Consider the following 542,812-nt stretch of genomic DNA (forward strand, 5'->3'; position numbering starts at 1 on the left):
CTTAACTGGCCTATGACGAATGCATTCCCCATTTCATAGATGGGAAAATTGAGGCAGTGAAGGGATTTGCCCAAATCAAGGCAAGGCAGTCAGATTGAGGTCCAGCACACAGGAGTTCCTGGTACTCTGTCTTGTGCTCAGACCTAGATCACCGATAGTAACCCTATCTGAAAGATCACTACTTCTGATGGGAAAACACCTAAATAACCTAATCTGAATAGTTGAAGGGTTAGAAGCACCAGGGACACAGTAGGTGTACAATGTGCAAAGATGATACTTAACCAATTTCCTAAAAATATCTTGGTGAATCTTTTCCCACATCAGGTGATATGGTCATAGAGTGCTGTTTGTGTTAGCCCTGCTCAAACATTCTCTTTGTAGTTAAGCACTGGAAAAACATCCCACAGAGACCGTAACTCCGATTTTTCATTTGCCCAAAGCGAATACCTAGATTCTCACTGTATGACCCATAGCCCTTGAAAAAAAGCTACACAAATCTTTCTGTCCGAGCAGCAGAGAGTCACATATCGCTGTCAGCTGGATCACGCCGTTAGATCAAGTAGCCAGTACTTTCAACAACTGCACAACATACACTATGCTCAAAGCTTTCATTCTGCAAAGAGCTATTTTTGATAGACAAAAGAAATGTGATAAAATACTTCAGTGCTACAGCTTTCTCTGATCACTCTGATGGCCTGATGTGCATACATAACATTTTGAATTCAGCTATCAAATCAGGAAAATTTACATATTCAGACACATCCCTTGGGATACTTTTCCACAGTCTAATTGCCAGGAAATATTTCCAGATATTCAGAACAAACAATCTTTCTAATTGTACCCCATTGGTACAATTTTCTATAATTTAAACTCCAGCCTTGGCATTTAAACCCTTCAAATATTTGAAGACGTTTATCTTATTCCCTTATCCCCTCTTATTCATCACTTAGCTGTGCTGCATAGATCAAGGGCCCAACCCTACAAATCCTTACTCATGCTCTGCATATGAGTAAAGACTGGTCATGTGACCACAGCTTTGCTCTGCATTGTCTTGATCTTACATCTTCAATTAATCCCTCCAGACCCTTAATTATTTTGTTACTCTTCTCTGTATTCTTCCACTTGGTCAGTGCATCTTTCTGTTACTGAAGCTCCCAGAACTTAACTCATAATTCCAGATAGGGTCTCCCTGCATATATATAGCAGGGGTGGTCAAACTGTGGCTTGCAAGCCACATGTGGCTCTTTCACCATTAAAGTGCAGCTTGTGGAGCCCCATGCACCCCCCCCCCCCATTCTCCATCTACCAGACTTGTGGGGGATGAGCTTGGGACCTCTGCCTTGCAGCGGGGTGGTGCAGTAGGGGCTTCTGCCCAGTGAAGAGGGGGGTCTCGGAGCTTCAGCCATGCAGGGCGCACCTGCCAGGGTTCAGGGCTTCACCAGGAGTGGGGCTGAAGTCCCAACCCTCGGCTCCAGGCAGGTGTGCTCCAGCTCTTGAACTTCTGAAAACTGCCGTATGTGGCTCGGAAGGCTAGTAAGTTTGGCCACCCCTGGTAAATAGAGAGGGACCCTTACCTCTCTGCTTGCTGGTATGTCAAAGCTGCCCAGGCAGAAGTTTTGAGTGTAAACTTTAGAGTCTGGGTACACAGTAACAATTCTATTGCACTATTTCCTGCAACTCTTCCTGACAGCAGAAATTCTGTATCTGATGAAATATATTTGTTTGTACTTTATTGGCTTACATCAAAATACTGCAGCCCTAATTCACCTCTGTGTTTCTTCACGTTCACATTCCATGGATTTCAACAGAATTACATCAGCATAAAGCCAAAGTAACTTCAATAGTGGATAAGTCCCTGTATGTTTTGTCACACTGTGATAGAAATAAACACTAACTAGTAAGAGGGGATGTTGCTTACAGACAATTGTTTTGCCATTGTGTGGTTACATCACAGGAACGAAAAAGTTATGCCCCATAGAGAAGGCCATTTTGGCTTCTTTTGTGAGACAAACAACAGTCTGAACCACAGTGAGTCTGGTCCTATACGGTAGGCTTGGTCCAAAACATTCAGAATTTTTTTAATAAAAAGGGATACATTATTTGCAAAATATTCCCTCTTTCAGTATCATGTTTCCAAAAATACTTGATACATTGTGGGTGAGACCCTTGTCTCCACCCTCCCCAATCCTTCAGCAGCACTGCACTCAGCACAAAGCAGCTGGAAAGCTGTTCCAAAGAGGGAGATGGGGATGCTCCTGATACAAGGGAATCTCTGGATGGCAAAAAGCTGGCATATCCAGCTCTGTGCTGCATGCTTCCCAAAACAGTGTGTGGTTCATGCAGGCCTGATGACAGAAGAGGGTGGGATGGGAAGAGAGTTGTGGCGCACTGATCCTCTCCAGAGAGAAGCCCCTAGGAAGCCATAACAAGTTGGTTCAAGTATATCTGGCTGAAACTTGGAATTCCTGTTCCATAGGAAATTCTATTTAAAAAAAAATGGAACAAAAAAAGTTTCCCAGAGAACGGGAATCCCAAAAAAGTTACGTTTGAAACCTTTTGATTCTTTTTGATTCAGAAAATTTTAGAGACTTCCCCCTCCCCCCAAAAAGAAACTTTTCAGTTGACATTTTAAAATTGTAATATAACTAAGATTTTTGTCCATTTTCTTTTTAAATGTCATAACATAGCTTCTACTCTGATTAGTACTGCGGGCCTATCTTCTTTCCTTGTTCAAAGCGTCAGTCTTGAACTGTTTGATTACAACACACAGGAGACACTTTGAATAGGTAGCAGCTATTGTTTCAATAATTTTAAAACTAAGATCAAGAACCAGGTGCACCAGCTCCTCAACTCCTGGGCAGCGGCAATGGCCCAACATTGTCCTCATCCTCCTTTCCCTGTCTGGGTTGTGATGTGCCCTTGAGGGAGTAATGAAGGATAGGAACAAATTCGCCCAGGGAGTGGAAGTGAAGTGCAGGGAGAGGAAGCACTACCTTGCCCTTGCCCAGGCTCTACAGAGTGCAGGGGGAGAATGACCTCTCATACCTTGCTCCCAGCTATATGCTCACAGAATCTGGCTCTTAAGGATTACAGAAATCAGCCCAATATCTGTTAATTTTTTAAAAGCTGATCTACAGCCAATATTTACATATCCAAAGCCTGCCTCCGCATTGTTTCTTTTCATCAGGAACCACTAGAATCTCTTTAAATGATGAATTATTGCAGGGTAACATTCTATTTTTGTATATTTAAAGTTGCTGAAGCTCCTCTTCACTTTGTGCAAAGAAGTTCTCTTAGCAGGTGTTTGACTTTGCTTTTTGCGCTTAGACTTACAACACTGAAGAATTTTCCATCTGATCTTGTGCAAAGATTTACACCTTCAATATTAAATGAGAAAGCGTGATGAAACAGCAGAAAGAATATACCAAAGAGTGTTGGTGCCAAAACCCATCCTTATTTGACACCACTGTGGATTTCAAATCTGTCAGATTGATCATTCTCCTGGACTGTAGCCTTTATGCCATAGTGGAAGGACTGAATCAGACTGAAGGCAACCAATTCTCTCCAGTAATTGAAAAAAGGCCCTTCCTGCTGACCTGGTCAAAAGCCTTTGTAAGATCTATGATGGCCACATAGCCATGTTTTCTTTGTTCTTGACACTATTCTTGCAGTTGCCTTAAGGCAAAGGCCATGTCAATAGTAGATCTACAAGCACAGAAACCACACTGACTATGGATATACATGTTCATCAATAACTTGCCATTTTTTTTTAAAGTGACCCATGCGAATGCTTTATCAGCAGAAGCAAAGAGAAATTCCTCTGTAGTAGTTGTAGTCTCCCGCACACCACCTTTTTTTTTTTTTTTTTAAATACACAATGTTATGTTGGCAGCATCCTTAAAGTCTTATGATACCACTCCTTTCCTCCATCAGGCAAGCAACACACTGCAGATGTTTAAGCACAACCTGCTCTCCCCGTGTCAGTACATCAGTTGGAATTCCATCTCTTCCTGCAGCTTTTCCTGGTGCTAGAAAGATGATTGCTTTTTCAAACTCATTTATAGATGGTTCTATCTCTTCGATTGTCTGGAGACAACATTTAGTGCTGCTTCAGAAACACATGAAGGAATTTCACTTGAAAAGTTTGTTAAAGATGCAACACTTCTTCTGACGAGGTCGTCTCCACTAAGAGATTTGAGTAGAACAGTCTTCCTGACTGAAGGACCTATACCTTTTTCAATGCCATCACACATACCTTTTGCATTTCCATTCTCAAAGGATTTTTGTATCTTCTCGCACAGATCAAGCTAGTAAAATTGAGCACAATACCCTCTTGGCTGTTCTTAGATTAGCACATCTTAGGAGAAAGGTTCACGTTGTGGTGAAGATATGTTCTGCATTTTGCTTCAATAACTGGAAGCATTTCTTCAGAGTAAGCTGAAAACTAGTCTTTCACCAAAGGCTAAAGTTGCAGTTAAATGGATTTTGAGTGTGTGTGTGTGTGTGTTCCATGTTGCATTCAGTGGAGGTGCAATTTATGGCAGTTTTCTTGAGTTTCACAGTGAAAATTGCAGATACCTTCCTTGATCTTTTGTGTTATTGATGTTAATGCATGTTTGGTCTGATAGAATTTCTGTAGTGAAAGTTTTATTTTGCAGCACGCAGTCTGTGTCACAGTCTGCACTATGAAAAACTTCCTCTAGGTGTTTCCTGCAGGTGACAATTAATCCAGTTGGTTCCAGTGTGGAGAGACCCCAAATCTGGATGAGACCTTCTGACGGTGACCATACTGGTAGTAGGTGTTGGTAATGCATAATCTTCGGTGGGTGTGGAGCTCCAGTAATCTTTGCCCACTGTCATTCATTTTTCTCACTCTAGGTCAACATTATAAACTCAAAATAAAACATTTTGACCTTCATCTAAACTAAGTGTTTTGATAAGATCATAATAAAATATTCCAGAATATTTCATCTTGTAAAAAATTCCAAGATTTCTACTTGTCCTGACAAAATGAAATTTCCAAATCTCAGACTCTCCCATGAGATGGAAATTCCATTTTTTTCAACCAGCTCTAAATTTGGCATTTCCACCGTATCTTTCACCCAAGGAACTCAAAGAACTTTACAAATATTAGTTCTTTTAATCCTCACAACAGCTGAGAAGAAGGCAAGCATTATTATATCAATTTTGTAGATAGATAAGAGGTAAAATGACTTGTCCAAGGTCCTCCAGAGTGGTGATTATAGTAAAGCAATATAATTTAAAATATAAAGCATGGATTAGTCACCATAAAACATGAAAGCTCTGCCAGGTGCTAGAGCAAGGGTTGGCAACCTTTGGCATGCCGCCCACCAGGGAAATCTGCTGGCGGGCCAGGATGTTTTGTTTACCTGTAGCATCCGCAGATTTGGCCAATTGCAGCTCCCACTGGCTGTGGTTTGCTGTTCCAGACCAATGGGGGGCTGTGGGAAGCGGCATGGGCCAAGGGATGTGCTGGCTGCCTTTTCATAGACACCTTAGTTGACCTCCTTTGTACAAGATTTGGTACAACTATAGGACTTTTGTTTCAACAATGATCTATACGGTCACAGTTCATGTCAATAATGTTATGGGGGTATCAAAATTTATTTAGACTATTTTAAAACATACCAGCACCACAGTGAAAAAAGGTCACTATATGAATTGCCTAAATGCCAAACTGTATTATCTTTGCAGTGCAGCATATCAAAAATAAAGCCAAAATTGTGTGATATTGCGGATATCCTTGCAACCTCTGTTTCCTCTCCTACCCCTTCATTGTCAGTCTTGTTTATATACATTGTATGATCTTTGGGACAGGGACTGTCTCTCACCATTGTACTGTGCCAAGCATCATGGAGCCCCGATCTCGGCTGGAACTTCTAGAGGAAGTGTATTATTAACAAACAGTTAACAGGCCTGAATTGAACTCAGTGGAGTTATATCAGCTGAATAACTGGCCAAGACTTTTTAAGATTAATTGTGTGAGTTTTGCCAGTGATTTCAACGGGACCAGGATTTTTCCCTTAGTAACTTAATGAAAATAAACATTTTTAAAAGCCATTAGAAGAGTTTCTACACACTACTAAGGCAAGTCCCAAACCCATACCCTCGATCTAAACATCTCTGAAAGTGATAGGGGCCAGAATCCAAGCCATGATAAAAATCCAGATTTCATATCTGGCCCCATTACCAACATGGTCTAAAATGGTCCAAAATCCTGGATCCAAACATCCTTCAACTTGGCATCTAGATTTAAACCCTGTCCCTGTTATCAGGACAAGCTCTATATACTATGCGTACATGATTTTTGATTGTACTATAGACGTATTCAGTCTTTATACATACATTTGTAAGTTGTATTTTGGGTGAGAAAGTCAAACACATTTTAGAAACTAGTGATACCAGAATGTGTGTACAGAGTGTGTGTTCAAAACGTGAGTAGGTACAGATCTACAACATTTTCCTTTGCATTGGTTTCCTCCTCCATAGAAATACCCCAGAGCAGTTTTCTAGCTCCAGTTCAGATATGGAAAATGTGTTTCATGCTGACAGGTTAGTTTAAGGCAGAATCCAGTGATCAGAATCTTGTGACAAGATTGTCGGTGGCTAGGATTCACTGTAGACAGATTTTTAGAAGTCCTTGCCTCTATAAATTCTCACTTTTCTAGAAGCACCGAAATCCTACAACTCAGGTCACTACACATTATAAACAAACATTAAACACATAATTCTGCCATCAAGTGTCAGAAAGCATTAACCCCTCAGTAGTGGTGGTCATTACTACTGGGGCACTGCCATATTCAGAAAATTAAATAAATGCATGGATATTAATTCTGAAGTTCCACAGTCCCATCTTTTAGATGAAGAATATAAGGAGGGGCACCTGCTCCAATGCCCCAGATGCTGTATTGTACATTCCAGTGAGGGCTCCATAGTAGCAAGGCTTCATTTAAGAGCCCATCAGCATCGTTTCAGAAGGATCTTTAATTAATGAGTACATTTGCAGCTGTGTAGATTTACATTACAATTTAGTAATTTAAGCTGTCCCTTAGTCTTTCCAAGGAGTGCCTACTGACATTACAGTCAAGGGCAGAATCTACGGGTCATTTCCACTCTCTTCATTTAGGGACATGGGCCTGATCCATGGTCCTTTGAAGTCAAAGGAAAGATTCCCACTGACTTTATTGGGCAGTAGACCAGGCCCAACAAGCCAGACGCTGCTTTCAGACATGCATAGTCAATTTCCACTCAAGTCAGAGAGCAAAATGTGAGGGCAGTAGCTGACTATGTATTGAGAACACAGTTGCTTCCAGTATACAACGAAAAAGTTAACCAAGCTGTATTTGTACGTGTCTTTGGATCAGAAAACAAATACAGAAGTCAGTGTAGAACTGGTAATTAACCACTGCTATCATATGTGGATTAATTGGTACATTGTACTGCTAAAAATCTGGCCAGAAATCTCTCCAATTACAAACATTTTGTTGTGTGCTGCAGTCATTAGCATTCTATAAAAAATGCTTTCTATCTACAGTAATTTATTTTCATGAGCTTCAAAAACCAAAAAACCCACAGGTCTCATGACTGGTATTGTCCAGTGCACCAAGCTGATTTTACATTTTACAGCAGCTTGGAACATTTGAGAAACAGACATCAAACCATGTTTGACGTGCTTATCTTGCTATGAACTGTTATCATAAATGGCACCTTATCAAAATATTCCAGTATGACTAAAAATAGAAGTGTTTGGTTGATTTTTTTCATTAAAAAGGTCATGCATTGTTTCAAATAAAATACTCATTCAAATGGGGGGGAGGGGAAAGGGAGGGAAATCCCTTTCTTTTCATGAGTACTCTTTAGTTAAAACCCCTCTTACCTAACGTAGTTCACATTAGTTTCCCCTAAATTCTACAGTGTAGTTCAATTGCACAGAAATCTGAGAGTCTTTTCCCCTCAGAAAAGTCTAGTCTTATTTTAGTTTATGGTTGAATGTTAAATATTGTAATTTATGGCATAAGGTAACAAATGCAGGGTCTGGATCAAAGTGCATTGAGGTCAACGGAAAGACCATCCTGGACTTCAAAAAGCTCTGGATCAAGCATATAACAACCATTCAGAAAAATTATATACCCACCTTCACAAATCCGGTCTTCCCTCTGTATATATTCCCTGGAATTCAGCAAAGCCATCAGGACTCTAAACTGGGTGAGGGAGAGGGAGAGGAGGCCACATAAAGCAAAGAGGCCACACAGTGGGACTGCAGCCACTACGTGCTGCAGACATTGAATTGGAGAGGGGCATGGTATGCTCAATGCGTTAATAATTGTATGCATCCACTAGCCAAAACTCAGGGGGAGTGAACAAACAGCAACCATTATAAAAGCCCATGGACTGAAATAGCAACAACAACAAAAAAAGAAAGAATAAGGAAAACTAGCAACTCAAAGAGACTGCATGGACACTCCATGGTTTGGGAAGAGGAGGATTCCTTTTCCATAGAATATCACATCAGCTGGATGTCTCCAATACCCCAAGCAGGCTCAGTCTAAAGCCAGCGCTCACACAGTTAATCCAGTTCCTTCTCTCCTAATAAACGCAACTCCCAAGTCTTCATTAAGTATCATAGAATCATAGAATATCAGAGTTGGAAGGGACCTCAGGAGATCATCTAGTCCAACCCCCTGTTCAAAGCAGGACCAATCCCCAATTTTTTCCCCAGATCCCTAAATGGCCCCCTCAAGGATTGAACTCACAACCCTGGGTTTAGCAGGCCAATGCTCAAACCACTGAGCTATATCACTAACCCATGTTCCCCTACAATGTATCACATCCTTGATCTGGACAGACTATGTTCAGGTCAGATTGCAGAGCTGTCAGAGAAAGCACATACTGCTGAACTCTATAAGATATTGTTTCTTTGGCAATATGGTACAGAACCTTGAGGGCAGGTGAAATTTGAGCAAGGTGTCTACTTTACTGCTTGTATCTCTCTCACATCTTTTGCAGTTTGTCATCTGATAACATGAATGGAACAAGACATGAACCTTCCCCTTCAGTCTTTACAAAAGCTGCATGCACCATCAGAGAATCTTTTCTGGTGCGACTTCTTCATGGAAGCAAGGATCTCACATTTTCAGAATTACCATGCCTTTCTCATTCACTACAGTCCTTCCCAGGCAGTTTGATATACATCTTACTATGCAAGGAAAGATAGACGCTTAGAGAAATCAAGCAGCACTTCTTGCTACAATAATCTATATAACAATTTAATAAAAGAAAACATTTTTCAAGAGGTTAACTTAGCCTCTCAACGTCAATCCAGTATGTGTGCTGCTACTCAACACAAAACGCAATGCAACAAGTGGTGCATTGTCTGCACCTCTTACAGAATTGAATAAAAAACCTGAGCCTTTCTGAACAAACCCATGGAATTCTCTCTGCTTTCACACTTGATAGCATGATTCTATAATGCTTTCTACAGGCTCTCATGCACTATTACATTCTATACACAATTTATATAGAATCCTATTGGTTTCATCCCTATTAAATTTGAGAGGACTTTTCCATAAATGTCTCAATACTGCTTCTTCAGGAAGCATACCCTTGTTGAGCTATATTTAATTTTTTCTCCCTAAATAAAAAGCGTTTTTGAATGGCATGCAGGATGTGCAGCTCTAAGCATGTGTCATGATTAATCAAATCCTAAGGGATACAATACAGAACTCATGTCCTCACAGGAGCAATTCCAAGGACCAGAAGTCTATTATTTTATAACAATTAATATGGAAATACAATCATTCATAGCAGCATGTTCATTAGTAGCATTTCTGTTTTATCCTAACTGGAAGACTTTGCCATTGTCAACCCAGTGCATAAAGAACTCATGAATATAAGACTGGTGTGGAAGAGGAAGTGTATTCTTGCAGGGTGGAAGATGTTTGTCCACATATTTCAGAAGCCTGTCTGTACTCATCAGTACAGTACTACTATCTAATGAGGAAGACTCACTGCAGTCTGGAAGAACTAAGGATGTCAGGTCAGGTTTGTCGACACAGCAGTTAATCTGAACCCAACAATAAAATAAAGCCGTCTAAAATACAAGGGTCAATGCATACCGAAAGAATTAAGGATACTGATCTACATCTGTCAATTACCTTGATAGCATTAATACAAGTATATTGTTTTAAACGGAAATAGTATTTCCAGTGTTGTACTTAGTTATTTGAAATTTGTATATACAACAACTGATCCATTATCTTTCTCCTTCCTTTTCTAAGTCATCCTGATTATGCAAGTTATCCACATTTTTATCATTAGCAAAACAAGCAGCTAATAATGACGAAGCAAATTGAGATATAAAGATCAATATTACAAACTAATATTGAATTGAAATGAATACCTTTCCCAGACCTGAAAAAGATCCCTGTGTAGCCCAAAAGCTTGTCTCTTTCACTAATAGAAGTTCATCCAATAAAAGATATTACCTCTCCTACCTTGTCTCTAATTATACAACAGTCATTGTTCTTTGAAACGTTCATTTACTCAAGCCCAGGTAACACACGCTTATGTACTGCTCGGTGTATAAGAGAATTAAAAAAGCAAAAATTTAACCCAAAAACATTAAACAAGACAACTATAGCCAACTCCCTGCTGAAACACTAAAACAAGGATCAGCAATTGATAAGACACAAATAGAAAGGGAAAGTCTGCAAAACAAGTATTGTATCCGAACAGGAAATTTTAATAAAACAATGGGCAAAATTAAAAAAAAAATCTAGGAAGGAAAAGTTTAACCAAATAAGGGAATGTTCACAAGACAAAAGGTAAACAAAAAAAAATCAAAAACAAGTAAAGCAGAGCTTTGTACAAAGGAAGAGTCTGTTCTCAATGGACATACAATACTCTGGTGCCTATGTCTTTTATACTGTGAGGGATAAACAGACTAAACAGAGTTTAAACAGTGTGACGGGGCAAGGCCAGATGGCTAAAGAAAAGTAGTGGGAGATAGATATATTAGCTCCAGGCTAAACAAATCCCTGGTACCAGGATAAGTGAAATGGCAGCTGCTCCAGGTCAATTAAGACACCTGGGGCCAATTAAGAACTTTCCAGAAGGCAGGGAGAATGCTAGATTGATTGGGACACCTGAAGTCAATCAGGGGCTGGCTGAAACTAGTTAAAAGCCTCCCAGCCAGTCAGGTGGGTGTGGATGTCAGGAGCTGTGGGAGGAAGTTGTGCTGTTGGAGAGACTGAGTAGTATGCACCACATCAGGCACAAGGAAGGAAGCCCTGAGGTAAGGGTGAAGTGGAGCTTGAGGAAGTGAGGGCTGCTGTGGGGGAAGTAGCCCAGGGAATTGTACATGTCCTGTTTCTAAAAGGTCAGCTACTATAGTATACTATACTATTAGGGTCCCTGGGCTGGAGCCTGGAGTAGAGGGTGGGCCTGGGCTCCCCCCACCTTTATTCCCTGATTAATCACTGAGATTGGGAAACAACAGAGACTGTGCAAGGAAGGATAACTTCTCCTCATCTCCCTCACTGGCTTATGACGAAAATGGCCCAGTAGATTGTGACTCTTGTCCCTAGAGAGAGAAGGGTTATATGGAGGGTCACAGTGAGCCTCTGAGGCTAGTGAAATCTGCCAGGAAATGTGGGACCCACAGAGGCAAGGACAGAGCTTTGTCACAACAGCTTCACCAACATAAATATAATCAGGAAATACAAGTTGTATAAAATTTGATCTGAAAGCTAATACTGTTGTTCTGACTTTCACAAGCACAAAGCACAGTATGTGTTCAGTAATATATTTGACCAATATCTACTGCAGTATTTTTTTAGGAAGGCTTGTTGAACATCACCACATTTGGAATGTTTCTCAGTGAAAGGCATTTGTGTTGCATAAGTTATATGCTATAAAATGCTGTAACCTCCCCTCCCATGTTTATAAAAAATGAGTTATTTTGTTTCCTCTCATCCATAATGTCCTGAAAGGATTAAATATTGTAACTGTTTCAAATCTGAACATTTAATGTATGGATCAATGCTATTTCTGGACCTCAAGATTGCCCCAAAATGTATGAGAAATTCACAAGCTGCCCCAAGAACTGATTGTTCATTCAGATCTCTGTATTAGCTGAATTAATGTGTAAAATGTTGTAGTGCTCTATTTTAGCTACACATACAGTGACTTATAATGTACCATCATTATGCAAATTCATAGTACTACACTTAAAAAATAATCAATTGCACAAATACAAAATGACTGCCTAGAAAGGAGTTTTGCAAAAACAGATCTAGTAGTTATAGTGGATCAAACTAAATATGAGTCAGCAGTGGAACACGGTTTGGGGTGGGAGGAAAGCAGCACACGTCATTCTGTAGTGTATTAGCAGAAGTGTTCTAAGCAAGACAAGAAGTAGTTCTTGCACTCTACTCAGCACTGATAAGGCCTCAGCTGGAACATTGTGTCCAGATCTGGGCACCACTCTCTGGAAAAGATGTAGATAAATTGGAGAAAGTCCAGAGGAGGACAACAAAAATGATTAAAGGTCTAGAAAACATGACCTATGAGGAAAGAGTGGAAAAAAAATTGGGTGTGTTTAGTCTAGAGAAGACTGAGGGTGGACATGATGATAGCCTTCAAGTGTGTAAAGATTCTTATAAAGAGGAGGGTGATAAATTGTTCTCAATCACTGAGGACAGGATTAGTAGTAATGGGCTTAAATTACATCAAGGGAGATTTAAGTAAGACATTAGGAAAAAAATACTAAATTTAAGGGTAGTGAAACATTGGAACAAGTTACCTAAGGCGGTTGTAAAGTCTCCATCATTGGGAGGTTTTTTAAGAACAGGTTAAATAAACTTCTGTCAGGGATGGTCTAGATAATACTCAATCCTGCTTTAGTGCAGGGTACTGGACTAGATGACCTATCCAGGTCCCTTCCAGTCCTACATTTCATCATCAATTTCTTATCAGAACTACCCACTGATTCCAATAGGGAGTTCCACTGAAAGATCTATGGCACAATATAGCCCAATATGGAGAGGTTCAGCAATGTAAGCTTAACCTTCCAAAATCCGTTGTGACTGAGTCTGATCAAAAAACCCCATTGATTTCTATGTGCAATTGAAAATACTGCCATTTTGGGCCCAGGTTTGCCAAAAAAGGACAGTTGTCACTGATGAGGACATGCAGGTCAGTCCCACTTTTGAAGGCTAGCTCATGCCCCGCCTCTATCAGTTTGCTTCTTTCATATACCATCATCTTCTGATCCTTGAGAGTGTCCTCATTTTCCTATTCCAAACCACAGATCCCTTTTTTCCATTCTGGCACGGAAGATGGTATTTGGACAAAATATAACAGAAGGGACAAATTTCAGAGTAACAGCCGTGTTAGTCTGTCTTCGCAAAAAGAAAAGGAGTACTTGTGGCACCTTAGAGACTAACCAATTTATTTGAGAAGGGACAAAGATTTGTGTAAGAGAAACTTGTATGAGTTCAGATTCTCCCTCTTGTACAGTAAATGAAGAAAAATTAAACCAAGTTCTAAAAATTTGGTTATGAGTGGGCAAATGAAAAGTATTTTAAAAGGTGGCAGTTAATTGTTGCCTTATCTTTGATCTGTGAATTTGGAACCTGCTGTTTTCTCCCATGTGGGAGACATACCATAAGACACACAAAAGCTGTGTGAGAATTTAGAGTTTATAGGCTATTGGTTACCTCGCCATATTGGGCTTTTCCTTATTAGACAATCCTATCGAGTTAGAACATGACCTTGAGAAGTTGTATTAAATGTGACCAGAACTTTGCAGTCTGTGTAGCTAAATAAACTGATCCACATCATATCAGTAAACACTATTAATACCAAGGTTTACTCAATACCAGCTGAGATTGTTGAACATGACTTGTCCATGTTGATACTGACTGCAAAGTCATGATTAACATTTAACATAACTGCTTCAGGTTGTGTTCAAACTCCATGTCATTTATTTAAATGAAAACAAGATTATTCTATACCCATAATTCCCAGTGTTCTCAGGAGTTTTGAGTAAAGATTATGGTAATAGTACATAGCTGATGTAAATTTAGAACATCACTAAACTTATTCAGTTCAGAAGTTTCTTCTTACTTTAGCTCTTGGATGAAAATTTTAGCAAGAGTTGCTCTCGCTCCCCACACACCTTTAAAGGGACGCATAACTAGAATTATTTGAAAAAGAAAGTGATTTGCTGTCATCAAGTTTTCATTGGTTTAAAAGAAAAGCAAAACATGTTATGGCTTTGCCTTGAAAAAAATTTTCTTTAACACAGAATAACACAAGTGATATTCATGGATTACCTATTTTCATGGACGAATGTGATGAACAAATTGTTGCCATGAACAAACATGTAAAAAGTTCTTCCTCTCCAACCATTTTTACTTTATTTCCTTCCTTGCAATTGAGGAGGAAAAAATGTTATGCCTTCATTAAAACTCTTGAATTTTCATTAAAGTTCCTTTTTACATTTTCATGGCAAAAAAAAGTAAGAATTCAGAGTTATGCATAACTCTGATCATAGTCACTGAGTGGTATATGCTAGAGCTGATTCCAGTGCCACTCACATCAGTGGAAAGACTCCACTGAGCTTTGGAACAGACCTATAATGAGAAGTGCAGATTATTCATGAATATATTCTCTAAGTCTGAACTCAGTTTGTGTAGACTCCATGACAGACAAGAAAGTGTTGCATACATGAAATGGTCACAAAACATGTGAGCAACCACAAGTCCTGAGTTGTCAGGCTCGGGGGGGTTCTGGGAGTCATCACACTCCAATCCACCACCCAGTAGCTCAAAGAGGGCAGCTGGGAGCAGCATTTAAGAAACACAACTGGGGCACAAGTGCCACCCTGTGCTCTGATTGGAAGAGCTCTACAGCTCCTGACTGGACTGCAGCCACAATTTATGCCAGTGGAGGAAACAGGAAGTTATCCATACAAGTGGGTTCAACCCTGCCATGGACCACTTGCCTGGTTTTTACCTGTTCCTGCCTTCTGATCCTGACCTCCTGGTATCCTGACTTGACCTGACTGTTGGGTAACTGCATTCTGGTTCCTAGCCTCCTGTTCTGTCACAAGATCCTGACCTCCTGGTATCCTGGCTGAGCCAAATTCCTAGTCACTGACTCTTGATACCTGCCCACTGGTTTCGTCTCTCAGTTCTGATCTCCTGTGTTCTTGGTAATTGGCTCCTGGGCCCCAGACCCTCATACCCAAAGCTAACCCCTAGACAAGGCTGCCCATGCCCCACCCTGGCATGAATAAAGGCTTAATGTGGAAAAGCCAAAGTGAATAGTTTGTCAGCCATGGATAGTCTGAATGTTAGTCCAAACAATTCAACAAAAGTTTAGCTACACTAAATGTTTGCAGTCTGTTATTGGCTAGCAAGTGATTTGTGAACCTCAAAGGTCAATATTCAATATGTTTTTGGTTCAACAAACACGACACTATTCAACCAGCTTGGCTGTATTTATGGAGATGAGGTCGGATTCTATTGGCACGTGAGAATGGAATAGCAATTCAGTTTCCATTATAAGCCAAAAATTTGGCTCTCACACTAAAATGCACAAGCATCCCCAGAGTTGGTACATGCAATCTGTGGTGGAGTCAGAATTCTTCCACAACATTAGAAGTCAAAGTTTATTCTTAATACCTATTTTTAGTGTCTAAATGTCCAAAAAGTTTGTAAATTTTGCCATACCTTCGGGTTCATCTTATAATAGGTAAGCTCTACTTTTATGCATTCTAACGTTTAGGTAGTAATGTGAGAACAGGCACATAGGTTCTAATGCGCTTTAGGTAGAATGCTAAATGACTGAGACAACCTTAGCTTTCCTTTTGAAAGAGTCTCTAGCCATTTTTCTTGTGGAGAACACTGTTAGAATATAGATATTCAGGCCTGTCTGTAAAGGCCTATACTTTAAGAATTTAGGTGTATTCTTATCACTTAGCTAGCTATAGAGGTACAAAACAAGAATCAAAATCACCATGCCTGTTTATAGGCCTTCTCTCACTAGGATAGTCTAAGGCAGTGGTTCTCAACTGCGGTCCACCGCTTGTTCAGGGAAAGCCCCTGGCCAAACCTGCAGACACAGCAGGTAAACAATCAAGGCTCCCACTGGCCACAGTCCCCCACTCCAGGCCAATGGGGGCTGCGGGAAGGGCGGCCAGCACATACCCTGGCCCACGCTCCTTTCTGCAGCCCCCATTGGCCTGGAGAGGCCAGTGGGAGCCACGATTGGCTGAACCTGAGGACGTGGTAGGTAAACAAACTGGCCAGCGTGACAACCACTGGTCTAAGGCCTTGTTCTTAGGCTAAGGCCTTTGGCTAAGCAGCAGAGGCAACCATAAGCTGGGAAGCAAACAGTCACGTCTTCACCAGTCACACTGAAATAAGGCAGTTTTGGGCTGTTAAAAAGGTGATCCAATCTATCACCTCCAGAGAAAGGGAAGAGCCTCGAAGATTTAAAGAAAACTTAGTTTGATAGCATCCTGTCTGGCAAGAACTCACTTATCAATAGCTGGGGTGTGAAATCTTCATTTCTTTGTTGTTCTATCACTGTAGTCCCCATTTCCCTCTAACATCTTGGTACCGTGACAAAACAATTGTCACGAGAAGTTTTTCCATCAAAACTGAAAACCAGACAAGCTGTAAATAATACAATGTTTTAAAGTGTTCTCCATCATTAGTTAATTCTACACTCTTCTCCTCCCCCACCCCTAAAAAAAAGTGAGAAAATTCAAATTAAGTTTACTGGAGTCATCCAAATTCTAATGTTTTACAGAGACCAAATTTCTGAACTTCATAATAAAATTTAAAACTTGTTAAATGTAAAAACAGGAATGCCAGATGGGTGCATCAAGCTATGATGATCTTTTGAGCTTTCTTGGAAGCTCAGATAATCAAGCTCCGATAATCAAAGAAATATTACTTTAACTTTGAATTTTCTGGCCTTTTATTGTTTTTTTTTTTAATACCAACAATGCTCAGGTAATCCCTTTTATTCGCTCCTCTGAACCCCAATGTATTCTCAACCTAAATTTAATGTGGATTATTGTCTGGAAATACTTCCAAATGTCATTCTTTAGTGACCAGTTATCCTGCCAAACAATCTTGGCAATGCAGTCTGACAGATAAAAATCCACATTTCAATATATAAATAAGCCTTACTGGAGGAGAAAGCTTTGCACTATGAAATCAGAAATTCAAACAGGTAAGAATAATGCTCCTCTAAGCAAATGGTTCCCGCTGAAATCTGCCTTGAATAGACTGCGCAGCCAGCATATTTGTTGCTCATTTCTCTTTACCAAGATGTCTGACAATGGGAGGTTATAGTTGATGGAATACAGAATAAATTCTCCTGAGAATACTTCACAAGCGTAGAAGCAGTTTCTCTAGAGCAAAGCTAAAATACATATATTTTGGATGGCCGTGATTATGCAGAAAAATTGCTTGTCATAAGTAAATGGTTCAGTAGCATTTTCAAGATCAGGAAATCCTCTCTCTACAATGGATACTTTGTAATGCCAACAGACCGATCCCAAATTACATTATGACTCATTCCTAAGGCATTTAAACATTTTCTTAAATGTCTGGAGTTTGAATCATTCAAGGCTCTGACAAGAAAAAAAATAGTACTTTCATTCCTTTCAGACAAATCTTTATAGGAAGAGCTGTGTTTTTTACGCAGTGAAAATGGAACAGGGTGTCAAGTTCAAAGGTTAGTACTAGGCAGAAAACTGCATTGATATTGTGGGGTTACTAATCAAACTAATTACCAGCTTGTCTCTACAGATTTTCTGCTTCTAATATAAAGCCTTTCAAAGAACAAAAGTATTTGACTGTTGTAAGGTATGTGTAAATCATAACAACTTTGTACAGCTCGTGGAGGATTGAAATTCATGTGTTTGAACAAGTTTCTTTCCGGATTCACAGCTTAAGTCATTCCCCCTTGACAAAGTTTTAATAGTTTTATTAATTTCCTTCATTAGTGCTGTTCCATCAAGGCTGATGGATGTCAAACTCTCAAGCTACAGCAAGGATAGCAACCATCTTTGTAGTTAATATTCACAAGATCCCATTGGCTTTGAAAGTGATTTTACTCTCCATTAATATGCTATGTTCTGGGCAGCAGCGATGGGAACTTCAAAGATTTAATATTTAATGCCCAGATACCTAAAGAGTCAGTGTATGTTTTAAAAATGTTACTGAATAAATGCACATCACTGTAGATTTCTTTTATACCCTGAAAAATCTGCCAGCTTTACTCTGATTTGCTTCCTATGTACATACAATAAAGAATGAGGCAGAAGTATCTGTCTTTTTTCTGATTGTCCTAACTAGAACAGGTTAAGCAGTAGAAAAATGTCCATGCATATTTGGAAGAAAATGACTATTTTTCTGCCCATTTTGTGTTCCTTCCAGTGTGGGTTTTACTCATGATTTTAAGATCATACATAAAACCATCTTTTGTGTGTGTAATTTAAAATTCATTTTAGGAGCATTCACACCTGGAAAGCTACTTAGAGTTTAGCTTATTCAATAAGGAAACAGAAACAATGCCTTATGATTTGGGGACCAAGCACAATTGAGCAATATAGCTCAAGTTTCAAATAGCAAGCTATAGAGGGCTTTTTTTAAAAAACTGAAAATTTTGAACAATCGAACTTGAGATAATTATGATCTCTTTAACATGCCACAAAGAGAAGTAGTGAAGTGAATTGAAGTGTTTGTTATGAATTATTTGCCAAGCTACCACTCAACACAAATTACACTGAAGTACAATACTTAATGATTAAGGCCTCAGTCCTGCAAACACTTGCATGAATGTTTAATTTTACTACTCCCATTGAAATTAAAGGGGCTACTTATGGTAGTAAATCAAGCACATTTTTTGCAGGATTGTGGCCTTATACCAACAAATACAATTGCTTAGAAATATGTTATTAACACACAAGCATCTGAAAATATAACTAAGTCAACTCACCAGCCAGCGCCTCTCCTCACAGCAGAGCATGGCATTCAAGACTGTGGCATGGGAAACTGAGGCAGACAGCTGATTGGTGCTGTGACAGTGGGTCTCTTCTCATGACTTTAGCCCTCCAGCCTGGTTGTTCATAATCTCACCCCTTCAAGGGTAATAAAGAGTCACACAGGCCAAAAATCCCATGACCCTGTACTGAGTTGTCAGCCCCTGTCCTGCCCTGGTCTCCAGTAGTCCTTGCCCCCTCTTCCTCACGGAGATTCTCCTATTCCCTGAGGATGTGGTGGGGGAACCCAGTCCTGCAAACTCACTGCTGTGGGTTCCAGGTCAGAATCCCTGCATGAAATGGTTGGAATCACTCTCTCCTGAGCTCCTACTGCTTCCCTGACCTGCCTCCTGAGGGCTATTTCACAGACACAGGTCCTATGATCCTCTCCTCCTGGAGGTCCAGCTTCTTAAGCAGCCTCTCACCAGTCTGCTGCTGACTGGCCTCTCTTCAGTGGTTCCTCAGCCTTTTTGGCAGCTTCCTAGAACTCCCTGCTCCCCTTTCCCTGCAGGGCCAGTCAGAGTATAAACTTCCTGCTTCAGCTCTCCTCTCTGTCCTTCCTTTGCAGGAGACACCCAATCTGGTCCTCTTTGGAAATTTCTAGATTGTTTTAATTACCTGATCTCATGAGAGCCAGCTTGTCTGGCACAGTGAACCATCAACTCTTCCCATGAATTTATCAGAACTATTCACCAACTGCTGAAAATGTCTAGAATTTAAACCATGAAAGATTTTTAAAGAACAAAAGAGAAGGCTAAATTCCATTTTTGGAATAGAAACAAACCTTTGGAGAAAGTTTAACAAAGAAGACATGGATTTAAGAATAATGGAAAAAGAGAGGCAGTTGTGATTATTTATAGGAAAAAGGGGACACTACGGATAACATTTTCAAATCTATTTACTAAGCCTGGGTGTTTCATTTTTATGAAATTTGAGACACCGAGCAACAGATTTTCAGGATTTCTGAGCGTCCATACCTCCAACAACTGAAGTGAACAGCAGTTATAGGTTATTAGCACCTCTAAAATCAGGCCCTACATGTCTCAGATCAAGCACTCCAAATCAGTGGACACTGGAAACTTTTGGTTTTCCAAATTGCCCACAGGCTAAGTGCACCATCTCTCTGTAAGCCAAGATTTCAGAAACTGAGTGCCTCTTACATATGTAGCCTCATTTTCAGAAATGCTGAGAATTCCAAAAGCTTTGGTTGCCTTCATTTGCAGTTGTTGGGTGCTCAGAGTTTTGAAAATTCTGGCCACTTATTTAGGTACCTAAATGCATATTTTGGAGTCTTACTTTAGGCACCCATTTCTTGTCAGCTAGAATGTATTCAAAGAAAATGTACTTTGCATGGAATAGTGCAGCAAGTGTTAGATACACTAAATGAAACGTTTTCCTACTTCAGCCTAGCAGTTAAACCAGCAGAATCACGATTTTTAAATTTAGAGATACACACACAATAAAATCCTTTCAGTCTTCATTCATCTTTAGTCAGTGCTCAAACAAGTCCATGGAAGAAATGCCAGCTAGTAAAAAATACAGGTGTGATGACAGATTTACCAAGGGCTGGACTCCACCATGCAACCATAAAATCCATTAGTGCATGTTTTAACCAGTCTTTTTGATGCAGTTTGTCCTCGTCCATAGTTTGTAGTTATAATGTGCATAGTACTCTGGTTCAGCTGCACCATTTGGGTAACTTTCCTAATGTAGACAAGGCTTATGGGCAAAATTCTGCCCTGACTTAGGCTATGTCTACACTACAGACCGTACTGCTGCAGCTGTACCACTGTAAGGTCTCCTGTGTAGCCGCTCTATGCCCGCGGGAAAGCTCTCCCGCTGGCATAATTAAACCACCTGCAACAAGGAGTGGTAGCTATGTCGACATAGCACTGTCCACACCAGTGCTTTTGCGGGTGAAACTTATGTCGGTCATGGGGGTGTTTTTTCACTTTCGAAAATTTTACCGACAAAAGTGCGAGTGCAGACAAAGCCTTACACTCCGTGGAAACCTACTGATTTCAACAGAATCAGACCAGATGTAGATCAAGAGATATTTTGACCCAATGATTCCTGAATATGAATTTTATTGCCAACAGTGGGAATTAGCTAGCCAGGAAGCAGATTGACAATGGAGTGTTTACCACCAGCTTGTAAAACAAAATGCCAATCACCGTCAGGCAGTATTTGTAACCTTGTAGCAGGTGATATGAACTCCTCCGTTCTCACCACTTATCAACTTAATGCCAGAGAAAACATGCTAATGGTACATAGTATTGCATACAATGCAGTAATTGTGTTATATAATTTCATCTTCAGTAGATCTGCAACCCATATTTTTTTGCAGATACATCATCATATTAATATGATATAGGTTAAATCCTGGGCCCATTGAAGCTAATATTAAAAATTCCTATGACTTTACTGGAGCCATGAATTTACCTGATGCCCGGACCCTGGAGAAGCCGCACATGTAAGGTGAGGTGGTGGCCTTGTGGGGGAATAAAGGGTACGTGGGAGAAGGCAGGGGGGTGAGAAGAGGGAGTGGGGGAAATTTGGGATGTGCAGGGCTGCAGCAGCCAGAGAAAGAGGTGACTTTCCCCAGCTCCAGGGCTGCAGCTACTGGGTAGAGACCCCCACCCCATTCCTTCCCAGACTCAGCTCAGGGGCTGCCTCAGCCAGGGGGAGAGAGGGCACATCCATTGCATTAGAAAGGTAAAACTATTGATATGAAAATATGAGTTGTGTGTTTTTATTTGTAGAACAAAAAAGCTAATTATTAAGGGGTTTTTTAATATAGTGCTTTTATCCAAAGCGCTTTACAATAGTTAGTTAACGGTACAAACAACATTTGGAAAGATCATTAAGTGGTCCGCCAAGACCCTCAGCAATTTTCAGGTGGTCCACAGGAAAAAGTTTGAGAACCACTGCCTTAGAAGGTCAAAGGACACACAGCAGCACTATGTGGTTCCCACCTTTTTTGAGTAATTTAACCAAACTCAGACCTGGGCTGCGTGGCGGATTTAGAGTTAGTGGGGCCCTGTGCGCAGCTTCATTTTTTGGGGGGCCCCCCCTCATGACCCAGCCAAGAAAAAGAACATTCTCTCATCTCCCTGTGTCGGTCTGTACCTCAGGGGAACACCCTACACCCCCATGTTCATATTTATAAAATGATTGTGTGGTATCCAATGCACAGTTTGTCATGTTGGGTGTCTTTGGAAGGCTCATAATGTGCTGAGCATGGTTGTTACAGTGATGTTATAGTAAGGTTATAGGTTATAATTTCATGTATACAGTTATGAGGATACATTTTCAGCCTCATGGCTTAAAGCAAACCCAGGCAAAAACTCTCCAAGAACAGAGAGGCAGTTCACACCTCGTCAGGGCATGGCTGGGACGACCCAGCCCCATCTCACAGGAACAATGGACATTGGCTCAGGCAGCGACAAAAGAATGTTACACCCTCGAAGGTGTCACCCCCTTCCTTTAGTCAGTTTGAAACTGAGGTAATGCTCACCTGACTCTAAAGGGGGGCACGGGCAAAGCCAAGAGGGAAGAAAGGACATGATAAAAGGGAGACATTCTACCATGCTCTCTCTTCCACCTACAGCTACAAACACCACCACGCAACTGAAATGCTGATCAAAGGGGGAGCCTGACTGAAAAGCAAGCCTGTGGTGAGAAGCATTTAAGTTTTTAAGGATATTGAAAGTGTTAAGATCAGCTTACAATGCTTTTTGCTTTTATTTCATTTGACCAAATCTGACTTATGCTTTGACTTATAATCACTTAAATCTACCTTTTATAGTTAATCTGTTTGTGTATTCTACCTGAAGCAGTGCATTTGGTTTGCAGTGTGTCAGACTCCCCTTGGGAGAACAAGCCAGGTACATATCAATTTCTTTGTTAAATTGACAAACTTAGATAAGCTTGCAGCGTCCAGTGGGCATAACTGGACACTGCAGGATGGAAGTTCCTAGGGTTGTTTCTGGGATTGGAGATATTGGCTAGTGTTGTTCACTTGCAAGTAGCTGGGAGCAGCTTACATGCCAGAGAATGTGTGTGAACAGTCCAGGAGTGGTTTCAGAGTAACAGCCGTGTTAGTCTGTATTCGCAAAAAGAAAAGGAGTACTTGTGGCACCTTAGAGACTAACCAATTTATTTGAGCATGAGCTTTCGTCCAGGAGTGGGGGTTCTCACAGCAGAGCAGGATAAGGCTGGCTCCCAGAGTCAAGGATTGGAGTGACCTAGCAGATCACTGGCCCAGACAACAGAGGGGAACATCACACTCCCTGCCCCCCCACCGTTTTTTATTCTTTTTTCCTTTATCATCCTCCTATATTATAAGTAATGGGAAGTAAATGAAAAAGTGAGGTACCTTGATTGGGGCAAAGGGTTGGGGTGCACAAGTGGGAGTGGGTTCTGGGAGGAAGTTTGGGTGTGGGCTCTGGGCTGGGCAGGGGGGTTGGGAGAGGTGAGGGGTTGGACTCTGGGAGGAAGTTTGGGTGCGGGGTGCAAGCTCTGGGCTGGGGCAGGTTTGGGGTGCGGGAGGGGAGCAGGGGCACAGCGCTTACCTCAGGCAGTGCAGCTACCAAAGCGACCAGCACACACATCTCTCCGACAGCAGCTCCTAGGCAGGCAGGGCAGGGAGCCAGGGGGTCTCCATGTGCCGCTGCCTGCAGGCACAGCCCCCGCAGCTCCCATAGAGCCAACTGTGGCCAATGCTTGTATTTAAAATGTTTTCTGTAGAAAGCACCTAAGGCAGATTTGGTCAACATAGTGTGAAGGGGTTATTCAAGATTAAACTCGATAAGTTTATGGAGGAGATGGTATGATAGGATAACATGATTTTGGCAATTAATTGATCTTTAAATATTCATGGTAAATGGGCCCAAAGGCCTGTGATGGGATGTTAGATGGGGTGGGATCTGAGTTACAGAGAATTCTTTCCTGGGTAGTATCTGGCTGGTGAATCTTGCCATATGCTCACGGTTCAGCTGATCGCCATATTTGGGGTCGGGAAGGAATTTTCCTCCAGGGCAGATTGGAAGAGGCCCTGGAGGTTTTTTGCCTTCCTCTGTAGCATGGGGCACGGGTCACTTGCTGGAGGATTCTCTGCACCTTGAAGTCTTTAAACCACGATTTGAGGACTTCAATCGCTCAGACATAGGTGAGAGGCTTATCGCAGGAGTGGGTGGGTGAGATTCTGTGGCCTGCATTGTGCAGGAGGTCAGACTAGATGATCATAATCCCTTTTGACCTTAATATCTATGAATCTAAGTACTTGGGAGAACTTGGCTAAGAATGGATTTTGATAGACGCCAATCTATATCTGAGCTTTCCTGGGGACGTTCGGGCTAACATGTGGGCAGTGGCGTCGGCCTGTAGAGTACTGAGTCATTCATGGACATGTGATTTGCCCATGTGACTCCAAAACTCTATCTTGTAGCTGTGATTCTACACAGTGGGAGAGAGAGATTTCCACCCACAAGAAAGACTATATAAGCCCCTGGAAACCACCCCCATTTTGTCTTCAACTGGCTCGAGAGAGAACCTCTCCACCCCAAAGAGATGCCTGAAAGAAACTGGAACAAAGGACACTAACCACAGGGGTGTGAGTGATTGCTGGACCCAGACTAGGAGGAAGTCTAGTCTTAAAATAAGCTTATTGGAACATCTCTGAGCATGAGATTTACCTGCATTTAGTTTCTTACTGTATTAGACTTAGACTTGTGTTTTATTTTATTTTGCTTGGTAATTTACTTTGTTCTGTCCATTACTTGGAACCACTTAAATCCTACTTTTTATATTTAATAATATTACTTTTTACTTATTATTTAACCCAGAGCAAGTATTAATTCCTGGGGGAGCAAACAGCTGTGCATCTCTCTATCAATGTTATAGAGGGTGAATAATTTAGGAGTTTACCCTGTAAAAGCTTCATACAGAATAAAATGGATTTATTTGGGGTTTGGATCCCATTGGGAACTGGGTACCTGGATGTTGGAGACAGGAGCACTTCTTAAGCTGTTTTCATTTAAGCCTGCGGCTGTTGAGGGACGTGGTTCAGACCTGGGTCTGTGTTTGTAGCAGGCTAGCGTGTCTGGCACAACCAGGCAAGGTACTAAGTCCCAAGCTGCCAGGGAAAATGGGCTCAGGACATCTGGTGACAGTCCCAAGGGGGATTCTGTGACCCAACCTGTCACAGATGGTTCATTAGCCTCTAGGTTTTTGAAAGAATTGTTTTTTTCCTACCTCCTCTCTGATGTACTAGATGTTTAACCTCGGTGATTTTTTTTTACCCTCATTTGGAGGGAACTGAAGTGCACTGCCTGCAGTCAAACAGACTATATTGATCTGTAGCAATGCCACTGGCAGCATTAAACACCTGGACATTATGTAAGTGAGGTAGAAAAACAGACAGAACCACTCTTGGCTTCCAAATTCCTACTGAATTAAACACTAACTGATCGATCTGTCATTGTGCACATCATGTTTGCTGTGGTCAGTTTGCTCATCTTATCACATCTTCTCACTGGCCTAAAAGTCAACTTATGATGTAGCTGCCCCTATACTACTACTTACCTCTCATCCATAGATAAAGTGCTTCACAAAGGAGGGTAAATATCTTTACCCCTATTTTACAGACGGCTCAGAGTCCACCACACTAGACACCACTGCACACTGCCTCCATCAGACATCATTAATGTTTCCGCAGCAACATGGACAGAATAAGTCCAGACATGTCCTTAGGCCATATGTGGAAAGAAAGAACAAAAAAAGAGGACATGGCCTGCAGCACTTCATTATAGTAACAAAACTTTGTTATCTTAGTCTTCATTCTCTAGAATCCATAATGACTTTGAAAGAGATCTAGCTGCATCACCTGCACATTCTTTCACTTTAAAAAAAAAAAGTTTTCCGTCCTTTTTTCCACTGGAAAAGTATAAGACAGCACAAAGTGTGGAAAATCCCATTTTTCATGTTTTGTTTGATTATTCTCCAGCTTTGAGTGAAAAAAAGCAGGAAGGAATTATTAAAAAAAAAAGAGAGAGGAAGCCAGGGAAGAGATAATAGAAATCCAACCCCCAAAACACAGAAAATTGATTTTTGGTTCCTAACGCGTAACAACAAAAAAAGACTAAGTCAAACCCGCAAGTTTCATTTTGTTTCTTCATTTTGGGATAAAGATATATTTGGGCATGTCATTTCAAAATGAAAGTTTGTTTTAAAATTCCCATGGACAACAACATTTTTCATTCAAAAAGACTTGAAAGGAGATTGTTTTTACTCCCGGGTAAAATTTGGGTTTTCTGACCACTCTACTTCCAAACTTTTGATGGGTTTGTGGCAAGTATAAACCTCAAAGGAAGCAGTTTGCTTCAGTGTGGTCTTTTTCACAACTTCTGATTCAGAATGCTGCATATTTGTTAGCTTGACAGAGATATGATGCTGGGCAGGGGAAAGACAACATAAGCAAAATCTCAGAGTGTGCTTTAAGGGACACAGTGTAATCAATCATGGAAACTTACTTATTCCAGCTGCAAACACTGTCTTTTACCCTGCTTACAGGGGAACAGTACAACAAAGTTAACCAAACAGATTTATTCTAAAAACAGAAGAAACTTAGCTTTAATTTTGTTCTTTGTAACTTCATTTTATATGGTTTTCTCATATTTTCTTGACTGTCAAGTTTTATTTGTAGCCCATTTGGTCTTTAAGAGGTAACTAGTCCTTTTTATTGATTTGTACTTAGTATTATAGAGTCAGATTAGTTTTTAATAGAACAGATGACAATTTGTAGGGTCTTTTTCTATATGGCTTTTACCTGTAAAAATGTGTGTGAACAGAACACAGATGTTTATATACACACACACATTGTTTTAAATCTATTTTGAATAGAATTCTATGGACACTTAATGCAAAGAAAAGCCATAATTAGTATAAAAACTAATTATATAAATTAAACATTAAAAGATGCCCTATATAGGCTAAAGGATTGGTGACTGACTGGTCAACAAGACCCCACATATGAGCATTAAGGAAATATAAAACCCTTTATATGGGCTAAATTTGGATTTACTTATTAAGACCCCTGCAGTGTGATTATGGGACAGCACCCCTGCCATACCCCATTTACACTTACTGAAGTAAGACCACTTGGATCAGATTGCAAGATTGAGGCACAAATTGTTAAGTGTGCCTCAAAGTTCTGATTATGTAATAGTCCTAATATTGGAAAGCTAAAGCACAATTGCAAAGTGGAGAGTGAAACAAGCAGAGAGTCTAGGGTTTGTTTTTTTATTGTTTGGGGTTTTCTGGGGACAGTGGAGGGGAAATGCAGAGTCTACAGAATAAAAGTTTACAGGGGAAACTTTCAAAAGGCACCAACAGCAGTTAGGATCATTAAAAGAAGGTGCCAAAAAACCCAGTAGGTGTTTATCTGCATCTTTAGGCATCTATATACCTTTAAACAATCTGACCACAACTGCTAGTGGGAAAAAAATTGGTACAAGGTGAACGCCTAGCTCATTTGAGCCTTTGAAAAACCTCCCCCTAAATTCATATTGTTATATAATCAATAATTGTATGAGGTAGGAGCATTTTCCCATTTAAAATTATTTTCCTCTAGAAAATGCTTCAAGCAAAAGAGCTGAATCAAAATTTAAGGCATGACTTTTCCTTCAGCAGCCAGAGTTCAAACAAACAGCTAGACAGCTTTGCAGCAGAGAACAGAAGACAGCAGCTTCCAGCCATCAATACATCGGCACCCTTTTATAGTACAATGTCACCAAACTGAATGTAATCATTTGGGCTTCTTTGTAGCTGCATGGTTCCTGCAGCTCTGAATCAGCCATTTGGCTTCCTCTATACGCAGAAGAGTTACAACTCTCTCCACTATGCCACCTACAATTTCACAATGACAGCATCTCCATGTTTCTCAAACATCCTTCATGTGGAAAGACACCACTCATTTTAAACCCCAGGCTACTTGCATTCCACACAAATTGGATATCCTCTCACTTTTATTGTCAAAAGTTATTTACAAGAGAAAAAGAATCATGAAATTGAGATTATAGAAAGAGATGTTTGCAAAAATCCCACAGCATTTTAAATTTCATGCATAAATAATTTTTGGTCACCATCATTTTGGGTCTGTCACACATTATGTCTCACATTTGGGACCTCAGCATCTCTTTTGCTTCTCTGAAATAGTCACTGCTTTAGATTTCTAACACTAAGCAGTCTGTAGTTAGATAACAGTATTTCCTAAGGGTGGGAAAGCAGGCTGACTATTCCTCTGTAAAAAGAAAAGGAGTACTTGTGGCACCTTAGAGACTAACCAATTTATTTGAGCATAAGCTTTCGTGAAGTGAGCTGTAGCTCACTAAAGCTTATGCTCAGATAAATTGGTTAGTCTCTAAGGTGCCACAAGTACTCCTTTTCTTTTTGCAAATACAGACTAACACGGCTGTTACTCTGATTTCTCTGTAGTTAACCCTCACATCAGGTTAACTATAATGGCACATTCATTTTGATAGTATCAGTGAGCACAAAAATAGATCAAAATAGAATATGCCACAGAAAAAATACAGGAAAGGGTGACTCAGTCCTTGCTGCAGGCAAACAACCCTTGCAATATTACAATAAATTTGGCAGCCCCTCACCACCGCCCCACCCCACCCAAGAAACAGGAAAACAATACACATTACACAGCAAATGCTACTAAGTTTTCAGAGAACACAGAGATAGTGGGAGAGAGATACTGACATATTAATCCCCAGAGAGCTGATTTTGTTCTCACTCACCCCTAATTAACACTGTTTTAGCTCCACTGAAGACACCTGTGTAAATCCTGTGCAAGTAAGGGAGAATCAGGCTCCTAGAGGAACTCTGAATTCTCATTACTGAGGCCAGGCACCAGGAATGACGGTGACTTAAAATGGATGCCATACAGAATAAGGTTGGACTCAAAGCTGTCCCATGGCATATATAATGTTAAATAATGACAAGTCAATAGATTTTATTATGGCCATTGTTATAGCCATTGTTTTATTGTATAGCCATTTTTCTGTAAAATGTATCTTTTTAAATACTTCACTCCCTTTTTTTCCTCCAGAACCTGAAAATGTTTCAAGCCTCCCTCCTCCATCCCAAAGGCTCTCTCAGATAAAGTGACGAAAAAAACACATGCACAATGAAATGTTCTCTGAGCTCATGCAGTCATCCGGCACTGACAGAGCTCAGCAGAATGTGTGGAGGGACACAATACAGGAAAGTGGCCAGTGAACTTGAGGAGAGGTGGCAGCAGGAAGATCAGAGAAGGCATGAGGCAATGCTGGGGCTACTGCGGGATCAAACGGACATGCTCTGGCATCTGGTGGAGGTTCATGAACGGCAGCAGGATCACAGACTGCTGCTGCAGCCCCTGCTTAACCGCCCTTGGTCCTCCCCAAGTTTCACAGCCTCCTCACCCAGACGCCCAAGAATGCGAGGGGTGGGGAGAGGCTCCGGGCACCCAACCACTCCACCCCAGTGGACAGCCCAAGCAACAGAAGGCTGTCATTCAAGAAGTTTTAAAGTGGCCTTTTCCTTCCGTCCTCCCACACCCTACCCGGGCTACCTTGTGAGTTATCTCCCTATTTTATAATCAATTAATAAAGAATACATGTTTTTTAAATGATGGTGACTTTATTTCCTTTGCAAGCAAACTGTGATCGAAGGGGGGAGGGCGGGTGGCATACAGGGAATTTAGAGGCATCCAGGGGGGCGGGTTTTCATCAAGGAGAAACAAACAGAAGTGTCACATGGTACCCTGGCCAGTCATGAAACTGGTTTTCAAAGCTTCTCTGATGCGTACCGCTTCCTGCTGTGCTCTTCTAACCACCCTTCTAATGGCTGCGCTTATTCAGCGGCCAGGCGATTTGCCTCAATCTCCCACCCCGCCATAAACGTCTCCCTCTTACTCTCACAGAGACTGTGCACCACACAGCAAGCAGCAATAACAATGGGAATATTGGTTTTGCTGAGGTCTGAGCGAGTCAGTAAACTGCGCCAGTGTGCTTTTAAATGTCCAAATGCACATTCTACCACCATTCTGCACTTGCTCAGCCTATAGTTGAACAGCTCCTGCCTACTGTCCAGGCGCATGGCTTCATGAGCCAGGGCATTAAGGGGTAGGCTGGGTTCCCAAAGATAACTATAGGCATTTCAACATCCCCAACAGGTATGGGAAGTAAATCGCTTCCTGCAGCTTTTTAAACAGACCAGAGTTCCTGAAGACATGAGCATCATGAACCTTTCCCATCCATCCCATGTTGATGTTGGTGAAACGTCCCTTGTGATCCACCAGTGCTTGCAGCACCACTGGAAAGTACCCTTTGTGGTTTATCTACTGGCTGCCCTCGTGGTCCGGCCCCAAGATAGGGATATGGGTTCCGTCTATAGCCCCACCACAGTTAGGGAATCCCATTGCAGGAAAGCCATCTAGTATGACCTGCATATTTCCCAGAGTCACTACCTTTGATAGCAGCAGCTCAATGATTGCGTTGGCTACTTGCATCACAGCAACCCCCACAGTAGATTTGCCCACTCCAAAATGATTACCGACTTACCGGTAGCTGTCTGGCGTTGCAAGCTTCCACAGGGCTATTGCCACTAGCTTGTGAACTGTGAGGGATACTCTCATCTTGGTATTCTTGCGCTTCAGGGCAGGGGAAAGCAAGTCCCAACGTTCCATGAAAGTGCCCTTACGCATGCGAAAGTTTCGCAGCCACTGAGAATCATCCCAAACCCTGCAACACTATGCGGTCCCACCACTCTGTGCTTGTTTCCCGTGCCCAGAATCAGCGTTCCACGGCATGAGCCTGCTCCAGTAACACCATGATCTCCAAATTGCTGGGGACCGTGGTTTTAGAAAAATCTGTGTTCATGTCCTCATCACTGCGCTGCTGTCGCCTCCTCACCTGGTTTTTCAGGTGCTGGTTCTGCAAAAACTGCACGATAATGCGCGAGGTGTTTACAATGGTCATAACTGCTGCGGTGAGCTGAATGGGCTCTATGCTTGCCGTGCTATGGTATCTGCTTGGGCAATCCAGGGAAAAAGGCACGAAATGATTGTCTGCTGTTGCTTTCACGGAGGGAGGGAGGGTTGACTGACTACATTTACCCATAACCATCTGCGACAAATTTTTGGCCCCATCAGGTATTGGGAGCTCAGCCCAGAACTCCAATGGGCAGCGGGGACTGTGGGATAGCTACCCAAAGTGCACCGCTCGGAATGTTGATGCTTGCCATGGTTGACGCACACCGCTGAATTAATGTGCTTAGTGTGGATGCCTGCACTCGACTTTATACAATCTGTTCCCAAAAATCGACTTCTGTAAAATCGGAGTACTTTCGTAGTGTAGACATGGCCCTAATGAGCAGCCAGCCACTCTTCTCTCCTGCTGGAGAAACAAAGATGCTTAGCAGCAGCCGGTGGCCACTTGAACAGTGTTCAGCAATTAGATCAACATGTCAATAGAGTGGTCAAGCATGTCTGTAATCATTTTGTGTAAGTTTGCCAAAGTATGTTCTTATTTAAGCCAAGGCTTATTTGAAGCTCCTTTTCATTCCTCTGTGACGTCTGACTGAGATTACTGAAACTCCTTTCTTGCTAGCCTAAAAGTTTCACTGCTTCACCTCTGCTGTTTCTTGTACATATTGCTTGTAACAGACACTGAAAGCTATTGAGATCCATGAAAGGCATAACCAACTTTTCCAGCTTTTAATGCTAGACTTTTGATTTTAAGTTTGTGGGGGTTTTAAAAAATATTTAACCCACTATGTACACTTCATTGTAACGTGGGCTAGTCTTTGCCTTTCAAGGACTCTTTTTCAGTGCATTAATGAACTACCTGCGATAACTTAGATAAGGGAGTCCTGCTTCAGGAAAGATAGTACCTTAGGTCCCAAGCAATAGAAAAGAAAAAAAATGAATGTTAGAATTTTCTGCATTTTGTGTTTGTTCAGCAAGCACAAGTGTGAACAAGAGCAGTTCCCCCATCTTCATCCACCTTCTAACCCCTCCTTAGAACATGCCTCTTCAAGAAATCCTTCCTCATCAATAACCCAGGCCTTCCCACTCTGGAACTGCTATCCTTGGCCTTATGGCTTTCCCACCACCATGGCTTATTTGGAGCATCAGTCAGAGTTCTTCCCCTCTTACTCCAGGAGGGTGGGGGAACAGTTTGCTGGTGCCTTCAAAGGGTTTAATTTAAGAGCTATTATGAAATAAGGGGGGAAACAACTGAATCTCAATAGATTTGGGGTTTTCTGAGGAGGGGGGGAAGGAGGTTATTTTTGTTTTTACAAGAAGGAAGAATTGTATTTTGATAATCCTCCTTATTCATTTCTTCCTGCCTCCAGCTAATGTTTTGTGCTTTTTGAAGTTTCCTTCTACCTTTTTCTCCTCTCTTCTTTAGAGGAAATTGCAATGTGGCTATTTGGTGCACTCTTGTCAGATTTTGGCTCCTAGATCAGACATGTCACATGACATTACCACTGTCAAGATATATTTAGACTCAAAAGTTGATTAAAAATTGATAAATTGGAGTTTAAAATATCACACTTTCAGGGAATAGTTCTCCCAAAACTCAGGGGAACAACATTCCCAGTTAGCATAACCACCACCACTGGAAAAAATGCCCCATCAATAATATTGTTTAAATTAGGCCTAGCCTTTAAAAAGGGTATAGTGAAGAAGTGAGCTTGCATTTCTAACAAGCTGCTCATCTCTACTAATAGAGCTGGTGGAATTATGCATTGCTATTAATATTGCTAATAGGAAAGTCCTATAGAATTTAATAGGAATGAGAAAGCTTCTACAGGTTGTTGGGTTTTTATAATTAGACTGTTACTTCCCTGCCTTAGATCCCTAAAGGACAGTTCAAAATACTTATTGGAAGGATATCAAATTCTATAGAGCCCTACTGAATTTCTATAGGCTCTTACTGGTTTCAACCCTTTTAAATTCAATAAAGCTTTTCATTAAGAGCAGGTCTACGCTACAAATTTACATTGGCACAGCTAGGCCGCTGTAGTGCATCTGCTGAAGACAATCTAAGCAGGAGAGAGCACTCCCATCAGCTTAATAACTTTGTCTCTGTTAGAGGCTCTCCTGCCAACATAGAGCTGCCTACATGGGGTGCAAGGTCTGAAGCCTTTTTCTTTTGTAAGCAGCAGCAGCAGCCACATTAGAACAGCAGTAGCCATGAGCTAAGAAGCAGAAAGTCACATCCTCACATTCCATATAAGTTACATCAAAACAATCTAATATTGAGCTGTTAAGAAGGAGCTCCCATCCTAATAGTACCCACCATCACCAGATAAAGAAACAGATCTTAAGATCCTTAAAGAAAAATGGTTTCATAGTAACAGCCGTGTTAGTCTGTATTCGCAAAAAGAAAAGGAGTACTTGTGACACCTTAGAGACTAACCAATTAATCCGATGAAGTGAGCTGTAGCTCACGAAAGCTTATGCTCAAATAAATTGGTTAGTCTCTAAGGTGCCACAAGTACTCCTTTTCTTTTTAAAGAAAAATTTGTTTGATAGCATTCTGTCTGGCAAGAAACCACTGAACTGTAATTGTGAAATCTACACTTCTATTGTTTTGCCTTTATGGTCCCCACTTCTCTATCGTTTATCTGTATGGCCTCTGTCTGGTTCTTTGTTTCTGTCTGATGTGTAACTAATTTTGCAAGATTTAAACCAATTTAAGTGGGGGGAAATGATTGGTTAAAGACTTTTTTGTAATGGGCTAGGACTGATGAAAAATACTGGTTTGTAGAACTTTGGTTACAGTATAGCTAAGCAGGCCTCAAGTTTAACTATATAAACTGTGGTCCACAGGGAAGTTCTTTAGAACCTAACTCCAGGACACAGCCCAAATCAGAGCTGTCAGACCTCAACACCCTGCGAACCATATTGTGCAGAAGCTGGAGGAGCCCTGGACGACCTGATCCTGACTGGCCACCAGGAAAAGTTCCTCTGCCTTACTGGGAGAGATGAGCATTGTATGCTTAGTGCATGTATTCTGTTTTGGTAACTGTTAATAAATAGGTTTCAGAGTAACAGCAGTGTTAGTCTGTATTCACAAAAAGAAAAGGAGTACTTGTGGAACCTTAGAGACTAACCAATTTATTTGAGCATGAGCTTTCGTGAGCTACAGCTCACTTCATCAGATGCTCATGCTCAAATAAATTGGTTAGTCTCTAAGGTGCCACAAGTACTCCTTTTCTTTTTGTTAATAAATAGAGAGGCCCCACAAACTCTCAGAAGATTATGCCCTGAGCCCTAGGAACTGGTAAGGGGTGGGAGTGACTAAATGAACTAGGTTACTTCTTCTTCATGGAAGGTAAAGGTGGGGTGCCCTGAAGTGTGCAGGCAACAGGGGGTTCAGGTTGATATAACTACATCGCTCAGGGGTATTAACTTTTTTTTTTTTAACTCCCCGGAGCGATGTAGTTATACTGAAGAATTTATGTAACGTAGATCAAGCCTAAGAGCTTTATAGCAAATTTACCCCTTCTTCCTCTTATGTTTATAAATTTATCCCAACTTCCAAGAACATGTATTCATGAGCCACTAGTAAATACTTAAATAGGTGTCGGCCTCTTCAGTATGGTCAATTGTGAACATGAGAAATTCAAGAACTATTTAGTTTTTCTAATTACTGCTTAGTCTGTGTTACTATTGGTTATGCAGTTGACATGGTATCGTCTCTACTGCCTAACTGGATGACTAAAGCTTAAAAGAACAAATGATGGATAAGAGCAACTAATAATGCATTTATGGTATTATTTTTTATAATCACCCAAATATCCATGACTCCTGTGGGATGGCATGAGTATATTCACAGTGGTCATGAAGTCTCACTCAAATAAATAGGACCCCCAAACCTATGGAACTCCCCACTTTTTTGAGTTGGGGTTTGTTATTCAAGGTATTCTAATCAACTAGGGCTTGATCCTCCAAATTGCTACAGAGCACTCTGGCCCGATGCATTAAGTGCTTTGCTGTATGTGTTTAAGACCACTGTTGGATCAGGCTAGAGTGCTGAGCAGCAATTTAGAGGCTCACACGCCAAGTAAAAGCCACTAATGAGGAATAGGAAAGGAGTGTTCCTGAGCCATTTACCAGTTAAAATGCAGCTGCATTATTCCAGGAACTACATCACAGAAATATCAACTCCCATAAGATCATATTGACCACAAAATTCTCAAACTTAAAACACAGAAAAATTGATTACTGCCTCAGTCTCTAAAAGCTCTGTCTACTGATAGCAGGCTTCTGAAATGGATTTGTAGAGATGAGTCAGCATCAAGCAGATTTCCTCTTTCTGCTAAGTGATATCATCATGTGCTGTCTCCTACAAGTTGAATGAAATAAAATCCATAGATATTGTTCACACATGCATACTTCATTAGTGAAAGGGAAAGTGGGTGTTAGAACTCAGTTGCACACCAGCTGTGCAACCTCTGACATTCGCACAGACAAAAAAAACCTCCCACAGTTAAATCAAGTTTTCAGACTTAGATACTGATGCTTAGATCATTAGAGGCACTGAGCAGTAGCAGAAAATGCTGAGTTCAACAGGAACTGCAGGTGCTCAGTAATTCTAAGGATCATGTTGCCCACTTAACACGATACAATATGAATTTGGCATTTTAACTAGCCAAGCTTAGAAGAGCACTCAACACTGAGTAAGACCCCTCCAAACTCAGCCACCCTCTTTATCTTAGCAGGATGGAATGCCATCAACCAGTAGATGGAAGTAAGCCATGCAGAGTGAGTAATCAGCTCTGGTATGTATTTTACACTCATCTATGACACAAGGGTGTAGGTCCCTTTTTGTCAGATGCCCGGCTGCCGCCCCAGTTTTCCACCTCTGGAAACAGATTCCTTGGGCCAATGGATTGATTTGCCCAGAGGGCTAAATTAAGGAGACCTTTCAGAGCTAGGAAGAGTCCAAAGAGAAAAAACTTTTCAAGTCAAACTTCTCCCTTTGTTTGCAGATAGCTCTCCGTACCTCAACAGCAGGGGCACTGCTGAGCGTCCTCCTCTCCTTAGTACAAAGGTTCTCCATAGCCTTCTCCCCAGGAACTACCTGTCATTGTTGACCCTTTGACTTGTGGTTCATGAAAGCCTTTCCTCCTTCAGCTTTAGGGGTTTCTCCACAGTACTCACATATTATCTTCCCTTCTATCAAGGCTGTCTGCTCACTCACTCCAGGGGACACAGCTGATGTGTACCGGAGCCCTCCTCTTCTCTTCTACAAACTCCAGCCCCAAGGAGCTAACCAATAAAGGGGCTACCTACCCACACCAGCCTCAGAACATCTGCTTTATTATTCCATTGCTGCTGGTTCATAAGCTGATCAGCATGCCTGCCTCATAGCCTTCACCTCAGCCATCTTCAGCTTCTCCTAGCTCTTCCTCAGGCCAAGCCCTTCACAGGCTCCATTCCCAGCTTCCACTCTGCAGGGAGCCACGCTAGTCCTGTCCCAACTCCTGCAGAATTTCCTCATACAGCTGCTCACCCTCCAGAACCCACCCAGTTTCTGGCCAAAGCCACTTCCCAGGCTCCCTTCATATGGCTCTTTGGGGACTATAGTCCCCATGATCAAGGAAGAAAATCATAGACAGGTGGTGTCTGGTAGTGTTAGGCCGGCTACCCAGTATAGTCTGTCCCTTCCTCCCTTACCTCCTCCAGCCTGGGCTGAGTCAATCACGTGACCTCTTTGATTATTATTCATCCTCCCTTCCTGGGAACATGAGCTCAACTTGTCACAGGTGGGGATGAAACCCATCTCCCTTAAGGGGCCAAGCACTTAGTGTTTTTCAGACAGGACATAAGACAATCATCAGAAACGATCCCCCTGAAACGATCCCCCTGAAACGATCCTGGGGGAAATGATTCAGCGTCAAAGTACTCCCTACTGAATCATCAGCACCACTTCCTGCAATCGAGCTCTGCAGAGAAAATCCAGGGTTCTGCAAGAATTCACCACAACCCACTCTGCTTAGTGTGTGAGATTCCAAGGTCCCAACTCAGAGAAAATAGTGATTTTTATTGGACGTTAACATTTAGTTTTACACTGCACTGCAGATGAATGCACCACATAGGGCCGGATCCTGCAGTCCTTACTGAAGCAAGTTACACACTGAAGTCAGTGAGCGTTTTGCCTGAGCCAAGATTGAGGAAATAAGCCCCATGTAGCGTACATTGATCTATAATGCAGTGTAATCCTAAATGTAAATTTCCAGTAAAATAATCCATTAATTTTTTATGCTTGTGTCCATTCTGTTAATGGCCATTCCCACAAATGGGGCCTGTCTAGTAATACCAGAGCAAAGGAAACAGCAATATTTATAAATAGCAGCACTATAAAAGCAATTTAAAATATTCTCCCTCCAATGTTACCTTGATTCCTGCCCACCAATAGTCACTCTATGGGCTCAGTCTACCCCGAGAGTAACTCACTGATCTCAGTGGACATATGCCAGGAATGAACTCATCCTACTATGATAAAGAGATATTCAAGATGAAATTATTGTGCCGCATTCTGCTTTTGGTTATACTGGTCAATATCTGAATTAGCTTCAATGGAGTTACTCTCCGGGTTTATGCCTGTGAAAGCTGGAGCAGAGTCTCCTTTTAAACGCTCTTGCTTGTGTTACTAACAACACTACGCATTGATACAGAAAATGTGACAAAAACAAGTTTTTTTCTTTATTGAGGCAGTTTACTGCAGCATACTTCACTCAACCTGGAGAGTGAAAATATGCAAGCTAGTTACACATGGTGTGACAGACTCTGCCCTCACTTCTCAGTGTAAATACAGAGCAACTCCATTTACTTCAGTGGAGTTTCTTCGTGTTTACACTTCCGTAACTGAGCGCAGAATTTGGCCCTCTGTTAATCCTAAGTGGGCCAAACTAGTCTGTTACAAGGGTGCACGTCTTGAATAACTCCATTAACATCTTGGTTTGCACTGGCCTGTCACTATTTATATTAGTGACCCTTAAAATGATATTTTTCTGATCAGACAAGTTTGATATCCCTTGAGCTACAGGATAAAGAGCCAGATTCACTTGGCCCAGAACCCAATTTAACTGGACAGTTAAGCTGGGGTGGTGTAATGCAGATAGCGTGTTCTGGGGAATCTTGTCCAAAATAATGACATTTTTGTTCATTTGTGTGATCACAACTTGCAGATATTCAATTACGACCCTGATGGGGTCCGTAGAGGTAAGTAGCAAGCTAGGCAGAAGGTTCTACCCATGCTGCCTTTTCTGACTGACAGGATGACACCTGTTTTTTGTGAGGAGAAGCACACCATTAGAGGACAGCTCTGTACAAGTCCTTGATTGTACAAAAGGTGCGTATGATGGTTTTAGAAGTAATCACATTCCAGTACATGAGTCACTTGCACAGTAAGATGGCATTTCGCATCAGGAATAAAATATACAAACTGTCAGAGGTGTGTTTAAAACATGCATTTTTCACTTCTGCTGTTATTCTTTTGCTGGCAAGCCCTGGAGCCTGTATTCTGAAATAAATTTAATTGAGACTCTTCTCTTTTTGGCAGATCAGATTTCAAGATTTGTTTCTTCCATAGAATAGTAAGACAGCACAGAGTAACAGAATCTGGCTACATTAAATACAAACACATACAGTTGTACAGGGGACCTGGGTTACCTACTTTAGTTAGCATAATAATTCCCCAGGAAAGAAACTGGGCATCCAAATAGAGCGTGGCATGCTTTAGAAGGGGATTTCTCTGGCTGGAATTTTTAGCCTGTTGGAGGGTAAAGGCTTAGAAATACTTAGTACCAGGATGGACGGGGTGGGGAAGGAGTGGGGGGAAGCGTTGTTTTCTTTTCTTTTTTTTTCTTTTTTTAAATCAAACTACCTCCCAGATTGGCTTTCAACTTTACATATCTGCAAAGTTCCTAAATCTTCGGTCAAAAATGGGTGAAAGCATACATCTCCCTGACAAAGCAACTGCTGTTTGTGTGAGAGCTTCTAGAGCCTCTCCCTTGGTGTGGGGGACTGTATAGGGATCCCAGTGCTATGGAGAGTTTGTTCCTGCTCCTCTTCTACTGGGCTGAGGGAGGAAGTGGGAATGAGACTTACTAGTGGACAGGGAAAGGGAGTTGGGCTCCACTCCTCTTTCTCCTGAGTGAGGGTGAGTTGTGCTCTCCTCCACCATCCCCACTTGCTCCCCTTTTCATCTTCTTCCTCCTGGTGATGTGGGGGAGACAAAGCAGAAAGAATGGCTTGGTTAGCATGGGTAGGGAGGTAAGAGTGGATCTGAGGAATGGTGGTGAGTGGAATTTGGGGCAATGCATATAGAAAGGAGGAAGAGACTGGACAGTATAAGGCAGCGGTGGCACAGGTTGGGAAAAGGGAAGAGGAGAGAAAGAAAATCTCTTCCTTCTTCCACTTCATCCCCTCAGTCTTCCCACTCACCACCCTTCCCAAAATCACCTCTCACCCTGTCAACACATTCCCCTTTTTTCTGCCCAAGCTGCTCTCCCCCACTTTTTGCCTCATGTGATCTGGTCTCTGGTACCCCTAGTCCGTTTGCCTTTTATTCTCCCTGCACCTCCTCACATTGATCCATCAATTCTACAGAAGGCTGTCGGGTCAGTTCAGGGTCATCCGTTCCAACACTCCATTCCTCTGTTCTGGCTCACCTCTCCCCCAGCTCAGTTCGACCACCACCCCTTTTCCAATTCTGACCTCCCCACCAAGGCAACCAGCACTATGTCTGGGTGTAGTGACCCAGAGTGTTAACTCTTCATTTGCTGCTGCTCAGATCCACCCTCTCCCCTCCAGAATGAAAATTATAAATAAAAATATCCTAAACAGCTCGTAGAAATTCATGAAGAATAAACTTACAAGCAAATCAGCAGGCACATATAAATTATTTAGATCACAAGGCATATAACAGTTACTCTCAATGATTAGAGCAATAATACAGATCATCTGAATAAAGTTCAGAAGGAAGGGAGTTTGAAAGCAAGCCATATGAAGCATCTAAATTAACTCCAACAACATTCATGCGCCCGTCCCCCCCCTTCTATAATTGGTTACTGAGGAAAAAAGGTAGTGTCTTCAGCCTTGAAAAACAGTCTATTTTTTCTGGTCTACAATCACACTGAGGTTTAGCCATAAAAGAAAGAAAGATTTCCTTGTAGCCAAAGGGTAGAAGGGGGGGTGGAAGTGAGGGTTGCTTGTTAAGTGATGCTCGCTGTCAATGAACACAGATTCTGTTATGATATTTACCTTGTCTGCTGCTCATTAGAACAGCATATATTCATACTGATAATAGCTAAGGCTCTGTCAAAGTTCCCATCATATACCCCCATATTAGGGGTTTATATAACAACCGGAATTATTTGCTCCAGCTGAAACATAGCACATTATCCATGGGGCATATTTTATTTTGTAAATGCTGATTGAAACAGAAGTGGCCCCCTGTCCTGCACTGGGATCCCCTTGCATTGAATCTAGGGGCCTGTGTCTACACTGAGATAAAAGACTCGTATGATGGCCGCATCTGTCCCAGGTCAGCTGACTTGGCTCATGGGGCTATTAAATTTCAGTGTAGATGTTCAGGCTCAGGTTGGAGCCTGGTCTCTGAGACCGGAGAGGGGCTGTCTTTGAGCCCAGACTCTAGCCCAAGGCTTAGATCCACACCACACCCCCCAGCAGGATCTTTCTTCCACTATTAGAGGAGCTACTATGAAATACGTTATACAGAACAACTAATCACAATGAATGTTAGGTATTTTAAACCAATTCTAGACACTGTTTTCTATTGTTCCCAACAGAAAAAGGATTCGTTATTTTTAAATGAAATCTTGCAAGTCACTGGGCCCTGACCCCACAAGTGATTTTGTGTGGGCACACACTTGCACTGGCCCAGAACATCCGTGAAGTCTAAGGGGCTCTGTGTGGGCATAGGGGTGTGCCTTGCAGCACAGGGTTCTTAATCATGAAATGAGTAGTTGCTGCAGTCTTGTGTTATTGTTGTATCTGGAGAGGAGACAGCAGGCGTGAGCCATCCATTGAATCAGATACTGGTACCTTGCATGCATTTTGCACGAGTATAAGTCTTTTCATACACATTTATGGTATGTTTCCTGACATTAAAATTACCTCATGAGATCTTTAGTTTGTTTAAAAAAAAAAAAAACCAACAACACCATTTCTTTCTAGAGACAATACCACCTTCACTTGACACACAAAAGTACAAGTTCCCAGTGAGATCAGATCCATGTGGATTTGTGCCGTTTTGTTATGCCTGGAGACGATGATGACTAGTTTGGTATAAAGAGACAGATCATTAAAATGGCAAACTTCCTATGTTTGAACACCTGCTGTTGTGCACGTTAGGATGAACATTATAGGACCCATTTCTGCAGCTGACTATGCCCAGGTGGGCCCCGACCTTGCTATCAACCCACAATTACCCTGCCCCACCCTTCGCTTTTGCTTCACCCACTGCAAGGACAGGGAAACTCAGAATCAGATGCTCCTTCCCCCAGCGACTAATGACTAGGAGATGCAGCCCAGCTTTCAGTCTAAGGAGAGGTCATAACCCCACCTATTCTATAGTCCTACGGAAGATCCTCCAGAAAAGGCGAGTAAGACTTGATATTGAGGATGCAAAAAAACCTTTCAATAAACTAATCTGAAATTTTCTTTATGCATCAAAACATAGAAGGACACACATGCTAGCATTATTTGTTTTGTTTAAAATGACGTAGCCATATAAAGTCAAGAAATTTAGGGATAAGGCCATCATGAATACACCTAGTTGTGCATGATAAGCTCTGGATCAATTAGTACTACTGCATACAGTACTGTATATAGAGTATATTGACATTCTTAGACACAGTAAATTAACAACAATGAAAATTCTTAATTTGGAGCGTCCTTAGACAGTAACATTTATGTCATAATTGGGTTTTGCATTTATGCCATTCAACTAAGGGAGACTAAGACAGTTTAAGCCAAAAAATGTACACTTTGCACGAAGGGGGGGGGGTTATAAAATCCAGTATTAAACAAAATATTTTCATTGCATTTTAAAAATTCAATGAAAGCAGTTTAGTTCGGTGTAAATATTCCCCTCCAGTGCTGGAAAACCAAACACGGCAGCATTGTGCTAGTGCATAAGAACCAGAAAGTGAAACTGACTAGAAATGGCCCTAACATCAGGGGCTGTGCTGAGCAAAACACAAGCATCATAAATGAAGAAAATGAATTACTGTCAGTTTTAACCAGACCTTTGACCATCTCACGTGTTAACGGTCACACAAGTGAAGGAGTTTTGTAAAAACTACATAGGGCCACAGTCTGCTCTCAGGTTTCAGAGTAGCAGCCGTGTTAGTCTATATTCGCAAAAAGAAAAGGAGGACTTGTGGCACCTTAGAGATTAACCAATTTATTTGAGCATGAGCTTTCGTGAGCTACAGCTCACTTCATCGGATGCATACAATGGAAACTGCAGTAGACATTATATACACACAGAGATCATGAAACAATACCCCCTCCCACCCCACTGTCCTGCTGGTAATAGCTTATCTAAAGTGATCATCAGGTTGGGCCATTTCCAGCACAAATCCAGGTTTTCTCACCCTCCACCCCCCCACACACATTCACTCTCCTCCTGCTCAGTTGGACCAATGGGAATGGGTGTGAGGGAGGGAGGGACATGAATTTACAACTTCATGCCACCTTTGTGTCCCACACAATCTGGGTGCCAGTTCAGTTCCCAGCATAATGTAGAGCAGCCTCAGTGGGCAGCTGCAGATTAGTAGAAGTCCGGCCATGCCATCTTTTCCCTGACTATTCCCCCACCCCACACACCGGGAGATGGCGGGAGCGTCACAGCCACTACTTCAGCTTTGTTTCATCAGCGAATGCTCAAGGATCCAGCGAGGTCAGAAATAGTGTGAAGCAGCCAGATTCTAGCAGAGAATTAGAGCCCTTGTCTCACACGAATATTCCCTCTCTAAGGCACTGATAATGCGGTGTGAACAAAGAACCCTACCATAGGCCGTGGCATGGCATTCCTGTGCTGCAGCAACCATGCTGCTGCTGAATGTAAGAGCAGAGAGGGCAAACCTGTGCAGAATGCAGAACGCTGTCACCTACAATGGGAAGCTAACATAGGCAATTGACCCTATTATGTCAATACATTGTCCTGAAAGAAATCTTTCCCAACTCCCCTCTTCTGGGCTTCTAACAACCCCCCAGACTCACCAAGCTCATCATAAGGAGCAAGCTCCCCACAGATCAGGACACACCAACTCAAAGCAACACAAGGCCCTGCCAGAACCACAGATGCAAAACCTGCAGACATATCTCCACTGCTTGCTACAACGATCAGTAGCTCCCATCCAACAACACACCTTTCAAGATCCCTGGGTCCTACCACAATATCAACCAGAGCACTAAATACCCCCAATAACAACAACTATGCGGGTGAAACCAAACAAACTCTCTCAGGAAAATGATAAAAAGACAAAAGCACCACATCACCTGTGGGTGAACACTTTTCCCAAAGCGATCACTCCATATCTGATCTCTCAGTCCTCATCCTCAAAGGAAACCTGTGCAACACTTACAAAAGAGGAGCCTGGGAACCTAGGAAACTAAAACACATGGACTCAACAGGGGCACTGGCTTTATGGCTCATTATAACAACTTGTGACACACCCTGCTGCTGGCTAGTCCTTAATTGCCCACTTCATTTTAAGTGGTCTTGTACAGCCTGTGTGAACCCCTTATGCTTAACAATCTGTCCCAACTTGTATTTACCTTGGATGCTGTAGCTACTTTCTTCAGACCTAAAGAAGATCTCTGTGGGGCTCAAAAGCATGTCCCTTCCACTAACAGAAGTTGGTCCATGGAACAATATTACCTCACCCACCTTGCCACTATTATGTACTTTCAGCCTGGAGGCATGAAAGACAAGGACATTCTGAAGAAAAAAAAATCCTTCCTGATGGCTTAAACAGCAAACATGCCGTAATTGCAGCCTCCTTTTGTCTGTCACGAGTGGCTATCAGAGGTGACAAAGGCAGGTGCAGGTAACCGCAACAGTGCCAAAGGAAGTCAGCACCATTCACATAAGTAAGCTTCCAGCAGTGCTATCCAGGAAGCGAGCAACCTGCATGCAGAAAGTGTATGTGTGGTAGCTAAGCAGTAAGCTCAAAAACCTGAACAGTGACCACAGTATCACTGTAGGGTCTGTTAAGAAAAACAGATCACACACTCCTCCTGCATCTTCCTTGTTCATAAACCAAGCCCAGACCTCTAGCAGTCCAAGTGTTGCTTTGCCTATTAACTCTAGCAGTCCTCAAGTGCTCACTCTCACTCCAAAATACCTTCTTGTTTGCAATGCACCAGCTCTCACATTCCTCCCTGATAAAGAGTGTCCCTCCCTCCAGTGTCACATTGCATCTACCTTCTAACACCTTTCATGTGCCCTTTCAATACTCTGCCTTTTTCTTAACTTGATGCTGAATTTTCAGAACCTATATGCATCCTTGTATTTTCCACCATCCTCTACTCTTTCAAGATCACAATTTGGAAATATACAGGGTAAGGGTTTGCAATGTGACAGCTCTTGCAATTTTATCATGAATTTTGCAGTATTTGATGGGTTTTTTAAGGCCCCAGCTCCTGGACTCATACGGATACACCAGGCTCTTAGCTTTTTTAAAAGAGTTCCTAGACCTTGCGGCTGAAGAGAAAAGCTTGAAAACATGAACCCTAGAAGTTCAAAGACCTGACTGCTTCTTGGACCAGCTAATCCTGGAACCCACAAGAGGAGAGGCAATTCTTGATTTAGTCCTAAATGGAGCACAGGATCTGGTCCAAGAGGTGAATATAGCTGGACCCTTTGGTAATAGTGACCATAATAGAATTAAATTTAACATCCCTGTGGTGGGGAAACCACCACAGCAGCCCAACACTATAGCTAACAAGACACTTCAATTAAAGTGGAAGCGGGCTATTCTCAACAATAGGATGCCAAGGGAGGAAATAAATCACTTTTGTAGTGGTAATGAGGCCAATGTAAACAGGATGGCCCATTTCAAACAACTGACAAGAAAGTGTGAGTAACACTAGGGGGAAATTAGTATGGGGAAATTAGTTTTGTAGTGACCCATCCACTCCCAGTCATTATTTAGGCCTAATTTGATGGTGTGCAGTTTGCAAATTAATTCCAGTTCTGCAGTTTCTTGTTGGAGTCTGTTTTTGAAGTTTTTTTGTTGAAGAATTGCTGCTTTTAAGTCTGTTATTGAGTGTCCAGGAAGATTGAAGTGTTCTATGACTGGTTTTTTAATGTTATAATTCTTAACGTCTGATTTGTGTCCATTTATTCTTTTGCATAGAGACTGTCCAGTTTGGCCAATGTACATGGCAGAGGGGCACTGCTGGCACATGATGGCATATATCACATTGGTAGATATGCAGGTTAAGCTAGAAGAACGGCTAGCCAAAGACTCAAAAAGTAACAGCATAAAATTTTTTTAAGTACAACAGAAGCAGGAAGCCTGCTAAACAGCCAGTGGAGCCACTGGCAATCCAAATGCTATAAAGGAGCACTCAAGAACGATAAGGCCATTTGTGGAGAAACTAAATGAATTATTTGCATTGGTCTTTGTGGCTGAGGATGTGAGGGAGATGCCCAAACCTGAGCCATTCTTTTTAGGTGACAAATCTGAGGCGCTGTCCCAGATTGAGGTGTCATTAGAGGTGGTTTTGGAACAAATTGATAAACTAAACCGTAAGAAATCAGCAGTATCAGATGGTATTCACCCAAGAGTTCTGAAGGAACTCAAATGTGAAATTGCAGAACTACTAACTGTAGTCAGTAACCTATCATTTAAATCCGCTTCTGTACCAAATGACTGGAGGATAGCTAATGTGACGCCAATTTTTTAAAAAATGGGCTCCAAAGGTGATCCTGGCAATTACAGACCAGTAAGCCTGACTTCAGTACCAGGCAAGCTGGTTGAATCTATAGTGAAGAACAAAATTGTCAGACACATAGATGAACATAATTTGTTGGGGAAGAGTCAAAATGGCTTTTGTAAAGGGAAATCATGCCTCGCCAATCTACTAGAATTCTCTGAGGGGGTCAACAAGCATGTGGGATCCAGTGGATATCATGTACTTAGATTTTCAGAAAGCCTTTGACAAGGTCCCTCACCAAAGGCTCTTAAGCAAAGTAACATGTCATGGGATAAGAGGGAAGGTCCTCTTATGTATTGGTAACTGGTTAAAAGATAGGAAAGAAAGGGTAGGAATAAATGGGCAGTTTTCAGAATAGAGAGAGGTAAATAGTGGTGTCCTCCAGGAGTCTGTACTGGGACCGGTCCTATTCAACATATTCATAAATGATCTGGAAAAAGGGGTAAACTGAGGTGGCAAAATTTGCAGATGATACAAAACTATTCAAGGCAGACAAAAGAATCCCTCAAAACTGGGTGACTGGGCAACAAAATGGCAGATGAAATTCAATGTTGATAAATGCAATGTAATGCACATTGGAAAACATAATCCCAACTATACATCTAAAATGGAGTCTAAATTGGCTGTTACCACTCAAGAAAGAGATCTTGGAGTCACTGTGATAGTTCTCTGAAAACATCCACTCAATGTGCAGTGACAGTCAAAAAAGTGAACAGAATGCTGGGAATCATTAAGGAAGGGATAGATAATAAGACAGAAAATATCAAATTGCCTCTATTGAATACTGTGTGCAGATGTGGTCACCCCATCTCAAAAAATTATATATATTGGAATTGGAAAAGGTTCAGAAAGGGGCAACAAAAATGATTAGGGGTATGGAACAGCTTGAAAAAGAGACGACTAAGAGGGGATATGATAGCAGGTTTAAAAAAAAAAAAAAAAGGAAGTATTTCTTCACACAACGCACAGTCAACCTGTGGAACTCTTTGCCAGAGGATGTTGTGAAGGCCAAGACTATAACAGGGTTCAAAAAAGAACTAGATAAATTCATGAAAGATAGATCCATCAATGGCTATTAGCCAGGGTGGGCAGGGATGGTGTCCCTAGCCTCTGTTTGCCAGAAGCTGGGAATGAGTGACAGGGAATGGATCACTTGATTACCCGTTCATTCCCTCTGGGGCACCTGGCATTGCCCACTGTTGGAAGACAGGATACTGGGCTAGATGGACCTTTGGTCTGAGCCAGTATGGCTGTTCTTATGTTGGCAATCAAAAAGAACCCCACATTTTGAAAAATCTCAAGATCTGGGGGGCTGACTCAGGATTTTTGATGCTTGGGTTGCCAATACTGTTTGTGTCTTATTCGGTATGTCCCAAAAGTGGTAGAGAGCGAAATAATGGGGATGTAAGTGTTATTTCTGACCACCTTGACATCCACCAACCCTGCTAGTCACAAACACACATCATTTCAAACAAGTATAGTCCACATCCTTAGACGGTACTCTCAACTTCTGCTCTGTGCACCCCCATATTAAGCAACACATTAATGTAACAGCTGACAGAATTAATCAGTAGCACTAGAAACACTTGCATGACTTGACCTATATAATCTATTTGAAGACACTGCTCTGTGACACTTGAATTTATGTCTATCCCATTTATTTTTACCAGTCATTTGCAAGTCAATCTTAAACACACAGTAGCATCACTGTGATTACTGAGCTACCCAGTACGAGTTAGTATTGACACTAGGCATTTTATAAAGCTGGTTAAAAATATTCTATAGAAGCTTTTTGGGGGGGACAGAAAATTATTTGTATCTAAATGAAAATTTTCCATGGAAAATTTGTTTAATTTGACTTCTTTTTTCCCCGTACAACAAACAAAACAAAGTCTCAGGGAGTGTCGGAGGGGTGGGGAGAAGGTTGATACCGAAGAAGAGGGAAAAATAAAAGGGAGGGAGGGGAAAAGGGTCAAAGAAAAATTACCCCCAAAAAACATTTCCCTCCTTAAAAATCTGTTTGCAAATACCACCACGGGAGCTTTTATCTGAGAGCTACTCTTTTGTACTGGTGTATTTCTGCTAACAATGGGCGAATCTGATCTAAACAAAGGACATCGCAGGAAGAAGTCCAGAGCAGGGCAATGGAAAGGATTACAATCCTGAGGGCTTTCTATATGAGGAGAGATTAAAAGCACTAATTGTATTTAGTTTGTGAAGACAAAGGGAGATAAGAGATATAAAAACAATGAACTGTATAGAAAAGCCCATCCAAGAGCTTGTTCGTAACACAAGAATAAGGAGAAACATAATGAAATTAAAAGGCAACAAATATAAAACAGATTAAAATCCTGTCACTGCATGGTGAGGACAAGGCTAACCAACTGCCAGAGCATTATTGCTGCAGAGCGCAAACAAGCAGCTCCTCCTCATTAGGGCCAGATTGTGCCTGGAAGGAACTGGCTTGCACAGGGGTGATACGGAGTCCTTGGGTATTGCTCCAGAACAGATTGTGCCTCAGGGATCTCCTGGAGAGGGGGGCCCCATTTGATGTGTGGCAAGCGGGGGGGAAACCTGTTTGCCACCCCAGCTTTTCTAGATTTATACACTCCACTTTTTGCCCCTGTAGACTTTGCAGGATATAATTGAATTACATATAAGGTTTTACATACTGACACAGCTTTCCCTTTAACCCCAAACTTTCCCAAAATAATGCCTCTGCCTACACTGGGGGAAATCTCTAACGGTGTAAGCCAGCTACATCGCCCCTTGCACCTCAAGATCAATGCGTCAGGAGCACGGTAGGGGCTCAAGGTTGAGCCCAACATGCTGATGTTTAAAAGACCCTTTTAACCAATGGCCTCAGTTGGAAAAATTGAAAAAAAGTCAATTTTGTTTCATATCAAATCTGGCCAAAAATAAATAAATAATAATAATATTTTAAAAAAAAAAAAATCACAGAAAGGGGGGAAATACTCAAAACAGCCAAATTAAGAAACTCAAAACATTTATTCAAGTCAACCAAAGTGTTTTGTTCAACTTGAAACAAATACAACAAAATTGAAAACAATTTTTGACCAAAAGATTTTGAGTTGAATTTGAGATTTTCAATTTGACAAAAAACCTCAAGTTTTTCATTAGAATCAAGCCAGATTTTGTGGGGGGGAATTTATCCATTTGCATCCCGGAACCAAAAAAATCCATTATTTGCTCAGCTCTAGTTGTGACTGTCCATGCATGTTGAATGGTAAAAGGAAGAGAGGAGGCATCCTATACCTGCATCCACTTGGGCATGCACACAAGCTAACCCCTATCAAGGAAGGTAAAGCAAAAGCAGATACAGTGATGCCGGTTTTAAATTTGGGTGTGCATAAGAGAATATACAAACTAGGCACAGCCCCTGAGTCCTGGCTGCTTGCCACCGCAGTTGCAAACTTTGGTCAGGTTAGACATTTATATGAATAATATGTGCAGTTACATTAACTAGGATAAACATTATAAGAGCGACCAAGCCTCATGCTTCAGAACATAAACTGATCACCAGCTGATACGAGTATAAGAACGTATATCCCTACTCTCAGTCCACAGTATGGTGTCATAACCCTCTGTCTTCAATTTGTACTTGCAAAGAAGACAATAGAGACAAGTGAATAATTCACAATGAGTAATTTACGCGTTTACTTTTTTCCTGCTTGTTGAATGTCCACAGAAAGATTCACTTCTCCAGGTGCATTTGATATTCACATTTACTCACTATATCTTCTCTAATGTTATACACTGTGGATCTCTAGGGTGAGCTGTGTGCATCAGGCAAGCCACACAGCATCATCTTTGTTCCCTAGGTTCATGAAGACATAAGGACTTTCAGAGCAAATTTTTGTGACTGAATCTGTTCCTCCAAATACTCAAACATATTACTTTGAAAGTTGCAAGTATTTGTGCCAATGAAATTTGATTACTTGTATATTTGCAGAAGGCCAAAGCAAATTGCTGTACAAATTTGAATCAGTATTTGTAGAATTTTTTGGACATTTACCCACCCAGCTTGGATGGAGAGAGAGAGATGATATTTGGTAGAGTTGGTCAGACTCATTTACAGGCATTTTTCTCATCTTCTTATGAAGCATCCTGTATGTGCCGTTGCTGGAGGCAAGATACTAGATGGTCTGTGTGGGTCTAACAACCAGCCTCACCTGGGATTAATAACTAGTGATCCTGATGATAGCTGTTAGGAATATCAAATATTCTAGGTAGCCCACACGGGTGCCTCAGAGAAACTGGGTGAGATCCTCAGCTGGGGTAAATCAGCGATGCTCCAAAGGAACTGTGCTAATTTACAGCAACTGATGATCTGGCCCACTGTAACCTGCATACCATGTTATGGTTCACAACAATCCCACTTGCTGCTACCTTTTTCATGCATTTTAACTCACAATGTCCCTTTTCAGAAGGATTCTCAGTGCTTTATAAAATATATACAGCTTATCTGACAAATGCTCAAGGTCTCACAATCCTGTGGCTATGCGTGATTCTAATGCTAAATGGCAAGAAAATCTTAAGAATCCCTTTTGTAAAGCATTTTAAAGTACCTTTGTCATGGGAATGACTAGCAATAACTGTTTTTTATAGTTAACCATATAAATATGTAGATTCACCACAAGCACACCCCCTCATGGCTGGGCATGTGTAGCAGGTTTTCCTCTAACACCTCCAGTGACAGTTGCTTGGGTCCCATAGTGGTCTGCCTCTTATTGTGACTTGGCCCTCCGTCCAAGCCACTGTAAAGTCTCTCCCCTTCAAGGGTATCAACATCCCAAACAGATAGTGTCCCACGTGACGTAAATATGACATCCACCATCCCTGCATGCCTCCTTTTCCATCCCATTCTTCAGTGAGACTAGTGGCTCCAGGAGCTTCTCCTTGGAGCTTTTAACCAAAATTCAGAAGCAAAAACACAAGTGCAACAAAAGCAACTTCTGCCCCCTCCCTTTGGGCTTAAATTTTTAATCCATCCTGGGTCTTCCCCCAGCGCTCCATTCTTTGGTAGAACACTAACATTCAGGGTTTAGCTCCCTGGAGCCTCATTTCTAATCTGGATCCACCACTCCCATCAAACCTCAAGGTTGTCTGCCTGGCAGTTGACCTCTCAGGCCCTCCCCCAAAATCTCCTTCACCCTCTCCCATCAGGGCCTGTAAACTCCCTCCTGAAGCTCCTCCTCAGTTAAGCATCTTCCTGGTTTCTTCCCTGGCGAACCAGGTTCTACTCTTTTACCATGACTCACTACCAGAACATGCCACACCCTGGTAACTCCTCTGTTCCTCTCTGGGTTCCATTCTCCACTCCTCAAAGAGGAACTTCTCTCCCTACAACTCTCTTCTTCTTGTATTTTATGGCATAGCAGACTCACATTCTGAGTCTATAACTGCCAGGAGCTGAATTTCAGTCTTGCTCTTTTCCCAGTATTTTTGAAAAAAATTGTAATCTTGCTTTTTAATGGTGCTGCATTTTCCTGGTACTCTTACCAGATATTTTAGTGTAAACTTTATCACTTTTAGGTGCCTGAATTTGTCATACAAAATCCCCCTATCAATGTTACACTTCTAGAGGGAGTGCCAACTGTTTCTTTGACCTTGCATGTCTCACACCGCCCATCTTCATGTTTATTAATTACAGACAAGTTACTGTTTAAGCCACAGTGTCTGGTAAGTATTCGGAGTAGAGCTAACTCACTCATTCTCTCAGATTCTTCTGGTATGTCAGCATTTTCCATTCTAGGGCATACTTCATTAAAATCTTTCCCTCCATGTTTCTTTTGTCCATACTTCCTGCCGCCTGCTCTCTTAGTTCATTTTTAATTAGGTTTTTAAACTTTGTCTGCCACCTCACTTCTTACTATCCCTACATGCACTGGGATCAATGCTATTTCAATTATTACTGCCATCTGTGCCAATTCTGTTAGTAACAATATTTCAATAATTATGTCACTTCTGCTATCTGAATTCCCATTTCTGATCGCCAGTAGTCCTGATAGTGAATCTGAAGAGATGACAACGGAGGTAAGTCACACATCCAGGATCCAATATAAGGCCAACATTATGCCTGTCAGTTCAGTCTTTATAAAACTTACAAAATTTGATAGCCTCGGGATTTTTTTATTCCCAGCATTGGCATGGAGAATGCTGTCCCCATTCTCCCATCTTTAGACCCATCTGTAAATATTTGGCAATGTTTGCTCCCATTTATTACATATACATTTAGCTCTCCTTTTCTCTCCCACCCTTTTAATTTTGTAATATAGTGCTACATTTACATCAGGGGAATCCCCTTCTAACCTATGCTTCCTTTCTATATAGTCACCACCCAGCTCCTTCCCCCAGCTGGGCTTCATCTTTAATTAAGCCTGGTGTCCCTCCAGGTGCAGCCAGGTGGGATAATTGGCTTCACGTTCACAAAAACCCTCTCAGGCTAAGGTGGAGTACATACCCCATCACTGTATGTGTGTATCTAAATTATTCATCATATATATTGTTATGGTAGGTGCCACAAAGTGACCTGTTATACACAGTCTTCCAAGTTATTTTTCTTAGCACACAAGCAAATATTCAGTCTTGGGAAGACATGCTGTGATATGCAAGGGTTGTGTATTGAGAAAGTGTCCTTGGAGACGGAGCCATGCAAGCAGTGCCTAATCTGGGCCAGGGCTTGCCAGGGCTGAGCTCTGGCACCTCTAGGATTGGCAGATCATAGCCCCAGCCCCTCTGGGCTTGCCGCATCAGTTATGAAAGCAAAAAAATTGCTTGAGCCATGGCATCTCTTTCATTACAAATTAAGCCCTGTGTGCAAGCAGCAGGAGAGTTTGTTCTTTGATTAGAGTCAATTCTTGAAACACAGTTGCTTTCTGGAAACCAGGCGTTGGCTTTTGGCTGAGATTCTTGAGGGATAGAATTGCCCTGCATACTTTTTGACCTTGTCTGTGCCAGGACTGGTGTTTATACATAAACAAAAGGGTGATGATGTTTTCATAGCAGGACACTGGTGTCAAAACAAGAGGCAACAATTTAATACAAATCTCATTGGATGTATCACCAGCAGGAAAATTTTTACCTGTCCGTCACCAGTGATGCACCTGCCACCAGACTACCGTGATATGTAAGAATTAGTGTAAAAGAGGGCTCTGGATTTTTTTGCCACTATGGTATGGACTGCTCTATACAAGACTGTCTAGTGTAGATGCGATCAGGAGGAAGAGGCATGTCATCAGGATTTATATACCGAGAGGGCAAAAAAAGGGGATGTGGAGGAAAACCAACTAGCATGAGGGGAAAGAAGAAATCCTGGAAGCCTTAGAAATCATCACATAAAACCATCCTCAAGCGGCATGTGCCAGAGAACACAAAAGACGTTCTGCCCCCGGTGTAGCGCCTGGTCTTTTTATTTTTTGCAACTAACTTTAAAAACGACTTCTGTATAGCAGCTTACGGGGGCTGTGCCACAGGACCTGCCCTGGGAGTTATTACCCCAATCACTATAAACAATTCACACAACCCATAGTCTAGCGCTTCGTCTAGGCCCTCTTTACCGCCAGACTTCTTTTTCCCTGCCAGACTTTTTTCTACTTGTTTCGTTCGGGATTCCCCATCTTCCTCTCTTCTTCCCTATAGTGGAAAACATCTCTCCTTGCTACTATAGCCTCCCTCTGGATTCCCCTAGCACAGCAGAAGTTGGGGAGTAACCAATGAAGTTGATTGTGACTCCTGATTCCCAGGGACAGTTGGGGCCTGGTTCAGCCCCCAGTGTATTGTTGAGCAACCCCCAGTAGTGCTCAAAAGTATACTCAGGCCACAATAATCCCTAAGTGGCTGTCTGCCAGTTGCCCTTCATCCATAGCCATGGCCTGTTCCTACCATACCCCATCTACTGGGAGCTAACATTGATCTGATTATAGCAGATATACCTGGGGATTGTCCCCTACTTCCAGGGGCATACTTTGCGATGGGGTCAGGAGGGCAGTTGCACCTCCCAGACTTTGGTTTGCACCCCCCTAGACTTTTCATAGATCTATATGCTCAACTTCTTTCCCACTCCAGCTTTTCAAGATATAATGTAATCACATGTAATGCTCTATATGCGGATGCAACTTTGCCCCCCACAGAATTTTTTCTGAAATGACACCCCTACTTACATTGGGGGAGTCCCCAGCTGGTTAAGGCAGCTACATGGCCCCTTTGTGCCACCAGATTGGTGCTTCAGGAGCATAGCAAGACTCAGCATTGAACTCTGTATGTTTGACATTTTAAGAGAACTGCTGTTCCTCCAGGAGAGGAAGGCTGTCAACTTTTGCCTTAAAAATCCTGTTTTAATGCCTTCCCTCAACCTCTCACCCAAATCCACATGTCCATGAGAATACAAAAGCCTTGATGGTTAGTTCCAGAATTTGGAGACAGAAGCTTTGATATAGAATAGGTCCTATTCTAAAGCATGGTAGTTAAACTTAGGCAATTCAGTGTTATTATAACATATTCCATTGCAAGTGTGTGCTTTTTAAATAACTTACTTTGCTCTTCCTCTACCATGTTTACTTTGTCATCAGCTATGGCTTCTAGAGTTAATATGAAGTCCTCCTTATTCTCTTCTGCCCACAATAACTCAATCCTTATTTGCCACTCACCCTTGTGTAATATTATAAGAGAAATGTTGTCAACTTTTGCAAAGGTGGATGTTTTTCTTAGGACTCCAGCTCCTGTAATTACATGAAACTCTTATAATTCCTTTAAAAGAAAAGTTGTTTTCCCTTATGATTAGCAACAAGGTGTCCTGCCCCTTTCAGAGCCAGAGGCTTGAAGCTGGCCAGCCACATCCAATTAGCCCTGCTTGCCACACCTGGGATGGGGTATGGGGGTTTAATTAGTAAAATCAGCTGGGTACAGAGCAGAAGGAAGCTATAGTGGGGAATATTCAGGGAGAGAGACAGACTACTGGGAAGGAATAGGTTCTAATAGCTACTGTGGAGTGCCTAGGGAAGGTGTGGGAGATACCAGTAGGAAAGGCTGGCAGCTTGGACTTGGTGAAGAATTGAGAGCTTAATGTAGGCTTTGAATGGGCTGTTTTAATAAATACAGACCCACAGAGGGATGTGGCTGAACCAGAGAAGAGTTTGTTTTAAGGGCCTTGAGCTGAAGAAGAGGGGAAAGGGGGGCAGACTGCCTCCACAACACCTCCCATGGCCTAAAGTTACTCTGCAGGTTTTCTCTGTCTTTTACTTGACAAGTGAGGGTTTGTTACAATTTTTACCCCTGAAGCAGGGTCAGTACCAGTACAAACTGTTTGCTTACCTGGTGCATGGACACCCACATTTTTGCTTACCTGGTGCATGGACACCCACATTTTGCTAAGTCTAAGCCAGCTCCCAATACACGCTCTGTACTGTACAGCCCAGAACATATACTTAGTTGAAAGAAAATAACTAATTTCCTGGATTCTTTGCACATATTGTGTATCTCTGAGTTTCACAAAGTTAAGGTAGAAGTTATTCCAAAAATGAAGGTGCTAAAAATATCCAGGCTTAGGAATGAAATAACATACACATATGTCAGTTTCTCCTTCTAGGTATATAAATCTTGTCTTGAAGAGCTGTAGTCAAGAAATTTGAGTAAGACTCCCCTTAGTAACCACGTTGCAAATATAAAAGTACTAATGATTTCTTTAGGCAATAATGATTCACTGTGTCAAACATCAAATGCATAGGCATCTGACTAATAATCACAGAAGGACATGGAATAACAAATGTTCACTAACTTACATAAAACATCCAACAAAATGTGCTTAGAAGCCTCTGACTTTTTAAAATTAAAATATGCAGCATGCCATTTCTGGAAAATGTACACAATATTTATAGCATTTAGTCATGATTAAAAACAGAAAGCCAGATTCTGGCTGCTTTTGCATGCATGTGTAAGGGATGGGGAAGGAATAATTTCTCTGCTTGCACATCTGCAGTGGAGGAGCTAAAATCTTGATGACATAGAATCAGAGGACAGGAAGGAACCTTGAGAGGTCATCTAATCCGGTCCCCTGTACTCATAGCAAGACTAAGTATTATCTACACCATCCCTGACAGGTGTTTGCCTAACTTTCTCTTAAAATGATGCTTTATTATATTACATTCTTTATAATTATTATAATGTATAGTTATTATAATTATAATTATTATAAATTCCACAATCTCCCTAGGCAATTTATTCCAGTGCTTAACCACCACAATAGTCAGGAAGTTTTTCCTAATGTCCAACCTAAACCATCCTTGCTGCAATTTAAGCCCATTGCTTCTTGTCCTGTCCGCCGAGGTTAAGAAGAACAATTTTTCTCCCTCCTTCTTGTAACAACCTTTTATGTACTTGAAAACTCCTATCATGACCCCTCTTGGTCTTCTCTTCTCCAGACTAAACAAATCAAATTTTTTCAATCTTCCCTCATAGGTCATGTTTTCTAGACCGTTAATCATTTTGTTGCTCTTCTCTGGACTTTCTCCAATTTGTCCACATCTTTCCTGAAATGTGGTGCCCAGAACTAGACACAAAACTCCAATTGAGGACTAATTAGCACTGAGTAAAGTGGAAGGATTACTCCTGATGTCTTGCTTACAACACTCCTGCTAATACATCCCAGAATGATGTTTGCTTTTTTTGAAACAGTGTTACACGGTTGACTCATATCTAGCTTGTGATCCACTATGACCCCCAGATTTCTTTCTGTGGTACTCTTTCCCAGGCATTCATTTCCCATTTTGTACGTGTGCAACTGATTGGTCCTTCCTAAATGGAGTACTTTGCATTTGTCCTTCTTGAATTTCATCCTATTTACTTCAGACCATTTATTCAGTTTATCTAGATCATTTTGAATTTTAATCCTATCCTCAAAAGCACTTGCAACCCCTCCCAGCTTGCTATGTCCACAAATTTTATAACTGTACTCTCTATGCCATTATCTAAATCAGGGGCTTCCATTTGACCAGCCCTCCAACCAACAGGGGAGAAGCTAACAGCTGAGTAGGCACCCCGAGCAGGCAGGGAGAGGGGCCGCCGGCAGCAGCTCACATGGGGCGGCAGCACAGCTGAGCTGGGCAGAGGGGTGAGTGCCTCTGGGAGCCAGTGTCCCCCAAAAGGGGAGCCAACTTAGGGGAGAGTCATTGTTGCAGCCGAGCGGCACAGCCCCCTGCCTTAGAGTAAAAATACAAGCCAGATGCTTAATTACATCTCCAATAAATGGAGTAAAGAAGATGGAAATTAACAATTTCATAATGATTAAATTTTAACTACAGTACGAATAGAACCAAACAGTCCCAACCAACCACGGGAACCTGGAGCTTCTCTTACCAAAGTAAAGACAAACTTTCAATCCTTTGTCATTTTCTTCAGCAGAGCAGACACGCCTAGCGGGCACAGGGAGAAGGGAGCAGGCACAGGGCAAAGCAGACCCCCATAGGGGAGCCAACTTACAGTACCTGCACTGATTAACTTTTATACCTGATTTAGAATTTAATGCAACGCTGACACAGTAGAGTAGTGTTGTTTTTTTAACGATTTTGCATATACTTAATTTCTTTCACAGTCACTTTGGCCTGCGAAGCCCCTTCAAAAATCTCCTCGTCTCATAAAGTTTGGAGACCCCTGATCTAAATCATTGATGAAGATATTGAGCAGAACCGACCCAGAACTGATCCCTGCAAGACCCCACTTGATATGCCCTTCCAGCTTGACTGTGAACCATTGAAAGCTATTCGCTGGGAACGGTTTTCCAACCAGTTATGCACCCACCTTATAGTAGCTCCATCTAGGTTGTATTTCCCTAGTTTGTTTACTAAAGTCAAGATATACCACATCTACGGCTTCCGCCCGTCCACAAAGCTTGTTACCATGTCAAAGAAAGCTATTAGCTTGGTTTGACACAATTTGTTCTGGACAAATCCATGCTGACTGTTACTTATCACCTTATTATCTTCTAGGTGTTTGGTAATTGATTGCTTAACTATTTGCTCCATTATCTTTCCAGGTACTGAAATTAAGCTGACTGGGTGGTAATTCCCCAGGTTGTCCTGATTTTCCTTTTTACAGATTGGCACTATATTTTCCCTTTTCCATCAGCAAGCACCTTTCACACTGGACAGTCGCCCGTGCCTGGCTTTCTGAGAGTGGGAAATGCAGGCCAAAGTCTCTTGCAAATCCACACCAGGATCTGGGTAGAGGCATCCATGGTCAGGTTCTCTGTCTGGATCCAGGTGCAGGTGGAGGAGACAGGAGCATTATTGGCACTGGCAATGTGGTCCTTCCTAACTATATTGATTATATTACGGCTCCCTCTTTCACACTCCCAGACAGACAGTCTGAACTGAAACTATAACTTTAAATAACCTGAAAGAGAACGAAAAACACAAATAGCCAAACAAACTCATTCACGCCAAGATTAGCACTCACACCTTGTTCATCCAGCAGGGGATCTCCTTCTCCCCCTCTCAAACTCCCCTGTTTGCTAGCCCCATGATGCCAACCCTGCCTCTCCAGAGTGAAAAGGGGACCTACTGCTCCCAATGGGAAGGAGTTTCCTGTTGCTTTTCCTGAGGACAAAGTGGGCACCTGCCTTCCTGGGAGGGGAGAGGTGGCCTTTACCATAACGCTCCAACTGGAGGGCAAGGTCACAATGTAGGGAGGGGGCCATGTGTGTGGAACTCCAGAGGACCCCATGTCATGGTGTGCCTAAGGCCCAGAAGTGCTTTAATCTAGCCTTTCCTAGTGATTGTTCTCCTTGAGTGTAAACTGCAGAGGGTCAAAGGACTAGCAGCAATGCTATCGGCATCCAAAAAAGGACATGGTAGAGTGACAGCCTTCATCCATATGGCTGTTAGACAGAGGCTGGCACTGGGAGGAGCACAGACTGCGTCCTATGAAAGGATCAAGCAATTACCATGCCTGTATTCCCCAAGGTGCATTCCACCTGCCTGCCTTCTCAGCAGGTACATGTCTCTGAGGTACTGCCCGGATGCAATGATCCTCCATGCACACTCTAAGAAGGAATGGGCTGATGAAGCAACTGTGAAGCCGAGAATATGGTGGAGAAATGGCAGTTACTTTCCTCCTTCCATTTTGTAATATCCCCTCTCTGGAGTTTGTTTGTTTTTTTATCATCTTTGAGATATGGATGGGGTCACAGAAACTTCATGATACCTTTAAAATACCTCACAACTAGCATTCCTTAGAGCTACTTAGAAACAGTGGAGAGGACAAACATAGCTATATCATTCCCTCTATATACCGCATATACTATATGTTCCTGTGTCACTGAGTGCATTAAAGCTGGACAAACACTGCAACAAACTATTCATGAATATTCATTTCAGTTACTAAACTAACTTGCTGCCGTTGTGTTCACACCCCTTTTGTGTCTGCTTTCTGCAAATATTCTGACGAACAAGTTTTCCAGTAGGACTGTTTGCAAAATGTAAATATTGCAGAAGATGCATGGAAAGCAAATCTGGCATCTGTAATCACAAACAATCACAGTGGAAACACTATCCCAAGAGCTACACCCAACAAATCAGGGAAAGGAGACAAAAATCATGTGACCTATGTATCCAATCAAAACAGCTTAAATGTTTAAGCTACAAATCTCAAATACTTGAAACAATAATTGCAGTGAACATTCTGCAAGCAATCCATAGCCTGTAATAGGTTTCTACAACACATTTATCAAATAACTTAGAACAGTTAATACATTCATAGACATTATGCTCAGTTGACAAACAATTCTCCAACAGAAAAAAGGATAAATAAATAATGGTTTACTCTGTATAGTTTACTCAGCTGAAATGTGGGCATCTGAGGTAGGTCTGGCTTGCACAGGTTTTTAATGCTACATGATATGGCTGGATCTGATAGAGCTCAAGTCTGTTGTCCATAAGGACTAATAGCAAGAATCAAGCCAGTCTGCCAGTCTGCCAGTCTTACTCAGCCAGTCTGTTTTTGGAACAGGTGTACTGGCTGTGGCAGGAGGGATTTGTTATTTGTGGAGAATGAGTTTTTTTGTAGAGTTTATTAATTGATTACTCTGTTTTAGTTACAGATGGGCAAATTAGAGCTGGGAGTTCCAAAAATCCCCCCCTCCCCAAATCCAGTTTGACCCACAATCTGAAAATCATGAAAAAATGCAGCTAACTGAGAAAGTCTATTGCATGTCAAACAAAACATGTCGGTCAACCCTATGTTTTGTTTCCAGGCTCTTTTGAAGGGCTATATGCCCCAAACGGCAGAAGTCAGAGGAACTCCTCTGCTTATAACTGTCAGCCCAGTGATTAGGGTACTCACCTGGATGTGGGGGATGCAGCTTTGAATCCCTGCTCTGGAGCATAGTTTTGAACATATAGCTCTCCTCTCTCACACGAGTGCCCTAATCTCCACACTATGGGCTATTCTGAGGTAGAGCTTTCTCAGTCTCTCTTGTTGAAGCTATATAAATAATTAAGTCATCCATGAAAGAGGGATTTGAGTCTCCATCCACCCACGAGATGAGTGCCTTAACCACTAGGCTAGAGAATGGTTGTCATATGTTGTGGCCCAATGACTATTCAAGTATTTTTTTACAAAGTGGAACAGCTTCAGTAGGAGCAACTGAAACCATCCTCTAGCCTGATGGTTAGGGCATCCCTCCCCATGGGAGAACCTGGCTTCAAATCCCTTCTCCAGAGTGGAGATTCAGACTTGGATCTCCTACAACCCACCTGAGGTTCGAGCCATTGGGCACCTGCCACTGTTTTTTAAATCTAGCCCCAATCTTTTTTTGGGGGGGGTCGGGGGGGAACTATTTGGCAAATTTGTGTCAAAATTCACAAATAGTTCAAGGTTGATTGAAACTTCATTTTTTGGCAAATAAAGTACTTGTCCAAACAAATTCATCCAGCTCTAGTTTGAATGTCATTAAGTGTGCCTAGAGATTAGATTAATATATAAATAAGTAAACAGTCAGAAATACATGCGGAGTGAGAGAAAAAGAGAGATTGATTTTATCTAGGTGGTAACTGTTATCTTCTGAATAAATCTTAGTCCCAGCACTGTCTGCCTGGTAACTTCTGCTTGTCCATCTATTGATTTAGAATGCTTCCATAAACATAGTCAATGTATCTAAGCACCATAACAGACATGCCTTAAAAATGTTGATTGAGGATCATCAGGAGACATCTATATTTAAAAGGAGCTCTTGGAAATGGGAGCTTAGGGGGAAATGATAAATATTTAAGATATTTCTGACCAAAGATATATCAGTATATCTGGATAAAGGATTAGGTACTGCTCAAATGCTAAAAGAGACTTTATAAGCCAAACCACACAACAAGGATTTTGGATTCTCTACAGGTTATGTGACTCATACATTGTCTTCACTGACACAAGCGGGGGTGGGCTTACAGCAAAATAACGAATGAGCAATAGTTGTCTCACCGCTAAATCCTAGTGCAGACAAGGCACCTGTAGTGTTTATCATAAAGTTGCTAAGCAAGGTCAACTCTGTATCCCCCACCCCACCAGTGGTTTACCTCACCAACTGCAGTGTCTTGTTTCAGCTAGAATTTTACAGTGAGATAGCTAATGCACCTACATTAGTTATCTCAGTAAAAAACCCATCTTTTGAGCAGTGAAGACAAATCCTGAGAAACTCTGAGCTAGCAAAGAGAGAAAGCTTTGGGCTGTGAAAGAGGAAGGATCTTTTTCTTCCATGTCCAGGGATTGATATGATTTCAGAATTCCATAACCCAGCTTAGGGTCAGTCCAGCAGTGCCTTTCATTGTGTTCACATAGACATCTTTATTTAACTCTTAGAATCATAGAATCATAGAATATCAGGGTTGGAAGGGACCCCAGAAGGTCATCTAGTCCAACCCCCTGCTCGAAGCAGGACCAATTCCCAGTTAAATCATCCCAGCCAGGGCTTTGTCAAGCCTGACCTTAAAAACCTCTAAGGAAGGAGATTCTACCACCTCCCTAGGTAACGCATTCCGTGTTTCACCACCCTCTTAGTGAAAAAGTTTTTCCTAATATCCAATCTAAACCTCCCCCACTGCAACTTGAGACCATTACTCCTCGTTCTGTCATCTGCTACCATTGAGAACAGTCTAGAGCCATCCTCTTTGGAACCCCCTTTCAAATAGTTGAAAGCAGCTATCAAATCCCCCCTCATTCTTCTCTTCTGCAGGCTAAACAATCCCAGCTCCCTCAGCCTCTCCTCATAAGTCATGTGTTCTAGACCCCTAATCATTTTTGTTGCCCTTCGCTGGACTCTCTCCAATTTATCCGCATCCTTCTTGAAGTGTGGGGCCCAAAACTGGACACAGTACTCCAGATGAGGCCTCACCAATGTCGAATAGAGGGGAACGATCACGTCCCTCGATCTGCTCGCTATGCCCCTACTTATACATCCCAAAATGCCATTGGCCTTATACATCCCAAAATGCCATTGGCCTTCTTGGCAATGTCTCCTTTCATGTCATCATTCACAATTGTCAATACGATATTCTTCCCTATAAACCAAACAAAATGGGCTTGAAAATTTATCTGGGGCTTATGCTGGGTGGTATCCCTAGATGGGGAATGAAGTACTCTGTCCTCTAAAAAGAGATGAGAAAAGGTAGGTATTTGCCTGTGTTTATGGTCAAGACAAGGAGATAGTTGTGATCTTCCTCTGAAAATAATGCCACAGAAAGGTTTGCAAGTGTCCTACTGGACACAAAGCAACCCAAGCAACCAGATACGTGTAAAGTATACCTAATATTTATTTATTCATTTAGAACTAGATTGTGATTTAGACTATGCACTCAGGAGGGGAAGTAAGAGGAAATAAGAACTCCCTTAAGCAGGCTACTCAGACCTGAGGTTTGAACATGCAGAAGTAAGTTGGGCTGGTTAGTCTAGTGATTACTGTAACCATTGGGCGTGGAGGTAGGGGCTAACAGTTAGGAGAGGAGATGGCCTATAGGGGAAACTCTCTCCTGTGTGTGTTTTATTCTGGATTTTCCATACAGATAAAAGACTAAGGAGAAGTTAAGAGAAAGGAATAAAATGAGACAAGTTAGCAGATGTATGTTAAAATCTTTTATTTTCCTGCTATTTTCCCTTCTTTTCCCCTATTTCTCAGTGTTTGAAATGTGAGTTTCAACCACCATCTGTGATTCTCTTGAACTATGCCATCAGCTGTCAAACTATTCAGACAGCACTAACCTGACAGATTCAGGAAGGGAAAATCTGCAAAACGCCAGCACTGGTTTTAAAGAGTGAAAATTAAAAGAAGTACCATTAAATGCAAAAATACTTGCAATATTTCTTCCACTAGTTATCTCTTCAGCAGGCAAACAAACGCGGCTGGAGAGATTGTGAAATTTCTGTCAGGGGTTATAAAAAACAATAATAATCAGACAGACAAACAGAACTAGATTTGTTGAACTCAGTTCATATTTTGAAGGTTGTCTTTGCAGCCATAAAGACTACAGACTTAGGGTGCAACTGGAGTTTTGTCATTGACTTTGAATTGCACCCTTATTTTTTTAAAGTGAAAAGCGAGGGCCTCATCCAAAACCCATTGTAATCAACAGAAAGACTCATGCTAATTTCAGTGGCTTAGCCCATTATGCAGCAAATTTACAAAAAAGGGCAGTGACATGGCCATATCATCCTATCGAAGAGCTAAATATAAATATAAATTATAAGAATTGGAGACCTCCCTCTTTCTAATGGCAGGTTCTGTCAGAGACTATTACAGAGTTGGCAAGAGCTTAGACTAAGATAGGATAATCACCAGAGTCACTGGAAATCTGCAAGTTTTGCCAAATTCTGCAGATCTTTTATTTCAAACTCGGTGGGGTGTTTTGTTTTGTTTGCTTGTTTTTAATTTAGAGGTTATTTTCCTTTAAAAAAATTCTCAATACGTACATATGAAAACCCAGAAATAATCTATGTCTTGATACTGCTCCTACTGAAGCAAATGGAATTTTGCACACAGTTTAAATGGGATAAGGAATTTCCCATAGCAGCCAAAGTACAAGGATCATGAATCAAATGTGCCAGGCAATCCTTGGCTGGGCATGTTCCTTGCATTAAAACTGAAGCAGTCAAAACAGGCAGCTAGTCCAAAGAGGAAGGATGGTCCAGTGGTGAGGCACTAGTCTAGGACTTGGGAGAATACAGCTCAACTCCCTGATTTGCCGTAGACTTCCTGTGTGAACAGGGCAAGTCACTCAGCCTCAGTTTGCCATCTGTTGAAGGGGAATAATAGCCTTTCCTGACCTCACAGGAGTGTTGTGAGGATAAATACATTAGAAGGTTGTGAAGTGCTTTGAGATCTACTGATGACAAGCAGTATGTAAGAGTTAGTTATTACTAATTCTTAGATGCTTTGAGTCTTCCGTACATGATCCTTGCACACTAGCCTGAATGAATCATTTAGTGAATTCTTTGTATCTTTACTGATTTAAAAAAAAAGAGTCCAAAAATGGTTGCAGACTCAGCCTTTCAGGTGGAGAGAGCAATAACAAGTTAGGTCAATCTGAGGGTACACTTCTTTTTATTATACACCCATCTTTTCTTTGAAGAGATGCATTATTAACAGTAGGTTTCAGAGTAACAGCCGTGTTAGTCTGTATTCGCAAAAAGAAAAGGAGTACTTGTGGCACCTTAGAGACTAACCAATTTATTTGAGCATAAGCTTTTGTGAGCTACAGCTCACTTCATCGGATGAAGCTGTAGCTCACGAAAGCTTATGCTCAAATAAATTGGTTAGTCTCTAAGGTGCCACAAGTACTCCTTTTCTTTTTATTATTAACAGTAGTTCACTCTGAACAAGTACCAGATTTTATTAAAGTGCTACATTCTGTGTCTCTCATCCTACAGTCCTTCCTCACACAGTATGTCATTGACTTCACTGGGAGTCATCCTTGCAAGATCATGCCGCTGGAGTGGTGTACGTATCAGTTACAACCAATTCTGCCTCATATAGCAAGGCTAGTGTGGCACAACTGATAAATAACAGGTGGCTACTGGAAAGGAATGCAGGCACATAACAAAGGCCATAAGGGGCTGAAACAGTGGGATTTTGCCTGCAGCTGTCCACAATAAATATGCATAAGTTCATTTTTTGCTCAGTTATGGATTGATCCACCTGTTTTCCTGGGAGTGCCAGACGTTTCGTATTCTAAGTATTACAGAGCCGATCCAATGCCCATTGAAGTCAATGGAAAAATTCCAAATGACTTCAGCGGAGCTTGGATCAGGCCATCTATTTGCATTATAATGTTTGCATTAAGGCTTTCCTGTTCTATCATCCACCAGTCTAGAGCTGTGGAGAAATGCCTTCGTTCTTTATACCAAGGTCTTCTACATTTTTTTCATGTTGTTACACCCAGGATTGAGGGAAGGGAATGGGTTTTTTTGTTTGATTTGATTGTTTGTTTGTTTGTTAACGGAAACTGGTCTTTTGTTACATTGTTTCACTAAAAATCTTTCTTTAAAGAAAATCACACAGTAACAACACTTTGTCTGGAATCCATTGGAATGTATAATCCCAGTCACTATCTAACATTTCCCATTCCTCTGCTGCTCTCATCACCCACTGCTAGCTTCACACAGCCTAATGGTTCCTGCATCTTCCCACTTCTCTCCCTTTAGTCTCACTGCTACCTGCATGAGCACACAATGCTGGTCATAGAAGTGATGGAGCAGCTAATGGTGCTCCTGCCCTGATGACACAAGGTACATTGCAACCTTGCCTTTCCTCTTTCTCTCTATCATCTCTCAACCCTCAGCCTTCTTCTGACCTCCATCTGATTTTCTCTTGCTCTCTTATGATTTTATGATGCTGTAATGACTAAACATACCCTCCCCACAGTCCTGGACCCCTGTTTTAGTCAATTGGACTCTGTGTAAGCAGAGGGGTTCCACCTGTGTGGAGCAGCTTGCAGTAGCAAAGCCACAAAGTGAAAGCTCACCAGGACAGGATCCTATGTTCTGTGAAAGTGCCAGCCAAACTTTAGGGACTGTGGCCAAGATTTTCAAAAATGGGTGCCTAAAGTTAGGAGCCCAAGTCCATAATTAGACATGTGACTTTTCAACAATGCTGAACACAGCTCCCACTGATTTTAGAGAACCATTTTTGAAAACCTGGCTATATATAAAACTAAATAATCAATTATGCGTGCACCTTATTATTAATCCTGTGTCTGTTCCTTATTTTCTCTCCTCAAACAGAAATTTTGTAGCTATTTTATGAACTGCTTGACTCCTGAGAATCACTAAATGCCATACCCCACTTTAGATACAAATTTGCAACTGAGCCACAGAAGACTTGTCTTATCTTTCTTTTTATTATTGCAAGTTATTTGCATTAGAAGTGCTCACTCTTGGAACTGAGGTGAGAACAAATGTGGTTTGTATTACAGAAATGAATCCATGCTCACTGCCTGCTTCCCGCACACAACACCATGAATCCAGAATTCAGAGCTTGGCAGGTAAGTGGAGGAAGAGCTAATTTTGAAATATTTTCTTGTTATATTTTTTGCTATTTTTTTAATTTTGTAATTTCTACTCTCTGCCTATATTCTATTACTGAACAGATCACAGCCTTTCTTTTCTACAGGTTTATAACTCACTTTTAAACTTCAACATTTTTGCTACAAGCTACGTACTTTTCTGATGTGCATGTATGATACAACAGTGACACGCAATAATTGACTGAGGTAACAGTGGAAAAGTAATCCCAAAGACTATTTTCTAAATTCTATTTGCTTTTTTAAAGGCTGGAATATGAACAGATCTCTATATTTGATACATATCTACATTTAAAATTAAATTGGTAAATAAGGCTGCTCTTGGATGTTATTAACTATTACTCAGCTGTTCATATGGTTTGAAACCCGTGCAATGCTCTTATTATTTGTATAACAGTAGCAACTGGAGCCCATTGTGCTAGACCCTGTGGATGGCATAAGACAATCCTTGCACTGAAGAATTTATAGTCTAAATAGACAAGACAAACAAAGTGTGGGAAGGGAAACAGGCACAGAATGGTGACGAGATTTGCTCGAGGTCACACAGTGGTTCGTGGAAGAGGGGGAAAGAGAATCCAGGTTTCCTGCCTCCCAGTTCAGAGTCCTATCCATACTGCCTCTCTTGTTTAGTGTGAGAGACTCCTTAATTCACAATCAGATTTGCTCGTCTCGTATTAGTCTTTTTGAAAACATTTGGGCTATTCCATTCGTAACTGATGGAAGCTGTAACTGGGATTATTTCACTACAGAGATATTGTGCCACATTCTCTGCTTATGTAAACTTATAGACTAACAGACGTATTGGAGCATAAGCTTTCGTGGGTGAATACCCACTTCGTCGGATGCATGAGGCCAAGAATTTCTAAGGAGTAGCTTTTCCTTTTTGAACTAGCATTCAGGAGAGGAGATAAAGTAAGATGCCTAGGGGGAAAAAAGCCCTCCTGAGAGCTGAATAATGATTTTCACTTAACTCGGCTGCAGCTAGTCAGGATGCACTCATTATTACTAACCGCTGAGGAGGCAATCAATAAAAACATATTCAAGGCCAGATCCTTGGTTGGTGAGTATCAGTGTAGCTCCACTGGAGCCTATGAAGCAATGCTGATTTACACCACAGATAGATCTAGTTGTTTGTCTTAACACAGCACTGCATTCGGCTAGCCTTCATTTCCAATTTTTCTTTTATATAGAAAAATATCAAATAAATCCTTTTTGTTTCCCTTCATTAGAAAATATAACAATACACAAAGCAAACGATTAGCTAGCTGTCAGGGCAAGGGTCACAAAGTTATGTACACACAATTAATAGTTGACATGGCTTTTTATTCAAGACTGCTTTTATGTCTCAGAAGCATCAATGTCTCTATAAAGCGACTCAAAGCTTATTGGAAAAACATGCTCAGTGAAGGCATTTTACTTTCCTTTAAATGGCTTGCTGCAGAACAAAATAGGGAAATATGTCCTGAACTTAATAAAATATCTATAAAGGGCCTCTTCCTAGCAAGTCGAAACTTTGCCTATTGAGAATAAAACATTTAAAAAGCTGGGGACAGCAGTCATGACAAGTTAACTGTTCCTGCTAAAATACTGCAAAAAATTTATTTTAAATATAGGGAAATATACCCAAAAAGAGATTAACTTGGCAAAAGAATTCAGAATGTTGCACCAAATGATTTGCATTACAACACAACATCTGGAGTCATTCCAGCACAAGCAGACACCAGTATCAGAATACTTTGAGAGTGCCAGTGTTGATTTCATCCTCCCATTTTCATAAAGATTTGTAGATAATGGGCCCTACAAAACTAAATCCCACTGACAGAAAAAACTAGTTATCAGTCAACCTATGAAAAAATGTTCCTTTTATATCTAGTTAAAATAATGTATTGAAATTGTTACAAGCATGCATTTTAACATTTTAAAATTAAGTTGGAGAAAAAGGTAAATTTATATAATTTTTATACATTTAAGGAGTTCTTTTTCTAGTTATTTTAAAGATTTTTTAAATATATTTAATAGGAAGAAATTTAGTCAATGATCTCAAAAGTAAGTGCTCCTGTTTCCGAGTTGTGATAGCAATAGTGTTCTTCTGTAAATCTTTGTTTCTTGAGACACCACTGAAAGATTTCTCATACATAGGACTGGCTGGAGTAAATAATTTGCATTAGATTTGCCAGTATAGAAAATGTTTACTTTGCTTCAGTCTGATTTTACAGTGTCCTGCACCTTATGTAATCATTGGTTTCAGAGTAACAGCCGTGTTAATCTGTATTCGCAAAAAGAAAAGGAGTACTTGTGGCACCTTAGAGACTAACCAATTTATTTGAGCATGAGCTTTCATGAGCCACAGCTCACTTAATTATTGATACTTGTGCAGAGTGGGTGTAAAACACTGCTAATGTTGTATGGTACCTGAATGATAGCATTTCACATCCACTTTAGTCAGGTGTAATTGATTACACATGGTGCAAGCCTATGTAAGGTCAGTCCCATTGTCTGTTGTGTCCACTACTGATTGTGGGCTAGATTCTGATTCCAAATTCACTGATCTAAATTCATTAGGCCTGATTCTCTGTCTATACACTATGGGATGCATTTTCTTTACAGACAGATAAGGCCCATCTTCTATGAATCTGTAAGCCTGATCCTGAATAGTCCTGAATATCCTCATAGTATTTGACTTCTTTTAAATCAATGAGGGTTGAAGGTGCTCAGCACCATTCAGGATCAGAGCCTAAGGGAGATTATAAAATGATTTTTTGAATTAGGCATTTGCTGTAATTTCAGATAACAAGAGTCCACATTTAAGAATGTGGATACTTATTGGATAGGGTATCTACTAAAAGTGAGTTTTGAACTATATGCAGCTGGTTCTAATCCTTAGATAATTCAATCTACATGCATCTCTAATTTTAACATGAAGCAAGCCATCTGTAAAATGTTAGTTACATTAGAAGATACAAATCTAGATTTTGACCAGAGCACAGACAATCAAACATGACTTTTTATTTTCTTTGATCTTTGTATTTTCTGGAATAAGGACAAAAAACAAACAAAAGTCACCACAAAAATCAATCAAGGCCAGAATCCAGTCCTGAAACTACGAGGCACCCTTTTTGATTAGGGACTTCATTGCTGATAGACTTTCCCTGCTCACCACATGCATTTCAGTGGGGATTCAAGTTCTTCTGCAGAAATTAGCTTGAAAGAGGATAACTGTGCTTGCAATCGTCTTATGAGCAGTAGGAATAAAAAAAGGGGAATGTGAATTTTCTCCTAAGTCATGTAGATGGTCCCTCTCATCTATTTCAGCTAAAAAATAGACTGAAATCATTTAAATAACTAGGGAAAATGATACAGAAAATTGCCAGCAATGAGAGTTCTTATGAGAATTCAATGCAGTCAATCTTTAGGTACATTTTATTCATATTCCCTAGTCACATTGCACTAAAACTATGCTTATTTCATAGTCTCACTTTCATACAAAAGAATGGTTTCATTGACTCGCCTACTGAAGGTTTTGAATTAGAAAAAAATGGAATATGATTTGTAAAAGAAGAAAATTAACAATAATGAAAAAGCAAGTATGTTAGCAAAGTTGACAGACCATTATATAATTTTGGGCTTGATACACTTTTTTGGGGGCTTGAGATGTGCAAACTCTGGGCCTCATTCATTACTGCCTTGCACCTTGTGAAGTTATTTTTACACCAAAGCTAAGTGAGTGCCAAATGGGTGTAAAAGACTGATATGGTAGCATTTTGTACTCACTTTTTACAGTGTAAATGTCTGTGCAAAGTGATGGCGAATAGGGCCTCTGTCCAGTAACCAGCCTTTGGGGCAAGATCTTGGTCCATGATATGGCCCCTATACATTGCTCTGGCTGCAAAAATGGATGTAAAGCAGCTTTAAGCAGGCAGCTGAAGATTCTACTTCCTATCGGCTTCAGGGAATTCCCAAGTGGCATAAGTCTACTTTGCAGCAGTGCCCCTTGTATAAAATTTTGCCAAAAAAGAAAGAAAGAAAAGAAAAGAAAAAGAAGAGATGAACAAGAGAGCACCAGGGGATGCAGAGAGTGGTTATTACCAGGAAAAAGATAGCCATATGAATAATGGATTACAAAAGCACTCGGCCCATTTCAGCCAGGCTGCTCAGCACCCCCAGCATCAGGCCCTTCATTAACAAGATGGTTTCCACAAAATTTTTGTTCCTGTTCTATCGTTTTATTAGCTCTAGACTAGAAGTTTTGCAATTGTAAGAGTTTGTTACATTGTCCAACTCACATCTCTGGGGCAGCTAGGAATTTGGAAGGCCTTTTAAATTGTTCTATTATCTGTATATCTCATTCATGGCCAAATCTCTTTCTGGTTCAGTTACTTGATATCTGTAGAGGCTACAGACTTCTGACAATCACTGATTCTCATGTAGAGATACATTTTTCATTTAGACTACTTTCATATACTGCATGCTGGTTCTCCCTGCTTGTCCCACTTAGCTTTTAGCTTTACAGTCTCCTCAGAGCTCAGGAGGTCAAATTATTTATCATGGACTTACTCTGGTTACCCCTTTGCTAACTGATTTCACTGACATGCTGAGAGAATGAAGATTCAAAGTCAGATCCTGGCCACTGCTTTTGTGTGCTCTGGCATCATAAAGTGGTGGAAACCAGCTGCATCTCCCCATCAGGTATAGCAAAGTATAAATAACTCCTATGTCCCCCACCCACCAGGTTTGCCGCTGGAGTAGGGAGTGTGCTGGAGGGGAAAGAAAGCTAGGAAGTCCTTACCAGCTGGCAGAGTTGGGGGCAGCTCCCAAGCTGCTCTAGCCTGTTGGGGACCCTCAAATGAAGAACTGTAACTGGCTCCCACACACTTCCCTTTCCTCTGCTATTCCCTGGAGGGAAAAGTCTCCCCCCAGTGCTCCTTTAGAGGTGGTGCAGCCATCTGCTGTTTTCATGAGGAAATTTAGTGAATTCAAACACCAGGAATTCTGTCCCCTCTAAATACTGAACATAGCCTCAACTTTGGTCCTGGTGTAAACAGGCAAAATTCCATGGATTACAATGACATTGTGCTGTCTTACCCAAGTGCTGATTTGGCCCGTAGAATGGACTCTGTACTAAAAGGGCCTCAGCAAAGACATAAGGCTTGGGTACTACATCTGCTGAGTTTTTAATGGTATCTCTGAAATTAAACAGGTATTGGGACAATTTTATTTGGTGCCGTGCACAAGTGCCCACAGTAAAACCCACATACAGAAAAGTGCAGCACCAAAACTCACTACCCCTGTTAAGTGTTATAGAGGGGGCTACTCCATAATTCCTCTCTGAGGAGGGGATGCATTATGGGGTGTGGCCCAGGAATGAGGAATCATGATCTGCATTTTTATGCACATACACTCCCTGACATGGCAAGGGGGTCTACACATAGATCCTTCATTCAGATTTATTCCTGTCTTGTAAAACTAGATTATATGAGTGAGTTTGGGGGAGTTGACTTTCAGTACTTACCAGCACCTACAATATTAATGCTGATTTTGTAACTTATATCTGCTCCTGTTTTAGAAGCTATCTACCACAATTTGCCAATTTGCTTTAATGGCAAAACCTAAAAGAGTTTATGATAATATTACTGAATTGTTTGATTCTTTTAAAAATTGTGCTTTTTTATGATGAGACGGTGTCATGTAACATAACTATTGACTTTTAGGGCTCAGTTCTGTGAGATTCTCGCTGTTGGGACCAAAACATAGGCAGCCAAGTCTAGTGGTCAGAGCCAGAAATGGAGTCAAGGAGTCAAGCCACAGGTCAGAGCCGGAGCTAGAATCAGGGACTCAAGCCAAGGATCGGAGCTGGAATTGAAGACCAGAGGCAAGGATCAGAAACAAGGCATGAAAGCTGGACTTAGGCATCAGGAAAGAAAGCAGGGTTCAATGTAATAGCCTGATAGAGGCCAGTTGTGCAGACAATTTCCTGTGCCTCTCTTTGGCTTTAAATAGGATGCCCTGACCAATCAGAGGTCCTGGTGTTCCTCCAGTCAGGACCCAGGGGAGGGCTCCCAATGTAGCTTCAGGTTTCAGAGTCCCTCTGGTTAGTCAGCTGTGGGGTAGGAGCAGGGAGGTAAGTCAACTGGGAACCCCACAGCTGCAGGTTCAACATCTGTGGACCACGACACTTTCATTGACATCCTTGGGAGTGAAGGGCATTCAGTACTTCACAGAATCAGGCCCTTATTTATTTTTTCATTGAATTAAGTAATCAGAATTCAAGGCATAACTCTGACTCACACACACTTATATTTAAGAAATGTAAATTTACTTATTTACTTTGGAAAATTCTTCTTTACTTCTGCTGATTCTGCCAGTTTTTTTGACATGTGCTCCCTCCCTCTTGGGGTACAGTGAAGGGTTTGTCATTTTTGCAGAAAAGCAAAGTACATTGATTAATGGGGGAAATAATGTATTCATTCTGGTATATCGTGTACCTTTCTATGAGTAAATTTTAATTGGAGGACTTGCATAAATGGAATGTAAATGTGTCTACTACACAGCATGTGTCTGGTGCTTTAAGAGCCAAAGTTCAACTCCTGATGTCATTAATCAGGAACTATAATTTGTAAATGTGGGATACGTAATGGAAATTAAAACAAATGTGCTGTATTAACTAATCACTCATTCACAGGTACATTTCTTTCATAGTGAGCTCATTCAACCTAAGTACATACTCTGTCCTTAAGACAGTACCATCATAAATCGTCTAATGTGCTTATGTGCCACTGTCCTTTACTGGAAAGGACCAGGACTATTGATGTGTGTGCCGTAGGCCCTATATAACTAACCTTCTTTAGCTCTGCAGGAGCCTATGCTTTGGGATCACAGTTCGGCAAAGCACTTAAGCATGTGCTCAGTCCCACTGAAAGCAATGGAACTTAAATATGTTCTTTGCTAAATGGGGGCTTGAAGGAAAGGCTGCCTATAATGACTGTCATCATGAGCGGCCATGATGCGTTGCATAGCAGCAACTGTTAAGCTCCTTTGGGGGCCCCAATACTCCTATAAATGTTCCCAAACTGCAGTGTTTGCCATGAAAGACGTCATAAATGAGCGTGGGGACATTCCGTTTTAGAATTCCCAATCAAAACAGTACACATTAAACGATCTCTGACTCACATGTTTTGGATGTGCAATAAGAAACTGATTAGAATCTATCCCTTATATTTATTTCCTTGATTGATTGTGATGTTTTTAGTTCAGCAAAGATGTACCCAGATATCACATTGTACATTACAGTCAATGCTAAAACCATTTCTGCATTGATCTGCCTACTATCCTTGCAAATGCAATAATGGCATAAAGATCTGCATTTGTCAGCTTTTCCATCATAAATGTGTCCAATATACTGGTAGAAACCTTCTTGCCCAGATCTACAAGTTTCAAAAGAAGTAGTGAAGCAAATCTCTATTACTGTAGTAAGCAGTTAGTTATATTCTTTGTTTGGGAAACAGCTTAGTAAAGAGTAAGGTCTAAATGCACAATCCTGCATTACTTGTGTAATAAAGTAGAACTGAGCCCTGACTTTGTGTTTGTTACACTCGGAAATACTTTTGCAAAATACCTCAGACTTAGAATAATAATTAATATGTTGTGCTACTGATCAAATGTCCAAGTATTGCTCAGTAGCAATGGTTTGTACATCTTAATTTGAATGCATTTCTGCCTGATAATATTCAACTACATTTTAATTTTTTTAGCAAGGCTGTTGGTGACACTGTATTATACTATTATTATGTATGAAAGCAGATTTGTTTGGTATATCTGGCATGGCTCATCTGAAATTAATTCATATCTAAATTGCCCCATCTGAGTGCACAGATGCATAGTCAGATTTATCAGGTGCTTGGAACCCAAATCAGTCTTTCATTTCAAATTTGACAGTGCCAGATGCCCTGAAGCACCACACTTCCATCCCGATAGAGAGCTGGAAGAAATTAGATTTCCATTTTTCTTTGTTTTAGTTAGTCTTTTTTAGATTTCATTTTCCTGTGGTTTTCACTAGTGAACTTGTTGCAGATGCTACCAGTCCTTGAGATGGAGGATCATAGTTGCACTGCTCCCTGAATCCTGCAGCTACCAGTATCAGTTCTGAAAGGAAATGTTACTCACCTGCCATCCTATCGGTTTACAAGACAAAGTGATGGTGGTCAGAGAATGAGAAAAGAGGGATGGAAACTAGAAAAATCCCGAGGCTGTCAGAAGGAAGAAGGGCAGACTTAAGAGACAGCTTAAATTCATTGGTGTGTATGACATAAAGACTATGAAGGATTTTTTAAACTGTGCACAACATGACAAAAGAAAAAACTGCTAAAACACATGCCTGTTCATTTTTATTCCAGAGTCAACTGTGGGCTCCCAGCCTGTTTTAAAATCAACATTTCACAGCAAGAGACCAAAAAGCAATGCAACATGTCAGGCACTTCCTCTCACTGACAAATGGTTCAAGTAGAGTAATAGCATGAACAGAGCTTCTCTGAGGAGATAGATGTGAGTGTGTATGTGTATGTATTATATATAATATTATAAATGTATTAGATATATTGATAGATAATTAAATTCAGTTCAACTACTTTTCTGATTAATTCCTGGGTAAACAGCAGAATAATTGTCGTGGTGGTAGAAGTCAATACTGCAGAGTCTTTTTTTTCTTTCCCCATGGCAAAATCTTGTTGATTAACATATCTCCAAAGGATTCCTAAAGGATGCTCAGTCTGGTTTTCATTGAGACAGCTCTCTGTGGGCTACGAAAAACTGCCCAAGCTAGTTTTTTTCTGGACATTGGACCCACATTTAAATGCTGGGTTACTCTTATTTTGACCCCAAAAGGTTCCCTCTATCCCCATTATAACCACAACTCTTTGTATTAGTTTACACTTTTACCATTAGGTTCCTTCATCACAACCACTGTTTTTTGGTTAAGAAGGGCTGAGGCTCATTAATGCTGCTCCTTATTTGGACAGAGGAGCTACTTACTATAGGACAAGGTAAGGCACATTTTCCCCTAAAGGTAAAGGGTGACATTCACCTCAGTTAAACATAGGCACAAGGTCCCACGTATCACTTATACCTTACCTAAGCTCTTAATAGAAGGTTTACATAGTGTATGGAGCTTTTGTATGACCTTTGCACTGGGGGTGAATTTCACCAAGGATGCACTAATTCAGGCCAAGCAAATCCAAAGCAGAGTCTCTTGTATGACAACACAGACCACTTACCATTGCAGCTGGCTGGGGGGAAAAAAAGTGTTGGGGTGGGGGGGAACCTGTGATTTTTTAAAAAAATTCCAAGTTTTTGAAGAAGAAAAAAAAATTAAAAATTTTGTCATAACTGAAAAACACTTAACTACAAATGGCCAAAAAATGGGAAATGTTTTCGCCAGAAAACATAATTTAAATGTTTCCCATTTTATAAAATGTTGGAAATGTTATTACAATTTTAACCTGCTCTATTTATCATTATCCCATTTGTGCTGATATTCTTTTCAATGTTTGCAACTATGTAGTAAAGAGTAACTTCAAAATGGCTTCACAAGAATCTTCCTATAAAGCGTGCTTGGGTTAATTAACACTGCTGCGTGTGTGTGTGTGTGTGTGTGTGTAAGATATTTTTTTCTTATTCCAGCATTGAAGTTTTCCTGATGTTATTGTTTTACAAACTGACTACTGTGAAAATAAGAAATAAAACTTCAACTAAACTTGATTTTTTGTAAGTCCTACATGTGAACAAAACTGTACATTTAAAAAATGTCACAGAAAAATAAACATTTACGCTTAAATTTTCAAAAGTGACTAGTGATTGCAGTACCTCAGGTTTTGGTGCCCAACTTGACACCTTAAGCAGCAGCTCTCAATCTTCCAGACTTCCAGGAGTCCGATTTGACTTGTGTACCCCAAGTTTCACCTCATTTAAAAACTATTTGCTTATAAAATCAGACATAAAAATACAAAAAAGTTTCACTATTACTGAAAAAATTGTTTACTTTCTCATTTTTACCTTACAATTATAAAATAAACTGTTTGGAATATAAATATTGTACTTACTTTTCAGTGTATAGTATACAGTACAGTATAGACAAGTCACTGTGTGAAATTTTAGTTTGTACTGACTTCACTAGGGCTTTTTACGTAATCTGTTCTAAAACTAGGCAAATATCTAGATGAGGTGATGTACTGCCTAGAAGACCTCTGTGTACCCCTGGTTGAGAGCCACTGCCTTAAAGGGAACTAATTTTCAGAGAGTGGGTGCTCAGCACTTCCTGAAAATCAAAGTGTTTCAAGTTGGGCCCCCCATACCCGCAAATTTAAGACCTCCAAAAGCAACAATCACTTTTGAAAAATTAGGCCTTACAGCTGAGTTTGAAATGTTTGTCCTTTCCACTCATCCTATTAAAAATGGTTATTCAAGCACATATAGGGATCTGACTTTTGCAACAAATTTTCAACTTTAATTTGTAAAATTAGCTTACTTATGAATACGTAATGATGTGCTGAGAAAGGAGTAAATATTAAAGCTAAATTAATACATAATTCCCTAGGTCAAACTTCTACCCACGGTTTTTGTTCTGTTTGTACAGTGCCTAGTGCAATGAGGTCCATGACTGGGACTCCTTCGCACTATGATAACAGAATTAATAAATAATTAATCATTAATACCTTTTACCCGCTGTTTTACAAACTCACAGAAGAAGGCAATGGAATTGCACTGCTGTAAATGGGCTTACTCCGTGCACTTCCACTGAGCCCATTCAGAGCAGAATTTGGCCACTTGAAACCTTGATTCTAGCATTTCTGTACATATGTTGGTCTTTTCACTTTATAAAACAATTCTGTTGCTACTTTATACAAAACAGAGAGAGACCAAAAAGCCATTAGAAGCTGTTTACACCATGGAGTTTCAATGCTTACATTGATGTGACCCAGACTATTTTAAGAGAACCTAAAGGGATTTTTCTTTTTTCCCCTTGAGAGTTTACTACTGGAACACTGTGAAAAACTGTTTAATATGTACATTTTATTGCCAATTCACTTAAATAAAAATGCAATAAGAGCATGATGTTGAGTATTGTTAATTCAAAATGTTTAAATGGGTTATTTCTTCAAAGGATCAAATATCCCTTTTAATACATTCTAAAGAAACAGTGTGACACACTGCCTTGTTTTTATATTTTGCAATATAAATGGAACGTTTCTCTGTTGTGACTAAGTTCCATAAACATTAGACATGCACAGATGTGAGATTGCGGTTCTTCCTTCAATATCCTGAATATTATTATTTAATATTTATATTACAGTAGCACCAGGGGCCCTGATCAGAATCTATGGGAGTAAACCTGTTTCTTCATCATTACATTTAACAAATTCAATATCCTTCCACTTTGAAAACCTTCCATTATTCAAACTCCAGTTATGTGCATAAGTAAAAATGATATCGTCACTTAGCTCCAGATTAGCTGGAGATTAGTCTATTAGTCATCATTTATCAGGAGTTAAGAATAAATGATGGGAAGTAAAATTAACTCATCAGGTGAAATCTGGGTCCCACTGAAGTCAAGGCAAAACTTCCATGGACTTTGATAGGGTCAGGTCTTCCAAATAGATGCCCCTGACCTCAGGTGCTTTTGGGGACTGAACTTTCTGTTTCTTCTATGGAAAGGAAAAAACCCAACCCCCAAAGGAACCATCAATAGTCTCTGTAATGGAGATAAAGAGAAAATCCTCCATAATGACAGAAGGAGTAATTTAAACCGTCTATGGATGGATATCAAATGATTTCCTCCCCTAGACAGACAACCTAGAACAACACCGGGATAGTCAAAGTTATTTTAGACATTTTTAGTTTGCTTCAGATTTATAGAAGAAACAGAATACCCTCGTAAGTAATAGGATATGAGTTCTGTGGGAAGCAGACCTCTTTTTTTCTCCTAATTTAGAACATTAAATGTCTCAAAGATTCAGACTCCTAACCTCACATCGAAGGACTTGAGCTATTTAAAACTATTAACCATTTTCATGTTTCCTTAGTGGAAAAATAAGTTTAAAAATAATTTACATTCAAGCTACCTAGAAGTCATAAACAATTCCCAAGCTGAAGGTTTCCAAACTACATTGATTAAAAAAACACACAAAGAAATTATTACTCACAAAGAAATATTGTTTTAAAACGTATAGTCTAAAAGAGAACATGCCAGAGAAATGAAGCAATAAGAGAAATAGCCTATTTCCTTCAAGGGCAGAGTAAAAATTCTTGGAATGTATATAGCCTCCACTGTATATTGCAGTGGTGATCTTCTGTGGTTCAAACTTTCCACAACCTTCTAGTAAGATGAAACCCCACATGTATGGCCCGATCCCCACTAGTGTAAATCAGCATAGCTCCACTGAAGTCAATGGCTTTACAACATTTGAGGATCTGCCCCACAGGTTTGTTCATTGATTTCATCTGTGTAATTTAGACTTTATACTAAACCAACACATGGCATCACCCTGGCAGGAGATGAGCCCTTGAAGTCAATGGGAGTAGCAGAGGCTGAGCACCTCTCAGGATCAGACCCATAGTGAGAGAGACTTCTGTCTCAAAGTGAAATTAATCTTTTGGAGACAAGAGTTTGGATTTCCCAGACATAACTGTTATCTCTTATTCCAGTAGCTGGAGTGTAATCTACACCAACAATTAGCATTAGATCCTTGAATCAGAGGGCAGCATAGTTTTACATCTATCTTTACAGTAAAACCATATTACTCTATCTTTACAGTAAAACCATGGGCATCCACCTGATTTGGAAACTGATAATTTATGTATTCAAAATTTAACAACATCCAGAATAAAACAACATTCAATGCATCGGTAAAAGTGGTTAAATATTTGGAAAGCTAAAGCGCGCTACTTGTAACAAAGATTGTCAACTAAGAAACTGAACAAGTCAAACAATTCAAAACAATGTCCATAAACAACTGAATTTTCCTGTTTTTTGTAATATACTCCAAAGGTTGGAGGAATTCAAGTGCTCCTTATAGTCTGAACCTGAAACAGTAGGGCTCTTTATCGCCCAGCAGGTTATGGAGTTTTTACATACACTGTCTGTGTGTGTCTGAAATTTACTAGTAAAACAAAAATTCCTTTATCCTTTAATCATAATTTGTTCACTTCTTGGAAGTCAAGTACAATAGTTGAAGAAATATATATTTTTTTCCCTAAAAATCTGGGTCTGTGTGTTGTATGTCTGTACCACAATGATGTTGGCTGTCTGCGCCACAAAAAACACTAAATTCAAATCAGATTTAGGATTTGACTTAAATGTACTGAACAAAAGCAATGATATAAAGGCTGGAACTCATCATATTCTGTCTAGGCACTGCAAGACATATAATTTTTGCTCTTCAGAAATTTTTAATGGCACAACAGGCCAAGCTGAGGATGAATTTGCTGTCTTAAGTCTGGATTTTCTTGCTTTTGTGAATTTAGCTCAATTCCTTAATTTTATTTTTGGCATCGTTTTATTGTTTCATTACTTTCTAAAATAGTTCTTATTACTATTTTGCCATAGTAAAAAGAAAAGAAAATGGAAGATGTGGGTTTTTCCAGTGTCTCAACAGTAAGGTCATCTTGTATTTTAAGAAAGCAGCCTATAACTAAGGAGATCTAGCTCATGGTTCTACAACAGACTTCCTCTGTGACATTGGGAGTACAATTTAGTATGTCTGTACTTTAATTTCCCATCTGTAAAATGGGGACAATAATATTTCCCTACCTCTCACAGGACAGATTCATTAATATTTGTGAAGGGCTCAGATACTTTGGTGATGGGACCAATGAGTAACAATGTTAGCAGTGTAAGATAGTAAAGAGTGGAGACCAAGAAGACTAAGGCTAATTGAGTAGACGATAAAGTACCATTTGCAGTAGAACCTCAAAGATACAAACACCAGGGTTATGTACTTACTGGATACCCTGTGGAATTGGAAGTAATCCATCAGGCAGCAGGGGAGACAAAAACAAACAAATGAACAAAAAGCCCCAGCAAATACTGTACAGCCTCTGGAGGGAAGGGGAGGTTGGGGCTGCAGCCGCAGGTTGTGTGTGGGGGTCAGGGCTCCGAGCAGGGGTTCTGACCCTCATTGGGACAACTGGGGCTCAGGGCTTTAGACCGGGGAGAGCACTGGGACTCAGGGGTTCAGCCCCATAGCTCCATTCCCGGCTTCAGTCCTGCGGGGGACGTCGGGGCTCCAGCCCTGTGGCTCTCTTCCCGGCTTGAGCCCCACAGCGGGGCGGGTGGGCGGGCGCCAGAGCTCGGGGCTTTAGCTAAGAGGGGAGTGTTGGTTTCAGCCCCAACTCTCCCCCTGTAGCTAAAGCCCTGAACCCCGATGCGCCCCCTCCCAGCTGAAGCAGAGCCGTGGGGAGCCCTGAGCTGTGGCATTCTCCTTGAAGCTGAAATCAGGAACGGAGCCGCTGGGCTGAAGCCCTGCGCCTCAGTGCTCCTGAAGGGCAGAAGCCCTGAGGTCCCCTCTGCCCCACCCGGAGCCCTGGTGACCCAAGGGTCAGAAACCCCGACTCCCCCTCCCTCTACCAGCCCTGACACCCTCCCACCCTGCGGCTGCAGCCCCAACCCCCCATGGCTGAAGTCCATAACATCTTGTTCAGAGTTAGGGAACATTTCAGAGTTCCAAACAATCTCCATTCCCGAGGTGTCCATAACTCTGAGGTTCTATTGTAAAGCTTCTTTCATCATGGATTTGGCATAGTCTGGATGATGAAGATGTCCATTTTATGTAGCCATGCTCTGTCTTTTAATGACAAGCAAGGAGAAATTATGCAATAGTATTTTGGTGGTGGTAACAAAGTCTGGTACAACTAGTTATGAAGCTAAATTCCTTGAAGACAAATTCAGGGGTGTGTCTGAATCTGGCATTAGTAGAGGGCTTACATTTGAGACAGATAAATGGCTTGAGTCTACAATATCAAATTTGATCTTGAAAGCCTGATGATATCACCAGTGGGCAGGAATGTTTTAAACTACATGTGTAGCTGTTCCTGATGGCTGGATCTCATATTCAACTCCCTCACCCCCACAGGGCTTCTGTACCTGCTGTAAGTACTGCTGTACTAAGGTTAATTACTGCCCAGTATCAAGCCTAATAGAGAAGTAGACAAAGGACTCATCTAACTGAAGCTGATATTCTAAATCCAGTATAATCTGGATTTAGATGAGGAATGGGATGGAAACAGCTTTTGTGGCATTGATGGATTATCTCTGGCTGTCAGTGGATGGTGGGCAGACATCCATTTTCATCCTCTTGGGCCTCTGTGCAGAATTTGATATTGTTGACCATGAGATACTGCTCTCTCACCTAAGAGAGGCGGCAGATACCCAGGGGAATGTACTCAACAGTTTAAATTCTTCCTGGAGGGATGAACCTAAAAAGAGCACCTCTGCCACTAGATTCCACACTTGTGGAGTCCCACAAAGATCAATTTTCTCTTCAGTCCTGTTCAACACCTATGTGCAGTACTAGGTGAAGTGGTAAGGTGACATGGTCTTAAATGCCAGCAATATGCAGATGACACACACAGCTACAGCTTTATTTATCTTTCAATCACATATGACCATACTACTACCACCAAGATGGCCCAGTGCTTGGGCAAAATCAGTTCACAGATGAGGAGCAGCTGGCTGAAGATGAACTTGAGAAGCACAGTGGTGATGTTGGTGTGCAGAAGAAAGCACTTTGAACAGTTCGCAGCCACCTTTACAGTCTCCTTTGGGTACACGTTGACCATTAGTCATTTCAACCTGATTTTTTAGGAGTACTCTCTGATACTAACCTCTCATATAGCAACATCCACAATTAACTCTTTCTACCATCTCTGGTTGGCTAGGAGACTCCATTACATCACCACAGATGACCTGGCTGGCATTGACTGTACATGCCAACACAAAAAAACAACACAAGCATATAGGGACAAAATTAGAAAGGCCAAAATGCACAAAATGAGGTTAAATGAGCTAGAAACATAAAGAGTAACAAGAAAACATTTTACAAATACATTAGAAGCAAGAGGAAGATCAAGGCCTGTGCAGGGGAGGCCCCTTACTCGAGGAGGGGGGAACGACAATCGGAGAATATGTGGAAAGGGTAGAAGTGCCAAATGACTTTTTTGTTTCAGTTTTTACCAAAAAGGTAGTAGCTATCGGACGCATGGGGCGACATGTGGGGTCATGTGCTCCCCCCCGATTTCTGCTTGGCCTGCTGGGGAGATGAAGCGGGGCTCTGTCCTTCTCCTGCTGCACCTGCCCCTCCAGCATGCTTGGCCCCTGTCCCTGGCAGTCACGCCCAGGAAAGCAGAAGAAGGGGTGGGACCAACTGCGTCCCATGCCGGCCACTCTGGATCATTGCTCTGTGCAGGGCAGAGGCTGCCTGAGAGAGAGCCCAGCTGGGGTGGCCCTGTCCCCTCTGCTCCCTGCCCAGGCCCAGCTGAGAGGCACAGGGGCCGAGTGAACCAGAAACATGCTGGGGTGGGGTTGCTCTGTCTTGCTCGTCCCTTGTCCCTGGCAGCGAGGCACAAGCGGAGAGCCCAGGCTCTCTCTCAGGCATCTGCCACCGTGCACAGAGTCAGTGACTCAGAGCAGCCAGCTTCAGCTGGCATAAAAAGTGGCTCCCTCCTGCTCCCCACCCGGGCCCAGGTGCCAGGGAGAGTGGCCGAACGTGCTGGGGGCACAGGAGAAGGGAGGCTCAGCAGGAGGACGACAGCGGTCCTCTCCCTCCCTAGCAGGCCAAGCAGAAAGCTAAAGCTCCGCGATGAAGATGGTGGTCAACACCTTCACTCCTCTGCACAATGGGACTCTCTACAATAAAGGACAAGATACAGCAGGAGACAGAACTTTCTCAGTAGCTGGTCCACGAATGTGAGACAAATTCCTACAGGAATTAAGGACCATCATGACCTTACCACCTTCCACTTCAAGTGCAAGGCACAATTATATGACCTTGCCTTCTCTAATATAAACATATAACAGCATATTCATTTACAGAAAAAAAAATCCCCATCAAACAAGAAAATACACTGTACAAATTCTCCCTCTAGAAAGATGAGAGAATTAAACATGTGACAGATGTGAGTCACACTGCTTAATGCAGTACTGAAAGGTGCTCAGACACTGTGATAAGAGTGGTATAAGAACCTATATAGGATAGGATAAAATAGAATAGTAATCTGCCAGTTTGGGTCTATGTTCTAAAGCTGGTTCCATCCTGGAGTTTTCTTTTCCCCAAATCTACATGTCTGGGGAAGAGATGAGGACCACATGAAACCTGGTTCCGCTGGATGTATGTGGGGGTCTCCCATACACAGTTCTAATATTAATTCTAAACCCCAAGAAATGTGCACTTGTATAAATGAAAACTTCTCTTGCTTGTTATTCAGATAGGATACAACCTTCTGAATACTGGCCAAATCACTCAAACTGATTGCTGACCACAACAATACAATATTTTGGTTTGATCTTTTTAAATATATGTATTTTTGTTGTTAATCTAGCAAAACCTTTTAATTCTGAGGGGTAACATTTAATAATATTAAAGTTTAAAAAAATCTTGCAGGAATGGATATGATATTCTCACTGGGTAAAAAATCACTCTCTTGCAGAGAGTCTGTGTATGGTACCTCTGCATGAGGAAGGCCTGGGAAAGTGTGCTTCATGCTAGTGCTGGGGCAGGCTGGGGAATGGCCAGTATCTGTGCACCTCAGTGCAGTGACTGGGAACCCCTCTATAGTGGAAGTGGAGGACCAACAGTCGCTATTGTAGCATGCTGCAACCTTGCTGCTTGGCTGTGGGTGGGGGATGGATTCCATTTCTGCCAGCTCTTATTTAGCAGCGTTTCCCGCATAATGCGTGTTAGTATGGGCTGTGTGCAGGTGTGTGTGCATGCCTATGCTTTTCATTCTTGTACAAGTATCTTATTGATTTGAAATTATGAGCCCTACTAATAAGAAGGGATTGCGAGGAAACAAGCAGGTGCATAGGTCAACACCATAAGGTGGATACTTTCATGGGTGCAAAGATACAAGGAGATGCATAAGTGCCTCAAGAAGATGTGCCTAAGTGCCTGGAATCAGCCTTCTGCATAGACTCATTGAAGTGCCTGCTGTGAACAGAGATGAGGTACATGAAGACACCAATACCAGACACAATGAGGTGCCTACCTTATGTTCAAACATAGCAACTCATATATCCTGCAGCAATAATCAATTAAGACTCAGGCAATACAGTGAACAAAAAGGGATGATGTCTCTTGAGGCATCCTCCCCCACCCTTTGTCTGGTCCTTGTCAGAACGTTGTCTGTTATAAGCTCTTCAGCACCAGGTTTCTGCAAAGAGCACCTCACCTGGGTAGGACACCGTGCAAATCAAAAAGCAGGTGCTCCCGAGTCAGCAGGGCTCCAAAGACAAGGAAGTGAACGCCCAGACAGTGAGCTGCACCAGTGCCTAGAGCCACGGTCATGCCCTAGCACAAGCATGGCGAGGTGCACCTGTGCCTAGGAGCAATGAGGTGCAGGAGAGCCTAGGAGCAATGAACTGTACCAGTGCTGCTTCGACAGAGCCAGGCAGGTTCAGAGGGAGGCCTGCCCCAGTCAGTCGCGGCGAGGGCGGCAGAGGCTCACGCCCTGCAGGGCACAGCAGCCCCTCACCCAGGCTCGGGAGGGCAGGTCGGCCTGCTCCCCTCCCGCCGGGCTCCTCAGCCTGCAGGGGAAGCCCCGGCTGCCAACTGAGGCGGAGTCGGAAGCACGAAAGCACTGGGCGCTATTGGGCGGGACTGACAGCCGCGGGAGGAGCCGGAGCCGGAGCGGCGGCGGCGGCGCTGGGTCGCGGAGCTGTGACTGAGCCCGGGCAGCGGCGGCGGCGGCGAGTGAGAGCAGCAGCAGCAGCAGGCGCCGGAGGAGCCGCAGAGCCTGGGGGATCCCCGGGAGGCAGCGCGTGCGGCTCATGAGCCCGGCGCGGAGCCGCAGCCGCCTCCCGCCGCCGCGGCTCTGCGGGTGAATGAACCTGCCTCCCCGACCCTCTCCACCAGCGCGAGCGGCTTCGCCGGGGTCCCGGACCCCAGCTTCTCCCGACACAAAATGGACGGTTTCGCCGGCAGTTTGGGTAAGTGGCGGAGCCTGTAGCATCCAACTCCGGGGCGGGGAGGACGCCCCCCCGCCGCCTCCTCCTCCTGCTCAGGGCACGCACAGCGGCGGAGCTGTAAAGCTGCCCTTGTGGGAGATCCCTCCCCCCGGGGTAGGCTCTAGCAAGTGCAAGAGTCTCCTTCAGGTCCCACGTGGGTGGGTGGGTGTTGAAAGGGGAATGCGGGGGGTTGACTTCAGGGTGTTACTTTTTTTTTTTTTTTTGCCTTAGCAGCTGTCAAGCAAAGACCCTCCCGAGATCTCTGTTCCCATTTGCACGGTCACGAATCCGCTTAAAATCCTAGCCGGGCAGAAACACGCAGGTGGAGAGCTCCGCACAACGTTTCGGGCGCGGGGGGGGGGGGGTTAGATGTTGGCGGGGTGCAAGCCCGGGTGTCCCGGGCCGCGGGGCGGGGCGGTGGGCACAGGGGGCTGCGCCAGCGAGGGGATGGGAAGGAGCGAAAGCTGCCGGCGTGGTGGCCAGGGTGGAGTGTGGGTTGCCTTCCCCGCGCTTGGGTCGCCGCCTGCTTAACCGCTTCTTTGCCAACCACAGCGTCCAGGCAGGTGCTTTGGCCTCTGCCTTCATGGGAGCTCCTCTGGGGCCGGATGGCATCTGGGGCATGATTTAGTGTCAGGGAATAGCATGGGGAGGGAGGGAGGTAGGGAGGGGAGCCGCTTCATTCAGAAGCCTGGGGGGGACCGCACTCTCACTATTGTAGCAGTCCCCAGATTGTGCCCAAATCCATGTTTTCAGTCCTGAATTTCATGAATCTGCCTTTCATAAACGGTTCTATGCTTATACCGGGTTCTGTATCCCACACAGCTCTCCTTGGGAACAGTGCCTAGAAGTGTGCAAAATCTGAGAACGTGGGTATTCACCCACGAAAGCTTATGCTCCAATACGTCTGTTAGTCTATAAGGTGCCACGGGACTCTTTGCCGCTTTTACAGCTCCAGACTAACACGGCTACCCCTCTGATACGCGAAATCTGAGAGTTACAGCCGCCAGGGCTCTCATTTGTTGGATCGTGATCAGAAAAGTATTGTGAAGCTCTCTGTTAGCAATTTTTAGGTGAACGGCATAAATTCTGAATGCCTAAATTTCACAAGGTGTGATCAGCAGTTTAGTTGTGTTTCTTGCGGAATACAGGGAACTAGAAAGTTTCTCGGCAAATAATCTTAGAATCATAGAATTCATAGAATCATAGAATATCAGGGTTGGAAGGGACCTCAGGAGGTCATCTAGTCCAACCCCCTACTCAAAGCAGGACCGATCCCCAACTAACTCATCCCAGCCAGGGCTTTGTCAAGCCTGACCTTAAAAACTTCTAAGGAAGGAGATTCCACCACCTCCCTAGGTAACGCATTCCAGTGTTTCACCACCCTCCAAGTGAAAAAGTTTTTCTAATATCCAACCTAAATCTCCCCCACTGCAACTTGAGACCATTACTCCTCGTTCTGTCATAAATAATGTTTTATTGAGTAAAATATATCTTTCACATTGCAATCATGGTCAAATTAATGTGGATAGATCAGCAACTGAAAGAAGAAAATGTTGGATTTGGTTATGTGTGTGAGAATACACTCAGCTCTTTAAAGAGACACCAACTTGAAATCTGGTCAGTTTCATGCAAGGGGTTAAAAGTAGATTCAGGTAGGCTTGCCCCATTGTTCTTCCTCTACCATTTTTTGTGGTTTTACAGTAACATTTTCATGTTAATTCCCTCCCCCCCCCCGCCCCTTTTTGCTGTGTGGAAGACCCTGAAGGAGGAAACTGACCAAGATCCTAATTCTGCAATAAGCACTATGCCTGGGTAAAGTACATTTACAGGATTGGGTCCCAGATGATTTAGAGGAGAAATGCTTGGCGGGATCTTTGGCTGGTATAAACAGTCATAGCTCCATTGAGTTCAACTGAGCTACAACAGTTTATGCAAATTGAGAATCTGCTCCACTGAATGTACACAAAGAACTGTCAAAATACGATTTTTTCCCTTAATTCTCAGAGTCATGCATCCTCTTAGGAGTTACATGTAATAATAAAAGGTAAAATAGTTTCACAAATGTGTGTTCTTTTTAAGTTGTTGGTATTCTAAAAATCTGAGAATAACTATTGTGTATGTTTCTAGCTATAGAATAAGCTTGGATTTTATTCAAAAATGTGGCAACTCAGGACAGTTTATTTAATAACATTTTTTCAACAGTACATATTATCAACACCTTTAAGGGTGAAAAAGTGCAAATAACAATAATATATAAATATTTTCAACTTTTTTTTTGGTTCATAATGCCATATAAAAGTCCATTTGCAGTACCTAAACACAAAGTTTGTTCTTTTTCACTGCAGTTGCATCTATTCCATGACAAAAGCTGTGATAGGGAGGACTCCTGCAAATCTACCTTTTGTGGTATTATAGGTCTCTCCCTATAAAGATTAGATTTTTAGTCCAATTCTACAGTCCTACTGTGAAATCCATATCATTAGAAAATCCTTCTCAGTTTTCTAGAAAAAGTTACATATTTAAATGCTTTTGAGTGTGATTATGACCTTTTAGATTTTTGAAATGTCTGTTCTGGCATTGTGGGCATCTGTCTGGACCAAACTGGTAACCATAATTAACAGTATGCTATTTTGAATTTGACTCTTTGCCTTATACTCTATTCCTTCTTGAATAATTGTCACAGTCATTTTATGCCTTTTGATCAAAAAGTGACACATGATGAAATTATAAGGGTTCTGTTTCCATTTTTAACAGGAAAAATTGTGCCTCTGGGTGACACATGCAAATATAATACAGTTAATATTTATAAGCATCTTCACCCCAGTGGTGAAGTTGATCTGCATTTCAAAGAGTATCAGTACTGTGTTAACACATGAAGTGCTAGTCATCCCACCTCAGCATGCCTAAAGCTATTTTTTTTCTTATGTCAGGAAATAAAATGTATGTGAAAGAGGTTTTAAAAGTGCCATTTTGGACACTGGTGTTCGTAAGGCATTAATTCTACTACAGTCAGATCCTGCAGCATCTTTCTTTCATGAATAATCCTTAGCCATGTGGGTAGTCCTATAGGCCTCACTTGCATGAGTAAGGGGCAGGATTTGGTCCTTCATTTGTACCATTGTTTGGTCAGGAAACAATGATTATGATTTTATTAACATTTAATGAGGACTGAACACAGTTCAACATGCCTACTTTTTAATTACATATAATGTGATCTTACATCCATTGTAAATTGGTCTTTGATTTTTATGTTTTTTTTTATAGTGAGCATTGACCTACAGCTGTTTTCTAGGCTTTGGTTGAGGAAAGGGCATTCTCAGAATTTTTAGCTTTGAAGTATGATGCTTTATATAACTATCCTGTTTTTCATTTGGGTCATGCTGTATGTGACTAAGATTGTTTGTTTGTTTGCACTTGCTGGTAATCCAAACCCAATGATATGTATATTGTTTGAGATTTTGAACACTTCCAATTAACATCAAAACAGTATATGTTAGTAGCTTTCTGTCTCAGGAAGGCCATAAATTTACTCAGTTTGGGGTAGAGTATAGAAATTTACTTAGATTTCTGTGAGTAAAAGTACTTTAGCTAGACTGTGTGTGTGCGTGCGTGCGTGTGCATTCTACCAGCCAAGCATGCTTGCTGCAGAGCTAGTTGTCCTGTTAATAATGGGGCCTGTCATTATTATCTGGAAGGCAGAAAGTTATTACAGATTGTGCCCTCCAGCACAGGCAGAACTACTTTCTAACATGTCTCTTGAAGTTGAAAAGACTTTACTCAGCTGTTTTCTTTTGGCTTTCTTGTTGAAACTTTTATGAGAATAAACAGATCAAAGAAACACATTTTTATATGTAATTTTAAAAATGATTGTTGAGATCTGGATAAATACAACATTGTACGTAACATACGAGAGAGTGTATTACTGAACATGAGTAAAAAATCCATATATTGCATATTAACTTCCACAGTTGAGGCAATTATTGATTTCCTTAAAGAACAGAATACTGAAGTCCTTTTTTCTTCTTTGCCAGAACTTCAAAGCATTTTGGATTTAATTGTCTTGCAATTGGGCCTGATGAATAATCGGGACTGGGTTGTTTATGACCCAGAAATGTCGTTAGCATGTTATAACAATATGGTATAAACCCCTTCAACAAGATCCCTCCAGCAAAGGAGGCTTTGACAGAATGGTATCCTATAAAAATAAAATGAAGAATTCTTACATATTAATTCTAGCTCTTGAATGGTGCTCTGTGCCCTGAAGCATCAATGAACTCTTCACTGAAAGATTGGAAATATTTTGACGAAAAGATTAAATCAGTCCCTTGAAAAGCAAACCAAAAGAATAAGTAATGCAGTGTTAAACGTAATAGGTGAACACAAATGTATCTTTCAGGGGAACAAGAAGGAAGCAGAGCTATTAGTGTTTGTGAGAATTGGAGAAATTCATGAGAAAGTGATGTGAAGGGCTATAATATGTGTGTGGAATCTGGATATCTGTACTCTTACGGCATATTGTCACTAAATAGTAGAAATGGGTGATAGCATTATAGACTGGAGTTAGCTGCCAAATATTTGCTGCTCAAATTCATCCTTTTTTGTTCTTTCTTCCCCCATTCCCTATGCCATATAAGATGAATGGAAAATCTTGATATATAATTGCCTGCTGCCAGCCCTTCCTAGTCTACATAGCTGTTTACCAAAGATATGCTCCTTTTGTTGATTTACAAGAGCAAGGATTTGGTGTACCTGGCTGTACTACAGGCCATCTTGGGCTGAGCTAAACTAGCAGATGCTCTGGAAGAAGCTGCTAGATTTGAGAAGTGTCATCCGTGGAAATGGTCACTTCCTCCCTTTGAAATGGTCACTGCCCCCCTGTGCTCTCTTTTAGTGAAGGTAATGTTAGAAGAATGTGCATTAGCATTCTGCTATGGTTGGGCTGAGTATGGTGGAAAATGAGTAGAACTAAGTGAGTAGCTACAGCAAAGGTTGTTCACCATCTATTTGGGCAGGTGTATGGAGGCAGAAATTACTACCTTTTTGATGTTCCCCCTTCTAGGCCTCTGAAGTGAGTGTGTGTGGGTGTGCTAGCAATTTTATTGTTGGTACTAGTAATAAGTTCAATTTACCTGAGGGGTTCTCAAACTTCATTTTACTGTGACCCCCTTCTGACAACAAAAATTACTACATGACCCCAGGACAGGGAATTGAAGCTTGAGTCTGCCTGATTCCCACTGCCCCAGGTGGGGGAGCCAAAGCCCGAGCTCTACTGCCTTGGATGAGGAAGGGATCAAAGCTGAAGCCCAAGGGCTTCAACCCCAGCCAGGGGGCTTGTAACCTGAGCCCAGCCGCCCAGGGATGAATCCCTTGGGCTTCGGTTTTGGCCCTGAGTGGTGGGGCTTGAGCTTCAGCCCCGAGCCTCAGCAAATCTAAGCCAGCCCTGGCGAGATCATTAAAATGGAGTTGCAACCCACTTTAGGGTTCCAACCCACAGTTTGAGAACCGCTGATTTAGCTCATTTGCTGGGCCTTTGAGGAATCACTGCATCCTATTCTCAGGGGCTAATGAGTTGTCCCTTCCTTAACAATGAAAACCTGGACAGAACAGAATTATGGCTTGACATAGAAAGGTTAACTTGATTGGTACCAGCAGCTGTCAGTCACACTGATAAAGAGGACAGTTGGTGGCTTTTTGACACCCTGAGATAGTCCATCTTGTTGAAAAAGGAATTAATTGGCTGGAAGTAGCCATCCTTCATTATGTTAAACAACTGAGAAAATGACTATGTTGCAAAAGTGACCTTTTGTGCAGAAAATATGCAGTGTTGGGAATGGCTGGCAAGTAAAACTTCTGTTTTAAACCCCACCCCCACCCCAAGTCTGGTTATTTTATATTTTCTTTAGAAGAGTACTTAATATCTGGAGCACTCCAGAGAATTACTGTTCTACTTAAAGTCAGTTTCTTACTCCCTAGCCCAATACTTTTTGATTTGAGCATAACTATGTGTTGGATTTAATTCTCTGGAAAGACCTAGATTCAAAGACATAATAATTAAAAAAAATTCATTGAGGTTGTACATCATGTTGTATATAAGAGAAAATTAAGAGAGAATACTTCAATAACAAATCTCTATTGCATTTGTTAAAATGTACATTGTTTCCAATTATGCTGCTGTTAACCTATAGTGAGACCCCTAGTGGTAGTCTTTGTTATGCAAAAGCAATTCAGTTTCTCTTCCTAGTGTGGCTTGGAGCAGTCACTGAAGATTTTTTTTCTCCCACTTGCATCAGGTACTTTCTAATCCTTTCTCTTAATCAGGGCAGTATGATGCCTACAAGGGTGTTAAGGACATACTTCCTGTGTACCTACTCCTAACATACTGCAGAGAAAGTGTTAAAATGAGCTTATTTAAAGCATGTGGCATGCTGGTGAGTATGAAGGTCCATGTACTTCATCTAATGTGAAATGTTGCCAGCAGGGATACTGGTTTTGAAAGTAAGTTTGTTTAGGAAAGAGCAGATTAGAATCACCAAATAAACAGCTAGGTTTTTAAAACTTCAGTTATGATTTCTAATTTATTTGCATTTGGCTATATATTAATAAATCATAATACCACTTAATTACTAGGTTAAATAACGCTACCATTCATCCAGCTTTATTATCTCTGCATTAGTCACTCTGTGTAACAGCTTGTGTAGTGAAAAAATGTAGTGTCACATTGTAATTTTATTAGTTTATTTGTTTTGTTTTTAAGGCATCATAGAATTCCAATTTAGAGTGCATTTTCTGATGCTTACTAAGGGAAAGAGTACTCTGTAGCAAGGTGGTAACCATGTGAATGCTGCTGTTTTTCACTTTGGATTCATAGATCACTTTTAAGAAACCTAGAGGTAGGCATTCTGATGAAAGGTATCGTTCCTAGACTGGCTATCAGACGCTGTTGGTAGTGCAGGGAGTCATTACTAGCAGAAGTGGCGCATGTGTCTGAAATCAAGTCAGCTACAAAAGCAGTATTTCAAAAGGAGAAAAGGGAGACAGCTATAAACTCAGGCCTGAAATCTAAGTCTGGGAACATGAAGCCTTTCTATTCTCCTCCTCCACCCCTTTTTATGTTTAAGATCTTTCTCTTTTTGGCTGGTTGTAATAGCTGCTTATGCTATGTGACATCAGTGAATGTAGCAATATTCCTTCTAAGCCTCCTCAAACCAATCCATCTTTATTAGTTGGATGCAGTAGCTCTTTTTCTAGACAGTAGGTCTTTCTTCTTTCCTACTTATTGCCATAGAATTTGTATGCTAAATATAGCTTTGTTTTGGACTTCCTTACTCATTGGTTGGTTCCCCAATTACTCTGACATTTGGAGACCAGGTCTGATTTGTCTTTTTGCTCAGTTTTACTTTCCAGGGCTGTGCTACTGTTTGTTGAAGCAGCAAGTAGGAATTCTGGTACGTTCTCCTCTGTTGGTGATCTGCACTGCACCCAAGTTCTATCTAGCTTCATTTCTTCCATGGTCACTGCAAATTTGACTTTTAGGGGATTTGTTTTAAAAGGTGTGTGTACAGTATGTACTTTTAATTAACGGCAGAGCAGTACAAGTACATGCATGTATTACTAAACTGAAAATCTCAAACATACAAAATAATGATTAAGTCAGGTGGGCTAAGATTTTCCGAATCTGCCTTCATTTTCACTGAGGATGGGAGATAAAGCTTTATTTTCTCCTTTGGTAGGCATGGAGCAAGATTCCACTGATCTGCAGAGATTTCTTGTTGAGTACAAGTCAACTTTCAATGAACGTATGGTTAATTGGAACACCACATTGATTTCAGTTGAGAGTTCTGTTTAAAAACTGATGGCATGGATAAGGTCAGTGGTTTCTAATATAAGCAATTCAGTTTTCTAGGCTAGGTATAGAGTCCAAGAATTAACCACATCCATTATAATTCTAATACATATCTTAAATTACCTCTTGGTTTTATGTGTAATAGACAAACCTTGGGCTAACATGAAATTGTGCACTGAAATATCCATGCTACATCTGACTAAATTCTTTCCCAGAAGTGGTAGATTTTGGGATCTGACCATGTAGAACAGAAAAAGAGATGGCTGGAACTTTACATTTCTTGCATATATTTGGTGTGACCCACTTGTGGTGAAAGAATACTTTGAGACAAAATATAGTCCTGAGATCATTGCTAAATTTATATGTGTGGGCTCCCTCTAGAGCAAAAGACCATTTTATAGGTTGGTAAGTCTTTTTGCCATTTATTACTATGTAACTTATAAGAATCGCAGAAAGAACACTTTAAGAATACGAACTGAAGCTTTGATGAAACCCTTTCATATATTCCTTCTTTTTAAAGGGGAGCAATGGGAATACTATTAGAAGCGTAAAAAATGAGAACAGCAAGATTAAACTTTTCATTTGAATGTAGTAAAACTTACGGATGTCTGTGTCTTTTTTTGTTTCAGAGTAATTTTCTTTCAGGTATGAAATTCTACAACTTATACGATCCCCCCCCCCCCCCCCAACTCGAATTTCAGGAGCAAGGTGGGAGATCCCAATGGAAAGTTAGTGCTTCCTACTGCTGTCTTTTTTTTTTTTTTATCCAAAAGGTGTCCCTTTAAAATTATGATTTAGTAGAGAATACAGTAAATTTTAAGAGTGTATGAATAAGAAATAAAAAATCCAGTCCCTGTTGCAATTATAGTTATAAGACAAAGCTAGAAAAGGGAGCTGTGAGCTCCTGTTGGCAACTTCCCAGCAGTGGTTTACTAACAAATACTATACCTAGAGCTGTCCTTTTGGTTTTTAGAATCTAGTGCACAAGTTAAACAAAACCCACCCTATTAATTTAATCTGTATTGAATTTCAGAAAAAGAATTTGTAAACCCAATAAAACAGAATTCGACAGGAATTTTTGTTTTAATTATTTAAGCTTTTGAGGTAGTAAACACAGTTGGAATGTAGATTGTGTTTAGGAAATTGATTTGTTTCCCCTGGTGTTCTAAAGGTTTAGAAATCCATTTGTATTTTAAAAAGTTTGTGACTAGTAACTTGCTTAAAATAAAAGGTTTAAATGTCACAAATGTAGTCCCCAATCCTTTAATCGAATTCATATCTGTGAAAGTGTGTACGCAGATCTAATTGCAGCAGGATCAGGACTATCACTTGTGTATCTTTGTCTCCCAGAATTTCTGGACTGAATTTCAAATGTATGAGTGAGGGTATATACCATATATGAGTGGGGGCAAGAGTGGAGAAATAGTCCTTCATTTTGCAAGTGTAAAAAATCTGCTTGAGAGCTTTGTAGAGTTTGCTTATTTTTTTCTTCACATTAAAAACCCTGAGCATTAAAGCCATTTATTGAGCTTGTTTAGACTTGATAGTATTTCTTACATAAATAGGATCTTTGTAATTTCTGCACATTCAATTAATAATGCATTACTGCATTTGCTTTAGGCTGCAGAGACTCATCTTTACCAAGTAAACCTTTTTTTTTTTCCTTAAGGGCAGTGAAATGTTTTTAATTTAAAACATCTTTATAATAAACTTCATTCTTTTTAATACCTTTTTAATGGAATAAATTATTTTAGGCTTTGATGAATTTACAGAAATTAGAGCTGACTTGAACCTAAATTGTGCTCAAAATCTGCCTCGATTTGAATTTAACCTGCCAACTGGCAGTCGTTTGCTCAGATTTTTTTTTTTTTTTGGTCTGCAAGCTTTTCAACCAGACTGGATGCAAACTGTTTATTCTTTATCTGCATACCACAAATGTTCTGGAGCTGCTGTATGCAGATGCATTTCAAGCTATAGCTTTATTTGGTGTAAAAAGTTGCATGGTATCTATCCTGGGACCCTCTTAGGCTGAGCCATCAGGAGGGGTTAGCAGAAGCCATTTTCACTTGGTTTCTGAGAAATGCAGGATGGGTTTAGCTGTTTTCTAGAAGAAAAATATTTATTATGGAGGAAGGTTTAAAAAAAGAAGTGCTTCAGGACACTGTTCATGCTTATCTTGTTCCAAGTGTAAAATATTAATTGTCTTTGTTTTGTAGGTAGAGCATAAGCCCCACACAAAAAATGCTGCTGCAGCAGAGGGTTTAGCCTGTGGGCCAAATTATGGGCACTGAATAATGATGTGCTGGGCAGGGGGAATTGGGGTGAAGAGAAGATGAGGCAAGAAGCCAGCATAGTTTTGTTGCAGGTGCTGAGCTAATGGGGTGGGAAGGCAAGAGAGGGTGGCTGGAGGTGGAGTGTGACTAGTGATGTCAGTGTCCTAGCAATCCCAGAAGGAGTGGGACTGGGTGGGTATTGCTATGAGTCATCAGGCTTTTGTCGCTGCTGTGAAAACTATTTTTCATTCTGCTCTGCAACAGCTAAGCAAAGGTATGAGCAGCAGCAGGGTCACTGAAACTAGATATCTGCAGACTTAGGGAGACTGCATTGATTTTTAAAAATGGTTTGTGTTTCTCTTCACAACCAATAACTTGGAAGCTGAAGTTCTGCAGCAATAGTTGGCGTAGGCTTCCATGCTAACTAGGGAAAGGCTTCCAGTTGCTACTGGTGAGCTGATCTTGTCTCAGAAAGTTGAACAGACTCCGGGTGACTTTGGCTTAACGTCACAATGCTTCAGTTCTCCATTTGATAAAAACAGGTAATAATATATACTCACCTCACAGGAGTGTTGTGAGGCTAAGTTTGTTTATGCTCATAGAGTGCTTTAAGATCTTTAGAGTAGGTGGTGCTGTCCTGTACAGATACACAGTATTATTAGTTCTGCAGCACTTTACAGGGTTAGATGGATAATTGAAGTAAACTGATTTATTTTCTTAATTTCAGTTAGTTTTTAAAGAAACTCCTAGGATGGCTTTTTAAAGAAAATAACTTCAAGAGCTTGTTTGCTTTTTGCTTTTGCTGGTGATTTTTTTTTTTTTTAAAGTGAAGAACTAAAACTTATGCCAATAAAAACCAAAACTAAATGTTTAAGCTTTTTTAAAAAAGCAACAACACACAAACAAAACCCCATAGTTCCTTTAAAAAAAAAAAAAAGCCTGATCTAACTTACCCAGTTCTCTGTAAAATGTTTCATCATGATGTTGTTGTGTATCCTCTCCATCTAGCACAGCTAACTGGGAGGGTCAAGTACAAGTCTCATAATAACTGTATTAGTATCATGGGAGTGAAGGGTCCACTTTGTGAACAGACATGGAACACCACCACAGAATTCAATGATTATATGGTGTGGGTGTCCCACTCGTGTGTAAAGGTCACCTTTTCTTTTGTCAGGTTTCAGAGTAGCAGCTGTGTTAGTCTGTATTCTCAAAAAGAAAAGCTTTCAAAAGCTTATGCTCAAATAAATTTGTTAGTCTCTAAGGTGCCACAGGTACTCCTTTTCTTTTCTTTTGTGACACTAGTGTTAGGGGGGTTGCTATCATAGGAGTTCTGTAGTTATAGCCCCACATCATGGTTTTTGAACACAATGTTGTCTAACGTCCGGTAAACGCATCAGGCTCTCAAATAACAGTGCCTCAGAGAGGTCTAGCCTGTTTTATGTGAATTTTAGCGACAAACTTGTGTGAACCCGCATGATTTCATGTGAGACTCCACAGACAATGCAGAATAATAAATTTGGACAGTGGTTTCTCTTTGAGATTAAAATGTGACCTGAACCTTTCCCATGCAAACCAGTTCTGAGGGAAAAATACATAAAGCCATTTGGTGCCAAACTGGGATTTGCACTGATCTAAATGTGATGTCGTCTTCTTAGAAACCATTAGTAATTAATTACCTCATTCAAAACCTGAAGAAGGGTCTTTGTATATAATATATAATTTTTTCCCACTTGAAAATTGTTATTTAGTAGTGGTAGTGTAATAAATTTTAAAATCATTACACTTAAGCGGTTCATTCTGTAGTGTATTGCTTTTCATATAAAAAGTTGATAGCATAAATGTGTTGAGGATGCGAATAACTGTTATTTATTATCGGATGTAAGTTTTTATGTTGAGCTGTGTTGTCTGCAAAATGCCTATTTGCATTGTAATGAAGTACACTCAATAACTTTTTTGGAGACTTCAGCCAACAAATGTATAACACGGATTATATGTGCAAGGCTTGGAGAAGAGAAGAAAAGGGGCATTGGTGTAGATTAGAGAAGTCCGATATCCCCAGGGAATTTTGTTTGGATATTTCTTTATTTAGAAACATAGTATTCACCTAGAAATGTCATCTAATGATCAAACATAATAAAGAAAATGCCTATTTTGGTCTGGTGGTGAGGGTGTGATAACTTAATACCACAAGCTAATTTAGATTAACATTTGCTAGAACCCAGCCAGAATCAGGCTGTAAGAAAGGAGAGCTCTGATTACGCTGTTGCATACCTTTCTGGGCATGTATCTTGGACAACATTGGAGCTGTGGGTATGACCCAGACTCTTCTGTTGTGGGTGATTTTTTTTTTTTTTTTTTTAAGGATCTTAAAGTGTGGTTCTGCTATCAAAATGACTCTGTAAAATTGGCATCATTGGGCCCCATGTTTTGTGTCTCAATGAGTGCCATCTAAAAAATGCTCAGTTTAAAATTATATTACTTCCATCCCTGGAAAATGAGACTCAGTTCTGAGAGTCAAGCATGGCTCCTTCTATCTTGTGCATTATCACCAGTAATAAAGTCCAGATATAGCCCTCAGTAATTCCAAACTATCTTCAGTAGGTTTGCACAAGTGTAACTGGAACTAAGTAAAAACTCTGTGATGCACAAGAAGGAATAGAATTCGGCTCATTGAAGCTTAGCTCTGCAGGGCTAATGCATAAAAAGTTGTTGTTGTCACTCAAGTAGGTAGATATGGTTCTGAATTCCTAATCAGAACCATTAAGGTTCAGTTAAGATGCAATTCCTACATACTCAGTTTTCAGAGTAGAGTTGTACTTTAAGCTCTGCTTTGTCACGGAGCTTAAGTGCCAGTTTAGCAATGCTTTGCATAGTATTAATGTGACATGTTTGTTTCTACTTACTGTATTATTTTGCACCTCTTTTGTTGCAAAATTGACAACAAAATATTTTCTTTAGGCAACCTGAAAATGTCTCAGAACTGTAATTGGGGCAGTTATTAGTGGGTGCCTTGGGGAAAAATATGAACTCGGACATTGAGAGAGGCAATACCAGGGGTAGGTAGGAGCTTTTTACTAAGCTATAGGTCAGTCTGTGATTGTTCTTCTGAAACGGGACCACTGAAAGGCCAGGTGAGGGGTTTTATGGAACAATGGGGATGCTAACCAATCTGAAAGGTAATATGCACATTTACGATCTACCACCTGATTTCATGTAGATCCAAATAGCATTTCTGCTGGTATCAGTAAAGAAATCTTACCAGGGTAACTCTGATGCAAACTCACATAGAGCAAAATCCTTTCATTTGCTCTATGAACTCAGCATTCTAATCTGAATTTCTTGCAGACTTTTCTGATTTAGTCTCAGTTACACCTATGCATATTGTCAAATCCCCAAAATAATGCTCCATCTGAAGCATTCTAGCAAATTTACATCGTTCTACTATTGAGATAAACTGCCAGTGGCATGCATAGTAGGGCAATGTTTAAACAGATGCTCACTCTCTGTTTTTTTTGGAGCAAGGATACTAATAGTGGTTAATTTTACATCAAATGAAGTGAGTTTTCAGCAGCATTTAGAACTTTTCTGTGTGTGTGTGACTTAAGTTGTAATGATGAACTCAAGATTGAATTTGTGTTTTTTGAAAAAGGAAAAACCCAGAGGAATGGTTGGTGGAAACTTTTTGTGATCGGTTTCAACTGTCAGATACTTAAGCAGAGAAACATCTTGATTGGAAAAAAAATATTAGCTGTGTAGCACTGTTTTTGTTTAGTTTTTTTTTTTTAAATTGGTGTATACATAGTAATGTTTTCAGAGTTATGAAAGCACCAAGAACTCTCTTCCTATGTGTACGTACAGTGCTTTTAGATAATAGATACTCTGATTTTAAATAGGGCTTCTAGGCAAAAGTAAATTACAGATAATGAGTTACAGCAGAGGGGAAATTTGTGGGACAGTATTGCCCAGAAACAGCTGTAGCATGTATATGCACTAAGCCCCAGAAGTATTACCCTGTGTGAGAATAGTAAAAGGAGCATAACTGGGATGAAAAAACCCCAGCTACGAAGAAAGAGAGCAGGTTTAAATGAGGTGTTTTTTCCCCTTGAAATTTTACCATAAATTCAGAATAGGAGGATAACTACATTTCATGCCAGTTTTGTATTTGGTCCAGGCACTCTGACTGAGACGTTGAATGCTGGAAAGTCAAATTTTCATTTTTCCTTAAGCTTTGGCAGTTTTTAAGTATGAGACTGAGAAAATTTGAGAAAATTACCACCAACTACAGTTTAAATGTCAATATCAAAGTTTGTGGGTAAAATTCTGTCCATGTTGAGGTTAATGGCAAAACTCCCATTGACGTCAATGGAGCCAGGATTACACCCCGTGTATCTTCCCACCCCTTCCTCCTGGAGTGAGGCATCCTATGCATCCCTGTCCTTTTCTAATAACCCTCCATATTTTCCTCCCTGCTTTTCAACCTGCTGTTCCCCATCCTTAAAACATCTCATGGTGGCCATAGTGCTTGTGGTTGAGGAGGATTGAACAGAACTCCTTATCCAGACCAGAAGTGTTGCTGCTTATTAAATATTTGGGGTGATACCTGAGGGTACAGGCATGGACAGGAGGAGACTTCATACCTAGTCAGCATTGGTTAAGGTTTCAGTCCTTAGTTTTCCTGTTTGAATTCTGGCCATAAAACATTATTGAATGCTGCACTCTGAAAACTGTTCGGAAAAGAGCCCTTAGGGTGGCATGAAGGACTGTTTTTATTCTTTCCTGGTGGCTGTTTATCCACCTGGCTAGATCCACAGTTACATGCATAGTGTTTATAGGTGCACAGATGTGTACATCTTCAAGGTGTCTGGAGTGATTGTATATTAAAGTACAAGGAGAAAAGAGAGGAATAAACAGAGAAAAGTGTTTTTATTTTATTGAAAAAACAGGGCAGTTTTGTCACCAAAAGTGACATTGCAGTGTGTATACCTGCACTGTTTTGCCACCAAAGCTGCCTTTTGCCAACAAAACTCTGTTGTGTAGATAAGGCCTTTGTATACGGCTCTAGGAATGGGTACCAGATTAGCTGTATGGAACCCGCATAGTCCTTCATGACAAATCTTTCATATTTTCAATTTAATATGAACATTTGTTAAAGCTTTTGCTCCAGTGTTCAGCAGTTTTTAGTTATTACTGCTAGTGGTGAGATGTCTGTTTCCAGTGGAAAATTTGCAAAATTTAATTTTTGGTGCTATGTTTTCTTACCAAAAACTGATTTTTTAAAATTTTGTAAATTAAAACTTTTCTTGAGGCTATTCATACAATTATAGGCATAGATAATGGGCAGAAACCTGTTGATATAATAATCCAGAGGTATATCTCAAATTGTGTTTTTTTTTGTTTTTTTTTTAATTTTTGTTATGGTTGTCTGTGAGAGATCTTTATCATGATTTCAGTATGAAAGGGCAATTAATGTGCAGTCCCTATATACAAGTTGTAAATGCTTTTTTAGTTCAAGTTAGGTCAGCTTCAGGTTTAAGAGGCTTTTAATTTTCTAAATTATTTAAATACTTTTGGTTTTCCTTGTGTGTGAGAAATTTTTGTCCCCTATTTATACATCTGTAGTGAGCTTACCAATCAAAGGAAGCTGTTCTCATTTAAGTCATAGCTGTCTTTAGACTTTTGGAGCGTTAGATTTGTCGGTTGTGATACTGTAGAATCTCAAAAGTTTTTTATGCTTAAGCAGCTACATTTGCAGGTAAATGGATTTTGGGTTCCCTATTAGTGCTGTTCTTGCAGATGCTGACACTGAGTTTCATGTGCATTGCCAATGTTTGCTGCTTTCTTTTTATAGAACATAGAGGGACATCTTCAGAACTATAGATAAAATAACAAAGGGAAATTATATTAGTTTGCTTCCTTGCAACATGCATACACAGCATTCTGGCAGTATATATATTATGTAACGTAAAGATATATACAAGACCCTTTTTTGCTGAAGGGAGAACTAAAAAATATGTATGGGTTTCATTGTTTAGAAGGGGTCTCTCACTCTTGCGCTAAAATCTTCAATTGAGTTGGAAGTTGATATAAACAAACATAATAAAATAGGTCTCAGGAAGCAAAACTGTTCTTGATTTTCAAGCTAAATTGGTGTTTCCAAAACTCTTTTTTTGGGGCTGAACTCTGCCTTTAGATGTTCATGATAGACTTGCGCTATGACAGCATTTGTCCTTTATAATTCAGAACTAATTTACAACAATTTTGTTTTCATTCTACTAATCACACATTTTAAGCTAAAAGAAAAGGAGTACTTGTGGCACCTTAGAGACTAACCAATTTATTTGAGCATAAGCTTTCGTGAGCTACAGCTCACTTCATCCGAAGTGAGCTGTAGCTCACGAAAGCTTATGCTCAAATAATGAAGTGAGCTGTAGCTCACGAAAGCTTATGCTCAAATAAATTGGTTAGTCTCTAAGGTGCCACAAGTACTCCTTTTCTTTTTGTGAATACAGACTAACACAGCTGTTACTCTGAAACCTGACATTTTAAGCTGTACACAGAAAGTGCCTTTGTAACTCCTTATAATTATTTTGCAATTTTTGTGTGTTCTTTAATTGGATTATTGAAGCTGTGTGTCTGTATTGCGGCGTTAAACCCTTTCATTATATTGTAAGCCATTATTTTCAAGTGTTTATGATTTAATTTAATTGTACAAATATGTTCTTTGTTGTTACTTTTCAAGGCAGTTGGTTCTTGATCATTGTGTAGTGCATTCTGGGAAAGTTATTTGTTTGAAATCTTTTTGGTGCCTTTGCAAGACTTTTAAACAGTCAGCATCTTTCATATCACATGCAAAAGATGTTGCAGATAACAGTTTTCCCTGTAATGAAACTTAAAATCACTTCCACAGTTGTTATGATTAACTGGTAGAGGAAGAGTTTAAAAACAGAAGTGATATTAGAATTAGTTGACTAATGTAAGATGAATATGATCTAAAACCTAAATTTTGGCAAACGACCAATCTATAAAATAGTCTAATTGCATTTGTTTTTTAGAATAAAAAATAGTGTAAACAGAGATAATATTTTAGAAATTGCTACTGTTCATGTGCTCTTCTTCAACTTAGTTATTCTGGGGCGGTATTGGCCCTTGAATTGATATGGTTGAACCCTACCTCAGATCATAATCTCATGTTCTGTTTCTGATTAGCACCAATTTCCATTACAGTATGGACTCGGTGCAAAAATACCAATTTAATGACGATTTGTGAAAGATGATGTCCAGTCTGCCCATTGTGAATTTTACTTGCTATGAAAATATTGAGGATTTTAATTATTTGTGTTCTGTATGTACTCTAGATAGTTCCCTGCCTTGGACTAAATTGTATGTAAAGGGCCCATTTCCATTTACACAGCAAGAAAGCATCAGTAAAACTATTTAGCATCCTTATACAATGAACATGATAATGGACATGTGTGCAAGACTTGGGGGCAGGAGACTGGGAGTGTGTTTCCCACCCTTACAATATAGTCTTCTCAAACTGTCAGATGGTTGTCAGAGGAAGAGGCTTTACTGTGTATCAAACATTGGATATGCTTTTTGATTTACTGTAAACAAATGCATGTCACACTAAGGAAGTAACCACCTTGTGAAAAGGCAAACATCTCCACATGAAAGAGAGGCCTGTAACCAAGAGGTGTAGGAGCTACCCTCAGATACTCTCTGGGAAGTGTCATTATATTGTTGGCAAGCCGCAGCTGTCTGAAATGGTGGTCTGTGAAATAATTTGTATTTTTTAATTCTATTTTAGCTATAATAAGCGATGAGCACAATATAAATTACTAGATATATACAAAGTGCAGTTCCAGGAACTGAAGTTGTGTGTAGTCTCTGTCTTGGTGTATTTGCATTCATCTCTGTTGTTTTGTGCTTTTTCTCTCTTCTGCAAGATTGCCATTAAACTCTGGTTGCTCAAAAAATAAAATAGGTTCCGTCTGTTTTGTGGTATAGTCGCTGGCTGTAAAACTGAACTCTAACCTCAGGGAAGGCAGGAAGGGTGACAGGAACCCTGCCAATGTACTAGCTGACAGTAAAGAGAGGACTGTGATCTTTGTCTGGCCATGCTGGAAGAAAGACAGGAGGCAGTGGATGTGGTTTAATTAGCCTGCAGCATTATTCACTTAAAATATCTGAGAGTACCTGGCAATAAATTGTACAGTGCAGGTCATCATTTTATCCTTAATCATTTCTACATAATCCTCAACCTAATCTGAGCCATCCTGTCGCTGGGACTCCCCTGCTGTCCCCTGGCCTAAGGTGAAAGGGGTCTAGGAAAGGGGGGGGGGTTGGCTGGCTCCCCATTGGACAAGACATAGACACCTCAACCCCCTCCCCCCCTTCCCTCTACTCAGCTCCCTTAAGGAAAGCTTTCCTTCACATCCTTTTCCAATCCATTTTATCCGATAACCTTATCCTGTCCTTATCTAGATGTGGTCATCTGCTATGAGGAGGCACCAGCAATCATGCTTATATATATATGCCTACCAATAGGATAGGTGTACCCCATCCTCCCTAAATAACTCTGGTGCCTAGTAAGATATGTGCGCTTGTGAAACTATCAAACCCCCTTGGTTACATATGAGTTTAGCTACCTTCCTATTTACATAGCTCCTAGTCTTCTCCACTTGTGGAGGCTCATTGGTCCCTGCCACACACTGTGTTGCAATATGTCAGGCCAAATAATCATTATCACTGGGGAAAAAATCCTGGGTGTGCCCCAAATCCCTTATCAAGTTGACCCCCTTACATCTCTTGATAATTTCATCTGATGCCTGCCCCTGGGCTGCCAAAGAACATACAAGGGGCATGAGCTGGTCCCAGAGCATGCCCCATTCATTTGCTGCTGAAGAGCACCCCTCCATCTCTGCCATCTCAGAGCTGCCTTACTGCTAATGCCGTGTGGGCCAGATACTCAATATTACGCCCACAGAACCAATCACCAACTCCTTTGCCCATGCATATAATCCTGAAGGAAGAGTTGAGTGCACAAACCACTGAATTATCTTCCTGAAAAGGGGGTTCCAGCTTTGTACAAATTTGCATGCTACCATTGGTAGGCTTGATTTGCTGGGATCCCATTCCAAGCTGTGCTGGGGATGTAACCAATGCAATCTTGAACAAGTTCACCTGGGACCCTCGGCAGTACGCTGTCTTTGATGATGCCAGGAACTGAAATTTCCTTCTCCAAAGTAACTCCCTTCCCTAGAATGGCACCTACACTAAGCAAGTCTGTGGGAAAATCGCAGCCTCCCCCACACTCTTGTTGTATTAGGACTCTCCTTGCCATACCTTAATTGGTGTGTTTGACAGGTATCTGGTCCCTCCATCCCCATTGCAGATTCCTGTTTAACACCTTCATTGCTGAAGCCTTTATTAACCCTGATAGACACTGTCCCTGCAACTAGTCCCAACCTCCCCAAACTCTTGTAACATTATGACCCACCTTGCCATCTCTTAATTGTTTTTTCCATGCTCTGAAAGTCAACGAGTCAGATCTCTCCTGCAGATCCTCAGATTCTAAAGCCTTATCTAAACCTTCCTTGTCGACACCCTTGTTAACCGTGATAGTGAAGCAGAGTAAATTCCCCGCCCCCCTCCGCAATATACATTCAAGGTGCTGTTTGCTTTGCATTAAGACAAAATAGTCAATAAAGAACCAGACTTCCTGAGGTATCACTACACCACTCAAATAGGCTCCTCGCTGGTTCCCTGCACCTGCTCTGAAATTCCACCCACATCATACTTCGAGTGACTTGAAGAACTGACCAGCACAGACCCCTGCCTGAATCACCTCTCTCACCCTGACTTCATTCTCGTAGGTAGTCACCATCGTTAGGACGGGAAAGAGCTCCCACTGGGTTATGCTCCCATCCCATCCCAGATCCACTGAGCAGAGCTCAACTTTCAGGTCGGACTCTGGCGCCTCATCCTTCCCTTTACAGAAACCTGACTGGAGGGACTAAGAGATTGTCCAACACTTGATAACCTCTATCTCTTAATTTTCCCTGAATAAGTTGAGGCTGGCCATGACTGAGAAGGCTGCCAAGTGTAAAACGCCCATCCCAGGGGCATCACCTGGGGTGTGAAATTGGAAAATGGCCACGCTTGTAGTGCATACAAAGAAATTGTGGGTGCCATGATCCTGTCGGGGACTAGAATCCCTAATAGAATACCTACTTGTCTCTATCTTGTCTCCAAATGAGCAGGGCTAGTGTCAGTGAGTGGGCTTTCTGTATTTCACTTTGCTGGCAGTACTCCTAACCTACAAGCCAGTGTGCAGTGAAGTCAACAGGCTTCTATTTTCTTTTGAATCCACTCTTGCTGCAAACAAAAATTGCATCCAGGTGGCCTACCACATGCAAAGCTGGTTTTAAGTAAAATGTTGTACTCAGGTGGGGAAGTGACTTATACCTCCCTCGTCCCTTGCTATGGCATGCTTTTGGGGGGTTGTGTCTACCGCTGGGCTGCATGTTTATGAGGAAACCATCTCCCCTCTTTTGGGCTGATGCACAACTTCTTTTCTCTGTCCTGACTCAGTGTGTGCTGTGAGTCAGGGTCTCTTGACTGAGGTGCCCAACGCTATCCAGGGTTGTGCCCTGCCATAGGCCACAGCCTTCTGGTTGCTGCACATACCTTGGATGCTGTGTCTCATCTTCCCAGTTTTGGCTGGGGTCTTAACTGCAGCAACACTGGTCTGTACCTATTTCCCCAATTTCCACTGAAGTCTTTGCCACAGCTGCCCTGGGTCATGCCTCAGTTTCCACAAACTTGGTTCTCCAGTTTTCACTGGCAGCCACCCTGAACTGTGCCTGCATTTCCCCAGTTTTGGTTCTCACTATCTGCAGGGAGCTTGGCTTCAGCCAACCTGAGCTATGCCTCAGTTTCCCCAATTTTGCCTGCCCCCCACATTCCCACCCCCAGTTTTGGCTGGGGTCTTAGGATGAGTGTGGCCAAGTTGTGTGTCAGTTTCCCCAGTGTCAGTTACCTCACCATATAGCATGCCCCAGCCTCTCAGCGGCAGTTCTCTCAATGGCCTTTGGCCCCTGACACTAAATTCCTTCTCTGAGTTGGACGTAAGGTGTCTGATCTGTAACATTCTGCCTGCTGGGGAGACCCATGCTCTGCTGGTGGCTTCCGGCCCCCTGGTCCCGCACCGCTGGGTAGCTTGCAGAGTGCCCACAGGGTTGCTTTCCTACCCCTTAATGTGTGGACTCTAAGACTTGGAGAATCCCAGATAAAAATTCCAAATTCTGGGAATATCCCTGTTTCTCCCCGGTTCTCCTTCCTGACCCTCCCAGCTCTTTTGTGGTGGGGAGGGCCCAGTCAGCTAACCTCTTCTCCTTCCCCTCCCCTCAGAAGGGGCCACACAGCTCTGTGGCAGGAAAAGTGTAGCCAGCCATAGTGCGCCTTTCACCCGGGTGGTTCCCTACTAATGTCCCGATGTACTGACTTGTCCCCAGTGACCCTCCCACTCACTGCTCTGTGATATGTTGAGCCCAGCCTGCCACCCAATGGGACCCACTCACAGTCCTGTGGTATGGGGAGCCTGATCAGACCTCTGCCTCTGCAAGGAGCCATTTGCCCTCCCCGCTCTGGGCTTCCCCTCCTCCTGCCCCCCTGTCCACCGCACATACTCCCACATATGGATTTGGGGGGTGGGATGCGGAAGAGAGATCTGTTGTGATCCTGAGGTGATTTCCGCTTGTCCTCACTGGGACCCTGCTGGTGGTCCTGAGGCTCCTGACCCAAGGCACCGCATGGTGGTGCCCTGTGGTGCGTGTAACTGTGGCAGGCTCCTCAGCCACCTATCAGCAGCAGCAGCTGCTCAGTGATTGATGAGAGTCTGGTGGCCCACCCTTGCTTCTCCAGGACTGCACAGGGGTATAAATGCCCACCCTATCTCCTCATCAGTTGGAAGGGCAGTAGCCATCCTCCCTAGACACCCACCTGGTCCATCTCCTCTCTGCTCCATACAGGTCAACTCCCCCCCCCACCTTTACTCCACCTCTGTTTTGCTACCAGTTGCAGGGGGAGCCAATAAAATGGCAAGAACCCCTTTTCTTCCAGCCAGCCGGGCAAGGACCCAGTGCATAAAGTTGCAGTTGCACATTCTTCGCATTGCTGTTGCAGAATGGCTGGTAATGACCAAAGGATCACTAGGTGGCAGTTACACATTACACAGTAAAAAATGTGAAATGGGGAGGCTGTCAGTGCTGTCTCTAAATGTCATCCCATAGATTCTATTCATTGCTGCTTAGCTCCAACTGCTGATTCAGCTCCTGTTCCTGCCTCCCTAGTTGCTTTCTCTGACAGCTTATCCCAAACCTCATGGTGCTGACAGGATAAACCAGATCTTGAATCTCTTACTGTCACTGTGTGGCATGCAGCACGGCTAGCACAACCCTTCCCTGCAAATACTTTCATTTGTCAAATCTGGGTGTACACCACATGCCTCCCGTGTTCTCTTTGCATGCCACTGGTTGTCATGAACCATTTTGTATCATGTCAGATAATTTTCTAATGACCCTTCTTAGGCTGTTCAGATGCTGATGTTGAATGATTTCCACACTTTAGAACTAATTTTCTGTGTCTTGGACGCAGCTGTTCAAATAGCTGTTCGGACTATAGCAATTTACTTTAGCCTTTAAACTGCCAGTGTTAGCCATCAGTATTCTCAGTATCATAGGCTCATTCATTTAGAAATGTTCAGATGCCTTGCCTTGTTAATATGCTAGTTCCTGGTATAGTATAATGCAGCATACTTTACTGATCATGAAAGCAGGAAAGATCATGTTTTCTTCACATACTGTCTAATGCAATGAATGAAGTGTACAAATAATTATAAAGGCCTTCCTCAATAAGGAGAAATCATTATCTTCACTGCATTTAATGAAGGGCTGGTTGTCAACTGACAGACCTTTTCTTTTTCTCCATCCAAGTGTTAATGATGATCTTAGAAAACTTGGATTACATAATCATTATTATGATTATTATTAATTATTTATTTGTATAGTGGTAGAGTCTGGGCTCTACTGTGTAGTGGAAACATGAGGTAAAGACATGGTCTCTGTCCCAAAAAACTTAGTCTCATTTGAAAAAAGGTGCAACAAGCCAGGTGTCTTTTTATTTAAGGTTTCAGAGTAACAGCCGTGTTAGTCTGTATTCGCAAAAAGAAAAGGAGTGCTTGTGGCACCTTAGAGACTAACCAATTTATTTGAGCATGAGCTTTCGTGAGCTACAGCTCACTTCATCGGATGCATACCGTGGAAACTGCAGAAGACATTATATACACAGAGACCATGAAACAATACCTCCTCCCACCCCACTCTCCTGCTGGTAATAGCTTATCTAAAGTGATCATCAAGTTGGGCCATTTTCAGCACAAATCCAGGTTTTCTCACCCTCTGCCCCCCACCCCCACAAACGTATTCCTTTTCTTTTTATTTAAGTTAATTGCTTGTCAATTATGAGTTAACTAAAACATTTTCGCATCCTCATCTGGACACTGAACAAACATTTGTTCCACAAATGTTATAGTTTACCGTAGGACTCTGTAGAGCGGTGGTTCTCAACTGGGGTATAAATACCCCTGGGGATACACAGAGGTCTTCCAGGGGGTACATCAACTCATCTAGATATTTGCCTAGTTTTACAGCGGGCTACATAAAAAGCACTAGCGAAGTCAGTACAAACTAAAATTTCATACAGACAATGACTTGTTTATACTGTTCTATATACTGTACACTGAAATGTAAGTACAATATTTATATTCCAATTGATTTATTTTATAATCATATGATAAAATGAGATAGTAAGCTATTTTTCAGAAATAGTGTGTTATGACACTTTTTTGTATTTTTATTTCTGATTTTGTAAGCAAGTAGTTTTTAAGTGAGGTGAAACTTGGGGCCATGCAAGACAAATCAGACTCCTGAAAGGGGTACAGTAATCTGGAAAGGTTGACAGCCACTGCTGTAGAGTGTCTGAGTTAATTAGCAATCAGTTAACTTGAGTTAAACTCTACCATAGACATAGCATGAGTGTAGCAAACAGTAGGAAAGAAGGGTGTGGAGAGAGGGGAAAAATGAAGGTAATGGTAATAAGACTGTGGTCTTAATAGGGTAACTATTGTGCAATTTGGTGTCTTCCTCACTGCACCTAAATTCTATTTCTCCCCCACTCCCCCCCCACAAAAAAACCCCAAACCCCCACAACTCTTTATCTTAAGGCCTGTCTGTGTGTATACACACAGGAACGTAAACAAAATCCCATTAAGAATGTTGTAGCTTGAAAGCCCTAAACATTTTGAAAATCCAAGACATTTGGGAGTATAATTTTCTCTGCTCCATAAAGGTATGTCTGTGTAACATAAGTATGGATCTGTAAGTTTTTCAGCTACTTCTCAATTTTTCTGAAATTCTTAAGAATAATATTTAATAAAAATAATAAATACCAAGCTCTTATAGAACGCTTTCCATCAGTAGACCTCCAAGTGTTTTTATGCAAGAGAGTGTTCACCTTGTAAATATGTGGAATGGATAAGGTTATATAGTCTGTACATTGTATTTGTAAGGCTGACGGTGTTATGGTGGGTACCTGGTTGAATATGGTGAGTAGGGTCTTTGACCCACACTCATAGATTCATGGGTTATAGCCAGAAGGGGCTATGAGGTCATCTAGTCTGACCTGTATATCATAGGGCATTGAATTTCACCCAGTGAATCCTGTATTGAACCTAATAACTTGTTTGTTTAAAGCATATCGTCCAGAAAGGGAGCCAGTCTTGATATGAAAACATCAAGTGATGGAGAATCCACCACTTCCCTTGCAATGGTTAATCACCCTCACTGTTAAAAAATAAATAAATAAATTGTTCCTTGTTTCTAATTTGAATTTGTCTGGCTTTAACTTCCAGCCATTGGTAATTGTTATGCCTTTCTCACTGTAGTTTGAAGTCCCTTTTAGTACCTGGTATTTTTCCAACAGTGAAAATACTTATACACTGTAGTCGTCACCTCTTGAATTTCTTTTTGATAAGCTAAACAGACTGAGCTCCTTAAGTCTCTCAGTGTGTGGCATTTTTGACAGCTCTAGAAAAAATGTGTTTCTTTTCTGCACTTTTTTCATTTTTTGCAACATCCTATTAGAAATGTAGATACCAGAAACCGGAGGGAGCTTTCCAATATCAGACTCACTGGTGTTGTACAGATAGGTGAAATCACCTCCTTGTTCCTACGTACTATTCCCCAGTTTATCCATTCAAAGATTGCATTAGATCTTTTTGTTACAGCATCACACTAGGAGCTCATGTTCAGTTGTTAGTTCACTATGACCTTTAGATCCCTTTCAGAGGTCACTGATTTTCAGGATACAGTCCCCATTCTGTAGGTATGGACTGCATTTTTTGTTCCTAGATGTGTGACAGCCATAGGTTGAATCTGATAGTTGCACTTAAGGGTAAGCGGGGAGGAGGGGAAAAAAATCCCAAACAACCCATCTTTTTACATGTAAATTGAGCATCTTTGATGGGGAAATATTGACAGATGATGAAAATTGATCCCTTCAATGCCATGTTTACAGTCTATTTTCAGAGTAGAATCACACTTTTTAACAGCTTTAGAATTAACTTTTTATCAGGTAACTTCAGTGGTAGGGACTTAAAACTCAGCTGGTGGTGGACAGGTTTTTCTGCCCATGAAGCTTGATGGAGGCTGAGGACATATTGTGAAGGCTGGTGGAGAGGAATAATTGAAGAAGAGATGCATTTCAAGTAGAATGTTGTCATTTTTCATGACAGTACTAAGAGCTATAACTAGAGGTCAGAATTTTTTTTTCCTAGAGAAAACTTGAATTTTTCCCCCTAAGAAATCAAAAACTGAAATATTTAAGCCAAAAGCTCAAATGACATCATGGTGCCTCATGAGAGTTGTAGTTCAGATGCCTCGTGTTCCCATTCTTCTTCCTGGTTGGACTACATCTTCCATGATACAGCTCAATCTCCTGGAGAGGGGAGGTGGAGCACCAGGGGAGATAAAGTCTGTTGGGAGAGCCAGGCCTGTATAGGAGAATGGGGACAAGAGGCCACTGAACTAATAGTTAACGTGAGGCACTATGGTGGCATATCCAAATAAAAATATTTCATGTTTTCTGTGGAAAGCAGACCTGTTTTGGAGAAATTTTGTTTAAATGAAAACTCAATTTTATGTCAACAAACAGTTTATATGGAAAAATTTTGAGCAGCCCTGGTTGGTTCCTGGTTAACTATGGAATCTTTGCTATGCCACCAAATCTTGCTTTCTAAAAAAAAAAAAAAAAAAAGAGGAAGAAGAAAGAAAGTGTTGTTTGGGTTTTTTCTTAGTTTTTGTAACAGTGGTAAAAAAAAAAAAACCCAGCATTTTCATGCTGCTTTGACTTTATTCTATTTGCTGTTTGAGGTAGAGACTATTGACAGGGTACTGAATTGGTTTGCCTAAATTAGTGGAGCACATCTTTAGACTTCCTGAAAGTTAACACAAATATTTATGCAAAGTTTTTTAGGTATCTTAAAATCTACTAAGTATTTTGCCTGGATATTAGTATGCAGTTCAAATATTTTAATTGAATGCATTTAAAAACCTGGTCATAGAAATAGGCATGCATCAACTTTGGTGGGCAAAAAAGGTGGAAGTATTGTTTTGAAAGTGTAGAACAGAATATCTTTGACTTTTCTTCTAAAAATGAAAAATTTAATTGTATTGAACTCTAGGATTTGTGCCATTTTTTGTTAATGATTATGTTGATTACGCTTTGTTCGAGATGACTCATTTTTCAAGGGCTTTTATTGCAGTAATTTACATATTTACAACACAAAGCTTAGAAGGAAGTGGAACATCAGGACACTGGAGATGTTTTATTTTTTTACAACTGTTTATTGTACTTTATGTTGTTAAGGTTAATTATTTCTTGGGGCTTATATTCTGTGAAATATTTTTTTTCCTTGGTATCATGTCTGCTGTATCAAAGAATGTTTTCTCTTCCCCTCCAGAATTCTGTATGAATCACCATAATTATTAAACTTTCATCTTCTTTGATATTGAAGGGTAGTTGAAACTGAACACATGTAGCTTTTCTTAAAAGTGCTTTTTAATTAATTTGTTGATAGAAAAAATGAGATACAGACTAACGTAGGTTAATTACAAAATTCTCAAGAAATAATGCTATAGTATTAATGTTAGTTGCTGTTGAGCTTTATTTTTCTCCCCTTGAATTAGATTGCATTGTGGTTACTGCCTTATTATTGCATAATAACTTTAAATTTTACAGTAATTATTAGGGCTGTCAAGCAATTAAAAATTAATTGTGATTAATTGTGCTGTTAGACAATAATAGAATACCATTTATTTAAATATTTTTGATTTCTACATTTTCAAATATATTGATTTCAATTACAACACAGAATACAAAGTGTACAGTGCTCACTTTATTTTTGATTACAAATATTTGCACTGTAAAAAAACAAAAGATATAGTATTTTTCAATTCACCTCATACAAGTACTGTAGTGCAATCTCTTTATCATGAAAGTTGAACTTTAAAATGTAGAATTATGTACAAAAAATAACTGCATTCAAAAATAAACAATGTAAAACTTTAGAGCCTGCAAGTCCACTCAGTCCTATTTCTTGTTCAGCCAATCGCTCAGACAAACGAGTTTGTTTACATTTGCAGGAGATAATGCTGCCTGCTTCTTGTTCACAATGTCACCTGAAAGTGAGAACAGGAGTTCTCATGGTACTGTTTTAGCTGGTGTCTCAAGTTATTTACATGCCAGATGAGCTAAAGATTCATATGTCTCTTCATGCTTCATCCACCATTCCAGAGGACATGCGTCCATGCTGATGACAGGCTCTGCTCAAAAACAATCCAAAGCAATGTGGACTGATGCATGTTCCTTTTCATAATCTGAGTCAGATGCCACCAGCAGAAGGTTGATTTTCTGGTGGTTTGGGTTCTGTAGTTTCTGCATCGGAATGTTGCACTTTTAAGACTTCTGAAAGCATGCTCCACACCTCATCCCTCTCAGATTTTTGGAAGGTACTTCAGATTCTTAAACCTTGGGTCGAGTGCTGTAGCTATCTTTAGAAATCTCACATTGGTACCTTCTTTGTGTTTTGTCAAATCTGCAGCGAAAGTGTTCTTAAAATGAATAACATGTGCTGAGTGATCACCCAAGACTACTTTAATAAGAAATATATGGCAGAATGTGTGTAAAACAGAGCCGGAGATATACAATTCTCCCCCAAGGATTTCAGTCACAAATTTAATTAATGGATTGTTTTTTTAATGAGCGTCATCAGCATGGAAGCATGTCCTCTGGAATGGTGGCCGAAGCATGAAGGGGCATAAGAATGTTTAGCATATCTGGCACGTAAGTACCTTCCAGTGCCAGCTACAAAAGTCCGATGTGAGTGTCTGTTCTCACTTTCTGGTGACATTGTAAATAAGAAGTGGGCAGCATTATCTCCCATAAATGTAAACAAACTTGTTTGTCTTAGTGATTGGCTGAACAAGAAGTAGGACTGAGTGGACTTTTAGGCACTAAAGTTTTGCATTGTTTTGTTTTTGAGTGCAATTAAGTAACAAAAAAAATCTACATTTGTAAGTTGCATTTTCACAATAAAGAGATTGCACTACAATACTTGTATGAGGTGAACTGAAATACTGTTTCTTTTGTTTATCATTTTTATAGTGCAAATATTTGTAATAAAAAATAATATAAAGTGAGCAGCGTACACTTTAACAACAAGGAGTCCGATGGCACCTTAAAGACTAACAGATTTATTTGAGCATAAGCTTTCGTGGGTAAACACCCCTCTTCTTCAGATGCAGTGTACCCTTTGTATTCTGTGTTGTAATTGAAATAGAGATATCTGAAAATGTAGAAAACATCCAAAAATATGTAATAAATTTCAATTGGTATGCTATTGATTAACAGTGTGATTAAAACTGCGATTAATCACGATTAATTTTTTTGATTTAATTGCGATTAATCGACAGCCCTAGTAATTATACATTTGTCTTTATTGCTCCATTGGGAGCAACACAGAGAGAGGAGCTGCATACTAAGCAGCTCTAATCCGTTTGTTTTGTTGCAATATTTTAAAGTTTTTAGCACTCCTCCACTGTCCCTATTATGTTAAAATTTTATCCAGATCAGAATTTGAAAGAATATAGTTTTAATGAAAAAATACTGTATTTTTTGTGTGTAAGAAATAAATGTTGATAAAAGAGCCTAGTATTTTGTGGCTCAGTGCATTGCAGTTTGTGATACAGTAACACTTACTTACGCCCTAATAAAGACTGACTGACTGTTAATAGCCAGCCTAGGTGATAACCTGTCTTGGTCAGCTGAACACATTACCCTAGCAGGGTGCTGTGGAGAGGGAGGGTTTAACAGCATCTGTACATTCCTGTTAGATCTAGGCCTGGTTTACATTTAAAATTTAGATTGATCTAGCTACATCGCTCTGGTGTGTGGAAAAATTCACACCCCTGAGTGTTGTAGTGAAGCCAACTTAACCTCCGATGTAGAAGTGGTGTAGGAAGTGTCTACTGGTGCTCAAGAGCCTGTAGTGTAGATATGGCTCTAGGCTTGGAGCTGTCTTCTCCCTTCAGACCAAAAGTGTGTGTCTTCAAAGCAAATGCTTCTCTTAGTAGTCTTGCTTCACTTCTTTCAGGAGCCTCACTTTCTGGAACCTGAATAAGTAAACCTTAGTTGGACCATGTCTTGCTGGGCATGAAAGCTACAATTCAGTTTAGATTAAATGCAAGGCTGTTTGGAAATCCACTGTGAGGTGAACATATTCATTGCTATTTCAGGCTGTTGGCAAGAGCTGAGTCTGATTGCAGTGAAAATACAACCTTCAGGAGAACACAAGAAGAGAGTGCCTAAACATGATTCTATTAGCTAAGAAACAAGATGTCTTTTTACAAGATAGGGCTTGTAGACTCACTAAACCCCCGGCTGTAATGAACACTATGTTTAGGGGGAGAAAAAATATTGCTTATGCTTAAGACATTTATTAAGACAGTTTAGGATTACAGGGATGGAGTAGTTGTTTTCCTGGGAACTTGACAAGGGATAAAGTTTCTACAGAAGCTAAATAAATTAATGAGCCAGGCTGACATGGCTGGATCAGTTACGCTGTGGGACTGACTTTTTTTTTTTTTGTCCAGAGTCAGGCTAGCCTTTTCCTTAAGGAAGGCTTCCTGACTTTCTGAGAAGTTCTGAGATTTGACAGTCTGTTAGTCTGCAGCTTTACTGTCATGAAAGGTACAGGTACTTGCAATGCTGGATGCATTTCATGACTTCTGTAATTTAAGTGGTTCATTGTTATGGGTTCTGCAGAATGGCGTTGGGAGATAAGTGTGTCATCTAATCCCAACAAGGCAGAAGACCTGACCCTTTATGCTGACCATGAAAAGTAATTCAAAATCAATGGAAGTACAGATGGTGGCTAACCTCTCCTGTCCTATAGAACTCCCCTGCCAAGAGGAAGACAGGAGATTTCAAGCTGTATTCCATTGTCTAGCACAGGCTTCCAAAACAGAGGGCCCTTGCTGGGACTTCCTACCTTTAATAGTGGGCGTGAGTGGTTTTCTTCATGCGTAGCCTTATCTTTCCTCCTGGCAAGGTCACAAAAATGCTTTTGAAGGTGAAAACATCTGCTGCTGGAGATAACGGAGATAATGGTGTGGGGTTGGTTCCAGTCTCCACCTCAATGTGAGGGAACTGTGTGTGCGCCTAACTTACCCACCACTGATAACCTTGGAACTGGAGATTTTTGGGCAGATGACTGGTGAGAAATAAAAATTATTTGTTAATTTATTCTTCAGGTTAACGTAATAGCACAAGCAGATCATGAGCTAGAGAACTTCTCCATTTCCTGCCTCCCAAATGCTACCCTCTATTTTCTTCAGCACTCAAATAAAAAGGTGGTGTCATCTCTGGTAGTGGATTTTCTCTTCCAGAGAAAAAAATAATGTATGTCAGTTATCAAGTTTATAGAGATTGCCATTAAAAGGAGTAGCTCTAGCAAATTTCTCCTTGCAATCACCAGAAACTATATGTAAGTAACATACATATTTATTAGTGTTTGATACAAAGTGAGAACATATTCATAAGTGAGCATTGTGACTAATGATGCAATTATCCCCATTGATTGTCATTGTGTGTTCGTTTTTACAGCATCTACATTTTACCGTCTGATATGTGTGATGTCTGTTTGAATTAAGTAATTTTACTGTAGCTTTGTACTAAACTGAGAATAAGTTGCCTACTGTATTCTCTTTTGGTATGTGATTAAGTGACTAAGGATACTCTTGGATTTAGAGTAATAGCCTCAAATTAACTAATTATTTTAATGCCTCTGAACTAATACTTGGTTTACAAGACCTGATTCCTGTCTCTGTATCCCATATCTAGTGTATTATGGAGCAGCTAAAGATGAGAATGGAGAACAAGTGTTAGGTTACAGAATTCTTCTCCTCAAAAATATGACTGCACATGTTTTTGAATAGTTCCAGATGGAAGAATGTGAGTTGTAATTTATTTTTGTGAATTGAATTTCTTTAGAACTATTTTTTTTAAAACCAACTCTTTAGAATAATTTTAGGTGTTCTATAAACACTAGACAACAAAGGAATTTAGCTCGATTGCTTAATATATACTAAATGGAACTCCCCCCAAAACACAATGCTAAACAAACGACAAAGAAACGAAAAACCCAGCCCAAAAAACCCTTCTTCGTGTAATGCTGTGGTTTCACAGTTAAGCTTTCCAAAGTCAGGACATGCTAAAGGCAAGACTGAATATACAATTCTTGTGTGTATTCATTATGATGGAATTCTCTAACTATGACTGCATTTCTCCAATAATGCGCTATATATATATATATATATATATATATTTTGAAATCTTAGTTAAACATGTGCATTTCTTAAAAAGTTTATTCAACTGCTTATCCCGGGGACAAATGGTTGAGAGGACTAAGGAGGTCTGGGTGGAGACACTTAGTTAATGAAGGAGGGGAAGCAACTGAGCGATTGGCTATAGCTGCTATTGTTATCCACTAGATTAGACCACACTGTCCTGCTAGGCAAATCACTTGAACTCTGGGTGAAATCCTGGCCTTACTGAAGTCAATGGGAGTTTTGCCGATACTTTAAATTGGCCAGGATATCACTCTCAGTGCCTTAGTTTATCCATAGTGACTATATTTGCAAAGTAATATTGAGGCCCATTACTCTCTGCAGTGCAAAGAGAGCTCGGGACCTCCAGTGTGCGAGCCCAGTGCACCCGGTTCTATGCCATGGGGCTTTTTGGTAGGAAGAAGTAGATCAGTTTTACCAACTCCTGGATTTTCCAAAGCTTTTGTGGCTTGCAAGGTTGTCCTCATCTGTTTCAAGAGACCAAGGAATCCGCCATGCAGCTAAACCTCCGTGTAGTCATGTGCAATGCATCCAGTATTAACATTGCAATGTAAGATGTAATGGACTTTTCTACTGCTTGTGTACTGGGAGACATCTTCACTCTTGTTTTTACAAAGTATTTTCAAACTTATAAAAGCACATACTACCCAATAATGACTGTGCACATGGCGGATTTCAAGTTTAAAGATTCTTTTCTTTTTTTAACAAGAAGATTGAGACTGGTGAATAGGTGGAACATATGTTTCATTGCTTAAACTCGAAGGTTTTTTGCTCAACTTTTTTTTTTTTTAAAAGACCTTTGAGGAGAGAACAAGCATGAAAAATTTCAGATGAAAAGGTAAAAAATATTTTATGAAGTTATTAGTATCAGAAAACAAGGTTAGAGTGGTAATTGTTTTGCAACATTAACTCTAACTGTAATTTACTGCATTGAATGCCATAGTGTGTACATATGGAAAAACAAACCCATCCTTGACAAACGACTAGTCCTGGTTTTGATCCCAGTTATTTATGTTCAGTGTGTAGAAAGCTAAGTGTTATATTTTCCTTAAATTCTGTGTTGCTTTAAAAAAGAAATTGTTAAATAAAGTGAACTAGTTGTTAGGGCTCAGTGTTTCATTTGTAATGAGTTTATATCTTGGAAAATGACAGAAAAGAATGACTGCCAGGGTAAAGATTGGTTGTCTGTATCTTCTTAGTCTTAATGATGAGTTGCAGGCTGGAGTAGTCTGTCTTTCTGAGGAATGGCAGTAATTGTTTTCTGTGTTGTCACAGTCTGAATAGTTCCAGTACACCTTGGGGTTTTTTTTAGTTCTTTTGTTTTGTAATACTGAAGCGTTAAGTCCCTTTAAAATGAAGCCGGTACTATGGTCATGTTTCTGGGATGGAAGAAAAATTGTATTTTTTATACTGTATTTTTCTATTTCTCAGTGACGGTAGTGGTGTAGGATCTAGCTTTCCTCCAGACAATTATAAAATCAGAATAGCTGGAAAACTCATTTCTGCAATAGAGAAATCTACTCTGGTTTTATTTCATTCGTGGTCTAGAAGAATACTGGTCTTTGATTATTCATAAAAATCGTATACAGTACTGCACATGACATCTTTGGTTTAGAACATCATTGCTTTTAAACTCTTGTAAATCTGTCTAAATGATTTTGAAGCATTGAATTAATCAATGAGTTGTTTTACATGTCTTAGCTGAATAAGTGTTAGGTGTCTCTGGCTCTCTAAAATGTAGAGGAGCTTTTCATGTTAGTGCTTAGAAATACCATCACTGTAAAGAGGACAGCGAGCACTCTGATACTTGGTTTTTAAAATCACTATGAATGTAAATAAAGTAAATGATTCTTCGAACATTTTTTTTCTAGGATATTCACTTTAATTGAAGTTACAAGTAAACGTGATTAAAGAGACAAATAGTCTTGTTGCCTCTGAAGAAACATTGTTTTATATCATACATGTGGAAATATACAACTAAATAAAATTGTTTCTGAAGTACAGAAGCTACTGTACAATGCTGTTTCAGAAATGCCACTAGCAAGACAGCCAAGAACAAAATTAAGGGGAAATAAATTTAGTATGGAAAATTGAAACTAAGAATGATCGGTACTTCCTCATGCTCGTGGTCATCCTATTCTGTTTACATCATAACCTTTTAGAGTGTTCCTAGATTTTCTTCTGAGGGCATAGCCAGAGATCTTAACAGCCCCGGCATCCTAATATTATGATCATCTTTATCTGTTACTCTACTGTTCTTGCCAATAGTCTGTTTTCAGAGGTTTGTCAAGTAAAATGCAAATTTGTCCCCAAATCTGCAAACATGCTTAATTTTACATGCTGTGAGTAGTATTATTGCTTTCAATGGGGTTAAATATTGAGTGTAAAGTTAAGCATGGGCATGAGTCTTTGCAGGATTAAGACCAGGAAACATTTTGATTTTATATTTGGTTTGAGAGCCATAACAAGAGGTTTAGGTTCCTCTAGTAATGTTCTGTGACTTCGTTGCAATTTCATCACCTTATTACCATCTGAAATGTATCACCACAAATGAGAGTCCTCATAATACTGTCCAGATGGTTTTAGGCCCAAGAAATTTTACCTAGTGGACAGTTACCCTAAAGAATTTGCCTCAGGACTTCAATAAACTGGTTTGTCCCTTCAAGGCCATGTGTACACTGAGTTTTTTCTTAACATTTCTCACAATTTCAGCTGGTCTACTACCAGTGAAGTGCCATCTGGAAATTTTTGATTGCCAGTCCTGTGGTCATTTCTCTAGATTAAGCTTTCAGGAAGACACTGCCACCACAACTACTAATAACACCTTCTCATTTTCCAGGGAAACTGTTGTCTCATGGTAGCTAAAATATCTGTAGGATTTAGATGCTTAAAATACTTGCAAGTTTAGATCAAGCTAAAGTACTCATTCTCCCAAAGTGTTCTAAACCTTTTTAGCTCAAGAAGAGGAAAACCCAGAAGCTGACAACAAAGTCAGCTTTGTTATGTGCACATACAAAAATGTAGGCGTGATAGTGAGTGTGTGTATATCTGCACGTGCTTTAAGAGGGAGACTTATTGTGTACTGTACTGAAAGTACAGTGTTCAGAACTTTATAAATCATAATTATTGGATCAGTTTTCCTCAGACTTGGCTTATTCCAAAAATCTCAGAGAAATCTACAGAGCAAACCATGTTCCGAAGAGTTCTGGCTCATATGGAAGTAATTTACCAGAGTTGCGAGGAACTAAAAAGGGGGTTTATAATGGACGGTGCTGTTGGACCTATAAGATAACATGTACTTCCAAGCATGCTGTGACAAACGATATATTTCATATGGAAAACGTTGTACACGTAAATAATAGAAATGACAGCATTACTGTTTTAGAGTAAAACTTTAAACATGGAATTACTGTAGTACTTTTACCCAAAGGGAGTTGAAGAGGGAGCTTAGGAAGAGGCAGAGATATTGGAGACTTTTTTTACAATGATATCTATGCATTTTAATAAATTACAACAACATGGAGGGTGGAAGGAATAATATATTTTCAATTATATAAAAATAAAGATTAGCTGAAGAAATACCAAATATTATTAAAAACTGGGGTGACCCCTGGTGGCTGCTATCCAGCCTTCTGGAACAATAATTTGCTGGCTTAACCAGGCAACATTTTTTTTGTTACATAAAAGATCTTCCTTTATTCGCTTGCTTCTTTGTTATTCTGTGTGAATATAATAAGTAGATTCCCTTCTTTATATTTTGAGCTGCCACAGGCAAGTATAGTGGCTGAACAATATTTGAAAAGCTGGACTTGTTCTCATTTGATTTAGTTTCCCATAAGTATGTTGTTAAATGTTAAAAAATTGTGAGCTAATTAACTTCTGTGGCAGGAAAGTTCTGCTTTTCAATTAAAAATTTGGTTCAACCACTAAGAAAAAAACCCACCTTTGATTCCCAGTAGTTTCTTTATGCCGTCAGAATAAAAATATTTGAACTTTAATTAGAAACTTCTGAAAAAGAAAATCAGTGGTTAATTTTCTGATTCTGCCAACCCTTTATGCACCGGAGTAAAGTTACTTATGGGGGTAGACCTATTGGCTACAGATTATTAATTTGTTTAATTTTTCCAGGATGAAGCTCTAAGACAATGTAACATATCATGATACCTGATTTATTCTTCACACTGCTCTCTTTTTGATGTTAATAAATTGTTCAGCGAATACTCTGAAATGTTTTCTAACTAGGTTAGGAAATGGTGTGTCTTGTTTCTACCACCTTTAATAAAGCATAGCAATCTGGTATATTGTAATCTGATTACCCAAATGGGGGAGAGCTTTAATAACATAAATGAATAAGAAAGGAGCACACTGGGGAACAACAATACAATTAAATATTTCTGATCTCTACAGTTTTCATGTGACATAAAGGCAATAAAATATTCTAAACTGCTGTGCTGTATGATTTTTTTGGCCAGTAAATTCTATTAATAAAAAATACCATTGGAATTTTATGTGACTACATTATATTTACTACACTGGATTGTATGTTTTTAATTAGGTATCTAAAGCCATTTAACTGAGGCATGTCCTTATTTTAATTCCAAAATAACAAACAGATATTGATAAACTGCCATAAATTGCACTTGATCAGCAAACATGGAGGCACTTAAAACTACCAAAGTCAGGGAAAATGACAAGTTGTTTGGCTGGCGATGGCATCTCCAGTTTTAAGTAGCTTGCTCATGTATTATTCTATGCTTTTGTAATCCTGCCAGTTTGCAGGAAATTGTTGGGGGTACTGCTGTCTTTCTGTATGATGAGCAGAAGATGTAAACTTCTGATATCTCAGTCCTAGCTCTCTGACTGAATTAATGTGTATTTGTGCACAGTGTGCGTTAACAATGAAGATGACTTTGGTTTGCAAAGACTTTTCTAGTATTGTGATGGTTCTCTAATTGCTTAGGACTATCACCTTGTTATCTCCTTGCCTCCAGTGAGAGAGAGAGAGAATTGTTTGTGACTTACTGGGTGTCAGCTCCCTGACACCATAACCTGTTAGTCACCCAATCTTCTCTGGGCTATGCTAGCCCTTACTTTGCCTTGGAGGTTCTACACTAGGTGAACCCCAGTTCTCGAGCCCTTTGAAGCTTCTCATAGAGTGTCTAGCCCTTTATCCATTGAATACTCTCAGAAATACTAGGTTTACTGTCCCAGAGGGGAGAGCGTACACACCAACTTGTTTGATTCCACTCAAGATCACTTCCTTCTGGTCTCAAGTTGCAGTGGAGGAGGTTTAGGTTGGATATTAGGAAAAACTTTTTCTCTAGGAGGGTGGTGAAGCACTGGAATGGTTTACCTAGGGAGGTGGTAGAATCTCCTTCCTTAGAGGTTTTTAAGGTCAGGCTTGACAAAGCCCTGGCTGGGATGATTTAGTTGGGAATTGGTCCTGCTTTGAACAGAGGGTTGGACTAGATGAGCTCCTGAGGTCTCTTCCAACCCTGATATTATTTTACCACAGCTTTGAGATATATTTATAGTTAAAACCGTGTTTATTATCAAAGATTTAAGATATAGTGACTAAGGACAGTGTAAACAGAAGGGTTACATATAAAACAAAATCATAACATGATTCCTAGGAACTAAACTTAACAGGCTAACCTTCAGTCTAAATACCTTTATCTCACCCAAATGTTCTTTGCAGCATTTCAACCAAGCTGGACTGAGAGCCTGTTTTCATGAATGTAATCGCACTACCTGATTACCTCCTAAGCAAGATAAAAGGGTGTCTTCCTTTCCGTCTACTTATATTCCAAAAGTTCATTGTTTGTACCCTGAGTCATAAGCCACTTTGTAATTTATTCTCCAGTATGCCGCTTCCTGCTAACTTTGTATGTAAATGACTCCCCATTTTATTAACTTACAGTGCTTAATTAATATGTGGACTGACAGAGACAGATGAATAAGCACCTTTGTCTGGCAGAAACCTGCTTGTTAACTCTGCCTTAATACAGACTTCAGGAACATATTTTAAGCATACATAAATAATTTTTACATAGTACCTGTACATAAATTTCACAATGATGTAAATGATCAGTGTGATCCTGGCTTTCGTTTAAGACCTTACATGATATTTGGAGAACCAGAATGTAGACACTGAGATGAGGATATTCTTGAAACCCCCTTTACAAGTTGGCATTGAAGGGTCCTTAGGGTGACAAGTATATATTATAAGTATGTGCAACTTTTGGGGAATGACAGGTGGGTTAAACATTTAACTTCTTTCCCACGCTATTTTTATCAATGTTTTGTAATACTTGTCTGCTTATTTTAATAAGCTCTGCCATAGTTCCTTCACCACATATTGCACAAGCCATAGCACTTGGGCCAGGAAACTAGGGCATTTTCTATAGCAGTGAAAAAGTGCCTACTATTTCCATCCCTTACATGTATAATTTCTCCCCTACTTGTACATGCATACACAAAACACACCAATGTGAGCAGCTGCTGAATAACCTTAAGTTGAAAGATTTCTGTTAGAGGGGGTATGTTTTCCAAATGTCAAAATTGGCACTCTTCCTAAGAACATTCCCCCACTGCAACATTTCCCAACGCTCCCTACCCCCCTTGAAGACCTGTGAGCGCTCTCATTTTAATATCTTAGCTCTTGGTGTCACCTGCACTTTTACCCACTTACGTCTTCTTTAGGCTGACCACAGGCCTAGGCAACACATGTCCTGGGAGAGGACATTTCTGTCCAGGTCCTTCTGATTGAGATTTCAAATGGGGATTAAGATTCTTGACAACCCTGTACTCTTTGCCTTTAGTCTCACCTTAGAGGAGTAGGGGGTGTTTTCGCTCTCCTGGGGTAAATTGTGTGAAATGTAGAGCCATCCAAAACACAGAATTTTCAGAAGATTCTGAAAAAATTCATTTCAGGACCATCAGAATACTTAGTTTTGATAATATTCCCCACCTTCATGTCTCAAAGTCTTGCATTTCGAAGGTTGATTTGATTGCCTGTGCCTTCACCATCCTCGCGAGTCAGGGTAATTTAATTCTGCTTTATGTCTATTGTTCTTGACTATAGCTGTGTTAGTTCATGCTTTGAGTCTGCTATATGCTGTTTGTGCACTGGCCTCTGAAAGAAGCAGAAGGGATTTTTCCCCAGTATATATCCCTCTTGCTATGAAAAATAACCATTTGGCAGAGCACAAGTCCTGTGTTCGGTGGCTTTCATAATGTTAACATTGATTTTGGAGCTCAGTAATCAGATATTTTGTTTGCTGTTGAGGAACAAGTGAAATTAGTTTGCAAGCAGTATTGCATGGCTGTTTATATTAAATGGATATTTATAGTTCATAAGGCTCTTCCTCTCCCCAACAAACATGCACTTTATTTAAAAAAGCCCCCTTTAGTATACTTTCAGTGACAGTTTCTCTCTGACCTTGGCTTGGTAAACACCGCCACCACCCAAATGCAAACCCTTTGGAACCCAGGAAGGCGCACTTGGGAATTCCTCCCAGTGCGGTACCCTCAAGCGCTTTCACCCCCCACGCCCCCCGGAAGAGCTGAGAAAGAAAACAAAGGGAATTAGCTGTTGCCCCCAGCTAATTAAACAATATATGCACAAACCTCTTAGGACACAAAAACCCAATCCTGTTCTGAAAGATAAATTTTATTAAAAACAAAAAGAAAGAAAATACATCTGGAACTTAGGCTTTTGCTAGATTTTAAAAGAGCAATTTTAAAAACTAAGCACCCAAAATAGCTTTCTTGCGGGTTCAGTTTAAAGGGTTACAAACAAATAAAAGCATCTGGGATTAGCACAGAGGAGTCCAATAGCCATAAGAAATGAACAGAAATAAACCTAATGGTGTCTTTCTAAACATTTCTGATCTACTTACACATATGGGGATTCCAGATAAGTAGTTGTAGGTATGATCTGATGATCTATGATCATACCTGGCTTAAAGTTTCTCATCGCATCACTGCTCCCTGTTCCCCTCTTTCCCGGAGAGCAAAAACAGAGACAAAGGGGAAGTTTTTCCCCATTTAGAAAAGTTTTAGCCTTCCCATTGGCTCTTTTGGTCAGGTGCCAACTCCCTTTCCTTTACCTGGGGGATTTTGTTAACCCTTTACAGGTAAAGCAAGCAGAGAACAGCTACTCAGAGCGACTTTATAGCTAACTGGCTGGCTGGGTGTCCATAAAAGGGAGCTACCTCCCCGCCCCCTTCACTTGTCACAGTGGCTAAGAACAGAAATCATTGACACTAAAGGACCGTATTTTGTAATAGGGAAGTATGTTAATTCTGTGATCCATTTTGTTTTAGACATACTTTTGCACTAATCTCCTTAATTTGTTGGGGGCTCAGCTTACCAGATACCACCTTGGGGATTGTCTCAACAATTCTGAACTTCGCCTCTTTGGTTAACAAAAGTTCTAAACAAATTGTAAGTAACTCACAATACTCACTTGTAATCCCATGTTTCATAGTGGATTGGGGCAAATTAGGATTCTGTGAAAAGATTTTTTTTATCAAAATCTTTTTATTAAACTGCACTTCATCTGGAAATAAATTTGAGTTGAACTTGGATAATCACAAGACCTATGAATGTGTCTAGTTTGGAGCAGTTTGGTTCATCGCAGCTGTGAAAGGAGAAAAATAAGAGTGTATAACTGAAGCATATTGAAAGAGGATGGCTTCCTGCAGTGAGACAATGTCAGTGGGTGGTGGAAAGGCCCACCTGCAAAAAGATACAGCATGTGAACTTTGCACTACCAAATAATAATAATAAAAAAAGTGGGTGGGGGAGGGAGATACATCATCCCCAGCACCTGCAGTGCTGGGCATTTTAAGATCTTTAGTCCAATAAAATCATTCTCCCGTTCATCACAACATGAAGAATTTAGTCATGAAAGAAGAAAGAGTAACCCAGAGCAGTGGAAGGATTGATTGCCAGAGGGGTTGAGTGACTGACTAAAGAATGCGGGAATAATAGTTGGTCGATTCTGCAGCCCATATTTAAGGAAAACGCCCATCGATGCTTATACAGTTGACTGCAAGAACAGCCATAGTATTTGGGTTTTAAGATTAAAAAAATTAACCTAAATTAAAAGCGTTAAGGGAATACTTCATTAAATGTAATTCTAAAGTTTAAATTCAGTCCTGAATAAAACAATTCCTGTTTTATAACTCTATCAAAAAACCAAACACACACACTGCTGGAAGGTGGAGGGTGGGGAAGAGAAGGAACAGGCAGACCCAAAAAACCAAACCCTATTCTGGAGCTAATCTTCTTTTCTTTTTAATTTTATGAGTGTATTAATGCTTATGAATGTGAACAATTAGTAACCCTGGTTTAAGACAGCCAATTGTGAAAAGACACTTTGTAAGCTTCCCCATACAACTCTTCAAGTGCACTTCAGTCCTGACCTGCAATGCCTCTGTTCCAGTGCTTAGCCTCTCTTGAGCTGCAGTCAGTGCTAAATTGTTTCTTGGTTATGTGATTTGTGCACATGGGGACTAGACAGAGACATCCAAACACAGTTCATTTGTGACGCTAAGCAGGATTTGAACTCACAGATCAAGGAGATTGAGCTAAATATCCACATTATCTCATGATAGAACCATCTATTTCATTTAAAATAAAATGGATTGTCGATTTAGAGGTGTGTTTTTTCTATTCAATAGTGCTTTGTATATATGTATTACATCTGTAACTGTAAGTGCCAATACCAATAGCCAGTATTTCAATATTTACTTTTTAAAATATTTAGTTCCAGGTATGTCTTACCATTGTCCTTTAGTCTATACTAATTGCTTACTAACATCACTAGATCAATTATTCCATTTACATTTCTCCCTTGTGTTTGTTTTGTACTTGGAAAAGCTAACACATACTAAAGATGTATTTGCATGCTGCCTAACTGAGCCAACTAGCTTAGTGTGTTAAAAGATGATAAATAAATGTGTTGACTTTGTACACAATTAAGCATTTGGTAGATTAAGCAAAATGTTTTTATGGAAAACTTGTTCTAAAAAGCAACTTGGGGAACAAATGTCCATTTTTACTAAGAATTCAAAGATAAATATGGTGGAAACTAACTTATTGTACCAAAGTTGGTAGTCAAAACAACACCTGTAATAGAAACTTCGGTGGTAGAACTATAAAAGTCACAGCAGGCTTTCACAGTTAACAAAAACTGAGATTGAAGTCAATGGCCTTGAACCAAGAGAAAGTATACGCTAGCAGTCCAAAATCTCATCAATATGTCTGTTATCCTAAGCATTGGTATGAAATTTGGCTGTAAATCAGAATGGAGAAGAAACTCATAACAATCTCTCTCCATAAGCAGTTATGTTTTTCTTTTTCTTTTTATAGCAAAGTAATATTCAAAATACTTAAAATGCATGTTTTAAAACTCATATGAACTTATGCAGCTTTACGTGATATTAGAAAAGGTGTTTGAAATGTCAGGTAGAAAATGTACTGTAGAAGTGCATGATCTCTATTTTTAAATACTGTAATCCAATGGAAGGAAGAAAAGTTGTTGTTTTCCACATCCTAAGGTACAAAGGATGTGGGTTGATGTGGGCAGGGTTATGCATGGTTAAGAAATGAGTTTCTTTTAGTTTTCAGTCGGGAGCTCTTGGTGTGCCTGGAAGAGTGGGTTGAAAAATTGGCTAATCAGGCCTCTTGTACATCACTCCATGCTAGAACAGGTAAGGGTAGTTTGCTCTGAGGCAAGTTAATTGAAAAAAGGGTTAAAAACATAACAGCTTTGGAGAGATTATGGAGCTGTGTGTTTGCAGGAACTTCACTGAGTGGAAAGTCATCTTCCATTTTTTCTTATTGCCTGGAGCACATCTTGGTAGTAGCATCTGGAGTTGGGCAATGAACTGTGTTGCAAAAACAACAGAAAGTACAGGTTTAATTGCTACTGTCGCAAGAGAGTGCCTGTTAGAATTTTTTTTTTTAAAAAAGAGTTTTGAAGGGAGAAGCTTCTGGAAAGAGAGTACAATGAGAATTTTACCTATAGTGCCATGGGTAGGAACCATTTATTGTACTGTGGTATACCCAAAATATGTCAATGTCCCTGCCTTGAAGATCATACAGTCTAACTACTTATTTTTTGTGAGAAGGCCAGAGGTATATATGTGTTACAATATTGTATAACTGGACAGGAGATATATCAGTGTGAGAGGGTATTCTTTTGACAGGAGTTGCTGATCAAAATAAGATAATTATACACTCCTTAAATGCCTCATCTCCCATCAGGGATCACAGAATATATTTAGTGTACAGTAGAAAACAGTTAAATTTTACAGTCATCTTGAACAGGTTTATGATGCAGGTATATGTGCAATTATTGATCTGCAATTATTTTAAACAAATCTTACTTGCTTTGTAGCTCTTATTGAGACTTAAAAATTCAGCCAAGTTTGTAGTGTGTGTACTATGCCGTAATTTATTACAGATGCCTTCAGTCCTGTAATTGGATTGGTACAAGCAGACGCTTGTATCCAGGGAGAACCCTACGGAAGTCATGGCCATGATTTCAGTGGAGGTCAGCTTAGGAACAAGAGGGTACTTACACTGCCTGGATCGGAACCCCAGTCAGTTAATAATACCCTGGTGGAGTCAGTGGAACTCCACATGGTCACAGGAGTTCCCTTGTTTGGTATAAATTGCTGGGTTGAGTCTAACTCTTGCGAAAGAGTACATAACAATTTAATATATAAAAAATTCCAGTATAATAATATTAATTGTTAACCTGATAGAGACACCATGTTTTAAGGCAGTAGCACAGAGGCAGATTGTCTGACATCTGAGTGCTTGATTTTTTAATTTTAACCTTGCATTAATACTAGTTTGTTGGGTTTTTTATTGTATGCAGAGTAGCTTTTATTGTCTGTTTTAGAGAAAATAACATATAGCTTGATATTTTTATGTAAAGATACAATACGTACAATTAAGCTAATCTAGTTTATCTTCTTCTGTGTGTACAACATCTTTCATACATTTTTTTCCTGATATGTTGAACTGCAGAAATAACCATTATTCCTTTTTGTGTTGTGATGCAGCTTCAGTTCTTGAAAACGTTTCCCCCTCCCACCCTCCAGTTTTCTGGAGACATCTATCCTGGTCTGTTGAAGTTGCCTTGGTACCTGAGAAAATATTTAGCCTTAAATTCACCCAATTCTTATTGCAAATCTTTTTTCCCACATTTCATTGATTTTTAGCAGCTGATCTCCTCCCCTCTAACCTCTGAACTAAGAGAGAATTTTTTTATTCCAAGCTTTCCATTATCAGAGTGGGTTTTAGGCTTTTAGAAAGTATAAGGCATTGGGGTCTCGCTATAGCAGTTATTCTCAAGTTATCAACTCTTAAAGTCATATAAAAAATCAGGGTGACAAGCAAAATGATAATCAGAATAATATAACTTCCAAGTACAGTATCTTGTGAGCTGCTGGAACAGAAAACAAAAGTTTGTACACAATTCAGAAGCTGTGACTTGTAACTTTTCAATTATACAAAGCACAATTTTGCTGCCATGATAGCGTCTGTGATATTGCCTCTTAAAGCTGTTCCCTTGATGCAGCAGTTCTTTTCTGGTCCTATTCCAGAATTGTATACAGCCTATTTGGAACCTCATTCCAGTATAATTTTCAATCCACGAGATTTATGCTTTTCAGTGTCTATTTTAGGATAGGAGGAAGAAACCTAATCAACTCAGAGGTCAAAACATTTGTAATAGGCAAAATCTAAAATGACAGGAAAAAGTAGCACACTACATACAGTAGATGGAAGTCATTGGTCTCAAGAGCACAGTCAAAGTTAAAAATGCAAGATAGTTACAGAGGTGGAAATAATAGTTACAGAGGTGGAAAATAAGGAACAAGAATGCAAAGTATAAGAAACTTGGGAAGTCTATCTACTGTTCATGAACTGTGATTGGTTTTTTCTCTGTGTTGCTTACATGCTTCATCAGAAGATGACTTATTTAAAGAAGTGAGGGTCTTTATATCTTTTAAGTGCAATGGTTGCATAAATCTGTAATCTGTGCTCAGAAGATAGTGCTTCAGAGTGAAATAGGAGTTCAAAAATTGAAATCACCTTGAAAAACCCACTGTGGTTTGGTTTTTATTTCATGGAAAAATAAGCAGAAAACAACCCAGGTTTTTCACCACTGGTTTGTACCAGAACTAGGGCTCTCCCTCCACCTTCGAGGAGTTTGGTGCTGTCAGGGGGAAATGCACTAGAGCAGGGGTTCTCAAACTGGGGGTCATGACCTCAGGGGGTCGTGAGGTTATTACCTGGAGGGTCGCGAGCTGTCAGCCTCTACCCCAAACCCCGCTTCACCTCCTGCATTTATAATAGTGTTAAATATTTAAAAAAGTGTTTTTAATTTATAAGCGGGGGGGGGGGGGGTCTCACTCAGAGGGTTAGTATGTGAAAGGGGTCACCACTACAAAAGTTTGAGAACCACTTCACTAGAGGTTGAAACAGCTTACAGCTGAATTTCCCAGCATAGGTTTTGTGGATAATAGCAAGCATCCCATAGTGGTGTAAATTGTAATGTATTTTCTAACTCTGTGTCTCTGCTATTAGTTGACTGAGGGTATGTCTGTGCCACAAAAAAAAAAAAAAAGAGTGTTCTTAACTTGGGTTAAAAAAGCAGTGAAGACATGGCATCTTGGCTTAAATGCTGTATATTTACTGCTGTTTTAACCTGGGTCAGCTAACCCAAATAAATGTTGATTTTCAATAAGTTTTGGAACAAGGGGAAGTTACAGAGGACTGGAAGAAGGCTCATGTTCTGCCAGGTTTTAAAAAGGGTAAACAGGGCAACACTGTTAGTTATAGACCTGCCATCGGTCCCGGGTAAAATGATGAAATGGCTAATAAGGTACTTGATTAAATAAAGAATTGAAGGAAGCCAATATAATTGATGTCAATCAACATGGGTTTAAGGAAAACAGATCCTGCCAAACTAACTTGATTTTTTAAAATAAGTTTACCAGTTTGACTGATAAAGGTAATAGTGTTTATGTAGATTTCAGCGCAACAGCCGTGTTAGTCTGTATTCGCAAAAAGAAAAGGAGTACTTGTGGCACCTTAGAGACTAACCAATTTATTTGAGCATAAGCTTTCGTGAGCTACAGCTCACTTATATACCTGGACTTCTGTAAGGCATTTGACTTTGCAAACAACATTTTGACTAGGATACTAGAATGATACAAATTCAGCATGGCACCCATTGAATGAATAAATTGTCTAGCAGATAGATCTCAAAGGGTACTTATAAATGGGGAATCATGGAGAAATAAGGGGTAAATTTTTAACAGTGAGAGTAATTAACCACGGGAAGAAATTGCTAAGGGTATGGTGGATTCTCACTCACTGGAAACTTTTAAATCAAGTTTGGATGCTGTAGTTCAAATAGAAACTAATTCAGGAAAGTTCTATGGCCTGTGTTATACAGGAAGACAGACTAGAAGGTCACAATGGTCCCTTCTAGCCTTGGAAATTGAGAGTTTAGAACACATCTTTTTTTTTTTTTTCCCCTCCAGTGTAGACATCTCTATCCTCAGTTGTTCACAGCTGTTGTAGCTATAATTAGTCTGATCATTCTTGGTTGAATTTAGATGTTAAAAAAAAATCCAGTTTTCACTACATATATATATATTAAAAGCCAGAGGGTGAATCTCTTAAGACACTTCGTGGTTTAACCATCTTGAAAGCCATAAAAAGTTAATGCGTTTTGTAATTGCAATTGTAATTATCCTGCCTGATAAGCATACAGAGTTCCTGCTTGCTTACTGGCAGAACATTTAAGTATTGTCCTCTTGGCATTTCTTTAGGGGAGATGGATCATCATACTCCTTCTTACAAGGTGTTTTTTTTTTTTTTAAAGTAAGTGTTTATGTACAGCTGGGGCAATCCATGCGCCAGTATATTAAAATAATGTATTCTGCAACAGCATGCCTCTCCCAACTGGTTCTTTAAAATGTACTGACAGACTTCTTATTGCTTTATTTAAAACACACACAAATATTCCAGGGGATTAGCTAAAGAAAGATGAGTTGATGATGATGGGGTGAGGGGGGGGGGAGGGTTTGGTGAGTGAGGAGGAAGTGGAAAATGTGGTGGGTATGAGGTGGAATTAAGAGATACTAGGGTTGACCTAGTAGTTGTGCAGCTATTAAGTGCACTGCCTGGTGCTAGAGCTGGGGTGGAAAGTCAGAACACATGCAGCGTTCTTCATGCACATTTTCTTTGCTAATCCTGAATGCTGTATTCCCCTTTGCTGAGACACCAGTTAAAAATACATATGTGCCAGTTGGGGAATTTAACTTTTTTCTCTTTCTTTGTAATCTGGGAGTGCAACATTTGCATTTCAGGTCAAGGTATAAATGCAAGCAAGTGGAAGAAAGGCAAGCTCCTCCTTCGAATACCAATGTACGGTCAGAGAGGTACCAAATAGATTAGTTCAGTCTCCAGATGGAAATTGCTTGGAAGAAGCAGTATTTTTCTATAGAGATCTGCAAAAGCAATTGGAGCTCTAACTGTATTCTATATAAAGAGGAAAAATGGAGTTTGTGTGGAACTTCCCACTGCAGTAAAGATAACCAGTTTAGATATGGAAGAAAATACTTCTGCAAGTGGAAAAAGAGGTCTTTTTAATTTTTCTTATTTTTTTTTTTTCGTTTTGATCATTTCAGTCTGGGTTCTTGCAAAAATATAACCGGACAAGGCCTCTCTTAAAGAATGGTGTAGATGTTCCTGTTGTGTGTTTTTTTTTTACTTCCTCCTTGTATTTCTTTGGGGAAATGGACAGGGGATAGATACAGTAGAGGTGTGTGTATATATAATATAAAGAGATCTTGTTTTTAATACAGTAAAAATGAGTATAAGGAAATTGGCACATAGAGAAATTTGGCCTATTGGGAAATAGGACTTTCTGTATTGCTCATGTCTGAAGAAGTGAGACCCGCTTGCCAATCTTAGTGTATACATTAGAGACAGGAGGAAGGAACTGAGAAGTGAAGATAGGAAAGGAAAAAAGGGTAGATTATACTGCAGTTTGATTAATTCTGATTCCCACTTAAGGAATAGAAAGTATATGCAACTCTTTTATTCTAAATACACTGCTGAGATACAGGGTAGAATTTATTTTCTCTTCCTGAATTCACACTGTGTATGTTTAAATGCAAGTTGATCTTGAAATGCAGACATCTAATATTTTGTCAATTTTTAATGTTATTGGAATATGCAGGATGAACAAATCTTAAGAAATTACATAAGTGGCCAAATCCCTAGTGTAATCTCTCTGACTTCATCTGGAGTTCCAATGGAGCTGATTTTGAGTCTTGTGGACTTGATCCTTGTGTGGTGGGAGTTTTACACTCAGTAATTGTTGGCTTGATGGTGCAAATTATATGGTTATAAACTGTTCAGGAAGGACAGGCAGGGCAGAAAAGGTGGGGGAGTAGCACTGTATGTAAGGGAGCAGTATGACTGCTCAGAGCTCCGGTACGAAACTGCAGAAAAACCTGAGTGTCTCTGGATTAAGTTTAGAAGTGTGTGCAACAAGAGTGATGTAGTGGTGGGAGTCTGCTATAGACCACCGGACCAGGGGGATGAGGTGGATGAGGCTTTCTTCCGGCAGCTCACGGAAGCTACTAGATCGCATGCCCTGATTCTCATGGGTGACTTTAATTTTCCTGATATCTGCTGGGAGAGCAATACAGCGGTGCATAGACAATCCAGGAAGTTTTTGGAAAGCGTAGGGGACAATTTCCTGGCGCAAGTGCTAGAGGAGCCAACTAGGGGGGGCGCTTTTCTTGACCTGCTGCTCACAAACCGGGTAGAATTAGTGGGGGAAGCAAAAGTGGATGGGAATCTGGGAGGCAGTGACCATGAGTTGGTTGAGTTCAGGATCCTGACGCAGGGAAGAAAGGTAAGCAGCAGGATAAGGACCCTGGACTTCAGGAAAGCAGACTTCGACTCCCTCAGGGAACGGATGGCCAGGATCCCCTGGGGGGCTAACTTGAAGGGGAAAGGAGTCCAGGAGAGCTGGCTGTATTTCAAGGAATCCCTGTTGAGGTTACAGGGACAAACCATCCCGATGAGTCGAAAGAATAGTAAATATGGCAGGCGACCAGCTTGGCTTAATGGTGAAATCCTAGCGGATCTTAAACATAAAAAAGAAGCTTACAAGAAGTGGAAGGTTGGACATATGACCAGGGAAGAGTATAAAAATATTGCTCGGGCATGTAGGAATGTTATCAGGAGGGCCAAATCGCACCTGGAGCTCCAGCTAGCCAGAGATGTCAAGAGTAACAAGAAGGGTTTCTTCAGGTATGTTGGCAACAAGAAGAAAGCCAAGGAATGTGTGGGCCCCTTACTGAATGAGGGAGGCAACCTAGTGACAGAGGATGTGGAAAAAGCTAATGTACTCAATGCTTTTTTTGCCTCTGTTTTCACTAACAAGGTCAGCTCCCAGACTGCTGCGCTGGGCATCACAAAATGCGGAAGAGATGGCCAGCCCTCTGTGGAGATAGAGGCGGTTAGGGACTATTTAGAAAAGCTGGACGTGCACAAGTCCATGGGGCCGGACGAGTTGCATCCGAGAGTGCTGAAGGAATTGGCGGCTGTGATTGCAGAGCCACTGGCCATTATCTTTGAAAACTCGTGGCGAACCGGGGAAGTCCCGGATGACTGGAAAAAGGCTAATGTAGTGCCAATCTTTAAAAAAGGGAAGAAGGAAGATCCTGGGAACTACAGGCCAGTCAGCCTCACCTCAGTCCCTGGAAAAATCATGGAGCAGGTCCTCAAAGAATCAATCCTGAAACACTTGCATGAGAGGAAAGTGATCAGGAACAGCCAGCATGGATTCACCAAGGGAAGGTCATGCCTGACTAATCTAATCGCCTTTTATGATGAGATTACTGGTTCTGTGGATGAAGGGAAAGCAGTGGATGTATTGTTTCTTGACTTTAGCAAAGCTTTTGACACGGTCTCCCATAGTATTCTTGTCAGCAAGTTAAGGAAGTATGGGCTGGATGAATGCACTATAAGGTGGGTAGAAAGCTGGCTAGATTGTCGGGCTCAACGGGTAGTGATCAATGGCTCCATGTCTAGTTGGCAGCCGGTATCAAGTGGAGTGCCCCAAGGGTCGGTCCTGGGGCCGGTTTTATTCAATATCTTCATAAATGATCTGGAGGATGGTGTGGATTGCACTCTCAGTAAATTTGCGGATGATACTAAACTGGGAGGAGTGGTAGATACGCTGGAGGGGAGGGATAGGATACAGAAGGACCTAGACCAATTGGAAGATTGGGCCAAAAGGAATCTGATGAGGTTCAATAAGGATAAGTGCAGGGTCCTGCACTTAGGACGGAAGAACCCAATGCACAGCTACAGACTAGGGACCGAATGGCTAGGCAGCAGTTCTGCGGAAAAGGACCTAGGGGTGACAGTGGATGAGAAGCTGGATATGAGTCAGCAGTGTGCCCTTGTTGCCAAGAAGGCCAATGGCATTTTGGGATGTATAAGTAGGGGCATAGCGAGCAGATCGAGGGACGTGATCGTTCCCCTCTATTCGACATTGGTGAGGCCTCATCTGGAGTACTGTGTCCAGTTTTGGGCCCCACACTTCAAGAAGGATGTGGATAAATTGGAGAGAGTCCAGCGAAGGGCAACAAAAATGATTAGGGGACTGGAACACATGAGTTATGAGGAGAGGCTGAGGGAGCTGGGATTGTTTAGCCTGCAGAAGAGAAGAATGAGGGGGGATTTGATAGCTGCTTTCAACTACCTGAAAGGGGGTTCCAAAGAGGATGGCTCTAGACTGTTCTCAATGGTAGCAGATGACAGAACGAGGAGTAATGGTCTCAAGTTGCAGTGGGGGAGGTTTAGATTGGATATTAGGAAAAACTTTTTCACTAAGAGGGTGGTGAAACACTGGAATGCGTTACCTAGGGAGGTGGTAGAATCTCCTTCCTTAGAGGTTTTTAAGGTCAGGCTTGACAAAGCCCTGGCTGGGATGATTTAACTGGGAATTGGTCCTGCTTTGAGCAGGGGGTTGGACTAGATGACCTTCTGGGGTCCCTTCCAACCCTGATATTCTATGATTCTATGATTCTATGAAATGTTAATTTTTTTACCTTTATTGCAAGTGATAATTAATTAATTAATATCTTGATTTTTCAAACTCCCTGCATACCCACAACTTCCACTGACCTTTCAGAAGATTCTTTCCTCTTCTGAAAATCCAGTCACGGCCTATTTGGGTGGCTATCTTTAGTGTACATTCCTTTTGTTTTAATGTTTGTGTCAATAGAATTATTAACTCAAAGCCTTAATTAAAACGAAACGCCTTTTATTTGTGAATATACGTGGGAACTTGTTAGTCATTAATATGTTTTGTCACTTTGTAGTGAAACTCATTACATGATGTTTGTTTCAAATGAATAACTGTATTGCTGGGTCATTGGTCTATATTAATCTGAAATTAGCAGTTCGGTACAAGAAATGTAAAATTTTATTCTTATGAGACAGAAATGCATCCACGATTATTATTGTATCCTTCCTCTGTGTATGTGTGTGGGGGGAGCACATTATTTACTTAAAACAAAAAAACCTGAGGTTTTAAAAAGATACTTCAGAATAGACCATTTAAACATCTGTGCACTAGTGCCAGTGGATAGGTGAAAGGTAAGTGCTGCCCACTCCTCTCCCCTTCATTGTGGAAAATTGCTCGGGGGAAATGCTATTTACCCACCAAAAACACAGAATCTCAAAGCTTGAGCTTATGCTAGCTCGCAGCACAAATCTCTCCTCCTCTACCCCCTCTCTCCCAAATATCTGACCATGGTGGTATGTCATACTCTTACCTCTTAAAGAAAAGAAGAGTAAACAATTTATTTGAGTAAAATGATTCGGTGCTAATTCAATTTGAAGAAAATTTGCAAAATAAGTAATAAGATATTGGTGTCAGATATCTCCTGTTTGTATATCTGATGCATATGAAGAACAGTTTTTTGTTCCTTTGCTAAAAGATTTATTAACTAATTCACATTTGTATATGAATTGAAAAAAAAGAATAGTTTCCCATGTCCCATTGCTCATTACTGTATTTATTCTAATTGTGTATTACTGAATTAGCATTCCTGTTGCATCTTCAAAGTTTCTCAAGTCACTTTACAAGCATTTATTACTTAATCCACACAAGTACCCTGTGAGGAAGGTGAACGTTACTCCTACTATACAAATAAGGTATCCATGGTACAGAGTTAAGTGACTTGCCTGAGGTCACATGGCAAGTCTCTGGCAGAACCAGGAAGTGAACCCAGGTCTCTTGACTCCCAGGACTTGGGGTTCAGCAACAACTCCATCCTTCCCTGACCTACTGATTATGCACTACAACATATATTGTCCTGTATGACTTCCATAATGGTGCTTAGATATATCCATGCATTTCTCTCCCTTGTTTTGCTTTGGTTGTAGGAGAATATTTTTGTGCTCTTTATTGTTGTTTTTTTCACGAATGTGATTTTGTTTATATTTTAAGAGAGCAACGTTAAATGCATTCCCAGTAGGTTAGGTAGTTAGTCTAAATGCTTAAAACTTAACCTGTAACTCTACAGTTCCCATCTATAAATTTATCATTAACGAACTGTCAGCTCCCAATTTATTAACATTTAATTTTTCTGCAGTGTTGTCACTATAAGCCTTAAGGTTTAAAATAAAGTTGTTTTAAATCTTTGCTGTTTAGATGTAATCTTTTAAACATTTTAATCGTAGCCCTAAAAAGAAGAAGCAATGAAAATCTGATTAATATTCACTTACACACAAACACACTTCTATTTTTTTTATACACACATTGACTGCAAGTTACTATTTCTCAGCTGCAACATCTGTTTTCCTGCTAAACGCTGATAGCTATGCTACATCTATTGTTAGTTGTTCTTACAGTGTCTAATGCAATCAGACCTTGAGCCTTAATTTGGTGTTCCTTGGTGCTACTGTAACACAAATAATAGTAAATTTGACTGAAACTCGTATCAAGTGAAATGCTCAGTAAGATTATATCAAAAAACAGAAATTATATGCAGATAGTGTCACAATTGCACTCTGTACTAAAATAGCTTTGCTTCAGGAAGTCCTGCATAGTACCATACGTGTTCTACAGAAGGCTGAGTATACTTTGTTTCAAAGGAAAGCTGAGTAAAATGGTATAGGATTACAGTGTTAATCTGTGTTCCACAACTATTGTATTGTTTCACAACGGTTCATACAACGTGACCTGGAGACATGCTGTGCTTTGAACCCAGAGTTAACCAAGTGTAAAATATAGAGTCACTGTTTATGTTTAGAAATGTTTGAAGATGAGAATATCATGAACATGATGGGCATTCTTTTATGCAGCAAAGGTAATTTGTGATCAACAAAGCGATAACTTCATTCATTCACTATACAAAAAGGGGATGAGCAGATAAATTGAGAAGTTTAACCAATTATTTTAAAAAGATGATCCACACAGAGCTCTAATACCGTGCTTCATGGTTTGTGAAATTTGACCATTGTAAAGTGTGGCTGTGTAGAAAAGATTTTAAATATTGCAGACTTGCAATTCTCATCAGTGCAGTGTTTTCAGATGTTTTCACATGAGTTTGAATTTAAAATTTAATATTAAGTTAAACACATTCTATCTTAGGAAACCTATACAGTTACTTATAGATTGGGGTTGCCCAAACTTACTGACCTGCTGAGCCACATATGACAATCTTCAGAAGTTCAAGAGCTGGGGCACAGCTGCCAGGACTTGGGGCTTCAACCCCATGGGAGGCGCCTGATGGGGCTTGGGACTTCAGCCCCACTCCTGCTGAAGACCTGAACCCTGGCAGGTGTTCCCCCCTGGGGCTGAAGTCCTGAGACACCCCTCCCCACTGGGCAGAAGCCCTGAGAACCCCCTCCTCACTGGGCAGAAGCCCCTACCCCACCATCCTGCTGCAAGGCAGAGGTCCTGAACTCCCTCCCCTCCCCTCCCCACAGTCTGGTAGGTGGGAAATGGGGGGGGCCTCTGTGAGCTGCACTTTAACAGTAAAAGACCCCCATGTGGTTCACCAACCACAGTTTGTCAACCCCTGTATTATAGTGCAGGGACAATCCTGTGTTAGTACCCCTCCCACCCTGTCCCTGCAGGGCAGAAGCCCCTAGTCCCACCACCCTGCTGCAGGGCAGAAGCTCCCACCTTCCCTATCATGTAGGTGGAGAATGGGGGGAGGGTGTAAAAGAGCTGCATGCAGCTCATGAGCCACAGTTTGGTCACACCTGCTATAGAACATTTCCAGTTCTTGATTTATTGGTAGTCTGTGAGCTACTTCAGTGGGCTACAGTAAAAGTTTTCGCAAAAAGAAAAGGAGTACATGTGGCACCTTAGAGACTAACCAATTTGTTTGAGCATGAGCTTTCGTGAGCTACAGCTCACTTCATCGGATGCGCTGTAGCTCACGAAAGCTTATGCTCAAATAAATTGGTTAGTCTCTAAGGTGCCACAAGTACTCCTTTTCTTTTTGCGAATACAGACTAACACGGCTGTTACTCTGAAACACACATACTACCAAACATATTCTGCTTGAATTGAGACAAATGGGATGTTTGTTGTACAACTGGTGGAGAGAGGAGCTATCAGAATTCTAATTAAAGGGACTGGTACACCTGTGTTTTCTTGCCTCCTGCAGATGGGTGTAAATCACATTATGCTGATTCTCATTAGTTATGGAATTTTAAGTTTTATGCTAGATACGCCTTTCCCTTATTTATTCATGCTTTGTTCTGTTGTTTTCCTGTTTTCATTGATGGAAGCGATTTGCGTTTTCATTTGGTTTTTAGATTTCTTGCTGAATGAGCTAGTAATTGCTTTTTTTGAAGCTGTTTTGTGCAGAAAGCTTGTCAGATTCAATAGCACTTAAGTTACTAATCTTTAAAGATTTGCTACACAACATGCATTGGCAAGTTCCTTCAGCCTTGATTGCCTGTCCTTTATGTGCACTAAACATACAGACCTGTCAGTTGTTTTCTGTATTGTGTTGTAACTATTTTAGTGCCTTTAGACATGTCAAGCCATGATTTAGATTTAAAACATTGATTAACATTTTTGAACTGTGCCTATCTTTTTTCCATTTATTTAGAGTAAAAATGGATTAGTGCTATTTGAAAATGTTTTGCAAATGCTTATACTGTCAAAGGAAATTAAGCGATGGATGTTTGTATTTACCAGTATACTATGTGGTTCTGTTGTGAACAGCAGGGCTTTTAATAGTTGACCAATAACATAAGTGGATCCATTCACAACAGAAAATTTCTGGCTGTTAGGAACTGAAACTTTCTTGATTAAATCACTTTCACACCCTTCAGTTGCAGTAAACTGCTTGCAAAGACTCCATGAGGATTCCTTTCCCTAGGGCTTTTCTATGCAACAATTCACCCTTCACAGAAATTCTGCTCTTACCCTCTTTACCTAGGGCTTGCTCTAGGGGAACACTTTCCTGAGCAACAACAGACTCTTTCTGGGTCTCCCTTACATCCAGAATTACCTCTGGCCCATCCGGCGGATTCCTACACAATCCCCTTTCAGGCAAACTCGCAGACTTCCTAGATAAAAGGTCAGAAGCATTCTCCTTCCCTTTGCCACACACAAGTTCAGGAATCTTTTCCTTCTTGCTACAGGTTTCCACACCCTCAGTAGGTAACACAATCACATCACCTTCATGCTCTCCTTGTGCCCTGGCTAGGATCTCACCCTGATTAGACAGAGTTGCTACACCCTTTCCCAGCCAAACACTAGCAACAGGTAAAATACAAGCACCAGAATTGTCTGGTCTCTGGGATTTTACATAGACACTAACTGGATGCGAGCTAGTTACAGGGCCATTCTCCGGAGCAGACACAAACTTAGGGCCATTCCCTTCCTGGGCTTTAGCTGAATTGAGAACAAACTGTGAGACAACTGCACTATTCTCAACCATCACAGGCTGAAAGGCCCCTTCTGTCTGCTCCACAGACAAAGAAGAGCCAGACACACTTTCTCCTTTACCAGACACACAGCTTGGGATCTCATTCCCCTGGTCCCAGCACACAAGGCTGGTTACAGACAACTGCTTGGAGATCAGGGTAGCTCCCTCCATAGGCAAGTCAATACCCCTGACAGACACAGGCACATTTCCTTCACTGTCACAATTCTCTACCCAGCTAACAGGTAAGGTACAGGGACACTCATCTTCCACTCTCCTCACCTTCCCACCCTGCTGACTGGACACAGCCATCAGCTCACAAGGCTGCCAAGGCTCATCCAAACTTTCCATACCAAGCATCTTGCCACTCCCAACAGATAATGTTCCCTGCCTGTGTCTCCCCCCACTCAGCTAGGGTCTCAGCTCCCACTGTGCTCAATGCTGCCCTTGCTGTCCCAGTGGGGGTAGCAGCGAGCTCGCTGCTTTCCTCACTGCATCAGAGCCAGCGTGAGCCCCCTCTCCCGTGTGCAAGGGGGGCGGGGAGCCCGAGGGGTCTGGTTACAGGCAGGCAGGTAGCCTGAGCCTAGCAGCTCCTCCCTGCTGCCAGCCAGGTCATCTGCATTTTCACTGACCATTTCCCTCTCCACCGATTGGTTCCCTGGATTCAAATTCAAACCCTTGGGAGTTACAGGAGCAAGGCCTGGATCCTGTCCCAAAGAGACACAGTCCCCTCACAACAGGGTCTCGCAGCTGGTATCCTGGAGAACCCCAACAACCAGCCAGCCCCACCCCTCCTGGGATCTGGGCCATAGGCAGGGTGAGGGGGCTTCGTCCCTGGGACCCTCACACAGCTCACACAGCCCCTCAGCATCTGAGGCTGCACCACCCAAGGCCTGACAACAGTTCTCTCTGTCCCAGGATCTCACCACCCCAGGAATGTCTCCCCATCACCTTCCGCTCCCACTGGAGGTCCGAGGGGCCTGGCCCCAGGAAACTCCACACAGACATATAGGTTGGGACCAGGAGTGGGAGCATGTCCACCTCCCCACCCATCTGGCTGACGGAGTCTATGGCCTTGGGACCCAGCAAGGGAGCTAGACACCGGGGCTTTTCCGCAGGGTCCCCCTGGTTCAAATCTCCAGCCTGCTCAAAGGCAGTGAGGTGGGCATCCACATCCCACCCCTCCTTAACCAGGGGCAGCAATTTAGTCTCGAGGTTTCCTGTGGAACTGGCACCCCGGGGTCTATCCCCACTCACCCCTGGGAGGTCCCCTGTGCCTCTCCGCTCTCCCACCGCCAGTTCATGCTGCTGCTGCCTCTGCAGCTCTTTCTTGGACTCTCGTCTCTCACAGTCCTCTTGCTCTCTCGGACTCAGCTCCAATCCTGTCCATCTCCGATCTCCTGATGGGGAACCCGATCGTGAAGACCCCCGTCTGGTCGGGGACAGGAGTCTTGGCGATGCCTGGCTACCACTCCAGCTGCTCCCAGATCCTGCTATAGCCCCATTTGGGGTCAGGAATCTGTTCCTGCGAGCGGTCATCCTCCTCCAGCTGCACAAAGCTGTGCTTTGATGAACTTTCCAATGTTCAACCCTTTCTTTCTGCACAGGGTTACAATGTCCTTCTTAAGGAGACGGTGACAGGCCATCACTCCGCTCTTCCCAAGTTGTTGTGGACTCACAGGCCTGTGTGCTCTCAGCTCCCCATGGTTTCCAGAGAGAACCCCTAGTGTGCCAGCCCTTCTCGAGGTCACCACCTCTTTGCCAGGGTTGAGCTCCAGACTCCTCCGCCCCTAGACTAGTCGCTGCAATCCCCAGGGGAACCCTGTTACTGCAAAAGTCCTTCTCTCTCCCAGGGCCAAGCCGCAGGCTCCTCCGTCCCGAGACTGCTCATCGCAGTCCCCAGGGGGACCCCATTACTGCACAGTCCTTCTCGCTGGTCACACGCTCCCAGGGGTTAACCGCTCCCCGAAACTGCTCCTCTCTGAGCCTTCAGCATGCCTGGTCCTTGTCAATCCCCCTTCGTTTTACTGCTCCCCCGTCACTTACTGCAGGAAGTGCCATCCATGGGGTGCAGTACATCCCACCTCTGCCACCAGTTGTCACGGAGTCCCTGGGCAATGCTCTGGAACTGCTCCCCATGAAGCCACCCAGGACTCTGGGGAAGTCTCCTTTCTGTGAGCAGCCTGTCTTCAGGAGACACAGCTCACATAGCTTCCACCTTCCTGGGTCTGACCTTGGAGCATTCGGTGTCCTCTGCCCCTCCGTGTGCTTCCCAAAGCAAGTCCGCTCAGGCGGGGCTCCTGGGGAAGCCAGAGGGTCCTGCACCCCAACTTCGCAGTCAGACATGACTCTCAGCCAGCCAGTAAAACAGAGGTTTATTAGACGACAACAATGTGGTCTAAAACAGAGCTTGTAGGTGCAGAGAACCGGACCCCTCAGCTGGGTCCATTTTGGGGGGCAGTGAGCCAGACATCCACGTCTGCCCTTCACTCCATGTCTCCGGCCAGCCCCAAACTGAAACTCCCTCCAGCCCCTCCTCCTCTGGGCTTTGTCCCTTTCCCGGGCCAGGAGGTCACCTGATTCCTTTGTTCTCCAACCCTTTAGCTCTCACCTTGCAGGGGGAAGGGCCCAGGCCATCAGTTGCCAGGAAACAGGGTGTCGGCCATCCTCTGTGTCCAGACCCCTGCACACACCTGCCCTCTAGGGCTCTGCAGTGATCATACACCCTTATCCCACCCCCTGGATACTTAAGAACTGCATAGGGGAAACTGAGGCACCCCCACACTATTCAGAGGAAACATTAAGAACAGTCCCACTTCGTCACATCTCTCCCCCCTTCGAGATCGAATTGAGCGGGGTCACTTTAGCCAGTGACCTGGGGAAGTTCGAAGCCACCAACGTTCCCATGGATGCCCCAGCATTTCTCCCATTCCTTGGTAGGAGTTACACCAGGCCCTTCCAGTTTCACGCCCTCCCTTAGGTCAGGGGTAGTCGATAGCACTCGCAGGCCGCATGTGGGAAGGTTTATGCGGCTTGTGCCCTTTGGCCACCCCCAAAACCCGAGGGGGTCAAACTGGGATTGGGTCTTCTCCCCAACAAGCTGGCCAAACAAAGCCACTTGGTTATAGGACTGTTTAACTTTCTTAACAGCTTTCACTTCATCTGAGCCCTTCTCAAAGCTATCCACACTGGATCTTTCAACAGGAAAGTCAGTGGATCCATTCTTGAGTATGTTTAGTTCTAGAGTACAGAAGAGAAGGTATTCTTAATTTAACCCTAAGTAATATGCAAGAGTTGATTCAAGAAGCACCTCTAAATAATAGTGGCCACATTGTAATTAACTTCAATATCTCTGGTGGCGGAGAAAGTACCAAAAGTTAGTATGGTGTCACTAAACTTCAGAAAAATGGATTAAAAAAAATAAATTAGTCATAAAGTTTAATGCCAAAAGCAAAAAAATTAAGATCCCTAAGATCATTAGATTTGGCATGGATGTTATTTAAGGAAACAATAATAGTCTCAAAAGGCATGCATACTTCTAAACAATAAAGGAAGCAGGAAGGCAAAAAGTAAACCATTGTGGCTAAATGGCAAGGTTTGAGCCAAACAGATCTCCTTTAGAAAAAGGAAATTCAACCTAGTGAAGCCAGTGGAAAGGAGCATAAACTACTGTAGATAATATACAAGAAGGAAATTAGCAAGGCTACAATGAATTTGAAGGGCAAATAATTGAAAGTATTACAAAAAAATCTTTGTCAGAACCAGGAAACTTTTGTGTGTGTGTGTGTGTGAGAGAGAGAGAGAGAGCGAGAGAGGGTGAGTGCACTAACCCACCAATGGGTAGAGGGTGCAGTTGAGGAATTGTGCAATTGCTAAGAAGCTGAATAATTTCTTTGCACCAGTCCGCACCACAGAGGCTGGAAGAGTGATCCCTACCACCTGCCCTGCCCTTTTCTGGTAATAAAAATGAGGTACTATGATGATACCTGTGCAGATGGTTTTATACCGAAGAGTTCTGAAGGAATTTAAGAATGAAGGGGCTGAACTACTAGTAAAGATCCACAATTATTCGTTAAAATCAGGTGCGTTAATTGAGGATTGGAGGCTGCAAATGTTGTACCAGTAACTTTAAACAAGTTGTAGAGGGTGATCTGGGTAAGTAGACCAGTCAGCACTCTCTGTCTGGCAAATTGTTGAAATGAAAATTAAAAACAGAAATGTAAAATATCTTCAAGATCGTATGATGTGGTGTAATAAGCACAGCTTCTGCAACAAAAAATATCACTTGCTAATTTATTAGTTTCTTTAGTAGCCTTTTGTGACAGCTTTTTGAAAGTCCAGATAAATTATATCAAGCTGTTTTCTTCTCTTCACTCTGAGTGACCTGTTCAAAGAATTCCAAGTATTTAGGGACCAAAGGAATCTGCTGTCATAGATCAGAGAGTTGCTAAGAGCCAGAAAAAAATGAATATAATAAATAAATGGTCAGTTTACGCCATTGTGAAACTTTAGCAGCAGGCTGCCACAAGATTCTGTACTAGAAGTGGGGTACTTAACGTGTGTTTTGGAAAAGGTGGTGCACAGCAAAGTGGTAAAAGTTGCAAATGACAGTTATGTAATGTAGTCAAAATCAGAAAGCATTGTAAAGAACTTCAGAGGGGCCTAACCACGCTAAGTAAATTGGCAGCATGATGATATGTGAAATAGTGCAGGTTGGAGGGAATAATCTGACCTACTCATCCCACTAAATTAAATTGGGGGTGGAAAGAGTGGGGAAGGACACTTGGATATCATTGTGGTCAGCTCGTTAAGACCTCCGCTTAGTGTGCAGCAGTAGTCCAAAAAGCAAACAAGATGACATATAAAGAATGGAATAGAGAATAATATGGAAAATATTACTACCCCATTATATAAATCAAGGTTACAAGCTCCTCTGGTGTACTCTATTTGGTTCTGTTCTCCTCATTTCGAAAAGAATATAGCATAAATAGGAAAGATTTCAGAGATGGTCAACAACAGTGATTAGGTACATGGAACAACTCATATGAAGATTGAATGAAAAAATTGGGACTATTTATCTTAAAAAAGGAGATTAAAAAGAGGGAATTTGATAAAAGTGTATTGAAATAATGAATGGTATAGAGAAGGTACTGTAGATCAGAAATTTCTATTCTAATTCTAGTTCTAGTTTTAATACAAGAACTAAGGAACATTCAATGAAACCGAAAGATGGTAAATTGAAACTCCATAAAAGGAAATACTTTTTTCACAGAGAGAATATTTAGATGGTGGAACTCATTGCCACAGGATGTCATTGAGCCCAAGATTCTTAGCAGGATTCAAAGATGGATTAGACATTTATAACAAGAATATTGAGAGGAGTTACAAAAAATAACAAAAAATATATGGGAAGTGATAGGCTTCAGGGCATAAGCAATCTTCTAATTATTGGGGTTGGGAGAAAAATTTCCAGAGGGTAGGTTATTATATAAATGCCCGTGGCTGGGTTCCTTGCACCTTACTGTGTAGCAGCTGGTACTGGCCTTTCTCGGAAACAGGATAGATGAGCCACTGGTCTAATCTAGTCTGGCTATTATAATTTTCCTACAGTACCATCACTTTGAAAAATTTGATAGAGCCACATAGGTGTTATACACTGCAGTGAGGTGTTTGTTGGGTTTTATTGGGAAAGGGAGAAAGGGAGACTCCTTCCTTTTTAAAAGAAACTTAAATGCTAAAGGATGTATATTGGGCTCAGGACTCCTCCTGCACAAAAATCACCATGAATCAGACTAACAACTCTGCAACTTCATCAAATACATTTTGGGAATATCTCCCTCTTCTGTGGGAGGGTTATATGAGTCTTTTGATGCTGACAAGGGGATGCAGACTCAACCCCACAGATCCAGATCAGCAAAGGCAGGAGTTGTCCTGAATGGATGGCTGCCCCCTCCATTAGCTGTGCTAACTCCTCCCCTCCCAGTGATAGCACAGATCCTGTTGGAGCCATGTTGCCCTTGGCTGCCTTGTTCTGGCTGCTTATTTGCAACTGAGGAGAGGACTCATGAAGAATTAATGCAGCATTAAATTCCAGCCAGATTTGGAAGTCCAAAGGCTGAGCAGATGACGGTGCCACAGGAAGAAGTTGGTGTAGCTTTTAAAAAGGAAGGTAAATACAAACTCTTACCATAATTGTCTTTTTTTTTTAAGAAAAAGAAAAATATGACCGTTATGGGTTTGTCAGCTTTAGCATATTAGATCCTTGGTATGCTCAGTTTGAGCCTGTTGGGGTATTTCGAGATTTTGCACCATTCCTGTAGAATGAAATACAGAACATTTTGCTAAGTTGAGCATGCTTTTCTTCTGACAATGTTTGGTAACTACCTTTAATTTAAACTGATGGGTGTGCGTGGCCCCTTTCAGTCCTACATAAAAAGCAGATCCCTACTCTAAAGAGTCTGTCTGAATTATGACTTTTCAGATCTACAGAATGTAAGGGTTGTTTCAGTAGATCAGACCAGCGATCTAATAGTCCGTGTCCAACAGTGGCTAGTCCCGGGTGCATCAGAAGAAGTGCAAGATGCTCCACGTGCACAGTTAAATAACCTAATAGAAGTTTATTTGTAAGCTTTATCAGTTAATAGCTAACTTGTGCCCTCACAAATCAGGGTTTATATCCCTTATAAAAATGTTTCACTCTTTCTAAAGTAACTCTGAATATTCTCATGATCCATTATCCATCTCCAGTACTCTTAAAAAAAAAAAAAATCTTGCTACGTTCCTGTTTTCAGTGGTATTTTGTCGTAAGGAATTGAAATGGAAGCATACTGAATTTAATTGCTGAAACATTGCCATTGGATGTCTTTTGTTTTCTGTCCATAGTACCGACTTCATAGCTGGCACAATGTGTCCAGGAATCCTGTCGCTTGCACTGTGTAATTTAGAGAAAAGAGTCAGTTCTAAGGTGGCTGTAAAGAGTGTTCCATTTATTTAGAGAAATACAATTAGTAATTTTTCGGGAACAAAGCAGAAATGTACTAATATTTTGTAGTACATGAAAATAAATTAAAAGCAAACACATTGATACTTCGATAGGAGGAGTACCAAGCTATAAAAAAAAAATTTAAAAGGAGATAAAGTCAGAATTTTAGGTGTTCAGATGTTTTTTAACATCAGCCCTCCCTCTAGCTAAAATTCAGACTCTCTTTAAAAAGTCACATATAGTTCATGCACAATAAAGATAAACGTGTATATATTTTAAAACAAACAAAAGCCCCAAACTGATCATTCAACTTATCGCATGGTGGAGAACACCGTGGCCCAGATTTTCCTATGACGATGATAACATCAATTAGAGATTTTTATGCAAATCTCTGTGTGTGTGTGTGTGTGTAAATCTTGAGTTATAAAATGCTCATGTAGATGTGTTCAAACACAGAAAGATCTATTCATAATTTCAATCTGCTTCACAGATGCAAAGTAACTTCTTGAGGGGAATTATACATTAGTTTGGTGTGAGGATTAATTCAATTTTTTGGAGTTTGAAAAAGGAAAAAAATATTTTGCAAATAAACATGTATATATTCCAGTGTTTAAAAATGTTATGTTCAGATAATCCATGTTGGAAAAGACATGAAAGCTATAGTAATTCCTTTTTACTATTTGCAGGGTATTATGGGAATTAAAAATGACTTGCTTAATAAAATGTGTATACAGTATATCAGGTCTAATTGAACACGTAGAAGCACTATACGTAAAATATAGTTTAAAAATATAAGTTTTCTTTAGTCTAGACCACACTCTACAAATCTCTACTCCATGTGTGACCTGTTGACAGGTGAATTTGGTAAATATGTGCATTATTATTGGTGTTTTAAAAAATCTTTTTAATTCCAGCAAGAATATGATGAACAGTATCTTTAGCAAAGTTGCTCCTGTATGGATATATATTATGTTTTACTTTGTGCCCTGATATGCAGCAAACAAAAAAACAAAACAGCATGCTGTATTTTTCTTTGTCCTGTAGAGTGGTATGAAGTATTACACAATCATATTATTTGCAGCCGTTATTCATTCTTGTTTAATGCAGTATCCAATTACTGTAATATAAGTAGGAAAACACACAGAGTAAATTATGTAAACTAAATGGGATTCATGTAGAAACTATTGGTTCTTAACAATTGTTCAGGAAACCCTTTGATAGCCTGAGAAAAATTGCCTAATTTTCCCCTAATTTTCATCAACATAAAAGTTGATGGTCTTTTACACAGGGACACGGGAATTGCAATATGAGATCACTCCTGTTGTCCATATAGTTCAGTATCCTGTCTCCAACCATGGCCAATACCAGATTGACATACATGACTGCAAGGTACAGCTCCCCCAACCCCCACAAGGTAGGCAGCTGTGAGGTAACCTGTCTCCTAACCCCCTAATAGCTAGAGATTGTTTAAAACCGTGAAGCATGAGGTTTTACGTCCCTTCCAAAACACTTACTTCGTTTAAAGTATCTACTATCAAAACTGGATATTCTTGTTTCTTCAATTTTTTCCGTTGTAGTGACAATAGCAAGTTTTTACTTGTGAAGAGAACTAACTGCTGCATGTTTGGAGCGGGGAGTTGCATCTAGTGACTCTGTCATTTGCTTTAAATCCTGATATAAATTTACAACTAAATAATCTCAACTGGAGGCAGGGAGTTAGTTCTGTTTTTAAGTAGAATGTTGATAATTTATAATGTGGTATTGACTTTATTCCCTTTTTGAACAAACAAAATAAGAAAAGCATTACATCTTCAAAATGTATGCAAGGTGGATGAAATTATTCTTACTGATACCTAAGACTATAACGTTCTTAATAGATAATTCATAAGTCTTTCTCACTAACATGATCTTAAAATAGGTGGTTTAGCAGTTGTTCTGATAATGTAAGAGTAGAAGGTTTTAAGTGATTTCTGTAAGGGTGAAGAAAATTTTATTTATTTATTTATTTTACTTTATAAGGATGATACCAAGAGTTTTCTGGAAGAAATTTTGATTGCAAGAAAAATTTAAACCTCAGAGTTCGTTAAGAAGAATGTGAATATCTGAATTCTTGTCTTCTCATCTTTCTTGTTCTGGAGCTGGGCATACATATACTTTCATTCATGTTCACTTGTGATCATTTGAAACAAGAGTAACACTTGTTCAGTGTGGAAAGTGTTTAAATATATATTACTTGGAGTTAAAAAGCAAATGGTGTAATTTTCTTTTTTTCCTAAATGACCTTGAATGTAAGTCAGTGCAATAATTGGTTATTGCTGGAACAAAAAGATAGCCCTGTCTTAGGTTTGTTTGAATTCAGGAAGCTGTGTTTGCCAAAGTTAATTTTTGTGACGCAGCTATGTCAGGTTTCAGCAGCCACACCTCTTCTAAGCAGTTTCAAATCTTCAGTTTTGACCTTTGTTCATAGCAGTATTGCTTTTCTAAAGAAACACTCGAGGCTTTAAATTGATTCTCCTAAAACAGCTCAATGAAAACGGGAAAACACAAAGTTTTGAAATGAAAAAGCAATAGCAAATACTGTTAACGTTTGCAACCTTTGTTTTATTAATTTTATTCAGCAACAACCGGATAATAACAGGACAGATGGATACTGATCCCAATCATTGCGGTAAGGATAAGTCTAAACATTACTGTGATAACCAGTGAATGATGTAGCTAATGAGGCTTTTGTTAAGTGGAATATTACAGCAAAGCTACTTTAATTCTTGTTTTTAATAAAATAACACTGGCTTGGCACTCAGGATTTTTCGAACATTGTAAGAGAGCAGATTATTTCTTATACAATGTATAAAATTAAGCATGCATGACTGCTGCTGCAGGACCTTTTTCAGTACAGCATCAGACAGGTGTTATTGCAGAAGGTTTGCCCTTTGCTTTGGCAGTTAATGTAAACCTTGGTTCATAGTAATCAATGCCGCTGAACTGTTCTCTTTAGAGCTATGAAAATAAGTTTCCATAGCTTTATAGTGAAGGTCATAGAGTTATGGCTCTATAATAGCTTTTAAAGTTATTAACGCCTGTTTTCAGAGGGTTATGCTTTGGATGAAGAAAAATCCATTTTTTGTTTAAAGTGTAAAACTGTGCTTTTGTGTTCAGTGATTACATTTTACGTATTGACTGAAGTCAGTGGGGCTCTGCATGGGTACAGTTTTGCAGGACTGGGGCCTTGATTGGTGTAAATCATTACCGATGTAAAAACTTGGCGAGTAATTGCTGTTTTAATTGCTTTTCATATTAGGAGGAAAAAATATTTCCTGAGCACTGAATGTGGGTCTTAAAATATCACCATTTCAAAAGAGGATGTGCTCATTGTGCCTGTGGCAATCCATAGTTGTGCACGCAAATGCTTGGTTTGCATAGTATAAATAGCCAACTTTTGTGGTAGAACCCTTTGAAAATTTGACCCCTAGAGGCAAATGTTATTTTTAATGGACTTTGCCAAGTCCATGATAAATATCATTTTTAACGTGTCTCAACATAACGTCCATCTCAAGCAACCACAGAACATTTTATAAATGTTGTGAAAATCTTAATTCCAGATATGTGAATATTGCTGAGCTTCTCCTGGTTCCACTGCAGAAGGGCTTTGTTGTAATTGTAGCAGATGGATGTGAGGGGAAAGACTGTGTCAAGAGACTAGTTTCTGGCAAGTTTTCAGCAGGTTGTTTAATATTACTCCATAATCATATAAAGCATTGGGAGTCAAGACCTTCTTCTTCTTCTTTTCTTTTTTTGTTTAAGAGCAGTTTTATAGGGGATTTGTAGAGACAGTGGGACATAGAACTTTTGCTTGTCAGTCACTTTTTAATTTTTTCCCATTTTCATGGTACCCCCAAATTATTGGACATCTGCCCTGTCCTGTGTGAAACAAGTTCGTGATTTTAATCTAGGGGTGTGTGTACACCAAAGGCACCATCACAGTTGTCACTAATTAGTAGGGAGCAGAACTGATGAGGAGGAATGAACATTTCACCTCCTCGGGAGGACGCGGGGGACGGGGAACCCGAGGCAGGTTGAGGCACACTGCTAGGGAAGTGTGGAGAACTTTGAACTGCTGGTGCTGCAGCCTCTGCTGTCTAGTTTGTGACAAAACTCCACTTAACTTTGAAAAAAAGCAATATTTTAAAGACTACACTATTTAAATGTTACTTAATAAAATAGGCCCCCTTTCTTCCCACCGAGAATCCCAGGGATTTTACTATACTCTTCTTAGGTCTCTCCTTTCTGTTTTGATTTCCTCCAGAGCCACTTCTTTCATCAGCCCCAAAGAGGTATCGGGAGAAAGTTTTTAGTGCTCCCATCAACTCGAAGGGCTAGGCTTGCCCCCCTATACTGGTGCTGGTATAAGGAAGGGAGATAGAGAACTGAACTTTTGTTCACTGGTGTAGCAGCACATTATACTGGAGCTGATAGCAAAATCCCCTGAGGAACAGCCAGGTTCTAGAATCTTTGATTACAGATATTTAGCAATACTTTCGTTTAAAATGAAACATTTGAATTCCTCCTGTTGCAGAGTGTTTCTTCATTTTGCCTTTGTATAACACATCTCTAGCTTTCTTATTGGTAGGAGATGTTGATTGTTGAATTCTTAGGACTTGTTAAAGCAGACTGGTAAATGTTTTCTGGTTAGGGATTACTTTCAGAGAACTGCTGTGTAAAATACATTCAGAGTATGTCCCTATCATTAAGATAGATATACATATACATATATTAATTATACTGTGAGAGGAGCTTTTTCAATCTGCTTTAAGTTCATGTGTTAAGTAGTTTCTTAACATGGCTGGAACACTTGTGAGATGGCATTTAAGACCTCAAAGTAGAGTTTTCCCAACATAATAGAAAGAGGATGTTTAACTGCATAACACTGATATGCACATGGACTGATCCTGGGAGGTCCTGCATGCTTTCAAAGGGACCTGAGGCTGTACAGCACTTTCTAGGGTCAGGACTAGAGCTGGTCAGGAAATGGCTTTTGTTCCCATGAAAAAGTTTTCATTTTTGTCAAACATTTTATTTAAAAGCTTTTGGGTTTTTGTCCAAAAAACTGAAACCTGAATTTTTTGTATTTTATTTTATTTTCAATGAACACCTGACAAATTTAGACTGAAATGGAAGGTTTTTATAGACCATATGGTCTTGGGTGTGTGTGTGTGAAGAAATTGTGAAATGTTTTGAATGAAAACTATTCAGCAGCTCTAATCAGGATCTTAGTTTCTGGGAAACTCTCTTTTACCTTCTCTTTGGGTTGCAGCAAAGGTGGCAGATAAAGGCTGCTAATGTAAGGTGAAAACAGAATAGCAAAAGAGAGTTGAAAAATAAGCAGACTTAAACATGCTTTAACTGAGCAGCAGTCTTCAGGTTCTGTTTATCTTTTTATTTTATGTCTGACAACCTCTTAGAAGGGTGGGATGTGATGTGGTTTTTGGCTTAAGTTGGAACTGTGTAAAATTAAAAGTGTTGATAATTAAGCACTTAATTTTTTTCTGCATAGAGATAATTCTTTAATTTGAAGACAGGTTTACATGATATTCACACGACATAACGCCTACTTGCATTGCCTCCTTGCAAGACTGTTGGCAGTCTTGTACATTCCACTATATGTGCCTGTTTTCAATTAGCAAAAGCAAAATTCTCTGGGCACCCAAGGGACTGTCTCTCTAATACCTGACTTGAATGCTATTTAAATGTTAAAATACACTTGAACTAGAGATCGCTGCAGTTTATTTTGGATAATTATTGATCAGTGCTAAGCTATGAAAATAAGGAACATAATTACGTTAAATAGTTCAGTCATCTAGGGCAGATTCAAAGCGTGTGATCAATTGTTACATAAAAGCGGAGACTGAAAAAAGTGTTTTCAAAGTGACATTTGATTTGCTTGTGTTTTCTAGTTAAGAAAACAGAGGGTTAACAGAAGAGTTATTATTAGGTGAACAATCTATGCAAGTACAATGTATACTGGGGTTGTTGTAATAGAACTATATGGGACATATTGACAGTTGTTTTCAGTCACCCTTTTTGTAAAATAAGCAAAAATGCATTGGGAGAAATGTTTCAGTTTATTGCACAGCAAGTTAATTTCTCTTGTTTTTTCTCTCCTTCCTTTTCTTTTCTGTTTTTGCCAGTAATGTCCCTTTTCCAGAAACAAGATCATGTGAAAGCCACCCTGTTGTGCTACAGGTTTCTGGTTTTTTTTAATTTCTTTCCACTAAACTAGCTGCAACAAACACGGTGGCACTCCACCTGGCTTTGGAGAGGGTACCCTTGAGGATGCCCTTCATTCATGTCTAATAATAGGCCAGCAGGGAGTGCTCATACAAGAGCGTGATCAGCGTATGTCTTCCCCCTAAACGAAGTGTGTGACCTCTACGCTTGAGCTGATTATGGGCTAGTGTAAGCGATAAGGTCAGTCTCTCCAAGAGAATGGGGTGTTTCTTTTGTGTGGTAACTCCACATATGGCTGCCATTGTGCCATGTTCTTTGTCATGGCTCTGAAAAATTGGTTTTAGAGTCATAGTCAAAGAGATCAAGGCCAGAAGGGACCACCAGATCATGGAGTCTGACATCCTGTATATCACAGGCCACCAGCAGCACCTACACACTAAACCAACAACCAAAATCAGACCGAAGCATTACAGCCCACCAGAGACTAGACTGTTGTGTGCCACAGGAAGAGAGGAGAATAGGAGGGACCGAGGTGCACCAATGCCAAGGCCCCTGCAATGGCAGGGAAATGATTAAGTGAAATATACCCAGATAATCCTGGCAAGTGATCTGCACCCACACACTGCAGAGAAAGGTGAATCCCCCTTCCCTTCCCACATCACTGCCAATCTGGCCTGGGGAAAAATTCCTTCCCAGACGCACATATGGCGATCAGTTAGACCCTGCACCTGAGAGAATGCTTTGTATTCATTCAGAGCATAAGCCTGTTTTCCATTCCCTTTATTGCTTATGGTCTGTGTGTGAAGGCATCTAGTCTAGAATCATTTCCATAGTGGCATTTCGTTTTCTCTGTGAAGGTGGTAACCTTGCTCACCAGAAACACCGTAGTTTATCTTTGGTTTCTGGAATGGGAGAGAAAACAATGTTGCAGTTTAAGCCATCTCTTCTCTCCCTTTGCAGCAGATTAGTTGTGGTAAATTCTCCTACCCTGCATAGAACCAGGCCCTTTCTATCTCATGGCAGTGATATTGGACATTTTTACATTTGGTAGATTTTTTTTTTCCTTAACAGTATTTGCATTTTTTCTTTTGGTAGAGACACTGACAACGTACAAATCACATTTCTGTCTGAGAATTTTGTTCAGAATATATAATTACAAGTTATATCTCAGATTGAAAATATGTTAGTGAAAAAATTGGTTTTTAATTTGTTTACTTTGTGCATTTGGCATTGCCTTCTGACTAGTGAGTTTCACTGTTTCCCTTGTATACTCAAATCAGTCAGTTTCTTTTGTGCTGAAAACCCTGGTAAACATCAACAAGGTGACATAACTCTTGTAAAATTTGGATTTTTTTTTAAATTAATCACTTGAGAAATATTCAGGTTGACAGTGTTCTATTAACCTGCTTCACTAACTTCTAGGATTCAAATTTCGAATGGCAAAAGGTCAGTCTGGATTTGTTCAGTGTTGGCTTGTCGTCTCAGAACATGTCTATGAAGTTTTATAACTAGGTTTTATTCAGAACATTGTAGCTGAAATCTTAAATCCAACCCTCCTCAACTGTCTGATCAAGGATTAGGAGTTAATTTCACTCCCTTTGGCCATTAGCAAGGCAATTGTCTGACTGTACTGAATTAGTATGTGTATCTGGTTGTATGTCTGAACGTGTATCCCTCTGAGGAATAAGTTGCTCCTTGGGGGCGGAGGGAGAGAAGGACGATGGTGCATCTTTTTGTTACAACTCCAAATGTGTATTTTTGTATGGAAAAACCCTCCAAAATGGCATGGTTGACAAACTTGTAAAATGTACATGATATTTAAGAGGCACTGGCCATTCAAATCTGCCCCTGGATGGGCAGGGGGGACCAGTGGTTCTCCTTCAGCTCCATCCACTTGAGACAAGAAAACGAGACACAGTAGATTATCCAGACATTCAGAATGTGATCATGCATACTCTGCTGGGCTCTTTGGACTTGTCTGCCTTGTATTGGCATTCAGATGCAGTGTGGACTCTGTTTGACTCCTTTGACTTGGTTCCCTTTCATTTGGGGCTCAGCTGCATCCATGGGCTCTTTGGGAATTCTTAGGCTTGATTCCCGCTTGCTGGAACTCGGATACTCTGCTTGGCTATTCGGATTGGGCCCTTTCTTGATTGGGTGAGGGGACAAAGGGAAGACTTGGTGGTACTCTACCAAATGCCACCCACTTGTGATGTCAAAATGAAATGTCATTCACGATATGGTGTAGATCATCCTTCTCTTTTCTTAGAGCTGGTAGGTATATTGGTTTAACTAATGTCTGGAATCTTAGTGCAAATGGTGAAATTATTTTATTTTAATTGGATGCTCTCTTGCCTTGTGACGTTTGAGGCAACCCAGTCTTTCCACCTCCATCTGTCTAGTGCCACATTTCTTGCTCTGTTACAGTCTATTTCCATGGCAGTGGCATCTTTCTCAGTTTTTTTTTGTATGTCATCTGTTGTCCTCCTCTTTTCCATCTTCCACCAGGTAGTCTCCAATCAAGGGCTTGTCTAGCAGTACTATTTTTTGATATCCACACAACATGTCCAAACCACTTTTAGCCTTCTTTCTCGAATCATTGTCTCTAGAGTCTGCTGAGCTTTCTACCAGTGGACACCAAGTATTCTTCCCAAGCATCTCTGATGGAATGCATTAAGTTTGCTATTGTAGGTTTCTAGTGTTTGCCAAGTTTCAGAAGCATATAACAATGTGAGTATCACAAAGGCATTGGATAACTTTATTTTGGTTCCTGTGTGAATCTCCTTATTTTTCCAGATATTTGTCAGTCTTGAAAAGGCTCCACTTGCCCTCACAGTTCTTATTCCAGTTCCTTATGGAGTCGGCCGTTGGCAGTAATTGTGGTTCCTAAATATGCAAACTAATTAACCATGTTGTATTCTTCACTATCGATTGCATGTGCACTATCGTTTCTGACTCCTCTTTCAATGATCATGACTCGTTTTCTTTTACCCAGTGAAAAACCCCTGCAAGGAAGACACACTTAAGTCTGTATACAACTGGTTTATCTTAATTTTAGCTTAATTCAGTAAGTTTCTAAATGTCACCTCAGGAAAATTTGGTATGTGGGGCAGGGCACAGAAGGTGACCACAAATCTTTGTGTAGCTTTGTGGCATGTGTCAACCAATTGCTGCTCTCCCTTGTTGGGAAGCCATTATTGACTAACCCTTGCACTTCTAAAAGGTACTGGGATTGTATGATGGCTGGCAGGATATGGCTGTTAAAAGGCAGTGCTTGATGGAAGCAGGCCTCTTCATACTCAACCCCCGATGCTGCAAGTTGATGTCAGGTTTCCTGTTTTCAGTTCATGTTGGGGTGGGACACTTTGGGGCAATTGTAAGGTACAATGATTTGTGTGGGTACCATTTCAGATTTGAAGCAATTGCACAGGTTATGTTGTGTGGGCACAAACTACACAATAGGAACGTTCATATCACAGTCATATTAATTTATGGCTTGTTTTCTACTGGGTCACAATTTTGGTCATGGTGCTCGGACAGCAGGTTTAGATTCCACTTGATGGGGTTAGAATTATTGGGAAGTGGCAGTTCAGTCTCCCAACGCTGCAGTCTTCGGGAGAGGTGAGGTGCAAATCCTGCAAATACCTTTCCTGCAAATTTAAGCATCAGCCTGTTTTGAGACCAGCGGGTTGGATTAACTAAGAAATCTGAGCTGTTGTGGTGAGACTTGGGGTTTTCTCATTCAGTATAGGACCTGCACAGGTCCATAGGCCTTAGAGTTGCATAGACCCATCAGGATCTTGGGTTTAAGTGAGACAGTTAGACCTTGGACAGCTAGACTGCTCTGGATTTAAGCAACAGAAGTGTGGAAGGGGGGACAGGTCAGCAACAGATCAGGACAGCTGTTGCCTCCCTTTTCCCTGCTGCCAGGACAGATTCCCCTGAGAATTTACCATTTCTCTTGTTGAAAAGTTCTAAAAGATGTGAAAACGAACATTTGTGCCTGTTCTTACTGACTTCTACCATTGATAATCTCTCCTGTCAACCTATTCTAATAAAACTTTACACAGTGAAAGAGTTCTGGCTTCATTACAGAGAGAGTGCGCTTGTGTGTGCACTCACATTGCATGTGTTTATGCGTATATGAAATATGTTTACACAATTGTTTTAAATGCAGAGGATTCATGAGTATTTGCTCACCAATAATTCCTGGTTATAAAAAAAAAACTTTCATAAAGTAATATTGTTTCACTTGATTAATATTATTCTGGCTTTGCTCTCTGTTTGTTCAGCTGGCCAGGGGACTCTAAACATTTAATTATTTATGCAGTTTCCTTTCCTTTGTGTTCAAAAGAAGTAGATCATTTCGAGATGCATTGAAAGAGAAGCATAAATCTTGTACAGGTGACATTCTAAACTGTTGTAGGTAAAGACCTATACCGTTCATGTAACTCATTTACTAAATTCAAATAAAAGATTTCATTAGCACAGTTCCCTTACTCAAATATTCAGTGTCTCAACTGGTGATGCAGAATCTCCCTTTTCCCCTCTCTCCCCCACGCTCCATTGGGTTTTTCAATGCTGTCCATCCCCAGTAAATGTAAAGGGGATCACAAGATGTTTGGAGATGACTAGCAATAAATTAAAATCTCATCAGACAGAGAGACTTTGCTACATTCACATTTAAAATGTGAATTTTGCGTGTACCAGGTTACAGTGTACAGTAATAGAATTGATCACACTTCATTTTTCATACGTTAAGAACCTCAAAGTATCCATAATGTTGCAGTGTAAAATTGTTTGCCATGAGGTACAGAAAAGTCTGCTTTGTGAAGTGTCCTTCGTTTATCTGGGTTTGTGAAGAGATTAAATAAGGTCACAATCTCACAAATGAAATATGGGTGCAACAGTCTGCCCAGATGGAGTCAGGAGCTGTTTTAAAGAGGCAGATTTTCTATTACTCGAAGAGCTATTATAAAATGTTCCTTCAATGCATCACTATCGTTATTTAAAAAAAGAAATATTTTTATCTCCTCAACTATAAAAAAATAAATGGTTTATAATAATAATACTTTGAACTTCTATAGTGCTTTTCACCTGAGAATTTAAAAATGCTTTACAAATGTTACTTAACTCAGTCAGGCTGGTCAGATATTTGTCATCAAAACTGTTTTTCAACAGAAAATCAGGTTTTTGACGAAATATACTTTTTCATGAAAAGTGTCTGTGTTCTTTGGAAAACATTGATTTTATTATTATTATTTTTGCTTTTTAGTCAAAATATTTCAGCTGAAAACCAAAATATTATGATTTGGAAATGCTGCTGAGGTGCCTCATTATGAGTTCAGTTGCCTCATGTTCCCCTTCTGCTCAATGGGGCATCTTCCATAATGCCTCATGGGTAGGGACTCCCATAACAAACAGCTTTCCTTTCCAGAGAAGGGAGACCATGGTGCATCATGGGAGATGTAATCCAATCAGGGAACAGGAGCCTGAACTACAACTCCTAGGAGACAAAGTGACAGTATGAGCAAAGCAAAATATTTCTGCGTTCAAATTTCTGCTGGAAATCAAAATTTTCAGGGGAAAACCCGCCATTTTTTAATCAGCTGTAGAACTGAGCCTTATAGAACCTCTATGAGGTAGATAAGTAGAAAAACCCTGTTTTACAAAGGTTGTAAAACTGAGGCATTGAAGGGAAGAGGTTGAGGCAGAAAGGCACTGCTCTTTGAGTCTTTGAAAATTTAGCCTGCAGGGTATATCTATCTATACAGGGAAAAAAGACCCCTGGCACTGCCATGGCTGGCCCATGTCAGCTGACTCAGGCTGTGGTGCTAAAAATTGCTGTGTAGATGTTCAGGCTTGGGCAGGAGCCCAAGCTCTGGGACCTCCATCTTCATCGTGCCTCAGAGCCCAAGCCTGAATGCCTACACAGGGATTTTTCAGCCCCAGAGCTTAATCCCTGTGAGCCTGAGTCAGCTGACCCATGCAAGCCATGGGTTTTTTATCCCTGTGTAGACCTATCCTTAGAGTTTGACTTGCACACCAGAGTGGCAGAGCTGGGAATAGAATATAGATCTCATCTTGACTTCCAGTCTTGATCTTTAACCCAATAATACTCATTCCTTTTACCAACACTTCCCCCCACCCCATGCCTTTTTTGAAAAATACTTGGAAATTGCCATAAATGTGCAACTTTGCAAGGGTCTTTTGGCAGTAATATACAATGAAGTTTTATAAGATGCTTTTTGGTACTATGAATGAATGAATTAATGAATCTGACCACTTTGTTCACATTATTTTAGAAGTAAATCTGACAAATAGTCACAATGAGTTAAAGAACTTGCTTAACCCCAAAATGAAATTCAAAGTTAAGGTTAAAAACTCAGCAGTACAGAATACCTAGGATATACCATTTGCACTGTGGTCTGTAAGTGCAACAAAGGATGAACTGGCAGCGTTAACTGAATTTCTTTGTTTATCTTCTTACTCATTTGGAGAGGGGTCATTTTGTGGTTGTGGTCATGAGTTTCTTTTGTGTTTGAAGTGGTGGAATAAAAAAAGAGATTCAGGGTTAATTCAGAGCATTGAAAAGGGGTCTAATCTTGCTGCTGTTGAAGTCATTGGGAGTTCTGCATTCTCTTCAGGAGGAGGAGGAGGATTATTGGACCCATGGTATCAACGGACATGTTGTGGTAATAAATGAGTGTAAAGATTGAACTGTGCATATTAGCACATCTTAACATTTGCTGCTGTCAGAAACATGCCTGTTTTCCAGCAGCACTTTCCTGAGGGACTTCTGATATATCCCAGCAGCACAGAAATACAACTGTTCAGCATGGATGTGTTTAAATGTTACACTGTTTTGGTGTATGAAACATAAGCAAAACTAACAGAATGCTTAAAATCTTTTTTGAGAAGCAAAAATTGCGGGTTACAGAGGTCACTTTTTCATGCCTTCCAGAGAGAGTTTTTTTTTTTTAGAATCTAAACATCCTGCCTCTTTAGGTTGTTCGGATAGAGCTGATACGAACATAGAAGAGGAGATTGCAATAGATGTCGTACTGCTGGGGAAAGTATTCTATATTGTATAGTCAAATATGAACATGCTCTGAAGAACAAAGGACTTTTCTTAATTATTGCAGAACGATAATATTATTTTTTCATGTGAGATGGATCCCTTCCAGCTCTGATTGTTAGGCTGGTTCTCTGTTACTTAAATAATTTATGAAACTGAAAGGGTACTAACGGTTTTTCATGGATCATCGGTTTATGGGCTTAGTTCCAAACAACCTTCTCGTAAAGGATAATTTCGTTAGAACAGTGACACAAATCAAGTGGAGGAAGGAGGCTCAGCAGATTGATAACAGGATGCAGAGTCTTAATTCTGTATGGGTACCTCCTCCACTGTAAATCCAATACTGCTGGGTTTCCTGCCTTTGTCCCAGGCTCGGAGGTGGTGCACCAGAGCCCCCTTATGACTTTTTATCTCTTTGTGGCTTGCTAGCTCCCCATGATGGCGCAACTGGAGAACTTCACTCCTATTCAGAGCCCAGTCTTCAGCCTCTACGCTGGAAGGCAGAGGTTCCTCCCTCAGGCCTCAGGAATTTTTTTTGCTGTTTTTCCCCCCCTCCCTCTCCGCTCAGGACAGCAGCAGTTCTCGCAGGGAAATTTATTTTTAATTTTTTTCCCCCTGGTGGACCGAAGGACTTGAGGCTAGAGATTCCTCCGGCCAATTGGTTGTCTCTCTCCAGAGCTAGAAGCAGTTGCATTGAGGCTTCCCACGCTGACAGTCAATGAAATAGCGCTCACAGGAGTTTGAGGGGGTGTTTTGGGTCTTTTTCTGAGGCAGGACCTGGGTCCTTCTGCAGTTGACTGCCCAACAATGAACTTGTCATCCAGGAGCAAGGATGAGGTCAGGAAGGAAGGAAGAAAAGGCCTGAGATTTGAGACTTCCCAGGCTGCTACAACAAGATCCTGTTGCCCCAAGGGCTTGTCTGTACAGGGCTTTGTCTGGAAAACTGTCCTATTATTGCTAATACTTGCCCAGCTCCCCCTGCAGGTTGGTCTTCACTGCAGTGTTGGCTTGAGGTGTAACTCGGAATGCTGCCACAACTTATGTCCACATTCAAAAGTCTCTAGTTCACCTTAGGTGGTGCTTTAACCTCGAACTAGCTGGCCTGTCGGGGGGTGTGTGTTGAAACTCAAGTGCTGCTGACGCTGGAACTAGTAATGCAGTGGAGATGCAGCAGCTGGAGTTACAACAGCTCAGTTGCTAGTCCCATCGTTCTGTGTAGTTGAGTGGTTGCAGTGTGGTCATTAGGTCTAGCTCAAGTGGAGTAATCTGAGTGTACTAACTTGAGCTAACTGTTGTAATGAAGACAAGCTCACCAGTGGTCGCAAAAGTAGCAGCGCTAGTGTAGGGAAGGAGTTGGTAACAGGACGTCATGTCTTATAGGCCCTGTTTAAGTAGGGTTAGATGAGAGTTTATAAAACCCCAGAGCCCACCTTGAGCCTTGTCTACAGCAATCCCACTATTATTAGTTCCACTAGTGGAGCTGTGCCAATGGTAACCATTGCAAGAAATTCGTCATTCCAAGGGCAGGGCTAGTGTAGGCCCTAACACAGTGGTCCCCAAACTGTTGAGCGTGACCCCTGGTGGGTACGGTGGAATGTTCAGGGGGGCATGCAGCCGGGCCTGGGGCAGCCCTGATGGGGGGGGGGGCGGGGAGGGAGTATCACACTTTCAGCCTTGCTCCTCTCCCACCCTTGCTCAGCCTCCAGGCCCAGCTCCACCCTCATGGCCTCTCTGTCCCCAGACCAGCTCTGCCCTGAGCCGCAGCTCCACTCTGCCCCCTGCTCTGCCTCCAGCCAGGCTCTGCCTTCATTCCCTCTCCACCCCCAGCCGCAGCTCCACTCGGCCTCCTGCTCCACCTTCAGCCCAAGCTCCACTGCTGGGGAAGCCCTGGCTGTACAGTAATGGGTGGGGTGGTGGGGAGCGGGGACAGATTCCGTTTCTGGTATAGGCAGGGTACCACTCCCCTAATATGTTGTATTTCCTAACATCAGTGCCCATTCCCCATCTTGCTTATTTTCATGATGACCCACAGCCTCTTTGGATCTCTTCCTTCAAAGATTGAACACAGATGCTAGCCTGGGATTGGCTCTGAAACTTCAGGTTAGGTTGTCTAATTAGGATTAAAATATCAAGATGAAATGGTCTACACAGGCATTGTCTATATTCAGAATAATTATGGGTAGATGGTTAAAATGAGTTTATAATTTGTGTATTTTTAAAATCTATTTATGGCAACAAGTTATCTCTGTTTAGCTGACAGCTGCTACAAAAAAGTAACCCCTTTTTTCAGGAGGATGCTGTGTTTGCCTACCATGTGCTTTTAGTGTATGTTCTGTCTGCACATAAACCCCCAAACAAACTTGCTGCATTCCCCCCCCCCCCCCAAAAAAAAAATGAAAAAAACAGCCTTAAGCAGACAGGATGCTTACTGTTATGTGAGAATGTAAAGTTATTTCTGACATGGCAGGGAGAGAGAACTGTGACCTAGCACTAACTACATTCCTTCACAGGGCAAGTTCAAGTGCTTCTCTTCCCTCTTTGGATCGCTCTCCTGCAGAAGAGGATACTGAGGAGATAAAAATTCGGTGGTCCCGAGAGCTCTGAATAGGCTGTGTACTTTCTTCCTTTCTAATGGAGAGGGGGGGAGAGGAATGTAAAGCAGTTAAAAGTGAACAGCTAAGCCAAACAAAAGGCTTTTTACTGCTCCTTCATAATAGATACAGATGGGGTTTTTTGAAGCAGGTTTTCTGCCTTAACCCCCTCCACCCACACACGCTGGAAGGTAATGAGGCCCTGTCTACTTCTTGTCTCTCCTCTGCTACTCCCACGTCCCATTCTTCTTGTAGTACTATGTTACTTTGGCACTCTTTTTGGAAGACTGTGAATATGATATGATGGGACAATGAAATGTGAGCTGCAGATCTTCCAGACCCTAAGTGTGGAAAAGGGTATGTTGAGTAAGACCCACAGATCAGGTGACAGTCTCTTGTGACGTCCTGCTGCTTGTCCACCAAAGGTTGCCAGAGTCCTCCAAGGAAAAGTGGTGTGTCAGGAGCTAATCAATCTGATGAAGAAAATAATAAGAAAATAAACTTTTAAATATAAGAAGTGTTTAGGCTGTCAGTATACATCATAAAGAAACTATAAAGGGCAAAAGCAAAAGTTTATTTGCTTTGCAATCTACCTTTAGCATTAAGAGCTGATCAAATCAGACTTGGCTATGCAAAGCAAGAGTATTTTCCTCCTCTCCTGGCCCAGGATGATCGTATTACCTTAGAATCTGACACCATTGCGCCACTATGAGTGTCTATAAACACGTTTCCAAGACATGCATTATACCATATAATTATTGAATTAGGATGAGGAGATGAGCTTGGTTCCAAGGTAGGATGGAGATTCATTCACAAATGGGAAAAACTGAACATTTTTGAAAAGTAGTCCCCCCAAGAGATAACTGGGTACAAAAAGAGGGTTTCTTGTTTGTGAGAAAAGGGTGAGAAAAAAATGAAAATTGTTTTAGGGAGGGAGGGGATGGAAATTAAGACATAGTCCTGTCAGACAAACACAAAACTAAATGCAAACAGAGGCTAAGTTCCAGGTAAGAAGGTAAGGTGGGTGACAACTGGGCAACTACTCCTTGTTTCCCACCTCCTTTGCTACCCTCTGCAAGGGCTGTCACCCAGAGGAGGATTCCCAGGCACACATGAAGCTTGGAGATCTCCAGCCCTCCCCTACTCTTCCTTACTAAGAGAGATCTTTAAATCCAGGCGCCATTGCCAGTTCCTCAGGGCCTATGTCTCCTTCCGGTTCTATCACATCTGGGACTACTCCTCTACTCTGCCCGGTTAAATCAGGTTCTTAAGAGACCACTGGCCCTTCTTATATTCTTCTCTGTCCTCTGAAAGGATGTCTAAAACCCTGGTCCTTCTCACAGCCCTCTCCTCTGAGGTAGACCTTTAGAAGAGGTTGATGTCATCTTGCCCCTGTCAGACCCATCTGTTCCTCCAGTGAAAATTTAGAGAGAGATCTTCAGACTAATGTGGTACCTAGAGTCTCACAGATCCTTATGTTTTCTCCAGTGGAAAAAATGCCCAGGTGGATGATGCTGATCTCCCCATTTTCCTCCATCAGGGACCTCAAAATTCATTATTTTTGCTGATCTATTAACAAAAAGGTGGAGTCAAGCTGAGCCTCTCTGGATGCCTTCAAGAAACTTGTATAAACTTGACTTGTCCTACTGTGATCTGTGGCTCAGTTGTGGCCTTGCGTTCCAAAGAACTCCATCTGCCCCTTAGAGGCGAATATCTCCCTTGAAGATGCCCAGAATGTGAAGCAGAGGGAGTAATTAGATCTTTTGAGTTGAGGGACTTCCTAAGGCAAACTACACCCCTGTTTTTCTCTTTTGAAGGCCCTTGTAAAAAGGGAGAGAGCTTTATGGATACCTTTTATCCTATTGGATCCACTTGCGCATCTAACTAACATTTTCCCTTTCTCTGAGCTCACTCCTCTCTCATCACAGTTAAGGACATCTGCTCTGATGTAGAGATCAATGGAGGGTAGCTGGAGCACCAGAATTTGGCATGATGTGCACACTTTCTCCAAATATGACCACCTGGACTTGATCTCATCAGCAGATGGTCTTTTAAACTATTGTATGCAAGAGTCCTTTTTCAGAACCTTACGGTTGCTGTTCCTGATAGAATTTTTTAAAATATTGTAAAGATGATTACTTTCTGACCAAGCATTGTGTGCTAAGACTTTAAATGGCTGAAATATATATGCTTATAGTAGAAGCTCTGGCATGTGAGAATGTGATTGCCTAAAAATGAAGGGTGAAAGCCTTATGGTTCCTTTTCCCAGGCAAGTCCCCTTTAACAATAGTTACTACCTTAGGAGATGTGAACCTTCTGAGCACATTCTTTCATGGGCAGACTAGAATGTCTGATACCAACCAATAAGCTCAGATTTTCCTAATTATGTGCACACAACAATCCATGCACTTGCGTGTGCAGTTGCTATCAATGCAGTAGTGGTGTTTGTGCATGCAGATTGGCGGATGTCAGTTAGTTTGTGCAATTGGTTGCGACATGGTTAAAACTTGTGTGTATGATTATCAAAATCTGGATCTGTATTAATAAATTTGCAAACCACTTCTGGGTGCACCCTTCATTAGGAAGCTGCCTGAGCCTCCCATGCACAATTACTGTTTTTAATTGCTTCAAGTAACCTTTCAGAAAAATTAGATTGAATCAAATATGGAAACTACAGGATTCTTGTGCAAAAAATTGTTGAAAACCTGGAGTGGGGAGACAGGAGTGGGGAAAGAGTGGGAAGAGACATCAGCAATCCTGGGGGCCTGGCAGGGTTCAGTTACATTTAAAATAACAGCTAGTTTTGATTTACTTTGTTTAGCTTTTGACTAGGAGGAAAAGGAAGTGGGTAACATTAGGAGACAAGTCCTACATCCTGCATAACAATTTTGTAATTTTTTATTTATCCTTTCTCTGAGTCACCACATTAAAAAAAAAAATCATGAAAAGTACTTCACTTTGTCCAATATATTTAACACTGGCTTATGTTAAAACAGGGAATTTTAGACTAGATAACTTGTGCATGGAGGTATGTAGTGAAGTTGTACTAGGGATGCTAGTCTTTTGTGACTTCTTTAAACACTAAAACTGGCTTATCTGCAAGTTTGCTATACTTAGATTATTCCAACTAGATGGGAAAACAATGTTCAGCCATTCAGAAGGAGCAAGGTGTCAAAGCTGTGTCCTCTATTGGCCTTAATAGACCATAAGGACATTGTGTAAATATAATCTCTGCCTGCTCGATGACTCATGGTGGTGTAGGGCATTAAAACTTTTGAACCCGGAAACAACTCTTATAAATATCTTTTCTTGTTCTCGTTTCTGCAGTATTTCCTTCCTTTATTTTATGGTCATTGAACAGACACAGCATTTGCTAAAACTGAGTCATATTTCACATTGGATGTTCTTTAATGTGTCTCTGCTCTGAGCCTGTATGCACTGTAAATGCACTGTAAAATTGTTGGCAGACCAGATTATAATACAGTTGTTCAAAGACATGGTTTAAAAAAACCCAATACAGTCTTGTCTTGCACATTGGGTTTCACTATGCATTTTTAACTGTGACCCAAAGCATCATCTTCAATATGGAGAGGTCCTTAGGTGAACAAGTGAATTGTGAAGCCATGTCTTTGTTCTGCGGTTGTTTACTCCTCCTCGCTCTTCTACCAGTGAGGAGGTGAGCAAGCTCTGTTCATGAGACAGTAATACTTGATATCTGAGGCACGGAGCTGCTAAAACTTGTATTTGAGGCAAAGGATGGGATAAAAAGGGATAAAATATTATAACTTATATGTTGTAAGTGACATTAAGGATTTCTTATTTGTTCCATAATTTTTCCATTAAGGGCTGTATATTATTCCCTTATTGCTGCCCCATGTTAAACATGCCTATTTCACACCTTGCTAATCTCACCCCACAGGTGAGTGTGCATGGCTTCTGGGGCTTTTTAGAATAGGAGCCATAGACCCTTTTTGCTGGTCCTGTGAGTTTGAGGTGGCTCTTTCCAATCTGCCCTCTGTCATGAGGGAGGCCCTGTTCTGTAAAGTCTTTGCACAGCTGGGGGCTTGCATTTCAGACCTGCGCCTCAAGTTTGAGGTGGCTCTCAACTTTTCTCTCTTCAAATACAGAAAAAGCCAAATAATTCACATTATGAAAGGACATACTGAATGCAAAGTTTAACATTTGTGTTTGGCACAGAATTGAGAAACAAAATATTAAAGTAAAGAAATCCTTCTTTCCCAGCAGTAGAAAAGTATAGCATAACATGACTTTGTGCCTGAAATAACATTCTGTGCTGCTGGTTTGTCAGTCATTATCTGATAAATTACTAGTTTGATAGATCCTACTGGGAATTGGAAGTTTGACTGTGTATGTGCTGTAATTTATAAGTATACTGTATCCTTTGGTAATACATTTACTTAGGGCAGGGGAAAAACCCCCACAGAAGCTGAGTTTCAGTGAAATTGGGCATCATATTATAATGTTGCCATGGCTCATCTGGAAGAGTGTAGAAAAGCAAAAACTGTATTTTCTTTTTGACTCTTAAAAGGAATATTTCTGGCACCCTGCCTTGTGGCTTAGACATGCAGTGCATTCTAACAGTGGTGGGAATCGTACAACACAATCTGCTGGGCCTAGGATCAGACATATAGTCATTATTCAATAAGTGCATGGCCTTTGATTATTCAAGTAACTTTCCCACACAGATGAACACAAGAAATTAGCTCAAACAAACATGCAGTTCAGTTTAAGCACTTGTGCCCCAACTGACAGTGCACACTTATTTTTCTGCACCTTGTTTACCAATATTGTTTTAAACTTCTGTGTCTTAATAAAGGCCACATTAGAATTGTAATGCCAAGTGCATTTTTTAAAAAATTACTTAGAATGCACCCTGGTAAAGTTCTGATTACTTTACAATATAATAAACACAAAAACCCTTTTGGATGCAATTAATTGGAGTTTTAATTTCACCAGAGCACTTGTTTGTAAAGAGATTCAAAAACAATATGCTTCATGCTCTAGTACAACAACACTCTAGCTTTCTGTTTGCAAATGATATGACCAGTGCACCTGGGAACAATCAATATGACCTATGTAGAATGACAAGTTTTATGTAAAGGTGATATTGTTCTTATGCAAGCCTTTTGAAAAGCAAAATAAAGTGCCTTGGATGAAAGCTATGATCTGAATAACTGAATCTAAGTAAATATCTTTCAGTGGAGGTACAAGTAAAGACTATGTAAAATCTGTTTTTCCTCCATCACTAGCAGTCTTGCCAACTTTCACAATTTTATTGTGAGTTTTGCAATAGTGTGTTGTTTTCTTAAAGCCCCAGCTCCTGGAGCCATGAATTCATAAGAGAATCTCACCTTTTGTTTGAAAAAGAGTAAGTTTCCAGCTGTCAAAGTTGCAGAGAAAAGCTTGAAAATGTGACTTGAAATATAACCTATAGGCTCAAAATTCAAAGGGCAAACAAAATCCCACAATTAAAAAAAAATCTCATAATTTTAAAGCAAGTCTCATGGTTTAGGGGACTTGACTCAAGAATTTGAACACTTAGGTTTAGGAATACTGACTATACTACTCAACGAAAGGTATGTAAAGGATTTTTAAAAATACTGTATTAATAAAAGAAAAATTCCAACTTTTCAAACATTTTACATTTTATAGGATACCAGATATTCTTCCTTTCCCCTATATGTGCTCAGATAGCTAATTTTGACCCCATTCCTGCAATCAGAGCCTTGCAAACAAATTTCCATACCCATGTGGCAGCATCACTGACTCTAGTGGGGCTTTGCTTGGGCCTGGAGGTCTTTCTACATCTGGATCTGGATGCAGAGTTGGATCTTAAGTATTGAAAAAGATAATTGTAAAAGGCACACTTTTGTCAGTTTGAAAAGAAATAATCTGTTTTCTTCCCCTGCTGTTTAAAAACAACCAAACAACCAACAACAACCCTACCCCAAAAAACAGAAGATTCATCAAAGTGAAATATATTTAATTAAACATCAATGTGAATTCAGTCCATACTGACTGGAAACATTGCTTCTACTGTGCCTTTTTTATCTTTTGTTAAATCAGTAGAGCACTGCTGAGCAAACTGCTGTGTTTCACTGTGCTCTCTTGCTTGTGCCACTTAAATTAGGCCATGAAGAAACCCAAAAGTAATGGAACATTTAAAAAAAAAATCTGAAAAAAGTAATAATGTGTTTGAAGAGTTTGTTTACATTATTCAGTAACATGAAGGATAGTATCTCTTTGTCACAGAGTCACCGGGCGATGCTCTGGAACCACTCCATAAGAAGCCAGTCAGGACTCTGTGGGAGCCTTCTCTCTCTGAGCAGTCTGTCTCCAGGGCAAGAAGCTTACACAACTTTGGCCTTCCTGGGGCTGACTTTGGAGAATTCAGCATCCCCTACCCCACTGTGCGCTTCCTGGAGAAGCCAGTGGGCCCTACACCCCAATTCCGCAGTCAGACATGACTCTCAGCCAGCGTAAAACAGAAGGTTTATTAGACAACAGGAACACAGTCCAAAACAGAGCAGAGCTTGTAGGTACAGAAAAAGGACCCCTAAGTCAGGTCCATCTTGGGACAGGGAGGCCAGACCCCAGGTCTGGGCCTCCCTCTCTTTCCCCAGCCAGCTCCAAACTGAAACTCTCCAGCCCCTCCTCTCGCCTTTGTCTCTTTCCCGGGCCAGGAGGCCACCTGATCTCTTTGTTCTCCAACACCTTCAGTTGGCACCTTTGCAGAGGAGGGGGCCAGGCCATCAGTTGCCAGGAGACAGGGTGTCAGCCATTCTCTGTGCAGACCGCATCACACTGGCTCTCTCAGGCTCTGCAACAATCACCCAGCTTATCCCACCACCTAGATACTCAAGAACTGCATAGGGGAAACTGAGGCACTCACACAGTATTCAGAGAAAACATTAAGAACATGCCCACTTAGTCACACTCTTCAAGCCTTAATGTGGGACCACATCCCTCAGGGCTCCCTCCTGGAGACTTTTTGCCTCTCCAGGCCTTTCTGGCCCCAGCTCTTCAGCTGGGCCACCAAAAGAGTACAGTTCCCCTTCTGGGGTGCATCAAAGGCTACTTTCCTGGTGGCTGGTGGGGGAGACCCAGGCCTGCTCTCTACTGTGGGTCTCAGCCCAGGGACCCTATAGATGGTAGCCATTCACCATGTCCCTTTAAATAAACTGCATTGCTCCTACAATTCCCTCAGCCTCTTCCCCGGGGCTCCAGCACATTCTTCACCCTTACCTTAGGGTCTTGTCCTGGTGGAATCATAGCAGCAAGCCCAGAGCATCATCCACTCTCCTCCAGGTCTAGCAAGGGACTGATCTCAGTGTGACCCTGCAGCTCTTCTTATACTAACTGGCTGGGCCCTGATTGGCTGCTTCCCCCACAACTGCTCTAGGCAGCTTTGAGGACCACTACTACCCTTTTCTGGGGCTGGAAGGCCTCCAGACAGAGGCCTCTGGACCTAGTCCACTTCATCACAGTCTTCCTGTATTAATGATAAATATGAGAACTACCAATATTTTAGTATTGCTTCTGTGTAATAGATATGTCTTTACATTAGTATTAGAAAATTATAAATTATGCTTAATAGCCATTCTTTTATACCTAAATAGTGGTTGCCTGTGATATTAAGAACCTGACCGCAAAACCTTAATGTTATCAAAAACAACTAATTATCCACAGTAAAGTGTGTGTTCAAACAGCAAGTTCTATATAAGCTACTAACATGGTTATACTAAAACAACATTATGAAGAGACTGCTGTATACAAAAAGATGTTTGGTATTTACTGTTTTGAGGTAAGACTGCAACACGGTTAAGAATAAAAGAATAGATTACAATAATCTTGGGGTGAAATCTTGCCTCTATTGAAGGTAATGGGAGTTTTTCCATTGACTTCAGTAGATCCAGGATTTCATCATTAGTGTTTAATGCTAGCAGTGCCCTCTATGTTCCCCTATTCCACAGCTGTAGAACCCACTTCCCACTATAAATGTGTGCAACAGAATCCAAGATTGTTTTTACCCATTAATCTTCCAAACACGAATCCACTGTAAAACAATACGGAATGCAGTTTTTTTGAGTTCTGAGTCCCCAAAACAACATCTGTTGCAGGTCCACCTGTTCCTATTCATTCCAATGGTGTATTAACTCTGTAACCTAATTTCAATATTAGCTGTTTCATTGAAGATCTAGAAAGCAGAGTGGTACCTTAGAAGGTGTTATCTTCCTGCATAAGTGAAAACTTCCTCAGGGACTCATTAATGTGTGCCAGGGTCGCTGGCTTCATGTAGCCCCAGGATCAGGGAGGCAGAATGATAGTGGAATGCTATCTAATGTCCCCCTGCCCTGTCAGTGCAGCATCAGATAAGTTACTTGAGGATGCCAGGGAAGAATTTAAGGCAGAGGGACGTCTAGTAACTAGGACATCACAACAGTCAGGACTTGATGTGGCGGACATCTCATCTAGGATTATGGCCTTAGCTGTAACAATGAGGAAGGCTTCTTGGTTGCAGAAGTCTGGCATTGCTCCAGACGTGCAGCAGACCACAGAAGACTTACCATCTTCTGAAAAGGCGGACGAGACATTTCATTCTTTTAAGGATTCCAGGACCGTGTTACGGTCCTTAGGGGCTTATACCCAGTCAGTTAAAAGGTGCCATGATGGCCAGAGGTCCCCAAAGTGTGGGGTGTGCCTCCCTGCGGGGGGCATGGCGGAACATCGGGGGTGTGTGCAGTGGGACCCAGGCCAGCTCTGACAGGGACAGGGTGGGAGTGCCACCCAGCCCTTCCCCACCCCTAGCTCTGCTCCAGCCCCAGCTACAGCCACGTCCCCAGCTCTGGCCTCGTGCCTGGCTCCATTCCCTGGTCCCAGACCCACCCCCAGCTGCGGCCTCAGCCTTGGCCCCCTTACCTCTGTCTGCGTCCCCCCTCACCCCAGCCACCACCATGCTCCTGGCCCCGGGAGGGGTCAGAGGGGATGCAGAGAGGGGTGGGGGGGATGCAACACTTAAAAGTTTGGGGGTCACTGCATTATGGGGGTCAGCAACAACGGCAGTTGCATCAGTTCTCCCAACAGTATTTCAGATAGCCTCCTTACTTTGCAAGGCAACAGAACTTCTTTAAGAGAACACACAAGACTTACAGGAGAAAACCCTCTAGTTACTACTTTTACCAGCCAGGTCATCCTTCATCAGCTGCTGTCAAGCAGTCAATCTGACTATCCCCTTGAGGGGAGCACGTCAGCATGTTTCAGGCCATTTCCCTTCTGTTTGGGGACAGGCTATCCCACTTCCATAGTGTTTGAGGTTCAATAACCTCAGACAGGTGGGTCCTAAACACTGAGAGATTGGGTTATACCATACAATTCTTATGTATTCCCTCTTCCCAGACCCCCCTACCCTGTCTCCTTTTTTCAGGGACCACTGTCGGGAGTCACTGCTCCTTTAGCAGGTCCAAACTATGCAGACTTCGGGAGCTGTAGAGGAAATTTCCCTGCAGTATCTGGGAAAGGAGTTCTGGCAAGGGTGAGACCTATTTTCAATCTCTGGGGTCTCAACAAATCCATGAAATATTTGAGATTCTGCATGGTCATCCTAGCTACAATTCTTACTGCTTTCAATAACAATAATTGGTTTGCTGCACTTGATCTCCAAGATGCTTACTTCCAATGTAGCAATTTTCCCAAGCCACAGGAAGTTTCTGTGATTCCTAGTTGCTGTGGTCAACGTTATCAGTACACAGTTCTCCCTTCTGGCCTGTCATCAGTCCTACGTGTCTTTACTAAGGCATGACAGTGGTAGCAGCCTGTCTCAGAAAGAAGAAAATTCACGTCTTCCCGTACCTTGGTTAGTGAGAGGCAGATACAAAGAACAAGTCTTCCGTGATGTCCATTTCACACTGGACTGCTTTGGTCGACTAGGGTTGATACTGAACAAAACAAAGTCAACAGATTCCAACTCAAAAAATTGACTTTATTGGAGCCCTACTAGACTCTGTGAATTCGAGGGCCTTTCTGCCATGTGAGTGATTCCAGTTTGACACCTGTCCAGATCTCCAGTCTCAGCCTTCATTTATTCATGAAGTTAATAGGCCATATGGCTGCATGCACTTATGCTCAAATAAATTTGTTAGTCTCTAAGGTGCCACAAGTACTCCTTTTCTTTTTGCGAATACAGACTAACACGGCTGCTACTCTGAAACCTGTCATAGTGAGATTGCATCTTTGTCCTCTTCAGTTATGTTTGAAGTTGGTCTGTCACCTGAGTTTCCACTCATTGGACAAACTGGTCCAAATATCTCCTGAGATACTGATCTCTCACAGTGGTGTGTAGAGCAGAACAATTTACGTCAGAGTGTTCCCTTTTCCCATTCTCTGTTGACCAGGACTGTAGTCACCAATGCATCCACAATAGTTGGAGAACGCATCTAGGGACATTAAAGTTTCTGAGTTTATGGTCAGAGTGGGAAGCATCTTTTTATATCAGCGTTTTGGGACTTTGAGCCACTTATGATGTGTGTCATGCCTTTTAGTATCAGATTGGAGCAGTAGTGCACAAACTAACTGAAAATACCACGGCAACATATTATATGAACAAGCAGGGAGGAGCTTGCTTCAACCAGTTTTTCCAAGAAGCAATAGACTTAAAAGTGGCCATTCTTCAACAAAAATCTTCAAAAACAGACTTCAACGAGAAACTGCAGAACTGGAATTAATTTGCAAACTTGACACCATCAAATTAGGCCTGAATAAAGTCTGGGAGTGGCTGGGTCACTACAAAAAGTAATTTTCCCTCTGTTGATATTCACCCCTTCTTGTCAACTGTTGGGAATGGGCCACATCCACCCTAATTTAATTGGCCTCATTAGCACTGACCCCTCCCCTCCCCGCTTGGTAAGGCAATTCCCATCTTTTCATGTGCTGTATATTTTTACCTGCCTACTGTATTTTTCACTCCATGCATCTGATGAAGTGGGTTATAGCCCACAAAAGCTTATGCCCAAATAAATTTGTTAGGGTCTAAGGTGCCACAAGGATTCCTCGTTGTTTTTGCTGATACAGACTAACATGGCTACCCCTCTGAAACCTATCATACCCATAGTGGCACACGTACCTGGTTGTCAAAATCAGTTAGCTGACCATCTCAGAAGCACTTTCTTCAAGAACTATTTTCAGGGAATGAAGCATCCCCTTGGTTGACCCGTTTATAATGAAGGACAACAAAAAGTGCCATCAATTTTGTTCTTGGCTGGAACTCAGTCCAGGATCTTTAACTAATGCCTTCCATCTGAATTGGGGATCAGCCCTGATGTATGCCTTTCCCCCTATTCTGTCATCACTCAGGTTCTTCTCAGACTGAAGTTGGAGCATGCCAAAATGATGATGATTGTGCCAGCTTGGCCAAAACAATGTGGGTTCTGAGTTTGTCTGTTTGATCTCCCAGATCTCTCTCTTTGCTTCAGAACCTGCTGACTCAACAACACCATGGCTAGATTGCTCATCCTGCCCTGAGCAGTCTGCACCTTTCAGCTTGGATGGTACATGGTTAGATGAAGAGGAAGGACAATGTTCAGAAGCAGCTCAGGTAGTAATTACTAGTAGAAAACCATCTACTTCTATTAGGACCATTTATTTAGAGAAGTGGAAGCATTTTTTGGTGTGGTCGATATCCAGGAGAATTCAGCTTATGTTCAGGATGTTTTTATGTGATACAGCTGAAGTCCTCCAGTTTGGCTTTTAGCTTGTTGAGGGTTCACTTATAAGTGATCTTGGTGTTGTATTCTCCAAACCAGGGGAAGTCAATTTTCTCAAACTCCATGGTAGTGGGATTTCTGAAAGGTATTGTCTGTCTGCTTCCACTGTAAAGGGAATGGTGCCATTCACACCTGAGTGGGAAGCACGTCTGTATCCACATCTTGAAGAACAACAGTTACAGTATAGGTAAGTAATTGTCTTTTTCTGTATACAGTTCGACAAGCACTGTGGAGAGCTAAATTTTCCTCTCAGGAGTAAACAAAGACATTATGGATTCTCCTAACACTTGCTATCCTACATATATTTAAGAGAAATGCCTTTGTGGCACTTTAAAAAAAGATATTTTCCAATAATCTATCTCGAGTTTCTGAGATCTGCTAAAAGTGAAAGGAAATTGATAGTCTCGTATTTCCTAGAAGACGTTTTTCCACATGGCAAAGCCACTAGCCCTATAGGCAGAGAGCATGGGTTGAACCACTCTTTTATGTAATCTGGAAAGCTATATCCTTATTTCTCATAGGAGAACTGAATATATTCGCAAATCCACCGGGTCAACTTCAGAGCATTAGGGCTTTTGAAAACAAAGGTCCAATCCAACATGCATTGAAGTCAATTGTCAACAGAAAGACTCCTTTAATGGAGTTTGAATCAGGACGTAAATAAACAGAATTTTATCCTTCTCAAAATATAGATAGGCCAAAATCAATACTGTAATGTTCTCATTGAATAGATAGAGGGGAGAAATGGGTTGAAATGAAGAGTAGCCTGTTTACTTAGCTTTGGCACAGAGCAAAATGGATTGTTCTGTGCTCTTGATGTTTTTGATAAGTGGTATTCTAACAGGCATCCTCTAAAATCTGATTTGTGATGTTAGCACAGGCACAAGAGAAAAAGAATACCACAAATATTTGCAACATTTGTTATAAGTATAAGGAGGTCAGAACTTCTGTCAAACAGAAAATGAGGCACTAATCCTATATTCGAGTCTTCTCCCTTTGAATGGGTATGTAGCAACGATTACAAATTTATATCTAAATTTGATAGCCAAAACAGTGCTGCAGCAGTGAGCTGGTGAATGTCCTTCAGTCCCCCAGCAAAAGAACGAATGGGATATTCAGATATGATGTGCACCATCGTTTTTGCCTGGTGACCACAGTCACATACAAGCGTTTCCCTCATTTTCCTTTTAAAGAGGGTTTGTTCACATCTCCCTTGGGATGTCCTGATGTGATTCAATCTGTACCAGTCTTTCTGACATAAATCAAAACCCGGTGATTCCTTGGCAGGGTCAACGATGAGCTGTTTGTTTTGAGCCGTCAAAATGCTCCATGTGACTCTCCCATTGAGTCTCAGCTTCAAAGTTGGGTGTAATGGTCTTGATGTGCTACCATAGACGGTTGCTGGACTTTATATGTGAGTTATTTCATTTATTGAAATTGGACTACTTGTGGGTAACATGCATGTTTGCAGTATCAGGGCTACATTAGAGATGGAAATGTCCTTCTGAAGCATTTAGACAGGGCTTCACAAACAACTGAGACAAAAAAAGAACAGTTGTCAGATTTCTAACCTATACACATCTTGAGCATATAATTTAGATATGAATCATGGATCCCCAGTGAAATGGGCAGTAAACACTTTTACTAACCGTCTGTATGATGATTTATAAGCTCTAAAAACCACATCAAGAGAGCAAAGGGTGCAGCTGGGCATGCCTATGTAGCTTCTTGTATATTGAAGTCTCTGTGGCTGCTATTCACTTTTATTTACTGTATACTTTTCTCTGAACTATTAAAATAAATCTTTTATGTTAATACTGTCTTGAGACATGAGAGCTATGTGCAGGGGTGAAAGTAAGCCAGTATGCGCCGGTATGCCATACCGGTAAAAAGTGGCCGCCAGTACCGGACCCTGCTTAACCCTCCTTTAAATCACTGCTGGAGCTCCGGGTGGCGTAGGCCAGGCAACGTGAAAGGGCTGGCTAGGGGACGCTGACCCCCTAACTCGCACCCTTCCGCCCGAGGCGCCGGCCCCCATACCGACAAGTCTTCGACTTTACTTTCACCTCTGATCGTGTGCATTATGAGGACAACACCATTACATTTTCAATGCAACTGGCATTGCATGTAATTTTTTGCTTAGTATCTCTATAAACAGGAAGACTCAGCTACTTCCTTTAGACAAGTATTGCAGAGCTATTAAAATAACATGGCCTGAAATAAACCTTCCTTTACAAACTGACAAACTATCCAGATCTCTAAGCCTAACTCTAGCATAATGCTGTTTTTTCATTTACTTTAGTTTACAGTGTGAATAGTGTGTCTTTTTACTTTAAGTGTAAAAGAAACCACAGGATTAAATACACTACAGTTTCACAGTTCTACATTCTTAATTCTTCCAATAAAGTGGGAATGCCAGTGCTGTAAAAAAAGAGAGAGAGACTCAAAGAACCAAGGGGAGGAGAGATGCACTTCACCTTGCTCTAGATCTCCTCTCAGAAATGAGCTGTATATTTAGATCATAGCTAGAGGGTGCTTTCCGTTACAACATAATAGCTATATCATGATGGAAACAACCTTTGAGGCAGTGTTAACAAGAGGATCTTCCAGAAGCATTAGGTTTACTGAATGATTAAATATCTGAGAAATGTGGATCAGGGAATTAATTCTTCTGCTGTTTGGATGAAATGAGACTGTCTGTGTTTGTCGTGGGCATGTGGATGTGAAGTTTGGAGGATAGCTGCAAAAGGAATGCAGGATTTGCTCTCTCTCTCCTGAAGGTTGAATTCTTTTCTCATATCCACAGAACTGGCATATAGCCAGTGGCAGCATAAATTTCCTTAGTTAAATGGGCATCAACCTTGACCTGAAGAAACACTTTGTTGAGACATTAAGCAAGGGTCTTAACCATAGTGGTTTTTGTAATATGAACACTTCTTCACTTGGAATGGTACAGAGACCAATAGTATCTTTTATGTAACAACAGAGCAACTCTCAAATGGTAATGACTTCTGGTCATACACAATCTGATCTGGTGGCTTAAAGGTGAAAAATTCTGTATGCCATTGCCAGTTCCATGAGCCAATCAGTTCTCTGGTGGTGATTTTTTTTTTTTAAACAGTACATGAAAAGAACAGGAGTACTTGTGGCACCTTAGAGACAAACAAATTTATTAGAGCATAAGCTTTCGTGGGCTACAGCCCACTTCATCGGATGCATAGAATGGAACATATAGTAAGAAGATATATATATATATACACACAGAGAAGGTGGAAGTTGCCATACAAACTGTAAGAGGCTAATTAATTAAGATGAGCTATTATCAGCAGGAGAAAAAAACTTTTGTAGTGATAATCAAGATGGCCCATTTAGACAGTTGACAAGAAGGAGTGAGGATAGTTAACATTGGGAAATAGATTCAGTATGTGTAATGACCCAGCCACTCCCAGTCTCTGTTCAAACCCAAGTTAATGGTATCTAGTTTGCATATTAATTCAAGCTCAGCAGTTTCTCGCTGGAGTCTGTTTTTCAAGCTTTTCTGTTGCAGAATTGCCACCCTTACGTCTTTTACTGAGTAGCCAGAGAGGTTGAAGTGTTCTCCTACCAGTTTTTGAATGTTATGATTCTTGGTGTCAGATTTGTGTCCATTTATTCTTTTGAGTAGAGACTGTCCGGTTTGGCCAATGTACATGGCAGAGGGGCATTGCTGGCACATGATGGCATATATCACATTGGTAGATGTGCAGGTGAACGAGCCCCTGATGGCATGGCTAATGTGATTAGGTCCTATGATGGTGTCACTTGAATAAATATGTGGACAGAATTGGCAACCGGCTTTGTTGCAAGGATTAGTGTTTCTTTGTTCCTGGGTTAGTGTTTTTGTTGTGTGGTGTGTGGTTCCTGGAGAGTATTTGCTTCAAGTTTGGGGGCTGTCTGTAAGCGAGGACTGGTCTGTCTCCCAAGATCTGTGAAAGTGAGGGATCATTTTTCAGGATAGGTTGTAGATCTTTGTTGGTGCACTGGAGAGGTTTTAGTTGGGGGCTGAAGGTGACAGCTAGTGGAGTTCTGTTATTTTCTTTGTGGGGCCTGTCCTGTACTAGGTGACTTCTGGGTACTCATGAAAGTGTGATTTCTCCTCAGGAACCATTTAACTATAACCTACTTGGGTCCATCTCTCAGTTATAAGATTTTAAACAAGCATAAAAGTGAAGCTGGAGTATAGCTATGAAAAAATGACAGAGCCTGAGAGACCTTATTTAAAAAAGGTCATAAGAGTTTCTCTACACCTAGTTTCTTTAAATATGCATGATGTCTTTCAAGTACTTCCAATGACATGGGTCACAAGTCATGTCTTGACATTTCACAATAGATGCAACCACTTTTTTATTCAACATTTAAAATGAATCGTGGTATCTGTTTTATTGTGACTCATTTTGCTGTGAGTGCAGATAGAGCATGCTATTAAATATCTTTGTTAATGAAACAGATATGAAGCTCTGTGTAGATTCCTCTTGAATGACTTCGTATAGTATTCTGTGGCATCAGAAGAGTAGTTAATTTATGGACTGTACAGCTGTTACATGTGATGTTTCAGAATTATATGACTGTAAATGGTATTTTGATAAGGTCAAACTCTGAAGTGTTGTAATAGTTTGTTTAAAGTGTGACACTGTGATTTTAACTCACTAGATAGCAGTTAAATTGCGTATATCATGCTTAAGATGTTGCCATGAATACACGCTAAGGGTAATAGTCACTCCACCTCCACAGAATCTGAGTATTTAGGCTCTGTGCAGGTAGGGCATTGGGAGATTTGGGAGGTCACTCCCACTAACCCAGGCCTGTGGTCGCCAGAGCCCATCTGCAATTTGCACACACTACTAGGGCTACTGGTTCTTCAGAAGTACAGATCCGTGACACCTACCCTGTTCCAAACCTTGGCAGCGCCCATAGTGATCTTTTGTGCTTGTCCTGTGCAGCTACTCACTCCCCTCCCCGCTCCCATGTGTCCACGTGTGGGCTAGGGTTGCCAACTGTCTAATCACACAAACCCAAACACCCTTGCCCTGCCCCTGTCCTGCCTCCAAGACCCCACTGTGCTCACTCCATGCCCCCTCCCTCCATTGCTTGTTCTCTCCCACCCTCATTCACTTTCACCGGGCTGGGGCAGGGGGTTGGAGTGCGGGAGGGGGTGAGGGTGCGAGCTCTGGGAAGGAGTTTGGGTGCAGGAGGGGGCTCAGGGCTGGGGCAGAGTTTTGTGGTGCGGGGGGGGAGGGGTGTGAGCCCTGGTCGGGCAGTGCTTACCTCGGGTGGCTCCTGGGCGGCAGCGCAGTAGGGCTAAGGCAGGATCCCTGCCTGCCCTGGCCCCGTGCCGCTCATGGCAGCAGCTGGCACATCTCTGCACCCCTGGGAGGGCCAAGGGTCTCCGTGTGCAGCCCGCACCCTGAGCACTGACTCCGCAGCTCCCATTGGCCAGGAACTGCGAACAATAGGAACTGCAGGGGCGGAGCCTGCCTTAGCCCGCTGCGCTGCCAACCGGGAGCCACCCGAGCTAAGTGGGGCCAGGGGGCTCTGTGTCGCTCCCAGAATTGGCCAACACATCCCTGCAACCCCTGGGGGGGGGCAGGGGACTTCATGTGCTGACCCTGCCTGCAGGCACGGCCCCCGTAGCTTCCATTGGCTGCAGTTTGCGGCCAGTGGGAGCTGCGGAGTTGGTGCTCAGGGTGTGGGCAGCGCATAGATATTCCCTGACCTCTCCCACAGGGTCTGCAGAGATGTGCCGGCCGCTTCCGGGAGCGGCGTGGGGCCAGGGCAGGGAGGGAGCCCCGCTGCGCCACTGGACTTTTAGCGCCTAAAACTCAAACTCCCGGCCCGTGGGCCATCTGCGGCCTGCGAACCTCCCCCATGTGGCCCGCGGGGCTCCAGCAGTTTTGGGGCCGGGTCTCTCCCTTGGCCCCGTCTGCCGCCCCCCAGGCGCTCCCGCTACCATGGGCCCTGGCAACAAGTGGTGTCTGCCTGCTTGCTCCAGTGGCTGCTGGCCCCTCCCTGCGGCCCTGGGGCAGGGCTGTGTCTCCGTGCACTGCCCCCGCCCCAAACGCCCTGCAGCCAATGGGAAGCTGCAGGTGCAGTGCCTTGGGGCATCAGCATGCAGATGCCCCCTGGCCCTCCCCGCCTTGGAGCCCCAGGTAAGTGCCGCACCCCAGACCCCCTCCCCGAGCCTGCACCCCCTCCCCACATAGTCCCTCCCACCCCCAAATTCCCTCCCAGAGCCTGCACCCCCTTCCCACGCACCCCCAGCCCCCAAACTCCCTCTCCTAGCCTGCATCCCCCCTTTCCCACACACCCTCTCCTGCCCCCAAACTCCCTCCCAGAGCCCACACCCCAGACCCCCTCCCGCCCCAAAACTCTCTCCTAGAGCCTGCACCCCCTTCCCACATACCCCCTCCTGCCCCCAAACTCCCTCCCAGAGCCTGCACCCCTCCTCCCTCCCAGAGCTTGCAACCCCATCCCCTCCTCTTGCACCCCCACCCCCTGCTCCAGCCCTGAGCCCGCACCCAGCACCCAAACTCATTCCCAGAGCCTGCACCCCAGACCCCCTCCCCCACCCAAACTCCCTCCCAGAGCCCAACCTCTCATTCCTTCTGCACCCAAACTCCCTACCAGAGCCTGCACTCCAATCACCTACCCCAGACCTCCTCCCCCACCCAAACTCCCTCCCAGAGCCTTAGGCAGGTGGGGGGCATAGTTTTGGTAGGGCTGGTTCTGGGCGGCATGAGTGACATTATTGGCCCGCTGGCAGGATTTGAGGACTGGCACTGGCCGTAAAGTAAATTGAGTTTGACACCCCTGGCCTAAAATCTCCCAATTTGGCTTCAGTAGCCTCTGGGAGATGGAGCCTGATTCCGGGAGAGTGCTGGCAAAACTGAGAGGGTTAGCAACCCTAGTGTGGACCTTAAGAGGTTCATAGGGCCTTGTGTTGGGCCTTTTTACCAGAGATGATTTTTATCCTGTAAGTAGATGAACCATCATTTTATATCCTTTTTAATCTGAGATTTTTCTGATCCACTGAGCACCTAATAGGGTATTGTACCCTATCTGATAATAAATGCAGGTCTTGAACAAACATAGACTTGGTCTTAGGTAATCAAACTGGTTTCACATTGCTATTGTTTACATTTAAATTGGCTGGTACAAATACATTTTAAGGATGGTACAACAATCAAACATTGCAGTAGTCTATATTTTCTACTAGCTGATAGAGTCCAAATTTTTTTGTTTGTTTGTTTGCTGGAATTAAACTTCTAAAAAATAAAAGCGTTTAACTTTTAAGCAATGTAGTATTTCTGGAAACCAAAAAAGCACTGCGTTTTGAAATCACTTTACATTTGTGCAGTAATCCCTCTTCCCCCTGCCCACCACAATACACTGTAAATGACAATGGTTTTCTTCATGTTGAAATGAATTAAATAATCAGACTGCTAGTCATTTCCATAACCATAGCTTTGGAGTGACGAATACTATCAGTTACTAGTTTGTTTTCAATAATCGAACTTTTGCTAATTACTTAGAGAAAAATGAATGTACTACATAATATTATCATAACCGTGTGCGTCGTTTAAAGTATATAGTAGTTGCCAAGATAAGACTTTAGAGTCGCCCACTTATGGAGAACTTCCATGGGTGAAACAAACTTGGCCTGAGGTGAAATAGTAAGGATCTCTGTACAAAAATACAGAATTCTCTGGTGGTGATGCTGCCATTCAGGATTACCCCTGTTTCAGTTTTGTTATGGTATATGTAATCATAATATAGCATGGCAAATGTCATTAGCAAAAAAATGACCTGGAAATCATGCCCGGAATAAGAGGCCATAAAAGAGATGCTTTGTCTGATGTACTTTTTGACTTACTACATTTTAATTTTATCTTTTAACTCATTTAATTTTATCTTTAACCTTCTTTCTTGTTTCCCTTCTATTAGATGTTATCTCTACTTCACGCAAACCTTGCCCTCTATTTTTGTTCACTATTTATATTATAGTAGCACCCAGAAGCCGCACTCAGAATGAGGGACACACTCTGCTAATCACTGTGTAATTACAGGTATGGTGCCTGCCCTGAAAGAACTTACTGTTTAAGAGTTATTATGCGCGCTCTCTCCCATCCCTTTGTATTGTTCTTCTGCTCTATTTTGCGTCAACTCTTGCTCCCCTCATTGTGTTGACCATGACATGAGCTGTATTAGGATCCTGCACTATGAAACTGTGTTGTGCTAATGCTTCAGAAAACATAATTTTAGTAAAACAACATTCCAGCGCTGGGACCTTGAGTTGAAGCAAGAGAAGAGGAACATTGGGCATCTGGAAATGAGTGATTGTAAGGTAGCTGAGCTTCTCTAGCTGACTTTTCCTGAGCAATCTCTGGCACTGGGAAACCTGGGGCCTCGGGTTAATGAAAGCATTAAATCCTAGAAACTGTTCTTGTCCGTTCTAATTTATTAGCCTATGTATATTTCATATGAACCCCTTCCCGCCCCTGCCCCACCCCCCCAAAAAAACCCCAGACCTCTTCTAAGTGACTCTTATTCACAGATGCCGTGCTGTGTTGTGAAAATATATTTGATCCAGCCAGTGAGCATGTTTTTAATTGAAAATATATATTTTGGAACTAATTACATTTCTTCAGTTATTTCTTGTGATTCATCTAATAAAACAGGTTGATCAGTTTTGCCAGGAAAGGGATCAAGTATATAAAATTGTTTTAAAGTTACATATTGGTTTCTGAAGAGAGGTTTTTCCCCAAGAAAAGGGAATAAAATAGTCTAACAATTTTCTTAAAGCATTGGGTTGGTCAGTTATTAAAGAAATCACTGCAATTCTGCCTTTCCACTGGGGAAAAGCAATAAAGTATATGGTAAAAAGATGTAGCCAGTTGCTGAGATGCCATATTTGGCTAGCATGAAGATTATTATTTACTGAAACACTGCTGCTGCTAGTTGTATGTTGAAAAGCTGTTAGCTATTAAATGATTAAAGAACATTGACTCTTAAAAAATTGAATTAATCGCTGCTGGTATGTTGCCATTCAAAAAAAAATACACATTACATGAATCCAAATAATAGATCATTGCAAGGTTAATTATATGCAATTATACATACAGTTTGTGTACCTCAGGAGTGGGCAGACTTTGGGGCCCAAGGGCCACATCTGTGTATAGAAATTGTATGGTGGGCCATGAGTGCTCACGCAATTGGGGTTGGGGTGCAAGACGAGGTGAGGGTTCTGGTTGGAGGTGAGGGCTCCAGAGTGGGGCCAGAAATGAGGAGTTCAGGGTGCAGAAGGGGGCTCCGGGGTGGGGTGGAGATGAGGGCTGCAGCTGGGGGTGCGGGCTTTGGGGTGGTGCTGGGGATGAGGGGTTTGGGATGTAGGAGGGTGCTTTGGGTTGAGACCGAGGGGTTCAGAGAGCAGGAGGGGGATCAGGGATGGGGCAGGAGGTTGGGGCCCAGAGAGGTGGCTCAGGGTGGCACTTACCTCAAGCAGCTCCCGGAAGCAGCAACATGTCTTCTCTTCGGCTCCTACGCGGCCAGGCGGCTCTGCTGTGTGCTGCCCCATCCGCAGGCACTGCCCCTGCAGCTCCCATTGGCTGCGGTTCCCCAAAACACCCATAAGAATGGCCATATTCGGTCAGACCAAAGGTCAGTCTAGCCCAGTATCCTGCCTTTTGACAGTGGCCAATACCAGGTATCCCAGAGGGAATGAACAGAACAAGTAATCACCAAACGATCCATCGCAAATGATCCATCCCTGGTTGCCCATTCCCAGCTTCTGGCAAACAGAGGTTAGGGACACCATCCCTGTACATTCTGGCAAATAGCCATTGATGGACCTATCTTCCATGAAATTATCTAGTTCGTTTTTGAACCCTATTATAGTCTTGGCCTGCACAACATCCTCTGGCAAGGAGTTCCACAGGTTGACTGTGTGTTATGTGGAAAAAATACTTCCTTTTGTTTGTTTTAAACCTGCTGCCTATTCATTTCACTTGGTGACCCTAGTTCTTGTGTTTATGAGGAGTAAATAACACTTCCTTATTTACTTTCTCCACCAGTCATCCAGTCATGATTTTATAGACCTCTATCATATCCCTTCTTAGTCGTCTCTTTTCCAAGCTGAAAAGTCCCAGTCTTATTAATCTTTCCTCATATGGCATACCCCTAATCATTTTTGTTGCTCTTTTCTGAACCTTTTCCAATTCCAATATATCTTTTTTGAAATGGGGCGACCACATCTGCATTCAGTATTCAAGATGTGGGCATACCATGGATTTTTACAGAGGCAATATGATATCTTCTGTCTTATTATCTATTCCTTTCTTAACGATTCCCAACATTCTGTTCACTTTTTTGACTGCCACTGCATGTTGCGTGGATGTTTTCAGAGCACTATCCACAATGACTCCACTCTTTCTTGAGTAGTAACAGCCAATTTAGACCCCATCATTTTAGATGTAGTTGGGATTATGTTTTCCAGTGTGCATTACTCTGAATTTCATCTGCCATTTTGTTGCCCAGTCACCCAGTTTTGAGAGATCCTTTTGTAGCTCTTCTCAGTCTGTCTGGGTATTAACTATCTTGAGCAATTTTGTATCATCTGCAAATCTTGCCATCTCACTGTTTACTCCTTTTTCCAGATCATTTATGAATATATTGAATAGAACTGGTCCCAGTACAGATCCTAGGGGACACCACTATTTACCTCTCTCCATTCTGAAAACTGACTATTTATTCCTACCCTTTGTTTCCTATCTTTTAACCAGTTACCAAACCATGAGAGAACCTTCCTTCTTATCCCATGACGGCTTACTTTACTTCAGAGCCTTTGGTGAGGGATCTTGTGGAAAGGCTTTCTGAAAATCTGAGTACGGTATATCCACTGGATCCCCCTTGTCCACATGCTTGTTGACCCCCTCAAAGAATTTTAATAGATTGGTGAGGCATGATTTCCCTTTAAAAAAAAACATGTTGACTCTTCCCCAACAATGTTGGGGAATGAACAGTGTTCATCTATGTGTCTGACAATTTTGTTCTTTACTATAGTTTCAACTAGTTTACCCGATACTGAAATCTGGTTTATCGGCCTGTAATTGCTTGGATCACCTCTGGAGCCCTTTTTAAAAATTGGAGTCACATTAGCTATCCTCCAATCATTTGGTACAGAAGCTGATTTAAATGATAGGTTACAGACTACAGTTAGTAGTTCTGCAATTTCACATTTCATAGAATCATAGAATATCAGGGTTGGAAGGGACCCCAGAAGGTCATCTAGTCCAACCCCCTGCTCGAAGCAGGACCAATTCCCAGTTAAATCATCCCAGCCAGGGCTTTGTCAAGCCTGACCTTAAAAACCTCTAAGGAAGGAGATTCTACCACCTCCCTAGGTAACGCATTCCAGTGTTTCACCACCCTCTTAGTGAAAAAGTTTTTCCTAATATCCAATCTAAACCTCCCTCACTGCAACTTGAGACCATTACTCCTCGTTCTGTCATCTGCTACCATTGAGAACAGTCTAGAGCCATCCTCTTTGGAACCCCCTTTCAGGTAGTTGAAAGCAGCTATCAAATCCCCCCTCATTCTTCTCTTCTGCAGGCTAAACAATCCCAGCTCCCTCAGCCTCTCCTCATAACTCATGTGTTCCAGTCCCCTAATTATTTTTGTTGCCCTTCGCTGGACTCTCTCCAATTTATCCACATCCTTCTTGAATTGTGGGGCCCAAAACTGGACACAGTACTCCAGATGAGGCCTCACCAATGTCAAATAGAGGGGAACGATCACGTCCCTCGATCTGCTCGCTATGCCCCTACTTATACATCCCAAAATGCCATTGGCTTTCTTGGCAACAAGGGCACACTGCTGACTCATATCCAGCTTCTCGTCCACTGTCACCCCTAGGTCCTTTTCCGCAGAACTGCTGCCTAGCCATTCGGTCCCTAGTATTGTAGCGGTGCATTGGATTCTTCCGTCCTAAGTGCAGGACCCTGCACTTATCCTTATTGAACCTCATCAGATTTCTTTTGGCCCAATCCTCCAATTTGTCTAGGTCCTTCTATATCCTATCCCTCCCCTCCAGCGTATCTACCACTCCTCCCAGTTTAGTATCATCCGCAAATTTGCTGAGAGTGCAATCCACACCATCCTCCAGATCATTTATGAAGATATTGAACAAAACCGGCCCCAGGACCGACCCTTGGGGCACTCCACTTGATACCGGCTGCCAACTAGACATGGAGCCATTGATCACTACCCGTTGAGCCCGACAATCTAGCCAGCTTTCTACCCACCTTATAGTGCATTCATCCAGCCCATACTTCCTTAACTTGCTGACAAGAATACTGTGGGAGACCGTGTCAAAAGCTTTGCTAAAGTCAAGAAACAATACATCCACTGCTTTCCCTTCATCCACAGAACCAGTAATCTCAAGGCAATTAGATTAGTCAGGCATGACCTTCCCTTGGTGAATCCATGCTGGCTGTTCCTGATCACTTTCTTCTCATGCAAGTGCTTCAGGATTGATTCTTTGAGGACCTGCTCCATGATTTTTCCAGGGACTGAGGTGAGGCTGACTGGCCTGTAGTTCCCAGGATCCTCCTTCTTCCCTTTTTTAAAGATTGGCACTACATTAGCCTTTTTCCAGTCATCCGGGACTTCCCCGGTTCGCCACGAGTTTTCAAAGATAATGGCCAATGGCTCTGCAATCACAGCCGCCAATTCCTTCAGCACTCTCGGATGCAACTCGTCCGGCCCCATGGACTTGTGCATGTCCAGCTTTTCTAAATAGTCCCTAACCACCTCTATCTCCACAGAGGGCTGGCCATCTCTTCCCCATTTTGTGATGCCCAGCGCAGCAGTCTGGGAGCTGACCTTGTTAGTGAAAACAGAGGCAAAAAAAGCATTGAGTACATTAGCTTTTTCCACATCCTCTGTCACTAGGTTGCCTCCCTCATTCAGTAAGGGGCCCACACATTCCTTGGCTTTCTTCTTGTTGCCAACATACCTGAAGAAACCCTTCTTGTTACTCTTAACATCTCTGGCTAGCTGCAGCTCCAGGTGAGTTCCTTCAGAACTCTTGGGTGAATACCATCTGATACTGGTGACTTATTACTGTTTAGTTTATCAATTTGTTCCCAAGCCTCCTCTAATGACATCTCAATCTGGGACAGTTCCTCAGATTTGTCACCTAAAAAGAATGGCTCTGTCATAAAAATAAAGGGAAGGGTAAACCCCTTTGAAATCCCTCCTGGCCAGGGGAAAGCTCCTCTCACCTGTAAAGGGTTAAGAAGCTAAAGGTAACCTCGCTGGCACCTAACCAAAAAGAAACAGCCAAATGCTGTTCAGTGGACCGGAAAGTGTCAGAAGGCCTTTAACAAGCTTAAAGCGACACTCATGTCTGACCCTGTACTAAGGGCCCCAGACTTTGACAAACCGTTCCTAGTAACCACAGATGCATCCGAGCGTGGTGTGGGAGCAGTTTTAATGCAGAAAGGACCTGATCAAGAATTCCACCCTGTAGTGTTTCTCAGCAAAAAACTGTCTGAGAGGGAAAGCAACTGGTCAGTCACTGAAAAAGAATGTTATGCCATTGTCTACGCTCTGGAAAAGCTACGCCCATATGTTTGGGGACAGCGTTTCCACCTGCAAACCGACCATGCTGCACTAAAGTGGCTTCACACCGTCAAAGAAACTAACAAAAAACTTCTTCGGTGGAGTTTAGCTCTCCAAGATTTTGATTTCGACATCCAACACATCTCAGGAGCTTCTAACAAAGTGGCTGATGCACTCTCCCGTGAAAGTTTCCCAGAATCAACTGGTTAAAATCGTCCTTGAGATGTGGAAAATATTGTTAGTCTTTATGTACTTGGTAGTATATTTAGAGATGCATGTGTCTTATTAACTCTGTTTTCCTAGAGCTCCAGGAAGAAATCCCAGCCAGTGTTTCACCCTAGCTGAGATTTGGGGGGCGTGTCATAAAAATAAAGGGAAGGGTAAACCCCTTTGAAATCCCTCCTGGCCAGGGGAAAGCTCCTCTCACCTGTAAAGGGTTAAGAAGCTAAAGGTAACCTCGCTGGCACCTGACCAAAATGACCAATGAGGAGACAAGATACTTTCAAAAGCTGGGAGGAGGGAGAGAAACAAAGGGTCTGTGTCTGTCTGTAGTCGTCTTGGCCGGGGACAGAACAGGAATGGAGTCTTAGAACTTTTAGTAAGTAATCTAGCTAGGTATGCGTTAGATTATGATTTCTTTAAATGGCTGAGAAAAGAATTGTGCTGAATAGAATAACTATTTCTGTCTGTGTATCTTTTTTGTAACTTAAGGTTTTGCCTAGAGGGGTTCTCTATGTTTTTGAATCTAATTACCCTGTAAGATATCTACCATCCTGATTTTACAGGGGGGATTTCTTTATTTCTATTTACTTCTATTTTTTATTAAAAGTCTTCTTGTAAAACACTGAATGCTTTTTCATTGTTCTCAGATCCAAGGGTTTGGGTCTGTGGTCACCTATGCAAATTGGTGAGGCTTTTTATCCAACATTTCCCAGGAAAGGGGGGGTGCAAGTGTTGGGAGGATTGTTCATTGTTCTTAAGATCCAAGGGTCTGGGTCTGTAGTCACCTAGGCAAATTGGTGAGGCTTTTTACCAAACCTTGTCCAGGAAGTGGGGTGCAAGGTTTTGGGAAGTATTTTGGGGGGAAGGGCGCGTCCAAACAGCTCTTCCCCAGTAACCAGTATTAGTTTGGTGGTGGTAGCGGCCAGTCCAAGGATAACGGATGTAATATTTTGTACCTTGGGGAAGTTTTGACCTAAGCTGGTAAAGATAAGCTTAGGAGGTTTTTCATGCAGGTCCCCACATCTGTACCCTAGAGTTCAGAGTGGGGGAGGAACCGTGACAGGCTCAGGTGTGGGAATCTCCCTCACATCCTCAGCTGTGAAGACCGATGCAAAGAATTCATTTAGTTTCGCCACAATGGCCTTATCGTCTTTGAGTGCTCCTTTAGCATTTGGATCGCCCAGTGGCTCCACTGGTTGTTTAGCAGTTGTTTTACTGCTTCTGATGTACCGAAAAAAAATTTCTATTACTTTTTGCATCTTTGGCTAGTTACTTTTCAAATTCTTTTTTGGCTTTCCTAATTATATTTTTACATTTCATTTGCCAGAGTTTATGCTCCTTTTTGTTTTCCTCACTAGGATTTTACTTCCACTTTTTAAAGGATGGCTTTTTGCCTCTCACAACTTCTTTGTTGTTTAGCCACGGTGTCACTTTTTTTGTTCTCTTACTCTGTTTTTTAATTTGGGGTATACATTTAAGTTGAGCCTCTATTATGGTCCAGCTATATTCAAGGGGTCCAGCTATATTCACCTATATATATATTCAGCTATATTCAAGGGGTCCAGCTATATTCACCTCTTGGACCAGATCCGGTGCCTTTCCTCCTGTGGGTTCTAGGACTAGCTGCTCCAAGAAGCAGTCATTTAAGGTGTCAAAAAACTTTATCTCTGCATCCCGGCCTGAGGTGACATGTACCCAGTCAATATGGGGATAGTTGAAATCCTCCATTATTATTGAGTTTTTTATTTTAGTAGCCTCTCTAAGCTCCCTGAGCATTTCATAGTCACTATCACCATCCTGGTCAGGCGGTTGGTAATATATCCCTACTGCTATATTCTTATTATTAGAGCATGGAATTACTATCCAGACAGATTCTGTGGTACAGTTTGGTTCATCTAAGATTTTTATTCATTTGATTCTGCACTTCCTTTCACATATAGTGCCACTCCCCCACCAGCACGACCCATTCTGTCCTTCCGATATATTTTGTACCCTGGTATTACTGTGTCCCATTGATTATCCTTATTCCACCAAGTTTCTGTGATGCCTATTATATCAATATCCTCATTTAATATGAGGCACTCTAGTTCGTCCATCTTATTATTTAGACTTCTAGCATTGGTAAATAAACACTTTAAAAACTTGTCACTTTTTAGCTGTCTGCCATTACATGATGTAATTGGATGAGACTTTTTTCTTTTCACTGTTTCTCATCCGATCTTACCTGTATTTTATCATCTTCCATCCTCTCCTCCTTACTAGGACATAGGGAATCTCCATTAATAGATCATCCCCTAAGGGATATCGCTGTCCGAACCACATGCTCCTCTGCACCTGTCGGCTTTCCCCCAGCCATTTAGTTTAAAAACTGCTCTACGACCTTTTTAATTTTAAGTGTCAGCACCCCAGAGTTAAATAATAGCGGAGAGGAGGAGAAACAAAGTAAGAGATGATTGTTAAGAGTGAAAAGCTTTGAAGAGCTGGAAATGGAAAAGACTCTGTGGAGTGCAAAGAAATTGCAAAAGAGAAAGCTCTTGCACTAGGAGTGGTGTAATTGTTTGAAGCGACAGATTAAGGACCCAGCTAGAAGGGTGGAAGCACTTAAGAGGCAAAGTTCATGAGATAAGCAAGACCTTGTTCATGAGGGTTTTAAAGCCAAAGAGAACAAGATTTGTCTGGATCCTGAAATTAATGGGAAGCATGTGGATTTGTATGAATACTGGGGTTGTAACTGTTCATGCCATTTTTTATAATGAACACATTGTATGGTATCAAAGATCATATTGCAATGACTGGCATTAGTGCCATGAGTCAAGTCAGCAATATATGCAAAAGGGAAGATGTATATCACACTAGCTATAACTTGAATATGTTTATGGCAAATATTGTTCCCCTTTGCACAGGTGCAGAAGGCCAGACAGGCAGTGGAACTGATAGACTTCCACTGGGTGACTGGAAAGAAGCACAGGATGTAGGATTCTTTGTGTGCAGCTATACTCGGAGAAGGCTCCACCCTATTGTACAGTGTTGTTTTGAAGGTGTAGCAGGTTGGGGGAAGGCTGGAAAGTGGCCAGTGGATTCAGAACTACACATATTCATTAGTAAGCCCCATCTCCAGTATAGGGATGATTAGGGGAGCAGGGCAGAATGGCGGTCATGGAGTGGTTGTGCTGTCATTCCTTGCAGAGTATTTAGTTATTCTCACTGCCCCACCCATCCACACACACCGAGTGCACAGAATTTTGAGAGTCCTTATATAATTAACCATCAGACACCTACAACGGCATAGCCATCTTGTTGACCAGCATGGTCAACAGTCATTTAAAGCAAACCATTCAACAATAAACAGTTTAAGACAAGGACCGAAAAATGTACTGTTTTACTTCAAACTCTATTGAAAATTATATTCTGAGCTCTGTATTCCAATAGTGTGTTTTGCTTCTTTAAGGAGTGCTTTAAGTGTGCTTTGCTTCCTCAGGAAATACACTTTTTGCTCTGGTGGGTGGTAGGTAGGGTTGCAAACACTCCAGGATTGTCCTGGAGTCTCCAGGAATTAAAGGTTAATCTTTAATTAAAGATTATGTCATGTGATGAAACCTTCAGGAATACGTCCAACCAAAATTGGCAACCCTAGTGGTAGGTTGTGAGCTTAGTTGGAAATACTGCATTAATGTAGCTTCATAGTGGGGGATTTTGTTGTTGTTTTCTTTTAAGAAATCCCTCTTCATCAGAACTAAAAATCGTTTGTGTCAAAGATCATACATCTGGAAACATTAGCATTTAATTTCCCATATGCACAATACAAGCTCTTAGTTGCGTCCTGCAACAAGAATTCTGCCTTTATCCTAGAAATCCAACAATCCAAAGTTAATTTATTGTTTAAAGCCGTGTTTCAGTTGGGTGTCTCCTGTTTATCATGTACAATTGGTTATATTTTATGATCATCAAGAGCAATTTTAAGAGTAGGGAATTAGGTCTCTCTTCACCTCCCCCTCTGTTCTGTACCACTTAGCAAACCCAACAATCTGTTTGTTGGCCCAAATGTCGTATTCTGAATTTCAATTTTGCTTGTTTTTGTTCTCTTTAATGATGTTACAAGAAACAGGGGTGGAGTGGGGTTTTAAGTGATTCCCTGTCTCAGCAGTTCACCACCATCCAGTTTCTCAGGTGATTTCCCATTCTACCTTCTGCTTACTGGTGCAAGAGTTGTGTAGACTTGCATGTCCTGGTGATAGCCCATCTGATCTTTTGCTTATTTCTGTTTTAATCTCTTATAAGGTAAATTCTTTCCTTCCACAATGGGAAGCTTTCAGGAGTAGCTACAAGGCACATATTTTTGCTGGAATCGACTAGCTCAGGGAGTTTGAGTTTGAAAAACATCCTCTTGTGTATTATTTTTACTTTTAAGAATGTGTTGTCACAAACTCTTGAAGAACAATTCACATTAGAGGAGTGAGAGATGTTCAGAGCTCAGACAGGTTTCAGAGTAGCAGCCGTGTTAGTCTGTATTCACAAAAAGAAAAGGAATACTTGTGGCACCTTAGAGACTAACCAATTTATTTGAGCATAAGCTTTCGTGAGCTACAGCTCACTTCGTCGGATGCAGTTCAGACAGTATCACATGCCCATTGCCTTTTGAATGGTGAGACTTGACCCCAGCGTGCTTTTGTTTCTGATACCCTACTCTTTTTAGTCTCTCTTTTGCTGCAGGTATTTAATTTTTGCCTTTCTATGGCTCTGCAAAGCTTTGAAAGTGCTAGATTATTTAAAGCATATTAGAGATATAAGGGAAAATATATGCAATATGTAACCACCGATTCCTTTGTTTTGACATTTATCTTACTGTATTCATTTTGCCAGTTGGCTTCAGGCACAGCTACCAAAAGAATGAGCACATGTTGCATTCATTAGTTCTCATCTGGCTCTACTTGGTTTTGCAAGACAGACAAAAGCATGGTCATATTAAATAGACTGTAATGCATTTGTAATATGAGTTCTCTCACACTTAATGGAATGATAGCATTGCAAAAGCAGCTAGTTTTAAACTAGGATATTACACTTCAGTTTATTGTAAAATAGTGCATATAAGCATATTGCCAATGGTAGCATTACTTTTTAATTTTGAGAGATATGGTATGAAAATACCAAAAATTGGTATATCACTTCCATTTTCTCATGCATTGTTTGGCTGCAGTTACAATTTTTATTGATTGTAATACATGAGCAAACACACTTTGGGACAGTAGCAGTTTTCATTTACACTGTTTTTGTTTGTTTTTCCAGTTATTAAAAATGCAACATTGGAACTCCTCCTGGTTAGTTATTCTTAACTATAATTGTTTGTTCAGGTCTATGTAGGTGAATAAAAATTCAGTTGTTGCTTTTTTAATTTTGTAAAAACTAATCTGAAAAACCTGTGGATTAGCACGCATTGAGGACAAGTGGCAGTATAGCTTAATCTGAAGGAGAAATAGCAGAGGTACAGGTCTCTAAATTAAGAACCCAACTTTGCTCCTGTTGATTTAAATGGGGGTAGGAATGGACCCTTATTGTGTAAAAACAGTAGCCTTTTTTTTCTTTTTTTCCCTTTTTTCCCCTTATTTTGAAAACTAGTTAGTGAGAATTCTGTGAATTCCTCGGACTTTTGCTAAAACAGAGGTAACAGAGTTCTAACATTTGAGATCTTTAATTGTGACAAATTGCTGTAGTGCATGGGTTAGTGAGTGCCTTTATTATTGTATTTCTGATGTCTGAGATTTAGCCACTCCCTGAAACAGTCTCAGATTTTTTTCTGCATCCCACCCCCTTTTGCCTCTCTCTCTCTCTCTCTCTCTCTCTCTCTCTCTCAAAAGCAGAAGCTTTCCTCTTGCTCAGAGTGCAAAGAGAGGCAGAAGGAGGAGACCTATCTTAAGGAGTTTTTATTTGTGCCAACACAGAAGTGCTTTGTGGTGGGCCATCTGGACTGGGAGGATTTCCTCAGAATTCAAAGTATGCCTTCAGATTTACAGAGCTGGGATTTACTCTGAAACTATCTGGGAAGGCAGAAAGAAACATAGAAACAACTGGTTTTATAGTACTTGTAACATAGGTGACAAGAATGGAAGACAGCTTGCCTTGTCTTGCTTCAGTATGTGATTCCTCAGCACTTATGAACTTCTGCACTGGTAAAGTATATCTATCTTTTCTTTACTGGGAATGCCAGGGCAGTCTCTGAAAGTTCTTATGAATCATGACAAAAGAAATCTTGTGCTAAAGACTGCTAAAATGAGTTCCCCAACTCTTTCTTTGCCAGTCCCCTTAGCCCACACCAAAAAAAGAAAAAAAAATACAAGTAAATAACATGACAAATATTTATCTGCATACATCAGTAATTCTGCACCCTTGTTACAGTCAGCAAGGTGTGCTTATTCAGAGATCAAGATAGCTTACTATAATGTAATTTACAGAACAGAATGCATGGTGGCCTTGAAACAAAACAACTTTTTACTAGTGTACATGTACAATATAAAATACTTACTAGAGAGGGAATAATTAAACTAAATGTTTGATGGAAAAATACTCTTGGCGTGGTGACTTTTGTAGTGTGAATACACCCCCCCCCGGAGAATAGCATGTTAGTTCATAAAATGTATCATATAATGTGTTTTTCATTTTAATTAATATTTCAAATATTAATATATTTCAAATTAATATATGATCTATGTAAGCCTTTTACAGAGAAATGCTTCAGAAAACTAATTGTCTATTTCAACTTCAGTGTTGTATTTAAAAATTAAGTAAGCCACTGCAAGAAAGTTTTGATTGCATCGGGCTCCTAAGGCAGGAGGCAGTAAAGATTCATTCACAATAAGTAGTTAAAATAACCATGCATGCTGAAATTTCAAGTATGTGCAATGCTGTATTTTTGTTTCTGCATGGCATGGCATGTTCTCCTCACAAACTTAACTCAGTCTTCCTTTTCATTTTTAACGTTGACTGAAGCCTTACTAAGAGTAGCAAAAACTTTCAACATAAACTTCCTTTGTTTAAACAATTGTTATCAAACCAAACTGTATTTAGTGTAAGTTAAAAAATTAACTGCAAGGTTCCTGCTCTTTCATAAAGAAGTTTGAAATAGATCTTTAATATTCGGAGACAAGACCACTGAGTCAAATTAGAGGAATGAAAATACTGCTGGGTAGTCAATAAATAAATACTCATCCCAAAATCACACATCCCTCACTGAAAAAAGTACTGCTTTGCTTACTGATTCATAAAGGACAATTTTGATATGAGTACAACAATACATGTACAAAATCACATGCTTTACAGACTTAAGATAAAAGATGAACAGGAAATGATTAATTCCATATTTTAACTTTTTTTTTTTTTTACGTTTCCCAAATGTAACGGTAAATGCTCAGAGCAGTAGATTTCCATGCATGTTTAATTGGTAGAAGAATAGCACTGCTCTAATTTAAGTTCCTAAACTGGGAAATGTACTGTACTTTATCTGCTGCAGAATTCAAAGCATTCAACCACGATTAATCAGAATGTAATATTAAGATGTTGCAATCAGAGGGGAGTGAATTGGATATTAAAAAAACACTAGTGCTTCTCATAATCCCTTGCATAGTTACACAATGCCAGAAAGTACAGCAATACGAAGAAGGCTGCTGTTTAACTCTTTAAGTACCCACAGAACAGAAATCAAAGGGCACTAAGTTCTGTGGAAATACTTAGGGTCATATTTGGCCACCCTTGTTGATGCTGAGTGGCACCTTATTCAGCAAAAACTCCCATACGTTTTTATGTTCCTTAGAAAATAAGTTTTTAATAATCCTCTGAAAAAATTCAGGTGCCATCTCAAGCTGGTGATTTTTAAAAGCAAATATGAAATTCCAAATTGTGAATGAGTTGGATGGTTACCTCACTGTTAATTTTTCTTAAGTATTTCCATCCTAATGTGCATTGGAAATATAGGCCCCTTTCTACCTTCTAACAACAGCAATTTTAGTTTTAGTTAATTGGAAGCAGGAGACTACGAAAGGATGATACTTGTTCCTATAGTCTAAGAAAGGGACTCAAATCTTTAATGTAATTTTTTGTGCTTTGTTAAATGTATGTTAAAGTCTCTAAAACAAAAACACAAATAACAATAAAACAAGGATCTTATCATTCAATTTTGTATATCTTTGGCATAATCAAGGTTTTAGCCCTCGTTGGACAAATTAACTTAACATTTGTTTCTATACTTGTTCTGTGGAACATAGCTTCCACTTCGCAATTTTTTAAAAAAAATAGTTCCTATGAAATTTTATTATATAAAATTTTGGAGGGAATTTGCTCTGTTTTGAAAATAAAGCATTTCAAGCTTAAGTAACAAGCATTTTGGAGAAGCAGCTGCTTCTTCACAGTTTTAAACTGGGTTCCATTATAAGTCATATTTTTGATCTTCCCCCTAAAATTGTCTCTTTGGTATAAATGCTTAACAACTCTGAAATGCTTTTTTTAAGAAAACCCACAACATACATTTTAGATATAAGGTGCAGAACACCTTGGTCTGATAATGGTAGTTGATTCACACCTTATAAAAACCTGACCCAGTAAAAGGGCTACTTGCATAAACAAGGTTTGCGGGACTGGCCTCTACTTTGTTTGGCAAAACTGCCACTGATGGCAGGAGTTATGTCTGGGCAAGCTTTTGGCACTCTGCTTTACCACTACCTGTAATTGTTTTCATGTTGTAGTTGTGACTGGCAGAAATGAGTGGGGGAAGGCAGGAGGGGGGAAAGGAGTTTTCTCCACTTATTGTGGGGAAGTCCTGATTTCCATTTCCAGATCTTATAGTGCATACATTCAAGTGCTCATCCCCTGCTTTCACTAAAAGATTCCTTCATCATGAATGAGGCTAAAGAGTGGAGCACTTGCACTTCCTTTATAGCATGGGATATATCACATCACACCTGGCAGAGAAGCTCATTCAAATTTAAACTACTTGTGCTAGATAGAAGTAGTGGTAATTATTCCGCAAATGTTTGGTTATAAGGATGGCTTTTATAGTTAAAACAGTGTCAGTGCCCCTGTAATAGCATCTTCAGAGAGAACTTGGCTGTAAAAATTAGCTCTGGGATGATATGTGTTGTTTCAGCCCAGGATTGAGGTTTTTGTTTTGTACCAGAGAAGATAAATTTACTTGCAAACAAAATTAAGGAATTTTTAAAAATCCAGTAGTGAGTGTGTTGTTGGGGTCTGAGTATTTCAAATTCTCTGAAACCTGTCAAATTACATTGTAACTTTTTTTAATGAATGTAAGCAAATTCTAATGACACTAACTGCTGTGCAGCTGTTCTTGGAAAGATGGATGACCTTAGACTGTCCTATTGTCTGGAAATCCATATATTTTAAAAGAGTTTACTTAGGCTTTGGCTATTCTGGGGTTTTACCATGTTAGATCCATCAGAGCCTAGCAACCAGTAGAAGTACACTGGTTTAAATTCCTATTTTAAGCAGGAAAAGTTCCATTTTGATTAATAGAATTCAAGGCCAGAAGAGATCATTGTGATTGTCCTGTGTGACCTTGTATATAACACAAGCCATACAACTTCCCCAAAATAATGTATGTTTGAACTAGAGGGTATCTTAAAATAAAAATAAAATAAAATAATCCAATCTTGATTTAAAATTGCCAATGTTGGAGAATCTACCACCAACTTTGATAAATTCTCCCAGTCATCCTCAGTGAAGGTTAATTACCCTCACTGTTAAAAGTGTATGCCCAATTTCCGGTCTGACATCTAGCTTCAGCTTCCAGCCATTGGCTCTTGTTATACCTTTGATCTGGTGCAGCTTGCACTAGTTTCAAGCTGAGATAAGCTGTGTGGGTGCAGATCATGACTTATAGCAGATTTGGCTGTCTACGCTAGGGTTTGGCAGCTAGTCTGGTGACTGGCCACTGATAGGTAATTCTGCAGTGAGGACAAGGCCTTTAGAGTGTGGAGAGGGGAGAGAGAAGGAATTGAAGAGAGTGTCCAGAAAGTCTAGATGTCATATTTCTCTTGTCAGTTGCTCCTGATTCTCTTCCCCAACATAAGGGAGAAGGGGGTTGTTGTACCATGTTTGCTCTATTCTTTTCCTCTCTGTAGCTTTCAGTAATTGAGAGTCTGATGTGTTGGAACTGGGAGGGAGAGTTGGGTGGAATTGCTTAAGGCAGAGGGGCTGTGAGATACATCCTCTGTGCTCCAGTGCTGGCTAAACCATTGAGTCGCTGTGTGATGTTGGGCATCGTCAGAGAAGAGGCACTTTCATAGATGCTAAGTAGTAGTATTTTACAGTTCTTTCCTATGTGACTGTTACTCAGTTAGCTGGGGAATAGTCTGCTCTGTGCTAGGATGCCAGTGGAAAGGGAAAGTTATCTCAGCTGAGATCATTCCCTTGTGCCAAATTGCAGCCTAAAGCAGTCGAGCTGTATGGAGTCACTCTACCCTTGGGAATGGACAGTTGCACACACTGTGGAATGTCTAATGTTGCATTCTGCAGTTTCTGGAAAGGGAGCAGTCTTTGTCTCCCCATCACCCAGGAAATTCATGGCAGTTCTCTTGGCCAGTATATATGGAATTATTTTTTTTCTGCCTAGGACAGCGAAAGTAAAGATAGAATATTCACACTAATCTTTAATTATACACTGATATGACTAATATTGTGTTAATGTTGTTTTTGACTTTTAAAAAGACTGAAATGCCTCGGGGGAAATTGTCTCCTCGCAGTAACTGTGAATAAGTGCGTTCTGGGCCGAGGGAGGTCCGGCAATGGTAGAGGTTATTCCCCTCCATCAACCTGTGGAGTGGCACTAGAGTTACATCACATCTGATGTCAGGTTCTGCTCCTACTCAATTACATGAAGGTGTGTGGCTGGCTGATACACACAGGGATGGATCCCCTGATCCTACTGCCCAGACACAACAGCACTAACAGAGCTTCTGCAGAGCTGGGCTCTTGTGGCACACATGAGGTGTGGATTATATACACAGATTTTACAAATCTTGCACACAGTGGAACTGTATGTGGCTACGTGCCCTTCTATAGGCTCATAGGAAAGGATGAGATTTTCCCCTTAGTAAACTGTAGAGAGCTTTAATCAAGGTGGAGGAAGTTCTATCTACGATAATTTGTGATAACCTAAAGTGTTTTCAACCGTTCATGTTTCTGGACTATGTTTTTGAATTGGGTCTGTTAAATCAAAATGGATCCAAAATGCACGTATACAATACAGATGGGAAGTTAGAGCTGAGGAGAGTGAGTCAGAACCAATATTTGGTATTAACTGTGAAATATGAAACTTAGGGTGACTTTAAAACCATCCGGACAGGGTTGGTTTTCACATAGAAAGGTAAATTCTACTCATGAACTAAGCCAAAATCCATAGTGATTTAAACTTTTATCAATGTGTGTGTTTTTGTAATATTTCATATGAATCATTAATTTTAAAGTATATTATCTGTCTTCTCTTTCTGTTTTTAAGTGTGTAGTACATCTTAATTTTTAACATCAGACTTTTACATTATTATCATTACTATTACATTAGTATTTAGAGTAGAGCTGATGTGAATTTTTTTCATCAAAGTAATTGCAATGAAAAATATCTGTCTTTTTTTTTTCCCCCAAGAAAAATAGAATAATTTCATTTTTGATGTCTTCCAGTTTTCTAAGAACTGGAAACTGAAATCAGAAAAATTTTGCTGAAAACTTAAAATGTTTCAGTTAAAAAAGAAATGAAAACTTTTAATGGGAAATTTCTACAAAGAATGGGGAAAAACATTTTTAAAAAATTCCCACAAAAAACGACTATATTTTTTGACCAGCTCTAATCTAGAGATATAAAGGCATCATTGTGTTAGGCGCTGCACAAACAGGTAGAACGGTGACAGTCCCTGATTTAGTGAGTTCTCAGTTTTAAAGATTGGAGATGAAATCCTGGCCCCACTGAAGTCTGTGAGAGTTTTGCCATTGACCTCAATGGGGCAAGAATTCTGCCAAAGAAGTTGCATCAGTCATCTTATATTTGTTTGTACAATTATGTTCCTTAGCATTTTCATATAGTTTTACTTACCTGTAATAGATGAGTTAGAAAATGGAACACTTCAGCCCAGTCTAAATTGGTCTGGGCACAGAATTTAAATGAACATATTGTAAAGCAACTTCAGATAATTCAGTATTAATTCAGTTGGACAAAGCAGTATGGACTCATTAGTTTAGAAATGAATTTAACTTAACGTGTAGTGTTCAGCTAATTTTGTTTGCAGGCCATGGTAAATTTGTAAATTTATTATGGTAAATTTACTATCAAAGAGCTATTTGATTCTGATAGCTTTTCCCTTTTCAGGTAACTGATACCAAGGAGCATGTCTTGTCTTATCCAGCTTTGCCCAGAATAACCTAGCATGTGTCAGTCCCAGTCCCGTGCAGAATGATGGAGATAGTTAGTCTAACCATTAGTTCAAAGAAGTTGATTGTTTGACCAACTGAAACAAGTCAGAAAATATGGGCATTTTACAGACAGAGTTTGCTAAAATTATTTTGTTATAGGGCACCTGGCATTTTCTGTCTTTGCTGTACTTTAAGGTCAATAATTGGTATTTTACTGAGAACTAAGGAAGGAGAAGCATGTGATATCACTGGCATATTTCTCAGTATAATTTTGTTACTAGTCAAGATCTCAATATAACACAAGTATGTAATATGCTTATAACTTATTTAGTTAATTTGATTTGCTTTAAAAAAAATCTAAAATTATTGTTGAGATATTTCTGCCAAATGTGTGCTTGAGTCTGCCACCCTTTTAATGGTTACAGGAATGTGCATTAACAACCAAAGAGGGATATGAAAGGATAACAATGATTGAAATAGGATGATAATTAATCTTTCACAGAAAAGAACTGAAAACTATATAGCTGAAGTCTTGTCTGTTAAAAATAGCAGTCCTGGAGTATTGTCAGAAAATTAGTCCAGTAGCACTCACAATAGACAAACATGTTAAAGGAGCAAAGTAGCTAAGCAAACTCACTTCAAAAATCACAAAGACAAAAAGCAGACTAAGTAATTGCGTAGAACCCCGAGCAGCTCAAGGTGGCCACCTGTTCGCTTTTAATTGTGTGTGTATGGGGGGGGGGGGGCAAAATATTCCTGCTTATGGCCCCCCAGTGGACTAGTACCACCTCTACTAGTACATGTTTTTTAGTCACATAAAAGTGAAATTGACCCTTGTGAAGAGGGACCCGAATAAGTATGTAAGCCCTCCACATAACTTAAGCATTACAGAGCCACATATTCAGGGCTTATATGATGCAAAGGGTCTTAAAGCAAAACTCATCTGTGCAGGAGACAGAGTTTTCTCAGGTGTTGATTCAAGATTGGGAAACAAAATCCCACAGCAGCTTAGAACCATCAAAAACCTCACGCTCTTCAGCTCTAAGAGCAAGGCTCGCTTCTTTGCCCTTGCCTTCTCTAACATAACCCCATGGTGATATATTAAAAGAAAAAACAACACTGGTCTGCACACAAACTGGGGAGAGGGTGAGAGAACGAACCACACGTAAGCTGACCAGATGTCCCGATTTTATAGTGACAGTCCTGATTTTTGGGTCTTTTTATTATATAGGCTCCTATTACCCCCCACTTCCTGTCCCAATTTTTCAGACTTGCTCTCTGGTCACCCTAACCACAAGTGAGTGAAATTAGTCACATTGCTTAATGCACTCCTAGAAGGTGTTCAGATACTATGGTGCTGAGCATGCTGTAAGTATTTCCATAAAATAGGATAGAATTTAGAGGCTCTCTCCCTTGTGGGGAATTTTACCTCTAACAGAAAGCATTTGGTTGTGAAATCTTGCTTAACACATTTTTTTTTTCAAGCATGAATTGCCACCAATTCACAGATATGTTTAATACTAGCACACCCGTAGGTATATCTTATTTTATTTCTAAACTGCCATAGAAGTGCACTGTGTTTACAGACTGACAAAAGGCAGGGGACCCTGCTCTGAGGAGATTATTAACAGGAGCTGATCCTACAATCCTTTACATTTGCAGTTATCCTTACCTATTAGCTCACTGACTTCAATAGGACCACTTGGGTAAGCTACAATTTATACGATGGGGTAGCCCTAAGAGAGCTGTGAGAATTGAAGTATGGCTATAATGTCTGCCCATATTGGTCAGGCCAGAGCCTTCATAGCTTGAGAGATCTAAAATCATAACTGAAGGAAGAATGGCAGATGCAGGTTAGTAGGTATTACTAATATCAATCCTAAATTTAGCCCTCTTGCACGCAAACCAAGCGTTATCTCACTTTATTCTACTCTGTTAATATAAAAAATGTGAAATCTTGAAAATGAGGTTATGAGAAGGCTTATGGATGCTAAAAGATGGATGCCATATGATGTCATGTCAAGCTTTTTTGCTCTTGTTTTTGTTTTGCTCTTGTGTTTTGCGTTTTTATCACGTCTTAACAAGGCATTTTGGCCAGTAACATTATGCAGAAATAGCATAATGATTGTACAGTCCCATTATATAATTGTAAATGGACACTTCGTTATGTGCGATGCTTAGAAGTGCATAGTTCATCCAACTGGGATAATTTTATATGAATTTATATAATTTAATCCTATAATTTAACAAAGACTTCTGGGAAATGGAATAAACTGGTAATTCTGTGGTCAGACTTCAGCTACAGTCAAAATGAGCTCGCTTCTTGGAATTTCTTTTCTGTTTCAGATTATTCCAATATGAGGCACTGAGCTAAGTTTTGAAAGGTCTACAAGATAAAATTTCTGTGGAAAGGGTGGCGGGGGGGTGGAACTAGAGTAAATACTAAATCTTTCTACAGACAACTTACATTTGGCAGATTAACCTTTTCTGATATTTGTAAATATTTATCAAGTTTATCAGCTAATAGCAATTATTACTGAGTTGAATGGGTTACTATAAAAATATGTGTCTCCTGTCTGTAAGATGCATGCAGATGGTACCCAACTTCATTGTCTCTAATTTGTCTCATGTAGTGTAATGAATGACAGTGTTTACTGGAAGCTGGGATTTGGCTGAGCTAGCTGGCTGAAGTCCAGATGAATAATGACTGAGATGATATTGGTAGTCTGAGGGAGGCAACCAGAAGGGTATTCGTAATTATATCAGCTCCCTTTATTGAGGGATTGAAACCGCTAGCAGTGACACAGGTTTGCTATTTCGTGTTCTTGTTCTGCATTGGAATTATGCACTTTGTTTCTGGGTTGCCTTCTGGGGGAATTCTCATTGGGGTCCCTTTTGATTAGTAAAAATTCTTGGTTTATTAAATTTTAAAAAACCTAAAGAAAATCAAAACACAACACGAGAACAATAAAAAATCTGCTTTTTTGAGCACAAAGGACTGAGTGGGTAGAATCTAATTTTCAGTGTCACTTATTTAGCTGCAAGTAGGCTTTCTCCCTCAGTCATGAGTCAAGTTTTGATTGTACTTTATCACTCCCATTTTTTCAGTTGTTTCAGACACATCTAGGGAAAAACACTATCCATTATTCAAATACTTAGTGTACTAGAGTTGGTGTGGTTCTGCAGAGCCTTCTCTTTCATGTCAGCCATTACAGGCAATACTCTTCCTTTTGTGAACAAGCAATCCCTGGAGGGATCCAGTGTGTATCTCTAGGATTTTGTTACCTTTTAACCTGACATACATGCTCTTTGCCGTACTGTATTTAACTTCATATTTAAATAAGTACAGCAACGTTTCTCTTCCCCTCCCGTTTCCCAGAAGAACAAATGTAATTTGAGGGAGCCAACCTGGCAAGAAATGAGAGAGAACTCCAAAGCAAAAAAGCAAAGCACGCACACTCTGCCTACAGTAGGAAATCCTGCTGTGTTTGACAATGGGTATCAGAGAGTTTGTCTTGGCCAGCGGTTCTCAAACTTCATTGCACTGTGACCCCCTTCTGACAACAAAAATTACTACAGGACCCCAGGAGGGATGGGGGACGGGACAAAGCCCGAGCCACACCACCCTGGGTGGGCTGGGGGGGAGTGGCCAAGCCAAAGCCCTGGGTGGTGGGGGGGGGGGGGGGGGGTAAAGCCAATGGGCTTCAGCCCTGGACGGGGGGCATGGAACCTCAGTCCTGCTGCCGAGGGTGAAGCTGTTGGGCATCGGCTGAAGCCCCGGGCCCCACCAAGTCTAACACCAACCCTGGCGACCCCATTAAAACATGGTTGTGACCCATTGTGGGGTCCCGACCCACAGTTTGAGAACCGCTGGTCTAAGGCAAGAGAAAAGGTTGTGTGGCTTATTTTTAGAACACAATAGCTAGTGGTTTCTTACTAACTCATTCTAAAAGTCTAGTGTAATGCAATGAAGGCAAATCCATACTTCAGCACATGCAAGCCAAGGGTTCAGCTCAACCAGCTAGCACCTACTAGTCATTTTCAACTTGTTTTTAAGAAACACATTTCTCCTAATGTAGATTTACCCAAGTACAACTCCATCCACAACCGTTGTTGAAAATGGTAGTCCTACAGTGTACATAGGGTAAAGAAAATTATAGGAAAGCATGGAAAAATCCTTGTTTTACTGGGCACATCCTGTAACCACTTCCATCTACCTTGATACTTCAAGCGACTCTTCCTTTCCTGAAGGCTGGTGCAAGTTACTGCAGCTACAACAGTAGGATGGAAAAGGGGGCGTTCCTTTACAGTATAGAGCAGGGCTTTGGATCCGGCCCACAGGATTTCCCCTCCACGGCACCGCAGGCCCTGTGCCACTGCTGGAAACAGCCAGCACCATGTCCCTGCGGCCCCTGGGGAAACGGGGGGTGGGATGGACAGAGCACCGCCCGCCCCCCCCCGCCCCCGCAGCTCCCATTGGCCGGGAACAGGGAACCATGGCCAATGGGAGCTTCAGAGGAGGTACCTGCAGGCAAGGGCAGCGCGTGGAGCCCTCTGCCCCTCCTCCCCCAGGGACTGCAGAGACGTGGTGCCGCCCACTTCCAGGAGTGGCGTGGGGCCAGGGCAGGCAGGGAGCCTGCCTCAACCTGACTGTGCACCACTGCCACCCTGGAGCCGCTCAAAGTAAGTGGCGCTGGGCCAGAGCCCAAACCCCTGCCCGGAGCCCCCTGCCGCACCCCGCACCCTTCCTGCACCCCGACCCCCTGCCCCAGCCCTATGTTCGTGGCCCTGCATGCAATTTCCCCATGCAGATGTGGCCTTCGGGCCAAAAAGTTTGCCCACCCCTGCTATAGAGACTTCACCTATGTCAAACAAAAATTATATGTAAAGCACATGTGAATGAATATAAATACCATATTGTTTGTACATAATTCATACACCAACTACATGAATATAATTCCTTTTATATGAAAGTCCTCACAGACCGAATATAATACATCAAAATATGATTAAACGCAGAAAAGACTTGTGCTTACTCTGCACAGATAATAGGTCATAAAAATATATAGTATATGTGTGTAAACTAATACATACACATATCACTTAGTTCATGAATCAGTATGTGATCCTTCATAATTCTTATATGTAGAACATGCTGCTTAGAGTACATATATAAAATTATTTTTGTTCTGGTAGGTAAATTATTACAGAAAACTGTGCTTGGCTTAATTTAAACAAAATTTTCCCCAAGACTTAATTCCTTCTTTGCATCAGATCTCTCCTTCGTTTAAGCAGGAAAGCAATGGTCACCCTAAACGGTGCTTGACTCCATTATGTACTATCCTCTTAAGCTTTCTCTGCATTAGGAATTATACAAAATAAAATTAAACAAGGTTCCAGTTGCTTTTGGTGTTTTGCTATTCTGTTAATCAAACTTGCTTTTGAGCTATGCTAGGACTCTCACTGATGCTAACAACGATTCAGCTGAAATAGTGGTAGCAGTGGTTGGATATTTTTCTTTAAAATTCCTTGTTGTAGACACAGCCTAAATGTGGCTTAGAAGGGTAGTGTAAACTGTTTGTGTATATATAAAATTTCTTGCCCTTCAAGAAATTCTTCTGGTATCTGTGAATGAAAATGCCTGAATCCCATTATTAGTTTAATCTCTGTTTACCTCTATTGTTTGTTCTGTTTTGTAAATTTTACTTAGGTTTCATGGTAGTAATGCTGCTGGTAAGAGATTCTGCAGTTTCAATTTTTTCGAAAATTCTTCTATTGCTTCACAATCTAGGATTTCTTAGATTAAACAATAAAAGTAGCCTTCTCCTTTCCGAAATAACCATCACAAGGTAAACTCAGCCTAGCTGTGTATCCAGACCTGCCTCACAGGGGTGGTATGAGGATTAATTAGTTAATGTCTGTGCCATTCTCCAAATATACAGAGTGCTTTACAATGGCAAGCAAGTATGATTATTACTGCAGAAAATGTCCTGCAGCATCAAAGGTGTGAACTGTTCTTTCCACCCACACCTTGTTTACTTCAGTGAGGTGTTAGTTGGGGAGCTTCACTGGGAACATTTAAATGCTAATTTTCTTAAGCAATATCAGCCTAAAAACCCCAAAAATTTAAGTGGAGTCAAGGAAGTTTCAGATATATTTTTTCAATACCCAGCTGTCCATTTCCAGATTGTCATGGGTTTACGAGTTCTGCAAAGCAGGATTTTCCTGTCTCGCAGCTTAGGCTGGAAGGAGGTTTTTTCTGCCATTTGTGTTGGAATTGTTCCTTCATATTTCCCAATCCCTTCTCTGTAATGACTGAAATGCATATTTTGCACATTACTTTTTTTTTCAATGCGGCTACAAGCCATTGTAAATATCGCCTGACAGAGTGGTTGTGTGGGAGTCACAGAGCCTACTCTTTATCTTTTGAGACTAAGCAGATACTTAGCAATGTCTGATCTAGGCCCTGTCTACGCTAAGCAAATTGTTTCTTAGATCTTTTCCATGCTAGGGAATATTTACAAAAAATTGTCACTGTTGCTGGTTCAGTTCCACCTGTGTTGGAAATGTTGAGAGCCCTAGAGTTGATAGGTCTCCTGCACCAGTGCTGAAAACACTTTTCTTTCCAACCCTGAGAGAAGAAGTTGGACCAACTTCTGTTGGTGAAAGAGACAAGCTTTTGAGCTGCATAGAGCTTTTCTTCGGGTCTTGGAAAGGTACTCAGAGTGTCATCACTAAATACAAGATGGAACAGATTGTTTAGCATAAGTAGTTAACACATATTGTAAGAGAACATTCAGGGAGAAGTGGCCCATCACAGGACAAAAAGGGGTGGGGATGGGTGGATTATTGATTGTTTTAATAAACCATAAATCCAATGTCTTTATTAAGTCCATGATTTCTGATGTGTAGTGAATTAATCTTTTGAGTATGGGTTGCATTGTTTGATGTTACCCCGTATGTAACATCAAACATTGTAACATTGGGGGGAGGGATAGCTCAGTGGTTTGAGCATTGGCCTGCTAAACCCAGGATTGTGAGTTCAATCCTTGAGGGGGGCATTTGGGATCGGGGCAAAAATTGGGGATTGGTCCTGCTTTGAGCAGGGGGTTGGACTAGATGACCTTCTGAGGTCCCTTCCCACCCTGATATTCTATGATTCTATGTGTTCCAGTGTGGGGTGGTAGGTGACAAACAGGGAAGTGCAATTGGAGGGTTTTTCCCCCTGTATTGAAGTAGGTTCTCTCAGGGTATTTGCGTGACCTGTTCCATGATGAGATCTTCTTCTCTTCCCTTCTTTGGTGAAGGCAAGTTTGTGTTAAGGTGTGTAACCCACACTTTCTCCTCAGAGCATATTCTGTGGTATCTGAGTGCCTGGCTGTTGATAACCTAGTTCTTGGTGTATTTGAGGTGGTTACTGGATCTGTGAAGGTAAGCGTGGACAGCTGCAGGTTTCTTGTATATAGTTGTCTGTAGGGTTCCATTGCTGAAGCTGATTGTGGTATTCAGAAAGTTGCTGGAGATGTGGAGGTGTTCTAGAGAGAGTACGTGTGCAAAGGCCATGTACATTGGCCAAACTGGACAGTCTCTACGCAAAAGAATAAATGGACACAAATCAGACGTCAAGAATTATAACATTAAAAACCAGTCGGAGAACACTTCAGTCTCCCTGGACACTTAATAACAGACTTAAAAGTGGCAATTCTTCAACAAAAAAAACTTCAAAAACAGACTTCAGCTAGAAACTGCAGAACTGGAATTAATTTGCAAACTGGACACCATCAAATTAGGCCTGAATAAAGACTGGGATTGGATGGGTCACTACAAAAACTAATTTCCCCCTTCTGTTACTCGCACCTTCTTGTCAGCTGTTTGAAATGGGCCACCCTTGTTACATTGGCCTCATTTCCACTACAAAAGTGATTTTTCCTCTGTTGGTATTCTACTTTGAGAATAGCCCACTTCCACTTTAATTGAATTGTTTTGTTGGCATTGACACCCGCCCCCCAACTTGGTAAGGCAACTCCCATCTTTCCATGTACTGTGTATATATACCTGCCTACTGTATTTTTCACTCCATGCATCTACTGAAGTGGGTTTTAGATGACGAAAGCTTACGCCCAAATACATTTGTTAGTCTCTAAGGTGCCACAAGTACTCCTCGTTGGTTTTTTTTAGATGGCCACAGTGACTCGTGGTGCCTGGGGCAGCCCTCACTGGAAATGGCAAGGGCAGGGCAGGCTGCAAAAGGGAGAACAGATACTCCCAAGACTAGTGGGTGACACTGAAGTTAAACTCCCCAACTAGTCACAAACTGTGCTTCTGATCCCCCACACTGGTTGTCAAGAAGCAAAAGAGGAATCATATAGCCCCCTTTATTGCATTCCAGTCCTCTGGCTCCCAGTCAGCACATAGGTCCAGTACGGTCCAGTACAGTGAGAAGTTATTTAAAAAAACTCTGCTCACATATATACAAAATGTTCTTCAGACCCCAAAGGGTCAGCCATGTCACCAGGTCAGTATAGGTTTGGATCTTACACAAAATACCACGCTGCCAGCCAATCCTTTAGTATCTAAACCTAAAGGTTTATTATAAAGAAAAAAGTACAAGAGGAGAGATGTTAAATGGTAAAGCAATCCCATACATACAAAGATTCAAAGTCCATGAGGGTCCTAGCAGTACTGGTGAGTTTGCTGGCTTAAAGGTCCCTCTGGAACACATCCACAGCTTGGATGGGTCATTCAGTCCTTTGTTCAGAGCTTCAGTTTGTAGCAAAGTTTCTCCAGAAGTAAGAAGCAGGATTGAAGACAAAATGGAGATGGTGCAGCTGCCTTTTATAGTCTTTTGCCATGCGGCTTGTGCTTTCTTTGTCCCAAACACAAGCTGCACGGCACATGGCTTGGAAGCCTTAGAGTTCTGTCCATAGGCATGGCCCTGCATGCCTTGCTGCGTCATAAGGTGTATCCCTTGCCTTCTCTCAATAGGTCAATGCATAGTTGATGGTCCTTAATAATCAATAAGGCTAGGCAGAGCTGATGCCAAACTGTCTGGGAGTGTCACCCAGAAGCATAGCACAATTTTTGAAATACAGACATACATACATATCTATAATCCATAATAGAGGTGATACAAACACATAAATGAGATTATCATATCTGGCAAATTGTAACATATTTGCAGACATATTACATGGCATATCTGGCATAACTCATTGAAATTTTACGATATTGGTATTCATAATATCCTAAATTGTCCCCCAGCCATAAGACCCTAAAGTGTCACAGCCACCATATTCTGTTAACCTTTGCAGGTGAATGTGAGGCCATCCCTGCCAAGAATAGCCGCTACCTTCCATTATTTCCAGTAGAGCTGGGCGGGTGGGGGAGGGGAGGCCAGACAAGAGACAGGAGAGTGTGGAGTTAGAGATGTAAGATTTCTGGAAATTTTGAAGGTATTTGGGGGAAAAAAAGTGGAAATTTTCTGAGAATTTGAAATATCTGAGGTAGTTACTTGTTTATCAAAACTTAACTTCGCTTACGTTTTTAAAGAATGAGATATATATTGAATTTAGCACATAAAAAGTACTGTTTGGTATCTTTGTGAAATAAATACAAATGATCTAGTTTTGAGTTGAATAATCATGACAAATATATCTAGTATTAGGGATGGACATGCCTGACAAATGTAGTTGCCATTTTGCCTGTTGTCAAAGAGGGGAAAACATATAAAATGTTGAAAATAGAAAGCATCAGTATTGTTGTAAACAAAAAAAGAAGGTTGTATCCTTTGGGCTCAGAAATTGTATGCCAATAGACCTGACCTGACATTGTCATGCAGACCCAGCAGAAACTCCTGTTTCTAGAAAAAAGATTTAGAAAATGACGTAACTGTAAAGTTGTTATGAGAGCACAATATTAAGGATCAACAGTAAATTCGGGTATATATCCAAACTTTATAGTAACACCAGACTCTTTAATAGTGCATTATCATATATGCAAGTATAATTGTAGACAAAATTAACCATACCAGTCTTATATACAACGTAAACCGTTACTAATATATTCTTGGATGTGCTAGAATAGCTCAAGTTTTCCTTCTTTCCTCCTCCTTTCACTGTTTATTCTGAGAATATATTTCATATAACAGTTGATTTTCAATTTTTCCCCAAATTTCCAATTTTCCGTACCGGGCCTCAGGAAAACAAAAACCTAGAAAAAATTTTCCTCCTAAAATTTCCGTTTTTTCCCCAGACCCTCATATCTCCACATGGATGTGCTGGGAGAGGGCCTCAGACAAAGGGAATGTGTTAGGGAACTAGACAGAAAACAGTTAAGGAGTCAGAGGAATAAGGGGAACAAGAAGTAGATTTGGGGGATGTCAGTGAAAGGTGGGGAGAAGTAGGCAGTCTGAGGGGTATATATAAAAATGTGGTGTCATGTCAGAAGGATGTGGAGCCCTGTCTAGTTAGGGATGCATATAGAAGGACCTTTTTTGAATGATAGTGAAAATATGCCCATCCAACACTCTCTCATTTGGGAAAAGACGTTCTTTACCTCTGTTCCTAGCTAACTGAAACCAGTGAGCTATCACATATGAGCTTCATTAGCTGGGGAGAGTAAAATTTGCAAACATTAAATGGTGCCAAATATACTGTATCCATAAAAAAGGATGGTAAGCTGTTTTCATACATTATCTCACGTAATGACTTGAATGTTTTTCTCTTGTTGTTGAAATCATGTCCCAGAATTGATCTGGAAATAGCAGGTTTAAAGAGTGGAAACACAGCCTTCCTTTTAGGCAAAAATTTGCTAGCAAATACCACAGCACAAACAAAAATGAGGCACAGTTTATTGTCGGAATAAACAAGAAATATTTAAAAAATACGTCAGAGGCTTTCAATAACTTGCTTGATCAAATCTGTACTCCTGAACTCAGACGACTTGCAGCAGAGTAGATGTACTGCATTGATGGGAAATGCCAGTTTCTCCTAGTAATGTTGCAATCTCAGAAATTCAGACTCTGTGTTGGAAATCTGCTTTTGCACACACGTTGTTGAAAAAAGATTATTTCTCAGAAAATTTGCAGTAACCTAGATGAATTGGTATTTAACTAAAATGCTACAAAGAAATCTTATATATTTAAAGATTTTCTGTCCCAAGAATTACGAATTAGCATTATTACATTGGCAATTATAATTATAATAATAAAAAAAATCCTTGCCTGAGGAAGTACTTTATATGTTCAAAGCGCAGCTCCTGAGACTCGAGTTGGAGCACTTCTGTAAATCAGTCCCCAGGATCTCAAGTTGGACTCCCAGAAAATTAGAAATATGTAGTTAGTGACCACTTGTGAAAAGTTTAGCTTAAGTGACTTGCTCAGCATCACACAGGAATTCTGTTCCATGTCAGAGATAGAATCCAGTTCTCCAGGGAAGCTCTCAACTGGTTTAACCATGAGACCATCCTTTCTGTTTCTGACGTCTCTTGCCTCATTCACTACAGATCTTCCAGCTTTTGCTACAAATAAGGCAAGGGTTGAACAGAGAGCAGTCTTACACACAACCTTGATTAATTCCCAGAGCAGGTCCTTCCCTCGCACTGAATGAAGAGGGGATTGGAACCTTTAGCGTGATTGGAACCTTTAGATTTCATGCACAGACCTCTGCCACTTGAGGTAATGGAGTAGTAGGGCATTGTCATTCTGTATGAGGACCAGTATTAGAAGGGGAAGAGAGAGACCCTTTGCTAGGAGGTTTCATTGATATTTGCTGACAGCAGAGGAATGGTGAGATGCATATTTTGTTTCCATGCTGGGCTGTGAAGGGGAGTGTACTCTAATGGGCACAGACTTGTCCATCCGCTCTCTTCAAGCTTAATCCTTTCTGCCCTATCCCTCCAACCTATGTCATTACTGTTTCTTCCCACCCACATCCTTTGAGCTCGTCATCCCAGTCTCCTTGCCTGCCCATCCAGTCCCAGTCCCTGTCTCCTCCCTCCCCTTGCTTCTCATGCAATCTCTTTCCATGCTTCCCCCTACCCTGTCATTTGATTTCTAGTCCTGGTCTCTCTCTTTGTCCAGTCTGTCTCCCCACTCTAACCACTCTCCATCTCCTTGTCTCCTTCTGCTTTCTCCATGGTTCCTTGTCCCAGTCTCTTTGTCCTTACAGCTGTTGTCTTGCCCCAGCTCCTTGTCTTATCTCAGCTTTCCCTCCTTAGCAGCCAACTAGCTCTCCATTTTCCTAGCCCCACCCACCCCCAAACTACTTCTTCCCGCTTCCTCTCTGTCTGACTCTTGTCTCATCTGCATTCAAATCAGATAGCTTATTCCTCCCTGCTGCTTTGGTGCCAGCAGGGAGGTCTCTGAGAGCACTGGAGAAACAGGCTTCTCTTCTCAGTTCCATGCTTAGTGACAACGAAATCTTTGGAGATTTTAACTGCCAAAACTGAAGATATCTCTAGTGAGCATGTTCACACTGCAATTTTTCAGAGTCATATAATATGGCCAGATTTAGGCAGATTTTCATGGAGACAGCAAAAAGCACATCCCTGACATAAATGTCAAATCCCTGCTGCAAAGTACAGGCATGCAAAAGCTGTTCAAAGAAAAGGTCACCAGAATTTTTAAACATGGGCAAATCATATTTTTTCCTTAGCCTTGTTCTCAGAAACTGCTGAACTGTTTGGGTTGGGGGTGGGGGAGGGCAGCCCAAAGTGGACACTTAATATGGAAAATTTCAGCCCCAGTTGTTAAAGTTTGGCAAAGTAATAAGCAACCAAAAAGAGTCTTTTAAGATTGCCTGACCATTCCCAGTATTAGGCAGTGCTACTTGCACCACCTAAAATAACGTAAACATACACAAACATTATATATTTTCCACATATGTATAATTTCAAATATTTATATTGTCTATATCTGTATAATTTTCAACTTGTAGTATAATATATTGCAAAAGTCTCATCTATTCTATTCTCCCCCACATCAAACTTTCAGACGTTTATTTTAGGGAACAGAAAATTCCATCAAAATTTGTAACGTTTCTGATTATTTTTTACACTCGCAGAACTTAAAATATGTAATGCAAAATTGTGAAGGATGATATAAAGGGCTTGGGAATGGCTGGGTGACTCCTCAGTCAGTTATGCATGGTATCCCAAGCAAGTGTCAATAATCATACCACAGCATCATGAATTCTGTCTGGCACACAGACATGTATCTTGTCTATGTAACAGAAAAATTATTTTAGAAATGTTTTAGACACTTTTAAGTATGTTATTGAGACTGTTTCTTTGTATTCTACTTGTGAAGTTAGTGCTATGAGTCCAACTATACAGGCCTCAGAGTGAGAAGGGGATATTAAAAGTAACAAAGGTAAAATACTTCTAAAATCTTTTTTTTTAAATGGCACTTTTATGTATACAATACTACTTTAAATCCTGTCTCAAGATACCTAGGGCTACAAGCAAGTACACTGTGTGCCTTGCTGAAAAGCAGTAAATATCCTTGTTCACAGTTGTGGAAGATAAGATTGTGGATCGTCAACCTGGCATTAGTCCATTGCCCAGTTTGCATTCTAAAACAAGAGGGTTGTGGGGATTTTGGAGTAGGGTGGTGAGAATTTCCCATTTGGGGAGAAGAGGAATGATTTTTAAACCACAACATTTAAAAAAAGCCAGTGACTGAAGGCAGCTACTGGGAAGTTTGGAACTTTGAGATAAACCCCAAGGAAGATAGATTCGTAGGCAGTGTTATAGGTGAGGTTGTAAAAGGTGCATTAAAAATGCAATGTGGATCCGCAATTTATTACCAGGATATCAACATCACATATGTGGGGTAGATGTGTATACATGTAGATATATGAATTTTTCTCAAAATTCAGTATTGGCAAGAATAAAATTGACTTTGTTATATAATATGGGTATCAGGCAATCAACACCGTTACTGGAATCTTTTACAAGCTGGAAACTAATACTGGCCACATTTTGTTGGCAATGAAATACTATGTATGGTCTACTGTATGAATCATACATTGATATGTTTCTAGATTACTTATGTTAAGATAATTCCAGAATATTTTCAGAGGCAGATTTACTGGACTATTCTGAGAAATTTCATCTTTAGACATAGCTTCTGTAATTTGTGGTTATTATGGAAGTGGTTTTAAGGATGTGTTTGTAATCCTCTGGCTCCTTTTTTTCTGAGCCAAAGAGCCTGAAAAGCCACAAATGATTTTAGAATTTTTTTAGCGTAACATGAAGATGAAGATAGTTATCTGATACAAATGTTTGTTAAACTCTTTGGAGATGCAATTTAATAATTATACGAGTTTTTTGATATATCTGAATTTTTCCTTTTTAGCATTCTCTAAGTAGATTAAGCTGATTATTTCCTGAGTAATAAGGTCTAATAAATTTTAGTATATTAAAAACAGCAAATGCCAAGAAATTGCACTTTAAACATTGAGTAGTGTGCACAGCATATCTGGTCACAAGGATTATATTTGATTAGAAAAATAATAGTTGATGAAATATACCATTAGACTCTGTGGCTAAAACTTTCAAATCTAAGTTACTTGAAGTTAGGCTCTTAAATCAAGTTTTAGGCACCTAAAAAGTTTCCTTAATTTCAGAGTTGCTGAACAGCCACATAACTCATTTGAAATCAGCACCTTAGAAAATAAGACCACGTTCATTTAGGTGCCTAAAAATAGATTTAAAACACTAACTTTAGTCAGACCGATTTATATGGCCCACATGCCAATACCTAAAACCTGTGTTTGTGTTTTCTGGAGTGACTGTAATGTTTTATTTAACTACTGTTTGCTGGTCCATAAAATTATATTTTAAAAGGTAAAAGTGTTATAAACATTTTTTTTATTTTGAACTTGGCTTAATTTTTAAGAAAGGTGCTGAGCTGACAGCACTACAGACAGAGGTGTAATCTGTACAGAATTAATTACAGCAGCAGTGCATCCTCTCATATATCTCAGTCTTGACCTACTGGGACCTCCTTTATGGAGGATATAGATGAAAGTTCAATTTCTGTGCCTGTTCAATTTTTATAAAAGCATATAATATGCTGGAGATAGTATAACATGCAGTATAAGGTTCCTAGACACTGACTACTTTCAAATGGGCCATCAAACAGACATCGGATGGTAAAGACCATTGGTCACTATTTCACTGAGTTAGGTTCATACTGATAACCTGTGAGTGAAAGGCTATGAGTTAGCTAACTTATAGTCTGTTGGCTAATACTTAACATAATGCATACTTTGCACCTAATGCAAAAATTCATATAAAAGTTAGTTCAGGAACAGTGAAGAGGGTTGCCAACTTTCTAATTGCAGAAAACCAAACACCCTTGATCCACCCCTTTCTGAGGCCCTGCCCATGCCCCGCCCCTTCTCCGAGGGTCCCCCTGCTCACTCCTCTCTCCATTGCTCATTCTCCCCCACTGTCTCTCACTTGTTCATTTTCACTGGGCTGGGGCAGGGGGTTGGGGTGTGGGTGAGGGTGAGGGCTGTGGCTGGGGGTGCAGGCTCTGGGGTGAGGCCAGGGATGAGGGGTTCGGAGTGTGGGAGAGGGCTCCAGACTGAGGCAGGGGGTGAAGAATGCAGTCTCTGGGAGGCAGTTAGGGTGCGGGAGGGGGTTCCAACCTGGAGCAGGGGTGGGGGTGTGGGCTCCGGCCAGGCGGCTCCTGGAAGCAGCTGGCATTTCCAGCTCCTAGGCTGAGGTGCAGCCAGGAGGGTCCGCGCACTGCTTCGGTCCACAGGCGCTGGCTCTGTGTTAATGATTCCCAGCCAATGAGAGCTGCGGAGCCGGCACTCTGGGTGGGAGCAGCGCATGGATCCCCCGTGGCCACCCCTGTGCCTAGGGGCGGGCCACAAGGACATGTTGCCACTTCTGGGAGCCACGCAGAACCAGGGCAGGCAGGGAGCGTAACTTAGACCTGCTTCGCTGCCGACTGGACTTTTAGTGGCCTAGTCAGAGCTGCCAGGGTTCCTTTTCGACCGGGTGGTTCTGGTTGAAAACCAGACGCCTGGCAACCCTAACAGTAAATAATATAGAAATGTCTTGTCTTGGACATTCCTTTTAAACTTCCAAAAGCTATTAATGGACAAAGTTCATGTCTAATTGTTAAAAAACCCCAAACCTGAATATGACTACACATAAAAAGTCCCAAGTTCGTAAGTTTATAGTTATTACATACTTGTATAAATTTATAACAACATAATGAAACTTGAAAAGGAATGTTGAGGGCAGTGATTTTTCAGGTTTAAGCCTGGATTGTGGTTTTTATTAAGATTATCATATTGCTAATCATGAAATTATAGCATAGCCTTTGGAAGCTCATACTTTAGGCATGTGGCTATTATTCCCCATTTAGGCAGAGTACCTGCATTTTAAAGCCCTAATCCTGCAAAGTGATCCATTCATGTAGATCTTTAGTTCCCTACAGAGAACCATTAATGTAACAAAAGTTCTGGAAGCTAATGGAAAGAGAATGAATCACAAAAAGGAATGTAAATTTAAAATTCTACAACTTCAGTAGTACACAGGGATTCAAAATACAAACATAAATATGGAATGTTTAACAATGTAGTACATCAGTACAGCAAGGTCAGTTTAGTAACACTTATCTACTATTGCAACAAATAATCACATCAGTACATAGATCTCGACGATTGTTTGATAGGAAAAAATAAGCAAAAACTCTTGCCTCTTTTACCAGTAGTCCTTCATATTTTATATAAAACTAATCAAACAGTGCATCTGTTATTAAATGAATATTTTAAAAAACAGGGGAAAGAGTGGCAAAGGGGACAATGCTGTAATATATATTGTCGCCATGTCCAGTGTAAATTTCCAGCAGTCAATAAGAGTTTTCCTCTCGTAGTCTACCTATACGTTTGGGTTGTTTAACTGTACATGTTTGTTTTGATTTTGAATCTGAGTTCAAAGTTGTATTCCTTACATGATTCATATAGCTACAAAACCTTTTGTTATTTTCATGCATGTTAACATTTGAAAGGGTCAACAGAGGCATTGGGGTCTGTAGAGTCTGATGCTTCCATATTATTAAAAGTTGTCTTGTGTCATTGGTTTTGCCACCTTATAAGCTGATTTTAATACCAATATATTGCAGCAAACTGCAAAGAAATTTATTCCGTTGAAAGTGATTGCAAAAGGAATTTTGTGAATTATCTTTCTAGAAATATGTTTCTAATAATCCTCAGCCAGTCAGATGATTCACGGTTCTTCAGAACAAAAATGGCAGGTTGTCTAAAAAGTGGCACCGAAGGGAGAACTGAGAAACATGCAGCCCCCCCCACACAGAGCCTTCAGATTGTAATGAGAATGATTGTTTTGGTACCATTTCATTTTACAGTCTTTAATCATGAGACTGAATCTGGTCCTGGGAACACAGGAAATTTAGACTGTGTTCCCACATTGAAGGGGCTTTCATGTTACTGGGGAAATTGTGTGTGTTGGCAGAGGGGGTGTAAAAATATCTGTGGTTTGTGTGGCTTATTGGATGAAGTGCTGGCTTTTCCACTCTGTAGTTTAAATTTCCATGTGCTGGGTTTTGTAGAATTTGTTTTTCTCAAATGTTGTTTTTTCTCGAAAATCAAACTCTTTGTGATGTTTGGGCATATTATGCAGGGATTAGTTGGCATATAGGACTGATAATGGGATTGATAGGTGCGCTGATATTATCATTATGAGCCCAGTATAGAAGGCTTGATATGTTTTCTTTTACATTTAGGTGGACAATTCAAATTTGCCTGAAGTAGTCAGTGACTAAGGCGGAGATTTTAAAATGTGATTACCCTGCTAAGTCTGCTTAGTGGCCTATGTGAATTGTGTTTGGAGGTCTGTCCAGCACCATCACTGGTGCCTCTTAGGGCTTCTGGCAAAGAGTTCCAGCACCGAATGGGCTGAGAAACTGAACTCTCCCATCTTCTAGAAGTGGTTTCAACCCACTTAGGCAAATTAGAAGTAGGGATGTAAATATCGGTTTAAAAAGTTAACCAGTTAAACTATTAAAATTATATTGTTTAACCAGTTAACCGTTAACCGAGGTCGCTCTGGCTGGGCTGGCGGGATTGGGACTCCTCCAGATGGTTGGCACGGGGTGGCTGAGACTGGGGTCACTCTGGCCAGTCGGCATGGCACGGCCATGGCTGGGGCTGCTCCGGACAGCTGGCGGGACTGGGGTCGCTCTGGGGCCGCTCCAGTGCAGCCGGGGCTGGGGTCCCACCACAGGGCAGCCAGGGTTAACCATTAAGGTTGGCTAACAGTAAGCCTGATGCTTACTGGTTAACCGTTGAACCTTTTACATCCCTAATTAGAAAAATAGCATGGAGCATTTTGCAGTGCTGTGGCTGTACATGTTATATTGAAAGAGGACTCTAGTCTCTGGGGCTTTTGTTTCAGAGATTTTTCTGAGCACTAAATTCATCCCCCTCTTAAAAAAAAATGTTTTTAAAAAGTTAAATCTTTTTTTTGTCTTTACATCATAAAAATTATTTTTCATTGATCAGGTGATTGCACAGGTGATAGCTTCTTTTAAATAAATCACATGCCATGACATTAGATCTGAAAAGTTTTTGGTATATATCTTCATATCTATATTATGAGCTCTTTGGTAATGTTCCCTGTTATGTCAAGAATAATACACATTGAATATTCTAAGGTAATGATAGTGCACAAAGTTGGTGTGACGGGGTATACCAGACCCTCTGAGGCCCCCTGCTGGAGACCTTGTTGCCCTGCCACACCCCAGCCCAAAAAAGGGCAGTGAAGAGGGTCCTCCAAGCTGCCTAGAGTGGCTGTGTGAGACACAGTCAATCAGGGCCCAGCAACCTAGTATAAGAGGAGCTGCAGGGCCAGAGGGAGTTCAGTTCCTTGTTGGAGTTGCAGGAGTGTGGATGGCGTATGGCTGAGTGATGGACCCCAGACAAGGCAGCACTGCCAGAAGCCGGGGAGAGTGAGAAGGAGACCTGAGCTGGTTGCTGGGACTCCATTAGGACAAAGCTCTAAGGTAAGGGTGAAGATGGCATGGGACCATGGGGAAGTGGCCCAGGGAATTAGAGAAGTCGTTGGACATAGTTAAAGGGACACAGCAGATTGCTACAATCTACGGGGTGCCTGGGCTGGGGCCTGGAGTAGAGGGTGGGCCTGGGTCCCCCCCACCAAGTCCCCATTAGCCACTGGGGGGGAAGTGGCCTGGACATTGAGGCACCCCAGAGAAGGATCTGAACTGTAGTGGCCTAGCTGGAGATCTGTAGCCAGGAAGCCCAAGAGGGTGAAGACATTGTCTTCAGGATGGGAGCCCTGGGGCACTGCTCTATTTTTTGAGCAGGGACAATCAGAGAGAGAGAGAGACTGGGCACATGTACTCGGCCAAGGGGGTGATCACGAGAGGTGAGTGCACCCCATTACACTGAGCTAAAAAGCACTATTTAAAACATAAATCCAAAGCATACTCTTTGGAAATCAAAATAATCAGCTGTGTGTACTCCATTCCCTGTACCCTGCTCCTGTCTTAAAAATCCTTGCCCTGGATTGAAAATGTAACTTAAATTTAAATGGGAAAATTGTAAAATCCTGAATAATAATATTCATAAAAAAAATTGAGAAATTTTAAACTGTATGGGCCAAATCCTGGCTGACTAGAAATCAATGGCAAAAAAAAAAAATCCAGTTGATTTCAATAGGACCAGAATTTTACACTAGAAGTGAAAAAGTATTTAATTGCTATGTCAGAGGAAGACTTTATATCATGAGTACCATAAGTTCTGTTGTAGCATTGGTTACACACGATATTGCATAACTGAAGAAAGCCATAAATATTTTGATCCTTTGGAAATATTTACTTCTGTTATTCTGTTAAATGACAGCCATATATTTGAATGAAATAACAGCACAGCAACTTTAGTTTATTTACACAAAGTAGACTTAGATTTGTGAAGAAAATCAATGGATGTTTGGAGGTAACTTAAGAAAACGTCATTGAACTACAATATTTAAGTGCTATTCCTGTTTGCTTTTCAAAAATTAAAATTAGTGTAGCAAAGTCAACTGACAAAATCATTGGTAGGCAGTACTTGCAAAGTTAGAAAACAGAATGTCATACAGGTTGGTGTTTTGTTTGTTTGTTGCTTCTGAATTTTGAAATGTTATACTACTGACTTCATTCTGAAATGCGTGCATTGCAGGTGGCTTCTGTAATATCTGAAAGTAGAATACTGCTTGTTCATATTTTATAGTTTAAGAGGTTTCTTTGCTTGTTTTTTCTGTTTGCCGTATGTTTGCTCTTGGTCTAGTGACCTCTAGGCCTGGGCAGCTTGAATGTGAAAAATTGCCCATTAATACTCTAACGCTATCTTTAAAAAATGTATATATTTTATATATATATATATATCAGTGCCCTAAAAATGGTATTTAGATTACAAGGAAACGTTTGTAAGGGAAGCAGAAATCTGTGAAAACAATTCATTTTGAAAACTGCTGATCTGCCAAGGAGGAAGAGCAGTATAATTTTCCAGTGTCCTAAATTTGTTGTAATGGTCTGGATAATAGCCTGTCATATTTAGTTTGAAGGCATCCTTTAGGGTAACTTGAAGTAGGTACCCAATTGTTTCAGTTTTCCAAGCACTTTTGGAAATGGGATCTCTTGGAATTTTAGTTTGTTTTTGCAGTTAAGCATTTCAGTTTTAGGTAACTCATTTTATATCTGTAATGTTTCACAATTTAACCTATAATCTATTATAATATCTGTTTCTCCTCTGGTGTGCTAAGTACTAATAAGTCATCTTCCTAGAGTGTTACTCTGGTCCTCAATATCAGCCTCAGTACTCTTGCTTTTCCTTGGAGGTTGTTCTTGCTTATTATTAAGAGTCAGATAATAAATTTAAGGCCAGACAGGTCTTTATGATTATCTAATCCGATTTCCTGCATAACATAGGCCAAAAAATCTCACCCAATAATTTCTTCGATTCCATAGCTTCTGTTAGAGCTATGGCATATCTTTTAGAAAGAGGTGCAGTCTCAATTCAAGACTCAAGAGATGGAGAATCCATCATATCCCTAGGTAAGTTATTCAAATGGTTAATTACTGCTAAGTTAAAAATTTGCACCATTTTTTCCAGTCTAAATTTGTCTAGCTTTAGGTTCTGACCGCTGGACCTCATTATGCCCTTTTCTGCAAGATTAAAGTGCTGTCTGCTCTCAGAAATCTCTGACCCGTGTAGGGACATATAGATCATGATCAAGTCACTTCTCAACATTCTTTTGAATAAACTAAATAGATTGAGCGTCTTAGTTATCTTATGCTATTGGGTTTGCTTTCTAGATGTTGATCTTTGTGGTTAAGTCAAAGCAGGTCTGCTTTCCAAGTTCTCTTGTAAGTTTCTAATGGCAGCAAGAATTTCTCTGCAGCCATTGTTGCAGAAAACGAGAATGACTCAGTCCAGTTGCTAAATACTTTTCTTGATGATCATTTTATTTGGTATCTGGTTCCAGTTGATGTCAATACTGAAAATACAATAATTTGCATTGGCCAGTATTTCACTTAAATACCTAGTGTCTGTGTTCATCAAGGAAATAGATGAGCAGACTAAGGTATGTCTCTGCTGCCACGCAGTTTGGACTACAGAGGAATGAATAGCAGTGCGTACCAAAGTGCTGTATTGTAACTCCCCCTGTCTGGATGTTGTGAGCATGAACTAAAAGGTTCCTAGTTTACATTAATGTAGTCCTGTTTGAAGAGGGCTACGTTAATGTGAACTGGGAACCGTTTAGTTTGTCCCGCAGCATCCACACAGAGGAGTTACAGCCCAGCACTTTGGTGTGAGCCACTATTCATACCCCCATGGTCTGAATTATAGGCTAGTATAGATAAGTCTTAAGTAGTGGAGCCTTGTTTGGTAATTACTATTGGATTTCACACAGTGAGCATGGTAATGTCTGGCTTTTAAAACTCTGAAACATAACTAAAAGATGTCTGTTTCTTTTTACAAATGTTTTATAGTAATCTGTAGTGTATCTGTAGGGCCTGGGGATTTACTCATTGTAAGACTTTTCACTGCTGTTTATATTTTTTTATTTTATTTTTTATTTTATTTCCGTATGAAGCACTTCAATTTGGGCTAATTGATTTGGGGGTGTATTGCGACAGGTATTATGTGATAGCTGTGGTATTTTGGTTTTGATTGCTACCAGCATAAGATGAACTTTAAAGATCCTTACAGTTATTTTACTATTCTTTCAGTATATCTTTAATTTTAATTACAATTAATGTCTTCCTTGTTTTAAGATAATATAGCTGGCTTATAGTTGCAGTTTTTGGTATGAAGTTGACAACGATCATCCCATATTTTATTTGAATTCTCATAATATCTCTATTTAGCAAAAGTATAATTGTGTTGTACTTTTTGGAATTCCAGGGAGTCCAGTGTCTTCCTCATGAGTTATAACATTTCTAAGTTTTTATTAGTTTAGAGAAGGATAACATGCACTCTTTACTTTGAGCAAAATTTTAAAATACAGCTTTTTATGTTTTGTCACTTGTTTGACATGGGGGCATTTAAAAACACTTGTTCATTCTTTGTACATTAGGGAACTTATGTTTCTTTTCTGACTAGAGTAAGACATTATGGCGCACGATCTGTTTGTGTTATGCTTCTTATTTTAGTAAATAAGCTTTCTGCAAGAAACAGAAATTTCTTATATCCACTGAAGGTGTATGGAAATAAAATGTGTAATCTTGCACTGGTGTCATTACCTTTTCCCTCCATATGTTGTAACAACCCTTTCATTCTCTCTCTCTCCCTCCCTCTCTCTCTTTTTAAGTTGTGTCTTCTAAGCATGAAGACTTAGTCCCTTACTGGTGGGTGATCTTGCAGAATACTTATGTAGCAGTTGAAGTATCCCACAGATGCCAATGACATAAGAAATATGGCTGTTCACTTTTTTCTGTATGTTTTAAGCATACATACGTTTGCCAGGATTAAAGGTGTTTTTGTTTAGAGTCTTTCAACTGCTATCCACATTACTGAACTGATTACATATATCTTACAATGCAGCTTTTTATTGATTAGTATACACCTATCATTATTAGCATATATTTTTCCTCCCATTAACTCAGGACTACAAAATGCATATTATATATACTTCTCCAAATCCCCTTGTAATTTATCTTTCTTTTAGATTTAAGTGAGTTTCCAGCCTAAAAAGCAATCTTAATTTTTCTTTTTAAAAATATATCTGACTGGCAAAAATTGATAATCAAGCCTTCATATGTTGTAAGAAGACATTTTATGCCGATATCTCTTTGGATATTCTTGCCACTGTTTCTGCCATTATATGTACATTTCACTTGTAACTTCTCTTGTTTGAATAAATCCTATGGTGATTTCTTTGTATCTCGTAAAATATCAGTATTAAGAATTACAATAAAATAGAATTTGGTGCTACTTCAATAACTACTCCCAAATGTTAAACATTTTATCAGTTTTATCAGCTTAGGGCCTGATGGTGCAAACCCTTACCACCCTTTGTTGTATTTATTTCATTGGGACTAGTCAAGGTAGGGAGTGCTTTGTCCCCCATTCTTGCAATCACTTACTTACATTGAGCTTGAGGACTACTCAGGTGTATAAGTGTTTATAGGATCAGGGCCTATGTTGGATAATAAAGGGTTTCAGGATTAGGCATTTAAAAAAAGTTGTTTCCCTGCATTGAAATTCATGAAACTAGTGGCCCAAAATTTAAAATGTGCATAATATTTCACAAACAATAATGAACTTTACTATTTGCATATTTGCTTTTACATGTGATTTGATGGTATGAATGTGCTTCATATATGTCACCCATCCAATATTAAATAAGTAAACTTTATGAACCCCAGTGACTTTACACTTTGTATTTTGTTTAAAGTATGCATAAACCCAAACTCACCAAGGATACCTTTATGAATACCTTTTCTTTGATTTGTATTTTTTACAACCCATTTGTAGTGCACACACTCCGATTTATGCTAAAAATAAAAACCTATGATGTGTTATTTTGGCTTGGCAGAAATAATGCAATGAGCTGTCAAAGGCAAAGAATATGCAGAAGCTGTAATTCCCATTTTACCACTGAAGAATAGATTTGGCCGGATTATGCCTTCAGTACTAATCTATTTCTGTGTGGCCAAACAGATTTTTGGAGCCCTTCACAGCATATTTACTTTCTGTTCTCTTCACTTCGGGCCAAATGTTATAAAGTAGTATATTTTTTTGGATCATACAGTGTGGTGATGTGAAAAAAAAAACAGTAAAAAGAAGAAAAAGTAACAAGTTAAAACATCTGATCTAGAATATTTTTGAATTGGAGTTGTCACTTCATTAAATTTGGTCTTGGTGAGTTGTGTATTTTTAAATTGATTTTTAATTATCTCATGCTTTAAAGCGAAGGATGCTGAGGATGCTTCTTTAAAAGTTGTAGTAGAATACACTTCAAAATGTTTGCATATATTTTATTTTGTATTACATTTGAAAATATAGCCTTGTCCTGTTTAGCATGTATCTTGTTCCCATTACAGTACAAATTCAGTTTCCAAACATCCTGTGTAAGCTTCAATGTTTAAGGGCCTTAATCTTCTCCTTATGTTGGTTATGCTTATGATCCCGTACTTATCCGTTATCATCTTTATCCAAACATCTTCAGTATCCCCCAAACATTTTTGATAAACAAGATTGCACTGTATGTTTTTATAACTCTTTTCTTTTTAGTAGTTTTTGAAAAAAACAATTGAATTCCCTCCTCCTTTCTCCCCCTATCCCCAACTAGATGATAGCATCTCTGCTGCAAGCACATCCGATGTCCAAGACCGTCTTTCAGCTCTCGAACTGAGAGTGCAGCAACAAGAAGATGAAATCACTGTGCTAAAAGCAGCATTGGCTGATGTTTTGAGACGTCTTGCGATCTCTGAAGACCACGTGGCCTCTGTGAGAAAGTCAGCACCAAGTAAAGGTAATGATGCATATTGTGGATTGGAATGAATTTGACAGATTCTAGCTTTTCATATTGGAATGTTAACACTTGGAATTTTCTCATTGGATTTGTTTGCTATCTTAAGCATGAAAGCAGGTGTCAATAAATTGACTTTCAGGTATTTTTCACCAAGGTCTTTTTTGATAGGATAAAAATCTGAAAACTGAGATTGTCTTTTTGCCTTTTACCGTAGAACATCAGAGTTAAGAACACCTTGAGAGTGGAGGTTGTTCGTAACTCTGAAATGTTTGTAACTCTGAACAAAACATTATGGTTTACACAACTGAATGTTCACTAATACAGCTTTGAAATTTTACTATGTAGAAGAAAAATGCTTCTTTCCCTTTATTTTTTTATATTTACATTTAACACAGTACTGTGCTGTATTTGCCTTTTTTTTTTTTTTTTTTTGGTCTCTTTTGCTGCCAGATTGTGTACTTCCAGTTCCAAATGAGATGTGTGGTTGACTGGTCAGTTTGTAACTCCGAGGTTCTACTGTGTTTACATTTATATGAGATCTTCCGTGAACTCCACCTTACTCCTTGTAAAAAGACCACTTTCTACTTAGACAATAGTATACTTTACATCAGGATTGTTTAACCTGCATCCTGAGGTCTGGATGCAGACTGGTGAATCTCTAATCCCACAGCCAGGTTCTTCCTGTTAACTTCAAGGTGAGAACAAAGATGGTCAACTGAAGACTCTTACTGGAGGTTAACTAAAAAAAATGAATTCTACTTTCTGTTTATCAAGGAAAAGGCAAGATGAAGGAAATATTATAGAGGGGTGTACTTTAAAAAAAATAGAATATGTACATTTACACAGAAACTTTTCACCACCCTTATGCTCCTTGCAAATTGCCATGTGACCACTACTATCAAATGTTTGGGCTTCCATTCATTAACATTTTTACATCTACTTTCTTCATGTACTATGTATATATGTTTTATTAAAAAATTGGGATAAAAGAAAATAGACATATTTTGTGCTAATTTGCACAATATTTAAGAACTACAACTACAATAAAAAGTTAGCAGAGATGATTCAAATCCATTTTAAGGGTCTTCCAATTCTCAGAATTAGAGGAGTGAGTATAATTGTGTGTATTCCCATCAAACTGCCCCAGTTATTTGCCTTTAACTGAATTATACATCCTTGATTCTCCACTGTTACTCTAGTTTTGAAATCAGTGCTGTCACACCAATAAATTGGAGTAAGATAGTGGTGAATCAGGGCATGTGTATGTTTATTATACATACATTTTATATGTTCAAAATATGAAAGTTGAAAAATACTGATTTTTGTAATCATTTTAGATATAGAACAGCATAGAGATCTAATTATTGTAATTGGTTTTTTTTCATGTCCCCATGCCAGATGGAAGGAAGTGTTGACACTTAATTGGCATTGACTCTGAATCCTGCTATTCTGTCTTATTTGCTAAATGGTAGACAGTCATTATCTGTGCTTATAAATTCAGCTTTCTTTATCTGACATTTATCATGCCTCATCAAGATTCAAACTTACTTGTCTAGCATTTTGAATAAACAAAGTACTAGCAAGTATTTGCAAAAAGTACAGTAAGTCTGTGTTGCAAAGTACTCATTTTTGCAGAAAAGTGATGCTTTCAAGTGTAAAATCATGGACAGAATGTACATACTTGGGGCCATAATTTTCATACTTGGATGGTTAAAGTGCCTAGTTTCTGTTTAGGCACTTACATAAGTGGCTTGATTTTGGAGGTGCTAGGTATCCATGGCCTCCACTTAAATCAGATGAAGCTGTAGGTGCCCAGCACCTCTGAAAGTCAGGGGTGAAATTCTGTGCCTATTGAAGTCAATGGTAAAACTCCCCTTAATTTCAGCGGGGTCAAGATTTCATCCCAGGTCACTTAAGGAAAAAAGGAAAGGCTTAAATTTAAATATGTGTTTTTTAACATGCAATCTTTTGGTCCTAAAACACCTGACCCAGTCCTTTTCCCATACAGAGCACCTGGTATTGTCTAGATCACAGAAATGATTGTATCTGATTTTTAGAAATTTTAGGTATATTACCTTAACTACTTACAGAAGATATGTGTCTGTACAGAGAGACACTCCATGTACTGAAAAATGTAACTCAATAGCACTGGAAAGAAAAATACAATCTCCCATGCCTCAAACAATTCCTAAAACTGTCCATATCTATCTGACTCTTTGCATACTACCACTAAAAAAAAAAAATATACAGCAAAAAGCATGTGTTAAAGAGCATTTCAGTCATTGACTTGAATGTTTTACTAAAATAAGGGAACAAACAAAAACATTATTCAAATGCTAGACTTAAAAGTTTTCAGATACACACTATTGCTCTGAGTCATGCTTATCTTTGGTTGTATATAAATAAATTAGTGGACAAATGTCCAAACTAATGAGCATCTACAAATTTCACTGTAGTCAGTGTCTGAAGTAGCTTCTCTTTACCTCTGAAAATCAGAGTTATAAATGGATTTTTGTGCCTGGATTTGAACATTTTAACCAATAGTGTTTTTTAATCAGAGTTGTTTAAATGTCTTCATATAGCTCCATTCCTCTGGTATTTAGCTTTAACAATGATTTTTACTATTGCTGATCTAAATTTCACTCATTTTAGTGGGGGAAAGAGACTACACCGTAAAAGCTTTTAACTTTGCTACTATATATCTGCATAAGTGCATATTACATAACATTTATGTATATAGTAGCATTGAAGTATTATACTATTATTAATTGTATTATTGTTTCTTATTTTTATATGTTTAACATATGTTTATATGTTATATTTTATATTTTTATTTTTCCCACAATGTGCTAGGAACTATCCATAAATATACTGAGTCACTGTCACTGCCTCAAAGAGCTCACAGTCTCTCTATTTGGAATCTTAAGTCATAATTAGTTTTTGCCACAGAATGGCAGTTTTTAATGACACAAACTTTCCTCTAATCCTGTAGATCCCCAAAGAGACATAATCGGGGAAAGCTGAGTAACATGAAGAGGGGAAACTGAAAGGAAATAAAACAAGATAGGCACTGGATCCCAAGATCTTCAGTGCTTACAGATTCACTACTTGAAAACACATTCAGTTTACTAGATCTGGGATTCAGATTTTTTTTTTATGTTCAGACACATTTAACACTAAAATCCAAAGTCATTTGGAAGGTTTCTGTTTTATGCGAATACTTTGAATAGTATGCTTCCAGACTTCAAGTCAAATGAGTGCTAAAAAGGGGTGTGCGTGTGCTTGTATACATACCAACAGCTGATTTTCTCCCTTTTATAGATAGGCAGATACATTTTGGCACTACCATTGTTCCCTTTGGAATGGTCTCACTTTCAGTCTCCATTCTGTCTACCAAGACAGCAGATGGACTTTTTTCCTGGGGAAATGTCTGGGAATATTTTACTCAGTAATTGTGAAATTTTGCACAGTGTAGGGTGCCCATAACTCCAGATTTACTGCTTCTGCCCTAATTTAGCCATATACTAAGGTCTTAAGAAGGATGTATGTCCATGAACGGTCCTCTGGGCTGTGTGAATTTCACTCAATGAAAAAATCAGTAAGGCCTCTGCTACTTGCAGTTGTAACCAATTAAACCTCTTCAGTGAAAGGCTTCTGAATCTTGGTGGCTGTCTGGTAACATAGGAATACTCTAATTCTAACTTGTGCCTTGGGAGGTTGTTTACACCTGTTCATTCACAGTTACAGAAATAGTGAAAGACAGGTCGAGGTATAATTTAAAAATTGTGTTTAACTATGTATACACAATATACAATATCTAATATTAATGAATTATAACTAATTGCTGCTATTTTTATGGAGGAAATGGCCCCTTTGTGTTGAAACACCTAACAGAGCCACAAGTAAAAAGCACTGCAACTGTTGCATTAGTTTCACTATTGATGACTGGATATTTTTATCTTGATGTATAGGACATTATAGAGTGGCAGAAAAGAGATGTTTAGTGACGTATTGCCACCGGTATTTTAGACTTCAGGAATAGCTTTGGTTTAGTTTAGTTGAGCCATAAAAATTAATATTTGGAACAAACATTCCAAAATATGATTGTACACAAATAAAATATTAGTGATTTCTATTTTAAATATTTCTTTCAGTACAACAGTTGACTTATTTTCCGGTTGTATAATAAAACGATACAAGTAAGGCCAATCTTCCCAAAACCCTCCAAAAATGTACTTTATAAAAGTCACTCAGTATCTGATCTGCTTTTGCACTGGACATTCTTTTGTACTTGCTGCTGAGACATATCTTCCAAAACCTCTACAAATTTCCCTTAAGTAGCTCAGCAGTTGCCTTCAGAGGGGTGCTTTCCACAATGTGAAAATGAGTGTTGTGAACTGACTAAATCAGGTTGAAAGGGGCAAACGTAAATGATACTTTTTGGTATTCACACTTCTCCACCCCCATTCAAGCAGATGATATCCAAATTCGTTGAGAGAGAGAGGATCGCTAGGGCTTCTGGCAAACTGCTTCAGCATGGTTTGTTCATGCTGGATATCTCTTTGGACTGAACTAATTTTGTTTTACCTTTCTTATCCCCCTATTTCTTCTTGACTAGCATCTGAATCAGCAAAAGCTAGGACCTTTGCTAATATCCTGGTATTTGTGATATTATTCTTGTCTGTACTTTTCATCATATGCTTATTGTTGTATTGTTTCAGTGGAAACCTTCCCAATAAGTGAATAGATTTCTATAGAAATAGCACAGGGGCATCCATAAGTGAGTTAATTCGGTAGGGACTGTTTTGTCTGTCTAGTGCTCTCTCAAGAGCAGTGAGATCCACAAGGTGGGAGGTGGCAGTTGAGATGTGAGCTATATGGTGTTCATTTTTTTGTCTTCAGTTCTTCCTATCTTATGATTGAATTAAGCCAGAGGGCAAGTTTTTAATAGTCATCCTAGGAAGGTGTAAGGTTCAGGGACTACCGTGTGAGAGAAGTATCTCCATTTGGAGAGGACAAGGATATCAGCACTTGTCTGTTAGTGGGCAACTGACAAAGCAAAAGGAAGATATTTCTGCCTCTGTATCTTCCACCAAGAAGCTCTCATAGATACAGGAAATCCTTTCAAAATGAACATGGAAGAAGGTTGTTATAATGCCTCTCTGTCTCTACACAAACTATGCACAAGTATGCAAAGCGATAGGAAAGGCTAATAAATCCAAGGAAGGTATTAAATATTATTGAAGTTATTCTAGTTCAGAGAAGAATTAGTGGTGCTGTCCTAGCCTCTGCCCATACACAAGCATCCCTGTAGGTTAACACACAGATGCTCCCTTCTGAGATAATCTTAATGCTTATGTTTTATAGCAGTTTACTTGTAGCTGGTAAACTGATCATTTCCTTTTTTATGATTATGCATTTAGATGACACTATACCCGCCCTCATATGTGTTGAGCTACTGAACTAGGGCATGGGTGTTCAGTAATCTTGGGGGGGTGGGGGGGTTGATAGGCAGCTTCAGTAGTTCTGTAAGTGCCATCTCTTTTGTGGGAAGTTCTTTCCTTTTGACAGCCTTGAAGTGTTGGTGCCACATGCCTCTTTACTTGATTACAGCAGTTGACACTTATAGTATCTGCCAAAAAAGATTACCTGAACACTGGAGGAAAGGGAAAGCATACAGTCATTTGGTACTTGTGGTTGCCAGCAAGACAGATTCTATCACGGTTGGTGCCTGGGATGCTTTTGGGGTGTCAAAATGTATGTAACATGAGAATGCAGCTTGTAGGCAGTGTGTGTGAAGACAAGTCCATGACACACAATGGCACTAGTAAAGTAGCTCAGGGTAATCATACCAATGACGGCCAAGATGCTTCCCGTTCCAAGAAGTTGCTATCCAGTTGAAAGTATATATAATTTTTTTCTCTTATCATGCCCTCTTTTTGACTAGAGGCAAAAATGAGATTTTGCACACTTTGAATCTCCAGACAGAACATGATGCAAAAAATAGGAGAATGCAAGAACAGAAATATATAGCAACTGGCTCCTACACAAGCTCAGTTAATGGAGAGAAATAGGTTGCCACAGAGAGGGGTTGGTTGTCAGAAGATGTGTGAGAGTACAGGCCAGCGATGGAAAAGGCATATGTTACACTTTGCACAGAGGTGTCTAGGACAAGCCAGTGGCACTTTGTGTGACAATGCAAGTTTTTTCTTTAGTGGACTTTTGGTGATATGAGTCTGAAGAGTTCCTACTTGTTTTGTTTTGGTATGCAGTAGTGTGTACATACCCCAAATACACAGAAAACCTAAAGCAAAATCCTATTTCATTGCAATAATTTGAGCAGAAGATTTAAGATGTTGTTTTTCACCTGATCTTAACTCTTGTTTCATTTCAGTAATATTAAAATGAAAAGTAGGCTGGCCAAAAATGTTGGGTTTTTTTTTTTTTAATTTAAAAATGCTGACTTTAAGGGAAAATAGTAAACTTTGTGGAAAAAAAACTTAAGATATGCTTGCACTTGAATTTTTAGTCATGATTAACACATGCTAATTAACAGAATTGTAAATTCTAGTGTAGACGCTACAGGACACGATTTACAGTTGCTGGATTAATAGGTGTTAAAACACAACTACAAATTCAAGACCTACTCTGACGGTTGGAAGTTGCTGTTAGCCATGAATTTCCATAGAGAGGAGGGTATGAGGAGGGGCATCATTTAAGCAGTCCCAGAGTTGTATCTGCCTTATCAAGGCCAACAACTGCAAGCTTGCATGTATATCACTTTACTCATGGGAGTAGTCCTGTTGAAGCCTGTGGGCTGTATGCTCATGTTACATACATTTTAACACGCTTCAAATCTTAATGACTTTCCCATGCACTGGTTATTATGTCATGTGCTCTTTTTATGTTAAGTGTCTTTCTTCTTTATTACTTCCTTTTTCATTTTTCTGTTCTCCTCTCTCCTTCCAATTTTCCATCTCCTTTAACCCCTTTTTGCTTTCTTACTCTACTCATACTTGTAATTATTTTGGTCTCTCTTCTTTTCCTCCTTCCCTTTACTTTACATTCTTTTGAAGACTAATGGGAATTAATGAACATTTAACCTTCTTTCTGAAGAGCTTATTTTTACATCTCATATGAATATCAGTTATCTAATTATTAGATATATGCACTTGCAGCTGTATTTATCAGGAAAAATAATGTAGGCTAATAGTAAAGGTGTGTTACCTCTGTGTGTGTGTGTGGTTTTAAGTGAAAAAAGCAGTGTGCCATTGTCTCAGAATATATGTATCTATCAAGTAGTCTTAAATTCATCAAACCTTTATTACAAGTCACACAAGTGACTGAAGGTCATAATAAACAAATTAGAACCATTTTGGGGAACGTAACAGGCCTGCAATTCTAAAATCCTGAGACATACATCTGGAACTAAAAGCTATCGTTTTATCACAAGACACACATTTTCAAAAGTTACTGCTGTCACTTAAATGTCATTTGCCTGCATTTTTCCTCAATTTAGCTAATAAATCTATCTCCTTTTTTTCTGATTCTGTTGGTATGGAAGAAAGGGAGGGAAACAGATTTCAGGTTTATGGTGGTGGTCTGTCTAATCTTATCTTTCATTCACACACTTGTATACTTGACAGATTTTAATGAAAGGTCTCTTTTGAACTCAGCAGATATTATTATTCTATGAAAATTATCAGAATAGAGATGGAATTCATTATCCATGAAAGACATTTTTACTACTTTGATCTCACAGTTTGGCTTTAATCCTGGCCACCACACACTGGATCTCATTTTACATTCAGCTTGCATCCGGCTCTTGTTCCGAGCCAAAAGATAAAGCTGAGTGCTATTCAGACTGAAAAATTACAGACTGTTTATGTTAGTAATTGACATATAATGTGATATTGGCAGACATGCAATTTGAATGCTGAGAACTTCATTGTTTTAGCCTATTGAATTCCATCCTGAATTTGTGTTTTCACTGCAACTTCATTATAACACTCTCCTTTGAAATTAAGCCTGTTAAGGCTGTTATGAAAGGATATTTTTACAGTGGGAGACAGAAACTTTCTAAGGGTATTAATGTAAGTTGGAGCCTTATGATGAGTATAGATATTCACTAGCCATCATTGAAGCTCTAGGGCTGTGGACCAGGGAATTGGCTCCACTGGAATTCTGCAGCTAGAGTCAGAAACATTCTAATCCCAATCTCTGATCATGGAGAGCTAATTCATAAAGTCCAATACTCAAGGTCTGCAAATGGGTTAGGAATTAACCCCATGAGTTTTATTTTAAAATGTAAATGTATTTTCATTTTTTAGATTAGATTTTTTTTAAATTATTTGGGATCCTAATAAAAAAAAAATCCTGAGCCTCTTTTAGTTCACCTTTAAAAAAAGAACAGAAGTCCGATATTAATGAATGTCGAAGTAGAGGAGTGTAAAATATTTGTAACATTGTGCAAAGCTACTTGGAAATTGCGGAGTTTTAACATTTTCTTACAAACTGAAAATTTACCCATTTTTCCTCAAGAAATTCTAAAGTACACTTTTCTTTAGTAAAGACAGGCTAGTTTTACGGTGAAGATGCCTTCATTCTGGAATCAAACTGAAATTCACTTTTTTGATTCAAATGTCGCGATTTAAAATGGGCAAAATTTGGGAGTTACAAACTTAGCTGAAACTAAATTATACAACCTCTTTTACTGCAGCCTGTGCAACACACATAATTCCCCCCTAGAACTTGATATTTTGATGACTATTTGGAATGTGTCCAAGTATTTCTTATATCACTTCTGAATTCCTTATTTCTTTTAGAAGCTAGTTTTACAAACAATAGCTGCTCCAGTTTTACTAAAATCAGTTTTTAAATTGATTTAATTAAATTAATGCAAGTCCCTGTCTGGATTAATTTAAATCTCAAGTCAGTAAGTGTTCTGTGAATCACCCTAGCATGTTTGTGGTCATTATTAAAATAATAATTTAAAAGGAAGTCCTTTCATTTAAAAACAAGTCACCACAATCTACTGTATAGATGAGAATCAACCCTTTTACTGCTGCCAATGTCGTATGGTCAAGAGCATAGTGTAGCTAGAAAAGAGCTGGATATAATTGATCTCAGATTTTATTCATGGATAAGGTTTTATTATTCAGCGTAAGAGCCTGAGACATTTTATCTTAGTATAGACAGTTCCTTGTAGATGTAATGTCATGAGCCCAGTATTCCCATTAGTATTCTCTCCCTGTGGAGGAGAAGGTTGTACATGTTTTCCATCTGATTATGTGCCTATATCAGATGTTTCTGATCTGAAACACTGTTTCTGTGTGCACTTTACACACAGCTTGTCCACTGAATCTTTTGTGTCTGTCAGAGAATTCAGAGTTGTTATACTTATATCTCCCATTCCCATTTCTGCATAATTGCCTCAATGGCTACCTGAGATGTACTGATCTATTACCACATACAGAAAGACAGAGAAGGGTCACCTACAGTTCAAGAGCAAATCAGGAGCTTTGACATATTGTACCTTCTTGGAGAAGATGATTTACTTAGTCATTGAAAATAAAACAAGCACATTTATATGCCAGTATTACTCAAGATATTTTTCCAGCTCATACTGGTTTATGGCTTTCCTGGTATCTGTGTTATGAAAACATGTTTGAGGTATTTTAAAAATATGTTGAATTTTGAAATTAAAATCTTTATTTAAAAAAATGAAATAAAACATGTCCACAAAAGTAGTCTGTAGAGTGTGGCTAACTGAGAAGAATTATGTTTGTTTGATTTTTTTTTTGGGGGGGGGGGACAAGGGGCTGGGAGAGGGGAGGGGGGAAAAAAGAAAAATCAAAATGATTTGTATCACTTTCCTCATCATCGATCTCTTTCCTGTCATCTTCTACTTCTTCCCCTCTTCTACTGTGCCCAGGTTTTTTCCTGACTGCTTTTGTCCTCTTGACCTGACTTTCTGTCAGCTTTCAGTAGCACTCTGTACATTTGGAGCAGCCTGCCAATTAATGTTTCCCCATCCCCAGCCTGCTCACATTTTTGTTAAATCACACATTTTCTTGACAGACTTAACCTGTTACACACAAAAATGGTTAAAATAACATGAGTAAGGTTGCAAAGTCAAGTGCTCAAAAGTCAGGAAATGCCAGAATTAAGGTTGCTGGTGCAGCCTTAACTCAGCCTGTCTTGCATATGCTATATAATTAGGTATGGTAAATGTCAGTAAACGTCAATTTCACCATATATGGACAATCAGTGAAAAAATATATACGTTGATGATAATCAGACTTTACAGATAGGCAAAGTAAGCAAAATACTGCTTGAGAACTTTGTTTGGATTTAAGGATATCTATTTTCTATATTTTGACATCTGATGTTAGCAATTTGTGTTTTAATGGTTATAAAGCTTTAATTTTTTTTTAATCTCAATGTCTGCTGTCATTAAATAATTATACTGACCCCTTCATTGCTTGTTCCATACATCATTTCCCACAACTGTGAAAATTTAAATAGATAAAAATAAAAAAATGGTGAAAACCCATAATTTCCCCAAAATGTGAACATTTAAATTGATGAAAATAAAAAAATGCTTAAAAATAACCAATATTATCCACTGAAATTATATTTAAAATATTGAATTCTGCCAAGCCTAATTACAATGCAGTCTTTAATCTTATTAAGTATGGCTTAAAACCGACAATGTTAGATGTCCAAATCTAGGCTGGCGATGATGCAGAGTAAATGGCAAATTGATTATTTGGGACATTGGTTGATCAGTCCATAGTCTGAAGTCTGTTTCTGCAACCACAAATAGGATTATGTCTTAGTCCCCATTTATGGAGAAGGGATGTGCGGCTGCAATTCAAAGTGGACCATATTTTCCATGGAAGTGAAAAGCCATTGAGCTCTTCGGCTGAGTCCCTGATGAGCTTTTATTCAGGATGTTAGCGTCCTTCCACTTTGCTGGTCCTTGATCTTTGGGTGAAAAACCTGGAGTCTTTGAGCTTTTGTGCTGCAACCCAAAAAGATTTTTCTGGATTTGAATCCGAATGTTGGTGTATTACTTAGATCTTCTTGTACTGGGGGACCCTTGTTCCCTCAAGTTTGATGGAGCTTCTGAAGAATTCTCCGGTTATGACAAATTTGGGGTGGGTGGATATATGTCAGTATGGGAAGCCATGGTTCTGGTGTTGATTCTACTGTGGCCATAATAATCCACATAGCAAAGTTGTGATAATGTAATTAGAGACTTTCTATTCATATACTATGCTTTCCACAGGATCCCTGCCTCATTCAGAGCACAGCGTGGACCTGCTTTGGAGATGAATCAGGCAGGGTCTGTAGGACACCTGCCTAATTTGTTTCAGAAATTGGAAAGTCTGTAGTGAGTGAGACAATGAATTGCAAGAAAAGAAAGAAGGGTCTCATGGCTCAGGCAGTTCGATGCCTTAATAAATAATTTTAAAATAGTTTTGTGTGTGTAAATTCCTAGATTTAAAAACAAACTGGAAAACAGAAATTCCTTCATGTGGCATCATATTGACACCTATGTGGTTCGTCAGAAGGGTTGGAACCTTTAGATCTGCCTCACTGACATCTGCTACTTGAGCTAATGGAGTAACTGATGGCAGTAGTAAGTTGTAACCCACTGCCTGTGGGCTAGCGCTAAAGCGGGGGATAAGATGCTTGTTGACAGTAGAAGAATGGTGAGACTCAGGGATCTTGGGTTCCATTCCAGCCTTTGGGGAAAGTGTGTTCTAGTGTGCACAGAATGTTTTGCTCATTTTCTCCAAGCTTAACCCCTTCCACCCTGTCCCAGTTCTTGTTCCATCCTAGCCAGTCCCCAACTACAATCCACAGGCTTCTCATCCCAGTCTCTTTGCTTAGCCAGCTCTAGTCTCCCACTATGGACTTCTTGCATCAGTTCTGGTCTGCTCCCCACCAGTTCCAATCTTTCACCACTCCTAGTGCAAGTCTGCTTGCCCTGCCAGTCCCACTTTCTCCCCTCCCAACTGCTCTTCCAGTCTATCTCTTTTGCTCAGCCTTGCCTCCAGCTTCCACATTCCCCATCTCCACAGTCTTCCAGTCTGTGGCCCTGGTTCCTCATTTATTCTCAGTGACCAAGTCCCTGCTCCAAAGCAGGGGGATGCTAGAACATCTCACGCAAAGGTCGTCAGTGTTTTGTAGCATGGGTAAAACAATGTATTTGTCTGTAGCTTCATTCTTGGAGATGGCTGAGCCATTTTGGGGGTTGCCTGGGGCCTCAGCAGGTGCTGGGAGAGGGTGGCCCAGCTGCTTGGGGGGGAGGCGGAGGCCAGGTGGTGGCACGCGGACTGGGACCCCCGCTGGTGCTGGGTGGAAGGGGTCGTTGGGGCCGGCAGGCTCCCTACCTGGCTCTGCACCTCTCTCTTCCCTCCCGCTCCCACCCAGCAGCAGCGGAATCTGGGTGTGGGAGGGGACAGGGGGTTGTGGCACAGGACGGGGTGAGGTGAGCTCTGGGCAGGCACTTACCAAAATAATTTTCCAAAATAATTCGGTCTGAGCTAGACACCCGGCATGGAAAATTTCAGCCCAAACAATTAAAGTTTGACAAAGTTATAAATAAGGCTGCGAGTTTGTCACAGGGGGTCATGGAAGTCATGGATTCCGTGACTTTCCCTGACTTGTGCAGCGCCTGCTGCACCTGGCTCAGGGGCAACTCAGACAGCCCCTGCTTGTGCCAGGTGCACTGGCCACTGCTGGGGCAGTCTTGGGCCGTTGCCCCCACCCCTCCGCAGCAGAGTTTGCATGTGGGAGGGGGCACTGGCCAGGGTGAGGAGGCTCTGGGCAGTGCTTACCTGGGGGGCTCCCTGGAAGCGGCGACATCCCCCTTGCTCAGTTGTTAGGTGGAGGCGTGGTCAGGCACCTCTGCACGCTGCCTCTGCCCAGAGCGCCGGCTTCGCAGCTGCCATTGGCTGGGAACCACGGCCAATAGGAGCTGTGGGGGTGGTGCCTGCAGGCGGACGCAGTGCGCAGAGCTGCCTGGCCATGCCTCCGCCTAGCAGCTGAGGGAGGTGGATGTCGCTGCTTCCGGGGAGCCCCCCCAGCTAAGCCCCACCCAGAGCCCGCCTCCCCCTATCCTGTGTCTCAACCCCCTGCACTCTCCCACACCCAAACTCCCTGCCTGGCTCCACGCCTCCCCCCCAAGCAGCTGGGCTGCCATCCCCCAAACACCCACGATGGCCCTGGGCAGCTGCCCACTCCAAGTTTTATTCACTGTTATTTTTAGTAAAAGTCATGGAGAGGTCACAGGCTGTGAACTTTTGTTTACGGCCCATGACCTGTCTGTGACTTTTACTAAAAATACCCATGACTAAACCGTAGCCTTAGTTATAAGCAGCTGAAAACAGGGTCTTATGATGGGAAGTGTCAGGCTACTTCAATGGACAATACTACCCTCCCTGCCCATTATAAGGACCTCCTGGCAATGTACCTTGGTGTGTATTGTGCCATTCTGTTTATAATGGCCTGGGACTTCATACCTCGTGGTTGCTACAGCTCACTTGTAATACAGCCTTGTGTGTGCTGATGGCACTATGAAGTAATAACACAGTGATCTTTTGGCCAAAATCCTCTTCCCAGGCCACAGCCTGAGTAATTCAGTTGTATACTTGGTAGAAGTCAAGCCTCTTCAAGACAGTTATAGCTAAAATAGCTGTCTTGGCCCTGGAACCCCACCCTGGGACAAGAAGTTTTGTGTAGCAGTAAATGCTGTGGTCTTTACCAACCTTGGGCTCCTTACCTTACCTTGTGTTCACAAGGTGTAGGAAGCCCCAACAGAGTTGTGTTGTGCCCCCTCCCCTTACACAGGATTTTCCACTCTAAATGTACATTTATTTGCATATAGTATCTTCAATATTTACCTAATGGGAATGGTTTGAAGTACATTGTATTTCAGTAATGACATGCTATCTTTCTGGTTTCTTCATACTTCTTATCACAAAGCACTTTATGAAGGGGTGATAATGATGAGAGAGCCTACCTGATGAGCTTCTGGGAAATGTGATGATTTAAGATGACTCAGCTTTTTGAGCAACAGAATGCTGCTGCACAAGGAATTTATATTTCTGTTGCAATCACGACTAAAATAATTCTGTGGCAAGTGAAGCTTAGGACGATACTGTGCCAGAGTATTGTATTATAATTTACCATTTGACTGTAACATCCCATTTGAGTTACTCCACTTTGCAATTTAAAATATCACTTCTAATGTTTCCGTTTTTGAATTCCACAAAAGAATCCTCCTATGTACAAACATCCTTAGTTTTGGCCGTTAAAGTGCTGTTTCATTAGCCAGATGTGTATGTGAACATATTTTTGGTTAATAGTTTCATGTCAGATAAACTTTATTCCTAGCTTAAACAAATTGTTGAACTACCAAAACACAGTATTTCTTTGCAAAAACTAGATGTTTATTGGTTTGGTGTGAATGTTTGACAATAAATCTTTATCTACCTATCCATCCACTTACCCACCCACATGAGGGTGTTCATATACACACTGCATATGAATTGTTCTTGTTCCTACGGTCGTCTCTTAAAGTTTTAAATGATTTCAGAACGCGATTTTTGGATTAATACACACATCCTTTGTCTTGAATGCCAGCAACAATGCTGTATGAAAGCCAACCCCACCTGTTATGGTTCTTAATTTGAATGTCACGTGGATGCCTTGAAAGCTACTATAAAATCTCTTCTTCTTAAATTTCTTGTAGGTCAGCCAGGCCTCCGAGAAGCTATCTCTATGTCCTGTATAACCAATGGAAGTGCAGGAAGCAGAAAAACAGGCCATAGTTCCTCTGTATCAATTGCCAGAAAAGAGACCCTCTCATCTGCTGCTAAAAGGTACTGGCGTCTTAAAAAGTTAAATTATACACAACCACAATAAGGAAGCCCCTTTCTGTGTTAATTTTGAAGTTTTCTGAAATATACCAATTAAAGAATAGGATTTAGACTCATAGCATACCATTAGAATTCGTAACAGCTGGATATATAGAAAGGGGATCACTTTGGTTTTCAGTGTACAACACATGAAATTAAAGTTTCGCAAAAAGAGGAAAAAAACATATTTCTAATAGGCATTTTTGTTCCAAAATTGAAATGAGCCACTTGGACAGACAGTCATGCTTTTTAGCATGCGCCTGAATTTTTTAATCTTTGAAAGGAAATAAACAACAAATCTGACATCATGGTCTTGAATGAAAATAGTAGATGATACCAAAGTGAAAATTATGAAATGAGTTAGGTGAATTTAGGAACTTGTGTTAATCGATTCTTTATAACTTTATATGGCACTTTTCAAATTTAAGAAATTTCTTGTTGCAGGATTTTACAAAACAAATTTTGTAAAAATAAAATAGCTTGAATTTGCATTTTATTTAGTATCTAATATATATATATATATATATATATATATATATATATATATATATATAATTGATTTTTTTTTCATACAGTGGTGTCAGAAACCAGCAAAGTGTTTTCTTATTTATTGTTTTCTTCTGGGACTTTTAACCACTCATTTTTCAGCATCTCGGAGGAATGGTTTGTTTCTGCTCCTGTTTGTTGGAGAGAATGAAAGAAAGAGCTGCCACAGATATAGCTATGGAACACAGCACACGTAAATGTTTTACCATCTGTTCAATTATATATGAAAAGTTCTCGGTCTCTGTAGAGTACTGTGCTGACTTCAGTGGATGATTTATGATTCAGTGTGGATTTAAATATTGTGCTATACAATTAGACAGGGATGCAGTATATTTTAGGGATTAAAGATATTGTATGTAAACCTAGGCCACTTACCTTTTCTTCTGCCTTTAATCAGTAAAACAATTAAACAGGAAGAGCGAAGCAGAAAATGTTTAAGGCTCTTTTGAGTACAGAAAGCAGAATTAATTTGCTTTTTTCTATTCTCAGTTATGTAGTGTCTTAGTTTTTTAATGTCTGACTTCCCCTATCCTACAATGAATCGAACACTGACATCTCTATCTATTGGAAAGCCAGGAGCTCTAAAAGAGAGAGTCACTTGGGAAGGTATATATGAGCTAGTACTTCCCCATTAATTTTGTCCTGGAAGTATGGAGCCTGGGTGTCTGCCCTCTCTTTCATACTTCCTTCCCAGCTCGTCCCTTCCACCCCCTGTTCAAAGCGAAAAAAGGAGACACGGGAAGAGACTAGCTATGTCAACATAGCTTTTAATGACAGGTTTCAGAGTAACAGCCGTGTTAGTCTGTATTCGCAAAAAGAAAAGGAGTACTTGTGGCACCTTTGGTTAGTCTCTAAGGTGCCACAAGTACTCCTTTTCTTTATAGCTTTTAATGGAGCCAAACCTAAGGGAAGAAGATGGATGGACAGATGGCTGGCCGGAAGGAAGGAAGGAAAAGAGAGTTTGAGAAGAATCAGAGAGAATGTCAGACCCAAGACCTTGTGGGGGAAAGAATCACTCCTGCATCTCCTCCCTCCATGTCACCGGGAGCTCTGTGAAATTGCCTAGGGGAATCTTGGACATATACCACTTCATCAAGACTACAGATAATCTGGATGAAGGTTCCATGGGCTCTGTGACACAGCTTGTCCAGATGAGAGAAAGGTTACCTGGTTGCTATAGGATCATACATTTGTTATTGGTTGGGGAGAAAGCCCATCTGTATCCTTCCAGGATATTACTCTATGTGAGTATGATCCTAGATACATACTGGGAAGGCTTCCATGTATCCAAACAGACTGTCTGTCTTCTCTGCAGTTTTACCTCCAGGAGGGCTATTAATCTCAGCCTGTCTTCACATCAAACATTTCTTAGACTACTTGATTGCCTGTGTAGACCAGGCTTCCTGGAGTATAGCTTGATCAGAAGTTCTTTTGGTTGTGTAAAGGAATCTCCATTTTCTGGATGTTTCACTCCTTGTTTCATTATTGGTACAGCAATATCCTTCTGAGTCTAAGGTTTACTCACCCCGACAGCTCAGGTTTGTATAATTGCAACACAGACTTTTGGGGTTAGAGAAAGTCATTCAGGCCCCTTTGCCTTCAGTGGAAATTTTCCCCTTAAAGTGCTCATGCAACATCAACTTGTTGAACTGAGGACAGTGAAACCAAATCTTATATTTGCAAACTGTTACTTAGCGGCCTTCTGGTTCTGTCATGGTTCAACAGCTGTACAGCAGTCTCTTACATCATCCCACAGGTGGGATGCTAAAAATTCAGCCATAATTTCAGAAGCACTGCATGAGTATTTTTAGAGGCACCAAGGGATTTGGGAACCTGGTTCCTTTGAAAACCTGAGCCTGGATATTCTCAGTGTCATATATAATTCTGGCTTCTGTTAGGGCAGTCTATTTACAGGGCAAAGATTGGCTCAGATCCGTGGGATTGATCCCAGGGGAACGGTGCCTGAATCTGGAGATTTTCCATTCTGTATGTCAGCATCTGGGTCATCTCTTAGGACTATCATGCCACCAGGAATTCTGCAAAATCAACCTGATTTTTCTCTGTTTCTCTATCCCTTTGCTATAGGGAGAGTATTTTTGATGAATGGAAGAGGAGACCTGGGTTATGCTTTCCTGTCCCTTTTCCCAGTTCATTAAATTCTCTGCAAAACCTGACAGGTCAGAGCAAAGGTGATTTTATTTGACCCCTCTTAGCCACGTGTACCTGGTTCTCAGGTCACCGGAATGTTTCTGTAGGACTATAGATATGCTTCGTTAAGGACCATTTCCCTTTGAACATTTTGGGGAGATTCAGCCTTCTGGTCTGACTGAAGGCCACGAGTTCCTGATGGAAAGAGCTGTGGATTGTCAAAAGCGGGTTGGAGGTCACCAGGATCTGAAATGTGTTCACATTTTGGTGTTGCATAAGGACTGCTCTGCAGATGACTAGCTGTTCACTCATTAGCCATTGTGGTTTATTTTGGACACTTTATAAAAGAGTCTATGGATTAATGTGGCACAGTTTCATTTAGATTGAGTTCATTGAATTCATTTAGATTTAGATAGTTCTCCAAAGAATGACTTCAGTTAAGTAGTTAAGTATAATCTTAAAATGTCAGACTTCAGGTAAGGTCACATCCTCACTCCAGTTTCTGGTTTGTTGTAGTCTGGGAGAAGAAGAGAGAATTCACAAGTTGGAATTTATCTTTGTCACAGTTCTCTCTTCCATCCTGCTTCCACTCTCCTCCACATATACTTCATAACACAACTGTGTGTATTTTGTTGGTTTCTTGACTAGAGAGCTAGGGGAAATGCTTGTTTGTGTGTGTCTTCCTGAGTGACCCTCTCTCTCTCTCTCTCTTTTTAACGCCTTGCTTCCTGGTAGTTGGACTCACTCAGTCTCCCTTTCATTGTAGGAAAGGGAAAGAAGAGGTTATGACAAGCATCATTGTTAATAAGTAAATTGGCCATACAGGATTATGAGTACAAAGTACAGCTTTCATAATTGTAATAAGAGCCTGTTATTTGCTTTAGTGGTAAGACATTGCTAGGGCTTGTTTTTTTGTATTCCATTTTCCTGTCAGAGACTTTGGAAAAAGGTGAAAGTTGTTCAAAGTACTCTTGTTTCCAGTAATGCAAGCTAAACCTAATGCAAACAAAAAATGGCTTCCAGAGTTCCAGTTGAACAGGGACTTGAGACCACAAGTTTATCTGCCAACCCATCAAAAGTCATCATGCTCTTATCTCAGGAGCCAATCACAAGCGTATCTTCACTGAAAGTGAAAAAATACTGTTGCGTGTTTCATAACTGCCTTCAAAACAAGCACATTTCTATTTTAATTTCTCTTCTAGTGACTTCCTTTAAAACAAAATATGCCTTGACAAGTTAAATTGAAGGAAACTCTCTCTCAAAAAAAAATTGTCGGCTGTGCCCTTTCTTGCTGCTTTATGATGTATGACATATCCCTGAATGATTATAAATATGTATTTTTTTTATATTGAAACCATCAGGAATATCCTGTCTTTTATCCCCTGCTTTTTACTGCAGTTTTCCCCAAAAGGATTCAGAGAAATGGGTTGGGAACTTTGAGCCCTTAATTAGAGGGATGAGATGTTGAATCTTGAACAAAGACAGCTTTTTCTCCATCTGCACTTAATGAATTTGAGTTAAATAGCGATTAACAAAAACAAATTAAAACCAGTGTTTTAGATAGGCTGAATAAAAATCATCTCCACTTTCACTTAGAATCAGATTCTGTTTCCATGGTTTGTACTAGTTTTCCATTCCATCCGGATTCTGTTTGCAGAGTGTCTTTTGTGGGGAAAGGTAGATGAGTCCAGAATTTCTAATTTAGTAAAACAAGCAGGAAAAAAACACCCTCCTCTTTTTTTTTTTTATTTTTCAGTTGGAGATAGGGAAAAAACATTTCATCTCTTCTTTGTACCTATTTTGCTTCTCTAGGATGTATAAGCTTTATTTTTTTAATTTGTAGATTACTTTTAACTTGAGAGAGGGAATACCAGACAAAATTAGAGGCAGGGGAATGGTAACCTTTTTTCTTGCTGCTTATTTTGTTTTATGGCATGTGAAAAATTTAGTCAGACTTCAAATTCCTGTAACATTTAACAGTCCACCTTGAGTATAATTAAAGGAAGAAAACATCTATATGCTGCAGAATACTACTACCTTGAGCAGCTTGTCTTGCCATTGTGTGTTTGCTTCAGCATGTCACAGGAAGCATGCAGCAATGTACTTGAAATAAGTCACATGGCAAGAGTAAATTCTCAGTTAAATGGGGATTGTATAATTGGTCTGTTAACTCTGATCCTCTCAGTATTCTTTGTACTTTAAAGAATGTATTGTTGGCCATTTCAGGACTGTATTCTTTTGCTATGGGGAGAAACCTGCAGGAGTGAAAGATCCATCCTAGTTTAAACTCTCAGAATTTAGGTGAATTCTACTCTCAAAACAGAGAGATTTGAGACATTGTTGAGGAGTTAGAAAACATGGCCTCCAAAGTCTCTGGATTCCAGTATGGTGGTCCAGTCCTCTCCTCAATTCAGTTCATCCTCTCTCTTTGCACCAGCAGCGTTTGCCCGTAAGGGGACATACACACACATTTGAAGAGGGGACAGGGGATGCAAGAGAAGAGGTTCATTTCCTGTGAAGTGCTGGCTGGAGAGGCTGCTCCCCCATTCTACCCCAACATATTTCCCCAAGTCCAATAAAGTGCTAACCACTTGAGGGACTTCCCCAGGCTTGGAAAAAGGGTGAGCATTCTACAAAGGCTCTGCTTGCCCTTTTACATGGCTCCGGGACACCTGCTCCTTGGTGTTGCTTTGCTCCTTTTCCCACATCACAGCACAACAGATCATGGGGACCTGAACTAGTGCAGGACATCTACATTAGAGAGTCACATTTTCAAATAGTGACTGTTAATTCTGTTTGTGCACAAATGTGGTAACTAGCCATCAGCTTGCCACATAAACATGTACATATGAGAATATGCACAAAACTAGCCATGTTGAGGCTGGGTCCATATATCAGTGATAGCAATAGGAGTCTTGCTATTGACTTCAGTGGACTTTGGACCAGGGCCTTCATGAATAAGAACATTTTAAAATTGCCACTTAAAATTATTTAAAGGGATTTAAAATGTTAAAACAACAAAGATTATGCTCCATTACATTGTTAAAAGTGAGGGAATTGTAATCTCATAGTTTATTTACAACAGGTGTTGAAAAAGTGACAGTTTGACCATTTAATATCTGTTATGGCCAAATAGGACCAAAAAAGGTGTACCCAGTAGCTGCTTTGGCACATGGCACATTTAGTTAATCTATTTCTGGAGAGACCCAGGACCAGTGAATGCATTTTATTGCTAACAATGGAAGGCTAGGAGGGACAAAGCATACACAACAATCTGCAGAGAGAGATACAGCAGAACCTAGGATACAGTGCATATTTTAAATTGAAAGGAGCTGTGTTCAGGTTTAAATGGGAAGGGGTAAGTAATGAACCTAAAACAGCGATAAACCTTCGCTACTTTTCCAAGTAATATAATAATATTTCTTAGTACTTGACAGGAAGCTCTCTTCAACTGTTTGATCTTTGCTTTTAGCAAAGTACTTTACTAATAATTTCATTAACAAAACCCAACAAAATCAGTAGATAATCACACATTTTCTTATGGTGATTTTTCTTTAATGAATTTTGAATTGCTTCTTCCTTCTCTGATAAAATGTGTGCATTTTTTTCACCTTCATATTATTTGCTTATTCTCTATTGTTCCATCTTATACTTTTTTTTACAGCGGTACAGAAAAAAAGGAAAAACCTCAAGGACAGAGAGAAAAAAAAGAGGAAACTCATTCTAATGATCAAAATCCACAAATTCGAGCATCACCTTCTCCCCAGTCCTCCTTACAGACTCTCCAAACACACAGGCAAACTCAAGAAAGCAAGAGCTCTGCTCCAGCTAAAAGGTTTTCACAGTACCAAAGTACAGAGCTAGAAAATGGTTGTAATGATACTAAGAGTCCACGTTTAACAGCAAATCTTGAGAAACCAAGATCCAGTTTCACAATTGAGTGCAAAAATCAGTATTTTTTATGCTGCAAAGTTGCACACAAGATGCATTACAACATTTACCACTAAATAAAGATTAAAAATGCAAATATTTCTTCCATAAATTTAAAGATGAGAAAAATAGAATTAAGACATTGCAAAGTACACAGGATATAAAACATCCTAATATGATAAAGAGAGATTAATTACAATCTTATTAAAATATATAAAAAGGTGCCAAGAAGTAATATCACTGAAAGTATGCTTTTCAAGGTATTATGTTAAACATGGCCAACTAAAACTGTGAACCATATCTTGTGCTATTTACCACATATCATAATAGCACTTGTCATAAACTAGTATCATTACAACCTTTGACTCGGGTGCCTTTCTTCCCAAACTACTGTTTAATGCGACTGCAGTTTGGATCTTTTGCTTTTTTCTCATATCCCTGCTTGGTTACAGAATGGTCCATTTCACCTGATATTTGGATTCTTATTCTACAGACATGTTTGGTGTCATATTTCTACACCAATATTAAACTGCGATTTGACCGGGGGAAGGGGACGGGAGGGATTTGTTTAGGGCCTGATCCTGCAACCTTGCACATACAGAATTCTTGCTGATTTCAGTGGGAGTTAAGTGCAGAGAACATCTGCAGGATGATGCTCTTTGATTTTTAAAATTGAATATTTTTCAAATAAACCCATTTTAAAATTTGGCTGGTTATTTTAGAGCAAAAATGTTCAAGTTCACGCCTAGTTTGTTATGATCCATTGTCACCTTTATTATTTTGAAACCTTGGGAAGGTATGGAATTCTTTCTCGGACCACTTGGCATTTTAGAAGACTAAAACAAACAATAACAATAACAAATGAATTATACTCTCAAATTTGCGCTGGTTTACAAACATTTGTTGGCTTGTGTTGCCTGAATTCACAATTCTAATAGAAAATAAAAACAACCCTTTCACTTGACTGATGCATGTTTAACACTCATAAAGGCTGTGTCTCCATGTCTTGCACAAACTCTTACAAAATCTAAAGCTGAACTTTGGTTTGTTGTTCTCCTGCCTGGCATCTTACTGCAAAGAGACTTTTTGTGCCTGGGTTTAGCATACTAATTTATTACCTGGTGGGGGAGTGGTAAGGGGATGGCTTTTAAGTCTTTCTTAATATTTTAATATGTCTTGATAACTTGTCATCATCTTTTTTCAGCTTCTTGAGATACTGTGGAAATAAGCTTGCCTTTCTAGAGTTGCAGTTTTGAATGTTGTTCTTGCAAAAAGTATTTTTGACTGGATGAGTTGCAAGGTTGTTGGCAGGGCATCTGCAGAATCATAATTCAGGTTATTTAATAACTGTTATAGCCAGACCACATTTAAACAAATTTCCTATGATAAAGATATTATACATGAAATTAACTTCAGTGAAACCAGTGACTACAAAACAGTTTTGAACTGCCATTAGCATAAATTTGGCTCCAGCAGGATTGCTGATGTAGTCTATCAGACATTCATGGGTCTAATTTTCCATGATATTGGGCCAAATCCTGCTTGCCTTATTCCTCTCTAAGAAGTCTCAGAGAAGTGAATGGAATGTTGTGCATGAACAAAGGAAGCAGGATTTTGGCCCATTGTTTTGGAGCTATTTGCTTCCAAACAGTCAGTGGCTTACAGGGCTTGGAACTTGCCACCTCAGAATGCTTCTTATGGAATTGTGCCCTATCTATGTGCTGACAAAACAGCTCAGCATTCAAAATGTTTTATTGTGTTCAATAGCCATTGAGCTTTCACTCATCTGGTTAGAACTTTTTGACTAATCTTTATTTCTGTTTTCTGGATCAACTTGAAGGAAGTCCTAGCACTGCTTTAGTCTCCTGCTGCTTGATCTGTCAATTGCATACCAGCACCAGCTATCGTTATCTCATTAATTTTTAATTTTAAACGTAAATTTTGTGTTTTTTAGCATAAAGCGAACTTCGACTGCTGAAAAATCACATAGCATGTGGGACAACTCAGATGACAGTCGTAATAAACTGTTGAGGGCAGCTTCAACATCAAAACTCATATCAAAAGTGGCAAAAAATGCAGAGAAGTAAGTATTGCCGTTTGTAGCAAAGTGGTATCTGCAAGTTTTAAGAATAAAAACCCTCAAATTAAATTGTTTTAATTTTATTACATAAGCAAATTTTGTAAACTGTCAGTTTGCATTGTTAATGTTTTGTAGATGTTGTCTGCATAATCTGACTATTCACCTCTCTAATGCAAGGAAATCTCCAGAGAATCTTAAAATCCCTGCAAAATGTAGATGTATTATTTTAAAGCATGAATATGCTTCCACTGCTACATGTTTGGATTTTACAAATTATGCATGCATATGAAGGCCCACTGTCATTCATGTACAAATTTCCCCACTTGGAAATGATTGCCTAGAACAGCGGTTCTCAAACTTTTGTACTGGTGACCCCTTTCACATAGCAAGCACCTGAGTGCAACCCCACTTATAAATTAAAAACACTTTTTTATATATTTAACACCATTATAAATGCTGGAGGCAAAGCAGAGTTTGGGGTGAAGGCTGACAGCTCGCGACCCCCCATGTAATAACCTTGTGACCTCCTGAGGGGTCCTGACCCCCAGTTTGAGAACCCCTGGCCTAGAAGAAGTACTGCAGAAGATGATCTGGGGTTATAGTGGATTACAAACTAAATATGAGTCAACAGTGTAACACTGTTGCAAAAAACGCAAACATCATTCTGGGATGTACTATCAGGGGTGTTGTAAACTAGACATGAGAAGTAATTCTTCCACTCTAATCTGCATTAATAAGGCCTGAACTGGAGTGTAATGTCCAGTTTTGGGAACCACACTTCAGGAAAGATGTGGACAAATTGGAGACTCCAGAGGAGAGCAATATCAATGATCAAAGGTCTAGAAAACATGCCCTGTGAGGGAAGATTGAAAAAACTGGGTTTGTTTAGTCTGGAGAAGAGAAGACTGAGAGGGGACATAACAGTCCTCAAATACATAAAATGTTGTTATAAAGAGGAGAGTGATAAATTGTTCTCCTCAGCCACTGAGGACGGGACGAGAAGTAATGGGCTTAAATTGCAGCAATGGAGCTTTAGATTAGACATTAGGAAAAACTTTCTACTGTAAGGGTAGTTAAGCACTGGAATAAATTACCTAGAGAGATTGTGGAATCTCTGTCATTGGAGGTTTTTAAGAACAGGTTAGGCAAACACCTATCAGGGATGGTCCAGTTAATATTTTTTAGTACTGCCTTAGCACAAGGGACTAAGCTAGATGACTTGTCAAGGTTCCTTCCAATCCTACATTTCTATGATTCTGTAAGTTTTCTCCACTTCTCTTGTCTTTATTTAAAAATAAATTTTGAAATGTTAAGGTTTCAGACACAGTTTTTATTTCATTGTAAATTCAGTTGTGTCTTTTCTGGATTTGTGTTAAGCTGCAGTTTTATACTTAAAAGTAACTGTAAAATGGCATTGTGAGGTTCCATGTTTCCATATCTCAAATATGCTCAATTTACAAGTAAAGATTTTTTTTTCCTCATGGCCCATTCTGCAAACTCAGCCTGAAAAGTAAAACAGGTCTTTTTCCTTCTTGAGCAATATCACCAGGCATAAAAGGCCAAATTATACTCTCAGATACATCTGTGCTACTCTCTTCATTTTTGGTGGGTTTGCAGAAGTTTGATTGATTTAGGCCCTGATCATGCAAACACTTATGCACATGCTTACTTTTACTACTGCAAGTAGTCCCATCAAACTCAAACAGTAGTAAGGTTAAGCATGTGTATATGTGTTTGCAGAGTCAGGGCCTCAGAATTTAGTGGGTTTTTTTAAAATGGTATTGATCATACATAATAGGGCATAAAGCTTAGCTGTGTTGGCTTTGCAATGCTAACAAAGAACAAGGAGTAACATTTTGTTCTGTGGTATAAACAAATACAACTCTGAATGCACACAGGGAGCAGATGTCTTCAGTAAAAAGGTGCCTTTTTACACAGTAACTTCACTGTAGATCTAATTAACTGTAAAGGTGGCTTAAATAGAATTGCTTTGAATGAAGCTGCAAAATCATATATGTAAATAAAGGTAAAAATACTGATGAAATACAGGGAGGTTATCATTAAAATAAGTTCTGAATTTGTAAATGAAATTAAAAAATAAAATTCAAATCTGCTGGCATTAACGAATGTATTAATAATGTAAAATAGGTTGTTTTCATACAGATTCTCAAGACCAGTGCAAAACTTAAAATTGAAAGGGGGATCACAATATTATGCTAATCTGACCTGACAGCAATACGTACATTTAGTCACAGCTTTATACCTAGACTGGAGAATTCTGTAATACACTGAAGTAGTGTGCACTAAGGATTATGGTTTAGACATTCTGCACACAATTTTCTTCCCTTTTCTAAATTCCTCTGGCAATTCAGGCTGTTGCTGGATACTGATAAAAGCTATTTAAAGACTGAAAAACTCTCTAGCTAAATCCTCTGGCTTTATTTCAGCTTATCAAGTTCCTTTTTTCAATTATTGCTGTTAAAACAGCGTAATCACAGTAGACATATTTAAAATTATTAAGAATAAAAAATGGTTGCTCTTTCCAGGCATTTTGAATTTGTGCAGTAGTTCAGGCATATAGTCAGATGTTTTGTCTTTTTTTTATGATATGCTCCTTATCCTTTGAAATGCTTCAATTATTCCACTTCTACAGTATTTCCCTAGAATAAGAAAAAAATATACTTTTCAGTGATTATGGATTAAATGGGGGCCGGAAGGATTAGGATTAATAATTGTTGGAGAAAAACAATCATCTGAGTGCATCTTCAGGTCATTGTTTAGCCTGAAATACTTAATGAAAGTGAAGCTTCAAAAGTTGTGAAAACATTTTACCATCATCTCACTTGAAGACTGTGTACTATATTCTTTACAAACGTATCTTATCATTCACTTGTCTCTGCACTGAAATTCATTGTAAAGACACCCCGGGTTGAGGAGGGTAAGGGAGGAGAAGTGGAGAGAAGGACATGTAAATACTAACTTTTTACAAATATGCCCTTGGAAATGCATGCCCAACTCCTGTTGAATCAGTTGGCTTGTGTGCATGCATCAGAGGGCAGCATTTTGCTTATTGCATTTAAGATTATTAATTAGGGGAAGTTGCAAAGGCCCAAAATGCATCAGAACCAACCCATTTTCTGTGTGAGGAAACAGGGATCCAGCCCTAACTTGGGTCCTGGATAAAAATCGCTTTATACATGCTTTGGACTCTAGACCCAGATTTTGAATTTTGTTTATTAGGAACAGTTTTAAAGCCAGTGTCATGCTATATATCATCCCAATAAAATAGCAGGAAGTAGAGCAACTGTCACCTTAGCCAGTTGTCTTAAATCAGAACTGGGAATCCAAGTCTGGACTCTGCCATTTGGCAGCCAGAATAAGGGTGATTGAACCAGCAGTCAGTGAGAACTCTATATATGTGTATGTTTGACTGTCTATCACTGTTATAGATGTTTGACCTCCATACAAGTATTTGACCTCCATTTTGCTACTCAGCTTCAAGTCAGTTGACAGTTTTCGTGAAATAAGTGCTCTTTAACAAGCAAGACACCTTTAAGAGGAGGTTATTATAAGGAAATTTAAGTTTTCCTCCCATCTTCTGAAAAAAATTGAGGGTTTTTTTTTTTCATGCATGGCGCTTCCTTGAGTGTAGTCTAACAAGTCAGCACTTACGAAAACTTATTTTGTGTCCCCCTCAGCAGACCTAGTACTGTTTATCTAGGGATCCTGTGAGGGATTGTGGTAAAGTTGACTTGCAGTGAGACATAGTATTAGCATCACGTTTTCTGATATTAATAGTCACACTGATACAAGCTCCTGGATAATTATTCAAAAGAACTTATAATCATTATGTGCTAGTCACCTCATGCTTGATTTTTCACAGGTGCTGAGAACCTTGAATGCAAGCTAAATGTGCTCTTCAGCTCCAAAAATTAGGCTTTTTATGGTTTTGTTTTGTTTTGTTTTTTGCTATCTAAAAGCCAGTTTCCCATATACAAATGCTAATATGATTTTAGTATTTTATTAGTATTATTTATTTGTACTGCAGTAGCTCCTAGGAACCTCAGTTATGCTAGTCACACAACAAACATAGAACAAAAAGATTGTAAGCCCTTTGGGGATAGGGACTATCAAAGTATAAGACAAGAGACAAAAGTTGGGGGTTTTACTGTATTGGTTAGGATTGGTTATCTAACATCTTATCCCCAAGTTTTCATAGGAACATAAGAACTTTCATATTGGATCAGACCTATGATCCATCTAGGTCAGTATCATGCCTCCAACAGTGGCCAGGACTAGAGCTTCAGGGAGAGTGTACAGAAGAGGCTTCTGGCAGTCAGAGGTTTAGAGTCACCCTGAGAATGGGGTTAACATTCTTGACCATCTTGGCCAACAGCCATTGATACGCCTATCCTCCATGAACTTATATAGTTCTTTTTGTGAATCCAGGTTTTTGGTGGTTGTTTTTTTGAAGAGGTGGTAAGACTTAGCATAATGTGGGACTGTACAGAAGCTAGGTAGTATTAGTATTATAACTAATACACTAATTCTATATTTTGTGATTTTTCCCCAGACACAAAGATGTCATTGTCAGCCAAGGTAAGTGAAAACATTTGTTTCTAAATATTGGGGTAATTGGAGAGATTTAATGTTGCTAATTGAATATTATCCCAATGGAAACAACCAAGTCATTATGAAATATCTTTATGAAGCACTGATTTAGAATTTACATAATGGTAATAGTTACTCCAAGGGTTAATTCAGTTGATTGTTGCTAAAAGATCTAGTGCCCGATGCAAAGCTCTTTGAAATCAGTGGGAGGTTTTTTTGTGACCTCAGGGCCCTGCGGAAGAGGAATATTTTGTATTGCTTTTGTAAAACACAGAAATATAAGAAGTGGTTAATTATTTCATATATATATATATATATATATAATAAAAATATGCTTGCTTGTTTAAAAATAAAATAGAAAACATTGCCCTTGTGTAACATAGTTTTCACGCCAGGGAGGTGGGACTTCAGAAATAGTTTTAAGTTATTTTATTTCTGTCCCATAACCAGCAAAAATGTCAACCCGTGAAAAAAACAGCCAAGGTAAGAATTAAGCTATGCCAGTTGGTTGCTTTCTAATTTAACTCCTTTTCATGGATCTTTTATTTGGCCTTTCACCATCACAGGATCAGTGCATGAATGATCCTTTAAATTTGGACTGTGCAATTCAGTAAACACTTCATTTTTTATAATTGAACTGAGTTTAAAAAAATTACACACTGTTTATTTCTTGGAGATTTCTTGGGGAGTTAAAAGTAAATTACTATATACTTTATCCTGTCTGTTGAGAGAGGAATATGAATACATGAGGGGTAAGGGGTCTAAAAGTCTTGCATTGTTGCCTAATGTACCACAATATCAAGAAGTGCCAGCTAAAAGATCTCTTCACTTCAGTTTTCTGTCTTGCCAATATTACAGCAGATGAATGCTGATTGGTTGATAGTGGAGACTGAAGGTTTAAAATATTCTCCTATGGCAAAAAAAAAAAAAATCTTCTCTTCTAAAGCATATTTCTTTTGCATCAACAAATTTTGCATTCTGTGTCTATCTGCTGCTGCTGGCTTGTTTGGATAGAAAAAAAAATCTTTCTCAAAATGATGGAATCTGTTGAAATCTACTGACAATAAAGAAAATTCATTGCTGTGTCTCAACATCACTCTGTTTTGATCACGTGGAACCTGAAGCATGCAGCTCAAAATCTGGAGCATGTTTCCTCAGTGCATGCTATTCACAGCTGTGTAGCGAGTCTCTCTTCCCTTTTAAATCCCTCTTCTTTGCTGTTGTATTAACAAATCTGCAGTGTACACATTCTGTGCTGTAAGACTGTTGATATTTTTGGTTTCCCTTTGCACTGCCCTTAGCTTTTCTATATTTCAAATGGACAAAAGCAAAATTAACTGGAAATTCTCATACTTGTTCTCATTATTATGAGATCAAAACAAGCTTTAATCAAAGTGCCTTTTCTTAATTTTAAAATTTACTGAAGAATATGTATTAATCTTTTTAACTGATTCCAACTTATCAAAAATCTCCTATTAAAACAATATGAACAACTTTGACACAAAGGCTTCATAAAAGAGCAGGCAGGAAATACTTCATGACAGTATGAAGCACCAGCCCAGATTCAACAGTCACTGAGAATGAATGCCTCTTGTGGTTACAGTGATGATGCTTCTAAAGGCAAAATATTCGCTAATGGGGTTTATTGTACAGAAGTGGTTCTAATCTGTATGTAATTTCAGTTGTGACAAAGCTTTCCAAAAAGGAATCACATCTTTGGCAAACACAACTTACAGTGCAATGATACACTCTGCAAGTATCCTTACATTTTTATTTCTTTCTTCCTGGTGTCCTCCCATGTAACCTGAGACTGGACTCACCTTCACCCATCTCATCCTGGCAAATGACACATCCCAGCAGCTCTAAATTCTGTGAAACAAGTTGGTAGAGGTCATATAAGTACCTAGATAGATGGAAAATGGTTTAATTAATGTGTGTGTGATCTGGGCTTTCACAAAATGAGGAGAGCCTACCTAGATAACTTTGAGGAGTGGAGCAATATGTTGCATTGGTATGGAGCAGAATCAAAGGAATACCAGAGACATATGATTCAACTGACATTGGTCCTGTCTGTAGTGGAGGGGGGAAAAGCATCTTATTAGAAAACGTGTTCACTAACATCTTTAAAATAGCAGTGTTAAAGACAGTTCTGCCTTTAATGTGCCCTAGGACAGCTGTCATTTTAAATGTTGTATCTGATTGGGGTAAACCATAGAGGACCCCCCACTGAGGTTAACTATGACCAGACAGCACATTTTTAAACACAACCTAGACAAAGACAAGTTAAATGCCCAAGTTGTGTTTAACCTCACGTTAGTTAACGACATTTTCTAATGGTTTTTTTTTTTTTCTCCATGTGGATCTACCCACTGTGAAACAGACCTCTTAGTTACAATGTACTATGCAGGGCTGGTTTTTTCTACACAGAGAGGTGTACTTCCTTGTGTGCGCTAATAGGCCCGTGTGGACTCTGGTGGTGTGCACTAAAAGCTCCATTAGTCTGGACAACTGCCCCCATAAGTATCACTATCCCAATTGACTCCTCCGGCTGTCTGACCAGAAAGGCCAAGGTTTTCGCAGGAAGCAGTGCACTATTTTCAGAGGTAGTTCCTCCACTTCAGGACTGAGACACCCTTGGCAGAATGGGGTTGGGGAAGCCTGTGCTGCTTCTGTCTGTGCTGTCCTTGTTTTGTTGTGCCTCGACTAGGTGCAGCTCTAGTGGGAGTGGGGCTCTGGTTGTTCTAAGCCACGTTTGTGCCTTCATAATCCTGGGCTGTTCTGGGGCCTGAAGAGGTACCTGGCACAATGTATTGCTCGGGATCTGTCTAAGGGTACATCTACACTTAGTGTGTGTGTAGACTATGGACGCTGCATGCCCACCGAGCCTGGGTGTAAATAGCAGTGTATACGTTGAGGCATGGCATAGGTGAGTAGGGTGCCATACGCGCTGGAAACCCTACGGTGTATATCCTACACAGGTTCTCTGCATGCCCAAGCAGTGCCTCTCCGCTCCAGTTTTTAGCAGTGTTGTCCCCTGCTGTGTCCCCCTGCCAGAGCTCTTCCCCACTGCCTCCCTGCTGTCAGAGCCTTTCATTGCGGTATGTAGCTACACATGAAGTGCCTTTACTCTACACGCCACCATAAGTGTAAATATAGCCTATGTTACAGCAACCTCTTTGGTCTAGCTTATGGGCTGCAGTGCTCCCTGGAATGCCCCCAGCACTCCATGCTGTCACCGCACCCCAACACACCTTTCCTGCCCCGTGTGCCCTCTCTGCTAGGGCTTGTGAGGGGATCCTATCGGGTTTTCAGAGCTTATGCCACTCTGGCTTTTACACCCTGTGTAAAGGAGACACCACAAGGGTGTGTCTCCGTGACTGGCAGTCCAACACCTTTAGGAAGAGTAAAAATTCTCTATAAAAAAATCTATGCAAATGTAAGTAGTTTCTTTCTATTATATATTGGAACCTAGCTCTTAAAGATAACCTCCAAAAGAACAAACATTATTACATTTTGTTTGTGCGCCCCCTTTGATTTTTAGAAACATTAGAGTCTGGTGTGTCATTTTTCTCCCATGAATTTTGTGAAGACTTTCAGCTTAATAGCTTTTAACTTAAGCCAAGAGTTTTAAACAGTCTGAGTAAAAATATCTTTCCTGTCACTGACCGAGGTTCCTGAAGCTTGTCAATTCTTCTGCTAGTTTTCTAGGTATCTGTAGAATCTCCAGGAAAAAAAAACAGGGGGAGATGAGGCTCGATATTTTAATATAAAAAAGCAGTGGTGGGGGGGGGGGAAACCCTTCAAACATCAAACCAAATCCCCCACTAAATAAATAAAAATCATTCAGGTGTCCGTTTATACTTATAAGTAAGTAAAAAGCAAGCAGGCACATTCAACCCCTCCCCTCCGCACACACACATACACCTTCTTTCACAGGTCAGCGTGAAATGATCCTGCAAGGTGCTGAGCACTCTGTCCCTGGTCCAGCTAAGCATATAGTACCTGTCTTACTTTAGCTCACTTGGAGTACTCACAGGCTTAAAGAAGACTCAAACTGTAATTTGGACTGAGATGAATTAATAAACCTTAGCAGCCTTAAACAGAGGAAGCAGTGCCAATTAAGGGCCTGATCCCCCTACCATTAAAGTCAACGAGTTTTTCCATTGGCCTTTAGTGGAATTTGGATCAGGCCCCAAGAGAAGAAATCAAATACACACTGAGATACTGATGATTGCTGTTGTGTAAGAATATTCTTTCATGACACAGCTGGATGAAAAATGACACCCTGGTGCTGCTTGGCACGCCCTGGAATTATTCTAGTATATATTTTTGGCTCAATCCGTTATGATGGTCCATTGGAATCCTATAATTATTGAGAAGTAGATTATAAGTGGTTCAAGATTCAATACCTGATTGTAGTAGAAAGTCACAAGGTAAGCTTCTTACACTTTTACATCTTAGCACTACATTTCTCTAGCATCAGGAGTTCCATTATTTTGTGAAAACATTCTTTTCCATTGACGTTATCTCCTAATTATAAAAGTGCAAGGTTTGAGGTAATGACTGCTACAAGAGAGAAGAGTTAATCTAAATGAGTCCCTGAAGGAACAGCACCTTTGTCTGCAGCATGAGATTCCTAGCATGGAAAATATGTTTCTTCCCCTTTAAAAATGGTTAAATGTTGAAAAAAAGCTCATCAAATATACATTTTGAAAAATTGTTTTACTCTTAGAATCTGCAGGATGAGTAAACTTGTCCTGAAGGGCCTAAACTGAGAGACTGATTCTGTTTCTACCTCCATACCCTCCAGAGTGTGAGCTCTGATTTCTCTTTCCCTGTCTAGTTCATAGACTTATCTTGCTATCCTTTCTATCAAAAAGAAAAAGGAAAAAAAATCTGGTGTTCTCTAAAGCCTGTCACCACCCCATGAATGACCAAAACAGAGCCCCTTCAGTGGACAGAGATCTTCAGGTCTCTGCAAAACTTACCTTTCTCCCTGCATTGCTCTCGCCTCTGTGTTGCACTGATGTCTCAGTGCAGAAAATACTAACTTGAGTTTCTGAATGGTCTTAGTGTGTAGCACCATACAGAGCACAGTCTAACAGTTTAATTTTAACATGAGCAAGGCATAGATAATTGTATCAGGGTTCTGCATTCCTGCTGGAGCAGATGGGAAAAAATAATGCACTCGTGGCCATAGCTGCTGCATGAGCATTCTGTTGAGTAGCCCTGGGTGTAATATCTCGCCTAAGCTATCACCTGTTACAGATAGTGGCCATGCTCCCTCTATTATCACTAACCCCACCAACATTACCTCTGTATTCTCTGAGTTGAGTTGCTGCCAGTTAGCCCTCAGCCAAGTCCTGAGCTTTCCTAGACCCGAGCTGGGACAGACATGATAAAGACAAGAATGATTCAGCAATGATGATAGCATTTAATTAATATTAGACCCTTAAATATTATTTTTTGCCTGCTCCAAGAATTTTTTTCTCCTTTTGCTTCATTAATCCTTGTAAACCAAGTTCATAGAACAAATTCCAGTGGTGGAAGGCATGTGGCCTGTGAAATCCAACAAAAGCATGTGTGAATTATGCAGGTGCTTACCACAGGCCCTTAGCTAAAGTTGTTCTATTAAGTTCTTTACCAGCAGGTGTTTATAATCACCTAGCAAAAACCTGCATTTTCTTATTCAGCAGAGATGTGATTTTAAGTATTAACCATAAAGTATTCATATTTATACACCCAGAAGGATGGAGCATGGTGCCAAAGGCGCTGTTTATCTTAAAGAAGATAAAACTAACTTTTTTTCATTGGGATGCCAGAGTTCTTTTTTAGACTATAAAGTCTAAAGTGATAGCAGCTCTGTGCATGACTCACTTTATAAAAAGTACAATCCCTCAAGACATTTTTGGATGGCAATAAATTAAATACCATATGTGAAAGAATTAATGAAAAACACACAGTACATTCCTAATTTTGTTATTTTTAGTAATCTTCAGTGCTTCATTAATTCCTAATACTTTTCTTTCCTGTTTGTCTTTATAATCGTTTTACCTTCGTGCAGATTGTGGACTCAGTCTTGGAGCTCATACAGGCAAAACTCGATGTTAGTGTGACTCATGCCTAAGGGAGCCTCCAGGCCCAATTCACCATTTCACCATCAGATACATAGAATCATAGAATTGTAGGGCTGATTATCTGATTTTGTCCCTGCGCATGTTTGTGCTGTTCTTTTGTACTCATCCTTAACAATTTGTCTGTGTTTCCACTTTATTTTTGGTAGGATTTCTTTTTGATTTTCAGGTCATTTAAAGGTTGTTGCAGTCGTATTGGCCACTTACTATTCCTCTTATCTTTCCTTGGGATAATTTGCTGTTGTACCTTAAATATTCTCTTTGAGAAGCTGCCACCTCTCCTGAACTCCTTTATCCCTTTATTTTTTTTCCCATGGGACCTTACCTGTCAGTTCCCTCAGTTTCTTAAAGTTTGCTTTGTGGTTTTTTGAAGTCCATTGTCCTTATTTTGCTGCTCTCTCTCTCATTTTCTGTAGAAACTTGAAGTCTGTTATTTCATTATCACTTTTTTACCTAAGTTGCCTTCCTTCTTCAGATTTGCAACTAATTTCTCTCTATTAATCAGAATCAAGTCTAAAATAACTGCTGCCGTGGTTTTCCTCCATCTTCTGAAATAACAGGCTGTCCCCAACACATTCCAAGAACATGCTGGACATTCTGTGTTTTGCCATTTTACTTTTCCAGCAGATATCTGGGTAGTTAGTCCCCCCACTACTGCCAGGTCTTGTGTTTTGGATATTATGGTTATTTGTTTTATAAATGCTTCATTCACCTCCTCCCCCTGGTTTGGTGGTCTGTATTAGACACCTACCATAATGTTGCCCCAGTTTTCCCCCTTTTATCTTCAGCCAGAGCCTTTCAACGGGTATGCTTTCACCCCCTTCTGGACCTCAGAACAAGTGTATACATTCTTAACATATAATGCAACACCTCCTCCCTGCCTGTTCTTCCTGAACAGGTTATCCCTCTCTGTACAGATATTCCATTCATGAGATTGATCTCACCAAGTAAGTCTTTGTGGTGCCAGTTAAGTCATAATTTGCTTGTGTACTAAGACTTCCAGTTTTTCCTGTTCATTCCCGATATGCCTTGCATTTGTATGTAGACATCTAAGCTGCTGAGCAGATTGTATTCCCTCTTATTAGTTTTATACCCTATTATAATTTTGCATCCTGACCACCTTTCCAACTTCCAGCCCTTTGTCAAAATCATCTTTTTTTTATACTTGCTTGTGGGATTTTCTCACCTGCCCCCTTAGGTTATGTCTACACTTCAATTAAAAACCCGTAGTTGGCCTGTACCGGCAGGCTCAGGCTAAGGTGCTGTTTAATTGCAATGTAGACATTTGGGCTGGGACTGGAGCCCTGGTTCTAGGACCCTGCAAGGTGGGAGGGTCCCAGAGCTCGGGGTGCAGCCTGAGCCCAAATGTCCACACCGCAATTAAGCAGTCCATAAGCCAAGTCCTGTGAGCCCGAGTCAGCTGGCATAGGCCAGCAATGGTTGTCTAATTGCAATGTAGACATAACTATAAAGTCTAGTTGAAAGCCCTCCTCACTAGGTTGGTGAGTTTAAAGCCCTCACTAGGTCCTTTATCAGGTAGATCCAATGTTGAAGTCACTTGTGTATCTGAGGGTGCAGTTGGACCCTTTCTGTTTCTTTGTATGTTTTATTTTTTGCTACCTTTCTGTTCTCTTAAATGTCACACGCACGCACAGATACTAAGGGAATCAATGAGTTTTGCCATTGGCTCCAGTGGAGCCAGAATTTCATTTGTTAAGCGGGTAGCTAGCACTAGATGTACTGAGCTTGTGAAATATATACATTCAACATTCATTCCTCTTGATTTTAGCTATAAAACAACAGAATTTATTCCAGAGCAACTGCTGGTTGCTTTCTGCTATTTCACAGCGGTATGTAATGGAATTGTTACTTGTCTATCAGTAGCTCCCTCTGCCAGCTGATTCTTGTGTGAGGAAACAAAGTTTTATACTTACATTTAATATTATTACATTTACATTACAGTAAAACTATTAACCTTTAAACATCCCTTATGTGCTCTTTATAGAATGAAGTCATTACACATCAATTTATTTGTTTTAAGGCAGATTTGGACTGCCTGGGTGGCACTTTGACAACGTTTTAAAATAATAAAATTACACTTTTACTGTCAAATTCTTCCACAGTGAAAAACTGCATCCACATTTTAGCTTTTTGTTTCTTTGTTTTTTGTTTTGTAATATAAAAATGTTATGGTCTAATGATCGTAGTGGTTTGGCTGATGGCAGGTTGTGCTGTGATGCAGGAAGTATATCTAACTGGAAACTAGTTTCAAGCTCTGCTCCCCAGCATAGTGTGTATATTCCACTCTTGGATGTAAGGCTGAAGGGAGGGAAAGCTGTTGGGAAAGAGGCTAGCATTAAGGAAAGAATCATTTCATGGAATGAAAATGCTGGAATCTCTCTTCCCCCTGGCCAAAACCCCTACCGGGAGGTGGTCATAGACAACTCCATATGAGGACAAAGTAATAGGTTGCTGAATCAAATTAACTATAGATTTCTGTAGTACATAGCTGAGCTGTTTTTAATTTTACAATTGTTCTTTTAGTTTGTAAATGTCAGGATTAGCTTAAAAACAAGTCAAAGTACAGTATATATGATGTAAACAAGTGGGGGTTGAGCCATGTGCCCTATGTCTTTTGATGTCTTAACATTTTACCGTTTACTTAGTAGACCATATACAGCAGTGAGATGACAGAGTGAGGAGCAAACCCAGACCCCTTCCCCACTTCTCTCTGTACCACCTTCCCGGGCCACTAGCGGCACCCTTGCCACCCCAAGAGCAGGGGCAAGGGGTGGCATCCTAGCCCCCTCCACCCTCCCGCCAGGAAAAGCATGGCACCCAGCATACCAACATCGGCCATTTTGTCACACCTGTTCTAATTAATCCGTCTCATCAGAGTGTTGTATTAAGGTGTAAAGTACTGATGCTTGTGGAACAGCTTGTCTTTCCTACTTTAACTCATTTCCAGCGTTCTCATTTTTAATGCTATGTACAATAGGGTTGACCAGGTAACTCCTTTTAGCAATAATAACAATGATGCAAATAATAGCATAATAACCTACTATGTAGGAACTGCATCTGCAACTGAATTACTGTGTGTACAGCTGAAAATGTATGCCTTAATTCCAGTGTATGTATATTCTTTTTTCTTCTCTGGTCCCTGATCATACCATTGTTGTTTTTCTTTTCCTTTTTTTTCTGTATTCGGGGCGGCATTTTCAAAGTAAAAAGAACAGGAGTACTTGTGGCACCTTAGAGACTAACAAATTTATTTGAGCATAAGCTTTCATGAGCTACAGCTCACTTCACTGGATGTATGTCAAAGTTCCTTCCCCACTCTGAACTCTAGGGTACAGATGTGGGGACCTGCATGAAAGACCCCCTAAGCTTATTCTTACCAGCTTAAGTTAAAAACTTCCCCAAGGTACAAACTTTGCCTTGTCCTTGAACCCTATGCTGCCACCGCCAAGCGTGTTAAACAAAGAACAGGGAAAGAGCCCACTTGGAGATGTCTTCCCCCAAAATATCCCCCCCCAAGTCCTACACCCCCTTTCCTGGGGAAGGCTTGATAACCATCCTCACCAAATTTGTACAGGTGAACACATTTTCAAAGTTCTGCACAAGGATTTAGTAAAGTCAATAGGAGTTGTCAAGATAAGTCTCTGCCACTTTAAAAAGTGTGTTTCTGCATAGAACCGTGAGTCAGAACATCCCTTGACTAGGTTGAAATACAGAATTGTCAGTTCTGTATCTATTGCCTTTATGGGTGATAGCGAAATTGTTTTTCTATTCAAAGTTCTTTAAAGTTTCTCCTCTTGTCTCTTCCTGATCACCTACTTTTCTGCTTTGCACTACCCTAGGAAATAGCTAGCTCTTCCTAGAGACTATTGGAAGAGGTGGTATGGAAAGAGAAGAAATGTTTGAGATAAATCTGAAATATCTCTTTGTACCCCAAAAATTGTTAAAACTTTAGGAGGAAACCAATAAATTTCAGTTTGTTCTTCACCATGCCAATTAAGCCATATAAATTAAAAGGGAGTTAAACTTCTGGTTTTTCTAGCTTGTATTTACAGGAATATGGCCCTGGGCAAATATTTTCTTTTTGAAAATGTTTTTGTTGATATGCTGCCATCATCTGTACTGTTTGAAAATATTTTGTATTAATTCTCTCATTGCCCTCAGGGTTATACCTAATGAAATGTTATGGTCTGACAGAAAGGGGGAAGCAAAGAAAATGCTGTGGTATCTTTTTTTCAAGGAGAGGCTTGGTCAAGTAATATTTGATTAATACATCTTGATTAAATACATTTAAAAGTGAATCCATAGAATAATCTGGAATATGCACAAAATACCAGCAAAGGCCAAAAATGCAGTGTCTTTCATATGGGAAATGAAGAGAGTTACTCTGTATCTGAGGATGCTGTAGACAACCTCCCTTCCCCAAAGCTCCACATTATTGCACTCCTCCTTTCTTGCTTCAGACGCAAACAATGCAAGGTACTCTCTTCCCCAGGGACTGAACATGCAGCTAGCGCCTGCTTTGCAATAGGGGAGTGAGAGGTGCCTGGAGTCATTTTGTACTTTCAGGACTAGCTAGCCAACCCATAAGCACGAAGAAAATTCAGTCTTTAAACAGGAATTTAAGTTCTCACTGTGAGTGTTTGTTTGTAAATGCCTGCAGACAATACTGTATTTGTATGTTAAATTATGGAAGCATGAACACAAGATTTTCATAAAAGGTTCATTTTTATTACCTTAACATCTGTGGATAGCCAGTATGGTTTTGTCTTTGTAAAGTGTACATGATAACAAGTATATTGAAAAAAATCAATTAAACATATGACTTGTTTGGAATAATTATCTAAACAGTTTGTCAGACCAGTTGCAGCCTGTGTCAACACAAAAATATAATTAATACATATCTCTGGTAAAATAAGTGCAGTTCTAGTCTGGCTACTTGGAAATAATTCTCATTGATGGTCCATGCTTTTGACAACTTTAAGCCAAATTCTCTACTGGTGTAAATGGGCAAAATTCCAGTGAGGTAAGTGGAGCTGCATCCATTTACACAAGCAGAGAATTTGGACCACTATTTTTATATTCATTTTGGCATTGTAGTTTTGATACTTGCTTTATTACAATGAAACTAAGTTGAGTCACTTTGTATTCTTGAGAAGGCAAAACTTGTATGCATGGGTTAATTTCCTTTGGACCCAGTAACTACTACTCATTACTTATAGGAATAATTGGTGCAATACTGCAAAATTATCATTTTCAGTGACCTATGCCCTTTGGTCACTTTTATGCTATCTTTCAGTTGTGTTCAGAATATTATGAAAATCTTGCTTCACTTGATTCCAGTGTTGGGAAGTTCTACTTTGGGGACTAAAGGCTGCTTGAAATTCAAGTTAAATGAATTCTTAATGTTTCAGACAGCTGACTGGAGTACATTAAAAGTGGCAAATGCATCATGAAATCATGTTCTTTGAAGTCAGAGGACTTAATAAATTTGGTTTACTGGAATCTACTTTGACTGCTAGTTAGACAACAAGAAAACAAAGTACTATAAATCAACAATAAAAGTTGTTGCTGATTAATAAAGTTAACTGCCTTAAATTAAATATGTCACACAAGCAGTAGAACAGCAGCTTTAACAACTCAAGTGTAACTAGCTCGTGATTCAGATATTCATGTACACTGATTCATCTGTCAGATTAGTCAAAGGATTTTGGTTTAGAATGAATAGAATACTTAAATTCAAGTATTCACCTCATCAAATGACTGAACAATCACCTCATAAAACAGGTGTGTCAAATTTGTTAGTATTATGATCTTTTTGTCATTTACATAGAGTAGGATCTTGAGGTACAGTCACTCCGTTTGAATGATCTATTTGCGTTCCTTAGCTGGTTAATAGATTTCTTTGTACACTGGTAAATGCAAATACAGTAAAAGCTGTATTATCCGGCACTTTGCCAACTGGAAAGCTCTATAAACTGCCATTTCTGATCTTCATTGAAAATCCAGTTTATAGTCCGGTTGGCGCGTGGATGGCAGTCTCCCTACCTGGCTCCGGATGGCTTCCCAGAAACGGTGACATGTCCCTGCTCTCTTAGGTGGAGGAACAGCCATGAGGGGTTCGGCGTGAGGGAGGAGGTGCGGGGCGCGGACTCTGGAAGGGTGTTTGGGTGTGGAAGGGGGCTCGGGACATGGGGTTGGGGCACAAAGGGAGGTGTGGGATGCCGTATCCGGGTGGTGGTCACCTCAGGCGGCTCCCCACAAGTGGTGATATTTCCCTGCGGGTGCTGCCCCAGCCAATGGGAACTGCCGAGCCAGCGCTCAGGTTGGGGCAGGGGCAGAGCACAGAGCTACGTAGCCGTGCCTCCAACTAGGAGCAGCAGGGACATGTCGCCACTTGCAGGGATCCGCCCGAGATGAGCGCTGCCCGGCTCTGGCACCCTGCACCCCCTCCTGCACCCCTACCCCGAACTCCCTTCCAGAGCCCACGCCCCGCACCTCCTCCCTCACTCCGAACCCCTCATGGCTGTTCATCCACTTAAGAGAGCCAGCAAGGAGAGCCTTACACCCCCTCCCACACCCAAACTCCCTCCCAGTTAATTAAGAGGAATGTTTTACTTATTGGCACACTCCATTTTCCCGACATGTCGGATAACAAAGCTTTTACTGTATTAAATTATGGTAAATGTAAATTTTGTCAGCCTGAAAGTGTTATAATTTCTGTTACGGTACTATGGTATTATTTATATAGTATCATAAATATGTGTGGTGCTTTACAGACAAATACAACGACAAGATCTTTCGGTAGTGAATTTGCAAGCTAAATTAATGCAGTTATTTAGTATGTTTTAAGATTTCATTGCTCTGTGATTTGTTAGAGGTCATGATGCCACAGAAGCTAGCATAGTGGTTCATCTTGGTTGTTAAGATCATAATTTTTCTTTTGTCTCAGTGACTGAGTTGGTCTTCCTTCAAGTCTAGTTAGGCTTGTCACAATATCTCCAGGTCTTGTAATTACTGGTGTTTTCAGGGCGCCAGTTTTATTCCACAGAATTTCAATCAATCCTAAGAATCCTTTGAATTCAGTAGGAGCTTCCTCAGGTCTGTATTCACTAGATAGGTGACTTTCCAGTTCTCAGACTTAGTTGTTTGGTTCTGGGAGGAAACCTTGACTAACTACACTTTATTTCTAACATTATTCATGCTCATTCTGTCTTTTTCATAACTGGAAATAGACTTTTTGTTGTTTCCAATCTTTGTTCTCTGACTGTAGTTTTATTATTTATTTTTTGTGTACACCTATGTAGTTTAAACCCTGAGAAAGATCTGGACCCTGTCCTCAGAGTTTACTATTTAAATTACACTTTTGGCTCTCGTCCTTGATTGCACATTTCTAGGTCTTGTGCATCTTCTAAAATGCTTTTGTATTAATCATAGAATATCAGGATTGGAAGAGACCTCGGGAGGTCATCTAGTCCAGCCCCCTGCTCAAAGCAGGGCCAATCCCCAATTTTTGCCCCAGATCCCTAAATGGCCCCCTCAAGGATTGAACTCACAACCCTGGGTTTAGCAGGCCAATGCTCAAACCACTGAGCTATTCTATGTTTCTATGTATCTATGTATGTATGTATGTATGTAGAATACTGAAATCTACTGCTGTTGCTACTATGAAATTATCTGCTCTCTCCTACCTTTCTTGTTCTCCAAGAAAAGAGTTTCTTTCAATTTGAAGTGAATGGACAACCTGTCATTGACTTCAATAAGAGCAGATCTGGGTCCACTGTTAGTACCCATAGTTGTACTATTTAAGTTTGTCACAATTATGTTATTTTTTACTTGACAATTCTGGGGATCATTAAATAAACCAGTGAATGAGAAAGGAATAAAATTTTAATAAAATAAATTGGACAGCTTCTGCAGTGAGCTGCTTTACACAGCCATGTGGTGCTCCCAACCCCCTCCTTCAAGGCACATTTCCAAATTCCTGTGTTCATAATACTGTCCCTTGTGAGGGAGCGTCTCTAAATTATAATCTTCTACAAACATATCTCTACATCTTTTCTCTTAAAGAAAAACAAATTAACTCTTATATATTAACAGCTATCTAATAATACATGCATTACTTTCTCAACCCACGTAGTACATTTCCATAAACCCAATGTGTCAGTTACCTAGAAAGGAGAGGTTACCAGCACATCATTCTCGAGTGAGTCTTTACCACTCAGTTTAGTCAAATACTCCTTCTCCGGGCAGGTTAACAAGTCTCTGTGTCTTTCAGGGTGTTAAATCTCCCACTCTGATTTTCTCAATATCAACTTTTCATTAGAGTCTGAGTTGTTCTCCTGTTTCTTGACAGTTTCTCCGTTGTGCGTTGATGATAAAGGATCAGTCAGATGGGAAATACCAGAGTCCATATCTACTGTCAGCGTGTTGGAACTTTCGTAAATCCCTTCAATAATGTCAAAATGTGTCCCATTGGTCTGTCTGTCAACTACATAAAACCTTGGATGCAGCTGTTCTTTGATGATAACCTTTTGGCCCCAAGTATTAGATTCCTCAGGCACACTCTCTCACCTGGGTTAAGAAATGGGAGATCCCATATGGGCCCTTTTGTCAAAATATTTCTGCTTCCACTTCTGATTTTCTTTCATCTTCCCTATGGTTTCATTGTTATGAGATTTCAGCAGGTTATCAGTAATTGGTAATTTAGATCTAATCCTTCTTCCTGCTAACAGCTGAGCTGGAGAAAAGCCATTCTCCAGAGGTGTACTTTGGTAAACCAGTAATGCTGCATACAAATCACCCCCACTGTCAAAAGTCTTTTCATAAGGTTCTTTGCTGTCTGTATAGACCTTTTCACAAGTCCATTTGATTGGGGGTATTTTAGACTTGATGTTTTGTGATTGAAAATCGCAATCTATGGCAAATTGCCTACAATCTGAACTGGAAAATTGCAGTCATAGAATCATAGAATATCAGGGTTGGAAGGGACCCCAGAAGGTCATCTAGTCCAACCCCCTGCTCGAAGCAGGACCAATTCCCAGTTAAATCATCCCAGCCAGGGCTTTGTCAAGCTTGACCTTAAAAACCTCTAAGGAAGGAGATTCTACCACCTCCCTAGGTAACGCATTCCAGTGTTTCACCACCCTCTTAGTGAAAAAGTTTTTCCTAATATCCAATCTAAACCTCCCCCACTGCAACTTGAGACCATTACTCCTCGTTCTGTCATCTGCTACCATTGAGAACAGTCTAGAGCCATCCTCTTTGGAACCCCCTTTCAGGTACTTGAAAGCAGCTATCAAATCCCCCCTCATTCTTCTCTTCTGCAGACTAAACAATCCCAGCTCCCTCAGCCTCTCCTCATAACTCATGTGTTCCAGACCCCTAATCATTTTTGTTGCCCTTCGCTGGACTCTCTCCAATTTATCCACATCCTTCTTGTAGTGTGGGGCCCAAAACTGGACACAATACTCCAGATGAGGCCTCACCAATGTCGAATAGAGGGGAATGATCACGTCCCTCGAACTGCTCGCTATGCCCCTACTTATACATCCCAAAATGCCATTGGCCTTCTTGGCAACAAGGGCACACTGCTGACTCATATCCAGCTTCTCATCCACTGTGACCCCTAGGTCCTTTTCCGCAGAACTGCTGCCTAGCCATTCGGCCCCTAGTCTGTAGCGGTGCATTGGATTCTTCCGTCCTGCACTTAGACCCTGCACTTATCCCTATTGAACCTCATCAGATTTCTTTTGGCCCAATCCTCCAATTTGTCTAGGTCCTTCTGTATCCTATCCCTCCCCTCCAGCGTATCTACCACTCCTCCCAGTTTAGTATCATCCGCAAATTTGCTGAGAGTGCAATCTACGCCATCCTCCAGATCATTTATGAAGATATTGAACAAAACCGGCCCCAGGACCGACTTGACACCGGCTGCCAACTAGACATGGAGCCATTGATCACTACCCGTTGAGCCCAACAATCTAGCCAGCTTTCTACCCACCTTATAGTGCATTCATCCAGCCCATACTTCCTTAACTTGCTGACAAGAATACTGTGGGAGACCGTGTCAAAAGCTTTGCTAAAGTCAAGAAACAATACATCCACTGCTTTCCCTTCATCCACAGAACCAGTAATCTCATCATAAAAGGCGATTAGATTAGTCAGGCATGACCTTCCCTTGGTGAATCCATGCTGGCTGTTCCTGATCATTTCCTCTCATGCAAATGCTTCAGGATTGATTCTTTGAGGACCTGCTCCATGATTTTTCCAGGGACTGAGGTGAGGCTGACTGGCCTGTAGTTCCCAGGATCCTCCTTCTTCCCTTTTTTAAAGATTGGCACTACATTAGCCTTTTTCCAGTCCATTATATCTAAGGACTTCATGTGGAATTCTATGTCTGGAGAAGATTCCCTTCATGCTCTCACTGACTTACTACTAGTACTGTGCAGTGTGCAAATGTCTGGAGACCAAGAATAATAATTTGTGACTACTAAATAATCCTTTGATTGCCAGTTAAATAAATCAATGCCAACCTACTCATAAGGCCTTTGTGTAAATGGATGAGGTTTCAGTGTCTGAAGGCTCATTGGAATTACAACCTTACTGCCCTTGGAAATCACTGCATCTATCACGGTAATTTCATGTCTGCAGTTCCAATAGTCTCTTATACTTGGACAGCAACTACTTATTTCTTTTATTATTAATTCTTTAATTATCACTTCTTTAAGGATTCCCAACGATTCCTCTTTCTCCATTTCCTCTCTTATTTGTTGCAGTTTCCTGTTAGCTATGGGAATTGACTTTACAATCAGATCTACATAGGCTTGCATCTCTGTCTATAAAGTCTTCTCTGGTTTCGTGGGAGCCACTGCTCTGAAAAATGCATCTTCAGTGAACATGAATTTACCATGCGCGTAAGTCACAACCAAATCATAGTTTTGCAGCTTTATCATCATTCTTTGAATCCTTATGGTATAGTCATTTAGCGGTTTTCTAAATAATGCTATCAGGCGCTTGTGGTCTGTTTCAATGTCCACAGTCTGTCCATAAATATACTTATTGAATCTCTCACAGGCAAACAAAATTCCTAAAAGTTCCTTTTCAATCTGTGCATATCTGGTTTCTGCCTCAAGTCAGTGATTTGGCTGCATATGCCACTGGTTGCCAGCAATCCTTATGCTTCTGTAAAATCACTGCACCTAACCCACACTGTGAAGCATGTGCTGAGATTTTAATAGGCTTTTCTGGTGCATAGAGCTTCAATAGTGGTTCTTGTATCAGTTGTTGTTTTAAACCTTCCCATGATTCCTCCTGTTCTGCATCCCAATACCATTCATTTTTATTCTCTAGGAGTTTTCTCAGAGTTGTTGCTTTGGTAGATCGATAGTTAACCATTCCCAGGAACCACTGGACATCTTTCTTTGACTGGGGACATGGCATCATTTCAATGGCTGAAATCTTCTTTGTATCAGGTTTTACACCTTGGTTGGAAATAATGTCCCCAACAAAAGTCAGTTCTGTAACCCCTAAAGCACATTTCTCTCTATTTAGTTTGAGGTTTGCATCTCTAGTTGCACCCAGGACTTCCCAAAGTCTACTATCATGCTCCTCTTTTGTTGAGTCACAGATGACGATGTCATTCATTGAGGTGTCAACGTCATTCATTGAGGTGTCAAGTCATTCATATGTTTTTAGATCATATGTATGGTTTTGTGGTACACTTCTGGTGCTGAAGCTATGCTGAAGGGTAACCATAAGAATCTATCTTCCAAATGGGGTTAAATGTGCATAGCTTTGAACTTTCTTCGGTTGATTTTAGCTGTCAAAACCCCGAGGATGCATTTGTTTTACTGAAATATCAAGTATTTGCAAATTGAACCATAATCTCTTTTCTGCTTGGTAGTTTTTAAATGTTCTCTTTTTATAGCCTTGTTGAGGTCTCTAGGATCTAAGCATATGCGTAGCTGGCCATCATGTTTCTCTATGATGACAAGGGAGCTCACCCATTCTGTTGGCTCCTCAATTTTTTGTATTACTTGCATTGCTTCCATCCTTGCAAGCTCAGCCTTGAGTTTATCACAGAATGCAAATGGCACCTTTCTACATGGATAGATAACTGGAGGGACCTGCTTGTTTATCCGGACTATATGTTCACCCTGCAAGCAAACCCAACCATTGAAACAGGTCATGATATTCCCAAAAGAGTGCCTCATAGCCAGGTTCAGTATGATCTTGTAGTGAGGGCACCCCTTTTACCAGACTGAGTTTCTCACATGCAGCCAGGCCTAAAATTGGTGTCACCTCCTTTGGCACTACAATGAAAGGGAACCTGTACGTTGTTTTTATGGTTGATGCTAGCAATGTACCTCTCTTTCACCCGTATATTTGTTCCAGAATAACCAGTTACTTGTATTTTTGTTGGTTCCAGTCTTGATTTTCTGTTGAGCCTCTGATAATCTTGTTCAGACAGAATATTAACCTGAGCTCCTGTGTCCAGTTTCAGTGGAATAATTGTTCCATTCTCTGTCATAGGCAGTATCCGAGCTCTCTCATCAGGCCTTATAGATCCGAGTACATCTATGAAAAACTCCTCAAGATTGTCTTTAACTGAATATACTTGACTTTTCTGCATTTGGGATCTACAGCATTTTGCAAAATGATTATTCTTCCCACATTTATGACAGAGTTTCCCAAAGGCAACACATTGTATGGGACCATGTTGTGATCCACATCTTCCACATAACCATCTGTACCCCGTCTTCTCCCTAGCAGTGGTTTTCATAGCAAGTGGTTTCACTCTTTGATTTGACCTATTCTGGCTATATTCTTTAGTACTTAGTACATGGATAACCCCTTCTCGATGAATTCAGCTCTTTGGCTTGTGCTTCTACTGCCCTGCGTACTTGGGGAGCCTTTTCTAAAATTAAATCCCCTTTAACGAGCAATCTCTCTCTTAACACATTGTCTTTAATGCCACAAATGATTCTGTCTCTGACCAGAGACTCTGGCCACTCAGCAAAGTCACAAGCATGGGCAGGACCGGCTGGGGGCTAGCCTCCCCCAACCAACGGTTCGCCCACTGCCTATGGTCACAGATTTTACTGAATTTCCTTAATTCTGTGACACATTGCTCTATGGTGTCATCAGTTTTTTGCATGCATGTGAAAAAATTGTGTCTCTCAAATGTTTCATTCTTTTTTGGCGTGCAGTGCTTCTCAAATTTAGTCAGTAAAAATATAAATACAGAAGAAATTTAACTTCATGCTTTCACCTTCTTTAAACTTAGTTATAAATATCCAGTGCTTCCTACCAAAAACATGCAAAAAGATAGATGATTTCCCTTTATCATTTTTCTCCTCTGCCGCTATGGCTGTTAAATACAATTGAAATCCCTGTCTGAATTATTTTCCAGTTCTCTACAACATTGCCTGACAATTGCAGACGGGAAGGAGGTTGCAACACATCCATTTTTTGGCTTCCACCAACCCCCTTCTTAAACTAGTCAAGCTACTGTTGTGCTCACGAAATAAAGTACATGCAAACGCTTCAGTGCCTGATGCTTCACCTGTTTCTCTGGTGCCTCCCTTTGTCTCTGCTTTCAGTTGAAAACACAGGAGTTAACTTCACAATCACTGCAGTTTCCTTCTCATTACTTCTGACACCTTGTAATGATCCTGGGGTTAATTAAATAGCAAACCAGTGGATGAGAAAGGAATAAAACTTTAATAAAACAAACTGGACAGCTTCTGAAGTGAGCTGCTAAACAGCCATGTGGTGTTCCCAACCCCAACCTTCAAGGTACATCTCCAAATTCCTCTGTTCATAATACTGTCCCTTAAGAGCGAGCATCTCTAAATTATAATCTTCTACAAACATCTCTACAAGAATATTCTACATTGCAATCTGAAAGGCAGTGACCTTGCCTCTCATCTTTAAGAATGATTTATAAACATTGCTTGGTCACTTAGAAACTCAAGACAAGCCTTTTATTTCTTACCAAGAGATTTTTAAAAATTAATCAAATATATTAATTTCGAATTGGCAATATTAATCAATTCAGATGTCATTATGCCACTTCTCAGTGCCATAGTGCTAATCCATCAACACTGAATAGCTGTGCTTCCACTCTTCCCCTATTTGTCAGCAAGCTGGTTCAACTGACTGCTGCAATCTCTGAGTTATCATATTAACTATTAGGATTTTCAAATATCATACTCAAAAACATCTGGGAGTTCTGCTGTTGGTGGAAGTTAAACTCTGTGGGGGTGGGTGGGTTTTTTGTTTATATCTAATCAAATTTGTATATTTAATACTGAAATATTACACTACATTTTTTAGTTTATGATCGTGATATTCACCATTGACATTAATTACTGTTAAAGAGGAAAGATACTGAAAATAGGCCGTAAATTGAACCATAATAAATAAATCATTTAGGTTAGGGCCTGTTTCTCAATTGCACTAGGGCCCCTGACACTGCTCTTAACACAGCCAGAGTGGTGTACAGTGCTTCATAGTGTAACTCAGAATCAGGTCCTTGATATATTTTAAACTTCATCAGAAATTGTAATTGGCACATTGTGTGGAAAGGACTCCACTGGGACCATGGCTTTACCTAGTGGTCACAGCAAGGGAACCTTGAAGCAGGATTACTGTCTGTTACTGACTCGCTGTGCCATCTTGGGCAAACCATTTAGCGTCTCTGTACATCAGTTCCTACATATGAAAAATGGTCCTCAAAGAGGAGCTGTGAGGCTTAATTCATTGTGTGGTAAAAGCATTCTGAGATCCGTTCATGAATACATGCTATGGAAGTGCACATTATTTGTCGCTGAGATATTTTCAATATAGTGATAGTACTGTTAGGAACAGTTTTCTATTCGTTTCTACTGAATGTTCAAATTATTTGAGTGATTTTAATGATGTTCACTTGACACACTTTTTTTAAAAAAATCTATTTTAAGATAGTGATGTTTGGTAAATATTGTTTGTGATAATTCAACTTCAGATTTTGTGATAACTTTGAAATTTGGTATCATGAGGTATTTGTATGTATAAAATGTTACATGCATAGTTTATCCAAAGAGTTACCACAAAGGCATTTATGGTAGCAGTAACTGTACATGCATATTGTGTAAGTATAATTTTTCAATACACAAATTTTACAGATCTTGTCCTTTATCAAACCCACATTTTGTAAGATAATAATCATAATACTGTAAATATATTCTTTGAGTCTCTCTTAGCTTAGTATTGAGGAATTCATTAAAATTGAACACAGAAAGTAAAATCATTGCAATTAATATTTTTTTGTTTCAACAGAGGGAGAGTATATTAAGATGTTCATGCGGGGTCGACCAATCACAATGTTCATTCCTTCTGATGTAGAAAATTATGATGACATTAGGACAGAACTGCCTCCTGAGAAGTTAAAACTGGAGTGGATGTATCCTTAAATATTTGCTTTTCCTCTTTTGTGATTTTTCTTTAAAAATCTAATCTCGTGTTTTTTCTTATAATTATGGAATTTGCTTAAATCAGAAAAATTAATTTTCCTTGACAAAACAGTTTTTTTAAGTTTACTGGCACTAAAGAGCCATAAAGATAGACTTCATAAATTTCCATGCACTGAGCAGTCACACCATATACTCCTGTATTTATTTTTTATTGGAACTAATTACATCTTTATTTTAACTAGGAAAAAAAGGAAAACTTCTCAAAATTGTTTCATTAGAATATTATTTCCAAAAAGCAAGATTTTGATTTCAGACACATTCACGTACACTCTTTGTAATGGACCATTGTGAGACTTTTTCTCTTGGTTTTTAGGAGGTTTTGATGAGGTGAAAGGTGCTGAATAAAACCCCTAAATCTTCTGCTATTTATCCACAAAGCAGGTAGAGAACGAGCCACAGAGTGAAAATTTCCCCATATTTGCACCACCAATGCACTTGAACCCTCAAATGAAGGGACTTGTCTCTAGGGGCTGGTCTGCATTATGAAATGGTATTGTGTTTGTATTTGATTGTGAGGAATGAAGTTAGGTGACATGATGCTGATCACAATTTTACATCAGTGTAAACTAGGACAGTTTATTTGCAGCATCATGGGGTTAGTCTGTTGTGGGAAATGATGCTGAACGTGATTTGTCCTGATCTGCACTGACTCACCCGTAAAAGTTGTGGTCAGCATTGTGTAAGCTAATTTGATTCTTCTCCATTGTATTCACATTGAGCAGACAAACTTCTAGGGCATACTTCAGTCCAATAATTGGTTGCTCTGCTGACAATGCCCAAACTACCAATCATGCTAGTGGCATTGATGATGTGAGCGACGGTCAGGTTGTCTGCTAGGGATCAAGATGAAAGGACCCTGTGTCCTAGTACTACTGTCTATAGACATTCTGTCATTAGATGTGTCATCTTAGCAAAGTAAATTAAAACTACTCATTCTTTCCTTTTGTCCTGCTGAGTAATAGATAGTGTAAAGGCTGAGAATATCAGTGCTTCGGAAAGGAGAAGCTGTGGAACCTACATCCACTGTAGCCGTGAGGTTATAAAGAGGGAGCAATCAAGTCCAGAGAGAGAGAAAGACACCATAGGGCAAGCAACCGAAGGAAGGGGCACCAGACTGGTTGAGAGCTAATCCCCAGATGAACCACAAAGAGGCACCCCCCAGCGGATGAGTAGAGAAATTTGTACCAGTGCCTCTAAGAGGCAAAGCTTCCCCACTTGCAACCACCAATTCTGTGTATAACAAAAAAGAAAACCATTAGCAAGGGGGGAGAGAACAGCATTAATTTTGGGAAAACACAGCAACAATGATTCAAAAGTATGCAAACAATAAGTAAACCCACACACACACACAGTATTTGGGGGCAGTGTTCTTTGCATCAGTTTCCAATCTTGCTGAGAGAAAGTCCAGTGGACAAATATCTCTTTAACCCACCACTCCCTTTTCCCTCCACTGTTTTATCTGCCAAAATTTGTAGCTTTCCACTGATAGCTTCTGCTGTAAAACACCTGTTTACACCATCAGGGTTCAATGCCCGATCTGCTAAGTCCCTAACGGTGTTCTCGGTCAGTGATTCCCAAACTTTAACAACCTATGAACCCCTTTCACTAAAATGTCAAGCCTCGTGAACCCCCTCCTAAAAATGAATATTTCCAGGGATTTTCTCCTTTACCTGAGTATAAATTATAAAAGCAGTGATCTTGGAAATATAAAATTTGTTTTTATGGCATACTTATTACACACTATTTATTATTTATCATTACAGTATTTTATTACATTATGAAAACAGCAACACTCTTCCAAGATCTCACTTTCGTAGCTTGTATCACTTTGAATAATCCTGTTATAAGACAAGGATTCTATGTTTCAGCAAGGAGTATCAGATGTGAAACAGTATGAAAGTATTTAAGAAGCCAACTCAGAGTTCCTCCTACACAAGCGTTCAGGTCTTGAGCAGTCCAGGCAAACAACGCAGGTTACAACAAAGCTTAAACTTGTTCTTCATAATAATTTTAAAAACAATACTAGCTGCCTATTTAATTTTAAAAACAGCAAAAAATATCCACCTCCCTTTCTATTTCTTATAAGGAGTCTTGATGTTTAAATCTCCTTACTGCGATAGATATGCTTGCTTTGATCTGCTTGGAAGTCCCAAGGGAGAGCTCTGTCCGCCATTAGGGAATTTTTTCCCGAGAACCCCCTGTAACATTTTGCGAATCCCCAGGGATTCACGAACCCCAGTTTGGGAACCACTGGTCTAGGTTGAACATGCAAAGGTGTCAATCCAAATAAACCTTTATCATTATGCTCCTTTACTACACTTGACAACAAAGATCTACTCTTCCCCAAGAAACTGCATTTAGAACACAACTCTTCATACTGTGGTAAAGAGATAATGTTATGATTGGTCTGTCACCATCAATTCTGGAAGTTCGCTGCTAGTCACTTCCCTATTGTTAGGATTTTCACTAATGCCATCAACAGACAAAATTTCCCTTATCTGTTAATTTCCTTTCCCCATCTCTAGCTGTCTGGTTGGACAAAATACTGTTGCTGGGAATGTTTGATATACTGTGGCAAAGTAAATTTAATGGGTAAAGACATTTGTCTTTTAGTTTTCATAATTTAGCAACCTCATCTAAACAGTATGCCTGTCCACTAGGAAGAGAGCTCAGGCTGCCAGTTCACCTCTCTCCTCCTAAGGTACAGCCACAGTTGTTATCCAGCCTAGCAGCCCTCTGGTTTTATTTTTTTAAGGAAGGGCTCATGGTAGGGCATTCTCTGTGCAGGACCTTTGACTATGAATTTCACTTCCTGCCTGCTTAGTTGAGCAGAGCCCATTTTTGGAGGCTTTCAGGGCAACACTGGAAGAGTTTCTTAAGGTACATCTACACTGCAATTATAGGCGCCGATTTCGTGGGTGCTCCAGGGCTGGAGCACCCATGGGGGTGTTCTGCACCCACCAGCAGCTCCCCGCCCTGCCCCCCAGCTCACCTCCGCCTCCTCTCCTGAGTGCACTGCGTCCCGCTTCTCGCCCCTCCCTCCCAGTGCTTGCCGCCACGAAACAGCTGTCTCACGCGGCAAGTGCTGGGAGGGAGGGGGGGAGGGGGAACGCAGTGTGCTCAGGGAATAGGCGGGGCTGGCATGGAGATTTGGGGAGGGGTCCGATGGGGCCGGGAGGGAGCAAAGTTGGGGTGGGACTTTGGGGAAGGGGTTGGAATAGGGGCAGGGAACGGGCGGGGAAGGGGTGGAGTTGGGGCAGGGCCAGGGCAGGGGGGGTGTGAACACCCACCGGTGCCAGGGAAAGTTGGCGCCTATGACTGCAATAAAAAAATAGCAGTACCAAGTTTCAGAGACCGAGTCAATTCACTCAGGCGCAAGTGGCTTTGGCTGTGGGGCTAAAAATTGCAGTGTAGATATACAGGCTCAGGCTGGAGCCCAGTCTCTGAGGCTACATCTACACTACAGCCGGGATCAACGCTCTGAGATCGATCCACCAGTGGTCGATTTAGCAGGTCTAGTGAAGACCCACCAAATCGACAGCAGATCGCTCCCTAGTCGACCCCTGTACTCTACCCCCGACGAGAAGATAAGGTAAGTAGACAGGAGAGTTTCTGCCGTTGACCCCTTGCGGCGTAGACCCCATGGTAACTCAACCTAAGGTACGTCGATTCCAGCAGCGTTACTCATGTAGCTGGAGTTGTGTAGCATAGGTAGACCTACCATGGTAGTGGAGATGTAGCCTGAGACTCACCTCTGGGTTTCCCAAGCCTGAACATCTACACTGCAATTTTTAGCCTGACAGTCCAAGCCCTGACAGCCCAAGTCAGCTCACCTGGGCTAGCTATGGCTGTGCCATGGGTCTTTTATTGCAGTGTATTCTCCCTACTTTCCTGTGGGATACCAGGTGCTGAGGTGGGAAGTTGTCATTGACAGCAGGGTGATAGTGGGGAAGGTATTTTAGTAAATCTGTTTTTAAGGTTTTATAGATGTTATTTTATATTCTGGTAAAGTTAGTGTTTGTAATTGTATGTAATGAGCCTAAGGATTGAAACGGGAGCAGATAGGTACATTAAATAAACATAACCTCCTTACACAGGACACCAAGCAGCTATATGGTAACTAGGTTTAAGCACTACTGAACTAGGTTGGATTTGAAATCGGTAAAGGCTCTGTATCCACTGATCAGCATGGGTCCCTCCCCCCTCCACCATATCTCCCACACCCCTCAACTTAATATGGATTGGGTAAATGTACCTATCTAGTCCTATCTTGTTCTTTGGTCTTATTTTTAACGACCTTTTTATATTTAAATTTCCATTTCCCAAATGGTGGAGCTGCTTTGCAGTATCTTGCCTTTTTCTGAGGAGCATTTGGAATTTTCACACACTTGTTTTAAGAGGCCCAGTGGAACTGATACACTTGTACTCTGGAATGCAAAAGTACAAAGTCTGCTGTCTGACGCAATTCTGTTGCTGTGAAACACGTTAAGGCGGTACAGTGAGTGCTCTTATTACCTAATGAAATTTCACATTTACACTTTATAAACTGACACTGTTTCATGCTTCATACTTCTGCATATTTTTATGTATGCTTTCTTTTTCTGTTAATGGGAACAACTGACAGCATATTGGTTTCCTGAACTCTTCTGCATGTGCAATATTTTTTGTTAAAGCTACATATTGGTGCAAATGTAATGCTCCTTGATGAGGATAATGTCTGGTTCAGAGGTTCACAAGGGAAATTAAAAAGGAAAAGGTATTAACATTTGAGAACTCCACAGGGAAGCCTTTCTAAACTGATCCTCATACGCTATTTTATTTAAAACCTTGACTTTTTAAAAAAGATATGGGTATCGTGGAAGAGATTGTCGAGCCAACGTATATCTCCTTCCTACCGGGGAAATAGTATATTTCATAGCATCAATAGTGGTATTATTTAACTATGAAGAGAGAACTCAGCGACACTACTTGGGTCATACAGACTGTGTTAAATGGTTGGTATATAACAACTGGTTATAAATGCCTGCTTGTGTGACTATACCATAATTTATTGTGATACAACTTCATATTCATTTAATATCCTCCAACTGAAGGGGCATTTGTTGCTTTATTATTATTTTGTCATCTTTGTCATTTTTATTATTTTCCATCACAGCAGTGCTTGGAGGCCCTGATTAGAGCTCCACTGTATTAAGCACTGTACAAACACATGACAACAAGACAGTCCCTGCCTCAGAGAGTTTAGTCTTGGATTTAAACAGAAAGTGATGGGAATACACAGATGTGGGGGAGCAGTGTACTAGAGGCAGGAATAGCAGCATAAACTAGTCAGAATACTGGTCAGAGTTGTCATCAGCCCAGCCAAAGCCAGGTGGGAGTGATTTGCAGACATTATGTCAAAGGTAGGTTTTAAGGAGGATTTACAAAAGTATGAAGTTGGGTAGTGGCTTTGCAAACTTTGAAAGGGGGTTATTCCTAAGGATTAATGGATAGCCTGGGAGTCAGCACAAAGATGCTCATGTGGAAAGCAGGCAGTCAAGGCCAGTATCCTTAGCAGAAGAAAGGCAATGGTTGACTTTAATTAGATGTTCTATTGGAGAAGTAATGTAGGTTTATCTGGTGGAAGGCCATAAAGGTGAGAAGGATGTTCGATGTGTTGGTGAAGTGGTCTTTCTGTCTGTACAGACAACAAAATATATTGTCTAGACCCTTATTGTTTTGTGACTTATTTACTGTAATCACTTCCTATGGCCTTGATGCCTCCAATCTTGCCCCCTTTACATTCAGTCACGATGTTGTGCTGGACTGATTTTCCTGATCCATTATTCTGACCACATCAACCCTCTGTTTGCCTTCCTCCACTGACTCACTCATCTTACAGATGTTACAGAGAAAGTGGATGAGAACTAAGTCAAAGATGACACCCAGATTATTGGCCTCAGATTCAGGCAGTATGCTTTCAAATTACAGTATCTGGGGTGTTTTACACCTGCTAGAAAGCAATATAACATGCACATGAACAAACAGTGGCTTATACCAATTTATCCTTCTACACTAAGGATTTTCACCAGTGTGGCTATCTTTAGATAACACATACCTGAAGTAGTATGACTCAAAAATTGTCAAGACTCTATCATTGAAAGTCTGTGGGACTTATGATCCTAAGTTAAGTCATTTTTGAAAATAAAACGTAGGCTCCTAAGTCACTTAAGCACTTTAGAAAATTTTACCCAAAATCTTTTCTTTGCTCCTGTGTGCATATTTTGTGTGAAACGTCTGTTCACACAGATAAAAGGACTACAAAATTGCATCTCACTTTGAAGAGCTGTAATGGCAAAAGCAGGGCATTAGAATGTGGAATATCCCTAACAAATATCTTCCATGTTGACATTATTTCTTAGCCTTGCAGTTCATCCAGACAAAATTAGGATTGCCACAGGACAGCTAGCTGGAGTGGATAAAGATGGAAGGGTGAGTAATAGAGCTGCTGAGGAATAGTATCTTGTTTGAAAATCAGGATAAAACATACATACTTCATTCTTTTCATCCCTCGATCCTCTATTTATGATTTGTGTGTGTGTTACATTTAGATAAATATTTATTTTTCCTGTTTTTAAGGTGATTGTGAATTCCTCTAGCATAAGAAAATGAATACAAATCAAGTACACAACTGCACATTATAAAGAGCAGAAGTTTATAAAGCCTTTTTTCGTGTGGTATGCATCACATATTTCTGCTTCTCTTTCCCACACAAATGTGGAATTTGCAATCCGTGCAAGAGGGCCATAGGATTTCCACACTTATTCTAGTCAGTCTTCTCCCCAAGGGAAAGAGATTCTGACTCAAACTAGAGGCCCCCATGTACTCTTATGGCCTCAAGGAAAAGGAAACCTGACTTCATGAGCTATGCAAGACTTGAGGGTTTGGCAAGCTGTACAGTAAGTTCACCCAGCTGAGTGAGAGTACCCATAACCAGTCCTGCGTATGGCTGTTAAACTGGTCTGTTGGAATTTAAATGATCAGTTCATCTTTACTGAGTTAATATAGCTAGTATGACATACAGTAGAATTTTATAATGAACGTGGTCCAAGTAGTAGATGCACTGTAAATAAGACCAATACTTAGACTTTGCAATTCATCCCATTTTGCTGCAAAGAATAATTGTAATTTTATTGTTGGTATTGTTTACAGTTAAGATTTCCATTGCACGGCTGTTGAAGTAATCCTTTTAGAATTGTTTTCTGTCAACATCATGATTTATTATCTTTTTGTGGTGAATACTGACTTTATTCTTAAGCTATACTAAGCCATCGTGGGCTGTGGCCTTGTCAAATATGTGAAATCAAGCAGGTTTGGGCCTGGATATCACTTGGATGGAACATCACCATGGAAAAAGCTGCAGCAGGAAGCGGGGTGTAGGTGATTCAGTCCTGTCTAACCTGAGTCAATTCTGAAGCATTAACCTGATTCAATGCTAGGATGCACTGCATGGCACTGCATGTGCCATTTTTGGTATGAGATAAAACCCAGGTCGTGTGTGTGTGTGTGATCAGGATATTGGCCAAATTTCAGCTTAGGTATTTTACATTTTGCCCTGCATTTTAAATTGGACAACGCTGCTCTGTTTCCATCCCAGAGGTGATAGGTAAAGCAGTCGCTATACAGAAGTCTGTAAATCTTGCCTAGAATCCTTTGAGATTAAAGGTGCTATATAAATGTAAGGTGTTAATGTATAATTATTTATCTTCACTTCAGTCAATATTTACTTTACAGGTCAATAATTCGTGGTGTTGACATCAACAGAAGTCAGTATCTGCTTAATGTAAGATTAAATCTGCATGTGACATTTTAGCCTTCAGTAACAGTTTTTATCAAATTGCTTTTACTTAGCCTTTGCAGCCCCATGTTAGAGTATGGGACTCAGTGAGCCTGATGACACAGCAGGTTATTGGCCTCGGCACTTTCGAGCGTGGAGTGGGGTGTCTGGATTTTTCAAAAGCAGTAAGAAAAAAATTGCATTTTTTTAATAATTTACCATACTGTATGTAAGTCAGACAGAAACACCTGTAGGTGTTATATGTACTGTGGTTTTCTAGCTGAACTATCTTGGGACTGAAGCATGTTTGGAAAGTTAAATACATTGCATTAAAACAACTTAGGGCAATGAAAATAGTTCTAGGAAAACCCCCAGAAAGTTACACATGTAAAATAGTGGCAGCAGAATAGTACAACCAATAAACAGTTTACGAGAAATACGTAGAATAGAAATTGAGAAGGCCGTACTGCATTTCTGTTTCAACACATGTTGAAAGATTTGTTTGTTAGGAAGTTCATGAAGATGAATCTTGGCAAGTTCTGATGCAAAGTATTTATTTTCTCTCTGCGTCGTACTAGAGTTTCATCCTAGGACAGGAAACAACAAACCCCTTGCTTGCACTTCCGTCTGCTTAAGAAATAATGTCTTATCAGCTCCTCTTAATGGCAAGCATAAAGGTTTTAAAAATTTAGACCAAATACGAGCAATCTTGTTATCTAGGCCATCAAAAGCTTGTGACCAGAAAAATTGTTAGTAACTTTATCAAGCTGTTTCATTTTGTTAATTTTGACTATTATATAAAACAAATATAGATTTTGCTAAAATCATTTGTCCAGCCTGCCCTGCATTTTTTAATGGAAAAAGTCTTATCAAATCTGCTGAATATGGAGAAAATATTAAACTCTGGAATATGTTTCATTTCAAAATCATAATTTTGCTTCCCATAAGATTTGCCAGATATGCATACATTAATTGTTAGTTTCCTTTAAGTACACCCACCCTGAAAAATTTGTCCCAAGCAGTGATTCTCACATGGATATTGACCCCACTGGTTGAGAATCAAATACAGTATAATTCTGTGCCCTGTAGATGGGGAAATGAAGGGGAATAGAAGATGTTGCTGTCCTGCTCAATCTGGTATCCCCTCTCCCCATCCCTTCCCACTTCAACACCATCTCTATTCATGGAAGAGGAAGCCAGCTACCATCACCTGAGGATAGAGTACAGTTGGGTTGGGAGGAGAAGGGAGAAGTGCTATCCAATAGCAGCTCCTCCTTTCTCACACTGCAGCCCATTGATCACCCAGCACCCGCATCAGGCCTCATATTGCTGCAAGCAGCTCATGGCAACCAGTCCCCACCCATCAGCAGTCCCTGCCCTGCTCTACCTCCTCTTCACCAGGCTTTTGACCCAGTGCCCCATTTGTTTCCATCAGGTTTTCCCCATCCTCAGCAATTGAAATCAGCTGTGGTTTCTTTGCAATTGCACAATTCTTTGTGACTGTAAAAGACTGTGGAATGTGGATAATTCATGGCAAGAAGCCATGCCTAGGTTTTGTATCTTAGCTGGGAAAACTCTGATAAATACTGAACTAAAAGAATCAACAACTCCCTGTTCCAAGTAACCTTTCATTCTCTCATGCCATACCTCTTCTTCAGGCAAAGGCCTGTACAAAAATATAGACCTTTTGGTGTACCTTGCCAGATCAGTGAGGAAAGTGACTTCTAAAGTCCTGTGTCAGGGTGGTTTCTCAGCTGTAGCCAGATCTAAACAAAGTTTGAAAGGGTTTCCAGTAATCGGAAATCCAGAAAATGGAAGAATTTCCTTGTCATAATCTTCCTCAAAGAGGACATAGCAATAATTTGCCAGATTATCAATATTATGAGGCAGTTTCTTGAATAGAAGAAATAACAATTGATTGCTTGAGAGATGTTAGCACTTTGGCCTTGCTTAGGGAGGTATTGATTGTGTCTATCAAGAGTAGAGTCGATGTCCCACCAGTAGGAATGTATTTCTCAAATTGCAGCCCAAAACTTCCCAATAGCTCAGCAGAACCTTACGGAGTGAGTCTGGCTGAATCAAAGAAGCTAATCAGAGACGACTTTGTTTACTTCATAAGAAACAATTCTATATCCGGGTGAGACAAACACAATCTGATCTATAAAGTGGATAGAACATTCCTCACAGTGAGAAGGACTCATGTGGGTGTATGTAGGGGTGGATCAAATTAATCAGATGGTCTACTAACCAGAATGATGCTTTTGATCGGGACTTCCTAGATGATGATATGCTGGAGAAGAGTGTTCTTTGCTTCCATCATGGCCATGGCATAAGACTTCAAAATTCTTTGTCATGATTGATAAAATCCCAAAATGTCGTTTTTGTCATCTGCATTGTACCTCTCCCAGCATGTTTAATCTGTTGCAGATCATCTGAATACCTAAGTGAGCTGCTCAGAAGATTAGGAGGGAAGGTGTGTGTGTGAAACACCGCAGGAGTAGATGATGATAAAACATAATCAGAAAATCACGACATGCTATTAACAGTTGCCCATCTGTTGCATAATATTCTCCTCCAGAGATTTCAGAAACCTGATTGGGTCCATTAATCTCAGGGTGGCACAATAAAAAAGATTCCCTACCCGGAAGGTGGTGTTTAACCTCAAAGTAAATGAAGTTCATGCTCTTACTCTAGCCAAGTATAATCTGCACTCCTCCAGCCTCAAGTCACCAGTACTATATCTAAAATAAAATCCAGAGTGCAACCAGCTTTGTGTAAATCTGTGAACCACCTGTGACTTTTCTGTGGTTGTCAGAGGCCAGGACATCTTGAGTCAACCAAGAAGAGTCATTGTTTTCGTGGACATAATTCATCCAGGATCATTAGCCTCAGTGACTCTAAGACTAAGTTGATTCCATGGTCACATTTGGGAACTCAGCCAGGAAATCCTAGATACAGAGGGTGGGCTGTAAACAACTACTTAGTCCCATGTTTATCTTGTTCTATGACACACTAGTTGACCATGTTGAAACATACCCAATTTTGAGGAGATGATCTGCGTTTAAGATTACAAGCAGTAAGCACAGCCACTCCACCACCCCAGCCAGCCTGTGCCTCAGATTGAATTTAGTATCTCTTCGGCGATATCTGGGCTAATTCTTCAGTATCACAGCAAGTTTTCAGTAATATATGCAAAGTTAGGATGTCATTCATTCCTTGTCATTAAACTGCAGAAGCTGTTGTGGAAGGTCTCTGCCAACCAGTGCTCTGCATTCTGAGATTATTCCCCATTTGAAACCAGGGGCTGATATCCAATTCCAGACACCTAGTCTAGTCCTCAGTGGTTTATTCTTTCATATCTACCATTGTCCATCATTACGGCAATCGAGGGACCTAGGGCTCCAAATTACTTCTTCCCTTCAGGCCTTTCATATTATCATCCAGTTAGATCATCCATCATAATGTGGTTTTTAAATGAGCACACCTGCCATAAGTGTGTATGAATAAGGACCTCCTGGTAGGGTGCCAAAGCCATATGTAGGGCAGTAAAGATGCCATCTCCCTTTATCCCCAATTAAAAGAAAAAATCTCCCACAATTAAGAAATTAAATAAATAAAACAAGATTAAATTGGTGCTTAGTTATGCTGCTAAAATTATTATTGTTAATTATGTTTGAGCTGTGCCCTCAAGAAGTGACAAAAAAAACTTTGCTGTTAAAAAGAATAAATGTTCACCTTCCCCAGCATATTATAGAAACAAAATAGTACAGTTTAAGGCAACACCATTATTTCCTCCAGCTCGTTAGAGCACACAATTATAGCCCACAGAGCTGTATCAATGCAATTTCAATGTCATACATTCATCGCCTCTAAAAGACCTCTCTTATACCTCTAAAAGTTTTCAGTCTTATTTTCTAAGAAGTAGAGAAAATGCCATCAAAAAAATCTTAGAAGAACAGTAAGGGCCAGCATCCATTTTTGTTAGTGCCATTTTGCAGCTACAGCTTAGACCAATTAGGGCTACATTTTCAGGTTAGCCATAATAATCTAACAACACATAATTTAAAAACAAGCATTTTACATCCCAAACATAGCTGTCATATGGTGCCTTATAGGGACAATAAGCAGGAAATATCCTAGGGCCATAGTTTTCTACAGATCCCACTAATCCCAATAAGAGCAGCTCATGTAACCAAAGCAAGAATAAGGCCTCTTAGTTTAGTTTTATACACTTAGCATTCCGTTTCAAATTCACTTTTAAAGGGAAATTGTACTGTCATTTAAGGTTAAAATTTCAGCCACCTGAAAATTGTCATAATCTGTTAGTGAATGTAGGTAGGACTCTAGGAACCACATTTAAAAGAAAAAGAAGGTCCCAAATCTGTTCACCAATGGGTACTTAAATGCCTGCTTTTTATATGGTACTACAATAATACCCCCCCGCCCCCCATGTTCATTTGTAAATACTGCATATTTTTGCCCCAAGGATCCTGGGCCTGTCTTTTAAAATTTGTCCCTAACTATGTTATCATTGATTCTTTTTATTCAGTAACTTCTTGTTGTAAAACATTTAAACTGTTTACAGTATGTAAAACTTAAATGCTAAGCTGCCGCCTATTGCAGAGGGAGAACAGACATTTAAATTTGATACCTAGACATGCTCTTACTTTAATAATGTATTCTGTGCTTCAGTTTTCCTATCTGCAAAATGGAGCTTCTAACAGTTATTGCTGTGAGGTCTAAATTGGCTGTGTATACATAGCTTTGAAAATATAAAACATGATATATATGCTAAGTGTTAATATTATTGTCACAATTAAAGAAATGAACCAAGAAAGTTACATGTCCCAAATGAAACAGACAAGGAAAATATTTTCCAAATGGGAAGGGACAAGTGTGGTAGATGACAAAACATTTTGTATTTTATGCAAACAATAGGGTTAAAAAGGTATTAAAAGGTGGTGGTGAGGCGGACTTGACAATGCCTGCTTTCAAAGTCTACCAGAATACCATCTAAAGTGTGGTTCATTTGTTTATTGGGAAATGATGATAAGCTGAATTTAGATTTCACAGTTCCAAGTATAAAGGAAAATATCCAAATATATTAAACTTTTGCTTATTCACATAGACACAATATTTATTTGTGCATTCTAGTGATTTTGTAATATACTACTGCTGTGTTTGGTTTTAAATCATACCTTATCCTATTTTAAAATGTGATATGACAACACTGTCTATGGCTTTCTTTTTAAAGGATTCAGGTTCTCATTTGTGTGTGATTGATGACTCTAACGAGCACATGTTGACTGTATGGGACTGGCAGCGGAAATCAAAGGTAGCAGAGATAAAGGTAAATAGGACACTTTGCTTAAGCAAATATTCTGAGATATAATTTATACAGCACATGTGCAGTTTATTCTCATGTGGCTATCTATGTATGCATCTGGTGCACTGAGAGGCACAAATCCAAAGGCAATCTTCTATCATCCGAGAAGCCCCAGTGCATAGTATAACTCCACCACACACTATTTGTTCTTGATTTTATATATGGGGATATGAATATTTCAACATTTTTTTAAAATAAAATTTTAAAGGGTTTCAAGTATAAAGACCATTAAAAGCAAAGTGACTCCTTAAGGGGAGAAAAACTTTTTTCATTAATGCTTTTTCTCTTTGAAGTCCTGGGGAGTTTAAGGGGCCAAAGGATAAATAAAATTTGCTACTGCTTTTTGAAACTGGCACATCTAGGTGTAGCCAAAATCTACAAGTGGGAGTTCTTACTCTTACACTGTCAGCTGCCTGCTCTCTGTCAGCAGCTTTTCCATCCTCTTTGTTTGGAAGCAAGGGTCAAAAACATGAACATAAGGTAAGGATAAGTATTTTAGAGCTGACTCTATGACAGCCAGAACTGACTACTGAGAGGGATTTTCTGGCTTCCAGTTCTCCGATATTTTGATTTGCCATTTGTTTTCATGGAAACTAATGTTGCGTCATCAAAATACAGTTATGTTTGAAAATATTACTGTCCTGATTCTGGTTTCACCTTTGTTTTACACTGCTCTACTACCTCCACTGACCTCAGTGGAATTTCTTCTGTTTTATACCAGAATCAGCCCTTAAGTTTTAAAATGTTTACGATATGGTACTACAGTATTTTTCTCTTTTCTGACCCTTATCCCATTCTGAAATGTGAATGAAAAGATAATCTCTAGATGGAAGTTGCTGGCTGCCTGATGAGATGTACAATATTCAGCTATTTATAGAGCTTAAGGTCAGAATACATTATTAAATCTTCTAGTCTGACCTCCTTTACATCACAGGCCATAAAATTTCGCCCTTTTACCCTGTACTGGACCATAACTTGTGTTTGGCTGTAGCATATCTTCTGGAAAGACATCCAGTCTTCATATGAAAACATCAGCAGATGAAGAACCCATCACTTCTGTGGTTTTCAAACTGTGGGTCGGAATGTAAGACACTGGCTCGTGGCGGCTCTGGTCAGCACCGCCAACTGGGCCATTAAAAGTCCCGTCGGCGGTGCTGTTCAGCTAAGGCAGGCTAGTCCCTGCCTGTTCTGACACCGCGCTGCTTCCGGAAGCAGCCAGCAGCAGGTCCAGCTCCTAGGTGGGTGGGGGGCCACTGGGCTCCACGCGCTGCCCCCGGCCCCGAGCACCAGCTCCGCGGCCAATGGGAACTGGGGGGGGGCAATGCCTGTCGGTGACAGCTGCGCTGAGCTGCTTGCATGCCTCTGCCTAGGAGCCAGACCTGCTGCTGGCCACTTCCGGGGTGCAGCGCAGTCTGTGGTGTCAGGACAGGCAGGAAACCTGTCTCTGCACCCCCGCTGTACAGCTGACTGGGAGCTGCCGGAGGTAAGCCCATGCCTGAATCCCGTGCCCCAATCCCCTACCCCAGTTCTGAGCCCCCCTTCCAAACCCAGAGCCCCTTCCTCCACCCCAAACCCCTCATCCTCAGCCTGCACCCAGAGCCCTGCCCCCATCCCACACACCAACCTCCTGCCCCAGCCCTGAGCCCCCATCTCAAACCTGGAGCCGCTTCCTGCACCCCAAATCCCTCATCCCCCAGCCCAGACCCCTGACTCCCTCCTGCACCCCAACCCTCTGCCCCAGCCCTGAGCCCCTCCCACACCCTAAACCCCTCATCCCCAGCTCCGTTGAGTCACGGGCATCAACAATTTTCTTCAACTGGATCACCAGAAAAAAAAGTTTGAAAACCACTGCTCTAGTTAGTTTTCTCCAATGATTCATCATCCTCACTGTTTGGTTTTGGTTTTTTTTTGGTTTTTTTTTAAAGTGCCTTAGTTCCTATTTGGATATGTCTGATTTCAGCTTCCAGCCATTCTGCCCAGTATGTTCTCCCCATGAAAGTACTTATACACTGTTTTCATTTTGATAAACTAAACAGATCGAGCTCTTAAAGGCTGTCACTGTATGGCATTTTTTCCACCCTTCGAATAATTTTTGTAGCTGTTTTTCTGCACCCTCTTCAGTTTTTCCTACATCCTTTTAAAATGTGGGCACCAGAACTGGAGGTCTGACCTCCATTCCTTGTTCCTAGATCTATAGCTTTACATTTGGCTGTATTAAAACACATTTTGTTTGATTGGGCCTAGCTTACCAAGTGTTCCAGATTACTATGTATGACTGCCCTTGTAACAGGGCAAGCTTCTCTCCTTCCCTCACCAACATTCTCTAGATGTCTGTGAGTTATTTGTTAACTCTGCCAAGACACCATCACAACCCCCATGCAGCATTTCTACCTACCCTGTCCTTCGCTCCTCAGCCCTTTCTCCAGGGAAAGGAAGAGGAAACAATTTTGCCAGCTGGAGAATTTGTTTCCCCTGCTCTCTGCTAGCCCTCTCTCTCTCTTTCCTTTTGCATTTCCCTCCTGTGCTTTTTAACTACCCTCCCAGCTAATGATAGGGATAGTCCTTAACACCCTCAGTCCACAGTCTGATTACGTTTACTCCATTCCTTAGTCAAGTCTTCTCTGGGGGGCAGCTAATTAGTGTGTAAGTGACGAGAGTGTTGTCACATCTGTTAGCTCTCAGGACTCTTTCACAGCCCAGTCCTTTGTGTCATCTGCAAATTTTATCACAGTGATTTTATATTTACTTCCAGACCATTGATGAAAATGTTGAATAGTGTCAGGCCTACTGCCGATCTTTGCAGAATACCATTAGAAACACCCCCGTCCAAAGATGGTTTCCCACTGACAGCTATTATTTTCAGATATATCAATTAGCCGGTTCTGAATCCATTAAACATATGTTTTATTGATATTGTTTGGTGCTAACTTTTAATCATATTTAGGCTAAACATTATTTTGTCAGGATTGATGTTAGACAAAGTGGCCTGTAGTTTCCTAGGTCATCCTTCTTACCCTTTTTGAATATTGACACAACATTAGTAGCCTTCCTGTCGTCTGGAATTTTCCTGGTATTCCAAGATTTATTAAAAATTAACATCAGCAGTTTCAAGTGTTAATTTAAAAAGACCTCTTTATATTTTATAAATGCTTTTGGTTTCTAAATTCTGTAGTACTTCAGTCCTGAAATCTGGTATCTTGAGGTGGGGGGGTTTTTTTGTTTTTTTTTCTTGGATGGTCATAATTATTTCTTGGAATGCAGGCAAGTTGTGCCCCAGAGTTTCAACTTGGGGTCTGATCCTGCAAGTTGCTGAACCATGTTCAACAGCCATTGGCTTTAATGGGAGTTAAAGGTGTTCTGCATCACTCAGGAGGTGCTCTGCACCTTTCAGGGTTGGGCCCTAAAATCTAATAGTTATAGGGTTTAAAGTTTGTGTGTGCATGTGTATACATGATTATGTATATACGTGTGTGGTTTCACATATACAGTGAAATATCATTTAAGTTACCACAGGTGTCCAACAAAAATCACTATGGTCTTCTAATGACCTTGAATAAGAATTTATTAAATACATATGGGGATAGTTGGGATACTCTCATGGGTCCTTATTCAGCAAAGTATTTAAGCATATGCTTAAGTCCCATTGAAGCCAATGCTTAAATGCACATACTTAAAGGTACGCAAAGATTTGATTAAGTGCTTTGTTGAATCTGCACCGGAGATTGCCTTCTAAAGGTATTGTCTTGTACAGGTTTCACTTAACTTGTATTAATTACTGGATAGCAAACGAGTCTTATCTGAAAAAATTGTAAAAAAATGAATCTGTTGTAAAATATCTTATTGGTAAAATGAAAGATTATTTTAAAATTAATAAAATAATAAAATTTGCTTAGCTATTACTATTCAGTAAAGGTACATCCAACTTGTGAAAAGTCCCAATCTATTTATAGTAAGAGACTATAGGGGGCTATATTTATTATCTGTGAGTTATGTAGCTTTTTCAGAGCAGGGGGGAAGAACCAAATAGAACTTTTATAGGATTTCAGAAAATGAGTGAACTTAAGCCAAGTGTATTATGATTGGCTGAGTTACCTCTATCATAAATCCATTATCCAAAACAATGAGATGCTCATATGTGTCTTGAAATCAGACAGCAGCAAGTTTTTGTTTATTTCATCCAAAAAACATCTCTTGTGTTTTTTCTTGTTTTCTTTTGCAAAAGGCATGCTTAGCGGGGGAAAGAATGCTATGCCAAAAGATCATTTCAGATTAATAAAACCTCTCTTTCTGGCTAAAAATCTTATGAAATCTTTCAGAAATGTAAAAGTCAACAGCAAACTAATATATATTCTTATCCACACAGATCTGTGTGTATGTTTTTGTATATATACATTTATACTCACAATACCCTATATACTCTTTTTTATCTGTGTAAAACTGTGTGTGTGTGTGTAAAATAGAAAATTAATATCCATCTGAATAAATATTACATTAAGCTCATGGTTTCTTCTTTGTTTCTATAGACTACAAATGAAGTTGTGCTTGCTGTAGAATTCCATCCAACTGACGCAAACACAATCATAACTTGTGGCAAATCTCACATATTTTTTTGGACCTGGAGTGGCAATTCACTAGCAAGAAAGCAAGGGATTTTTGGGGTAAGAAATATTTTTGCGCTAGGCCAGATTCATAAATTAATATAATTGGAGTCAGTGGAGTTAGCCGCTTATGCCAGGTATGAATTTGGACCACCGTCCTTATTATACGTGTTGGATGAAGAAATAAATTATGAAAACTAGAAACTATTTTTTACACATGTGGGTGTGCATGTGGCTGCACAATTACACTCTAATTTCTCTTGCTGTTCCATTTCAGAAATATGAAAAACCCAAATTTGTGCAGTGTTTGGCATTTTTGGGGAATGGAGATGTGCTCACTGGAGACTCAGGTGGGATAATGCTTATATGGAGCAAAACTACTGTAGAATCCACGCCAGGAAAAGGGCCTAAAGGTACAGTACACTCACAGTTAATTTTACAGCATGATGGTCTGCAGAAGTCATACATACAAAAGATTGTGTTAGGATGACAAATATCAAAATAAACCCGTCCATATTATGTACAGTGCTTTCTCTTGAGTTTTGCAACCGTCATTATCATGGTTGGGCTTGATGTTTAAATTCCATGCCCTGTGGTATGCAGGAGGTCAGACTAGAAGGATCATAACGGTCCCTTTTGGTCGATTAATCTGATTTCTTTTTTATAAAATCGTATTGCAAAAACAAACCACGTGAAAACGTGTTAATTGGTTTCTCTTTTGTGTCAGTATGCATATGACAATGCCGTTTCACTCCCAGCTGCTGCTAGAATCATTTGTTAAAGGCAGGGAGAAGCATTCTGTTTTATCTGGGATTGCAGCCATAGAAATGTCTATAACCCTCACTAGAGTGGCAGAGCTAAAGAGGGGGAGGTGATCGCTTGACCAGAGGGTTGAACCCTTAGCAAGTGATAAGAACGATTGTCATAACATTGCACCAAGTGGAACTGGACAAAGAAATTCAGTGATATAAATGCTCCAGTCTGCAAGGGTGCCCAGCCTTTTTGACCCAAATGGCTAAATGGGCTACATGCCAGGACCCCAAGAGGTGCTTATAAGTTGCCTTATAAATTTGCATAATGATTTGTATTAAAAGTATCCATGTATGACCACACCATTTGCTTGTGTTTGTATCTTCCTTGATAGTAGCCCAATCTTAGACAGTGCTGAGCTTCCACAACTCCCATGAACATGCCCATTGACTTTACACCTTGCTGGAGCTGTTCAGCACCTTGCAGGACTGGGTCCAAAATGAATAGAAATTATTTTGTTTGAATTTCCCAGCAATAAAAATAGTGTAGTTAATCAGACTCGTCCTCACCCTATAGTTTCAGGGAGGCTCCATGGACTACATTTGGCTCTTGAGGCATGCTTTGTGAAACCTTTAAAGTCTCAAATGAATATCTGTCATACAGAAAGCTTATATTAAGAGGACCTGTATGTAAAGAAAAAAGTGTAATACAGAACTGTAGGATTTACCCAAATAATAATAGTTTCTAACTAAGCAGGTGCTCAAATCCTGACACAAAAATATACTTTAAATACCATTTGATTTGGCATTTGGATTGAACTTGTTTTTTAGGGTGAGCTTTTTGTTCCATTAAAATTAAAGAAGAAAAATGAATTGCTACTAGACATATGGAGAACTGGCACTGTTGAGCCCTCAGGTAGCTTTTAAATTCAAGGATAATTATTTTACTTGGCAGCTATTTCAAACACTCTGACTTAAACTGGTATGCCAGGAAAATAGTCATGTAAGAAGCAAATCTTTAAGTGCAAATCTATTTTTATAGGAAAATCTGTTTGTTTGTTTTTGTTTTTTTGAAACCACTAATTGAAATGGAAAAATAATTAAGAAAATATTAAATGTTTAGTTAATTTTATAACATCTGGGCAAATAGCTTTTGCCATGATCATCTTAAAAAGTTTTTGCCCATGATGGCTGGAGTATTTCATACATGTGCTTAATTGCTTTTTTTTTAGTTAGTTTACCATGTTGGATTGGTGATGAGCTTTTACCTAGACCACCTTTTTTTTTTTTTTTGGTAGGGTGTGAAACCAGATTTTAAAAACCTGGTAAATTGTGCCCTACAGACAGTTAAGTAAAGTGATATCCTCTGCTTTTCTTAATTTTTAAGAAAATATTTGAAGCTCTAGAAACTAGCCTTTTTATATTGCTTCATATCGCAGGTGGCAATTCCCATTTATTTGAGCATATGTGCTCAAAATATAGTCTTTGAGTAAATATAATAGCACAATAACTGCCAACTATATCCAAGACCATTTTTTCTTGTTTTTTTGTGTTTTGAAAACATTTTTGTGAAAAAAGTGTTCACATCGGTAATTGAAAGGACTCATAGCATTTTCGACTGCATCATAGGATCAAATTAATCAGGAAACATCAACTGGGTCTACAAAGTTTCAAATACTAATATATATCTGACACAGTCCCCTCTGGTAGACATCTAGAAAACGTACCCATTTTGCACTGACCCTATGGCACAATTTGAAATTGGCAGATATGCCCTTTGTGGCTCATGTGCCTTGCCTATCCTTCAGGCTAAGGGTTTATTTTAAGAAGTGCTCACGTAAGAGTATCTTATACATCTGTGCATAAGGCAACATCCTCTAACAATAGGCATTTAAGAGAAACCTAATTCTTCAGAAGTGAATAACAGTCTTCTGGAGGTTAGCATCTAGTGATTAGAGGATGGGACTAGAGATTGGGAGTTCTGGGTCTTATCCTAGCTGTGCTGCTGAGTGACCTTAAGTCACTCAGGTCAACATTTTCAAACTTGTGTGCCTAAAGTTAAAACTATATCCAGGAATATTTTTAAGAAATGGTCTAAATAAAGTGGGAACTGTGGGTGACCAGCATCTCTGAAAATCAGTTCAACTTCATTTAGCTGTTTGATTTTAGGAATCAAAGTTTGAAAATGTTAACCTTTGTGCCTCATTTTCCCCCTTTTGCAAAGTAATTCCTTACCTCCCACTGTATATATAAGCATTATGGAATGCTACTAAACGTTGGCCAAAGTTTCCAAACTTAGGTGCTTGATGTTGCTCCTAATCTATATATTTAGACACATAAATAGCAATGGCCTAATTTTCCAAGATGCCAAGCGCCAATAAATCCCGTGCGTGCTCAATACCTTTGAAAATCAGTCCCAGCTTTAGCAGGGTACTTATGCCCACTTCACATGGCATATATCAACATCAGAGTGGCTCTTGATTCAGTCTTTAGATCAGCACTTTGGTTCGCACAGAAAGGATTTGGTGTTCCAGATATTCTGCTGAATCTGGTGCACGATCTTCATACCAGTACCAGTAAAAGTGTACATAGGTCCACAGCTTTTGCCATGTTTCTGCACAACCTCAATTGTGCAGCAGGAATGCATTCTTTCCCCAGTTCTGTTCTGTTGAGCTGTCAATTGGATATTTGGATTTGCTGTTCAACATGTCAGAAACAAGGTTAGTCAAGAAGTGTTCACCAACCCAAACTATACTGATGATGCTGCCCTGCTTTTGGAGAAGTCAGAAAATTTCAGCTCCACCCACTAAGAGGCCACACACACACTACAGGATTGAATGTCTCGTGGCAGAAGACCAAGATCCAGAACCTTGGAGCTGGGCCACCAGAACCCACAGTGCAAGTGGGATCAAATACTGTGGAGAGCATTGATGAGTTCATTTACTTAGGCATCAAGCAGAATTCAAACAGATGCAGCAAACCAGATGTTCTTCAAGAATAGGTCTCGCCACCTCCTGCATGAAGTCCATGCCTCACTTATGGATGAAAAACCATCTTTGCGGTGAGACAGAGTTTGGGATCTGTCAGACCTGTGTGCTACCTGTATTGCCATATGGGTCAGAAACCTGGACCCTCTTACAGGCAGACTTGGAGCCGCAGAGACATTTAATGTGCACTGTCAGCACCAAATCCTGTGCATAAAGTGGTATGACTATGCGAAATGTCATAATCTCCGTGGTTTGGCCTTCTTTCAGTCACTCGTTATATTTGAAAGTGGCATTGCATGCTCTTTGGCCATGTCGGACAAAAACACCCCACCACACTGGGTTCTCAAATTCTATATCAATGTACAAAGGGGTGCATGCCCTGACCCTACCTGGCACCAGCCACAGTGCTGCTCCAGAGATCTGTGGATTCATAGGATTGAGCCTGGCCTGTGAACTTCGCTACACAGTGTCTAGTGTAGCACCGTCAACCGTGGCCACGTTGGCTAGCTCAATGGTCATTGGTAGGCTTATGCATGTTTCATTATTTGGTTATGCAGGTTCCTAACTTTAAGTGGAACTACTCATGTATTAAAGTTAGGCACATGCTTCAATAACTTACTGAACTGGAGCCTAAATGTGGACTTTGAAGCCTTACTTTAAGCAGCCCTTTTTTGAAAATCTCAGCACCAATTCTGAACATTTTAACCATTATTATTATTACGTATTACTGTTGTCTCCCTAATTTAGTAAATTAGACAACATTGCACATTCAAAAGTTATGAACTATAGCTGCTAAAGTTAATGTATAAAATAATCATACTACTATTTTTTGGTGAATTCTTAGTCTCTTCTGTTTGAAGAAGGCAATGCAGACACAGTTGGAAATTGAGAATTCTCCTCTTTTCTGCTTTCACTGTGCCTTTTTACCTATCCAGTCCTATTCATCCTACGTTCACCAGGATCTTAGGAGGTAGATCCTTCGCTTGGAGCACCTATTGATTTAATTTCAAAATAGATCATAATTGATACATAGAGAGTTTTAGGTGAGCCTTTAGTGGGAGTGTCGTGCTCCAGAGACTTTACCATAATTGATTCACTTATTTTGGTCCTCATAAGACTACAGACAAGGATTCTTGAAGGGTCACATTTGCCAAAAGAACTTAATTCTTTACATCAGCTGATAACACGATAAATGCTTTCCCTCCCTAGTTCACAAAAGTAATTGTTAGAAGTTTCTCTTGCCCCTTTTGAGAAATGCTTTCCCTCAGATAGCAGCGAATTCAAAGAAATTTTAGAAGCAATCTCACAAAATAATCATACAGGTGAGCAGATCTTTGTTTTATCTTCTAGTTTTCTGTAAGAAAACACTACCACCTTTTGTTTGTAATACTCATTGGAACAGCCTCAAACATCCAATGCAATTTCTTATTGTACAGTGCCACGTAGTTCTTGTTCCAAAATGCAAAGTTTTGTGGAATCCAAACTGATAAAAAAAAAAAATGAGTGGCATTCATTATATTTTTTCGTGATTGTAGGTGTATATCAAATAAGTAGACAAATCAAAGCTCACGATGGCAGCGTGTTCACACTGTGTCAAATGAGGAATGGAATGCTGCTAACTGGAGGTGGGAAAGACAGAAAAATCATTCTGTGGGATCATGATCTGAACCCTGAAAGGGAAATAGAGGTAAGAGTGGAAGCACAACCCCTCACCCGTCCTCACTCCCCCATATTTAAGTGAAGATACTGTACATAAGGAAAAAATCAGTATTTCATAACCTTTTTGCATTATTTTTTGCTGTTTTCCATTTACAAATCCAGTAGTTCATTTAAAGAAAATTGTATAAATAAAAAATTATTAAGCCTCAATGTAGCTTTGTATTACCTATAAATGAGGTTCAGATACTAATCGGGAAAGGATGATGAGAAAATTTCCACTTTCTTCTTCTGTGAGCCCTTCTTGGCTAGATTTTACTCATCCCTTTAACAACAAAAATGTTATTTAGCACCACCCATCTTCCAGTATCCCCACAACAAAATTACCTCTTTGGAGAGAAAAATATGGTTCTGGTCAAAAGCAAAGTAACCAAGATGTAATCTCATCACATTTTCCTGTACGCTGTCAGATAGCGAACGCCCTTTACATTCGATAGATTGCTTACAGAATACACAAGAATATTCTGTACCTAAGAAATAATGATTGGTGTGAGGAGGTTGTTTTAACATCATAGTTACTGCTTGATCTGCTTGATCAAAATTATTTACTACCATTTCAAAGTATGGTATCTGTACACAATTTTGGTACATAGCAAATCCAAGCAAATTGTGATTACTTCTCTCAAATAAAAATGGCACTTTGTAGTATTTTAGAGCAGCTGTAACAGCCTGTCACTGGTACGCTATAGTGACAAAGGTACAAGGAATAGTTTATCCCTTTTACATATTCTTTATAATGATACTTTGAATTGTGTTTTCTATTTAACCAGTATCAACTTATCACAATGATGAATTCACAGCATTTTGGGAAACTAAATGTAGCAGTTAAGCAAATGAATCCCCACAATCTTTTTTTAAAGAACTGCCTTGAAGCTAATTAATAAGTGTATCTAATAGGTAAACACCAACTGAGAGAGAAATTTCTGTTACACTTGGTAAACAGTAATTTGAGCAATATTGATGATCATCTCCACATTCCCTTTTCTAATGTGCCATATACTCTATACATAGTAATTATTTTGGGATGAAAAATCTTGCCAGTACCCTGAATAAATAACTTTCATAGTGATAGTAATGTTACTTTTATGGCGGCTGTTCAGATTAATAATTAAACAGAAAAGGAGCACTCAGAATAGGACAACATATCGTAAAACAGAACAACATTGTGTAATACAGTTTAAACATACAGTAAATAAAAATTATTATAGGCCAAAGTAGTTGCTGACAGTTCATGAACATCCATGAAAAGTTAATAAAATAAGGATGCATTTGGTAGAAACGACACAATTTTTCTTTCAGATTTTCAGTGTGTAGTGTTTAAAAATGTAAACATCATATTCTGTGTGTATAATCCAGTGGTGGGCAACCTGCGGCCCGCTGGCCAAATGCATCCCATCAGGGTAATCTGATTGCAGGCCGCGAGACATTTTGCTGACATTGACCGTCCGCAGGCACTACCGTCCACCCCCACCCCCACCCCCTGAGTTCCCAGTGGCTGCAATTCTCTGTTCCCGGCCAATGGGAGCTGTGGAGAGTGGCGCCTACAGGCAAAGCGGCCACAGGGACATGCGGGCCTCAGGTTGCCCACCACTGGTATAATCTCTACCTACATGAAGTCTTCAGGAGCTACAGTAACATTTTCTAAAGCATCTACGTCACCTACGAGCCTAAGTCATTGGCTCCTAAGTCACTGGCTCCTAAGTCATTAAAGCCGTTTTGAAAATTTTACCACTCCTCTTTCTTATCACCATGTATTTTTAGACAAATAAATGAATATATGTTTTCTCCCTATCCTGGAAATAGCTTGTTTGAGTATGCTAGATTCTAATGGATCTTAACACTAATAGTTATTTTTTTTAAATTAAACCCTAACTTATTTATAACGTTATGACACTTATATACTAATACCCTGATTTTTTTCAAAGATGCTGAGCACTCTCAACTCCCATTGACTTTCTTGGGTATATGTGGGCATTGTGTGTCTCTGTATCTGACCATAAGGTGCCAGATGTATTACAAATGTCCAAAGGATGACCTTTTTTTAAAGAGGGATGTGTGTACATGAATAGATAGGCACACAATAATTTAAAAAGTGTGAAATAAGAATTAATCAGCCTTACATGTCTGTGTCAGGGCTGAACTAAACTATAAAGACCTATTTGCTCAGAAGATTTGCAAAAGCATAAATTACTGAGCTGTACCAGTTCACATTTAACTTTTTCCACATGTTGAGTTAACTGCCTTTATTTATCAAAGCAAAATGCACATTATGGCACTGATCCTGCAAACTGTTACTGAACTTTACTTAATTGTACACACATCAGTGAGATCAATGGGACTATCGACATGCATAAAGTTAAGCACCCACCTACGTGTTTTCGGGGATTGTATATATATATATTCTTGGGTGAGAAAGTGGGGAAACTCATCTTTACAGAATGACGTATATATCGTTTATTTGGGGTCAAGTCCTTGTGCATGTGCCTGACCTGAGTGGATAAATAGACTGGGTTTAGAGTGATTCTTGACATCAGTCAGGGTGGATGTGGAAGGCAGGAGGAAAGGGGGATGTCGTCTCTTTCAGCAAAATACAGCTCCTACAGCAGCCTCATGGGTAAATTTCAGATTAAGTAGAGTACATACAGGTAGTGAGCACCAGTTGAGACATATGTCTTTTCGAAAGCTGGTGGAAGACAATTGTCTTACAGTGCTCCATCGGCAAGTGAAGACACAGGGTATGTCTACGCTGCAGCTGGCAGGTGTTATACCCAATGTGGGTAAAGGTACACGTACTAGGTCTGCTCAAACTGCCTAAAAATAGCAGTGTGGCCGCAGCAGCACGGGCAGCAGTTTGGGCTAGCTGCCTGAGTACAAACCTGCCTGACCCCCTTGGTATGTACCTGGGTAGCTCAGCCAAACTGCTATTTGTAGGCATTTGTTTGAGCAGAGCTAGCTCATGTATGTCCACCTGAGCTGGGAATTACACCTCTCACATACTGTATAAATATACCATTAGGTGTGACTGCTGGACCCTCATACGGGGTATCATCAATCAATTACAATCCATATTCAATGGGGACCACATCCTGAAAAATCTTTCCTGAACCCTTTCTGGCCTTCAAACACCCCCCCCACCCCCGCCTCTCTCCGCACATCATCAGAAGTAAGCTCCCCACACACCAAGTCAAAGCAGCATCTGACACTGTCTGAACAATAGATGCAAAACCCGTAGACATTATCTCCACTGTTATCATGATCAAACACCTCCTCCCATGACACAAGTTTCAAGATCTATGGTCTACACATACCTCTCATGTGCGGTGTACCTCACCCAGTGCACTGATTGCCCCAGTAGCAACTATATGGGTGAAATCAGACAATCGCTATGCTCCCTTGAATGAATTCACACAGAAAAATGATGGAAGACAAAAACACCACATCACCTGTGGGTGATCACTCTATATCTGACCTCTCGGTCCTCATCCTCAAAGAAAACCTGCACAGCACTTTCAAAAGATGACCCTGGGACCTTAAATTCATAATATTGCCAGAAACTAAAAATTATGGACTAAATAGAGATACTGGAACTATGGCTTGTTACACCAATCTATAACCAACTTAAACCCTCTCCCCCTCCAACTTTTTTTGTCTTTTTCCCTCCAGATTGGAGAGATGTTAATGGCCACTTGACCTTGAATGCACCCTTGAAATATGTAAAAAGAAAAGGAGGACTTGTGGCACCTTAGAGACTAACCAATTTATTTCAGCATAAGCTTTCATGAGCTACAGCTCACTTCATCGGATGCATTCAGTGGAAAATACAGTGGGGAGATGTATATACATAGAGAACATGAAACAATGGGTGTTACCATACACACTGTAGCAAGAGAGTGATCACTTAAGGTGAGCTATTACCAGCAGGAGAGCAAGGGGGAAAAAAGCCTTTTGTAGTGATAATCAAGGTAGGCCATTTCCAGCAGTTGACAAGAACGTCTGAGGAACAGTATGGTAACACCCATTGTTTCATGTTCTCTTTGTATATAAATCTCCCCACTGTATTTTCCACTGAATGCATCCGATGAAGTGAGCTGTAGCTCACGAAAGCTTATGCTCAAATAAATTGGTTAGTCTCTAAGGTACCACAAGTACTCCTTTTTCTTTTTGCGGATACAGACTAACACGGCTGTTACTCTGAAACTTGAAATATGTGTTGTGCTAAACAATCTATTCCACCTTGTATTTTGCTGTGAGCTCTGAGTACATTTCCCAGATCAGATGAAGAGCTCTGTGTGGCTCGAAAGCTTCTCTCTCTCACCAAAGAGAAGTTGGTCCAATAAAAGATATTACCTCACCCACCTCATCTCTCTAATGTCCCCTCCACTAACATTCCCACACTTCCAGGTTTTGAAAGGGCGGAGTGAACCACCTCCTCTTTCTGGCTTCTTTGGTGCTGTTCCTTAAAGCAGACATTAATAGTTTCATTAAATGTTGTGGTCTCTGTGTTCCCAAACTTGTGTGCTGGCAGATCCTTTTCATTATTTCTAGTGAGAAAATGCATAAGTGTATGAAGTGGAACTGCAGTTAAGTTTGGGAGTGATCTGATTAGACTGTGTGAACTCAGCTGCTGAATGTGGTCAATATCCTGATGTCAGATAGGTTGGATTATTCCTTTTTAATTAGAAACTGCATCTCCTGTTGATTATTGTTTCATGAGACACTATAGTAATTGTGTCCTTCAAAGATGAAAATTGGTACGTGTTAAGATTTGCCTTTACAGAAATTTGTTTCCCTAGGTTCCTGATCAGTACGGGACAATCAGAGCAGTAGCAGAAGGAAAAGCAGATCAGTTTTTAGTTGGCACTTCACGAAACTTTATTTTGCGGGGAACGTTCAATGATGGTTTCCAAGTAGAGGTACAGGTGAGCACAATATTTTTTTTTTTACTGCAAATTCAAACTTCTCCTCTGGTATGTATTTTCTCTCAGGACCTAAATCAAGAGACTTTTTTTGCGGGGGGTGGGGGGTTTACTGGTTTATGTCTTGGAACTATAGTAAGTAAATAATGTGTTTCCTTTTCAGGGTCACACAGATGAGCTCTGGGGTCTGGCAACACATCCCTTCAAAGATTTGTTGTTAACATGTGCTCAAGATAGGCAAGTTTGTATGTGGAACTCTGTGGATCACACACTAGAATGGACCAGGCTGCTAGATGTACGTGAGCTTTCTTCTAATGGCATTGAGTTTAAAAATAACAGTCAGAGGGAAAGTACTTAAAATGTCTTTCAGAAGCATTTGAAATTAACCATATGTAGCTTGTCCTGCACAAACAGGCAAAATGTGGGAAACTGTAGCATTAAAATGGTTAGCTGGAAGGTGTCCTGCCTCTGCAAAATATAAATATTGGTTCAAGTAGCTCAGTAGTACCTAGCACCTTGGCTAATTTTAATAGTGAACTGTCAAGTGCTGTGAAAATTTAACTTGGGGACGTGTGTGTGGGAAACATCTCCCCCCAAAGCGTACACACTTACAGAAACTGGGAAGGTGGGAGTTTATATAATACTTGAATGATCAAAGCTGTGAATGATGTGTTTAACTGAGACTTTTCTTGTCCTGTCTTTTAACATTGCTTAAATATAAGGGAGGTTGTGAATATTAATACATTTGATATTAAGTCATATATCTACACCTGTCTCTTGCAGGAACCAGGGCACTGTGCTGATTTCCATCCAAGTGGAACAGTGGTAGCAATAGGAACACACTCGGGAAGGTAAATATATTTTGGTTTTGTTATGATGAGGGAAAGGAAGGGGGGATGATGTTCCTGAAGTGTAAAAGTGACCTGTAAAGGAATTTTAAATATTGTGTTTTAGGCCCTTTTTTCCTTCCTTCTTATGTGTGAAGCTGGCCATCTTGAAAGGTGGTGGTTAGGGTGGGGGAGAGGTTAAAGGTTTTTCAATTTTTTTAATTACTTTTGAAATATTTGGATTGTCAAGCCTGATATTTCCTAGCATTGAGAAGCAGTTTTTGGGAGGCGTGGAAGATGGGTGTTGTGAGCTGCCATACCTTATTTGAAAAGGTGAAATGTTGAAACTAAGACATCCTTTTCCCCTAATTTCAATTAGACATGGGAATGAATTGGTCACTAAAGAAAAAATATTAAACAACCCGCCTAAAAAATCTCTTCCTTCCGCATTTGCTCATCTTTCACTCTCTTGAGATGTCCTAATTTTATTCATTCTCCAGTAGTCATAGAATCTTCCAAGGAGTCAAGACTTGAATTTCTAAGTTTTTTTTTTTTAATTAAATTAAAAAAATTAAAAGGCAGAATCATCCACCCTCTCTTTTTTTTTGGAGTGGGGAAGGGGAGGTACCCTTTCAAAACTTCTTTATATATCCTAAAGAAGCAAAAGAGGGCAAAGACCTTTTTCCTTTCACTCCTACCCTTTGCAGATCACCTTAAACTAATTCATAAGACAAGTGAATTATAGTACCTTCTCCTCCTCCCAGCCACATACACTCCCTTCATATTGACCTGCAGAGGCCTCTATCCCTAGGAAAGGAGGCAGGCTTAGTGCATTGAACCTATCCAAAGAAAAGAGTGCTGCATTGCACATTATTGTAACAGTACAGAGAGTTAGCACAGTGAGGTAGTCCAGCCCTGTGTCTCAGTTCAGCTTCATCATAATATCCTTGCATCACTAAAGGCTAGAGAGGTCCTGATCAAAACTCTGGATTCAAACATTTCTCAGCTTTGGAGAAATTTGGCTCTAGATGCAAATCCAAACTCTCTCTGGCTCAAGGCAACCTCTGTAAAAGACCATAAGGCCTTGTCTTCTCTAGGGATTTTTGAGCTCAGAGAAAACACTCTTGCATCCAACAGTGTTTTTACCACTGTGTCATTTAGACCAGGTCTGAGCAGGATTAGACAACGTACTGGTAAAATAACATGACCTGTTTTTTTATTTAGTGTATGTCTATAGTACAGTTGCTACAGTGGGGCAGCTCTCGGGTAGACAGTTACAATAGCGCCACAAAGTGTTTTTCCGTCGCTGTAGAAAATCCACCCTCTCAAAAAACAGTAGCTAGCTGACAGAAGAATTCTTCTGTTAACCTAGCTGCATCGACAGTGAGGGTTAGGTCAACCTAACTACATTGCACAGGGCATGACATTTTTCACAGGTCTGAGCAATGTAGCTAGGTCAACTTAAGTTTTAGGTGTAGACCAGGCCGTAGTTCACTTGATTGCTGTCACGTCAGCAAAATTTTAAGTATTTAGGGCTTGGTCCTGAGAGGAACTGAGCATTTACAACTCCTATTGACTTCATTGAGAACTGTGGGCACTCAATACCTTTCCGAAACCCCCTCTAAGATCCTGATCCAATCCTTACTGAATGCAGTGGGAGCTCCGTCAGGCCATTAATCAGGAAAGAAACCTCTTGTAATTTCCGGACAAAGATATAATTCGTCTCCAGTTTGCTTGGTTTCCACTTCTTCCATGTGTTCTTACCTTTACCATCACTTTCTTGATATGGCTTTAAATTGACTCAGTACTTCTTCCTTAGTTTATTTAATAGAGCAGAAGGGCCGGATCACAGGGCAAGAACTGAGTTAAAAGAACGAGCCAGAGCAAACCTCCTGTACTAGTAATATTTGTGAAAGAGAGAGAGAGCGCCATTGCAACTCTTAGACATTCTTGAGGTTCACCTTAAACTTTGAACAAGAGTCAGAGTGGATGGTCAAGCTGTGTAGTTTGGTGTTCACTGATTTTTTTTTTAAAGTAGCCTTCCCTGGAGCTGGTCTTCCAGAAAATCACTTCCATTATAACATTACTTGGTCCTCTTGGTGTTAGCATCCTAATATCTGAAGAACAATATGAACTTTCTTCCTCTCCTCCTTTTGCCTTCCTCAGTCAGAGATGGTGCATTGTTATCAACCATGGCATATTGTCAGACTTCTGGGGTGGGTTTTCCCCTTCTCGTTTCCCATCAGTCAGTATTTCAGTATCTTTTCTCCATTCAGGCTGTCTCTATGTAGCCTGCTGCATGTGTTGTTACCTGCTACTTTAAATACTCTCTTCATGTCCAATCATAATTCTGTCCATCAGATTGTAGAAAATTGATTTTTTCATTGGTACCTCAGTTTTCTGCAACTGCAGAGCTGAAAAAGTACAGATCCTGGTGATAGGAAATCCTGCTGAAAAATATATTGTTAAGTAATGTACAGACTACCATTCCATAGTTTCTCAAGGGCTGGCAAAATTATTATTCAAGGGGAAATAAAGCACCAAGTTGCTATTCATGTCACTTTGAGCACTATTGATCTAACCATTCAAAAGCGCTGCTGAAAAAACAGATCGAGCTTTCTTTAGATGATCCAGACATCTTTGAAAGCTACCAATGACCTCATGAGAAAACTAAAAGGCAGAGAAGACCTACTGATCCAGATCCTCAGCTGAAGTACATAAGTGTAGCTTCACTGAAGTCAACAAAGCTACATTGATTTGCACCAGCTGAGGATCTGGCCGCTGTGTTTAGCTACAGGAAGCTTTATCTCTTTGCTAGTTCCTTGACAAAACTAGTAAGTTTTTATAGCCCATTACTAGACATTCATTGGCATATCTTGCATCAACCAGATCAGCATCAACCAGATAGTTTTATGGAAATATGCAAACATTATGGCAAAAGATAATGTCCATTCTTGAATGCTACCCATTCTCTGTATCTTACTTTATTTCTGTTGACTCATGATTTCACCAGTAATCCTGTGAGTCTACAGAGGTAAATTGCCAGCAATCATGTACTGTGCCATGGGTGCCCCGCCTGGTAGAATTAGTTTTAATTCTGGAGCTGTGGAGCTGTTCACCATCTTCTTTTCCCAAGAGCGGTATTTTGTTTTGTTTTCTTTTCCAACATAGAAAAAAACTTGTATCTGGAGAAAGGAAATTCTTTTCAAGTGTTTGGGGGCATGACCTAGAGATTAAAAATGCCACAGTATGTGCAAGGTGCTTCAATCAGTTCATAAACAAGTTAGGCATGATATCTGCAGTAACAAGTGGGAGAAATCCTCGGTGAAAATCAGCAAAGGCCAAAGACCTACGATTTTGTCTATGGCTCAGGAATATTTGTCTGTTTTAATCTGGTCTACAGATCAGAAGTCTAAGAGTTCACTTAGCAGACAGTCCTTGCATTTCACAGCCCAGTAGAACTTTACAGGGCTGGTTACCATCTGCTTGCTGCGTACATTCATTTGGAAATGAGCGCCCCCCCCTCCCCCCGAGAACTTGTAGTCCTAAAGTAGAACCCAGCTGTATTTGGTAGACTGGAAACACATTTCATGGAGACTGACTCTCTCACTGGCAATTACTGTACATTCACTGCTAGACTGGGAGAACTAAGGTAGTGTGTCTATGACTAAAGCTTGTGGAAGTACAATGAACTAACTAAATTAGGTCTGACCAGCACTTTCCTCCTAAATTCATAGTTTGTCATACTGCACTGACTAGTATTACAGTTTGGTGCTAATAATCTAGTCTGCTGTTTACCTCATGATTGTACCTCACTCTGAAGAAGAAAAAGATTCCAGAGAATTAGGCAGCATGTTACATAACCGTATATCCGGTGCCAGATAAAGTTGAATGTATTAAAGGTACACAAGATGTGCATTGCAGCCTCCTTTCTCTACGCTTTCAGTAAATTACATTTTGTGCACCACTTTTGTAGATGTGTGTTGCTAGTGGTGCAATTTGACATAACCCACTTTGAAATGGACGTAAATCAAAGTGCACTAGAGAACTTATGGTGTGTGGCAGCAGGACCATGTGGACATTTAGTTTACTGCAGTCTCGTACAAAGTAATTTATACCTCAGCTTGCGGCGCACACGAGATGTTTGTCTAGAAAAGCCATGAGGCTTTTACGGTATTTAAAGTTTTAAGTAATTGACATTAACTAGGTGGCACTCAGGCCTCAAGGTTTGATGTTTTCGGATATGGCAGGGTAGTAAAACATTTTGATGGGACTAATATAGATGCTTTCAGGATCAATCAGCTTTACTAAGAACTGGTCCTGGCCATTGTTTAGAAAGACTTTTTAATTCCCAAATCCCAGCACCACTGCCCACCTGAATCTAGCAGCCACCTCCCTAAGCACTACCACCCATCTGTCCCCTAATATAACCCAATAAGACCATTCATCAGCATTCAGAGCCAGCAATCTGGTGCATGTCCCTCAGGACTTGGGAGAGTTTAGTAAGGAGGTTGCCTGCCTGCCTGGCTTAGTAAAGAAGTAGGTTTGCCATGGCTCATTCTTGTAACTCAGTTCTTGCCCTATGATTCAGCATCCTGCCTCCTTTTTATTAAAAAAGGAAATGAACTCATCTTCTCTTTCTGTGTCAGACAATTAGATTAGGTTTCTCATTGCAGTGCACATGCTAGGAGTGTCCTGTAGGAGAGACACGTGTAAAGTGAGGCCTTTCTCTTCCATTTTATTGCTCACACAGGAAGAGGTGTAGCAGCCATCTGGACTGAAACAAAGAAGGGACCTGATTCACAATTGGTTGTGGTAGAATTACACCAGCAAAAACTGGAGTAATGTGATGTTGAATCAGCCCCAAGGAATCTAGTGCAAAGTGTTTCAGACTAATGTATTTATTTATCATGGAAAATATGATAATTGTCAACCCACTGAAGACTGCAGTTGTATATCTCATGTTCCTGTGGCCTTCCATCAGCGTGTATCATATAGCAGAGTTACTATAAGGAGTCGCTATTTCTCTCCCATTGGAGATAAGGGCACAGTTTTCTCCCTCCCCGTTAACAAATTTCCCTTTCCCTACCTCAGCTGTCACAGAAATGTAGGAAAGTAGCATTTTGAGTTAATCCTGTGGCAGGAGCAGGCAAGAGGGTGGGAATGAAATTCAGTACCAGAGCAGCAATTTGAAATATCTGATTCACCCAGTTACCTTGAAAAATCTGTGTACAGCTCATAAGTAAGCAGAGTTGGCTTTTTCCATTATATTAGAGTGATATTATTGAGGGTGGTTTCTATTGCTGTCTAATGAAAACATTTTTAGCCATTTTTCCACCATTTTTGCCTAAGCCAATTTTGAGATACCTGGGTTTCAGACTCTGCATTAATAAAATAGAATTGGTGCTTCTTCTATCAAATTTAATTGTGTATACTGTTGATCCTGGAATTTATTTTAAGTTCTTTTAAGTTTCTTTTGGAATGCCCTGTATTAATTTTTACAATATACAATATGAAAATGATGGACTAGATATGTCTCTGAATGAATTTGTCCCATTTATACAGTATGTAACGTCTATGTAACTGTATATTATGTTAAATGAAAAAAATATCTTTAGTGCAATGTTATAGTTGTGAGATTCACTTCTGTAATTTTCTGACATTTGAAGTCAAAGTTATCTCAAAATTAACTTAACAAGATGGCTCATCTTATATTTTTATGCTATCATCAGCGATCCCTCGAGGTCGAGGATGGTCTCTTTATTTTTCATGGGTCCTTTGGTGACTGAGGAGTCCAATTCTTGAGTCACAGGCTCATTGGCAGACATTGCAGGTAGTGTTGGAAGACAGAGTAGGGCCACGATTGCTGCGTGACAGTTATCTTTCCTTTCTTTTCTGGCATTTTTCTGCAACCAGGCCAAGGCAATTTTCTTCAAAAGTGGACGTTCCCTCTCTGACAAGCCTTCACCAGTTATCCCTATCCTGGGCTGCTGTCTCCCAGTGTGTGGTGTCGATGCCACATCTCTTGATGTTTATCTTGAGGGAGTCTTTAAAGCGTTTCTTTTGGCCTCCCCATTTCCTTCCTCCTTTGGTGAGTTGGGCGGACAGCAGTTGTTTTGGTAAGCATATATCAGACATGTGCACACAGTGCCCGCTCCACCTCAGCTGGTGCTGGATAATCAGGGCCTCAGCACTGAAGATGGCCTCTGTGAGGACACTGACATTAGTGTGATGATCCTCCGCTTTATGATGAGGATCTTCCAAAGAAAGTGCTGGTGCTGGTGTTCCAGGTTTTTCAGGTGTTTTCTGTAGGTCAGCCAAGTTTCACAGCCATGGAGGAGAGCTGGGATTACAACTGCTTTATAAACTAAAAGTCTAGTATGCGTTCTGACGTTGTGATTGTTGAACACCCGGCGAGACAGCCTGCCAAAGGCAAGGCTGGCACAGTGAATTCTGTGCTGAATCTCGTCATCTGTTCTGCCCTCTGTGAGAGATGGCTGCCAAGATAGGCAAAGTGTTCTACATTGTCCAGTTCTTCTTTGTCGATGTAGATCCTCCTTGCTGGGTCTGATGATTGACCAGGGACTGGCTGGTGGAGAACTTTTGTTTTGCTGATGTTCAGAATTAGCCCTAGGCTTTTGTAAGCTTTCGCGAAGCAATTAAGGGCTGTTTGTAAATCCTCCTTTGAGTGTGCAACTACAGCACAATCATCTGTGCACTGGACTTTGTTTATTGTTGCCGATATTACTTTAGTTCTGGCATGGAGACGAGAAAGGTTGAAGAGGTTGCCATCAGTCCGATATTGGATTCCAGTGCCCTGTGGTAGATGGTCTTGGGTTAATGTTTTCATAGCTGCTTAGAAAATGGAGAAAGGGATGGGTGCCAGGACACAGGCCAGTTTGGATGACAAAGGGCTCAGAGGTGGAACCGCTGCACAGGATGGAGGCAGTCAGTCTGGTCATGGAGGAGTCTTGCAATGGTGATAAATTTTCTTGGACAGCCAAACTTTTACATGATTTTCCACAGAGCCTCACGGTTGATAGAGTTGAAGGCTTTGGTCAGATCGATAAAGGCCATATACAGCTCCTGGTGTTGTTCTTGACAGTCTTCCTGCATCTGCCTGGCTGCGAAAATCAGGTCACTTGTGCCTCGTGATGGTCTGAAGCTACACTGGGACTCTGGAAGTACTTCCTCTGCAAGAGGGAGCAGGCGATTCAGTAAGATTATAGCAAGAATCTTCCCAGCGATGAAGAGGAGGGCAATGCCTTGATAGTTGCCACAGTCGGCCCTGTCTCCCTTTTTGAAAATGGTGACGATGTAGCATTACGTAACTCAGCAGGGGTTTCTTCAGTGCACCAGATTTGGAGGAGCAGCAAGTGAAGCTTGTTAGTTACTGTTTCTCCCCCGACTCTCAGTACCACAGCTGGTATGCCATCAAGACCTGGTGCTTTATTGTTCTTCATTTATTTAATTGCTTTGCAGACCTCCTCAGGTGTTGGTGGGTTGGCAAGAGTTTCCCAGATTGGGTTTTGAGGGATGGAGTCGATGGTGTCGTCAGTAACAGTTGATTCTCGATTTAGAAGCTTTTGTTAGTTTTCCTTCCAGCACTCTTTGATGGATTCGTTACCTTTAAGAAGGGGACTACCATCTTCGGATCTCAGAAGTGTGAGACCACATGAGCTTAGTCCATACAGGGTCTTTGTCTCACAAAAAAAGCTCCTCATATCATGTCTGTCAGCGAATGTTTGGATTTCTTTTGCTTTGTCCTCCCACCATTTGTTTTTGATTTCTTGGATCATCCTTTGAAGTTCAGCTTTGAGCTGATGGAAAGAGCTGTGCTTCTGACTGTATAGTGGTTGGTTTTGCCAGTCACAGAAAGCTTTTCTCTTCTGGTTTGAAATGGCTGTAATCTCAGTGTTGTTATTGTCAAACCAGTCCTGATGGCGGCAGGTAGCAAGGCCAATGCATTTCTCACAAACCTCATGAAGGGTCTGTTTTAGGACTTCCCAGTCTTCTTTGACACGTGTGTCGTCATTTCAAGGTGTGCATATGGCCAGTTTTCCACTGAGGAGTGTTTGGAAGTTCTCTTGGTGCACTAAGGATTGAAGTCTTTGGATGTTGTATTGCCATCTGTATGATTTGGATTGATTTCTATGTTTCCGTGCAATCCTGATGGACATGACTTACCTCACCAGGCAGTGGTCAGTCCATCAATTGTCGTCTTCTCTCATGATATGAGTGATTTGGACATCTTAGATCCTGTGTTCTTACAATGACATGGTCTAGAAGGTGCCACTGTTTTGAGTGGGAGTGTTGCCAAGTAGTTTTGTACTTGTTGCTTTGTCTGAAGATTGTATTTGTGATCACAAGGTTGTGCTCTGCACATTGGCAGAAAGATGCCATTGGAATTGGTCTTACCCACTCCTTCCTTCCCAATGGTGCTATTCCATACGTTAGAATCTCAGCCAACTCTTGTGTTAAAGTCCCCTAAGAGGATTATTTTATCTGTTTTTGGAATGGATGAAAAAATTTTATCAAGGTCAGTGTAGAAGGATTCTTTCTGTTCTTCTTCAGCGTCAAGTATTGGTGCATACGCACTGATAATAGTGGCAAATGACTTATTGACCAATTGGATGCGGAGGGTCATAAGGTGCTCATTGATGTCGACAGGGAGATCAGTCAAGCGGTTGACTAGAAGGCTCTTGATCGCAAAGCCAACGCCGGGTATTCGCCTGTCGCTTGCTGGTTTTCCTGTCCAGAAGAAAGTGTAACCGCTGCCCTCTTCCCTCAAGTGGCCTTCATCTGTACGTCTTGTTTCGTACAGAGCAGCGATATTGGTGTTGTACCTCAAGAGTTCTCGGGCAACAATTGCTGTTCTGTGTTTGCGTCTTTCGCTTTTTGATTTGTCTAGTAGGGTATGAACATTCCAAGCGACAAGAAACATTTTTGCTTTTCCACTCATTGGGAGTGATCCCTCTGGACGCAGGTATCCAATCAGGTATGGTGGGATAGCCTGTGTTTGGGACACCTTTCTAGCCCCTTCTCCACATGGGGTGAGCGGAGGGGTTCCTAAAATGGCCTGCTCAGTCATGACCACTGCTGCTGAAAATGCCCCCTAACCCAGTCCAGAGGCACATGACAACCATCTTGCGGTCACTGCCTGCATGTGGGTCTGTGACTAGAGACTGCTGGTGACCTTCACCTATCCCCATCGCCATTTGCCCATCGCCTCAGGATTTTTAGGGGGAGGGGGAGGGAAAAAGTTCTTCCTGTGAAAGAAGCCTGTGTTTGAGTAGTTTAATGTGGGGGAGCTGATGCGCACCAGCAGCCACACAAATCTTGGCGGAATAGGCACCTATGTCCGGTGTCAAGGAGGTCCAAGACAACTGGGGAGGTCTCCTCCATTGCAGCCTTCATCTGCCCTCACAGCCTGCTTCATCCACCTGTTCTGCCGTTGAGGTCTTATACTGGGTTGTGTTGTGCTGGGCTGCACTTTGGTACCTCGCCTTCGACCTCACCGCCATGGGTGAGGAGTACAGGAGTACAGTACCAGGAGTACAGGACTCCAGATGCATCGCTCTCTAGGGTTTTAAGTATACGCAAGCTTCTCCACCACGTCCAAGTGGCGGCCCGAGGAGAAGTTTTATGCTATACATTAATAACAAAGGATGCAGTTTTGCTAATTCGAATTATATTATCAGAAACTTGGATTGTATAGACAAGAAAATATATATAAATATATATATATATATGACAAGAATATTGCCTAAGCTTCCTGCGGTTTCCATCCTCGGCCATTAGAGCCGACTCTGCCACTTGTGCTGTGTGTGGAAGTCATGGCTGCTGCTTGCAGTACAAAGAAATAGTAAGGGAGGAATTGTGATTCAGAGGTACCTCTCTCAATCACAAAGCCTCCTGAGACAACTAGAGTAGTGCAGTTTATGCACCACCCCCTTGCTTAGAGCTGTGCCTACAGTCACAGACAGCCCTTGGTTAACAGGCCATTTAAGTTCCTTACTGTAGACCTGTTCATCTTGAAGTAAAACTTCTAAGTTCCTTGAACCACCTACCTAGCTTCACACTGGCATACAGTGTGTATGTGTTTAAGTGTGGCGCTGTAGATTTAATGACATTTTTTCTACTATGCATGCTCAGTACTAGAGATGACCAGATTATCTACAGTAAATAGTCTCAAATTCATTCATTACTCATAATTCTTTCTAAACTGCCCCACTGAATAATCTTGGTCTACAGATTATTCAAATATTTAACATGCAATATCACAATAGAAGATACTGTTTGCGCATCACACTGTAACTTATGCTATTTACAGAACTAACAAACATGTCATGGATTTTGAAGTGTATATTCAATCATGTTAGTAAAATTCAATTTGTGCTGAATTTAATTAGTTACATAGGTCACCTCTTCTGGGAACAGAAGGAATGCCAGGTAACTTATACAGTTAACCTACATGGGGTAAATTGTGAATTTTTCTATTTGAATGTATAATGTAAATATTCACAGAAAGTAAAGATGAAGGATTGCAGAAAATATCAAATCAGAATTCACTTTCTACCTCAAATGGGTAGCTGCAGATGCTCCTCCGCCCCCCCCCCTTACTCATCTCCACTCTGTATGCAAGTTTCAATTCAAGTTTTTAAATCAAAGCCACTTTTTCTAAATAAGCAAAAAGGACTAGTTTCAAACTTCAGCTGTAGCTTTATTTACTTTTTTCTTTTGGAGTGGGAGGGAGGAAGAAGTTTGGACTCAAAAATGACTGCAGAGATTTTGTTCAGACTTTCCAGAAGAATTCATTTGCAGGTAGACACCAAGGACGGAAAATTTCAGGCCCAAATGTGAATTTTTCGGAAAGTATGTGAAAATGTGAGATGATAATTGAAGTTAAAATATAGTGAGCTCTAACAGAGACCTGCTGTAATCAAATCATAGTTTCACCAGCATGTGTATCATCTACATTACATGATATACGAATAACTATTCTGTATTCAAGAATAAATATATGTAGTGGTATTTTGGTATGCTTGTATATCTGTCACTGGAATATACATCATTTTGTAAACCTAGAAACCGAAAAGAAAATGTTTAATTAAAACAAGTTAATACGGTACATTGAAAGGATATCATGCTAATAAGCAGTGAGATAGAATGCAGTGCTTTTACATTTTTTGGTTTTGTTTAAGTAGAAGTAACACTCACTAGAACTCTTTCCTTAACAGGTGGTTTGTTTTGGATGCAGAAACAAGAGACCTGGTTTCAATACACACTGATGGTAATGAACAGCTTTCAGTGATGCGCTACTCAGTAGGTAGGCAAACTTCCTGTGTATTCTGGGCACTTCACTGTAATTGCATGTTTTAATTCCAATAAAATAGGTGTTTTTCCTGCACTTCTCTGGAATTGTTAAGCTATTAATGTGTTACACATCAAATTACCCTACAATAATAGGGAACTGCAGAGCTTTTAAAAAATTGCTTAAGATCATAAACAAAATACATGTGTAAATTAACAATTACAGCTTCATTTGCATTTTGCCTGCACTGGAATTCAGTTTTATATTTACTGTTCTATCTCTGCAAACATCACTGTTGCCTAACACAGCACCCCATTGTATAGGTGGTTGTGATGTGATGTCATCATTTCTTTCAGGGGAATTCAGTAACTCTAAACTGAATGTAAAGGTAAGGTAAATGAAGCAATGAAAGCTTGATTTTAAGACGTATTTGTAACTTTTTAAGTGTGCCCAAACATTCTTTGAATGTTTTAAGATCTTAAACAGCTTTTATTGTATTTATTATTCACTTAAGTTTTAAAATGTATTAGTACAAAAACAATAAAGTTAAATTCAGGTGTCTCTCTCTCTCAAACTAAAGGCCATTTGCTATTAATTATTTGTGTAGAGATTATGTGGAAAGGTATCCTCTTACTGAATAAAACCCAAGGTCATCTTATGAGAGTCTGACAAACGGGCAGTAGTTGAATCCTCTCTTCTGACTGGATGGAAGAGAAGTGTGGCAAGCCTGTTTCATGTTTGCTGTTGCATAACATGCCAGGTAAATTGGGCAAAACTTATCTCTACTGCTGCCCTATTTACCAACAACAGCATTTCATTTCAGAGCACTCACATTCATTGGTGCTACAGAGGAGTTTGATCATGTTCCCAGGCAGTGAAATGGTTAATAGTACCAAGGACCTTTATTGTTATTAGAAAACAGCTTGTAATGTTTAAATACTATGCTACGGTGACTTTGTTGAAGATGTTGTGAAGTTAGCCTTTGATCAGCATTGGTTCATGTGTAATAACTTTACATTTAAAAAAAATAAACTGTTCTTTGGAGATAATCTCCAGTGAATCTCAAAACTGAGAACTTTAGGACTGCATGTTGTCAGCCGTTATCAGAAGTCCAGTGCAAGCTGAGGATTCATTAGCTAGCCTAGTTCCCTGTCCAATGATAACCCTGTTTATCCAAGACATAGTGGGAAGCAAACTCACTTACCCCATAATCACAATCACCATGAAAATAGGGGAAAAATAGGAGACCAGTTGGAAAGCAGTATAGTTAGTTCCATGCTCTTGGGTACTAGCTCATTCACAATTGTATGATTGATAATAATGCATTGGTATTAAATATGAAATCATTCCAGTTCAAAAAACAGTATGTTAACATTATTACACTATTTTTTAAACTTCTATTGTAGATGGCACCTTACTTGCAGTAGGATCCCATGACAACTTTATTTACCTCTACGTAGTGACAGAAAATGGAAGGAAGTATAGCAGATATGGAAAGTGCACTGTAAGTTCTTATCCAGCTGTGTTTAATGATAGGCTATACCTTTTGGTAACAATGTTTAACTTTTTTTTAGTGTTGGATCCATCTCTATAGATTAACAATAGTGACAATATCCTTTTTATTTTTGGCAATCAATATCTTTCACTGGTTTTAAATGTAAATATGATTTGTAGCAAGAAATTATTAGCAAAATGAGGTGAAGCCTATTGCCTATAGTATTGCTTTTTAGACACGCCTCATTATTTTTTCTTTCAACTCAGAAGCTACCCATCTGATGCAAAAGCTATCTTGTGTTTATACAAAGAATGTCCTTCTTGGAGGTGTTGAAAGTTCAGCATTTGTTTCTTTTCTACTGATATAGTATCCCTGCCCTTTTATAAATCTCCTTGGCATGTCTTTGAGCAACATTATTAGATAATGTAGTTAATGAGTTGCATTATTTCATAAAAATGCTATCAGTCTGATGATAAAGACCAGCTTTCATGCATACAATAACAGTGGACTGATAATATATAACTGTACATAAAACAGTATCTGTCTAGGATCAGGAGAATCAATTTGGAGATCTCTAACTATTATTACTATTATAACATTTTAAAACAGGGAACTGTTACGATCTAGGGATGAAATTCTACCCTGGTGTAAACAAGTGTAATTCCAGTGAACTTCCTGGCATTGTATCTCCCAAAACCTAGTCTGAATTTGTCCTTCAGTGCTGAATAGCCACCCAACATTACATTGCTGTACAAAAGCAAAATATTGTGAGTAAAAACTGATCCTTAAATTTGGTATATCCTTGTTCTTCTTCGAGTAGATGCAGCCATATATTCTGCTTCCTTCCTGCTTAGGCGTGTGCACACCTAGTGCACCGGAAACAGAGTACTTTGCCTAACAGTACCTACTAAGGCAGCACTCGTGCCCTGTGGCCCTAGACCCTCCCCTGGCCTTATAAGGGTGGTGCCACCCCAATTTCCTCAGTTCCTTCTCACCTCCCGTGGCTAGAATAGATGATCTGTGTGGTGTTTCTCACCTCATGCTTTGAGCCTCAGTTCCTGAGAGAATTGTCTTGTATATAGTAGTTAGTAATACCTTAGGTTAGGTTTAGAGTAGTTGGCTGCCCTGTGTGATGCCCTCACCAGGGTTCAAGCATTGTCTGTCATGTGTGGAGAGGCCATCCCGACAGTGATCCCCACATGAGGTGCTTGTTTTGCCTCGGTGAGGGACATACTAAAGAGCAGTGTTCCATCTGCAGGTTATTCGCTAAGAGGAGTCAGGTGGCAAGAGACTGGCGGCTGAAGCAGCGCCTAGTGGAGCAGGCCATGAGGCCCACTTCAGCCCCAAGGCCCTTGTCGCATCAGCAGTTGCCTTCAGCTCTGGCAAATGATGCCACTCCATGCTCAGGCTCTGCCATTTCCCTCAAGAGGAAGAGATGTCATTTCCCCCTTCCCTGGGAAAAGGTCCCACACAAAGAAACAGAACCATTCTAGGACTTGGGGAGACTTATCCTCGTCTCCTAAGAGGAGTGGTGCCTGGCACTGTACTCCCTCTGGCATGCGGGCTGGAGCAGGTCCTTCCTACCGCTCCCCGATACCACTCCGAGATCAGCCAGAGCCCATACAGTTGGCTCCAGTTCCAGCAATGGGGTGTCCATCGAGTCCAGGACTGACATCGGCACTAGTGCAGACTGTCTTCGCACAAGTGGCATACCAGGCAGCATCAGACCTATTTTGCTTCTCAGACCCGGACTCTCCACTGGTTCAAGAGTTTGCTGCTGCCATGGCTTCTACCACCTCATCCTCCGTTGTACCTTTGGTACCTTCTGGCCATGTGACAGAGCTACCGGGCTTCTTAGTACGGGTGTTAGCCTGGAGACTTCATCCAAAGCTGGCTTGTTTCCAGGACATCCTGGAGTACTTGTTACACCTTCAGTTTCCTGGTCTTGTTCTTAGTTCACTGAGAGTCCACCTGATGGCGATTTTGGCATTTTATCTGCTCATCTATGGGAAGTTGGTGGCAGTAAGGTTCTTGACAGGAGTCACTTGTTTTCACCAAAGGTAAAAGAGCCTTTGTGGGACCTTAATACTGTCTTAGCAACAACTTTCTGTCTTGCGGCAAAAACATCTGCAAGGAGAGTGAGGGAGTTGCAGCTTTTATGGTGGAGCCCCAGTACACACAATTTGCTAAAGACAAAATACCCCTGTGGCCACACCACAAGTTTTTATCTTAAGTGGTTTCCCAGTAACACCTGAACCAAGCTGTGTATTTACTAGTGTTCTTCCCTAAGCAGCATTCAACACCAGAGATCAACATCTACACACACTGGATGTCAGGTGACGTTTAGCTTTTTATCCAGCTAGGACCAAGTCATTCTATTACTCATCTCATTTGCTTGTCTCATATGCAGACTGAATGAAGGATCAAGCAGTCTCTTCAGAGTCTATGTCCAGGTGGATAACTTCCTGTATCATGGCAGCATATGAATTAGCCCAGGCTGTGCCCCCTCAAAGGGTGTGAGCTCATCCCAAAAGAGTCCGGGCAATGCTGATGGCCTTCCTAGGTGGCATTTCTATATTAGACATTTGAGGGCTGCCAGATGGTCCTCTGTGCATACTTTTGTAAACCACTATGCCACTCCTGCTGCATCCAGATCAGACGGAAACTTTGGGAAGGCAATCCTACAGTCCTTACAAATAAACTCCAAGCCCCACCTCCTGTGAATACTGCTTGTGAGTCACCTAAGTAGAACACACAATTGCATCTACTTAAAATAAATAAATAAATGAAAGTGGTTACCTGCCTGTAACTGTTGTCCTTTGAGATGTGATGCAGATGCAGATTCCACGACCCACCCACCGTCCCCTCTGCTTTGGAGTCTGTACTTCTGACTTGAGATGCAAAGGAAAGGAGGGGGTGATGCTGCCCTTATATGGACAGGGGAGGGGTTAGGGCGGCAGGATGTGAGCATCACCACTATGGGTACAGCTAGGCAAAGTTCCAGCTCTGGTGTACTGGGCGTGCACACACCTAAGTAGTAACTGTAAGTAGAATACACATCTGCATCACATCAAAAGAACAGTTACAGATGGGTCACAGAGGTTTTTTTCTGAGTTTTGCAGACCCTTTAACATGGCTGAGACTGAAACTGCTCTTGATGAGAAGCAGCAATTTCAAAACATAGCATAGGTTTATTTTACTCAAGTCTGAATTTAAGGCCATGGTAATAGAATGCTGTCTTTTCTGTGTGCGTGTGTAATACAGTAATAGGGACTTGATTGGGGCTTCTAGGTGACACCGCAACTAAAATAATAAATAAAACCTTTTAAAATATTTAAAGTTAGAATAACAAGGATACAGTCCATATTTTAGACATATTTGCAACATTTTATGGATTTTAATAAGTTGTGTATTTTGTTTTACAAGTATAAGAAAGCTTCTCAAACTGCTACATCAGTTTGAAATATTTGTTTCAAATTTGGGGGATGGGAAAAAATTATCCCTGGGATAAGACTATATGCCTGACTCATGCCCAAAATTAATGTGCCAGGTAGGGTTTTTTATTGAAATGTTATATTTGTAGTGGAAAAACTGAGCAAATCTTAATGGGTATTAGCATGCCCTGCAGTAATATACACTGCGTCTTTCCTGAGATGTGTTGTTATTAACAAGGGATGTTCAGCTGAGATAGGATATGTATTTCTAACCATCTGGATTATAGGCAGCACAAGAAGTATAGGGTCCTGTTACACAGTCAGTGAGTGGTATGTCCCAAACTATAAAAATATGTCCTCCACTGTTCCCTCTAAGTTGTGTGTGTGCGTGCGCACACAGATCCTAAACCCCACGCACACGGTGAAACACCGCGCGTACAAAAATTTGCACAGAAGCACAATTTGCACAGAAGAAATTTTTGGCGCACACGGACTGTCAAAAATTAGAGGGAACATTGATGTCCTCCCAGTTCTCTGCTCTAATCAGCAGACAACACTCTATTCGCCACAAGTTTCAGCTGTTGAAGCAAATGTATATACAGTATATGTTGGCCCCTTCTGAAGAAATTTTAAATTGGGGGGAAGGGAGAGAGTTTGTCTGCTATTAATATATTTTTCTTTGAAAAAAGACTGAGATTCTTTAATGTTATAATCTCATTTGGTTTCACTTTCTTTTGAATAAGTACAAGAACACACAAAGCTTAATCCTTTGTTGGGGAAAACAGAAGTCAGTCAATGATGTTGATGTATGGTCACTGTTGTATTTACAATTCAGCATCCATTATGGCTCTGTGTTATCTTTCAGATTGCCCAGGGGCATGTGTGAGTGTGGGTGTGTACACATACATGTACAGAGAGAGAGAAGATCTCTTAACAAAATCTTTTCTAGTTCACCTTTTGACATGGATAAATGACCGGATAATATTGCCTACTAGATATTCAGGTCTGCTTGGGGAAGGGAGAAGTCTTGCTACTAGATAGTTGCTGCTCTCTCCCTTTTCATGTCCCTTGTAGTTTTCCACGTTAAGAACCTCAGATTTCTTTCTGCTATGCTATTTCCATGGAAAGTCGTGTTTTGCTGTTATTTGACAGTGTTTCAGCTGCACAACTTCTGCAGCCTGCACCCTTATTTATTCCACAGTCATTTTTCAACAGCAGCACATGATCTTGTAATTACAAAGCTCAGTTCCCTCTTAGCAGGGCTTCTATGCCTCTTTCGGCTTGTGCAGAATGCAGCAGCACATTGGCTTACTGGACTGAGCAACCATCCTATGATCATATTACATGCATCCTGTATTCCTCTCCGCTGGCTGCCAGCAAAGGGGTGGATATATATTAAGCTGGTATTTAACAGGGAGGGATCTGGTTATGTTCAAGGCTTTGAACACCTTCCTGGCTAGTATATGTCCTCTGGCACCAACGTGGTTTTTTTTGTTTGTTTGATTGTTTTTTGGTTTTTTTGGCAGAAGGGTGTGGGGGGGCGTTTCATACCACAGCCTGGCAGGTGATCCCCAGGTTATATAAGTAATTCCTTCTGACAATCGGCCACCATTCATTTCTTCTAGCTGGTAAGCATTGTTTAAATCCATCCAGAAGTGTTTTTATATTTGAACTAGGGCTGTCAATTAATCGCAGTTAACTTACGCCATTAACTCAAAAAAAGTAATCGCGATTAATCGCACTTCTAACAATAGAACAACAATTGAAGTTTTTTTAATATTTTTGGATTTTTTTTCTCCATTTTCAATATTGATTTCAGTTACAACGCCCAGAATACAAAGTGCACAGTGCACATATTATTATTTGTGATTACAAATATATTCACTGTAAAAATGATAAAAGAAATAGTATTTTTGAATTCACCTCATACAAGTACTGAAGAGCAAACTCTTTTTCATGAAAGTGTAACTTAGAAATGCAGATTTTTTTTTGGTTACATAACTGCACTCAAAAACAAAACAGTGTAAAACTTTAGAGCCTACAGGTCCACTCAGTCCTACTTCTTATTCTGCCAATCACTAAGACAAATAAGTTTGTTTACATAGACAGGAGATACTGCTGCCTGCTTCTTATTTACAATATCACCTGAAAGTGAGAACAGGTGTTCACATGGCACTTTTGTAGCCAGCGTTGCAAGGTATTTACATGCCAGATATGCTAAACATTTTATGCCCCTTCATGCTTTGGCCACCATTCCATAGGACATGCTTCCATGCTCCATGGTGCTCGTTAAAAAAATAATGCGTCAATTAAATTTGAGACCGAACTCCTTGGGGGAGAATTGTATGTCCCCTGCTCTGTTTTACCCGCATTCTGCCATATATTTCATGTTATAGCAGTCTCGGATGATGACCCAGCACGTGTTCGTTTTAAGAACTGTCACAGCAGATTTGACAAAACGCAAAGGTACCGATGCGAGAGTTCTAAAAATAGCTACAGCACTTGACCCTAGGTTTAAGAATCTGAAGTGCTGTCCAAAATCTGAGAGGGACGAGGGGTGGAGCATGTTTTCTGAAGTCTTAAAAGAGCAACACTCTGATGCGGAAACTACAGAACCCAAACCACCAAAAAAGAAAATCAACCTTCTGCTGGTGACATCTGACTTAGATGATGAAAATGAACATGTGTCAGTCAGTACTGCTTTGGATCATTATCAAGCAGACCCCGTCATCAGGATGGAAGCATGTCCTCTGGAATGGTGGTTGAAGCATGAAGGGACATATGAATCTTTAGCGCATCTGGCACATAAATATCTTGCAACGCCAGCTACAACAGTGCTATGCAAACGTCTGTTCTCACTTTCAGGTGACATTGTAAACAAGAAGCAGTCAGCATTAACTCCTGCAAATTGTAACCAACCTTGTTTGTCTGAGTGATTGCCTGAGCAAGAATTAGGACGGAGTGGACTTGTAGGCTCTAAAGCAGGAGTGGCCAACCTGAGCCTGAGAAGGAGCCAGAATTTACCAGTGTACATTGCCAAATTGTAATACATCAGCAGCTCCCCCACCCTGCTCCCAGCGCCTCCCAACAGCCCCACCGATCAGCGCCTCATGCTCCCTCCCTATACCTCCCGATCAGCTGTGTCATGGCGTGCAGGAGGCTCTGGGAGGGAGGGGAGGAGTGAAGGAGGGGGAGCACTGTAGGCTCAGGAGACGGGGCAGGAAGGGGTGGAGTGGGGGCAGGGCCTGTGGCAGAGCCAGGGGCTGAGCAGTTAGCACCCCCCCCCAGCACATGGGAAAGTTGGCGCCTATAGCTCCAGCCCCAGAGTCGGTGCCTATACAAGGAGATGCATATTAATTTCTGAAGAGCCGCATGTGGCTCCGGAGCCACAAGTTGGCCACCCCTGCTCTAAAGTTTTACATTGTTTTATTTTTGAATGTAGGGTTCTGGGTCCAATTTTGTTCAATAGCTTCATCAATGATTTAGATAATGGCATAGAGAGTACACTTATAGTTTGCGGAGGATACCAAGCTGGGAGGGGTTGCAAGTGCTTTGGAGGATAGGATAAAAATTCAAAGTGATCTGGACAAGCTGGAGAAATGGTCTGAAGTAAATAGGATGAAATTCAAAAAGGACAAATGCAAAGAACTCCACTTAGGAAGGACCAATCAGTTGCACACATACAAAACGGGAAATGACTGCCTAGGAATGAGTACAGCAGAAAGGGATCTAGGGGTCATAGTGGATCACAAGCTAAATATGAGTCAACAGTAGAACACTGTTGCAAAAAGAAAAGGAGGACTTGTGGCACCTTAGAGACTAACCAATTTATTTGAGCATGAGCTTTCGTGAGCTACAGCTCACTTCATCGGATGCTGAGCTGTAGCTCACGAAGCTTATGCTCAAATAAATTGGTTAGTCTCTAAGGTGCCACAAGTCCTCCTTTTCTTTTTGCGAATACAGACTAACACGGCTGTTACTCTGAAAACTGTTGCAAAAAAAGCAAACATCATTCTGGGATGTATTAGCAGGAGTGTTGTAAGCAAGACACAAGAAGTAATTCTTCCGCTTTACTCTGCACTGATTAGGTCTCAACTGGAGTATTGTGTCCAGTTCTGGGTGCCACATTTCAAGAAAGATATGGACAAATTAGAGAAATTCCAGAGAACAGCAACCAAAATGATTAAAGGTCTAGAAAACATTGAAAAAATTACGTTTGTTTAATTTGGAGAAGAGAAGACTGAGAGGGGACATAACAGTTTTAAAGTACTTAAAAGTTTGTTAGAGGGAAGAGGGGGGGAAAATTGTTCTCCTTAACTTCTAAAGATAGGACAAGAAGCAATGGGGCTTCAATTGAAGCAAGGACAGTTTAGGTTGTACATTAGGAAAAACATCCTAACAGTCAGGGTGGTTAAGCACTGAATAAATTGCCTAGGGAGGTTGTGGAATCTCCATCATTGGAATTTTTTAAGAACAGGTTAAACAAACTCCTGTCAGGGGTGGTCTAGATAATATTTAGTCCTGTCGTGAGTGCAGGGGACTGGAGTAAATGACCTGTTGAGGTCCCTTTCCGTCCTATGTAGAACCAAATCATCTCTGAATCACCTGACAGCATCCTAATTAAGCAATATTTCTATCCCAGCTATACATTGCAGCTAATATAATTCGGATCTCTATCCATTAAAACTGGCTAGTTAATTGCTGCAGCAAATCATGGGGCTGGATTATACACTCCTTATTTCTGAGAAGTCTCATTTTACCCACTCTTAAGCCATGTGAAGAGCACCTAAATATTATGGAGATGGGCAACTCATAACAGTTTGTAATAATAATGTGAATGGTTATCATTAATCTTAGATGTCTAGATCAAGTAGATTTCCAAATAAAATGAGGTGTACTTAAAATGTTCTTTACACATCTAGAAATATAGAAAAGGTTTTCATGATATTCCCTATACTTAAAATGGAGAATATCTCCAGAGCTGGAAGGAACTTTTTAAGTGTGCTCAGGGTATGCTTATAGCATGATTTAATTATTATTCATCATTATCTGTCACCTATTCATTCAGGGCCACAAACATCTTGATTTTTACTGTTGCTTCAAAGAAGGGTAACTTGCAGTCTGAGCCGTGGACATTGTGATCCGTGGATTATGAATTTACCACCTGCGTCCATTGAGGCAGATAAACATGAGCAATGAAAGGGGAGGCTTCTGTCCAGCCAGATATTTTCAATAGCCAGTTATAAGTGCACAGTGTGTGAAAGGAAGTGTGCCTCTCTGTGGTAGCTGTTGAAGGAAGATTTTTATTGGAATATAAAATTGTGCTGTTTAAAATATTATGACAGCGTTTTATGTTTAGATTCATCCTGTCACGGTTGCTTGCTTCAAGGGATTTTCCAGCACAGAGTCCCCTTGCCAATAGCTTTGTTCACCCTCCCACCACCCCAAGGAATTTTAACAGCTGCCAAAGGTCTGGCAGGATTTAGTAAATGGCTGTCCAATTTTTTTTTCCATGTTGGAGTTAGTTTGCAACTTTTAAGGTTTTGAAAAAAGAGAGAAAAAAACCCTGTCTCATTTTGTGTTTAATTTTTTTCAGTGTATTGTAGTTCTCATAAAGTACAATGCAGCCTTTTCTCAACTACAGTATAGATCTGTCAATCAACAATAAATTAATAACCTCAAAGGCCATGACTAATCCTAAAGTACATAATATCATCAGGACTAGTCATTTTCCTAAATGTAGCAAGTGCTCTAGGGGATCCTGTGGCAGGTCGGAGAGCAGAATGATAAATATATCTTTATATACATGCTGTATAATTTTGCAAGAAACTCAGCAGCCATCACTGATATTTATGTAAGAACTTCGAAGGATACATTGTGTGGCTGCTAAGAAGAGGGCTCACTGGGAGGGACCATGTGCCAGGTCCTGAGTCATAGGAACACATATCTGCAGAGGGAGATGGGGCAGAGAGACTGTCCTCAATGCCATGCACTAGACTAGAGGATGAATGGAGGTGGGGAGGCCATCTTCTGGTGGATATGGGGGAGGTTCATTAAGGAAAGGAGAGGGAAGAAGAGGTGGAAGACTATGCAGTAGGGGAGGGAAACAGGAACCAAGTTTTACTCTTCTTTGGTCTGTAAGGATAATTTAACTTTGTCCTTACCTGTCAAGGTGTTAGGAACCCGTTCACAAAATTACAGACTCCATTATATGGACTAAGGCCTGGATATCTTTTGGATTTTTTCAGAAATCCAATCTATGTTAAGTAGATATACCCCCTAGAGATACATTTACAGATGGGAATATATATGAAATTAATAAAGCCATCACCACATTCTCTCTCCACAAGTGTAAGGTTCATTCATGAATATCGAGAACCTGCTCCAATGAATTTTGACATTAACTTAAATAAGAACAGGATCAGGCCTAAGGGTCTTTAACATAAAGGTTACCATGAGTGTGGGTTTATCAGTTACACTGATGACCTTGTGTACACAGGGAAGAGTGACTTTGTGTTTTGGCACTAGTTGAATATGCACATGCTGTAAGGCAAATAGCGGGGATTAGTGACGGATATATAAGGTTATGCTCATAATGCTAGCTATTGATCCATCAACCTTGCATTGTGGATGTTTGCCAAAGTATTCTAAATACTTAGGAAAGTCGAGGGCTGTAAACTAAATGCTGACACATACATGATTTAAATCAACTTTAACATCTGAAAAAGTAAGATAGTAGTTTTGGATTTTGTCAGAAGACTGAAACAAAGTGCTCCATTACAAAGCACGCTCAGCAATGCTGACTGATGTCACAGTTCATGTTTTACACAAGATTTGGCTAGAGCATATAATTTGGCTAGAGTTACTCGTTTTAATGCTATGTAAAGAAAGGCTCATTTGAATACAAGATTTCATTTGTAATCTGGTTTGACTAATCTTGTTAACTAATTCTAATGAATACTTTGATATTAACTTGGTTAATTAATTTTGCCGCTATACTATGTAGATGCAGATTTCTAGGGCCAGATTGTGTTTGGCTCGAACACAGAGATGAATAGGAAGGGGAAGCACGCAAGGAGGCTCCTACCCCATTACCCATCACATCACACTCACAGTTCTTGTGTTCAGGGGATTGCAGGAGCTGTCCCCTTCATAATTCTGCCAGAGGTACATATTGCCACAAAAATGTGGAGAAAAAGGTGGGGCAATGCCCTCCACCCCCACCCCTGCCAGTGGACAGTCAAACTAGGGGAATATGGTGCAGACACTGTTAGGGTGTAGCCGCAAATGTGGTCCCAGAACTCATCATGGAGTGATGCAGCTTCCCAGGACTGTGCCCATTGGCGTGGTTAAAACCTTAAAATTAGCCATACAGCCATTGTTTAAATAGTGCTGTGGCCTGATTCCACAACCTTTCCTCAAGTGAGTAATCTTTATTTGTGCAAATAGTCTCATTAGAGTCAATGGGAGGCAGGGTTACTTGTGTGATTAAGCATTGTAGGATTAGGCCCTCTTGTGCAGTGTATTTGTAGCTGACTGGTGGCAAGAGCAATCGTTATTAGAAAAAGAACAATATTCACAGCAAATTAATCTGATAGCTCATATCCCTGTGTATATTGTAACTTGAATTTTTCCTGCAAGAATTTTGCTCAAATTGAAAACTCTTGGTTAAATTATATTTGCTAGTTCAAAGTGTTTTCTTAAGGCTATAGTATATATTTATCTTTCTGTAGTTTTCCATATCCACTTGCTGTAGATTTACAATCTAATAAAAATCATACTTGTTCAAAACTAAATACAGCAAAACCAGCGTTAGCTGGCAGTCCAAGAAACCAGCAATGTCAGTGGCCTAGCAGAAGTAGACGTTTACTAAAGGTCAAACAGAAGTGTACTTGAATCCTTGACTTTAAAGGGACTTTAAATTGGTCCCTTTAGAAACAGAATTGCATGTTAAAGGTTGTATTTAAGTGGAGGTTTCAGTGTAATGTAGCCATGCGCAAGAAAAACCTTGTTTTTCAGAAATCAGTTATAAAGTTATGATTTCATTCTGCAGTTGGATTTCTTATTATAACTTGATCAGTGTAATAATATAGACGATCTGGAGGGATTTAAAATCTGCAGTGCAGTAATCTGAAATTACAACTGTGCAGGTGTGCTTTTTATAAAGGTGTTAATTGACGAGGCTAGATCAAAACATAAAGCAGGGGTCAGGTGCAGCTTTCTTAGTAAACACAGAGCATACAAATCCTGAGCTCTGTAATCTGCAGCCTTTCAAGATATTACCTCACCCACCTTGTTTTTTTCTGCAGTCATTTAAGAATTGGTCTGTATTACATATCTGTCATGTTTCTGAGTTTCAGTGTGGATTTATAACTTACCCAGAGACTGTTCAGAGTTGTGAACCATTTCCAAATAAAAAGCTTCTTTTTTTTTTATTGCAACTTCTGGATTGATTTTCTACCACCTGAACAAATGTAGTATTCCTTTTCCTTCCTTATAAAGGGGAATTTTGAGCCCTTTTGAGTAGTTTACAGTGCTGTTCCATAAAAATAAGAACTGGTAGCAGAATGCAAGATTATTGGCAAAATTGTATGAAAAGTTCAACTTGCTGCAGCATGGACAGTGTAAAAATAAGTGAGCTTCCCGTGAGTCTATGCTGGCTTCTTTGTGGTGTTGAATCTGCCTGATTTATAAAAGCAATGTTTATAAGACTTCGAGCTCATTTATTTGTAATCATTTCATCTTCCTTAAAAGAGAAAAGTAGGAGGCAGCTATTGGAATTCTTTGTTCATCAGAGTGTCAGTGTTCTGTATTGCTAAGGTTTGTGGGCCACATTTCCAAGAGAGCCCAGCACCAGTAGCTCCCACTAGGCTGAATTTTCACAAGAGCTCAGCTCCTGGCAGCTGTACATTTCTGAAAATCCAGCTACTTACTCAAGTGCCTAAACAGGAGCTAGGCTTGTCTAAAAACCCAGTTGCAACTGAGAGTGCTGAGAACTTCTGAAAATCTGCCATTTTCCTCTACCTTTAGTAATGCAAATTCATGCATTTAGTCTCATTGCCCTATCAAAAGACAATTCAACAAGATTTGTTTTTCCTAATTGACTGGTTGTAAGTAGAGCTCTGCTCTGTCGTTTCATGAACTCATCCACACTTGAACAACTCGTCTGCTTGGATTAATTTGTACCATGAAGGGACAATATTATTACCAAGGAAAAATCCACTTTACTCTGAAACTCTAATAGGTTACAGGAAAGGCACTTTGCCAGATTCATGTTTGTTTAGTCATTGGCAAATGTTTCTCTGTGTAATGAGAATCTTTACAGGAATGCAAATGTTTGCAACAGATCCTGGAAAAAGAACAACTCATTACTACTTCTGATTTTAATTATCCTATGCCTTGTTAATTTTTAAGCCATCACTGGACAAGTTTATGTTTTAAATTAAAAGTTTCATGTTGGCATTATTGTGTTATTCTTTAGGGACATTCCAGCTATATTACACACCTTGACTGGTCCCCAGACAACAAGTATATAATGTCAAACTCAGGAGACTATGAAATACTATACTGTAAGTATGAAATTAAATTATATGTACTGGACAGAAATTTGCCTTAGCAATCATAATACATGGAAGAATGTATGTGGTCAGGGCTGTCTGTGCAAAATGCTTTCTGACAAAGGAACTAATTTGAACTTTTGTAACCTGATATTATTCAGAGCTGTGTATTACCTAATGGCACTTCCAAATATAGTTTACTTCTCTACAAGGTCATAAATCAGGATAACAACTTAGAATTTACAGAACAAGTGGCACTAGGTTGTGATGTTGCTCCAAAAGGTTTTGCACTTCGAAAATAGTATGTATACGTTGTCTATTTTGTATCAACAGTGTGATCTATTGAAGTGTGTAAGATTTGAAAGAGAAAAGCTTGAACCAATAACAGGATTTATTTAGCTGTATAGTAATAGCGTTGGCATACCTTCTGATTTTCTAAATGTATGTGTTTATTTACCTAGTAGATGTATCTAACAACTATGCAGTATCACACCTAAAGCAAGGTGAGCTGGTCAGAGCACAGACGTTTTAATCTATTTTAAAAAATAGATTTTCCCACCTATTCTATTTGAAGGAAGTCATCAGTCTGGAATTGATGGGTTGTGGCTCCTCTTTCTTTACAAGCATGGAGAACCACCCCTCAGATATGAAAAATGTCTGCACCTTCACAGGTCTATTCCACCGATTACAACTCAGCTGTGAGCTGAGAGTTCTGTATCGGAATCTGCCCAAAGTTTCTGTGACTGTAATTATCTGTGCAATGAGGTGAAGGGCTACAATCCATCAATGCCAAACTGCTGAACTGAAAGACAGAATCATTCCCTTTCTGGTTACAAGGTGAAAGGGGATTGAGACTCCCATGACAAATGGTTCCTCACTACCCAGAATCATGATTTTTAAAGTAAACTTCCTGAGTGAGTGACTGACTGCTAATTCTAGCAAGTATGGGGTCTGGCAGCATGAGGTCTGAGATGTTGAAACATTTTATAAAGCACTTAATGAGGGAGCAAAGGAATAAGGGGTGGGAGGTAGGTCCCAATTCTGATCTTAGGCCATTGTAAATTAGAAGTAATGGAAGGTGAAATTGAAGTTGTTGGAGATACACAGGTGTAAAACCAGTGTAAATGAGAGAAGAGTCAGGCTCTTGGGTCCAAAATAAAGCTCAGAAGTACTTGGAATTTGGTGAAGGATGTCTCCCACAATGGAGGAATCTAGTGCTGGCCTTGTCATTAGCTTTCCAGAATGATTCAAAAATGGTTTAAAAAATTGAACTTAATTAGTTTCTCCAACATTCTTAGTGTCTTCAAGGAACAAAATAGGTGGATCTAATTCATATGCCATTACTGTTAATTCACTTCTTTTAAAGGGGACATTCCAAGTGGCTGTAAACTTATCAGGAATCGTTCAGATTGTAAGGACATAGATTGGACGACGTACACTTGTGTGCTAGGGTTTCAAGTGTTTGGTAAGTACCATTTAACTTGCTTTTAACTTGCTTTTATCCTTCATTTTGTTTAACCTCTATTATGCTAGATTTTATAATTGGAAATACTTGATTAATGATCATGGACAGTAATTGGAATGTCAGTACAGAATTTCTTCAGTTACCTCCTGGTAATATTGTTATCAGATACCCCCAACAATTCCCTTATGTCTGACACACCATCCCAGGAGACTGACCGCAGTGCTGGTCTTGTGATCAATCTTAAGCAGGATGTAGCTCTTTGAAGGTAGATATTCTCCATAGATAATACATATTCATCTTCCATTTAATATTAAAGGTTTGGGATTTTTTTGTTCTACTCATTGTAGACTCCGGAGTTTGGGCCTTGAGCCATGAACTTTTGTGTTTTGAGAGATGGTACTGGGGATGGGAATAGGGAGGAGAGAAAGTACAGTGAAGATCTGAGGTGTATACTCTGTACTGTGTCGTCCATGACTCAGGAGGGTGGCTACACCATTTGAGGACTACAATCAAAGAAAAGAAATGTGCCCTATGTCTGCAAAAGAGGAGTGCTTTAAAAAATGAAACAGATTTTTTAAAACAAATCTACAAAAATGTAAAGAACGGACAGTGTTGTGTGATTTTTATGCCAAAACTCAGGGCTGTGGCTGAATAGTTCAAGTTATTTTCTGCAAAATGGCATTCTGTCAGTCCTAAGTGAGAGCCCTTCTGAGAAGTGTTGAGAGATATTGTTCAACCTGCCAGTGTTGTGAACCAAATCATGTTAGCAGGGTGCTAAATGTTTCACGTTCACCACTAGCACAAGAGATCTGCCTCTGGTGTTCACACTTATATGAAACATAAAAAGTAGGTAGAAGCAAGTCAGTAAATCCTTGGGAGTGAGAGAAAAGAGCGTGCAAAGCTTTTCTTCTTGGCTAGTGGGAGTTCAGTTTTCAATGCCAATTTATTTGCTGGAAGGAAGAAAATGGAGAAATGTTTTTTTCTGAATGCTTACTCTTCATGTAGCCTTTGATGGTGACCACATACCCCCTCTGAGAGGATCTCCTTAATACGCAAGTGCTCTAGAAGAGCTACATTTAAGTTGGTGGCTACAGTGATGCCCTTGTACGTCAAATAAGCCAGGCACCTGATAGTTTGGTCTTTATAATTGAAGACCTACAGTCCTTTCTCTTTAGGGGTGGACAGTTGAGATATGCTGGAACATCCCTCTGGTGTAGGTGAACAGATACCTACACTGCTGCTGCTTGGTATTTTGATCAGGATTCTGGCTCCTGTTAATTTTTCAGGCTAATGTAATGTTATACACACACATGTTTATCCAATCTCTGTTGATGGCATTCAGAGCAGATGGCTGCTTTCTCCTGAAGCTCTGAGTGTGTAAGACTGGATTGGTTAACGATATTTGTCTGCAACTTTGATTTCCTAACTTTCTTTGCTGTTATGGAGCAAATACTGAAAGAGTGGAAACTGTACCATGAAGGAATGGGTATTGTTAGTGGCTCACAGGAGATTCATCAGGTAGCAATGAGGAAGCGCAAGGAACCAAGCTTTCAGCATTTTCACAAGAGCATAATGTCCTGGTCAGTGAGCAATGAAATACTTTAAAGGAGGAAGACGGACTGAATCAGGCCTTTACCCCCTGTGATGTTATGATTGGATCTGAGGCACTCCTTTGACATTTTTTCTACTTTATATTTTGAGTTAATGAAAGATGCCATCTTGCAAGCACTAAACCTACAGCAGCACTACATTTAGCAGCATAGCAGATACAATATGGGCAGCAGCTGTATCCGATTCCCTGCTCTTTCTCAGAGGTGCCCTTCTTCTGGATATAAAGGGACAATGTCTGGAGATGCAAGAGGAATTCTGTTTCCATGCTCAATCAGTCATTCGCTATACTGGTGACATTGCATGCAAGAAAGTCAGTTGTGGTTGTACCAGTATCTGTATGATTTGAACACCTATTCACTCTGATTTGGATTTAGACCACCAGCTCATTCTACTTAGCAGCCATCAGATAGGAGCGAGTGATGACCTGGGCAAATTCAGTTGAGATGACATGCAGATGAACAGCTCTGTATCTCATTACCAGTACCCTATGCCATCCAGGCCCTTTCTTTCTGTTGTGTATTTTAAACTTCATTTCAGTTGCTGGTAATTCTGGTCAGAGTTTCTGGTTTTATCTCCATTCCATCCAGATTATTATGCACTTTTACTATTATGTACTAAAGTTTTTTATTAAACTTAACAGCTCTCAGATTCTTCAGAGTTCTAAGGGGTCTTGGGTTCACAATGGAAAGTGAAATCTGAGTGATACTTCTGAATGAAATATCCACCAGTGACTCACTTGTGTGTTTAAAAATAAAGTGAGCACAGCAAATAGCGTGACATCAGTTATTCTGCCAAAAATCATTTGTCATCTTCAAGGTGTAATTGCAAACTTAAAAGTTCCAGGCCCATCATGTTTTAATTTTCTACTGTTGGGCATTCCTGGCCCTTAAAAACATCCAGGACCAATGGCTTAGTCTCAAATTAAAGCATCATCACCTAGCATGAGACATGAGTTCTATTCCTCGTTCAGCCACTGAGCTGCCGTGATGCTGAGCAAGTCACTTCACCTCTCAGGGCATGTTTCCCGTACCTTCCTTTGACTTTTCTCTGTTCAGATTGTAAGCTTTTTTTAGCCATGGACTGTCTCATGTCTGTTACAGTGACAGCACAAAAGGACAATATCTTATAGGGACTACTTATTCTGTCAATACAAAATAATAGTAATAATATAAACATCGCTATTCTTAAAAGTTTTTAAACATTTGATACTTCCTTTTTTTTTTTTTTTACCCTGTCAGCCACGTTGATGGGTTACTCTCATCATACTTCCCTGAAACCTTGAAAGGAAAAATCCTACCAGTTTCTTAAAACAGATTATCTTTTTCTTTAAGACTGCTAATATCAAACTGGTGTATACAATAGAGCCCTCACTCTCATTATAAATTAAGAAGGGGAACATAGTATAGCTCTCTGGTCAACATCTGTCTAGAATGGCATCTGTAATTTCAGGAAGCAGATAACATTGTAGAGTTGTTGCTTAAGAAAATTCTTTATTTAGGCTCCTAAATATAAACTTCAAAGAAATGTCTGCAGCAGAGTTTTGAGTGTACTCTAAAGTTAATTTATTAGCCCCACCTGCTGGTTATACTATATTAATAGATTAAAAAGGTATTTTAAGATCAATCAATTTAGTTCTAGCTGCTTGAAAATTCTTGAGATATTTATTTATGAGACAGACATTATCATTACTGTTGAGACATTCAAAATATTGCCTAACAATTTCCTTAGCAATTCATGTTGTTCATTTTGGTAATTTATCCACAGTAACGTTTGCTTGCATCAAATATCCTCTAATACTGGCCAGGCTCCCTCCTCTTTCCTTAAAGAGTGAAGAATTAGGCATACCTTTAGTTGTCCCATGGCTTCTAATCTTCTAGATAAAATTTCCTGACCCAGTGAAAAGTGTCACAAACAACCTTCATATAAACTAGTGAAAGAGGTGTTGTTTTTATAACAATTTCAGATGTGAACAAGTTGTTTACTTTGAGAAAATTTGCAGTGTTGAAAATATAATGCTGTACAACTTTCAGGCTGGCATTCAACCTACAGTTTACTTGGAGTTCCCTGATGTTTCTGTCTTGGTGATACAAAGAAATCATGGAAGTATTTTTAATGCCTATATCAGTGGTCTCCAACCTTTTTACGCACAAGATCACTTCTTGAATTTAAGTGCAACCCAGAATCGACCCCTCCCCTTCCTCGAGGCCCCACCCCACTCACTCCATCCCCCCCTCCCTCCGTCACCAGCTCTCCTCCACCCTCACTCACTTTCCCCGGGCTGGGGCAGGGAGTTGGGGTTTGGGCGGGCTCTGAGCTGGGGCTCAGGCGTTCGGAGTATGGGATCAGGCTCCAGGCTGAGCCTGAGACAGGGGGTTGGGGTGCAGGAGAGGGTGAGGGGTGCAGGCTCTGGGAGGGAGTTTTGGTACAGGAGGGGACTCCAGCTGGGGCAGAGTGTTGGGGTGCAGGAGGGGGTAAGCGGCGCTAGCTCCAGGAGGGAGCTCGGGGCTGGGGCAGGGTTTCAGGATCCAGGAAGGGGGGTTGGGGTGCAGGAAGAGGTATGGGGTGATGTATCTGGGAGGGGGGCTTCAGGGCTGGGGTTGGGGTGCGGGAGGGGTGCGGGCTGCCCCCAGGCGGCACTTACCTCGGGCAGCTCCCGGTCAGTGGCGCAGTGGGGCTAAGGCAAGCTCCCTGCCTGCCCCGGCCCCATGCCGCTCCCGGAAGTGGCCAGCATGCTGTGACTCTGCGCACTGTTCCTGCCTGCAAGCACTGCCCCCATGGCTCTCATTGGCTGCAGTTCCCCGTTCCTGGCCAATGGAAGCTGCAGGGGTGGAGCTTGCAGGCAGGAGCAGCGTGCAGAGACCCCTGCCCACCCTTTCTCCCCCAGGGCCACAGGGATGTGCTGGCCGCTTCCGCAAGCAGTGTGGAGCCAAGGCAGGCAGGGAGCCTGCCTTCGCCCTGTTGTGCCACCGGACTTTTAGCAGCCGGAGATCGCAATTGACTGTCAGAGGATCTAGGATCAACCAGTCAATTGTGATCAACCAGTCGATTGCGATCAACCAGTTGGTGACCACTGGCCTAAACCAATGCTTGTAGCTGTGGGAAGATATGCCTTCCCTGGCTATTTTGATAATTGATATCCTTTGCAATCACAGTGCCTAAAAAATGCAACAAAACAAAAAAGGCTCTTCATATTTATACAACTCCTAGTCACCCAGCAGGTGGTGGCCGAGTTGTAAAAGTTGGCACCATGGAGAAAAGTATCATATTTTAATTCTTAGTTTACCCTTTTTTCTGCTTTGTTCTTAGATATGCAAGCCCATTTTTGCTGCATGTTGAAGCTCAAGAGCATGTTTTTATTTTTTCTTAATTCCGTGCTCCTTTTTTGTTCCTTAACACGATGCTACTTTTCTTCTGTCTAGACAGACCAATTCTATGCTTTGCACTTACGTGCAATTCACTATGTATTTGTTTTATTTAAGCACTGTTATAGGGCACATGTCCAGGCTGAGTTTCTCTGCAAACTATGCTGATCAGTGGTCTGTTTCAAATCATACTGCCATTAGAAAGAGGGTTCCACTACACAATAATTATTTTGCTCCAAAAAATGGTTTATAAACAAACATTTCAATTAATATAGTGTGCTGCATTTAAGTTTGCTACATACTTCAGAAACTCACATCACTTTTAGAACATGAATACATGTACCAAACAGTGTTCATTTAAGAATTATCTGTTTTGGCAACAAGTTGAATTTTAAGTTAAGCACTTGCATATCCATATTTGCAGGATTGGGGTCTTGAATAGCAATTTAGCAAGTGAGATAAATTTTCTTGGCATGACAAAATATAAACTTGAGTTCAATATCCTATTCAGTTTCCTAATTTAATTTGATAAATGCATTGTTTGGCATTATTTTTAACCTTATTTTAGGTTTCATGGATTATATTTTTGCTTCAGGATTTTTTTAAAATTTTGTTTTTAAATTACTGTTATTAAATATATCTGTGTGTCTGTATCCTAGGAGTATGGCCTGAAGGATCAGATGGGACGGATATAAATGCTCTTATCAGATCCCATAATCGAAAGGTGATAGCAGTTGCTGATGATTTCTGTAAGGTCCATCTCTTTCAGTATCCCTGCTCCAAGCCAAAGGTAAGTTTAGACTACTCTGTGGGGTGTATTATAGACAAGGCTGGTAGAAAAGGTTACGGGTGCCTGACACTTCCCCTTATAAGACCCTGTTTTCATTTGCAACTTTGGCAAACTTTAATCATTTGGGGTGAAATTTTCCATGCCAGATGGTTCAGCTGTTTGTAAGATGGGTTCCCATAGCAGGCCCATCCTGTGCCCTGAATGAGACAGGGACCCTGTCAAAATAATAGTATGTAGGAAGAGAGTAACTTATTTATAAAATAATTTTGATTGCCAGTTGGTGGCAAACTAAATTTGTTCGGGGTGTTTTAAAATTATCTATTTTTATCTGGCCCTTTCCAGATACAGATTTCATAAGGACATACAGCCAGCCCAAATGTGGAAAAGTCTCCTACAATTTGGAATTTATACAGTTCAGTAATAATACTCAAGAGAAAAGTATATCTTGGGGGTGGGGGCGGGAAATTTAATATAGATTTGTGTAGGTGTATATAAATTATTCTTTGGAATACTCTAGCAGATATTTCTGTAGTGTTTTGATATTAACAAATAACAGGAAAAGATTGTGACAGTTAATTCCTCTCCCCCCCCCATTTGTTTCAATAGGCCCCCAGTCACAAATACAGTGCTCACAGCAGTCATGTGACAAATGTCAGCTTTACGCATAACGATGGCCACTTGATTTCAACTGGAGGGAAAGACATGAGTATTATTCAATGGAGACTTGTGGAGAAGATAACTTTGCCACAAAATGACATTGTAGTAGAAATTGGCACAACCAAAACACCCATCCCTGCAAGTGAAAGTGTGGTACAGTCCCTTGCCCCTCTTTCACAATCATTTGATGAAATGGCACAAAATGAAAGCTTAACCGGCAGCTCTCTCACATGTGTGGAGAGCAATTTGGAGCAGACTGTGGAGGCCAATGAAGAGCAAAGTGAGGAGCAAAGTGAAGGGAGCAGTCTGGATCCAGGTGAGCCAAGCTACGAAGAACCATCCAATGAAACAAGTGAGGAGCAAAGTGAATCCACTGTTACTGAAGACCAGCAAGATAATTCACCGGTGTCTTAACACTTCAAACTCAGATGGTCTTTATTTTCCGTTTGTGTGTGTGCTTTCATAAAGGGGAGAGGGTTTAAATAGGGGAGGGTAAATAGCTGAGATTCATGCCCACTCCAGCAGTTGGGTTTCAGTGAGTTTTTTAGTCTGACTTTGTTTCAATATGTGAACTATCCCAAGGGCCCAGCTTGACAGTTTGTCAAGAACTGGTCAACGTTAGTAGTGGGACAAAACCATAGGTTCATTTTTAATTCTGAAATTGCTGTCAGGAAGTGGCATGATGTAAATACTGGAAAAAAGGTTAGTTCTAAGGAAAAGCTGAAATAAACCACCTTAATCTTGTGAAAGTGTTTTCTGGAAGTACTAACACCAAACAGAAGCACTGAATAAATACCAGCTGAATAATACTGTGCTGTTTTTCCAGGTGCATAAAAAAAATCTGAAAAATTAATTTTGTGGAGCTGTTCTTTCTTTCTTTAATGAAAAAAGGAAAAACAAGAATAATGCCATGTTCATGAAACTGCCTTCTTGATATAACACATATGCAATTTTCTAACACTACTAATTCCTAATGGAGTGTGGACATGTTTGCAGTCTGTCTGCCCTAGGTGCTGCTCGTTCTAATGCAAATCATATCAAGGAACAGTTTTTATTGATCCTTGTTTATAGACCTATTTAATCATAGAACTTAACAAAACATCTGTTTGTTCATGAATTATTGATGACCTAAAAGTTGATTACAATGTAAGAGGCAATTGTGTTTTCAAAGAATTGCTCGCCTTGATATTTTGAAACTTAAGAATCTCTATATTGACCTTGATGTGAACAGAAGAGAATGCATGACAAGAAAACAAAAGTCTAATGGTTCTAGGGTTAAACGTAGGCTTCAAGCAGAAATCGTTCCCTTATGTCTAGAAGAAATATAAATATAGTTAAATTGGTGCTTGGGATTAGTATAGTAAGATGTTACTTTTTTTTCCTGTTATGTGGTGACTTTAAGAATCAATAAACTGCAAATGTTTTTTTACTGGCTCATTTAGCAGTCATGATAATATCACAATAATTTAGATAATGTTGCGTATTTTGAGATTTCCTCTTTGGTGATTTTTCTTTCGCCGAGTTGCTGTAAGCCATGCAGCTCTTATGTGGCTATACCTGGCCAGTTACAGGATATCATGGCATTTGTTATGCATTTGGAAAGTAAAGTTTTTTTTACAAAACTTGTCAGACAGCTACATTTGTTTCTTAAGTACATACGTTTCCTACATTAAAAAGAAAAAATAGATTTACTGACAAGTATGCATTTCCTATGTACTTGTTTATATTTTGATTACATAGAATTTTTTTAACTTGCTGCATTGTGCTGATATTTTAGGTTTTAGTTAGAAAGTCTTGTTTAGAAACTTTGGATGAGTTCATAAGTCTTAAGTGTGCGAGCGTTTACGTGATTGTGCCATTCCAAAGTGCATCAAAACTGTCATTCCCTTTCTAGTATCTTCTCAGGAGTAATGCTACAGATCAGGTATTTAGTCATCATTTGGTAAGATCAAAAAACTCAAATGGACTCCCAGAGGATATTTATAAAAAAATATATATATATATATATATATATATATATATATATAAAATATCCTCTTGTTTACAACAGTTCCAGAAAACCTCAAAATAATTCTCTTCAAATGAAGGGAGATGTGGATTCCAAGCAACCCAACTGCTTAAACTGTGCTCTGTACATAGTATTTTATTGGAGAGCTCTAGTGTGTCTGACTTACAGTTTTGCCCAATAATAGTGACAGAAAATAAAGATCAGCTCATCAAATTATATGGTTTCAAATGAGGAATATGCTGTAAGGTGAGAAAATAATTCTAATAAAGAAAAAAGGGTTTATCAAAGCCAGTGAGGCACAGAGCTCTCTCTATCATTTTTATGAACTCCACATAAGCAACACATGTCATTTGGAAACATCTATTGCTTAGGGGTTGCCATGTAAAGTGAGAGTTATAGTTGTGATATTCTTGTGTTGTAGTTCAAAAGACTCTACTAATATGCAAAAAGCCTTACAGCTTTCAATTCCTGGCAACTACTGTTTAACCGATAATTAAATCTGTGATAATGGATGGAAATGGGTGGGATTATGTCACTGTAGATGTTTTAGACAAATAATTGTGAATGAAATATGATTCAGAGTGTTTCATGTGAAGATGTTTGAGCCATTTCTATCTATCATGCATTCCTGTCTCATGGCAGAAAATTTTGAAGATTAAAAAAACAATAAAATCATCAAAATAATACGTTGCCTTTATGTCTTTCAATATAAGTGCTGATTCCTTTATATATATATGCCAGTTTTCATCAGATCCCTCATAATGTGTTTATCAGATTATTTTTTTCTTTCTTTCTTTAATATCTTCTTGTCTCTGACTAATGCTTTTACTGGTAAACCTCTTCCTGGCTAATAAAGGATACCTATTCACCAGAAGACTCAGGAAATACTCCTACTACTCCAAATTACATTCATGTGAGTGGACTTACATGTCTGCTCATTGCTTTGGAAATGTACCCCTCAGTGGTTGGGGTTTAGACACATACAGTGTCTCCATTCCATTGATGGACTAATAGGTTGGCAAGACCACAATATATCTGTTGATTAAGGAGATCACAATACTGGGTAGAATATTGTTGTGCTCTACTGGACTCTATACAGACTTTATGCCCTGATATTTTTTATTGAGTCCCTCTCAGGAAATTTAGAATCTGTCCTACTGAAAGATACATGAAGGTTACAGTTGTATTTTGGATATAATGTAGTAAGTATGCAATCATGCTTTCACTTTGCTAATGTCATCATCTTGGGTCAATATGGGGGAGCTGGTAGGGACCCCTATATATTTAGGTTGCCTTAACACTTGCTGCCATTAAAGATTCTTGTGATTTTTTTCAGATTTTTTGTTGTTGTTGTTAAAGAATCTGTAACATCTTCATTGCTTGCTGCAGGCGTTTGAAATTCAGGAGAGAGAAGAGAAGGGCCTTTGTCCCATGAAATTCCATTCAAGTTTGACTGAGATACCAACTGCAGGCCAATCTCCCTCCAACCACCCTCACTGCAGACACACCACTTGGCACCAGCTGCCCATTCGGGATAGCAGCTTTCTGATAATGCCAGCTAACGTGCTTAGTTCTGTAGCTCAAGTGTTAGATGTCTGTTCTGGGGCTGAAGGCTCATGGTTCACACTCTGCTGATGGTTCACAATGGAGGGGCACGGAGGATTAGTTGCACTTAATTTTTTTTTTTAATGTAGGGAACTGTATTTTTAAAAGCTACATTAAAAACATTATTTAGGGTCAAGTCCTTGAAAGTTAGGAGATGCCAGGTTTATGGATGCCTGTGCAACCTTAATTTGGCCCCTTTGTTCTTATATATTATGGTATATCTTTTAAATAGGTGATCACAGAACCCTTGCCTTATTCAGTGCTCAGGATAGACACAGAAGGGAAGCAAATTAAGGTGGTACTGACATTTCTTAACTTTTGAGAACTTGACTTTACCACCTAAATAATGTTATTCTAACAGTCTTTGTATATAATATATATTAAGATCCAGCATTGTATTTTCACTGGTTCCCACAATATAATGCACACATTCTAGTCTCAATTTACAAAATTAGGGAAAAATTCAGTCTTCATGTTAGGCTGATGTAACCCACTATTCACTGTATTTTGTGTCTTGCTCTGTGCCCAATCCGCAGCTAAAGAGTTTTTAACTGTTGGAGATCCCTGGTTCAAGTGTCAGCCAAGATGATGGTGTCATAAGTGAAGGTTAGTCTGGAATTTGAACTGCTGTGGGACTCAAATGCTTGGTATGAGCTTCCTCAGGGGAAGTATGTAACTCACTGGTCAGTGTGTGCTACCTGTCTCCCTTGTGCCCAAGCCATGGAAGATGTGAATGTGTTACCTCTGTCAGCCAATGTCTGCCATGCTTTCAGTTCTGGACATCCCCAGTTCAATCCCTCGTGTCTGCCAAGATGGCTACTGTCACACGAGGTTAGAAAGTTTCCCTTCCATTTCCAAATACATATTTTTTGTGAAGAAACTTAAAGTAGTAAGTGTTACAATGTAAGCAGCTTTGGTGATTCAATAGGTGGCACTCTTCTTCAAGTCAATACTGAACCAATGGCCATCGTGCTGAGGGAATCTCTTGTGCTGGAGAGTGTGTTCCAACCCAAGATATAAGGCTTGGGCTCTGCACACCATAAAATATCCAATGACACCTCTCAGAATAATTGAGTTGCCAATCCTGGTGTCCTGACTAAATTCCAACTAGATATATATAACTCTGCCGTGTGTGTGGGGAGAAGGTCCCCATTACCATCATATCTGAGCAGCTCAAAAACTCTCATGTTTTTATCCTCACAACACCTCTATGAGATAGAAAAATATGGTCCTCCTCATTTGAGAGATGGGAAACAACGTGGAGAGACTAAGTACAGTAACTTGCATAGGTCACACAGGGTTATTACAATCTGCCTACCAAAATTTGCAAGTAAATAGAGTAGGTGAAGTCCTGTCTCTCTGGAAGTCACTCAGTGTCTTGCCATTGACTTCAGTCATCTTCACTGACTCTCCTAAACTGCTATTCAAAGTTGCTGTACGTCGTTGACACACTTCACCCCAGTGGTTCATGAAGAGATCTTTATGTAACTATTACAGGGCTGAATTAACATTGGGGTCTACACATGGAAGTTACTATTTGTGTGTATTTTACCTGTGTAATAATTACCTATGGTCTATGGATGTTTTTTTGTAAACTTTCTGAATAATGCAAGTATGTGTCTTAATACTGGAAACTTAGGCAGCTTGTTCATAGCTAAGTTGTAGTTCCAACTAAGTACCGGGTAAAGCTCTTGAGCTTAGCCCATGATCATCCTAGTGGCCATGCTGGGGTGAACAGGACCAAAGACCATTTGGGGAGGTCCTTCCTCAGGGAGGGAATGGGCAAGGATGTTTCTACCTATGTCTGGTCTTGTGAGGTGTGCCAAAGAGTGAGAAAACCCCAAGACCAAGTCAAAGCCCCTCTCCAGCCACTCCCCATAATTGAGGTTCCATTTCAGCGAGTAGCTGTGGATATTCTGGGTTCTTTCCTGAAAAAGACACTCAGAGGAAAGCAGTACATACTGACTTTCATGGATTTTGCCACCCGATGGCCGGAAGCAGTAGCTCTAAGTAACAGCTGGGCTAAAAGTGTGTGCCAGGCATTAACAATCATTTTTGCCAGGGTACCTTGGCCCTCCGACATCCTTACGGATTCGGGAACTAATTTCCTGGCAGGGACCATGAAAAGCCTGTGGGAAGCTCATGGGGTGAACCACTTGGTTGCCACCCCTAACCACCATCAACAAATGGCCTGGTGGAGAATTTTAATGGAACTTTGGGGGCCATGATACGTAAATTCATAAATGAGTACTCCAACGATTGGGACCTCGTGTTGCAGCAGTTGCTCTTTGCCTCCAGGGCTGTCCCACATTCCAGTTTAGGGTTTTCACCATTTGAACTTGTGTATGGCCACAAAGTTAAGGGGCCATTACAATTGGTGAAGCAGCAATGGGAGGGGTTTACGCCTTCTCCAGGAACTAACATTCTGGACTTTGTAAACAACCTACAAAACACCCTCCAAACCTCTTTGGCCCTTGCTAGAGAAAACCTGAAAGATGCTCAGGAAGAGCAAAAGGCCTAGTATGATAAACATGCCAGAGAACATTCCTTTAAAGTAGGGGGCCAGGTCATGGTCTTGAAGGCGCTCCAGGCCCATAAAATGGAAGTGTCATGGGAAGGGCCGTTTTCGGTCCAGGAGTGCCTGGGAGCTGTTAACTATCTCCTAGCATCCCCAACCCTAAGGTGTACCATATTAATTCTCAAAAGCCATTTTATTCCAGAGAATTAAAGGTTTGTCAGTTTACAGCCCAGGGAGGAGATGACGCTGAGTGGCCTGAAGGTGTCTACTACAAAGGAAAAAGTGACAGTGGCGTGGAAGAGGTGAACCTCTCAATGACCCTCGGACGTATGCAGCACCAGCAGATCAAGGAGCTGTGCACTAGCTTTGCGCCGATGTTCTCAGCCATCCCAGGATGAACTGAACGGGCATACCACTCCATTGACACAGGTAATGCTCACCCAATTAAAGTCCAACCGTACCGGGTGTCTCCTCAAGCCAAAACTGCTATAGAATGGGAGATCCTGGACATGCTACAAATGGGTGTAAGCTGCCCCTCTAACAGTGCATGGGCATCTCCAGTGGTTCTAGTTCCCAAACCAGATGGGGAAATATGCTTTTGCATGGACTACCGTAAGCTAAATGCTGTAACTCGCCCAGACAACTATCCAATGCCACACACAGATGAGCTATTGGAGAAACTGGGATGTGCCCAGTTCATCTCTAACTTGGACTTAACCAAGGGGTACTGGCAAGTACCGCTGGATGAATCCACCAAGGAAAGGTCAGCCTTCATCACCCATGTAGGGCTGGATGAACTTAATGTGGTCCCTTTCGCGTTGCGAAATGCACCCGCCACTTTCCAAAAACTTGTAGATAGTCTCCTAGTAGGATTGGGAGAATCTGCAGTTGCCTACCCTGATGATGTGGCCATCTTTTCTGATTCATGGGCAGAACACCTGGAGCATCTGCAAAAAGACTTCGAGCACATAAGGGAGGGAGGGCTAACTGTTAAGGCTAAGTGTCAAATAGGCCTAAACAGAGTGACTTACCTTGTACACCAGATGGGTCAAGGAACTATCAACCCCCTACAGATCAAATTGAATGCTATCCAAAAGTGGACTGTCCCAAAGTCAAAGAAACAGGTCCAATCTGTCTTAGGCTTGGCCGGATATTACAGGTGATTTGTACCGCAATACAGCCAAATCGCCACCCCACTGACACACCTAACCAAAAAAAAAAAACAGCCAAATGCAGTTCAATGGACTGAAGAGTGTCAGAAGGCCTTTAACCATCTTAAAGCAACACTCATGTCTGACCCTGTGATAAGAGCCACAGACTTTGATAACCATTCCTAGTAACCACAGATGCATCCGAACGTGATGTGAGACCAGTTTTAATGCAGGAAGGACCAGATCAAGAATTCCATCCTGTCGTGTTTCTCAGCAAGAAACTGTCTGACAGGGAAAGTCACTGGTAAATCAGCGAAAAGGAATGTTCCGCCATTGTCTAGGCTCTGGAAAAACTACGCCTATACGTTTGGGGACGGTGTTTCCTCCTGCAAACAGACCATGCTGCGATGAAGTGGCTTCATACCATCAAGGACAATAACAAAAAAACGTCTTTGGTGGAGTTTAGCTCTCCAAGATTTTGATTTTGAAATAAAACAAATTTCAGGAGCCTCTAACAAAGTGACTGATGTACTCTCTCATGAAAGTTTCCCAGAATCAACTGGTTCAAATCATCCTTGAAATATGGAAAATATTGTTAGTTTTTATATAATCAGTAGTATATCTAGAGGTGCATGTGTTTTATTAACTCTGTTTTCTCCAAGAGCTTCAGGAAGAAATCACAGCCAGTGTGGTACGGGCTGTCCAGCACTGTCTCTGTGATTTGGAGGGGGTGTGTCATAACCATACAGCTAAGGGTAACTTAGAATTCCTGCTTACCTGTAAGGGATTAAGAAGCTCAAATAACCTGGTTGGCACCTGACCTAAAGGACCAATGGGGAAAGAAGATACTTTCAGATCTTGGGGGCGGGGGGAAGGCTTTGTTTTATGTGTTGTCTTGGGAAGCAGAGAAGCATCAAGTCAGAAAACTCCCTCTCCATCCTAAAAGTCTCTCATATTACAAAAATTGGAAGTAAAAGCTAGGCAAGGCGTGTTAGATTATCTTTTGTTCTGCTTGTGAATTTTTCCTTTGTTGGAGGGAGGTTTATTCCTGTTTTTTGTAACTTTGAAACTAAGCGTAGAGGAAGTTCTGCTGTGTTTTTGAATCTTTTGTTACCCTGTAAAGTTATTTTCTATCCTGATTTTACAGCGGTGATTTTTACCTTTTTTTTAAATTAAAGTCCTTCTTTTAAAAACCTGACTTATTTCTCTATTGTCCTAAGACCCAGCGGCTTTGGGTCTGTGATCACTTTGTAACCAATTGGTTAGGATATTATTCTCAAGCCTCCCCAGGAAAGGGGGTATAAGGACTTGGGGGGATATTTTGGGGGAATAGGAACTCCAAGTGGTCCTTTCCCTGATTCTTTATTAAATCACTTGGTGGTGGCAGCATACCCTCCAAGGGCAAAGAATTTGTGCCTTGGGGAAGTTTTAACCTAAGCTGATAGAAAAAAGCTTAGGGGGTCTTTCATGCGAGTCCCCACATCTGTACCCTAGAGTTCAGAGTGGGGAGGGAACCCTACAGCCCATACAAAGCTTCTCTCTCTTGCTGGGGTGCAGGTGCCATGCTGAATTCTCAAAGTTCATTGACCCTGTTACAAGAGGCAGGAGGGCTTCCTGCTGTTCTTCCCTTCTGGTTGACTTCCCATCCCCTCGGCTGATTTGTATGTAAACAGAGCTCCCATTGTTTCAATTCCATAATGCAAACACCGGCCTCATTGGCCCCTATCTCTAAGAAGGCAGAACGCAAGTACTTTGTACCCACTAAGGGGCATGAGTACTTGTTTACCCACCCGGCGCCCAACTCTCTGGTGGTCAAGTCGGTCAACCACAGGGAACGGCAGGGTCAGCCAGCCCTGACCCCAAAGAACAAAGACTCTCGGAGACTGGACTCTTTCAGAAAGAAGGTTTTTCCATCTTCAAGCTTCCAGTTACAAGTGGCAAACCATCAGGCTCTCCTGGGCCGGTACGAATTCAATCTGTGGGGCTCCCTGCCCAAGTTTGAGGATTCCCTCCAGGAGCGCGATAGGAAGGAGTTCAAGGCACTAGTGGAGGAAGGGGCAGCGGCCGCTAGGGCGTCCCTGCAGGCAGCCTTGGATGCTGCAGACACGGCTGCATGATCCATGGTCTCCACGGTGTCCATGAGACGGGCGTCATGGCTCCTGCTCTCTGGGCTGTCCAGCGAGGCACAGTTTTCCATGCAGGATCTCCCGTTTGACGGAAAAGCTCTGTTTGTGGCGGAAACAGATACAAGGCTGCATGGCATGAAAGACTCCCGCATGACCCTCCAGACTCTAGGCCTCTATGTCCCGGCTCTGGCAAAACCTAAGTTCAAGCCGCAGCAGACTCCCTCCTGGGCGACCCTCCCAAAGCATGAGGCCACCCATAAGAAGCAGTAGGGCCATAAGAGATGCCCTCAGAGGCAGTCTCGGCCTGCCCCCCAGCTTGCATCCTCCAAGGGTAAGCAGGAGGGGAACAGGTGCTTTTGATGGGATGCTTGGGGGCACCCCACCAGTCCTCATCAGGGATCCACTCCCAATAAAGCTCACCTTCTCCAACCAGTTGTGTGCTTTCCTCCCAGAATGATTGCAGCTAACCTCGGACCAATGGGTCCTCAACACCATCTCCTGGGGTTACACCCTCCAGTTTCCTGCCTCCCCGCCCAATCACCCCCCAACCCCGTCCCTCTTGGGGGACCCATCGCACGAAGCTCTGCTCGAGCAGGAGGTGGGGCGGCTCCTAGGACTAGGAGCGATAGTGTCAGTGCCTGAGGAGTTCCTGGGCAATGGGTATTACTCCCGTTATTTCCTTATCCTGAAGGCCAAAGGGGGGCTCAGACCCATCCTGGACCTGTGAGGTCTGAACCAGTACATGGTGAAATTCAAGTTCCGCATGGTTTCCCTGGCCTCTATCATCCACTCCCTGGATCCCGGGGACTGGTACGCTGCCCTCGATCTACAGGACGTGTATTTCCATATCCACATATTCGAGGGGCACAGGCACTTCCTCCATTTGATGGTGGGACAGAATCACTAACAATTCACGGTCTTCCCGTTTGGTCTGTCCACTGCCCCCAGGGTGGGTACAAAATGCATGTCAGTGGTAGCGGCCTAACTCAGATGGCGGGGGGTCCAGATATTTCCCTATCTGGATGATTGGCTTGTCAAGAGCACCTCCCGGTCGCAGATGAGGGATCACGTGGATCTCCTCCTGTCCACATGCACCGCCTTGAGCCTGTTGGTAAACAACACCAAGTCCATGTTAAACTCTATGCATTGGACTGGGACTATCAGGGCACTCCTGGATGCAGCGTCAACCAGGGCCTCTCTCCCGCCAGACAAATTTGAGACCCTGAAAGGTCTCATCAACTCAGTCACAAGGTTCCCGGTGATAACAGCCAGGGTTTGCCTGCAGCTCTTGGGTCACATGTTGGTGTGCACGTATGTGGTTTGTAACCCCAGACTCAGGATAAGGCCCCTCCAGCTCTGGTTGGCCTCAAAGTTCTCCCGGGCCACAGACAGGATGGACAAGGTCCTCACCATGCTGGACTCTGTGATCACCTCCCTTCGGTGGTGGTCTGCCCCAAACAACATGCTCCAAGGGGTCCCGTTCAGGGACAGGGCCTCGTTGTTGGAGCTGGTGTCCGATGTATCGGACCTGGGTTGGGGGCCCCATGTGGGGAACTTTCAGACCCAAGGCCTGCGGTCAGCTCAAGACCTGACCCTACATATAAATGCCAAGGAGCTCAGGGCGGTGCGGCTGGCGTGTATGGCCTTCTGCTCACACCTGGAGGGCAAGGTAGTTAGGGTCTTCACAGAAAACGTGGCCTCAATGTTCTATATCAACAGGCAAGGTGGGGCCCGATCCTCTGCCGCGAAGCCCTCAGGCTGTGGGACTTCTGTATAGCCCACGACATCCACCTGAAGGCCTTCCACCTACTGAGCACCTACTGCGGAATGAGCAATGTTTTTAAAATGTACAGAGATATTTATTGAGTTCAAACGAGTGGACAATAGTCTCTTAAAACCCTAGAACATGTTTTCTGCAGCCTTCTGCTCTGAGGAAACTCTTGGAAATTAACCAAATCTGTGCAAAAATCACCTAAATTTTCTCTCCCTTTTCACACTCACGTTCATGTTACAGTAGAACCTCAAAGATATGAACACCAGAGTTACGGCCTGAGTGCTCAACTGGACACCATGTGAAACTGGAAGTAACCAATCAGACAGCAGCAGAGACCAAAAAAAAAAGTGAATACTGTACTGTCCCTATATTGCATCTTAAATGTAGGCACATCTGGGCTGCCTGTCCCCAACCCACCCCGACATGTGGGGCAGCCACTTACAGCCAGACGCTAGCATAAGTGCTGAAACTAGGAGTGCGGCGGGGGGGGGGGTGCTCACTGGTTCAGCAGGGATTAATCACACTCTGTGGGCTGAGAGACCACACCCCCTCATCCCTGCTGGGCATGCTGGGCAGGATATAAAAGGGAGCAGCTCAGTTCAGTCTGGGCTGGCTGCCAAAGGGAGCAGACATGTGTTGCAGGCTCCTGCGAAGGGACTGCCAGAGCTCCAGGACACAGAAGCCAGTTGGGCTAAGGGTCCAGCCCACCCCTAGCTGACTCCTGGCATCACTGAGGGAGGAGAGATGGCAGAAACCCAGAGACTACCAGCTGACCAGGATGGGTAAGAAGTAGCCATGGGGAACTAAACACTGATCTGGTTGTGGAACTGGGGTTTGATTCATCATGTTTTGGAATTGGTCCCCACTGAGTTGGTGGTAGATACCCCTGCTGCAGACAGGGCCCTGGGCTGGGACCCAGTGGAGCAGGCAGGGTCCGGGCTCCCTACGTTGGCTGCTGCCCCTCTGGCCACTAGACCACACTGCCCTGCAGCACAGGGTGATCCTATTGACTCTGGCCACTAGGCCACATGGCCCTGCAGTGAAGGGTAGTCCTGTTGACTCTGACCCTGGAGCCGCACTGCCCTGGGAACTTGAGCTGTGGTGGCGGCTAGGGAGATTGGGCCACTTGGGCTGCCTAAATTCTACTCTAATTCACCCACAACCTGATACCCCCCCGGCGCTCCAGATACACCATTGTTCACAGATACGCCGTCTGAGACTGCTGTCTTCAAAGATATTATCTCCCCTACTGTGGGACCTTTCCGCAATTTCTGATGATTTTGCCGTGCACCCTTAATTAGCAAACTGACTGTAAAAAGAAAAGGAGTACTTGTGGCACCTTAGAGACTAACCAATTTATTTGAGCATGAGCTTTCGTGAGCTACAGCTCAATCATCTCCTTGTCATTCAGTCGGGTTTGCAAAAGCAGTCAGTGAGTACACCATTACCCTTCCCGTCCACAAGAAAGTAATGATATTTACCTATGATTGTTGTTTCTGAATTTTTCAAGTTTCCTTTAATAGAAATCTTGTTTTGTCATCTTATCATCTGTGCTGGCTTTCTATTTTTGTACATCCGTCACAGCAGTCTCTTACCAAAAAAGAGATCAGTCCATTCCTGCTTTGGCAATGCTATTTCTCACTCACATTTCAACAGCTCCTCATTGTGCATCTTTCTCTCATTTCATTCTTTTCCTGGAAGCTGGTACAGGCACATGGCGAAGAAGGAAAGACATTTCAGTACACTTCCTTGCTACAATGGGACTAGAGATCCAAAAGCAAGCCAGCATACTAATGGAATAAATCCTAGTAATTTTCATAATATTAATAAAGAAATATTATGTTTCAAGACATGGGGCATAAGTGTCCTCAGTATGTAGTGAGTTTTTCCATAGACAGTAGATCCCAGGATTTAATAAATCACTTGGTGGCCAGTGCCGTGGTTAAAATAGCTTGAAATAGGAGGGGAAATTCTCACCACACTTGTGCAGGAGGGGGCCAAGGGGCTCTCTCCTAAATCTAAGAGAACAGAGGGAGCTGTCCCTCTGTTTTAGCAGAGGAAGAGAGAAGCTGTACTGTCCCACCACCGACATTCCTCCTCACTTTAACCCCTAAACTGAGGGCTAGTTCATTGCCCTGTGTTCTGCATGGAGGAGATGCTCTGCACAAAACTCATCTTCTCCTCCCCCCTCTAGCACACAAGGGGTGTGAGACATCCACGGCAGTATCCATCTGAATTGCTGGCAGCAATGCTGGCAACCTCAGTGTGGACTGCGTGTATGTGCATTTAAAAATATGGTGTGTACATATATATGTTTTTAAAATCAATTCATAATTATTTGGTACCAGATCAATATTTTTCAAGGGGAAACACTCCATTCTATCTAATCAAAGGCCTTCTCTGTATCTAAATATAAACGTTTCTAGGCAGGGCTATTACTCAAGAAGGAACATTGGAGGCAACAAAATGTTTTCCCCCAATAAGGCCCTCTCCTCTGATGGGTTTTCATTAGCTATCTACACACAGTTTCAGCACTTTCTTCTCTAGTAAAATGTCTTTTTTTAATAGCATTCCTGAGTCTAGATTATTTGTCAATAATGATGTCCTCTGCTATCTCTCAAAAAAGGGAGACTATTGTAGCTCATATAAGCCTTCTACCCCCTTTAAACTAATCATATCAAAATCTTGGCAAAGGTTTCAGCCTCCAGGCTCGAGAATCTTCTGCCGGAAGTTGTAAATAAAGACCAAATTGGGTTTATTAAAAAAGAGAAAAATCTTGCTGACAGTAAAAGACAATGAAATGTTTTCCATTCTACCTGATCAGAGAAATCTGCTAGTAGCCTTCTCTCTCTTATCAACTCCAAATTGTAATGTGTCATTATTATCAACATTTGCGATAGCCTTAGAACAGATTCAATTACTTGAATTACCCAGGCTTTCTCCCTGAGTACATGTGTTTCCAGTTCAGCTGCAACATAGAATATTATTTTACGTGGATTTCCATAGTTGGTTGGAAGAGGGGGAAAGTTTTTTTTTTATTCAGAAATTTATTTACAACTTGAATTCTTTCAATTGTCCCATGAATTAAAGAATTATGGCTAAAATTTGTAAAGGAGACTAGTGAGTTTGGATGTCCAGCTTGAAAGATCTTAAAGGGAACTTATTTTTGTAGCATGAATGCTCATCCTCAACGCTTTCTGACAATGAGTCAGTTTTTAAATTCTTGGCCAATAATACAAGAACAGGGGGATATTCCAGGAAGAGCAATAAATTTAAAACTGATAAAAGGAGATACTTATTTTGCGGAACACATAGGTTGCCCACGAAACTCCTTGCCACAAGATATACCATAGATTTGATCTGAAATTGAAATGTCTGTGTTCCTATGTTTTGTAGTGGGCTGAGTCAAGTGTCCATTTAAGGTACAATAAGACTATAACAGATAATAGGAAAGAAATTCCATTTCATCTTAGCTACAAGGAAATGGATAATGAAATAATGGTGTGTATTCCATTTCTGCCCCTGATTTATAGCCAAAAGCATTACTTACAATTGTGGGAACCGCCTATACATATTAAAAAGAATGATTCTGTAACTGTACAGAGGAAAGCGTTTTCCCTGTCCCTTTATGGCCACGTCTATAATAAATGGTTTGCGCTCCCTGCTTTCTGCTGCATCAAAAACTATTATAAAATTCAGTGCCAACAAATGTTTAAATTCCCCACGCATATTCTGCAAGGGGCCCTCGTATGATCCCTTCCCTCCCCCGAGTGCCTCATGTCCCATCAAAAATCATGGGAACCTCTTTTAAAAGCTGGATCCTGTGTTTTAGACAGTACCTCCCTGCAGAAGGCTGTAAACTTGGTCTAATTTTACTGTTCATGTTTTATGCACATGTTTTAACTACAAATCTTTCATGTCCTGCCTTTTCCTTAAATACATATTTTACAGTGTACAATTGAGGGAATGAAAATCAGATGTGTGGTGGAATTAAGCAGGTTTTTGATTGGCCCAGAACTCAGTTTCTGTAAATTTGGTTTGATTTGTTCTTGTGCCTCCAGCTTCCACAGGCCTTTAAATTCCATTTACTCCTAAAATTGAACTAGAGTGTGTGGAAAACTAACCTTTAGTATATAGATTTATAGACAAAAGCAACAAAATGCACCATGGTTCTTGTGGCCCCATTCAGCAAATCACCCCTTGATGTATCCAAAAACATGCAAAAAGAGACTATGAAGGATGTAGATCAGGATTTCTCAAAATCCCTTGCATCATGACCCCCTTCTGACAACAAAAATTACTGTAAGACCCTGGGCAGTGGACCAAAGCCTCAGCCCTGCTGCCAGGGAAGCCAAACCCAAAGACCAAGCCCTGCCACCCGGGGCAGCGGGAGGATGGGGGAAGAGTGCGAAGTCTAAGCTTGAGGGCTTGAGCCCTGCCACCCAGGGCTGAAGCCCTCGGGTTTCGGCTTCAGCCCTGAGCGGTGCAGCTCTGACTTTGGCTTCAGACCCGGGCCCCAACAAGTCTAATGCCTGCCTTGGCGATCCCATTAAAACAGGGTTGCAACCCACTTTGGGGTCCCGAGCCCAGTTTGAGAACCGCTGATGTAGATTTATTAGCGAAATAAAAGCCAACTCCCAAATTAATAGTTATGGACCAAGGAAAAATACTGTAAGGGCAGCAAGAGTTCTTTTTTAGTAAGGGTGTGTTCAAGATGTAATTAAATTTAAATTAAATTCATTCACTTTTAGCAACTTTGGCTGAACAAAGTACACATTTGCTTATACTTAACTCTCAGGCACTGTACAAGTGCAACAGCTAACTACTTGTTACCTTCTGGCTTGTACTGATGTTCATCCAGCTGTGCTTGTTTGTTGCCATCCATCCTACAGTGGTTCCTCCCACAAATCACGTCCCCTGCTTTATCATGTAGATGCTGTGCGTATATGTTTGCTTTGAGTAACCCACGGCTGCTCTGAGTTACCTAAAACTGCTAGACTTTCCTGGGTCTCCAGTTGCAATCCCAACTCCAAAGACAAATTTTTCTTTTGATGGTTGGCAATAGGATTGAGGGAATATGTGAAAAATGTTTAATGAATATGCACCTGGAATACAAATGCTGTGATTACATCCATTTTGCATTCACTTTCTCGGAATAATCTACTCCTAACAAATTTGATTTCTGGCAGGTATGTTCACGCGCACAGCAAAGTTTAAGCAAACATGGCAAGCCCATTTCAACACACAAATTGAAGTGTTAAAATAGCAAACTGACTATAAGCATTTGTTATCTGATTATCCATGCAGGAAACAGACTACAATGTGATCTATATCGCTAATCAAAGCAAACCATTTCTTTATTAAATTCTTAATATTCGCAACAAACTATTCCCAAATTATCTCCAGACAAAAAATGAATAGCTGAATAAGTTTCAATAATAAAAATATTCTCAGAAATGGTGATCTGTTTCTTGGACTACTTGCAAACTGAAGAGAAGTTTAAAGTAATAAAGAAATGATTTGGCCTGGCTTATCTTTGCACAGGGCACACTATGCGTATGTGTCTAAAACGAGAGCTTTCACTGTGCATCACAGATGCTGGTTTTGTGAGTCTCATTCTTTAAACTGCAACAACTTGGCTTCTGATGTGGAGTTTGGTATCCAAGCAGGAAAAAAGGCAGTCAGCATGATATTACACAATGCTTTGTCTAAACTCATCACAACACAGACTGTTTCATGAAGCATTTTCCCAGTAACTGCTTAAATCCTTTCAAGTCTCCCTTGTCTCATGCTACTAAACTTAAATGCAAACAATTGCTGGTGCTTGCTATTACAGCTCCAAACATTGTTTGTTTCCCAATATCTCTTCATGATACTCAGGTGACGTTTCAGAAAACCAGCTGGGACAGTGGAAGGGTTGAGACTAGTCCTGTGTTCTTCACAAGAGGGGACCCTCACCATGCACTGAGCCTCTTATGGATGTGGATTTTATTATACTGGATTTTCATCCTAGCAGATTCAAAGTGTCCCCTCACCCTGGTGTATTTTGGCTCTGTGCTAGCAGCCTTTCCTCTAGAAATTTTAATATCCAGAAGTTGATCTGATCATCACAAGCTGGATACTGAAAGTAAATGCTCGAACCTATGTAGGCTGTCACATACACAGTCTTGGGAACTCCACATTTCTACCCACAGGCTATCCTCCCAACTCGTCCATCTGTGGTATGGTGTTTACCATGTTGCCACTCCCCATGGAAAAATCAAGAGGTTTGGCCACTCTAAACTCAAAAAAGTTTTGAGATCCACATAGGCACATCTGTGTGGAAGCCTAGGGCCCACAAGTTCACAGCATGCTCCTACCCCTTCACATGCAATTGTACTACAAGGTCCCCACCCTGCCCCTCTTCCCACCATAGTGTAAATTATAGCTGGCTAGCAGGGAGTTACTAACTTGTGGATAGCTTTCCTCCTGGAAATTTTCCTGGATTCACACCTAGAGTGATAGAGTTCCTAGCTCTATGGAGGCCCATCCACGTAATCTAGAGGGTATAATGCAATCGAGCCGTTGTTCTCACGCACTGAGGACGTAGCCCCTAGCTTGGGAAATATTACTGTTCTCTGCGTAGCTGAGTTTTTTGGCTATTTTAATTGTTTTTCACTTTTTGCTTTTTGTTATTGTCACCATTTGTTTGCACAGCATCTGCTTTTTCTCTTTAAGTGGAAAGTATGTAGCCACTGCCTATGACATCTTGGTTATACAGTGAGTGGCACTTATCACCCTGGTACTGAAGTCTGCTCAAAATTAGGTGCATAAAAGCAAAAAGGAATTTGTTCCTCCAGAGAAGGGTACTGTGGCTTTGTAGGAGTTGGATTTTGTTTCTGAAGCACATTTGTGGGAGAAAGCTTTAATGAAAAGTTACATTTTATACCACTGTCAGGCTTCGGTTTAAGATGATTTTTTTCTGGCCAGTAGCTCCACAGCTCATGTCCTGGCAAGGAAAAGGCTCTGTTATCAGGTTTCTCGATAGGCTGTGTCTACCCAGCTGCATCATCCATGTAGAACATACTTGCCTTGGCAAATCAGAGACGATAAATCAGTCTCTGAGGTAGCCAGGTCCCAATCCGCGAACCCTGCTCTGAAGCCAATGGGGGACCAGTGGCATTCAATGAAGTACAAGTATGAGGTGTTCACATCAGCCTTTGTTGTTAATGAGAGACACTGCTGTGTGCTGTACTAGTTTTATACAGTGGCTGCATCCAACCCCAAGCAGAGTGAGTTACAACACTCCAATCTGGAAGTGACAAATGTGGATCGCCGCGAGGAGTTCTCATCTGAAAAGAGTGGGCCAATCTTAATGGAGACCCTGTGCTTTTTTTAAAATTGGCTCAGCTATAGTTTTCTTTGTCATTGCTAGTCAGATTGAAATAAGAAAATTGTGAGGTCCCATAGACCTTTTCCTTCCCCATGAACTTCAATCTCCCCCCTATAGTCCTCATCACAGCAGTGTACCTGGGTACTGCAAACAACCACCACTGCTGGCACCAGAAAACCTGCAGACTCATGGAACAATAAATCAACCAGTCCCCATAGCTAGTCTTGCTGAGCATGAATTGTTTTGAAAGTTTTTTGAAATTGTCAACATGGCAATATGTGTTAAATGAAAAATTCTGGTTTGGGTTTGAAACAACTTTTTCATTTTGAAATTTGTTAATTTACAGTTTTTAAAAGAGTAAAAGATTGAAACTGGAACAAAACATCTTGACCAAGTCTTCCCTCCCCCACCCCCACCCCACCCCTTTTTTTTTTTTTACTTTGAATTTTTTTTTCGAAATCTTAAAGTGTTTGGAGACAGGAAAACCATTTCCTGCCCAGCTTGACACATAACTAAAGATTCTGCCACTGCTGGACCCAATAATCCAAGGCCAAGAACCAGATGTCTGAACCAGTTTTAAATCTTCCTTGAACATTAACTTCTGTGTTAGAAGCATACTTTACTCAAGCTTGTCAGTGTAAATAAAGAGGCAAATCCTCAACTGGTGTAAAGTCCGTTGGCTTCAATGGAGCTATATCAATCTACAGCAGCTCTCCCAAAGTCTCCCACAGAGTGCAGCGGTCAGGAACAATCTGGTATTACACAAGAATACTGCTTCAAGGGTGCACTGGGTGCTGCCTTTGGCAGGAACACTGTAAGATTCCTTTTTGAGCAAGGCAGCCAAAACCAGGAGCATCATGCTAATAGACTGTTGCACGGTAGAAGCAAAAGAATGCACATGCCTCCCATGGGCGGTGGGTAGCATAGGCAGGGGAAGGCTGTGCCTCCCCAAGCAGCCCCATGTGGCCCTGCCCACACTCTGCTCCGAGGTCCCCTCCTGCTTGCCGCTAGTTGGCCCCAGCCCAGGCAGGCTGCTCCTCTTCTGGGAAGCCTGCTGGGGCTAGGGTAGCTGGGACTTGGGGTGGCTGGGGCTGCCCAGTGCTGGGGCTGTGCCACCCAGCACTCCAGGACTGCGGGGACCATGCACCACCCGCCCAGAGCTCCGGATTTGGGGAGGGGGAGCTGTGCGTCACCCACTAGGCTCTCTGGGGCTGGAGGCGCTCGCGCAGCCCAGGCCTGGGGGGCTTGGCGGCTGCGGGGGCAGAGGAAAGGGCACTCTGGGCTTCCACGGGGGAAGATGGGTGGGAGGGGAGGGGCCTCAGGTGGCTAGCCTCCCTGAGCCTGTGGTTCACCCATCGCCCATGGTACCTCCCCTAACTCCATTTATCAGCAAAGCTGTTCCTGGGAAATCTGCAGTCCAGGCAGGTGGTTTCCAAACACAGTGTTATGTATGTAGCTATGTATTATGTATGTAGCTGTGGAACTGACTTTTTTCCCCCTAAAATTTCTTACTCCTTTCCTTCTATGTACAGTTTAACAACCATTTTTGTTGTAATCACTCAGTACAGACTCTTGGAGGAGAGACACACTCTGTGCTCTCTCATGGAGACTTTTTTCTTATGATCTGCTGCTGTGTTTTGCTAAGCTCTTAATAGAAAAAAAAACCATTCTTCCTGGAAGGTGTGTATCTGCTCTTTGTAAGTGGAAAAACATAAAAGTGAGTGATTTTTCGTGTCTTTTAAAGAGAAGCTGATTATGCAGTACAAGGAGTCTAGATCAGAGGACAGCAGGTCTTTAACTAAAACATTGTGGAAAGGGAATGCAAAGATGCCAGGTGTGAGAACAATATTCCCTGAATACTAATGTGGAGGCTGTCTCTTACTCACTGCTAAGCACCTCTTCCCAGAGCATCTGAGTGCTGTAAGAGATTAAGAATAGCAGTGAGTTCTCTCCGAAGCAGGATCAAGACCAATCCTCTCCCCACCCCCTTCCTTGGCTCTAACCTTTGTTTGCTAGTTGGTGCTGCTGGGCTTTCATTCCCCTCTTTCTGGGGAAGTCTTCCCTGTTCAGCTGAGGTTTGTAGTGTTCCCTGGACATGGCAACACATGGGCTCATTCTGATCTCTGTGATATTGAAATACCTTTTGTAACCTTTACAGATGAAGGATATTACTCAGTCGTCTCTGCCAAATACATGAAATTGAAATGGGAGCGGAATGTAAGCTCTCCAGAAATAGGGCCTCCTTACATGTTTAGTGAACACAAGCCAGGCATTTTTGTGGAGCAGGAATAAAAAAGCTCCTAAACTAGAGTATTCGCAACCCATTTTGAGAATTCTTTTCTTGCTCACATATAATAGCTAAAGCCACTTGCCATCATAGCGCCTGTTTAATCTGTTTCTTTCAATACATTCATAAGAAGTATTTCCTTTCCCCCTCCCTCCTTAAACCAGAAGGCTGATGGGTATCCCCTTGATCCATTTCCCTTCAGGAAGTAGAATGAAAACGGATATGGGATAACATGTCTGTTTGCACACACAGCTCTTTTATGCCATACGTTAAGATCTCAAAGGTGAGTGCCCTGTTTATGTCAGCAGCTACCTCAAAAACAGCAACTCAGCAGCATCTAAAGTGTGTGTGTGTTTGTGGTGTGTGCGTAAAGCACAAGACTGTCCAGCCTATATCTTTTAAAATTTGAGAGCTTAACAAAGAATTGGGTCACATCTGACTGCTACCATCTGGCCCACTTCACTCAAAGATTACCCAGGAATGTATTTCACATGTGTCTTTGGAACAAGATTGTGAGCTGCCAAAAAGAAAATATTTTGCAGCTGAGCGTTGCCTTTAAGTCTCTAAATATTTCAAGTGCAATAACCAAAAGAGAAGTTTATGTTATAGCATGGTGAGTATCATTCAAAATCAGCCTCTTTTGTTTCTCTCAGCAACTTTTGATTTAACTTATTAGGTTTTTTAAAGATCTGTGGCTGTACCATAGTTTCCTTACCAGAATATTCTCTTGCAGGATGATGTCCTAAATAGGCAACTGATTTCGAATGGATGGACCCCCAGAGAAGCTGATGGGAGATAGTGTGGCCTATTGGTTATATCACTGTACTGGGACTTGAGATAGGGGTTTTAGTCCCTGCTGTCCTGCTGGGTGACCTTGGCCAAATCACTTCTCCTTTCTGTGACTCAGTTTCCTCATCTGTAAAATGGGGTGAATGAAACTAACCTTCTTTATAAAGCACTTTGAGATCGACTGATGAAAAAGCTCTATAGAAGAGGTAGCTGCTGCTATTTTTAATATTATTTATTTATTTATTATTCATGCAGGTGCAGGGATCTGCTTAGAAGGAGCCAGATGCACCGTAGGGTACATTACATGATATAATGCTGCATTGATCAGGTTCCTTTCATTGCACTCAGGATGATAGTACATTCATTCAGTGCTATTTAATATAGTGTAAGAAAAATTCTCAATAGCTGGGTAAAATGTGAAAGGTTTGGGGAGCTTCCCCCTCACCACTCTTTTGTTTCACCAAAACAAAGAGAAATGTCCACAAGTGAAACCCTACTGTGTTATCCAGAGCACAGCAATGAAGGAGTTAACCCTCTCTCTCTCTGCCACAAATTGTCTGCCCTGAGTAGCAGAGCTGGGCGAGCTGTGGACAACTAATTAATTTCTCCAAGCAAACTATAGAAGAGGTCTAATGTGGGAGATGAGAGTTGAAAGATGAAAGATCCCTTGGAAGGTGGAGCTGCGTGCGAGGCGCTTTGCTTTTGCCTTGGCTCAGAAAGTCTTCGCTTTATACCATGAGCTTGGATTTTGTCTGAGTTGTTTTTTGGCCCTGTAACACTTTCATTTGCATGTGCCCTAAAGCACACAGCTAATGTGCTTAAATCCTGCCAAATGATGTGAAATCCTTGCCTGCATTGCCACATACAGCTGGGGAGCGGGAAGGGAGGTGGGGGTGGGCTGGTGCTAATGAGAATTTGAGCTGTTCTTCATCAGGCCACTAGTCCCAGGGCAGCTCAGGAGCAGAGTTACTAAAAGCTACCATGGGATCGCTACTCAGTTGGCTCTGTGCAATGAGTTGCTGGTTGTGGTTATGGTCAAGCAGCCAATGGACAGGTGTTTTCATGATGGTGATTGTGATGTAAAGTGGCACTGAAGTGTCATCTTTACCATTCGTCTCAGCAGAGTGATTAAGGACTGCATAGATACCTGCCTTCTCTGTCTCCACTTGAGGGGGTTCCCTTACTTAGGTCATAGCTGGTGCCCATCAATGGGGCTATGTGGGGGAAGTTTAGGCTTCCCCTGCCCATGCAGTAACTGCACAGTAGACAGAGGATTTTAATCACAAGGATTTTCTGTCCAGCATCTTTCACAAGCAATAAAGATCAAACAAACACTAAACCAAAGCCAATCTCTTCCACTGCCAAAAGTGGGGGAATAAGTCCTGGGCAAATCCAGAAAATTGACCAAACCATGATGAAAACGTGCATGTGCATATTTGTAAGAAGTGGCAGAGTTGGCAATATCTGTGTCTTGTTCACATTTGCAAATTGTAGCCACCCTCACCCTACAGCTTCACATGTGAAGAGCAAAAGTAGTTTTTCACAGTTCTGCTTCAGACCTAGGATAGTAAGGAGTATGGGGCAACACAACGGAGCCTGCGATTGTTCATTGAATTATTTCCTGATTTACTCTACCCTATTGCAGTAACCAAACAGATAAGCCACATAGTTCATGAAGACTGGCAATTCATCCTCTCACCTTTCTCATAACCATTTTCAAGGAAGGAGGCAGCATCACGCAGCCAACAAACTTAGCTCAAGCTGAATTTTGCTGGGAATATTTTAATTTACATTCTGCCCCTGCAAAATATCCTGGTGTACAAGGCACAGAGCACAGTTTTACTTCTGATTATTTGAAGGGGAAGGGGTGAAGTTCTTGTAGCACTCAGGGTCCTTCTGTGGGAAATAATTGTTTTAAAAATACCTGTCATTGGGCGCAATCAGCTCCATTGCAAAGGCAAAAAGTTGGCTCTCCAGAAGATCACCCCCACTCACCCTGAGTCCCTGGGTTAAGGCATCTCAGTGGTGATTTCTGTGAGGGGGGGGGCACACCTTCCCAGACAGGGAAATACCCACAAATTTCATCTTTAATTTGATATAATTTTAATAAGAAGATCCCAGCCCCTCAAGAGCCTCCTCCCCCATCAGTGAAACTGGACATTTATATGTCTAGGGAGCGGAAGCTTTTCAGGCCTTTGATTTGGGTCTCTTTCAGTCCATTAAGGCATTCTTTAGAGCACATAGGCAGAGTGTGACTGGCTCCAAAGTGTCTTCTGAGGACACCTAAGACCTGATCCAATACCCAGTGAAATCCATTGGTTGGGGGGGGTTCTGTGCTCTGAGCACCTCCTCTTGTTTTTTTTTTTCTTTTTCAATTTTTTTTCCTGTTAAACTCCGTTAAAATAAACCCCTTTTTCTTCCCCCTCATCCCTTTCCTTAATGATCATTGTGCTCTTACATTATGTAAATGTAATTATTGTATTTTACTGTAGCACTTTGCATAAGGTTATGCACTGAAATATGGCACGTGTACGTGATAGAGACACTATCAATACACTTAATTTAAAAGGAGCCCTAGAACATACCATGTTTAACTGCAAAGCCTGAGCATCCTTACAGGACAGTGAAAATAACTCTCATTCTGGCTGTTTTACAATCTTATTCCCTGTTGTTTTACACACATTCCATTATTCCTCTCAGAGAGTGAGGGTGTGTTATCGTCTGCCAGATCCAAATCAGAGAGTGAATATTTGTGCAAGAACCTTTTGGGGATAAGAGAACGCCTTTCTGTTTCAAATCTAGCTCAGCACTAGGTGGCGCTCTGCTATAATCTAAATTAGTTCACGCTAGGGCTGAAGTTTACAAACAGGTTAGCAAGGGGAAAAAGAAGGTAAGACTCTTTATCAGAATACCCAACGTATATCATTGTGTCCTTAACTAATAAAATGGTGACACTAGCTACGTCACAATACTATGACAGCTATTCCTATTTCCACTGGACAAGAGCACAGGAAGGGTATGAAATCCATTGATTCCATTAGGTCCGTAATAGTAATGAGTGCTCTGCTGAAAAAGCAATGGGCTTTATTCATCTGACCATCACTATTATTCATTATGTTTAAAGCGCTGTAGATGTGCATGGGGCTTTATATAGCAAATAAAGCTGTGAATCCTGCCTCAAAGGGCTTATGATATAAACGTATACATCTAGGAATAAAAAATTGTAGGCCATGCTTACAGGGTGAAGGGCTGTATCCTTGGAAGCTGTGACTCTAACAAAGATTTGGGGGGGGCATGGTGGATAATCAGCTGAACATGACTTCCTAATGCGATGCTGTGGCCAAAAGGGCTACTGGGATCCTTGGAAGCATAAACAATGAAATCTGAAGTAGGAGCAGAGAGGTTATTTTACCTCTCTGTTTGGCATTGGGGCATGAAAGGCTTAAGGAGCTGCTCTGCCAGCACCTCCTTGCCAGACCTGCGAGAGACACAGACTGGAGGGGGAGTTCAAAGGGAGCAGAACAGCTCACTTTGGTGGCAGACCAGGGAAGAGAGCAGCACTGCAATGCTCAGCTCCTGAGGAAAGGGCTGAGGGAAGGCAGGATCTCTCCCAGCAACAACTGTCTGAAGGTCCCTCACTGAGGGAAGGGAGGACCTGCTTTAGATATACTCTGAGAGCGAGGCATTTCCTGCTGTCTCCCATATGAACTCAATTTGTTTGTGTTAATTCCCTTTGTGTTGTTTATGGACTACCCCAACAGGAAAGAGACTTGGAACTGACCTGGCTGGAGGGCTAAATCACAGGAGGAGAAGGCAGCTGCTGCCCTGAGAGAGAAAGAGAGAGCTGCTATGCCAAGCACAGCCATGAGGAGGCACCCAGCAGTGAGCTGACCCCCTTCACACCTCCTTGCCACAGACTGCAATCTTTGTACAATAGTTGAGTGACAAGAAGTGCCCCAGGGAGCACAGCCTTAAGATGCTCCTGGGTGTCAGATCCTTGTGTCACCCACACAGGGCCCTGGGCTGGAGCCTGATGGAGTGGGAGGGCCCGGGTTCCCCTACCAAAACCCACCTCTGCAGTGTGAAGGCCCTGAACCCCTGACCTCTAGGCAATGCTCACCATGAGAACAAACCAGCATAGTGATTTGAGTTGGTTGTATTGGTTCAAATCAGTCCATATAGGGTGCAGTGGTGGTAAAATATGCTGAAGCAATCTCCCTTCCAAAGTACATTTCTGCTGGAAAAGATCCTAGACCTCTCTGGACAAGCATTCAGCATATGCAAATACTCTAGGTTCCCTGCAAATTCTCAGTAAAACGAAAGGCATTTCTCGAAGTGTAGCCAGAGATCAAGCTAACTTAGGACTGTCACATGATAGTCAGAAATACCTTGAAATCTGTTTGAATGACCTAGTGTGTAGAAATAGTTTAGGTCAGCTATTGTATTCTCTCAAGACTTGTGGGCATTTCTGTGTGAGTGTCAGAAGAATTGCAACAAATGCTGATCTCTTATTTTCACCCAAAACTAGACAACGTCAATATAATGTGATGGAAAGATTTAATTATAGTTTAGCTCTTGCATCATTTCAGAGACTTTGAGCAAGCACAGCAAAAAACAAACAAACAAAATAACAACCGAAAACAAAATAGTATAACGGGCATGAACCAGAAAGCAAATAATTCGGGTGTACCTCACGTCATATTTTAAAGCTTTTCTCTGCAAGCATGAGCGTTAGGTACTTACTTTAATAAAGAAAAAGAGAGAGAGAGAAAAGATGAAATTCTCTTACAAATTAATGATAGCAGCATCTGGGGCTTTAGGAAAAGCGCCAAATACCACAAGACTTGTGATAAAATTGCAAATGTTGGCAACACTGAAATAAAAACATGGTTTGGTCTCTTGTAAATAGATGCTGAGGGGTCAGGGGAAGTAAAGGGAAGCAGCATCATTGAGACCATGAATGAGGTTCTGTTTAGCAATAATCAGTGAATGGAAAAAGTATAATAGAAGAGTAACAATGCTCGGCATCGATCCCAAATCCAGCACCCAAATTGTAAAATACAATAAAATAAAATTAAAATTAATGGAGACTTTAGCCAATGAGTAATAATCCTGCACAACGGATGAATGGATTGGATAATGTATTACATCTTTTCATTACATCTAATGCCTATGATATGTCACATTTAAATAGTTGCATCTTTCTTACAAGGATCACAAATTCCTTTACAAATATGAGACTTCCAATATTTTTGTGAGCTAGATGTTAGAGTATTTGGTTTAGATGGTCAAATTAAGGCACAAAGAGGTAAAAGAATGGACCATGGTCACACAGCAATTCAGTGTATACTCAATAATAGAACCCACGAGTTCTAATGGCCAGTTCCTGGCTTTAACACTGGAATATCTCCTAGTTGGTAGCCAATGAGACTACTCAAATAAAATAACAAAGTCACTGAAGGTTGTAGCAGTCCAATCAACAGCTGGAAAGTTTTGCCTGAATAAAGGACTGTGTGGGGATTTGGCTCTATGTTTTAAATATTTCATTTATTTTTAAAAAGGAAAATTAAAAAAATAAGGTTTTGTGATACAATATAATCTCCCAACTTTATTGGTATGTAGAATTATTTAATCTGATATCTTGTTTGTTTGTTTGTGTTGAATTTGTTGTTAAGGAAATTGCTGGCAGTTATGAACTGGAAATGGGTCTGACCCAAGCACTTTCACCAGGGGAGAAGTGGCACAAGAACTTAATTTAATCTTTATGTCTATAAACATAATGAACCACACCAAGGCTCAATATCTGAATACTCCTCAGAGATCTAGGGCAGTTTGGTTCCTGACTGACTGGAAAACTGGAAGTTTTGCCTAAATGAGGGCTGAGTAAAAACTGGATAAAGAATTTCAGGATTTGGCCCACGGAAATTTACCAAAATTTGTATTTTAGTATAAAAAGTAAGGAGGACAAAATGATCTGTGGCTGATAATGGTTGTCAGCAAAGAGTCAATTTCCTCATGCCAGCTTGTGACAGGGTGCGGGACACAAACTGCTGAGCCAGCCTTCTGTCAGGCCAGCTCTCATTAAGGATGGTCAATTGGAGCGGCCTAGAGAAACCTGCGCCTGATTGGCAAAGGGGAAACAGCCGCCAGCTTGGTTAGCCTGGGGCTGCATTAAAGCCTCAGAGGAAGGAAGTCAGGGGGGCAGAGTGACACATGCAGTGATCTCAGCGCATCTTTTCCGGTGGCCAGGCCGGTTCCACGCACCAGGCGATCCCCCGCTTGGAGCAATGCCGAGCTGCTGGATCTCATCAGCATTTGGGGAGAGGAGGCTGTCCAGTCCCAGCTGCGCTCCAGCCGTAGGAATTATGATACCTATGGACAGATTTCACGATGCATGACAGAAAGGGGCCATTACCAGGACACACTGCAGTGCAGGGTCAAAGTCAAGGAGCTGCAGAATGCCTACCACAAAGCGCAGGAGGCAAACCACAGCTCTGGTGCTGCACCCATGAGCTGCCAGTTCTACAAAGAGCTGGACATGATACTCCGTAACGACCCCACCTCCACTGAGAAGGCCACTGTGGATACTTTGGTGGCTCGCATGCCAGTCGAGAGTGGACCGAGCCAGGAGGAGGAAATCTTGGACCAGGATGTGGAGGGGGAGGGGGACCCAGAGGCAGAGGATGACTTGGAGGTTAGAGATGCATGCAGCCAGCAGCTCTTTTCTACCCCGGAGGAGGCTAGCCAGTCACAGCTGTTGGATCTTGGTGAAGCGCAAACAGGAGAAGAGGCCCCTGGTAAGTGGATTTGATTTGGGGAATCACTGAGTTGTTGGGGGCAGGAGGGTCGCAGAAAGCAGGCTTGTGTCTGTGTGATGCATGTATCACCACATGCCTAGTTTGAGTGGCGGACCAGGCTGTTGATGGGAATCTGCCTCAGAGATCTCCAGGAAACTCTCATGGGGATACTGGGCAATCCGCTGCCACGGGTTCTTTGGCAGAGCGGCTTTGTTTCTTGCCCCATTAACGGTAACTTTCCCACGCCAGTCTGCTGTCATGAGGTGGGGTGGGGTGCTGGGGGAGAGGACCATTGCGGTAAAAAGGCAAGCCGCATAAGGGCCAGGGCAGAAGCTGCAGTCTTGGAGAAGACCCTCCCTTGATTCCCTGTTCACCCTTAGCAGTGAGATATCTTCCATAATGAACACAGCTTGTGGAAAATGTGGGGACAGGAATGATTATCAGGCCCCCTTTACAGTGCTGGCTCTCTGAGCCACGTGCCCGGTGTACAGTAGGGTCTGGGAACACTGATTTACTCTGTCCCTGCGGCTACTCACCATTTTGGAGGTCTTGTGGCTCATGTGTCCCTGCCTGGGGTCAGCCAGTTAGTGACAGGTATGGGAATAGCAGCTGTGTTTTAAATCACTGTGTTGCAAACAATACTGCTTCTGTAAACTGTTGCGTTTTGGCTTCACAGAAATGACCTTGGGAGCCCAGCCTCCCTCTTTGTTATTGCTGGCTGAGCGGCTGTGCAGAATTAGAAAGCGGCCACGAAGAACTAAAGAGGACTTTCTGCGTGATGTCCTGATGCACTCCGCGGCCGAAAAACAGGAATTGAAGGAGTGGCGGGACAGCGAGAAGAGGGACCGTAAGGAGAACGCGGCACGCCAGAATGAAGCCATGGAGCGGCTCTTAAATGTTATGGAGCACCAAGCGGACATGCTCCAGGCAATACAAGCTCTGCAAACTGAGCAGCTCCACGCCTGCCCTTCCCCGCAGCCCCTGTCACAAAACTCTTTCCCATTCTCCCCCCAGACACCGCCAACGCACTCTTGTCAACCTCCTGGCTCCAGTCTGTACCCGCAGCATTCCACTCCTCCCCCTCACAGACCAGCCCTGCGGACTCCCCGTACCCACTGCACTCAACACCCATCCCTCTGCAGTTTGGCTGTGCTGAAGTACAGTACCTGCTGCATTGTACTGCAGAGGAGAAGGTTGGATATGATCCCTGGACATACACAGATCTTTAACCGTCCTGAGACCCCGCCTTCTCCTGGGCCCTTCCCTTCCCCCATTCCCCTCAGTGCTTATGTGGTTTTTTGGTTGACTCTCTCCTCCAGTTGTTGTTTTTTAATACAAGAATTGTGTTGATTGGAAAGCAATCTTTATCCAATTAATTGAAAGCAAACAGAGCCCTGCAAAGCAACAGACAATTATTTTAAACGTTCATATTGCATCATCTGCACCAATCACAATCATCTCCTGGCATTACAAGCACTGCACTCCCAAGCATAGCAACAAATATTAGTGGCTTTCAGCTTCAAATTGCGGCCTCAAGGTATCCCGGATCCTTATGGCCCTGTGTTGCGCTCCTCTAATAGCCCTGGTCTCTGGCTGTTCCAATTCAGCCTCCAGGCGCTGAGCCTCAGCGGTCCAGCCCTGAGTGAAGCTTTCAGCCTTGCCTTCACAAATATTATGGAGCGTACAGCACGCGGCTTTAAGCATAGGAATGTCATCAATAAGGTCCAGCTTTCCATATAGGCAGTGTCAGCAGGCCTTTAAATGGCCAAAAGTACACTCAACAGTCATTCTACACTTGCTCAGCCTGTTGTTGAACCGCTCCTTGCTGCTGTCAAGGTGCCCCATGTCTGGCTTCATAAGCCACGGCATTAAGGGGTAGGCAGGGTCTCCCAGGATCACAATGGGTATTTTGACTTCCTCTACAGTGGTGATCTAGTCTGGGAAGAAAGTCCCTGCTTGCCGCTTCCTGGACAGGCCAGTGTGCCGAAAGATGCGTGCGTCATGCACCTTTCCAGACCAGCCTGCGTTAATGTCTGTGAAACGTTCACGGTGATCCACAAGCGCCTGGAGAACCATTAAGAAATATCTCTTATGATTAATGTACTTGGTGACTAGGTGGTCCAGTGCCACAATTGGAATATGCGTGCCATCTATTGCCCCTCTGCAGTTAGGGAAGCCCATTTGTGCAAAGCCATCTACAATGTCATGCATGTTGCCCAGAGTCACGGTCTTTCAGAGTAGGATATAATAATGGGAGTCTCCTGCTTGAAATGTGGGTTTTGTCAATTACTGTTCACCAGTCTGAGAAATAATCTTTTAATGATATTGATTCTTACAATGCAGTCTGGTAGCAGCGAATTGCTGGATATCAAAAATGATATTCTTTTTGATCTGCTTCCATATTTAAAAGGCCAGGTACGGAATTTGTCAGTCAGTCCCTGCACACTTCCATCAACACGAGTCCAACCGTCGACTTTCCCACTCTGAATTGGTTAGTTACTGATCGGTAGCAGTCTGGAGTAGCCAGCTTCCACGGTGCAATTGCCACACGCTTCTCCAACGGTGGGGTAGCTCTCATTCTCATGTCCTTGCGCCGCAGGGCTGGGGCGAGCTCATCACACTGTCCCGTGAATGTGGCTTTCCTCATCTGAAAGTTCTGCATCCACTGCTTGTCATCCTAGACGTGCATGATGATGCGATCCCACCATTCAGTGCTTGTTTCCCAAGCCCACAAGTAGCGTTCCACTGTGGTTAGCATCTCTGTGAATGCCACAAGCAATCTCGTGTCGTAGCTACTATGCGTGGCAAGATCAATGTCACGCTCCTCTTGCCTTTATAGTTTAAGGAATAACTCCACTGCTACTCATGATGTGTTTGTGAGAGCGAGCAGCATATTGGTCAACAGTGCGGGATCCATTCCTGCGGACCGAAGAGGCAGAGCAGAGCGCGCAGTACACAAACCATTGAAAGATGGCGCCAAATGCGGACGGAAGCACAGGGATTGCTGGGATGTGAAGCAATGCATCCCGGGGCATTGGGACAGGACCCAGGATGCCCCATGACCCCCTCCGCCTTCCCAGAGCCCTTAGCGGCAGAAGAGGAAGAGATGCTCTGTGGGATAGCTGCCCAGAGTGCACCACTCTGAATACCGCTGCAAGTGCCACAAGTGTGAACACGCTATTGTGCAGGCAGCTGACAGTGTGAACACACAACAGCGGTTTCCCTTCTGCGCTCTCTGAGCGGTGCTGTAACTCTCCAAGTGTAGACAGACACTAAACGGTGTTTGGAGCAGAGGCAGGTTCAAAGGGGGCCCTGCTACGCCCTGTTACACAGCTGAACTAGAGTGTGGATGGCTATGGGGATGCCCAAAGACAAGAAGGGAGTGGGAGAAATTGATATATAAACCATTTTCTCATGTATTTAAACTATACCCAGTCTGGACCGTAGAAGAAAAGAGCTTTATGGGAGTCTCCTGCTTGAAATGTGGGTTTTGTCAATTACTGTTCACCAGTCTGAGAAATAATCTTTTAATGATATTGATTCTTACAATGCAGTCTGGTAGCAGCGAATTGCTGGATATCAAAAATGATATTCTTTTTGATCTGCTTCCATATTTAAAAGGCCAGGTACGGAATTTGTCAGTCAGTCACTGCCTTGGATGGTATCATTAATATGGGTTTAATATTCCCTTGCTAAGATCTACAGTAATAATTCATTTTATTTGCAGGAAAGACCTCTTGGGTAGAAAAGCATTGCAGAGAGAGAGAGAGAGAGTAAAGCCATGAGCACAAACCAAATAAAACCTGATAAGGAGCAGAAATCTATAACAATAATCCAGGCTTTTCAGCTCCCATTTTATTCCTTTTTAGATTTTTTTTTTAACTACAATAAATACAAAGGCCAAACTTTAAAGTTACAGAGACATACTTGAGAGCGTTCATCCTATCACTTTTGGGAGGACTATTTTTTTTTTCCCCAAAATATGTGGGCCTGATTCGCTCTTTACTAATGCCAATGTAAATTCCATTGATGTCAATGGAATAATGCTGCTATATGTGAGAGGAGAATCAAGTTTTGTGCTTGTAACCTAAGAATCTTAAAAGCACCGGGGGGTTGGGGGGGATGGTCTACCAATCTGTTCCACCGATGCTTTTGGAAAAAATCAGCCAAGCAATCAATTTCAGAAAGATTTTCAGAATAATTTGGTTCTTTAACAGAATGTTATTTTCAATGGAATGGGGTAGATAAGAATGGGAATCCAGGCATGATTATATGATCTTGACACCACGTTTTAAAAAGCTAGTATCCATGCAAGAGGGGAGCAAAAAGATGCAACCTGACCAATTCTGTCAAGTTTTCAATATTTTTCTACATGGGAGTTTCTCTCAAAGTCAGAGAACTCGAGAGAGAGAGAGAGAGAGAGAGAGGTAGCTCAGATGCTAGCTGTGAGATGTTTCTACATTTTACCACAACAGCCGTGGGGGCTAGCTTTGTATATCAAAAAGGAAGTGAGTGTTGCTCACTATGTTGCTACTAGATACTTTGATGATCCCTGCATTAATTAGTCTCAAAGTTTACTTCTCTGTTGGCTGAAGTTCCCTGTCCAATGTAAGTTTTTAATCCTGCATGAGATTCCACTCTTTCATCTCCACACAGTCTTGAAGCTAGGAATCCCATTAAAAATTATTTGTCTGACTCCCTTCCCAGAAGGTAAGTAAATTGTTCATTGCCAGTACTCAAAGCTGTGTATCTACTTGGTTAATCTCCAGTTGCCATTAATATCTTATGCATGTAATATCTTACACATGTATTCCTAACACTAGTAAACTCATATAAGAATAATAGCTTTCACTGCATTAGTTAGCAGCAGCAGTAGAAATAGGAAAAAAGATGGAGCTTTATGGGGAAATTCAGATGGAAATGAAGGAGTGTCTGTCAAATGAAAGTGTTTTGTTTGCTGATAAATTCCTTAGATGTTTATGGAAATAGTCTCTCATTGTAACAATATTATACAGCTGAGAAAGTGCTGTCCATGGAAAGCAGCCTTGTAACAGATCACTCTCATCTGTGACATACAAGATGATTAAAAGCTCTAAAAGAAAGGATTAGGGCATTATTCATTTGCAAAAGCATGTTAGCAAACACAGATAATCAGTCAACTGGAGTAGTTAGAATATAATTTATTAACAAGAAAAAATGCATTATTTAAGAAGAATTGGTTGAAACATTGTCACATTTGTGGCACATTTTTCAGAGGTAGACTAAAGGCTACTTCTGAAATACTGTACACACTCCTGTGTTCATTTGATTTGCAAACATGTGATTGGCAAATCTTCCCACAAACCTTCCCTTAATATCTGATCCTCCAGAGATTAATACCAAGTTCTGGGCAAAGTTTTCATTCATAGTTCTGGAAACGTGACTATGGAAAGTCACCTAGAGTTTGTAAAAATAATGGATAATTTGTAGCGTATGGATTTCTCTACCTTTACTTGCATGGCACTTAGTTCTTAATGCAGAACTTAGATCAGTGTCCCCTTTAAAACCAAATTCTGATTTTGGTAGCAGTGATCTGGAGTAACTCCACTGAAACCAATAGATTTACACCAGCATTACTGAGAGCACAATCTGGTCCTCCCAGAGTCTCTTTTGTATTAAATTACATTTAATTTTGATCAGCGTAACTACTCAGTAACAAAGGCCCTTTTATATTTACACTATTAAGATGCATAACCATTGCTTGTAAAGGAATGTTAGAGTATCCGTCAGCATTTATTCAATAGCCCTGTATCTAGGTTTTGTGTGTATCCTTCACCTGGAACAGATGTTTTCCTGTTTGCTTTTTGCCATCTACCAAAAATATCTGAAAGGAAAATGAAAACATTAATATGCATGTCTATCCAATTAATTTAAATAAATTACCATTAAATTGTTTTTAGTTTTATTTATATGCTCTCTGCAGTAGCCAAAATTAATATTGATGTGGCACCGGGCTTTATAGGAGGCTTAACCAAGCAGTGGAAAAGTTCTTTCATTTTAGGTGTTTTCCCTTCACAGGGTACTCAGTATTTGAAACCAACAAAAGTGAATTTCAGACTGCCCAGCAAAATGGTAGCAAAGGAGAACAGCTGAAGTGGAGGTGGTGAGGGATGGCAGACCTATTTTGACTTTGATAATGTGATAGAGGACAAGTGCAATCTGACTGGATTTGACTGGGATTTGCAACCCTGCTATAATGTACTCACCACGAAGACTAGCTCACAGTTTTATAGCAAACATTAGCTTAGTAACTCCAATTCTATGGGCCTTTCTAGGCCAGTGAAAGCATGTATTGTGGAGGGCTGGGGGCTGAGAGGAGGGGATGACTGGCCAAAGTAGGAGTGCAGTGCTCACAGGATGTGACCTGTCTGGGGTTGCCAAGTGGAATGAGAATAATGCATTGGCGAGTGAAGGAAGGTAGGAGGTGGGTAAATGAAGGGGAGACATGTAATATAATAATAGTGTGTGTGATTTTTAATCTAGTAACTTGCACTTGCCCAACCTCCTGTTTCCCCCACCTGTTGCTGTAGGTGTTTTTTTGTTGCATATAAATTATGTCCATCTTCCATAAGGTGCCTAGCATTGTGGGAAATAAGCAGTAATAATGGTGTGATGATACACACTTTTATACAAATCTGAGACAACAGCATCAAGCATTTATTGGTGCCAACTGCTTTGCAAAGGGTACAAGCAACGTACAAATGACACACAGCTCTACCTATCCCTCCCACAAACAAGTATACTAGTACCACCAAGATGGCCCAGTGCCTTGACAAGATCAGCTCAAGGATGAAGCACAGCTGGATGAAGCTGAACCTAAACAAGACAGGTTGATGCTGTGGGGAAGAGGAAAACATTCTGATGAGTCTATAGCCATGATGAAGTCTCCTTTGGGTCAAGGTACATGCCTATGCTTGGCCAATTTGGTCTGCAGTTTAGGTGTACTCTTGGTTTCTCACCGACGCTAACCTGTCACATAGCATCCATGAGTAACATTTTCTATTATCTCTTGTTGGTTAGGAGACTCCATCCCAACCTCGTGGACAATGACCTGGCTTCAGTTATTCATACCTTTCTCATTTCTTGATTCAACTATATCAATACCATATAGCAGGGCATGAAGCATTTTAGCATGTGGAAAATGCCAGCTAGTAGAGAATGCTGCAGTGTTGCTCCTTGGCAACACTGGCTACTGCAAACACATCAGACAAGTCCTCTGTTCTCTATCTTGGCTTTCCAAAGAATATTGAATCAAGTTGATGATCTCGGGTCTAATCATCGAGGCTCACAATGGACTGTGAGGAGATGGAAATTCCTTAGGGCCCAACCAGAGACAGTAGTATGAACTCTCTCAGGAGCTAAGGACCATCAAAAACCTCACCACCTTCTGCTTCAAACGCAAGGCAAATTTCTTTGACCTGCCTCCTCTGACATAAATACATAGCAACATGTATAACACCCCCCACCCCCAAAAAACCCCTAAACAAACAATCCTCCTCCCCAACCACCAAAGCAATGAAAAACCACCCTCCCAAAGCACGATACTCCATGGCACATACCTCTCCCCCGGGGAGAGAATAAACGTGACAAATATTAATCACGTCACTTAATGCACTACTCATAGGTACTCCGATATTATGGTGATAAGCATGGTATAGGAACCTATACAGGATAGAATCTCTGACTTAGTCAGCATATGCGCCACCCTAAGTATGAGAGACTATCTTATGAGTCATTGTACATAAGGTGTACGTGACTTGATTATTGTACAGTAGCTGATTATTGAAGAATGAAATAAATATGGCTTGCCAGTGTTAATGCAGTCATTAAACACAACAATAACTCTGTGGCACATAATAAAAGTTCCAATACATCCATTGTGTCTCAAGTACTGCAGATGGAAGTTTCCTTGTCATCACCCACTTTAATGAAATCCATGAAAATAGTAACTAATAACATTCATTTGAAATAAAGGAACAAAATGAAGTTGTGATCATTTTCTTCCTCAGAAGATCAGCTGTTAATCTAGTTCATCCCACATGCTAATGATATGAAATCTTTCAGCCAGTATGTGAAAGCTTGAATAATACTGGAACATTAATGAAAATTAGCTTTGAAATACTCAAAAAGATTTATTAGATAGACTTGAGCCACTTGTAATTTGTTATTTCTCTAAAGCCTCTGTTTTAATATGGCAACTTGGAATGTATGCCTTGTTGGAATTAACACCCGATCCCAAACAACAAATATATACTTTTTAGTTAAATGATACAATAAAAGACAGATTTTGGTGACTTAATAAAGATTTTGTCAATATCCCAGCTGAAATGCTGAATTATATTGAGGGTCCTGGGCTTATCGTTGTGGTAGTTTAATACATTGATAGATGTACTGCAGCCTGTCAGCATTCTTTCTAACCTACTAGCTAGCAAAAACAAACACATAGTGAATATAAATCAACATGACTCATGATGGGCTTGTTGATCCACATACTTCCCAGAATTATTTTTTGGTGCCAAAGCCTTGATCTGCTTTGGAACGATGTTGCTAAAATGTAACAGACCCCAGTGAGCCAGGGAGTACGGGTGGGGAGGAAATAGACCTACAGTGATGTCAGTTTCCCTAGCTGCTGCTAGGATTTTTCGCTAGCAAAGGAATTTGCCAGTTGATAAGCTGTGACAACGTGATGGTGAATGGAAAGTGCTCTTGAGATCAAGGTGTGTTTTGGCAATTTGGAATAGTTTTTATCATGGTAAAGAAACAAGATTTACATTATCAGCTTCATCAAGATCACTCTAATAATTGCCAGGTTTGTGAGACTGGGAATGACAAAAACTGCCAGGGCTGTATAATGGTTGCCATTTTAACTTCCAGTTTTCATTCAGCACTTTCTGAAACTTTCACTATTTAGGTTCAAATTCTACATATATGGTCTCTAGCTGACAGTGACCTTTTCTGGAAATTTTGAGCAAAAACAGTTCAGTCATTTGTGAGTATGAGGAAATTTAAAAACGTATACTTTTCCAATTACAAAAAACATCTTTGTATTCATTTTTGAACAGCTTTCCAGATAAAATGGCTGGAAGTTGAAAGTTAAAATATGGCCTGGCTATCTCTCTCCTTGGGAGGTACTTTTGAGCATTCCAGTAGAAACTGGGTTTGATTTGACCATGTTCTGGGCCTTTGAAAATAATAAAATGAGTATGACCAAATGAGCATGTTTTTCTGCCAAACTCATATGGATGGATTCATTGTTCATTCTTGTGTGGATAACTAGCTGCATCATGAAATATGACGTGAAAGGCCACAGGAACCCTTTGCCTCAACACTTTTTGAAACGTAAAGGCGTTCCGTTTATAAAGTGCACAGCATGGACCCTCACTCTGATGAACATTAGCAGCTATGTACCAAGTGGAACATTCCCCAACCCTGTCAAGAGTTCCTTTAACTCTGACATCTTGTCCTTATGAGCTACAAAACATCGACATGAAAACGTACCATTTGTCAAACCAAGCCACGTGGTATTATGCAACTCTTCTGCCAGTTTAGATCTATGTGTGTAGCATGCCTCCGTACTACCTTGTGTCTATCAAAGAGAGCTCATGAAAGTCATTTTTAGGAATGAAAACAGTAACTAGTACTTGTACAACTTACTGTGAATTAGGAGCAGCAGCAAAGAACAATAGTAGAAGTGGCATTTATAGCCACCTAAGTTTTCGGCTTACTAAGCTTAAGGAAGGTTGGCTGACTGAAAAGAAACATACTTTGAAACACAGTTTTCAACTAAGTGCCTGATTCTGCAACTCTGACTCATTCTAAGTAGACCTGGTCAGGAATTTTGTGATGAAGCAGTTTTTTGTCAGAAAATGCCGGTTTGTTGAATTTGAATAGAGTCAGGATTTCGACTTGACTATTTTTTTGGATTTTTTTTTTCAAAATTGTCAGAACATTTCATTTCAGTATTCTCTAAACAAAAAGTTTCATTTTCTCAGTTTGAAATGACTTTCTGCTTGAAATTTAAACTAATTGCAGTTATATTTTAAACGGTCAAAATAAAAACCTCATATTTTGAAATGATCAAAATGAATGAACCAAGCTAATATTTCTTTTCAGATTTGTGATTCACAAACACTTTCAAGATTTCAACTTTCTTCCTGATTTGGGACAGGAAGTTTTTTTTATCTCAAAAATTGTCATGGGACAGGACACCCATTTCCTGCACAGCTCTGTTCATTCATGATCACCATATCTCAGAGCAAACAGAACTTAAGTCTAAGTCTCATTTTCAAAAGGCATTTAGGCACTTAGGAGTCTAAATTCCATCAACTGTCAATGGGATTTAGACTTCTAAGTGCAAAAATCCCTTTTGAAAATTGGACACAGGCTCTTAAATCAGTTAGGCATTGCAATGATGAGTGCAATGAAGCCTAAATGCCTTGAAAGATTTGGGCCTCAGTCAATAAATATACAATGCAACATTATGATAATGAAAGTAGTAGAAGTATAAAAGAATGAAAAACATTGTTCAGTATGGTACACATATATCTACAGCTATTGGGGAAAAGCCAGTATACAATTTGGTACTTTAGGTATCAAAGTGATCTCAATTACACCTGCTATCATAAATATGAAGGGAAGGGTAATTACCTTTCTGTCCTCAGTGCTATAAAATCCCTCCTGGCCAGAGGCAAAACCCTTTCACCTGTAAAGGGTTAAGATAACCTCACTGGCACCTGACCAAAATGACCAATGAGGAGACAAGATACTTTCAAAGCTGGAGGGGTGGGGGAACAAAGAGTCTGTCTGTCTGTGTGATGCTTTTGCTGGGAACAGATCAGGAATGCAGCTCAGAACTCCTGTAAAAAGTTAGTAAGTAATCTAGCTAGAAATGTGTTAGATTTCTTTTGTTTAATGGCTGGTAAAATAGCTGTGCTGAATGGAATGTATATTCCAGTTTTTGTGTCTTTTTGTAACTTAAGGTTTTGCCTAGAGGATTCTCTATGTTTTGAATCTGATTACCCTGTAAGGTATTTACCATCCTGATTTTTACAGAGGTGATTCTTTTTCTTTAATTAAAGGTCTTCTTTTAGGAACCTGATTGCTTTTTCATTGTTCTTAAGATCCAAGGGCTTGGGTCTGTGTTCACCTGTACAAATTGGTGAGGATTTTTATCAAGTGTTCCCCAGGAAAGGGGGTGTAGGGCTTGGGGGGATATTTTTGGGGGAAAATGTCTCCAAGTGGGCTCTTTCCCTGTTCTTTGTTTAACATGCTTGGTGGTGGCAGCATAGGGTTCAAGGACAAGGCAAAGTTTGTACCTTGAGGAAGTTTTTAACCTAAGCTGGTAAGAATAAACTTAGGGGATCTTTCATGTAGGTCCCCACATCTGTACCCTAGAGTTCAGAGTAGGGAAGGAACCTTGACACCTGCATTTACTTTTGCTGTCAATTTTCTGTTGCACAAGTGGAAGACCAGATCCTGAAAATCTGCTGGTTTAGATATCCTCCACCATTGTTCTCTTTGTGGGCTTTTAGGAAGACTCAAGGAGAGAGATTTCTCAAATTTTTCCAGTCATAAAAGGCAAAATTAACCCACAGGCAGAGAACCAGCACAAAGTTTATGTATCACTCTTTTTAAGGCTTAAGGAGAGTGAATTTTGCTCCAAATCACTATATAATCTATTAAGCGCTGCCGAGTGGCAGTGAATATGTTAAATTGTGAGGTAAAATCAGATCTTCATCAGTGTGTTTAGAAATGGTTCATTTTTCCAAAACTCTGTAAGGACCAAAGAAACTCAGCATTTATTAGTGTAAAGAGATGTCTTCATATAATCATAAAAATGTATGAATTATTTCTTAGAATTTCTACAGTGGTGATTGAGCATCAGAAGAACACTTTTACCATCCGAAGAAATTAAAAACTGATGTGTTCATCTGGAGCATAGCCTGAGGCTTCAATATGAAGATGCGGGGAAGGCAGATTGGAAAGAACTTTGTCTCCATAGAGTTTAGGTATTTACAATATTTTTTGCAGGATTCAAGATGTTATTTCAAGAAACACCTTACCCCATCTCACTCTTATAAAAAAACAGGAATTGGTGAACTAAAGATTAATTTTCATTTAAAAATGCATATGATTTAAACTTATGTATTCAATGTATTCACATTTTCATATGTGTTCTGAGTGAATTTGCTTTAAAACACCTGGCAAGTTTTCACAAAAATTGTGCAGAAAGTGAAGGAAAAGTTTTACAGAACTCGGTTAATTTTTCCAACAGTGGCACTAATAAAAGGGACGGAAAACCTTCCATCTCTAGGGAACCAATTTATCCCTGGAATAAGTGGGTGCAAGTCTATTGTACCTGTGTACCAAGGACTGATTATAGCTCAATGTCACTGGTTTGCATTCAGCCCAGGTCAGTAATGACTCAAATTTGTTACCACCACGGTAGCTGTTAGGTCTTTTGTTACATAGAATGAGTGTGCCTGTCCCACCCTTGTCTCATTTAGCTAGACAGTTGTCCACATCACAGAAGCTACTTCCACATTTGGCATTCTTTAGTAACCTTATCTACAGAGGCTAACTGAATGGGCCTGGGGAATGAATATCATTCTCTCCAGAGATTCTCCTTCCAGGTCAGGGTGGAAGGACTTTGGAAAGGCAGCATAAGGAAGCTTTTACTTCTGGTAGATACGTATTCTGTGGATAGGTGATTTCACTGTCTAGGGCTTCTTAAACCTATACCTTTCTTGAGCACTAAATTCTCTCACTAGGGTTGGTCCCCTGATCTCAGTTCCATTGATCCACGTGAATTTGAACAGGACATGGTCCACCCCTGAATGCAAAGTACTCAGGATGCAACTCCCAGAAAAACATGTTCTGTGTCTTAGTTTCCCCATCTGCAAAATGGGGATAATAATATGTACTTCCCTAGCTCACAGGGCTGCTGGGAGAATTTAGGAAGAGATTTTCAAATGCACAGTATAGCTTACAATCTATAAGACAAGAGATAACAGGTGGCTCAGACTGACAGACAAGACAGCACAAGGAAACAATGCTAAAGAGCAAGCAGTAGCCACTCTGACAGCAGTGCTAGTGGAGAGTGAGCTTTCTTCAGTATCAGAGAGAGGACACTGGATCCATGGACTGAGGTGTGATCCTGTATGGCAGGTATGGGCTGCATCCAACCAGATGGTATTCTCTCACCGTCCACTGCCCAGCTTTGGGCAGGTGGCCCAGCAGTGCCAGGGCCAGGGAGATGGCAGGGTGTTGCATCCCGGGGGGAAGGCCCTGCCTGTGTGCAGACATGTGCGTGATGTTAGGATGGTGACAGCCCACAGGTTGGAGCAGGAGCCGGGACCAGCACCGTAGGACAGGAGCCACTGCTGCCAGGTGAGCGCGGGGCGGGCTCACTCACCCTCCCCAAGTACGTCCCTCCACCAAATAATGTTAGTGGATTTTGTGGCCCTCTAATACCTTATAGTTGCCTGTCTCTGCAGTACAGTAACTCCTATGGTTTGCTAAAATCCTTTCAGTTGATCTGCATCTATTTTCACAGAAGGGATTCAAACTCCTGCTGACAAGTAGTAAAGGGTTTAATTCTGTTCCAAATGAGCACATGCTTCAGAGCACGCTCACCACTCAGTGACCATATGCACAGAACAGACAGACTATAAGGGTCAGCACATGCATTTGGGCAGGATTGGGGCCTAAAAGAGGGCCTCCTCTATAATGACCCCCGCTACAATCCAAAGACTTCTGCTGTCTGTTTAATGGGGTTGGTATTTTCTTTATTTTAGGTGAAGAGGTAAGGATGTTTTTAGGATAAGTTGGGGTTGAAACTCTCATCTCAGCCAAGACTCATGGGTCAGTAATATCCAGCTGCTCTCTCCTGTCCTATCTCAGATTGAAAGCAATATTATATAAAAAAGGATTAGGAAGACTCAACTAAACAGAAGAAACAGGAGCTTGTAATTTCATCTGAATTTTCTTTCCAGTGCATAACAAATCTGAATTTATTTATTTATTTTTTTTACTGAAAATACAGTCAGAGATCAGCCAAGGCAATGTGAGGTAAATTGTTTAATTGGAATATACTGTATATTTGGATAGTATTGACAATCTGTGTAATTTATTTTAAAAATAGTTAAAACTTAAGCATCTTTCCCCAGTTTGCATACTTAAGGTTTGAGGATCCATTACCAGTTAATCAAGATCCTTATCCATTTAAAGAGCCAATCAGGTTCATTTGTATGCCCACATTGCTTTTTAAAGTGACATACAAGCATTTCTTGATTTCACTGAAGTTGTAGGAGCAGTTTACTTCAGCTTATATCTTGTATCTTTAAAGTTGGAGATGGGAATTACAGATATAGCAGACTCACTGTACCTTATTGATAAATTACAGCCCCGGTCTATAGTCTATTGAAGACTTCTAATAAAATTAGAAACATTATGCCATTCATTTACAAATTTGAAGATAAATGTTTTTAAAAACGGATTCTACAAAAATGCTCTTTGTGTTATGAAATAATGTAGACCAAGAGGCTCAGAATTTATTAGAACTCTATTTCCACAAATATATGAAGAGGTAGAAGTGTATCATTAATAGTTTGTTCAAAGAATGGTCATTAGATGCTAAATAAAATGGCAATTCTTCAGAGATTTTTTTTGTTATACCAGTTGAAATTGCCTAATTTAGTGTGTGGAACAGGACACACATACATACAAAAATGCATTCTTTCTTTCCAGGGCTACTAACAGCAGGGATAAAGTTATCTTTAATACAAACTGGCAGACAAGCTATTTGGGATAAGAAGGTATTTGGGGGCATTAGTAGAAGAGTTATAGAAAGTGACTAGTAACGTTCAGGGAAATGTATAAAGGTGCATTCGGAGATCAAATCAAAGGATCAGATTCTATGCTGCATCTAAAGGAGGCAAAGCAAGGAGAAAACATAGTCCTAGAGAAGGTGATTTTAAGCAATGTTTGTGTTGTTCTGATTCAGGGCTACTCAAGGAGTTGGAACAATCCACAGCATAACTGAGGCAGTCCAGGTGGCTGCTCTAATGTGGCTGTGGCCTGCAATGAAAACCAGAATTGCGGGAGTGGTGGGCGTTAGAGAGTTGTCCTGTTACGTTCCCTTGACTATTGACTGTGAGGTGACCACTGTAGGGCCATCCATGGGTATATCTACACTGGAGCTGGAGGAGTAATCTCCTGTATGCGCTAGTTTTGACGGAGCTACTGCGCTAAAAATAGCAGGGTAGCTTCAGCTAGGCAGGCAGTGTCGACATGTGCTAGCCACCGGAGAACAATCCCATCCAAGACCCTAGAAAAGTACTTGGGCAGGTAATCCAAGCTGCTGCCCTGTGGCAGCGGCCATGTTACTATTTTTAGCGTGTTAGTTTGATCAAAGCTAGCACATGTATATCTACCCGAGCTGGAAATTACACCCAGCTAGAGCTGGGTGACATTTTTTGGATGAACAGTTTATTTGCCAATAAATTACACCTCCAGCTACAGTGCAGATGTCTCCTATAATAGCCCTGTGTTGTATCTGTGCTGGGGCATCTCTTCCCTGATCTCTTGATGGCTCTTTACAGCCTCTATATGCCAGCAGAAATCTTCCTACAGTGCAGTAGGGGGCAGAAGCTCTCAAGGCTTTTAAGGTCTTCATCTTTACAACAGTCCTATCCCATGTACCTTTGTCTGTATTTAGAACTAGCATGGTAACAGGCAGCTTATTCCCCAAGTGACACTATAGGGGAATTCTTTCACCTTCTTCTGAAGCACTAGGGCCTTGCTGGTGTTAGATACTGGGTGTGATGGAGCATTTGTTTGTTCTGATAAATCCTATGTAAAATTACTCTTCAAAAATTGGTTGAAAATTAAATCACTTGAAGTATAAGGTGAATAACTGACTTCAGGCTGGATATTTCTTTTTCCCCTTTATTATGAGTGTGCAGACACTCAACTGTTCCTCTACACTTAGTGGTAGTAGTAAATACTTTTATTCTGGTAGCACCCAAAAGCCCCATGAGGATTGTGACCCATTGTGTTGGGTGCTGTGCAAACACTGAAAAGATACAGCCCTTGACCTGAAGCGTTAACAATCCTAGCATTCATCATAATCCTGTTGTTCTCACCAAACACCCTCTCTTCACACATGCTTTTATTGTTTTGGAAATAAATATATTAGGGCTAGAGTTGGGTGAAGTTTTTTTTGGATGCACAGTTTATTCACCAATAAAAATGCAGTTTCAGGCTGACCAAAACCATTTGCCAATTTGGGCTGAATTTGGTTAATAGTTCTGGCGAAAAAAGAAAGAAAAAAAATTCTGAAAAAGCCAGAACGTTTCATTTTGACATTTTCAAAGTGAAACATTTTCACTTTTTGTTTCAAAATGATATTTCATTTTCATATGTAGCTAGATTTATTTTAAAAAAACATAAAAAGGATAAAAAAATCCCCAAAACAAAACAATCTAATTCTTTTCAGTTCAAACTATATTGGTCAACTCAAAACTATTTTTTTTTGCAAGAAAAACAAACAAAAAAAATCCATTTTGGGTCTATCCAAATGAAATGTGTTCAGATTTTTTTTTTTTGGTTCAGCCACTGAACCAAAAAAAAATTATTTTCTCAGCAATAGTTAGCTCTATGTTTCCATGTTTTCAGGTAATTTTATTAAGATGGAGGCACCAGCACAAGAAATCAACTGCTTGAAACAAGGGAGCACTACACCTGATCTCTCATTCCAAAGGTTTATTATAAGATTGTAATTATTTTTACAGGGGCTCTGCAAACACCTGATAAATCATGGCCAGAAACAGTTGATTCTGATGGGATCAGCTACTTTACAATGTCTTGCAGTAGGAGTGGGGTCAAAACACTTCAATTGGACACACCAGATTTTCTTGGGATTTGCAAGTGGGACAGGTGAAAATCTAACTGGTGTCAACTGCAGGATAACTATCTTCAAATAACTGTTGGCCAACAGATGTTTTGTGATACATAAAGAAGGAAACTTGGCTAGAACCAGTACCTTTTTGTTTGTTCATTTGTTTTAATGTGCTTTGTTGGTAGGATTCAATGCTTGCTGAGCATAGTTTAAAATGCAGCAGAAAATGCTCTATTCTTGTTTCGTTTGGTTATACTGTATTACTCACTTAATTGGAGATTTTTAGAGACACCAGTGGGAGTTAGAAGCACAATTTCCACTGAATGTGGGAGTTGGGTGACTAACTCCCCTTTGTGCCTTTGAAAATCTCCCCTTTAAATCAGAAAGTGCACCATGTATTTTAGGCTAAGAAGTAAAGCCAACTTGTTGTAATTTTTTTGTTTTTAAAAAGTCATTGTGCTGTTGTTCTCTAGTGAATTTTTGCTTGAGGCAAATAAAGTGGGCTGAGTGGAAACCACATTGCTTTTCTCTCTTCCAGTTATAGAGAGAGAATCCGGAGGGACAACCAGAAACGAGAAATCTTTATTTTTAAAATTACATTTCACTGCAGGTTATTAGAATTACTTTTAATCTGGTTGTAGGTAATGTTCTTCTCTCCCTTCTCTTTCACTTTTCAAAAACTTCACCAACCCTCCAGATGCTCATGTGCATCATCTTGGTATTCCATTCATCTCTGGGGCCTCTTTACTCCCCACCCTCCATGTGCAGGGCATTGCTAAATCTTGCGGTTATTCCTCTATATTCTCAAGCTCTGCCCCCGCTCTCTATCCCTACTGATAGAACCTTGTCCTACATCTTGATCAGCTTTCCCCTCTCACAGTGCAATGCTCAAATCTACCTAGTCTTCTGCTGTTAAAAATCATTTCACTCACCTGCTGCTCTGACCTTGTCACCTCCTTCTTGGAGTCTTTGCATTGGCTTTGTCTCCTCTTGAACCATGTTCAACCTCACCTAAATCCCCATCCTGAGGCTGGTCCCTACCTCTTTCCAAATGCCCTAAGCAATGCCAGCCCAGCTCACCTTGATGCATTCTTTGTACTTTTCCCACAATTGACTTTATCTTTTCTCATGTCTCCTCCTGTGCACCACCCAGTCTCCTTCTCTGCCTCCTCTTTCCAATCCCTCCTCAAGAGTCAAACCCCATTCTTGCGAACAAGCCTCCCTCATTGCTGCTCACATTAACCTTCATGCTGGGCATTGCCTCCAACTGTTAATAAATTAACCTCTTAAAAAAGCAACAGAAATGACTATATCATAATAAGCACGTCCCATGGTCTTTTAGTGTTTAACTCTTGGGCTTGTGTACCCTTTTCCATACTCTTTGCCAGCGGTCCTCCCCTGCTGCATTATTGGCACTGGTCATAGTGTGCTTACAGCTCTGAGCTATCCCTTTGAAGTTACTGTGCTCAATCTCCACCTTTGCCAACAATTTACCTTTCAGTCCTTTGTTGATTACAACCTAAGGGCTTAAGCCTGCAAACTGAAGTCTGAAGGACAACTCATGGTGGAAAGCACTACTCCCAATAGTGTTTCCAGGATCATGCCTTTAGACCAGGGGTTTCAAACATGTGGCCCGCGGTCTGCATGTGGCCCGCAGAGTTATTACCTGCAGCCTGCCATAGGCGCCGACTCCCCCGGCAGCCAAGCTCCCCTCACCCCGCGTCCCCCCACCTCCGCCCTCCCAAGTGTGCCATGTCCACGCTCCTCCGCCTAGCTCCCAGCGCTTCCTGCCGCCAAATAGGAGAGGAGGCAGAGAAGAGGAGGGGCCGGGGCCAGGATTTGGGGAAGGGGTTGGAATAGGGGCAGGGAGGGGGCGGAGTTGGGGCGGGGACTTTCGGGAAGGGGTTGGAATGGGGGCGGGGAAGGGGTAGTAAGAGATGGGGCAGGGGCAGGGCCTCATGGAAGGGGTAGAGTGGGGGTGGGGCCAGGGACATGGGGAGGGTTTTGTATCTTTGCATGAAAAGGTGTCAGTGATGCAGCCCTCGGGCCAATGTACAAGTCCTCATGTAGCTCTCGTGGTGATTTGAGTTTGAGATCCCTGCTTTAGATTGTAAACTAAGGGACTAACATGTCAGTGTCAGGCCAGACTCTGATCCTCTTCACTAACAGTGAACAGCATCTTGTTCCACTGACAGTCCCGCTGACTTCATAGACTACTCATGGAATGAGATACTACTGAGCATGAGCACAAGTATGAGAATTTGTCCTCATAATTGTCTGTAATGTGCCATGTACACAATAAAAGAAGAAAAGCTAATAGGGCATCTTGATTTAACCAGGCATATACACCATGTTTAACAGAAGATATTTATTACATTTAAATGACAAAAATACCGAAAACATCTTGAATTATTAAGAGTGTTTGGCACTTGATTATTTTAATGACTATCAGTGGGTCCAATTGGTACTGTAGGCTGATAAAAAAGGTGTGGGGAAATGCATTAATTTGTGTTGTCATTGTTAAGGAAAAGTTAGCATATGTGCATATGTGATTCCATTTTGGTTTGGGGCCCACCATTGTCTAAAAGCAAACACATCATGCACCAGGAGGAGTGTTCCTTAGATACTGCATTCCTGTGAACCTTCCCCCCCCCCCTTGTTTCCAGCCTGTCTCGACTGCCGGTTTCTGTTCTTTGTCTGTTCCTAACTCCCTGGCTCCTGGCCTTGATGTGAGCCTCCCATCCTGATACGAAAAGCTACTGGTGCATTGCTTTAGGACCATGTTGTGTAGTTGAAGTAATGGTCTAGCACGGGGAATGTACCTAACAGGGATAGGTGGTAGATAAGGGAAGGGTTTGTCTAATGGCTAAGAGCATAATAAACTTTGGGAACTCTGCAGTTGTGGACTTTGTTCGTGTGCCTCAGCCTAGACTCGAACTGTGCGTGACCTGTCGGGTATAATTCGTAGCAGTTTGTGTGCGTAACCAATTAAGTATAATTGTAACACATTTAAGCTCATTCTTTAAGCAATATGACATTTGTGGTTAAAAAGATAAGTGATTACTCTGAGGTGCCCTAAGGGAACTGATAAGGAAACCACTGGAACTAAAGGAAGGAAGACTCAGACAGGGAGGGAATAAGATTAAGACTTGATAGTGTTTCAAGTCTCTGTCACTTTTTCTGCTCCCCCAAGCTTAATTTTCAGCCCATGATGATTCTTGGAATGATCCAGTAATCAACTGATGATTATGACTTAAATCGCTGGCAAAAGGTGAATTTAGCAAAATGATTGCTACATGTAGGTCACAGCAGCTGGGGAGTGTATTGGTGCGTGCTGTTTGGGCAGTTTTCTTGTGGGCTGAGAGATGGAACATTTATTTCTGACACTGGGGAAAAAAATCAATGAACAAGAAGAGAAATGCTGATCATGAAGTGGTTGATTTCGGCTTAAACCTTTCTATTTATGTAAAAAGTATGGACAAAAATCCTTTTGCTGCAACTCCCTAATGGAATTTCTAAATATCAATTTTCAAAGAGCATGTGTTTTGTTGAGTGGTGGATGCATGTTAAGAGGAACATATAATGGGGGCAGCCACAGACAGCAGTTTTTGGCAACACTTGTATAGATTGTCATGCCCATATGAGATGAAGTTCAAGTACACTGTCTACGGAACAGAAACCATAAAAGGATGAGGTGAAAAAGCAACTCCTCTTCCTGTACATTACACAAACCATATCAGAGTGGGAGATATTGCTCTTTATTGCAGGTTTACCAGATCTTAAAAGGAAATTGACACATTCAGGCAAAATTGGAAGGACTTTGGTGGGAAATGAGTGAGATTGCACCTCTCTCACTGCCCTTCCCATGCTCACAATGAAGGATTAGGATATTTTACTATAAATGGGGGGTGGGAGAAAGCATTATTTACCTCACTGTGACCTCTCTGCTGTTCTCTCCTCATCATGGCCTCTTTTCTCTTTCTCCCCATCCAATCTAGATCTTATCTTTATCTCCCCTGTTCTCTTCCCTACATCCCCATTCACATACATCAACCTATTCATTGATTCATTCTGTTTCCTACTCTTCAATACACGCTCAATCTAGATCTTACCTTTATCTCCCGTTCTCTTCCCTACATCCCCATTCACATACATCAACCTATTCATTGATTCATTCTGTTTCCTACTCTTCAATACACGCTCACTAATGCTCCTGTTACCTTTGATTATACACACTCAACTCTGTCAACACAACCCATTCCCTCCTGCCTCAGAACAGCCACGAAGTTTTCCTTAGTTCCCTGAGCCCACTGAGAAACCCCTTCCCATTTGACCACCTAGGTTGAAAACTCCACCCACTCCCAGCTGAGACACCTCCTCACCCGCACAGGTGGGAAACCTTTTCCCCTTCCCTTTCTACCCAACTTTCCCACAGCTCAGAACCTTGCCTCGCCTGGCTTTAAGATGGCTCCACTCCTGGCTCAGTACCCCTTCTGATTCCGTCTAGGCTCCTAAGTCCCAACTCGTCCCATCCCACCTAGAACCTCCCCAGTGGAGAAATCCTGCTTCCTGTTGCTGGGCCTGGAGAAACTGGAGTAGAGGTAACAGGGAGAATAAGCATGGATTCCCATACTCTGCCTCTCTGAAGCTAATCTGAATTAGCCCCTCACAGGCCTGAATTCCCTTCTTTGCACCTGCTAGGTTTGCTGCTTGCAGCCCATGTCCTGCAGGTTGGTGGGGCTGGAACTGCTGCAGCCCCATCACATGTCTCCCACTGTTTTCTGGTGTAGCGGTGTAGTCACAGGAGCCTCCCGGAGATGGAGAAACTCAAGCTCAGTGTGAAGTCCCCTGGTGGCTGCAGTGGTACTATACTCTGCAGTACAGCCACACCATTGCCTCTGTTTGGCAGTATAGTGCTTATAACACACACGCAGCTTGAAGTGCGATTCCATCCAGTGCAAGGGTAGTACATACACCACAGTTCGTCTGACTATGTACATGTGTATTGCACAAACGTACTGTAGCTAGTGCAATACTCGGGAGGGCTTTGTTAAGAAAGAACTATGCTTGTATACGCAATGTGCTATTAACAATAAGAACCTCATTAGCATGTTGTACTCTGAAAAAGAATAAATATGGAAAAGTCAGGAAATGTAGAGTTGTGGCCACCCTCACGCCTCTTCAGCTTTGCTCCCCATCCCACCCTGACTTATTGGGGAATATGCATCTAAGTTTTGTTGGGTCCTGGCCCTCCTGCCAGATAGCACTCGGATCAGTGGGATGTAATCAATCTGCCACTGCATGGAGAACGCTTGGGTGGGGTGGGGGGGCTTCTGTGAAATTTCCCTGTCCAAGTCTGCTCACAAAAAGACAATAAGGTAGGTTTTGTCAGATGGGAATGAGAAGACAACCATCTTCAACAAAAGGGGCTGATTCCAAAATCTTTGCCAGCATACAGCACCTTTTATTACACCCTGTACTAGTTCTGTGCCTAGTCCATTGTGCCAAGTGATGCATTGCCCTAGGAAAATGGTTTTGTCAGGTATCCCCAAATCCCAGAGCTGAATATGTGCCAGGTTGTCTAGAGCAGTGGTCTCCAAACTTTTTTGGTCATGATCCCCCCTTACCTGGTCCCCCCCCCCACCTTGAGAGTGGGAGCTGGGGGCTGCAGCCAGGAGCGGAGCCACAGTCAGGGCCAGGGCTGCAGCTGGGGCTACGGCTGGGCACGGGGCCACAGTTTGAGCCAGGAGCCGGGGGCCATGGCCGGGAGCAGATCCATGGTCAGGACCGAAGCTGGGGGCAGGAGCTGGTGGCCAAGGCTGGGGCTGGGGCAGAGCTGGAGGCAAAATGGGGCTGGGTGGCACTCACTCCCTGCCTACTGTTGGGGTTGGCCCAGGCCTCCCGCACCCCCCCCCAAACATTCCTCCAGACCCCCCCCCCCCGGGGAGCATGCCCTACAGTTTGGGAACCACTGGTCTAGAGAGCATTATACAATTATTTCACAAGTTCCCTTTTTTTTTTCCTAATATTCCTGCCCCTACTAAGAACGACATCACAGTCTCCCTGAGAAGTGACATGATTTAAATGTAGTTCTATTGCGTGTACATGTTATAAGTCAGTTCCATCACTGTCTTGGTATTCCGGAGATGGAAGTTTAAATAGTATTTATTATAAGAAAAAAAAAGTTCAAGTATGAGTCTTTTGACGTTTAATTTGTTTTTAATGACAGAATCACTATTCCTATCCCTGGTATTTCATACTGTGCATCATTTCAGACAAGCAGATTGCTGAAAGTGTCAATACACGCAAAGAAGTGTAGGATGATGAAGCTAAAAGCTCGCTCAAAGATTTTCATGTAAAGTACCAATTGAAACCCCCAGTAATTTAAACTCCCACTGTCTGAGGAGTGGGCCTTTTGTGCCAGTACCAGTGAAATGACAGTGTAGAATAATTAAACGATGATACACTGCAATTGGTTATGTTGTCTTTACCGGACTACAAGAGCCAAAATGTGGCACTTGGAGAAATCAGTTGTAATTGTCCCGCTCCTCTTGTTTCTGTTCATGTTTCTCAAAACCCCATTCATGGCAGTGGCTTAATAATACTGATGCCTTTGTGGACGGATAAATACAGGAGGCAGCAACAGGAGTGTGTTAAAAGCAGTCATTATTATGTACAGCACGTCAAATAAGAAGAAAGTACTGCAGTTAATTACAAGGGCTCTACTTTTTCTCCCCCTAAAAAACCTTCCATTTTAAGTGCAATTTATGCCATACACCCACCTTTTGTCTATTTTAATGAAGCATTTTGTGGTTGACAGATAAATTAAAGATGTGCAAGTACAGAGGGTTGAGTGATGTGATGGAATGACTAGTAGTTTGATTGTGAAGCTCCTTATCCCAACACCATATATTTTTGCTTATGTTAACTTAATTAGGACAATATCTTTATTTGGGAATATAGGCCTGGCTTAACATGAAGAATTGGACATGGGTGTGGCCTCATTTCTCATGAGACAGGATTAGGGGGATAAGTGGATCAGCAGGCTGGAAACAGAGTGTCTACACTGGCTAGAAAAAGGGGGAACAGCCAGGGAACCATTTAAAATGGTCAAGATAACGATGGATAAAATATGTCGGGAACATAAAGAATAAATTGTGCAGGGACGGAGCATGCCATACAGGGACTGGTTCCTACAAGGTAACTAAGTCAATCCCAAAACATTAGTGCAAAGTATAGTAAATGCAATGTAATGTGTAACTGTATATAAAGGAAGAGTTCTGCTGTTTTACTTTGGAGGTGTGGTTGCCCTGTACCCCACCCCCCACACTTGAGCCTGATCAACTCGAGTGTAGTTTGATTGTGCGTCAGTAATAGAACCTGAGTGACGAGACTGGAGTCACACTAAGTTCTTGGGGGAACCGAGTGGAAGAGGTCTCGGGGGAGCCCAGCAAGGGGCACCAAAAATTAAAGAAAAAAACTTCTACAACACAGACAAAGTTTTTAAAATAAATCCACTGAAATGTCAAAATAAGTCAACACTCATTTTCCCATAACCTTTTGCCTTCATTAGAGCATCTGAGGAAAGCAGACAAATGCAACCATTCCTTGGCAATTGGCAGGTAACTTGGACAATAATTATTATAACAAAAGTGATAGAGCTGAAAACAATAATGTTAATTAAATAAGAGCCTGTGGTTAAACTATCCACAGAAGGGCTAAGTGTGGCCAGAGTGGAGTGTCTGAATGGTTAATAGCTCAGAGCTCACCAAAACTTAAGCAGCAAGTAGGTAAGAACAATGACTGAGCTCACATATACAAGAACTGGGTACACTGGTTTCGTTGTCCAGAGCCAGATCCTCAGCTGCTCTAAATGGATGTAGTATCATTGATGTCAAGGGAGCTACACCAGTTCATACCAGCTGAGGGTCTGGTCCCCCAGCCTTCACTTTGAATTTGTTCCTCATTAACACAGGGAACGTCATCCATGTGAGTGACATCAGAATCACATGCTCCCACATGTCTTGGGAGCAGAGAAGAGACACAGTCTTTTATATGGAATTTGAATCCAGAACTGTGTTAGCTGGAGTTCTAATAGTGAAACTGTGCATGTGAATTTTAAGCATTTTTATTGCGTTTGCTACAAAGTCTATGTTTGGGAATGTAACTGCAGATGACTACAACACTAGGAAAGCATATGGTGGCTCTGTCTCAACTAGAGCTGGTCAGAACAGTTTTCTGTTGAAAAATGCATTTTCCCTGAAATCAAAACATTTTTCAGCGAAGTGCTGATTTTGATGACATTTCTGATGGGGGTGGAGCGGGGGAGTCAAAATGTTTTGGTTTTGACTTTTCTTGTTTCATTTTGATGATGTCAAAATGTTTTCTTTTGATACAGTAAAAATGTTTTGTTTCCACTTTCTCATTCCATTTCAGTTCATTTAGACTTGTCTACTATTTTAACTATTAATTTTAATATCGATACATACTATTAGGGCTGTCGATTAATTGCAGTTAACTCTCACATTTAACTCAAAAAATTAATCACGATTAATCGCAGTGTTACACAATAGAATACCAATTGAGATTTATTAAATATTTTGGATGTTTTTCTACATTTTCAAATATATCTTAATTAAAATACAGAATACAAAGGGTACAGTGCTCACTTTATATTATTTTTTATTACAAATATTTTCACAGTAAAAATGATAAACAAAAGAAATAGTATTTTTAAATTCACCTCATACAAGTACCATAATGCAATCTCTTTATCATGAAAGTGCAACTTACAGATGTAGGGTTTTTTGTTACATAACTGCACTCAAAAACAAAACAATGTAAAACTTTAGAGTCTACAAATCCACTCAGTCCTACTTCTTGTTCAGCCAATTGCTAAGAGAAACAAGTTTGTTTACAGTTACAGGAGATAATGCTGCCCGCCTCTTAATTACAATCTCATCTGAAAGTGAAAACAGGCATTTGCATGTCACTGTTGTAGCTGGTGTTGCAAGATATTTACGTGCCAGAAGCGCTAAAGACTCATATGCCTCTTTATGCTTCAGCCATCATTCCAGAGGACATGTGTCCATGCTGATGATGCTCATTAAAAAAATGTGTTAATTAAATTTGCGACTGAACTCCTTGGGTTGGGTGACCATAATTCCCTATGCTGAATATGGGACATCTGGTAAAATTACTCGTATTCAAGCAAGTTCAACAGCAATCAATCAGAACTATGCAGTACAAATGTTCAAATTAACTTCAAGTTGACTGAGCCCCTGTTAAAAAGAAATATTGCATAGTTGGATTCTTTTTATTTATCATCTTATCTTTAAGGCTTTATGGTTCATATGGGGAGAGGTGACACGCACATCCCTACCCCCCTACACACACACACACTCCCATACACCTCTCTCACATGGCGGGGAGGAGTGACGGACTGACCTGCCCCTCCCTGCCCGGCGCTCGCTGCCCTCCGTGCCTGGCTGGGTCCCTGGGACGGACCCGCCTCTCCTGTACCTGGTTCCATGTCTTCCTGAGGCAACATGTGGAGGGGCCACAGGGTCACATGCCACCCCCCCATATTTCTGCCAGGGTTCACACCAGACTCTGACCACCAGCAGCCTTTTGGCACTGTGCAGGAGGGAAGGGACGGAAGCTGCTTCCAGCCACAGGTGAGGAGTCGGGGGGGAGGGATGACCTGGCCTGTGTCTTTGCAGAGCTCATCTCTTCCCTTCCCCACTCCTGCTCCCCTGTGGCTGGAAGCAGCTTGTCCCTTCCTCCCACATACTGTTGAAAGGCAGCTAACACCTCCAGGCTACTGCTGGCCACCAACATAACCCACCTTCCTCCTGTTCCCTGGTTACAGCACGGACAGGAAGGGGTTAAGCCCTAAGGATGTATTGTTTACCAGGGCCCAGAGAACCTGGCTGCAGGGGCTTCAGTGAAAAAGAGGTGGCTCAGTAGGGGAGGGTGCCTAGGGGACAGAGCAGCCCTGTGCTCCCTGGTGGCAGGACCCAGGGTGGCGGGGGAGCAGGTGAAGAGGGTGCTAAGCCTGTGCCAGCAGTGTGTGGGGCTTTGGCAAATGCAGGGCTCAGCTCCTCCTGGCCAGTGGCCTGGGCTGGAGGGTTGTGGACTTTCCTGGTTGTGGGCTTTCCCAGCCCAGCTAGAGGCAGTGGGGGCAGGAAGGAAGGACCCTGGCGGCCAGACTGCTGGTGACCTGAGCACTCCAACCAGGGGCTGGTTCTCCTCACAGTGCTGGCAGTGGGACACGCCCCACCGGGGGAGTGGGGGGTATGGAGGAGCAGCGGGGCTGGGCGGGGATGAAGGGGCAAAGCTGGGCGAGGACAGCAAGATGGGGAGCACATAAAGGGCTGATGGGTGAGCAGCAGAGGTGACATGTAACCAGCCACCGCCTGGTGCCTGCCCACACTCACCAGCCACCGCAGCGTGCAGCCAGCTCCCTGGAAGAATTTCAGGGTAGCAAAGAGTAGCAAATTCTGCTGGGTAAGCAAAGAAGGGCATTCTAATGTGGCGGTAACTGCTACTGGTTAGAATATGTGCTGGTTGCAGTTCGTGCCACTACGCTAGTAGGAAATGGTTCAGAAGTCAGGGCCCTGCTGGCCAAGAGCTGACACACAGCAGGGGCTGTGCTGGTGGACCAGCAGGAGGAGAGGCTGGCCCCACACACTGCAGCTTTGCCCTGCCACCAGCTTTGCACACCCACCCCCATCGTTGGCCACTGGAACCCACCCCCCCCCCCCCACTCACCGCTAGTGGGCGGACAGGTGGTGAGCAGGGATTCGGCCAGCAGCAAGTCCCACCATTACTGAAGGGGGGGGAGACAGAAAATATGGAACAATTTGCCCGTTTTAAAGAAAAAGTCATGTCACCTGCAGGAGGGCTTAAATATGGGACTGTCCCTTTAAAAACAGGACATCTGGTCACCCTATCCTTGGGGGGAAATAGAATGCAGATAAAACAGAGACGGAGACATACAGTCATATATTTCATGTTATAGCAGTCTCTGATGATGACCCAGCACATGTTCATTTTAAAATCACTTTCACTGCAAATTTGACAAAATGCAAATGTGAAATTTCTAAAGATAGCTACACCACTCGACCCAAGATTTAAGAATCTGAAGTGCCTTCCAAAATCTGAGAGGGATGAGGTGTGGAGCATGCTTTCAGAAGGTTAACTTTTTAAATTGTGATTCACTTTTTTTTAATTGCTTGACAGCCCTATATAATATGAATTGAATAAAAAAGTGTAAACATCACGAGTCAACATGACCAAAACAAAACTTTCTGATAGATCCAAATAAAATAATTGTGGAATTTTTGTTCCATGGGAAGTTTGGAAATATCATGTTTTTGTTTTATTTATTTAATTATTTAATTTTGGACTTTCCTGCAGCATAGAAATTCAGCTCTAGTCTCATTCTATCTCTCTTCCAATGAAGAATTCATGTCATCACAGAATATCAGGGTTGGAAGGGACCTCAAGAGATCATCTTGTTTAACCCCCTGCTCAAAGCAGGACCAATCCTCAATTTTTTGCCCCAGATCCCTAAATGGCCCCCTTAAGGATTGAACTCACAACCGTGGGTTTAGCAGGCCAATGCTCAAACCACTGAGCTATTCCTCCTTTGTACCATTTTGAAAGGCCATGAGACACTAGAACAACATAAAGATTTCAACAAATAGCAACAGGAGAACTTTAAAGGTTCTTAATCAGATAAGTGCCCAGTAGTTCTGATACTTAACTGAACAAATTGAGTCTCTTGATTCTGCAAAATTTGGCTGGAAATCTCATGAGAACAGGCATTTCCAGTACTTCCTATCAGGATACAAATACCAGAAGAACACAGTCAGCAGTACACATGTTATTTTCACACAGCTCTGCTGTGCAGATGGCAGGCAGCTGGAGACTGAGATCATCGGTGGTGGGAAGATGTGTTGTAGGGACTCTCATCTGGCTGACATTGGTCTGGCCAATCCAAGTTTAATGTCATAAAATTTGGTGTTAATATGGATTGATTATGCTTTGTACCCCCAAACTCTTTTGTAAGTTAAAAGGTTTGGGGCTGTGATCCAACTGAACAGAACAGAGACTATATTGTGTATGTGTATCTGATTGATTTCTCCTCTGCTCTTGTCTCTATTTATCCTTAATTTTATTTAACAGTATACTGAAGTTCCTTCAAGAAACAATAATTTAGTTGTATTATGTTACCCTGAAACTACCATCTGTCTGATCTTCTAAGAAAAGGGGTTACTCTGAACAATTCTGCTATTTAAGCCGAAGGATGTGATGTGATTATTTGCTATGGCACATCTGTTCTGTGTATGTCTTCACTCATAAGACGTTCAGTACAATCTAAAACAAAAATCATAGACATGAATTTCTTTTTGCTGAGAGAACATGCATGACTCTTCATCTGCGCCAGGATGTTGCTCTTCTTATTCAATGTCTATGTAATGCTGGAGGAAAAAGTAAGGTGATCTGGTTTGCAGGGTCTCCAATACACAGTTGGCAGCCAATTCTACGTACTTTTCATCAGACTCTACCAATGTGGCTGACAAGTGCACCCAATTCCTGAACAAGCTCAGGACCTGAATGAGGGCAAGCTGGCCACCACTCATTCCAGACAAGGCTGAGTTAATGCTGCTGGGTTGGAGGAACCACCTGGGAGAATTGGTGGCAAGAATATTGGCCCCTTCAACTGGAGGAGTTTGGATGAGTTTAAATTTACTCTGGTTTGCAACCTGATATTCCTGCACATACGCTATTCACAGTAACGCAGATGCAGGTAGCTGTCATCATACTGTGCCATTGAAAAAACTCAGAGAAACTTTCACCTTGTAAATACAACTGATTCTTGACCTTCTTAACAAACACATCTTATGTTCCTACCAAACTAAGTTAGCCTGATGAGCTATTTCCAGCATACTCAACATATGCATCTTCATGAGGTTCCTTCCTCATCACAGAAAATGGTTACTATAAATCTTTTACTTCATAATTTTTCCTCCTTCATCTACACCTGGTCTATACTTGAATGTTTTGTACAGGATTTCAGTATCGGGCACAGCTGCACCAGTTTCAAAAACAGCATAAGTGCTAAATCATTACCAAAACAGTTTCAGGAAGACTAACCTTCAGCAAGTCTGAATCACACAAGTCTGAACCATTTCTGAAAATAGTTTTATCTAGCCTATGCCAGTGGGAAAGGAAACATCACAAAAATATACATAATACACTAAGTAGTTTTCCAGCTTCTGAAAAATGATTTACCTTTGAATCTGACCATGAAATAAGAGTCTGCTGATAATGTGGATTTGTGGCTACAGGGAATATTTAAACAGCTATTATACCATAGGAATAAATGAACCCCCAATTAACTGGCATGAGAATTGTGGCATACATGCTACTGGCAAAAGTCCTGGATGTTTTATTTTTTCTTAAACAATTTGATTAGTAACTATTTTGGACTCAGTAGTAGGATATAAGCCATGGACAACTTACTAAATAAGATGGAACACCTAGGATACAGGAACAATTGTCCATAGTACCAGCAGCCTATAGGCCCTTCTCAGGATACTTTGGAACACAAAAATACTGTATATAAACAGTGGACTTGGAATCATAGGACTGGAAGGGACCTCGAGAGGTCATCTAATCCAGTCCCTGCCACTCATGACAGAACTAAGTACTACCTAGACCATCCCTGACAGGTGTTTGTCTAACCTGCTCTTAAAAATCTCCAATGATGGAGACTCCACAACCTCCCTAGGCAATTTATTCCAGTGCTTCACTTCCCTGACTGTTACAAAGTTTTTCCTAATGTACAACCTAAACTGCCCTTGCTGCAATTTAAAGCCCATTGCTTCTTCTCCTATCCTCAGAGGTTAAGGAAAACAATTTTTCTCCCTCTTCCTTCTAACAAACTTTTATGTACTTGAAAACTGTTATCATGTCCCCTCTAAGTCTTCTCTTTTCCAGACTAAACAAACCCAATTTTTTCAATCTTCTCTCATAGGTCATGTTTTCTAGACCTTTAATCGGTTTGGTTGTTCTTCTCTGGACTTTCTCCAATTTGTTCACATCTTTCCTGAAATGTGGCACCCAGAACAGGACACAATATTCCAGCTGAGGCCTAGTGTGGAGTAGAGTGGAAAAATTACTTCTTGTGTCTTGCTTTCAGCACTCCTGCTAATACATCCCAGAATGATGTTTGCTTATGTTTGACTCATATTTAGCTTGTGATCCACTATGACCCCCAGATCCCTTTCTGACATACTCCTCCCTAGGCATTCATTTCCCATTTTGTATGTGTGTAACTGACTGTTCCTTTCTAAGTGGAGTACTTTGCATTCGTCCTTATTGAATTTCCTCCTATTTATTTCATACCATTTCTCCAGTTTGTCCAGATCATTTTGAATTGTAATCCTATCCTCCAAAGCACTTGCAACCCCTCTGAGTTTAGGATCATCTGGAACCTTTGTAAGTATACTCTCTAGGCCATTATCTAAATGATTGATGAAGATATTGAACAGAACCTGGACCCAGAACTGATCCCTGTGGGACCCCACTCAATATGTCCTTCCAGCTTGACTGTGAACCACTGAGAACTACTCTCTGTTTTTAAACCAGTTTTGCTCCCACCTTATAATAGCTCAATCTAAGTTGTTTTTCCTAGTTTGTTTATGAGAGGTCATGCAAAACAGTATCAAAAGCCTCACTAAAGTCAAGATATACCACATCTACCACTTCCCCCCATCCACAAGATTTGTTATCCTGTCAAAGAATGTGGATATTAGAGTGGGATGGAAAATGGAAATCTCTTCCTTCAAAAAAATTCATGATTTTGAAAAAAAATTCATCCCAAACCAGGACAAAACATCAAAAATGGAATTTTGGGGGAGAACCAACATGGAATTTTTCAGCTTCCTGCTGCCTGCTTGGAAGGCTCTCCTTGGCAAAAAGTGAAATTGACAAAAGTTTTCCAGGAAGGCTACCAAAGCTGGGCATCACTCCTCTCAGTCTGTCAGTCTTCCCAAAAACTCTGAGAGCCACACAGGCAGAGAGCCAAAGTGCCGATCCGCTCTAGGCCTGGAGTTGGCAGGGGAAGGCTTACTGACCCAGCTCTCTACCTCTCTGAGCTTGTGCGGGAGGCTGAAAGACAGAGTCAGGGTGTTCAGCCTTCCCAGGGGTACCGCTACACAGCCATCCCACAGCAGCGAGCCTCCAAGCTGGGGTCAACAGACTTGGGCTCGCCCTAGTGCACTAAAAGTAACTGTGTAGCCAGTGTTTTTGACTTGCATCTTGAGCTCAGGCCCTGAAACCCACCTCTTTCCCTAGGCTTCAGGGCCTAAGCTCCAGCCTTCCAAGTGGGCAACTAGGAGCCACCATTTCCCCTTCCCAATGGAAAATCAAAAATTTTCAGTAAAACTAAAATTTTCCAGCAGAAAATTTTGATTTTTGCGTAAAGGGCATCTTTCCTCAGGAAACCATTCCAATGAACAACTTCTGACCAGCTGTCATGGGTGTCGTGAAAGGAGATCAAGTGAGTCAGGAGAAGTGTGGGACTAGCGTGTTTGTGCTAACATCACTTTTTCTTCTTCCCCCTTCCATTCTTAGGTGTTTTGGTTGAAGAGCCAACAAACTGGAGGTATAATAATATTAATCATTTTTGTGAAGTTCCATGAACTTACTGGCGTTAAGTGTTTTCCATGTTAGAAGAAGTAGAGATGAAAAATGATGGTGAATACTCCAGAGAATCTCAATTAGCAGTGTTTCTTTTTTGTTTAAGCATGTCTATGTATTACTCAAAATTGGATGGCTTGTTCCTTTCTTTATCCAGAGTTGCTGATGGGTACTGAGTTATGTAGGCTATTGCATTTTTGTATTATCTCGTAGGGCTGGGAAATTTTGCAACTTCATGTAAAAGAGCTAAGCAGATGATGATGAGTTAAATGCAAAGGAAGAAGAAATGCAGAGATACTGATCATTAAATGTAAAATACTGTGTTCAAACAGCATTCAGCCTAAACCATAAAAGCTAGAATAGTTTTCTTTTTCTGTTTTAAATTATTTTCTAGATCTGAAATATGTAGAAATAACAAGGAACAGGGGGGCTGATTCAAGGATGGTGAGTGGATTTGGAAGTCTAAACTATCTTGCTTTTAATGGCTTTAATTGGATTGTTAACATAATTATATTTTGTCTTTTAACTCATAGTTTTCTCTTACTCTATCAAAACACACTGCGAGTGTCTGCATTCTGTCAGTGCTTAAACTGACAGAACGCAGTGCAAGGAGTTATGTTATACCCACCTTGCTCTCGCAGTTAGAAAAAAAAAAGGGAAAAGTGGGGAGTTCATGAAAAGTTGGGCATATCATCACTTTTGGGGGGTTAAAGTTTTCCTCTGGTCACTTTTAACAAATAGGAGCACTACAGACAGGTACACTGGAGTAAAACAGGAGAATCCAGTGGAGTTACAAAAATGTAAAACCAGTGTGGGTAAGGTCAGAATTGGGCCTTGTATCTTTCTATACTTTTAAAACATAAACATTTCCACAGTATATTACATCTTGTACAGTGCAATTCATTCATGATCTTAGTTTGATAGATTGGAACAGATCCTATTTCATCACATCACATGTGGCCCTGGCAAGGGAGTTATGCATTAGAGGTTGAATTCTGGGAAGTGTGGGCTCTGCACAGTTTGCGTCTGTCACAAGCAGGAAAGTCAGAGATAAACTTAATTGCAGGGTTACTGCATAATTAAGGTTATGAGACAATGTCTGGAAATTTGATTTGGAAGTAAATTTAAAATGCAGAAAGAGAAAGAAATTAGCAAATTCACAGAAACCAAACAAAAGGCACACCACTACAGCAAATCAGCTAGGCAAACACCAAACATGTCTGGTCTATAGAACAGTTATATTTCAGGAATACTAAAGATGAGAATGATCTGAACAGTGTAGGCTGGATTTAATTATTGTTTACCAATCTATAATCTTTGGCTACTTATACAAATTATCAGCAAATAAGTAGTTCTACAGAGTTATGGGATGTGGCTAAGTAGTAACCTATTATTGGTTTCTATGGTAAGCCCCACCACACCCCAAAAAATCCAAAACAATACACCTCAGGCTTACACTTTTGTTTATTTCCATGAAGGAATTGTGCCTCCCTGTCGAGGATACTTATTAACCTTTCCTTTGTGGGAAGATGGGCCTACTTGCACACTGTCCTAGATCTTCCTCCAGCACAGTGCCTAGCTGAGCACCTCTCAAAGGTTTTGAGTTCTGTGGCAGTCTGAAGTAAATGGCCGATGAAAAACCTCAGCCCATTACAGGGCAGAGTGTCAGATGAACACAGAATAACTTAAATGAATAGGACAGTGTAGTTGTAGCCGTGCTGGTCCTGGGACCTGAAGAAGAGCTCTGAGTAGCTCGAAAGCTTGTCTCTCTCACCAACAGAATTGGTCCCATAAAAGATTTTACCTCACCCACCTTGTCTCTCTACATAACTATAGTTAGTATATAGGGCTGTTTGTTAGTCTGAGATAGAATTTTGGGTTTAAAGAAAAGGAGTACTTGTGGCACCTTAGAGACTAACCAATTTATTTGAGCATAAGCTTTCGTGAGCTACAGCTCACTTCATTGGATGCGCTGTAGCTCACGAAAGCTTATGCTCAAATAAATTGGTTAATCTCTAAGGTGCCACAAGTACTCCTTTTCTTTTTGCGAATATAGACTAACACGGCTGTTACTCTGAATTTTGGGTTTGATTTTTTTATACTTTTATATCCTTACTAATATGTGTGAACAAAGACACTGTGTTGCTTCTGCCTAACCGGATGGGCTTTTTAGCACAATGAGAGGAGACAAAGTGTTGCTGGGTATGGTGGGAGTTTAATATACGAGCGTACACTTGACAACTGCCTCGACTCCTATCTCAAGGCAAGGTCAAGCAACCAGTCAGGAGGGGTAAGGGAAATGAGGGGAGGCATAAGAAACACAAAGAAGTCAGAGAAAAGGTGACCTTAACTGGTACATAACCTCACTCCTTACCCCTCTCGTGGGGTACAAATGAGATGGTACCAAAGGCCCCAGACTCACAACCATCCAAAACGGAATATGACCATAAATTGTAAGGGGTGGGACCAGGGGTGTGCACTACAGGTATAATTAAGCCGGCTAAGAAGGAGGAGGTGGGGAAAAAGGGGGAAAGGGAAAAGTTCTACTGGTGTGCAGAGCTGTGGATATGCTTGCTTGATTAACCCCAATAAACATCGCACTGCCTGCGTTTCAGACTCTGGTCTTCTGCTTTCTTTCTGCATGACAAGAAACAAGGGAAGGGGCGAGGGAAAGCCCAAACAACTATGTCTCAGCCAATATACTTTCTTCAGAAAGACATTTCCCCTGATGCAGTTTTGCTTTCATTTTTTGCTATTCTGACTAACAAACTCCCAGATGCCTTAGAGCTGGCAACATTTTTAAACGTATGCAGATAATTCTATTAATTTCTGAAGGCAACTCCTAACAGATCATTTGCTTTTATAATCTGCTATTGTAAATAAATGTGCAAGATGGAATACATTCACTGCTTTTCTCTTGTAGCAAGTGACATTGTTTATTGATGAATGTTTTGTCAAGCACGTTTCTGGCAACGTATATATTCATTGTTTCTCACAAAGGAAGATCATTCTTGATCAGGCTGAACTGAATACATGGAATGACATGGTGGGGCATGCACACTGTGAAGCCAAGAGTCAGGGGACCTCTGTCTGAGGTATGTAATGATGAAAAGGTTCAACCAGAGGTCAAGTCTGAAACTGTGGGGGCTTTACAGACCACAGTTGGAGGAAGTTGCTTCTGAGCTCGCAAAGTAAGAAGTTCCTGCTGTGTTCTTCAGTGATTTTTTTTTTCAGAGTGAAGCAAGGTGGAAAGCCACAGAAGCAAAAGGACCTGGCCAAGACAAAATAGTAACTCATGGTCTGATTTACCTTTCCACTTTCAGGTGGCCTCATTCTCTACGGGTTAGGGTTGAGATGTACTGGCCGAGCTGCCTGTGGAAGTATGCATACCTTCTGCTTGTCCGTTTTCTGCTTGCATATCTTCTGCCTGGCTCGATCTGCTTCTCTTGTTCACTTCCATGTAAGTAAAGGAAGCAGAAAATATCATCTGGTAGAAATGTAGCTACCTAGGTTGGCTGAAAAGCTAATATGGGAAAAATGAATAAAATCTATCATTTATTTTAGAAAAACAAAGATTTTTTTAATACTGTACACTTCTTCAATACCTATTTTATAAAGCCATTATGAGCACAGCAATAACTACATCTGTAGATAATACAACTGATGTTTCCTATATAATAATCAAATCATTCCCCACTAAGCTTACATTTACTATCATGGGGAAAATCTGCATTAACAATGTGCTATTTGAAAGATGTCAAAGTACCAGGCCAGCAGTGATGCTTGCCAGGAACTGAGAATTGGGACGAAGAAGTGATCCTAATAATGTGAGGAGGGAGAATCTGTATTGCTGCATCTTAATACGGAATACGAAATCTTTCCAAGATATCAGCCATGGCATCTTAACATGCCTTAGCCAGCTTGGTTCACATAGTATTAATGTGCTGATGCACTTCTGTGTAGCATTTGTCTACAGCAGGCTAAGTAACAAGAACCCGCAAAACCCCTCCCTCCATATCCATGTAAGGAAGACAAAACCATGCCTACCATCCTATGGCTCTTCCATGCCCACAATAGCCTATATCAGCTTCCTTGCAGCTTCCTGATTCCTTCCTGGGGGCAGAGATAGCTCAGTGGTTTGAGCATTGGCCTGCTAAACTCAAGAAACTTTTGAGTTTCATGTGAGTTCCATCCTTGAGGGGGCCATTTAGGGATCTGGGGCAAAAATTGGGGATTGGTCCTGCTTTGAGCAGGGGGTTGGACTAGATGACCTCCTGAGGTCCCTTCCAACCCTGAGATTCTATGATTCCTTGGGAAAGGGTTCTAGAATTCCCTCTGCTTTAATTGAGGAGCTAAGCAAGTAACTCACTTGGCTTTCTGTGTCTTCATAGATCAGATGTTTTCCTCCAGGAGTATTCAACAATACTTATCATCAAACAGTCCGTACTGCCAATTTCAGATATCTTAACTAATGCACTGGCTTGTGCACAGAAGCATAACTTCCTCTGGTAACAGGTCCTAGCGTGTTATAGTATCACAGTGAAAGGCATTCTCTCTTGCACAGAGGCTGTTTTTCTCTGTTATGTTTCACAGCTAAAGTTGCGAATCTTTCACAGAGGTCATGGAAGTCACAGATTCCATGACTTTCCAGGACCTCCGTGACTTCTGCAGCTGAAGTGGGTGGTGCGGCTGACCCCAGGGCTGCTCGCCTGAGCAGCTCAGGCGACCCTGGGGCCAGCCACACCGGCTGCTGCTCCGGCGGCCCCAGGCAACTGGTCCCAGGCTCTGCCCTGGAGCAGCGGTCCTGGAGCAGCAGCGGCTCCACGGACCACCTCCGCCTGGAGGAGCAGCAGCGGCCGTGGGGCCCCGGGTCACTCCTCCAGAGGAGAAGCAGCAGTGATGGTGGGGCCCCAGGCCACCCCCAGCCCAGACTGGTGGCCCACGGGCTGCCTCCCACCCGGAGCAGCAGCGGCGGCGGCAGGGTCCCAGGCTGCTCCCCACCACCAGGAGCAGCAGCATCTGCTGGAGCACCCCACTCCCCCCAGCAGGTAAGATTTAGTTAGGGGTATTTTTAGTAAAAGTCAGGGACAGGTTACTGGCCATGACTTTTTGGTTATTTTAGCCTGTGACCTGTCCATGACTTTTACTAAAAATACCCGTGACTAAATCGTAGCCTTATTCACAGCACACAAACAAAGAAGTAGAAAAAATGTAAATTATCTTGCTGGAAGGTTGCAATGCAACACTATTTTATTTCTGACAATTCAGAACGATAACACACAAGAGCCCAAAAACACACAGAGAGAAAACAGGCTGCTCCCTAAAACAGAGAGGCACAGTTCAGCCACTTTGCTTTACACTGCGTGCCTGCAAACTGACCCTGCTCAAACACTTTGCTACTGAGTCTCCTAGCCTGCAAGTGAGACCAGAGAGACCTCCTCTCCCCTTAAAGAGATAGCTTACAATTCCAGCACAGCCCTCCAAACACCAGAGAGGACTGTGTTATTGGTGCTGAAGGTCCAAGGTTGGGTCTCCACTAATAATTGTGTCATCAGTGGAACTTGAACCTCAGTTGATGTCAGATGCTTGGGACAAGGTTTTCTAATGAGAGTGGAGGAGTATGCAATATGCTGGCCTACTATTCGTCAGCATGTCTTCCTTTAGTGATCAGTCCCAGATAATATTCCAGATATTATCTCTGCTCTGAAGAATTTCTTCTTTCACTTGGTGTGAAAGATTTGAGACTGAAACTCTGCTGATGCCTGCTATGTCTGTCTGTGCAGCCATGATTTGTTGCACAGTTAATTTGGCATGGTAGTGAAAATAGAGAAAAATCACACACAAAGCTAGGAAAACTATAAGACTAGACAGACTAAAACATAGATAAGCCTGGTTAGCTATGCCCTGACCTATTAGCACCGGAGCTGGGATAGTGAGTTTACAAGCTAAAAATCTCAAACACCTTTACAAACCGTTACGAAGCCTCCCAACACTCCTGGCTGGTATCATAGGTAAATGTTGTTATATTCTATGCATTTTACAAATGGTAACATGAGGCACAAAGCACTTAAGTGACTAGCCTAAGAACAGTAAGACAGTGGCCAAGTCAGAAATAGAACTCATATTTTACAAATTAAGATGGTTTCTATTTGAAATACCTGTTTGATATGCCATAGATGTGTGTATTGCTTTGAGTTTATAGAAAGAGTAAAATCAAGCCTCCATTATCTATCTCTGTTTGGCTATTTCCAGAAACCATAGATTTTGACCAGTGGGGTTACCTGGGTGTCACTGAGGATATAATGAAGAACAACAAGGTTGCACATGTGTAGCTGAGGCCCTGTAGCACCTCAATTGTAGGGATGTTGCATGAGGCAGAGAAAACTGTTGTATTAATTTTCACGGAATAAGTTGGCTAAAGGTGTTAACACAACCCAGTTACTGTCCAATATTAAACAGTGTTAAACAAGGTTTAGGGTTTGGTATACAGAGACCCCAGCCTGCTTAGCAACATGGCAAACACATCATTAAAAATCCTTTCAACCTTTTATTTAAGATACAGAAAAGAAGGAAAAACAGTTAAAGAATTTGACATATAAAGTATTAAAGAAAGGTTTTCATTACAACAAAATCCCTTATTCCCTTTCCTTTTAGCTGTAGACAGTTTTTAGAAGCAAAAACCCCACTCTTATTTGACAAGCTCTTAGATGGTATCTAAGATGGCAATAACTATCCTTTTGGGAAAAGAGAAATTAGTTAAGATGGGCTGGAGATGTTGCTGCTGATGTTGTTGGCGTCCAATTTTAGAAGGAAAAGTCCCCTTGTTTGAAAGTTTCTTGGGTGGTATTAAAGATGATAATACCTGTCATCGTAAGTGGTGTTTGGGATTCAGCTAGAGCCGGTAGAAGTGGTGATATCATCTGGTCCCCCTCTCTCTGGCCCGTTCCAGTTCAGACGCCTCTCCAGATCAGGATGATGAAGGCCTGGGGTTCCAGGAATGGTTGGCATGGCAGCCACATGATGGTGAAGCTTGCTTCAGTAACCTCTGTTTGTTCTTCCTGCCTGTATCTCTTTTTGTTCTTTCATCCTTTTCCCACAGAATCTCTCTCTTTTAAGGACCCAAAAGGGGAGTGATGTGTGGAATAAGCCATCCCCTCATTATTTTCTCTACCAATCAGGCTTAATATCCTACATACCAATTTTGGCTCCACATCTCCTGTTTTTAACATGCATAATTTCAACATAGTCTTTGAATCAACTTGGCCTTTTTGTTTATACTAATTCTGTCTCCCTTTTGTACCTTTTCCCATCAATATTTGTTATTCCAGGTTACTGTAACATCATATCAACTATTACATACTGTCATAAATATAAAGGGCAGGGTAAACCCCTTTGAAATCCCTCCTGGCCAGGGGAAAGCTCCTCTCACCTGTAAAGGGTTAAGAAGCTAAAGGTAACCTCGCTGGCACCTGACCAAAATGACCAATGAGGAGACAAGATACTTTCAAAAGCTGGGAGGAGGGAGAGAAACAAAGGGTCTGTGTGTCTGTCTATATTCTGTCTTTGCCGGGGACAGACCAGGAATGGAGTCTTAGAACTTTTCGTAAGTAATCTAGCTAGGTACATGTTAGATTATGATTTCTTTAAATGGCTGAGAAAAGAACTGTGCTGAATAGAATAACTATTTCTGTCTGTGTATCTTTTTTGTAACTTAAGGTTTTGCCTAGAGGGGTTCTCTATGTTTTTGAATCTAATTACCCTGTAAGGTATCTACCATCCTGATTTTACAGGGGGGATTTCTTTATTTCTATTTACTTCTATTTTTATTAAAAGTCTTCTTGTAAGAAAACTGAATGCCTTTTCATTGTTCTCAGATCCAAGGGTTTGGGTCTGTGGTCACCTATGCAAATTGGTGAGGCTTTTTATCCAACATTTCCCAGGAAAGGGGGGGTGCAAGTGTTGGGAGGATTGTTCATTGTTCTTAAGATCCAAGGGTCTGGGTCTGTAGTCACCTAGGCAAATTGGTGAGGCTTTTTACCAAACCTTGTCCAGGAAGTGGGGTGCAAGGTTTTGGGAAGTATTTTGGGGGGAAAGACGTGTCCAAACAGCTCTTCCCCAGTAACCAGTATTAGTTTGGTGGTGGTAGCGGCCAATCCAAGGACAACGGGTGTAATATTTTGTACCTTGGGGAAGTTTTGACCTAAGCTGGTAAAGATAAGCTAAGGAGGTTTTTCATGCAGGTCCCCACATCTGTACCCTAGAGTTCAGAGTGGGGGAGGAACCTTGACACATACTTTTTGCAGTTGAACTTACAAGTCAGGTAAATTTGTAGGCCAAGTTGTCACAACAGAACCCAGCTTGAGTGTCAGAGCCAAGGGTAAGTTTCTGGGGCTGTAAGAACTGCCCCTCCCCATTTTTACTTTCAACCTGAGCAAATTTGATATGGAAATAAATGAGACATGATGCATCTTGAAGCCCTTTCTCCCCCCCCCCCCCGCCTTCCATGGCATTGTCAGAGAAACTCTGAGGGCAGAAACACACTTTGACACAACACCTTTCAGGTGCATTCAATACCCTTAGAAAAGCAATGGAACAGGAGAGAGAAAAAACGAGACAGAGGCACCTCCCAATTTGGCGGTGTCTCTACAGTAATTCTCAGCTGCTAGTTCCAAACACACACAAAAAATAATATTTTTAAAGTGTACAGGAAGACTAGCTGCTACTAGCTACATTATGTAATTGGAAGAACATGAAAGGAACCAGGACACTCATAGTAAATAACCCTTCCAGGAGAGACAGTAATAGCTTGCTGCATAGTGGAACATTTTAAGTACCTTATTTTAAAATTTTATAATGCAGTGATAATAGCTATCAATCAAGCAAGGCAGCCCTCATGGAAATACTTGGACTTTTATCGTGTGGGGTAAAGATTCTGGCGCTAAGCCTGTTTTTCATAGACTCAGTGTCAAAGGGTAATGATGCTCTGAGTGGAAGAAAATCAATATAATATATATATCTGATGTGAACAAGGAATAGGAATTAGGAGAGTTCTTTGCAACACTCTTGAGCCCTAAGCTATTTATAATGTTACCGGTATTGGCTTAATAGAGATAATTTGATAAGTCAAGTCAAATGGGCATTGTTCATCTTTCAGAAAAAAATCCTCAGACCTGAAGACTGGTATTAGATGTGCTGGGCCAAATTCATTCTTGGTGTAATCCTATTGATGTGACTGGAACTACGCTAGGGATGTACGTGGGCCTGAGTATATAGTAATTACACAGTATGAGTAAAAAGGACTTGAGTAAGAAGTACTAGTGGATAGGGAGCTGGACTGGGATTCAGTTCAATTCAATTCAGTTCTTGACTCAGACTCAGATTTTCTGTGGCAAGTCACCTAATCTACCCTGTGCCTCAGTTGCCTAAGTGGAAACTGGGGCATGCTGAGAGGATAAAATCTATTAATGACTGTGACATGCTCAGGTACTAGAGTGGTGGAAGCCAGATAGAAGATAGATACATGCACAAGTGATGCTGAGGTGTCACTTTTTATCACCTCTTATGGATGGATCTGATAATCACAGACTGATTACAGACAACTCTTTATTGAATTTAATAGTAATAGCTACATTTTTGTAAAAGGAGGGTGATAATACTTAGCAGCAATTCCCTTCATTATAGGATCTTAAAGTGCTTTACAGAGATGTGTAAATATTAATATACATGTGCATATATATATAGATGAAAGCCCATACTGTAGAATCGGTTAATTTGTAAAGTATAAACTGGCTGAGAACTTAAAAATTGGACAATAACAGACTGCAGATCCCAGAGGTAATTAAACTTGGGTGATTTTCTAAATAAAAAGAGCTCTCAACCGTGCTTGTAGCTGTTTCCCTTTCTTCATGCTGACTCAACAGCCATTCTAGGCTTCAGAGTGACACACTGACAGAGTGACATTCCTGGAATCTTATTATGCAGATAAAACATACTGTGTGTGTACTATATGTATTTGTATTTTACAAATTGGAAGATGTCATCACTCCTTTGGCCCATTCTGCTCCTTTTCCTTCCCCAGCGCACTTTTACTATCAGCGTGTGACTGGAGAAGCAGTTCCTCACAGAATAAAGGCAATGTAGCCCTGTTTTATTCATAACTCGCCATAGAATTCAGTGGGGAGCTCTGTTTAAAAATTGATGCGATATGGACCATGGGGAGGAAGGAAAGACTGAATGCCACAGAGAAAGGACTAATGTGTGCTTAATGCTTGTTTCTGAGCGAAGTAGGAGAGGATTCTGCAAATGAGTTTTGGGAACGCTGATCTCCAGGCTGTAATTGTCACAGGTGAGGGGTGTTAATTAGCCACACATGCCTTATAGTTAATTAGACAGAGCAATCTTAGTCTGATAATTCCCATGGAATAATTCATTACCCAACACTGTTCTCTGGCTGTCACAAACAAATTGTTGATTGGAGTTAGTGCCTCCTACTTTCTGACTACAAAATTATATTTTGGCTATAATGAGATCCTTCAATTGGTGTACACTTTTTAAAAGAAAAATAGGGAAAGAACTATTGTCTAAATATGATTGTCTAATCTATCAATGTCTAGTGCATCCATCACTGTAATATTACACGGAAGTGAATATTCATTTTCCATCAGATAGAAGCATTTTTTGAGGTTCCAAATGTTCATGTAACTTGTGTACTGAACATTATTTTTAATTACTTCCCATCACTGGCTGCAGTTATTGATTCTGGCGAGGACCAGAATGTGGTAAAACACTTAAAGAAAAGTTTTTTTTCTGGGATTTTCACTTTGACTAGAAGCAGGGTACACCGGGATTCTTATGAAAAAGCATCTAGTTGGATGGCTTTTTTAATGACTAAAATATTCAGATAAACATCAGGATACTGTGTTGTTTATTCAAATAGAAAAAGATCCCTTTTCACCGTACCCCACTGCTCATTACAAGCAACACAATATTTTTCACTGCGATGATAGAGACAAAGACAAACATGCCCAAAAGCCTGCTTAGTTACATTGAGGTGCTTACAGTTAAAACATAGGCTAGCTGTTTTCCAGTTACATGGATAGATAAGACTCTGAAAGATTATGGCAATGAACTCACTAACATCTGTCTGCTAAGATTATGATAGATTGAGTGAGTTGAAAATTGTCCAGTTAGAAGGCCAGCAAATTTACAACTGCTCAAGATATAGGCACACAGGGAAGTACTGACGTTATACAGTAACATTCAGAAGATGTGTGAATATGACAATTTTTGGTTCTCTGCTTCCTGACAGTGAGTGCTGTGTGGAGAATTGAGTATTGGAGAACACAAAAAACCCAAGAATTAGACCTTTGGGACTGAACTGTGTGGTGAACTCTGAGGCCAACATACAACAGTGATTACTGTCAGACAGAAGTTTTTCCCTGTGCAGGGTCCAGACAATGCCTCTTGAGACCCGTAGTAGTGCTGTGGGTGGGAAGGCTCTTGGGCAGAGTAGCTATTCAGGGTGTCTTTTCAACCAGGCTTATATGGATCCCATTGAATAAGAAGCTCCATTTTGGGGGTTGGTCGGGCACCAGTCAATATTCCAGCTGAAGGAGTGGGATACCGGTTTCACAGGGCTGTGCTGCTGCCTTGAGCCCTGTCAATGGGCTAGGATGAAATCTATCCTCCATCCGCAATGCCTGCAGAGTTCTCGGCATAAATTTGAATTCCTTGAGCTTCATGGATAGGAAACCAGGGGGTGGGAAGTGGAGATGTCAGTCCAGGTTTGAATGTTTTTTTCCAGCATGAGAGAAACTAAGCCTTGATTTTTAAAGGGGGTTCAATATGGTCTTCAGTACTTCATTTCACTTTTGCACATGTAAATAATTATGGGTGCAAATATATGTAGGTGTAATTTTCTGCCCTTACCAATGGTTGTCCAGGTATCACATCTGCAGGCACAAGACAGCTTATAAAAAACATGCCTGCTAACATTAGCAACCCAGACCACTGTATCCACAATTGTTTGCACACGCAGTGATGCGGGCAAAAAACCAAAGCACTTTGTACCCTGAATAAGGCCTTGTTTCATTTTTTGAACAAAGCAGAGATGGATTTAAAAAAAGAGGCTAATTAAAAAATTCCCTTGTTGACAATGTACAGCAGGGAGGGTTTCCCAAGTCCTCTCTGTGATAAAAATGGAGCCACTATGTAATAATGTTCTGAATACCAGGATGTAACCTGGGCAGTTAGGGTAAATTGTTGTATATTGGGTGTATACGACTTTCCTGGGTCAATACATCCATCTAGCAAGAAAGGGCTGCGAGAAGAACAGGGAAGCAATATAATGGTTTCCCTAGACAAGCACATCTAGGTAGACACTTGAAAGACAGTGAGACAAACAGTTGGCTTAAGAAAATCCTGTATCCTGACTCCAACAAACTGTAAATCTTGTTTTGCAATAGCTGGGAGTCACCAGATCAAAGGGCAACAAACAGTTTAAAAGTGTCATGATTCCTCCAAAGCGGGGGCTTAGTCACCAGCGCCTGTCCAGAATGTCAAGGTAGTTCAATTTCTGACAGGGAGAAGCTGACACAGGGAAAGGTAAGCCTTAGGGAAAAACTAGATGTGCCTACAATTTTGTTGTATATATTTTCACTGAAATGCTTTTGTGCTAAATATCTGCTTTAAGGAAACTGATCGGTCACTGATTTACCTCTCCCATTGCACCAAAGGGAACAGAACTGCAGGGTCTGAACCTAAGCCAGGCATGGTGAGGCAATCATGGTTGATAAACATGGGACTGCAGCCCAGAGCCTGGTCTGACAGTGGGAGCATTGCATGATTTCACCCCACGAGACAAGTAATGGCTAGACACCTCAGACGTAGAAGGGTGAGTTTGGAGAAGCCAGGAATGGCCAAAGATGCATTCTGCCCAATAGTTGTGGCACTCTCATTGCAACATCAGGACTTCAAATAGTTCAGACAGTTATCATTACGTTTAAGATGTTCTGAACCATTTATCTGCCAGGTGTATATTTTACCAACATATAATGGATATAATGGCTATGGAATTTTATATGGTTTCTGAGATTATAGATACAAAACTACCCTCTTTTATCTGAAGCATTCGGTATAAATGTAATCTAGCACGTCACTGGGAATAGGATGTCTCATCTGAAGCACATTTCTGTAGAAAACAACACTTTCAGTGGCACCATTGCTCTATTTAAGGGCCAGTTTATGATTTATATGCAGCTCTGCATTGCAGTGCATCCCATCCACTCACTGGCCCTTGAAAAGTTCAGCACCTGGCCAGCAGTGATTGGAGAGCAGCGCCACACTCACAGCCTGTTTCCACCGTCTCTGCTCCTGTAGAGGTGGTTTGCACCTCTGGGGACACATGGGAGTGATTCTCTGTGCTCCTTGAGTGCATGACCCTTGAATGGGCCCCCACACTCAAAGAGCCTTATTTGGTGAAATGTTAAAGAAGTTAGAGAGCATTGTGTAGATGAAAACAATCTGGTGTCAGCCGTTTCAGAGTACTGAGCCCAGTCTTGTCACCTTTAGTTATGTAAGTTGGAGGAGTTTCATGGGCACACACATGGACACTCACCAGGTTGCGGTGTTTGGGTCCCACAAAACTGGGCCCCCTTTGCTCTTAAGTTTCCTTTGTCTGAGTAGACTGCAATACTCTCTCTTTCTGTGGCTTCTCTGGCACACTTCCTGGGCCCAGGCTCCCTATCTGTTAACTGTTCGTGGAAATGGGACCTCACAGCCCAGCTGCCCTAGGCCCCCAGGACCTGTGCTGACCCATCTCGACTCCCAGATAACTCAAACACACCCTTTCCCTGACTTCTAACCTTGTGAGGACTCTAGTTTTTAGTTCACCTCTTTAGGGGCACATAAAAAACAAACAGACACACAGGTTTTGCATAGCGTTTCAAAAACCAACCACTCTTTTCTTTGGCTAGCATAAGAAATATACAGATCTAGAGAAAACAATGAGATACCTGTATGCATTTCCCTGCCTCAGTTTCCTCCCCATATTAGTGATTTTTGGGCTTAGGGTGGAGTCCTCTAAGGACCACAGGAATCCCCCTTCGTGCACGTGGATTCTCCTCCAAATCATGTAGTGAGTCTGTCTCTGTTTTTCCTCTGCAACCAGTTTCCTTTTTTCTTGCCTGGTCCCTTAGCTAGACAGGATCCCTGAGCTACAAAAGAATACCCCCTCTGTTCCTCTCTCCTGCCCAAGCTTCCTTTGTGAGTTCCACTTACTTTCTCCCCTGAGGCTTTCAGGCACTGTGATTTTTTTATGACCCAGAGCTAACACCTGATCTTTGTTCTCCTCTTTGGGGTTTTTCCACTCTTCAAATCTCTACCTCCTGCAGAGAGGATGGAAGAAACTGGTTTTATCTAGGATGCAGTTACTCTTTTGTTCTCTCCAGGTATGATCTGTAAGTTGCAGGTAGAATAATACAGCAAGGTTTACAAAAAGGCAAATGTTCCGCCCATTAAATGCTGGTATATAGTTTTGCCACCATCCATATGGCTAAGAAAATGTTTCAGGATCAATATAAAGTTACAATATGCTTATTTTTAACCAAACTTTTCAAGTACTGAGAATTATTATTACTAAAACAGGGTCCCTGCTGTTATGTCTCTTGCACATGTGCAACTCTCATTGACATTAATATGCAACTGACAGCTGGATTAAGCTCTAGTAGGGTCAAATACCACTGGCCACATTTGTGTGCAGTTACAAGGGTGTAAACCTATAGTAAATCTGTTGAAACTGATGAAGTTACTACCAATTTGCATCAGTGTAACTGAGAGTAGAATTTGACCCTCTGTTTTGTGGTTTATGAAGATTCTATTAAGTATGTTGACCATAATCCTATTTTGTCTATTTTATAGTGTGTTGTTTGGCTAGGCAGCCTTAGACAGGCACTGGAGAAGCTCTCTCCCTCCCTCCCCACCCTTATTTATGTCAGATTTTGATGGGTTGTGGTTTGGCTTAGAACACAGAGCAAAATCTCCAGAGAACAAATTAAACCAGTTACAACTCTGATGTAGTACCAGCCCTGGAAGTCAATTATACATCAGCTACTTGGCAAAGACCCATAACACCTGCCAGAAATGAAGGGAAAGGGGAAGAAAAAAACAAGGGTAATAACAACCATAGCAGTGTGGTTTTGAGAAAATTCCTAATGTAAGAAGTCAGGGGGAAAATATGGAGATATACTATAGCTTTCTGGTTTTTCCTTTTTCAGGAAGTGCATGCAACAGTTTCATTTGGTTGTATTATGATCTGTGGGGCTGGTTCAATGTAGACAAGTCTTTATTTGTTTTGTAATTTCTTTCTGACATTACTAATAGATATGGAAAAAGTTATGGCTATTGGCCACTGTGATGTTCAACATACAATCTGCAAATGAATCTGTTATTCTAAAGGTGGTTTGAATTTAACACTAAAGAGTCATTGCCCACTTCCATTATTTGCAGACATTCGTTGCAAATAGATTTTATTCACACAAAGGTTTGGGGAATAGCTGTTTTCCATTTGCATTTTTTTTTCAGTTGCAGTTCTTTATGGAATGAGAGATTAGTAAGAAATAAACTTCTGAAATTATTTTTTAAAAGAAATTGAAATTTCACACTCTGCAAATTGCTAATTTAATGCAATATTGGAAAATAAATCCCCAGTCTGAGAACTTCCATGTAATTTTCAGCCCAGAATGAATTACACCGAGACACAAGCCCTAGTATCTCCCTAAGTCCCCAACCATGTAACGTGAGGATCTAAATGTAGTGGAAAGGCTAGAGTTCCTTTGTGCATGTGTTTGGACAGATTGCAGATATCTTGTTCTGGAGGGATTTTGCATCCAACCTGTGCATCACAGAACAGTACTCCATTATTGCTCTCAGAAGGATTGTGAATTAGCACAGGAGGTGGCCAGTACATTCATGCATTGCACAAATCCATCTGGCCTCAGACCTCACAACATTTGGGGCAATGCTGCTACTCTTTCCTAATCCCTGGAGCAGTAGGTGTAGTCTGGTTGAACGACCTGAACAGCTTAGGATGGAGATACTGTTTCTCGGCTCCACAATGTTTTCACCTGGAGCAAAACTGATTTAGATAGGCTTTCCTCTTTGCAACAGAATTTTGTCCTAAATTAAAAAATTCCAGACCAAAGAAGCTATATGGAAACTGCAGCTGAATGTTACCAGTGGTATCGTGAATGGGACCTTTAATGCATTCATATTTGTGGCTATTCAGACCTTTACCTTGAAAATCCACAGACCTCAGTTTTGTTTTGTCCTTTTAATGAGACAGCAAGTAAGAGAGCAATGTTTACAGGATTGGCTAAGGGACAGGCATGACAAGCATTCAGAACTGGCTATCAGTGCCACTGGCTTTGACTTGTATTTTCCCCCAGAGGTGCTCCACCCCTGCTCCACCTCCTCACCAGAGGCCCAGCCCCTGCTACGCCACATCGACTGAGGCCCCCTTCCTGCCACCGCTCCCTCCTCTCCACTCCCCATTTCCTGAGCACCTCCTGCCTGCTGAACAGCTTGTTGGGGGCCAGCCCCTGGGCCCCATGGAACAGCTCTCTGGGGGACAGCCCCATGTGGAACCACTGTGGCTGGTGGGTGCTGAACATCCCCTATTTTTTTTCCGTGGGTGCTTGAGCCCCGAAGCACCCCACGGAATTGGCACCTATGATCAATGCAGTGAAAGGAAACCACCTGCAAGAAGCAACAGCTTTCCAAACGTTAACATCACCACCCATATCTTTAGACTCCAGTATTCTCATTTGTACCCTCAGCAGGTTGCTCAGTGATAACGGTATTAGCGAAGGCTTATTCTTTTCTGGTTTAGATTAGGGGTGGTCTGTTTTTCTCCTAATTTACATTTTTAAAATGGAAAATATCAAGGGGATTCTCTCTTAGAACATGTAAATATCACCAGAAGGCAGGCTGAGTAAGCTGGGAATGAAAATCTGATCTCAGAGTTCAGCTTTGTGTCCAGACAGCTAAGCTGTTGCTACCCTAAAGCCCCAGTGCTCACATCACATCCAATGACTGGATAGCGAAGATGCTGCATGGAGGCAGCAGCAGCACCATATTCAAGTTTTTGCTTCATTTTTTAAAATTTGAAATATTGACGGAATTGATTTTTTTTTTACTATGGGTCCATCTGTTGGATATTTCTAGGGGAGCTTTCACAAGATGACCCGTAAAGGATTTCTGATGGAGAATTTATTGGGGCTTTTATGGGTCATACATAAATTTATTCTAAGTATTCATTGGGCCCTGGAATTAAACAAGGGTAAACAAAAAATAAAGAGTTTTAGGAGCCTGACTAAAAATCCCTTCCCCTTTTAGTGGCTCTGTTTTCATTGTCACATCTCTTGTGATGTTATCATTTCTGATTCACTTGTCAGTGGTTTCCAGGGTAGACCTGAATTTCTAATGTAAAAAACAAGCAGGAAAAAAAACCCTTTCTTCCCTTCCTTATGTATCATTGTATCATAAACAAAGAAACCAACAAAGGGCTAAAGCCCACTTTCTCCTTCTTTGCAGGACACTTTTAAGAAACTAGCCCATTATCTACTATATTTGTGGTAACATTCCTGAAAGAACTGCATTCTGGGAAAATCATAGGTACACTCCAGTAGGCAGGCTGCAATACATCTGTTGTACCTGCATGGTACTTCCAGTTTTGGAGATACTGATCTTCATTCATCTACCTTTGCTACATCTAGTCATACATCTGCATTTAGACTCATGATTGTTTAAAAAAAATTATTCTGCCAAGACTTCAATAAAGTGCAATAAAGCTATGGGTATAACTGGTCAAATACTGAAAAATATTGCTTGGGAACATTTGCTTGAATGCTGCTCTGTTCAGCCATTATTGTGCTCCTTGGTCATTATTTTAAGTACATTCATTTTCATACAGCAATAATTGTCCTTCATATGAATGCCATTTGTAAACAAGGATATTTGTAAATGAGCAGGAGGGATAGCTTACTTTGCTTGCAGGAGGGCAGGGGTGTTTAGAATGAACTGTACCAGCAAAAGCACAGTTTTGCCAGTAAAAGGAGCAAAGCTTTCACAGTGTAGGAGTGGCCTAGCTCTCAGGGTTGTGGAGAAAAGCTGAATATGTGAACCGTGAGTGTACCCTAAAAAGTCAGAAACCAGAAGGCAAACAAAGAGAACCCAAAACTGGGTTTTCGACTAAACACCTTTAAAAATGAAAAGTGCCTTCTTTCCATGGATAATTTACAATTTTCACTTTTAAAAAAACCCTGAAAAGTTTTGGTTCTCCAGCCAGATTACATCTGCCATACTGTATCATGGCCTTGGAACTCCCAAAATACACTGTAATGGTTCATTGAGAGGGAGACAATGGTGCATTGTAGGACATGTAGTCCAGCCAGGAAGCCCAGCCTACAGAAAATAAGGGGTATGACACACCTGAACTATCACTCCTGTGAGGCACTGTGTTGGCATTTCTGAATGAAAATTTTCTGTTTTAGGGCCAGAAGACTTTGGTTATTGATTCCCCTCCCCAGGTCAATTTTTTCCATGGAGGAAACAAAACCAAACCGTTTTCTGACTAACTCTACCCAAAATATATCATTTTACATCTCTTGAGTTGTTTTGGGTCTCACTCATGATGTTTTAACATTTGGGTTTGGCAATACTGCATTCATTTTCATTATTTGCTATTCTCCTTTTTAAAACAAGAAGCAGAAATTGTATCATGTGACTTAAGGTTATCAGTCTGATACCCTATCAAAATAAGCAGTTCATAAGCAACCCCGGCTTGAAATAATGTTTGCCAAATAGTTATATAAAGTGAATAGATTTGTACAAATCAAAGTCTGTTCACAAACTATTTGTAAACAGAATAAAGGGAAAATTTTGGATTATTAATGTTTTACGTAGCAGTGTTGATTTAAAACAGAAAATAGCTCCACCCTTCATGAGACACGAAAACAAAGAGGAATCAGTAATATTACTCACAAGTTTTCAAAGCTGGGCTTCTAGCTGTTTCATGCCAGCAGTTTTATTTGTGTTCTTAATTTTGAGATGTAACAGCACCTCATCTGTTACTGGGATTGTAAAGGAAATTGGAAAAGTGTCTCTCTCTAAAAATTCCTCTCTAAATTAACTCTTTAGTAGCATTTCATAGGCTGGCTGATTCGCCCTGTTAGGGTATGTCAACACTGCAGCTGGGAGTGACACTCCAGCCCTGGTAGACAGACTTGCACTAATGGGGCTTGAGCTAAAATGCTAAAAATAGGCGCTCTGGTGGAGACTTGGGCTGGCCACCCATGCACAGACCAGGGAGTCAGGAAGGCTTGAGAGCCCGAGTTGCTGCCAGAGCTACAACATCCACACTGCTATTTTTAGCATGCTTGCTCCCAGCTGCTGTGTAGACATATCAAAGGAAGCTGTGCTCAGCTTGCTTGTGACATAGTAGCTATCCCCCAGCTGATCTGGTGATTTAATTACCATTAGTGACCTCAGTTGTGAAAGGATCAGGCAGGACTACATAGAGAGGGAAGAGAACTCAGTGAGGAAGGAGACCGGTAGGGAGGAAGCGCTCTCTCAGAACAGGTTGAAGAGGGCCTACAGGGGGTAGGTTAACCTCCTGTGGTAGGTATGGAAGTAGGGTTTGTAAGAAGTAGAGAGGTCTCTGGGAGAAGATGCTAGAGTCCCCAGTCAGGAATCCTGCTGGTAAGGAAGAGCTCCAGGGGAAAGCCCTGGGAAGCATTACTCTTCTTCAGAAGCATACCAGGGCCCAGGAGAAGAGATGAAAAGCAGGAAAATTCAGCACAGCCCAAGGGGGCAGAAGAATCATTTATCTGTATGTTTCAGATTTCAGTTGGATTTTGTTATCCTGGAAGGAGTCTGAATTTAAAAGGTCTAGATGCTTAGGCCAATGAAGACATAGAAGCAATCCATTACAGGGCTAAAAAAGTGGTCAACAGGGAGCACTGGAGACAAAGGCCCCTGCAATGCCACGCTCCAATGACAGGGCAGATGGTGAGTGGTACCACTTACACACCACACATGTCTTTTGCCTTCTTACAGGGGAGCAGGGAAGACTTGGATACTCAGTCTGTTAGCCATCAAAAGTTTGAAATGGTAGGAACAACTTTCTGTTAAAAGTTTGATTGTGTGTGGCCATTGCATGGGTACCTGGAGTTGGAGGGTACAAGGACCAGTCTTCTTATGTGCCCCATGCTGAGTGCCTTGGAGATGTGCTGAAAGCTGGAACTCCCAAGGCTCTCAGCACTTCACACAATCAAGTTAATTATATGTGGGACAGGAGGAGACTAAACAAACACTAGTACTAAGTGGTACTGTATGTAATTATGCTATAGCAGATTTCAGGACCTTGTAGGTCAGTTTCCTGTTGGAGGAGAAACCAGTGACATGGAGTAAAGACATCATCTAGTACCATTTGTTTATTTACAAAATAATGGTGACACAAGTCCCATTTCTTCTAACAGTGGTGATCACAAACTGAGTCTCTTCTCATGCTACAATTGTTGTTGTGTTGTTGTTTGTATTGCTGTAGCACCCAGGAGCCCCAGTCACAGACCATGGCCTCATTGTGCGGGGTGCCGTACAAACACCAGTCAACTTCGTCTTGCAGAAATGTCAGTTAACACAACACTGGTCTTTCACCAATGGTCTTCTCTCGTACCTGGCATCTCACAGTTTAGACACACTGTTACCACCACCCTGGAGCTATTTACCTGGGAAAAGCCCGAGCTAAAGCTGCTTAAAAATGAGCCTCAGCATCAATCCTCCTTGTATGCAGCTGCTTTGCAATACAAAGGACCCTCAGAGCAGGTTTGACTACCCAGACAAATGACACTTTGCCTCACACAATCCCCTTACCTGGGTCCTTGGAGTTTCATCCTGGGTTTCATTTATCAACAATGCATAACATATACAGCATTAGCAACTTTCAGTGCTTCTAAATGTCCGGATTCTGGATCTGATTCTCCTTCTACTTACACAGCTATAAATCAGGAGTAACTACTTTGAAGACAGTGGACTTGCTCTGAGGTATAAGTGATGCAAGAGAAGATCTGGACTGCTTGTGTTCAGGGTGAGAATTCATGCAGGACTTTTTTCTTACTAGTCACCCACTGCTCTTCTCCAGAAGACCAAACTATTACTTTTGTGGGCCTGAGTCTCCACCCATACTGTTATAACTATTAATTATTTGTATTACCGTAGCACCTATGATTACCAGTCATAGACCAGGACCCCATTGTGCTAGGGGCTGTGCAAATAGATGGTACCTGCACCAGGGAGCTTCCAGTCTAAGTGGTTTTACATTGATACAAGTCCTGTAATGGAGTTGCATCTGATTTTTATACTGCTGTAAATGCAAGCAGAATCAGGACCTATGACTCTTAAATCTAAGAAACGATGCTTTTTGAAGGTTGCTTTTCATTGCCTCTCTGAATTTTAAGAATTGGGTCCATCTGTAGCACTGGGAGAGCCTAACAAAACGTTTTGGGTGAATAACTGCCCCCCCCTTGAAATCAATGAGGGGCAGGAATTGAAATCCAACCCTTTTGCTCTCACTATTTATGGTTCCTGCCTGTTCCCCTCCTGGATCGTTAAGATGAGAAGCAGATGTAACAGCTCAAGAATAATTGTTTTTAAAAAAGTTTGTTTTCAGATAACTGGGTGAATATAAATCTGTCCCAGACCAACCACAAAAAGAAAAGGGGCAAATATAAGATGTCGTTCTTTTACAGCAGACAGAAACCATTTTTAGATCCTTATAATCCATCAGTACCATTTTTTAAAAAAATCTGCTTTGTATTGTGCCAAAATTATGAAATGGTGTAGGAATAGTGTTGTTAGAGTCACATAAAAACAAAGCTCTTAGTATGAGAAATCTCTCACCCATCAAAAATACACAAACCTAATGCAAAACCCTCTGTTTGTTAATTTACTGAAATAAAGTGTTTTGTGGCAGAATAAAATAAATTCAGAGCATAAAAAAACAAAGCAACCCATAACTGAGTGTAACAAACTTGGTACCCTTAATGAAGTTGCTATAGTTGAATGAATTTATGTTGCTCATGGGAGCTTCAGCAATACTATAAACTTCTCAAATACTCCTTTGCCAGACTGACATTTCATTGGGCAGTCTTAGCATATACCTTGCTTATGCCAGTGTCCCTTTTCATCTCCGGTGCAGCCAGCATCATTTATAATCCTAGTCTATCTCTCACCATTTAGGACCTGATTTTCAGCTTCCATTGACTACAGCTGGAGTTCTAGGTGCTCAGCATTTCTGAAATGCCACGGTTGTCTGCATGGATCAGTTCAATAAACCTACAATTAAGTAATAAGATAATCCTAAAAGAGGCTAACTTTCAGAAGTTACACTGCTGTAAGTGGTGGCTGAGATAGTGTCGCACCCTATTCAAGCGCAGTAAAGGAGCATATCAGGAAAACAGGTGCAGTCAACAGAAGAATCCATTCTACATTGAATGCAAAGATGGGTCTTTGTCCTGGAAATGCAGAAATTATGATTAATAGGCAAGGCCGGTGCTATGTTATACCCAAGCTCTCTAAGACCTTTCCAGTGTGTTTTAACTTGCCACTGATATTCATTTTGACTTGATAGAGCCTGGGTAGCTGCAAAGTGTGTTGCGTTCAGCAGTGAAGTCCTTCCCTCTGAGTAAAAGTAGCAACCACAGATCCTGTGGCCCCCTCAGGGCCCTCTCTCAACACCGTCCTTCACACTAGTCTCTTCGCTGATCCCATGTAGACACCCCTCTGGAGTGCACCAGATGCAGAATTCCCACCATGTGACTACTCTGCTTGCAGTTTTCTCCAGGCAGTCCCTCTTCGAGGCTTTGGGTGAGCCCTCTGCATCTACCATGAATTTCACCCTAGTAAAGGAGCTGCCCTAGATGTTATGAATATATATCTAGATAGCAAGCTAGATATCCACAGGAACTGGTTGAAAATTGATTAGAAGAATTTCCCTTTCCCCACTTACCTGGCAATCACAAACAAATCTCTTTCTTTCATTGAATCATCTGTCTCCTTTGTAGAGACTTTATACTACTTTAGCTATAATCTAAATTAGTCAGTTTATAACAAGTATCCAACAAAAAGGAAACTGGAAAGAGACTGGGGCCCACATGATCAAATCAATTAAATGATGTACTAGATGTTGCATTATTTAAGTTTTTTTTTTTTTTTGAAAAATTGAAGAGCTGATATCAATCCATTGTGAACTCTTTCTTCAATAAACCAAATGTCAAGGGGATAACACTGCTTGTTAGATTTTGTGTAAATTAATCCTTCCTATCAAATATTTTAGTGAGATCAAAGAAATAAAGACTTTCTACTGCCCTGTGAAAATACAGGAAAACATGAAAGATAAGAAATATCCCCTTAATTCAGAGACATGCGTGGAACAAGCTTGTATCAATTCTTTCAGAATCGATATCTTGTTCTGATCAGTGTTAAACAGGCTGATACCTGCTGTGTCAATGAGGTGGAACGAGAAGTGTGACGGCAGCATTTACATTCTATTCCAGATGAGGAATTGTAGATCCTTGCAGTGTCTACTGGGATAAAATAAAGAAGCCCAATTTAAATCATTAATCTGTGTCTTATAACTGTACCAAATAGGTGATGGAGCATCCAGTTCAACTTTTATTTTTAAACTTTTATTGATTCATCTTTGCCACGTATAATCTTGCAAGAACAGAGACGCTATTACCTAGGCAAGCTGAAACTCATAGCAGTTTCAATTTTAATTACTTAGTCCCTACCCTGTAGGTAATATTCTATCTACTATCCTATGTTTGTACAGTGCCTGGCACAACAGGGCCTTGGCCTTGGGTGACCCTAGGCACTGCTGTAATAAACGTGATTATTAATAATAATAATAATTAAACCAATGGTGCTGTAAGGTTTGGAGTCAGGGTAACATTTTGCAGTCTTTAAATGAGCAAAACTCCCACTAAGTAAACCCATACATCAATCTCCATTTCACTCAGAATTCAGCTGAAGTTTGCCAGCTTCAAAAACTCATTCTTTGACATCAGTGGGGGTTTTGCTGAGTTACAAATTGCAGAATTTGCAACTTAATATTTTAACCTTTGCTGCTGCTGATTTTATCCAAATTGCTATCCTTAAATAAACAGGGCCAATTTTTATTATTAATTAGGATCTCTCTCATTCTGCAGTAGCACTTATAAACACCAATTAGGGATCAGAGCTTCAGTGTGATCAGTACTGTACAGATGATGTAAAGCTTATTGTTCCTGTATCAAAGATCTCACAATCTAGGAATTATAGCAAGAAGCAAGAGGTAGGTCGTGGGAACAAGGCATGCAGACCCACCTCTCACAGGTATTTATGCATCAAGCTCACATTAAAATCAATGGGGGTTAAGCATAAGAACATAAAAATGGCCATACTGGGTCAGACCAATGGTCCATCTAGCCCAGTATCCTGTCATCCAACAGCAGCCAGTACCAGATGCTTCAGAGGGAATGAACAGAACAGGGCAATTTCAGAGGTTTAGGCTAATAACCGTCTTGGCTAATAGCCACTGATAGACCCATCCTTTATGAACTTCTATAATTCTTTTGTGAACCCATTATTACTTTTGTCCTTCACAACATCCCCTGGCAACGAGTTCCACAGGTCGACTGTGTGTTGTGTGAAGAAGTACTTCCTTATGTTTGTTTTAAACCTGCTACCTATTAATTTCATTGGATGACCCCTGGTTCTTGTGTTACGTAAAGTGGTAAATAATACCCCCATATCCACTTTCTTCATACCAGTCATTATTTTATAGACCTCTTTCATACTGCCCCGCCCCCCCAGTCATCTCTTTTCTAACTGAACAGTCCCAGTCTTTTTAATCATATTTAATCCTCATATGGAAGCTGTTTCATACCCCTCACCATTTTTGTGACCCTTTATCACTTTTTGTATCTGATCCTATCCTTAAGACTAAATCAGAAATTCCTTCTCCCCTTGTGGGTTCCAGGACTAGCTGTACCAAGAAGCTGAGAGTTACAATATCAATGAAGGTGACCAGGGTTGTCATTCAGAGTGCTCTGGGAAAGATTCTGTAGAGCCATTATATATATATATATAATTTTGAGATGGGGACACCGGAACAGCATGGGTACCATGGATTTATATGATGCAATTATGATATTTATTATTATTATGATATGAAATGTTCCCAACATTGTTAGGTTTGTTTGTTTGTTTTTTTTTGACTGCCACTGCACACTGAACAGTCAGCTTTGGACTTAACTATCTTGAGTAATTGTGTAACATCTACAAACTTTGCCACCTCACTGTTTACCCCTTTTTCCATTTCATTGATGAATATATTGACCAGCACTCATTCCAGTAGAGATCCCTAGGGGACCCTGCTATTTACCTCTCCACTGTGAAAACTGATTATCCAGACCCTTTGTTTCCTATCTTTTAACCAGTTATTGATCCATGAGAGAATCTTCCCTCTTATCCCATTACTGCTTATTCTTCTTAAGAGCCTTTGATGTGGGATCTTGTCAAAGGCTTCTAAAAGTCCAAGTACACTATATCAACTTGATCACCATTGTCTGTATGTTTGTTGACACCCTCAAAGAATTCTAATAGTTTGGTGAGGCATGATTTCCCTTTACAAATCCATGCTGATATTTCTCCAAAATATTCTATTTATCTGTGTGTCTGATAGTTTCAACCAATGAGCCTGGTACTGAAGTTAGGCTTACCAGCCACGGTCGCCTCTTAGAAAAATTGGCATCATGTTATCTGTTCTTCAGTCATCTGGTACAGAGGCTGATTTAAGTGAGAGGTTACATACCAGTTAGTAGTTGTGCAATTTCATATTTGAATTCCTTCAGAACTCTTGGGAGAATACCATCTGTTACTGGTGACTTATTACTGTTTAATTTTTCTGTTTGTTCCAAAACCACTGCTATTGACCCCTCAACCTGGGAAACTTCCTTAGATTTGTCACCTAAAAATAATGGCTCTGGTGTGGGAATCTCCCTCACATTTTCTACAGTGAAGACTGATGCAAAGAATTCATTTAAATTCTCCGCAACGGACTTGTCTTCCTTGAATGCTGCTTTATCATCTCAGTTGTCCAGTGGCCCTACTGATGTACTTACAAAAAATTTTTGCTGTTGGTTTTTGTTTCTTTTGCTACTTGCTCTTCAAATTCTTTTTTTGCCTGCCTAATTATACTTTCACACTTGACTTGCTAGAGTTTATGCTCCTTTCTATTTTCCTCAAAAGGATGACTTCCAATTTTTAAAGGATGTCTTTTTGCCTCTAACTGCCTCTTTTACTCTATTATTTAGGCATGGTGGCATTTTTTGGTCCTCTTACTGTTGCTTTTTTAATAGGGGTATACATTTATTTTGTGCCTCTTATGTTTTTTTAAAAATAGCTACCATGCAGTTTGCAGGTATTTCATGTCTGTGACTGTTCGATCTAATTTCCATTTAACTAGCATCCTCATTTTTATGTAGTTTTTCTTTTTTGAACTTAAATGCTGCTGTGGTGGGTTTCCTTGTTGTTTTCCCTCCTACCCCCACTTAAAGCATGTTACATTTAATTACTTTATGGTCACTATTACTGAGCAGGTCAGCTGTATTCACTTTTTGTATCTGATCCTATCCTTAGGACTAAATCAGAAATTCCTTCTCCCCTTGTGGGTTCCAGGACTAGCTGTACCAAGAAGCTGAGAGTTACAATATCATAGAATCATAGAATATCAGGGTTGGAAGGGACCCCAGAAGGTCATCTAGTCCAACCCCCTGCTCGAAGCAGGACCAATTCCCAGTTAAATCATCCCAGCCAGGGCTTTGTCAAGCCTGACCTTAAAAACCTCTAAGGAAGGAGATTCTACCACCTACCTAGGTAACGCATTCCAGTGTTTCACCACCCTCATAGTGAAAAAGTTTTTCCTAATATCCAATCTAAACCTCCCCCACTGCAACTTGAGACCATTACTCCTCGTTCTGTCATCTGCTACCATTGAGAACAGTCTAGAGCCATCCTCTTTGGAACCCCCTTTCAGGTACTTGAAAGCAGCTATCAAATCCCCCCTCATTCTTCTCTTCTGCAGACTAAACAATCCCAGCTCCCTCAGCCTCTCCTCATAAGTCATGTGTTCTAGACCCCTAATCATTTTTGTTGCCCTTCGCTGGACTCTCTCCAATTTATCCACATTCTTCTTGTAGTGTGGGGCCCAAAACTGGACACAGTACTCCAGATGAGGCCTCACCAATGTCGAATAGAGGGGAACGATCACGTCCCTCGATCTGCTCGCTATGCCCCTACTTATACATCCCAAAATGCCATTGGCCTTCTTGGCAACAAGGGCACACTGCTGACTCATATCCAGCTTCTCATCCCTAGGTCATCTCATCCCTCATCGCTTTGTCACCCCTAGGTCCTTTTCCGCAGAACTGCTGCCTAGCCATTCGGCCCCTAGTCTGTAGCGGTGCATTGGATTCTTCCGTCCTAAGTGCAGGACCCTGCACTTATCCTTATTGAACCTCATCAGATTTCTTTTGGCCCAATCCTCCAATTTGTCTAGGTCCTTCTGTATTCTGTATCAATGAAGGTGACCAGGGTTGTCATTCAGAGTGCTCTGGAAAGATTCTGTAGAGCCAAAAATTAGATCTCAAAATGATTCAGCCAGGAGCTCACAGAGACACAGCTTAGCTGCTATGCTGTGGCTCATGTATTCTCGCCTCTCAAGCTCTTTAAAGCCAGATGGAATCAAGAATGGTATGTACCTTGAAGGAAGATACTGTATTTCTTTCCTATCTGAATTTTTTTTTTGTGTGTGTAAGAAGTGTATGGAAAAAGGAGGAAAATTTAAAAAAATAACAATTTTGGAAAGATCTTCTGCATGATAAATCATGGAACATACCATGGTGCCTCAAAAAAACAAACTCCACCCCCTGCCATTGTGCTCTACTGACCAAATAACATTTGAATGACAAATCATGACACACATTTTGTGGCATGTAAAGATTTCCATCTCTGCCAGGATACTAGTCAATTAGTCTTTATGTGCATGACAAAGCACCGAACACTTTCTGGGACATGTGAAAAACAAAATGAAGGCCTCTTCCAATGAAGTGCAAAGACAGAAACATATTCTGTAGCAAGATAAAGATCCTGAGATCCTACCAGCCTGAGTCTAATTGAGCAAAGCAGAGCACGGTGAATCACATTCTGTGACACGAACAAATTCCAGATTTATCCAGTGTAGTAGTTTGCTCATATAATAAGCCAGACTTGTGAATTGGTAGAAAATGTTTTTCTATGAGCAATCTACTTGTTTGAGTGTTCAAAGGACTTGCATGGGCTAATGCCATCCCCAGCAGCAGCTACACTAATGTATGGTTCTAATTGTACATGCGTGGGATAAATATATTTCATGTCCATCTTGCAAGTGACTCCTAGGCCCAGTGGACAATCATCTGAGAATGTGGTTTCAGAGTCACCCTGGAATTTAAACTGTGTTCTATAGAACTCAAGTTGTAAGATTCTCTCTTAAACGTGTAGTGGGGATAACCTTCCCTACATAAGTCAATTTACTGATTAATCTAGGTATCTTTGAACCATGGGCGGCGCCCCTTCTGCCCAAGGCCCTGCCCTGACCGACCCCCTCCCCTGTTCCCCAGAGCCCCAAGCCAGGTCGCCCGCCGGCCCCAGCGCCAGGTCGCCGCACACCAGCCTCAGCGCCATCCCCAATGTTGGGCCACCCGCCACCACCAGCACTGGGCCCAGGGTCGGGCTGCCCACTGTCACCAGCTGCCTGCTGACCTCTGGCCGGAGCTGAGCTCCTGCTGATTTGGCGGGGACAGTGCTTGGCTTAGGGGAGGCTTAGCCTCCCCTGGCCTATTCTATCCGCTGCCTTTGCTTTGAACTAATTCTCCTGAAAGTTCCAGTTTTCTGAATTTCTACACTGGGCTTCATTGTGAAGTTGTAAATCCCCATGCATGGAAATTTCCTAAGGGGAGTTTTTGCCTTCATTAAAGATTGCAGACTGATGCCCATTCATCCAAAACTGTTTTTACAGAAAGGCTGGGCGTGATCATTCCACTTTCATGACGGACATTTAACAATCAAGAAGAAAGGCTACTACATTCTGTTCACACCTCTCATTTTCAACCTCTTTGTCTGACTCCAGAACAGCATTCTTACTGTATCACCCTGAAATAATATGAAATGGAAAGGAGGGGATAAAGGAAAAGAAGAGATTCCCATGGAAAATGCTACATTTTGATGTCCGTGTTTAATCCAAAGTGGTGGTGAGAGGAGAAGGCAGGGAGAAAAAAATAGATGCACTCTAGTAACAAGGAAGTATATCGCCTTTTCTTGTTGCTTTTTCTTTAGCTTGCTTTCACCATTTTCAAGACAGGCTGTTACCTTTTTACATCAGCCCCTACCAGAACACACCATTAGTCCAGCCATTCACCATCAGTTCAGAATAAAGCCATAAATTCACTGGTCAATCTTTTAACCGTTGTTCCTTAGCAGTGAGACTGAGGTAAAAGCATTTGGTTTGCACTCTGACAACAGCTGCATTTTCAGAGTTCCATTACAGTTCGTAGACAGGTGATCAAGCCTTTATTGTAGTGGGTTTGTGGTCCTTACTTCCCTTTGACATCCCCTCATTCCTCCCTTCCCCACTGCTAATCAAGACTGCAGCAGGGTGCTGCTGCAAAAGCACCTAATTAGCCCCTTCTCAGCCAGCTCCAATCAAGAGAAATAGATTGGGGCTGCTGTAACAGGCATGATGCCTGGCCCAGAGATTGGCTCCACCTGTGGGCCTGACAAGCCAGCAGTTATAAGGGCTGGGAGCCAGCATGAAGGGGGTCTATCAGGAGAACGGGCAGTCTCCTGGCAGTGGGCTGACTGCTAGTCAAAGAGGAAACTAACCCTGTAAGCCTTGTAAATAGCTCAACACTGATGGTGGGAGAACTGTGTGTGTAAATAACAGCACCCCCTGCAAATGAGTTAGAATAGTTGTCACAACCAATCTGGGTTAAGTAAACAGACTGTAAGGGTCACTGGATCAGCATAATAACAGAACCCATGTACGCTACCTTGGCCCACTGTCTGCTTCCCAGGCAGCTAGTGCCTAAAATAAGAGGTGGGATTGCAGACAAAGTCCTCTCCTCCCAACCTTGCAGATTAATTCTATTTTCAAAGAAAAAGACTGGGACACTTTATAGAAAAGGGCAGTGTGGGAGAAAACAATAATTATCCCTCTGTAAACTCTTTACGGTTCCTTCCTAGCCCCGGCCTCTCCCTCTCATCTTCCTCTGACTTTACCCACCCCCAACACACACACGCTTTCCTTAGCCTAGAGTGCTCTTCTGCTTAACCTCTCCAGAGCTCAGAACCAGCCCCTCAGCTCTGAACTCTCTCCCTCACAGAATCTCCAACCTCAGAAAGCCAATCCCCAGGCTCAAAACTGTTCCCCCTGTTACCCATCACCTCTTGGAGAAGCCCCCGTTCTTCCTCCGCTTGTTGCTGGGTCTGGAGAAGCAAGAGCAAAAGCTGAAGAGAATGCGAGCATGTGATCTGAAATGGCTCAGAGAAGCCTGTGTCCCCAGCTTGATGCCTTCCCTCTGCTGCCTGCAGTCCATGTGCTGCAAGGCTCCGGAGCATGTGCAGACAACTCTATATCTGCCTTTGTGGGACTAGCCATACCAAAGCCTGTATTCCCTGCTATGTAAACCCCTCCCTCTGCTGCTTGTGGTGCTAAGTGCTGCAGGGCCAGATGTCCCTTGGTTCCATGCCCGGTGTGCTGCATGGTAGGGGCTGGAACAGTCCCAGCCCCACCAGGAGCAGCAGGTGGCATCACTCCTGTCAGTGCATCAGCCACACTACACAGTTGTGATCCTGTTTAATCCCATCAGCTCTGATGACCAGTTGCACAAGGCGTGAACCAATTTATGCAAGAGCTACATGGAAACTCCTTCAACAGTGGGCAGGAAGAGCAGAGATACCAGTAAATCTTGCAGGGTGAGTTTATCCTATAAAAATAGCTTCTCACTTCGAAAGTATTGGTTTAGAAAAATGAGTGGGATGAAATATGCAGTATAATAGGCTTTGAGTTGAAGGTAATGTTTCCCTAATATGACATGTTCTTGTAACTATGGATAACAAAGTAATCCATTATTTATTAGACTGAACTTTAAAAATGTGACCCTCCAAGATGAACTGCAAGCTGAAACGTCTGTGTACTTCAGTAGCATTTAGCTAAAGGATAAGTGCTCTCCTTCTCAGCAGAGGTATGATTTGCATTTTGATTAAACTAGCCAAATATTTTGTTGAACCAAAGTGTTTCTTAATAAACATAATTACAGTTCTGGTCTAGCTGACCTTTTTCCTGAAAAATCTCCTGAGTACACTTTGTGTTAGTGAAAGGTTGGTTGATGTATTTGGAGAAGTTAATAAACTAGGGAGAACTGAATTAATCATACTCAACATCAAAGCAAATTATTAAGAACAGAAAATTTAGTCCAAGAATATTCCTATGTATTATAGGTTTAAATAAACAGATATTGGTTCAAGTAGGAAATGGACACGTTCTTTCTTTTTACATAGATTGAAGGAAGTAAATATGATTGCTTTAAAAAAAAAACTTCGGGTATATGATCAAATGGATATAGAATATAGGTAGGACTGGAGGGGGGACACCCATGGGTGTACGTTTGGTTAAGTGTTTGCTACTTATTTCTGCTAGCAACTAGAAACCGGTTTTTAAATGTGGACTTAAATTGCCACAGGGCCAAAAAACCTGTTGTTTTTAGATAGATTTGACGATATTCAAACATTGTGGCCGAAGAATCAATTCTGAGCCTCTTTAAGCCCAGAGTCACCTTGTCCAATTACTGCATTGTAGATGTGTTTCTTGTGTTTTGAGACAATGTGGCTGTTGACTGAAGCATTTTCAGTGTTTCAGCCTTTAACAGAAAGGAAAAACAGATCTGTTCTTCCTTTTCGGTTGTAGACTTTGCAGTCACACAACCGATAATTATTAAGACAGCTGGGATATGTGCAGGAGCTGAACGAATGGAGTTGAAGCCAGACAATAGCATTTTTCTGCTCTCAGAGTGTGACTCTTCTCAAGGAAGAAGCTGTCTGCAACCACTGGATTCCACAGTCCTTAAAGCTTAATGAGTCCCTACTGTACAGTGAAACAATTCCAGACATACATATGTGACATGGGAAGAACCAGGTGCCAAAAATGTCTCTCTTTCTGGCCACACAAATATAAAATACAAACCCAATGAGTTCACTATCCTAAAAATGAGAGCTATTTGTTTGCGTAGGGTCTTATCTGACACCCATCACTGCAGTACCTGAGCATCTCCAAAAATCCTAATTAAGTTAGGAAAAAGTCCAAGAAGTGGATTTGATTTTGCCCTTCTCTTCTGGAATGTTGCTAGAATATTTTTTTTAAGCTTCTCCTCTAACTCCTGTCTTCCCTTGCCTACTTAGATGTGGGAAGGTTCTATGATATTTTTTGCCCTTGCTTTCTGTGGCATCTTTAGTTTTCCTTGGGGGAAAGCTGCATTAGGAACATAGAAATGGCCTGAGTGGATCAGACTCGCGTTCCATCTAGTCCACTATCCTGCCTCTAGCCACGGCCAGCATTAGGTGCTTCTGGGGAAGGGTCAAGAAGCAGAGGGGCAGAACAGCAGGGGCCGGGGGGCCATGGCCCCATCACTTTTAAAAGTGGCCGTAAGGGTGAGCGATGGGGGTGGGGGAGGAGAGGAGCGGAGCAAGCGGGAGGCAGGGTCTTGGCGGGGGGGAGAGGCAGCTTAGGACAGGACCTCAGGGGAAGAGACTGTGGGAGGGGGGGACTTTGAGGAAGGGGCCAGGCAGGGCCTCAGGGGAATGGGCGGCAGTGGGCCACACACACACTTTTAGGAACACAAGAAAATCCTATAACTTGTTGTATCTATAGAAAGGGGGGGAGCGTGACAGTCTGTAATATTATGTTCACCCTTTTTACAAAATCATAATTGATTTTGTACAAAGTACGCCTTTTGAGGTATCATTTGAAAACTCATAATTTGCATATCATTATTGTCCTGGTAAAATATGTGTGGCAACATTGAATGTAAAATTATAAGATTGTACAGTATGACAGTAGTGAGACATGCTCCAAGTTTGTAAAAGCAGGCACAAACCAGTTCCTCAGAGACAAAAGGCAAACGGATGCCTTAGCCAGGTGTCAACAAAATAAAACTGACTATCACCTGGTTAAGCAGCCATTCTTTGGCAAGAAAAAAGGTGTGAACGAGAATTTTACATCTTGGCAAAGAAATAGCTGGAGGTTTCCAGCCTATAGACTTTCTGTCTCCTGAACCTCAGCTAGAGACGATTCTCAAAGAGGAGGAAAAGATATAAAAATGGGGAACAGACACCCCAAGACATCTCTGCCTTCATCTTTACTTACAGCATCAACAACACTTGAAGAACTAAGAGAGCATCAGAGTGGGGAGAGATCCTGTCTGAAAGGAGTTCAGCCAGTAAGACTGGTACAAGCATGTGGTGAGAGAGACTCTGCTTTGAATTCACTTAGCTTATTAAGTTAGGTATTAGATGCCTTTTACCACTTATTTACTTGTAACCAGTTATGATGTTTATGCCTCATTATTTAGATTTTAAGTGATTACATCTTTCTGTTGTTAATAAACTTGTTTTGTTTAAATCAGTGCTTTTGGATTGAAGTGTTTGGGAAACTCCATTTGCGATAACAAGATTTGTGTATATCATTTTCTATTAATAAAATGATAGACTTTATATGAGCTTGTATTGTTCAGGAGGGGCTGGGCAATACAAGATACATTTCTAGAGGAAAATCTGGGACTTGGAGTTTGTTGGTGTTACCCTGTAGTGTAATTTATGGCTGGCTAGCTATAGCACTCACACAGTACAGCTGGGAGTAATTTACATGCTGGAGGCTGTGTGTGGACAGACCAGGAGTGATTGCTCTCGCAGCAGAGCAATGTAAAAGACACCACAGGCTGGAGAATTGAGGGGACATAGCTGTTCAACAGTCCAGATTCTACCCTGGGGAATGTCACGGGAAGCACTATTACTTATTGTAGTACCTTACAATGCTGAAGGCAGTTAGGTCTGTAATCAGTCTCCAAGAGTTTGCTTTGTTTGTTTGTTTCTAATCTAGATGATGTGATATGAAATTTGTTTAACTGCAGTTATATTCATAAACTGAGTGTAGTGGAACCTGTATCCATACTGATCAGGATTTCTGCTGAGAGCTGGGTGATGTTTAAATGAGTGGCCAGGCATTGACATTATTTGTAGAGGTGGTGGGTTTTTTTAAAGGGGTCAGGTGCCCAACTCCCACGGAATTCCAAGGTGAACTGTGCACCCAACTCCCTCAGGATCCTTTGAAATTATTACCCAGCATCACCATCTCACTAGAAAGTCAGCGCTAATGCTTAGTTTTTAAATTGTTTAAAATGGGTCTATTAGTAGATTATTTCTCTTTGGATTTCCTGCCCCTACCTATCAGTTCTCAAACCTTTATTTAATTATCTGCTTGAAGTTAAGCATACACTTAAATGATGTCCTGAATCGGGATGAATTTAGGCATATGCATGATGCTTTCCTGAACCAGGGCTAAGACTTGAAGTAAAAACAAGCAAACAGAAACCTAGGACAGAAGGATTCAGAATATCCACCATCTGCCCAGTCCCATATGCTATTACAGAAATTATTGAGGTAAAAGATTACCTATAAGATTTTATAGACTATTATTTAAAAAGTATTTAAGGAATTTAAATACTCTGAAAAATACCTACGAGACTCATGTCGTATTCTCATACGTATGTATATATTGATCTTTGGCAAGGTCTGACATGATATACATTTGTTTGTTAAGACTTTCCTCTGTAGGAAAGTTGATCAGCATTCCCTGTAGCAAAAATGAGCATCAATAAAATGGAGCGCAACTTGTATTTATTTTTCTCAGGGTAGTATTTCATCCTGGGTTTAAAATTGCCTACGATCTACTGAACTCTTTCTTGAAATTGACAGATGAATTGGAGACATGATGGTCCCCCAAGAAGCTCCTGTTATAACCATTAGTCTCATGTCCCCTGAAAGTGGACACACTGAAATCAGCCACACAAGACAGGAGGTTGAGATAATTGAGGAACAATTAAGTGATCTCTATAAAACTCAGATTAGGAATTCATATATCAAAGGAATGAAAAGGTTTTTCCACAATGGAAAGATAAAATCTGACAAATCCCTTGTTTCAGTAAAAATTAATACCTCTGATTTTAACCAGAGAATGTTGTTGTTTTTTTTACTGCATCTGCTTTCATAGTCATTTGAAGATGCATGAATTTAGGTTAATACAGACAAGGTTATGCATGTGCTGGCATATTGACCAAATACCAACACAGGCTTCCATGGCTGGTATTGTGCTGGACTTCATTGTTTTAAAAATGCTTAACCATCTTTGCTCCCCATCAGTAAAAGGAAGGAAATGTCCAGAAGGTAGCCAGTCATGAAAAAAGACTGCTCAGAATCATGAAGCATCCATCAGCCACACTGGGGAAAAAAACAAACCCTTTTGAAACTTGGCTTGTTCTGGGTTAGGAAATTAATTACTCATGCAAAAATTATGGCAACAGGTACAGGTGTACTACAAGAGAAAAGGGGGTATATTTCCCATGAGGTAACTGATGGTAAGGGAAATGATACAAATGTGCAACATACTAATATGAGATCAAATATTCTTAATATCCTGAAGCTTTTGATAATCTATACAAGGAGAAATGTGTTAGCATATAAAATATTAGCTGGCAAATGTAGATAGCTATGATTTTGGGAAGGTATGTTCTGGTTATAATGCATGGAACTTCTATTAATCCTACCGGAGTTGTTCATGTAAACTCTTGCAAATTAGGATTAGAAAAGCCACTTTAACTGCATTCTTTCAGATAGACCCTTGCCAAAGATGAGTAACTCTTTGAAAACAAACCTGTGAGAGCTGATCTGAAATTGAACAGATGAAAACCAAATAAATCTCCTTAAATGTTTATGAAAAGTCAATATCATAATGGCAAAAGCCTCTGAAAAAGCCAAGTTACAAATCTCTGCTTAGGGATTTTCAACAATGTGCATCAGTCTTGCCCAAAATAATCATTTGCTTCCCACAAATACTAAGAGACAATACATTGTTCCGAAGATTTTTCAGTATTTACATTGCTTACTGGAAACACACTGTGTCAGCACTAAAGTCTATATTTTGAACTCCAGTGCAGTTAAAGCTATCAATTTGATAGGCTTGTACCAGGGTGTTGATGCCTTTCAAAAGTAGTTTTGTCTGAACGTGACCATTATAAGCCATGTATCAGGAGGACAGGCTCTTGTGGGTGAAATTCAGTTAAAGCTATTGAAACTACCTTGTTGCTTGTGCATCTGCAGACAAAGATGTTGATTTGCCATATGCATGGTTTTCTGTGTCACTGGAGAAATCTGTTTATAATTTCTGCATTTAAACACTTTTTTTTCTATGAAAACTATGATTTACAATCCTATACATCCTCCATCATAAGTTATTTGGTTTCATCTATGTTAATTGTCTTAAACAATAGCCAAGGAAATCATTTTTCTCATTTTTTTTTGTGTTCTGCTTTGTCATAATGATAGTGATAGATTTTTTAAGGGTCCATTCTGATCATCTAGCCTGCTCTCTTGTACAACACAGGCCATAAAATTTCACTTGGTGATTCCTGCAGTGGAGGGAATTCTTTGTCCCTACTTTGTAATTGGAGGCCACTTCATCTCTGTGTCTCTGAAGGTCTCCTCTGTGTCTCCCTATCTCCATGTATACCGTCATTATCGAATAAGGGTTCAAACAACTTCATATGTAGATGGCTCTGGAAATGTCTTAAGACTGAGTATGTACTGCTTTATTTTTCCACTTGTTGCTGGAGTCAGTGTTTCTATTAGAGGACCAATCCTGTGAGGTACTGTCCACTTCCTCGGTGGTACTGAGTATCCTCAACTCCCACTGAGCGTCCTCAGCCTTGACACAAGATCCTCAGCATCTTGCAGGATTGAGTCCTAGATCAGTGATATGGCCAGTGATCAGACAGCCCATTTCATGGATATAAAACAGACCTTTAATGGAAGCTGAGGTTACAAGGAAGAAGGATAAAAGGGATGAAATTAAAGAATATTTCTGGGAGTTAAGAGCACCCCCAAAAGACCTAAAGTTCCAATCCTGGCAGGTGCTGGGAATGTTCAGTTCTAACTAAAACCTGTAGGAGTTCAGAACGCTCAGAACCTTGCAAAGCCAAGCACTTACAGTATAAGAAGAAAAGGGTATTACTTGGACAGGTCAGGAATAAAAAAACGGCTGTTAAGAGAGAGGGAGTGGGCAGAGGAAGGAAGCACAAGCTACAATCCAAATGGATAGAATGAACTTAAAACACCTTGTTTATAGTAATAAGTCAAGTTTCGAGAAAAGTCTGAATTGGAAAAAGGAAAATTTAAAGCCCTACAGGTATTGCTAATCCATCATGTTCCTAACCTCATCCATATGTTTTCTATGAAAACCAATGCAGTTATAATGGAGGATATCCTATTTATCCAATCAAAACAGTAAATGCAATACTTTCCCTTCCCTATCTCCACATTATATGGTTAAATAATGGATATGTTCTCTGCTTTTACATAAAAACATAAGAATGGCCATACTGGGTCAGACCAAAGGACCATCCAGTCCAGTATCCTGTCTACCGACAGTGGCCAATGCCAGATGCCCCAGAGAAAATGAACAGAACAGTTAATGATCAAGTGATCTCTCTCCTGCCATCCGTCTCCATGCTCTGACAAACAGAAGCTAGGGACACCTTTACTTACCCATCCTGGCTAACAGCCATTAATGGACTTAGCCTCCATGAATTTATCCATGTTATAGACCCTTTTAAACTCTGTTATAGTCCTAGCCTACACAACCTCCTCAGGCAAGGAGTTCCACAGGTTGACTGTGCGCAGAGTGAAGAAGAACTTCCTTCTATTTGTTTTAAACCTGCTGCCCATTTATTTCATTTGGTGGCCCCTAGTTCTTATATTATCAGAACAAGTAAATATTCCTTATTCACTTTCTCCACACCACTCATGATTCTATATACCTCTATCATATCCCCCCTTAGTCTCTTCTTTTCCAAGCTGAAAAGTCCTAGCCTCTTTAATCTCTCCTCGTATGGGACCCGTTCCAAACCCCTAATCATTTGACTTGCCCTTTTCTGAACCTTTGCTAATGCCAGTGTATCTTTTTTTGAGATGAGGGAACCACATCTGTACACAGTATTCAAGATGTGGGCATACCATGGATTTATATAAGGGCAATAAGACATTCTCCGTCTTGTTCTCTATCCCTTTTTTAATTATTCCTAACATCCCTTTTGCTTTTTTTGACTGCTGCTGCACTCTGCGTGGACGTCTTCAGAGAACTATCCACGATGACTCCAAGATCTTTCTCCTGATTAGTTGCAGCTAAATTAGCCCCCATCATATTGTATGTATAGTTGGGGTTATTTTTTCCAATGTGCATTACTTTACTTTACATTTATCCACATTAAATTTCATTTGCCATTTTGTTGCCCAATCACTTAGTTTTGTGAGATCTTTTTGAAGTTCTTCACAGTCTGCTTTGGCCTTAACTATCTTGAGCAGTTTCATATCATCTGCAAACTTTGCCACCTCACTATTTACCCCTTTCTCCAGATCATTTATGAATAAATTGAATAGGATTGGTCCTAGGACTGATCCTTGGGAACACTGCTAGTTATCCCTCTCCATTCTGAAAATTTACCATTTATTCCCACCCTTTGTTCCCCGTCTTTTTTAACCAGTTCTCAATCCATGAAAGGATCTTCCCTTTTATCCCATGACAACTTAATTTACGCAAGAGCCTTTGGTGAGGGACCTTGTCAAAGGCTTTCTGGAAATCTAAGTACACTATGTCTACTGGATCCTCCTTGTCTACATGTTCATTTGACCCCTTCAAAGAACTCTAATAGATTAGTAAGACATGATTTCCCTTTACAGAAACCATCTTGACTTTTGTCCAACAATTATGTTCTTCTATGTGTCTGACAATTTTATTCTTTACGATTGTTTCAACTAATTTGCCCAGTACTGACGTTAGACTTACTGGTCTGTAATTGCCAGGGTCACCTCTAAAGCCCTTCTTAAATATTGGTGTTACATTAGCTATCTTCCAGTCATTAGGTACAGAAGCTGATTTAAAGGACAGGTTACAAACCATAGTTAGTTCCACAATTTCACATTTGAGTTCTTTCAGAACTCTTGGGTGAATGCCATCTGGTCCCGGTGACTTGTCACTGTTAAGTTTCTCAATTAATTCCAAAACCTCCTCTAGTGACACTTCAATCTGTGAAAATTCCTCAGATTTGTCACCTACAAAAGACAGCTGAGGTTTGAGAATCTCCCTAACATCCTCAGCCTTGAAGACTGAAGCAAAGAATTCATTTAGTTTCTCTTTAATGACTTTATCATCTTTAAGTGCTCCTTTTGTATCTTGATCATCCAGGGGCCCCATTGGTTGTTTAGCAGGCTTCCTGCTTCTGATGTACTTTAAAAACATTTTGTTATTACCTTCTGAGTTTTTGTTTAGCTGTTCTTCAAGCTCCTTTTGGGCTTTTCTTTACATTTAATTTGGCAGTGTTTATGCTCCTTTCTATTGACCTCACTAGGATTTTACTTCCACTTTTTAAAAGATGCCTTTTTATTTCTTACTGCTTCTTTTACATGGTTGTTAAGCCACAGTGGCTCTTTTTTAGTTCTTTTACTGTGTTTTTTAATTTGGGGTATACATTTAAGTTGGGCCTCTATTATGGTGTCTTTGAAAAGTGTCCATGCAGCTTGCAGGGATTTCACTCTAGTCACTGTACCTTTTTAATTTCTGTTTAACTAACCTCCTCATTTTTTTGCATAGTTCCCCTTTCTGAAATTAAATGCCACAGTGTTGGGCTGCTGAGGTGTTCTTCCCACCACAGGAATGTTAAATGTTGTTATATTATGGTCACTATTTCCAAGCAGTCCTGTTATAGTTTCCTCTTGGACCCGATCCTGCGCGCCACTCAGGACTAAATCGAGAGTTGCCTCTCCCCTTGTGGGTTCCTGCACCAGCTGCTCCGAGAAGCAGTCATTTAAAGTATCAAAAAATTTTGTCTCTGCATTTCGTCCTGAGGTGACATGTACCCAGTCAATATGGGGATAATTGAAATCCCCCACTATTATTGTTCTTTATTTTGATAGCCTCTCTAATCTCCGTTAGCATTTCATTGTCACTATCCCTGTCCTGGTCAAGTGGTCGATAATAGATCATTACTGTTATATTCTTATTAGAGCATGGAATTACTATCCATAGAGATTCTATGGAACATGTGGATTCATTTAAGATTTTTATTTCATTTGATTCTACATTTTCTTTCACATGTAGTACCACCCCCACCCCATCCGCATGACCTGTTCTGTCCTTCTGTTATATTTTGTACCCTGGACTGATTGTGTCCCATTGATTGATTGTCCTCACTCCACCAGGTTTCTGTGATGCCTATTATATCAATATCCTCCTTTAACACGAGGCACTCTAGTTCACCCATCTTATTATTTTCAGTGTTAGCCTATTGCTGAAATGAAGGATTGACAATAGAAAAGAAATGGAGGAGCTACCAGGAATCTGGTTTCTACAAAGTAAGTTATACAAAATGTGTAAATGCTCCTTAATAAATACTAGGAAACAAGGTATTTCCATTTCATTGAATCAGTCATATCACAGTAACAAATACCTGTGTTACACTGCACGGTTACAAGAGCCCCAACAAGCAGATTTTCTGAATATTTTCTAGTTCTCTTTCACACTTTTCCCTTCTGCAACCCAAGTTCTCTCCCTCCAAGTTCCATATAGGTGGCTACAGAATAAAAGGAGAAGGATCTGGCTGAGTTAAAAGGCTACTGGATGGAAGGTAGAGGAAAGATCTCAAAAGTTTGAACTATATTGTTTGAACTAAAAACAGCATCTGAACTTCTAAGCTTTGCCCATTAATCTCTTTTTCCGTAACAGTGTTTAGGCTAAATGAGGATTTTTTTTAAGGGAACTATTTTGGATATTTTACAATCAATATGTATATCACGGATTTTTTTTAATCAAAACCCTCCAGATGCTGTGGTCCTCTCCTCATTCAGAAATGCCAACAGCCATATGCTACCAAATCAAAAGGGTCTAATTATATAAGTGTATCATAAAGCCTTCAGAGTCAGGTGCAAAGGAGGTGAGATTTCATTAGTAATCAAATGGGATATTGGCAGGATTCATAAATATCTAAGAATAGGGCTGTCAAGCAATTAAAAAGATTAATCTCGATTAATTGCATGATTAATTGTGGTGTTAATAATGGAATACAATTTATTTAAATATTTGTGGATATTTTCTACATTTTCAAATATATTGATTTCAATTACAACAGAATACAAAGTGTATAGTGCTCACTTTATATTTTTATTACAAATATTTGCACTGTAAAAAACCAAATAGTATTTTTCAATGCACTACAGTACTTGTATTAGGTGAAATCTCTATAATGAAAGTTGAACTTACAAATGTAGAATTATGTACAAAAAATAACTGCATTCAAAAATAAAACAATGTAAAACTTTACAGCCTACAAGTCCACTCAGTCCTATTTCATTCAATCGCTCAGACAAACAAACTTGGTTATAATTTGGAGGAGATAATGGTGTCCACTTGTTGTTTACAATGTCACCTGAAAGTGAGAACATCCATTCGCATGGCACTGTTGTAGCCGGCGTCACAAGATATTTATGTGCCAGATGCGCTAAAGATTCATATGTTCCTTCATCTTTAACCACCATTCCATAGGACATGCCTCCATGCTGATGATGGGTTCTGCTCGATAATGATCCAATGCATGTTCATTTTCATTATCTGAGTCAGATGCCACCAGCAGAAGGTTGGTTTTCTTTTTTGGTGATTCGGGTTCTGTAGTTTCCGCGTCTGAGTGTTGCTCTCTTAAGACTTCTGAAAGCATGTGCCACACCTCGTCCCTCTCAGATTTTGGAAGGCACTTCTGATTCTTACACCTTGGGTTGAATGCTGTACCTATTTTTAGAAATCTCACATTGGTACCTTCTTTGCGTTTTGTCAAATATTCTGTGAAAGTGTTCTTAAAATAAACATGCTGGGTCATCATCTGAGACTGCTATAACATGACATTTATGGAAGAATGTGGGTAAAACAGAGCCAAAGACATACAGTTCTCCCCCCAAGGAGTACAGTCACAAATTTAATTAATGCATTTTTTTTAAACAAGCATCATCAGCATGGAAGCATGTCCTCTGGAATGGTGGCTGAAGCATAAAGGGGCATACAAATGTTTAGCATATCTGGCACATAAATACTTTGCAACGCCACCTACAAAAGTGCCATGTGAACATCTGTTCTCGGTTTCAGGTGACATTGAAAATCAGTTAGTAGGCAGCAGCATCTCCTGTAAATGTAAACACACTTGTTTGTTTTAGAGACTGGCTAAACAAGAAGTAGGACTGAGTGGACTTGTAGTCTCTAAAGTTTTATATTGTTTTGAGAGCAGTTATTTAACAAAAAAAATCTACATTTGTAATTTGCACTTTCATGATAGAGAGATTGCACTACAGTACTTGTATGAGGTGAATTGAAAAATACTATTTCTTTTCTCTTTTACAGTGCGAATATTTATAATAAAGTGAGCACTGTACACTTTGCATGCTGTGTTGTAATCGAAATCAGTATATTTGAAAAGTAGAAAAACATCTAAAATATTTAATTTCAATTGGTATTCTGTTGTTTAACAGCGTGATTAATTGCGATTAACTCAAAAATTAATTGCGATTAAAAAAATTAATTGAGTTAACTGCAATTAATTGACAGCCCTATATAACAGACATGCCCATTGATCTTATTATTGAGTGAATATTTAGCCCCTGGAAATGGAGAAAGGAGAGATGGAGGTAAAGTTGCTCTTCTCTCTCTCTCTCTCATTGGTTTTATTGCTGGCTGATGTCACCACAGAACAGATGAATGCAGGAAATAATCTGTGAACAAAATATAACCATAAATAAATAAATGCGTCAGAGTTGTTCTAAAGTTGAGCTTGCTAGGAGATGCCATCTGCACAAGGAAGGAAAGTCCACAAAATTGTGGCAGGTTGCTAAAGTTTTTGCCTTGACTTCAACAGTCAGAGTAGCAGCTACTCTCAGATTCTAAGCCATTGGCAAACTTCAGACCCCATCAGTTTAAATGAAGCACAAGCGTTAGTCAATTTGAATAAAATATATGAAGAATTTTCGAAATGTGTATAACTGTAGCAATAGCAGGAATTGTGACTTTTTATTATTATTAATAATTTTTTTAGTCTAAGTCCTCAGTCCTGAAATGTAAAACATGCAGGTTCCTAAGAATATTCTCTACTATCTTGGAAGATTTCTTCAACATTCTGGTAATAAGCATGGGCATTTGAACATGTTCTGAGAAAAAAATCATAGTACACATTATACCCTTGTCTACATATTTACATGTCAAAACAGAAAACCTGGTCACCATAATGTGCTATAACCATTAACAAAATCATTTCACAATATAGCCCTACTGTCATCAGGAGGCAGGCAATATATGCTCTACATTAATGCAGCAGAAGCATTTTGGTTAGCCTGTTTGACAGAATTACATACTCAAATATGCCAAACAAGAGAATCATGATGTAAGTGTAAAATGTACTTAGGAAAAATCCTTTCAGCATGATTTTGGAAACTTCTCCATCGTAACACTGAAGCTGGATTACATACTAGGGCCAGTATTACTGTAAGGTAAACTATTACTAAATATATAGCTATTAAATATAAAGCATGTGCGAAGTATGGCTATTCTGTGCAGGTGCAATATAATTGGGCACTGAAGCTGGGTTGATTGCAGGGCACGTTGTGAATTTTATAAATGTTTTGGCTCCAGTTTCACTAAGCTGAACATGCTCAATGAGGCTGCAGATTTTAAAAGACAATCAGTCACAATCTAAACCTTAAAGGTGCCATACTGTTAAAAAAAAAAAAACAATTTAGAGACAGACTAGAAAAAGCTTTTGTAGTAGTGTATTTGTAAACATATGTGGAACTGAAATGATATTCCAGAAAATGAATGAAATCAAACAAAGTTGCATTAACAGCACCATCCCCTGTCCCCACTTCCTGCTCTCCAACTTTGGGTGGCTTCCCCATCTAACTTAGTGCTGACTGGAGAAAGGGAGAAGAAAATGGAATTTATTGGTTTTAAAATACATGCATCAACTTTCAATTTACACATAGATTCTGTGAGGCCTCTTCTCTACACCAATGCATACACCCTCATTCCAGGCCTGACCCAAGGGGCCGTGTCAGGAGCTGGGGAAGGAAGGAATTGTCTGAATCCTACACATGTGGGATGCACTGCTGCTCTGGTGTTCTGATCCGGTGGAGCTATGGTCAGAGGATCTGTGTACAATTGAATCTGCTCCTCCCTCAGTCTATCACTACCCCACTCCCAAACCGCAAAGCTCAGCAATGGATAAGGAGCCCCTAGAGATCTCTGGAGCACAAGGCTCTCATGTTCTCTATCTGGATTCCCCCAATCCTACTCCTTCCATGCAGCCAGAACTGCAGCATTTCTATGCATGTGGGGCCATCTATCCCCAAGAAGCAGAAGGCAGGATTAGCCCTTTAGTGCCGTGGGATCTGAAACACAGGAACATAAATAGGTTGTTTCTTTTAAAACCCTTCCTGTTAATCTTAATGGTTTATATATCCTGGATGACTGTTAAATGGGGAGCACAGTAAAGTCCTGGTATTGAGAAAGTGAAGTATAGACAGGTGGTTATTTTCATCACCATTATTTTTGTTCTGGTCTACAGCTAATCCTATTCAAAATCACCCTTCTCGTCATTGTTTTCTGGACATCAAGTTCAGTTTATTTTTAATATAATTTTGTTGTTCAGCAATCTCTCCCTCTTCAGATGAATCCCTGCTCAGTAATGAGGTCCCCTGGTTCAGATATTGTTCTGTGCCTATAGATCTAGCCCCGGGACGAATTCTTGGCCTTACTAAAGTCAATGGGAGATTTGCCATTTATTTAAATGAGGCCAGGATTTCATCCCTGCTACATGTTCCACCCAATTCACTGAAAGGATCATCTGATGGTCAGGGAAGCTAGCTGATATCTGCCCTCTGTAATAAAAGTATGTCACACAGGAATGATAGTAATTTCTAGCTACATGACATAAATGAGTGTGACAGGTAATTAAACCCTTCTCCACTGAATCTTGTTAAATACAGATCAGATGCAAATAAAATGCGATATCAGCTGAAAATAATAACCCCAAATGAATCTAGCCAATGAGTGAAGCAAACATAGAAATATCTAGGATGGAGATCAGAGTAGTGGACATTTGATAATAACTACCTTGTAAACCTCACGAATTTTCTAATCACAATGGGTATGTCCACATCAAAAGCCCCTGACTGGCCTGGGTCAGATGACTTGGGCTTGTCGGGCTTGGGCTCCAAGGCTAAACAATTGTTGTGTACACATTCAGTCTTGGGCTGTAGCCCAAGCTCTGGGACCCTGTGGTGCTGTTTTGGTAGGCCACCCAGTCATTTTCTGTTTGAAATCTAATGTATTCTTCCACTTGCAATGGTAGTAACTGATGAGCATTCTTGTATTATTTCTGCTACTCTAGTTTCCTGGAATATAGCTCTTTTGCAGCTTCTTCAAGGTTCATGTCTTTGACTCGAGAAGCTTGGTAGATGTTGGAACTATGGTTTTGTCCTTCTCCCTGTAAATCTTTTCTCTCGTGATTCTACCAACATGTATTTAGGTATGTTGTGCTACATAGGAAATAGTCCAACTCACAACTCAGCTCCTTGCACAGTTTGCAGGGAAATCTTGTTGATGTCAGGAAACACTGGGTCATTAAATGATTTAAGATCTGAGCTTTCCTAGCTGCAGTTTCTTGAGAAGATGAGTATATTATCAAAATTCACCTCTGACTCTTAATTTTATTTGGATTTTGAATGAGCTTTTCTCTGGGCCATCTGTTCCATATTATGATTTCAGTTCATGTTTGCTTAAGAGAAAGACCAAGAGCGTCCCCCGGCCTATGTCCCCTCCCCCTGGGGCATGCTGCCCAGGACAGAAGGAGGGTCCAGGGCTCCCCACAGTGGCCTGGGCTCCCTGGGTGGCTCTTACCACTGCCTGGATCCAGCTTCCAGCCTGGTCAGGGGGCAGGGCCTCAGGGGGAAGAGGAGGAGTAGGGGGCAGCGCTACTGAGAGAGACCGGGGCTTATGGTGAGGAGGGGGCTAAGGTTCCCCTCAGCCCCTCTGTCGGGAAGAGGCAGGGTGGGGGTAGGATCTTGGAGGAAGGGGTGGAGTGGGATGGGGCCTGGAGCAGAGCTGGAGGAGGGTGATATTAAACTTGGTGCCTATCGTGCGACCCCTGCCGGCACCGCTCCGTGCCTGCCCGAGGCGTGCAATTTGGGGGAACAACATGGCCCCAAGCTCCCCAAACTATGCCCATGTTTAAAACCCTTGCCTTCCCCCTTTTTATGTGGGGAAGGGCAAATGTTCTTTGTGCCCAGGGGCCCAATAAATCTTAATCCACTTCTGCTAATAGGCAACGCTGCCACACATGCAAGCACTGAGTTGGTGTATAACAAAAGAGAACTTTTATTAAATGGGAAAGGGAACCAAGCATTAACTTGGGAAAACATTCAAAAGCATGGTTTCAGAGTAGCAACCGTGTTCGTCTGTATTCGCAAAAAGAAAAGGAGGACTTGTGGCACCTTAGAGACTAACCAATTTATTTGAGCATAAGCTTTCATGAGCTACAGCATGTGACCAAATCTGACCCTACAGTGTAGTACATTGGGCAGTGTCCTTTGCCTCAGGTTCACAATTTGTGGTGTGAATGTCTGATGAACGAATGTCTCTTTAACACATCACTCCTCTCTCCCTCCGCTGCACCCTGCTCACAGTTGGCAGTCCTTGGTTAGTGAAGACCCAGAGGTGCATTCATGGAGTTCATCTCCCACCATTGGGATGGTGTTGGGAGGAATCAAGCAATGCCTCTGCTACTGCCTCTCCACCTGCTTCCTCAACACCTGCCCTTTCTGCGGCAACGGGGAGACCCTGGAACACATTTATAGTGGGTGCACCAGACTGTTCGCAGCCCCTCTTCTGGCTCCTCCAAAATGTTCTGGCTGCACTTTTCCCCACACCTCTTGAGCTACGCACACCCTGTCCATGGTCCACAAATTTGCAAAACCTGCTCTTCAACCTCCTCCTGGTGCTGGCCAAGGTGGCCACCCACCATACCAGGAGGAGGAGGAAGTTGGATGGTGGGGACGGGGGTGCTCTACAACTGTGGGGCCTATTTCCAATCTCTTCTCAGGTCACATCTCCAGGCAGAGTAGAGTTCCTCTGGGTCGTGTCCCCGGGTGCCTTTGATGAGCAATGGGTGCTGTCTGGGGTTCTCTGATCAGTGTCGCCCTCTGGATCCCTGATTTTATCCCTGTGACTTTCACTCCCATCCCTGTTTTTTCCTTTGTCGTCTCCCATAATTAGTTGATGTCTGGATCCAGGGCCCCACACCTCCTTACACGGCAGGGGAGGGCCATTAGTAATGGGCAGGCCCACACCCGCCCATCCCCAGACCCTCCATAGGTGCAGCTGGCTCACAGCTGCAGCTATTTCTCTGCTGCTACCACTGGCCACCATCTCTCTGCTGCCACTAGCCACCACTGCTTGCAGCTCCCACAACATCACATTCTGAAGTTCCACCACATAATTCAGCTCTTAATGCTTTCAGCAGGAAGTAGGGAACCTCACAGTTAGGCATAGTTTCTGTGTTGTCTTTCACTATTCCCACACAAGTCTAAGGTTGATCTTCTAGACCTGGTCAGCAGTGATGTCAGCTCTAGGAATCACTAACCAGAAACAAGGGCCTTCAGCTGAGACTAATCAGCTCTGTCATTAACTGCTAGACAGGAGCAGGTAAAATGGTTTCTAGGGCTCTTTGGGCAGAGTCCACACCCTCACCATAGGAATACCTGTCTTCACTCACTCATCTTCACTGGGATTTGGCATCCCTACCGCCTGCTTAGCAAGTGAGGGTCATTTTAGGGGGACCCTTCCCCCCCAATCAGGACAGGCTAAGCACAGTACTGCTGCCCTTATTTGTACACTAAGGATAACAACAATTCATTACCCCTGCATTTGAATACCAGAGTGATTCATAACCCAAGCCAGCCAGAATTGATCATTTTGGCAAAGCAGCTCCATCATGCTGTGCACCGAGACAGAGTAGGCATATGAATGCAAACACGGTCTGCTCCTGAATTCTTTTGTCCCCAGTGCATCACTAGATGTCATGGGAGAGCTCATTCAGACCCTGCTTACGCTTGCATTTCAATATATGCACGTCTGCCATTTATGTTTTAATGTCTGAAGAGTCTTGCACAAATGTAATGAATGAATGAAATCAATGAAAATGATTTTTTAGACTGATAAATAATCAGTGGCAAATTTTAGAGTGGATCAAAAAAATTTTTGCTGAAACTTTTTTCTGGCGAAAATGCCTTTCCCATCAAAATGGGGAGATTTTTTTTTTTTGTGAAAAAAAATCAATGAATACTTTCAAATTGAAAAGTTCCAAACATTTTCAAAAATTGAATTTCAGTTTGATGTGGGGAAAACACTCTTTCCCTCATATTTTTACTTCTTTTTCCACTGAAAAAGGATACAATGAGAGAGAGAGAGAGAGAGAAATGTGTCATCCCCTCATTGCCCCTCTCCCCCCCAAAAAAGCAAAAAACAAAATGAATGTTGTCATTGAAAAACCAGAAAAAATTCCTGGAAAATTTCAAATGAAAAAACATGTTTTAATTTCTCTTTTGTATACACGCTTGGGTACACTTTGAAAATCTCTATGCATCCATCTTCCACATGGACACTAAGGACGAAATTCTCATCTGGTATAAAATAGCATAGCTCTATAGACTTCAATGCAAATACACTGAGTTGCACCAGTTCCACTTCAATGGAGCTATGGCAATTTATAGCAGCTGACAATCTGTTCGCAAATTCGCCATTCAGGCACTTTGCTCTTTAAGAGGTCTTGAAATTCAGGCCTGGGCCCATAGAATACAGTAATAGGATCGTATCACTCTGCTCAGAATTGTATAGGGCTTGGCCTGAAACAGACAGAAAAGGGAGGAAGAAAAAGTGACCAAAGGAGAGAGCTGTGTGATTTATAAGAGAAAAGAACTTAGAATGGATTTTATGATTAGGAACTGCAGGGTTTTTTGCTTTATTATTTTCAAGTTAAAATCAACACTCCCAGCTGTGCAGTAGAGGATAGACAATACTGAGTAATCCCAATGCACATAGATCCAGTTACACCAAGTATTTGAAAAAGATTTTCTGCCTTTTACTGAAGACCAGATCAGCATAAAGAAATTATATAGTGGCTGGTGCCCTCCTCTGAGAAAAAACAGTATGTTCTGATTTTCCTTCATTTTGTCATTTTATCCAAAGTTACACAGTGCACGTTAAAAAGTTGATCTAGAGAGACAGCTGCCAAATCAAACAAGAATTTATTTCCCCCAAAAAACAGTGATATGGGAACAAACTGGACATAGAACATGCTGTTCAGCCCTGGAAATTAAAGTGTAGGTTGTGTCAGCAACAGTCAACATAAACTTGCAATACCCTCTTGTTATTTCTTTGCGTTAGTTCATATGGTTGCCCCATTTTGACCTGAGCAGTTAGTCAAATTTGGGGTGTTTCAGATTGTTTCTGTTAAGAATTGCTGACGGAGTCAGGTGATTCTTTGATACAATCCTGTTTATTTACAAAGAATGTACAAAGTCCTGTTTCCCTGAACACAGCAGGAATCAAACGACAGGTGATTGTTTCCTTGCTCATAGCTCCAAGCCCCTGGCTGCCAGCACTCAACCCCAGAAGCTCGCGCTCTCTGGGTTTTCCCAGGGCCATGCTCCCAGTGCTTGTTAAGGATGTTTGGTGCTCCCTTCTGACCTGCTCTCACAGTTTCTCTGGACCTTTTTTGCCTCTCTTTGACACACAAACTTTCCCAAAACAATAGCCAGTGAAACCCCTTTGCCTCATGTGCCTTTGGGGGGGGGCAGTGACGTGCCTATAATTGGGGTGGAGGCTGCTATTTCAGCTGTCTGGTTCCATAAACGAGCTTAGTTGTTTCTGACAGCTATCTTAAATGAAGGGCAGCAGTTACCCTGAACCCATAACAATACACGAGGGAGAATTTAAGAAGTGTTCAGAATATTTAGACCTCGCTCAAACTCAGTTACAACAAGATGGGTACAGTGCTGTGAAATATGTATTATTTCTCTCTAAAAATCCACAAAATCCATTAATCAGCACAAGGGACTTACTCTTCCCAACCCCTCCTACGAAGCCAAGAGATCTGGAGGAGTAACCATGGTCTTATGAGCAAGACACACCGTGGTGTCAAAGGTTCCGAGTTCCAGTCCCACCTCCACAGACTTCTTGAATGACCTTGGGCAAGTCACCAAGGGTATCCCACACTGCAGCTGGGAGTGTGGCTTTGAAGCCCAGGTAGAGGGACAAATGCTAACTCTGGTTGAGCTAGAGCACTAAAAATAGTAGGGTGGATGTCATGGCATGGGTGGCAGCATGGACTAGCTGTCGGAGTACAAGCCTGCTCAACCGCTGGTAAATACTAGGGTAGCTCGTCTGTGTCACCACCTCTGCTGCAACATCCACCCTGCTATTCTTAGCATGCATTCTCCCAGCTGCAGTGTAGATCTACCCTTAGTTGTCGAACAGAAATAACTATACTTAGGGAGATGCAGAAATAATAATAATAATAGTGTTATACTAACCGCAAAACAAAAGCATGGCCAGTCATTTATACTTGGGAGCAGTCTAAGTAAATGGAGTCATCTTTCCTGGGAATACTGGTAAAGAGAAGTCCATTCAGATCTGTATGTCACTAGGAAAAATGTATGTTGATTTAATTTGATTTAATTGGGTATGGGTCCTGCTTTTGAGCAGGGGGTTGGACTAGATGACCTCCTGAGGTCCCTTCCAACCCTGATATTCTATGATTCTATGTCTAGAAATTATTGGAAGGAAAGTACAAAGGGGATTATTGTCATTTCTAAAGCACTGTCTGGAACGGGGAGGATGAATATACAACTCAAAATGTAACATAAATAAATCATGATCAACCCATGTTTGCAAGGGTTCCTGGCTTTCCCAGGCGCATGCTACTTGTGCTGCACTTGCTTCCAGCTCTTGGTTCAGTGTGGGCATCTCCCAAACCTTCTCTCATTCTTCCCTTGTTGTCTTTTATCCACCTGTCCCCTACTGTGGAATGAAATAAGGGACAGAGCTCTTTTCTTTTTGTCTTCATTACAGATGGACATTTTACAACTCTCTTGAGAAAATTTAGTATTGGAGTAAGAAAGTTCCCGTGATGTGAAGGGAAGAAACTTCATGATAAAGTGACGTACTGATTTTTGTTCATTCTCATTCAATTTGCCATTCGTTTTGGTTGGGCCAGGATTTCACCCCAGTTGAGTCCCGGCTGTTGGTGGGCTTTCTGGGCTAATTTGATAAATACAGAGTAATTTACGCCGAGAAAGGGCATTGTACACTTTAGGGTTATGTAAAGTACAAGCAAATGTAAACAGAGTGCAAGTCTTTGTATATCATGCCTAAAATAGTCCCCATCAATTATATTCCATTTAGTTCAATGGAACGTAATTAACAGATCTGTAGCCTCTTGAATTTAAGGATGGTGTTTCAGACCCTCAGTCCAGCAACAGACTTTAAACACCTGCTCTTTAAGCATGGTGGTGCTCATGGTGGTATTAGAAGCTCAGGGGCATAAAGGGAAAGTTTTACAAACACTCAGACTCCACTTAACTATGTTCATGCCACCCTCATTCTGAGGATTGATTAGCTAGGGCCTGATTCTCTGTGGCCCTTCATCTTGCTTAGATGGTTGCAGCAGTGCAAAGTGGAATGTTCCCGTTCTGATTTCACACCAGTTGTGCAGGAGTGATAGTAACTAGACAAGTTGCAGGATAATCAGGCCCTTGATGTTTACTGGTCACTTTTAAGATGCACTGTGTTCTTGCTGTAAGTGACAATTATTAGCTTCAGATTCTTAGGTATGCTATCCTGTATAATTTATACATGTCACTAAGTGTTCGTTTACTCTAGAAAACAGAATAAACATCTATGCTCAACATGGTATATATAGCTAGCTTCTGATACACTGACTCACATTGAGTAGCATCTTCCTGCATGAGCAGTCCCACTGAAATGAATGGGATTACTTTTGAAATGAGGTACAACTCACTGAGAGGAAGGGTGGCATAATCAGGCCCAAAGTAGTTTCCTGAAGTTTCCCTTTTAGTCCAGTGTTTTTCACAGTTATGATCAATAACCACTTGACTGTGGAAGTTACTTTAATAGATAGTTTGCTTAACATAAAACCTTCCGTTTTACCTTCTGATTAGAAATCTCAAAAGATCATTTTCATTTTGCTCAAAAGACATATGATATAAGTAGTCTATAGTGTAAGTTAAAAGAATGCATGTGTAGGGCCACTCAGCATGCACCTGCCATGAGTTTTTGTATCTTAGAGATACAAATTCATAGAACATCAGTACTTTTCTTAATACAGCACACTTTTTTAAGGCAAATAAGAATTCCGTATAAGATTTCATTGTATCTTGCAGTTGGTGACTTTTTATACAAAGAATTGCTCTAGTTTCAGGATAAAATAATTGATATGGAGAGAGATTTGTTGGTATTAAATCTTGACTCCATAGATAAGATGTTTAAAATGTGTAGGTTGTTAGCCTAAGGAGTGGCTGAAATTACTGTTAATAAAGCTGGTTGAGGAGAAAGTTATTTGAAAAGGTGATACTAAAAGTGTATGTGCTAAAATTATTAGAGCTATCAGCGACGTAAAATCCCAACACTTGTTATCTGTACAGCTCAATCTATCTGTGTAGCTGTTTTTGAGAGACAGACACATGCAGTAATTGATTAGCTCAGCAGTCCTCAGGACAGCCTTTAATATCATTTTAGGGTTATGAAAATTATAGTGTTAGTAAACTAATTTTCAGAATACAGTACAAACTTTAGGCATCTGTAGGCAAGATGCTTCCATGCACCTGATCTTTAAGAAAGTGTGGCTAAAAAGAGTAGTAAAGTTTGTGACTGGAAAAACCATACCTTTTTTTTATAAATTAAGAGAAAATATCTTTCTTCATTACTTCTTTTCCCTAAGTCCAATATTTTCTCCACTTCTGCTAGTCTTGAATGTTAAAACAGGAACTGTTTTGACATATGAGACTCAATAGAGAGCAATTGATAAAGACACCTATTTCATTTTTCTTTATCTTTAGCGGATATGCTGTATTGGAAATAAGGTGCTGATAAACTGATTATAGTTGGTTTCACAGTTTTAATATAGCATAAGTGTTTTTGATGGACAGGCATAGAACAATGCACACAGTACAAAGGGCAATTGCCATGAATTAGTCTTCTAGAGTGATATCCAGTTGACGAAAATCGCTTAATCAAATTAATTCACTCAGATCTGGTACAAGGTCAAGAGATCTTCTGCCCCTATGTAAAACAATGTTATTACATTTTCAGTCAAACTGGAAAGAGAAGGCAATTCAGTATATACTAACTCTTCCAGGCCAATCTGCATAGATGAGTCTATCAATCAGTCTAATTTTTTTCTAGGTCTATTATAGAGAATGCTTATCACACTGTCTAAAACATGTCGCTTCAGTTATATATTTTACATACAGAATATATATACATTTTAATATATTTGTATAATTCTGATGGTCTGTCTTAGATGCCTGTCACTCGGTGTCTGCATACTAGTTCTCCAAATGTAGCACAGTAAGATTTCATTTAAGATTTAAACAAATGGTGTTATATCTTATGTGGGATCTGCTAAATTAATTCCCAGTAATGGCGTATCCCTTTGGGACAAAAAGCATTATGTCTTTAAGTATATGATATGCTGAGACTCATTTTTAAAAGGTGTTTCTTCCCAGCCTTCTTTAGTTCACAGATGCACTTTGCGCTCATAATACTTGCACTTGCATTTTTTGTATGCCCACAATTAATTGCAGGTGCAAGTCTTAACATTTAAACTGTTTGGGATGGGCTTGATCCTGAAAGGTGCTGAACACGCTGCCCCCAGGCATTAAAACACTTAAGCATATGAGGTGGGATTCACAAAGGTATTTAGGCATTTAACTCTCATTGATTGAATTGAATGGAATGGAATGGAATGGAATCCCTACAGCAGGGACTAAATTAGGAGTGATCTCATGCGTAGGCTATGTCTACACTACCACGGTAAGTCGACCTACGCTATGCAACTCCAGCTACGTGAATAACGTAGCTAGAGTCGACGTACCTTAGGTTGAGTTACTGTCGGGTCTACACTGTGGGGGGTCAATGGGAGAAAATCTCCCGTCGACTTACCTAACTCTTCTTGTCAAGCGTAGAGTACAGAGGTTGACTGGAGAGCGATCTGCAGTCAATTTGGTGGGTCTTTACTAGACCTGCTAAATGGACCTCCTGTGGATTGATCTCAGAGCGTCGATCCTGGCTGTCATGTAGACCTGCCCTAAGAGTTAAGCACTTGGTTGTATCAGGGCAAAATTGCTCAGCTCCTTGCAGAGTCAAGTCCAGCATTCACATTCAGTGTGTACCATTTAGGGCCTGTCCAAAGCCCATTTAGGTCTCTTCCCTGACTTCACTGGACTTTGGATCAGGCCCTTACATGACAACACTTGTGGATGCATTTTCTGCAAGCGCAAACTGTGCCAGCAAAAAATGGAGGCTGCCGTCGGAAAATCTGGGCTAATGTGCTCAAAGCCTGAGGACCAAAAGGTAGGTTTTTAAATGGTGAGTGATAACTGAAAAAGATCAGTATGAAATACTAATCAATAAACTTTAATTTAAAAGACGTCCTGACAGAATGATCCAGCTCCAATGCCTCTCTGCAAGAGCCAGTGCACATGAATCAGTTAGTGTTTTTTATGGGAAATCATGTTGTGGTGACACCCACTAATTCCTTAGTGAAAACAGCCAGAGGAGGGAGCTGGGCTCAGTTCTGTGGGACAGGAGCCATCCCTTCAGGGTGAGTGTGGGGCAGGCTTGCTCTCCAGCTGCACTGGGCCGGCATTAGGGTGATGGTGCCGGGACAGAGAATGCATGTATGTAATGGTGGATCGGAAAAAAAGAAAAGACAGTGCAGTTGGGTCACCTTAGTAAAAAGTTGGGAACCAACTGCCTGAGGAGTCACTCTGCCACTGTCTCCTAACATCACCTTTATGCCTCCTCTCTGGTTCTCCCTGCCATAACATGTCCTCTGCAGCAGCTTTAACTCACTAAAGGATTTCCCCTGTGTCAGGAGAATCCCTGGCATTAGGGTTGCTGTCCATCCCTTTTTTATAAGGAGCCAAGGATGAGATCTGGCCCTAAATCTTCTTGGCAAAAATTTCCCACTGTTGCTAACACCTGTCTGGTTCCACTAGAGGTAGCAACGGTGGGAATTTTTGTCTAGGAAAGGCTGAGCTGGCCCAGTGTTAGCAATGGTACAATGGTTTTGCCAAAAGCCCTAGGATAGATTCCATTGTGGCTTTGAATTTTCTTTCCATTCCATTTCGGAATCCTTACCCGTTTATATGAACAAGGGAATTGTATTATGGATTGTCATAAATATAAAGGGAAGGGTAAACCCCTTTGAAATCTCTCCTGGCCAGGGGAAAGCTCCTCTCACCTGTAAAGGGTTAAGAAGCTAAAGGTAACCTCGCTGGCACCTGACCAAAATGACCAATGAGGAGACAAGATAATTCAAAAGCTGGGAGGAAGGAGAGAAACAAAGGGTCTGTGTCTGTCTATAGTCTGTATATATGCTGGTCTTTACCGGGGATAGACCAGGAATGGAGTCTTAGAACTTTTAGTAAGTAATCTAGCTAGGTATGTGTTAGATTATGACTTCTTTAAATGGCTGAGAAAAGAATTGTGCTGAATAGAATAACTATTTCTGTCTGTGTATCTTTTTTGTAACTTAAGGTTTTGCCTAGAGGGGTTCTCTATGTTTTGAATCTAATTACCCTGTAAGATATCTACCATCCTGATTTTACAGGGGGGATTTCTTTATTTCTATTTACTTCTATTTTTATTAAAAGTCTTCTTGTAAGAAACTGAATGCTTTTTCATTGTTCTCAGATCCAAGGGTTTGGGTCTGTGGTCACCTATGCAAATTGGTGAGGCTTTTTATCCAACATTTCCCAGGAAAGGGGGGGTGCAAGTGTTGGGAGGATTGTTCATTGTTCTTAAGATCCAAGGGTCTGGGTCTGTAGTCACCTAGGCAAATTGGTGAGGCTTTTTACCAAACCTTGTCCAGGAAGTGGGGTGCAAGGTTTTGGGAAGTATTTTGGGGGGAAAGACGCGTCCAAACAGCTCTTCCCCAGTAACCAGTATTAGTTTGGTGGTGGTAGCGGCCAGTCCAAGGACAACGGGTGGAATATTTTGTACCTTGGGGAAGTTTTGACCTAAGCTGGTAAAGATAAGCTTAGGAGGTTTTTCATGCAGGTCCCCACATCTATACCCTAGAGTTCAGAGTGGGGGAGGAACCTTGACATGGATCCTTTCCTAACTGCTACTCCATGCAGCTGTTTTTGTTGCTGTCAAATAATTAATGTGACATTTTGGGGATTACCCAGACCCAGAGGGGTTCTGTCACTGCCTGCCTTGTAGCTTTGGGTGCCTTAATGCTGTGCTGTTATGGCACAGAGCTCTGACAGTAGTAGCCAGCCTACTAGCATGAAAGTCTCAATCCTGGCTTACTCCTGACAGGATGACTTCAACAACCCCCTTCCGAGTTCCGCCAAATCCGTCTCCCTGAGTTCTTAACTACCAGACTTGCGGACTCTTCCTCTCTGATTCGGCAGGTCACAAGGAGTGAAACCCGCTGTTGCCAGCTCCCTTTGGTCCACACACTCCACACAGTTTGCACCACAGAGACTGCTAGGGGTAAACATGAACACAGAGTTTCTTGAATAGAAAAATCATAGGTTCAAAGATGAAATAGTAAAGAAAAGCAAACACATAAGTTACACAGAAAATAAACATAAAGATGCAACCTCGGGCTTTATGCTTCGGTATTAGCTCAATTCCCCTTTCTAATACAGGTTACCTATTGCCTCTGACCAGTTTCCCAGTGTGTCCTCTGTCCTAGAGGGGATCCAGTGTTTCACAGACAGCATCCTGCTTAGCCTCCTGGCCCTTTGTTTCTGGGCTGCCTTCATTTCAAACCCTCTTCCTTTTCAGCTGGGTTTGCCATTTGTTTTTCCTTTCTCTCAAGCTTTGTCTACACTAGCACTTTTGTTGGCAAAACTTGTCGGTCAGGGGTTTGAACCCCCCACCGAGTGACATAAGTTTCACCGACAAAAGCACCAGCGTGGACAGCGCTATGGCGCTGGGAGACGCTCTCCCGCTGACATAGCTACCGCCGCTCGTTGTGGGTGGTTTAATTATGCCAGTGGGAGAGCGGCTGTGCAGGAGACCTTACAGTGGTGCAGCTGTGAGGTCCATAGTGTAGACACAGCCTCAGACTGTGGTAATTCATGGTTACATACAGTGGGGAGAAACTTCCTCCTTCCTTAGTTTTCCAAGACTTTGGTTTTCTTTTTGGTTTCAATGTCTTTCAATTAACTTTAATGGGCCACCATTGTGTCTTCCTGGCTGGACAAGGGATGTTGGTTTTGAATAAACAACTACCCTTCCCTGCCTGATTACATCACCTTCTATTGTGAGGTGATGCTTTAGTTACACCCCAGTCACAATTACAATATTCTGCACATATACACATGCATACATTCCTAACCATAACCTGTATACAGATCTCCTAACGACCATCAAGTACAGGACAATTACAAGCTTTCATAAATGACCTTATTTGACATATATTTATACACAGTAACATTGTATGTAATCAGTTGATTCAGTTGCTTATCCTTTGGGGTTCAGAACCCTCTTCTCCCTTTCAGGTGTCTGGACCCTGATTGTCACATTACTTGCAAAAATTAAAATTAATATCTGTTTGAGGAAGACAAATATTTTAAGTGCTTATTATCCATAGCCTTTGTGAGAGCTATCTGAAATACTTGATTACATTTTCAAATTTCATTCTCCTTCTGTGAAGGCTGCTGCTTCTGAAATGAAATCAATTTAAATGTCGCTCCATGTTTTCTGCCTGGAGATAACCAATGACTCTTTACAAAAAGCAAAAAAACAATAAACGCACCATCACCCCCCAAACAGTTATGTTCAATAGACTTTAGCATTTCCATTTAGAAGACCGATTCATTTTTATCTGTTGTAATATTTCACTTTCCACTTCTTTTATCAAATGATTCTTTTGCATTATCCAACTAATGACAGTGTCAGTACTATAAAATTTGGGCACGAAAGCTCCAGCTAAACTAAGCTAAGCCATCTAGATGTTCTTCATTGGCACATTTTCTTAAATTGAATTTAGTGTTCATCAAAGGTGCCAGAGACCAGGGTCAGTGCATTTCTAATTAGTACCCTCTAGTGCAGTGGTTCTCAAACTAGGGCCGCCGCTTGTTCAGGGAAAGCCCCTGCCGGGCCGGGCCGGTTTGTTTACCTGCCGCGTCCGCAGGTTCGGCCGATCGCGGCTCCCACTGGCTGCGGTTTGCCGCTCCAGGCCAATGGGGGCTGCAGGAAGGGCGGCCAGCACATCCCGCGGCCCGCACTGTCTCCTGATACCACGGCTACCTTTGAGAACCACAGCTCTAGTCTAGAGCACAGGAAGTATCAGTTCATGCTTTCCTCCATTATGTCTCCAATGCACCTCAATTCTTCCCTGGTGGGACTACCTGGTGGGCCGTTAGTTCTCCAGTCTCTGTACACATATAGTCCCTGGTATAATCTATTCATTGGCAAGGCAGGGAACACTACCCTGCAAGGGGAGGCCGGAGACGTCCGTTTGTTCTTGGCCCTGTGTTACTTCAGGCAAGTCACTTCACTTCTCTGGGCCTTTGTTTTCCCCTCCCACCCTTTGTCTGTCCTGTCTATTTAGATTGTAAGATCTGACTCCTATGTGTATGTACAGTACCTAGCACAGTGGACCTCTAGGTGCTACTGTAAAACAAATAATAAACAAAAATAATTCCGAATCATAGGAAATGTGGGGCTGAAAGAGACCTCAAGAGTCTAGTCCATACACTAACACTGGGCCAGCTCAGCCTTGCCTAGACAAAAATTCCCACCCTGTGCTGAGGAAGGACCGAGTACATCTAGAGCATCCCTGACAGGTGTTGGTTTAATCCGTTCTTAATCTCCAAGGATGGGGATAGTTCCCATGTTATTTTAAATTGTTTATGAACCAAACCTGGTTTTCTTTGAATGTGTGTGTTATAAGTAAGGGCAGCATTTGCTGAATAGCTTGAACTAATAATTTTGTAGCAGTGCGCTGTTTGCAAACAGTTCTGTTTGTTCGCTATTCGTTATTCACCATAATGGAGTCGCGTGGGCATAAAATAGACGTAATAGAGTGGAGAATAAGGCTCAAAATGTTTCTCATCAGCCTTGCTCTCAGTTAATGGAATTCACCCCGTACAGATGGCCTGTGCAAGAGTTATAGATCACAGAATTAGATGTGCTTAAATTGTGTGCACAGCCTTTTTCAAGGCCTCAGTGCTGCTGTTAATTTCATCCTGGATTGAATATGGAGTGCTACATCACTCACTGTTTCTGGCAAAAGTGAAGAGTTTGATCAGCTGGCTTTTGTTCTCTGTTTTCATATTGCAGGTGAGCAGAAGGGACTCTAATCTGGTGTAATTTATGCACCGAGAAACTGGAGTGAAAGATACCTAAAACAAAGTGGTGGCCTCCTTTAACTTATTGGTTTCTGTTTTAGATTACATTAGTTGAGACTTGTCTAGACTCCCTGACACGCTCTATGGGCCAAATCCAGAGTCATGTGTAATGGGTAGTGTGAGTTAAAAGTCTAAGGCACCGGTTCCCAAACTTTTTACTGAGACAACTCTCCTACTGCATTTTATCTTTTTCTTGCAACCCAACATTACATACCTGCACCCTCTACCCCAGCACCGCTACCCTAATCCTAGCCTCGTGCAGAGGGGAGGCCCTAGGGGCAGGAGGATGTATGTTTGTGGAGTGAGCCCACCCCACAACAGTGGCTCCTGCCCTGGCGGCTGGGCCTAGTTCCCAGCTCTGGGCATTGCGACCTGGAGCACAGGGTCACAGTGCCACTCAGGTTTGGCCTGGTTGCTCCTTGGTCGTGGTTGCAATACCTGTAATAGGGAACTGGGCCCAGCCCGATGGCACAGAAGCTGCTGCTGTGGGTAAGTGGAGAGTGGGCTTGCTCTCCAAAACTCCCCACCCAGGGTTTCCCCTCTGCACTGGGTTGGGAGAAGTGTGTGTTTGCCTTGGCCAGGAGCCCAGTGATAAATTAATCCAGCCCTGGAGGTGGCAACTGATCTAGAACATTCCCGGGACCCACTGGTGGGTTGGAGTGAAACACTGGTCTAAGGTAATCTAAAGGGAACCAAATGGTGCAATGCTGAGGGGGCTAGAAAATGGTTTGAAGTCTGGTCTCCACGTCACTTGCACCAACTTTACTAAAGTTGTGACTTCAAACTGAATTTGTGAAACCTATGCAAACCCCTCTGTGGAGACACACACATCAATTTAAACCTGGTTTATAGCAATTTGGTTTGCATTGGTAAATTTACAGGCACATGCTAAAGTGACATAACCAGTTTTAAACAGATAAGCGTCTCCATGGTGACATTTGCACCTGTTTAACTAAATCAGGTTTTTAATTGATTTGCATTAAACCAGTGCAACTTCTGTTTGTAGGCAAGGCCTAAATTATACCAGTTTAGACTCTCTTAGACTGACCTCTAAATTTGGCATATTGTGTCCTGTTTATCTGTTCAGCTGGTTGATGACGTGAACAGAAGCTGATGGGCATTAATTCAACTAAGTGTGAATAATTGGAGTAACTATTAATTGAACTAACTATAAGAATCCCACACTTTAGCTAATCTACTGTATATAAAGAATAACATCTAACCTCTACCTCTAAATCAAATCAGCCAGGAAAAAAATCTATTTCCACTTTTCAAATGTAATTACTTTATGAATAGTAGCTAAGAAGATGCCAAGTGCATTGTCAGATCAGTAAATAAACTCAAGACTATGGATTAATCTCTCCCTTTATTATTATTATTTGGAAGTTATTTCTTGTTCCTTCACTTCTTTCAGATAACTGCTGACAGCATCTTTATACTAGGATTTTGAAAAGCCCTCAAGGTTGTGCTGACAGCTTCTTGATATTCAGTTCTCTTTTATTATCTTAAATTTTTACTCCACCGGCTATAAAATAAATTAACTTCTAAGTTTACTGAGATATAGTATAAGAATTACTTCATACCCCATCAGATTCTGCTCTGAGACTTGTTTTCTGTTCCTGTTAACTGTTTCTAATAAAAACGTTGAAAGTTTTATGCTTGTTTTTTAAAAATGTATTATGGGAACGTAATTGATCTATGTAAGAAGTTTTGCATTGCTGGTTTTACAGAGAAGGTTAAATCCTGGTGCAAACTTTTAAGAGCTTCACCTGAAATGAAAAAAGCTGTTTCCATGGGCAGAACTGCTTGACAAAACTATTGTGGCTTATTGCTACTAATTATTGTTATTTAGATTATTTTAGGCCTCCATGATGAGTTCCACATTTTCAGAAACAGCCTCCAAGTTTGCACATAAAAAACAGTGCAGCCTCACTTTTCTGCACTTATTTTTCAGTTCCTGGGTTTTTTTTGCCCATATCAGAGATTCTGCATTCCATTTTAGATGTGCACATATGCAAGCTGGAGTAAGGCCCCTTTGAAAATGTGTCTTTCAATATTTTCTTGCTCCCATAATCATCTAACCACCTCTCCTGCTATTTCTCTAGGATGGCATTCCCAGGTGGCTTCCAGATCTGTTCTGCCTACTTCACTGGCTTTAAATTGTAATTGCCTGAATTTTCCAATTTAAAACTAATTTGCATGTTCCTTTTATGACTGTACTGATGAGCAGGATTTCCTTTATCATTTAGGCAAATTATTTCAGCACTAGGGATGCATGTGTAATAGAAGTCTATTTTGGCAGCCTGCCTCTAATTTGTGCATGGTCCTGTTTGTTCATTTGTGCGCATGCCTACCTGATTTGCAGGTAATTTACAGACACGGAAGCACAGATGCTAATTCTCATTCACAGACAAACCCCAGAAATACAAGACTATTTTCAAATGAAATACAATCCAAAGTTTCCTATCTGCTCATGCACAGCACATAAATAGAATTCCATGGCCTGGAGGCTAGAGCATGAAACTTGGTCTCAGGCAATTCAGATTTTAGTCGTGTCTCTGTCCCTGACTTGCTGGATGACCTTGTCAAGTCACTTAAGCTCTCTCTGTGCCTCAGTTTCCCCATCTGTAAAATGGTACTTACCCACCTTTATGAAGCATTTGGAATTTTTAGGTGCAATATAAATCTCAAGTGTTATTTCATTATGAAATATGCCCCTGTCACAGTAACTGCACCTCTGACATCTTTGTGGGCTCCTTGAGGGCACCCCAAACAGTTCTCAGGCCTCTAGGGAACCTGTGTTCCTCTCCCTCCAGATTTGGGTGGCAGTTCCTCCTGCAATTCACTGTGCTCACCTCAGCAAGTCTGAGTTTAGCTCAGCGCCTGCTGTCCTGTTCTCTCCCAGGGCCAATGACAGGTTAACCAGTGGCCAGCCAGCTTTCATAAAGCAAAGTATTTAGTTAGAACAAAAGCATTCCAAAGAAAACCTATCTTGAAAACAATAAGGAGCTTATAGGCCTGCATGTCTTACCAGGTGCTGTCCATCTTATACATGGAGACCTTGGTAGGTTGCAAAGCCCTTGAGACCTTTCAGCAAGGCCTCTTGGTCACAAGAACATTTCATTCTTGGATTGGGTGAGAGCGATCCCTCCTCTTTATCAGGCTGCCCACATTACACAGATCCCAGTTCTTTGTTTCCTGGGCCACTTGAACCAAGTCAAACCAATAGGTGCAAACTCCAACAGAGTGTGGTACTTCTCCGGACATCTTTGCTGGCTAGAGATTTACATTAATTATACCCTAGAGATTTAATTTCCTGATAGTTCATTCAGCTTTTAGAACTATACCCATGTCCCATTTTTGCTGTGGTTTGAATTTTGTGAGAGTCTGTATTGTTAAAAACTAATTAAAAGCCTAGTTTGAAATGAAGAGCTGAAGCATGGAATATTCCTGAGATGGACTGGGTTCAGGGGCAAGAAAGCAGTTTGCAATGGCAATGAGCCCCAGTACAAACTCAAGAGTAGTTAACATGTTAAGGACTACCTAAGGAAGGACTGATAATTAAGGAGGTCTAGAAGAAACACTTGGGGAAACCAAGGCAAGCCACGGACCCTCCTTTAGGAGAGTGTAGTGCATGTGACCTACTGCTTCACGTGGGATGCACTGTTCCATCAGGCATGTCCCATTGCAACTTCTATCTCTGCGTCCCAGTTCAGGAGCTAGCTGGGAGTGCCACCGACGATGTGGAATGTTGGAGACCCCTGCGCTAGGCTTCTGCTAGAGCAGAAAAGCAGCATTTATGATGTGTTTGCAGCCTTACACATCTGTTCATGGCCGCTCAGGATCTGGCCCTTTATAAAGAGGGTACATCACCAATACCAACATCAGGAGAAGGATGTAGCAAGAAATGAAAGCTGATTCGCTGGCCAAACACCTAACAATAAATTCAGTATTTGGGCAGTATATGCATACACTAAATCAGTTCGTGTATCCACACTTTAACAGATATCTCTTTTAGGCAGATCACCTCTGGACACAAACAAGTTAATCAGCTCTGTCAATAGGAGGAAGTAAACAAAGGCTATAACTTTGGGAAAACAAACACAGACTTTTGATATATTAGCTTCAAATATACAGTCTGATAACACCTCCTGGGAAGTCTGAGAAAATTGAATTCCTCATAATCTTTTAGCGTGTTACTCTCTCCTTGCTGAGATTAACTGTAAAAGACTCCTCAAGGTTAAATTAATATCTTTGAAGCTGTGAAGAAGAAGAAGAAAAATCCAGCAGTTAATCTTGGTATCCAACAGCTGTTCTGAGGAAACCAGTTCATACAAATGAATAGAACAACAAATCCACTAACTCTTTAAACACCGAATGCAAAGGGTTAACATAATGGCATCGTATCAACCATACTGGCTTAGTTTGCATGCAGTTCATCAAGTGTCCCAAGCAGCAAGATGAAAAGAAGACTTATTTACTTAGGCAAAGAGAAGCATTGTTCCCTGACCTAGTGCCCCTCTCCCTCCACAAGCATTCCTGCAAATTATTTGTATTAGCTGAGTATATTGACTGAAATAGATAGAATCACATGAATCATTCAACGGTGGTCATTTCTGTTCTGGCTCAGAGGCTATGATCATCTGCCTCTTGAACCAAATCAAAGTGTTCTGGGATCCATCCAGATTCAAGGTGCTATATAAATGTGTTCCATTTGCTTCTCCCCTATCTATTGTGTAGAGAGAAGGAAATCCATGGAAATAGTTACAGTGGGACCGGGCTTATGGGGAAATGGTTACAGAGGATGTTACGTCCCTCTGGATGGCCACCTTTCCCCTGCTGCAAAATATTTACACACTTTTGGACTGCAAAAGAAAATGGCTAGGGCTAGAGGTAGTGGGGAAGAGCTGCACTAGGTGGTTCCCTCCCTCCTCAAATAGGAGAAGCTGTGGAAAGTTAATGCTGCTTGAGAAAATTCTATCCCAAATTGCATGATCTAAGAATTTTCCACAAAACCACAGAGGACAGCTGGGGGTTGCCAGCCCAGCCATTGCTCCTGCCACAGATGGGGAATGGAGCTAACACAGAACATCATCCTTTGTCCTTTGTAGTAGGGAAGCAGCAGGAGTGTTAACACTGGTGCTCTTGGACCACTTCTGGTCACATGCCACTTGGATGGTTACCTTCTGCCAATGTAAATTTCTGTTTGGAGTTTCACTTGCATATGATACCCTATTCTGCTTCTTGTATAGTTTTGCTGTGCACTACTACTAAGCACCTGCTCCCTAGTGATGGTTGTCTTTTAGTCAGAGGTGAAAAGACCCTTTTAATATCATCCAATTAAGACACTTCTGAGTCACACTGGGAATTCTTCAGCGTGAAAGACATGACAAACATGTTCTTATAATAATAAGATTTGTTTAAACAAAACAATTTAACAGTCGAGAATATAGGTGGAGAGATGCAGATTTTTTTTAATGAGTGACCTCAGCCAGGTAACCTAATCTTCATAGCAAAACCTTTCACTAGGCTCTTTGAAGGCCCCAAGAGATAGGAGAGACCAGGACTCGTCAGATATTCGAAGTAACTAAAAGGGAGAGTCAGCAGTTTAATTACCAGCAGTAGGTGAGAGTGGTAGTAATTAAGCGAATTCTGCATTTTTGCTAATAAAACCACTTCAAATGCATAGCCAAGAAAGGATTGAACTACTGCAATATGGGTCTGAATTGAAACTCTGTAGCTTCTTCCAAAAGCAAGATTGCATAAGTAACAGTAGGGGAAGCAAATGTCTTTTTAAATTCCTTACCAGCTGTCCCCTTAGTAGATAAAATTATTCTCTTTTAGAGGTGGGCTAAAACTTAAACCACCTCCCATTGTACTCCAGCTCTACTTTCTAGCCACTTTAAATTCAGGCACAATAAGGAGGATCACTTAATTTATGTTTTTCTCCAAACAAATATCCAATAGTGGTTTAACAAGCCCCATGAATTAAGAAAATGCCTTTTGCAAACCTAACCCTAAAGACTGAATAACAATGTTATGACACACGTGTGATGCATTTCTTTTAAGTACATTCTAGCAACATCCCTAGTTACAGTGGAACAATTTTAAGCACGGACACGTAATCCAGAACCTTAGGAAGACAGCACTTCTCTAGCAGCAGTTAATTAAGGGAATGGTTGCAAAATTTATTTATTCTCACTTGCGTTGTTTTCATTAGTGACTTTAGAAGATAAGATTTCTTTTAAGATGTTTTTATATTCTTGCAATGCGTATGCATGCTTCATGGATCCACATGCATCTACATTCTAGGCAGCATATAACTAGACATATGGGTTCTGTCCCCAGGAACTGTGCCAAGAAAATTAATCATAGTATCTTGCTGATATAATTCTGTGCAATCTTTCCAAATAATCCTTCACAATTTGTGTGTTACAAACTATAGTTTACCTATGTGGGTGATATTAATTTAAAATGTTAATGAAACAGGCACAGCCAAATTTGGGATCATTTTCAGGTCTTTTTTAGCCAGCTCTTTACAGATCTGTGGGAGAGTCACTTGGAGTTTTCACCATTCAGTTCAGCTTCTTCAGTTATTCATAAAGAGAGATCTTTGCAAGGGCTAAAACAATGGGATTTCCCTGCATACGGAAAATAAATCTTCAGACTGTATTTAATATTTAAAGCTCTCTCAGGTTATTACTCCATGAAGCCAGCAAGGGGGAATCACCACTCAGATACCCACATTGATCAATAAAATATCAGAAATGGAATTTATAAGCACTAGCTCCTCATCATTTGCAGTTTATGAAGACATAAATTGACTCAACTCTGGGAAGGTAGCTGTTTCCATCAGTGCGGGGACACAACATCCTTGCATTTAACAAAAAGGGTAGCTACTTTATTAGGCTGTCTTATATATCTTCTTTGTAGTAAGGAGGCTTTAAATAAAAGGGCTTTTAAATGTTTTAACACTGTGCCATCTTCCTCTTTTTTAAAGAGAGCTAAATTGTAATTCTAGGAGAAGGGTCTATGGGCCAGTGTAAGGGGGTTCACTCACCCCTGGGGCACCTCCTTGTGGCTGCAACTGGGGACTCATTTCTCATTCGATCTGGCACCTCCTTTCATCATTCACTCATCTTACGGCCTCTCTCTCTCTCTCTCTCTCTGCAACTCAGTGTTTTCTCTGGTTAGGTCACTATATAGTCACCCCCTTCCAGGGTATCAAAGTCCCTCTGGACCAGCAGTCCAGCCGGCATCTCTCACAATCCTGTGCCACTTCTCAGTGGCTGGTAGGGAAACCTGGGCCCACCCACTACTCCGAGTTCCAGCCCAGGCAACCTATAGTTAGCAGCCAAGGGCTACATATTCTCTCTCTTCTGGCCTTGTTGCTCTTTTCTTGAGCTTCCTACTCCATCTCCCACAGGCTCTCTCCTCCACCCTTCCATGTAAACCCTTCCCTCATGACCAGGATTCCAGGGCTTCTCCCTCTCCCCGGATATTCTCCTTTTCCCTCTCTAAGACCAGAGAGTGATTGCTGGCTTCCACGCTGCAGCTCCTTTCTTTTTCTTTTTCCTTTTCCTGTCCTTTTATGGCACAGCAGCTTTAGCATGTGAGGGTATGACTGCCACCTACCACAGTTTTCACATAAGCAAATATCTATACCCTCTCACCCAGTCTTGCATCCTTAAAAAGAAAAAAAAGCCAAGTCATGCTTTTTTTAATGCCATCCCACTTTCCCAGTACTCTCACCAATCCTTGCAGACTATATTCTTTCACCGTGAGGCAGCTTAGTTCTTCATAAAGAATCTTTCTTTCTTGTGAAATTCTCCCTGCATTGCCACAGCAGATACTCAGCTGGTTTTTGGACTCTTCATGTGACAACAACAGGTTGTGTTTGTTTATTAACTATAAATGACCATTCAGATCACAGTGATGTGTTAGCACTCTAAATACAGTGACTTTACTTCTTCTAGCATAGCTATTAAAATACAGTATCCTCAAATTTAGCACATACAGTATTTCATAGAACCTTTGTCTCTCTTTTTGTCTTTGGTCCATAGTTCTTGCCAATACTTTTTAAGTTCTCTCTTAACCAAACTTTTGAAGTCCCGTTTATTCAGAAGGATCTTTATATCATTCTAATTTTTAAGATGGCTTTTTCTGCCATTTCCTTGCCCTATATCCCAACATGCACCATAAGTCATACTATTACTATATGTATACCTAATTTTACTATCTCGGTAGTTAAGGACATTATTTAATTGACACAGTCATTCCTTCTTCCTGAGGCTCCCATTCTAATCGCCAGTGTAACCACTAAAGTGTCAGATAGGAAAAGCAGTTATAATTGGCTGTACATCCCTTATCAAGGTCAGTGCCAACAGTATACAGTGTCATCATAACGGCCACAAAATTGGATAGTCTTATAGATCTCTTAATTCCAAATTCAGGAATACAATAGGCCATTCCCTCTTTATCTGTGTTTTCATCTCTAGAACCATCAGTATTGATCTAGCAATGCTGACCTCATTAGCCAGGTATAAACTCATAAACTGTAGTCATATTTGATGGTCCTGGTCTTCCCTTGGTTTTATCCATATAATTTAAAATCCACAACTAAAGAGACAACTGTCCAGCTATAGTTTGATTTCCCATAAATAAATATTGTAATTTCTTCCAGACCTTCCTTTTCATCCACATATTTTACCCACCTTTTGACCTTGTTACCATGTGGGAATTTGTGGCATTCAGTTACTTCTTGTCTATGGATAGTCCTCGTATATGCATTTAGTACTCTTATCTTCACTATTTCCATTAACCTTAGCTCAAAAGGTTAAATTTAACAATTTCATCCTTAAATTTATAGGCATTTCTCCAGTTGCTACATGCAACACATAAAACGGAGTCCTAATATTCCCACCACATATAATTCTCAGAGCTTGGACTTGGATCAACTCTAATTTTTTTTAGTGTTTATTTAGAAACTGAATTAAAGGCTTGGCATCCGTAATCTATAACTGGTCTGTACAGCATTAACAATGTGTTCTTATCTGCATCCCATTCATTCTTTTAACTTGTTCATGCATCTCTGAACCCTTGGAATCTTTGTTCATTTTCCCACAATACTTTCTCCATCTTTTTTTCCCCCCTTTTTAATAACTCTTTATGCCACTGCTTTACATCTTTTATACTTCATTACATCTTGCTATTCATTGTTTTTTTGCTTTTTTATATGCCTTATTTTTGTTTATATGCCTTATTTCTTCCTTTAATTGCTGCTTGATAATCTTCATTTCACCAGGGAACTGGATTTTTGAATTTGTGGCAATTAAATTCTTACATACAGCTAGGTTGGCTGCTGCTATAACTCCCTTTATTATATTCTCATGAAATTCCTCTAGATTATCACTTATATAACCGGTACTTAGATACTCAGCACACTTACTCTTAAAGAGTCCCCAATTTGCTTTTCTAAGGGTCCAGGTAGAAATTCCTTCAGTGTGTTCATCATTACCTTGGCCTCAATATGTAATTAGCATAGGGAAGTGATCACTTTCCATTCCATCTTTATAGATTTCCCAGCTGCACTTTCTTGCTGTATTGCAAATGCCAGATTTAAACAAAAAAAGGTTCCATCCGTCAAATTAAACCTAGTAGGTGCTCCAGTATTGAGCAATACCAGGTCGTGCTTGTCAGTGAACGGTTCCAGGCATTTGCCATTATAATCAGTTTTCTTGCTTCCCCATAATTCATTAGAGCTATTAAAGTCTCCACAAAATGTATACAGGCCTTTGACACCCTTGACTAACTCTTCCAATTCTAGATTGTCTAGTTTTTTACTTGGGTTGAAAACATTCATTGGAGTCATATAGAGATGCTATCATTCTGCAGAGGAATTTCAACAGTATTGTACTCAAAACTTTAAGTTCTGTACATCTATGTCAACATAACTAAAACCTTCCTTTACAAATATATAGACCCCTCCTCCTCTTGTTATTTCTCCGTAGTGTCCAATTACATCATATCCAGGAAGTCTAAACATAAGTTTTCTCTCTAACCATGTTTCTTGTACACATATCACATCAAGTTTGTTTTCCATTTCAAAAACGATTTATTTAATTCCTGACCATGTGTTATTAAACTATGTGTTCCATCAAAAAATTGTTAGAACCATGTTGTTAAACTACATTACTTCATTTAAAAATGCATGAATGCCGTCTATTGAGAGATTGCCGTTATGCAAATAATTTTCTGCTGCTTTTGTTATAATTTTTATTCTTTCAGTCTTCGTCCCAGTCTGTAAAATACAATTAATCACTTCTATCATAAATGGTATAAATTTATCTTTGCCTAAGTAGTACATCTTCATTTATTCCCCTTCTATTGTCTTTCCTGCGCTGAACTGCATGATGTTGTACCAGTAGCCTGTTCCCTCACGAGGCCTTCCCCAGCCCCCCATCTCACCTGGCTTTCTTATACAGTTTTAAAGAAACAGTATATGGAAGGAGTGAGGGGAGGTCGGAGAATAATACTGGAGGGCAGAGGGAGTGAGACTGGTGGCAGAAAGACAGTGAATGAAAGGAGCAGGAGGATGCTGGATGAAACAACCATTCATTGGAGAGACTAAGAAAATCCGGACTCTTGTAGCTAGGACATCAACACAAGGGGGCAGACTGCATAACAAGAGGGGCAGTTGTGCTTGCCTTCAGAAGTTCATGTACCTAGTGAAAAATGCAGTCTCAGTCAGAAGCCTTTTTTAAAAAACTTTTTTATGAAATAAGAAAAAATAAGATACACATTTATGTCACTGTTCAGTATTTCAAATATTTACGCATTCAAAAATATCGAAGATTCAGAAATATAAAAGTATAGCTCTTAACATGAAAGTGCTGTGTACCTAAAGACTGTTCATGAAACTAAAGTTGAAGTTTTGTTGAATAGTGGCATCTGAATTCTTCCTCAAAGACATCCAGGTTCAGTTCTGAAGTCAAATCACTTTCATATAACAGGAGAATTTGGTTTCTCTTTCTTTCATGGCTCATGGTTACCCTTTGGCGTGATAAAATTATTTTCAAACAAGAAAAGGAATTCTCCCATGCTGCAGCTGATCCTCCACTATAGATTTGTCAAAAATTCATGGAAAAGCCTCCTTTAATTCTTTGACAGCACCTAGAACATCTTCAAATTCTTTGCAATTTCTCTTATCTCTCAGTGGTTTAAACACAGCCATTTCAACCTTCACCTTGTCAATATCTAATTCAAGCAAGTGAATCAAAGCCTGGATAACTTGGATAACTTGGATATAACTCCATGTGTAACTTGGAGTTCTTCTCCTAAAATCTGCTTTGCAGTTCACTACTGGTTTCATCAATCAATTCATGATAAATCTGGGATCACTGATGCTCATTTACACTTTGGAATCCTGTAAGTGCTGTGTGACTATTGAATCTTGAAATTTTTGAGGCAATACCTTGGCTCTTTTGGTGGCACATCTTAATGCTGATGCTTCCTCACATGCATCTTTCAGAACAAGGTGCTTGGATGAAATCTCTGAGAAAAAATCTTCAAACATCTCTCTCTTTTGTTGAAGTTCTTCAGAGGCAACAGAATCAGTGCAACTCCTTTAGCAAAGTGTATTACTACTTTTTGAAGGTAATTGTTCACAGGAGCAAAAATGTTCAAAAATCATTCTCATAACCTCAGCTAAGAGCAACAATTTGGATAATCCTGTTACTTCTAGCAGTCCTCTTGCTTCAATGAACAGATCATCATATCCATTCACAAAATTTGACAAGATACGCTGACTCGCTTCCAAATTATTAAGGATTATTTCCAAGGTTTTCAGTGACCAGTCCACCTTGTTTCTCTGAGTCTTTGCAGGTGCTGGCCTTTTTACAGCACACTCACTTCATGCCTGCAAAAAAAATGTGTATAGAGATGTTCTCCATTTATAAATATCTGCCACTGCTGAGTTCTTTTCACATACATGAGTAACCACCAGATGTAACGGGCAGTTCAAGCAGTGGGGGTAAGGTATTTGCTTGTTTCATTGCCATTGGAAAAGAATTTGTGCACCTTCTTTACACCCTAACATAATTTTGGTGCAACCAAAGGAAGAATATAAAGTATTTTGAGGGTCAAGAGACCCAGTGTGCGGAAGTCTTTCAAAATTTGTGATGTAATGTCTTCAGCAGTGAGGCCATGCAATTGGGCTACTCCAGTAAGTCTGTCCTTGGCATTGCCATCAGCAGAGTAACATAAAACGGTGGACAAAGTTTCTATATTAACAGCATCCCTGGTAGTGTCACATTTCAGGCAGAAGAACTTAACATCACAATTTTTCTGAATATCTTCAACAATATCTTTCAAAAAGCATCTGCATCATAATATCAATTGTTTCATTCTGAATTTCAGCAGAAATGTACTTTGCATTTTTCAGAATGGTTTTCAGAGCATCCTTGAATTCAGGATCTTGTCCTGCAGTAAACTTAAGTAGGTTGATGGAAATTCCGATAAATATATCAGAGGGATAAATACCGTAGAGGGGGAGGAATTATTTAAGCTCAGTACCAATGGGGACACAGGAACAAATGGATATAAACTGGCCATTGGGACGTTTAGACTTGAAATTAGATGAAGGTTTCTAACCATCAGAGGAGTGAAGTTCTGGAATAGCCTTCCAAGGGAAGCAGTGGGGGCAAAAGGCCTATCTGGCTTCAAGATTAAACTCGGTAAGTTTATGGAGGAGATGGTATGATGGGATAACATGATTTTGGCAATTAATTGATCTTTAAATTTTCATGGTAAATAGGCCCAATGGCCTGTGATGGGATGTTAGATGGGGTGGGATCTGAGTTACTACAGAGAATTCTTTCCTGGGTATCTGGCTGGTGAATCTTGCCCACATGCTCAGGGTTCAGCTGACCGCCATATTTGGGGTCGGGAAGGAATTTTCCTCCAGGGCAGATTGGAAGAGGTCCTGGGGTTTTTCACCTTCCTCTGTAGCATGGGGCATGGGTCACTTGCTGGAGGATTCTCTGCACCTTGAAGTCTTTAAACCATGATTTGAGGACTTCAGTAGCTCAGACATAGGTGAGAGTTTTATTGCAGGAGTGGGTGGGTGGGATTCTGTGGCCTGCATTGTGCAGGAGGTCAGACTAGAAGATCATAATGGTCCCTTCTGACCTTAATATCTATGAGTCTATGAGTTTAATTGTTAATTCAGAGTAAGATCTAAGTCCTTGAAGTTTATGATATCTTGATGTCCTCTCAGAGGCAACTCATTTATCATAAAAATTAGGCAAAAATTATCCAGTTTGTTTAAATAGTATCTGTTTCTTTTAATTTGTGAGGATGACACCAAGGCAACAATTGTGACATCTGAAAAAAGAAGTTATTATGAAATAAATATAATAATCAAATTAATAATTCATTAATGTTATTGAGCAAATGAATAAACTGAAATAATAAAATTAGTTCATTTTTTATATGCTGGATCTACCACGTTTTGGAGCTTTCCTCAAGTTAAGGGATTGAAAGTTGAAGAGCCTGCTTTTAAAGGTTTGGGTTTTTTTCTGATGGTGTGATGGTTATTCAGGGTGGAGAAAATGTCCTCCTTGTTTAGTTTTCCAAGACTAGGGTTTTCTTTTCAGTTTCAGATTGTTTGTTTTCACATAAACTTTAATGATCAACTCTTGTCTTTTCCAGGGTTATACAATTTAAGGTACTTGGAGCTGGTCTCATCTAGTTGGGTAGGTGGCCCTCCCTGTCCAATTACTTCACCTCCCTGTAGTGAAGTGGAGCTGAATGTTGCAGCACAAATTATGAGCACAGTTTTATATACTGTGACAAAGCTCCTCCTCTATCTTGGTGGGTCCTCTACCCCGGTTTCCAGCCCAGGGCCTTGTGGACTGCAGCTGTCTAAAGTGCCTTCTGGAATAGCTGTGCGACAGCTACAACTCCCTGGGCTACTTCCCCATGGCCTCCTCCCAACACCTTCTTTGTCCTCACCACAGGACCTTCCTCCTGATGTCTGTTAACGCTTGTACTCCTCAGTCCTCCAGCAGCATGTCCTCTCACTCCCAGCTCCTTACGTGCACACCTCACTAACTGGAGTGACAGCCTTTTTAAACCAGGTGTCCTGATTAGCCTTAATTAATTCTAGCAGCTTCCCAATTGGCTGCAGGTGTCCTAATTAGCTTGTCTGCCTTAATTAGTTCTAGAAAGTTCCTGAGTGTTCTGGAATAGTCCCTGTTATCTTACCCAGGGGAAAGGGACCTGCTTAACCTGGAACTAATGTATCTACCTTCGACCACCCTCTTGTAGCCATCTGGCCTGACCTTGTCACAATACACAAATACATAAATTTATAACCACAGTTTGTATGTATATATCTCATAATAACCACCAGGCTTAGAACATTACAAGCTTTGAAAAGAGTCATTACTTGATATATATTTATACATAATAATACGGTATACAGCTAGTTGCTTTGTTTGCATATTCTTTTGGGCTCCCTGTTCTCCCTCTGATATATAGACCCTGATTATCACAGAAATGTAAAAATAGCAAAAAATTACCTGTAGCTTCTCTTTTCCTTGCTGCAGTCATTGTGTTCAAGTGGACTAAGCAGTTTTCTTGTTTGATTAAATCTTTGCCTTGAGAAAGTGCATTTTGCCAATGGCAAAATCAAGATTTGATAAACAACCATTGTGACGGGATTCCCTTGGGGTGCAGCCTGGGACTATGCCCCCGAACTCTCCCCAGCCTGAGCTGTTTCTCACAATGCCTTGCTAGTGACCAGCAGCAACCGCTCCAGGTGCTGTGATCACTCTGCACAACTGCATGTGGAGCCCCACGCCCAGCTAGATTTCATGAATGCTCCCAGAGCCACTCATGAATCACACAGAGAAAGGTACCAGAGCTAAATCTCTCCAGTTCCCAGCACTGTACCCCAGGAATATATCATCTTGCACTGCTCAAGATGGGCAGTTCAAATTTATTAATTGATTCACCACTTCGTCAATGGAAGATGGCCATACACCAGCCTTTGCAAACCTGAGCAGATTTGTCCCACACTTCAAACAAACTCACTGGTAAAGATAAACAATTAAACAAATTAATTGACTATAAAGTGATATTTTAAGTGATATTAAGTGATAGGCAAAAAGTCAGAGTGGTTACCAAAATAAAATAAAACATAACCACGCAGTCTAAACTCTCAACCCTCTTAGACTGGGCAACACCTAGATTAAGCAGTTTTTCTCACCCCACTGGGTATTGTAGTCCTTAATATACAGGTTTGTTCCTTAAACCTGGGCCAATCTCCTCTGTTGGAGTCTTGTCTTCTTCTCAGGGTCTTAGTTTCTTGCAGTGAAGGTGGGGGCAGGAGAAGGGCCCAGTATGTGTCCACTCTGCCTGTTTTATACCCTCAGTCCATGTGCTTGGGGAGCACAGGTCCAGGCATGTCTGGGGGAATTGCTGAGTCTCTCCAAGCAAAGTTGAGCAATTCCCCTGGTGAGGCCTCATGCAGTTGAGTCATTGCATTGTAGCTCACTTGCTGGAGAATGGCTGTTGATGGGTTGTTTGACACCCTGCCCAGGCGTTGGTTACTTTCCTTGCTGTTGTCTCTGAGGAGCTAATATCTGGTTGATTCCCCAACACACAGCAGGTTTTAGTGACCACCATACAACACAGTTCTTATAACTTCATATGCATTAATGATCCACATATATGGATAGAGAAATGACTTTCAGCAGGTCATAGCCTTTCCCCTGATACCTTACAAGGCATGCTTTATATGTAAGATCACGATTATATGAAAATGAGGAATATGGGGGTTACAGTACCTGATTATCACAGAAATGTAAAAATAGCAAAAAATTACTTGTAGCTTCTCTTTTCTTACTGCAGTCCAATCAGCCATCATGTTCAAGCGGACTAAGCAATTTTCATGTTTGATTAAACCTTTGCCTTGAGAGAGTGCATTTTTCCAATGGCAAAATCAAGATTTGATAAACAACCATATCAGCTCCCCTTTCACCAGCATAGTCAGGGTGCGCATACATCTGACATGGAAAACAAAAGGCCTCATCAGCTTTAACAGAAATGCTGCTCACAACCCTATTACATGTCAGTCTAGGAGTTCCCCTTGACTCTGCCATAATGTCGTACTCTCTGGAGCCTGGACACTCCAGCTAAGGTTTCTTCTGGGCTCTAGAGGAGCATTTCAATGCTAGTCAGCCCATCCATGCTCCCTCGCATGCTCCAAAAGGAGCTATCTCCTCTCTCTCTCAGTTCAAAAGGAGCTCTCTTCTTTTCTCTCCAGACAGGTAAGCAGGGTCTGGTCACAGAAACTCCAGCACAGAACCCTGTGTCTCCACTGTGCTAGTTTGTGTATTTTGTAAGCCTCCCTGCAGCAGTTTTCTTACCAGGATTTCACATCTTTTATTATAGCAGCAATGTAATGTCACCACACTTCACTTAGCTGAAACATGGCCAATAATAAGCTGTTCAGCTCTTGCTGGCTACCGGAATTGTGACTTCTGCTCTGTGGCCTTAGGCCTACAATCATTCATCTGAGGGACCTCAGCTAAGAAACTGAGAGAAAAAAACTGGAGCATATTTTATTTCTATGGGAGGGGGGGCAAAGAAATTTTTGGGAGGAAGGGGCAGAGTACCTCCTTGTGCCCTCCCCCCTTTAACTATGGGACTAAACTGATGGAAGCAGAGTTTATCCTTTGGATCTAGTTTAGGAAGTGTACGGACTGAAGACAGTGTTTACTGACTCAGAAATAATTCTGTTTCTTATGTGGGCTCTGTCATCCTCCCTCAACAACTGCAAGACATGAAAGCACGGATCAGGTGAGTGGAAGCCTAGAGGACCCTTCTAGATTAATCTACCAGGAAGTCTGAAAACTCCTAAATCCAGCACTGATTATTATGTCCCAGGACCAACAGACAATGCTGTTTTTTGCTGTCAGTGTATATCATCACAGAACAAGAATCACATCTGTTCCATACTTGGAAGGTCAGTTGCCCAAGCACATCTAGAGGAAACAATAATTAAAATGCCAGTAGCTCGTCTACGTTAGTGATCTGATTTTTGCTACTACCAATGAGTTGGTAATAATGTTAGGAGGGAAATCCTAGTGTAGACAAGCTTGAATAACCAAAACTCTGGACTTAACAAGTGGGTGTAACTATCTGAGAATTGTGAAAGATGAGTTGTTAGTTCATGTCCTGCTGGGAGAGGAGCTATATTATGGGCAGGAGTAAAGCTTCAGTTTTATCATTGTGGTGGTGACTTCCTCACATCAGTAGAAGGGGAATTCATTTAGGCACCATTGTTTTCTGGGATATAAATCCAGTCTCTCCCCATCTCTTGCCTTTCTTGAACAGCGTTACAGAAATAGCTTTTGCAGAATATTTTTTTTTCCAGGCTTGAAAACTGTAAAATTCAGGAGACCACAGGAAATGTATTTTAACTCTTCATCTAGCATGTGTGTTGTTGAAGTGCCTTAATATTGCCATAGTGGTGCTAACTATCCTCAGTCCCAATCAGCAGTGTGAGGTGAAGAAACCGCTCCATAAAAAGAAAACACAAGAGATTACTTCCTAAAATTCGGTACTGCTACTTGTCAAGCCTTCCCAGCATTCAAGCAATAGCTTATTGTACAGACCAGGGAGTGTGGATGCTGAGGAGTGGCAAATCCCCAAATGGTGCAAGAACCCAATGGGATCTGCAATGCCATTTCACTTTAGTGTCACCTTCCATAGGTGAATCCGACAGGGATGACACTGAAAAACAGGGCGGCAACCCCCATGTAGGTGAGAACAAAAATAATGATGTGCTTGTTCAACCCATAGGATTCAGTTATTCAGAGAGATATTTCCTGAGTTAGGTGTTACCTCAAATATTCAATCCCCTATGTGCTGCTCAGCTAGTGCATAGCAGGCAGACCGCTGTCCTAACTGGGCGGCTCTGGATTCCTTCATACGACAGGATTCCCTGGCTGGTATAGATCAGACATAAGGAGCTAAGCAAACATCTCCCCATTCCTCACCAACTGCCTGGGGAGGGGTATGTCAGAGCCTTGCCAGCACGCTGCTTTGCTCCCCTGATCCCCATTAAGCATAATGGCCCCTTGGAAGTTGTTACCAGCTGGCAGAAGCTGCCCTAACTTATACCTTGTGCCCAACAGCAGCTCCAAAGATTGAGACTGTGCTTATGTGTTGTACTGCCACCATCCCCACAGCACCTCCTGGGTCCTGCAGAAAGCAATTATACCAGAGCAGAAGCAAAAAATGAGAAAAAATCTGGATTTAATTAGCTAAGTTGTTGTGGGATTTCTTTAATAACAGCTATGGCATCTTCTGTTATTATGACATATTTGCCTGTTGTTGACTCCTTTTAATATCCCTTCCTTTCCTATCAATAAGCTTGCTAAGAAGGTAGTGAAACTCAGAAGAGGGTGAAGAACATTGCTTGCTTTGCAATGAATAGTAGGAAAGTAAGTCAAGAATAACATATGTTTAGGCTACAATTCCATATATACTTTCTGGTTAAGTAGCTGTCTTTTAGGTAAGGTAAGGAAGTATTATCCCCATTTTACAGAAGGGGAACTGAGGCACAGAGAGATTGTTACTTTCTCAAAGACACCTGGGAAGTGTGTGTAATAAAAGTTAATTTAATCCAGATCTCCTAAGTCTTAGTCCAATGCCATAGTTAACAGGAAAAACAACAAGGAGTCCTTGTGGCACCTTAGAAACTAACAAATTTATTTGGGCATAAGCTTTCATGGGCTAGAACCCACTTCATCAGATGCATGGAGTGGAAAATACAGTAGCAGGTATGTTTATACATAGTACTTGAAAAGATGGGAGTTGCCTTACCAGGTGGGGGGTCAGTCTAATGAGACAATTCAATTAACAGTAGAATACCAAAGGAGGAAAAATCACTTTTGTAGTGGTAATGAGGGTGGCCCATTTCAAACAGTTCACAAGAAGGTGTGAGTAACAGTAGGGGGAAATTAGTATGGTTAAATTAGGTTTTGTAATGACCCATCCACTCCCAGTCTTTATTCAGGCCTAATTTGATGGTGTCCAATTTGCAAATTAATTCCAGTTCTGCAGTTTCACACTGAAGTCTGTTTTTGAAGTTTTTTTGTTGAAGAGTGGCCACTTTTAAGTCTATTATTGGGTGACCAGGGAGGTTGAAGTGTTCTCCTACTGGTTTTTGAATGTTATAATTCCTGATGTCAGATTTGTGTCCATTTATTCTCTTGCGTAGAGACTGTCCTGTTTGGCCAATGTACAAGGAGGGACTTCTGGCTGAAAAGTCACTTGTTTCTGTCAGAGCTTGTGCCTAAGATCTGGAAAAAAAAAAAAAAAAGTAAAAGTGATACAGATGTAGAGCTTTTTTCTCTTTTACCAGATTTTTCCTAAAGAGAACAACCTGTCTGGCTAGCCTAAATAAACATCCCTGACAGCAGCCACACGTGCATAATATATGCTCCCAGAGCTCTGGATGGACACAATTTTAGACAGCAAAATAAATACATAAACACACACAGAAGATGTGAGATCAGTGTTTACAAAGAGCTCCTTTTCTTTTCAGTCTGTGATTTGAAACCCGCTGGAGCATCCTTCTGTGGTACGTGCTCAAGAACTCTGTCAGTCCATTATATTTGGGAGCTAAGGCTTGAGGAACTACCAACTTGTACTGTCATGGCTGAAGCTTCCAAAGCTCCAAAAGTGGTCGTAAAAGACTAAATCTTCAAGGGACTGAATCCAAGATAGCAGCTGCAAGAAACATTTTAATGGACATGCATGATCATCCTTGCAAGTTCTCACAGGATCTGGGAATCTGCCTTGGAGGGAGAATGAAAAGGATTTAAAGTGTTTTATTAGTGTATAGATTCTATGAGTTTGACTTTTCCCCCATTGTTGCAGTGGGTGCAGCCTTGGATTCAAGCAGTGTTTGCATCAATAACTTCCCTGGGGGTCCTACTGGAAAAAGGCAGCCATGATGTGTGGTCAGGGCACCTTAGGAGACCTGCTGGTGGAATCAATGCATCCCCTGGGTGTACTGGGCTACAGCCCTGTCCCAGCCTGCAGTGCCTGCTTCAGGAGACTGCTCATTAGCTGCGGTTGCCCTTGCAGAGCAAGCATTGTGGGCTCCTTGCACTGCTGTACTCCTTGCTCTGCCCCTGTGCCCCCCTCCCCGCCCACTGCTCTGAGTTACGGCAGCAGAAGCCATCGTTACCCCAGGGGAGTGAATCCTGCCCCACCCCTTTCAGTATACATGTATCTTTTTAGTTCTTCTTAGGGATGCCGTACATCTCTGGTGAAATTATGTTTGCCCTATCTCTGCTCCCTGGAGTATTACAATCCTGTCCAGGAGTAGTGGTGGTGACATCCAACCACATCAAAGGTCCTGTTCACTAAATTAATGAATTCCTGCTGAGTTTCCCAATTGTGGAGACAGAGCAGAGAGCAGACAGTAGCTGGTAACAACTGTATTGGTCAGATAAATCTCAGAGCTACTCCACTTTTCCATTCCAGCACCATCTACAATAGTTTTCCATCATCGCTGACCCCTTTCTGTCACAGCAGATAGCTGGGATTTACCTTCGGCACCTCTCCAGAGCAATGCACTCAGATTTCTCAATGCTAACCAGCAGGCTTTCCTCAGATTCCCGCTTTAAATCCTCATTGCACATTTTATAGGATTCCCCCCCCCCTCCCCACACACCAATCAAGAGATACAAGCACAAAAGCACTTCACAGTAACAAATCATCAGCTAAATTTATTTAATACCCAGACGTGAGCAGCATATAATACATTTTAAAGGAATACTTCTGATTGCACTAAAGACTCTTTAAAGATTGGGGGTTTTTTCCCTCAAGAACTGCACTGCAGCCCCTTAGATTTCACATTGTGTGGTCTGTAATTTTCTTTCTATCTTTGAATGAAATGTAGATTTTGGTTAACAGCTGGTCACGCTGACAGATACTTTATTTCACCTTTACCATGTTCTCCTTCCAATTCCTTCCATAACTTGGACAAGATAGAAACATTAAAAGTAAGAGTTGGACAAGCACAAAAAGAGATGGATGAGCACATTATCATACAACTTTTTTCAAACAGTTCTTTCGATTTTTGACATAGCAAGTCATGTACAATGGAGGGCACAGATTTGATTGTGGACACTATACTAGGTTAAGCCTATAGAATTGCTTTACAGTGTCCAGGTGTGACATGCCCCATGGTACAACCTGTTAAGGAATTGCTGTGCCCCCTTAACTCTCTACTTAACTCTTAACTCTCTACAAGGTACTTCTCACACTGCTCTGCTATGACAAGCAGCCCCTTCAGGCTTTGCTCTCACACAGCCATTAGCACATGAAGGCACACCCTATGTTACCTGAAGGCTCTCACAGCCACTCATGAACTGTGTACAGAAAGACACGAGCAAATTCCCCCAGCCCCAGCCTTGCACCCCAGAAATATCTCTGTCTTACACTGCTCAAGACTCCCTTTGTGACAGATTTCTGTTACCAATCTGCCTGAGGCATCAGGTGATCAGGTTGAGGCCACAGGTTTGTTAGGGGAGGAGATGAAGGAGTACACCAAGGGTCTAAGTTTTAAAGCTTTATTAATAAAATAATAAAATAACAGTGGTGAGTGCCGGGAACACCCCCATGTCACTCAGAGAAAGAAAGAAAGCGCTAGTGCCCCAGCTCTAACCCACTTTTATACTCACATACGCATGACCCGAGGCTGGCCACACCCAGGTGTAACATCAAAAAAAGAGGGGGTGGGGAAGGGTGGACGAGAGTTCTGTCTTGTGCACAAGCCGTCCAGGGCCCAGTGTTGATTCAGAGATATTAAGGTCAGAAGGGACCATTATGATCATCTAGTCCGCGACCTCCTGCACAACGCAGGCCACAGAATCCCACCCACCCACTCCTGCGAAAAACCTCTCACCTATGTCTGAGCTACTGAAGTCCTCAAATCATGGTTTAAAGACTTCAAGGTGCAGAGAATCCTCCAGCAAGTGACCCATGGCCCATGCTACAGAAGAAGGCGAAAAACCCCAGGACCTCTTCCAATCTGCCCTGGAGGAAAATTCCTTCCTGACCCCAAATATGGTGATCAGCTAAACCCTGAGCATATGGTCAAGATTCACCAGCCAGATACCCAGGAAAGAATTCTCTGTAGTAACTCAGATCCCACCCCATCTAACATCCCATCACAGGCCATTGGGCCTATCTACCATGAAAATTTAAAGATCAATTAATTGCCAAAATCATGTTATCCCATCATACCACCCCCTCCATAAACTTATCGAGTCTAATCTTAAAGCCAGATAGGTCTTTTGCCCCCACTGCTTCCCTTGGAAGGCTATTCCAAAACTTCATTCCTCTGATGGTTAGAAACCTTCATCTAATTTCAAGTTGATCTCCAACTTGCTTCAGCTCTTAGGAGGGTTTTAAGTCCTGGGTTCTTTTGGGGGCATTTTGTTAACGGACCTCTGTTCCCCGTGCTCTTTGTACCAGTTCAAACCGGCCTTCTGTGGCTTCCACAGCTTTCTCAAAACACACCGGCTTTAGGGACGCGAGACTTTGTTTTCTCCCTCACTGGCCTTTGCCATCTTACTAGTTTTTGCAATTTTTGCAGTCCTGTTTAGCTGAATCCTCCTTTCTCACGGCTGGTCGGGGTGGAATTCAGGCCCCCGTCTTTCTTGGCAGGCAGCCGAGAGTCGGATGTGTGCTGTGGCCTTGGGCTGGAGTTAGCGTCTTATCTTCAGACCTAGCTGGAGTGTCAAGTTAACCTGTACCTTTCTCCCTTCCTCCCCCTTTGGCCTCTTGCAAGCTGCAAAGGAATCTTCCACTCCACACTCACACTTTTAACCCTTCCCAAAATGCCTTGCAATGCCTGCAACAGCGTTAGCAACATACAATGCTGAGCTGCCTCCCCAGGAGACCCCCTGAGGGAGGGGTCATTGTGGTGTAACACCTTGATCTGAGTAAGCTCATGAATTAGTTCGTCAGACCACCATAAAGGGTATGAATAGCCACAGCCCTTGTAACCTGAGTAGATTCCCCAAACTTCAATCAAAAACTCACTGGCTTAGATAAAACTTTAGAAGTTTATTAACTAAAGAAAGACAGATTTTAAGTGATTTTAAGTGGTATAATCATAGACGTTCAGAATTGGTTACAAAAGGAAATAAAAGATTAAAAACCACAAGCTATTTTCTAAACTTTATCGGGCTAAGTGAAATTTGAAGCAATAAGGTTTCTCTTACCCAAAAACCTACAGTTGTCTGTGCTAACTAGAAAGCTGTTCCAGTTAGGACCACTCCCCCCAGTTCAAATGTTTCTTTTTCTTCCAAACGTTTTTTCTCTCTTCCAAACAGCTTTCTCTTGTGCCTTCAGTGTAGGTAGGGGAGGAATGGTGATGTCATTTTCTCTTATTTATTCTCTCCTCCAGGTGCTGGAATGATCCTTGCTGTGTCATGGGTGTTAGGCAGCCCCAAGGTGTATGTGCTGGAGCAACTGTCTTTCATGTGAATTGTAAATCTCTTGTTTACAACTCCCCTGCTGGTGAATGGCTGGTGATGATCACTTAACACCTGGCTGGGTGTTAGTCACCCCTTTGTTGCCACTGAAGAGCTAGTCTGTGGGAGTTTTCCAGACTCATAACATGTTTCAGTAACAAATATATAGGAAAAACTCATACCTTCATATACAATGATGATACATACATTTCAAGACAGTAATGGTCAACAGATTATGACTTTTCCAATGATACCTCACAAGGCATGCTTTGCACAAGATTTATCGTAGCTTTGTAAAAGTGGTGACCATAGTAGTGTAGACTGTCACAGCATGACTGTAAAACAAATGTGTGTTACTGTGACAAGATGAAGTATCCGCCTGAAAAAGGTTAAGGGATCCAGGCGTTTCACATGGCTGGGTGGGATATATAAGTAAGAGGAAGCTTGGCCCAAGCAGCAATGGGAAGCTTATATTCTCCTTTCCCTTGGTTGGCAAGGGAAAAGACTCTTAGGGACTGTAGCCAGTGCTGGTCAATTGAGTTGCTTTATTTTGTGTTTTGAGTTCAAACAAAAAACTGTGCCCTAAGGCAAAGCCTTTATAAGTTGTGTGGGGTGTTTGCTTCCTTTCCCAGGTTGATGAAAGAGCCCAGCCACTTATACTTATGTTCCTGCAAGCAGAATTAGAAAAGTTGGGAAGATAATATTCAAGTAAACACACTGACCAGAGTGTTCAAACTTGCGTGACTAAAGTTACACAGCCCAGGCTGGGATTTTCAAAGGATCCTAAGAGGGTTAGGCACCTTGCTTCCTTTGAAAATCTCTACCTAAATCCATATTTAGTCAAGTCATTAATAGAGGCCTGATTTTCGTATGTGCTGAGTATTTGCAGCTTCCACTGACTTCTGCTCACTTTAAGCACCCAAATTTGACAATGCTGGCCACTATACGTATCAACTCTATTCACAGCAAATGTATAAAGCCTGATTTTCCACTTCTCTGCACCTTGAATAGTTATTTAGCTTTGCAAAAATTGGTAGCATTTTACAATCACTCTAGTTTGGGATAGCTATAAATGATTACACAAGGTGCAAAACAGTAACAAAGAAACATGCACTCAGATTCTAGACTCCTTGCAATTAGGCTTTTGGCCCGCTAACGTCATTTTCACAAAAGATTTCAACATTAATTACCTTCCCACTGTACATAAACTTCTATCTGAAGATGAGGAGAAATGCTTTTTTATAGAATTCATCTGAATTCAGTAACACCAACACAGATCTTTTCCACATTGAGCAATTGGAGCTGCTGGGTGCTAAGCACTTTAGAAAATCTGCCCCTGGGCGTTTGTAATGCATAATCCCAGAAAATGTCTTTCATATTTTCTCCTGTTTTAAAGAAGCCCCACCCACTCCAGGGTTGCCAGGTCCCATCAAGAGCATGAATTCCAGAACAAAAATATAAAAAGGCAGATAAAGATTGACACCGCCTATTGCAAACTTCTCTACCATATCCTTAGTGTGTAATAATGGAATATCATCTTGCTTCTTGTACTTTTATCTTCTGATGTGGCTATCCTCCTGACTATTAACAATGTGTTCTAAAAATGTGGTGTCCTTGTATAGGTTCTGTATCTGTAAGGTCCCTGCTGTCCTATTGAGTGGTCTTTTCAGAACCCTTTTCAGCTAGTGCTGGGATTGTCTGAGACAGCAGCCTGTTTTATCAGCAGTCAGCTTTCTCAGGTTTCTTACTGAGATCCTTTTCTGGGTTGTTTGCCCATTATTGCTTCTGTAAAGCTCAAATTGTGGCTATGTTTATCAAACTGGGCTCCCTTTTCTACAACTGTATCATGTCAGTCTCTTCTCTCTTTAAAGTGAGTTTTCGTAACTGCTAAGAACCACTTCCCCTGGCAGTATGGTTCTTCTCTTTCGGGTTGTCTGCTATTGTGTACTAGTGGAGAGATTTTTCCTTCCTTCTGGTCTTTCTGATGTTGCCAGACAAGCAACTCAGAGTTCCTGCCCCACACTACACCATCATCTTAGCTACTAGACAATGCCTTGGTGTTTCTCACTTAGGACTTGTCTTCACTACTGGGGTAAGTCGACCTAATTATGCGTAGCTGGAGTCAACATAGCTTAGGTCGACTTACACCCATGTCTTCACTGTGCTGAGTTGATAGGAAACACTCTTCAGTCAACTTCCCTTACTCTTCTTGGAGAGCTGGAGTACCTGGTTGATTGGCAAGCTCTCTGCCGTTGATTTAGTGGGTCTTCACTAGACCTGCTAAATCGACCCCACGATCTCCCCGTAGTGAAGACCAGCCCTTAGACATGAAATTGTCTTCACAAAGCAGTTTATGTTATAACAGTTATCTTAGTTCCAGAGGTGTCAACTTAGTGGTTAGGAAGAGGCTCCAGGGGATCGTGACCATCCATCCTCTCCTTCCCTTTCTTATACTTTTGTTCAGAAAATGTTTCTTTCTAGTCCTTGTTACAGAGAGAACCTCAAAAACATGAACTGAGTGTAAACAGAGGTAGTGATGCCTGCCTGAATCTGCAGACAGCCTGAATCAATTGCTCTGAGGCAGAAGCTCTCAACTTGGGGTCACTATCCACAGGAAGGTCACAAATGGGTGTCAGAGGGTCATAACCATCCTGCCCTTCCCATATTACTAGGTGGGAGGGGTCTCCTTAGTCTTTTCCAAGTTACAGGCCAGATTTTCTGCTTCACCAAGTTCTGGTTGGCAAAGCAGAGCTGGGGATGGGCTCTGGTTATGGCTGTCTGATTCTTGGCCCAGCCCTGTCAGTTGTTAGAATAGCCTGAATGCTGCTATAGCCTGTGCCAACTGGCAATGCTCCGAAGGGACCGAAGCCACCTAAGCGCAGCTGGAGAACAGTTCCTACCCGCTCTCCCCCAAGACAGGCACACGAGCAGAGGAGAACAGGGATGTCCCTCATCAAACAGCCCTCCCTCTGTCTATGGGCATGTCTACACAGCAGAGGCTGTGCATGGGCTGCCTACCTGAGCTATCTTGAATCCAACAGGCGTGGGTAACCATGGCACTGAAGACAGCATATCATGAGCTTCACTGCAGGCAGAACAAGCCTGGCAGGGACCCTCATATGTACCTGGCTGGCGAGTCCACTCTGAAGCCTGCACTGTGTTGTGTTCACTGCTGTTGTTACCTGGGCTGGCTGGATTCAAGCTAGCTCCCCAAGCTGTATGTACACACAGGCTATGAGACTAATCAGTTCATGCTAGATGTGGTAGTTCAGCCCCCTGTCCTGCTTCTCGAGAGCGGGCCAACAACTATGAGAGGAATTCCCTGCGCTGCAGTCTGTCCCAGCGGCTGTTGCCTTGACTGGCATGTGTTCTCAGAGAGCATTCACTCTGTGCATCGTACATTGTTATCTGTATGCCAGAGGGTGGGGTTTCACCTGAAGTGCTGGAATGTCATTTTGCAAGACAGCTCACGCTGACAGTGCCAAGTAAGGGGCTATGGCCTGTGACCACCACATAATCCATATCTGACAGTGCAAGTCTGTGTGTCTGGGCTGCTCCTTCCAACTGCTCTGACCGTTCCTCAGCCACACATGATAACCTGAGACAGAAGGCTCAAGGCAAGTCTACAGACTCTTTCTGTTCTGTAGACCACACTGCACAAAGCCTATCATCCTCTCACTCACACTGGTGGAAAGCAGGAATTCCACTGAAGTCAATGGAGTTACACTAGTTAAAACCAGTGAACATGGGAGAAGAGCCATGTCCTACCAATTAACAACAGCACCTTACTGATTCTGTAGCACCGTGTGAAACAGTGTAGACATGATCTGACAAATAGGACCTGGGAGACATTCTCAGTGACTCAGAACACACGTGGGCATTAGCAGAGCAGACATACTACAACCCCAAGAAGATGCCTCCCCTTCCCCACTAATAAGACATGAAGGGAAGGGGGAGCTGATCGTACCCAATTTTGGTTGGAGTGGGGTTTTTTTTGGGAGCCCCCCTCTCCTTTCCCAGTGAGGGCTTTTCCCCCCATGGTGATGGTACCGAGTACATAGGGAGACATTTTCTCCAGACTTACATTATCTGTGGGGGCCAGTGAGTGGGTCCTCGGAGGGTGCCTATTGTACTTGCACCAGGTCTAGTAGACGATGTCTCCACAGATCTTCTGAAAACACTGGGATGCCTCGCCCTGCGATGGTGCGCCTTTCAGCTATTCAGTGTTACAGGGTGACGATAATGCCACATCCACACTCCCTGCTTGAACCACTCTTTGCAACCTGTTCTCTGTGCTCCTCGGCCAGAGCCGAGAATCTGGCCCAGTCTGTACGGCATTGCTGCAGTGCTCTAGCCTGTCATGTGTCTCATGCTCTGAATTTATTTCTTGGTGACAAATAATAAATGGTGTTTACAGTGAGGCTTCAGCACTGTGAACTAGGAACATTTTTTAAATTCCAAAAATGGAGCAGAATCCATTAATAAAAAACTTCATTTTGCAACAGAGCACCCTGCGTAGTTTCCCTGGAAACCTTTTTTTTTTTCTGTAGCAGAAAGTGCTTATTTTACAATTAAATTATATGTGGGAGTTAAATTTTTGATTCAACATCTCAGTAAAGCATGGAGAATTCCCTACCAATAGCCCACAGTGTTAATAAGAAGCAAAAGGATACACCATGCACCTATAGTACTGCATGGAATAGTGTGTACAGAGGGCAGTTTGCACCAGGCTAAGTCCGGGGATGTGCTCAGTTCCTGTGAAGCAGTTGCCATTCCCAAGGATGAAGGAATGCTCAAAAACTGACTTCCATGAGACTTACAGCTGCTTGGCAGGGGCTCAGCAGCTCTCAGTGTTTGGCTCAGGCTGACAGTCCAATTCGAACCAACTAAGTTGGCTCCTTAATGGTCAATTTAAAGGAGGGGATGTGATGAATGCGGTGTTTTTTCAATTAGCTAGGTAACAGGCAGTGGCTCCCAGTAACTCCTGATTCTAAATACTGAGAGCCACTGTGGGGGAAGGAGAAGCAGGAGAAAGCGTGTGGTTGTGGGGGAGTGGAGAGGGAACTGAACAATGGAAAGGAGCCATGGCTGGAGGGATTCTATGGATGTGATGGTGAATTGGTGCATATGGAGAGGGGGAATCTGAAACCAAGGTAGAAAGGGAACCAGACAGTAGGAGGGAGCAAGTGGAAGATCGCTGGCTTTGGGGCAGAAGCAGGAGGGAGATGAGTGCTGAGGTTGCGGGGAGTGGCAGGAGTCTGGTGAAGGGAGAAGGCACGCTTTGGAGCATGTGACAATTACAGGCAGCTGCTGTTGGGTGAGCAGAGCCTGCTGGATCTGCTGAAGCCTGGTGATAGATGTACAGATATAGCACCAGAGGCGTGTGTGTTTGTGCATCTGTTGAGGACTGGGTTCAAGGAGAAGTAGCTGCTGGGGGGGTCAATCAGGCAAGTGTCTGGTATTTATCCTTAACAAGGGGAGGCTCTGGTCATTGCAGAGCTCAGTTCATTGTTGGGACTCTGATGTTTGGGATGTCTCTTCCTTTTTCTGAACCAGTTCAAACATCCCTAATTACAGTGAAGCCATGAGGGGATCTCAGATTCAAACTCTCATACGATTTTCTTTATAGCTACCCAAACCAACATTACTGAGTTCCTACCAGCAGGTATATTCCTGCTTCTTAAAGAGGCAGAGAAAAATATGAATGTCTTCATACTAAATCCTGTAACTTCAGGTTTGATACCATGTATTACATCTGATAGGAATTCTTTAATCACTCCAGTAACTTTTGCTCAGAGAACGTGCTTGCTGGGTATGACCCCTGTATAGTGGTCCCAGTATTGCCAATCCCAAATCTTCAAAAAGCATAAATCAACCTCCCCCAATTTCATGAAATTGACTTAAAAATAATGTGAATTCATAATACATCTGGGTTCTTTTCCTTTGCCTTCTGAGCATTCAGGGTTCACTCTGGTCATGTTTTCCAGCTTTTATCTGCTATGAGGGTTTCATGGGCCAGATCCTTCACCATCCATCTGCCTGTTTTGTGCTAATCAAAAGGGGCAAAAGGGCCAGAGTGCAGCCACAAAGGGGTAATGGAAGATTGTCCCCAACGAGGAGAAATGTCAGGTGGGGTAAAGCTCTGCTCCACTTGGTGCTGTCCCCCCTGGTGTGGAAGGCAGTCTGGGAGTAAGAGGGAAGTTTTCGTAATTTACATAGGGCACCAAACAACCCCCTCCCCACCCCCACCTCCACCCCCCCTGCCAGTCAATCCTAGAAGCGTTGGAGCAGAAAGATGGCTCAGAGCCATCTTTTTCCCTCTCCACCTTCAGGTCCTGTGCCAACCATGGCTCAGCCTCACCCAGGCATCTGGCCATATATTTGTTCTTTCTTTGTGTATGGTTTTCCTAACTCTAAAATAAAAGTCACCTGGACTAAAAGATACCTCTCTTTGTGCATGTGAACTCTAATCTGGGTCTGATGGCAGGATACATGGCTGTTTCCAGTGCAAAGCTTCATACTGTTTCTAACAAACCTTTGTCCAAATGAGAGCAGACAGCAAGCGTCTCAAATTTCTATAATTACAGAACCATAAATAGGTTGTATTTTATGTTAGATATTTTGTATTGCTGACATGCATGGAAATACAGGATTATTAGTTATATAATACTCTGTAAGCAATATACCAGGCTAAAACCTAGTCCTGAAGGAATCCCTACACCCAGGGAATCCCCAGCTGTCCTATTAAAGCTGATTTCTGACCCATTTCTCCCTTAAATACACTGAGTGGAAGTTCTGACCGTCATGAGGACCTAGGCCTAGACATGTATATGAATAAATATAATATCAGGTAGGATACAAAAATAGTATGAGGGAAATAGATACACCTGCTGCAGGACATAAGACAGCCTCTAAATGCCTGGAGTTAAGAAAAACGTAAGAAAAAGCTGATTTCATAATTCTCCTCTTTAGGTTTTCTTCGACCTTTCTCTGAAGCCTCTGATGCTGATGCCTGTCAAAGCCAAGACACTGAAGTAGATGGACCACTGGTCTGATCTGTTATGGCAGTGCCTGTGTTCCTATGAAGGATTGTCACAAATGATTGGTTAGGTACATTTAGAGCTGGTTGGAAATTTCTGAATGGAACGCTTTTCTGTCAGAAAATGCCAGTTTAACGAATCTGAAATGTTCTGTGGGAATGTGTTGGTTTTGTCAAATCTTCTGATGGAAGCAGGCAGGGTTTCCTAGGAAACTGGACGAGTTTCCTGACAGCTTGCCCAGTAGCTTACTGGCAGGCTGCCAGGCTCCCTGCCACGGAGCGGGAGCTCTCAAGGTTGCCAGGTCTCCAGACAACTCGGGGAGCCTCATCAGTTTTGTTTCAAAAATTCAAAACAAAATTTTGGAATTCCCGTTTCACAGGAAATTTGGAAATTTCAGCGCAGAATGATTTTTATTAAAAATGTCAAACTTTCCTGTGGAATTCCGGGTTTTTACCAGCCCTGGCTACATTGCAGCTCTGTAGATAACATGTAGGGAGGGAACTGACTATAAATATCAGTTTCTGGTTCCAGAAAGACTCAGGAGACGGACACCAAAACTAATGAAAAGCGGATGGACTGCCTACCCAGGTGAAGCATCAAGATAATTTTACACAGCTCTAATCAAAAACCTTGGAATGAAACTGTCTCATTCCTCCAGCAGGTAAGAGAGAGAGAGATTCTTTCTTTAGGTTACTTTTTCTAGCCATCCCATAAAGTCTATAGCAAGGATATAATTCTCTATTAAAATCTATGGGGCAGTTCTTCTTCGAGTGATAAGCAGAGCACCATAGGGACACACATTTTGAAGAACCTCAGTTACTGCACAGGGTGAGTAACCTTCTCTTCTAAAGATAACCTGTAGAGGGATTATTATTTTCTATTCTATTGTATAGCACTTTCATATGAGGGTGACAAGAAAGAAAAGTGAAACTATTAGGTCTATTTTATCGTCTAAACTGAATAAAGTGCAAGAACCTTCCTCCCCCCCCCCCCCCCGGCATAAAAACAAAACCAAAAAACAATAACAACCCAGCACAAATAGTGAAAAGTACATTCTTGCAGTTTTAATACATCTCAGTCGCCAGCAGGCATGATCCCCACACTTAATACTAAAGTTGGATAGAGGCCATTTTGTAAAATAGTCAAAGAATTTTATTCTTGAACCTGGCATAATTTGCCACTTTCTTAAATGAACGGAAAGGAAAAATGCTAAGGAGACCACACACTGCTTTAAACGTATGTGCTGCACTGAACTGCAACATAGGCCTTTGAGAACAGGCTTTTCTAGACACAGAGACATTAGGATCATCCTCCTTCTTAGTCTTCTGTAAACTTTCTCTGCTGTATTTCAGCACTTTTTTAATAAAACATTATGCTGGCTATGTTTGACAGGTATAAATTGAACAAGTTCCTCCAAGCATAGTAAAAATTAAAGCACTAAGCCATGGGAGCAATTTATCTTTCATACTGTGAAATAACAAAGGAAATACCTTCCTGTGAAACGTGTTCAGTGCAACCTCTTCGAATTCAGCGGCAAGCAGTGGTTAGTCACCTGGGACTTTAAACCTATGTTTTACAGATATTAGAGTCACAGAAGCCACTCATTCAAAACAACAAATAAAAAACTAATCTTAGATGGCAGTAGATGTCCCTTACTTGAATTCCCCATGCACTGATGGTGAATGGATGCAGTTTCCGTACATAACTCACTGGAGTTTGTCATTAGGTACAGAGTCTGTTTGATTAAAGGGTCACACAGTATGCTTAGTGGGTAAGGATTTGTGGGGTTTGTCTGAATAACTTTGGCCCCCTTGTTTGTTTCATATAGGGTGGAGGGTGCATAATTTCTAGCCTCTTTTCTAATTGGGGGTTCCTCTTCTTTAAATGACAGCATCTGTTGCATTTTACATACAGCAAACAGTTTTTAACCCATTCCCTCCTGATATTAATTAGAAATGAGTTCTGAATCCAACATTTCAATGCCAGAATCCAAGGAAAAGAGACTCCTCAGGAAAAAGCTTCCATTGTCTGGATCATTGAAATCAAGGCGCTTTTCACATGGCCTCTCTATGGGAAGATTCTGTTCCCTCTCCTGGCAATTCCCCAGAAAGGTATTACAGTATTCAGTTCAGCTGAATACAAAGAGGGTCTGAGGAGGCAGGAAAAAAATCTCAGGGAAATTTGTGGCCTCAAAAGGACTGCATGGCCATTATCTATTATGGATGTCTTTGAAAATTGCCTTTTAATAGAAACAAGACTGGAAAACTACTCAGTTGGTGCTGACGGACTTACTGCTGGATGGGAAGAGAGAAGTTCACAATGAGATTCTTGCTGATAAAGATAAAATTTCAAGATAGAGCCATCTCTTAATAATTCATTTTAATTTAAACATCTCCCAAGAAAGAACATTATTCTTCCCATTTGCATTATTGTTGCCTCCCTAGATCTGCAACAGATGTTATTGTGCAGCTGCTGAGAACTTCCATGTCCAGAATGTGATTGCAGGCTTTGTTTTATTTTCCCAGCCTTTTGGGGTGGGTTGGGGCTGGAACCCAAGTGAATATCTCCACTGAGCTCCTGAGACAGAAGGGTAACCCACAGAATGAGATCACTGCATCACAATCTCATTTGAAGGGTGAGTGGCTATGTGACTGTATGTGTGTAAGATTAACCCCAAACCTGACTGGTGACTGCACCAAAGAGAGAGAGGGGGAAAGGAGGGGTGGGATATGAGCTTGAAACCAGCTCCCTTTACACTACAGTGATTTTTCAATAAAGTATTGGCTGGTTAGTCAAACAGGGACAATTGGGCAAGAAGAATTTCCAGAGACTGGGCTTTTCCAAAGTATTTCCCAAGGTATCTGCTAGGGTCCTTCACTGCAGGTGGCCTCAAAAATTCTAGTCTTGGTCGGCCAACACTTTAAAAGCCCTCTGGCTGCTCTCCCACAGACTGTCTGCCCATCTGCAGCTCCCTCATGGCGCTGCTGTCAGCAGCCTGCCTCCTTTAGAGTGTTGCGGTGCTGTGCACGATAGCATCCCCTGTGGAAACAGGCTGCAGTAGTTCTCTCCACCTGGCTCTCAGCTCTGCGTTCCTCAGAGAGATCTGAGCAGCACAGAATCAGTAGCTCGGTTCCCAAGCCCCAAAAGAATCTTGTCCCCAGTGGGACAAGTCATGGCCCAAGGGGGAGACATTGAGAAGAGGAAGTGTGGAAGAAGGGAGAGAAAAGAAGACAGAAACTGCAAGAGAAAAGGAATGGGGTAGCCCAAGCAAAGAGGGCTGATAGCTCTGATGAATCCCAGAGCTCCCAGGAATCCATCCAATTAGCCTTTAGGAAAAAATCTCCATTTTATTTTTTTATTGGCTAGGCCTGTGGCTTGAGCAGGAAAGGAAATTAAAAAATAAGAGTTATGGGTTAGTCGAGGAAAGGGAAGAGAGAAAATATGAGGAGAGGGAAAACAGAGCAACTGGAAATAGATAAGCTCTGGGGAGAATGAAAAGAGTATGGAAAGCAGATGAGAAGAAAGAAAATATGAAAGATGGAAGGACAGAGAGTTTGAGGGCCAGAAGGAAAGCAGTTGGAGAACACAGGGGATAGGTGACAGTGTTAGGACGAACCATGTGCCTTTTCCCCAGACTTCTCTCAAATCAAACAGGAATGAAACAAAATCTTACTTGGAGTTCTTTGAGGCTGGGAATATCCCAGGCCTCTTTGATGCGTATGCTTTTCAGTGGTGTCATTGATCTATCAGCCTTGCAACGTTTTACTTCCCTGGAAACAAGTCATGGGTTTTATAATGGGCAAGTAAAATGCCATTTGGTGGGTGAGTGGATTGTGTGTCTGGACTTCATGACAATTTTGCAAACTCATGTTGGTATGTGGTGCATTAGAACAGTGAGATTACTCACAGGTAGCAAAGGGGTAACTGGGTTATGCAAGATGTCTCCAATGAGTGTCAGTAAAGTTATGCACTATCATGAATTGTGTTTCTGCCATATTTGAGAGATGTTTGTAGGCCAAAGGGATTTTGAATTTTACCATAGAGATTTGACAAGGTACAGCTCATCTCTGTCTAAACAATGTTCCACCACTGTGAAATTCTGAGATTAAAAATAGAGATTAAAATGTGTTTTTAAGAAAATCCTTTCTGTGCCTTATACCCAGAATAGCAACAGCTGTGTGGTCCTATAGCCATGCTCTATGAACAAATTCCCTATGAATAAATTCCAACTGGAAATTAGATAGGTTTCTAACCATCATAGAATCATAGACTCATAGATTATTAGGGTTGGAGGAGACCTCAGGACATCATCTAGTCCAACCCCCTGCTCAAAGCAGGACCAACCCTAACTAAATCATCCCACCCAGGGCTTTGTCAAGCCTGATCTTAAAAACCTCTAAGGATGGAGATTCCACCACCTCCTTAGGTAACCCATTCCAGTGCTTCACCACCCTGCTAGTGAAATAGTTTTTCCTAATATCCAACCTAGACCTCCCTCACTGCAACTTGAGACCACTGCTCCTTGTTCTGTCATCCGCCACCACTGAGAACAGCCTAGCTCCATCCTCTTTGGAACCCCCCTTCAGGTAGTTGAAGACTGCTGTCAAATCCCCCCTCACTCTTCTCTTCTGCAGACTAAATAAGCCCATTTCCCTCAGTCTCTCCTCGTAAGCCATGTGCCCCAGCCCCCTAATAATTTTCATTGCCCTCCGCTGGACTCTCGCCAATTTGTCCACATCCTTTCTGTAATAGGGGCCCCAAACTGGACACAATACTCCAGATGTGGCCTCACCATGCTGAATAGAGGGGCATAATCACTTCCCCCGATCTGATGGCAATGCAGGAGAGGGGTGAGATTCTAGAACAGCCTCCCAATAGTTTAATTAGTGTAACCCCTTTGGGGTTTAGAGAGGATGGCCCCTTTAAATCTTTTACCTAAGGGGGAGGGGGAGCAGTGGGAGAAAGGAGGGAAACTTGGGAGTGTGGAGCTGGAGCTCCGGGGAGAGGAGGGTGGCAGCCCACAGGCCCCGACAAAGTGAAGCAGCAGAGAACCTGCCTGAGAAGGACAGGGCTGCTGATAGAGGACACAAGCCAGGAGGAGTACTGTGCCAGGGGGGAGGAATTGCCCGAGAAGGACAGGCCGGAGCTGGACCCAGTATCACGGCTGCCCAGAGCTGCATGGGGCTGTGAGTACTGGGGCTTGTGACTCTGCACTGGGAATAAAGAGGGAGTCTGCTAGCTAGTTGAGTGGAGAGGTGGTCGCTCTGTGTGGCTTTACAGAGAGCAGCAGAAGAGGGCTTGTTGGGGAAAGTTCACTGGCGCTGAAGGCGACCAGGAGCACCCAAGACTCACCACTGGACTGGAACTTTGCTCAGGATTCCTGAACTCTGTGTGCAGACGCATTGCTCGGTGTCTGCCCTTTCAGACTGTGCTACCACTGGGCCTGTGGGGCCTTGGTTTGGATGTAACCCTGTTCTACTGCTCCTCCTATACTTCCCCTTGTTGTTTTTCTCCTCTCATCCCTCTGTAAATAAATATCTCCTTTTGTTATATCCATTGTACTTTTCCTGTGAGGGTGTGTGTTCACTCAGGGGGGTTTGGAACCGGTGCCCCGGGGGTCGAAGGGATTTTTCCTGCTTTCTTGCGCGCACCTTCTCTTGGCCAGAGCTGCCTGCAGAGCAGACTCCATCTTGGTCACAAGGGTGCTAAAGTGACATTAGTCTTAAGAGAAATTTGGACAAATTTATGAGTGTGATTGTATAATGGGGTTGCTTGTGATGGTGGGGAACAGGACTCAAGAAACTCCAGGCTTACTTCCAGTTTAGGTCTTATGTTCTAAAAGCTCATGCTTCAGGATTTCAGCCATCTGCAAGGGTCAGGAAGTGATTTTCCCCCAGCCAGTGTATTCTGGGGTTGCTTTTTTTTTTTTTCCTCTCCATCTTCTGAAGCATCAGAGATGGCCATGGCTGGAGATGGGACATGGGGCAGGGTGGGCCAGGGCTCTGAGGTGGCACTGAGCAGTCTCTCTCTCAGATGGTTGGTTGGCTGGTTCTTGCTCATGTGGTCAGGGTCTAACTGATCGTCATGTGTGGGGTTGGAAAAGACTTTCCCCAGGTCAGCGTGGCCGTGACCTATGGGAGGGTCTCGCCTTCTTCTGCAGTGTGTGGGTGTGGGTCACTTGCCAGGATTACCTGAGTATATCTCACATAATCATTTCCTTGCCACTGTGGGAGCCATGGGTGCTGGTGCACCTCGGTCCCGCCTATTCTCTGCATGTGGCACATAATAGTCTAGTCTCCCTTAGGCTGTAATACTTTGGTCTGGATGATCTGGTGGTCCCTTCTGGCCTTGAACTCTATGACTCAATATTTGCCTGAAGTTCTGCCTGGCCTGGCAGATAGTTTTGTGATCCAGGGTCAGTGAGAGCGAGTCCGAGCTGAAGCTGTAATGATGCTTTTATTAACTTGAACAATTTAAAAGGGACTTCACTGTAAAACTGAGACCTGGCAAGGAATTAGTCTGTGCAGCTTCTCCTATTTTGAACGAACAAATAAAAGAAACTGCCAAGATACAATCAGGTACTCTGCATGCACCATAATTTTTTTCCACAATAGCTTTATAATGCATGTTTAGCACCCAAGTGTAGGTCCTAATTTTGATCTCAGAAAGGCATTAGCCAATGCTGCATATTTTCCAAAATGGTCCATTTCCACGCAAATGGCTTTTTTTTCCTAAGGCAATTTTTCTTATTTCAGATACACAGATTCTATCATAGAAATTTCACTGTGCTGGTGAAAGGTGAGAGAACGGCAACTCTCATTTAGACCAGAAGCAGCACAAACAAGTTACTGTAGTAGAGCAAAATTATCTCATAAACTGGTATTTGCCACAAAAAAAACATAGACCGTAGATCTGGTTCAGAGGCTGTACAGCCAATAACTCCATGGCTCCTACTTTGATGCCTGTTTTCAGCTCAGATTCTGCCTAGCAAACAATGAGCCAGATCTTCAGCAGGTATAAGTCAACATAGTTCTATCAACTTCAGTGGGGCTCTGATGATTTACACCATCTGAGGGTCTTGCCCCAAAACTTAAGGACCAGAGTTTTACAGGAATGTAGTGTGTGTCCTGTGTTCTCATAATCATTGGGGCGAAAAGTGGGAGTTCTTTACCAAGGAACATTCCAAGGTAAAAGGAACCAGATCCTTAGCTAGTGCAAATCAATGTAGCTTTCTTGACTTCAGTGGAGCTACACTGATTGACATCAGCTGAGGACCCACCCAAGAAGTCAACAGTTCTGTTAAGAAACTACAGCTGCACCACAGAATTCATGAGCCTGATCCAGAGCTGTAGAATGTCAGAGGGTGGGATTACTCTCTCACAAGATAGTAGTTTGACCGTTTCCTTTATTATATTATTTTAAAAATCTGACTGAATCAAGGGGTAAAATCAACAATAAAACTGATGTGTATACCCCAAATTATAGATTAAAGATCAAAGATCCCAGGGCTGTTAGAAACTGCTTCCATGGTAGGTGAATAAGATTTACTGTACATCTTTAACAAGAGATATAAATTTGGTTTTATGTTTGTAATACAGAATATTGTGAAGACTGTATTATGCCAGGTTTTCTAAGGGTTAAGACACATCCTGTAGCATAACCCACCATGACACATACACCAGAGATTTAGAAAGCCTGTCCATCATCCTTCTTCAAGATAACAGCTTTGATGGGCAAATACATACTTACACAATACCTATTATAGACCGCAGACATCTCAGACTCCACTCTTCTTCTTATCAAACAGGACATATCCCGGAGGAGATAAGAATGAGATAAAAGGGGCCTGCATCCTGTGGAAAAACACTTGGGGCTTTATCCTGTTTTGTGCAAAGATACACAATGAAATATCTTTATCTCTGAAGGAGAGAAAAGATTACTGCTGCTCGCTGAGGCTTTTAGACAGCTAAAATTCACTATGTATCACTCAAGTGTCACTTTGTTTACTGGGATTCATGGCGTCATAAAATGAGATAACATGATGAAATATTTTGCAAATCTCAGATCATTAAATGTGTTCCCAAGAGGCATGGGGTTGCTCACTGGTTCTAGTTACTCTTAATATTAGTTATTTTGTTTTAAATATTTTACAGATGACAGTATGAACTATTCACAAGACCAGTCTTTGGCAGATGGAATTTATTATCAGAGCAGCATTGTGCAGTGTTATTTGCCCTTCATCAAGTGAATATGTTGATGTGCTTATCTGTGTTTTGGTGGGAAGTGTGCTACCACAAGATGGGAGTGTTTGGTCAGGCATAGCCTTCTTCATGGCAATGATTAAATTGCTGTCTCGGAATACAGCTGTTCTGCACCACAAAGACTAATGTATGTTGGCAGAGAATTAGATGGCAAAGCCTGCCTAGCTCTTGCCTGTACAATGCCAGGCCTCGTCCAGTGCTATTAGTCTCTGGCTTTCACAAGCACTCAATTAAATCACGGAATGTTTTTTAAAAAATCAGCACCAAAACAAAATCTCTTTTTTATAGCAATGTAAATTAAATCCAAGCAGGGGCCAGCAGATTCACTTCCCTTCTTGCCCAAGGTGAAACTCCTTGGCTCAGATAAGACATTTTTGTTCTCAAAGGCTTTGAGAGTGGGCTGGAGATGGGAAAACTGCTGCTGTACTTTATTATTGATGTTGACTATTGGCTAAGCCGTGAAGTCCTTAATTGGGCTAAGTTCCCATTGAAGACAGCAGGTTCCTCTCTCTTTCTCCAGGCATTTATATAAAGCTGGTCGCTGTGGCATCTGAGCACTTTGTTGTTCTCGTCACACTATTCATCTTTTCTAAGTGCCAGGTATTAAAGGACACTGGATTTCTAAGAAACCTAATGGCTGAGTACCTGACTCTAGACAGCCTTAAACTCTTATAGAGAATTAGTTCATAACAAATGTTTTTAGCTCTAATGTGAGACAAATTGATGTTTTATTCACACTTGGACTGTGGTCTGGTTGGATCAACTTGCAGCAGCTGATTCAAGCAGCATTTTTCCCTGGTTGCTGCATCTGGTATTTCAGAATCTAAACTTTTTATTTAATAAAAATAAGTCTCTAGCCCTTACAAAGGTTTACAAAGAAAACCTTACAAATGTGAACTGGATGTAAGTGATGCCTGCCAGAGTCTGTAGGTAGCATGAAACAATAGCTCAGAGAGATGTACATTGCCTCAGTTTATCTCAATGTAACGTTGACTCTGAAGCCTAGTGATGGTAATTTAAGTGTCAGATGTGTTAACTCTTTCACTGCTCATCAAAACAGGCAAGAAAGAAGAGGGGCAATCATTTATGACAGTCTGCACAATCTGCAGTGAGTGGCATCCTCCTTGATGTCACAAGTGAGCAAAGCTTCAGGGAAGATTAAACTGGGGGGAGGTGATTTCCCCAGTCTGACTGCTACACATACTTTAGGGTGTGTTTGAATATCTATACAGAGAAGAACAATAACAAAGCATCATTTCACCATGTTCAAGAACAAAGCCTAGGGGTGGGGGGAGAGAGGAAAATCCCTCCATTTTCAGAAAGACCTCAGATCAAATTGCAGCTCCAGGAATGGAGAGGGCAGTGCAGCCAAGACTGCTGCTCATGGTACAGGGATGCTATGAACTCCCTGACAGACCCTGCCTGCAGTTGACCCAGCTCCTTTGCAAATATGACCTCTACCCAAAGGTGGGGGCAATTGAGCAATGTGAGAGGCAGCGTGGTTTCGTGGATTAAACAGGACTGAGAACAAGGGACTCCTATCTTCTAACACTGGCTCTGACACATGTTCTGTCTGTGGCCTTGGTCAAGCTGTTTGAACTTTCTGCCTTAGTTTTCCCAGGTGTACCTACCTACTTCAAAAAGTGTTGTGACAACTGATTAAATAATGTTTTTTACGGGCTATCATTAATGCTAGAATACACACTGGGCCATCCCACCAATGCTGCCTGGATTATTGGGACAATTGTAGATCAAATCAAAACATTTTTAAAAATGACATGGACAATTTTGAAATCACCTTTGCTCTGTTGGATTTTTAGTTTTCTTTGAAACTATTGATTTGTTTTTATTTCATAGGAATAATTTTCTAAAATGATTTTGTAAAAACCTATTAAATACGTTTTAAACAGATCTCAACCAGTCACAAAAATGATGAATCAATAGTTACATAGCAGCAAAATAAAAAAAAAAGGAGGAAAGGGTTTTCCTTTTTTCCTACTACACCAGCCCCAGGAAAAGAGCAGCAAAGGTGGGCCTGCCTAGAGAGGCCTCACTGAAGCAGCCAATCAGAGCCCAGCAGGCTCAGATAAAAGGTTCTGCAGGACTTTAGCAGGTCAGATCCAGGCTGGGACTAGAGGAGTGAAGGAGGGTGCTCCTCTCTGGTCAAAAGGACCCTGACAATTAGCTAGAAGTTATTGCCTGCTGGACTTACATGGGTGGGTGTGCTGAGAGAGAAGAACGTGAGGCTGTTGACTCAGAGATAGGGCTGGAGGGAAGTGGCACAGGGAAGCATTATGATTAATTGTATGTGGCTGCTGCATGTAGAGCCTCTGGGTTGGAACTTGGAGTATTGGCTGGGCCCTGGTTCCTCTACTGACTCCAAGTAAAGTGGTATAAACCCCATATAAGGGACAGGACTGAGTTGGGAGCCCAAACAAAAGACTGTATTTGAAGGAGCCAGAGGTAGGACTGAAGGTCCTAGTGAGGGCAAATAGACTGTTTATCAGATGGCTTAATTATTGGAAGTCTTATTATTATTTCTGTGCTAAATGAAATTTCAGTGCAATCAATACAATTTTGTAAAGCATTTCAATTTTGGAAAAAACATCATCTTTTGAGATTTTCCTTGCCAGCTCCAATCTTGAAGTTATTGTAAAACTGCAAATCATGTGTAGTACATATGCAACCTTGAAAACCTCATTTATATGTATAAAAGCCATTTGTCCTGTTATTAAAGGAGACTTGGATTATTGGACTACTGTATTCAGGTCAAACTTTAGTTTATCAATCTTTTGAACTTTTAAAAAATTTTGCCTTATGTCTAAAGAAGCATGTATCAACAAAACAAAATGAAGTCTTTAGAATATTGTATCTTTCCCATTAATAGGATTTTAAATGGATAGAAGATGTCTGTTAACCAATTAGTCTAGATGCAGCTTCATTGAAATCAATGGAGCTATGCCTGGTTACAACAGCAGGGAATCTAACCCATAATATTTTTGTGAGGAGACATGAAGATAAAAAATATCGTTTTGAAAAATGGAAACAATAGTTCATTTTGTGTTGCGGTAAGTAATGTTGGAACATACTGTACAGCTTCTAAAACCGATGAGCTCAGTGAGTGTTTCAAATACCGCATCACTGAAACAGCCTCTGCAGTCTAGTCTAGTTAGCTCTCAGGCATGTTAGAAGGCAAGGAGCTCTATTGGAGTCACTTTCTTTTTGACGATAAACTTTTTTTAAAAAAAAATAAGTGGTTGCTATGAAAATGAGAAGCTAGCAAATAGCTTCTAGTTCTGCCTTTGATCTATGGGAGGAGAGCGGTCAGGCATTAGTGAAATTTCATTTTTAAGAAATTGGTATTATTAAACAGACTCTTGGCTTCTACTTTATTTGGGTAGAGACCTCATTAGACAGATGGAGGTTCCCAATGTTCATGGCACTCCTTGAATTGCTGTTAATATCTTGAATATTAACAACAAAAACATATGCTTAAAAGCACCTCAAGGTTAACAAATGTTTAAGAACTTGTGCCAATTGAAGTGCATTTGCTTTTGGCCTCAAGAGGTGGGCAGTAAGGTCGCATATCAGCGCCAAAAGAATAGGAATGAAGATAGTTGGTTACCATTCTCCTGCTTCTCACAGTACAATATGGTTCCATGGGATTCGGTCCTTGATGCAATCAAAACAGGTTAGTCTTGCATGTAAAGACATAAACAAGAAAGTGGTAAAACAACCTAAAACTAGCCACCTCTGTCAATTTCACAAGGTGAAATAGTTCATTGTCTAGGGCAAACATAAGCTTCCATGAGGCATTTAATTTTGGAATATAACCCAAGATGCAGACATAGTAACGTATGTAAAATAATAACATACTGCATTTAGACTTAATAACTAAATCGACGGAAGGCATCCCTAAACCAAGATAAGAGTGTCAACACAAGCATGTTGCACCAATTTTTAATGAAATCGCTTTCTAAACTGATTTATCTAACTTGTTAGTTTCCTGTATAGACAAACCTTAAAGTGACTTTACATGTTTCTCATCATTTCTTTTTTTGCTAGGCTCTTGGTCTCAATGATACCTTGTTGCAGTGAGTTCCACAGTTTAAAGAAGTGTTTTTTTTTAAAATGTCTTTTCTGAGCTGACTCTGATTTCACACTGGTTAAAACAGAGTTACACGATTGTAAAACTAGTTTCATGAGAACAGATTCAGGCCCTCTATTTCCTTTAACAAACTTGAGGAGTTGTAGAAAACTGCTAGTACACTATTGGTACTTTGTGAACTCAACAGCATATAGCAACTTGAGAAGGCACATGAAATCTACCTAAACAAGTTCACTAACACTCAGCACAGTCACTGGATTCTTACCTCTAGAGAATATCAAAATGGGCTTGATCCAAAACCCACTGAAGTCAATGCGAGTCTTTGCATTTATTTCAGTGGGCTTTGGGACTGGCCCATAATGCATAAATATTATTATAATTTGTTACCCAGGCCAAAAGTGGGCAACGTGCCTTGCAATACAGGAAAAAATTTGGTAGAAGTATAAAAAGAAAATATTATTTGGGTGGCTTAAAACATTACCTTCAAAATATAACACAATCTAAATATAAAAGACTTAGTACTGTCGGTATGTGGACATGTGCTGTACAGAGCATTCATTAAGAATTATAATGACCTAATTTTGTCCATCTGAACTATAAAAGCAATTTATAGTTCGTTAAAATGAATTAATAGGTCAGGCTGGACTACAAAGACTGGAAATACTTCAACACTAGGGATTCATAATATTCAAGACCACCTAATATTAGCATTACAATAAGTATAAAATTGTTCACAGGCAATATTGAGCTTACACTACTGTGGACTCTCATTCAAATTGATTCCAAAGTGCTTTAAAAATTTAACAAATTGATTGTAAAGACTAGACTGCATACACCGTTGGGGTGTGTGTATGTGGATGGTATTTCTTAAAAATACACAGAAAGGTTGGGTGAGGTGATATCTTTTTTGGACCATCGTCTGTTGGGGAAAGACAAGCTGGGAAAGATAATCAGATTAGAAAAAGAGCTCTGTGGAGCTCAAAATCTTGTCTCTTTCACCAAGTGGGTCCAATAACAGATATTACCCCACCCATTTTGTCTCTATCATATCCTGGGACCAACATGGCTACAACAACACTGCAAATGTTAAAAATACAGACACGCTTTCTCAAGCCCCAGTCCTGCAAAGTCACGCCTGGATGCTTAACTTTTCACTCTGATAATAATGCCATTGCTCTAAACCAAACTTCTCCCATGCTGGAAGTTACATAGGTGCATTAGTAACTTGCTGTATCAGAGCCTAAGCACGAAACTATCCTGATCCTGCTTCGTTTGAGATCTAAGGAGATCACCGTTAAAGTTTTCGAAAGCATTTGTGATTCGGGAGCCCAAGTCCCATTTTCAAAAGTGATTTAGCAACTGAGGAGTCTAATTCTCATTGACTTCATTTAGGTACTTTTGAAAATTGTACTTCACCTCTTGAGGCGGTGAGGCTGCAGCCTGGAATGATAATCTGTGGCCTCAGTTCTACCTATCACACACCACTTTGTTACAAAATTAATTTTTAAAAAAGCATCCTGCCCCGCCCCCGCCCCCCAAAAGCCAAATCTGCTTCCAATATTCTTCTTTGATTTCTGATTGTTTAGTACACTTAGCAGCTGTCTTTACATCCCATGCAATTCTTAGGCCAGCATTCACGTTTTTCTATTTTTTTCAAAAAAGAGCTGTTGGATCTAAAACCAGTTAATCAGTTTGCTTAATGAGAGATGTAAATATTTTTACTATTCTGTCTATTTTCTTCCCTGTTAACAAAAATTTAGTGATTATCTTAGCCATTTCTAAATATCATTGCTGCTCAGTTTAGGTTAAATGGTGGCAAAAATACAAATCATCCACTTCTTCTGTGTGGTTAAGAAAAGCAAGATGTGGACCCATTATAATCTTACTTTGGTTATAGTCTTAATTTGATTATCGTATGTCCTGTCCAGCAAGACTCATTTCTTGAAATAAGAGTAAGTAAGCTTTGCTATCAGCACCACAGTACATTTATGAGGAGGGGCAAGTTTAAGGAGTACTATTAAAAAGCTGAACCGAAATGTGTTCACTGGCTTACATTCCAGGAGAATTTTGACATTTCTAATTAACATCTTTTTGAGAAATCGCCTGAAAAAAATATTTTTGGAAGATAGAACAACATTTTGCAACAAGTAGCCAGAACAACAATGTCCTTCCCTTCAACAGGAATAGCTATGTGAGACCTGTGCCCAAAGAAACTGGGCAAGGCTCTGGAGAAACTGTCCTCTTGGGGTCCTACTTTGAGCCCTTTACATTCTTGGTGCTTGATTAGTGGTGCATCCAATAACAAAGCAATTTGGTATCTGCTCATTGTGTGTGCTGGCCTTTGACAGTGAAATGTGTATATACAACTACCATCAGCCATACTTTAGATGCTGCCCTTTGCTGAAGCACTGAGACATTATTATGGTTGTGGTGCTGGAGTGTTTGTACAGTGCTTATTTGCTTCAGGGCACTTTGCTCCTCTGACTTCTCTGCACCATCAGCACTCCTAAGAGCTTCTTTTGAAGAGCCCGAGTAATCTCTTTCTCTAACTACAACCACTAACTAGCTAGTCACAGATGAATTAATAGTAATATTGCAGTGAAGACACTGCAATCAGAGGCATGACCGCAGCACGTGTAGACATACCTGAGCTAGCTTTGGTCTAGCTAGGTCAATGGCCAGTGGAATCCGCAGCAGTTTGCACTTCAGCACAGGATGTACAAGCCCACTTAAAACCTTGATCATTACTTGCAGAGCTAGCCCACACTGAAGTGTGTGCTGCGGCCACTTTGCGGCTCTAGTACCTGAGCTAGCTAGATGAAAGCTAGCTTGGGTATGTCTGCGTAAGCTGCAGTCACACCCCATGACTGCAGTGAAAACATGCCCCTAGCGAGCTCAAACAACACTATCAGTGAAGCAGCAGGAGTACAGGTTAGAGCACAGGCTACCTACTAGAGTACCTACAAGGGTCCCAAGGCAGTTATACAGCCCGTGCTGTGTGAGCTTCAGTCTTATTCAAGCTAGCTAGACCAACACTCACTCGGGGTATGTCTATACCTGTTGCAGTCACACCTCTGATTGCAGCACAGACATACTCACAGCTGCACCCATGCTCTACACCTACCGAAAATGACTGCACATTTTCCTAGTAGGGAATTGGCTATAATATTTTTAATTCAAGGAAGCTTACTACGATGCCATTCTTTCCCAAAACTGGAGCAACAATACTTAGTTATCTGTATCACAGGCTGGTGTGAAAACTAATTTAAGCTTTGTTTCTTTTGAGTACTTTTGAAGAAAGGATTATATAAAGTAAGTTTGACCAGTTATCTCAAAAGGAAAATAATATTCGGATAAACCAGTGAGCCTTAACCTGATACATACAGAATGGCCTCTTAACTTCAGACATCAATTCAACAGGGAAGTGTGATGGGGTATGTAAACCCCACACTGCAGCAGCCATGAAGGGGCTAATGGGCAGAACAGTTAGTCACAGCTAAGGAAGTAAGTGGCTGACCAACAACAGCTGAGATAAAAGGCTGCTCCTGGAAATAGAGTTTGCCTAGAGAAAGAGGACTAGAGCAGACTATGGGAATTGCCAGGGAAAGAAACTAAGGGAAAGACTACCCAGATAGCTGGAAGAGGCCTAGCTTGTGAGGCACTACATGTTGCTCAACAGACTAAAGGGCACTGTGCAGCATCCTGGAGGTAGGAAGTGGCCCAGGGAAACAACAGCAAGTCTACAGAAGAAGACCCTAGGTCCTTAATATAGAGTCCCTGAGTTGGACCCTAGAGAAGAGGGAGAGCCTGGGTTCCCTCTACTGACCTCCCAGGGAAGGGAAAGTAAAAATGCCTTACACAAAGGGGTACAGGGCTATCAAGTCAGGGTGGGCTAAAGGACTGGGACAGAGTGATTAGATTTCTGATGTATTGGAAACTTTATTACCTTGGCAGGGATGGGGACTTAAGCAACCTGGCTGGAGAGATGAGTCATGAAAAAGGGGCAAGCCACCCCAGGCCTAGGAGAGACTGCTGCTGACACAGGGTGCTGGATCTGAAGAGGCTGTTACACCATGCTTAGCCATGAGGGGGTCCACGGGCTGGTGATTGATGCCTGTACAGGAAGGTCTCAGAATTAAGTTAGATTCACAATTCTAATACTATGGAGCTAAAATTGATGCATTCAGGGAATCCATTTGTAATGTGGAGCTTTAATAAAGTTTCCTTGATGAACCAAAATAAAGTTTTATTTATTGAGGCTCAGGTGACCTATTGCTGACTGGAATTTATAGAACCCCACAGAGTTTTTCTTCCAAGCTGAAAGGTGATTTATAGACATGAAAAGTTGCTTTGATGCCATAAGAAAGAGCTGCGACATATTCTAGTTAAAAGCCAAACCAAAGGAAAATCAAAATCTGTGGGCTTAACTTTGTATCTAAATATTACAGCACAGCTTCACTCCTGCATCTTAAGCTCTTTAGTCAATGTCTGGATTGGAAGCAGGATTTACGGAGCAGTGTTCAAACTGAAATGTGTTAACAGTGGGTTATTTTTCACCATCTAATACAGTGTGGATTTATTCTGCAGCATTTTATGGACCACCCTTTATGATTGTACCAAAATGATGATATGTGGGACATAATTATCTCCTGGAAAGTGATTATCCTGCTTATTTATTTGTTGGCTCTGTGAGCAGATAAAGCCTAAAGCACTAAGAATACCTTTGGACTCCAAAAAATATTATTGGCACTTCTGGTGGCACATGTGCTAATTTTCCTTTTTTGTATAATGTTTTTGAATGCTGAACACTTCAGACAGGAGATGGGAATCTACAGTTCTGCAAGTGCTGGAAAAGTGCAATTGTTACAACGCATATGATTACAGCACAGTTTCTCTAATCACAAAAACCATTAGATATATAATGTTTCTAAAAAGGTAACTGTATAAATGAAAACCAATTTTAATCAAATCCCATGAACAAATCCCTGCCCAATTGGAGGATGAATGGGGTCAGGTGAGGGTGGGAGTGACAATGCCAATGATGTAGCTGTGGGAATTTATGATTGACTGTAGCTTTGCTTAAGAGAAAGCCCTCATGAAGGTGTTATAACAGCTCAAGAGAACTAAATCATCTGAATGCCATTGATTTATGTGTGTGTGTGTGGTCTCCCAGTATTGGTACAGTATGTGCTTACCTTAAAGAACATAAAGGGAGAACACTTGCATTCTTAGTAAATGTGAAATGTCAGGACGGTGTAAGTTCAATATATCCTCATTACTGCATGGACAGTAAGTTGAGATGGTTCAGAATGGTACTATGGAGGCAAATAGTTGATTGGATTATACTGTTCGTTCCATTGCTAATGAGTTGCGATTTAAAAGTGTCAGGGAGTTAGTGTCAGGATGCAATAGCCATGTTCTTCTGAGGAGGAATTCATACAGAACTCTAATACCATGGCACCACCACAGTGATTCAGCATTTTCAGGTGTGGATAGATGCATGGGGGGGACTCTGTATCCTCTGCATATGGCAGAGTTGGGTACCATGACACCTCTGTCTGGACATTGCAGAAGGGAAGCTTGGGGAAAGGCCAAGGGCTGGGCAGACATGTGGCAGTTGGGAGAGTGGCCCTTAGATCACAGCTTCTACTCTAGCATAGTGAGCTGAAGTTATGGTCCCGCCTACACCCTGCTTTCACTGGGGACTGATCTGATGGCAGGATTTAGGGTCCCAGCCACTTTTCTCCGTACCCACATATGAGGTGCACCACGTTCAGCTCAGGATCTGAGCCATTAGGATCACAGCACTTAAAATACCATGCCGTCACAGAATGTTATCTACAAATTGGCAATTCTAGATAGCACTTTCTCACAAAGACAGGCCATGGGAATGAAGGAGCAGAGTACCAAGTCAGTGGATGTCATTGAGCACCACTGGGAGGGAGGATGGGAGGATTATAAAGAATTTTCCTTACCTTTAATCTGGGAGCTGAAAGCTGATACCTAACAATGGCTTGAAATTAACATGACACCCAAAGTAATTTGGTAGCAGAAAGTTAGATAAAAGATGAGGGAATTATTATTCATACTTGTATAATATAGTATGGGCCATAGATATACACAGAATTACAGATAATATTTTGCAAATTGCCACAAGGCAATGGGATTTAAACTAACTTCCAAGTAATACTCAGGAGCTGTGGCTAGAGACCTATGGATTTTGGTCTGCTAAGCCTCAAAGAGAAACTTCTGATATGTTTTCTCCTTGGGGTTCATCAATAAGATACTGCTGTTCTCTCATTCAGTTTGGAGTAACAGATGTTGTTTACTTAGGTTGATAATGTGAGTGAGGCTTTTAAATGAGAGAGAGGATGGAAGGTTCCGAATGAGGGAAGATCACAGAATGAACAGTCTGTCCATCACAGAGGTGAACAATTCCTCACTTCTGCTTAACCTTGAAAAAAGTTTTTGATTGAAAAACTCCCTCAGAAAAAGAGAGAACAGGAATTCACATAAGAACATGATTTGCTATTGACAAGACGCAGCTTTAAGAAGCTTACAATAAATGAACTGTCTGACACTGGGGCTAATATGGCTTTCCAGATGTGACACTCAGATACAGAAGGTATTAGTGTTGGTACAAAAATCCCAGACCTGTCTGATGCCGATAAAGTAACTCTCTGAACATCCTAATGCAAGTGACATTCCCAATGCAGCTGGAAGTAAAGAGCAAATCCCATTATAATTACAGCAGCAGATCTAGATATCTTTGAAATTATATCAAACTTGAACAAAATCTCTTATTTACTATATTTCACAGTCACTCAGAGTAATTCTTCCAAAATAACTGCACTTTTAAAGTCCTCAAACCAGGTTTTAAAAAATATTCTGCCGCTAATCTGTTAAAAATACTTTTAAATGGAAGAAGACAGTGGCCTAGACATTAAAGTTAAATTTTCAAAGGGAACTCAATAGCTAACAGCTCCTGTTTTTGTGTGTATTTGATATTACAGTTTCAGAAATACAGAACCCTGTACTCCTGGTGTAATTACTACAGGGTTACTCTTTAATTCTGGCCACATTTTCAGTAGTGTGCTTCATCCAATGGAACCCATTGAGAACAATGCTGCGTGCTCTAGAAAATCTGACCAAAACCATGATTCACCTCTGTAGTGCCATCAAAGCTCATGGAGTAACCCAGCATAAAACTGGAGAAATACAGGGGTGATGGTTCCTCAGGCTACACATTTTAGTTATGCATCTAGAGAGGCAGAGCTGTTCTGGGAAGGACAGTAAACACCCCCACTTTTGTGTCTCTAGGGTTGCTTGGGTGAGTATGGTGACGAGATGATTTTGCTTCCCAATGCTCTTCTACCAGTGCTACCGTCAGGTGGCATTTGCCAGCATGCACATCTTTGTTCTTTTCAGTTCCCATAGATGTGCTAGGGAGGGACAGGGAACCCTGAGACAAATAGTGCTGGCTACAGTCTAGCAGTGGGCCTTCCCCAAGTACAGATTTCTGATCTGAATTTCCAAATAACTTCATCTCTGGCTCTGGAGCTCTTTCATATTGGTTGACAGATTAATGCTCTGTTTGTCTATACATTCAGATTAGAGACGTACACATCACCAATTTAATTTCAGGTCCCTGCTTTCAAACAGGAAAACGATTTGGCTGACAAATACATTTCAGGAGCCTGTAAGTCAGATAATAAGTGCAGAATGTAAGTGTTCCAGTCAAGTTCACCCAGGAAACAGCATTTAGCAAAGACTTAAATGGGCTTTGGATCAGGCACTTACTAGGGAGTAAAAAACAAATCCCCTTATTTACTATGTCTCCAATGAATATAACATTTTCTATCATGCAGATAGATGGGTTTTTAATTCATTTGGATTTAAAAGACCTTGGTTCATATCGAGCCCATTTCTATATGCACTGATGTCAGTAGTATTGCACATCCATTCTGAGTCTGATACTTTGGTTGCAAACCGCACATATTTATTTCTTATTTTCAAAGAAATAGGTCAGGTTTGTTGCTTTTATGTATTCATTAGGAAAAGGCCTTGCAGCTGAGCACTCAGAAGAAACCCTACAATTACAAGCACTATGAGTGTTACTTTGAAGAAAATCAGATGCTTCAAGGCCATATACTATGCCATCAATTTTCAAACAATTTGAAGGTGGGAGTTCTGTTTTAAAAAAGTCTGCCACAATACAGTCATCTATAAAGAAATACATTTTAATACGTGGCTTCCACGTGTGTGGGGGGGGGCGGGGCTGGGAGAGAGAGGGAATACCCTAGCAATATCCTTCTCAATAAGTTATCTTAAATACCATTTTATTTTTACTTACATATAACCAGAGAATCAATACATAATTCTCTGGCAAAATCATGTGTAAATGCATAGTAAATTACATGTTTTAATAGTTATTTAGAATAATTATACTGGAATTTACTAAGCAAATCCATAGATTAATTATCACATAATTTGCAATGTCTAGATCTTAGCATGCAGTTATAATTTAGAAGAAAGAACTGTGAAGATAATTAGCATTTGATGGTATAGTACAGTAATTCCCAGATATTATACTAATAACTTTATAACTATATAATAACTTATTTGTCACCTATTGTGATTCAGACACACGATTCTGGTGATCTGGGTTTTATCCCCAGCTTCTCTGTTCACATCAGTTTAGGATACATACTGCAGATCTTAACTGAGCAAAACTCTCACTGGAACTAGGAAGAATTTGATCCTTAACTCATGGCAGGTTGCTCATATATAAAATGGGGGATGATGATACAGTGGGTGAGGTTACAAAGTAGTCTGATTTTTTTTTTTTGCCAGTCCATAAAACATCAGTGGCTCTAACAGCACTCCCCAATATGGCCCTGATTCAGCAAAGTACTTCAACACCTGCGTGAAGGTTACAGCCCTGATAAGCTCCCCCTACTGGACTCTCTCCAGGCTACTATACTGGACCCAAACATTTGGTCCTTCATGCTCATGGCTTGCTGGGCTGGGCAGTGTTTAGGCACTGTTTCTCTGGCTATGGGCCTCTAGGCGCACACTCCAGGCGCAGACCCCACATGTGACACCCCTCTTGGAGTGCTTGCTCTCCAGTAGCCTTGCACTAAAATTGTGGACCCTCTGGTTCCCTTATCAGGGACTTGTGTAAGCAAGTAACACAGACTCTGCAAAGGAATTTCTAAACACATACTTTACTCCTAGGGAAACTACAAGAGATAGCAGATCTATAGAAAAATAAATAACGCCTGCCTCAGCTCCCTCACCCCAACTGAGAGTCCTTCGGGTCTTAGTCAGTGTTGGACAGGGAGTCCAGGTTTCTTCTGCACCCCCTTTCCTCCTTCCAAGTCCTGTCTTCTGATTCTGGTCTTTCTTTTCTTGAAAACACAAAAGACCTCCGGCTTTATAAGCACAGCTTTGGTCATGAGTTCCAGTGTGAGACCTCATGCCCCAGCCTTGCTACATTCACACGCCCTCCAGACAAAGAAGATTGGCAGGAGAGAGGGGAGCTAATAGACATTAGTAAATCAATGGTCTTTCCTTCTAGGAAATGGTTAATTACTCATGGTCCTTAATGTCTATCCCATTCTGGGGCAGACACCCAGGTGCCAGACTCCTTCCCCTTAAAACAAGAGATAAGATGAATGAATATGGTTAAAGACAATAATAAGGGTATAAACATAGAGTTCATAGCATCACAATGGAATTCAGAAGTGCACATAGACTGGTTCCTAAACTGTCACAGTACGTGTAAGCATGTGAGCAGTTCTACTGACTTCATTGCTTACAGGTCCCAGTTCAACATAGGGAAAATTGCTCCAGCCAGAAATCACTTATACAAATAGGAAGTTAAAATAACACTTTACCACCTCCTAGGCATGCTGTGAGGCTAAATTACTGAATGTTTGTATATCACTCTGAAATGATCAGTGGGGAATTGTAATAGATGTACAAGATGTTAGTATAACAATATCCAAACAATCATGTTTTACAAAGTTTGAACGAAATGATCCCTTCCCATGGTGGGGTGGTGGGGAAACCTGAAGAAGGAGGAAACTAATGCAATGACATTGGTAACACAGTAGCAGCTTACTACAGTGACAGAAGGGGGTTTTTCCATTGCTGTAGTAAATCCACCTCTCTGGGATGGTAGGTAGGTTGATGGAAGAATTCTTCTGTCCGCTTAATGGTGTCTACACCAGTGCTTAAGTCAACTTAATTACATCTCACAGGGCATGAGATTTTCACAGCCCCGAGCAACGTAGTTGAGCTGACCTCACTTTGTAGCTTAGACCAGCCCTCTGTTTCAGGACATGGGGAAACCTAACCTCTTTCCCCATGTCTTTAGTAGCAGAGACCAAGAAGGGGCATGGCTTTATAATGGTGCTAAGCCCAAGGGTTCATATGGAGCCTTAGGTCTAACCACATGGAGTGACTTCTTCCTGGCAGCACAGCTGGTTTAGTACCTACACTACCATTGGTACCCCAGTCCATGGCTGTTCTCTCTTTCCCTGCTCTCAGTGGATGTGGTAGAAACCCCAAACACATGGTGGGGCTATTGCCAGTTCAGAGGTAGGAAAGCATGAGTCATCTAGCGGCTACTTGTAGTCATGCTTTTCAGCCACTTTTGACTAGTGCTTGTGTGCTCTTGCTCCTTTACTACTATTATGTGTATTTATTAGGCACTGTACAGACCATAAGTGCCAACTTTTCCCGGCGCTGGCAGGTGCTCAAGCCCCTCCCTGCCGCTGGCCCTGCCCCCATTCCAACCCCTTCCCCAAAGTCCCCACCCCCAACTCCGCCCCCTCCCTTACCCTATTGTACCCCTTCCCCAAACCCCCGCCCTGGTCCCGCCTCTTCCCCCAGAAAACAGTGTTCCCCCTCCTCCCCCCTCCTTCCCAGTGCTTGCCGGCGCGAAACAGCTGTTTCGCGGCAGCAGGTGCTGGGAGCAAGGGGGAGAAGGAGACGCGGGGAGCTCAGGGGAGGAGGCAGAGGCAGAGGTGAGCTGGGGTGGGGTGGGGAGCTGCGGGTGGGTGAAAAGCACCCACCAATTTTTCCCCATGGGTGCTCTAGCCCTGGAGCACCCAGGAAGTCGGCTCCTATGGTACAGACATATAGGGAGAGGCAGTGCAGTGAAGGGGATCTTAACATCTCATGCAGACTCATTGAGAGAAATATGGGGCCCCAGTCGTGTTTGGGACTTCACCCCATCCCCCTCCCATTTCACTTTATTTATAGGATGTCTTGGGGAGGTTGAGCTTGAGTACAATTGTCCCCTCTTTTCCTGCTCTCATCATTGATCCTGTGTAATTTTACATGGCTTTGTGTGTGTTTTATTATAGTATCTTTTTAATTTCCCAGGCTTTTTACCTATTATGTGGGTTTGAGTTTGGTTTTGTTATATAATTATATTGGAATGTTACATTATGTTGCATCATTCCATTAAAATTCCTTCTCTCCAATTTTATTTACTTTCTAAAAATTTCTCATTTACCTGCTTTTTTGAAAAAGCAGTAATAACGCTCTGAGGGTAGGTAAAAACCTACACAAGTTATGGAAGGCACCATGTTTTGTGGCATCTACATTGCTACAGAGAAACTGGTCATAACTCTTCTAGCTGGACAATTTCTTTGCTGCAGAGTCCCCTGTTATCAGTCCAAAACCTTCTGTCAGGAAAAAGCAGTGTTAGCTGGTGGCAGGCTATTGAAATAATTCCAGCCACTTTTATAACGATCTCTTCTTTTACGTTCATTTAACATGTGGTTTTTACCTTGTGCTGGTGTGTTGTGCTTTGTAACTGTGATATAAAAAAAGCCATTAAGACTTACAAACGAGAACCATTTATTCTGTATCTGAATTGTGTTAATCGGTTAATTCTATATTTTGATAGTCTTTGGAAGTAATTCCCTACTGTGAGCTGTAGCTCACGAAAGCTTGTGCTCAAATAAATTTGTTAGTCTCTAAGGTGCCACAAGTACTCCTTTTCTTTTTGCGAATACAGGCTAACATGACTGCTACTCTGAAACCTAAGATCCTGTGTTACTCAAGTGATTCTACAGTATGTAATATGGCTGTCATTAACGCTGCTTCTAAAATGAATTTGTCACCCTTTCATGCCTATCTGAAATCTACCTTGACAAATATTATAGTTAATGGAGAACTGGGCTCTTTATAGTAATAAATCAATCAGATAACATTAGGTCTAGCAACTCAAATACTCTACTTGTGCCTTGTAACATGCCTGTGCTATACATTACTTGGTCTAATAATGTACACTTAGTTTATAGCTTAATTAGTATTCTTTACCATCAATAATAGTCAGTGTACCTAACCTTTTCATGGAGTTCTTTACAACCTAGTTCATTTAAATGAATTCTGTTTTATTTGAAAAACCATTCTGATCATATCAGAGCAGATAAATGCATTATTGTGCTCTGATCTTGCACTATGCCCTGTTTTGGAGTCTGTTGAGAACTGGTAACAGTTCATGAGTTGTTTAATGGAGTGTAAAACAAATCACTTCAGCCTCAGGAATAAAAATTCATAAATGGCTCACTCTAAAGGTTACTCTCTTAATCTCTGATGTTCTAAGAATTGACCCTTCTGATAGATGGATTAAGGCCAATCCTTAAGGGATGTAAACTAAATTATAATCAAGTGAAATCTGGACAGTTTCAGTGCTTGCAGATGTGCTGTATCCTCACCAGTTATCCAATCTCATTTCTTATATAACCTGTTAGTTTATCGCTAACTGTGCCCCATATATGCTCTTTCTGTCCCTCTCTTCCCCCTCTTCCTTGTGACTTCAGTACTAAATACTGAGCCAGGATTGCAAAGTGCAAAGCAGCTCAGCAGTGATGAGAGAAAGCAAAGGAAGACCTGTTACAACAGGTCACACTCTCATTCACAATTCCTTACATTCTCCCCTACTTAAATTGTAGATAATTCTTGGACTGTTGTATAGAGGGTAACAGGCTGACAATGTACTAGATATATGTATATATGAGCGTTCTGAGTGAACAGCAGCATTTATTGAAAGGATTTGAAGCTGTTTTGTGTCTAGTTTCTAAGGTAAATGTTCTGCCACTGAATTAAGGATTTCCTGTTAATTCAGTGTAGTACAGCATTAGCTAGGCACTACTATAATACAGCTACATAATGCCAGCTGAAAGCATTCAAGTACAGCAACAAAGGCTTTTTCCATCACTGTAGTAAATCCACTGCCTCGAGGTGGTAACTAGGTCAACAGAAGAATTCTTCAGCCAATCTAGTTGCATCTACACTGTGAGGTAGTTTGACTTCAATTTCATGCCCTGTGCCATGTAGCTAGGTTGACCCAAATTTTAGGTGTAGTCACCTAAGGCCTGCTCTAAATCACATATTCCAAAGTGACTTTGAGTCACTGAAGGCTAGATCCACAGAGGGATTCAGCTGCCTAACAACCACTCAAAGCTCCTAAACCTAAAATTCAGTCTGTCAAAGCCCCTTGCTCACCTGCCATCTAATACAGTAGGAACCTCAGTTTCTGCTGAAAAAATCTCCTGGCATCTTAAAAATCTGACAGTGGGCATGTGCACAGCTGCCTAAGTCCTGATTCCTGGCTCATACCTAAATCTTGGTGGAATCCTCAAAGTGGGCATTCTCCTGGTGATGCCTCTGCTTCCCAACCCCCTCTCATCCTGTAATCCAGTGGTTAGAGCCCTGGAGCACTCACGGAAAAAAATTAGTGGGTGCTTAGCACCCACTGGCAGCCAGCTTCTCCCCTTCCCCACCAGCGCCTCCTGACCACTGATCAACTCCCTCTCCCTCCCGGTGCCTCCCGACCGCCACAATCAGCTGTTCCACAGCATTTAGGAGGTGCTGGGGGGGAGCGGGAGAGGGAGGGGGAGGAACAGGGACAGGACATGTTCAGGGAAGAGGGTGGAACTGGGTGGGAGGGGGTAGAGCAGGGTGGGTATTGGGGGAGGGGGCCTGAGGCAGAGCAGGGGCAGGAAGATGTGGGGCGAGGTGGGGGCTTGCAGGAAGTGGTGGAATGGGGATGAGGCCTGGGGCATATCAAGGGTTGAGCACCCCCAGGGCAAGGAGGAAGCTGATGCCTGTGGTTAGAGCACTCACTCAGGATGTGGGAGACTCAAGTTCAAATCCCCACTCTGTCTGAGAGGAGCAGAAACTTGAACTCAGGTCTCCAACTTCTCGGGTGAGGGCCCTAACATCGGGCTATTGAATAGGCTGGGTTTGGGGTCCGTCTTAGTCTCTCCCCTGTTGAAGCTCTTCCATTTTGCTTAAAATACTTGAATATTCATTGGAACAGGGACGTGAACCTGACTGTAGCACATCACAGGGGAGTGCTCTATCCAGTAGGCTATTGGGTAAAAGTGGATATTACCACCACTTCTGCCTCTGTTTTTGTGAGAAAGGAGTGACCTGACTCAGGTGCTCAACTCCAGGCGAGGGTTCATGGCTGTGAATTTCAAGTGGAGATAGGTGTCTCAGTCCCTGAGAGAGGGGAGCCTTAGGTCACACCCCTATCCTCAGCATTTCCTATTGACTAGCTTAAGTGGCTCCCTGCTCAACTTGCTGGCTTTTTCAGATACGTTCTTAGGTACCTAACTCACCTATGCATTGTATGGGGAGCCTGGTTGCCCAACTCAGGCAGAGAATTGAACTAGGCAGCAGGGTACCTAGAGTTAAGCACTGCAGTGACTTTGTGGATCTAGCCCTTAGGTTCCTGAGTCCCATTGGCTTCCAGAGACTTAGGGCTGGTCTACATCGAAAAGTTACATCAGCATGAGTATGTCTCTCAAGCTTGTGAAAAATCCACACACCTATGTGACATAGTTATACTGACCTAACCCTTCAAGTAGACAAAGCTCGGGAGAGCTTCTCCCGCTAACATAGCTACTACCTCTCGGGGAGGTGGATTAACTACGCCGACAGGAGAACTCTCTCCTGTTGGCTTAGTGTCTCATTAAAGTGCTACCTTGGTGCAGCTGTGCTGATGCAGTGTTTTAAGTGTAGACTTGCCCCTAGTTAAACCAACCTAACCCCCGGTGTAGACAGCGCTAGATCAATGGAAGAATTTTTCGGTCTGCTGAACTACTGCCTCTCGGGAGATGGTATAATTGCACCAATGGGAGAACCCCTGCTGTCAGCATAGGCAGTGTCTACTCTGAGCACTACAGTGGCACAGCTGTAGTGTTTCAAGTGTAGAGAAACCTTTAGGCTCCTAAGTACCTGTGTTACTTTTCAAAATGGGACTTAGCTATCTAAGTCTCAGGCCTCACAATGATGAGCAGAGCACCACCTAAATCCTTTTAAGAATCTGGGCCTAAGTAGCCTGCCCAAAGTCACACAGAAAATCACTGACAGACCCAGGATCTGCTGAGTGCTTTAACCCACAAAACATCCTTCTCCTCTGAATGAATAGTTTCCCCACAATCTATAACCCATATCCCTTCTATTTATGGACCATCTATCTGGCAAAATATTTATGCAGGGGCTGATTTCATCTCTAGCAATATCTCCCTATAAACAGATTGGTTATACTGCCATGTCTACACAGAGAAGCAGAACCCTTTTGCAACTGCATGTGCAAAAAATGTAAGAGGTGACTTAGAGAAGGAGTGTGGCTACAAATGCATTGTTCAAACAACTGGAAACTGAATTCCTCAATGTGTCTACATAAATGCACTATCTTGCTTGATATCAAATTTGACCTGCTATCATAATGGAAGAAAGGATATTCTCTCTCTCTCTCTCCTGGGGACAGCATACACTGAACGCCTAACTAACTGCAAATGGCTGTTCGGTCACTTGAAAGTCATCTTACAGAGTAAGTGAATGCTGCTTAAATTCGATATGCATAGCTCTGTGTACTCCACAATTAAACAATTACATCTTTTGATCACTCGAGGCCCTGAATGAGTGTATAAGTGGTGGCCAGACCAGCACCAGTGAACCAATGATCCTACAGGGAGACTTCAAGGTGACATAAGATGAGATGCTTTCAAAATTACTCAAGAGACTTTTTTTTTTAAATTACCACTGGTAAGTTTATTATTAGGCTTTTCTTTGTTACATCGTAGTGTCTGAGCACCTCTCAAACATTAATGAATTAATCTCAAACACTTCCCTAGAAAGGGAATTAAAATCGTCTCCATTTCATAGCCAAGAAATTGAGGTTCAGAGATTAAGCACCAGGCACAAGGTTACACAAGTCTTTGGCAGAGTTGGAAATAAAAACTAGATCTTTTTAAGACTCAGTTTAGTACCTTATTTTTTTGCCTTCTTAATAGGGTAAAGCATTCAAAAGTTCCGCTATGTAACAACACAAAACTAGAATTAAGCAAAGAACTTAGGCAAAACCTAATAAGCTACTGAGCATGTGCTTGAAGCAAGCATACTGAATTTAAGAGAGCCAGGTTTTTCTATAGAGAATGAGGAGAGTGGGGAAAAAGTAGACGGGAGTAAACTACATTTAGCACTCAGTTTTGCACTCATTGAAGTCAATGGCAAACTCCTATTGACTGTAATGGTGCAGGATCAGGCCTATAATGAAGAAGGAACGCTGGGCTAGGGAGTGTCTCAATTTACATTTGCTGAAAAACCCTATCATATGATGTAGCCTATGTTTTAATGCTGACACTTCTGTTATATAAACCATGAAAAGTGAAGAGATTCACAATTAAAGCTGAAACACCCCAACTTCCTGACATACTGGGTGATATTCTGACTTTACTGGAATCAAGTGCAAAACTTCCATTGACTGCAATGAGGCCAGGATTTCACCCACTGGTTTTAACCTACCTTCTTGGCCTAAAGTACATGTTGCAAATGTAAAATCAATGAATATTTTAATTACTAACCATACTGGTTGGTTAATATCAAATCAACTTTTATCAGCAGTTAACCAATGGTGGTATCTGAGGTCAGGTCTACATAACAGACTGATATGGTGTGACCGGGATCCCAGGGGAGCCACACTGAGGTTACTCAATTAGGGTGAACTGAAAAGAATGGGGCAGACAATCCCCAAAACTGGTGAATATTCCAATACTTAGATTTACCAAACCAGCACAAATCAGCTTCTATAATATCGTACTAGTTACCCAGAAGCCAACAACACAGTTCTCTTAAAGCAACCTAGCCTCCACCAGACACCTGAGTCAAATCTGAGGATTACTGAAAATCTTATCAATCATATAAGAAAATTCTTCCAGTACCAAAGGATCAGACACATTACCTCCCAGGTTAATGAATATTCCAGATCTTACCCAAATACATGCTTACAGCCAATTCTTATTAACTAAACTAAATTTATTTAAAAAGAAAAGAGAGTATTGGTTAAAAGATCAATTTCAATACAGACATGAGTACAATTCTGAGATCAGATTCATAGTAGAGATGATGAGCTTTGTAGTTGCATAGAGTTCTTTCAGAATGAGCCCATAGGTTATAGTCCAATGTTCATATTCAGGGTGATCCAGATAGGACTGGAGATCTCAAGTCTTATGACTTAAGCTTCCCCAGCATGAAGCACCAAGCAGATCTGAGATAAAGAGGATCAGGACCCAAAGGTTTTTATATAGTTCCAGGCCTTTTTTTTGTTGACAGTTCAGAGTCCTTAGGCAAACAATAGGCAATCATGGAGACTCTGAAGTAGACCTATTTTCTAAGCATCACTGGTAATTAGCTACAGGGATTAACATAAGGAAATTGCCTGTTTTCCACCATTAACAGTTAATTTGCTATACATTTCAAAGAGAGACGAATACATTGATATCACTGTATCTACAGTTCATTTAAATGATATTTCCTTTTGATCTCTGAATTAACAGACTACAGCATAGACAAGATCTGTTTGACTACATTGTTAACCTTGAACAAGATATGAGTACACTCATACAATTAGTGTCACCTCTAATTTCTAACAATATAGGTTTGCATTTCAAATTTCTAGCCTATCTACCATGGAATGGCCCTAATTACCATTCACATACTTTTCTAACATGTCTCTAAAGATTGGATCTGGGTCATTTATCCTTCACGATGCTTAACCCTTTCTGGCCATGTGTCACACTTTGTATAGGATTTGTTGCAATTATATAACAGTGGTAGCAACAATGATTTGCATGGTCATATTCTAATCAGATAACGTCACATATGTGTATAACTGTATCACTCAGGGGTGTGAAAAATCCACACCCCTGAGCAATGTAGTAATACCAACCTAACCTCTCCCTGTGTAGACAGCACTATGCCAGCAGGGGAGCTTCTCCTGCTGACATAATTACCGCTTCTTGCGGTGGTGGATTAACTATGCCAATGGGCGAAGGTTTCACATCGGCATAGGAGTGTCTTCACAAAAGTGCTATAATGGTGCAACTGCACTGGTACAGCTGCGCCGCTGTATGTGAAGACAAGTCCTGTGGTCATTCCCTATTCTAAATACGGGGAAATACTATGGAATCGCAGGTGTTAATGTCTGGCAAATGTTTGCTTTTTAAGCTGCCTGTGTAATGACCCTGATCATTGGTTTATCAACAGTGTTTGAACACAGGACAACAAAGGATAGACCTCTGTCACTTGAGCTAATGGAGTAACTCCATTGCAGCAGCAGTAGTAGGCTGGCATCCTGTATGTAGGCTCTTCTTTCCTACATTGCATGCCTGTTAAAGCTAAGCAAGGCAAGTTAGAGGTATAAAGGATGCAGCTTGTATTTAATTTTGCTCATTTGTGTCACAGCAGACAACACTAGCCAGGGATGAAAGTGGTCACAATCTGTGCCAAAGGATGAAACCACATTCAGGCTCACCATTTCTCTTCACCTCATAGTACTTTTAATACCCTTGTAGCACTGTAGTGTTGATTGTGACTTTTGTTCTCATACTCCAGTGGTTCATCTAACAAGAGGAATGTAGCATAAAGACACCCTGCTGTACATAGCAAAACTAAGTGTGTCTCTTGTCTCCTTTTGTGTATGTAACAACTTTTTGGCATGTGCTCCCTGGAAACAACCATGCTTTCATGTAGATCATCCTGACAAATACTGGTTGCTAGTGACTTGATCTGGGTTCAGGCTGATCTAGAAATTATTCTGAAAACCAAACCAATAAGAGAGATGAAATGTAGCAGAAAGCAAAGAGTGTCAGTGTTACCTAAATAACAAAACCAGGCAGAGCTGGCTCTTTAGATGCTGTAAAGTACCAATACTGATGCCCTTCATAATACCCAAGCATATATTTTGGAACCCACTGCAAATGAATAAACTGAAGAAATGAACATAACCAGATCAAATTAGCAACAGACATTAGGTAGGCCCATTTTGCCCAGGAAAATATACAGCTGATGGGAAATTAATCTTGATCTACATTCCCAGGCTACAATCTGCTGCTAGAATAAACCTCATCAACATCTTCATTACAATCACCTTCTGTAATGTTTGCTACTACTGCTACACTTTCTTTGGCTTTGAGATGTTTTTACTATTTCCACTACTGTGCTTGATCCTGCTGTCTCTTTTGCTTTTATTGAGGAATTAAAGGGGTTAGAGTAGGGACATCTTAATTTCTTTTGGCTCCTCATTTTCAACTGCTCTCCCTTTTCATGCTGTGGAATCTCACTCTTATCATATTCCCTCAAAACTTAATATCAACAATAGTTCTAAAAAGACACAAGCTAAAAACAGGGACCTAAGTATACAGGGTGGGGAAAGATTCTACATAGATTCCAAGGGCAGAAGGGACCACTGATCATCTAACTTGGTACCACATGATGTTGATTAAAAAAATTAGAAAGTTACAAAATTAAGAGGGTACACAGTCTATGGATTAAAAACTGGCTAACTGATAGGTCTCAAAATGTAATGGGGAAATGTCATCGAATGGGCTTGTTTCCAGTGGGGTTCTGCAGGGATCCGTTCTTGGCACTATGCTATTTAACATACATCTAGATTGCTTGGTAAACTGGGTGCAAGCAAACAATGTTTCAGTTGAGCTAAATGTAAATGTGTGCATCTGGGCACAAAGAATGTAGGACATACTTCCAAGATGAGGGACTCTATGATGGGAAACAGTGACTCTGAAAAAGATTAGGGGGTCATGGTGGATAATCAGATGAACATGAGCTCCCAGTGTGACTCTGTGGCCAAAAGAGCTAAAGAGATCCTGAGATGTATAAACAGGGGAATCTCAAATAGGAGCAGAGAGGTTATTTTACTTTTATATTTGGCACTGGTGCAACCACTGCTGGAATACAGTTTCCAGTTCTGGTGCCTACCATTCAAGAAGGATATTGATAAACTGTAGAGGGTTCAGAGAAAAGCCACAAGACTGATAAAAGGATTAGAAAACCTGCCTTATAGTGATAGACTCAAGGAGCTCAATCTATTTAGCTTAACAAAGAGAAGGTTAAGGGATGACTTGATCACAGTCTAAATATTTGTTCATCATGTAGGTATTTATAATAATGAGCTCTTCAGTCTAGCAGACCAAGGTATAACACAATACCATGGCTGGAAGTTGAAGAGAGGCAAATTCAGAGGGGAAATAAGCCATAAACTTTTAATGCTGAAAGTAATTAACCGTTGGAACAATTTGCCAAGAGTTGTGATGGATTCTTCATCAATGCTCTTTGGTAAAATATGCTCTAGGGATTACTTTGGGGAAAGGATATAACCTGTGCTATAATGGAGGTCAAGCTAGGTGATCACAGTGGCCCCTTCTGGGTTTAGAATTTATTAATCTAGTCTACCCAGCTACATAACATAAGCCATAGAATGGCCCTGAAATAATGCCTGTTTGAACTAGCATATCTTTTAGAAAAGCATCCAATCTTGATTTAAATATTGCCAGTGATGAGGATTCCGTAAGAGATCTCCAAAACGTGACTGCTTTTAACAGTCCAAACAGCCACTCTAACAATAAGTGTTTAAGCACTGGAATAAATTGCCTAGGGAGGTTGTGGAATCTCCGTCACTGGAGATTTTTAAGAGCAGGTTAGACAAACACTTGCCAGGGATGGTCTAGATAATACTTAGTCCTGCCATGAGTGCAGGGGATTGGACTAGATAACCTCTTGGGGTCCCTTCCAGTCCTATGATTCTATGAATAAATAAAATCCACCACAAAAATATTTCTTACTTTTCCCAAGAAAACACTGTGCAGTTATACCATGTTGTCAGAAAGTGTATGATGTGTATGGGGTCAAGTATTTAAAGGCTGCAGCCCAAGGCATACACACGAAGGTGCAAGTTAAAGTTGCACATATGCAGTCTTAGCTGTTGTCTTTCCAGACTTTTAGTGCTTAAATGGGCAGCTTTAAGGTAGAGTTATGTATAGGATTTCCTAGACTTTAAAAAAAAAAGAAAAGAAAAACTTATAAAAAGGAGTGGAGTCGCTCTTCAGGACTTTAAAGCTTTCACTGGCTTGCCAACCATCCTGGAACAAGGCACATCTGGAACATGCTGTCCCAGGCATCTGGGTAGAGTCACAAGGTATAGCTGTTTTTCTGTGCACTTTAGGAGGTTAGTGAGACAGAGCCCCTTTCCTGCAAAGCTTCAGAGCTATGCTGCTCCTTAGGTGCCTCAGAACAGAAAGCACCCAGGAGCCTTCCCTTAACACCTTATTGCCTTACAAGTTATTCTGGGCTTGCAGATCACTTGCCTCAACTCAGCACACATTACAAAATGCTCAGGAACCCCCCTTTGCCTGAAACTTCCAGTATGCAGCTAAGTTACCAGTGCAGGCTCAGTGTCGTTTTCCTTAGTTGTACACTTTACCCCTGTTAAAGCATAGAGTGCATCAGCAATGTGCCATTTTCAAAGGGACATCATAACTCAGTAAATCAAAACCATTTTTCACTAAGCCATACTGTGACTGGGGCAGAGAATAAGGGAACCATAACTAACTTCTTTCAAATGCCATACACCCCTCCCCCACTCCACATACTCTATTCTGCTCTGTCGACGCTGAACTCAGCACAGAATCTGGTTCCCGCTTTCTGTAGGTGGATGAATCAAAAGGAAAGTGAGACTGAACAGGTATTTGTTACATGAAATAGGAGCTCCATCAAGCTTCCCGTAATGGTTATGACATGCCACTCCCTACTGTGTGGATGGTGCAGCACAATGTAGAAGATTTGAGCAATAACAACACCATGAGAAATCACTAATGAGAAAAACAGGAGATGTGTGAATGCGTGGGGAAGCTCACCCAGTGAGCAAACGCACACTCTCACACTCTTTTCTCCAAGGTTCTGAGCCTTGAGAGAAATTTAATTAAAGTCAGCGATGAGCGCACCAAGAAAACACTTAAGAACTTAAAATGTGCTGGTTTTGTTCTGGGCTTGCAAAGTCTCTGTCTCCAAGTCCATCTCTCTCTCCTTTCTCTTATTTAAATTTTAATTGAAAAAAACATTTTGCTATTATTGCTGTCAGGGAAACATCAGCTCCTCTTGCAGTTCAGTGTTTTTGTTAAAATTTGGTAAGTCCCGTTAAGGACCTCCTTGTCCTCCAACCGTCTGCCTTGACTTGTACTTCTGACCGACAGTGGCAGGTCTTCTTAAGGGTAGGGAGGCCCAGTCTGATATCCTTCTCCAGCATCTGGTGTAAAACTTCAGGGGCTAACTAGAACCCTTTCTCCACTTCAGGTTGTAGACAGGCAGTCTTCTTCACCATTAAGTTCAGTTGGGTCATATCTCCTGGGGGTGGGTCAGTGACTCACTGTGGTGTGGAAAGACTCCATAAATCCTGGTGATCTGCCATGTAAAATGTTAAAAGATGCATAAAATTGCAACAATACAGTACTGTGAAAAGCCAAAGGTAAACATCCTACTGTTCAGAAGAGGCAAGAGGGCAGCTCGCTAGTCATCTAAAATTGGACTCCACAGAGTATGCACTGTAGGGAACAAGGGATGATGGTGGTAACCTTCAAAATCTCTTTCTCTTCTAATTTCTGTGACTTGCTGGTAACTGTCTAATACATTTTAGTTCACATAATCCATGTGGAGTGTCTGATGCAGTACGGCAGTACTGGGCTACAGCAACAGGATAGAAAAATATTCACATAAGAGGGGTAAAATGCTGTGACTGACTATAAGCAGGAAAGAAATGGGTGATGATATGAGACGGTTCTAAAGATCTGTTGCTTTTGAGGCCTCATTGGGATCTGCTAGTATAAACTTCTATCAGAAAACAGTATCCTAGCTGTTATGATGCTGCAGTATATGTATTCAGAGTAGGAACATCAAACCACTTTCTTATTTCTTGCAGAGTGGTAGAAATATCACTGTGACAAACCCTCTATGATGTCCATGTAACGTGAATGGTTTCGAAAGAATGTGTTTTATCTGGCGTGGTAGGAAGGCAGTCAGTTTCATGTGCTTTGCTCTGGGCTCAGTGAGCATGGAGTCAGGATGACAGCTGCCTAGGGTAAGGCAGAATTTCAGTCCATGAGCAGTACGAAAAGGAAAACTTCAGGACCAAAGTATTGTCAGAATTCGGAGTACAGCTGGGTGAGGAACAGCCGTTTCAGCTCATGTGGATTCTCACTCCAGTAAATTTCTCTTTGAGACTGGAGCCTGAAGGAAGCCAGAGACTCCAAGCAGAGCTTTGGTGTATTTAGCAGAGGTGGGCAGCGATTGGGAAGATCTTTTGTGCAAATTGATGCACCCCATTTTTCACCAATTCATTTCATCTGAAGTTTGCATGGAGCACCCAGTGGAAAATCACACTTGCTGTCCCTTGGCACAGCGCCCAAGAGTGCGCAACGGTTGAAGCACAGCCTGGCCCCTTCTGTGAGTGGAAGAGGGAATGCATCTCCCAGCAGGAGTGAATGACACACTGATTGATCCACATCTCTGTGCGTGACAGAGGCACTTTTATCCCCATTTTACAGGAGGAAAACTGAAGCACCGAGTGGTGGAGTGAGTTGCCTGAAGCTAAACAGCCAGTCATTGGCAGAGCTGGCAGTAGAGTTTTGGAGTTTTTGGTGCCCAGTTCTATGCTCAAACCACCAGTGCAATGCAGCCTTTCTGGGAAAGGGTTGCAAACCTCAGCAACATTTTAGGCTGAGTTTTGGGATGTTGCAATGAAATCCATAACTAGAGAGGTTTCACCTGGCTTTGGATTTAGTTGTAAAAGATTTGCATAGCTCTAACTATATATAGCGAGCTGCATTCTCTGGGTAATTACAAGGAAAAATAAAATGACAGCAGAAATTATTTAAAAGCTACAAGAGGAATAGAATCATATTGTGGGCTCATTAGCTAAGATGAGTGGAGAATCTTTATATTCCTGGGCAACAGTTAAGAAAATATTTGGATAGAGAAGGGGGAGGAAGGTGGAGAAAACACTTTAGGAAGTGTTTTATATATTCTAAGCTCTTAATTACTGCTGTTTGATAGTAATAGAGTCCTGGCAGCGTAATCAATCATGGTCTGTGGGTGATAAGAACTGCTCAATTAACAAACTAGAAAAGGGCTCTAGTTCAGAGAGCTCTCTTTAGGGAAACAGATTCCAAGGAAAGAGTAAAAGGAATGAAATTATGTCCGTAACACTTTCTCTTAAGAGATGGGATTCCATCAAAATGCAGGGCTAAGTGGCCCATTAGATGTGAGATGATGTCAAAGAAAAAACCGGGCACTATCATCTATATGTTGGGTTCTCAAACTTTTGTACTGGTGACCCCTTTCACACAGCAAGCCTCTGAGTGCAACCGCCCCTCCCCCGCCTTATAAATTAAAAAAACACTTTTTTATATATTTAACACCATTATAAATGCTGGAGGCAAAGCAGGATTGGGGTGGAGGTTGACAGCTCGTGACCCCCCATGTAATAACCTTGCGACCCCCTGAGGCATCCCGACCCCCAGTTTGAGAACCCCTGATCTATATGTTGGGTTTATTTTTTTAATGGTTTGTCAGTAGCATTTGGCAATGCAGGAGACTGAGCTCTTCTCTGTATACTCGTAGAACAAGTATAGCATAGGCAGCTGCAGTGAAAGCTTCTCCAAGCTGCTCCCACAATGTGCTTCAGCCTCACACTGAGAGGGTAGTTCTGTTTCCATGGCCAGTTCCTTTTGTGGCCTCTTTCCTGGGATTGCCCAGAGCACTGTCCTTTGTGGTGATGTCATGTTTACCTGGAACTGGACAGAGATCACCAAAGCCATTTCACAAAAGCCTGCAAAGAGAGTAAGTGACCTGGAAACCAGTGACCCAATGAGGGGGAAATGGCTTGCTCTCTCCTTACAATACTCTGAGCCATCTAGTTTCTCTTGCTTTAATGCAATTTATTATTGATACAGAAATACTTGTACTGAGGAAAATAAGAGAATGAATTATGCCTGCTATAAATTCACAGGTCAATTATTGTGCAAGCTGGAAGAGTTCATTGCTGTCTTTTGAGTGACACCGTCACAAACCCCGTAGGGCAGGGAGATTCCACTTTTGTACTAGCCACACCCCAGGTTTTGAACCGATTTTTTTTAAAGGTAAACTAGAAAATAAAGCGCATTCATTATGGCAGTATTATTCTCATCATATTACACAGTACCCAAACAATTATGATGTTCATAAGGAAAATAAGAGAATGAGAAGAATCTTAATAATAGATCATCCTTTCAAAACTTTCTTTAGTGCAGCACAAACACTTTGAGCAAGATGTAGAATCATCATATCTTCTACAAGAGTTAAATCAATAGCAAAGACCCATTTAACTATTTAACTAAAGACCCATTTAACATCAGCCACTGACTACTATATACTTACAGACTGATGGATAGTCAATCGTTTCTTATACATCATCTTGATAACAGTCATTTGACCAGATGCTCAGCTGGTGTAACTGGCATAGCTCCATTGACAATAATGAAGCTATGCCAATTTATACCAGCTGAGGCTTTGGCTCATTTTCTATCAGTACAAATCTGCAAACTTTGGGGGGATGGAGGGGAGGGGAAGAGAGAGAGGGGGTCCAAAACAATCATGAAAACAGCAAGATGTATGCAAAATCCATTTAGTTTGTATATTTGTGGCAGGAACCAATTGTCCACTGCTTTGCACCTTCTGCAAACAGGGTATAGAATACTACCCAATCAGAATGCTACCATTTATTTTAACCTGACCTTGCACAGATGCATGGCAATAAGGAATCAGGTGCCTTGTTTTCATTCTTGTCTATAAAACACCTAGCACACTGGTGGGATCATGCAAATAATTGTTAAGAAAATATATATAAGAACCAACTATAAGCAGAGAGTAACAAAAACCTTGGGCTGAACTTCAAGCAATAAGACTGGTCCCATGAGAGAGATGTAGGATTTAGCCTGAGATGGATAAATTATTAGGATTTCTTAGATCCATGTTAAATAGGAATTGTGTACAAGGAAATATGACATTCCCCAAGGTACAATCTGTTGAACAGCTGTGTCCCCTCAACTCTCCAATTGGGGTGCCTTTTACACTGCTTTGCTGTGAGAACAACTACTTCTGGTTTGTTTACACACAGCCTCTCACACGTAAAAAATCACTCTCAGCTAGATTATATTAGTGCTTCCAGCCAGCCACTCTTGAATTATATTGTAGAGTGACACTAGCAAATTCCTCAGTCCCAGACTTGTCCTCAGAAATGTGCATCTTACACTGCACAGCTCTTTCCTTCTGTGCAGTATAGGCTCATAGAAAGTTCATCATTTCATTAATGGAAAATGATATGCACAAATCCTGTTATCTCAGATGGAGGTTCCAGACACTTCAATCCAAACACACTGGTTTAGATAAAACAAGTTTATTAACTACAGAAAGACAGATTTTAAGTGATTACAAATAATGAGGCATAAAAGTAAGAATTAGTTACAAAGAAATAAAAGGTAAAATGCAAACTAATACCCAATTTAACAAACCAAGTGAATTTAGAACAAAAAGGTTTTTCTCACCACATGATCATAACCACCTCCCTCAGTTCAGTGATTCTCCTTTTGTCTTTCAAACATTGTTGATGCCGTGAGTAGGGATAAGGGGAGAGAGGTGATTTGTGTCTTCTGTTCTCCCTTCTTATAGTATTTCTCTTCTTTGAGAATCATCTCCAGCTGGGATTCAGGTGACAGCAAGTCTGTCTGCCAAGATGTAAATTTCTCGCTCACACCTTTCTTCATGCCAAAGAATTGCTGCTTACCCCGGTGACGGTCCAGTTGATTTTGTTGACACGTGGCTGAGGTGATGGCTAACCTTTTGTCTCTGAATAACTAGTTTGGGCTGCTTTTCTAAACTTGGAGCAAGTCTCAGCAATGTCATATGATTGAGTCTTATAACTATACATACAATGTTGCTATATACATTTTACCAGGACAATAATGTTCAGTAAATTATGAGTTTTCAAATGATACCTCAAAAGGCGTACTTTATAGAAAATGTATCATAGTCTTGTAAAAGTGGTGACTATAAGGGTACAGTCTGTCACAGGAAACAAAATAAATTAGAATTTGCTCGATGATTACACTTATTATAGGGCATAAATAATGGTCTCTACATAATGGCAGCAATCAGATTAATTAACGATGGAGAAATGATTGCACAGTATGTGGGTCATTTGGACTGGTGTTGTAAATAGAAGAGGAGGTTGGGAGGGATTATTCAAATGTCATAAAACACAAAAGTAATTAAGAAGAATGTGATGGCTGTCATGATGATAGACTGAGCTCTCTATAAAATACAAAGGTTCAGTACTGCCTACCATTGCAAAGAATCAGTTGTTTTCTATAGAAAGCAATGTTTTCACTTGCTCTGCTTGTTGAAATGGAAAACATTCAAATGTAAAAAGCAAAAGTGGATATTTAAAAGTAATTTTGACCTCCTGTGACAGTGTATTTAAAAGTAGCTTTATACAGTGCACCCTCCCCACACAATAATATGCAGGGAAACTGATTTCTCATTAAACTATGCTTACATCAAGACAAGAAAATTTTTAATATAAATTATGTGTACAAAACAGTATTATCTCTGATTATCATTAATCACCTTAGGATAATATTGTTTTACAGCCTTGGGTTTTAAAACCTCCTAAACCTATTTAAAGAACAAACAAACCACTCTTGGTATAAATTATAGTGTTTTGTATTGCTGCTATGAGAAGACAGTATTATTCACAAGTATTGTACTTCAATAGTTTCTAGTGTTTAGCAATTGCAACTAAAATGGAATGTATGGCTTATTCATGGAACAATGTATGACTAGTTTAAATAAATAGAACCACGTCATTAAGGTGAATGAGAGCACTTGATTTGAATGGTGACTGTAAATATTTATTTGCTCTTCATACAAAACATTCTGCTTCAGAGCATGTACTATAGTGTCCAGAGGTAAATGTATTAAATAAAAAAATCTTCCAAAGTATTTTGAGGGGCTGACAAATTCAAAAATGAAGAGAAATCCAGATTTTACTAGTCCCCGTGGGTTAAATCCTCAATGTTTACTCAGGCAAAATTCTCATTGTAGTCAATGAGAGTTTTGCCTAAGGAAGGAGGTAAAGATTTGCTTTGCAATGCCAAAGTATTTCAGAACATATAGTGAATGATTTTCATACCACTGTATGTTCTCAAATACCTTGGTACCAGTTTGCGAATAAGGACTAATTAAAATAGATTGGAGATGTGATGGGGTTGACTAGGTCCAGAGTCCTCAGGTCCTATCACACCTATCACAGAAAAAGAGCAGTAGAGAAGTCTTCTAAACAGCCTAGAGAGACTGTGTATGAGGCATCCAATCAGGGAAAGGCTACAGGAAGCAGCCAATCAGAGGGTTGCAGGCCCATACAAAGGGAGCTGCAATTCAGAACAGTCAGTTCCTTGCAGGAACCAGAGGAGTTCAATTTGTGCTCCTGGCTGGCCAAAGGGAACTGCAGCACCATGGACAGTTCAGTGCCAGTAGGGTTTGGGGAAATGAGGAAGAGCTCCTGGCTGGCTGCTGGTCCTGAACATACAGGGGGGGGGTCCCTGGCATACATCGGGGTTGCATTCCCGAAAAGGGGAGATGGATACTGAAACAATGGATATCAGGGACTTTTTCCCCATAAGAAATAATGGTCCTGATTCTTCCTGCCCCCCCCCGCTCTGCCTCTTCCCGGGCAGTTCCACCCGCTCTTCCAAACGCGCCCTGGCTCCTCTCCTCCCCCTCCCTCCCAGCGCCTCCTGAATGCCGGGGGAAGCCCCCCTAGAAAAGATGAAATGACAGATATGCGGATCGGGACCGACGTGAATCGGAACATGTTCCCCTACGGATGAGCAATGAATATGTGAAAGGACAGATAAGGGGGAGACATATACCGGGGACCCCCTGTAAAAGAGCCCAGAGGTAAGGTGAAGCTTTGGTGAAGGCTGGGGCCATGGGGAAGTGGTCCAGGGAACTAAAAGCAGTTTTGTTAAAGGGATACAGTGGTGTATGGCTGCAGTTGTTAGGGGCCCTGGGCTAGGACCTGGAGTGGCGGGTCGGCCCAGGTGCCCCCCATAGCCCACTGGGGAAGTGGCCTAAAATTGGGCAGAAATAAACCCCTAGAAGGGGATCTGAACTACTTAGTGGCCCAGCGGAAGAGCTGGGACCAGAAGGGCCCAGAGAGGATGAAACTGTTGTCTCCAAGGAGGAAACCCTTCGGGTACACCCTGATACCAGGGCTGAGACTATTTAAAGACTGCAGACACACCTGACCAGAAGGGGCATTTGCAAGAGGTGGATGTCATGCCATTAAAAGGAAATAAATAAAAACTGTAAACTTCCTGTGCTTTCTCAGATTTGAATTGGCCTCTAAATTTCATTTTAGTGTATTTTCAGGTTTGATGAGATTTATGTAGTTTTCAAAAGGCCCATACAAAGGAGTCTAGATCACAAGTAGTCAATAAGTGGACAATGAGCTAAATCTGGACTGCCAGATGTTTTTGAATGGACCGTGAAATCTTTTTGCTTACTTATTATTAATATCATTGTTGTTATTGAGTAGGGCTGTATTATTGAGGTGTGAAAATATTTCTCTAGTCTGGACCTTGACTATATCTTGACCAAGAAATTAGGACTTTGACAAAAAATAATTGACTAGCCCTGGTCTAGATGGTCTAGGAGGTTGGTAACTGGACTCAGACATCTACAGTTCAAATATAACCCAACAGCAACACCATATGATGACTTGTTCTGCTTGTATGAGTAATCTTAACTGTCCACATAACGAAAACCACCTTCGTAGCTGGCACTGATTGACACCACTCTTATTGGTAGTCTTAACAAAGGAGCCAAACATAAAATAGATATGACTCTGAGCTACTCTGTCACCCTGGAGAAGATCTTTCCAGTTGAGTTTTAAGGCAAATTTGCAGGTAAGTGTGGGGGAAGCTCACCACTAATTATGCTTAGAGCTAGATTCACAAGTGTTTAGGCATGTAAATTCCAGATTTAGGCTCCATTGCAGTTCAGAAAACTCCTATATACTGTAGGTGCCTAAACTCATTTGCCACCCAAGTTTTTGCAGTAAAATGTTTTCTAGATGCCTATGTTTCTGCTTGTAAGGCCACATGTGTGCATGCTCAGCCTAAGTGTCTGTATGTCTATGTCCTGCCTAAGCCCCAAAGCAATTCACAAACTAGGGGAACTTAGGTGTTCAACTGCTGAAGTCGTGTGCAGGGCCTGATCCAGTGGATGTGCTCAGAGGCTGCCCACCAGATTAGGCCTCTCAGTTGAGTTCACATAAAACAGCAGGGGAGGGGGGCTGGAGGAGAGGAGGAGCACCCTCATAACTTTTAGCCTAGGGGTTAGGGTATTCAGCTGAGATGTAGGAGTACCCTGGTTCAAGCTGCCCATCAGGGGAAAAAGGTATTTGAACAGGCCTCTGCCACCTCTCAGGTGAGTGCCTGAGCCACTGGGCTATGGGATATTTTGAGATGGAGTTTCCTCAGTCTGTTCTGTTGAAACAGGTCCAAGGTGGATAAAAAATTAGAGCAATGGGACTGGCTTCTGGGTCTCCCACCACCCAGGGAGGTGCTCTAACCACCAGGCTATAGAGTCATTATCGTGCATGTGCTCTTTTTTTTCCACTCCCCCCTCACTGCCACCCAGTGGAATAGCTTAGAGTCATTTGGACCAGAGAGAGAGCAAACATGAAACTGACTCTATGGATCTCCTACATCCCAGGTAAGTACACTAACCACGGTCTGCTGCTCCTCCTCCTTGTCACAGAAAATGTGTTTGGTACCTAACTCAAAAGAGGGTCCCAGAGCATGGGCTCCAGTCCAAGCCCAGAAATCTACACAGCAACAAAACAGCCCCACAAGCCCAAGTTGGCTGGCACAGGCCAGCCGCAGGTATCTAGTTGCTGTGTAGACATACCCTAAGCATATATATAGGAACCCTAGGCACCTAACTCAGGCTTTGTGAATTGCAGCATGTTCCTGTGAGATTTTTTTTTCTATGAGCCTAAAAGCTGTTTGCTGATGCTCAGCATCACAACACCTAATTCCTTTTGTTCATCTGGGCCTTGGAGCTGTAACTCTGGCATTCAGTGCCAATGGCATGGGCCTCTACCATCTGAGTTAATGGAGTTAACTGGTAGGAATTGTAAGTTCTTGTCCCTTGGATCAGCCAATAGAAGGGGACACATACTACACATTGAACCATAGTGGGTTACATAAGGAAAACATAAGAGATTTATTAATAATAATTAATAAAGGGAGTAATTAGAACATGCTCTGATATTTGGAGTCAAGGTGAAAGTAGTTTTATTCCAGAATGAGAGAGAGGAGAGAATCTGCTAATGGGAACTTTTTAATGATGGTGGGTTATATTATTACCAGTATCATCTATATCTGAGAGAAACACAAGATAAGAGTCCTCACATTCATTCATTAGCACTGGGCCAGTATTTGAATGAAAATTCTCCAAGGTGTTTGTGACTGTAGTAAGAAGAGGGCCTGAAACATAAGGCTTTATATCAGAGGCCTGCTATGAGGCCTGAGGCCTGGGCTAAAGTAATGGTCAAAACTTGCTAATATAAAGCAAAGTTAAGTTGTGAGGAAGAGGCAGCTCAATGACCACAAAATCCGTTAAGGTGCAAAGGCACTTGGTCAGGTTTATTGCCGACGAAGCACGGTGCTAATGCCCCCGCTCAATGGTTACAGGTATGCTAACACATATGCCCGCGACAATAGACGCAGCTCAGTCAGTGGTGGGACTTTCTATTGTGCCCTCGGTTGGACAAAGACATTGCTTCTGAGATACAACTTTATACACAGATACAAACAAATTACATATCACCCCTCTGATGTACTTAGGTGTCACCCTCTGACGTGGCTAACCACCACCCATTACCTGATGGTTCGATCAAAACATTTCTATCCATCATGCTGTCATCCTGACCTTATCTTCAGAATGGATCAATATGATTCTTTTATCTTTGGGGAATGTGTTGGTATGGAGGTATACTAGTACCACCTTTCTGGAATGTGTTTGCGCGTATATTCTTATGCCTAGCACTACTTAGGAATGTGTGTTTCTGCAATATCAGCGCTGTTCTTGCCAGATTCTGTGAGCAGGGCCTTCTCTTGCTCACAACTTAAATTTGCTTTATATTAGCAAGTTTTGACCATTACTTTAGCCCAGGCCTCAGGCCTCATACCAGGCCTCTGATACAAGGCCTTATGTTTCAGGTCCTCTTCTTACTACAGTGACAGACATGGCAATTTTCTGCAATACCCAGAACAACCCTTACTGAATTAAATTTAAGTATTTTAGGAGATCATTGTGTTAAAAATGCAAAGGTTTACATATTACTATTATGGGATTATATGTAATAGCTCTAGGGAGGAGATCTGACTAATGTAAACCCTGGGAAGTGGTATGAGCTTCAAAGGACTATTTGAAACATTGTGAACTTTTTAAGTTAAATGGGTTTCCTAGGAAATACCAGGGATGAGGGGGAAAGAAGGAACACAAAATTTCCTCAACTCCAGATCCAACCTTTTGAAGCTGTGCCTTGAGGAGAAACCATTGTCTGATTACTTAGTCATGGTTTCTAAGGGTCAAAAACCCACACTGTATTAAGGAGAACATTACAAATTCCTGGGTGTGCATGCTCTGAACTAACCACTGTTATGAACATGTGACCACACAAAAACCCCTATGTGGGGTTCGAAGGACTGTTCACCTGCCAGGGCTCTTGTTGGAAGAAGGGGGTGATCTCTAGTAAGCTTATTAGCATGTGTGTGGGTTCTTTTATTGTTTTTAATGTTTCCTCTGCCATGAATAAATGTACTTGGTTAGAAAGAGCTGGGTAGTAACTTAACTGTGGGCAATTATGCTGTTTATAGCCTCTGAGGAGAATTGACTTGCTGGGGATTTCACAGTGTAGGCAGGAAACTATATAGCTTGGAAATACCCTGGTCAGAAGGGAGAGAGACGAAGGTCTATATCCTAGAGATGTGATGGCTGGGGAACCAGAACCTAATAATGGGGCCCCTGGGTGGACCATAGAGGGGTAATATGCTATAGTTGCCCTTAACTGGGACAGTGTTCTCTTGTGGTGGTCTTCATTATCACTTAGAACTATCATGAACTTTTATGGATAATACAACTGATACCCAGAGTAGATAAAACTTAATACATTCTGAAACTGCTGCAGTGGCAAAGGATAGCCCTAATAGCTTATAAATGGCTGTGCAATTATAGTAATTGTGGTGTTTTCAGCTACAGTAAATCAGCTCCATTTATAGCTTTACTTGCCATTGCCCTGTGTTAAAGGTGAAATCCAGTTGTTAATGTAAACTCTTTTTATGGCTTCCAGGGCCAGTAGTGGCCATTGTGATCATCTAGTCTGACCTCTGTATGACACAGGCCATCAAACTTCCCTCAAAAGAATTCCTAGAGCAGATCTTTTAGAAAAATATCCAATCTTGATTTAAAAATTGTCAGTGATGGAGAATCCACTATGACCCATGGTAAATTGTTCCAATGGTTATTTAGTAGGGCTGTTGATTAATCGCAGTTAACTCATGTGATTAACTCAAAAAAATTAATTATGATTAACAAAATTAATCGCAATTAATCACAGTTTTAACTGCACTGTTAAACAATAGAATACCAATTGAAATTTATTAAATAATTCGGATGCTTTTCTACTTTTCATATATATTGTATTTTGTGTTGTAATTGAAATCAAAGTGTATATTAATTATAAATATTTGCACTGTAAAAAATGATAAACAAAAGAAATAGTATTTTTCAATTCACCGCACACAAGTACTGTAGTGAAATCTCTTTGTCATGAAAGTGCAACTTACAAATGTAGATTTGTTTTTGTTACATAACTGCACTCAAAAACAAAACAATGTAAAACTTCAGAGTCTACAAGTCCACTCAGTCCTATTTCTTGTTCAGCCAATCGCTAAGGCAAACAAGTTTGTTCACATTTACAGGAGATAATGTTTACATTTACAGGAAATAATGCTGCTGGGAGAATTGTATGACCCCTGCTCTGTTTTATCCGCATTCTGCCATATATTTCATGTTATAGCAGTCTTGGAAAATGACCCAGCACATGTTATTCATTTTAAGAACACTTTCACTGCAGATTTGACAAAATGCAAAGAAGGTACCAATGTGAGATTTCTAAAGAGAGCTACAGCACTTGACCCAAGGTTTAAGAATCTGAAGTGCCTTCCAAAATCTGAGAGGGACGAGGTGTGGAGCATGCTTCCAGAAGACTTAAAAGAGCAACACTCCAATGTGGAAACTACAGAACCTGAACAACCAAAAAAGAAAATCAACCTTTTGCTGGTGGCTTCTGACTCAGATAATGAAAATAAACATGCATCAGTCCACACTGCTTTGGATTGTTATCGAATAGAACCCATCATCAGCATGGACACATGTCCCCTGGAATGGTGGTTGAAGCATGAAGGGACATATGAATCTTTAGCACATCTGGGTCGTAAATATCTTGTGATGTCGGCTACAACAGTGCTATGAGAACGCCTGTATTCACTTTCAGGTGATGTTGTAAACAAGAAGTGGGCAGCATTATCTCCTGCAAATGTAAATGAACTTCTTTGTCTGAGCGATTGGCTGAACAAGACGTAGGACTGAGCAGACTTGCAGGCTGTAAAATTTTACATTGTTTTATTTTTGAATGCATGTTTTATACATAATTTAACATTTGTAAGTTCAACCTTCATGATAAAGAGACCGCACTACAGTACTTGTATTAGGTGAATTGAAAAATATTATTTCTTGTTTTTATACAGTGCAAATACTTGTAATAAAAATAATTATAAAGTGAGCACTGTACACTTTGTATTCTGTGTTGTAATTGAAATCAATATATTTGAAAATGTAGAAAACATCCAAAAATATTTAAATAAATGGTATTCTATTATTGCTTAACACTGCGATTAATCACGATCAGTTTTTTTAATCACTTGACAGCCCTATTATTTACCCTCACTGGTAAACATTTATATCTTATTTGTGGTCTGAATTTGTCTAGCCTCAACTTCCAGCCATTGGATTGTGTTATACCTTCCTCTGTTAGATTGAAGAACCCATTATTAAATATTTGTTTCCCATGTAGATACTTATTGACTGTAATCAATTCACCCCTTAACCTTGTCTTTGTTAAGCTAAATAGATTGAGCTTCTTGAACCTGTCACTATAAGGCATGTTTTCTAATCCTTTTAATCATTTTCATACCTAAGTTCTGAATCCTCTCCAATTTAACATCCTTCTTCAATTGTGCAAACAGTATTACAGCAGCAGTCACACCAGTACCAAATATAGAGGAAAAATAACCTCTCTACTCCTAGTCGAGATTCCCCTGTTCATGTACCCCAGGATCATATTATCTCTTTGGCCACAGCATCACATTGGGAGCTCATGTTCATCTTATTATCCACTACAACCCCCACATCTTTTTCAGAGTCACTGCTTCCCTGCATAGAGTCCCCCATCCTGTAAGTATGGCCTGCATTTTGGTCTCAGGTGTTCTATTCCGCTGCTTCAGTATCCTGACATTACAAATAGTCCCCAACTTCCATGAACAGTGTTAAGAAGAAAAGGAGTACTTGTGGCACCTTAGAGACTAACCAATTTATTTGAGCATGAGCTTTCGTGCTCAAATAAATTGGTTAGTCTCTAAGGTGCCAAAAGTACTCCTTTTCTTTTTGTGAATATAGACTAACACGGCTGTTACTCTGAAACCAGTGTTAAGAAGAGGACTAAATCAGTGGAAAAGATACAGGGGGAAAGCTGGTGATGCAAATTGTTCCCCTCTCCCTATCGCAATCCCTGTTGCCAGTTCCTCTACAAAATATCTATGCAACCCATCCACCTGTTCAGGGAAAGAGGGAGCGCTAAGGAGCAGGGGGAAAAGTCAGGGAACACTTCCTCTGTGGGACATGTGACTTCTACCGTACAACCTTTAAACCACGTATAAATATAAGGAATTAGCTAATGGTGCGGCATTAGCTTTTGATCTGGAACTCCAGTTAGTGGGCTCAGAGAGCAATGGACAGAATCCAACAGCAATGTAGCATCTGGGCTGGCCATGGTGCCATTTCTGGGGAAACTGGGAGGAATGTGCAGGGGGTGGTGTTTGATCAGAATCTCTACAGGGTTTAGGTCAGTGATTCTTTCAGACCTCAAACCTCCATGGGGAAAATCTAGCCCTGCAACTTCTCTCTGGCTTCACTGCCATTCCCTTTTCTCTAGTCTGTCCAAAATGCTGCTGTTAAAGTCATATTGCTCTGCAGTGATTTCCTGTCTTTTACCCCCAAATTCACCCTCAAATTCAAACTCCTTATTCCCACTTGCTAAATCATACATCACCTTTCTTATCCTATTGTGGTAACATAATGTACAAATCTAAGCTTTGATAGAGGAAGAATTTATTTCTAACATTTTTAAGCCATGCTTAAAACCTTCATTTCTTGCAAACTATGTGGGGCTGGGCCATAGCTCCACACACAGCAATGGGAGTCAGGGGAGTTATGCTGATTTACACCAGCTTAGCATCAGACTGCTATTTACTGAAGAGTTCTACAGTACTCTGTGTGATGCATTTGGAGCTGCCTGCAGTAAATGATGAATACTATATCCTGACTGCTGTTGTGATATTTACTGTGTGACTGTATTGGTTTAATTTAATAGCAGACTGTTGGAAACAAACATGAAGGCCATACAATGACTCCAGATAAGATAAGATATCCCTCAAACTCCTTGTTACAAGAAAATGCAAGAGCCATTCACTCTGAAGCCCTGTCTTTTCCGATAGACTTCGCCAGATGTGTCTCTGTCCCTGTGAAGTTGTGGTGTGGGGGAGGCAGTGGGAGAATCAGAAGACTCGGAGTTTAAAGAGAGACACTCTCTCTCTCACACAAGAAGAGAGACAAGATTTTGAGACTGAGAAGCCAATGCATTCTGTGTGGAGGTCGGGGGAAGTGAGACCTACCAGGAGGATGGTTGAAATCAAGGTAGGATAGACATACATGTAGAATTTTCATTGTTTTAAAAATCCCCCTTTCTCTTAGATCCTTTGTTGGCTAAATAAACAATACTTTCGTTTTAAGAAGACTGTTTTGGGTAATTGTAATCCACTGATCACAGGCTCCCAAAGAGAACTACAGGTACCAAACTCAGTCAGACCTGCAGGGTAAGCGCTGTTGATCTACAGGGTACAGTAGCCTGGTCTAAGAGTGGGAGAACTGCAGGATTCCACTCAGAAGAGGTAAAGGCACATGGCCTGATTCTTGAGAGGGTGCACTCAGAGACCAATAATGGGTCAGAACTGCAGCTAGCCATGTAAATGTAACTCTTTGGATCTGAGAACCTTTATCTTTAGTTCACCTT

The 542,812-nt window shown here is 41.1% G+C and overlaps 1 protein-coding gene and 1 long non-coding RNA gene across 7 annotated transcripts; both read left to right on the plus strand.

Annotated features, from left to right (window-relative positions):
* Positions 1-17,714: 17,714 nt before the first annotated feature.
* LOC140908326 (uncharacterized) lies at positions 17,715-29,722 on the plus strand. Its single transcript, XR_012157834.1, has 4 exons — positions 17,715-17,778; positions 21,435-21,565; positions 22,698-22,764; positions 29,208-29,722. It is a non-coding gene; the product is annotated as an uncharacterized lncRNA (long non-coding RNA).
* A 55,845-nt stretch (positions 29,723-85,567) lies between these two features.
* Positions 85,568-343,298, plus strand: EML4 (EMAP like 4). Of its 6 annotated transcripts, none has more exons than XM_073339049.1 (24): positions 85,568-85,898; positions 227,860-228,042; positions 242,810-242,939; positions 249,334-249,504; positions 251,554-251,682; positions 256,253-256,278; positions 256,741-256,773; positions 277,767-277,890; positions 282,805-282,954; positions 284,362-284,431; positions 285,851-285,961; positions 291,031-291,126; positions 295,686-295,820; positions 296,038-296,173; positions 301,032-301,183; positions 306,006-306,131; positions 306,292-306,423; positions 306,912-306,979; positions 318,196-318,284; positions 319,676-319,773; positions 332,680-332,767; positions 334,122-334,220; positions 339,853-339,983; positions 340,590-343,298. In XM_073339049.1, the coding sequence occupies exons 1-24, from the start codon at positions 85,874-85,876 to the stop codon at positions 341,052-341,054; spliced, it is 2,967 nt and encodes a 988-aa protein (XP_073195150.1). In that variant the 5' UTR covers positions 85,568-85,873; the 3' UTR covers positions 341,055-343,298. The 6 variants fall into 6 exon arrangements, with proteins under 6 accessions (XP_073195150.1, XP_073195148.1, XP_073195149.1 ...); XM_073339047.1 differs by lacking the exon at positions 85,568-85,898 and adding an exon at positions 196,495-196,778; XM_073339048.1 differs by lacking the exons at positions 85,568-85,898; positions 256,741-256,773 and adding an exon at positions 196,495-196,778.
* Positions 343,299-542,812: the final 199,514 nt, after the last annotated feature.

This window comes from Lepidochelys kempii, chromosome 3 (genome assembly GCF_965140265.1).
Source record: "Lepidochelys kempii isolate rLepKem1 chromosome 3, rLepKem1.hap2, whole genome shotgun sequence".
Lineage (NCBI taxonomy): Eukaryota > Metazoa > Chordata > Testudines > Cheloniidae > Lepidochelys > Lepidochelys kempii.

Bases quoted from the DNA above. Each gene is read 5' to 3' on its own strand.
- EML4 (XM_073339047.1), top strand. From the start codon at position 196,712: ATGGAAGACAGCTTGCCTTGTCTTGCTTCAGTATGTGATTCCTCAGCA. The intron at 242,940-249,333 runs GTACTGGCGTCT...TTTTTTTTACAG, and splicing joins CTCTCATCTGCTGCTAAAAG to CGGTACAGAAAAAAAGGAAA. The intron at 249,505-251,553 runs GTTTTCACAGTA...TGTGTTTTTTAG, and splicing joins AGCTCTGCTCCAGCTAAAAG to CATAAAGCGAACTTCGACTG.